Source organism: Periplaneta americana, chromosome 11 (genome assembly GCF_040183065.1).
Source record: "Periplaneta americana isolate PAMFEO1 chromosome 11, P.americana_PAMFEO1_priV1, whole genome shotgun sequence".
Taxonomy (NCBI): Eukaryota; Metazoa; Arthropoda; class Insecta; order Blattodea; family Blattidae; genus Periplaneta; species Periplaneta americana.
The window spans coordinates 90,674,430-91,242,890 of record NC_091127.1 but is presented as its reverse complement, the minus strand read 5'-3'; the positions used below and the strand labels follow the sequence as shown (position 1 = coordinate 91,242,890).

The following is a 568,461-nucleotide window of genomic DNA, read 5'->3' as shown; positions in this document are numbered from 1 at the left end:
AAGGACATTAAGTTCATATCCAAGGATAGTAAACGAGCACTTTCGATTTTGATAACTAATTAAATAACCTTAAATCATTTTACGGAGAATTATAGTAATGATGAAGCACAATCTGAGGTCCGTGGCTACCTTAACCCAGAACTGCTTGACACCGTTCCAGACGCGCAGTATGCTGCTTTGAAACGAAGAATTGTCCTACATTCAACACGACCGGAAACTGAGGTTCTGAGAAAAAGGCAGATGAGAATGCCGGAAAATTATCAAGAAGAAAAGGCTCCATAAGGGTCGCATCGCCACGCGTATGCAACATTTACAATGTTTATTGTGGGCCCTAATAATGGCTACTAATAACACTCGAAGCCTCGATAATTAGTCAAATATGTTAATCTTGATTTACTCCCATTTTTTTTTGGAAACAGCGATTTTAAATTAATCGCTACTAAGCAAGCAGAAACTATTATTTGAAAACAGGAAATAAGATGCACAGACATGAACGTGACCAGAAACCCATGACTGTCACGATTTTGTGAAGAGAATGAAAAACTCTTCCAAATTACGTTATGGAAACAATGTTATCCAAGAAAGATTATCGAAATGGTTGTAAGCTGTTGTTCAAAGTCATAATTTAACACAGATTAAATGAAGTATATGGTTTTGGGTTCATTAAGGTGTATTGACGAAGAGTTCTTTACATCAGCAAAAAATAATATCTTCATTTTGTTCGAAATAAGCGCAGAAAAAAAAACATTTAAAACTTCGACGGTTTTACTTAAATGAGTGTCAAAGATAATGAAAATGTTTTTCCATGCTACTGAAGGTTCTAAATTTATACGCCTAAAATATATACAAATTCATATTATCTGCTTCTATTCAGCTAAGTGATAGAGACAAAATATCGTTGTTCCCTTACTCGTAGTTTAGGATCTATAGACACTAGTGGCTTGTGCAGCAAATTCTGTAAACTAAGTGCATAAGAAGTTCAAATAAAAATTGTTCAGATTTATAGTCAGTGAAGAATACCAGACATTTTGAAAGCTATTTGCTTCCATAATAGTGAAACATACTCCCTCTGAATGTTTCTGTTTTGCCAAATACTTTTCCTTGAATCTATCCGTCTTCAGTTCTTGAGTTTCAATGCGAAATCGCAAGTAGCAATGTCAGGACGATCAGCGAGTTTTCATGTGGGAGTAATGCAGTAGCTATTTTAGGTCATTGCGGATTGTAGGTGAAAGTTAAGAAAATGTAAGGTTTGTCATGCTTTGAACAAAAGACTTAGCATCTTGGTATAGATGCTGCATGTTTCGTGAACTACCATGAAATGTATAGGGCAGAATCACTTTTTCTCACTAAGAGATCTTGCTGAGATGATCAAGAGACTACAAAATCTTGTAGTCTCTTATTTTATCACTAAGTAATACCTTTTGGTCTTTTCTTAGGAATTGTAATTTTTGCTCTTTCCAGACCATACTGATCTACCAAATACTGCTGGATTAATGTGTATAACAATGAATGTTATTCCGTATATTTTCAGTAATATAGGCTGTAGTGAGGAATCTATTGCTGAGATGTGGAAAATGAGGCGAATGACTTGTCAAAGTTGTACAACCTTAATAAAATTGTCATCGTAAACCGTTAGCAGTTTCAGTGTTTCATTCGTTGCTGGTTGCGGGAAATAAACTTACTCATCACGGTAGCAAGAAGTGCAATGGCCTGCTATTTTCCCTACAACAAAATATGCTTGGCAGCGACAAATCTAATCGATTAAACTAAAGAAATGTGAAATTAATTTTGATGTAGTTTAAAGACGCAGCTAAAATAGGAAGCATGACTCAATTACTACTAAGGAAAATTAGAGAATCAGACATATAAATACCTATATTACACCGCCATTAAATATATGGAAAAGACCCACACCATTTGATTAATAACTATAAAAGTGTTTCATTTTTAATAACAATATTGTTATCTTACGTAATTTTTATTGTTTTCAGTAACATATGGGCCTATACGGCCGTTACTCAGTAAATTATACAAATGAAGATCTAATATAAAATATTTTTTCTCTGCGTCTATTTATATAAAACCCCAAAATGTTTCACTTTCATATCATCAATGTAATATTATGTGTATAATTGCATTAACTATAATATTTCATTGTAATGGTAATAATGTCATCAAACATTCTTAAGTTTTGTAGTTATTAATATCCAATATACAGCTGTACTCGGAAAACTACAGACCAGAGAATAAGACCTGTAAATTATTTTTTATACGTTATCAAAAAATTATACAAATGAAGATCGACATATTGGCATTGTGATGTGAAAAAATTAGAGCCATCTGAACTCTGAATATGTCAGCAATCCTGCAGGTCATAGCCTTCGTGTAATAGCATATTGTTTATTGTAGTGTGTTTGTTTTATTCTTAAATGCAATTAGTTCTCATAACTGACGAAAGATGGATTTTGGAAGATAGGAAATTATGTAACAAACATAAATGACACTCGGGAGGAAATTAAACGCAGAATAAACTTGGGAAATGCCTGTTATTATTCGGTTGAGAAGCTTTTGTCATCTAGTCTTCTGTCAAAAAATCTGAAAGTTAGAATTTATAAAACAGCTATATTACCGGTTGTTTTGTATGGTTGTGAAACTTGGACTCTCACTTTGAGAAAGGAACAGAGATTAAGGGTGTTTGAGAATAAGGTTCTTAGGAAAATATTTGGGGCAAAGAAGGATGAAGTTATAGGAGAATAGAGAAAGTTACACAACACAGAGCATTGTATACTTCACCTGACATAATTAGGACCATAAAATCCAGACTTTTGAGATGGGCAGGACATGTAGCACGTATGGGCGAATCCAGAAATGCATATAGAGTATTAGTTGAGAGGCCGGAGGGCAAAAGACCTTTGGGGAGGCCGAGACGTAGATGGGAAGATAATATTAAAATGGATTTGAGGGAGGTAGGATATGATGGTAGAGACTGGATTAATCTTGCTCAGGATAGGGACCAATGGCGGGCTTATGTGAGGGCGGCAATGAACCTCCGGGTTCCTTAAACATAAGTAAGTAAGTAAGTAAGTAAGGAAATTATGTAGGAAAACTAACGCTTCGCTGAAAGTTACTATTTTTCTGAAAATCCTTGGGTGTCAAGCTTCAAAATGACGGATCACTCATTAAAATCCGTTCAGCCGTTTTCCCGTAATTTCCATTACCAGTTCAAATTATATATATATATATATATATATATATATTATATAGGTTCTTGTTGGAAACATAATTGACGTATAAAGTCGTTGGTGTCGTACGGTCAACAAACTCAAGTCATAATTATTTCATGTCAGTCTATGAAGAATAAAATACCTAGCCAATATTTTCCTGTTATTGGTAGATCATTAATATGATTTTAATGAAATATGCTACTATGCTGTAATACTATAATTGATTTCCGAGAATGCATCTTTGCGTTTGTATGCACGTTCTTAGTAGTAGCAGTCGTAATAATAATAATAATAATAATAATAATAATAATAATAATAATAATTAGACTTCGTGGAATTGCCACGACAATCGCAAGGTTCACTGCGCACGTGGTATAGACTGTATGAGAAGAGGGCGTGCAACGGATGGAGTATGTCTCTAATGTAAACACTGAGCAATATACCGCTGTTCCAATAAAACCTGTATCCTGCATACAAGAAATATAATGATTGATCATTGAAGTGGGAAATGTCTAAACAATTATTTTATAGTGAGATATATTAACTCTTAAAATTTAATGTAAGATACTCACATCATCCTTGAATATGTGCATTGCAGTGAAGAGTTACGTACATTCTGAGCGACTGCAAAGTAACCTCCTCCGATGGTAACGTAAACAGTTTCTATTTTGGGAAAATGTACGTTCAACATCACACGATGTAATACGTACATATTTGAAGAACGGAAAGTCACTACTTTTTAGTACACCAACTTCAGATATCTTGTCGTGACCTGATAGTACATCATTTATAGTACGAAGTTGTGAATAGGCAGAATTTTTTAGCAATAATGTTTCTCAACTTACATTTCATTTTTTCTGAAATTAGTGAATTGTTATTTTGGATAACGGTTTGTGATACTTTATCCATTATATTATGGGCTTCTGAGAGTTCTAGTTTAGACGATTCTAACAGGATGATGCTTTTGGACACGATTTTAAAATTAGAATCAATGAACAGAATATCTTCCAATAGCTGTTCAGAAGGCAATGATTTTACAGCCTGCAACAGCGGAACTGTCTGTGCTATCCACTGCATCAATTACCTCCATTATTTTTCCGTAATGTTCTGCATAATACTTAACAGCATCCAACCACGTTCCCCACCGGGTCAAGACTGGCTGCGGGGATAAGAGTATTCCAGGGGCAATTATTTGGAACAGCAACACTCTCATTGTAGTATGTTTGATTGAATTCTTGTCTGCACTGAAAGCTTTGACTATTCCAACCACAGTAATGCAAAAACAAGGCTTACTTAGGTGTACATTAGCTGTAGCTTCTCTATCTATTTGGACCGGTCACAACTCTTAACATGAACTGCTTATACTACAAGACCGGGCGGTCGCTCACCTCCTCTATACTACCGTACATTGGCAACCTGATAGCATGCTGCGTGTGGCAATTCAACGAAGTCTAATAAAAATACTTACTGGCTTTTAAGCAACCCGGAGGTTCATTGCCGCCCTCACATAATCCCGCCATTGGTCCCTATCCTGAGCAAGATTAATCCAGTCTATATCATGGTACCCCATTACTAATAATAATAATAATAATAATAATAATAATAATAATAATAATAATAATAATAATAATAATAATAATAATTTTTATTATTATTATTATTATTATTATTATTATTATTATTATTATTATTATTATTATTATTATTATAAAAAGTAACAGAAACCTGAAGGAGACTGAATTTTCTCTATATGTTACAGACATCTGCATACTCCGCCATCCCATTAATGCATGCAATAATTAATCGCAATTAACGTCGTGCATTACAGGCGCTATGTTCGGTTTAAGTTTGTCGAGTATGATGAAGTTCGATATACACCGATGTTCGCCTGCAGAACGAGACCTGTCGTGTTTGATCCAACTTGTTATAAAAATATTTGCTGTCCTCCACTCATGTACGAGGGTGGACCCAAAAGTAACCGCAACCGAACTGTTGCGCGCGCATGCTTTGTAGTTACGAGTTGTGTTGTTAGGTGATGTTAGTTTGGTGTCTCCCGCGACCGTTAATGAGCTGGCGTCAGTCTGAGTTAAGTGGTTTGTTTGTGGTGCTTTGTTGTTTGCGTTCCTGTTTCAACCGTTTGGCGATTAGCGAGATGGTCGGCCACAAGGAACAAAGAGTGTGAGTGAAATTTTGTTTTCTGTTAGGGAAAACTGCAGCCGAGACCGTTGGGATGCTTCGGCAAGCCTATAAAGATGATGCTTTGGGCAAATCACAGGTCTACGAGTGGTTTTCCCGTTTCAAATCTGGCAACATGTCAACTGAAGACATGCCAGCCACGGACGTCCTTCGACAGGAAGAAATGACGAAAACATTGCCAAAATCAAACGTGCAATTGATGAAGATCGTCCAAAGACCATTGACGAAGTTTCTGAGAAAACGAACCTGTCATGGAGCACGGTCCAGCGAATTTTAACCGAAGATTTGAACATGAGACGGGTGTCTGCAAAATTTGTTCCTCGCTTGCTCACAGATGACCAAAGAGAAAACCGTGTGAGAGTTTGCCGCGACTTGAAGATTGAAGTGCAGGACGATCGAAATTTCTTAAAAGAATTGTGACTGGGCATGAGTCTTGGTGCTATGGGTACAATCCAGAATCAAAGCAAGCATCGAGCCAGTAGAAAACTCCAAATTCACCACGACCCAGGAAAGCACGTCAAGTGCGATCCAATGTGAAAAAAATGTTGATTTGTTTTTTTTTTTTATGTGAATGGCATTGTCCACAAAGAGTTCGTTCCACCAGGACAAACAGTGAACTAACATTTCTATTTGAATGTGTTACGAAGATTACGAGAGGGTGTGCGACGAAAACGCCTGAAGTGTGGAGAAATGGGAACTGGTTTCTTCACCACGACAATGCTCCAGCCCACACAGCTCTGCCAGTTTTTGACAAACAACAACATGGTGCTTTTGCCTCATCCACCCTACTCACACGATCTGGCTCCGTCGGACTTTTTTTTTTTTTTTTTTGTTTCCACGAATGAAGAAATGTCTGAAAGGAAAACGATTCAGTGATGTGGATGACGTCAAAGAAAACACGTTAACGGCTTTGAACAGTATCCTGCCTCAGAAGTTCCAGCACTGTTGTCAGCAGTGGCAAAAGCGTTGGGACAAGTGCATTAATGCACATGGACAACACTTTGAAGTACTGTGAATGTAGAGTTCAATAAAAATGCAAAAAAAAAAAAAAAATCATTCCGGTTATCTTTGGGTCCTCCCTCGTATTAATCGCTTGAGAATTTTAGCACAATTCTTGCAATTAGTTTTTCATATGAAATAAGGTGAAGCTTTTAATGTCTTAGTTGCCTCTCTCGTGTTCGAACATTGTAGTCGCAATCTCAATAAGTAAGTAAAAAAAAATAGCAACTTGCCGTAGGATGTTTCTTTCTTCAACAAATCATTTACAAAGACTATAAAAATATTAACACAGGAATAATAATAATAATAATCATATTATGAATTATGTCGATACTATAATGAGCATTAAGGAACATTGGGACACACTGTATCAAACTGTACAATTTTAGATATCCTACCGGTACATGAATATAATTTCAAACAACATGACACTATCTGTAAATAAATTTATTATCAAATCATAAAGTGGCAAAGATTGTAACAGAAAAAGTCCACTGTTATGAATGTAAAGCACAGCTATTGCACAACATGGGATTAATAAACAGATTACAATTCTTGAATACAAAAATAAAATTAATGTGTACAATTACGTATGCAACTGCGCTTCAAAACAAACATAATGAGAGAGGCTAAAAATAATGAAATACAAGGATCTCACTATAGTATTCTAGATATGTAAAACCTAGAAGCAACCCAAATCGTTTTTCTGCGAACAACATCCAGAGATATAAAACTACGTAGATCTGATATCAGCTCTCCAAAGATCAATTCTTCTGTGAATGGCATAATATAACCACTTAAGGGCGTTGTGGACTTCCAGAGAATCTTAATTCTATTTAAAGAATGCATCATTTTGCTGAGATCACGGAATACAGTATAATACAGAAAGAGGCAGCTAAAAGTTACCGCACTATGAGGGGACGTGGGGGAACAGATTACCCTCAATCCATTGCTCGACTCACCGGTAAGCTGTAGCAGCGCGGGCGGGCTATCAGTTTCATTACGATAGGCCTAAAATTCCCGAGTGGTGGGGATGGAGTGCGCGGACAGCGAAAAGCGCACGGAGTGTTTAGTTGACGAGTGCAGTGTTTGTTGAGAGCACGTTATTACGCAGTGTCATTACTACACTTGTTATTGAACATTATTTGTGCTATTTGTGTTCACTAGCAGTATGGTGACGTATAGTATTGCACAACGGATAGTTCTAGTTGAGACGTTTCTCCTAAAGAAGAAATCGCATGACAGTACCGTTCACAAGTTTCTACGTCAGTTCCGTGACGCTGCAATACCTTCAAGACGATACATAACCAAGTTATTCAGAAAATGGCGTGATACAGGATCTGTTTTAAACAAAAAGAGAGAACCACAGAAGAGAATATTAACATAGGAGAAGCTTGCAGATATTCAAGCAGAAATTGTAGAAGAACAATCCACGTACTCTTGAAGCCATGAAGAAAGAAATAAGATGAGTGATATCTGACATTCCAGAGGCGGAGATACGAGTGTTTCGGAATTTTTTTTAACACGATGCAACGTTTGTATCGAGAACGCTGGACACCATTTTCAACAGCTGCTTTGATGAAAGGTAAGATCTACATCAGTTTTCAACTTCATTCATTCATTCATTCATTCATTCATTCATTCATTCATTCATTCATTCATTCATTCGATAACTCAACTAATCATTTAGGTCTATCGTAGTAGAACTGAACACTCGGCCCTTCCGCGCTGCTACAGCTTACCAGTGAGTTTAGCAATGAATTGCAGGCAATCTGTTCCCCGACGTCCCCTGCATAGTGTGGTAACTTTTCGCTGCCTGTCTCTGTAGTAATAATAGGTCAAAAATAGAAAAACCGTACATTATAAATTCGAATGAGACTATAATGTCAATTTTTAAATGTAGATTTTTCAGTCTACAATGTATGTGCGCTGAGGTTTTTGCGTTTCTAGTCTAGACCGCTAAAGTTCAGTATTTCGGTCTGATAACTGTTCGAAAAGTAACTATTTTAGAGAATATGTAACTACTAAAAATATGTTTCATTTAAAACTTTGAACTGAATTGTAGGCTGTCAATCTTACTTTTGAGAGTTCAAATCTATATAAAATATTTGGCGACTTTATGGAATCATACTCCATTACATGGCCAAACTAAAACTCTTATTTCGTTGGATGGAATTATTGAAACAACTCATTTTGCCCATTGTTTCCCGTGGTTTTCCTAAGGCACTAAGACAAATGCCGGGATGAACCCTAAAAGAAATGGGTCACGGCCTTACATTCTCCTCCCCAATTTTTTTTTTCAAACAAAAATCTTCGTTATAGAAAACTTGGCTTTATCTTCGCACATTATCCGTTTTACATGAGCGAGTTTACTAGACTTCCACTCGCACTGAGAAAGGACACGGCGCCTTTCAACATGCAGACTTTCTTCTTCCGGCACTTCTTCTCCCAAAACTCCTGTCATGCTTCTCTTCCTTCCTCCCTTTTATGAAGGAGATCACATAGCGGTAATCAGTTTTTCTCATCACCGATCTCCCTTGCAAAGACGCGTTTTCGTGTACCTTTTAATGCTTCTCCCATTTCACTCTATTAAGATTCATTCAGTTGGTTTCGTCATACACATCAAAAAAGTTTTGCATCACCTATGAACTAAAATGTACAATGCACTTGTCACAAAATTGGAAGTGATATGTGAAAATGGAACATATCTGCAATACATATTGCCATTAAATGGAAAACAGGTCATAATGTAAACAAAAACAGAATTTTATTCACTCACTGTAAACTGGAACAAGTCAGTCCAATGAGTTTAATACTCAGTAATTCGTCCACTTGCATTGAGATGCTTGGATACTTTTGGCATGCCATCCATCAGTTCATTAAGCCACTGTTAATCCAAGTTGTCCCATTCTTCAATGGAAATTCTTCATAGATTTCACCGATTGTGTGGTCGGTCAGGACATCCAAAAACAGCTTGTTTTAAACGATTACAGATAGCTGAATAGAATTCATGTCTAGGGAACAAGCTGGCCATTCCAGTCAGATGACATCTACATCACGAAATTCATCATTGAAAATGCCTGTACGAAGGAAGTGAGAGTTGTCGTCCATGAAGAGGAAGTCTTCTCCGAAATGTTGCCGATACGATAACACAGTAGGGCGGAGAATGTCGTTCCTGTATTGTAGTGCATTGAGGTTTCCCTCAAACGGAGCTCTTCATGGTTGTCTCGAATGAAGATCAGCATCATACAATCTGTTTCTTACAGTTTGGTTAGATACACGACGCCCTGTGGCCTGCGAGAAATCATTATCAAACCTGTAGCGTTGGCCGCGCGATTTCTCCAAGTGAAAATTCTCAGATAGCGATCATCGGCTGCATTTGTAGCCCATGGACGACCCAAGCGAGGCAAGTATTCAACAGTACTTGTATTTCTGTAATGATTCAAAGTCCATACCACATTGCTTTGATTCACGTGTACACGCCTAGCAACTTCCCTCGACGACAGTCCTTACTTATATACTGTAGTGCGACTATTTGGACACGGTCAAATATCGGAATTTGTTTTCTTGCCGTAGCAATGACTGAGTAACGTCCGTACAGTGATCAGAACAAGTTTGTAATGCTTCCTTCCCAATGTTACGGCTTCCACTGATATTCTCCTTATGCTTTGTTGTTTTGGTTTCGAAAGATAGGATGCAGTGCAGGTTTGTTTGTGCTTAGAGACAGTTCAAGGGACTGATGTGTACACGTAACATAAACAATAAAGGAGAATGCTAACGATACTTAAAGAGGTGATGCAACACTTTTTAATGGTGTGTATATTCAATTTAGATTAGGCTACTTTAGTGATCTTAAAATTTTCACAGCATTTCAAATGGTATTTGTTTGGTAGTTTTTCCAATGTGACTGCGTACTTTTTTCAGTCCAGAATTTGATCTGTCTTAATTTCTTTTACTAGTTAAGAATTTCCACTGCCCTTGCAGGTTTGGCAATGGTAACAATTTCATTAGGCACATATAAATTGATCCAGTCATTGATATCCTATTTTCTCCCCTTCTATACAACCGCGCATGGTATTTCTCCCTGCTTTGCCACTAGTCTCTTACCTTCAACAATGAACATTTTAAAATATCCCAGTAGGCCTAAATGATATGAGCTGAATAATGATGTAGGCCTATGTAAAAATACGAAGAAGCTCCAATGACATTAAATTCCCAGAAATATTAATGAAGGCAATTCTATTTTTGACTCCACAATTTGAATTTTAAATTTTCTTACGTTATCCACGACTTTTAATTGAGACACCAGTGAACTTACAGCACTTCAAATAACTGAAATCTGTAACTTTTCACCTGCAAAAAAGAACATAAAATCTTTCTTTAGAAAGCTTTCAGCCTTAAAATATTTTCCCCCTTGTTAGATTAAAATTTTCTGGTCATTTTCCTATATCCCATCATCACTAAATTGGTTTTATGGTAGGTATTCACTCACATCTGGTGCAATTTTCACTTCCAGTTTGTCGCTGGTCCGATATCTGCCTGTGTTATTTCACCGGGGAGAAATCGAAAATTAATGTTGTGATGTGTTCTAAATGACTCAAACCATTCATTTTTCGGCTGAAAATATTCCTGATCAGACCTTTCTGCAATTCCCTTGGCCATTGTCCTGTAACTAGGATGTGAATTGCACAATGTCTAAATAACTGATATAGCGTCCTGTTGAAGTCGTCACTTTTAATTTTGATTTCTGAAAGATTTCTTACATTATACGAATATGTGTGAGGAGTGAACTTTGAAAAGAGAGTTTGTTCAGAAAAAAAAAATGTAACTTTTTTTTCCCATTAGAAGGATCATCTGCACATTTCAGTACACTCATACCGATCAAAAAATGTATGTTCCGTGTATAACACAATGTAAAAATTGAGGTGTTTTTCAAGAACAACTATGTCTACAAACCGAATAAAATCAAACACGACTCTGTCACTTCCAGCGAATCACAGCCGAGTTACCATGGAAGCCAACGTTCCAGAATGCATTACATTGCATGAGCTCCATTAAACCTGACTCATGCGTTATGGTGAGGTGGTATGTTTGGAATATTCAAGTAAATTGTAATAAAACGTAATTGAAGACCTCCCCGGAAAAAGTATGTAACGTCACATTATTAAAATGAGAGACTTTGATAGGAAAAATCATTTTGGAGCATTAATTTATAACAAAAAATTTATTGTATTCAATACCTGAAGGATTATTACTAAAAATTTTAAATGCAGAAATACAGTAGCTGCTGAAGAAATCAGTGAAATTGAAGGTGAACTACAGTGCATAGAAGTAATTATGGATTTGGTTTAGTGTTTAAATGATGGTGACATCATCCTGATAGAGAAACTAGGTCGTTTGCGGCCTTCTGACGTTAATGGGACTCTGCAAACTGATTGGGAAAAACAAATATGAAGCACCTGAGAACCTATGTCAACAATAATAACTATCTTTTGCAATCGACTGTTTTCTGTCACTTACGAGAGCTTTAATTTACGGGTAATCGGTCTCCGCATGACCATGCGAATTGACAGTTCCATAAGATGAATGTCGAATTAAGATCTGCGAGGCCACCGGCGTGGTTTAAGTAGTAGACGCATTTGGGTGCTGATCCAGAGTTGCACTCGGGAGTGAATTCGTTACAGTTTTGGGCTGATTACCTGATTGGGCATTTTTCCAACTGTAAGGTGAAAGTTAGGTAATCATGTGAAGAATCCTGGGCCTCATCTCGTGAAGTATCATTTCGACATTAATTCCATCTAGTGTAATAATAGTAGTGATAGTCGTAGTGGTAGTGATAGTTGTAGTGGTAGTAGTTGATGCAAAGTCTTTAAATAGCCCATAAAAGTAAGATATGCGATCAGCTACTCAAAAATCATTTCGGTAATAGAGTTTGGAAGAGAATCGTCAAATAGGATGAAAAGTGGACAATAAAGTAGAAGGTTCGTAGTGTTAATAATCGACTACAGACGTGTTAATGTTGAGGCTGATCATTTCGAACATCTTAACAATTAGAGATTAGATTATCTTATATGCAAACTTACATTTACAAATACCATTCTGTAGTTACAAAATCTAGACAAAAGGACAAGCAGCTGATATCCGTGACCAACAAGCGCAATTCATTAATCAACAAAAACCACTTTGTACACAAGACTGTTTTGAGCGTTTTGTGGCAGGTGCACTTCACTTCGAACTTATTTAAGATGGTTGGATCGTTGAAATCATATTTCTTTTCCTCAGTAATTAAACTGCGTAGTTTTGTGCGGACCTTTCGAAAAAGAGCTAAGGAAGAGACTAGTGAAAAGCTTTGTGCGGAGTGTGGCATTGTATAGATTAGAAACATGGACATTACGACGAAATGAAGAGAAACAAACTGAAATCATTTGAAATATGGATATGAAGAAGAATGGAGCGTGTGAAATAGACAGACAAAATAAGAAGTGCAGCTATGCTGGAAAGAGTGGGCAAAGAAAAAATAATGCTGAAACTGATCAGGAAGAGAAAAAGAAATTCAATGGATCATGGCTAAAAGAGACTGCCTACTGAAGAATGTTCTAGAAGGAATGGTGAACGGGAGAAAAGTTCGGGACAGAAGAAGATATCAGATGATAGACTACATTAAGATATATGGATCGAATGGGTTTACGAAGAGGAAGATACGAAAGAGAGGAGATTGGAGAACGCTGGGTTGGTAGTGAAGAACCTCCCCTTGGACAGAAAACTATGAGTAAAAATCATGTAGGACGTTTTGCGTAATCGTTTCCGCATTTTGTCAACCGAAAGCGAGTTCTCTACCGGCAGGTCAACGATCCGGTCCATCGTTCACGTTTGATATAAGTTATTTTTTAAGGAATAGAAGATTTTCAGGTCTTACAGCATCCAGCTTACACCCCAGACATTAGACCTGGTGCTTATAGTTCTTTCTGCTTGAATAACTCTTCAGTAATTTTAACTAAGTCCATATATCATTGCAAGAGTTTTTTTCTTCCAAGTTCTATGATATCGTTGTCAAATTGAAGTAGTACAGGAAAAAGTATGGCAGACTCGTCTAAAATAACATGTTGTACTCTATTTGGAATAATTATCTGTGTTTCTTATTTAATTGTTTATTAAACAAATGTTATGGTCATGTCCAATACCTTTTAAATCAACCAGATAAAGATGCCTGTGTAAATATTTGACAAAGAAGTGCTAAAACAGTTTACATGGTCTACAATATTAGCAAATACTTCGAATGTCGCGGGGAAATAAAGCCACTATATACATATTTATAGGAACGACTGAAAAATGCTGGGTTTGCAATGAAAGACCTGTCCTTGGTCAGATCACTAGGAATATATATATATATATATATATATATGTGTGTGTGTGTGTGTGTGTGTGTGTGTGCGTGTGTGTGTGTGTGTGTGTGTGTGTGTGTGTGTGTGAAGGGATGAGAATGATATAGTCCTAAGACACACAGACAAAATTTTACAGAAGAGCGTATTGAAGGTGTAGACTCCAATGTTACTAGGTGCGGTATCATAATTTTTTTGGTATGCACTTGAGTAATTGTTTTAATATTATATATATGCTTTGGACTATCTCATTCTCACGTCTTCATATATATGTATACAATCAACTCCGGATATAGCGAACCTCTGCGGACTTGCATATTTCGTTCACTATATCCGAGGTTTACTAAATCCGAAGTATCTTTCCCCTAACCTTAAATGACAGGAATGAATGAAATTGTGAACAAGAAAATAAAATACTATACAGTCATTAAAATATTTCATTTTTGTGCAATGGATTACAGTGTATACTGTATTATGTTACTCACAGTTGAGTTACTTAAATTATGCTGTCGACCAACGACCGCTTGCGAAAGACCACATTCAATGTCACTTTTAATATTCGCCTTATCTTCCAAAGAAAACACTTTAAGCTTCGACATTTTTATACAGTACATTCACTGTTCGAACACTAGAAACAGACTGATCAGGTAGAAATGGCAAACGCTGTTATGGTACGACTGCGTATTCAGCCTTGGAATTTCCCGAGTCACTTAATGGAAACTGTGAGGGAGTTGATTTGAAAGCCATCGAAATCTTACCTTCATTTATGCTCTGGACATAATGTCCGACTCCTTTTAATAAAAGAAGGTAATTTCATTTTCCGTTGTTTCGATGCTATCCGTCATAATGTAAATGTTTCTGAGAACAAAAGGCAACCCAATGACGGTGGAAGATTAGAAATAACAGTAGAGTATTATGCCTGAGAACAGAATGACAACCCTTCGACGGTGGAGTGAGGCAAGGTCGTCACGCGTTGCCTGGATTTACAGTACAGATCATTGTCTAGGAATCATTAATGCAATCTTTGTCCTTTGACTAAAGAAGTAAGAAACTTAGAATGTTGTTCTCAACACGTTATTTCAATTTTATACAAGAAGGTCTGACTTCAAATAAGAATTTGTCAGGATACAAATCTTATAATTTCAATTTTTGAGGTTCACTGTAACCGAAGCGAAGATTCACAATAAAAGAAAATATATTTATGTACTTTTTAATGTATACGGGTCGGGACCAACGATTTAGGTTCATTATAGCCGAATGTTCATTGTAAATTGTAACCGATTTCACTATATCCAGAGTTGACTGTATATTCCCTGAAAATGTTTACCATTGTAGTAGTTTCGTGAACCTTTATTGTTCATGACCTTTATTTTTCCCTAAGGGTACGTACAAGACGAAGCCTAGCTGGTTATCGAGCTCGTCGCTTGTAACCTAGCCGGTCGCTGGGCAGAAAGTCGGGATGATAATTGAGATAATTATCGGTAGTAACCTTTTGGCAATTAATAAGTATTATTTTAACAATACTCTACTTGCATTAGAATTAACTATATAAGGTTTAATGAAAGGTTTTATTATAGCAGAAGACGCTTTCCAGAAAAGTAGAATTATTTACGTGGTTATTTCTGCACTGAAAATACTAAAATATCTAAGGTACACTCAAGAGATCCTGAACGCTAATACATTTCTTCATGGCACTTTTACAAATTGTTATTGTTTCTTAAAGACAATTTTGGAAAGCAAAGCGAGTTCAGCTACACTGACTGGAAGATACAAACAAGCTTCCTTTTGATCACCCTGACTTTCTACCCAGCGACCAACTAGGCTACGAGCGACGAACTCGGTAACCAGCCAGTCTTCGTCTTGTACGTATCCTAAGGCATCTTCAGACTGCAATGAAATATTACTATTTTTACAATTAAACATTTCTTTCTTTCTTTACTTTAACCTCTCCCTTTTAGGTTCATTTATACGACCCACGCCACACGAGCCTTACAGGGCCGCGACCTGCAATTAATCATTTAATATTTTAAATACCTAAAAAATTAAAATATAAAATTGCATTCCTATAAGTAAAATTTTACATTCAACATTATTTACAATGCATCGAAATGTAATATATGTAACTAAAATATTTTCAGCTAAGTTTAAATGGATGTATACTACTACACGCTGATGGTTACACTGCTATTGTATGTACAGTTTTTTCCTATTAATCTTTTGGTTTGAGCAAGTATCATGTGAGCTGTTCAGCGCAGAAGTGGTGTAAGTCAAAATTAGGTAATGAGGTTTAAAGTAAAAATTCTGTAAATACAGCGCAAAGTAGCAATTGATATGTCCTTCGTGCTATCCACTGACTATTAATAGTTTAAATAAATTGAATATTAATTGCCACTTTGCGCTGTATTTTACAGAATGTTTATTTTAACCATCATTACCCATTTTTGACTTACACCACTTCTGCTCTCAACGGCTCACGTATATACCAGAAATTAACAGTATTCATTTTCTTAAAATTCAAACTGCTTTTACAGCCGGTGTCAGTGTCTTCGGTACAGCATATTGTTTAGACAGTTTAGAGCAATTGCTTGTGTTTTTATTGGTTTACTGATAATGTTGCGTCATGTACAGGGACAACATTTTATTTTTACTTCAATTTTTATTGTACCTCAATTTACGAATGTACTTCACTCCCACTCTGTCTACTAGTAAACGTCGAACCGTTCTCCACACAGAATCAAGGCCGGGTATGCGGCATAGTAAGCAGTACTGAGTTAGTGAGTATAGTACGTTCCAGAAATATGTTCGCGTTTTCAAGTGGCGAAAGAGCTTTCAATATTGAATCAAATTTTCGCACTGATAATGTCGTCCGTTTGCCTACGTTGCATCCCGGTTTCCCCCACCCGCCTCTGTTCGCCCCTCTGTAAAGACTAATGGCTGGGCTGTCTTAATTCTTTTCTGAAAATATTAATTTCTGTTAAGAATTGGACGTCTACGTAATATTGTACAACTGTTTAAAATAACTTCAATAAAAGGGCCTTGTTAAGAAATTAATTGTCACGTGAGTTCCCTCCTTTCTACGACCCTGCGACAGAACCACTTGAACGGACAATAGATAGCATGTCTGAGTAATTTTATCTCTTCGGATTGGGCAGAAGTGAAGATTGAATTTACAGTACGTAAGGTACTCTCTTTTAGAGTAGGTACAGAATTATTTGAACATGAGTTACTAGTACGAAGTCGAAACTGATAATTGGAATTAGGTACAGTAGTCTACAGTGCGATAATATGCGCAAAAGAACTGAAGCTTGTATCTAAATGTGTTTAAATATCCATAGGCCTATTATAATTATTTTCAATTTAATTTCATTCTCTATATTGTATGCTAATGTGCTGTAGACAGTATAATATACACTGCATAACGAATACGTCCGAATGGATAGCTCAATTCGTGAGTAAAAATACTTATTGTTGATACAGTACTGTATTTTGATGAAACAAAAACCTAATAAAAATTAACAAACTGAAAATCCCGATATTTCCTAGTTTACGTAAATGGATGAACTACTTTTCTTACCTCCTATACCTAGTAAAGTGATTTGTTTGTATTGTACGCCAGTATCATCGAACTCCAGTCGTGGTAGGGGCTAGCAAACGTCGTTTTCGGTTCTCAATCTTTAATCCAAAGGTATAGCCAGGTTAATATCAGAAATGTTAGTAAACATAAAATGATGTCCCTGTATTATGTCTCAAAGTATACTGTGTTTTGTTCAAATTTATGCTTTAGTGTAAAGTAACGAGTTATCGGAAATTAAACTCAAATGAATATTAGAATAGTTCTTGTTATGCAACTAGGTTTATTAGCACAAATAGAGATATTTGTTGAAGTTGATATTTCTCGATTGCTCAGTAAAATTAGAATAACTCTAAATAAAGTTGTGTTCAATATTTTCGATTAATAATACACTATTTTGGTGCAAATGAATGCAGAGAAATGTATTCACGCAAATCATCTGGATGCAAGTCTGCGTAATGAAATGGAGCATAAATTCATCATAATTGTTACAAAACTGACATTCAATAGAATTTGGATGATAAAAAATGTACACAAAATAATTAACACACTATTTAACTAATCCTAATTGGAAGAAAGAAAAAAGCAAACACGTCCTAAGAGCATACATCAACTCACTATGACTACTAGTGGCCTATAATTTAGTGTTCAACACCTAGATGTTTAAAACTCAAATAGCTCTAACAAAATTCCAGAAATTTGTTGTAACTTACCTTTGATGTAGTAAGGCAACTTTTAAAGTAACATTAGTAGGCCTACGTGATAAGGATGTAAGATCGGGAGGCGAAATCTGGCACTTGAGCTGCGCGAAGGAGGAAAGAATGGGATCTCAGAAACAAAGTTTGTTTCGATTTGGTTAATATTATATGAATCTACCGACACGGAAATTCAATTTAGACTAAAACCTTATGTTCTCCTCCATATCTACTGGTGATATAGCCACGGAACGTGATAAGGTCACAGGACAGGTCTTGCCTCCTCTGCCATATATTTATTTTATTTATTTATCTATTTACTAATAACTTGTAATACATAAAATCACTACATGAAAGTACCCCGAAAGAGCAAAGCTCGTGTTCGTCGATAGTTCTGTTTTGATAAAAGAAAAGACTTGAAATGGTTCAAAATATTAGGTGATTCACAAACACATCTCTTTTTTTCTGAATTAAAATTTAAGATTCTGATACCAGAGTATTACACAGATTATACATAATTCACAAAAATTAAAGTCTCTGTTGTTTCTAAAATAAAATTTAAAATTCTTATACTAGGATCAGACTCTTAAAACCAGTAGATAGACAGAAACATACATAACTTACAAATATATTTAGTTTGTAGAATAGCATTTAAACACCAGGATAAGATACTTAAAGAAGTTGGCTACATAAAGATGATAATAGTAAAGTTAATAACAATACTAATAACTGAGGTAATTTATACCAAAATTTCAGAGTGAAAGAGGAGATGAAGTTGAGATTGGTAATATAATAATAATAATAATAATAATAATAATAATAATAATAATAATAATAATAAATTATTATCATTATTATTAGAATAATTAGTAGCAAGTCGTGTTCATATACTAACAAAGATAAGATTGAGGGAAATAATATTCTTAGGGAAGAAGTAAACTTACAAAAAGGTAGGATGTGATTCCCTGAAATATAACGAACAAAAAAGTATCATACCAATTTGCTCGTTTTTGCGAGGTTTTTGAAGAAATAATACTTTTATGCCGACATTTCGATCGCGAATTTTACGAATACTGTTTAAAATATGGTTTAATTTCTTGTTTAACAACGAAGGAAACATTTATTATGTTCACTTTGCAGCAGTATTTTAATTAGAAAATTCACAGATTTCGAACTAATCGATTGAAGAAACATTGGAAATATTGATTGTTGGGTCACGTACAGAAGGTATAACAATCTGGCATTGCTGTTCGGACGGCAGACAATTTGCCTAGTGCTCGCAACTCGCAACTGATCAGCTGTTGTGATGTTTGCATTGCATTAGTGTGCAGTTGGACGTACAGCGATACAGTTTAGTTTATTTCAAAACTACGAGATGCCAGAGTTCACAAATCGTGACTACTTAGACATGATCAGGCAGCGGAAGAAATTCGGAACAGTAAAGAACTACTGGCCAGAATTCTTCATAATTGGACGAGAAGATGTGAAAGCTGGACGCACGCTGATGGTGGACATTTTGAACAGTACCTGTAAGATGTGAGTGGAATGTGGTTTACAGAGTTTATTACTCTTTATTTCATTATTAATGCCCAGAATTAGTGATTCGTAAAACAACAAACTGTAATGTTAATTGCAACTTGTTCACAAGTTACATCAGTTTTCTTTTTTCATTAATTATTGTAACTGAAATTTCAATGCTAAGTGTTTTCACTAAGTTGGACATAATTTCATGATTTTCACATAATTTCTTCTTATTGCTGTACGTATTTCTTGCTTACACTAAAATTATTACGACATACTTAGTATTGAATTGTTACTATATTGCATTTAAGGGGACACGCTATTGAGATTTCTAATCTCCACAATTTTGGTTGTAAGTTTTTGAAATGTTAAAATCGAATAGATGTTGATGAGTTACATGTGCACAATTATTTTCAAAATTTTATGTTGAAAAATGTACTCGGAAAAAAATAAAATATACAAACGTGTTTATAATTTTAGTAAACAAATATCTGGGTCTCATATAAAGATAATTTGTTTCTTAAACTTTTAAAATGATGCTAAAACTACCTACAATGAAATGGTGCATGGGTTTGTTCCTAGTCAATACAGTTCATCAGTAAAAAAAAAATTAACTTTTAACATTGACCAAAATTGACGAAAACTCAGTAGCGTGTCCCCTTAAGTTGATAATTCTGCATTCATTGTTGAACTACGCCCGGACACGAGCTATTTTGTTCATTCGGGTTATTAATTTACATTTTCTGACATTAAATTTCACAAACTAAACAAATAACAGTTACATCCCTATCCGGAGTTTACGCCAATCATTTTTGTGCGAATATTTATCCCCAGATTAGCTCGCGTAGTATTGCACCGAAGCTCAGTACATTTGTACAAAGAATGAAGCTCTTTCCATTGTAAGAAGGAAATTAGAAGCTGATAATAACATCTCTTCGTCCACTCAACTCTCCATAGAGTCAACAATGGAACTGCTGGATATTTGTCTTAAGACGACTTATTTTGTTTTTAACAACAGGCTCTTCCAACAGAACGAAGGCATGGCAATGGGTTCCCCCCTTTCCCCTCTCATCAGCAACATCTACATGGAATATTTCGAGGAACTGGCCTTATCTACTGCCAGTCATAAACCTACCCTGTGGCTCCGTTATGTAGATGATACATTCATTATATGGCCTCAGAGTCCCCAATTATTCGATGGCTTCTTAATACATCTCAACTCACTCCGCCCCTCCATCCAGTTCACGATGGAATTGGAAAAAGACAATTGTCTGCCATTTCTAGATGTATTAGTCACGAGGGACCAAGACAAACTGGCAACCACAGTCTACCGGAAATCCACACATACGGGGAGGTATCTTCATTTCCAGTCCAACCATCCCACACATGTAAAGAGAGGCATTATATCTACCCTCCTCAACAGGGCTAACTACATCTGTAATAAAGAATCCGACCTTCAAAATGAAGTACAATCACTCACTAACACTTTTGTAACGAATGGTTATCCCCAAGAATTCATCAAAAAGGCCATAAGTCATAACCAAGAAAACAAGAGCGATCCCCCCCCCTGACCCCCTGAGTACCATAGTTATCCCATATGTAAGAGGCACCTCCGAAAAATTCAAGAAAATCTCCAAGAAATATAACATCAGAGCGGTCTTCAAATCAGAGAGTACACTCAGCCGAATCCAGTCCAACAACAAACCCAAACCTAATTACATGGATACCAGAGACTGCATTTATAACATTCCGTGTGAATGCGGTCGCGTGTATATAGGTGAAACGAGCAGACCTCTGTCCACAAGAATTAAGGAGCACAAGTACAACTTCAAACAATGCTTAATAGATAAATCAAGAATAGTGCAACACAGCTTTGAATCCGGACACAAAATAAAGTGGGAAAATACTTCAGTCCTACAAACTGAGCGTTCTCTGACTCAGAGGAAATACAAGGAAGCCGCACATATGAGTTTTTCGGACAATGCCATTAGTGAACCTAGTCTAATTCTTCCGCATATTTGGTTACCCATAGTTGAACAAGACATCAGAAATATTCAATACAAGAGAAAGAATGCTGTCACCCACACCACGTAGACCACCTGGGGTCATCTCCACCACCATTAGACAACGAAAACCTAGTGTTGCAGCTTAGTAATTAGTAGTAGTGTCTGCTACCGCTAGGTGGCAGTAGTAGTTTTTTTATCTTGTCATTTGTTACTAGTTTTTTTACTTTTTATCTTTCTATTATTTTTATCGCAGTATCATAACACTTGTTCATTTTTTCAGTTCCCCACCCCCTCCTTTTGTGTGTCTTACATCAATTTTATAGCCACTTCACACCCATCTTCTTTATCCCGTTTGGTTTTAGTGCCAACATACTGCAAATGACTTCGGATCTTTCTCAATTATAATCTCCACCGAAGCCAGGCGCGACCCGGATAGAGTTAGCCTAAATGAAACCCACCTAGATGTGAATGATAAATTTACAATGCGTGGATATCGTTTTATCCGTAAAGACAGAAATCGCCGAGGAGGGGGAGTTGCTTTACTCTGTCGCGACACACTTCCTATAACTGACGTCACGAACCCACCACAATTCAACAACTTTGAACATGTCACTATCAAACTCGCCATACACAATTACCCCATATTCATCACCACACTCTACGTCCCACCTAACGCGCCATTCCCCACGCCACTCATCAACCATCTCAACACAAATCATAAATCCATAATACTCAGCGACCTGAATGCATCCAACATTGCACTTGGAGACAGAAGGACAAACGCAGCAGGGCGACAACTAGAACTTATTCTTCACCGCACCGACTTCAAACTAATACCTACAGCCCCAACTAGATATCCACAAACAGTCAACGATATCCACGCCACAACCCCAGACAGAATACTGACAACACCACCAATATTTAATAGAGTGCTCCAGGCCGAAATTCTTCCCCCACTGAACAGCGACCATTGCCCAATCGAACTAAAAATCACCACCCCCATTTGGAGCCCAACAGCCCCAATTACCCCTAGAAAAAGTTATAAATATCATCAATCGGATTGGGATACATTTACAGAATACTTTGACTTGAACCTCCCCCCTCCCTCAGAAATCAAATCGTTAGAAGACCTTGAAAATGCGGACGAAATACTGCTAAAAGTTACGTGTGACGCTAGAGACAAAGCGGTGCCGCGCACGAGAAATGACGGAACAATAAGAAGACGATTACCCCCGTATATCATCGACATTATCAAGACCAAGCGGCGAGCACACAGACTGTATATGAGAGACCACAGTGATGATAACAGAAGACTCTACCGAAAACTCCAACAGGACGTTCGGAATGCAATACAACACTACGAACAGACAAAATGGAGAAACATTATCAACCAGCTAAACTCTAATCACAAAGACAACCCTGGTAGGTTTTGGAAACTGATAAACAAGTTAAAGGGCAACACCTTCCCACAATATCCTCTCATAAACCAACATGAAGTCATATTCAACACAGAAGACAAACTGGAACACTTCCACCGCATCCTATCCCGAATACACACCGTCCCACACCATCCAGATTACAATGAACCACACTACAATGCAATCACCGCACAAATCGAGAACAACCCAGACATATTTAATCCCTTGCGCATACCTTACGAACCACAACCATTGGATCACCCTATCATAGCGCCCATAACGACACAAGAAATAGAACATGCCATTCACAAAACACGAAACACCGCAGCCGGCCCCGACAGCATTCACAATATACTCTTCAAAAATTATCCTCCCACAGCCTTAAACTACCTCGCTAACTTGTTTACAGCAAGTCTGTATATTGGCGCACTACCAGCCCGATGGAAGCTCGCACATATACTTATGTTTCCAAAACCTAACAAAGACGCCACTGACGCAAACAACTACCGACCAATCAGCCTGACCCAGACCATCTGCAAACTAATGGAAAGAATCATAAACAATAGACTACACCATTTCATTGAGGACAATGATATCATCCCAGACACACTAGCCGGATTCAGAAAAGGCATAGAAATCCCAGACCAAATCCTCAAAATCTTGACACCAATTGAATCCGGCTTTGAGAGACACATGACATCAACAGTGGTGACAATCGACACAACCAGAACATTTGACTCCATTTGGCATGACGGACTACGATATAAGCTACACAACATCGGCCTTCCCCCACCCCTAACCCGCTGGCTATCAGATTTTATTCGTAACAGAACCGCCCACATCAAAATTAACAGCTCCCTATCCCAACCATTCCAAATTGAAGGCGGAGTCCCACAGGGCACAGTACTCTCCCCAATCCTTTTCAATATATATGTTTCTGACATCCCCATCCCACCCCGCGAAGGCGTACATATCGGACAATTTGCTGACGACATTATCATCACTGCTACAGCCCACGACATCAGATACACAAACAGCCATGTCAACGAAACACTACGGAACCTAAACGTCTGGCTAGACATGTGGCGCATGAGAATCAATCCTGCAAAGTCACAAACAATGATTCTAAAAAAGAGACGCTACCCCAAAAAACTCATGAGAGATCGTTATGCCATCCGCTGCAAAAACTCCATAATCCCATACACCAACCACATCACATACCTCGGCATCACCATATCAAACAAACTGAAACTACACCGTCACGTCATCAACATCAAATCACGCATCACAAACGCCATCAAACTCCTCTACAACGTCGCAGGCAACCAAGCAAAGCCAGGGTGCCGGCCACATACAACAGCTCTAATTTACAAATCAATTATCCGACCGTCACTTTTACACGCGTCCCAGCTGTTCTCCAGAGTATCTAACTCTCAACTTTCTCAATTAGAATCACTGGAACGTAGACTTCTACGCAAAACATTTCAACTGGCACGAAACACACAAAATAGAACAGTATACACCATCTCTAACATCAAACCCATCACCCTATATATACAACACAAAAACATAAAATACACACATAAAGCTATTAATAAAAATTTCACCTCTGAACTATTCCAAACAATACCACCCGGTCAGCCCCACCTCACAGTCTCCCGTCTGATGAATGACCACCAAGAATACTTAGCAAGGCAGCACTAGACAACCACACACCAAACAACCTCTCCCTCGTGCTTTCTTATTCAAGCAAAACTATCTATAACACAACAAAATCTAAGACCTGAAAAGGGTTGTACAAAATCCCTAAAGCAGGTCCACGGCACAGATGTTCTGTGTCCCAATGTCGTCGTCGTCAGGAATCGACGGAATGGGGAGATGGACTTCTTTCTTGGACGTGAAAGGAGCAAGACGTGTCCTGAGGCCTTCTGATTGGCGCACCGGCGAAAGCAGCTACAGCGTACAACCAACCAGATTCCTCAGTGCTACAGCAGCAAGCGAGCGCAGCAGCCAAGCAGCTCTCGGCCAGGGAGGCTCGAGGCGCCGAGCATCGTACTTCTGTCGGCCAGGCGGCGGACACCTACGTAATCGGCACCTCTTAAAGAGCAGCCTATTGGTTCCATTGCCGCACCGGCGCTAAGCGCGAAGAAAGCCGCGCAGCCTACGGAGGGCTTTGCGCACTAACTTCCCTAGGCCAGGCGGATCCCGGTCTGGGATTGGGTCCTCTCTCGAGGAGACCCCTAGCCGTCCTCGGCCCCTAGGCAGGCTTCCTGCTAGGGAGAGACTCTGTGCCTTCGTGCCGGAGTGACTGCCCAAAGGCAGGGCCTTCGGGCTAATTTGCTTTCCGCCCTCCACTCTTCTACTATTGCCCGGCCCTTCTGAGGGCTACGCAAATTTTCGTCCGGCCCTTATCAGGGCCAACGAAATTAGCGAACCAAACCGACGGTCCCCGGCGGGCTCCGCAACGCTTGTTGCGATCGGCTGGCCGGGCTGGGCTACGGCGACCGGTCGGGCGTGGCTGCTGGGCTTCCACCCTTGGTGGGAGGGGGGCCTGGCAGGTTCTTGCACTGCGGACGGAGTGCCGCTTGGGTCTCCCCCCCTGACAGGATCGAGTCTGTAATTGGAATGGCTCCAGTTGGGAGCGGCAGGGCCGTGGGCCGTCCTACTGCGGGTGGCGTGAGGCGGTTGCTGGTTTGCACTGGCCAGACGGGGCCCACCACCTCCTACTTGCGCGTGTCGCGTCCCGCGCAGATTACTCCTCCGCCCAGGCGTTGGAACCTGCGATCGGCTGGTCCTGTACGGACGCCGCCTGTCCCGGTCCCCGTTGCGGAGATCCTTGAGCTTCGTCCCCTGCCACCATCCTGGTCCCTTCAGGACTCCCAAGAGGGCCCGCCCCTCCTAAGATGGCTCCCAGGGTCGCTGAGGTGACACGTGTTGACTTGCCCGGTCCTGGCGGACTGAGTAGCCGTGGTGTTGCGGTCTTGGCTGGTGAAGTGCCGCCGATTCCGTCTGGGCCCGGCGCGCTTCGAGTCATTGGGGCCAGGAGGAGGAGGAAGAGGGGCTCAGCTAAGACTGAGCAGGGCGGCATTCCTTCCGCTAGTGAGATCACCAAGGAAGAGAGATCGGCTCTCTCTACTTTGGAGCAATTGGAGGCGGCGACTCTTCAAGTCGTGACCGAGGAGGCAGCACCCCCCGCCGAACCTGAGGCCCCACAGGAGACGGGCGCTGCCCCTGAGGTAGATGAGGCAGTTCCCCGCCCCCTTTCCCCAGCTCGTACTCACATGTCGGAGAGTGAGGACGAGGATGATGATGTTGAGACTGCCCTCACTAGGCGACGTTATCATTACGCCAGCCTTCACTGGCTCGCTGGGCCGACTGAACTTAGAGTTCAAGGCCGAATACGAACCGTTGGGCTTATGCTCGTACAGGGCGCGCGGCGGGACGGCCGTGAAAAATGTTTGCGAAAGGGACTACGCAAATCTTTGCAGGTTCCTGACCGAACGGGGAGTAGCGTACAACTTGCTGCGCCCCAAGAACGACAAGCCTTTGCGATTCGTTCTAAGAAAAATACACATTCACACAGATGAGGAGGACATCCAGGGCGACCTGTAATTCCAAAGCATAATCGTCCGGCGAGTGACGAGGATGCACTCATCAAGGACAAAGGCCAAACTCCCAAAGGTCATTTTCGATGTGGAGAATTCCCCCGAAACCCGGGATAGAATGAGAGCCTTGCGTCAGTGCTGCCTGATGAGGGTAACAGTTGAGGACTACGTCCCCAGCAAGCGCCCGCCTCTGTGCAGCAACTGCCAGTGGTACTACCACACGCAGGCTAGCTGCAAAGCGCAGCCTATGTGTCGAGCTTGTGCACGCCCCCATAAGACTAAAGATTGTCGCAAGCCGCACGATGTCCCCGCTACATGCGCACTCTGTACTGGCGCTCACACTGCCAATTTCGGAGGGTGTCCCGTAGCACTACAGGTTAGAGATGCCACGGAAGGAACGAACAGGGCTGCCCGACGGAGGACGGCAGAGCTCGAGGAACAGCGGACGCTCCAATACGAGTGGCTCCGGCAGCAGCGTGTGGAGCGAGCTGCGAGGCAGCAGCAGCTGTTCCGAGAACAGCAGCCGCAGCAACAGGCTCGCGCACCTGTGCAGGGGCCCCGTGCGGAGCGACGCACGGAACTCGGGCCGGTCCGCCAACAGCAGCAGCAGGCGACCATCCCTTCGTTTTTGGAAGTGCCCGTTGCCGCGCCTCTGTAGTCCACCGTGGCAGCGACATCCCCCCAAACTGCTGCCAATAATGTAGGACCTCTTTCTCAGCGCCCTAAGCGCAACAGGGGCAGCAGAAATGCCACCAAGGCTACCACGGTAGAGTCCATCTCCGCCCCTGTCCCACCGGCCCAGCAGGAAGCTATTGCAAGCTCCTCGAAAGGCCCGACCGGTCAAGGCGCGACCTTGGACCAAGTTCAGCACTTTGCCGAGGCGTTGCAATTAGCAAACCCTAACCTCCCGCTCGCCCCAATACTAGAAGGATTAACCAGAGTGATAGTTCTCCTTATGGAGAATCCTATGTCTGCCCTCCCGGAGATATTTAAGCTCCTAACCTCCCTCGTTTCTCTCAATGGCCAGACGAAGTGACGGAGTTGCTAGGATGTGTGTATGGAACGCCAGGGGCCTTAGACATGATAGACATGAGTTCAGGGCTTTCCTAGACGCTAATAATATAGACGTAGCATTTATAACAGAAACGTTCCTGACACCCCAAGTAAATTTAAGATGCGCGGGGTTTAAAGTCTATAGACAAGATAGAGCGGGTAGAAGAGGTGGAGGTGTAGCGGTGTTCGTTCGTTCTACGATCGCGCACTGTTAGTATCTCCTTCCCCAGCTATCGGCATTAGAGGCAGTGGCTATTAGAGCCTATATAGGCAGACTCCCCTTTCTGCTTATGGCTGCCTACAGTCCTCCGGGCACACTAAATGAACGCGATTTAGATATAGTGACAAGTCTATCCAATAGATTCGTAGTCGCCGGCGACCTCAACGCGAAGCACGCTAGCTGGAACTGTCGACGCCCCAATCGGCAGGGCAATAGGCTTTTTCTAAATTCTACAGGAAACGGATACGTCGTGATGGCCCCTAGGGAACCCACACACCTACTGGATGCTGCAAATCAACTGCCTGACATATTAGACATCGCTCTGGTGAAAGGTCTCACAACTAGAGCGAGACTAACAACCCTGGATGATCTTCCGTCCGACCACCTACCGGTGATAATGGAGATCATGCACCCAGTTGAACTCTCCCCAACCGCTGAGAAATTCAACTACAAGGCGGCAGACTGGGTGTTCTTCCAAGACCAGGTAGCTGCTACGCTTCCACCACTCCCCCCTGAAGTCACTCCGGCAGGGATAGATAGGTCAGTTAGCGACCTGACGGAGTGCATAAAGAAGGCAATGGTTGCTGCAATACCGAAACGGTCTTCACAACCGGGACGGATGCAGCTCCCAGCCTATATTAGATACCTAAAGATCGCCCGCAATAGAGCAAGAACATTGTGGAAGCGTACTAGGTTAGATGAACATAGAATAGAAATGAACCGCTTTCGCAGATGGATCAGTGAGGCGGTCCACGAAACGGTCGTGGATGCTTGGAAATCCAAGGTTGAGTCGATGGACAGCAGAAACATGTCAGATGTCTGGCGTGTATCTCGAGCTCTGTCCAATCCGTCTCAATCTATTCACCCATTAGTAGTCGGTCCAGATGTCACGGCCTTTACTCCTGAGGAGAAGGCTACCGCACTGGCAGACGTTCTAGAGACCACTTTTCAACCCGTGGAACAAAATTTAAACTTGCCCCATATCAGAGCTGTTGAGTAATCGGTTCGAGACCTCCTTAGCAGGGAGCCGGAAAATGGGATACGACCTACGAACACCCACGAGGTCGCCCATTTCATTCGTCGCCTCGGCCCTCATAAGGCTGCAGGAGCCGACGGTATCCAAGGAATTATATTGCAGCATCTCCCAAGGTCAGCTATGAAGCGCATAGCAGAGATAATTAATAACATCTTGGCTTCCGGTCACTATCCCATTCCCTGGAAAGAGGCTCACGTAGTTCTCTTTCCAAAGCCCGGAAAGGATAAGACGAATCCAAGCAACTATAGACCTATTAGTCTCCTCAGTTGTCTCAGCAAACTGGCGGAGCGGGTCATACATAGACACCTTACTGAAGTAGTGTTGCCCCAATCAGGAACGAGCAGTTCGGTTTCCACCCTGGCCGTTCCACTACACTCCAGGCAATCCGCATGACGGAGGACATTACCTGGGCTATGAGCACGAAGCGTGTAGTAGCTGCAGCTTACCTGGACATCGAGCGAGCATTCGACAAGGTTTGGCATGAGGGACTCCTTGTTAAGTTACTGGGCATGGGAGTCCTAGATGGAATGATACGCCTCATTTCTAACTATCTCCGAGGCCGTACATTCAAAACCCGTGTAGGCACTAGTTTCTCCACCCCCCCGTGAAATTCACGCAGGAGTCCCACAGGGTTCCATTATCGGGCCCATACTTTTCAATATGTTCATTAATGACCTCCCGTTTCTCTATATCCACGGCAGAAGTAGTCATCTGTATATCTATGCAGACGATACTGCCCTCTTGGCGATGGGCAAAACCTATAGATTAGCGTCCCGTAGATTGCAGTCGATCTTAGATCACCTCCAGCCGTGGTTCCACGACTGGAGAATCAAGGACAATGTAGAGAAATGTCAGGCCATACTCTTTTCACTAAGAATGAGGCTCGAAGACATATCACCACCACCCACACTTTTCGGACGAGAAATGCCGTGCATGAACCAAATTAAATATTTAGGGATCATTATGGACTCTCATCTCACCTTCCGAGATCACATCCAATCCCTTCTTCGTAAGGCCAACGGGCTGATAGACACTATCCCATTCTGGCGGCCTTAACTCCTGACAACCTGAGGGTGGGACTTACCATGTATAAGGCCCTCATTCGCTCTGTCATTATCTATGCCGCACCCGCATGGGGGTTTGCGGCAGTGTCCCATCTCCGTAAACTCCAAGTTGTCCAAAACCAGGTGATTCGACTCATTACGCATCTCCCCCGAGTCGCCTCGAGAAGAAAGTTCCATGATGAACTAGAGTTGCCAACCATTGACGAATTCATTGCTGGCTAGGAAACTGTATGCGGAAGCTCGTGCTAACCCCAACCCGCTCATATCTGGCCTCGGCCAGTATGATCCTAGGTTACGGCGTAGACACCAGTCAGGTCCATTAGCTATACTATTGAGACAGGAGGACAGGGAGGCTGGCGTTACTCCCAGGTATTGGTAGCCACGACTCAACTCCATGAGACTCCTTGGATAGTGCAACCGCTGTAAAATGACCTTGTCTTAACTGGGCTAAACAAAATCCCTCCCTAACAGTATCTAATTTTGTTGATCGATGGAAATCTAATAGAGCCAATTGGCTAGTATATATCCATCGATTCATAGAGTCATTCAACCTAAGAGCCAACTGGCTAGTCTCTGATATTGAGACAACTCATCCTGCCTAAGGTTTTTCCGTGGTTTTCCTAAGGCGCTAAGACAAATGTCGGGATGAGCCCTAAAAGAAATGGGCCACGGACCTGCACTCATATCCCCATGAATCTCCCTAATTAACTCTAAATTAATTAACAATTACATCTCTCCCCCCTCTTCGCAATTGAGCCATCATATAGCCAAATGGCTGGTCTCGAAATTGAGACAAATCAACAAGGCTCATGACAACAATCACCTCCTACATAATAGCAAATTGGCTAGTCTCTTATATGAGACAACTCATCCTTCCTAAGGTATTCCGTGGTTTTCCTCAGGCGTAAGACAAATATCGGGATGAGCCCTATAAGAAATGGGCCACGGACCTATATGCCCTTCCCCATATATATTCCCCTTTATTATAAACGACGTATGCCCTAGTTCAGAACATATAAATTGTCTATTAAATATACGAGGTCACTCAATTAGTCGCAAATTGAAAGGACACGGAACCTCTCAAATTGCAGATTTAGATTTCACGGCGCTTCTTCCGACGGCCTTCACATGCTTTGTCATCGAACAACAGATGACAGCATCTTGCCATCCTAACGGCAAACACCAGCCAGCTCTTCCTCTTCCCGTTCCGTGATCACTTGATCAAATCTCAGTCCCCCTCGCGTATGTGGTACCTAAGAGGTTACGTCCAATTTCGGCTTCCCCTTCAAAATTTTCTAGATTTCCTTTAGTGGAGCAGCGTAACCCGGAGTGAGACTAGTGGCCAACAGGCTTGGAGCTCACATATTTAGTTGTGTACAGCCCCCAACCCCTTGCAAGGACGCGTTTTGCGTACCTTTTAAAATTTTTCCTACCAATTCTCTTTCGATTTTTCGATTTCGATTTTTCGAGGAATCGACGATCAGTCATACAGAATAGCTGTACGTAACGATCCCAAAAACAGGTTCTTCTCTTCCCTACTTCCTTCCACCTGAAGACGAAGGGAGAACCACCCTTCGAAACGTTGTGTCTTAATTTTTGATTGTGACGACAAGCAATGGAAAAAGTCCAAACCCCTCACCTAAACATTAACAATCCACCATTGCTTTCCAACCCCTCATTTAGATCAACCTATTTTATGTGCTGATGAACAGTAATTCTCAGGTATTTCACATCTACAAATTCTTTCAGGCAAAGATATTTACAGGTTATAGGGTATCTACAGATTGAGTTGTGGATACTTAATTTCAAATGAGGAAGTGATTTCAATTTATTCAATCCAGAAGCTGTTAAGAAAAATGACGCTAAAATAGTTTTAGTTATATTTAGAGATAGAAAATTAGCATAAAGTCATTGTTGATCAAATTTATACCTGTATTGGCATATTTATAGTGTCCTCTCAAGTTAAACTACTGAAAATCACCACCGCATCATTAGCGTAAGAATAGAAACTATCCATTGACGCTTAATAAAAGTAATTAACGGTTGTTGTTTAGTCAACGTCCGAAGACTGGTTGGAACCTCATAAGTGACATCAATAAGGTATATTTCGTGAGACTACTCAGCCAAGAGATAATGGGGTAGAGTGGCCAGTTCCTTTCTCCTACCATTACATACATCGATGACTAATAACATATTTCACTGATCAGACTTAAGTTGTATGAGGGGCAGTCAATTGGAAACGGGTCAGATGCCAAAGAGTATAATAGAACATTTATTACTACAAAAGTAATCTTCAAAACTGTTTATACATTTATCCCACTACGAGAAAAGACAATCAATTCCATTCTTAAAAAAGCTTGCGGGCTGTCTACTGAACTAGTTCTTTATCCAATCTTCGTCCGATGGAAAACGAATTCCAGAAATGTCTTTCTTCAACTCTCCAAAAAAGTGAAAATCGCATGGAAAGAGATCTGGTCTGTAGGGAGGGGGGAGGTTGAAGCTTTTCCCAACTAAGTCTCTTAATCGTATTCCTCACGGAATTGCCAGTATGTGGGTGGGCATTATCACGAAGAAGGATAACGCCGTTCGATAGCAATAATATTGTACAATGATTGTGACCCCATGCTCGAGAAATTCAACAAGCAGTGGACTCCTAGAGTCTGAAAAGAATGTCAACATGACTTTACCGGGACTTGAGTGTATTGTTTTGGACTTTTTCAGTGGGGGAGAATCCATGTGTTTCCATTGTTGGCTCTGTCATTTGCTGTCCGGTTCAAAATGATGACACCACGATTCGATCCCAGTGACAATATGGGACAGAAATGCATACTCTTCCTCGTGATATCGTTGCAAATGACCCAGTGAAGCACCAATTCTCTTTGTTTTTTGTTCCTCCGTCAACTGATGTGGTACCCATTGCGCGCAGATTTTTCAGTAATGCAGGTGTTTCGTCACAATGACATGTACGGAACCGTGACTTATTCCTATCAAACGACCAAGTTATTCCAGAGTGATCCATTGATTTCCCTGTATAAGACCAACAACTTCAGCAATAACAGAAGGAGTGATGGCACGATGAGCCTGTCCTGGGCGAGCATCGTCTTGCAGTGACACGCGTCCCTCTCGGACGTCTCCAGTACACATGAACATGACATGCTGTGTTCACTATAAGCAGCAGACATGCGACAATGGATTTCTCGTCCTCCTACTCCTTCAGCAGTCAAAAATCTCACTACACCTCGCTGTTTCTCTTCATCTGCCTTCATTAGTGATGTTGGACGAACACACGTATCTCTAACCTCACTTCCAATACAATAAATGAACACCTAATTTATAACCAGAGGCTGTAACTGTTCTTTCGCGAGTCGTCAACAGATGCCAGTTCAGCAATCAAATTCCAGTGGTACCAACTTGCCCGCCGTGAGATATACGAATGTTGACCCGTTTTCATTTGATTGCCACTCATATATTTGTTCTTCCTCTGATACACATCGTCAAGTAAGATGTACTGCCCGATAACATATGTATCAGCCAGAACCTCAATCAGAGAAAAATAATAATAATAATAATAATAATAATAATAATAATAATAATAATAATAATAATTCTATCCTCTTCAGTAGCGTATTCAGTTTGTTAGTAATCTGGCAGAGCGAAAAGTGAACAATTATTAATCTGTCTCCTACAGTCCTACACCAGCTGCATTTGTCTCGTGTCTTGTGGTTCTGCTGTATTTTCTTAAGTGATGTGCCATGCTGATATATTTTTGGTGAATGATGAATCCATCTCTTTTTCACCTGTAATGTGTAGACCTTCATTTGTAAATAACGCCTAATTGAGTCTAGAGTATGTCGATTACATGGACCATAAGTTTCCACTCTTTGTTATTTTTAGGAATTTAATTTCTGTTTATTGTAAATATCTTTTTGTAAATGCATTTGTTATAATCCAACATCAGGGAGATTTCATCGTTATGTTATATTAAAATACCTAATGCTTTTATTATGCCAAGGATCAACTAAATATGAATATATTATTACTCGTGTTGCCATATTTTCTACAAATATATAATTTCCTCCAAAAATACATAATATTAATGAAAGTATTACATTATTATGTATTATCATTTTTATTTTCATAGATTTTATCCTCTGGCTGTCATTAATTCTGAATTTGTGTCCAATATTCTCTTATTAGAAACTAATTTTAATAGAAACGTAGAGACCATGAGACTTTGCAATATAGAATTTAAATTGCTTTGTACAGGTATAAATATCTCATAACTAGGTTATCAGGATATCTCTCAGCAATGGTCATCGACTACCAGAAGTAAAAAGCGGTGAAATTGCACAGTAGAACATATACCATCATAGGAAAAGCACATTATTATTATTAAGTTATCATTATTATTATTATTATTATTATTATTATTACTAGCTGAAAGTACCCGGCGTTGCCCGGGTTTTCCTTTTCGCTTCTTATTTTTAATTAAACTGGTTGTTAGACTTTTCGGAAATCTCAGAAACTCAATTGTAGACAACCAAAACTAATTGTCTTTACTAAGATTTCCTCGTCCATAATAATGAAATGTTTACATAGTCTCAACATCTTAGCCAAGTACGTGAAAGGATTAACTCAATTTAAAACTGTAGGACAGGCAGCGAAAGAAAACATTTCATCACGTGCCATGCGTTTCAAATGTTTTTAAATTTGTATGTGTGTGTGTGTGTGTGTGTGTGTGTGTGTGTGTGTGTGTGTGTGTGTGTGTGTGTGTGTGAGTGTGCGTGTTTGTTTATTTATTTTGGCGTAGTTAAGGCCATCAGATCGTCTCTTTCACATCATCAGAACAGAAACACATATAAATTAATAGAAAAATTAAACTATAAATAAAATAAAACCAAACGAAAATATATACAGGCTACAGCCAGACAAACTTTAAATGAGTTGGCATTGCTTTGATTTTCATTCTCCATTAAGTACCCTGGCCTCTCCTACAGCTCTCGTCCAATCTTTCTTGTCCGCAGCACATCTCCAGCATTGCCTTGAATTTCAGCAAAACAAATACACACCCCTACGCCCACTTAACGTTAACTCATTGTTCTACAGATCTTACATTTTATCTCTTCCGGTCAATGACTGTTCAATTTGAAATGGCTTATTTTAGTCGTGGGAGTCAGCGTGTTAAAAATCATTACCTTTTTGCCGTCTCCTTTCCTCCTCACCACAAATGTGACGTTGCACAGAAGCAGAGATAAGATCTGTACATTGATCTATGCTGTGCTGACATACATTTACGTAACTTAATGTTATGTATGCTTTCACTTAAATTTCAGAGACAGCTAACGATGAACAGGGAATTTCCTTGTTCCCAGTCTGAACCCGTTGGGGTGTCATCGTGAGCCAAAATTTCTCTCTGTATCGATCGTATCAAGGAATCAATATAGGCCTATACGAATATAATTTAACTTATATTGGAAGATTTTTTTTTTACCTCTTGATCGCTGTACGCCCGCTTATACAATACCCAGTTTTTTTTTAATTATGACTTGAGAAATTGTATCTCACAAATTCAGAACATATTAATTATATTATTTTTATGCACATAATACAGATACAATATAAACTCGCAATAAGTCCTTTTTTTCACATAAAGACTAATATTCTGAGAGACGTATGCCAGTATTTTAGACATTAAGAGATTGTTTTTTCCACAACGCATAACATACTACATTGGTAACGTGGTTATACTGATAGAATTTCGCAGTAATAAATTTTCTGACATTAATAACAATACGTAAATCTTAGAATTAATATAACTTAGTGTTTTTTTTTCAGTGGGCTTACGTACAGTCACATACTACATTAGCAACATGACAAAAGTATCATTCAAGTGCTTTTTGATATGTGTAAAATGTTTTTTTTTTTCACTCCTGTGTATAAAATATAGTTGAGAATGTGAAAATCACGTAGTTTTTAAGTTAATGTCTGCAACTTTGAGCGACTGTTCTTGAGCTTCATTTTAATAAATGGCCATTACAAATGCTAGTCGCATTGAAATTGCAGTTGCTTAAAATCGAAAGGCATTTTAGTGAGCAATACATGGGATAAAAACATCTTCTTTCGTTTTGACAGTTAATATTGACAATATTAATTGTCACTTCTATTACGTTTTTCATGAGTTTTTTCTCACCAATTCTCGTTCCATTACATAATTTTGGTGGGTCAATATTTTTCGCAGTAGTACTATTGGTAATTCAATATTAAGTATTCCATTATGTAATAGCAATACTTGTGGTTTCAAAAAATTCAGTTGGATAAACACAACCTGCTCACTATGTACAACTCCGTCTAGAAATTCATAATATGGTCCTGGACTGCGTGAATATACTTACAGAATTTTATAACAAATGATGTCCATCAATTCATAACCTTCCCATTATTGCATTTATAACGATAGAGTTATAAATTCCTAACAGTGAGTAGTTTCAATACTAATGTAGTAAACGTCACAAGAATTATTTCCTTTGTGTGAAAGATTTCAAGAAAATAAAATAAAATTCACATAGTAACAGCTAAAATGCCATGTCATACTAGTGAAGTATTTAAAATGGAGCATGATTATGTCCAGATTAAGGTTTGTTTAATAATGTAATTGAGAAAAAAATTAAAGAAACATTTTGTATTATTAAAACTTCTTCATTTATGTGTGAGTTTATATTTCCTTAAATATGATTGCACAATTACTCTAGTCCAGTAAATCAGTCAGGTCTGTTACACCAGTCTGTTCCAATTGGTACACAGTTGAAAAGGAAATCCCACAGATTTAAGCAAAAGCCAGGGGAGCCATCTTGTTCATCCATTTTGATTTGGCGAGTATTTGTGTCATACTCTTGCTTTGGGTTTTAGTCTGAGCATGCATTTATACTCTGTCAGATCTGTTTGTGTTGTGTTTTCCACAAATAACAATATGTAAAGTCTAGGTCAAGAGGACATATAGTATACGTGTGCAGTAGTTAAGTTGCTATTTTGAAGATTTTTAAGCACACAGTTTTTAGGTTAGAACATGCTTATGTTTGCTTTGACATGTCTGTTACCTGTCAGATCTGTCACTCCATGTCATATCTGTTACATTATTCAAAACAGTGCCTTAATTTTTTCTAATTATCTATCACTAAAGAAACTAATGCTGAAATATCTTCGTCTTAAGGGCAATCTACTAAAATAATTGTCACTGAAAGAATGGTTTTCTATTAGTTACTGAAGAAGTTATTATCTTCATGTTAGGTAACATCTCTGATATTAAGATATTGTGAATTTTATTAGTAACAACAATGTAATTTATTCGTCACAACAATAATTCATTTCTACAATTCACCTTAAACGCTCTCGTCAACAATAGAATTTTCACTCAACACAGTATTCGTTATAGCACTCCACTGACGGCAATGACAATTTACTTGGACTATTACGAACAACAATGAACTGTTAATCTTAACTAATATTTACAAAGCACTATTTACAAATCAGAACTATCAGTTCTCAGTTCTTCTATCTCAGTCACTCGAGTTCACAGTATCTCGAACCACAGACCTTCAGAGACAGTTCACTGTACTCGAACTCAAGTCCCTCCAACTGCGGTCCACTGCACTCGAACTCAGGCCTTCAGATGCTGACGCAGTTGCGAACGCACACTCGAGTCGAACTCCGGTACACAAGACTGGCTTGCTTGCTCTGGCTTTCTCACTGACTGGCTGACTAATCAACTGAAAACTCTGTCGTTCCTTCGCGTCCGTAGTTTATAACCACAGCGACGTAGCCTCGAAGGTTCCACGCGTCTCTAGAGATGGCACTCCAGAAAAAGCCAGAGCCCTCTCCTCTCTACCAGCACCAGATGCGCGCGCACTCTCGCTCCACTCTCTCGCCGCGTTGGCCCTTTCCCCTCTTCGCCGCGCAACATTCCTCCGTGCTCCGCGCGATCTGCTTTCTTGCGGGACGCTGGTCGTGAGTTCGAATCTCACGTCGCTGTCACATTGCTCCCTCCTTAGGACTGCTCGTCTCGGGCAGTCCCTTGGTAGGCTGCTAGTCGGTCCAACGTTTGGGGTCCTCCGGCTGCTCCCTCCTTATGGTGGCGCCACCCCATCCTTGGCTTGGCTGGGCAGCGATACTCGTACTGCGTGGGCGCCATCTTGCTTTTCCCCTTGGCCCTCCAAGGAGAGCTCGCTGGCCACGGGTTGGTCCTCGGCGTCCATCAGGAACACTTCATCCCGACCAAGACGGAGTATACGGCGCCGGACGTCCACCGTCGCATCGAGTAACCGCATGGCGTCGAGTCCCAGGACGACGTCCTCGGTGATGTTGGCGACGAACACCCACATCTCCAGTTTCCTCTTCCCCAAGGTCAGGTCCAGGAAGACCTCTCTCTGGATGGGCAAGCTCTCGCCTGAAGCAGTCCGTAGCTCGTATTGGCGCAGCGGCGTCCTCCCAGGTAGTGAGCATCGCCCCGGTGTCCACCAGTACTCTGCATGGACGGCCTCTTATCCGTCCTTCAGCAATCAGCCCATCGTCGCACCTTCTGTCGACCGGTTTCAGGACGAGCCGAGGGGACGGTGATGATGGCGCCGACGTGCTCCTCCTAGCATCGGCCCCCTCTCTCTCCTGACCGTTGCCAGGTCGGTCGCAACTCCTCCGCAGGTGTCCAGGTTCACCGCAGGACCAGCAGGTGGGCACCCGTCGTCTCCGCCGCTCCGTTGACTGTTGGCGCTCCTCGACGTCGGCCACCTCTCTCTCCTGCCTGTACCGGATCGGTCACAGTCCCTTCTCAGGTGTCCCGGTCTGCCGCAGGACCAGCAGGTGGGCGCCCGTCGTCTCCGCCGCTCCGTTGACTGCTGGCGCTCCTCGACGTCGGCCACCTCTCTCTCCTGCCTGTGACCGGATCGGTGACAGTCCCTTCTCAGGTGTCCCGGTCTGCCGCAGGACCAGCAGGTGGGCGCCCGTCGTCTCCGCCGCTCCGTTGACTGCCGCTCGGGTGGCTTCGGTTGGCGCCCCCCAGCATCCGTCGCCGTGACGCTCCTGATCCAGTGCGGTGTTGAGACTCCCGCCGCCAACTTGGCCGCCTCCATCCTTAGGGCCGCCGCCAGAGCTGCGTTGATGGTGCGATGCTCTGCCAAGAGTAGCTGTTGTCTTATTTCCGGGTCTCGAACTCCGCTGCCGGAGGTGTAGGCCGCCTCTCCAGCGATGAAGTCATTAGGTAGGCCCCTGAGGGCCTTATGGGCCAGTTGTTCCACCGCCATCGCGAATTCTTGTAGGGACTCGCCTGACTGTTGGACCCTCGTTTTTAGTTGGGTCCTAAATGCTGCAGCAAGTTGATGGTCACCATAACGTCCCTCCAGGGCCGCCATTATCTCAGCGGCTGTCCCGTCTTCTGGAAAGCTGTGAAGAATCTCCGACGCCTGTCCCTGAAGCGCGGCCAGCAGCTGAGTAGTTTTCTCTGCCGGCGTCCACCCATTGTGCTCTGCGATGGCCTCGAACTGGCGACGGAATATCGCCCAAGACGTTGTACCGTCGAACTTCGGCGTCTTGACGTTGTAATGTCTGGCTGAAGGCGATGGTTCCGTAGGGCCACTATATGGAGTCCTCAACTCTGTGGCCGCTTCTTGCATGGCACGTCGAACTTCCTCGGCAACTATCTGTTTCTGTTCTCTAGCCTGGCGATCCACCAACGCGAGGATGTGCTTGTTTTCTTCAGCATGTCGGTCCATCAACGTGAGTATGTGCTTGTTTTCTTCAGCATGTCGGTCCATCAACGTGAGTATGTGCTTGTTTTCCTCGGCGTGTTTGTCCATCACCTCACTCGTCTTGTCCAGCAACTCGCTCGTCTGCTCTTGACGACACTCGAGATCGCGGATTTTGCCGTCGAAATGGTCTACCTCCTGTCGCAATTCGGCTACTGTCTCGTTTATAGTTGTAAAATTCTTGTTTAGGTTGTCAAGATCGGCTTTGAGTTCGTCTTTTACGATGGCGACAATTCCATCTACGTGGGCCGAAACGCTTTCAATTTGCGTAGTGACGTCGTCTTTCACTCCGCTTATGTCGCCTTTCATATCCGTTTTCACTTCACTTATGTCACTTTTCATCTCCGTTTTCACATCACTTATGTCGTTCTTAACCTCACTGATGTGCCTGTTCATGTCGTTCATGTTATCTTTTACTTCACTGATATCGTTCTTCATTTCTGCTTTTACTACACTTATGTCGTTTTTCATTTCAGCTTTCATTTCCGCGATGGCTTGCAGGATTTGCTGTAGGTTCTCCATAGTCGATAATGTCCCGATTCTGACACCAATGTGAATTTTATTAGTAACAACAATGTAATTTATTCGTCACAACAATAATTCCTTTCTACAATTCACCTTAAACGCTCTCGTCAACAATAGAATTTTCACTCATCACAGTATTCGTTATAGCACTCCACTGACGGCAATGACAATTTACTTGGACTATTACGAACAACAATGAACTGTTAATCTTAACTAATATTTACAAAGCAATATTTACAAATCAGAACTATCAGTTCTCAGTTCTTCTATCTCAGTCACTCGAGTTCACAGTATCTCGAACCACAGACCTTCAGAGACAGTTCACTGTACTCGAACTCAGGTCCCTCCAACTGCGGTCCACTGCACTCGAACTCAGGCCTTCAGATGCTGACGCAGTTGCGAACGCACACTCGAGTCGAACTCCGGTACACAAGACTGACTTTCTCACTGACTGGCTGACTAATCAACTGAAAACTCTGTCGTTCCTTCGCGTCCGTAATTTATAACCACAGCGACGTAGCCTCGAAGGTTCCACGCGTCTCTAGAGATGGCACTCCAGAAAAAGCCAGAGCCCTCTCCTCTCTACCAGCACCAGATGCGCGCGCACTCTCGCTCCACTCTCTCGCCACGTTGGCCCTTTCCCCTCTTCGCCGCGGGCCATTCCTCCGTGCTCCGCGCGATCTGCTTTCTTGCGGGACGCTGGTCGTGAGTTCGAATCTCACGTCGCTGTCACAATATTTAAAATATTCGTTCATTTTTTATATGAACTTAGTCATGTTACTATTGTAAAACCTATGCACTGTTTAAAGAATATCTGATATAAAAATAAAGAAATTCTATTTCTATAAAAGATCCATTGTCTTGTAACACACCTGACATTTAGTCGTGCTATCAAAAATTCATTTATATTTGTTGAGACTGCTGTAAAGCAAGGCGAGTGTACAGTGGCTGATCACTATGGCAGAGACATTGCACTATATTAATACATGCAGAATATGCACTAAATAGTACTTTAATTTTGACGTTGTCAATTGTACATTTGTTATACAAATTTTGCAAATGACCCTACTACTGTATAATATTAATTGTCTTCTAGATTTTAGCCTTCATGATGCATCACCAACAATGTAATTTAATTTCGTGTTATAATTTCCATGGCCTCGTGAAAGTCGATGTTGAATACAAAAGACAATAATAAAGAACAATTGACTGTAGAAGATTTTGCATTTTAATATTATACACTAGCCGTACCCGTGCGCTCCGCTGCACCCGTTAGAAATAAATATAAAGTAATTACATAATTAAAATAGGACGTTTGATCCAGGGAACATTCGTGTTTGATAGAAGGATAAATAGTTTAATATGTTACTTAATTTAAATTGCATCAAAATAATTAAAATGCGATCATTTTGGTTCAGAGACACTCATTTGGTGTAATGACAATTCCTTTAACCTGTTTTTTAATTTTTAATACATGCAACCATAGTTTAATGAAGATTGACATCATTTAGATTTAATGTGTATATTTTATTTTACTTGTTATAGGTTTCCATTGAATTATGGTAATAACTTAATTTTAACCCTTGTTTTCTACGTATTCAGTAAATGGCGCTTGGCCCACTATGGTTGTAAACCCTTCAAATAACTTAAATTATATTATATAATATTACATATTATATTATATTATATTATATTATATTATATTATATTATATTATATTATAATATATTATATTATATCAGAAGTTACTGTAATAACATTATAGCATTATGTCCATCTAGAGAAACTACACTTTCCAATGGTCAAATAATAATTAATTATACAACTCGGTTAATTTAGCTTCCGATATTACTTCATACAAACACAGACACATTCTATGTAGGCTATCTTTCATAGCTTTCGATTGTTGCTGTCCAAGGCCCCTTATAGACGAAGTCATTTGTTTTTTAATTCATTACAAGGCCTTAGATGGCAGTTATTTTAATTTTAAAACTCATTTATCTCATTAAATATCAGTCCTATCAAAATGTTTCAAGGAATAAAACTTATCGGAAATTAGTTTTAAAGAAACGTTTGTTATGTAACAGTTTTCACAAAAACCAATAATAAGCGAGATATTTCGATTTATTTAATTCAGGCCCTCTTATAACCCCCCTTTTAAATAATGTATTTTGAATGCCATATAGCCTAAAATCTAAGTTACAACGAACTTAATTTATATTCCAATTTTCATCGAAATCCGTTCAGCCATTATTGCGTGAAAAGGTAACAAAAATACAGACAGTCAGACAGACAGACATACAAACAAAAATTTCAAAAAAGCGATTTTCGGTTTCAGGGTGATTAATTATATATGTTAGGACCAATTATTTTTGGAAAATCGAAAATTACCAGAAAAATTTCGGCTACAGATTTATTATTAATATACATTTTTAATTAATTTAATTTCCAATTGCACAATTTTAATGTAGCCTATGTTCTTCCCCTGATTATGAAGTTTAATGTGTAAACTTTGGCACATATCGGTCAAAGCGTGTAGATTTGTATAGAAAACATACATACATACATACAAACATACATACATTCAATTTTATATATTAAGATTATTATTATTATTATTATTATTATTATTATTATTATTATTATTATTATTATTATCATCGTTATCGGTAGGGGTAGCGGTAGCGGTAGCGGCAGCGGTTGCAACAGGAGCAGCATTATACCCTATAAATATTCTTCCATGAACTTTAGAATAATAAGTGATGAACAAGGGGAAAGTTTACATGAAGACATTTATGATATTGAAAGATACAAAGAAAGGAAACTGAAAGCTTGTGTGTTAGGAAAGTTAGGAAACTATTGAGAGAACATGGCACGCAACGTAAAAAGTATAAAATATTGCTTGAACATTTTTAAATTAAATTCTGCGTTTCATGTGTTCTATATTTACTATCAATATATAGTACTAATTTATTTATTTCATTTGATATTTCTTTTTATTCGAGTCCGTAAATCATTTAGAACTCATTGAATTAATTAAAGAACATATACTATTTTCTTAACTTGAAATTGAATGTAGCTAAGGCCACCTGCATTATTCTTTCTATTGTATTTGTATTCTGTTATTTTTCTCTGTAAAATAAATTCTTTTCAACATAAAAATGTAGTATTAAGATTAACCTTTTTCATTATACAGGATTAGTTAAAAGTCCCGCACAACCTAAATAACTTTTGAAGCTTATGGTTCAGTGACATAAAACTTGGTATATGGGGATAACCATTATACTAAGAACTCAATAATGGTATTACCGAGTTTTTTCTACTTCCGGTTTAACTCTCTTATCGTGGTCTAATTCGTAATAAGCTATTATCGTGGCCCTTGTCTTTATCCATATCGCTTTTCTTATATTGGTTCTTGTTTTCCTTGTCATGGTCCTTATCGTGATCCTTATTATTTTGCCGTGGTCCTTGTTGTCTTTGACATGCATCTTATCGTGATCTATGTTGTCTGTATTATGATCATTGTTGGCATTGTAATAGTCCTTATCGTTCTCCTTGCTGCTTTTATCATGTTCCTTAATATGGATTTGTTATCGTTGTCTTGTCCTTATCTTGGTCCAAGTCGTGGTATTTATTGTAATCCTTGTCTTGGTGTTTGTCGTGTTCCTTGTCGTAGTATATTATCATGATCCTTATCGCGGTCCTTGTTGTCTTTATAATAGTCCTTTTCGTGGTCCTGGTCCTTTTAATCCTTATGATGGTCTAAGTCGTGGCATAATCCTTGTCGTGGTGTTTGTTGTGGTTATTGTAACTATGGACCTGATCTTTGTCCTTGTCGAGGTCCTTGTTTTCTTTGTCGTGGTCCTTACAATGTTCCTTGCTGTCTTTGCCATATGTCTACATTTTTCATTTCAAAATTAATATTTTGTTTGCACTTCGTCGAATGACTGACGTGTTACACGGTATATTTCAATTTTTCATTGAAGGTAAACGATCAAAGACGTAAAAAGAGACCTACGCCAGAAATACACAGACAATTGATAACATTTTGCAATGGTGTGCACTTTGGAGTAGGATGAAAATAGGCCTACGCATGTACGACCAGATGTCTTCCTGGCTACGTCGATATCGATTGAACCGCGCTGTAGAACTTTAACTTCCGACGACCAAGAGTCGTCTCATTCTTTTTAAGGGGAACTGTACAAGTAATTTCAGCTTCTCCATCAGGATTTGTAGTATTTCCCCCCCATATTCTTATAGAAGGAAAAGAATTCACAAGTATCACCTGCCCCAGCTCCGTCCTTAGGATCCATAAGATCTTTGCGTGCATTTTTTTTTTTTTTTTTAAGTTTAGGTTGTAATGTAGTATATCTGCATGATCAATCGGGTTAATAGGTAGAAAATTCTCCTTTTCTTTAGCCACTCGTAGAGTTAAAAAAATGAAAAATATTAAAATTGATGGCTATCAATGCAGATGAATATGTCTCTGAATAATGGATCATGAACTAAGATCTTAACAGTTAAATATATTTGTAAATCTAATTGTCGCATTATGCCATGAGTTATAATTCAAGTTTTGCTCAATCAACTAGTTTGTGATTATCTTTCAAATCCTGGATACCTACATGGTCAACAAACGTGCTCTAGAAACGTGTTTCCAACATGCTGCAAACTGGCCACAGTATAAGGAAGATCTTATACTGTGAACTGACTGCATGTATGAACAGAGGAATACAGGTAAACGCTCATTTACCGGAAAAAATTCGTTCGTTGCGTTCAGATTTTTATTATAGTATTGCTCGCTTGTCCGCATTTCCGAATTAATCATCAAATAGTGTTGTAATTTACCGCTAGAGGGCATCATATCATTGTAGTATTCTGAACTGAATCTGGAAATAAAATGAATAGCTCTGTAATTTAAATAAACTACGAAGGACATATCTAGTTAATTTAGTATTTTCCCAATCTCATCCCATAAATGTCCTTTCTTCATATTACATGCTATAATTCTAATTTCACAAATTATAAAGCTCTTCATGCAGTTGGACTTAATCAGATAAGCTTCGCGTCATCCATTTCATTATATCTTCAATATTACCGCGATTGGAGGCCTTGAAATCGATATATTTGCCATGACATTCTTTATTTGGATCTTGGACAGTACGGAAAGCCCATTAAAATTCTCTGCTAAGAATTAAGGTAGTCACTCACTTAGCGGGACGGATCCGTACGGCGCTTTCGGATTTTTATTCTTTTCATTAGTTTAAATGGAGCATCACCCACTTGGCCGTATCACCATTGTCCACATGACTGGATTCCGTCCAGAATTCTGGCCAAGGAATTTTAAACGGATTTCCAGACGGTTCAAGATCGAAATAAGGAATGTCATGGCAAACATAGCTATATCGAATGCAAGGCCTCCAGTCCCGGATGACGCGAAACTTATTTTATGAAATCCAACAGTATGAAGAGATTTACATATGCCTCGACCATATATTTCTAAAAACTCAAAATAATTGGAGCTTCATACCTAGCATTCTATCTAGTTCTATTACCGATCATTATATTGTTTTTAGTTTATTAAGAACGTCTAACAATGAATACAATTCCAGGCCGTCTGTTACTCTCTCATCACAAAATATGCAACAAATTAATTATCCTGATTTAATTACAGATTTTCTAAAAGAAACCTGGGAATCGGTCTATAATTGCAGTGATGCCAATGCCTGTTTTCAAATTTTCTACAATTTAATCATAAAGTATATAGATAAAAATACTATTATAAACAGTAATCAGAAAATTTCTAATAAATCCAAGAAAATAAAACCCTGGATCACGGCCGGCATTATTAATTCTATTCGTACAAGAGACAAACTTGCTTTAAAAGTTAAAAAGAATCCAAGTAACGTACAACTAAAAAATTACTACAGAGCATATAGAAATATGTTAACTCTTATCATTCGTAAAACGAAAATTAAATATTATGAATCCAAATTTGATAGATACAAAAATGAACCTAAAAAATTCTGGCAAGTTATAAATGAAGCTACAGATGTAAATGTAATTACAAAATAAGCAGCCAATCAAGAAGTTAAATAAAGATAAGGGTGAAATATTAAATTGCAGAAAAGAGATTGCAAACGAATTTAATAATTATTTTTCAGAGATAGGACACAAAGTTACTTCTAACATTAATACGTCAAATTTTAACTCTTCTCTACAAAATGAGACACAAGATGAACATTTAGCTTCCTCCATGTTTCTTTTCCCTGTAACTGAAGATGAAATTATTATTTTGGTTAAGAAATTAAAAAATAATGTTGCTCCTGGTATAGATGGAATTAAGAATAATACTTTCAAAATTATTATCAAATATATATCAAAACCCATGGTTCATATTTTTAACTTATGTTTTGTGCAAGGTATATTCCCAGATGTTTTGAAATGTGCCAGAGTAATTCCAATATACAAATCTGGAGATAAAAATAATTTAACCCATTTTAACCTAGCGTTACCATATGGTAACGCAGTGCAGAAAGCAATATAACTTGCTTCATACCCGTCCTTAATTAATAAAACTGGAATTTTTCTTTGTGAATCCAAGCTAAATGATTGGTTCTTTCTTATTACATTATGAAATCGCAAATTTATTATACAAGGTGGGCAAGAGCAGCTGCGCGATTTAGATGTTGCTTTCTCAGCAGCAATTTTGGAGAGCAACAAGAAGTAAGATCATTTATTTGTTACTTTGATGAACTTGATTGTAATGTTTGTTGTGGTATTTTACTTATTGTTGGTTGAGTATTCGTGTACATCAAGCACAAGTTTACAATCCGTAACATTGTTGTGGATATAATACATTGTTTCTTACGTTACCATATGGTAACGCTAGGCTAATATGTTGTCACTCATTCTTTGTGCTCTCTTGCTACTAACAGTAAGATGGAGGAGTTGCAAGAAAGAACAAGTAACAAAATGAATGTTACAAACAGTGCGTGGAAGTGCATGAGATACTTTTGGAATTAGAAAACGAAAAATTAGAGCATTCTACAGTACATAGAGCCACCAAAGCCCAATTTTGTATCTGACGAGAACTCTGCTGATGTAGAGGATGCGTGGCATGTTCGACAACCTATGTGGAAGGAAACTAAGTATTGAAGCTGGGGTTATTTTTGTTAATAGCGACAGAACAGGTGGACCAGACGATCTAAGAACTAAGGAAGAGACTAATGAAGTGCTTTGTGTGGAGTGTGACATTGTATGGAGCAGAAACATGGACATTACGACGAAGTGAAGAGAAACGAATAGAAGCATTTGAAATGTGGAAATAGAGAAGAATGGAACATGTGAAATGGACAGACAGAATAAGAAATGAAGCTGTGTTGGAAAGAGTGGGTGAAGAAAGAATGATGCTGAAACTGATTAGGAAGAGGAAAAGGAATTGTTTGGGTCACTGGCTGAGAAGATACTGCCTACTGATGGATGCACTGGAAGGAATGGTGAACGGGAGTGAATGGTGAAGAGTTCGAAGCAGAAGAAGATATCAGATGACAGACGTCATGAAGATATATGGATCATATGAAAAGACAAACAGGAAGCCAGAAGATAGGAAACATTGGAGAATGCTGGGTTTGCAATGAAAGATCTGACCTTGGGCAGAACACTGAATGAGTGATGAATATACTATTTGTATGCTAAAGTTCAGTTAAGTGCAATAAATTGCTTGGAAGATGTCATTATAAGGCAACAACTCATTCTTTAAGGTTTGGCAACATAATGACCTAGCGTTACCATATGGTAACGGCCTGTAATTCCACATATTCGCTTCAAGAATAGAAAACAAAAGCATTGTTGTGTTCAATCACATCCATTTAATTAGTCTATAACGAAATAAACGAAAAACTTGACGAAAAATAATTCAGGCTTTTAAGGGTTAAATAACTATAGACCTATATCTTTACTTCCAACATTTTCCAAATTGCTTGAAAAATGTTTAAAGAATAGATTAATAAATTATTTAGGAAAACATAAAACCCTCTCTAAAATCAGTTTGTTTTCCGCAATAATATTTCTACTGATGATGCTCTTATTAATGTTACTGGAAAAATTATCAATGAACTAGATATCGGAAATAAATGTTTGGGTATTTTCTTGGATCTACGGAAAGCTTTTGACACTATCAATCATAATTTACTTTTGGACAAACTACATACTAGTGGAGTTAGAGGTATAGTTTTAAAATTATTCCAATCATATTTTAGTAACAGAAGGCAAATGACCAAAATTGAAGGTGTACCGCAAGGAACAATTTTGGGACTATTTTATTTCTGATATATGTTAATGATCTGCTAAATATAAATTTAGAAAAATTTAATGGATCTATTTATTCATATGCGGATGATACAGTAGTTATTTTCAGTGGTTTTTCTTGGCAAGAAGCATATAGAAATGCTAATATAGGTGCTAATATTGTTAAAAATTGGCTTAATTCCAACTTCCTTTCTTTAAATATATCTAAATCAACTTTAGTTCCTTTTTCGTTAACAGCTGCCGTGTTCAAAATTTAAAATTTAGCGATGAATATAGACTAATAATACACAGTGAAAATTGTTTAGATCCCAAAAGTTGTAAATGTCCACCATTGAAAGGAGCCACGTATGTCAAATATCTGGGTTTCTTTATTGATCAGAATTTAAAATGGCCTCATCACATTACTTATCTTTGTAAGAAGCTTCGTAAAACAATTTATAAATTCGTTAATCTTCGATGCTACTTACCCATTAGAGTTCTACGGAATGTTTATTTGGCCATTATTCAGTCTATCATTCGATATGGTATAATTGTGTGGGATGGAAGCACAAAAATTAATCTTAGTCCGTTAAATTTACTACAAAAACGAATAATTAAAATCTGTTTGAAGAAACGTTTCGATTATCCAACTAAATTAATTTATTCTGAATTTAATGTGTTTAATATTGAACAAATTTATAAGTATACGCTGTTAAAATTTTATCATAAAAATCGTAATAAGTTTGTATTGCAGACACATTATTATGACACAAGACGAAATATTAATTCAACATTAGAAGAACCTAAATGTCTCACATCTGCTGGTCTAAAGCACAGCATTAATTTTGGCCCTCGGTTGTACAATGCTTTAACTAAATTACACCCAGAACTTCTAACATGTAACCCACTAACATATAACAAGAAAATTAGAACCGTGTTAATATCTTCAATTTGATTAAATAAATTTATAGCTTATGTGTATGAATTAATCAACCTATGTTATATTCTATTCCATTTTTTGCGATATTATTCTTCTCTAGTGTTAATATTATATTATATAATTCCATTGCCGCTGTAATTTAAATTTTAGTTCCTATTTTATTTTGCTTATTTATTTTTATTATTATTATTATTATTATTATTTATTTTCTATATTTCTCTCATATTAATATTGTATTATATAATTTCTGTAATTCTAATTTTAATTCTATTTCCTATTTTATTTTATTTTATATTCTCTTATAGGCCTATTAATATTATATCTGAACTGCGACCGAACACGAGCGCTGCTCATTCGGTCTCAGATTTTGTTAATACTACTGTATCTCCTTTTTTATATTGTTTGTATTATTTTATTTCTATTTCTCTTGTTTGTTTGTAATTATAAATTATATTCTTCTGTATATTTAAATTTAAATAAAATAAATAAAAATAAAAACAATTTATGAAAATTGGAATGTAGCAAAGTAATAATATGGAGAAAGAACACATCGGATGAGACTGGGAAAATACTACATTAAACAGATATGTCCTTAATAGTTTTTTAAGTTACAGGACTATTCATTTTCTTTCGTTACCCGCAATTCTGCTTCATTCGGTTGAGGGAAAACTTCGGAATAAACTTCAAATAAGTAACTTGCTCCAACCAGGATTTGAACTCGAACTCGCTCGTTTTATTGTCAGACGTGCTAACCGTTACTCCACAGCGGTGGACTAGCCGTGTCGTGCATATATTTACTTACATATGGCTTGCCGCCCTCACATAATCCCGCCATCTGTCCCTATAACAGTCATGTCAACCGATGCCCAAAGGCGTAAGCGCGCGCTTTAGAGCTCAGGAGAGCTTGAGCGCTTTACAGCGGAAAGGAAAGAGACAGACGAAAGAGGTAGTATATGCTGCTTCGTCTAGCTATTTGCAGGAATGGCCAGAACTGATTCAATGGATAAAGGGGAGAGAACTTATTAAAACTGTATCTACATTAATTTTTAGATTTGTCTAAGAAGTATAAATACATTATAAGAACGTAAGTTTTAATTTTAATGCTCATTTTTCATAAGTTTGCTTTTTATTCAAAAGGAATATTTTCTCTACTTTTTGTTTTTTACAGAAAAGTGAAATTATGAAATATGTTTGGTTAGTAGCCTTACAGGTACTGCAACAATGTTTTCGTAACTGTAATATATCGTAAATACTTGTAACTGAAGATAGTGCATTACAAATTTTGAAAATATTTGTATGGAAAATGTTTGTAAGGAAATTAATTAAGAAAGCAATTATTGTTACATCATAAACAAAAGATATTTCCCGATGTGTAGTAAAAAAGTCAGCTCTATAGCTTCAGAAGATTTCGAGAAAATAATTTAATATTCTGATGATAGGAAGTTGCGCACCAATATCACTTTAAAAAGCGTAATGCGATAAGAGTTTTGTTATGGAATATTAGTTACACTTAAAACATATACAGCACCTAGATAACTTTGCTTTGCACTATAATATTGTTTTGATTAGTTTATTCATTACTTTTACAAGGCTAAAGATGCCATCAATATAAATTCCAACTTGCCCTGTCATACTCATTCTCTTTCCTTGGGATATCACTTTCTTTATGAATGATGTGTTTCATTCACTTAGTACAGTATAGTTAAACTACTATGGAATTTATGTGAATATCCCTTCTTAAATCTTTATTGTGTTATTAACGTTTAAAACATAACTGCAATATTAAGAAATTGGTAAAAATACTTTTGTTTTACAAACAATATAGATAATATCAGTCTTAGTGAAACTTACAGCAGAGTCCGTATAGGCCAGTTTCTATCTGATGCTTTTCCAATTCACTGCGGGCTGAAGCAGGGAGATGCATTGTCACCTCTACTTTTTAACTTTGCTCTAGAATATGCCGTTAGGAAAGTTCAGGATAACACAGAGGGCTTGGAATTGTCTATGCGGATGACGTGAATACATTAGGAGAAAATCCACAAACGATTAGGGAAAACACGGAAATTCTACTTGAAGCAAGTAAAGCGATAGGGTTGGAAGTAAATCCCGAAAAGTCTAAGTATATGATTATGTCTCGTGACCAGAATATTGTACGAAATGGAAATATAAAAATTGGAGATTTATCCTTCGAAGAGGTGGAAAAATTCAAATATCTTGGAGCAACAGTAACAAATATAAATGACACTCAGGAGGAAATTAAACGCAGAATAAATATGGGAAATGCTTGTTATTATTTGGTTGAGAAGGTTTTGTCATCTAGTCTGCTGTCAAAAAATCTGAAAGTTAGAATTTATAAAACAGTTATATTACCGGTTGTTGTATATGGTTGTGAAGCTTGGACTCTCACTTTGAGAGAGGAACAGAGATTAAGGGTGTTTGAGAATAAGGTTCTTAGGAAAATATTTGGAGCTAGGAGGGATGAAGTTACAGGAGAATGGAGAAAGTTACACAACGCAGAGCTGCACGCATTGTATTCTTCACCTGACATAATTAGGAACATTAAATCCAGACGCTTGAGATGGGCAGGGCATGTAGCACGTATTGGCGAATCCAGAAATGCATATAGAGTGTTAGTTGGGAGGCCGGCGGGAAAAAGATCTTTGGGGAGGCCGAGACGTAGATGGGAGGATAATATTAAAATGGATTTGAGGTAGGTGGGATATGATGGTAGAGACTGGATTAATCTTGCTGAGGATAGGGATCAATGGCGGGCTTTTGTGAGGGCGGCAATGAACCTCCGGGTTCCTTAAAAGCCAATAAGTAAGTAAGAATAGATAATATCAAACAGAAAGATGCCATATAAAAATAGCGACATAAAATTTCACTTTCCGTTTGAAGTTTGTACACAACTGTCTTCTTAATCCAACAGGTTTATTTTTCATATAGGCCTACATAATCCCTTCGTCCATACCTAGCTCTTCATGCCCGCGCACAACGTCAAGGTGAGAAAATGCACTTGCTTTGACATCACTGTCCTATACTGAGCCAGATTAATCCAGTCTCTGCCATCATATCCCACCTCCCTCAAATCTATATTAATATTATCCTCCCATCTACGTCTCGGCCTCCCCAAAGATCTTTTTCCCGCCAGCCTTCTATTTTGGGGTTTCGTAACAAGCTTTTTTACGGTGATGGGTTGTTAGCCCTTCGCCCATCCCCCAAGCTGGAGGACCAACCCTCATCGGCTGTCCGCGACTGCTTATGCAATATATTTGCAGCTACCCTCCATATCTGGAGGCCGTCTCCTCTATCCGCAACCTGATGACGCGCCATGCCGTGATGATAGAGACCGACAATACATGACGTGCCATACGTAGAGTAAAAATAATTGCATCCACTTATTATAGTGTGTTGAATTAATTCTCATCGGTTAATGTTATACAACATGCCTTGATGCCTTGCGATTCTTGTCTCTCTTCAAAACAAGCCTAAACCCAACCTTCATCTCGATCAAGGCAGTTTTATAACAAAGAGATTAAATACCAGCTAGTGCAAGTAAATAAAAAGTCTGTTGATATTTTAAACCACTCAATCATACTTCTAGACCAATACTGAAGTCCTAACAACAATTTTAATAAATTCAGAGGAATTAAGTATGTATGAACGTCGAAAATATTGCAGAGAATGGCTGAATATTGAAACATAATCAAAGACTTTCTGAGGGAAGTGTACAATAAATTTGAATATAGGTGTGAAGAAATGTGTTCTCATAGCCAAATATTTTACTCAGTATTGATATAAGAAGTAGTTCAGTGGTTTAAAAATCATTTAAAGATGAAGAAGTAAGCGATGTTCTTCAATACAGTCAAAATAATTTCCACGAATTTGTGAAATCACAAAGTTAAAATTTTCTTGTCGGCACCTCTTCTATTTTCTTACCTCTTTCGTTCCATTCCTGTCTGTTCCTTTCCTAATTACCCTTCTTTATGCACTTTTCTTTCCTTAGTCTTCTCCATCTTCAATCCTCTTCCTTCTGTGCCTCTTCCGCTTGTTTATTTTCCTTCTGCTGTTTCTGTCTTTCAAGGATTGAGTTTTACCTCTTTAGCTTGAAAGTTCCCTATTTATTTTCGTTATTTACATTTACGTAATTTTCTTGAAATCACTTCTTGTAGTATTCGGAGAAGACTTTCTTTTCATTACTGTTCACTTTATTTAATTTCTCCTTTGAGAGAACGCAAATAATTTGCCTGCACCTGTTATGTAGGTCTATTGTATCAATATAAATTCATTTACAAATAAGATTTTATGGAATGCAAAACACGAAATAGGAGTATGAGAAACACAGAGACATTCGCTAAAACTACGCTGGGTTTCTTAAATTATAATGGGAATTCTTATTGAGAGATAATCACAATTTATTTCTATATTTATTTATTTATTTATTTATTTACTTACAACAGCTTCCCTCATTATTCAGCTGTCACATGAACAAAGTTATATAGACAACTGGAAAATTTATAACATGACAAAGGTCTAATATAATAGTTATTTATGCACTAATCTTGATTATTATGGCATGAGTGAATATTTGTCGCACTTACTATCGTTCGTGCGACAATTTTCACGAGTGTCATAATAAGATAATCCACGAGTTGGATACAACACTTTATGGCATCTTAGCATTATAAATTGTATGAAATAAATTACAAATTATCCATGGATGAGAAAGTCTTCATATATCGTATCGATCAGTTGCGTCTGGCATTGGCACTAAATAAAGAGAAATGGATGACCCTGCATGTATTTTTTTTTACTTGGTTATTAAACGACGCTATCAACTACGAAGTTATGTAGCGTCGATGGAATTGGTGATAGAGAGATGAGGCCGAGGATTCACCATAGATTACCTGACATTTGCCTTACGGTTGGGGAAAACCTCGGAATAAACCCAACCAGGTAATCAGCCCAAACTGGAATCGAACCCGCGCCCGATCGCAACTCCGGATCACCTTGAAGTTATTACAAACTCTAGTTATAGGTTAAGTATCAAATTTTACGTTACAAATGTTCCTTTATTTTGTTAATATAGTTTCTCTGAACCACAAAGCTGTTTTATGTGATATTACAAAAGTGATACAAAATTGTTAAAGGTAGGAAATAAATGTTATGTTACATTGTGTCCTGCGTTTCATTTCTTATTGCACGGCACGTAGAAGCGGTAAGCAAGAGTCAGACGAGTTGCATGCTTCCCGACCCAAGCGTTCCGGTATTATGTTATAGCGAATACGTCATTGCTATTATTGACAAGCGTGTCATAATAAGCCGATTACGAACGATGTTGGATGTAACAACCTATTTATAATGCTACGATGGCATAAAATTATGACAATAGCTGTAATTTATAAAAAGTATATAAAAAGTAATAGAAATGAAAATGATTTTATTTTACACAAAAATATTAACATTTATAACTTCTGCCAAAGATATGGTTTGTTAACACTGTAGACATTTGATATCCAAAATGCCACCACAAACTTAGGTATATACAATAATTGAATAGTGAATTGAACAAACCCTGTAAGTCAAACTTTTTCTCAAATTCAGTTTTTCATATGGTTGTAATATTCATACATAGGCCATTCAAGTAGTGTAGAACCTCACATGTCCAGTGCTCGGTGTGTATTTCACTGTGACAATAAGTTACTGTGAATTGCAGGATCACAAGTCCAGGACATGTGGATTTTTTTAGAAACCAATTGCAGTTTACTTTCCTTTGCCTTTTTTTGTACTAGTTTAGAGGAACTTCAAGAATTGTATATATCAATGATATAATTTTCCATTTTGTATGCTGTGTACTTTTTCCATTTTTTTTTTGTCTGAAATATAGAGGAAGTGTTGAAAATATGAAATAGGGATAGAAATATGAAATAGTGTGATATACTACCTAAAACGTGTTATACTCTAGCGAAAGTCTTTCAAATTACTGCACACTGATGCTCTCTTTCGCGGGAACATGTCAGTTTGCAATTAGAAACTGAACTGTTGAAACGTTTACTTATCATTATTGTGTTTTCGAGGAAATTGAAAATTTTGACCGTAAGTTCTTTTCTTAAATATGCATTGTTGTTTTCAATGTTAAAAATATTAATGATATAATATTCTTGAAGAAAAAATATCTGCGTTGTAGCAATGTATGTTTAATTCATTTATTTTTTTAAATTATATGTTTTGAGATTATGACTTACAGCATCAGTGTGTCACAAATGAGGCACTTTGAAGATAAACTTTTAAGTGAGTGTGAATCCATTCTAGATTAATATTCTGTATTCAACAGATATTCTTGATTTTTATGTATTCGGTAATTTATGACGTAACTATGAGATATATATAAGAAATATAATTTCACTAAAATGATTATGAACTTGTAAACCACTCTAATGTACACTGTTCAATGCTGATGTTTAATTTCTGCTAAAATATAATCATATTGAAAGTATTTCGATCAAATAAACTTTTTCTGTGGAAAAGTGCCTATAAAATGCTTCAATACAACATATATATTAAATAAATTTTATAACACTATTAAAGTCTGAATGCATTAATTCACAAAAACTAGTAGATAAATATTATTGTAACAGTATGCAAATTATTATTTTGATAAAAGTGCATTCAAATCGCAATTACATAAAAATAAATATTTCAATAAATATTTTCTCGAAACATAATTTTTATTTATGGGCTCTTTTTCTGGCTACAGCCTCAAATGTGAAATACTAATTGATATTCCATATTAACTATACTCTGATTTTCTGTTTCGTTACTAGTGATTGCACCTGTAGGATGAATGGAATGGAATTTAAATAAGGGGGGCACGGACGGCCCAGCACTGCTACCTATTGAGCTCTATTGCGGTAACCCTCGATATAGAATGAATTGCATTCCACAGATCCCCTACGCGCACCGCCCTAACCACATGACTCCCTTAATGACCGGTCCCTACTGCCGACAGAATCATATACCATTCCTGCTTCGGCAAATTCCCCCAAGGCCCCCCTGTCGGTCAGAGGCCAAACTCCTCCCCCGAGTAGGTCCGCCTCTGGTGCCATTGCAGAAGCCATCCAACATCGCTGAACTACAATCCACGGAGGCCGGTCGAGAGAGTCAGCAGCTTCGGGAGGAGAGAAAACCTAACCTTCCAATAAACTTAAAAAACAGTGGAATGAAAAGGCAATGCAAGAAGCCATAAAACAAGTTCGAAAAAAGATGTGAGAGACGATTCATCTGGATTCAGTATTACGGTTGGGAAAACACATTTCAATGAAGATCCTGAATGCTTGTTCTGCGAATAAAGTTTTCTAGTGATGAAGGGAAGAGGAATGGGTTATGTGCAAAATGTGTAATATGTGGACGCACATTGATTGCGCAGGATACGAAAAGGGATGTTACATCTGTGATTATAGCATATAGGAATATTGCCAAATTCCAATTGCTTTGTAACAGCTTTTCTTATTAGAGGCCATTTTGACTTTGAAATTTTGTTAATCTTGTAATTTCTTAATAGTATTCCATATTTGTACCTCCATTTTTATTAAAGAATATGTTAGATTTTAAGGGAATTATTTATTTTTTTTTTCATACATTTTACAACATCTTACGAACTTCTAAGTCCTGTGTACCATTCACAGGGACAGTCAGCAATAAAAAAGACGATGCTTTACGTTCAGTATTCTAAACATGTAGCTTTTAAAACGAAAAAACAAAATGGTATTCCATATTTGTAAGACTTCCTCTACATTTAAAGTGGTTTAGAAGATAAGAAAATATTTCTCCGTCTTTTTCACCTAGAAATTGTTTTAAAAAAATAAAATGATTATTACCAGTCATGTAATGCAGAAACCCCGCATGCCCAGGTAATTCAGATTTTTTTCCAGAAATTACAGAAGAAAGATATTCAAGATCATGTATGTCAAACACTTCAACTAACTTATTATTATGCTGTGTTGAAAAAAATAGTAATTTCAAAATACCAAACACTTTTGAAGATAATAAGTTTTTTTGTGCCACCGGAAAATTTTACTCAAATGGTAAATGGACATGTGCGGTTTCTGCAATTCACCATTCAATTATGGTGGACAGAACATTCAAATAAAAATATATGTAGTAATTATTTAATTTGGAATAAATATAATGAGTATCTCGCAACATATCAGGAAAATCTGTGCAACATGCAATTTAGAATTAATAAATTTTCCGAGCATAAATATAATCTCCTCTGCCGAAGTATTTGTAACTATGTAATGAAGGCAAATAATAAAACTGTTGCATAACTGACACTGAACTGTCAGGTTTTTGAAAGTTCCAATTTGTATAGCAAGCAAGTTTCAAGATGCTAACATATGGCTTCTCGAACCAGTTATTAGTCATGATTTTAGTGCAATTACTGCAAATGGGAAGCTCTTTGGAAGTTCATTTCTTCCTTGTTAGTGTGATGAAAAGAAGCCCGGGCAGGAGAGCAGGATTCACAAGCATGTGGTCGTGCTCGCTCCAAAGCGTGACCTACTTGAGATATTAAAAATTACTTGAAATGTTTAGCTACGTGCGTTGATACTTGAGGTAGTCAGCCCTTTTTTTTCCACACCAAGAATGCAACTCTTCTTCAATCTCATTAAACCGGAACGAATTACGCGAAAAATACCTCTACTTATAAAGCGTATTCTATGCTACTTAACAGAGATGTCGTGCTAGAGAACATGTTTCATGTGCGTTTCATAAGTGAGAGGCAACTCAGAAGATAAAGGATAAAAGAGGAAGAGAGAAGGAAAATAACTTAAAAGATACGCCAATTGGCTCCACACCTGTAGAACACTTGTCTCACTGTGATTACCGCCGTTTTTCTGAGTAAATTTGGATTAGTTTTATAAAAAGGCGGACGCAACTGTATGAAAACGTTTGTTGGTCAGAGAGCAACTCTGGAGGAAAAGATGCGCACGTTGTAGCATTCATGCAAGGGATCTCGGAATTGATGGAATGTCTATATGAGCTCCAAGGATGACGGCCACTCATCCCACTCTCCTAAGGACGATGTTTCATTGAAGGAACTTAGGTAATATTATAATGAAATTTTCTATTCGAGATCTTTTAAAGAATCTACACTCTGTCATAGTTAAAATAATCTGTTTTTACAAGATCGATCTTCGGAATATTATATGACCTTTGGTGAAAAAAATGGCGTGAAGTGATATTCTCAGAGAATTGAGGTTTATTCTATTACAGCATCATTATCGAATCCATTTTTAAATAAATAATTGTCAAAATGAAAGAACTAACGAGATTTGATGAGGAATTCGTCTACAATGAAGCAATGGTAGACTAGAATGAAATTAGAGAAACCTATCATTCAGTTTCAACACTGCAGATTTTACGAAATCTGTCCGGACTAAAACTCTATCTCTCTTTCCTTAAAGTCTTATCATCGTTTACACTAGGGGTTCCCAACCAGTGTGTCGCGAAGCTCCATGGAGTGTGTCGCAAAATTTTGGATTAGAAAAATAAATTTTATGCCATCCATAAAGTCTCTTTACAACGCATTTTTTATTTGCAACGAAGTCTTTGATATGGTACATTTTCTTTTGAGACAGACTTTACCAATGAACATGAACACCTGTAACAATGCTCAGTTCAGTTTTTCAACCATAAGGCCTCGTATAGAAAACTCTGTGCAACCCACAAAGCGCAGACGTCACATTAATTTAAATCGGCGAGTTTTCAAAAACTATAATCTTTGATCGGACATCCAGCATAGATAGGTTGGGATTTTTGACACATACCTCTGTTTTTTTCCTAATGCCACTCAAGTTACTGCTTGTTCTTTTAGAATTTTCGATTGCGTGTTAACATCGACCTATCTACAACACTACATAGAAGTTGTTATCAATGCTTTTTTTCTGCCCGAACGCCGTTCCAGCGCATTTTTTGTTGCATTTTCCACCATGGAACGGAAATATGTGTGAGTACCGTAACTATGTTTTTTAATATAATTTTCTTTGAATTCCGCTCAGCTCTTGAAAGTCTTATTATTATTATTATTATTATTATTATTATTATTATTATTATTATTATTATTATTATTATTATTATTATTATTATTATTTTTATTATTATTATTATGAATAAAATCAAATAAGTGTGTCGCAATATCGTGGGCGTTCAGTAAAGTGTGTCGTCAGTCAAAAAAGGTTGGGAACCACTGGTTTACACCATAGTTTAGTTTAGAGCTTTCGGTTTTTATTTCAACCGATATCAAACCTAATCTCACTCCCTCCATTCCTAGTGTTTCTAATATTTTTCTACCGTCTTCTACAATGGGAATTGTAGTTATATATAGTTATTTGTAGTTTGAAAGAAACAAACAGACACAAACAAACAAATACACTTGCAACTATCGAAACCTGGTCATTTGCATTGAGTTTCCAGTATGGACTGTCTCTTAACTGAAATAATTTATTACCTTCATAATTTTATATTTATTCACTTAATTATTTATTTATTTCTTTATTGACTATTACTGTAAGCTAATTACAGTACCAGAGTGACATCTTGTATAATGAGAGAAATGAGGATAAGTGGTCTAAGTCATATGCAGAACTGCTCAATAGACAGTTCAAAAGAGGAGCTCAGGTAGGTCACTTATACTGTGTAAATCCCAAACTTTACAATAATTTAGAACTTTAGTGTTAAAATTAGTGTCCAAATTCTCACATAAGCTTAAATATTTGTAATGCAGTCTCTTGTTATCATTGAATGATTAAGATTTTTCAGTCGTTTTACGTAACTTTCTTACTTTTATGTCCGCGGGCGAATATTTCCTCCTACAATGCAACAATGTACGGAGCGGGATGGTGGAGGTGGTACCACAGTCTAGTATAGACGAAGCTTGAGTTGTGAGGGTGCTAGAAACAATAGACTATACCGGTATTATTTCGCATTGTCTGTAATGAAGCGATAGTAGCGATCCTAGTGGTTAGCAACTATCTATGGATGCATATTTACTACGTATTGAGCTTCGTGACTGTATATACTAGACTGTGGTGGTACTGTCTCGAACTCGCATTTGCGACGCATGGGTTCAAATACCGAGACATCGGTTTTTTTCGTGGTCTTCCGCATTCGCAAAGGCGAATGCCGGATTGATATGTACTTTCCATCTACCCCAAGGTCTGTTCGTTGTCTGTAAATGTATCCGTGTTGACTCTAGTATGGGATACCTACGTCGAGCTGATCACTTACCAAGGAAGTTCCTCCATTGGGCAGGGCATGGTTGCGCCCCACGGTCAGGTAAGATGCAGCAGATAAGAAAGAATCCCTGTTTGTGGGCATAGTTGCGCCCCGTTCCCATCAAGTAGAGAAAAGGGCATGGCATAGTTGCGCCCCGTTCCCATCAGGTAGAGAAAAGGGCATGGCATAGTTGCGCCCCGATGAAATAGGCATAGAAAAAGGCATTACGGGAACTCGAGCCTCGTAATCAACCAACCTTATTGATTTCTTATTCAATTTAATATTCATTATCGAACCGTTAAAATGAACACCATAAAATTGGCAGTACTTTATTAACTGTTTTTCTACTGTTGATCTAAATGAGGGGTTGTTTTTCTACTGTTTATGCAGTGATTATCAATAGCATACCGTTAAAATAAACACCATGAAGTTGGCAGTACTTTATTAACTGACATGTTCAAATAAGTGAGCCATTGTAATATGGGGCCTTAGCAGTCTTGACATTTTATTAGTGATTTTCACACCGTTTGTGACGTATAGTGAGGTTAATTTAAAATGAATGTTACATTTAGTGAAAAGGGTAAAGAGTTAATAATTCACAATGATTCTAAGTTTCGATTTTCGAAACCCTATACCATAGGGTTAAAATATCGGTGTACAAACAAAAAATGCAGTTAATTTATTGTGTGTGATCGATAAAAAAGTGTTATTTTAAATAGCAAAATTGATCATATGCTAGGTCTACCTGATTTCAATGCAGCTACCACTATAATATTTTTAAGTAATTTATTTATTTTATGACAATCACTTTCGTGTGTACTATGCCCATCGGGGTGCAACTATGCCATGTCCATTGTGCTACCTGATTTCTTCGGGCGCAACTATGCCATGCCTAGGCCTCCCAATTGACCACGGGGCGCAACTATGCCATACCGCCTCCATTTTGCATGTCTCGTATGTAATCCGAAATAATTACCCCTCCCCTATGGGCACTAGCTTACAAAATCCAGAAAGGAGATTCAACAAGTGCAAAGAAAAAAACAGTGCATTGAAATAAAAAAAAATTAAAAAAACGACGAGAACGCAATAAATAAAATAGACATAAAAAGTCATAGGTCTACATATCTCGGATGGAAGTATTAAAACTTTCTTAATTTCTCAGAAGAAAAAAAGGAAAGAAATATAATGGTGTTGAAAGGTACATAGGGCCAATGTGTAGACAATAACATTTCAATGGAATTGCGCTGTTACAGTTACGAGTACAATGTAATGTCACTATTTTCAGTATAAATGCATCATGTTATTGACACAGCATGCCCAGAATCCCCACTACCTGTAGGGTAAAGTTGTCTAATTCAATGACATATTTAATAAAGTCTATATTTATGCGAAAATTGTAATAAAAATTTTCAAATAACACCTAAATGACGTTATTTGGAACTTTAGCTACAATTTTTACAACATTCAGTGTCAACAGTTTCACGAGTTTGGTATATAATATATGATTCTTCATTGTTATACAGTGGCTCCTAAATCCGTGACAGGAATCCAAATTCCTTGATAGTGGTTTCCTAATTCCGTGATACTAAAATAATCCTCATTAACTGCTCAGAAAACAAACGTGTATTGGGAAAAGCACTTTAAAGTCATGGTATATTGTTTTAATATGTATTAAGCAAGAAATTACAACATAGAAAAAGCGCCTAATTGACAAATTTCATAGAAAATACTTGTGTAACTACAGGAATACATATTTCATATTAATATATTATAAACAAAATAAACTGAAAGTTAAATTCAATATAAAATTAAATTTGAATAAATTGAATTATAACACAATTATTTCTCATTGTTTATATTCCTAACAACAGCAGGAATTAAATTAAAATATATCCCCTATTATTTTATTATAAATAGGGTAAGGTTGCTATCAATGGGCCAGCTCCTTCGATGGGCCGGCTCGATTTCTCCATAGGTATTCACAATAGGTACACTCTGGTGGCTGTTTAGTGTACTTCGGGTTGTCAAAGTGTCGCCATAATAGTTGTGAGTTGCTCGACGCAGACACAAAGTACCAGTGAGAGAAGGTAAGATTTTCACTTTTTTCTTTTAATTTACTAATGTAATGAAGGAAGCATTTCTGTCAAATATTCATCCTGTATAAATTTCTACAGACAGTGTCTGAAAGTACTATGAATTCTCGCTAATTAGTCATATTTGTATTATAAATTTAGTTACTGTGAACGGAGACAGGGTCATGCTAAACGATGCAGTGCTAGTTGCCTTCAATGAGCCACTCCGAGTTGCTATGAATGGGCTAGTGGCCCAATGATGGAAACCGTACCCGCGAGCACTTTCGTAACTACTGTTTCGAATTAGTTAACAAAGAGCCGTGCTACCTGTATAATGTAAATGAATGATTAGTTATACTCGTACATGCATATATTATAAATATGTATGTTTTCTTTCCTAGATGAGAATCGCTGGAAAAAATGGTATTGTACAGTACATACCTATATGAGGAGACATCCCGAACTTATCTTGCGTCAACCAGAGTCGACCTCTTTTGCTCGAGCTAAGGGGTTTAATAAAGAAAACGTAAGTCACTTTTTTGACACCTTGCAGAAAATTGTTGACGAAAACCAGCTCGATTCAACGCGAGTATTCAACGTTGATGAGACAGGTTTATCAATTGTGTAAATGAAACCTAGAAAGGTGCTTGCCTTCAAAGGTAAATGAGCAGTAGATTCGACTGCCAATGGAGAAAGAGGTTTCTCTACTACTCCAGTTTGCTGCACAAGTGTTGCGTGTCAGTATGTTCCACCACTGATCATCTACAAACTTTCGCGTTCTGCGAAGGGGTTACAAGATGGAGCTCCACCGGGAACAATTGTTGCTTGTATTCCTGAAAGTGGATACATTAACAAATCTTTGGTGGTTAAGGCATTTCATCGACACTGTCCGTCCTTCAAACGAAAGAGAAGTCTTGCTTCTTCTCAATGGACATTGAACTCACACCAGAAATCTCGATGCTCTAGATATTGCTCGAGAGAATGGAGTCATCACGCTGGCACTTCCAGAGCACACTACTCTTAGGTTGCAGCCACTGGACGTGTCGTTTCTTAAGAATTTGAGTGAGCAAACCTGAAGTTGTTACCCAATTTCATATACCACGACTATTTGGTAAAGCGTATGGACTGGAGGCAACAGTAGGGACTGCAGTGAATGGATTTCCAAAAACAGAAGTCTGACCAGTCAACAGGGATGTGTTCCGAGATTGTCATTTTGTGGCAGCGATGCAGTTTGAAACAGATGATATTCCCGTTATTGAAGCTTCTACAATTGAACCTGTCATTGAGGAAATTCCAGAACCAAATAGGCCTAATACCGTGAATCCAGAAAAAGGAGCAATAGCATCTGGAAGTCAAGATAGTTTAGAATCTCTTCCAACTGATGCAGCAACATTGGCACCAAAATTGCATATTTCCTTGGGTGAAATCTTCTCCTATACCAAACAAAATTTCTCTCGGAAGAAGTGCAAATAAAGCTCAGAAAATGATAGTCATCACGAGTAGTCCGTACAATCAGAGACTGGAAGAGGTAGAAAGCAAACAACTAAAGGGAGACGTCTTGAAAATTCTGCACCGGAGAAGTCAGCTCAAACCAAACTCTCGTTTTCTTCAAATGGTTCAACGCGGTGTAATTCTAACAAGGAGTCGTGGTGTTATGGCGTCTGTTGCAATGACATAAGAGAAGATATGATTCACTGTCTGTCATGTAACGAGTGGGTTCATGTGAATTGTGCTGGTGTTACAAAAGGAGCCAAAGTATTCTATTGTGAAAACTGTGACTAAAGTTTGACAACATTTTAAAAAGGTTTTGTTTTATCTCAGTTTTTTATTTGGTCAGCCAAAGAGAGAAGAAGGATAGAGTTTAAATTGGCTTAACAATAAGTAATGGTATTTATAGTCTAATACTTCAATTGTCTTGATATGTTTTGTTCTCAGTGTATATAAATTGTTGTTTTGTTTGATTAGACCATAAACTTGGGTTTAGTTTTAGTTCTGTTTAATTACACTGTAGAACAACTAGGGCCTAAAGTGTATTTTTTTTTTATTTCTGTAAAATCGTTAATAATTTGAGATAGAAATGCTGGAGGTCTTAGCCTGATTACAAACTAACAATGATGTATTTCGTTTTCTTGTGTTAATGAAATATCTGAAGATTTTATAAGTGCCCTAGTTGTCATGCTTGCGTTCGAATACATGTTCTGTTATTCCACATGCCAATACACTACTCATATTAATGCCGAAGATATTGTGTATTGCATTTAGTTAGATGTGGGTTGTTATTTAACAATATTATTCTGCAGTCCATTCATGGAAACTACCTGGGCCAACGAAGGTCTCCTTCATTGGGCCGATGATGCTTATTTTTATTTTCCAAATATTTCATTAGCATCGAATACTTATAACTTCTATTTGTAGCGTAGTGAAATACAGAAGATAATATTTAAGTTTGCTTGAAAAAGGAAATAAATATTACTTTATCCGAGGATATTATATAAGATTTCTTTTAAGTGGCCCATTGATAGCAACCTTACCCTATAAATTGATGTTTTCTGTAACTTATTTCTATTATTATTTCCACGAACTATTTTCTTTCATAGACATTAATTTTCACAATTTAGCGTTGGCATCACTGGTCGAGTGAGCCAGGAAGGAGAAATATGAAAATAAATCCGAAAATGGGAAAGCTCCTGTAGCATTGTTATTGTCTCACAATGTTTAAATAATTAATCATACACATTGATTCAGCTGACTATAATCTACAGTAATATATCATTTTTATAATGCTATATTAATTCTTACCTCAAATATAAAATGTTTCTTCAGAAGTGGTCACAAGAGAAAGAAAAACTTACTGGCAACCACCTTTCACTGAACAAAAGCTTCTGCAGTCGTCTGCTTCTATTCAAAAGGCGGGTAGTCAATAGAATTGAAAAGAAGTCATCTACTGCATCTGTTAGGTATTTCAAAACCTTAAAATTCAGACACCACAACTCCATAGCAGTCAATTGAAATTTTATCACGGGATTAGGGGTATCACGTAATTAGGCACCTTTACTCTATGACTTCTTACTTGCAATTATTTGCCACAGTATCAATCAATAACATAATGTTTATGATTAATATGATAACGCCTGACACTTTGAATCATTATTCGCGCGCTATAATGACATGAACATAATTTGTATTTCGTAACGGCAACACCTCTGGCATGCTTATTATTTTGCCATTCTCGACATCAAAAGCAAAGATCGCCAATTGAAAATACGATATTCGAATTAAACCCATTCCAAGTTGTGTGACAAAATTCCAAGGAAGAGTTCGTTAGCAGAAGATACGATGTTTCATTTAAATCGATTCCAAGTTCTTTGACTGAATAACAAGGAAAGAGTCACGAACTCAAAATGCGATGGTTGAATTAAACCCATTGCGAGATGTGTGTCTGACTCACAAGGAAGAAATGGCGAACTCAAAATACGTTTGAATGAAACCCATTACAAGTTGTGTGACTGAATCACAAAGAAGAGGTCGCGAACTGAAAATGGGATGGCTGAATTAAACCCAGTCCATGTTCTGACACTGAATCACAAGAAAGAGGTCGCGAACTGAAAATGCGGTGGTTGTTTTAAATCCAATCCAACTACTGAGACTGACTCACAAGGAAGAAGTCACAAACTGAAAATGCGATGATTGAATTAAACCCAATCCAAGTTCTTAGACTGAATCACAAGGAAGAAGTCACAAACTGAAAATGCGATGGTTGAATTAAACCCAATCCAAGTTCTTAGACTGAATCACAAGGAAGAGGTTACGAACTGAAAATGCGATGGTTGAATTAAACCCAATCCAACTTCTGAGACTGAATCACAAGGAAGAAGTCACTAACTGAAAATGCGATGGTTGAATTAAACCCAATCCAAGTTCTGAAATTGAATCACAAGGAAGAAGTCACAAACTGAAAATGCGATGGTTGAATTAAACCCAATCCAAGTTCTTAGACTGAATCACTAGAAAAAGATCACGAACTAAAAATACGATATTTGAATTAAACCCATTCCAAGTTTTGTAGCTGAATTACAAAGAAGAGGTCGCAAACTGAAAATGCAATGGTTGAATTAAATGCAATCCCAGTTCTGAGACTGAATCACAAGGAATAGATCACGAACTGTAAATATAATGCTTGAATTAAACCCATTCCAAATTATGTGGTTGAATCAAAAAGAAGAGGTCAGGAACTGATACTGCTATGACTGAATTAAATCAATTACAATTTATTAATCGAACCATAAATGGAGGTCGTGAACTGAAAATTCAATGTTTGAATTTAGTCCATTTCAAGTTATGTGATTGAAGGGCAGGTTCCACTGCACGAAGTTTGCAAAATATAAAAAAAAAATGACTTTTTAAATTCGATTTTGTTGTGAGGTTCCTTAACTACTCATCGATTGGCGTTTACGTTTTGTCGGCTTGTGTAGCTAAGTACTTAGATCTACAGACTTAGATTTAAGTGTTAGTTGTGTAAAAAATCACAAAAAGGAGGTAGGGAACTGAAAATGCTATATTTGAATGAAACCCATTCGAAGTTGTGCGACTGGATCCCAATTAAGTAGTCGCCAACTGAAAGTGCGATGTTTGAATTAAACCCGTTCCAAGTTATGGGATTGAATCACAAGGAAAAAGTAGGGAACTGAAAATGTTTGCTTTAGATCCATTCCATGGTAATATGTGGCTGAATCACAAGAAGGGGGTCGCAAACTGAAAATGTAACTTTTGAATTAAACCCACTCCAACTTGTGTGACTAAATCGCAAGGGAAAATTCGCGAACTCGTAATGCGATGGTTGAATTAAACCATTCAAATTGTGTGACTGAATCACAAGTACTAATTAAAAATTCGATATTTGAACTTAGTTTCGAAGTTAATAATTTGATTTAATTAGGCAAATTAAAGATGTAATCAAAATTTCCATGCGCATTACATTCAAATACAGCAAATTCATATTTTTTCCATATGGACCCAGATTCACGGGCAATATTTTAACGTCCATGATATTTAGTTCATTTTGGATACAATGCATTTTTTTAAATCAGACATTTATTTATTCATATTTTTTATTTAACGGTACATAATAACTTTTTAGATCCCAAGTTTCAAGGTACCGTCAGCTGGGGTAACTTTGTTTACTGTCTACCCTGACGTGACTTTGTCTCATATCACGGGGAAAAAAAAGTGGCGTCATCTGACATTTGTTTCAATGAAACAGATTACTAATGCCTGATTCCGGTACACGACAGAACTAGTTTCAGTATGGAAATATCAGATTGGACTTTGTGATTCCACAGTTGGTTGTACTAGAGCTGTCGTGTTGTTTATATTTTTCAGTGAATTTCTTGTGCAGCAAACTTTCTATTTCAATAGGTGTCTGAACTTACTTCAGTAAGCTGGTAAGTATTAATTTTTATTCCTTAATATGTCTACTTGAAATACCAATTAAAGTTACAATTATTGAGCCAACATTTTAGGTTATTTTGTTGGATTTTGGGAAATGTGGCGTTTCTAACAGCGATTTGGGGTGATTTTGTGTCATCCAAGTTTGCTCATGTTTTGTGTATTGAAAATGAATTTAGGTATTTTTGATTTGCATTTATATCCATACATGAATACTAATAAATATTAGTACTTGCTTTTGTTTTCCTATAGATAGGCCTAGGTACCTACTGATTCATCATGCCACTCACATATGTGTCCCCAGCAGGTAGCCGGCCCTACAAAAATTACAATGAAGAAAATTTGAAGAAAGCTGTAGATGATCTCTTCACGAAGCGATTAAGGCAAAGAAAAGCGGCCATAAATTATGGAATTCCTATTACAACTTTGAAGAATAAACTGAAAAAACAGGCACACAAAAAAACCGTGGGGATACCAAAACATTTTCACCGATAGAGAGGAGCAATCATTTGTTGACCATCTTATCAAGTTATCAGAGTTTGGAGATCCTGTGGAAGAAATTGATTTTAGAAAAACTATGCGATATTACCAGCAGAGCAAAGGTATAACTGTGCCTAAATTCAAGGACAATATCCCAGTCTCTGATTGGATCAGTGATCACCGTGAATTAACGGTGAGATTTGCGCAAAATGTTAAGAAATTAAGAGCTGGCATTTCAGCAATACGAATTAGAGAGCATTTTCAGGAAAACTGATCTTCCGAGACGTGTATCGGTTAAGAAGGAGAACTATTTTTGAGTCTTAGAGTTGAGTGATTACTACTGCAAATAATTCGTTTATTATTGTTTGTTTTCCAGTTTTTTTTTGTGTCTGCTTTTGTACTCTTCAAATTACTTTAAAAATATGAAAATAAATGGAAATTTTCATGAAATTGTATTATTCGCCTAGTTTATATCCCTCGCCTACTGAAAATGGTAACTTACATACATAAAAATTATCATTTTTTTATTGAGATTCATTTTTCTATGATAATACTCGTATAGGGGTGATTGTCTCATATTTCCTGTGAACGCTTATGCAATGGTCTTTGAGATTCGAGATAAAGTCACCCTAGGTCGAGGTGAAATTATCCCATTTTTCTGGTACAAAATATGTGGACTTAGGAAATTTCAATAACTTTGAGAAAAGACTTTACATTATTCATTAGACACAAAGCAGTTTGAGAATAATATTCTAGAAATTTACAAAAATAGTTTTCATACAATATAATGTTTTAGAGGCGGAAAGGTCCAGAAAATGAGACAAACTCATTCCAGTTGACGGTTCTTAAAATGTCTCAAAGCCTCAGGCTGCAGTGTCCCTCCCCCGTACAAGAGAAAAAAAAACGTTTTGTCTCAGATAATACATGTATGGACATGTGCAAATATTTTTATTAGGTTTGTTGGAAGCTGCTTGCGAGTGGAGCATTTTGAACATCAAAAATATAATTTGAAGGCATAATTGTTTTCAGATAAGTTAGCCTACTATTAGATTAAATATTTATCGGGTATATTGTTCAATCTACACTTATCACATTACAAACAATGAATTATACATCATTCATAAAATAACATATTTTTAAGACAAGCGCTTTCGCCTTACGACATTGTCAGATCTCTTATTGACATAACTTAGAACATATTGTAACGTATCTGGTAATAATATAGAACATGCATACGATCAACATTGCAACAAATGTTGGAGTTGTAGGAAAATTAAACAAAAAAAAAAATAAACTTCAGAAGTGTGTTAGGATAGATAAGAAATTTCGTGAGGCATTATGCGCTTCACTGATTTTTCTGACATAGAAAGTAGAAAGACATATGTACGATATTAGAATATTATGCACTGCAGAAGATGTATCATATAAATGTTTGTTAAAATGCTTAAAATACAATAATTAAAAATACATATATATTATTTAATGTACCGAAGTACATGTGATATTCCCATACAGATATTCTGCGTCATCACACGATGAAAGAGTAATGGAACGGAGAAAAATTCTCTCCGGCGCCGGGATTTGAACCCGGGTTTTCAGCTCTACGTGCTGATGCTTTATCCACTAAGCCACACCGGATACCCACCCCGGCGTCGGACAGAATCGTCTCAGTTTAAGTTCCAACTCTTGGGTTCCCTCTAGTGGCCGCCCTCTGCACTACGTCATAGATGTCTATGAACGTAGGACTGAAGTCCACACATGTGCTGAGGTGCACTCGTTATGAGTGACTAGTTGGCCGGGATCCGACGGAATAATTACGCATATCATATATATTATTTAGTGTACCGAAGTAGCCTACATATGATATTCCCATGCAGATATTCTGCGTCATCACACGATGAAAGAGTACTGGAACGGAGAAAAATTCTCTCCGGCGCCGGGATTTGAACCCGGGTTTTCAGTTCTACGTGCTGATGCTTTATCCACTAAGCCACACCGGATACCCACCCCGGCGTCGGACAGAATCGTCTCAGTTTAAGTTCCAACTCTTGGGTTCCCTCTAGTGGCCGCCCTCTCTCATCCATGTGCCTCGTATTATTGTGGTACCAAAAAATTTGGTTTATTTTGCTTAATTTTGTGTTTGGTTTATTAAAATAGTCCAATATTTACCATTTCAAATATATTTTTAAACATATTAGTGTCGTTTTGTTTTAGAGACACTGTTCTCAAAAAGAAAATTATTATCTCTGGAACTAATTGTCTTAGAGGGCTGTGGTTTGGCTGAAGTTACAGGAGAATGTAGAAAGTTATATAACGCAGAAATGCAAGTATTTTGTTCTTCTAATTAGGAATATTAAATCCATACGTTTAAGATGGGCAAAGCATGTACCACGTATGAGCGAATCCAGAAATGTAGGCTATATAGAGTCTTCAACGAATAGAATTACGAAACCAATATGTTAATGACTTTCACATCAAGTAGGAGGGTTTAAAGGACAGATCGAAACATATTTGGTTTAGCCTATATGCGTTAACTATGAGCCATTTTTCCAAAATAATTTTTAAATATTTACTGTCGTTGGCTGAACTCCAACTGACTTTTCAACAACAGTCTAACCGAGTGACTTAACGCCTGAAAGTAGTACATGAGGTACACGTCTCCTAGTGGACTACTTCCATAGGGGAGACCAGGGTCTTACATGGACTGTAGCACCTGGAGATTAATTGATTGATTGATCGATTGATTTATTTCTTTATTGGTTGACTGATTCGTTGATTTATTTACTCATTCGTTCAATGGAGTGAGTGAGTGAGTGAGTGAGTGAGTGAGTGAATTTTTTCACAGAAACCCATGCATAAAGTGTTTGGTGTGTAGAGTGTTGCGGAGGCCGGAGGGAATTAGACCTTTGGGGAGACCAAGACGTAGATGGGAGAATAATATATAAATGAATTTCAGGGAGATGGAATATAATGGTAGAGACTGGATTAATCTTGATAAGGATAGGGAACGATGGCGGGCTTATGTGAGGGCCTCCCGGTTCCTTAAAAGCCATAAGTAAGTATGCTATGTTATATATTTTTTTCAGAAATCCATTTTGATGAATATATTTTTAGAGAAATTTATTTACTTCATTTTTATCTCTATAAATGTGCGACATGTAACTTTATAAAAACTACGGGTGCAAATCAAAATCTGATGACATATTTGAACTCAGCGCAATGAAATATTTTATAGATTACATATCTCATGCGCATTTTTAATAATTCAAATTTGTTATTATTTACAATTGAAGGGTTTGCCGGAAGAAAGGCGGATAGACCTCTACGCCCTTCTTCGGGAAAACGGTTTAAAATGTAGTGAATAATTCGAGTAGCGAAATTTTGTTTTGATTGTACTGTACATACCTGCAGGATAGGACTGCGTGCGTGCGTGCGGGATTTAGTCAGCCAGTCTACAAGTAGAGCTAGTGCTGAGCGTTACCGCATATTGTACTGTGTGTGTTTTCTCTTGGTAGAGACTAAGCAAATATATACAGTTCAATTTAGTCAGTCCAGTTGTTTCCTTTGACTATTTTTTATGTTCATTATTGTCCTTGCTTTAAGAGTAAACAAACTTATGAAACTCATAGATTCAGACTGAAATATTTTATATTCTATAAAGAGGATTTTAGGGTTTATTGTTATCAGGATTATACAAAGAATAAATTGTATTTATTTATGTTCATACAAAATGGAGATTTTCTTTTTCTGTTATATTCAGAGATTTTGCTTTGCGTACTTAATGTTTACTCAGTATATCTGAAATAATGTAAATTACTTTAGAAGTAGATAATACATGTCATAAAATGTATCTTTGTTTCAATTCCGTGTGAAATTTAAATCTGAAATCTACATTAAATCCCCTAAGCAAGTCATTATATGGATAAAGGGCGTATAGACCGAAGTTTTATATGGTACAAATATATGGAAATTTAATAATATGAACTGCCTAAATGCTACAAAACATTTATAATCGCTAAGATTTTTAATTTAATGTATAATTTTGTTCACTATCTGTATAACATTTTATTCAGGTGCGTTTTAAAATCTTAGATTGCCTGTATCTCAATTCCCCATATTGACGCATACGCCCTTTTCCGGCAAACCCCTTAATTGTAATCAGTGCTTTAGTTGGAAAAAATATTTTAACAGTACTCTATTTGTTGGTATTGTAACCACCTTCCAAGATCTTCCTCCCTGCGTTTGTTAATGGCCCTCAATTCTCTCACCCATGTGCCTCGTATTATTGTGGTACCAAAAAATTTGGTTTTTAAGAATATTAAATAAAGTTAAAAAATCGAATCTAATATTTCACTAAACGCAGCTCCAGTGACCTACTGCCCAACTAAAACATTAGTTAAAATCCATTATTGACTTATACATGTTTGAACACTTTTCATCACACCAAACTAAACTCGTCATAGTCGCGTAAACATATGTAGATCAATAGGATCAATAAAATAATATAACTCAATCAGAAACCCATTTCACTCAAACACAGACGAGGGATTTCATCCTAGAAATTTGTGCATGGGTTTCTGTGAAAAAATTCACTCACTCACTCACTCACTCACTCACTCACTCCATTGAACGAATGAGTAAATAAATCAACGAATCAGTTAACCAATAAAGAAATAAATCAATCGATCAATCAATCAATCAATCAATCAATTAATCTCCCGGTGCTACAGTCCATGTAAGACCCTGGTCTCCCCTATGGAAGTCGTCCACTAGGAGACGTGTACCTCATGTACTACTTTGAGGCGTTAAGTCACTCGGTTAGACTGTTGTTGAAAAGTCAGTTGGAGTTCAGCCAACGACAGTAAATATTTAAAAATTATTTTATTTTGGAAAAATGGCTCATAGTTAACGCATATAGGCTAAACCAAATATGTTTCGATCTGTCCTTTAAACCCTCCTACTTGATGTGAAAGTCATTAACATATTGGTTTCGTAATTCTATTCGTTGAAGAAGCTTTAAAATTAACGAAATTTTATATCAGAGTGTATCGTGAACACTCAAGATTGCGTATATCAATGGCGGGCATTCCTGCGGCATTGCCGCAGTGATGTCAGACCTCAGCGAAGCATTAAACTTATCCCCTACTTTCCCCTTCCCCCACTCCATGAAAATACTGCGCGTGTACGTGGTGGATTATACTGGATTGCTGTACTTCGGAGCTTCATTAGTGATACAATGTCTTTCGCAGAATCATATGAATCGAGGGGATATCACATTTACAAGAAAGGTGGTTCTTTCATTTCTCATGTTTAGGATCAGTTACAAATATTCAGGACGCGAACTTAAATATGTATATTCTTAAAATAGATCACCTGTTATACGAGTTCAAAGAACACAGATTCAGTGATTTTCAAAGAATGGAGAAAGATTTCAATATTTTTGCCACTCCTTTTCATGTTTAAATTGAAAATGTCATCCCAGAATTGCTGTTAGAGGTACTGGATTTGCAGAATGACGGCTTCTTGAAAGCAGAATGTGAAGGTCTACTGACGGGGTTAAATTTTTAAAAATATATCTAGTACTACATAACCACTGCTTAGACAGTTTGCTTAAAAAATAATGAGTACCGTAATTTCCCATAACTATGGTCCTGGAACATAACTATTGTCCACGATACAACTATTCAAATTTTGTATCCATAACGTAGTACCTCGTGCATATATATTTTTGCTGTACTGTAGTTTGAATTCAAGTCACTGCAGCTGTCTACGAACGGTCTATGTTACTTCTACAATGATCTTTGAATGGTTGTATCGTGGACCATAGTTGTGTTCCAGGACCATACTTATGGGAAATTTCGGTATGTATTCATCAACCTACCAGTGCGAACAGCTGTTTTCTAAAATAAAATTTATAAAGTCCAACCATAGATCCCGCTGAAGCGATGCTCATCTCCTTGCACAACTGAAAATAGCATGCACAGATATAAATCCCAATTTCGAAGAAATTGCTTTGAAAAGATTATGGTTAATTAAATGTCACGTGAATCGACTATTCTAATTACATATGGTAGGTAGGAGTGTAGTGGCGCAACTGTCTGTAAATCCGTCACTGCAAGGTAGAGTGCAACCCCTCCCACAGTATGTAGTTGCCATTTAAATCTTGTCTTGTGGGTTGCGTTCATTTTGCCCACCACTGGCGTATATGATGCAATGAAATGGAGCATACTGTTATTACTTGTAGTTGAGGAACATATTGCAGTGGAAAGGGAAAAGAACCTCAGGTGAATCAAGCCTATTGAGGCTGTAGTTTATAACTAGAACTAGGAAGTTGGTACCAAAACCGATAAGTTGTGTGGGGTTCAACTATATCTATGAAAAGTAATAATGCATCTCTCAATATCAGTGAACCAGAACGACAAACATGTACAGCCGGGTGGTAACCAAACATGTGCTTCAATCGTCCACAGTCTTAGAACAAGAAAATAATAAACGGATAATATAAAAGAAAACAATAATTTGTAATTATAAACTTGGCAACTCCCAAACTAAAATAATTAATTTACCGATAGATACAAAAAATAACATAAAAAGTATACAATTATGATTCTAGCCTCATTATAACAAATAACAAAGAACTTTTTCACTTTATCAACAGTACTCTAAAAAATATTCGTTCTACGTCTTAAGACATTACTGGAGCAAATCTCAAATAGATATAGTATATCTTACTATTATCAGATGAACAACTAATTGTAACTCGTAAGTGACACATAATATTAAACCCATAAATGTTTTCAAGAAAATGTTTCGTTTCTATTGTAATGACAGCTAGGAAGTTCGTATCATAATTCCGATGTTAATCTTGGACTGTAACGTAACCGAATGCATACGGCACGAGACGTCAACATTTAACAAAGAATAATCCGGTAAAAAATAAACGTGTTACACACTCCTGCGTGTATAATTATTTAATAACAGATCAGTTTACATTTTTGGAATCATGAATAATATTAACATTACATAAACAATAAAATAATAACAGAATAGCTCTCTTTGTTCAGAATCTAAAATATAAATAAAATTAACAGTATTCTTCAAACTATTGACGACTCTACACAGCTCATCAGAATGTCATTATGCGTTTTTTATGTGAACATACTGTAGGCTACATCGTCTGTAGCGAGTGGTAGCAGAGCGAGGTCCGGGTGACATCTATAGACTACTCCTCGCTGTACTCAACTGAAATCTACAGTTTTGATACGAACTTCCTACCTATGTTTTTAACAATATATATTACAGTAGTAATTGTGAGGGTTATTCAACGTCGAAATTCAAAGTGGACAGGAAATAGCCGACGAATTCTGTCTGGAGTTCTGTGTCTGTGTCCTACATGCCATGAATTTACCCACTTCACTGCGGAGGAACCTATGATAAGTATTTAAAATCCATCGCCCTTTGCAGGGTTTCTATTCGAGTCCAATGGGTAATATGGTAACTATTAGACTACCGAGAACAACCGTTTATTATAAACAAGAAAACTAGAAAACGCAAAAGTAAAATAAATTAAGCAAAGGACAAATTGATGTAAGGGAGTCCTGGAAACTGCAGACTTCACAAGTGCTGCATAAGGATTGAAAGGAAATATTTACCGGTACTTCAGAATTACGTTACTAGCAATAAAATCATAATTCAGTGATAAACCGTGTTGCCTATAGTTACATACACATATATACATACACACATACATACACTTACAGACATACTTACACACATACAGATATCGCTTCACATAATACATACTACCAATTAAGCGTGGCAGTTCTTGCTCTTTTTGGGTAAGCATAGATCCCACAACACAGAATAAAACAAACATGGACTGTACCACAGCTTGAACAATTTTGAAGCTGTACTTTCTTTTGAATTGGTTATTTTACGACGTTTTATCAAGAACTGTGATTATCTAGCGTCTAAGTGAGATGAAGGTGATAATGCCAGCGAAATGAGTCCAGGCTCCAGTGCCGAAATTTTCCCAGCATTTGCTCTTAATGGATTGAGGGAAAACCCCGGAAGGAACCTCAACCAGGTAACTTCTCCCAACCAGGATTTGAACTCGGGCCCGCTCGTTTTACTGTCAGGCATATTAACCATTACTCCACAGCGGTAGACTTTGAAGCTATAGACTAAGCATTATTGAAGGAAGGTTTTCTAACTAAGAAGGTTATGAAATTTGAAAAGAGATATTATCGCTTACCTTTGGGAAGGGATTCGGCAGAATGTAGTATTGATGTACGTGAAAACAATTCCTATGATTGAGATATCAAGGAAGGGGTAGTGATTCTGACCTCTACAGTTTCAAGTCTGTAACCAAAGCGAATACGGAATATCCTCTACTATTTAACATGACAGTTTCTTAAATATAAATAGTAGGTCAATATATCACTTCCCATCTTCGAAATGTTTCACCCATCTCCTAACACTGTTGGCGCTCATGCACACATCTCCGTATGCACGCTGAAGTCTGAGATGAATTTCAGCAGCACATTTTTCTTCTTTAACAAGGAATTTAATGACAGCACGCTATCGAAAAGAACCATCGTTGTCGACCATTTTGTAAACATTGCCTGTGGTCACATCAGCGTATAGATAATTATACAGTTGGCCACTTCGCGTCGGTACCTTTGATGTAGCAGGACTCATTTCAATGACCTTCAAACCAGTTTGAGCGTGAAATTCTGCTTTCTCCCAGGAGTTGGCACTGACATCACACCAGCTAGTAGTCGACACAGCGGAAATGTAACACATAGGCTACAATTAATACATGTAGGTACAGCTGTCAAAAGAAAAAGTGGCCGCTCCCTTCGGGTATCTTCGCTACAATTCGGAGACAGGCGATGTTACATGTTGTTGGACCACGTTGCCTGATATCAACAGTTATAACTGAAGTATTCTGTGTGTTATTTGATAGAGTAATGGTAGCGTTCAGGCCTCTTATTCATGAGGTCCTGCGTTCGACTACAACCTCGTGCTTTTTATGTTATTTTTTGTTCTGTTTTTCAGACAAACTATACATAATGGCTCCTTTCTCTTTTACGATTATTTTAGTAATTAACATCAGGTTCATTAATATATTATGCCATGACTTTATCATTATAATATTGTGGCTGCAAATGGAAAGAAAAAAGATTTTATTCTCAATAAAAATATCTTTCATGGCATAAACAAAACAAATTTACTGGCGTTGCAATTTTTCCTATTTTCTGCCTTCCTCTTAGTCCCCGCATATGATCCACATATCCTAATGTCGTCTATTATTCTTTTCAACCAGAGACCCAACTAATTCCTTTTTCTCTTTCTAATCAGTTTCAGCATCACTCTTTCTTCACTCACTTTTTCAAACACAATTTTATTTCTTACTCTGTCTGTCCACTTCATCACGCACCGTTCTTCTCCACATCCACATTTCAAATGCTTCAATTCGTTTCTCTTCATTTCGTCGTAATGTCCATGTTCCTTCCCCATACAATGCCACACTCCACACAAAGCACTTCACTAGTCTCTTCCTTAGTTCTTTTTCCAGAGGTCCGCAGAAGATCCTTCTTCTTCTATTAAAAGCTTCCTTTGTTCATGTTCGCAGTTTTTCTTGGGAAGCATAGGCCTAAATGCGGTAACATCCCGTTGCTTTCTGCACACCACTATTTCTTTCCCATCTTATTAAATTCCAGGGGGCCCAAGCGTGGAGATGAGGAGAGTGGATTTGAATAATTGGGCCCTCCGGACTTCACCGAAAGTCACGGCAAGGGTTAAATATTAATTCTATCAGGATGTTTGACCCGATCAGAGACCGGGAAATCTCAATTAGCCTTTGCCCCCCGCATCCTGGACTAGCTTCTACGAATCATCAGAAAATCGTACAGTGTGATTGGGCCAATTTTTCCGAAAATGTTTCCACACTTTTGCCCTCGTAGCTCAGCGGACGAACGTCGGAATTTAGATGTCAATGTCTCAGGTTCAATTCCTCGTTACTCCTTTTCATTTTATTGTGGTTCAAGATAGTATAATGTATTAATACAAAAAGAAAAACTAATAGCAGTATTATGCAACTAGATTTTTCTAAACCTAATATTAAATTTATGTTATTTATATCGCTAAATATAATATAATATAAATAACTTGAATATTATTTATACAGTATCACTAAAGAACGATAACACAATATAAATGATAAATATCGGTTTGTTTAATTAATATAAGATATTATATAATACGTATTTAATTATCTAAATAAAATAATCTATTTTACAAAGAAAGATGGTTATTTGTGTTATAATAATTACTTACATAAAATACAGATTATTTATATTGCGAAAGAACAATAAGAATATAAATAACTTGAATTTTATTTTATAATGCTAATGAAGGTAAACAGAATATAAATGATAACTTGAATATTATTTATATCGATAAAGAACGATAACAGAATATAAAAAACGTGAATATTATTCATATTGGAATTTCACAGATTTATTACAGATGTATTTAAGAAATTGTAGAAGAATAGTAATTAGTAACAGTGTCCTACTTATTCTTCTTGGAGCCAAATTTGTAACTTTTAAAAGTGTGGTTAGTATGTTGAAGTGTATGTGTTGCAACGGATGCTTGATTTGTTATGTATGTCAGTCAGTTATGGGATGCTTGATGTCGTCGCAATGTCGTAATTATAGTTTTTATTGTGTTTGTGTGACTATTGTTTATTAATTTATGATGTATGGTACGGAAATCTGCATATTTGTGTTATAGAAGTGTTACGTATGTGTGTTGTTAATGTTTTTGTATGTTTCAAATTGATAGCTGATATTTGTTTTGCAATCGCAATGTCTAAATTACGGATTGTTTATGTTTTGTTTACATCGCGTAAGCTAATTTAATTTTCTTTTCCATTTCTCTTTATGCTTATCTTTTTTGTGTATAAAACTATAGCCCTAACATGCATATGTAAAATAGGGATAACCCCCATTGGAGATACAATAATAATAATTATTATTCATATCGTTATAAAACGATAACAGAATACAAATGATGACTTGAATTTTATTCATATCTCTAAAGAACGATAACAAAATATAAATAACGTGATATCCATCAAGAACGATAACTGGATATAAATGATAATTTGAATATCAATTACATCGCTAAAGAACGATTAAAAAATAAAATTAAAACTTGAAGAAGACCCAAACCCACAACCTTTGAATCATTAAACAAGCACTCTACCGCTGGTCTACGAGGCGCAGATATGGAATATTTTCATAGTTCCTGAACTGCTTGTACAAGCACATGCATCGTGTAACATCGCCGCGACCCGAAGTGGACTTTGAAAATATTCGCTTTCACGAGTGCGGCCACTTTTTTTTTTTTTGACAACTGTACATTATGTACTCAAATAAACTAAATTGTACCGATGAAATAATAAATCCGTCATTAACTGTAATGTCTAGACTCTAGAATTCCTTTACAATAAGAGTTGAAACGTTGACCCCCATCAACACTTAAAATATGTAATGATTTGATAGCGCTAAAAATGGAAAAAAAACTCTTATGAGAAGTAAAACCTTATTATATTGTATACAAATATTAAACGAATTTGATACATAATTTTATAATGTATTATAATATAATTTATTATATATAAAATATAAACAATTATTATTACAACTAGTTTGTCACTGAGAAATAAGGAAAAGCTGTTAACTTGAATTTATTTGAACCAAAATGTTACTGGATTATGCAATAAGGTAGGCGATGTTTGGATCCTGTGTCTCAACTCTATTCTTATTTATTATCTTAGCGTGTGACAGAGCTCGATTACACTAACCTCTAGCGCTTGAATGTGGAACTAAACGCCGGCGCACAGAGAAACAAAACACAGGAAAATTCGCTCAGTGTCTATTCTTTGTAATTCCTATTCGCTGATCACATGATAGAAGTTAATGACGTCACAATATGTTAATACATAGTGTAAAGTCTGTAGATTATTCAATTCTGTTACGTAGTTGAAATTTAAATTATAGCAATATCTTGCTCATGACTTTCAGTACGACCCTCTGTAATTGCCAAAAATACTGATATTTTTGTTTACAGATTTCCTATTAACTCTGGCGTGATAAGTAATTTCGAAAGACGTGTAGAGAAGTTCTGTATAATTGCAACATGTAAAAAACATCGAGAGGTATGACTTAGGCTTCGAAAAGCAGCGCTAAAATGTCAGTTTTCAAAATGGATTTGCTCTGAACAGAAATAATTCTGGAATGGATTTTCCTGATGAGATTTAACTTAATGATGAATGTGGTGTAATATGTAAAAATATTAGAAATCATGGTAATATAGCAGTGGGAATGAAGTGACAACAAGCTTACTCCTGACATTATAAACTCAATTTTATTTCTTCTTACGTGATCAGGTTTTGACTAAATAGAAATAAAGTGAATGCTTGACAAAGTCCAATAACGGACAAAAAGTAAATATGGTACATAATTTGGAATTATTTACATGCATACAAATTAACACAAATTAACAGACATATATTAGTGTTATCTGACTTCCTATAGTTAAAAAAGCCTTGATTCTAATTTTGATTGCAGACGAATCATGCTTTGGATGCATTAGCGTATTATGTCTGTACAACATGCATAAGCTCTAGAAGGCTATGGCATGCAATTTCATGCAGAGTCCTCCACCCGGTAAAGATTGCCCCTCCAATTCTCCTGCAGCCTGGAATTTCGTTGTTGAAGCTGTGTTAAAACAGCGACCGTACATAAGTCCGCATGCATCCTATCAGATTCACCCGGGTTATTTGAGGGCTCTGTTCTAAACCCAGCTTCCACCGACAATCATCTGCAACAGATATTAAATATCATCAGGTTATCATGATTTAGCATTTGGCCAGGAGCGGTACATTCTAAAATAAATTAGTTACATGCATCTCTAAATAGAAGAGACTATTCCTAATAGAGATTATAAATAATAATTGTTTTGATGATTTTTCTGACAGGTGCAAAAATAAACTTATATGAACATCATCATTCACTGCACTCCCTGGGTGTCACTCTTCTGCGTTAGACATTGCTTGCGTTGTTTAGTATACGAAAAAGATTAATTTATAATCTTATTTCCTTGAGTTGTCCTTATATATGGTTCAAGAGATAGCTTTTCTGGCTACAAGTCTAGCCGATCCGGATTACATTCCCCTCAGGGACGTACAAATATATCTCCTTCCCGTCGAGATTGATTGTGTGTCCTTTGTCCTAAATTTGTCTCGTGTTTTTAAGCTGTAGAGATTATGTATTGGTATTTAATATTAAATTCAGAAAACGTAAGATTATATTTAATTAATATATTGAAGATATGTAGTTGAAACAATTTTTAAAATGAGTGTTTCTTTTTCAAATTGAAACGTTCCCTGGAATAACAACTTAACGCACGTCACGTCATTTTTTCGTTTCCAGCACACACTGAAGCCTTAATAACACATCTCCTGTTCTCCTCCTGACAAAATACAGGGTGATTACAAAGCCTTTCCCTGATTATGAACATTTATTACTGAAAAACTACTGTACGCTAGACACAGGGATGCAGTTTCAACAAATGATACCTCAACTTACAAAGATATCATGCATACACTTCAACATGTGCTCCGTTTCTTGCTCGGAGAACGTTTAATTGATACCCGAGTTCATGCCATATTTTCGTCAACATCTCGTTTTTCCCACCTCTAAATCCAAACATTTTGTTTTTCCGGAGGTGTCAAATATTTCCTCGTCAGAAAAACAAACTTGCTTAACATATCATTGTATTGTTTAATTCGTTCCAGAATATCCACAGCAAATGAAGCACTTCGGAGACAGTTATTTAGTAACAAAGTTTGCGTGGTTTGCACTTTGTACGAGTGGAACTGCAGCAGTATACATAAAATTTCAACCACAGTACTCTGAGACCAGAATAATGCACAGTAGTCCACAGCTCAGCACTGTCAGTCCGCACGCGTCAGCAGCCCATCCCACCCAAGACCAACACTGCCTTACGCGGCCGCATTCTAGTCCGTGGCACTGGGCTCCGAAGCCACCGTAGCCCACCGCACTGTTCAGTACTGCACTGACATCAACCCACCAGTTGGTTGCATTCTACTGCTTTTCCGCTTGCGCGCATTGATTGTACTTTCGCTTCGCGTGTGGCATAAGCAGTTTCCCGCATACCGGACAACATACAAAATTAAATAATTTTCTACTGCTGTCCAACACAGATTTAAAAACTGTCCAATGATACTTTTTAAATGTTATCCGACTCTGTTGTTTTAAACTCTCTAGCAGCGATTTTATCCTTCACTATTTTTTCTCTAGAGAGACTGTATTTTAAAATGTGTACTGCCATGGGCGGTGTCTGTGATGAAGGTTTTCCGGACTGAGATGCCATGGCCTACCATTCTATCAGTAGACCACGGCATCTCACTCCGGAAAACGTTCATCATAGAGACTGTATTTTCTTTGCGATGCACCATTATTTGGACTAATCTTGAAAAACAGAAAGCAAAAACTAAAACAAAAACGTTTGAAACAGTAGCTGATCGTTAATCGAATCGCACACGTAAGCACATGCCCGCGCAAAATCAATTAATAAATAACTGATAAAAGAGGAGACTTGGAATGATGCCTTGATCCCAGTCCACCGCACAAAGCCGCTACGCAAGCAGCCCGACTCGTCGAGTGCGGTGACGTCACGGGCTTGTTCCGTGCAAGATTGTGAAGCCCAGTGCGGTGCAGTGCGGAAGCAGCCCATGGACTGGGTCATTGTGCAGGTCTCTGCTCTGAGGTACGTCAAGTTCATTTGAGGCACGACAAGTCGATTTTTTTGGACAGTGTTCAGAATCTGTGCGCACAGACAGACTTTACATATCACTCTTTAATGATCTTCACATCTGGTGGATTTCGCTCATATTTCCACCCCTCCCCCCCGGAAGTGTTGCTGAACTGTAATAATCTACCTCGTTCCGTGATATCACAAAACGCACTGCGCTTTTTTCTCCATAGATATCATTTTGATATTGAACTGTAGGCTACTATATTGCATTACTACGTGTAAGGAAAGAAAACTCTATGAATCGGACAATATAATAGCGAAACATTCATTTATCTAAGATAGTTTACAAGTTACAATTGTTTATAATCAGGGAAACACTTTGCGTTCACCCAGTATTACATCCCTCCAACAGATACAACTTCCTCTAGGTCATTCTGCGCAGGAATATTATACGAGATCAGATACGTCTGATGCTCTGTAGCTAAAATTCAAAATTTTGCAGTTAAATCACAGTCTACTATATACAGTCGAGAAGCTTGAGGTGTTTTTTTGCAAATCTCGTGATAAAGCGCTCCAAGCGGTTAGCAACTAGAAACAATAGACTGTCCATGGTCGACTTTGGACTGTGTCGCATTTCTATCGAGTGCTAGCTCGTTGCATATTTCACATTGATGCTTGTGAAATGTTCGTTATTGGTTATAATTAAAATGTTAATGGCTAAAATATAATAATTGGAATAAATATGGGACAAGGAGGAGACGTTTGTAGTGCTATAAATTATAGCAACAGTAACAGAAAGAGGCCAGAGTTATCCTTTTTCCGATTTCCGAAAGATTCAGAAAGGTTCCTGGGTTTCCACAAGAATGCTGTGCAGAAACAAAACTGTTAATTTGAAGTTCTTTGTGACTGTTAGAATACATTATATCCTTAAATTTCACAATGAAATGTTTCAGTCTAACCGAAAGGACATTAGATACCTGTTAAAGTTCTGTCACTTAGGCTGCTAAATTTACAGAGAAATAAAGGTTAGGTCTACTTTTTTTTTTCAGAGGATATATTTTTAATTTTAGCTATTAATTTTGTTGTTATTTTTATGTGTTATTTTACTAAAGACGTAGAAAAATTAAGTTTGTTTTAATGAAATTTATTGATCACGTTTTATTTTCAATTCTGGTGGGATTATTATTGCTTAGGCCTACTTTTTTTTTCAAAGGATATGTTTTTAATTATAGCTGTTAATTTTGTTGTTATTTTTATTTGTTACTTTACTAGAGACATAGAAAAAGTCTGTTACAATAAAATTTATTGATCACGTTTTATTTCCAATTCTGGTGTGATTATTATTGCTTAACCTCATCCCACTTTGTTAACTACGTAAGCCTACACTACAAGTACCGGTACACGTAAGTTACTGCCTTAATTCATATTTCCATTATTATTGTTGCAAAGGGAAATGCAAATTAATATTTATTGGTTTCATAGTTAATTATCGCTATAATCTTGAATGAGTGAAGCTATTATAGTAAATTTCAGTTCGTTTTGCACAAACAAAAATTATATTAACTTATTTCTTGCAGGTATGTTCGAGTTTATGGTGGAATGTAATATAATTAATAAAATAAGAAATTAACTTTATGCATTTAATATTTCAATAATGGAAGGAAGGTGTTAATTTTTCCAAAAGAACACAACGAAAGTGTTAACATATTTTGTCGGCTGCTAGGAGAGAGATCTGCGATGATGAGGCGATAGTAGCGATCCAAGTGGTGGGCAACTACCCATGTTTGCATTTTTACTACATATTGAGCTTCGCGACTGTATATAATAGACTGTGGTTAAATTCTTGTTCCAGAGAACGCTTCAATTATTGTTGAAGACCACCATTCTCAACCTTCAAGAATTAAACCGTTTAGTTTGTTTCCTTTACACGCCTGTGAGGATTTGCATCGTCACTAGACATTCGCAATTAGCGGCACGTCTTAGTCATATAGTCGGCATGGAGAAAAGCCATAGTTTTAAGAAATGCAAGGAAAACACAAAACAAAGAATAGACACACGGTCCCTATGGGCAGAACGTAGTCATCAACTTCCCTGCTGAAATGTACCTTGCCTCTACTAACTCTGGGAATATTTTTTGCACAGAACTTTAAAATTAATAATTATGACTACGTAGCCGACAAACTGGGGCTAGAGAGTCGGATATGCATGTTGGTAATACGGATTCGAAGTGTCCAAGTAGAATTTGTGATGGAAAATGACGGTGCTTTGCGGTAGGCTTTTTAGGGATGCTCACGTTGCTGCCACGAAATTTATTTAAATTTGGAAAATCTGCCATTTTCTATTTTAGTAATGTGTGGATAGTACTATTGCTTGTTATTTTTGTAGCTACCTAAAAGCAAGGTACTAATGTAAGAAATTTAATACTTATCACTTTTAAATGTTGTTTTGAAACAGCTTATCCATTTTATCTTATAAATATAATCGTTTAAATATCACATTGCTGAAGTAAATTTTGAAGTACGGTAATTCGGAAGAATTTTTATTTTTGTGATTATCGTAATTATATTTCCTCAAATGGAAAGGTAATTCATTTAGCATCTTTCATCCAAGCGTATCCATCTAGGAAATACACGTCGAAACTCTAGTTACTCGTATTTTTGCTGCCGCAGACATTAACCTCGGTTCCGATTTGCCAAATTTAAATAAATTTCGTGTGCTAAATGATAATGATTTTTCTCCAGTAACAATTCCAGAAAAATAAAGTGAAAATTTCTCAATAAATATAAACTATAAGAAGGATAAAATTAATTGGAAATGTCCATGTATTTGTAATAATATATAAGTGCGAAATATTTAGCAAACAGACAAGGATTTATATGTAGGTACAGTCAAATAATGTAAATGTATCCATATAAAATAATATTACTTTTGAAAATGTAGAATATTACGCGAAACAAATGTTCTACATCATCATGAATTCGAACTCCAGTGATTACTAACATCATTATGTTTTCATTTATTTAGTAGGTGTACAAGTAACACTTAGCTCAATATAATGACATGAAGGATTACTAATGTTCTTCAGTAACTATTTGTATTTATCACATATCTAAGCTATTGTAGGTATTGCTTGAATTCATAACAAACAGCGTCATACAGTTTTCTTTTGGAATTTTATGTAGACGTTTGACAGTAATATAAAACTCTTTGAAACTGATATGAATTTCACCAAATTATTTACACACGAATCATAAGAATTTGACGCATCTGCTCCTCTCACATTTTTATTTAACTGCGTAATTGATAATGGAACATTAATTTGTTTTGTAGGCTTCTTTGACCATATCTCTAACCCTAGTGATGTAAGCTACTGAAAATGTTCGCTTAAATGATATCAAGTTATAATTTTGATTGTGCTGCAGCAATATAATTTTGTAACAGATAACGTTTTATAGAGCCGGTGATTTTTAGTAGATTGTTTGATTCTGATAAACAATAGTTTCACTCTTTCCACATTGTAGGCTGATTTCCGAAAAAAAAAAATGAATATGATGTTTATTAGCGCATTTAGGCATACCTTTATGCTTGTCTGTGAGTCTCCCGTAAAAACTTGTATAGCATTTGACATGTTTTGGTACACATGTAACAAAAGAATACGATACTTCTATCTAGAAAGTAATTACTATCATCTTAACGTCATTATCGTCATTATCACCGTCCGAATTCCGGATGCATTTCCCAATTCGTTTTGACTAAAGAAATACTTCTCAAAGAATTTTTTTCCAAAACACATTTTCCCAATGGCATTGCGCCCAATGGATTTGTTTCCAATTGTAATTTACCAATCCACATCTTCCAATGACAAATTTTCCCTTTCTCACAAACAATAAATAACAGAAACCTTAAGAAATTATAATCTCTGCTTATTTTAATGTACATAATTACAGGGTAAAAATATGACCCAATGTTCGTACATAATCGTGAATTCTGTTATCTTCTTTGTACATATTGTAGTTCATAGTAATTATTGGTCCAATTCTTTCTTGCATTCTCAACCATTTTCTTTTTAGCTTCGCCTTTATAGCCTGGCCGAATGAGAGCTGTATAATGGCCGTTTCCGTATCAATTTGGTCTTTTTGAAATTCTTGGCTGGTTGAATAAAGTGAGGGGTAGTGTTTTCCTAAAAGAGTCTGATATCGGTTGTGCCACCCATCACTTAAGATGTTGGTACGGTGATGTCCTGTTAAGGTTGGTTCATAAGTGTTCCATCTCTCTGGTGGATACCGTGGCCGCACTGAAAGCCTCCTTCGTCTTCTACTTCTCCTGCAATATAAGTTACACGGAAGTAATTCGCAATTTCACGAAGATCCGCTAGCAGGTAAGTCTGTAAAGTGATAAAACATTCTCGTACGTCTGCAATGACTACGAAAGCGAGACCAAGAAGCATATGTACTCCTTGGCTAATCGATCAATCATTTTGATTATTGTACGAGCTTGTAACCAAAATTTTGGATCTTATGATACTATGATTGGTACAGGTGAAAAGAAACAGCAGGACACATTTGTTTCAAGGAAATGTTCTTAGTGCAGCGTTGATTATCCCTATGTACAACTGTCCGTTTAATGCAAGCTTTTTACCTCCCCTGCTTCAGTAGATATTTCACAACAATTTTTTTTGTGATCATTATAAATTTAAGTGAAAAATTCCTACATGTTGCACATTAACTGATTACACTGTTGTTGCAAAAATGAAATTAGAGTTTGATTGCACGGTTGTTAAATTTCATGTCAAAAAATAAAATTAGATTTTTGGGTAGATGAATTGGGTAAACATTTCATTGGGAATTATGGCTGCGAAAAAAAACGTTTTAGACGAAATTTACACTGGAATTAAAGGAATTTGGAACTGTTGTTTTGGGAAAAACGAATTGAGGAAAGTGACCGGAAACGTCACCGTCCATATGACTAGGTCTTCTTTCCTTTTGGTCTCATGAGTTCCCATAATTAGAATTGTTGAATGCATTTTCTTCTCCATCCAATAAATTATATTTCCTCCTTCCTTGTAGGTATGTATCTGAATAATAATTTCGAAAAAAAAAATATGTTTGATCATGCTTTGAATTCGTTGTCCGCCAAATTATTGGTCCGGTATAACAGATCAAAACAGGTTCTTTCCCGATGTCTTCATATATATAGACGTGTGTATTCTAAAACTTTTCTAAGGTAGGCTACCTACTCTTACTACTGTACTTCAATTCTTCTTACTTCTTTCATTAAGGTCTAAATTTCTGAGAGACGTAAATATACAGCACTCTTGTAATAAGTGTAATTATTTGAGTACAAAAACTGAACTAAGAAGATATTTTCATATCGACCGAAAACCGTATCTTAGGTACCGATATGGCATGAATTAGGCATGGAGGTGGAACAAACCCGCGAACGCTTAGCACAATGGACCTATATTTAGTATCCTATCCCCAGATTTTATGTGAGCAAGAAGTGGCCAAAAAATTTTGCCTGGAGCCCTCTGTCAGGGAACGGATTCTTTCATGTACCATAAAAATAAGACATGGGAACTCTAAACTTTGTTTTCCTTCCGAATAAAGCCATAACAAGGAATTGTATCGTCCTTAAAAATCCACAGCCATCGATTTCGTTTGAACCCGAGAATCATACATACAGTGGCAAGCATTATATGTTGACAACCGTATCTTTATAACGGTAAAAGGAAATACGACACTAATCGGAATTTTTAGAAATGTTATATCGATATCATTCACAAGAAAGAAACAACATAAACATAGGCCTACAAATATAAGTTACATGAAAAGCAGCTATGTGCATAAAATCATCTGAGCACTAGTAAACATACTAATACTGTAGGTATAGATTATGCCTATTGAGGTTATGCTTGTGTAAACTAATATTTTTCAAACTTAATTAAATGTTTATTAATATTAGATGTTCTATTTACAATAATGAAATCAAATTACGTCCATTTGTTTAGTATTTATTTTACTATCAATTTAGTTATTTCTTTAATAGAAACTCGAAACTGGTAAATTAATGTAGTCCAAATAATAATTATATTCTGCAGTACAAAGAAGACACTTTACAAATTTAAATAAACGCAGAAAAGTGTAAAATAATGTGAATATAATAATTTATTAACCCAGTATATTTTACTTCGAAAATCAGCCTGTGTGTCCAGATCTGAAGTGCTTGTATTAATGGTTTTCTGTGCCAGATGAAGCAAGAAATTAATCTGAACACGTAATCATTCAAAGACAAACTATATTATGGCCAAATGGCAAGAAATTACTCTATTCAACAAATAGAAGCTTTTTTCGTGTATCTGGTGTGTATCTGGTGTGCACCTCCTTTTGGGGTGCTGAATTCAGTGGAAAAATCAGCTTACTTTTATCACGTCACATTTCCTAGATACATAGCACTAACACAAAGACGTAATGCTATATTGCCAGACAAGACTCATTTTAAATACAAACTTCACATAACACTCAGAACACACTAAAACATAACATAAAAATATAACATAAAAATTCTTATAAACCAACAAAATCACTAAAATAATTCACAGTAATCCCAGATGTTAATATTTACAATGTTTAAAATCAATTTCTTTCGGAAAAATAGGATGACGACGCTTTCCTTTTGTACAGTATGTTATAACTGGAACTTGGAAAATTCAGGTGACCAAAATTTTGTTTATGGGTCTGTACGGTATCTCATCTACCTCTCTAAAAAGAAACCAACAGTAATCACTCTTGATTGAGCGGTTCCAGTAACCTTGGTAACGATTCTCCATATTAGGGTGTACTAGTGAAAACATTCTCCCTGTTCGTCACTACAAGCACTTCAGTTTTCTGGGAAAAAATCAAGATGTGAGCGTAAATGTAAATTTTGAGTTCTTGTAGTTATCTAGCAAAGCAATCACTATGGAAATATTTATCCAGAAATCCGTAAACAATGGTTTTGAAAGAGGACAAGATTTGTGAGCTTTGAATTAAAGGCAGGATTTTTCAACAACAATTTCCTGATTTGTAGCTCAATAAATATAGCCTACCTTCTTCCACCGTATACTACATCCAAATAAAGAACTTAACCATCATAACCCTTATTTATTATACAATATCTCTGAAAAAATTACAATATCTACAAATAACGTAAAACTATTTAAAAATCCATATAAAATCTGAAGTATCTAAAACCCTTACGTGATATAGCAATTCCGAAGGTCATTCGGATTCTACAACGAAATATTGGTATTTGAAGTATCACACACCAGGTTGAACCATGTTCTCAGCCCCCAAACAAACACCAAAATGTAAGGAAAACACATCACATCCAAATTTTCTGTAGTTCATTATTTATTCGTTGTTATATATAACTTTAAATACGTGTAATACTCCAGTGTAGTTGACATAGTACTGTAGTCTATATAAAATATGCTGCTTAATGGTGATACTTATTTAAAATGAAAACTGAGATTCATAAAACACTTCTTACATAGTAGTCATAAAAATGACATATCTTTATAATCAGACTTAATTATACAACTCCTTGAGTATTTCTTGCCACATCACAGAATATCCCTTGTCTTGTAGGAGAGTTTTAAGACATTGCTCTTAGACATGAGTCACTTCTCGCTTAACTTTTGAGAAATACTAGGGGAAAGTCTGTTGCGGAAATAAAGCCATATTCTAGACTGCACTGTACAAGGGTTTCGAATTTCTACCCATTGCTATATGTACTTAACAAATGTTTTTGTTTTTGTTGTTTTTCAGCTGAATAATCAAGTATAACAACGTTAAATTTTCACTGAATTTGTTTAAATTACAAAACTCTACACTGGGAAGAAATGTACAAGAAGGTCACGAAGTTATAAAGGATAATGCCATTCATGAACACCTTCATTATAATAATCGTCATCGTTATCAATAATAATAAAGATTATCATTACCATAATCATAATTATCACCATAACATCATCATCACTTTATATATTAGAATACTGTGCAATTCCATCTTCATTTTGATCCCTGTACGTTCTTTTTTCAATTCGTTAAAATTTATATCTTGTAGTAAAATTAAGGCGTTTGTAATTTTTGTACTGTATATATTTGTTTTTTACGACGTAATTGTAATTGTGTGAGAAATCTTATAAATTATATTATCTCATGTGGCTAGTTCTGAACGTGTCCAAAATATTGTACATGGCCCCTCTGGTTTATGTTAACCTTACATCGTGAAGAATTAAAATTCCGAAGTGAGAACATTTCAAAGGTGAAATCGATTATCTTCAGTGAGGTGAAATCCATTATGCTCAGTGATAAGATCATAAAGAAGAATTATGAGTTCCTGAGCCGAGGAACAAAGTATTTTCATGAAGAAAAAAATTTAGTGGTAGAGAGTAAAGCGTTGATAAAGTGAAAACGAAACAATTTACTTGAACTGTAGGTGCAAAGTTTATTTTTATAGAAATAAATCGCAACATAATCTCGAAAAAAGTGTAATTAAACTTAACTTCCAGACAAGTTAAGTTGCAAGTGCTGAAGTGCTTAGTGTACCAGTAATCAGATTGTGTGTCGTTTATTTTTATCATTACCGCTGAAACTTCTACCGAAACCTCTGTTATGATCGTACTTATTTAAATACACTCCGCACATTCTTACTTCTCTGAACAAACTTCGAAATGCGTGCTACAGCACTTCGCTTCCTGTTACACTTTTTAAGGTGTAGCATATCGACATGAGTCAGAAACGATAGCAAAATCTGCCTAGGCCTTTTTTAATCAGGGACAGAATTCTTTGGTCTCGCTGCTCCTAGATTACTTTCTTCTGAAGGAATCCATACTGAGGGCTTTCATCTGTCTTAAAACTGAACGTTTCTTGCCACGTCACAAACCAGTGGCAAACACGATAACATATCGACTACACAATTCGTTTTCACGATATTTTTGCTTTATGTTTTCATTTCATTTCTTACAAAGTCTAGCTTTATAAACCTCTCCAATGCTCTTAAATATTTAAATATTTTAGACTTGAATTTTACAGAATAATTTATTTTGTTACGTTGTGAAAATTATGATAATGGAGTTAAACTACTGTTATGTGCTGAATTAAAGAAGATAATCCCGAATACTTCTATTTATTTTACCTACCATTCGCATTTCTTTCCTTTCGCCATATATGATATATCATATATCATATCATGTCATATCATATCATATCATATCATATCATATCATATCATATCATATCATATCATCACGTGTCGTGTCATATCATCACGTGTCGTGTCTTGTCATATCTATCGTGTCATATATGAATAATACTTTTTCTAATGTTTCTGTAGTTGAACAAGTCATTAAATAATTATTTTCCTTCTTACATGTTGCAAGATAAAATATCATTACTTGAATTGATAGGACGATGTTCGATGTTACATATACAAACGAGCATGCAGAATTCTCAGACAAGTACAAGGAGAACCTGTGTTGACTGTGGCGTTCGGAGTTGTTAGTCTATAAAGGAGCCTCTCTCCGGTATTCTATAATACAAAAGTATTTATATCATATCACTTAAGAAAGTGTGTTGAGTAGAATAGATCAAAAATCGTACGAGCTTGTCTCATCCTCTCCTTTCCTAGCCTGGAAGAGGAACCTGTATACGACACCAGCCACCACGCCACCTAAGATCGGCCCAGCCCAGTATACCTGTGGGCACCAAGAACATCATAGTTAATAGATATCTTCAGATAGAGAGATAGATAAGACAGATACACAATAGATAGGTGGGTAAGCAGGTAGGTTGACAGGTAGATAGGCAGGTAGACAGACAGACGGACAGACAGACAGACAGACAGACGGACGGACGGACGGACAGACAGACAGACAGACAGACAGACCGACGGACGGACGGACAGACAGACAGACAGACAGATAGGATAGATAGATAGATAGATAGATAGATAGATAGATAGATAGATAGATAGATAGATAGATAGATAGATAGATAGATAGATAGATAGATAGATAGATAGATAGATAGATAGATAGATAGATAGATAGATAGATAGATAGATAGATAGATAGATAGGCAGGCAGGCAGGCAGGCAGGCAGGCAGGCAGGCAGGCAGGCAGGCAGGCAGGCAGGCAGGCAGGCAGGCAGGCAGGCAGGCAGGCAGGCAGGCAGACAGACAGACAGACAGACAGACAGACAGACAGACAGACAGACAGACAGACAGACAGACAGATAGAAGATAGATAGATAGATAGATAGATAGATAGATAGATAGATAGATAGATAGATAGATAGATAGATAGATAGATAGATAGATAGATAGATAGATAGATAGATAGATAGATAGATAGATAGATAGATAGATAGATAGATAGATAGATAGATAGATAGATAGATAGATAGATAGATAGATAGATAGATAGATAGATAGATAGATAGATAGGTAGATAGATAGGTAGGTAGATAGATAGGTAGATAGATAGATAGATAGATAGATAGATAGATAGATAGATAGATAGATAGATAGATAGATAGATAGATAGATAGATAGATAGATAGATAGATAGATAGATAGATAGATAGATAGATAGATAGATAGATAGATAGATAGATAGATAGATAGATAGATAGATAGATAGATAGATAGATAGATAGATAGATAGATAGATAGATAGATAGATAGATAGATAGATAGATAGATAGATAGATAGATAGATAGATAGATAGATAGATAGATAGATAGATAGATAGATAGATAGATAGATAGATAGATAGATAGATAGATAGATAGATAGATAGATAGATAGATAGATAGATAGATAGATAGATAGATAGATAGAAGCAGACAGACAGACAGACAGATAGACGGATAGGCAGGCAAGATGCAGGCAGGTAAACAAGTAGATAGATAGGTATTATTTATTTATTTATTTATTTATTTATTTATTTATTTATTTATTTATTTATTTATTTATTTATTTATTTATTTATTTAAATTTAAATATACAGAATAAAGAATATAATTACAAACAAACAAACAAACGAACAAGAGAAATAGAAATAAAGTAATACAAACAATATAAAATATGAGATACAGTAGTATTAACAAAATTTGAGACCGAATGAGCAGCGCTCGTGTTCGGTCGCAGTTCAGATATAATATTAATAGGCCTATAAGATAATATAAAATAAAATAAAATAGGAAACAGAATTAAAATTACAGTTACAGAAATTATATAATACAATATTAATATAAGAGAAATATAGAAAATAAAAAGATAACAATAATAAACATAAATAAGTAAAATAAAATAGTATTAGGTATGTAGGTAGATTGATTGCTTGGTTTGTTGGTTGGTAGACTAGATGGGCACACGGATGGATAATCAGACAGGCGGATAGGTAGGTAGGTAAGTAGACAGATGGACGGATGGATGAATGGTTGGGAGTGGATGAATGGGTGGGTGGATGAGTGGATGGATAGATAAACGAACAGGAGGATAGGAAGATAGATGGATGAATGGATGGATGGATGGATGGATAGGCAGGCGGGCAGGAAGGTAGGTAAACAGACAACGGACGGAGGGGTGGATGGGTACGTGGTTTGACATAGAGAAATAGACAGACAAACATGTAGGTAGGTAGGTAGGTAGACAGACAACCAGACAGAGGGGCAGACTATCAATAGATAAAGAAAATAACATATTCTTAGTAGAATAAAATGTAGTTATAGTAAAATAATTATAATAAAGCATAATCAAATTATAAACACTATTTTATGCTAACGATGTGGTAATTATGCTGCTGATGATGATGATTTACATGGAGCGTGTTTTTTTCTTTTTAATGATTTTGGTATGACAACGTCCTGTAGGAAATTAAGTAATGGAACAATGTATAATATTAAAATAGATAAATGAATTTAATTGTCTAGGATACCAATTATGATATGAAGGTGGAAAAGATTGCAAAATGAATCTAAATAAACACCAACAAAGTGTGGGAATTTTTAATTAAATTTTCGAATCTAATAATGTTTAAAAATAACAAGACTTGAAATGTAGCTTAAAGACTAACAGCTTAGCAATCTTTACTTTGCTGCATGGTGGTGAAATTTAATCACTACTGAAACAAATTTCAGCAAGATTTAAGATCTGCAGGGATCAAAGTTTTTTGAGGTACTAGTTGCATATACTTTTTAGACCATAAAAGAAATGAAGAAATTTACAACGTTAGTAATTAACTAATTACATTTATTTTAAAAAGAATAATAATTTCCAAGAAAAGTTGGAGGTGAATTTTAAATGAGGGGAAATAAGCATGGCGTACAGAGTCAGGTTAAAGAGAATCTTTAGGCACCGATATTTAATAATATGGCACAGCGTGTATAGGAAAGAATAACTGTTTAATGTAATCGGAGTATTAGAAACTTCATAGGCAGTTAAAATTGGTTGTTAAAATGCATTTGAACTGAAGTCGAAATGTGGGTCCCAGGACACAGTGATGAACAAGCCTACCTACCGGACAAAGTATGGAACTTATATCCAATGCGATGGCCTGGAACCCTGTGTTGGCATCATTAAGTGTATTATCAGACAGGCTCTAAAACATCTGATGAGGGGTTTACTGGGAGCCTGGAGATCTACACCAGCCACGAGATAGGCCAAACTCCTTATTAGAGAACCAAAACCTGACTCAATTACACAACACCTGGCTTTCTTTGGGAAGGAGAATTTTGAGATAGTTAACTGGACTTTTGACCAAACATTGCCATTTAAATAAGCACTACAAAATATTTGGCCTTAGTTATGACCAAACTTGTAGGGAATATAAGATGAAGACTGATTCATGTCCTCACATTTTGCTGGATCCTCCAGGTCTAGGCCAAATCAATCACCGTTATTTCGAGAAACCATGTTGTCTCCCGAGGAATTTCAGGGAATTAAACCAGTAGCATCGCAAGGCTGGTATCGCATTGCGATCTTCTGGGTTTATTTAGCCTACAGTTTATGGGATGAACAGTAATTGACCATTTGTGCCTAAGTGCTACAGTAGAGTAGTAGTATACCTCTAATTTAGAAGAAGAAAAAGAAGAATAAATGTATTCTTAAAAATAATTTATTTTCACTTCTAAGCATTTGACAAGTAATCAGAAGTGGTAATATATGTATAGCCTACAGAGTGAGTCAGAATCTCTGTGACAAACTCTGAGATGTGATAGATCTCGCAATGACGATCATTTTTCATGAAACAACTCATGTTCTCTGACGCGTTGTTTAGAGCTACGCGACATCGAAGAAAGGACAAGTTTTTGTGACATGTATAATTTAGAAATGAATTATAAATTACAGGTTACAAAAGATGTTCAAGGTGTCTACTGTCTACCCTGAACCTATTACATTCATTTCACTGTCATGGCAGTGATTGTTAGACACCACTGAACATTTCAGATATGTGCCGAATTTGATAAAAAACAGCGAATATTCGTACAATCAGTTACTCTTTGGTGTTAACCGGGGTGGCATACACGACATTTGTTACATGTCCCAAAGAAAAAATCTATGGCTGTGAAGTCGGGTGATGACGCTGGCCACGTGACAGTTCCCCCTTTCCCTATCTATGGCGGCAAAATGTCAGGTCCCAGCAGATGACCACCGACAATTCCAGCCCAAATGTTTACGGCAAACCTTTGCTGACCTGAAATGTTCGAAAGAGTCCGCGACGATGTAATGAATATAACCATGTTCAGGGAAGACACTTTGAACATATTCTGTAACCTATCAGCAAGGATAATTGTTACAAATAAATAAATAATTCATTTCATAATAATGTAAATATCTGGTGTAATCTCAGACCTCGAGTGACATTTATTAGGTCTATTTCGTGAATAAAATTAAAATGTGAATAGTATATCCCTAAAATTCAATCACAAAATGTTAAATAATTGTATATATATATATATATATATATATATATATGTACGAATATTTAACCTATCCAAACATTGTGAAGTTGAAATAGATGAATATCGATTACTGCAATAAAGAAATTGGATGTTATTCAGTAATGCCAATTGCGAAAAGCGAAATACAGGTTTAACAATGTTAATTACATGTACTGCGCTTTTCTCTTATTATTATAACAAATACATTTTCATTATCTGCTGAAATCATAATTCAATTTAAAATTTTATAATATAATTACACTAACCTGATTAATACATTAATTAAATTAAGAATTGTTGAAAACGCAGTTATCAAATCTGAATGAAGGAGTGTAATTTTCTTCATATAGTCTAGAATGGACATGAAATTAGAACATGAAGATGTAGATGTGGAAGTAGAATTTCGTACTTTATTTAGTACTTCATCGTTACATTACACACTGCACCGAGAACAAAGAACTATGTAATATGTGTGGAGACAGCTATATAATAATGCTTATGTAGTCACACTACAGCGAGACATATGATGTTACACAGTGAAGCCATCTCTGTATAGATAATTAAAACACGTATTTTATTACGCCATAAGGAACGAAGTTTGATCAAAGACCTTGTATATAAAACTATACAAGATCTTTGGGTTTGATATGCACTGATGTTACATAAATTTTAACATCTGACTTTCTATTAATTGTTTAATAATTTCATTCACGCACAAATTTTACAGGCTACAATTAGGTTAATTACCTGTGGGAGCGGTACAATGTCAGCTGTGCCTTATTTCGACCGTTACACCGTGCTACAGGAAAGCATTTTTTCCATAGCTCGACAAACGTATTCACACTTCAGTTTGTAACGGGACTAAAGCTGCATCTACACAGTTCAATTTTCTATGCTTGTAGACATGAAATCTGGGAAGAATATTGAAATAATCAAGTTTAAAACTTACGTGCAATTAAGATGCATGAAGATTTTGTGTCTACATGGTGCGCCGTTTTGAACGTCGTCTTCACTGCGTAAATATATTAATTAATAATCGATTTACGAGGAAACGCCGATTAAACGAAAGAACGACCACGTGATAAATTGATAGCGATAAATCTAGCTGCAGAAATTATCGCGATGTTTGACTGTGATAGGGTTAGAATTCAAAATTTCATTACACTTCATTTGTCGAAAATGGAATGACGTCATATAAACGAAATAGTCACCAAAAATTATCTTTCCTTCGATGTAACATAGCTTCTAAACAATGTGTCAGAGAACAAGAGTTGCTTCACAAAAACGAACATCATTGCAAGGTCTATCGTTCCTCAGAATTTGTCACAGAGGTCCTGACTCACTCTATATATGGAGGACTTTTGTATCCTTAGGTAATTCTAGACAGTTTCGTCCTGTCATTAAGTGGATGACTTCTTGACAGGGTCGGTAGCTATAACGCCGGACATCGTAGTAATGTGTCAGAACAAAAATACATACGCTAACATGTCAATGAGAAATTATGTATATAAATTCAGGTCATGGAAATTGAAATCTCTTCAGTTTCTTTGTTCTCAATCAGAGGATTCAATTTAAGCAGTTTTACCCATAGTAATTGGTAAACAGCTTTCAAATCCAGAAGTCTCCTTAATATGATGGTAAGAGTTTACGGTTGTTGTAATTACAGAACGGGTCAACAGCTCTGCAGCTATATATGGCAATGGCTGGAACTTGTGCAATGAAGTTGTATTGGTCATAATGAACCAATTCACTTACCCAGTGATTCTCCCAAGAACCTGTCATTACTGCCGGGCCGAACGTTCGAGCAGGGTTCATACTCGCTCCCGTATATCCTATCTGCAACAAATAGAGCACAGAGTTTTAAGAAATTATCGTACTATTAGTCCATATTTTGTTACTTCATTGCATTAATTATAATCGAAAATCGTTATTTAGTCATCATCATCATCTTCATCATCATCATCATCATCGTCATCGTCATCGTCATCGTCATCGTCAATATTATCTCTTCCAAGAGTGATTTTAAAACTCTAAAGATTGTTCAAAACATTCAAATATTGAGGGAGGAAAGTACCAAAACTATAAATTTTATTTAGAACTGCTGTCAAAAAATCTGAAAGTTGGAATTTATAATACAGTTCTATTACCGGTTGTTCTGTATGGTTGTGAAACTTGGACTCACTTTGAGAGAGGAACAGAGATTAAGGGTGTTTGACAATAAGGTTCTTAGGAAAATATTTGGGGCTAAGAGAAATGAAGTTACAGGAGAATGGTTAAAGTTACACAACACAGAACTGCACGCATTGCATTCTTCACCTGACATAATTAGGAACACTAAATCCAGAGTTTGAGATGGGCAGGGCAAGTAGCACGTATGGGCGAATCCAGAAATGCATATAGAGTGTTAGTTGGAAGGCCGGGTGGAAAAAGACCTTTGGGGAGGCCGAGACGTAGGATAATATTGAAAGGATTTGAGGGAGATGGGATATGATAGAGACTTGATTAATCTTGCACAGGATAGGGACCGATGGCGGGCTTATGTAAGGGCGGCAATGAACCTGCGAGTTCCTTAAAACCATTTGTGAGTAAATATCAGAAGCGCTTCTACACGAGTTACAACTATGAATTTCTTGGTGGGAACAACGGTCTATGTCACTATTAAAGTCACTTCTAGCGTATCCAGTTGTTTACACCGTATCGGGAGTTATTGCACGGGAGTTTGTTCTCTTTACGAATAGTGGGTACTTGAACTCTATTTATCAGGTTTCGGTTGATCTATTACATGAAATGGACGACTGCAACATAGTGACAATTTCTACGGTAGATATTGACCGACTAAATAAATCTAAAAAATAAGGATCCAGATAAATCAATATTAATAAGTGGAAAGATATGTCACGAAAGTCGCGGAGAGATAGTGGTCTTGAGTATACAAACAACAAGGAAAACGAAAGCGCAAGTTAGTGCGAAAGGTCCTCGAAGTAATATAAGTTCCTGCCTGTTATATTTGCAGTATTTTATTAGTTATATTTTAATTTATACTCTACCTAGTGTTAGCTAGTTGGTCTATGTTGTGTTTTACCACTGTAGTTTACGAGTATATTAGAATTTTATCAAGGTATTTCGTTTCAGGAACAGATTTGTGGAAATTCTTGCAAGGAGATATGCTCACAGCTTGCTCTTGGTATCAGAAAGGAGCTGTTTAAAATGTATTACACTCTCACAGTCAGCATTTAAAAACTTTAATTGTTATTGTCTTCATTATTAATAAAACTTATACCGGTACTTAACACATGAGCCATCTGTTGGAATGGATACTGAATATTCGGGACACGGGTTCAAATTCCACTCCCCAACAATTCCTCAGCTGTATATTTAATTTTCTTTATTCATTTATTATTGTTACAACTTTCATTAATTTAATAGTGTCACTACATCGCAATATTGCAGTTATTTTCGAATATAGTGTTATTATTTGATCAATATTTTATGTTTATGTAATAATTTATTTATTTATTTAATCTGGCAGAGCTAAGGCCAGTGGGCCTTCTTTTCCGCCCAGCCAGACTCTAATTCTAATTGAATACAATTGGTTACATAGTTATTAATATCTAGACCATAAAACAACATAAAAGTAAATAATGAAAGTTGGATAAGTAATGTTAGTGTGACAATAATAAACATTGGTAAGAAATAGTGATGATAATAATAATAATAATAATAATAATAATAATAATAGTAATAATAATAACAATGAGATAATTTAAATATTTATTCTGTGATATAGCCTATATAACTATTAAACATTGAGAAACCTGAAACAGCTATTATTGTTAACAAGAATTGTTAGAAAAATATTTCGTTAGCCTATTCTTAAATTGGTTTGATGTCTGACAGTCCCTGACATTACTCGGTAGGGAATTCCAAAGCCGAGGAACAGCCACAGTGAAAGAAGATGAATATGAGGATGTTCGGTGGAGGGAATGGATAATATTGAGGAGAGTTGTGATCGTGTGTCTAGGTTATGATGGGTGGATAACTTTTGAAAACGAGACGCAAGATAGACAGGAGTGGAGAAATGCAATATGTGAAAGAGAAGGGAAAGACAGTGGATTTTCCTACGATCTTTTAGACGGAGCCAGGACAACATTTCGAGGGATGGTGTTACGTGATCATCCCGGCGAATATTGCAAACGAAACGGACGCACATATTATGAACACGTTATAGTCTCTGCGCCGAAGTAACGCTTAGGTCAGTAAGCAGAACATCACAGTAATCGAAGTGGGGCATCACGAGTGTTTGCAACTAACATCTTTTTCATGGAAAAGGGTAGAAAATTCTTCAATCGCCTGGATTAATGAGAATACTTTTTTGTGTCCTTCTGCTATATGAAAAAAATATTTTTACGATTTAAAAAAAAATTACTTACTTTTTCTTTTTTAATTCAGTTCACTGTGCAGTGATGAAGCGTTTCCCACATAACTCAAAAACTACCTAACATTGTATGATGAAATTTTGTGTGTGTATTTATGCATGTCATATCTACAATATGATGCAAAATCACTTCTCTATCTTTGATAGATTGTCTGATAAAAATAAATTCATTTTAAAAATGGTCAAATATCAATATTTTCTTCTAACAAAAAATTAAAAAAAATACTAGTTGTTAACGAATGTAGTTGAAAGAGCATGATACTGTAAACATGAGTTTCAGCACTAAAATAAAAGAGAGAGAACATGAAAAAGTTAGGAAATTTATGAGTTATGAGGGAAAAGCTTCATCACTGCACAGTAAACAGTCTCGATTTTGAATTTAAAAAAATATATATATATATATATATTTTTTTTTTAATCGTAAAAATATTTTTTTCGTATAGAGAAGGACAGTGTTTTACACATACCAATTTTCATTATTGTACAAGATACAGTAATGGAGGAAAAAAATGCACAAAATATATTGATGGAATAACGGTCTATGTTGCCCGTCCGATAGTAAATTTGTGAATGGAATTACAATGAAACATTTTTGTTCCTCCTGCACAGTTAACAGATTGTAAGTTAAACCGATATTCTGTCCAACGTTTCAATTCTGTTTGTAGATCCTCATCAGATTAAAATCTCGCAATATGACATTTTATAGAAAGCATATCATTCGTTACTGAATATAAACAGTTTATTCCAAGTAGACAAGGAAAATCCACATGTAAGAGCGAAGAAACGTAAAAAGAACTTATTAAAAGAACAACGAAAGGCAATAAAATTAATTTCTTTGGGAACAGGATATATCACTTAAAAAGAGTTGACTCGATCGCAAAATACGAAATTTTAAGTTATTATTATTATTTTTTTTTTTTTTGTAAGTTGGAATATAGATAATGATGCGTATGAGGATTCAGTTGTCAGATTTTATACTGTTCTCCTTCATCCATCCTTGTCTATGAGGAAACAGGAAATGTACGTGAGCTAGCTGTCTCTGTGTGCCAAAATTGTTTCACATACCTAACTAGGCCCACCCTTTACAAGCTCCATCTTTCGCACAATAATTAATTATACTGGTGTCATGATCATGTGGCTGAGCTGATGTCAGTATGAACTGTGAGGAAGGGAGCGGAAATGTATAGTTGTAATATACGTACTACGTCTGTCATCACGTCATTTCAAATTAAATGCAATCGAAATAAAAATGACCTTGCATATATATCTTTTAAAAATGAAGCTGTAAAAAGCATTGCTTAATAGCACTGTAGAAAAAATGGCGGAAGAAAACGTGTAGGAGAAATGCTTCGGAAGGTCCATTGCTGTGGGGTAGCAGGCCCGTGTTGAAATCCTGGTTGAGATAAGTTACATGGTTGAGATTTTTCTGAGGTTTCTCTCAACCAGTGGCTTGCGGAGAAATTTTATATGAGGGAAGTACTAATAGAAATTTTTATATATAGAGAGTACAAAATTGATAGCAGCCAGCACACCTAAATGTATTTGAAGAGCAAAGCAATCCTCCTCTCTTTAGCTGCAAAATCATCGAACAGAAATAAGCGAATCCGTATTGGCCAGTATAGGCGCCTCAAGCTAGGAATATGAATAACGAATCCGCTTCGACCAGAATAGGCGCTCAGTGAAAGAATTTTGTGACATTTCAAGATTAGAGAATTCATAGTTCCCACGATTAAAATATAATTTCTGCAATCAATTTCTTCTTTTTTGCTTTATGAATAGGGGAAGCAATGCCTCCCTTGCCTTCCATGTACGGCACGCCACTACTCTCAACCAATTGAAGCAAAATTGCTGGGTAACTTTCGGCGTTCGACCCCGGAATCATTTCGTCATCATACTAGTACGGAGTAATTGTACTTCCCTTCTTTCATCATCATCTCTGTTTCTTTCCCATATTTCGGGCTTGCTCTTATGTCGAATCGGCTGCGGGCCACCACCGAACTTGGATCCCGTAGTATATGGTCATTAGTTACTGATGGTAGTATGTACCGTAGTATGTACCGTAGCCTCTCCTCTGGGCTCATGGTAGCTCGTGGGACAGGGAGTTCAGGAATCGCGGTGATGCCTACGTGGAGAGACGAAAAGGATTTTTCAGGCTGTAGAGGAGTTCGGAAGCAGCCCTGAGGGGAAACTGTAGCGCGGGAGGCTTAGGGCATGCAGTTCATTTCATTCCGGGTAGTACAATGGGCCAACTAAGCGGTCTACGTGTGAGAGCAGTTCCCATCCCGTGCTCCTATCCTCAAAGAGGCGTAATAGATAGAAAGCTTGAGAACATGTAGCCTAGAAACATTTTAATAATTTTTGGGGGGAGATATCGGTTCGGTAGACGAAAGTAGCGATAGAATTATTTATTTGTTTGTTTATTTATTTATTTATTTATTTATTTATTTATTTATTTATTTATTCATTTATTTACTTAATCTGATAGGATTAAGACCATAAGGCCTTCTCTTAGACCTTAAGTAAGCCTAATTAATTTAGGAGACTCGGAAGAGAGAGAGAGAGAGAGAGAGCAAGAGAAGGATGGGTATGGCAAGAAGAAAGATGAATGAAGGAGAATAAGGGAAGAAATTAAAATGAAATTGAGGAGATTTATAAGAGAGAATAAAGAGATAAAATAAAGACGAAGTAGGAGAAGAAAGATTTTGAGGGAGAATAGAATAAAAGGAGGAAATTTATGCCTACCTTTATTAATTTAACCTACTTTTTTATGATATTTTTAGTTCTCTATTTAATAACGCTTTAACTTGTATTAATTAGCCTAAGTCGAGTGTTTATGACATAATTATTCAGCAGTGATGCAGGAAGTTCCACAGAAATCGAAGTAATTGTTCCACAACCATTACTAAGTTCTATGGAAATATTTCATCAATGGTTGCATTGACGATTTGTTTTCTGTAATATCCTTTTCCCTAGGAGATACTAGGTAAAATACGAAAGGACTACATCCAGAAATAACTGAGCTCGAGGCTCGAATTACTCTCCAATCATCTACAATGCTGGTACATCTCTGTTGAAATGTTAGTAGGCCCTATAACAATTATTTGTTATAACCTTAGAAAAACGAAGATGAATTTTTTAATTAAGATGCTTTAATATAAACATAAACATGGACTTAACTCCGTCTGAAATAGCCTAATGCTCTTTTGACTGTATTCAATTGCGATGAGAGAAACTGGTTATAAAAACAGCGTACTTACCGTAACAGGCATGTCTGTTTCAAAACCACATTGTACTTCTTTAATGTCATACGTATGATTTCTTGAAAGGTGGAGGCTTTTGAGTCTCTCGTATACTTGAACGATAAGGTTTCTAGAACACATCCCGAGGCGTAACTTTTAGATAGTCTACCCTTTCTCTATGCCTAGCCTTAAAGTGGGTAATTATTTCTAAATGAGGGTGACACATTTCACTTTCGCTATGTCGGACATCGAAAGAGGATAGCCTACACAGGCACGCAGTACGTAATTTGTTTTGTTTTCTTTTGCACATTTGGTGATGATGGTACATCAATCATAACTCAGCCGCGCTTCATTTGTTTGTACAGATCACCTTTCACTTTCTACCTTGCAGGAGATCTGTTGTGACTGCACTGGTACGGTGACAATAATAAAATAAATTGTAACATTCATTCATTCATTGTTCTGCCCAAGGGCAGATTTTGTACCGCAAACGCAACATTGTCCAACCTTTCCTATTTTCTGCCTTCTTTTTTGTCTCCTCTAATATTTATTATTGCTGTATTACAGAGTTGTTTCCGATCTCTGATAACGAATTTGAATGACGTCATGTGCGTCAGGAATCACACCGACAGCTGAATTGCGGCGAGAGGTGACAGACTAGTAGTGAGTGATTTCATAATCAGAGTGCACGGTGTATCACAGTATCCATTCGAGCTTTACCAATCTTATTAAGTACAGTAGTGGCAAAAAAACCGGACCGACGGCATAATCAAAGTCCCCGAAATGAGCCACTGCGCATGCCACGCTCGCATTCACAAGATAGCGAGTAATCTATTGAAATTGTTGTAGTTTCGACTGCTGACGTAGCCCATTTCGAAAGCCATTAGAAAATAAGCAGGTAAAATTCATGTTCTGGGAATAATAAGTTAATTAAGTAGTAAAATATCGCTGCAATCGAAAAGTATTGCGAATAAATTTGAATAAGGAACAAAAAAAGTTTCTTTCCCGGGCAGGATTCGAACCACGGAAGTCTTAGTTACCAGTCTATCCTGCTATGGAGTGGACAACGCTCTGAAATCAGCTACAAGGGTCGGTCCGGTTTTTTTTTTGCCACTATTGTACACAGAAGATGCCTGTCTTGGAAATAACGAAACCTCATTTATCGCAGGATTCTTTTATTTTCACTTAACTGTACTTGATATTGGAAAGAGTCGTAATGTGCCCCTCCCATAAAGGCTCGGTTTTCTTGGGAATTTCTGTTATGAGTCGCCGTGCACTCTATGAGATGACTCACTACTGGTCTGTCACCTCGCGCCACAGTTTAGCTGTCGTGTGACTCCTGACGCACATGATGTCATTTAAATTCGTTATCAGGGATCGGAAACAACTCTGTATTATATTTTACAAAAACTAAAAAATGTCTCCTTACAGTAGGCTATATAAAATATAAAATTAGACGTACAGCCTGTTTAATTCACAGCGCTTCAGTTTTTTTCAAAGACGAGAAATGCTGCTTTTATGTTTCTTCAGTAATTTATTTCTTGTATTAATTAGTATTATATTTTGTTCATTTGTGTGATACCAGAATCACATTCATTTTGATTTTGAGAATAAAAACAAATTAATCAAATAGTATAAACCAAAGATTGATGAAGCAAACAGGATACAAAAATATAAACATTGCACAATTATTTTCTAAATAACAAATATAGCCTAGTATATAGACAAATTGAAAAAATCATATAAAAATGGAATATATTAGCATTCGACTATAAGAATATAAAATTTAAATTAAACTAGGCTACACAAATACAAAATTGGATGAGATAAGAAAAAAACATTATTTTGAATGAACAGCACATTATCCTATATTTATTGTGTTTGTGATGAAATAAATAAATGGAAACAAATTGCATTCACTCATACAGAGACTCAAATATGAATGTTCGTAAAAAAATAAATAGCTCCAAATTATCAGACTAACGGAAAAAGAAATCCTGGACGTCCGAGGAAGTGGTGGAGTCGGTATTGAAATTGAAATTCCTTATAGATAAATATAGAAAAGACAACCAAGAAGAATATGGAGTGAAATGCAACAATGAGTTTGATACTAAAGAATTTTTAAGTCATGGGATGTTACTGAGCTAAACTTTTTATGCCAGATTGTGTGTAAATTTTTCTCCTTGTTTCATTTCTAGACTGGCTATTACGGCAGTGAAACTTATGTGAGAACACTCACAAATGACATATTTATTAAGATAAGTAAACATAACTTTCCTCCAAGCCACTGATGCCGATCCACAAAAAACTGATGACTAGCTTAAATTCAACCTTTGTGTAAATTAACACACGTGCAGTAAGTTTGCCTCTTTAACAAAGGAACAGGAAGCAAACATTTGAAATTAACTTGTCCTTATAATTCTGTAACTATATCCGAATATTATGATGATATAAGAATACAAACTATGAGAGAACGCATTGCTGATATGGCTAAAATATATGAAGATGACTCAGTGTCAGAATGACTTATTACAATATTGCAAGAAACATTCATTAAAATTTTTGGAGGAGAGAAAAATAAGAAAATTATGCCTACTAGTAGACCTATTTAAGACATTTTATAACAATTAATACTGAACTGCCGTCACTCTAGAAAGGATGATAAATTGAGTAATCAAACATCAACTGTGTATTTGATTCCATTTATTTTGGAGTAGGCTATCATTAGAAGGATGGCCCGTGAGATATATGTTTTCCATCCCGGAAACCTAAATCGACGCACTGTTGTTAGATTTCACGTCCAATCCATCCATTGCTGTGGAATAACGATTAGCATGTCTGACAGTGTAAGAGCAAGCCCGAGTTCAAGTTGGTTTCAATAATTTACCTGGTCATTTAGAGCAAATGCTGGGTAACTTTCAGCGCTGGACCTCGCATCCATTTCCCTTCATTTCACTCGACGCTAGATAACTATCACAGTTGATAGAGCGTCGTAAAATAAGCCAATTTTAAAAGTCCAATCCAATGCGTGTGGAAAGTCTTATTTAATTTATTAACCATCCAGCGTGCTGAAACACGGGATTAGACTGCAATTCTCCGTTAAAGCCACCAAATATGTAAGTAATTAGCCCGTGTTTTCGTTTATTTGTCCCCATCATTCGTTTACTTTGGAACTGGATCATGCAACATCCTAAGCAAGGGTGTGGATGTTCTAAACACCAAATTCATAAATTTTGTTAACTGATATGACCTTTGTTTTATGGAAAGTTTACTTGGAGATGAACACCTTCTCAAAGTGCCCATTTTGTTTGTCGATGTGTTAGGCCTATGTACTGGACGATTTATTGGATTCAAAGATTGAATAAAACCATAACATGTATGGACAATATTTATAAAGTATATTCTATTTTCTCACTATAAGAAATATAAAGAGAAAGTAGCATATCGTAACACTGAAAAATACAGCATGTTATTTCGTGATTTTCACGGAAAAAGTACTTTTCAACATTCTTGGAAACATTTTTCTATGTACTTATCTCCTGAACACAGTTACTTCTAAATATCGGTCGTATTTTATACGCGTATTCAGTACCCACTATCAAATTTATTAGGAAATAAGGCACATAATATATTATATTATTTTAGTAACAATTTTATGACACTTTATTAGAAATGCGCACGATGGCTATTTATTCCAAATTGGAGTAGACAATTTCTCCAAGAACTTTTCCTCACGGTCGGCCTTGGTCGCGTAGTCGGTATAGCGCTGGCCTTCTGTGCTCGAGGTTGCAGGTTCGAACCCGGCCCAGGTCGATAGCATTTAGGCTAAGTGTTTTTAAATGCGACAGGCTCATGTCAGTAGATTTAAAAGCGTGTAAAAGAACTCATGCGGGACAAAATTCCGGTACACCGGCGACGCTGATATAACCTCTGCAGTTGCAAGCGGCGTTAAATAAACCATAATTATTTTTCTGCCGTAGAACAAACTGAGTAATGGATGGTATAGACATAGTTTCTATCAAAGGAGAAATGGTTCCTTTACAGAAAGTATTGAGAACTATGTAGTTTTAAATCTTCATCGAAAATGTTAGGGTAGGTAAAACGTTAATTTTTAATTAGGCCTAATGATTAGGCCTATATGTGTATCAGATATCTGTATCTGTTATCTTACCAGTTGTTCTGTATAGTTGTGAAACTTGGACTCTCACTTTGAGAGAGAAACAGAGATTAAGGGTGTTTGAGAATAAGGTGCTTAGAAAAATATTTGGGGCTAAGAGGGATGAAGTTACAGGAGAATGGGGAAAGTTGCACGACGTAGAACTGCACGCATTGTATTCTTCACCTGACATAATTAGGAACCTTAAATCCAGACTTTTGAGATAGGCAGGACATGTAGCACGTATGGACGAATCCAGAAATAAGTATGTATAGAGTGTTAGTTAGAAGGCCCGAGGGAGAAAGACCTTTGGGGAGGCTTAGACGTAGATGGGAAGATAATATAAAAATGGATTTTAGGAAAGTAGGATATGATGGTAGAGAATGGATTAATTTTGCTCAGGATAGGGACCAACGGCGGGCTTATGTGAGGGCGGTAATGAACCTCCGGGTTCCTTAAAAGCCATTTGTAAGTAAGTAAGCATGTAAGTAAGTAATCTGTATCAAACATCCCACTTCAAAATTTATGAATCATTTTCACGACCTTCACTTCCTCTGACGAACATTGAGGACAAAATCAAAGCGATTTTTTCTATCGCGCATTCACTTATGAATTAAAGATACACTTAATATTCGTCATGTATGATAATGTGTATGTTTCTCACAAACACACACAAGGAAACAGGACAAGCAAAATATGAGAACTCCGAGAAAAATCCTCATCACCTTGGGTTTGTCATGAACGATTGAATGGGAGAAATGAGACGACAAACGTTTAAAGATACGTGGAAACGCGTCCTTCAAAGGGAAATCGGGGATGAGAAGTCTATGTGAGGTCCAAGCCTGTTCGCCACTTGTCTCACTCCGATTTTTGCTGTTCCATTTGAAGGGACGTTAGAAAATTTGAAACGGAAAAGCCGAAAATGGATGTAACCTAGTAGCTCTGTCCATGGTACACACAACTCTGCCATTGCCGGGATATCAACTCAGGTCTGATGCTGTTGTAGCCCAGAGCTCAACTGAAGGGAACAACATAAAGTAATAAGATAACGTAGCCTATTCACATACCCAAAAGGACGGTGTTTTCCTTACTGGCTGCTGCGGTTGTAAATACATCCATTATACAGTACAAATCTCTGGCTCCTACTATACTGTAGGGCTACTTAGGAACTTTTGCAGTACTGATGTAAGATGGAGTCGAGTGTGGAAACAATAACCTAAGAAAACAAACTCCCAATTAACATCATGAGATGCGTCACTGTATCTGGCAGTGACATAGGTCATAAGATCTCCGCAAATACTTTCCATATATGGACCAAAGTCGTGTTGCAGTCCCCGCCTAGATACTCGTAACGAACTTCGTGTTGCAAAATCTCTACATGCATAACCCCATTGTTTCCCGCGACCGTCTCGCAACGTATCAATCAAAGTCAGCTGTAGCTGTGAGTTTAACGTGGGATATTTAATGTATTCTTGGCAAATAATGTTAATGCGGTGAGGAAGTTCTTTAATCAGCGTCCCTTTTGAGCCACCATGTCTATTCAGTGGAAGAAGAAATGTGTGGTAGTAATGCGAATTTTATGGGACGAGAGAAAATCGAAATACTAGGAGAAAACCGGCAAAAAAAAAAATTCTGTCATAAATAGCGAAGATTATACCAAATGATCAATGACAGTCCTTAACATATCGGTTGTTGAAATGGGAAGTCGCTTGAACTTTTATTTTACAGGATGTTATTTTTATGGAATAAGCTATATGAAAAAGGTAGGCATTTATCCAACCGAACACCTGACTTATAAGCTACAGTATAGTTTTTTTGACATCGTTAGAATGTGTGTGGATTTTCGAGTAAGCTAAACATAACATATTTTTTAGTTGGTTATTTAACGACGCTGTATCAACTACTAGATTATTTAGCGTCGATGAGATTTGTGATAGCGAGATGGTATTTGGCGAGATGAGGCCGAGGATTCGCCATAGATTACCTGGCATTCACCTTACAGTTGAGGAAAACTTCGGAAAAAACCCAACCAGGTAATCAGCCCAAGCGGGGATCGAACTCACTCCAGAGCGCAACTTCAGAACGGCAGGCAAGCGTCTTAGCCGACTGAGCCACGCCGGTGGCGTCATAACATATAAAATTACCGAATAGAAATATGCAGTTTTGGAAATGGTTTAAATGGATGGTGACCGCCCATTCATTCTTTTTAGAGGCACTTAGTTCGTGTGTGAATAGAGAATTTACATAAATTAAATGAATACACCCGTCGGAACTAGGCGCCTTTTGTTTAAAATTTAAACAATATTCTTAACTGTACTACCTACTCATTATTCCTAAGCCATCGTAAGTCTCTCCCATAAGTTTCTGCTTACGCACTGCAATATTACATTTAATTTCGAAACAATGCACTCTGAAGTCGTAATTGTATTCTATCCTTCACGAAATGAAAAAATCTTCAGAATTTTTCATTCCTATACTGTAAACCGATGACAATCTGAAAAATGTTTGCAACGTCTGTTGACTCATCGGCGTCCTCCATATTTCATATTATCCCTGCATTCCTTCATCATACAATTCAACTCATTCTGTACTGTTTTTTTAATTCCCTCAAAGGAAGCTAAACTTTTTAATGGTATACCACACGCACATTCGTGAGCTTCACCTCCTATATACAAACTTTTTCAAACAAATTTTCAACGCGAACTCTAGATTGCACTGTGTATTTTACAGATTAAACAAATTTTCCTGGATTCTCTGAAACTTATTCTCATCGTGTTCTCTCGATACCAGTTCAGTCGACCTAGCAACTTTATTCGTTACCTTAGAGAATTGCTTTCCAAACTTTTTTATATGGCGACACCCTAGCAAACTCTAAAAATTTAGTGCGTCACCTTATCCTTAAATCAAAGTATCCCACACATTAATAGGCTACTTGTACATCCTTCATAAAATGAATAAAATTAACACACATATTTCCAGTGTTGTTAACATATTATATGAGGCGAAAGAAATATTTAGCCTACACGAGGTCTAAGATGAGGAAAACAATCACACTTATTTTCACTTTGGTTTTAGCTCTTCAGTGGCTCACATGTGCTTGGCGAATCTTACAAATGTATTTTATGTTTGGACGAATATGGGATAAATTCACTCGCACTTATTCATCTATCATTTTTAAACTGCCACGTTTCACTGTTTTGAAATTGGTCATCGCAGAATATCCTGTTTCGCAATAATATGTGATTGAAATTGCAACAAAACCACAAGAGCCCATTTAGCAAGATGCGGAAAATCGTCAACTGAAAGCCAAAATCCGTTCAAATCATGTCTTTTGTGTTATAACTTCAAGTTCCTATCATTTTAATCTCTGTCAATTCTTCTTCTGCTAAGGAAAGTCCACTAACTTCAGATGACAAAAATGGATTTTTTATCCAGTCATAAGCTTTTGTGTTTAGATCTGGAAAGTAACTTTCCAGTTTATCTGTGAGTAATATCAGATAGTTGTAAATTGAATTTTAATTTCGTTCTTCGAATCACAGTGAGATGTATTTGGGAACATTTCGTAGCTGCCCTCTTTCACTTTCCGAGACCAAATTGCTAACTTGTCTCGTAAGGCAGATATTTTGTCTGTTGCAGTTAAGATATTCTCATTCTTACCTAGAATTATACTTGTATTCTATAACTATACGCACATCTATGCATCTGTCAAAGATAGACTACGTATCTACAAGGCAGCTAGGTAAGCAAGGGGTGATCAGCGATTTTCTTACTTCAATTCAGTTATCATGAGTTTATTGCTCATAATAATGAAATATACCAGACAGTTTGCGACATCCCACAAACCTTCAGGTGACACCCCAAGGTGTCGCGACACCCAGTTTGGAAAGCTCTACCGTAGAGTGAAGTCTCCATTCGTATGCATCTGACTCTTTTAAAGCTCAATGGACTGCCAAGCCGAGGACATTGTTTATATGCTCTGTTGATATGATATATTTATGTGTTTTACGCAGGTCTATAAGTATAATCTCTTAAGTTATTCACTTCAGTTTCAACCCAGACAGAATCGCGTCGAAACAATAGAAAAGAGGAAAGCAAAGTAGTCAATTCTGAGTTTCACAGCCACAAATTTAATCCAATTTATTATATATTATTTGTTCTTGTTTAGTCGATGTCAGAAGACAGGTTGGAACTTCATAAGTGATACCAGTAAGGCATCACTCATGAGGCAACTAAGCTAGGAGATAATGAGCAGGGTTTCCAGTTCCTTTCCCCCTCCATTGCATACATCGCTCACCGATAACGTATTTCACTAATCAGACTTCAGATGTATACAGTATAAACAATTGTTCTTCCTCTGACACACATCTTTAAGTGAGATGTACTACCTCATAATAGATGTAGGCCTACGTATCAGTCAGAACCTTAGTGAAAGAGCTTATACCTATAATTATGGATCGAAATTGCTAGTTTAGTTTTTATTGAGTGGTAGCACTCTGTTTAATATCCAATGTTGGGACCGGTCTCCCGCGTCTATTGATTTCACAATTTCTTGCAGTGTTAAGATGCTAAATCACAGTCTTTGAAACTTTGAACAGAATATACTTGTATTTCTACTGCACAACAGAACTATAAAACTAATAATCCTGTTCCTTCAGTTCTCTAAATTCCATAACCTGGGGTCAGGGAAAAAACCAGTTTTACCAATCTGCTAATGTAAGAATGTTGCAAGTCTTTGAAAATATATAATAATAATAATAATAATAATAATAATAATAATAATAATAATAATAGTAATAATAATGATAATAATGATTTATTTTAGCTGGCAGAGTTAAGGCCGTAAGGCCTTCTCTTCCACTCAACCAGCAAAAAGTGTATATACATATGCATGGACTTACATAGAATTCAACAATTTGATTTAGATGAGAGTTACATGTACGCACATAGTTACTCTAGAAATGTAGAACATTTTATTCTATTGTCATTCAAGTGAATATTTCCTGTGGAATGCCAATTGTTAACGTTTTCGACCACATATTTTTAACTTAAAATGCAATGGATTTGATGGAGACGCTGGTAGAAGTATGAGGGACATTTCGCGAAATAAAAAACCACAGGTTAAAAGAGTTGCAATACTGCCTGAATAGTATTTACAGGGAGGAGATAGAAGAAGGAAGCCTTATATGGAAGTATATCCCTGGACTGGAAGTCTCGGAAGGGGAAATGCCCATTACATAAGAGGTGGAAAGAGATGCATTCTTCCCGTAAGTTTCATTCCAAATGGAGCCACGCGAGTCTGATTAATAATAATAACAGTGGTCGTCCTATGGGTTCAATGATTCAGAGAACCCCCAGGAAAAACAATTTAAATGTTTAAATAAATTAATTTATAATTTACACTATCACTCTTTGTTTCTTTCTCATCTTTAATAAGTTTACTTGCGGCTCTGATGTATTTTTGTCGTATGAAAACCTATGAACCACAGAGATCGAATACCTACATGATTGTAAGCTTCCGATGTTCAATTCCTCCTCTGAGCCTCGCCGAGCCAGTTTATGGACTTGCGTGCGGGACGAGAGGCAAGAGGAAATGCTGATGAAAACGTTGTCACGCAGTCACGTGATCGTATGAAAGCCGACAAGCGAAAGACTTCGTGATGCAAACCGGAAGTTAGCTCCAATCTGTAGCTGACATCACGCTTTAAGCATGTGTACGTGTGTGTTATTGACTGATGTATTTATTAATTGTTTCTTACAATCCTTTAAATGTCAATTTAGTATTTCTTGGTATTTTAGTCTTAATATATTCATCCATGAGTGTGACCAGTGTTCGTTTCCCAAGTAAATGAATAGTCTTCAATATCTTTTACAAACAAATTTTTCAGTTTTAATCTCGGAAGATAAGTGTAAAATAAAGAAGCTTGGAAAACCGTTAGCTCAACTAGATTTAAAGCAAGCACAAACAAGCCGAGGTAAGACATTTTGGATGGCTTTCAATGTAAACAAATATGAAATAAAGAGCTGGATTTGCGGTTGTGAATCTAAAAATAAATTATTTTGTCTCCCGTGCCTGGTATTTGCTAAGGGTGAAGATACGAGCTAGACATGTACTGGTGTGTCTGATTTAAGCCATTTGACACAAAAAATTAAGAAGCATGAGGAATCTATTGCTCATAAGAATGCTTCCCTATATTTATCAATTCTTGGAAGAACAGAAATTAGGCAGCAGCTTAACTCAGCTTTCAGGCAGAATATTAAAAGACAGAATGATAACGGAAGGAAAAATCGTCATGTTCTTTCAAGATAATTAATCATCATCATCATAAGGCTCATTTTAAGGCAATTATCTACTTTAAAGAACTGTAGTAGAATTTTTTAATTCTTCAGAAATGAGATATTGTTTAAATTGTTGAAAAACTATATAATACCTAGGCCTATTATGAAAGTAGTGAACCCCTTGTCATTTTAGGCACGAACCGCCACTGCATAATAATAATAATAATAATAATAATAATAATAATAATAATAATAATAATAATAAATTCTGGAAGGAATGGTGAATGGGAGAAGAGTTCGGGACAGAAGAAGATATCAGATGATAGACGATATTAAGATATATGCCTACGTAACCCGCGAAAATTTACAGTCACTGTAGAAGACTATGGCGGATTCTGTGCAAGCTGTCAAGCTTTCATCCTTACCGACTACATTGTTGCAGGCTCGAAGCCGGATGAGGGACTCCGACGCTACTTCTGAGCGAATATACAGACTAATGGAAACCGCCGTAGTGTTCAGTGACGAATCTATCTTCCACCTTTCGAGTGAAGTTAACAGATATAACGTCAGTATTTGGGAGACGAAAATACACATTCCTATGTGGAGCGTATGTGTGATTCTCTTAAAGAAGGCCTAAATGTGTTGTGCAGTAACCCATAAAAAGCCCCTATTTATTCAATGAGATGACGATCATGGGGATTCCGTACACAGATATGTTGTAACTGGAAGAGGAGAGTCCTTGTTATATCTTCCAACATAATGGCGCACAATTCCACAGGGAAGTAAGAGGTCACTTCAATGACAATTAACAACGACCAAACAGATAAATTCGCCGTGCTGATTCTGATGATGATGAACTTTTGCGTTGGCCTCTACGTTCACTGAACCTGACACCCTGTGATTGGTTTCTTTGGGTGTTCGTCGAAAGTGGAATTAACGTACCTATCACCATTGCCACATACCATGATCTGCGAGCATGTGCCATAGCAACCATCGCAACACTACATCATAATCACGCTATTCTGGCAGAAACTCGTCTACAGACTAGATGTGCGTAGAGAGTCCACGGGAGCTCACATTGAACACCTGTGATCTATTGAAACAAAACTTTGAGGTTTTCTCTTTCCCACTCTACCAATTATGTGTAGGCTACTTGAATTACATTAATTATATTCGGGAAGATCATAATAATTAATAATATGGTCCAGACCCGTATATCCTTAATCATATCTTTCTCAACTTATGAGCGTCGCGGTTAAGGCGTAACACTGTAAAGCCGAAATGTCGTGGGTTCGATTCCCGATGGTGTCATCGATTTTCTCCATTGATCTAATCCTTTCGGCCGCACTATAGCCCTGAAGTTTAATCGATCTCTAACAGAAATGAGTATCAAGGATATTTCCGTGGGAGTAAAGATGGCGGGCTCGTAGAATTGACATCCCTACCGCCATTATTGCCGATTGTCTGTAAAGGTGGGAATCTTAACCTCCCGACACCGTCTGGCTGAGTTGGCCTGTAAAGGGATTGGCTTTACCTTACCTTACCATATTTACGTCTGTGAACTTGTTTGTAAAATGATTTCCCAGTTACATACTGAACAATCTCTTGTAGTATTACGATGTACCGAAGTACATATGATATTTCCGTGCAGAAATTCTGTGTCATCAAATGATGAAGGATGAGTGGAACGGACAAAAATTCTCTTCGGCACCGGGATTTGAACCCGGGCTTTCAGCTCTACGTGGTGACGCTCTATCCACTAAGCCAGTACTCTTATACAGTGCATGAGGGTTGGCCACTAGAGGGAACCCAAGTGGTGGAACTTAAACTGAGAGGATTCAATCCGGCATCGGGATGGGAATCCGGTGTGGCTTTGTGGATAGAGCGTCAACACGTAGAGCTGGAAACCCAGGTTCAAATCCCGGTGCCGGAGAGAATTTTTCTCCGTTTCACTCATCCTTCAATTTCTTGTATGTCAATAATGAACATGTTACACCATGTGATTTAAATATATATATATATATATATATATATATATATATATATATATATATATATATATATATATATGTTCATTGATATATATATATATCATGTTTCTGCCACTGATTCACAAGCCAGTTTTTACCTAATATTCGTTCGTTACAGGCGTATAAATATCAGATGTTTCTGATTTTAAAAATGGTGTATTAATAACCGTGTAGCTTCAGTTTGAAACAGGTGATTAAATCACTGATATTAATTTTCATATAGAGTGCCGTCCCAAAGGTTCGATGGATGAAGATAGCAGTAGGCCTATTGGAAATCTGAAAGCCAGTGGATTCCCATGTCATGTATAATCTCCAATACTGCTTTTTTAAATACTGGTGAATCGACCAAAAATCGTAAATAAGATTCGCAGCCTATTTGGCTTTTGAATTTACTTATAGAGGCAAAGTTTTAACATGAACACATGTCGACCACAGCATTGCTTACAGAATAAGTTTCAATATTTTGAATCAACTGAGTACACAATCGCTGAATTTATTACAAAATTCTATCCATTTCTGATCCGTTGGTACATTCTTCTTTACTAGTTCTTGGACACTGTGTCTAGTACGGTATATTCGTCGTATAGTATCTCGGAACCTAATTGGTGCTGAATCATTTTTAACCTTGAACTAGTTAGCGATGTATGCAATGGAGGGGGAAAGGAACTGCCAATCCTACCGCATTATCTCCTGGCTTTGTTGCCTTATGAGTGATGAATTAGTGGTGTCATGAAGTTAGATTCGAACCTATCTTCGGACAATTGACTAAACAACAAAAAGAATCCAGCTAATAATGAACATTTGGTATTTGACGGGACCCAACTAGTATAAACCCAGAAAATGATACTTAGAATTTTGGCAATAAAAATTTTATCACCATAGACCAGGTTTAAACTTTCGAATTTCGCATTTAACGACCATCTTGGTAACAACAAAACTACCGACGATATCACCATATTCATAATTATGTCAGGTTTTCACCTTCACAAAAGTGTGAACAGAATAGGAAATGTTTAAATGTTATAATAATGAAAAAGGGAAGAGGGCTTTGCAGGAAGATTTTGATTATTTAAACCGTGTATTGACATCACTAGAGTTCGTATTGCTCAAGACCTACAATTCCGATCAAAAAGAGTAGTTCAGGAATTAGGCGATAAGACCATGATGATGGTATTTGTACATTAAATAGTTCGAAAATTCACATTTAACACTCGCTTCAATAAGCTAAAATAATAATAATAATAATAATAATAATAATAATAATAATGTTCACAACAAAAATATCATGAAAATCCCCTTATTTACTCTTCTCAAAATTACACAGCGCTAATGTAATATTTTCTGTAAACAATCTTTTTTCATATTATCTTCTTCAAAACTAACAATACGTGACTCGTATGGTTTTACACATGTCAGACTCAATTATTATAAATATAACGTTTGAATTGAACCAAACTACACTAATGGAATTCACCGCGATTTAAAATAGAGATTCCTTTCATTAAATCCATCATCACTACACACTGTGCTCCAAGCAGATCTCTACGTCCCACACACGTTACGCTACAGGTGCTTGCATTGTTTATGATGTGGAGCATGTCACACTGTAATATGTAGCCTACTGTATGTATGACTGCACACAGCCAAGCCACGAGACGTACTATTTTGTAAGTTAATGTTTCATAGTAAGTGCACTGCAACACTAACCATATGTACAGTACTCCCCTATTTTATGGATAAAAGAAGACGGCATAAAGATGGCCTGGCATTTTAATTTTCCGTGCATGACTAATATATGATAAAGGCATGGAAATTATTTCATTTGAAACCGGTTTTCGTCCTGAACTCTGCCTTCTTTGCTCTATAGCCTGTTTATGCCAGAAAAGGAATCAGTACGTATTCTTTTGAACTTACTTAAACTTGAGGGATTCCACCTCTCGTAGCTTTCACTGTCCTTTATTCTGCGATCTCTGCAAATCGTAGTTCTGCTCGATCTTGTTTTTATTATCTATGCCGCTGAACTAAATTAAATTAAGCAGAGGAAAGGTGGCTGAGTGGTCAGAAGTAGCCTGTCAGACAGGCGGCCCGGCTTCGAATCCCGGTAAGACTTGGGATTTTTCATTGAAAAATCCATAGCGACATTTGTGACGGCCAAGGTCGCAGTTGGGTTTCTTCGGTGTTTTCCCTCTTCCCCATATTAGACATCTGCATCATTCCGTCAACATTTCTCCATTTCGTTATCATTCCATAGCATTCTCCGAACGTCGGCTGGCGACGCACGTAGGACGAGTGAGGTTTGGAATGCTTGAGAGTTAGCGCAATAGATATTGCAAGGTGGCAGTCTCCTCTGCTCGAAATTCTATCCCATTCCATAGGAAAAGGAGGCGGAGAACGCTGAAAATCAGTAAGCGGTCACTGTTTAACATGCCGGTCATCACAATTCAAGATAATAATGAGTATCATCGTATACTTCAGGGAGCAGGTTGATCGGCTCTTCAAAAAAAGGAGTGTCACGATAGCAACAGATAGGCTTACTTTCTCATTATATGTTTCAAGCGCTTGGCAACAATGCATTTATTTTATCATGATGCCAATGATATTATTACCGTTTATAGTTTATTTAATAAAGATTTTCGTAGCAAAAATTGGAAAAGTAAAAGTAAAAAGAGGAGTACATAAAGTTGAGTCCACAAGAGTTAACTTTCAGCAAACGAGACACAGGTCAACCTTCAGTAAACACAATGAAGGTGTGCGATTGGCAGAGAAGACTATGTCTGACGAGCAGCCAGGGTTGCTAGGTCAGTGAACGTACCAACCTTCAATTGAATTGAATTTGAATTTAAGAGACGGGGCACTATGACCCATCACTGCGACCTTATTACATCTACGGCGCTGACCTCACGGTAGGCGCATTCCCAACCCGCACCGGCTGACCATACTAAAGTTCGCTGTGCACCCAGGTTTCGAGCACGAAACTGCACTCGTCTCTAGACCAGCCCCTTCATACGTCATCAGCCGGCGTTCGGGAAATGCTATGGAATGATGACGAAATGGAGAATTTTTGACGGAATAATGTAGAAGCCTAATGTGGGCAAACGGGAGAATTCCAAGAAAAACCCAACTGCGACCTTTTCCCGCCACAAATGTCGCTATTGACCACCAGCCTTTAAAAATATTGTATTTTACATGTTTTTATTAAAAATATTTGCCGTAGTTGGGAACCATTGGTTTATATTCCACACAAGTCAAATATATAGGAATTATTATAGATCACCATTTACGTTGGAAAAAACAAATTTATTTTATGTGTACAAGTATAAGAAAGACTATTTATAAATTCATAATGCTTCGAATTTTATCACTAAGGAGACATTGAGAATAATATTTTTAGCTTTAGTACAATCATTAATACAAGACGGTATAATAAATTGGGGTGCAGTGGCATCATCTGTACCTAATTCATTAATTTTATTACACAGAAGATTAATAAAAATTTGCCTAACCAAAAATATGGATTACCCAACAAATTTAATTTATACAGATTTTAAAGTATTAACTATTGAATCAAAGCAACGGAAATGAACAGCAGGATATACTCTTCTAGATCGGAAGAGGAATGAAGAAGTATTTGAACAATTAGAAGTAGAGTCAGTAGAAGGAAAAATAAACAGATACAAACTAAATTGGTTACAACATGTAAAAGGAATGGACAATTCAAGAATCCCCAAATAGGGTGATGCAATATCAACCCAGAGGACATCGACGGTTAGGAAGACCCTTTAGAAGGTCTACACAGGCCTAATTCGTGACGGATGATAATGCTGATGAACTATTGAAGAAATTTATAAATATAGTTTACTAACTTACTACCACAGAAATCAAATAAAACATAAATCTAATCGACATGAATACCGTACTCGAAGACAAAAGTCTACTTTCCCATTAATTGAGCCTAAATGTCATACAAATGCAGCTCTTAAACATAGTGCTAGTTTCGACCCAATACTTTATAATAAAATTACAAACCATTTTCCAAATTTGAAATATTTTAAAATTGAAACTTTTAAAAAAGAAATTTATAAAATTATTCATCTTATACGTATAATATTAACAGATGTGTGCATTTTTTACCTTTTATTTCTGTCGATTATATTCATGTTTTTGTTGAATAACACTGGCTTCTGTCGGATTGTCAATTTATATTAAATGTGTTTTTTCTCTCTTTTTCTCCTTCTTCTGCTGTTTTTTTTTTTTTTTTTTTTTTTGCTCTTGTGTGTTATTTATTGGTTTGAATTACTGTATTTAGTAAACTGTCTTCGTAAATTTTATGTTATACATTAGTGGTTAAGACCACACCGTACACGAGCGTGGCTCTTACGGTATTGGCTAGAAACATTTTTGTTTTATAATTTTAATTTGTATTCACTAGCTAGTTAAATAAAATATAATATGAGTGTGCCGCGGGATTCTAAATTACAACTTCAGTCTGTCACATGTTGAAAAAAATAAAGAAGCTACACTAGTGTTTGTCATAATGGTTCTGAGATATCTGAATTAGTTATACTCCTGACACAATATTTGCTGCTGCTGTAGATATGTGTGTATGTATCCTTAAGGATAGGGAGACCGATTCAGCTTATGAACGGAACGGACTTACTGACCAAAACCGTCAAGATTACCTATGATGATGTTTTTAGTAAGTGACTAATGCTTAGGATTAAGTGATATATCTCCATCAGTAATTGATTAAGATATTTTGAAATGAAATACAGTAGTAAATGATTTTTGTATAGAAAATGCAGACGTTTATTAAAATAGATTCTCAGTGAATAAGTTGATATTTTCTATAATAAAGACAAAAGTGACATCCATTTTCCTTTGTCATTATTTCTTCAAACGCATGCAATGATTTTACTACCACAAAACGTGTAATAAAACGCAGCTGTTAAGTACTAATTAAAATATGAAATATTGTCGATAATCAAATGAAAGTATGACTTGTTTTCTGAAGCAGGGGCATTGAGCAATTATTCTTACACAGATATTTCATTTCTTCGTAGGTATAACTATTCGAATACTCTTATTAAATAAGAAGCGAATGAAAAACGAACTTTTGCGTATTAGTCATCATGATATTTTTCTTGTAGAAGAAAAAGAAGTTGAAGTGGAAGGTTGTGTTGTTTGTCGACTCATTTACAGTCAAGGTAACCAGAACCGCCGACCCAAATGAGTTCACACCCATCCGGGCTCAAATCTGAACAGTAACAGCTATAGGCTAAGCAGCCTGCTGTGGTAATCGAAGTGTGTCAGAATGTGGGCACGGCTGAGTTACACCAGAACATATTATTTTACCCAAATAGCTTTACTCTTACTACCTATTATAATTCCTCTTTCCTTGAAAGTGTTGGCTACTGGTCTCTTCCGATCTCAATTTAAGGCACAAGATCATATTTTAAGAGATCAACTAGATATTTTTACTTCAGGATTAGCCTATACTTGACGTTATGAAAGCCCGTTCTCTATTTTACGGCAGTAATGAAACTTGGACAATCGCAAAGAACGAGCAAAAAGAAAAGACAGGCAGCACAGATGAGATTCTTGAGATTATTAAATGACGAACGGAACAAAACAAAATGGATAAGAGATACAGTCTATTAAAGATAAATGATTATTTAGAGGAAAGGAAAGAGCATTTGGACATACGGGCTATTCCATATGAAATCGATCAGTAAAAAACCTCGCATTTTTTATACCCTAATTTTTTACCAATTTATACAAGGTGCTGAGGAGAGTGCAGTTTCAAAAATATACTATCGAAAGTCAAACGGTTTTCGTATTATTGAGCGACAAATTTAGCGTATTTTAGAAAAACAAGCCTCTTTCAGCGCTCAGAACTCTGGAGCCATTTATTGCAGAACATTGAACGAGAGCTCATTTTGAAGCTGACATTTGGTAGGTTATTATAAGAAGTAATCCTTATTTTTATTGTATACAGAAAGAGAGATAATCTGATTTTACTTACTTTTAGGCTTTTTTTCCCATTTGTAAAAATGTAAAAAAATATTGAGAAAAAACCTTGCATTATTAAGAGGGATTCGACATTGTTTGCTTAGTGTCACGGCAATAAGTTTCGAGGGTATTAAATAAATTATTTTCATACGCCTGGACTTGAACGGCGCAGTACCGCTCGCACTGGCCGAGAGATGAAGATAAGCGAGCTTTGGGCGTCATTTTACTCCTGTGTTTATGAAAACCTGTGATAAAGCTAGCCCAGCTATGCGCTACTAGACGAAACATCACGTGTTTGTCTCCTGGCCTTGCTTCCCTCGGCTAGATCCCGCCTCACAGTCAGCTGGTTAGCTCACGCGCGTACTATTTATTTTCTTTCTTTGATATTTTCAATACTTTCTTATCAACGGTGCACCAGTAAAAAATATGTGTTTATTTGTGCTTTCAATGCGGAATCTAACCATATATTTTAAAAATATTTTTTCGTGGGCAAAGGCGTCTTAATGAAGAAAAATCCAAGTTTCTCCATTTCCATAAAAAGTAAGAAAAACTGTTTACATGTCAATATAAACTTTAACTTTTCAGCATCAAAATAAACCATGATTTTGATCATTGGGTGAAAGGGTTTCGGAGCCACAACAGTTAAAGTTGCTAATTTTATGAAAATACGATAAAATTTAAATATTTTAAATTTAAACACTATGAAGCTCTGATGCCTCAAATTTTGCACAAACCATTGTATCACAGTTGTCTACGGACAGAAAAAGTTTCATTGTATTTAAAAATTGCAAGGTCAATTTTCTCTATATTTCGGCCGATTTGAGGTGGAATAGCCCATACAGAGAATTTATGTGACTTTACAATCCACAATGATACAGAAGCATCGGTCGACCGAGGAACAACGGGGAGAGATCTGAACGGGCCAAAGACCAAATCCATAAAGAGGACAAGCAGGAGTATCATATTTAATAATGATTTAGGCATGCTTTGTCCATCCATTCGTTCTATGTATTATTCACGTCTGTTACTTTTAGTCTTTCTTTTTTCGTTCATTCCAAGTTGTCTGCACAAGGGGTAGTCTTTCACTGCAAACCCAACATTCTGTAATCCTCCCGTTTTTCGCCTTCCTCTTCGTTTCAGCATAAAATCCATATATCTTAATGTTATGTGTCATCTGATATCTTCACCTGCTCCGAAAATTTTCTCATTCACCATTCTTTCCAGTGTTGCAGTCTTCAGTAAGCAATTCCTTCTTAGCCAGTGTCTCAGCCAATTTCTTTTTCTCTTACCGATCATTTTCAGCATTATATTTCTTCTCTCATTCTTTCTAACATAATTTCATTTCTTATATTCTTTGTAAATTTCACAGGCTCAAAATTCTTCTACATATCCACAATTCAAACACTTCCAGTCGTTTCTTTTGACTTCGTCGTAATATCCGTGTTTCTACTTTCATAAATGCCACATACCACACAAAGCACTTTATTAGTATCTTCCTCCTTAGTTATTTTACCTGCGGTCCGCAGAAGATGCTCATTTTTCTATTAAAAACTTTCTTTACAATTCCTATCCGTCTTTTTACTTCCTAGCAGCAACTCATGTTACTAATTATGGCACACTCGAACTATTTGAAGAAATCCATTTATTCCACTGCCCCATTTCGAATACACATGTTTATCTTCTTTATTTTTCTTCCGATAACCACGGTCTTCGCCTTGTTTGTATTTATCTTCTTCCCATATTACTCACAGCTGTCATTTAACTCCTTAACCATATCCCTTAGTATCATCTCCTCTTCTGCTAATAAATCGACTCATAAGCAAATGTTATGCGCTTTATTCTTCTTCTTTCTACTAACAGTTCTTCACTAAATCATCCAAGTAGATGTTAAATGGTACAGGTGATGAAGACCATCCTTGTCTCCTCTTTCTATTTCATTTCCCTCTGGCATATCTTCTCCTATCCTAAATTGAGTGTCTTTTATCTTATAAATATGTTACAGTAGCTATAATATAGTATAGTATAGTATAGTACTGGTATGTAATGTACGTAATGTATGTATGTATGTATGTATGTATGTATGTATGTATGTATGTATGTATGTATGTATGTATGTATGTATGTATGTATGTATGTATGTATGTATGTGCTGCCTGTTACATTATGCAGGTTATGTATTTGTGTATAGTATCGTGTATGTGTGTTATTGGTTTGTTTTACAGTAGCAAAATTAGAATAGCGCTGTACGATGTCGTAAATATGAATTAATTGCCGCAGGTAATGCAGCTGTTAGGTGGATGAATGAAGCAGATAATTATATAATTAGCAAATAGAAGCATTTCCTTATAATGAGTTACAAACCTGTCGCGACGTGTGCTGCACACAGACGAGCACACTCGTATACTTTACATTTATTTCTAAAGGTTAATTAATTACATCTCAACGTTAACATGACAAAAGACGTGCACGACTGGTCAAAACACTCCCTAGACTTTTACTCCCTTCATCAAAGCCTACATTCACGAGGATTTCCAGCAATTCTTCTTATTTGCGAAACACAGCAGTGACGCTTCTTAAAGGAGTTAGCTTCTAAACGAAATGGTTTACCCATCACAGTCCGTTAATAAACATTTTGTCGTTGTTCCTGCAAGAACTCCTATGTGACATATTTATCGATTTTCAGATTTTTGCTCTACTGAATGACTCAAATAGTGACACAGCAAATAATAAAATCTTCTATATGTAGTTATATATTTTTTTTCGAAAATTTAAGAATTCACAGTCTCCTATATACTAGTGCTATAGAATGAATAAATGTGTTTTTCTTCCTACTGAACAATTTTATATTTTGCACATAGGAGTTATTGCAGGAACAACGGCGATTTGTAGGCCTATTTCTAGCGAATCGTTTTTCGATATGTATAACACTGGTCTCTATGGGTTTTGTTGTTTTGAATAAAATTAGTGTTTTTCTGAATCAGAATTTTATGTTGATTGCAAAAATGAAATCCATTTTCGTGTACCACGTCAGAATTTTTACAATTCAAAATTTTATGTTTCTAATATTTTTCACAATATAGCATTCATTCATTCATAGTGTTCTGCCCAAGGGTAGGTCTTTCATTGCAAATCCAGCATTCTCCAGTCTTTCCTATTTTTTGCCTTCCTCTTTGTCTCCTCATATGATCCATATTTCTTAATGTCGTCTATCATCTGATATATTCTTCTGCCCCGAACTCTTCTCCCGTTCACCATTTCTTCCAGTGTATCCTTCAGGAGGCACTTTCTTTTCAACCACTGACCCAGTCAATTCCTTTTCCTCTTTCTGATCAGTTTCAGCATCATTCTTTCTTTATCCACTCTTTCCAACACAGCTTCGTTTCTTAGTCTGTCCATATCCACATTTCAAATGCTTCTAGTCGCTTCTCTTCACTTCGTCGCAATGTCCAAGTTTCTTCCCCATACAATGCTACACTCCACACAAAGCACTTCACTAGTTTCTTCCTTAGTTCTTTCTCCAGAGGTCCGCAGAAGATGCTTAATTTTCTATTAAAAGCTTCCTTGGCCATTGCTATTCTCCTTTTAACTTCTTGGCAGCAGCTCATGTTACTGCTTATAGTACATCCCAAGTATTTGAAGCTGTCCACTTGCTCTACTGCGTCATTTAGGATTCACAAGTTTACCTTCTTTACTTTTCTTCCTATGACCATGGTCTTCGTCTTGTTGCATTTATCTTCATTCCATACAGCTCACAGCTGTCATTTAGCTCCAGTAGTATATCCCTTAGTATCATCTTCTGTTCTGCTAACAACGTCATATCATCAGTAAATCTTATACACTTTTTTCTTCTTCCTCCTACTATCTGAAAACAGTTCTTCACTAAATCCTCCAAGTAGATGTTGTTCAGGGTAGGTAGCAAAGAGCATCCTTGTCGTATTTTTCTCCCTATTTCACTTCCTACAATATAGTAAGTAGAATACAAATGACGGGTAACTCTGGAGGTAGGCTGGCGGTAGGGTGGAGGTAGGGAGTGACAGGCTTTAGGTGGGTGTGGCTAGTGACGTCATTGTGGGCGTGGCTAGTGACGTCATAGTGGGCGTGGCAAGTGACGTCATGGGAGTGGCTAAAGTATGACGTCATGGAGGGGTGGAGGCCGAAAGTATGACGTAAGAAAGGGGCGTAACTTAAATTATGTCATAAGAGTTCAAGGTGAAAGTGTGACGTCATGCACACGTGCAGGTATGTAATTGAAGTTGTGGCATGACATGTTCATACAAGTTTGGGGGGGGGTTGAAATAAACAAGTTCATACATGTTTATCTCCTCAATGCAGATGTAATGTCTGCTATGTGTGCAAATATTAGGCTGATTCACGATTGTTCTTGCAGCATCTTATGTTATACAAGGGTGGAGGTAGGGAGTGACTGGTGGTAGGGAGTGACTGGAGGTAGGGGGTTTTATGTGACGTCAGAAGTGGGCGTGGTGAACGTCACATGTAGCTTTTCACGAAGGGACGTAACTACAAAATTGTGACGTCATAAATGGCTATCAGACAAGTTCATACATGTTTGAACATCCCATCTGCTACGTGTGCAAATATTATGCAAGCTCACATCCGGCGAGTGTGTGAATTGCTGAGTAAAGAATTCACTTGTAAATTAAACACATACATTCTTCCTCTTAAGATTCTAATGTAATGGTAATTTAATTGATGGGGGGGTTGGGTGTTGGAAATTGGAATGGAGGGGGCATAAATGGTTGTACTTTAAGCCAATTGCTGATAAAAAAATTAATCAAGCACTCTTGTAAATTAAACAGGATGTGGCTGAAATGACCTTATAAATTTGTAATTGAAGTTGGAAATGGGGGAGGGGGGTAAAAATTTGAAATACGAACGCTCATAGTGACGTAACATAAAGTGTGGCGTCATAAATTTTTATTTGAAGTTGGAAATGTAATAATTTGAAATGCACATGTTCATACAAGATAGTATAGTAAATTGTAGGTGGGGGGGGGGGAATAGACAAGTTCATACATGTTTGTATATTTGAAAGTGAGTTGTGAATGTTAAAATAATCACTATCTGCTATGTGTGCAAATATTATGCAAGGTTGCTAATATTACTGGTTGTACTTTAAGCCAATTGCTGTGTAATTGATAAAAAAATATTAGGATTCTAATGTACTGGTAATTGAATTGATAAATAGTAACAGGAAATGGAAATTGGAATGCAGGAATTATTTATGGCGTAAATGGTTGTACTTTAAGCCAATTGATCAAAAAATTAATCTAGCACACTTGTAAATTAAACACATACATTCTTCTCATATTATTATTATTCCAATGTAATACATTTTGAGTGGTTTGTTTAGCGTATTTAATTTAAGCCATACATTATTACCAACATTAAATTCATCAGAATGTGACATTATTATGATTTAGAGCAGTAATTGTAGCAGATAAATCAACGTAGATGTATATGTTGTGTAATGCATAAGTGTGCAAATATTACGAAAACTTGCTTAATCACTTCCGGCAACGATGCAATTGCTGAGTAATGATAGTAGCATGTTTTTGAAGCACCTGCAACGTGTCATATTACACAAATATTGCATGATGCAAATAATATGCAAGCTGTTAATTCGCATCCGGTGAAGACGCAAGTGCTGAATAATGGCCACCTTATTATTATTATTATTATTATTATTATTATTATTATTATTATTATTATTATGGTTCCAATTTAATATATTTTGAAGTAACATTTATTGGATTGATTAATAATTTAATACATATAGAAGTAACATTTATTCAATTTATTTTAAGCCATATATTATTACCGAAGCAGTTCGTAATATAGTAATTGCTTTTTCTTCTCCTTCTTCTTCTTCTTCTCATTATTATTATTATTCGTCATAAAGAAGATTAAAGTGTGACGTTATAAATTTGTAATTGAAGTTGGAAATGGGTGAGGGCTGTTTATAATTTGAAATACATACGGCATAACTTAAAGTGTGATGTTATAAATTTGTAATTGAAATTGGAAATTGGGGGGGGGGGGAATTTGATAAAATTCTAATGTAATAGTAATTTAATTGATAAATAGTAATGGGTAAGGGAAATTCGCAAGTGTTAATTGAAATTGGAATGAGGGAATTATTGATGGCGTAAATGGTTGTACTTTAAGCCAATTGATCAAAAAATTAATCTAGCACACTTGCAAATTAAACACATACATTCTTCTCATATTATTATTATTCCAATGTGATACATTTTGAAGTAAAATTGAGTGGTTTGTTTAGCGTATTTAATACATTATTACCAACATTAAATTCATCAGAATGTGACATTATTATGATTTAGAGCAGTAATTGTAGCAGATAAATCAATGTAGATGTATATGTTGTGTAATGTTATTACATATGCATAAGTGTGCAAATATTATGCAAGCTGCTGAATCACTTCCGGCGACAATGCAATTGCTGAGTAATGATAAAAATATGATTTGAAGCACCTGGAACGTGTTATTTTACACAAATATTGCATGATGCAAACATCCGGCGATTGTTCTCGCAGCGTCATATGTTACACTAATATTGTATTGATTACAAGTAAATAATTGCTATCTGCTATGTGTGCAAATATTATGCAATGTCACATCCGACGATGAAATTGCTGAGTAATGATAAAAAAACATGTTTTTGATAATGACCTTGGAGGTAATATGGCTGGATGATGAGGTGAAATATTTAGAAGTGTAATGATAGAAGTATTGCAGTTTGGAATAATTGACATTGAACAAGTTTAGACAGCAGTGGGAGGGGGGGCAAGATGATGAATAATACGCTCGAATTTATTACACTATCATATATTTTATAATACATATTTTTATAAGATCTTTGTCAAAAAAACTTTGGTAGTGTAATAGCAGCCATAGCGTTAATAATGTCTCACAATATTTATTTTTTTATTTTAATTTAGATAATACTGCTTCCCCAGTCTCGGTTTGAGCTGAAAAAGAAGAAATCGCACAATTTAAATGCTCTGAGTGTAAAAAACAGTGACCATGATGAAGCGTGGTGAATGTTAAGCTTGATTATGAAGAATGTTCGAATTGTAATAAATGTTCTTTTTGCAAATAGTTTTGCACTGTAATTTCTTCTGTCTTAGCCATCCATTTCCATCTCACATAACCAAAGGGTTGGGTTCGTTTAGAGAATTAAACGATAACACTTTCCTTTCAGATATTAGTAATCCTTTTCCAATATTGAGAATTGGTATATAGGTTTTCAAATATTAATAATCCTTAAGAATTGGTGTATAAGTTGAGATTATTCTAAACATATATGTTACCAGAATATAACATAATTCCAGTGGCAGCTTATTGATTTGGGAGCGGTGGATTCATTACATCTTTGTACGATAAAACCTGAGGATGATTGAGAGAATGTTAATGATTAAACTGAATCTAGTCATTGGGGATGGGGATGTGCTTGGTAAAAAAAATAGTAACAACATAAAATTATATGTATATATTTATTCATACAAAGAAATACAATGCACTGAGTATTGAAATATATTTTCAGTTTGTGAATCCCAATTGTGATAATGTTTTCACCAAAATTGAAATCAATTTTTTCCAAATTATACACATAACTGATGATAAATAATTGTTCCAAGAATTCTTTCTTTTCCACAACCTTTGTATAAACACAACCAATACGATGGCGCCAAGTGACGGGGTGTTTTCAGCATCCTTGCTGCAAATTGCCATGGAGACGGCGAGTTCATTTAAAATGCAATTGTTTGTTCAAGCTTCTCGGAAGCCATGTATATCATAATAGACGTTCTGAAAAAAAAACGGTGTAACATCATACATATTGTAAATTGTATAATGTCACAGAAAATAGTAACACATACTTATATTTTTAAATAAATTAAAACACTTTATACATAATCCAATAGGAAACCTTGTACATCATTGGACGTCCTGAAACAAAAGAAACATGTGTAGCATGGTACTTATTGTAAATTATGTCAAAGAAAAAAAGTAACACATACTTATATTTTTAAACATATGACAAGAGTAAAAGCACTTTATACATAATCCAATAAGACACTTTGAACATTGTGTTCGAACAACGCTCTTACACCCTTTTTGCACACATGTCCTCCGACTTTCGAATGGGATTTATTGTACCAAATGATTTATTCCATCATATCGAGATTCTCTGCTGTTATATGTAATCGGAGGACAAGTTAGTCTCACACCCGCTTTCTTTGTGATAAACATTGCAACTGATACGAAAATGGCATTCTTCCTACATATACGTTACAACTTGTCGAAAATCGTAATCTTGTGACATATACGTTACAACTTGTCGAAAATCGTAATCTTGTGACATATATGTTACACTTTGTCGAAAATCGTAATCTTGTGACATATACGTTACAACTTGTCGAAAATCGTAATCTTGTGACATACACGTTAAAACTTTTCGAAAATCGTAATCTTGTGACATATACGTTACAACTTGTCGAAAATCGTAATCTTGTGACATATACGTTACAACTTGTCGAAAATCGTAATCTTGCTACATATACGTTACAACTTGTCGAAAATCGTAATCTTGTGACATATACGTTCCAACTTGTCGAAAATCGTAATCTTGCTACATATACGTTCACCTTGTCGAAAATCGTAATCTTGTGACATATACGTTACAACAAGACGAAAATCGTAATATTATGACATATAGGTTACAACATGTCGAAAATCGTAATCTTGTGACATATACATTACAACTTGTCGAAAATCGTAATCTTGTGACATATACGTTATAACTTGTCGAAAATCGTAATCTTGTGACATATACGTTACAACTTGTCGAAAATCGTAATCTTGCTACATATACGTTACAACTTGTCGAAAATCGTAATCTTGTGACATACGTTACAGCTTGTCGAAAATCGTAATCTTGTGACATATACGTTACACCTTGTCGAAAATCGTAATCTTGCGACATATACGTTACAACTTGTCGAAAATCGTAATCTTGTGACATATATGTTACAACTTGTCGAAAATCGTAATATGGTGACATATACTTTACAGCTTCTCGAAAATCGTAATCTTGTAACATATACATTACAACTTGTCGAAAATCGTAATCTTGTGATATATACGTTACAACTTGTCGAAAATAATTTTTGATATGGTGTTACATTATCGCAACAAGAATACGATTTTCGACATGGTGTTGCATTGTCGCAACAAGAATTCGATTTTCGACTTGCTGTTGCATTATCGCAACAAGAATACGATTTTCGACATGGTGTTGAGTTATCGCAACAAGAATACGATTTTGGACATGGTGTTGCACTATCGCAACAAGAATACGATTTTCGACATGGTGTTGCATTATCGCAACAAGAATATTATTTTCGACATGGTGTTGCATTATCGCAACAAGAATACGATTTTCGACAAGCTGTAACGTATATGTCACAAGATTACGATTTTCGACATGTTGTAACGTATATGTCACAAGATTACGATTTTCGACAAGTTGTAACGTATATGTAGCAAGATTACGATTTTCGACAAGTTGTAACGTATATGTCACAAGATTACGATTTTCGACAAGTTGTAACGTATATGTCACAAGATTACGATTTTCGACAAGTTGTAACGTATATGTCACAAGATTACGATTTTCGACAAGTTGTAACATTATGTCAAAAGATTACGATTTTCGACAAGTTGTAACGTATATGTCAAAAGATTACGATTTTCCAAAAGTTGTAACATATATGTCACATGATTACGATTTTCGACAAGTTGTAACGTATATGTCACAAGATTACGATTTTCGACAAGGTGTAACGTATATGTAGCAAGATTATGATTTTCGACAAGTTGTAACGTATATGTCACAAGATTACGATTTTCGACAAGTTGTAACGTATATGTCACAAGATTACGATTTTCGACATGTTGTAACATATGTCACAAGATTACAATTTTCGACAAGCTGTAACGTATATGTCACAAGATTACGATTTTCGACAAGGTGTAACGTATATGTTACAAGATCACGATTTTCCACAAGCTGTAACGTATATGTCACAAGATTACGATTTTCGACAAGTTGGAACGTATATGTCACAAGATTACGATTTTCGACAAGTTTTAACGTATATGTAGCAAGATTATGATTTTCAACAAGTTGTAATGTATATGTCACAAGATTACGATTTTCGACAAGTTGTAACGTATATTTCACAAGATTACGATTTTCGACAAGTTGTAACGTATATGTCACAAGATTACGATTTTCGACAAAGTGTAACGTATATGTCACAAGATTACGATTTTCGACAAGCTGTAACGTATATGTCACAAGATTACGATTTTCGACAAGGTGTAACGTATATGTCACAAGATCACGATTTTCGACAAGCTGTAACGTATATGTCACAAGATTACGATTTACGACAAGTTGTAACGTATATGTCACAAGATTACGATTTTCGACAAGTTGTAACGTATATGTAGCAAGAATGCCATTTTCGTATCAGTTGCAATGTTTATCACAAAGAAAGCGGGTGTGAGACTTACTTGTTCTCCGATTACATATAACAGCAGATAATCTCAATATGATGGTATAAATCATTTGGTACAATATATCCCATTCAAAAGTCGGAGGAGATGTGGGCAAAAATGGTGTAAGAGAGTTGTTCGAACACAATGTTCAAAGTGTCTTATTGGATTATGTATAAAGTGCTTTTACTCTTGTCATATGTTTAAAAATGTAAGTATGTGTTACTTTTTTTCTGTGACATAATTAACAATAAGTACCATGCTACACATTTTTCGTTTGTTTCAGGACGTCCATTGATGTACAAGGTTTCCTATTGGATTATGTATAAAGTGTTTTAATTTATTTAAAAATATAAGTATGTGTTACTATTTTCTGTGACATTATACAATTCACAATATGTATGATGCTACACCGTTTTTTTTTTCAGAACGTCTATTATGATGTACATGGCTTCCGAGAAGCTTGGACAAACAACTGCATTTTAAATGAACTCGCCGTCTCCATGGCAATTTGCAGCAAGGATGCTGAAAACACCCCGTCACTTGGCGCCATCGTATTGGTTGTGTTTATACAAAGGTTGTGGAAAAGAAAGAATTCTTGGAACAATTATTTATCATCAGTTATGTGTATAATTTGGAAAAAATTGATTTCAATTTTGGAGAAAACATTATCACAATTGGGATTCACAAACTGAAAATATATTTCAATACTCAGTGCATTGTATTTCTTTTTATGAATAAATATATATGCATAATTTTAAGTTGTTACTATTTTCTTTTACCAAGCACATGCCCATCCTTCATGACTACATTCAGTTTTATCATTAACATTCTCTCAATCATCCTCAGGTTTTATCATACAAAGATGTAATGAATCCACCGCTCCCAAATCAATAAGCTACCACTGGAATTATGTTATATTCTGGTAACATATATGTTTAGAATAATCTCAACTTATACACCAATTCTTAAGGATTATTAATATTTGAAAACCTATATACTAATTCTCAATATTGGAAAAGGATTACTAATATCTGAAAGGAAAGTGTTATCGTTTAATTCTCTAAACGAACCCAACCCTTTGGTTATGTGGGAAGGAAATGGATGGTTAAAACATAGAAGAAATTACAGTGCAAAACTATTTGCAAAAAGAACATTTATTGCAATTCGAACATTCTTCATAATCAAGCTTAACATTCACCACGCTTCATCATGGTCACTGTTTTTTACACTCAGAGCATTTAAATTGTGCGATTTCTTCTTCTTCAGCTCAAACCGAGACTGGGGTTTCAGTATCATCTAAATTAAAATAAAAAATAAATATTGTGAGACATTATTAACGCTATGTCTGCTATTACATTACCAAAGTTTTTTGTCAAAGATCTTTTAGAAAATATGTCTTATAAAATATATGATAGTGTAATAGTTGTATAAATTCGAGCGTATTATTCATCATCTTGCCCCCCTTCCACTGCTGTCTAAACTTGTTCAATGTCAATTATTCCAAACTGCAATACTTCTTTCATTACACTTCTAAATAATTCACCTCATCATCCAGCCATATTACCTCCAAGGTCATTATCAAAAACATGTTTTTTAATCATTACTCAGCAATTTCATCGTCGGATGTGACATTGCATAATATTTGCACAAATAACAGATAGCAATTATTTACTTTTAAACAATACAATATTTGTGTAACATAAGACGCTGCGAGAACAATCGCCGGATGTTTGCATCATGCAATATTTGTGTAATATAACACGTTCCATGTGCTTCAAAAACATATTTTTATCATTACTCAGCAATTGCATCGTCGCCGGAAGTGATTCAGCAAGCTTGCATAATATTTGCACACTTATGCATATGTAATAACATTACACAACATATACATCTACATTGATTTATCTGCTACAATTACTGCTCTAAATCATAATAATGTCACATTCAGACGAATTTAATGTTGGTAATAATGTATTAAATACGCTAAACAAACCACTCAATTTTACTTCAAAATGTATCACATTGGAATAATAATGATATGAGAAGAATGTATGTGTTTAATTTGCAAGTGTGGTAGGTTAATTTTTTGATCAATTGGCTTAAAGTACAACCATTTACGCCATCAATAATTCCCCCATTCCAATTTCAATTAACACTTGCGAATTTCACTTACCCATTACTATTTATCAATTAAATTACTATTACATTAGAATTTTATCAAATTCTCCCCCCCCCCCATTTCCAACTTGAATTACAAATTTATAACATCACACTTTAAGTTATGCCGTATGTATTTCAAATTATAAACAGCCCTCGCCCATTTCCAACTTCAATTACAAATTTATAACGTCACACTTTAATCTACTTTATGACGAATAATAATGATAATAATGAGAAGAAGAAGAAGAAGAAGAAGAAGAAGAAGAAGGAATTACTATATTACGAACTGCTTCGGTAATAATGTATGGCTTAAAATAAATCCAATAAATATTACTTCAAAATGTATTAAATTATTAATCAATCCAATAAATGTTACTTCAAAATGTATTAAATTGGAACCATAATAATAATAATAATAATAATAATAATAATAATAATAATAATGATAATAATAATAATAATAAGGTGGCCATTATTCAGCACTTGCGTCTTCACCGGATGTGAATTAACAGCTTGCGTATTATTAACATCATGCAATATTTGTGTAATATGACACGTTGCAGATGCTTCAAAAACATGCTTTTATCATTACTCAGCAATTGCATCGTCGCCGGAAGTGATTCAGCAAGCTTGCATAATATTTCCACACTTATGCATTACACAGCATATACATCTACATTGACTTATCTGCTACAATTGCTTCTTTAAATCATAATAATGTCACATTCTGATGAATTTAATGTTGGTAATAATGTATGGCTTAAATTAAATACGCTAAACAAACCACTCAAAATGTATTACATTGGAATAATAATAATATGAGAAGAATGTGTGTGTTTAATTTACAATTGTGCTAGATTAATTTTTTTATAAATTGGCTTAAAGTACAACCATTTACGCCATAAATAATTCCCGCATTCCAATTTCCATTTCCCATTACTATTTATCAATTCAATTACCAGTACATTAGAATCTTAATATTTTTTATCAATTACTCAAGAATTGGCTTAAAGTACAACCAGTTTCAGGACATCCATTGGACAGCTGGCCATTATTCAGCACTTGCGTCTTCACCGGATGTGAATTAACAGCTTGCATATTATTTGCATCATGCAATATATTTGTGTAATATAACACGTTCCAATTGCTTCAAAAACATGCTTTTATTATTACTCAGTAATTGCATCACCGGATGTGAGATTGCATAATATTTGCACGTGTAATCACATCATTGTGTAGATGAAATCTCAAACATATATGAACTTGTGTATTTCAACTATACAAACTTGTATGAACATATGTAATTCAAATTATTACGTTACGCCTCAACCTGCATTTGTGAATGACGTCACACTTTAAGTTATGCCTTGTGTATTTCACATTATTACCCCCCTTCCCCATTTCCAACTTCAGCCACATCCTGTTTCATTTACAAGTGTGCTATATTTTTTTATACAACCATTTATGTCCCACATTCCAACACCCATTCCCCAGTCAATTAAATTACCATTACATTAGAATCTTAAGAAATAGAATGTATGTGATAGATTAATTCTTGGACACTCGCCGGATGTGACCTTGCATACATAGCAGTGCGAGTGATTCAGCATAATATTTGCACACATAGCAGATGGGACTTTCAAACATGTATGAACTTGTGTTTTTCACCCGAGAACAATTGCCGGATATGAATCAGCATAATATTTGCACACATAGCAGACATTACATTGATGAGATAAACATGTATGAACTTGTCATGCCATTACATACCTGCACATCATACTTTAACCTTGAACTATTAGATTGCCATTTATGACGTTACGCCCCTTCCCTACGTCATAATTTCCACATTGAGGAAATAAACATGTATGAACTTGTCATGCCATTACATACCCGCATGACGTCACACTTTAACCTTGAACTCTTATGACGTAATTTAAGTTACGCCCCTTTCCTACGTCATAATTTAAGCCCCCCACCCCCTCCGTGACGTCATACTTTAGCCACGCCCATGACGTCACTTGCCACGCCCACTATGACGTAATACTTTGGCCACGCCCTCTAACACCTGCCTTACACCCTTACACCTGTCACGTGGCCACCATTCCAATACTACTATAGTAAATCATTGTCATTTTTCTGCGATTGACATTTGTTAAAAAACAGTATTTGAAATGCACGACAGTTTATAATTTCAACTTCATTACTTGAAATGTGAAAGAATATTCTTCCTTATATATTGAGTAGCTTTAAATAAACTGCGGGTAAGACATTCGTTATTTATTCTTGAGGATTCTTATCTGTCTCCACCATACATGATCTATGAACAGAAAGTTGAAATCCAAGTGTTTTCAGATCATAAAAATATACTGAACAAAATATTTACTCTTTTAAGAACTTGCTATTGAAAGAAACCATGAGGAACCTAATTAATTGACACACGGACAGGTATATAGATTTATGGGGAGTGCGGTCCAGCCTGTGAGACTACACATTTAAAACCTTTAAGAGATAATCTACCTCCCTTTAAAAGTTGTTTTGAACTTGGAAGTTGTCTTGAGTTATTCATTGTCGTGTAAAAGTGAAGTGTGTCAATAGTTCTAATTTTTCCGCGAGAGTTGAGAATAATAGTGTTGTTTCATAGAAATGTAGAAACGCGTGAAATTATGTTTAATGAAATAATTTCTGAAAGCTCTAAATAAAGGCAGTGAATGCTTTAAATAATTTCGCGTTAGATTTCCTTCATTACTCTAAGAAAAAACTAAATCTGATTTATTCATTGGCCTATAAATTCGAAAATAATGGTGGACAGACAGTTCGAGAATAAAATGAGTAGAAATATGTTCAGAAACGTTGTTTTTAATTTCCTTGGAAACAAAACACACACATATTATGTTAACATAGCGAAAATGATGTTACAAAGTTTCAAACAGTTTGGGTGTAACTTGAGTGTCAAAGTACATTTCCTTCATTTCCATCTAAATTATTTTCCTGGTAGTTTGGTAGATTTTAGTGAGGAACAGGTGAAATATTTCACTAAGATATTAAAAAATGAAAATGGGTATACCAAAGGAAGTGGAGTGGTAACATGGTAGCTGATTTCTCGATGTTGAAAAGGGTCTGATCTGAACACATTCGAGGAGGTCAAAAAGGAGGAAATTTGAAATGTAATATTGAGATAAGGTTATGACTGTGAATGTTAATGGTTAGTAGCAAACTGTAGTCCAGTTTTTCTCTCAAAATATTTGTTGAAATTAATTTTCATGACGTTTCACAAAGCTATAACTTAATTTCTAGGTAGTAATTAATTTAGAAGCATTTATTCACATTTTTATGATCTTTATGAAAACCTGACGCGTTGGAAGGCACTGGAGATTATTTTCGAATTCAGGACAAAAAATCCGTTAAGAATCGCGTATCAGATGCAAAACAACGGAACAAATTTCAAAATGCAGACTAGTGTAATAATCAATATTACAGCTTCACATGTAGACCTACATAGCAGCAATCTCTCTGTTCATATTAGTAGGCTAGTTATAGGCACAGACGGTGCGTCATTTTCCCAACAAGATAATTTTAAGACCATGCCGTAGGCAGGATTACTGAATGTGAATCAGTTATAAGAATTTGCGCTCTGTCAATGGTTCAACCGAGTAGCTAAGAGCACAGAGGTTCTGAGGTCGATTCCTCCCTGCTTATACTTTTTATTTGTGTTTTTGGTTTACTTGTTCAATTGTGTTGATATAAACGTTATAATTCCATTCATTCAGTCATAGTTTTCTGCTTAAGGACAGATCTTTCACTGCAAACCCAGCTTTCTCCTCCACTCTTTCATATTTTCAGCCTTCCTTTAGTTTCCAAATATATGGTCCATATAATTATAATCTTAATGTCATCAATCATCTGATATCTTTTTCTGCTCCGAACTTTTCTTCCGTTCACCATTCCTTCCGTGTATCCTCAGTGTGCAGTTTATTCTCAGCCACTGACTTAACCAATTCTTTTTCCTTTTTCTGATCAGTTTCAGTGTCACTTTCTTCGCCCAATATTTCCAACACAGCTTCAGTTCTTATTCTCTCTGTCCATTTCACACTCTCCATTCTTCTCCGTATCCAGATTCCAAATGCTTATAGTCACATCTCTGCACTTCGTCGTAATGTCCACGTTTCTGCTCCATACAATTCCACACTTTACGCAAAACACTACACGTCTCTTCTTTACTTCTTTTTCCAGAGGTTCGCAGAGATGCTCTTTTTTTCTATTCAAAGCTTCCTTTACCATTGCTATCCTCCTTTTGACTTCTTGGCAGCAGCTCATGTTACTGCTTATAGTACAACACGTTACAATTATATTATTTTTTGGTTCACACACATTTACAAACATTTCTCTCATACACCAAACTATGACAGTTTGTTACATACAAAAATATTTAGAGTAGGTATAGATTTATAAAAAAGGAATAAAATATAACGTCATATAACTTACTGAATGTTGGGGAAAACGAGTAAACTAAGAAATAAAGAAGTAGGCTATCTACTAGTTTGTGACCTTCGTCATTCGACTACCTCCATATGAAGGGTAGAATATAATTCATGTGTAGTCAGGACATATTTTTAAGAACTTTCAGAACAATAGTGACTTATCGTGTAAGCTTATAAGACACACAAGTGTACTAAAATCCATCTTTCATTTCCTAAATACGACGTTTCCCATTGTCCATGCTTGTTCACAACATGTTACACAAATAAGCATAAAAGCCCCATATTTTTTTAATGTAAATCTTATAACAGAGCTAGGAATTTGGTACCGAAACTATTAAATTACGTGAGCTTGGACTATATCTCTACCGAATGAACAGTAGTAATGCAGCTCTGAATGCCAACAAATCAGCACAACAAACATTTACAGTCCGATAGTAACAAAACTTGTCCTCGTGCAAATGGTCCGTGGCCATAGAACAAGAAACGCAATAAGAAAATAATATAAAAAACACTAATTGCCAATTAGAACCTTCGTAATTTTGAGTCTAAAATAATTTACGTATAAAAATAAGAACTCATATACATGGTGATGTGTCTCTAGACTTGTTACAATCGTTAATAATTTAGCCTACATTTCCAGTTTATCAAGAGAAATGTTCAGAAAAATTATTTGTATGTAAATGTTACAAGAATAACTGGAGCAAATCTGAAATATGATACACTATGTCTTACTAGACTGTAATATCATCAAATGAACAATAGCTCTGTGAATCTAATAGTGCATCTCGTACGTGAAACAATATTAAAACCCATAATTATTTTGAAAGATACTTTTCATATTTGCATTAATGACTATTGGGATTTCTGCGGGTTAGTTTAATATACTTGAATAATATTATTCTTTCACATATCTCATGGTTTCATTCATTTCCACATTTGACTGCAGCAGAATAATCGTCATAGGTACTTCAATTGTTTGAAGGAACATTACAACATACCAACTGGAACTGTCACGGGAGGGTTTGAGTGCTTGCGACAGTATTCGGCCAAGCATTATCGTGGAACAGAACATCCCCAGAACTCCTCAGTTTGGTTAGTGTCTGACAATACACGCCATAGTTTATTGTTGTGTCTCGTTCCAAGAAATGCGCCAACAAGACACCTTTCTTATTCCAAAAGACAGCTGCCATGAGCTTCTTGGTTGAAAATGTTTGGGAACACTTTTGTGGTTTCGTAGGAAAGTTGCTGTGACCCACGCCATTGACTGTCGTTTTGTTTCGACGTTCACGTACCGAACCCACGTCTCATCTCCCTTGACAATCTGGTCGAGAAACCCGTCCTCTTCACTCTCGTAGCACTGAAGGAATGTCAGTGCTGCTCCCATCCTCGTGGTTTTTTGGGCTTCAGACAGAACTTTCGGTACTCACCGAGCACAAAACTAGATGATTATCGATACTTTCACGTTCATTATACATTTAAACTATTTAAGTGCCCAAAAAGTAGCTTTCCAATAATATTTGCAATTGAATTTATTTCTCAGTTGTTTTAAATCTCTCATAGTGAGTTTTATAAAAATATAGGACATGATTATTGTCGTGTACTAATTTTAAATGTTTTAATGACATGAGTCATGATTACACAAACTACTTGAAATTAAGAAAAGTTTTAATTTTGTATGGCATAGTTTCTGTTTCTTAAAGATAAATAACATTTTCGTTGCCTATTATAGCATTTTAAGTGACTATTTTATCAATTTATAAGCTCATTTTACGTTTTCAAGAATTTATTTTAAATGAAGGGTTCAGAACCATAGTCGGCCAAGCGCCATTTACCAAAACCGTAGAAAACAAGGGCTAAAATGAAGTTATTACCATAATTCAATGGAAACATATAGCAAGTAATATAAAGTATACGCATTCAAATTAAATAATATTTCAATCTTCATTAAACTATGGTATTCACTTAACTTTAACCCTTATTTTCTCTGTTTCGCGCTTGGCCCACTGTGGCTCTGAACCCTTCAAATGTTTCTTTATATTTTTAAATGTTTGACTAGTCATGATTCAATCTTCAAATTAAAATAAGTTAAAGACGCAACTTTTCAAATAAATTATTGAAAATCTTGTGACTTATCTGAGTCAAAATGTCAAAAAAGATACTTATTTTAGGTGTCTAAACATACTTTTTAGCGCCCTGAAATCTCAGGTCTAATTATACTGTTGATTAGTATATAGCTTACGTCAGTGTTTAATGCATTTCGTCTGAACAATAAACTAAATGAAAATAAAAATTTACTTTTCTACGAATAATACAAGAGTCTTAAAATTAAGTGTTTATATATATATATATATATATATATATATATATCTACATAACTCATGTTCACAAATTAATCATATGAGGAGAGTAAAAACTGGGAGCAAAAAAAAAATAATAATAAAATAAAAGCGATTAGCCTACTTGCACCACAAAATTAATTGTAAGCTGGTTGGGGGCAAAGACGTTATATATTATAGTGTTGGGAGTGTCTTCATACATTACTGTCGTCCTCAGTGGTCTGGCCATTGGATCCGAAGTTGCAATTTAAACCTCGCGAGAGCGATGGATTTTAAAGGGAGGTAAAATGTCTAACGTGAATTCTTCTGGGAAGGGAGTAAAGCTGGTTGTCGGTCCACCGCTGTGGAGTAACGGTTAGGACGTCTGACCGTGAAAAGAGTGGGCCAGGGTTCAAATCCTGGTTGGGACAAGTTACGTGGTTGGGTTATTTTCCTGGGTTTTCCCTCAACCAATTGAAACAGAATTGCTGGATAACTTTCGGCGTTGGATGTCGGACTCACTTCGCTATCAATAATTCACATAAGTATCATCCATACCATAGCCCGGGTTAAGTTCACGATGAGGCATGCTGTACTTGTACAAGAGCGCGGCCGTTCGGCTACCCAATCATTCACAAAATATGAGTAGTAAGCACAATAAGCCTCAAGCTGCAGTGTAAGCCTTCGGATCCCTCCTCTGTACAAGAAAAAAAAAGCTGGGTGTCTGGGTCGTAAGATTTACGGAGTGTAAATGAACCCTGTCTCTAAGAAAAGTCAGTCTCCAAACAAAATTTGTCGCCCATTTCTCGCTAATGTCGAATTCCGACGCTGAACAACATCTGCAGTTGAAGCGTCGTTAAATAAACTATAGGCCTACTACTATTGTCATAATTATACTGAGTCATCGAGTGTTTTGGACCTTTGAGTAGGGGAGAGTCGGGTAGTATCGGACATTGGGTAATATCGGACAGTGAGTTTCTTTCATCTACCACACGATGATAGTACCTGATTGACATGGTTACGTTTCTGTGATGTTGCATATAGAAACGTAACCATGTCATTCAGGTACTACCATATGGTGGTAGATGAAGAAACGCACTGTCCGATACTACCCGATGTCCGATATTACCAGACTTTCCCCTATATCAGTAGGTCGTTTTTATTATTTCTGAGTTTCTGTTTCTATTGTTGTGTGTTATAGATAGCTTGTGTTCATGTAACTGAATTTAGCTTTTGATTATCTTTACGACATTAGTGATTGAGGCGGTGATGAATCATGGTACCGTTATTTCTCATAACAATAGTCCTGGAACACAACTATGTTCCACGATACAACCATTCAAAGAACACTGTAGAAGTAACATAGACCGTTCGTAGATAGATGCAGTGACTTGACTTCAAACTACAGTACAGCAAAAAAAATATAGATAAACGAGGAACCATAGTTGTGTTCCAGGACCATAGTTATGGGAAATGACTGTACGTAAATTTTAATCCGCCGCCATGGTGTTCTCGCGGCTAGAGGATCCCCGATTTATAACTTTTGTTGGGCAAGCCCGTGGTCCACATAACACAGCGGTTTTCTCCGGGAAGCTCTGGTTCCCATGTGGCATTCCAACAAGTCTCCATAATCATCTCATCGCGGGTGTAGTGTAGACCAGCCTTCTATGGCGCACCCTGGGCAACGACTCTGTCGGTAAATTAGTCTATATAACTGGCTTCATATGGGCGAATGATGATGACAGTCAAGTACCCGCCATTTTTTTTAAATCAATCTGGCGTTTGACTTTATAACTGAGAGAAACACTCACATTGGTCAACCACGGAGTTTGAACTAACTCGCACGGTCATTTTATTCTTATGTTAACACTTTTTATGATTGAAACTTCTATCAATAATGTATCCAAATGTTTTATTTTGAATGTTATATTACTTTAAATTTTGAAATTGTTAATAATTGTTTTATTCTATACTTACTTACTTACTTACTTACTTACTTACAAATGGCCTTTAAGGCACCCGAAGGTTCATTGCCGCCCTCACATAAGCCCGCCATCGGTCCCTATCCTGTGCAAGATTAATCCAGTCTCTATCATCGTACCCCATCTCCCTCAAATCCATTTTAATACCGAGGCTTATTGTAGGGATTCGTAACAAAGATTTTTTTTTTTAATTTATCTTACTTATAGTGATGTCATCAGTATGGCTGGGATATGTGCACAGGCAGAGTCTGAAATATGCATAATAAAACAGGACCCTTGAAATATTAAAAAATATGCACGATTACATTTGTACAGTAGTGGCAAAAAAAACCGGACCGACCATTGCAGCTGATTTCAGAGCCTTGTTCACTCCAGAGCACGATAGACTGGTAACTAAGACTTTCGTGATTCGAATCCTGCCTGGAAAGGAAACTTTTTTTTTGTTCCTTATTCAAATTTATTCCCATTACTTTTCGATTGCTGGTAAAATTCATGTTCTCGGAATAATAAATTAATTAAATAGTAAAATATCGCTGCAATCGAAAAGTATTGGGAATAAATTTGAATAAGGTACAAAAAAAAGTTTCCTTTCCAGGCAGGATTCGAACCACGAAAGTCTTAGTTACCAGTCTATCGTGCTCTGGAGTGAAAAAGGCTTTTAAATTAGCTACAAGGGTTGGTCTGCTTTTTTTTTTTTTTTGCCACTACTGTACTTTCGTCATTACAGACGTTCAAAATCCAAGGTATAAAAATATTTTGCATAACTTTCAATTGACCAGTAAAAATAGGCATTTGCATACGAATCCTAGTCTCGTCATCAGTGATTCATATTGTTACTCAATAGATTTCTTAAAAGTTGATTAATACCTAAGAAGAATGTTAAAATGCGAATCTTGGAAGAGTGTTCAATGATTTTATAACTTGGTATCATTCCGCCTACATCTTAACATTTTAAAACCATTTAGGCCTCATCATCTCTCCAATAAAAAGAATGTATTCCCTAGAATTGAAATTGTCGATTGATGTTCGAATCATTTTGTGAATAAGTTAGAGCACTTTCTGAAGGCGCGATCCACTTTTGGGCGAGGCTTTCTTATGCGACCCCCACACTGCCGTACCAGTACTAAATCCCATTCGAAAAATATAAATCCTTGTAAAATCGAAAATAATGATAATTTTACTCAAAATCAGTGGATACCACCCAAAGTATGGCCAAATTGAATTATATATGGTGCAACAATTACACACGAACATTTGCAATTTCAATAGTCCATTTTTTACCATAACCGCATTTTAATTATTTAATCACCATATTCATTATTATAATAACGTTAATTTAGAAAACAACTTGAAGAAATAACGGGATTTTTCCTTACATTTTTGTACGTAATTATTATATATTTTTTAAATGTTTGCTTAAATAATGTTGTCGGTATACAGGTGTTGGGATCTCACGGACAGTATGAATCCAGGTGCAAAGCCGTACAGCAAAATACTTAAGTAGAAGACGCTGCAAGAAACACGTTTCACCACACAATAGGCCTACTCTACATGTGCTTATATTATATAAATTATTATTTTATTGTCGTTTCGTAACGGAGATTTAGCCAATGGCTATGAGAATGTAAGAGTCCCGTAAATCTCTGAGAGCATTGAACATCTAGTTGCTATTCATTAACATACACATAAATATGTTTTTATTAACATGAAACTCTTTTTTATAATAATATTGTAGTAGTAGCCTAACATTCATACTAACTATACCTTGTTTTTCAATTATAACGTCTGTAATTTTGGACTTTTTCCAAGGTTTGTGAATTGTTAGGTAAGATTACAGTGTGATGAAGATTGTGGCGCATACCATAATGTTCAAATGACCATATTTACAAGATGGAGATATACATTAAGGAGTTAGGTACAGCTTACAGCAGTAAAAGTTTGGAAATATTCAACATTTTTTCTCCATTACTGTATCTTGTACAAAAATGAAAATTAGTAGGCCTATGTGTAAAATATTGTACTTCTGCTATACGAAAAAAAATATATTTTTACGATTAAAAAAAAATATTTACATTTTTTTTTTCAAAATTCAGTTCACTGTGCAGTGATGAAGCGTTTTTCACATAACTCAAAAAATATCCAACATTCTGTGATGACATTTTAATTATGCATGTCATATCTACAATATGATGGAAGCTCACTTCTCTACCTTTGATAGGTTGTCTGATAAACAATAAATTCATTTAAAAATGGTCAAATATCAGTATTTTCTTCTAAAACAAGCTAAAAAAATATATATATTATTTATTAAGGAATGTAGTTGAAAAAGCATGATAATGTAAACACAAGTTTCAGGAATAAAATAAAAGAGAGAGAACATGAAAAAGTTAACAAGTTTATGAGCTATGAGGGAAACGCTTCATCACTGCACAGTAAACTGCCACCATTTTCAATTTTGATAAAAAAATAAATCATTTTTTTGACATCGTAAAAATATTTTTTTCATATAGCACAAAGACAGTGTTTTACACATACCAATTTCTATTACTGTACAAGATACAGTAATGGAGGAAAAAAATTTGTTGATTACTTCCAAAAATTCTACTGCTGTAAGCTGTAAATAACCCCTTAAGTATTGTTTTGTAATTTCTTAAGAATTGTCTCTTGTGCAAGAAAATGTTTCAAGTTCAAATTCCCTACATGTATTCTTATCAGTTTTAAAAACGTCATGAAATTGTGAACAAAGTTGCAAACCGAACATCAAGCTTCAGCTGATATGACACAGATAACTTAGAATTATTTCTATTGAACCTACATGAATAAGTGATGTAATTCCAAAATTGAAGTATTTTCTAGATATGAACACACATATTCATAAGTAGGGGCCGTATTCTGTCCCAGGGCGTACGGAGAAAAGGTTAGTTGTTCACAGACTATATTAAAGTGACGTCATGTTTCGAGCGCGACATAGGTATGTCTACTATTAGGGAACATTTGCGTCTTATTATTTGTGTGCAGTTGACTCATGATTCAAAACTAGAATCCACAGTCTGTTCACAATGCATTCTAATGATAAAGAATGGTACTACGATCATCTTTCCTACAATTTAAATTATTTATTCATTTATTTAATTGATTTATTTTTACCGTAGACCTTCTCTCCCACTCAACCAGTAAGAAAATATATCGCAAATATTATAAATAACAGCAACACAGAAAACAATGGAATAGCCTAGTAGTAGTAGCAGTAGTAGTAGTAGTAGTAGTAGTAGTAGTAGTAGTAGTAGTAGTAGTAGTAATAATAATAATAATAATAATAATTATTATTATTATTATTATTATTATTATTATTATTATTATTATTATTATTATTATCGTCTAGTTCGATTAATTAAAATGTGTCTCAGTGACACGTACAGCAGAGATCGTACAGGTCAGTTTCTGTCAGATGCATTTCCAATTCACTGTGGGCTAAAGCAAGTAGTCCACTTAAAAACTCCAGTAATACTTTACCTTAGAGCCTCGTAGGACAAAATACGGTCCCTAGATATAAGACATATCTTGTAACACGGACAATAATTGTTACAAGTTATTCAATTCTACCTCCATAAATTTGGACTCTTCACACCCCATATCTATAGGAATGAAGAAACAATAAAAACATGTAAATATGTTGAGCGTGCGGTTACTAGATCCACATAGGATGCGCAATAAGATGTTTCAGAATATATACCGGTACTAAACAACAATAATTTTTGAAAGCAGGCTGAAATAATTAATGTGTGTCGCCTAGAACCAAACTGAAAAAATCTTATTTGTCACAAAAGACGAAAAACTAGTGCAGTTACAGTAAAGAGTCGTTTGACTCCAAACGAGCAATTTATCACATTTCCTTCAAAATTCTGCACTAAAACATAGCTGAATCCCATATTTCATAATTTGGAGAAAGTGCACTTCAATTCTAGGTGACTCATATGCACAGTCGGCTTAACACCTAGAAGCACGTGACGACGAGCAAGCAAAATAAATCCGAATAAAAGGGATATAAATGAAAATAAAGGGACAAGGAGAGAAAGAGAGTGGGAAAAAGGCAAATAAAAGAAAGAAACGAACGAACTGTTCAAAAAAATACATGAAATAAATATATGCAGGTGAATATAAAAATAATCAAAATAAAAATGAAATAACAAGAAAGACTGAAGTAACAGAAAAGAACAGATGAAAGAAAGAAAGAAAGAAAGAAAGAAAGAAAGAAAGAAAGAAAGAAAGAAAGAACCTTGTAAATGTAGAATTTAATGTATGGGCAAAATAACTGGAAATGGAGACGTATGAAAAAGAGCAAATAAAAGAAAGGTGATTAAGAATAAAAGGATATGACAGGAAGAAGAAAAGAAAGAAATGATTAATAAAAGACGAAACAAGAAGGAAACCAGAAAATGAAACAATTAAGTTAAAAAAACGCCATAGTGTTTTTTCTTAATTCAAAACGTTGTAGCCTCTACATACGCTATATTAGGCAATGCTATGTTTGACTGTCTCTTCTACCAAAGAACATGGATTTAAAGTTATAGCACAGTCTAGTGTCTACAGTCACGCAGCTTGAGTTGTGAGGGTACTAGGAACAATAGACTGTGCAGGTACTATTTCGCATTGTCTGTAATGAGGCGATAGTAGCAATCCTAATGATTAGCAACTATCTATGGATGCATATTTACTACGTATTGAGCTTCGTGCCTGTATATACTAGACTGTGGTTATAGCTTGCACGGACAGAGATTCACCTTGAATGCTATATGCTCAAGTTTAATTTACACCCTGCACAGCAGATTAACACACACTCATTACATACTTGGTTACTGCAACGACGTTACACATCATTATCTTCATTACTTAATGTTCTGTTAAACAACAGATATTATTAACCGAGTAATAATCAAGACGTAAGAGTGACAATACCTGGGGACACAAATGAGGTTAGCATGGATTTGGTAATAAGTTCTACAATTATGAACTTGCGAAATTATCGATTTCGTATAATTTCCCAAAAAGTTTATTGTCTATGCATGCAATTATTATTTTCTGATTCTCGTCGTTTTCCTTTTCTTTCTCATAGTTACCCTTCGCCATTTTCCCTACCTCTTTCTCTTCCTCCAAAAACTATGATATTTGACCCGTCATAATCCGTAACCATTAGGATTAGGTGGGCATTCACATGTAATGAAATATCTTAGTCATTTGATCATCATAAAGTAATTCTAGAAAAGTAAAGTTAAAGAAAAATAGTAGAAACATATCAGGGAAGAGGTGATAATCTGCTTTTTTCATCATATAGAATTAGAATTTACTGATTTGTAATCATAACAGTTATTATTGAGCTACAGAGAAGGTTTTTACGTACGGAATTTCTCAGTGACTTTTGTGCGGGTAGCAATAATAAACCTATTGGCCTCGAAGCACTCTGAGTTGACGCTAGCAAAATATTACATATTCATCCCATTTTTGACCATGAGCATACTGGAACTGACCGCCATTCCTTTCTATACATTTTTGACACCGGGTTAATACGTTCTCCATTATTAGCTCAAGTTCCCATCGAGAAATTGAAGTATTGTCCTGTCGAATATTATGATTGAGATCTAAGGTGCATGGCTTTGTCCTGTATATTTTTCAATGAGTACTAAACATAAAAATCATGGGGAGGGGGAGGTCAGTTCGAGGGATCGAGGAGTCCACTAATTAACACTAATGGCGACTATTATTGAAAAGTGCATAATTTCGCTCTCATCTAGGTCAGATCTTGACTAAGAGGCATGTAAAATGAGATTCACATATATTGGGATTAAATTTGCTTTGAAAAAAAGTGCAGACAATTAGCCTACTCATGGCATACCATACACCAAGTTTCTCGCCATACATGGAAACCCTCCCCCCTCAAAAAATCTATTTTTTATTATACTAGTAACGGAAACTTTGTGAATTTAAATAGCCATGGAGTTAGAACCAAGCCTCTTCTAAGAAGAAAATAATGCATAGGTCTATTTTTCCAACATGAGCGTTATTCACTTATTCACAAGCCATTCACGAAATTTACGTATTTTTTCATAATCGCCCGGTTGTAGCACACATACAAATATTGTTTGGCTTGATTTTCATAACTTAATAGCCCCAATCGGAGGAGATATTCTCGCTTATTTAACAAGTAGTCTAATGGATTTTAGGGAAATTTTAGCCAATGTTATCTAACTTTTCTCCGTCAAAACATTTTTTCTTTCTGCGTTTCTTATCTGTAATGCTTCCAGTCTCTATAAATTTACATAGTACTGAGTTGTAGATTGTTGTACTATCTGGAACCTTCACACAGGAAGTATTTCTGCAAATAGTCTACGAACTTGATGAACATACTTTTGTACATACATGTAAATCGTATATGAACACACGATGTTCTACAGAAAACCTGAAGTCAGCTATATTACACACATTTTCAAAGGTATACTGCATTCTAAATACACGCACCAATTGGTACTGAGAAACCTCGCGAGCGACTCACGTCAGACTGAGATCCCCAGCATTTAGTTTCCTCTTCTTGTTCTTCATCAACATTGCCGTCGCGACCATCATCATCATCATCATCATCATCATCATCATCATCATCATCATCATCATCATCATCATAATCTTTGGTTTCTTCATGAATGTTTGATTACGTGGAGCGTTTTGCGTACAAATCAATGTTTATTAATTTTATCAAGAATACATGTAATTTACAGTTCCTCTGAAATTTCATGATCAACAAATCTAAAAAATCACTTCTTCTATGTTTAATCTGAATAGTTCTGTTTTTGGAAGATCCTAATTTCCCTGTCACAGAAGTGCTGAGACTAACAGTGGTTCTTCATACTTTTAATACTTATGAATTAGTTCTTGGTTAGGCTTCAAATGTTAATATTTCTCGTACTTATAGAAAACATGAGATATCAGAAACGCATATTGCTTCTAATATATTCAGCATAGATCTTCTTAAGTGTAAACTATGAAAAATTCCATTTCTGAGTTTTTATCCTGTGATAGAATGATGGATGAGAATTACGGCGAGCAGAGAGAATTGTGATAGGCCACCAAACAAGACATGGTCGGAGTTTGCTTGGACATTCATTCACAGATGGAGTTACTTTATGTTATAAATGAATTTAATTAAAAACAATAAAAAAGAAAGCTCTGAACGTCCTCGGTTAGTATAGAATCATCGAATTTCAGATCTAACAGAAAGTACGTCACCTCTGAGGACGACAATATAGACAAATATAACTAATATATTAATATCTTCAGTAGATGTTTATTCTTCCTGTGTCATTTGTCTCTTTTTGTTTTCGCTTTTTCAGTAACAGCTAGGATTACCTAATTGAACATTTGAACATTACCTAATTCCTATAGATATCTTTAAGCCTATTTTTTCTGAATACAATTCCAATAGATGGCATAACAATGTAGATATTAGGTAATTTCATGGCGAATCGTCGACACCATAAGGCGAAGTATCATGACGCTATCACCAATTACATCGACGCTAAATGACTTAGTAGTTTATATAGCGTAGTTATGTAACCGACTAAAAATGATTTCTGGATACTGAATATGAACAAAATACGTTCAGTTGTTTGGCATAAATCACTGTATACAGACTGACAGACAGAGGGCATGCCCTGAACGGCCTAAACTTACCTTTTCAGTATTACCGATGCTAAAAATGAATAGGCCTACTGGTATTTAAAATCAAGAAATCAATGTTATGCAATATTAGCAGGTTTATTTTATAGTACTTATTAATCTATTATGTTGATAAAGCAAAACAGAACTCTAAAAACCAAATTCCAAATCTTCGGTAGAGGATCTAAAGTGGGAGGAACGAAAGCGACACATGTAGACTACCATGAAGTTTAAGCTGTTGCAGTATGGACTAAAATTTAAGTATCGCAATGAGTTTTTAGCTCTATAATGGTTCTGAAACCAAAATTGCAGTTTTGGCATAAAATCATACTCAACCCTTGCGTCAGACGGGGGATAGCTTTATTTTTCGAATGCGGCCAGTTTTAAAGAAACTAGAGCTGCATTCAAATGACACTTGAGCCGTTTTTCAAGTTGTTCATTGTAGTTAGAGTGACGTTTTCTTAAACGAAAATGCAAAATGAAAATGTTTTAAGTTCTTCAGTTTTGCTCCGATATGCTTGAAAATTTACATACATATGAAGAATCCACTGCAAAAAGAGGAAACGTCGTAAATTTGTGAAACATTAGATGAAGGTTCAGTACTATATATCAAAGGGAGTAGAATACAATACACTTTGTTGCACTGTAAGAAAAGTGATAGTTCCAGATCTACATCGTGTTGAAGAATTGGTATACCACACAAAGAGTGGGAATGTAAAAGTTTAAATTGCATTTCCTGCAAAATGCAATACATTCGACATTCCCCCTTTTGCAGTGGACTCCATATGCATAATATGTAAATTTTCGAACATATACATATTATATATCTTGATATGTTGTGCATGAACTGTGATGTGGATATAAAGAAATATGCGTTACTTTAAACAATATTTTGCCTCAAAGTCTGAAAAAGTGAAAAATAATATTTAAAAACGTTCATAGAGTAAATAGTTTTTTCTATATTAAAACTGCACAGAAAAGGAAACCGACAGCACATATTATGTATATACTTCACATGTGTATCCTAAAAGAGTTCCAGAATAGTAACTAAAAAAATAAGGACGCCTGGGGCTTTTCAAAATAAATTGAAATCATTTCTAAATTTGCAGTGAATTCAAAACTACTTTTCCAAAGCGCTTCAAATTTGTTAAAAGCAATAACAAAAACAGCTCGATAAGGTCTACCCCCTTAATTTGAAATAAATGGCATGCATTATCTGTAGCGCGCAAAGATACTGAGAGAAGGTCTGTAGGCAGGAGTGTATTTCAGGCCTGGCGGGCTCTGGTCTTGCCAGGGCACTTTTTACGATTTTCCGTATTATCGTCAAATTTTGCGTTTATAAAAAGTTATATTTTATTCATATTTAAACCATTTATTTCACAATGAGGTCTACTCCGCAGACCCAACAACCTCTTTGTATAGATTCGAACCCATGCATTTTCTTCTGACACTCCATGAGAATTTCTGCGGATTGGTAGCGGTGATTAAAGTGATGGTGATACTGTTGATGGTGACGACAAATACTACCGATTAAAGTGATGGTGATACTGTTGATGGTGACGACAACTACTACCGAAATCCCAGAGCCAGGGCACTTTTTTGTTTAGGAATGCATCACTGTCTGTAGATACATGAATACGAGTAAAATATAATATTAACAATGGAGAGGTAACGAATGCGGTATGGCATAGTTGCGCCCCGCGATCAATTCAGAGGTCTAGACATGGAATAGTTGCGCTCCGAAGAAATCAGGTAGCAGAATGGACATGGCATAGTTGCGCTCTGAAGAAATCAGGTAGTAGAACGGTCATGGCATATTTGCGTCCCAATGGGCATAGTACACACGAAAGAGATTGTCATAAAATAAATAAATTACTTAAAATATTATAGTGTTAGCTGCATTTTTAAGAACATCTATTTTACCGCTTCTGAATTCCTCGATCACGTGGTTTAAAAAACGGAGCCTATCGATATCGGTAGGTTATCGATAATCACTGGATAAACAGTTAATAAAGTACTGCCAACTTCATAGTGTTCATTTTAATGGTAGGCTATCGATAATCACTTCATAAACAGTACAAAAACAGTCAATAAAATACTGCCAACTTCATGGTGTTCATTTTAAAGATAGGCTATCGAAAATAACTGCGTAAACAGTAGGAAAACAGTCAATAAAGTACTGCCAACTTCATGGTGTCCATTTTAACGGTAGGCTATATATGTTATAATAACTGCATAAACATCAGAAAAACAGTTAATAAAGTACTGCCAACTTCATGGTGTTCATTTTAACAGTATTGATAATGAATATTAAATCGAATAAGAAATTAATAAGTTGGTTGATTACGAGGCTCGAATTTCCGTAATGCCTTTCTCTCTACCTATTTCATCGGGGCGCAACTATGCCATGCCCCTTTTTTCTACCTAATGGGAACGAGGCGCAAGTACGCCCACAAAACAGGGACCCTTTTTATCTGCTGCATTTTACCAGACAGCGGGGCGCAACCATGCCCTACCCAACGAAAGAGAACTCACCGCTGCGAGGTGGCACGTGGCGATAGACAAGCCGATGGCAAGGGGCGCGGAGCCCTTGACGTCCGTCCGCCTGTCGTCGCACACAGCCTCCACCGTGAGTACCAGCACGAAGGTGATGAGCGCTTCCATGAAGAAGCCCTGCACAGGTGTCACATCTTTGCCGAGCGATGTCATGCCCAGGGGCGAATCCTTGTTGTTGGGTGTGAGCTCCTGCAACATGTTACATCAGGGTTATTAGGTCTGTTGTCTAGTAGATCGCGTCATAATGTGCTAAAAAATTGCGGTACAATTATACAGTAACAACAATGATAAACGAGACTGTAAACCACAGTGCATGTAGATGCTGGTTTGCCTAATGGATAGAGCGGTTACAAGGCAGCGGTCCAGGTGTGCTCATATTCCTGCTTTGGAGCAAGTTTTCTCGAATGCTATACTGATTATCCTGTCATTATCACTTTTAGAATTATCTTTGTAATAAGCAACGGGAATCTGTTACATCCGTGCCATTTTATCACAAGACCACGTACATATCGCGAACGTTTCATATTTAAAATAATAAAACTGTACAATTGACGCTGAATCTTTCACATCATAACAGCTTCGGGAGTCACGAGCGGTCACATACGGAAAAAAAAATATGATTTACGTCATACAGTCACACGCCAAGCTTCTGTCCAAATTCCTGTCTGTTAATTCATTGACAGTCACAGGACGAAAAGATTTCATTTCCAAATCTTTCTTCATGTGGTCGTGCATTGTTTTTCGCGACACTTGCAACTCTGAGGTACGTACAAAACCAGTCCTGTATGTGGTCACTTGTAAGCCACAAGTCTCTCCATCATACTGCAAATCCTCTTATTCGGCTCGCCATATTTCATTCTTGGAATTGATGGGAATTTCCGTGTGTTATGGTTTCAGATTGTTGATTGGTTAGAATTTCATCTACCGTTTTGTTTTTAATTTCGTTTCAATATGGTGATATTGAACAAACTTCAGTCCATAGGTAGACATCTGATTTTGTTACAAGTCCTTCTTTTTTTCAAGATTACCTTTTATTTCTATGGCTCTGAACTTATTTTGCAATAACTATTTTGATATTCTATTTGATGGTATTATTTTTACAATAGGTAGGGCTTATATATACCGCTTGATTTGGTGGCTTTACTTTTATGCTAGAGAGGATAGATTTTGATCTTTCCTCATGTTATTTCCTAATTTGTTATTCAGAAACTACCAAATGATAGTACATTTTTCAGACAAATGTCATGTAAATTACTTGCAACAATAATTACATAAAATATAGCATGAAAATTTAGTGTTCATATTCAAAACTGGACCCATCTCTTTGTTTTATTACTTCCAAAACAACTTATTAGCTATCCATAAATTTATCAAACAACGCAAAACATGGAAATATTTATACTGTTATTTTTATATAAAAATGGCATACTACCTGAAATTCATTGTCATACAAGTATCCATTCCTTTCTTTGTACAGCGGAAAAATTGTATCTTTTGGCAAACACATATCTCTGTCAGATTATAAATAATTAATAGCAGAGAAATTACATAAACAGAATAGCAAACAAGAATAAATAAATAAAGATTTATTTCTTTTCTTTCCTTTATTTATGAGACAATGTTCTATGGAAGAAAGGCTGTAGAAAGAGACACAAGTAACATATCCATCTTCGTCAAGCATTGACTGTCAATACACATAAAAACAATCAATAGGCCTGAGAAGTTACGGACAGCCCTGCCTTGTACTTAAAATTCTGCAAATAAATCTTTACTATGTCATCATTTGTCATACGTCAACGCTCGGAATCTTGACTGTGGTTGACTCTACGATTCATCTGGTCTTTCATTCCTATTCAATCCATGCTGGCATCCTTTAAATAAACAATCAATCAATCAATCACGCCATCCCGAGGCACTGGCGTGAGAATCATTATGTTAATGTGTAGTGCATGTATTGCTGTGGGAAAGGAACCCATTATCTTGCGGCTTGTTAACTCTACACCTTTCGTAATAGTGCAGTGCCATGAGTTTCTGTTCCAGTGCACGCTGTAACTTACTTCCGAACCACAAAAGATGAAGACATGGACAGTGTGAGAGAACGTGATATTCCCTCTACCTATACAAGAGAATGTTCTAGTGATCACAGTTTAACCCTTTTGCCCTATAATCGCAATTTTATGAAATTGAAATAGCCGTGGCGTGGCTTATTAACTTCACGAGAGTTATCAAAATGTTACAACTTAAAAAGTTACCATAAATGATTTAACCAAGTCATATCTGGTCGTAGATTGCAGTCTTATATAAAATACTAAATTGCTTATATGCTAGCACTTTATGTTCCCTAACTTTCGAAATACAAAATCTGAAATCGACATCGAAATCTATGTTCGATTAAATTGCATAAAATTCATTATTTCATATACTGTACGAGTAATTTTATTAAGATGAAGGCATAAACAACATTTTATCTTTAAACAGGTCATTTATGGGAAACAAATTATTTTGTATAATTACAAGCTCTCGACTTTTATAATGAATAATAGGTGTTCCTTTGAAAATTGGCCTTATTATGATTGTATTTACAATATGCCGTCCAGTGTGCGGTCAGTTCCCGGGAACACCGGGAACAGATTTTCAACGAAATTTACTATTTCCTTTTCTGAATACATACATACATACATACATACATACATACATACATACATACATACATACATACATACATACATACCTATAGTCCACACCTGTGGAGTAACGGTCAGCGCGTCTGGCCGCGAAACCAGGTGGCCCGGGTTCGAATCCCGGTCGGGGCAAGTTACCTCGTTGAGGTTTTTTCCGGGGTTTATCCCTCAACCCAATACGAGCAAATGCTGGGTAACTTTCGGTGCTGGACCCCGGACTCATTTCACCGGCATTATCACCTTCATTTCATTCAGACGCTAAATAACCTAGATGTTGATATAGCGTCGTAAAATAAAAAAATACATACCTATATACTTATCTACCTTTGTCTTTAAAATCCAGTAGAAGTGGGAACTTTTCTTGTTTACACTTCCTTCTAGCTAGTAAGTAATCTTACAATGAAGTTAGCATGATTCATTTTGAGGTTGTGTCACACAGTATTATTTAACATTACTCTCATTAGAGACTAGATCATGATAGGCTAGGGCGATATGCTATGAGTAAGATTAAACCATTTTTACTTACATCTTCAAGAGTGATCAAAATTATTTTTGTCCCGTTGGATTAGTGATTTGGACCACTGTGCAGCTTTCGGGCAATCCACGTTTGTCCTTATTACCTGATTGGAGTTTTTCAATCTTACTGAGCTGACGGAGCTGAACTCGGACTCAAGCGACCTGAAATTAAGCATCGGGAGCGACCAGAAAAGCGGCATGCATCTGCTGCCTGATCGAGTCTCAGGATCAGGACTCGTCCCCCCATCTCATCTTATACCAATATTCTATCTCAACTTATGCCAATATCCTATCTCATAGGAAAATACAATTCAGACTGTTACTAACATCAAGAACAGACACCCTTCCCAACATGATGTCCTCAGGGCCAATCGAGCCATGTTTTGTTAGACTTATCTCTGAGTCAAATGGCTAGTCTCCTAAATTGCGACAACTTATCCTGGCTGTGTTATTTCAAGGAATTTACTAAAGCTTAAATACTTTCAACCAAATTTTCTAAAAAATAACTTGAGTGCACTTATACCCTTTTGCTTCTGACCCTGTCAATGACTGAAAGTACTACAATACCCGGTACGCCGTTAGTTGTGCAGTTTCAGTCTCGCGGTTGAATGTCTGAAAAATCATGCGTTGACGTTGGAGACCAGAACATCATTGTACTACTAAAATGAAATTTACATTTTTAAAATTACCTCTAATTGTTGTCCTATAAATTGTTTGGTTTTGAAACACCCGTATGTTAACGCCTAATTCATAATGGAAGAGCGAAGGAAATCGACCTCTGTGATATAGGGGTGCTGTGCAAGCTTTTCAGTGTCAGCGCCTGACCCTGAGCAATAAGGATGCGGAAATGTGCGGGTACGGTGTTATATACGAGCAATGTAATGCTCGAGTGGCCGCAACATTGAACGAGGTGGAAGAAAGCGGGGAATCCTGTAGCACTGCATATAGGTGAATGTCAGCTTCCAACACAATATAAACATGTCGTTCACTGAAGAAAAGGGAGAATAAATAAATAAATAAATAAATAAATAAATAAATAAATAAATAAATAAATAAATAAATAAATAAGTAAACAAGTGAGTAACTAAATAAAAAAACCTCATACCTGACAATTATGTGAACAAATAAAAATTAATGAAAATATAAATGAAAAAATGTACTCAAAATGTGAAAAAATGCTCGCAGGTACTTCCATATAACTCCGACTATCCTCATATTAAATGTGGCTGTCGAATGTTAAATAAATTTTCTAGAATTACGTTTTTTCATAGGTGCAGTTTTGTAGTTATACACTAAGGAATAGTAAACAAAACACTGATGTTATAAAAGAATAAAATTCATATATCTAATCCGAATTATACTACACTAATGTTTGTGGAAATTGCAACACCAAGAAGGATACATGTGACTGAAATTAAATTGATACCACAGAATTAGATACATGACAATACACAAATCATTAGAATTACGGAACTATATCTGATATGTGACGGTGAAATTTTAGTATGGTGTGAAGCCTCCAATCAGAGCCTCTAAGCGTCATGGCATGGAATCAAAGAGGCCTGGATGTTACTGGGGAATATCCCTCCACACAGTTTGTATGCGAGTCCACAAAGCGTCAAGAGTGGGTGCTGGAGAACCATGACGAACAAGTTGCCGACCAGGCATATCCCAGATATGTTCGATGGGCGACATGTCTGGCGAACGTACAGGCCAGGGAAGCAATGATATCGTCGTTCTTCGAAGAAGGCTTGCACAATCCTCGCCACATGTGGCCGGGCATTGTCCTGCTGAAATATGATATGTGGAGTTGCCTGAAGGAGGGGCAGTACCTCGAGCTCTAAAACCTCCCTAATGTAGCGGTTGCTGTTGAGATTGCTCTGAATACGTAGGAGGCGAGATCGCATATTGTATCCATGGCGCCCCAAACCATCACACTAGGCGTTTGTCCGCTAAGCCGCTCAACAATTCAGGTTCTCAGATTGCGTTCACCACGGTAGCGTCTAATACGTATGTGGCCATCATTGTAGGACAAGTTGAAGTGGGACTCCTCCGAAAACACTACATTTTGCCACTCAGCACGCCAGTGATGGCGTTCACGTGCCCACTGCAGTCTGAGGAGTTGTGGTTTCTGAACAACGGAAGCTGGCGCAATGGCATGCGAGCCTAAGTCCAGCTGTCAAAAGACGGCTCCACACCCGTTGTAGTACTCCAACATCGATTCAACAAGGTGGATGAAGCTGTACGGTCTGTCACGGCTATGTGGACAAGATGGCAGTCATCCCGTGCTGTGGTCGCATTACGTAGTCCAGTACCCGACCGTTTCTGCGTACGATCCTCTTCTATCCACTGGTTCCACATACGCATCACTGCCATAGAAGCATGCCCTGTACGAGCTGAAATGTCATGGTATGACAAACCTGCTTCCCGGAGACCAACCATTCTGCCCCGTTCGAACTCACTCACGTGCTGATATTGCGCCCTTCCACGTCGACGAGGCATATCTGCACTAGTTTTCACGTTTCCACTTCGTTTGGAAGCTCTGCACTGACTGAGCAAGGCATAACATTGACCTTGCTGGTGACACAAGAGACGTTACTGTTAGGTCTATGCGTACACCATCTCTCTGGAAACATAATGAATTATTGGTGGTACACTGTTCTACACATCTCCAGAGTTTGGAGTCGTTCAGGCCATTCTTTCCGAGTGCTGCACTTTTCACAAACAGTAGTATATATATTAAAACATAAGTATGTATTTAGTAAGAGCATGCACTGAGCATGGATCAAACAAATTACAAAACAACTGTCTATAGTAATCTCAGACCTCGAATGAGCTTCATTAGGTCTATTTCGTGAATAAAATAAAAATGTAACTAATATATCCATAAAATTCGCTCACAAAATGTTAATAATTGCATATTTATGAATACTTAACCTATTCAGACATTGTGAAGTCGAAATAGATGAATAACGATTACTGCAATGAAGAAATTGAATGTTATTCAGTAATGCCAATTGAGGAAAACGAAATACAGGTTTAAAAATATTAATTATATGTACTGCGCTTATCTCTTGTTTTTATAACAGAAATACGTTTTCATTAGCTGCTGAAATCATAATTTAATTTAAACATTTTATAGTATAATTACAAATAACCGTCGACCCGGTTGGTGCAGTTGTTATAGCGCTGGCTTCTATGCTCGAGGTTGCGGGTTCGATCCCGGGCCAGGTCGATGGTATTTAAGTGTACTTAAACGCGACAGGCTTATGTCAGTAGATTTACTGACATATAAAATAACTCCTGCAGGACAAAATTCCGGCACACCGGCGACGCTGATATAATCTCGGTAGTTGCGAGCGTCGTTAAATAAAACATAATATTAACATTTTACAAATAACCTGATTAATATGCCAATTAAACGAACAATTGTTATGAAGGATACAATGGACATGGAATTAGAAGATGAAGATATAGATGTGGAAGTAGGATTTCGCACTTTATTTGTACATTGTATTCACACTCATTTATTTAGGCTACCTGGAAACAGTTGGCGACACTGACTAAACAAAAGAACGACCATGCAATAAATTGATAGTGATTTTTCGAGCTGCAGAAATTATCGCGATGTATGACTCTTCACTTCATTGGCTTAAAATAGAATGACGTCATATAAACGAAATAGTCATATTAAAAACTACTTGACAAAAAATAACTACTGTAAATGTTGGACAATCAGCAAGCCGTAGATCCTAGGAAGATGAATTAAAAGGCTTATATTTAAAATTTGTATTGATCTCTGTGAAAGCGGAACAGGCTTAAAGGCGTAACACATGCAGTCCCCGATGATGAGTTTATAGCTTTAGCAGATAGGTCTACAACATTAGTCTATTTGTCTTGTGTTAGACACATGGCCAAGGAGTACGTTATTTGCAAATATCTGATATTTTGATTCAGAATCATCATAAAAGTGAGGGCGCTAGGGGCCAAAGTTTCCAATTCTTAAAGTAGCTGACGAAGGTGACGATATTGAAGTATAATAATGTCATTAGTGAAATACACACATGAGTAAATTATATGTAGTTAAAGAAATAACGATAACCAATAGGAATAAAAAAAAATGCCTACACAGAGTGGAAGTGAAATAACCCTACAGATTTTCGGAGCGAATAGCTCATGTTGTATGTAACAAAAATGTGAAATATCGTATTGGTGGAAAGTTCATAATTTCTCAGAATTTTTTTTTTCAAATGTTTAATGCTTTCTTAGTCGATGGCCTAATTATTGCGAGTAGGATCGTGATTTTTGTGTATATCAGTAGAAAATATAGTAAAGAACCATTTATTCCTCTGGCGTATTTCAATAGCGTGGACGGTTTCCGTGTGAATTTAATTTAAATATCAATAATTTTAGGCCACTGAATGATGCGCACAGATTGCAACGTCGTACCCAGATAGTAGCTCACCTAGCGAGACAGAGCGACCTCGTTGACCTCTTAAGGTCCCCACACCAACGCGAAATATTCGCAGCCGTGGCGGCGACGAATATTTCGCGTATACAGCGGCAACGAAATTCGCACATTATCCCACACCGACGCGAAATATTGGCAGCGTTGACGGAGACCAAATTTCGCGTATGCATAGGAATATCATGTCGTAGCTCCTATTATAATCAATCAATGGCACTGTTATTTTTATGATTGGCCGGTCAATGTCCGAGGAAAGCATGGAACAAATTTTGAAATCAAAATTGTTTTCAAAACGCGAGGGAAAAAAAAGATACTAATTTGGAAGTGATCTGTTCAAAATAGACATTTAGATCTTCAGAAGTCGTTAGCGGTAAACTTTTTCATTTTTCACGTTAGATGGGGGGGGGGTCAAAGCGAATGAAATGTTGAGGAAGAATGGAAATTACTTTTAAAAGTTGCCGCTATTCAAAATCTTTACTGGTTTTCAAGTTACGGCGAGTTAAAGAAAAGAGTATTTTTTTACTTGGTGAAGAACTCAAAACAACCTCTTGTCTGCTAATACAGAAATTTTTGCTCTGATTTTAAATCCGCATACAAAATACTTCCATCGCTTAAATTGTTTTAATTACTCGTATGTGTTTTGAAATGTAATAATAAATATTAAAATAAATGTATTTAAAATATAAATAATGCAATTAAAATAAATGTACCGTAATCACAATACTTACTTACAAATGGCTTTTAAGGAACCCGAAGGTTCATTGCCGCCCTCACATAAGCCCACCATCGGTCCCTATCCTGTGCAAGATTAATCCAGTCTCTATCATCACACCCCACTTCCCTCAAATCCATTTTAATATTATCCTCCCATCTATGTCTCGGCCTCCCTAAAGGTCTTTTTCCCTCTGGTCTCCCAACTAACACTCTATATGCATTTCTGGATTCGCCCATACGTGCTACATGCCCTGCCCATCGCAAACGTCTGGATTTTAAGTTCCTAATTATGTTAGGTGAAGAATACAATGCGTGCAGTTCTGTGTTGTGTAACTTTCTTCATTCTCCTGTAACTTCATCCCTCGTAGCCCCAAATATTTTCCTAAGCACCTTATTCTCAAACACCCTTAACCTATGTTCCTCTCTCAGAGTTGAGAGTCCAAGTATCACAACCATACAGAAGAACCGGTAATATAACTGTTTTATAAATTCTAACTTTCAGATTTTTGGACAGCAGACTGGATGATAAGAGCTTCTCAACCGAATAATAACACGCATTTCCCATATGTATTCTGCGTTTAATTTCCTCCCGAGTGTCATTTATATTTGTTACTGTTGCTCCAAGATATTTGAATTTTTCCACCCCTTCGAAGGATAAATCTCCAATTTTTATATTTCCATTAAATGTAATCACAATATTAAAATAAATGTAACTGAAATATTAGAATACATTTAATTAAATTATTAAAAGAAAAGAATCAAAATGGCGAACCATGATATCTAGTATTTAGCCTTAGATGTTGTGCTTGCGGTTGCAAACGTTGTCAAAGAGCTTAGAGCTCTGGAGGAGAGAACAGACAGAAAAAAGAAAGAAGTGTGGGTGAGAAAGTGAAGTCCACGTAGAAAAATACAAAAGTGTATCAGAAACAAGAAGTTAAAGATATCCGAAAAGATAAATTACCTATGAAACGAATATTCAGAGAATCCCTCATAACATGAATTACCATCCCAGGACATATAAATAATTGAAAATAGTGAAATGAAATAAAAGATCCTTTATTGGTAATATATTTTTTATTCCTACTCAGAGAGATGACATTGGGAGATTCTCGGTTATTTAGCAATTTTCTAGGAATTGATGAGAGTACGTTCAACAAACCCCTAACACGATATAAATCATTTTAGTGCGTGAAATCAATACATTCACATTTGGAAACAATTATTATACTTTAATTTTCCGCGTTTCTAAACCCCCTCAATAACATATTTTTCTTGTTTTTTTTTTCATCACTAGATACAAAAAGAAAACCTTACTGACTTTTATTAAACTTTTTAGCAAACTAATACTCCCTTGAATGTATAATGGCTACATTCACTAAAATGCGCTCTAAACGCAGAAAGTATCATAAAATTCATACAGTATTTGCAGTTCTAAATATATGATCGTGCAAAAATAGTTTACAATACACGTATGTTAATTGCGTAACAAAATCTCGAAAACAGAAGAGACTCTACTTCGTCTCGTCTTTTCTAACTTTTCTTTGATTCTGTTATAATGCGTCCTTCAAGAGAAGGAAGACAAGAGATGATGCCAAGTCTAAAATCTGGAAGGGGCTTGTCCCACAAGTAGTGATATTCGCGTATAATTAGTAAAATTATCCTGTTTATGTGTAAGTGTAAGTGTGAAGCAGTATCTGCTAAGTGTAGATTTTTGCTAATTTTTTCGGCGATGTATGAAATAGAGGGGGAAAGGAACTGGCGACCCTACTCCATTATCTCCTGGCCTAGTTGCCTCATAAGTGGTGCCTTCTTGGTATCATTTGTGAGGTTCAGACTTTTTTCGGAAAATTGACTAAACAATAATCCTATAATATTGTATTTAATATTTAAAAATTAATTGCAAGTCGGTTATTTTAACATTATGTAGAAAATATCGCATAATAAAATAAAAATATTAGCTTAAGTCCAAAACATTGATTATTATTGATTGAGCTGTAGTGACACCAAACGCGAGTACTAATGTTAGGAGATACAGCTCGAATCCGTAAGGTTTAATGAAAACAGTTAATAGGCCTATTTATGTTTATTGAAACAACTCTTCTGTACTAGCTAATACAAAAGTTCCTAGAGTATTTCATAGGAATAAAACATGAATGAGATTAGTTTTGACAAAAAATTGCTATTAAATATAGGCTTATATGTTTGCTTTTAAGAATGAAACCTTTCCTAAACTAAGAAAATTATTAACTTTGAACTATTAAACCTTAGTAAGATATTAAATGACGCAAAGTTCATATAGATAGGTTCTCTAGAAATATATTTCTGCACTAAGCAATGATATGATATTCTGAAGGACTGAAAAAGTTAACAAAGATGCGAATATGAAATCATTCCTTATAGACAGGCCGTATGTAGGCTAGAATTTTTCTCTTAAGATATGTTAAAGTTGTGAATAACTTACCACTTTCATTAAATTCCAATTGGATTGCATCTCATTTCGCCCTTTTTCCTTACTTACTTGTAATCCTTTAGAATAAATCGTATAAAACTGGAAGTTTCCTTACAATTTCTCACAGAACACTATCAAAAAATTCGCGGCAGCAGCGAAAAAAACCGCGCAGGCGGCGAATATAAATTCCAACGCTGCAGATTCGCATACATCCGGCGATATTTTCGCGTTGGTGTGGGCACACTCATATACCGCAATGTACACTGAGGCAGTGGCAACTTTGCGAAGCGAAACATTCGCCACCGGTGCGAATATTTCGCGTCGGTGTGGGGAGGCCTTTACATCTGTATTACGAGAAGAGTGTGTTAGCGACGATGTTGCCAGACTGCTGAAACTTCCAACTTAATTTTCTAATTAACCGTGCATTTAATCACAAAACGTAATACAGATTTTCTATTCATTCAAGTATAACCTATCGTCCCTTTCAATCTGCAGGATTATTTCACTTCCACTCTGTACAGCATTAGAAGAGTTGGCCTATTCTGGAATTCGACGACTTCTAAAAACTAGCTGTAAAACTGTGCAACCTCAGGAGAAGCAACTTTTGACAACACAAATAAAGGAAAATCAGTTGAAGTGGATAAATAATTTTCAGCATGGACAGAAAAGGACAGTGAACATGTATTTTTTGCTGACGATATTCATTTCATTGTCCGTGGTCAGCGTTGTCGGTATATTAAAAGATATTTAGTGAAAGCGTCTCATTAAAACACATTTAACCAGACCATGAAGCACCAGAAAAAAATTTTATTGTTCTTGGGTTATTTTTCATTCTTGGTACCTATTACTGGTATGATGAATTCAGAAACATAAATTGAAATTGCGGAGAAGACAGTCCTTTCAACTGACAAAACTATAGCCGGTGGAAATAGAATTTTCAATAAGACCTTGCACTATGTCACAAAGCCCATAATGTTATGACAAATATTCAGAGACATCATATCAGTGTGGTAGCAATCTCCCTTGACCTCGACTAAAACAAGGGAAATAAATAGGAAAACCTCATGATTTCGAACGTCATATTGCTTCATGATGATGAGATGCAACAGATATGTGAGTGTGAAAGAGGTTATAAAAGCCAAAGGTGGTCATATTTCATGTTAGAATTGCTGTTACATTTTTTAAAAAAATATCATTAAAATCACGCTATAATTTGATATATGCAGATTAATTTTTACACTAGAGTACATAAAGATTTAATAAATATTAGAAGAAAGTGGTATAGAAAGTAATATCAGGAAATTCAAATTGAACTGTTTAAGGAAAGTGTAAAAAATTTACTTGACTATTTTTTATATCTCATTCTATTTCCAGCCAATGAAGTGTAATTAAATTCTGAATTCCAATCAATCACAGTCATACATCGCGATAATTTCTGCAGCTCGATTTATCAATTTCAATTTATCGCATGGTCGTTCTTTTGTTTAGTCAGTGTCGCCAACTGTTTCCACGTAAATCGATGGGCATGAATCCACTGTAATAAATAAAGTGCGAAATCCTACTTTCACATCTGCATCTTCTAATTCCATGTCCATTGTATCTAAAGAAAATGACACTCCATAACAATTGTTCATTTAATTAATGTATTAATCAAGTTATTTATAATTATATTATAAAATGTTTAATTCAAATAATGATTTCAGCAGACAATGAAAACCTATTTCTGTTATAATAATAAGAGAAAATGGCAGTACATGTAATTAATATTTTTAAACCTGTGTTTCGCTTTTCTCAATTGACCTTACTGAATAACATTCAATTTCTTTATTGCAGTAATCGTTATTCATCTATTTCGACTTCACAATGTCTGAATATACAATTATTAATATTTTGTGAGCGAGTTTTAGGAATATAGGTGAGAGATTACTATAGATATAATAAGAGGCTCTATAATTGATTTCGCTTTAACAATTACACACTAAGAAGCGCTGATGCAAGACAAGCCTTGTATTTTTGTTTTGTTTTCGTGCAGCCATTATGCAACATGGTTATGTTACTATATTTTTAATTTGTCGATTGAGAGAAATGCCCTGGCATTGGTGTCTGGCCATGATCGGAGACAAGGTTATCGTCACAGAGATTTGTTACTGCTTGATACCTAAGGCTAAAATGTTTTGTGGCATAGAAAGCTGCGACATCCACCTAACAATGTGGTGACTGGCACGACACGTACTTGTAGATGTTTTTATGCTTACATCTCTCAGAATTGTTTCAATTTTCATGCACGTACACTGACTGAATTTGCTCTAATTTTTTATGGACTTTCAGACTGTCTTCTTGCGACGTGTTACTCTATTCAAGGATATGATATACTGTATGTCGATGGTCGCAAGATAGCGTGCTTAGTTTGTAGTAGAGAAGTTCGTTTTGCTGCCCTACTAAGCACAGTTAGTTCTGAGATAGCTGTACTAAAACGCTTAGTGTAACAAGTATGCAAGTGGATATACCCCTAGTTGTACACAATTTTAAGGTATTTAAAGCCTTGATAAGACCATGGAAATCTAGTATAAGGTGTGAAATATTCCACCGAATTGCTATCCATCATTATCTCATTTTTTCCATAAAATTTGCAGTTATCCCCTCTGTGCTTAGTAGGGCAGATTGGATCCCCTCTTCAGGACTTTATACGGTTATACCTGTCCATAGATGAGGCTACAACGGCTTCCATCCAATCTTGCAGTTCAAGCCTTTATTATCTTGAAATAATCTGCAAAACTCTTAATGTAAATTTATATTACACACAACAGTGACTATTTTTTACATCTCGTCATTTCGCTTAACGCCACTTTCCAAAAATATTCGTGTTAACGGTAATTACACAGAGGCAAGAAAGGAAATTTGGGCTGCCATTTGTATATACATTTTTTTCGTTCGTAATTAGGACTCAACGTGACAAAAATAAAATGAGAACTGTTGTGATCACTAAACCTGGAAAAACTTAGTTTTTTTATAGTTTTTATCTTTCTAAAATAATTTGCCAGAATATTACCAAAGAGATATTCAGTAAAAGCGGAAGCTATAAAAATAAATACACAACAAAGCTTTAGGAAAAGTAAGTCTTGTAAGGATTGCACCTTCACGGTGTCACAAATAATAGAAATAAAACAGAATCTAATCTGCCAACTTTTTTCGTATTCCTAAATTTTATTAAAAACTTCGGCAATGTAAATCGTAACCGTTTGTAAATACTTAAGGACAATGGAATACCATATCATCTGATCAGAAGTATATACCATTTATATCAAATAATATCATAAAAATAAATTCAATTAGCAATGGAAAATAAGAAATAAGTAAAGAGTCAGAGAGGGCTATCTTCTTTTCTCCAATAGTATCTATCATCTATCATCATATCCCACCTCCCTCAAATCCATTTTAATATTATCTTCCCATCTACGTCTCGGCCTCCCCAAAGGTCTTTTTCCCTCCGGCCTCCTAACTAACACTCTATATGCATTTCTGGATTCGCCCATACGTACTACATGCCCTGCCCATCTCAAATGTCTGGATTTAGTGTTCCTAATTATGTCAGGTGAAGAATAAAATGCATAGGGGAATTCGGGGGAATATGGGCACGTGGGGAATATGGGCAATATTATGTTTTCACGTCAAAACTCTTGCAACGAATTATGTTTCTTAGCTAATAATGGTTAGTATAAAGTGAGAGTGTCGTAATGGTTGCTGTGGGAAGCGCGTTGTGCAGTATTGTCTCGTATTGTTGTCAAAACAGCCATCTAAAATGCGAGTATTGACTTCCAAGTATACTCCAATTTCACAATACTTATTTTAGATATGTTATATGCAATAGATTACACATGAACTTTAGAAAATAGTTTAAATCTAATAGTATACATACAAAATACAACTCTTGAACTGCCGTTCTATTGCGTCAGACGTTGTTTTGTGAGTAGTTCACGGTAGTGCTAACTGTTGAAAGTAAACGCTACATGTCGGGGTAATATGGGCGCTAATGTTCGGGGGAATATGGGCAAGCATTAAACTTCATAAAAATGACTCTTCAATCTTGATGAAAATGGCCTATAAATGATTACAAGAGCGAAAGATGTCATTGCACCCAAACAACATAAAGTGGTGCATTTGACTTTCCCTAAAGAAAGAGGAGGAACCATTACACTTGTGGCCTGCAGAATGCGGCAGGGAACTACTTTCCTCAAAGTATCATTATAAAAGGAGTGAGGACAAAAATGGCTGAAAGTCAGCTGCCTGTTGTCAGTAAATTACACTTCCACAAGCAGTCCCTCTACAATAACGGAGATACGAGGTGCGATCATTAAATTCCGAGACCTGTCCCATAACTGGGAATAAAATTTCCTCAATTAAATGTGGCTGCCATCCCCTTCAAGGTAGTCCACTTGGGCAGCATTATACTGATCCCAGCGTGTCTGCCATTTTTGGAATGCCTCCTGGAAGTCGCGTTCTTGAAGCCTGTCAAGCACCTTCTGCGATTCCACAGTTCTAAAACGGTGACCCTTTAGATTGAATTTCATCTTCGAAAAAAAAAAGTCGCAGGTGGCCAAATCTGATGGATACGTGGGTGAGGAACGACGAACATCTTATTAAGGGTGCAAAACTGGAGTGTTGCGAGAGCTCTGTGAGCTGGCGCAGTGTCGTCATGGAGCATCCGTTTGTTCTTTGTCCAGAGTTGTGGTCGTTCATATTCAAAATGGACGTGAGGATCATTATGCACAACTTTTCGAATTTTTTCGACATTTTCGGCAGTGTTGCACTTGTGTGTTTGACCTGGCCTCTCGTCTACTTGAGCGATGTTTTGCCATTTATGAAGCACGAATGCCACTCGAAACATCTCGCATGAATCACTGCTTCATTCCCGTAGGCTTGCTTCAACATTCCATGGATACGGTTGCCGGTTTCTCAAAGAATTTGACGTTGTTTCTCTGCTCAAGTTTCGAGTCCATGGAATTTAGCAAGTGTGCGGATGCACGTGCTAAAAAAATCTTGTGTAACACAGGTCTCAAAGAAGATAGCGCTTCGAAACTTTGTGTCGCGTCTTTTCAAGGTCGTCTAGTGTCACTGCTGCGTACGCGTGTTAATCACGTGATCCCTTCGCCCACAGCAGACAGAAACTCGGAATTTAATGATCACACCTCGCATATTTTTCTCAATAATCAAGAACTTCGTTGCTTATTTCAACATTAGTAAGCATGCACCTGCAACTTTGATAGTAGATGCACGTGATTCACATAGTTGTAATCCTGACACTCTTAACTTTGCAGTAGAAAATGGTTTATGCATGTTTTGTCTTCCTCCACACACCACAGTCTGGCTTCAATCAGCAGATAGTGGTCTGTTTGGTCCTCTGAAGAAAGCTTACAACAGTGGTGCTACAGCTTTCTTCAGGCAATAAAGGAGAGGTTTTACGAAGGTCGACTTTGCTTGCATTTTCAAAGAAGCATGGAACAGATGTGTCAATGTATGTCTAGCTGAAAATTATTTCCGAGCTTCAGGCCCTTTTCCAATGCACATGAGTGACATTCCTGATTATGCTTACATTGGCACTGCAGCATCAGGTGACAAAATTACAATTCATACAATTCCTTCCACTGATTCAAATGTCTTAGAATCTCCAAGCGTCATTCATCGTCAAAGAGTCACATCATTTGCCAAAGGCGTTACGCAATAACCATCCCAAATTGCATATATAATATATAATATAGTAAATGCAGTTATATTTTCAAGTATTTTAACTGTTCTTTCACTTCTTTCAGTTGACTATGATTCACTTCATTAATACCCATTTTACCCCCACACTCGGGGGAATATGGGCAAAACACATTAACTTGCATTTTCCAGTTTTACTTGAATACATTTAGAAGTAAGCAGTCAGGATTCTAATATAATATAGCTAAATTCTTAAGAAACATATCCCAGCTGTAAAATTATTTATTAGAAAAAAAAACCGAGAGATATTGCACCCGAAACAGTACTAAGGTGCCCATGTTCCCACGAGTTCCCCTACTGTTCTGCGTTTTGTAACTTTCTCCATTATCCTGTAACTTCATCTTTTTTAGCCCCAAATATTTTCCTAAGCACCTTATTCTCAAACACCCTTAATCTCTGTTCCTCTCTCAAAGTGAGAGTACAAGTTTCACAACCATATAGAACAACCGGTACTATAACTGTTTTATAAATTATAACTTTCAGATTTTTTGACAGCAGACTCGATGACAAAAGCTTCTCAACTGAATAATAACAGGCATTTCCCACATTGATTTTGCGTTTAATTTCTTCCCGAGTGTCATTTATATTTGTTACTGTTGCTCCAAGATAAATTGAATTTTTCCACCTCTTCGAAAGATAAATCTCCAATTTTTATATTTCCATTTCGTGCAATATTCTGGTCACGAGACATAATAATATACTTCGTCTTTTCTGGGTTTACTTCCAAATCTATCACTTTATTTTCTTCAAGTAAAGTTTCCTGTTTTCCCTAATCGTTTGTGGATTTTCTCCTAACATATACACGTCATCTGTATAGACAAGAAGCTGATGTAATCCGTTCAATTCAAAACCCTCTCTGTTATCCTGGACTTTCCTAATGGCATATTCTAGAGGAAAGTTTAAAAGTTAAGGTGATAGTGCATCTCCTTGCTTTAGCCCGCAGTGAATTGGAAGAGCATCAGACAGAAACTGGCCTATGCGTACTCTGCTGTAAGTTTCATTGAAACACATTTTAATTAATCGAACTAGTTTCTTGGAAATACCAAATTCAATAAGAATGTTATATAAAACTTCTCTCTTAACCGAGTCATATTCCTTTTTGAAATCTATGAATAACTGATGTACTGTACGCTTATACTCCCATTTTTTCTCCAATATCTGTCGAATACAAAAATGTGATCAATAGTCGATCTATTGCGCCTAAACCCCCACACTGATGATTTGTTTTATTATTTTATTGGGTTATTTTACGACGCTGTATCAACATCTAGGTTATTTAGCGTCTGAATGAAATGAAGGTGATAATGCCGGTGAAATGAGTCCGGGGTCCAGCCCGAAAGTTACCCAGCATTTGCTCGTATTGGGTTGAGGGAAAACCCCGTAAAAAACCTCAACCAGTAACTTGCCCCTCCCGGGATTCGAACCCGGGCCACCTGGTTTCGCGGCCAGACGCGCTGACCGTTACTCCACAGATGTGGACCACACTGATGATGCCCAATAATTTCATCTACATACGGAGTTAATCTTCTCAAAAGAATATTGGAAAAAATTTTGTACGACGTCAACAAAAGTGATATTCCTCGAAAGTTACTATAGTTAGTCTTGTCCCCCTTCTTAAAAATAGGCACAATTATGGACTCCTTCCATTGTTCTTATACAATTTTCTTTTCCAAAATATCAAGTACAAACTTATAAATTTCGCTATATAGTGCGCTTCCACCCTCGTGTATTAATTCTGCTGGAATTTGATCGATACCTGGAAACTTGCACTTTTTCAGATTTTGTATCGAAATTTCGACTTCAGAAAGTGTGGGTTCGGGTTTAAATGGCTCAGCAGTTTGAATTTAATTTCGTCTCAATCCTTTCTATTTGCCCTATGTACAGTTTCCCTGGAAAAGGATGAGACGATTGAATATTCCTAAGTCTCAAATGTAAGACACTGCGCATGATCGGAGACCAGAGCACTGATACACAAGATAACGAATATTGAGTTACTTAAATTCAGGCTATTTGATTTGTTACTAGCATCGTTCCGAAATTCACTTCAAAAACTGCAAAAAATATGATAATATTACGTAAATAAAAGATAAAAATATACATAAATCGTGTAGTTAAATCGACAATGGACCTTCATGACTAGATCGACACTCCGCACAGAAAGTAAAGCTTTCATGTCGTTTCAATAGCTCAGACGGTAAGACTTCTGCGTGTTGTGTAGAAGAGTACGAGTTCGATTCTTAGTCTACACAACGGTTTTTTTTTGTCTAAATAACGTTGAAATAGCTAAGTAACGTTGAAATAGAGATTTACAAAGTCCTGAGATTAAGTGTTAATGATCGCAAACAATACAAAATTACAAGTTATAACATTATAAACGTTAATCTAATGAATGCATTTATACACACATATACAATGTAAATGCATATACATTAAAAACTAACAATTAAAATGAAATCAAAGAAATATATATAACAATAGACAAACTTGTACAAAGGTTTAAAGTCCTTAGGCTATGTCATTTGTTGAGTAATTATTACAATATTTTATTAATAGCTTTCCCATATGTGTAAGAAATGCACTCGCACAAAACAATTTTTGTTAAAAGTATGGCCTTGGATTATTTCATTCTCACCCCTTCAGTTAATTTTAACTATTTTATCTACGTGTTTGCAATAGTGTTTAATTTAATGTGCATTCAATTTTATTCATGTTATGATTGAATGAAAAAGCACTGTTGCAGTTATTGACTAATTACATATATTAACACTAAATATAAAATGCATCTGTTCAGTAACCAATTGCAGTATCTTTTGCAAAATCTTGAATGTTTAAGTTGTCAATAATATTTCTGTACTATATACTATAATACGTTAAAAGAATTTGCAATAGATATGGGATCCTCTACTTTATAATCATTGTTTTTAATGAAAACATATTTTCTTTCTTAGAATATCTACAAGTTTAAATTTAATAATATTCCGAATAGGTTTAATTGCATTATCTGAATTTTGTACTTTTATATTCAAATATATTCTATTTCCCTCTTTCATAATTTTTGATAGATTACACTGTACTTCTTACAGTATTTAAGAACATGAGGATCATTACATTGCAACTCATTACATATAGATTCTTCTTTGTAATATATGAGATTTTGAAGTCCCTGCGTTATCTACATGTTTTTACTTTTGAATTTTTTCACAAGATTGAGTGGAGAACATCCACTGAAGTGATTATGAAAATAAGTGAAGAATTCAATACATTTACTCTTAATATCAGTAGTACGAGTATCATATATGTTTTTTCCAAGATTCATTTTGTAGACATAAATGTAAATAATCACTAGATATAGCATTTACGATCCTTTCTTAGTTTTTAAATTAATATTTTGAAATTGTTCAGTGACATTGGAAACTCTTAGGATTTGTTTATCATGTTCAGACAAGCCATTGATTATAGGTTCTGTTGAATAGGAATTCAGTCTAATTCTGTGTACAAAACTTTTATCAATGGCTGTGCTACTTCAGCTTGTATGCTGTGGGAAAGTGACTCTGCGACTAAGGTTTCCAGTTTCAAGGAGTGAATTTAATTTACTATTACGGAAAAGTTCCGAGAGATAATCTATGTTTATGTCAGTACAGATCACAAATTCCATATGAGATTTCTAAAATCTTTTCTTTACAAATTCAATGTTGGCTATAAATATTAATAAATAAAGTAAGAAATATGAATGATTGCAGTTAGAAGTCTGATTTACATTATAAAAAGAAAGAAGTTACATTCTTCCGCAAGATTCGAACTTTCGATGATGGTTTTGTCGTCCAACGCACAACCACGGACCTATTCAATGCTTATATTAATAACCTACAATTTAGCTGTAGCAATGTGGTGTCATAACTTGGGGTTTGTTTACTTAATGTAATTAGATTTAATTTGATTAGTTTCGCAACAATTGGACTTCCTGTTATATCCTGTTATTTAGATATTTAATTTAGGGTTGATTTATTAACTCTTACTATGCAAGATGCCTGTTATTTCAATAATTCTATATCACGTTAAATAATCATTGTCTACACTAAAGTATTATCGTCATCCCTCATTTCTCATCGTAATGGCGAACCGACGTGACATGAGACAGCGAGTTATAGCTCTAGTTGAGGCTGGATATGGGGCTAGATCTGCTGGCCGTTTGATCGGTGTTCCTGGAAGTACAGCCGCGAGGTGGGTTCATCGTTACCAAAATTTAGGGGAGGTCGAAAATCGCCCTATTCCTGGGCGTCCGCGGATTTCTTCATTGGAAGACGATGCTATCTTATTTGCGACAGTTCGACAGGACCCCTTTCTGACTGCTAACGAAATAAGAGCAGCATCTAACTTTCCCGGTTCTTCACAGACTGTGATCAGCAGGTTGAGGAACCGCGGTATTAGGAGCCGGAGGGCTGCGCAAATGGAAATATTGGGGGAAGCACAAGCTGTCGACCGTCTTGCCATCGCTACCAATCGAGTGGATTTCGATTGGAGAAATGTAATTTTCTCCGACGAAACAACCATCTCGAGTGATTACGAAGGTCCTGTCCGTGTCTATCGTGAGGATGGTCTCCGACATGACCAGCGCTATGTGCACCGACGTGAAAGATCGGGGCGCTTTAGCATATCGTGTTGGGGTTGGATGTCTTACGATGGACCTGGCGTTATAGAACACATCGATGACCGGTTTAATGCGGGAACTTACGAGCACATTCTGGAAAATATATTCCTTCCCTCCGCCCAAGAACGTTTTCCCGAAGGAACATTGCTGCTCCAGCAGGATAACCATCCCGTGCACTATGCTGTAAGCATTCAAAGATGGTTTCAAAGGAGACCCGAGATCGAAATCATTAATTGGCCTCCGAAGTCACCTGATTTGAATGTCATCGAAAATTTATGGGCGGAATTGAAAAAGAGAAGGATAGCCACCTATGCCCACCGACGCCCTCGAAATCGAGACGAATTGTGGGATCAAGTTGTTGATACCTGGGAAGATCTCGCCGGGGATCAGAACTTATGCCACAATCTCCTGACATCCATTCCGGATCGACTTAGAGCTGTAATAGAAGCTGATGGCATGTGGACAAGATTTTAAGTTAACAGGTCTCTTTTTGTTTCTTGTGATTTTTGTTTGAGGAAGAATACTTTTAACTTCCAAGTAAAATTTATTTTTTTTGACGAAGATCAGCCCACTTGTAAGACACAGAAATTGGGCATAAATTATTCCATATTTTTCGACAAATTAGACAGTCGAGGAATTCAGAACGAATTAATTACACCTCAATAAAATATAGTTTTACCCGGGATCGAACACGAGACGTTTCTGTTATACAGTGGAACCGACACGCTACTATATGAGCTACCGAGACAAGACAGTCACAGCAGCAGTCCAGAATGTAGATCCCTTAGCAGGCATTTGCCATTCAGTACAGTGAAGCAATGATATTTTGTGACTCGAGCTATGTTGTGAAATCCTGGCCTTAAATGGCAGTCTTCTTCGTGATCCTTATTCTGGTCCTTGTCCTTGTTGTGGTCCTTGTAACAATTCTTGTACTATTTGTCGTGGTATGTATCGTTACGTCGATATCGAGTGAACCGCGCTGTAGAACTTTGACTTCCGACGACCAAGAATCGTCTCATTCTTTTTCAGGGTAACTGTACATTTAGTAGTTGCCAAAATAGTTCTTCAAACTGTTGAGGGTTGAATGAGAGTCTGCAAGCAAGTCTCCATTCTCATCCTTGATCACGGTTACCCTTGCCTGATATCCGTTCTTAAATTCCTTTATATCAATCTCGAATATTTTTATTCTTACTATTTGTTTCTACCTCATTCAGCTTTTCCTTCAAGTAATTTCTCTTTTTAGTCCTAAGTGTACAACTTGCTTCCCCTTTTTCATTTAAATAATTATCTCTATTCGCCTCAACTGGATCCTGTAAGAATTTCAATTTTGCCTGTTTCCTTCTTTCTATACCGTGCAACAATCTTCATCAAACCACGGTTTCTTTTACTCATATACTCTTATACTTTTATACTCATCTACAATAAAAATAAATGACAGTATACGATCAGAAATGAAAGTGAGTACAGTAATGTTTTAGAAACATAGAAAAGAACAGAACTAAATGGAATGAACATTATGCTATGCATGGAAAATGGCAGACCACTAAAATTTATACATCAAAATACCCGAAAGAAATATAGGAATGCGGGACGCCCGAGATTGAGATGGAGCGATCAGTAAAACTATTACAATTTGGAGGAGGAATGGGCCAAAAGTGGCTCAATCCTTGGAGTTGATGATTATGATGATGATGATGATGATGATGATGATGATTCTAAAGTAATACTGAAAATATGTACACCAAAGTAAGACTCCCTACCTGTTGATTTAAAATATGTGCAAGAAATTAAATGGAGCTGAAGTATCTAGTAAACTTTTATTAAATGGTTGAGAAAAGTGTTATAGTGTCAAAGATGTACAAATTAACATATTGGAATAATAATAATAATAATAATAATAATAATAATAATAATAATAATAATAATAATTGAGTCCAAACGTTCACAAACATAATGGTCATTCTTCACATTATAATACTCACTTTGAACTGATAAAGCATTTAGAGCACATTTGATCCACCTCATCACATCGATCGAATATTAATCATTGAAAATTTTTTTTTGCATCAATTCCTTCAGAGAGAATATCAAGAAAGGAATGCTGGAAGAAAGTGACATAGCATTTTCCCTTTCTGAATACTATCTGACTGTTTCTTGTCAATGCGAATCAATACAGGTACTTTTTCTCAGAACGAATAAGTGTTGTTTAGGATGCTTCTACCAGCCAATTAATTTTTCCATATGCATCCGTTACATTTGCTCAATTTCGTTTATCATTACTTCCTTTTCCTGGTATTTTTGTCTTAGCCATCTCAAACGACATAAACAAGAGGATATTCACATTTCTCTCCAAAGATAGATAATTAATTATCTGAAATACCTATATATAAATAGAAATCTTCGATGGCAGACATTCGCTTTACCTTACTCCAAGGATTAATTAATAAGAGGCCTATATTGACAAGCAATCAGAGTTTCATTTCTGTACGTGCATTTTATCATCGGTTTCATCTTTCACATTCCAGAATTGAGCTTCCTGACAAATTCCGCCCTGTATCAAGAATCACACACCAACAACAGCTGGACTCTGTGGTAATCTCAATATGGCACAAAGCCGTCTTTCAAGACGAAAACAGGAAAAGCGGGGCAAGACAAGCTCAATTTGCTGTGAAAGTGAAGTATTTTGCCGAGAATCGAACCTGGGAAAGTTAAATTTGTTACTGATATTTATTTTAATGTAATTTGTGAGCGTATCTTGATTACAAATCAGCAATATATCGAGATCGTCTTCTAATTCAATCAGACGTGTTTCCTGGGAATCGTCATGATCCTAGTATTAAGCAGACACATGCACGAAAACAAAGTTTTGCATACTGAATATGAGAAGAAGCCAATAAACGTTCTTCGTGTTTCTATAAGTTATGACATAACTTGGGTTAGCGTGTCATCACGTAATCATTCCTACTATTCTAGGAACACGGTAAACAAACATTTGCGTGTCATGCACCTATCATTAGAGTAAACGTTTGTTTTTGGCATGTTCGTGGTCAAGTTCCCCTTATATTTTTCATAGCACTTCCATAAAACAGAGCCGCATGAAGTGATGAGAGCTGCGGTTTAGTAACCTACTAACATTGAACACGAGGAGAGAGTTCTTAAGTATCGCGAAACTTTTATCTCCTCCGCATTGACAAAATAAAATCGACAGGAGAGAAAAAAAACTGCAAATCTTGCAAAAGAAAGAGCAGCAATCTACTTGCTAGGAACACAGTCGGATTCTACTTTTTCAAAGCTAACATTTCCGTCAGGCGGGCGATTTAATAATTTGATGATAATAACATTGGTGGTAATAATATTGGTGGTAATAATAATGATGAAAATAATTTAATGATGATAATATTGATGGTAATAATAATCATACTAATAATAATAATAATAATAATAATAATAATAATAATAATAATAATAATAATAATAATAATTTATTCATTTGATCTGGCAGACCTCAGGCCAGCAGATCTTCTCTTTTAACCAGCCAAATTCTAATTGAGTACAATACCCTTACATTACAATAATTACTTACTTACCTACTTACTTACTTACAAATGGCTTTTAAGGAATCCGAAGGTTCATTGCCGCCCTCACATAAGCCCGCCATTGGTCCCTATCCTGAGCAAGATTAATCCAGTCTCTATCATCATATCCCACCTCTCTCAGATCCATTTCAATATTATCTTCCCATCTACGTCTCGGCTTTCCCAAAGAACTTTTTCCCTCCGGCCTCCCAACTAACACTCTATATGTACGAGGCGCATCCAGAAAGTAATTTTCCCTATTAAAAAAAAAAAGAACACACACTTTCAGGAAAACATTTATTGGCAACAGCAATGTTTCAGCTATTTTTCAACATAGCCACCATCAGAATTGAGACACTTGTCGTATCGTGGGATCAACTTTTGTATACCTCTGTCGTAGAACTCTGCCGCCTGTGAATGAAACCAGCGTGTGACAGACGTTTTCAGCTCTTCGTCGTTGCCAAAACGCTCACCGGAGGACAGGAATTTCTTGAGATGCAAGAAAACGTGAAAATCGCTGGGAGCAAGATCAGGACTGTAGGGTGGGTGATCAAACAACTCCCAGCCAAATTCCGTCAAAACAGCTGCTGTGCGCCGAGCTGTATGTGGACGAACATTGTCATGGAGGAGCACAACACCTGCAGTAAGCATTCCACGCCTCTTGTTTTGAATGGCACGCCGCAATTTTCGCAGTGTTTCACAGCGTTCATTGTTTCACCTCTTGGAAGAAAGTCAATGAGCAGAATGCCCTTTCTGTCCCAGAACACCGTGCACATCACTTTCCGTACCGACAGCGTCTGTTTGAATTTCGTCCTGACCGGAGATCCACTATGCCGCTAATGCATTCACTGCTGCTTGGTTTCCTGGGTGAAGTGCAAAATCCAAGTCTCATCGCCCGTGACGATCCTGTCGAGGAACTCATCGCCGTCATCGTGATACCGTTGCAGAAATGTCAGTGCTGCTCCTAAACGTTGCATTTTGTGTTCGGGTGTCAGGTTTTTCGGCACCCACTTGGCACACATTTTTTTGAACAGCAGGTGTTTAGTGACAATCTCATGCAACAAGGATCGCGATATCTGCGGAAAATGGCTGCTCAGCTCCGTAATCGTGAAGCGACGGTTCTCCATGATGCACTGCCGCATCAGCTCAACACGATCATCATTGATGAGGGACGGTCGCCCACTGCGCTCTTCATTATTGGCCACTTTGACGACTTTCGGAAAACTGCCTACACCAGCGACGCACCATCTGTTTACTCATGATGTTCGGCCCATAGACCTGACAGAGCTGCCGATGAATTTCAATTGGCGCAATGCGGCGGCGGGAGAAGGAATAAGAGCTTCCATTTCGGACCACTGCTGCCACGCTACTGGCACCAGGCGGGACCTGTCCGGCTGGCATATGATCGATACGTCATAAATCTGTTACGCATGCGCAATTGACACGGCTAATTACGTTTACTTTCAAGGGGAAAAAATCGGGAAACTTACTTTCTGGATGCGCCTCGTATTTCTAGATTCGCCAATACGTGCTACATGCCCTGCCCATCTCAAACATCTGGATTTAATGTTCCTAATTATGTCAGGTGAAGAATACAATGCGTGCAGTTCTGTGTTGTGTAACTTTCTCCATTCTCCTGTAACTTCATCCCTCTTAGCCCCAAATATTTTCCTAAGCTCCTTATTCTCAAACACCCTTAACCTATGTTCCTCTCTCAAAGTGAGAGTTCAAGTTTCACAACCACAATAATAACTAGAACGTACAATAATATGACAGTGACTAATAATAGCAAAATTAAACAACAAAAGTAATATAAGTAGTACATTCTTTAATCGCTTAAACGAGTGGACTAATGAGAATACTTTCTTGCAAATTTCCTCAACCTGAACCCTCCTATTTGAACTTTTATCCATATGCATACCTGTTTATTTTTAACCGATTCAATGAACGGAATTTCGGGGTCGTTTGCTTTAATGGAAGGAAAATTTGGCATGATGATAATGTTTTGACAAACGTGGATGACCCACTAACATTGACTGTGATTTTTCTGGATTTAGCATAAATCACTTTTTTGAAATCCAGAAAATTATAGTTAGACCTGAAGTTAATTATGATGACTATTTCGTTTATATGACGTCATTCCTTTTTCGGCAAAGAAGTGTAATGAAATTTTGAATTCCAACAATCGCAGTCATACATCGCGATAATTTCTGCAGTTTGATTTATCAATTTCAATTTATCGCATGGTCGTTCCTTTGTTTAGTCAGTGTCGCCAACTTTTTCCACGTAAATCGATGAGCATGAATCCATTGTACCGGTACTAGATAAAGTGCGAAATCCTACTTCTACATCTACATCTTCATCTTTAATTTCATGTCCATTGTATCTAAAGAAAATGACACTCCTCCATAACAATTTCATTTAATTATTGTATTAATCAGGTTATTTGCAATTATACTACAAAATATTTAACTAAATTATGATTTCGGCAGATAATGAAACGTATTTCTGTTATAATAACAAGAGAAAAGCGCAGTACATGTAATCAACATTGTTAAACCTGTAATTAGGTTTTCTCAATTGGCATTACTGAATAACATTCAATTTCTTTGTTGCAGTAATCGTTATTCATCTATTTCGACTTCACAATGTCGGAATACATTAAGTAGGCCTATTCATAAATATATAATTATTAACATTTTTGAGCGAATTTTAGAGATACGGTATATTATTTAAATTTTTATTTTATTCACGAAATAGTCCTAATAAAATGTCACTCGAAGTCTGAGATTTCCCAAATAAATCCACCCGCTTCGCTCGTGGATTTATCGGCAAATCTCAGATTTTTTGTGACATTACTTTAGACAAATTGATACTGGAAGGAGACATGAACAATTACCAATCAAATTTCAGAGAAAGGAAAAAACAAACAAATAAAACGGTTTCACGAAGCTGTCACATAATGTATTATTATACATTTCACGTGTTCGTGACTATTCAATGTTCTGTCATCTAATGCCGTAGTTCTCACATTTAGGAATTCTGCGGACTCGTAGGCTTCTTGTTTGTCCTAATTGCTGGAGGTTAGAATTATGTTTAGGTAAAGCTAATTCAAAGCATTATACTTAGGTTATTTATATTCTCAAAGTAAATATCAGAAGGCAGAAAGTCGTGCATATGGCAATTGATAAATAATAAATGAACATTAAAATGCTAATTAGTATATAAACTATTTTATTCAAGATTTTAGAAATGTAAACAGTACGTTAAAAATTAATATTTATTTGTCAAGGAAAAATAAGTGTTATGGAATACAATAATTATTTCTTTTACCTTTACCGATCGTACGAGGGCGGGGAAAATCAAATTCATTCGAGCGAACAAACGTCGTATATTGATAGTCTTAGAACCGAATTCAAAAATCCTTTTACAGAGCGCTCCTATTTGACAACATTGGAATTACTTTGGCAAGAAAAGAACACGGAATCTCAGGGTACGTTGGCAAAATTTACTATTGATAATATAAAAAGCTTGTTTGTTACTTTGCTATAGTAAGGGTAAGCGACAAGCTGATATTAGTTAATCTTTGAGCCTGAAAGGTATATCCTAAAACGTATTTCATTGTTAGTCATTGTTCTATATACACTTTTAACACTTATAAATCACTGATTAGCTTTACAACTTCTTAACTAGGCCTATATTAATTTTTACCAAATTACCTGACTGACTAGTTTCGAAGTGTTATCCTTCATTGTCCATTAGTTGGATAATTCTCTAGCTTACGTATTAACTATTCTCAAACAATAAGTTTTCGTCGTGTGTCCTTTATTTTTCCAACACTGCTTATGAAAGGAAATGTCCAAGAAGAAAGTCTTTACAATGAATTTTGTACATACTCATTCTGTACTTTCTTTAAAGATTTGTATCACTGACTTCTATTAATATTAATTATACTTGATGTACATTATTTTAGATGAATTGTTTCATACATACTGGACCTAACAAAAAAACCGTTCCAGATAGACGGCATGACTAATAAAAAACACTGCTAGTTCAGCATTGCCCAAGACGTGTATCTCATTTGCGTCAATCACGAAATCGATTTTCAAAGTATCACAATAATACTAATAATAATAATAATAATAATAATAATAATAATAATAATAATAATAATAGTGCTAGTAGTTAGTAGTTGGTAGTAGTACTAGTAGTAGTTATAGCAGTACTAGTAGAAGCAAATGTAGAAGTACTAGTATTAGTAGTTGTAGTATTACTAGCACAAATAGTTGTATTAGTAGCACTAGTAGTTGTAGTACTAGTACACGTAGTTGTAATATTAGTATCAGTATTTCGAGCAGCACTGGTGACAATAGTTGTAATACTAATACTAGTAGCTATAGTGGTACCAGTAGATGAATAGTGCTGTACCAGTAGTTGTAATAGTGCTAGTACCAGTAGCTTAGTAATACTAGCAGCAGTAGCAGTAGTAGTAGTAGCAATAGTAATACTAGTAGTATTTTCTTTATGGACTTTTAAAACTGCATGTTACCAAATACTCTACAATGATAATACCGGAAAGTTCACGGTAAAAGTGGCGAATGACTCACCAGCACTGTCTAGTGGCAGGGATTGTAGGCAGCGAGGATGACGTGACGAATGGCGCGTTGAACTGTGATATGAGCTTTGTTCTTCAACAAACACATAATGTCCTAAGGATTATTCTCATTATAGTTCTAGCCTATCCAATGTCAGTTAAATGTGGAAATGTTTGTTCTATGTTTTGTAAAAACTATGCCTAGCAAAATATTTCCAAAAGATAGATATTGGGAGTATTCATGTAAACACTAGTAGAATATTACTTTTCTGTTATAAGATGATGATGATGATTATATTATTATTATTGTTATTATTAATTGTATTATTATTACTGTTTCCACTAGCGGTACTACAGTTATTTGCTTTTGTCTTTTAGGTGTGCCAAGCTCATATAGACAGACGGTATTTAATGATCTTTATTAGGGCGCGTCAGTTACTGTCGCTATTTGCGTCCTTATCTAAACCTCTTTAAAAAACAAAACACAAGCAATATCATAAGCAAAATGCGAGCACTAACTAAAAACACTGTCAACAGTTCTAGACGAAACGTTTAAAATTAGAGAGATAGAATATATTATGTACAAAAATCACAAAATATTTTCAGATCACTTTTGATTATCGGACTTCAATAACCATAATTCGAAACATTAGGAGTAAGTAAAAATAGAGTGTAATAAATTGGAAAAGTACACCGAAGTTTCAAATCAGTCGAAAGGCTGTTAATTTTTAATACTCTGTTTTTAATAAGAGAGTGAAGATAATAGATTTTCCTCCACTGAATTTAACAGCTCCTTCTTCCGAAAATATGAGTCAAAATCAAAGGACAATGAAAGAATCGCGGATGTCCCAAATAAACATATTAGATCTTGCATCGAGGAAGCTACGGGTTTTCTTATATTAGCCAGAAACGACAGACCATACTCCTCCATCGTATAATTAGATAGTGCATTGGCAATGACATATTCTCTGTGTTAACTGAAACAGTTACTAAACTGCATAAATCTACTTTAAATTTTTATATAAAACACAATTTCTTTATAATTTCTCCGTATAAAAAATTGAAAGCCTTTACTTTTTATAATCCAAATAGTGTGTCTTGAGATGCGTAACAAAAATGTGTATTGTTGATTTTATAAAGAAAGTGGACTCATGGTTTTTTCATAATAAGTGATTCAGGTAGTTATTCGTACAAATAATTTTCCTAGTCCTACATTTTAAAGTCATTATTAATATTTCACTAAATTAAGATCATTTTTTTACGATGCAAGAAATCCTAAAAAATAAAAAATGGCTCAAGTGTAAATGACAGCTCTGAACACAACATGTCCAAATGCCGATTTAATTAAAATTGTTCAAGTTGATGAATTCATTAGTCACAAGTTTAATTAAAAAGAAGGAAATGGGGAAACGATATTCCAGTTTAGATAAAAGTTTTGCCGCAACATTCCATTAATGTTCACCTCAAGAAGAAAGATTTCTAAGAAGAAAATTATGTTTACCAACAGTTAGATCTCTCAAAAATTGACTTCACGAATTTGGTATAGGCCCGGTATAAATCTTACCATTCTACAATTAATTATTAAAAATAAAATCCGATATTCTACCACTGAGTGAAAAAGTTGTAACTATTATTGTTGAAGATAAAATGTCTTTGAAGGAAAACAACTTATAATGCTAAAACAGACACTTTCAGAGATTCGTTGAATTAGGTATAGACAGGCCTAATCAACAAACTTCAACCGACGTAAAAATTTCAGAAGCACCACTTGCAAATCAAGCACTGGTTTTTCATTATTCGAGGAATGTGCAAACTTTTAAAGCAAACTACGTATAATTTATTTTATATCAAAAGATACCATGCCTGGAGAGACTTTAATTCACATATGCTTGATGTAAAATATAAAATACAAAATACAAGCTTCATCCCTAAAGCAGCGACTGTGCCAGTATCTTCACTGACAAACATTTCAATGTGCTAATAAATTGTTACATAAAAAATAAATTGGATAACTATTAGCCAAGGAACGGCATACGCGATGTATGAAAGTTTCTAAAGTCATGCACAACTAGGCCTAAATCATTTGAAAATACGAGAATTGTCTCATTTCATTTCTATTCCAAAAACTTTGTAACTTCTTATTAATTTAAAAAGTTATGAACCTTCTGACTCTAAATAAAACTATTGATTTGCATTTTTTATTGACATCAAATGCACACCTCTCCGTTTTTCCTCACGTAACCTAGGTTATAGCACGCCGCAAGGAGTGTATAAACAGTCCAAGCCGCTAGATAGCAGCACAGTCACTTTTCGCCGCCGCTTGCAATGCTAAACAGGCAAGCTTTCCAGTATTATTGTTATAGAGTATTTGATGTTATTCAGCGTCAAAATTTAACGTGGGAGAGAAATTCCAGATAGACCTACAATTTGTCTTCAGCTTTGTATTGCGGACAAAGTTTCTTTCTTGTGCTCTAGATCTACGACACAGAGCTCATAGTTTTTCTTCACTCGAAGAGAAAGCCGTGGTAAAGATTTTATCGTGTTATAAAATTCGTTGCCGTCTGCTAAATTTTAACTTGCGGCATAGTAAACGTATGTATGTATGTATGTATGTATGTATGTATGTATGTATGTATGTATGTATGTATGTATGTATGTATGTATGTATGTATGTGTGTATGTATGTATTTCTTATAATGATAGAGTGAAATATTAAAACATGAATCGGACGAGAGTAAAAATAGGTATTTTTGCCAAGAAAAAGCACTGTTATTACACGGTACGGGTTTAAATGGCGGAAAGCTAGCATGTACATTTTCCATGAAATGAGAACAATGGATCCAATGTATGTATGTGTGTCTGTGTGTGTATGTATGTATGTATGTATGTATGTATGTATGTATGTATGCATGTATGTATGTAAATTTTTTTAGCAGCATGTTCCATTACAAATGAGAAGTAATACTACATGCCTAGGTTTACCTTCAAGCACATAATCGATTTACATTATATATTGTTATGTTGCTATTTTAGGTTAAGTATGGATTAATGTAGTTCATCTACGATGTGTAACTGTCAAGATAATATGGTTACTTCTTAGTCTAACTTATTTTCCTATTCCTAACCTATGAAGTGCAAGAATCTATTTACATAATCTAGCATTTAAATATTTACAGTATTTACATATTTAATATCTTGTTGATGAGCCTATTTTCAATTAAATTATATCCTCTAATATCTAGCTTGTTTACAGAATATAAGTATTATCGATTTACATTATATATTGTTATGTTGCTATTCTAGGTTAAGTATGGATTAATGTAGTTCATCTACGATGTGTAACTGTCAAGATAATATTGTGACTTCTTAGTCTAACTTATTTTCCTATTCCTAACCTATGAAGTGCAAGAATCTATTTACATAATCTAGCATTTAAATATTTACAGTATTTACATATTTACTATCTTGTTGATGAGCCTATTTTCAATTAAATTATATCCTCTAATATCTAGCTTATTTACAGAATATAAGTAACCTATTTTCGGCCCTTATCACTTAATTCTGAATTTTAACCTCTTTATCTTCCCAAATAACTTATATATGTATGTGTATGTATATGTGTATAGGTGTGTCTGTAATTATGTATGTATGCATGTTCAGTATGTATGTATGTATGTTGTATGTATGTATGTATGTATGTATGTATGTATGTATGTATGTATGTATGTATGTATGTATGTATATATGTATGTATGTATGTATGTATGTATGTATGTATGTATGTATGGGGTCATTCCATATCAAATCAACAAGGAGCTCAACCCGACCGACTCAGATTTATTTCAAAATTTGAGGGTTTGTTTTACTTGCCGAGCTAACTAAAACTGCCTAGTTTCATATGTCCTGTGCTTTTCGTTTTTTGTCAGTGGCGTTTCAAACATGAAGAAAATTCATATTTTTGTAAGCACGCGGCTTCAATTAAAATTATATATCTCAACAACGTCTCCAGATAAATTTACAAAAATTGGGTGATACATTCTTAATATGTGATAGTTTTTATTGCTTATATTGTTTTCTGCATGCATTCAATTACATTATAAAAACAATTTTCATATATTCATATTTAAAAATGCGGATCTTCTATTTTAAAGAAAAAAATATATAGTACGCCTCAGTTAGTCATATAATGAACTGATAAGTTTCAACTTGGAATCATCATAGGTTATAAAGATAAAAATTATTATGTCAGTGCAAGCGTAAGATAACCGTATAAGTCGCGATAATTATGTCCCACACATTCGTTGTATTTAATTATATTTGATCATATTCTTGAATGTAATTTAACTTGTACATAATTTGAATTTTTTAAATTATTACCTCAAATAAATTATTGTCACATGGATTTTGTTAAATCTGAAGTTCTGTAAGAAATGCTTACCGGTCATTGCTGAGAAAATAGCCTGATCATCTTTCCAGGCAGGATGCTGCGTTGTTTCAGCTGCATTTTAAAACTGCTTAGCAAGTATAATACCCATCCTAAACAGCAGGACTGTATGAAACTTGTGTTCCAGACACTGCGGTGGATTTTGCAAATCGAAGAGCAAGCATTTTTTTTCCTCTTCAGTATAGCCTTTTTCAGTCACATAAACGGTATTAATGTTTGGGAGATGATCCCTTGTCCAGTCATACAATTCCCTAGAGTTATTTGTTTATCGGATGGTCTCTGCAAACTAGTACAAGCCGAAAACCTTTTAAGTATCCCACCTACAACATCGCATGCTCTTTTGCCATGCGATATGCAAAAATAATGCAATTCTGTTGGAAATCCAAAATCTTCTTCATGTAATGTGAGGTTCAGGAAATTTTTTCCTATTTTTATACTGAGCAGAGAATCCTTCGGAGAAATACATAAGTTTTGTGGTGAATTACAGATGTTTGTTTTAATGACTCCATTAGATATTTTTTAAACAGATGTACAGCTGTAGTGTCATATTTCGGGGAGTGTGAAATTATTACCAGATTTTTAATAGAGACTGTATCGGATGACGATTAGTTATAATATATTACGAAAGTATGAATGGTTGTCTCCACATTAGTCCTGTGATATGACTGACTTTCATATTGGATTACGAAATAATAGTTTTCAGCGAAGTCGCATAACACAACAAGCTGGCATGGCTGTAGAAATGATTTCATATCACGTAGAAACTTACTTTGTTCAGATGATATAAATGAGTGAGTCAGTAAATCACCAAGTTTCTGCAAGAGACAGTCAAAATATTTGTCTGTGGGTTTCATTATGTTCTCAAGCGTTGATCGGTCAGTCGTCATCCACTGCTTGAAGGTCACTGATTCACTGAAGTTTTATTCGAAACATTTCTCTAAACCCTCTCTTATTTTGAATGGTTCAGGACATTCTGTACATTTCCTGAACAAGCAATTTATATGAGGAGGATTGCACACCATAGTAGCCAAGAAATGTTGATAAGTTGGAAGGTATAAAGAAAAATTTTTCATGTAGATCTGAAACTTTAATAAATTCCTTCCGGCATATGTTTTACATTCTGATAAGGACACAAACACAGACAGTATAGTACCACTAACTCCAGCTAGAATACAATTTCTTGGTCTAAGAGCTGAAAATTTGGAGAATATTACCTTCATTTCAGGGTTAGAATTTTTAAACACTGCATATAATTCATTTCTGCTTATGTGATTTACTCCCTGATTATTTAATCACAACAAATATTTCTTACCAGGCATAATTCTGCTTATCTCGTCAGAACAACAGAATTCTTTAACTTTACCAGCAACAGCCGCGAGCAAGGGTTTTCCAGGTTTCGGATTTGGTGAACACAAAATTCCCTCTCCCTTTGCCAGGACTTTGGCTTTCCGAATTATGTATTCGAAAGCTGAAAGAAACTTTTTTTATATTATTTACGCTCCAGCTTTTAGGTAGTAGTGTTAAAATGGTGATTTTCTCACTTTTACCTGAATTTTGAAAATTTTCCTGCAACTGAGACAAAATTTCAGAATCAGAAAGGTCCTTGTTCCTCGGCGTCTTTAATATCGAAGACTTTATCTTTTACAATATTTTCAAATTTCTGTCTCTTATATTTCTCTTGTTGTAGCCTTTTTTGTTTAATAAGGAACACACCTTGGTCAAAAAGACTTGTATTTAATGAACTTACATTTGCTGTAGAATCGACGTATTCTTCATTACTAGAGTCATTCTGAGGATTCTGAGTAATAGCATCATATTATATTTTTATTCCTTTGCGACACATAGCGCACACCTTTTGTTCCTGTTTTAAATCAGGAAATACATTAAGCATCCACGATATAACACTTCTTAAAGTTTTCCTTTAATTACAATGCCCTGATTTCTCGAAGGGATTGCAGCAAACATAGGCCTATAACTTAAAACGCGACTCCATAACATCCCACAAAACTACCACATACTACAAAAACTAACGATACTGCACTTGAAACAGATTGCACGTTTTGTATAAATTGGACTGTATAAACTGCCACTCATGACGGCCTGACTGATCGATGACGCAGATAATCGGATAAGTACGAACTCGCGCGCATGCAGTGTTGGTGTAAGATGGGTTTAAGTGCTACAAACCAATACATTGATATATTTTTTTACTGATATTCCTGAAACGTTTCCAAAATGAAACTTACACCAAGAGGAGAATACTCTTACCTCTATAACATACATTTTTCGCGAAATAATTTGTGTCCCGCATTTATAGATATTCAATGTTAAAATGTGTTTCACGTGACCATTCAATAAAGAATTCATTATCTTGATGCAAACCTATTTTTATTGAAACGTATGATCCCTTAGCTTTAAAATAAGCCCCAGTTTAAGATTCTACCTCAATTAGAAGAGAAGTTATGAATTATTTTTGTTGAAATAGTATGCGACATTTTTACATTTTTCTCGTATTGACAGAATTGCTGTATGGATATCGTGCATTGTTGAGGGCTAAAATTAAACATAATTAATTAACTTAAGGTTCTTTACCATCCCACCAAATTTAATGAAAATCTGAGTTGGTTGGGTTGAAAAGTCCACTTTTTTGTGTTGATTTGACATGGAATGGCCCTATGTACAGTATGTGTGTATGTATGTATGTATGCCGCACAGTTAGACAAATATCTGGTGTGAATTTTCACGCTGGAGACTAGGGTTCCAAACCTGGTGGTTCAATTTGTGTTTTGTTCTAGGCAATGTTTGTGTCCGGATAGGTTTTTGCCGTGCATTCCCGTTCAATTTCCTCTGGCATTATTCCAATAAATATTCATCAGGTGTAAAGTAAATTAGGGGCAAGCACACTAAGTATTTTAAATTAGTTAAAGGAATTAACTTATTTTAAGTTACGTAATATAATTTGTTTCTAGCTTGAGTTTACAATACCTAAAATGTCATCTTGTCTGCTGGATTATAACGCTGTAATCGATTAAATTGTAAGCGATCCCAAGTATCATAAACTGGCTCATAAATTTGGTGTATCACAATGGCTACAGAGGTTAGTACTACTGTCAGTACGGAATGAATGTTGTTCACATCACTTTCAGACAAGTGTTTTAAAGACTGCTATGAAAAAAGAGCAAAAAGCACGAGCACGAAATTGTGTTACTGCGGTCATTGTATACATTTATCTTTTTGGCTGAACGTAAAAGTCAAGAGATCAGAGGTGAGACACATGCCTCCATGTCTGGTTATCGAATCCCAACCTTCTAACATTCAAACCAAATATCTGAAATGTTCTCGCTTACCCATGCCATATAGTTTACGCTCTACGTCTTTGTAAGTTCAGTAATAGAGAATTGAACTTTCCGACAACTAAGTGCCAATCCACTCACGTTCATGTGTACCGCATAACATAATAAACACTCACAAAACGTTAAAAGGGTTCATTCATAGTTTCCTCCGAAGAGCAGGTCTTTCACTGCAAACCCAGCTTTCTCCAATCTTCCCTATTTTCTGCTTTCCTCTTAGTCTCCGCACATGTTCCATGTATCTTAATGTTGTATGTCATATGATATCTTCTTCTGCCCAGAACTTTTCTCTCATTCACCATTACTTTTTAGTACATCAGTAGATAGTTTCTTCTTAGCTATTGATCCACCTAATTTCTTTTCTCTCCAGATCACTTTCAGCATTATTCTTCCTTCACCCACTCTTTCTAGCACAGCTTCATTCCTTATCTTATCTGTCCATTTCACACGCTTCATTCTCCTCCAAATCCACATTTTAAATGCTTTCAGTGGTTTCTCATCACTTCGTCGTATGAAATAAAAATGTTTCAGTTAAATGACCAGTGCATGTATGTATTTATTAAATTTATGCGTTTTAAAGCTTAATGTTCAAATTGCGTTTTTTGACTGCGTACTGGAGAAAAATAAAATAAGAGAAGTAATTCACATTCTTTTTTTATCGTAAATAAATTTTCGTTCACGGTAAACATTTCGTTAACATTTTGTAAGATGATTTTAGAAAAAATATGTAGATCTTATATTGAAGTACAAACTGCGAGAATTCGGAAAGAATTTAGCCCCATACTTTACAAATCTCACACTTTTATTCTTATAATCTTTCTTCTAGATTATTTCCTTTCTTCATTTTATGTAGGATAAGAGAGGTTGAATAGGACCACTAAATGGAAAATTATCTGCAACGCGAACCAGTTAAGTTACTCAGTTTCAACTATACTCCAGTAAGGTAGCCTGTTTCTTCCTCTATCTCTCATATTAAACTTAAATTCGTTGCTTTGAAATATTAAATTCTGTTTTTAATCAAGTCGACGTACTGTATGATCCTATTCGACCGACATCGTGCGGGTAAATAGGTCCACATAGATGAGTAAAAGGGACCACTTCGAGGAAAGTGGAATTGTGACGAAACACGCTCTATTTATACCTTTCATACGTATTTAATATTGTTTATAATTTGTTTAATTAATTTTACAATAATTAACATTATTACAAACACTAGGTGTAACAAGAAACAAAACAACTGACGCGTAAAAATAATATATTTTAAATTCTACAAAATTTAAGATAATATTACAAAACCGCGAAATAAATAGATTTTGAACAGTGTTCATTGCCTGATCTATATTATAATTATACGATGTTTCGAGACTTGGATCTGCTATCGTCTTTAGCTCTTTTCTTAGTTTTTTTTCCCTCCATGGGATAGCGGAGGCAAGGATTTAAGCCCGAAACTCTTTAACACTAATCCAGTACGTTAACCATTAGACCACCGAATTTTTAGCGGACTGGACTAATGTTTAACCACCTCAAAATATAAATAACAAAAACTATCAGCATCATGAAAAACACCCGAATAGAAGAGTAGACCCAACTCCCGAAACGTCGTGTATTTATAATGTATCAAACAATGGACAATATCCGAAAAAAAGCGAGTCATTAATCATATGCCATTGTCACAGAACTGTAGCCTTTTAGAGATTCTTTAGTAATTTATACTTAATTATTTTATTTTCTCAGAACGGGCCGATTCACCTGAAATGGTTTAGTGACTTATTTCAACAGTTGGCAGCACTGACTCCACTCGCAACTCAAACAAGAATCTCTGCATCAGTTTTACTTATTATCTCACACAGAACAAGATTCTGAACAGTATTCACACTATACAATAATAAGAATATAGTGGAGTATTTAAAAAAAAAGTTTTATTTATCTCAATTAACTACTTTCTCCTGCAAACAATGATTTTTTTTTTCACAAACAAAGAAAGAAAGATTACTTCCCCGCGATTCCAGTTCTAACAGCTTCTAAGGAATTATAAAGTTACCTATGAGATGGAGGACTTTACAAAGCAGTGTCGATGGCTCTGATATTAAATATATTCTAAAATTGGCCCGATTCGCCCGCTGGGCCTATTAGCCCCCCCACCCTTTCACTTTTTCGTTCTTCTTTCCCTCTTTAAATATTCCTTTTCTTTCTTTAATTTTGCCTTCTATATTCTGTCTTCCCTTTTCTTCGTCTCTTTTTCTTCTTTTCATTGTATCTTTATTTCTTCTTTTTCGTTTAATTTCTTCCGGTAGTTCCTTCTTCCTTTCTTTCACGCCTTCGACCTCTTTCTCTTCCTTTATCTCCTTCTTCCGGTTTATTTCCTCTCCTTCCTATTTCTTTCTTCACTGCTTTCTTTTTGTCCCTTTTGTTATTTTCTTTCTTTTCATTTGTTTCATATCCTTTTCATTTTCATGATTTCATTCATTCCTTTTCTTTTTTAACTTTCATTATACCTTCCTCTCATTTATTTCCTTTCATTTACTTTCTTTGCTTCCGTCTATCATTTTCTTCTTTCTTGTATTGTTTATTTTCTTCTTCCTTCCCTTCTCATTCTTCTTTAATGTATTTTCTTTCTTTTCACTTTTTATTTCACTTTCCCTTACCTTCTAGTTTTCTTTTTCTTTATTTCTTTATTCTTTATGTCCTACCTTCCATTCTTTCCTTTCGATATTGTCTGTTTCTTATTATTATTCCTTCTATCCTTTTGTATGCCTATGTATTTTCGTATTTGTTTTATTTCTTTTCTTATCTACACAATGATTTTCTCTTCCCCCCCCCCCAACACTTTTTACCTTACGCACTACATAAACACAACAGCCGAATCTTCACTTCATTCATAATACCACATTTACAACGCAGGAAAAGTAAATACCCTGTGAAGGGTTCGAATATAGAGACTCTTATTAACTCACCTTCAGCACTGCAGAGCCCGCTACGGCGCCGATGCATTGCACCACGATGTAGAAAACAGCCTTGAGGATGCTAATGTGCCCCGAGGCCAGCAGCCCGCACGTCACTGCAGGGTTGATGTGGCAGCCGCTCACGTGGCCGATAGCCTAAAACAAAGTAATGAATAAAGTAACAATGTTGATCCGACAATATAGGTGACCGCAGATTCTTGTCACATGGTGTGTATATGCGTAATAATAATAATAATAATAATAATAATAATAATAATAATAATAATAGTTCTATTTTTCCTGGAAGAGTTAAGGCCATCAGGCCTTCTCTTCCACTCAACCAGGATCAAAGCACATAGAGAAAAATACTGTATATATGGACATATGAATATTAACTTCAGAAAAAAAAGATTGAATACATATGAGTACAATCACAAAACTAAAGGAAGAGTACAATTTGTATAATCAGTAGGCTTGTAATGTTGGCGACCGTCCACACCTGTGGAGTAACGGTCAGCGCGTCTGGCTGTGAAACCAGGTGGCCCGGGTTCAAATCCCGGTCGGGGCAAGTTACCTGGTTGAGGTTTTTTCCGGGGTTTTCCCTCAACCCAATACGAGCAAATGCTGGGTAACTTTCGGTGCTGGACCCCGGACTCATTTCACCGGCATTATCACCTTCATATCATTCAGATGCTAAATAACCTAGATGTTGATACAGCGTCGTAAAATAACCCAATAAAATAAATAAATGTTGGCGACCGATTACATAAGTTGACTGCAGCATGGTACACAGGCCGGGGACGTGAGCTAGTGCGAGGACAATGACTTGGTTCTGCGATTGAATACGCGAATAACAAGGTGCACATAAACAAATCTGTACAGCTCTAAAAGTAAATATAAGCTACATAGCATTACAAAGATACATTTTACGTACCTTTCGTTATGTGCAGAAGGATCATCATAGAATTATTCGTGGTTTTGAGTTTTCTTCTTTCTTTCCTTGTGCTACAATGTCTCTGTATATAAATCGCTTATCATCTAGTATGTTTGTGTTATATAATTTACATGTAATGTTCCCGTCATTCACTTCAAAACATTCACCAAATTCCGCTGCAAAAACATGCGCCTGAGAACCTTTAATAATCGGCATTATTATTCAGCAGGTACACTGTTTACACGAGTGATATAATGGCTGCCATGTAAGAGGTGTGGAATGTGAGTCGGAGTAAAATTAAAGTGTTACAGGCAGTATAATAATAATAATAATAATAATAATAATAATAATAATAATAATAATAATAATAATAATAATAATAATAATAATGATTTATTTTAGCTGGCAGAGTTAAGGCCGTAAGGCCTTCTCTTCCACTCAACCAGCAAAAAGTGTATATACATATGCATGAACTTACAAAGAATCCAACAATTTGATTGAGATGAGAGTTACATGTATACAAAAGTTATTTACAAATTAAACAACAAAATACTATGAACTATTAATTAAACACTGAAATAAACTGTGTAGCAGAATTAAACTAAAATACATAGAATGTTAATATATTTCAAATAATATTAGATAATAGAAAGAGATTATTACGAGACAATTAAAATACAGCACAATCAGGATGATGTCTAAAGAAAAAAGTAACAATGTAGTCAGTGATAGTTTAAATCAGTATGATTGGAGTGAAATGCTAATAAGGTTATCTTTTAAGCTGTTCTTAAAGGTGTTTATTGTCTTGCAGCCCCTAATACTTTGTGACAAGGAATTCCATTGAAGCGAGGTGGATATTGTAAAAGATGATGAATAACAAGATGTTCTATGAAGAGGTATACTTAGCGTGCCATAAGACATAAGAATACTGGAGCAGGCTAGAAGAATTAAAGGAGGCAAGTAAATGAAGTAGAAATGAAGGTGGGTGCTGGAAGAAAATATTAATAGTAGAATCGACAGATTAAAAGTGTTTCAAAGGGTCCGAGGTTAGGTCGTAGAAAGGAATTAGGGAGGAAGGATACATGACGAGAGTGACAAACCGGAAGTGACGTAGGTACACAACCGTTGAGAGAGCTGACGACAGGAGTGCCAACACCGTCGATCGTAGATACAACAAAGACGAGGGCTGCGCCACTCCGTCAAATTTAGGAAGCAAATCGGTACCAGCAAAGGAGACAAAAGCGCCACACCGACGAGGTCAGGAAGCAGCAGCAGAATAAAGAGCCGTCTGAGCACAGGGAACAGTACTATACAGTAAACTTAATACTGCAGGCAGGCGGACATGGCGAACGAAGGCAGGAAAAGTAGATCTTCCAAGACGCACGTCAGCACCAAAGAGAGTCAAGGGACAAACACTAGTAACTTAATGGAAGGAGGTGTAGTCCAGGATGAATCTAAACAACTACTAACTGCGATTCTGTCGGAGATTGGAGACATCAAAAAACAGAATGAAAGCTTCAGGGAGGAAACAAGGAAGGAGCTTGAGGAGTTAAGGAACGAACTGAAAGCGAGAGATGATAAATGGGACAACGAGAGGAACAGTATAAGTATAAAAATAGATAACATGGGAAATACTGTGGGAAATAGGATGGATGTGATAGAAAAACGAATGCAAGAATTAGAAAGAAGCGAAGAATTCAGACAAAAAAGAGAAAAGAGAAACAATATTTTAATCAATAGTGCCGAGATCGAATCAAATAAAGACAAGATAGAGGAGGAATTACAGGCGGTGGTCAATAAATTAGAAGTGGAGACAGAATATGAGCACATAAAATACATTGGTAAAGATTGGAAGGTCAGAGGTATGGCGCTCGTCCGGATGAGAAAATTTGAGGACAAAATTCAGGTGATGAAAAGCAAATCCAAATTGGCGGGGAATGAGTGCTTCATTGAGAGTGACATGACAATAGAAGAGAGGAAGATCCAGGCAGCACTGCGTGGTCGGGCTAAAGAAGAAAGAGAGAGAGGAAATGAAGTGAAGGTTGGCTACCAGAAAATATCGATCAATGGTCGATGGGAATATTGGTACAAGGACGAAACGAAGAACAAACAACCGAATGGGAACTACACAACAACAAATGAAGAAAAAACAAAAAACGGTCAGTACAAGCTAACGGAACAAAAGAAACAAGCAAAAAGGAAAGAACGAACACGAACTAATCGTTGGCATCTAAATGTAAGAACACTAAGGACGACAGAAAGAGAAACCGAATTGGATCACGCAATGCAGGAAGTGAAATTTGACGTTATAGGCCTATGTGAAGTGAGAAAAGAGGGAGAAGCAATAATAGAAAAATCTAATGGAAATGTCTTAAGCTACATTGGTCAAACAAAAGTGCAGAAGGGAGTGGGATTTCTAATAAATAAAAGGATTAAAAACTGCATAGAAGAAATTAGAGGAGTTAGTGAAAGGATAGCGGTCCTGTCGTTAAATGTGAACAAACAAAAATTTGCAATAATCCAAGTGTATGCACCAACAGAAGCTAGCACAGAAGAGGAACTTGAACAATTCTACAGTGAACTGGACAAAACAGTGAACTCTTATAGAGCGCAAAGGACATTAGTCTTTGGCGATTTTAACAGCAAAATAGGCACAAAGAACCATGTCGAAGAAGAAGCGATCGGTCCTCATGGCTATGGACAAAGGAATGGGAGAGGGGAAAGATTGATTCAATTCGCACAGGAGCACGAGCTGAAGATAAGCAATTCATTCTATAGGAAAAGCGCAGCTTCCAAATGGACCTGGTAGGCTCCGAACGGGAAAACGAGAAACGAGATTGATTTCATCCTAAGCAATAGCCTCAGAGATATTCGAGACGTGCAAGTGCTGAGCGGGTTGAAGTTCGATACGGACCATAGACTCCTTCGTGCTTACATTAGGCTACCCAGAAGGAAACGCCATTTCACACTGAAACATAGACCAAATGCAGAAGACATCGACATAGAGAAGTACAAGATAGTATTACAACAGAAACTTGAACAATATCATATCGCAGAATCACCAGTTCAGACTCTCTATAACACCATGGAAGACAGTATCCTACAAGCTACGAACGATTCACTAGTCAGAAATAATGGGATAAAGAATAGACATAAACTAAGCGAAAATACAATAAGCTTAATAGAAGAACGAGGAAGAATGAAAGCAGCCCAAGAGTACTCGTTAAGAGAATATGCAGAATTAAACAAAAGAACGAAGAGAGAAATAAGAAAGGATCTAAGAGAGTATATTACAGACAAGACCAGGCTAATCTTGGAGGAATGCAGATCGGTAAAGAAATTAAGGATCCACTTGAGCGAAGGCAAACATTGGATGTTAGGAGTGAAGGGGACCGATGGAGACAGGCAAGCCTCGAGGAAAAATATAATAGTAGCCTCCACGAAATTCTACAGAACTCTGTATACAGGCGCCCAATTGCTGAGGAGCGACATCGAAACCATGTATGCAAGGGATGATGAAATTCCACCCATTCTAATCAGCGAAGTCAGAAACGCCATAGGCCACTTGAAGAATGGGAAGACGACAGGAGAAGACGGAATACTCAACGAATGCCTGAAGTGGGGCCAGGAAGTAGTAGTCCAAGCAGCTACACAATTATTCAACACCATACTAGAAACGGAAGAGTTTCCCAGCTAGTGGTATAAAAGCACCATAATACTTCTGCACAAGAAGGGAACAAAAGATGACCTGAACAATTACAGGCCTATCAGTTTGATGTCTAGCTTATATAAGGTATTCACGAAGATATTGACAAGTAGAGTAACAAAACTTTTGGACGAAAATCAACCACCAGAACAAGCAGGATTCCGACGGAGTTTCAGTACCATCGACCATCTCCAAACAGTGAATCAAATAACAGAAAAAGTCAACGAGTTCAACATGGAAGTATATATTGCATTTGTAAATTACAGCAAGGCCTTTGACTCAGTGGAGCATTCTAAAGTTCTTGAAGCTCTAGACACAATGGGAGTCGAACACAAAATTATAAGACTATTGGGCAATATCTACATCAACAGTTAAGCAAAAATCCGAACAGAGGTGGAAGGAGAAGCATTTAAATTAGGGAGGGGAGTGAAACAAGGAGATCCCATTTCACCAAAATTATTCACCTGTCTGTTAGAAGTACTATTTAGAGAAATGGACTGGGGCAAAAAGAGATACGGGCTGAACATCAACGGTAGGAGACTATCAAATTTACGCTTTGCGGATGACATTGTACTTTTCGCCAAATCAAGACAGGAACTACAACAAATGCTGACTGAACTCTGCGAGAAAAGCTCAGAAGTTGGGCTCCAAATGAACCCGGAGAAAACTAAACTAATGACAAATGCAGACAACACCCCTGTAACGATTAACAACGTGACGCTGGAATACGTCGACGACTATGTATACCTGGGACAAATTGTGTCACTCTCCTGTAGGAGAAAGAGATACGAAGAAGAATATGTTTGGCTTGGAAAAAATTTTGGAGCTTGAAATTCATCCTGCAAAACCAAAACATCAGCACCAAACTTAAATTTGAAGTTCTGGAAACCTGCGTAATCCCAGTAATGTTGTACGGATGCCAAGTTTGGTCTCTGACAGAGCAACAGAAAAACCTGTTTCGTGTGTGCCAGAGGAAAATGGAAAGAAAAGTCCTACAGCTGAGACTGCAAGACAGGATAAGGAACACCGACATCCGAATAAGAAGCGGTATGCAGGATGCAGTGAGTCTGGCGCTACGTCTCAAGTGGAAATGGGGCGGACACGTGAGTAGGACGGACTGCAGCAGGTGGACGTATGCCTCGACCATGTGGGACCCACGCATTGGGAAAAGAAGCAGAAGACGTCCAAGGAGAAGGTGGTCGGACGTGTTCCGGAGAGAGACTGGAGCGCAGTGGACGAGAACAGCGAGGGACAGGCAGGCATGGAAAAGACTGGAAGAAATTATGAACACTATGTAAACTGTATATAGTTGTGAATTGTTTATATAGTTATTTTTGTGTGTGTCAGTTTGGTTAGTTTGATTCCGTGTATAGTTGGTATAGTTCATGTATTTAGTTAGTATAATTTGTGTGTTCAGTTGTATGGTTTTGTGTGTTTTAGTTTGGATAGTTTGACTCCGTGTGTAGTTGGTATAGTTCATGTATTTAGTTAGTTTAATTTTTGTGTTCAATTGTATGGTTTTGTGTGTTTTAGTTTGGATAGTTTGACTCCGTGTGTAGTTGGTATAGTTCAGGTATTTAGTTAGTATAATTTTTGTGTTCAAATGTATGGTTTTGTGTGTTTTAGTTTGGATAGTTTGACTCCGTGTGTAGTTGGTACAGTTCATGTATTTAGTTAGTATAATTTTTGTGTTCAGTTTTATGGTTTTGTGTGTTTTAGTTTGGATAGTTTGACTCCGTGTGTAGTTGGTATAGTTAATGTATTTCGTTAGTATAATTTTTGTATGCAGTTGTATGGTTTTGTGTGTTTTAGTTTGGATAGTTTGACTCCGTGTGTAGTTGGTATAGTTCAGGTATTTAGTTAGTATAATTTTTGTGTTCAATTGTATGGTTTTGTGTGTTTTAGTTTGGATAGTTTGACTCCGTGTAGTTGGTACAGTTCATGTATTTAGTTAGTATAATTTTTGTGTTCAGTTGTATGGTTTTGTGTGTTTTAGTTTGGATAGTTTGACTCCGTGTGTAGTTGGTATAGTTCATGTATTTAGTTAGTATAATGTTTGTGTTCAGTTGTATGGTTTTATGTGTTTTAGTTTGGATAGTTTGACTCCGTGTGTAGTTGGTATAGTTCATGTATTTAGTTAGTATAATTTTTGTGTTCAATTGTATGGTTTTGTGTGTTTTAGTTTGGATAGTTTGACTCCGTATATAGTTGGTATAGTTCATGTATTTAGTTAGTATAATTTTTGTGTTCAGTTGTATGGTTTTGTGTGTTTTAGTTTGGATAGTTTGACTCCGTGTGTAGTTGGTATAGTTCAGGTATTTAGTTAGTATAATTTTTGTGTTCAATTGTATCGTTTTTGTGCGTTTAGTTTAGATAGTATGGGTGTTTAGGCTGTACAATTTATATGTGCAATTGGTATAGGTTTTTGTGTATTTAGTTTGTGTGTGAGTTAAGACTATGTATATGTTCAGCTTGTGTAATTTTTTCTTTTTCTTTTATCGTGTGTTTAGTGTGGACAGTTGTGTTCAGATTATAATTTATGTGTTCAGTTTGCATATTTTTGTGTGGATGTTTAGTTTGCATAATTTATGTGTTTAGTCTGTATTGTTTTTCGTGTTTAGTTAGTATAATTTGTTTAAGTGTTTAGTTTGTAAGTGTATAGTGTAAGCTCTCTTGGACTGGCTCCCCAAGTGAAGTAGACCTTCAGCTCACTCTACACTCTCCTGTAGGAGGCCGTTGCCCTTATGGGATTTCAGGTTTTTCGTATTTCGTATTTCGTACACTGTTTACGCATGCTACGGTAGTGACTGGCGAACGGAGTACTCAGTAGGTACCTACATTATTTACGCATGTTAGAGTACTGACTGGTGAACGGATAGTCAACTTGAAACCACCGTAACGCACTCTATGGGTACCCAACATTACAACCCTAATAGTCAGTATCGTTTACATTGAAACAAAGACAATTACCAAGAAATTAGTGTTAATGAAAATAATAATAATAATTGTACATAAAAATTATAGCTGCAAAAACTAATTCTGTGCATTAAAAATATTTCTAAATAAAATACTTTTAAATGACTGAGGATTAAGACTATCCCTGATGTCTAGCGGCAGCGAATTCCAGAATAGGGCCGTGAATATTGAGAAAGTACTTGAGTACAGAGATGTCTGATGACGTGGTATTGATAGCAACACATTGTGCTCCGAAAGTGTATTACGATTATGATGTGAAGCTAGGAGAGTAAACCGAGAGGCAAGGTAGTTTAGTGTGAAATCATGTATAATTCGATATAGAGGCAAACTAATGTACTAGACGTCTATCTTGCAAGCGGAGCCAGGAGAAATAGGACTGAGTCTCTGGCACGACTACAGCAAAGAAATAAGGTTATGAGATTTGGTACTTGGAATGTTACAAGCCTATATAGAATAGGAGGGGTAACATTAGTAGCAAAAGAACTAGCTAGACATAATATAGACTATGTGGGAGTACAGGAGGTCAGGTTAGATGGGAATGGCATAAAACAAATAGGAGATTACTTATTGTATTATGGGGAGGGAAACAATAATCACCAATTAGGAACAGGATTCTTTATTCATAAAAGAATAAAATCAGCAGTAAAAAAGGTCGAATTGATCAGTGACAGGTTATCGTATTTAGTACTTAAAGGTAGTTATAAATGCTCACGCCACTACAGAAAAGGAAGACGATTATATAATGAATAGCTTCTATGAGGAATTGAAACAGTTACACAACGCAGAACTTCATGCATTTTATTCTTCACCTGTCATAATTAGGAACATTAAATCCAGACGTTTGAGATGGGCAGGGCATGTAGCACGTATGGGCGAATCCAGAAATGCGTATAGAGTGTAACTTGGGAGGACGGAAGGATAAAGACCTTTGGGAAGGCCGAGACGTAGATCGGAGGACAATATTAAAATGGATTTGAGGGAGGTGGGGTGTGATGACAGAGACTGGATTATTCTTGTTCAGGATAGGGACCGATGGCGGGCTTATGTGAGGGCGGCAATGAACGTCCAGGTTCCTTAAAAGCCATAAATAAGTGTGTGTGTGTGTGTATACGGTGTTTCCGGGCTAGTGTTACAAATTTCAGGGATGATGGGGAAGGGCACATGTATCAATTTGTGATAAGTAGACTTCGTGGAATTGCCACGAGAATCGTAAGGTTTACTACGTACGCATTATAGACTGTATGAGAAAGGGACGTGCAACGGATGGAGTATGCCTCTAATGTAAATACTGAGCAGTATACTGCGGTTACAATAAAACCTGCATCCTGCATTCAAGAAATATAATGAATGACCATTGAAGTAGGAAATGTCTAAACATGTGAATACACAATTATTTTGTAGTGAGATATATTAACTCTTAAAATTTAATGTAATATACTCACATCATCCTTGAATATGTGCATTGCAGTGAAGAGTTACGTACATTTTGAGCGACTGCAAAGTGAACCTCCTCCGATGGTCACTCAAACAGTATTTAATTTGGGGAAATGTACGTTCAACATCAAACGATATAATAGGTGCATATTTGAAGAACGGAAAGTCACTACTTTTTAGTACACCAACTTCAGACGTCTTGTCGTGACCTGATAGTACATCATTTATAATACGAAGTTGTGAACAAGCAGAATTTTTAGCAATAATGTTTCTCAACTTACATTCACTTTTTCTGAAATTAGTGAATTGTTATTTTGGATAACGGTTTGTGATACTTTATACACTATATTAAGGGCTTCTGAGAGTTGTAGTTTAGACGATTCTAACAGGGTGATGCTTTTGTACACGATTTTAAAATTAGAATCAATGAACAGAATATCTTCCAATAGCTGTTCAGAAGGCAATGATTTTACAGCTGCAACAGCGGAACTGTCTGTGCTATGCAATGCATCAATTACCTCCATTATTTTGCCGTAATGTTCTGCATAATAATTAACAGCATCCAACCACGTTTCCCAACGGGTCAAGACTGGCTGCAGGGGTAAGGATATTCCAGGGGAAATTGTTTGGAACAGCAACACTCTCATTGTAGTATGTTTGATTGAATTCTTGTCTGCACTAAAAAAATGTTAAGCTTGACTATTCCAACCACAGTAATGCAAAAACAAGTGCTTACATAGGTATACATTAGCTGTAGCTGCTGTATCTATTTGGACCGGTCACAACTCTTAACATGAACTGCTTATACTACGAGACCGGGCGGCTGTTCACCTCCTCTATACTACCATACATCGGCAACCTGATAGCATGCTGCGTGTGGCAATTCAACGAAGTCTAGTGATAAGGAACCCTGATCCGGAAATGACAGAGTCGAAAGTTACAAGCAAAAATAGTGCTGTGGAAATGAAATAATTTTATTCCTCTGTACACCTTATTTATGTGTATTTATCTGTATATCTGTCACATACTGTACTTATCTGACATTGTTTACGTTGCCTTCTTACAGTATTCCATTCTGTGCGCTGTCTCAGGGATAGGGACAGGAAACTACACTAAAGCAATGCAGATAGCGTATCGGACATGGTCGGTCCTGATATGCACGTCTGTAGACAGCAGTGTATGTATACATGTTGCAGTGTCCAGTCGATTACTCCTAGTGAAATGGATGAGTACACGAGAGCGGAATAAGCAGACCTGATTTTCGAATACGGATGAGCCAATGGGAACAGTAGACACAGCTCACAGATTGTATCAGGTCATGTACTCACGTAGGAAACATCCGGCCCATACCATTTTTCCACGACTGTTCCAAAAGTTAAGGGAAGGAGGGCGTGTGGTGCCAAATTACAATTCCATTTCCTCACAACTATTTTTGCTTATAATTTTCGACTCAGTCATTTCCGGACCACGGTTCCTTACCTCTAATTGATACATGTGCCCTTCGCCATCATCCCTGAAAGTTTGTAACACCACCTCGGAAATACCCTGTACGGGCTATTCCTTCTCAAATCGACCGAAATATAGAGAAAATTGACCTTGCAATTTTTAAATACAATGAAACTTTTTCTGTCCGTTGACAACTGTGATACAATGCTTTGCGCAAACTTTGAGCCATCAGAATTTCATAGTGTTTAAATTTAAAATATTTAAATTTATCGTATTTTCATAAAAATTAGCAACTTTAAACTGTTGTGGCTCCGAAACCTTTCACCTAATGATCAAAATCATGGTTTATTTTGATGCTGAGAAATTAAAGTTTATATTGACGTGTAAATAGTTTTTCTTACTTTTTATGGAAACGGAGAAATTTAGACTTTTCTTCATTAAGTCGCCTTTGCCCACGAAAAAATATTTTTAAAATATATGGTTAGATTCCGCATTGAAAGTACAATGAAACACATATTTTTTACAGGTGCACCGTTGATAAGAAAGTATTGAAAATATCAAAGAAATAAAATAAATAGTAGCCTACGCGTGAACTAACCAGCGGGAGCTAGCCGAGGGAAGCAAAGCCAGGAGACATAAACACGTGACGTATCGTCTAGTAGCGCATAGCTGGGCTAGCTTTATCACAGGTTTTCATAAACACAGGAGTAAAATGACGCCCAACGCTCGTTTATCTTCATCTCTCGGCCAGTGCCTGCGGTACTGTGCCGTTCAACTCTAGGCGTGTGAAAATAATTTATTTAATAGGTACCCTCGAAACTTATTGCCGAGCCACTAAGCAAACAATGCCGAATCCCTCTTAATAATGCAAGTTTTTTTCTCAATATTTTTTACATTCTTAAAAATGGGCAAAAAGCCTAAAAGTAAGTAAAATCAGATTATCTGTCTCTCTGTATACAATAAAAATAGGGATTACTTCTTAACATAACCTACCAAATGTCAGCTTCAAAATGAGCTCCCGTTCAATGTTCTGCAGTAAATAGTTCCAGAGTTCTGAGCGCTGAAAGAGACTTGTTTTTCTAAAATACGCTAAATTTGTCGCTTAATAGTACGAAAACCGTTTGACTTTTGATAGTATATTTTTGATAATGCACTCTCCTCAGCACCTTGCATAAATAGGGAAGATATTAGAGTATTAAAAAATGCGAGGTTTTTTACTGATCGATTTCATATGGAATAGCCCGTACAGTATGTGTGTGCGGGCGCAAGTAGTAGTAGTAAGCTTATAGGCCTATAATAAAATGATGTAATAGGTGTAACGTATGCTTGAGAAACATGCTGTGCAGTATTAGGTCTAAGATAGATATTATTCCTGTTCATGAAAAATCAGAAATTGGAACATTATGAAAATAGTTATTAATAATAATAATTTTGAGGGGAAGATAGTGGCTGTGTTAAATGGAGTTCTGAACTTGGAGTGATATTGCTCTAACCCTGAATCTGGGTCATATTTTACGTGTGTGCGAGAGGTCATCCACCTTCATCAAACACGGCCCTGTCGCTTTAAATTGACACTGAGTTCAGGTGTAAAATAGAGTGTGCAGGAAGCTTTCGATGCTAAATTAATTCAGAAATTCAATTACGTAATTCGCTTATGGATACGTTAGATAAACTTAAATAAACTGTATCTAAAATTATGCGATAGTAATTTCTGTTTACGACGTATAGTTTTAAAATTGTGTTTAAATTGAAATCCATTTATGATTATCTTGAATATAAGAACCGTGTACTAAAATCCAGCCTTTTAATATTATTCTGTAATTGTTTTTAGATAGGATTCAAGAAGTTGAATTTTCTCAGTTAACCATTAATTGGCCCAACTGGATTCAATAGAGGAGATGGACTGTACTAGTTGCTTTGATTCTACACCAGGTTTATCATTTTTTTTTAACGTGTGTCACACTTAAAGGTCTAATTTAAGATCTCACGGCACACTCATATAATTTAGAGGTAAACATTATTAAAAATAAAACTAATTTTGTACTTCCCTTTTAATTCACATTTGCTTCTTAACTCAAAAATTGCAATCAAGAGTAAGTATTTGTAGCTCTCAAAAATTTATTTTAATCGACCGGTTCTACAACGTGAAGTGGTGTATACATAACTGTCTGTCAAAAATTTTGCACAACTACATCTCCCAATAGCCAAAAGGCTCCATTGTTTGTAATGTCTGTAATTATTATATTATTAAGCAAAATTTATGTAAAATATTGACTTATGAATTATAAATTATATATTTTATCTACTACTAATATGTGAAATATATAAGCATGTGGGAAAACTGTCATTAAAGTATAATCAGTACTAATTTGATAACGAAGGAACTTATTCTAAAAATATATTCATAGAAGATGAAAGGTAAAACAATTGTTAATCACCAAGACAGCGCAGTGGAAATATACTTAATAATATTGGCAATTCTTTTTGTTACGGGTATTTCTATTTATATTTGGAAGAATTTCAGAGATATGTTTATACGTAGTTAGTTATTTTCCTAGTAATTCCATATTTTTACTTTGAGAAAGAGCACATTATAAAGGTACATAGACTTGCCTAGTTTCAGAGTCTACGAAAACGTAAATTAAGCTGAATATGTAATCAAACATTTTTCCTGTGGCAGAAACGAAGTATAAAGAAGATTTCCAAGCTAACAACGCCACTTACAAGGCCGCGTAGTAAATTTATGACATGTACAGGGCATACATTTTATTTTTTCACGATCGCATTTGTGCAGCTGCGTTGTGCACTGTCGCGTCCGCTCTACATCAGCGAGCGGAGAAAGATAAAATGTATGCATTGTAGAAAAATCGTATCCCTGATAGAGAGTTCCAGGTAAAATTTGTCAGCCATTTATTGCTCATGTTCAATCTCGAAAGAGGTACAGCTGAAAGAGTAGTAAATAAAATTACACGCACTCGCACATTAACCACAAGAGAGAAATTCAAATGAATTTATCAAAAGTAATCTCACTAGAGGTTTTCATTTATCTAGAGAAAATCAAAACTCGAATGGGATTTAATTGACTTTTACACGATTAGAAGAAAGTAGGCTATATACAGATTAGAAGTAACAAAGTGTACAATAAAATATTAATTGGCTTACGAAAATACAACTGTCTTCAAATGTATTATTGTACCATCTCAACATTACGCTAGATAGCAGTAGTGTTTTATGATTATGTTTTCTTGTTACCGGTATCAGTTGTGCCAACTATGGAATCATCATTGAACTCTGTGGACTGTTACTAGTCAAGAAGGCTTTGTTGATTCAGTTTCATTTTTATTGAAACATTTGCATTCCATTTCAATCATCCGGATCCCAGTAATCAACGTCACTTGACAGATGATTTTCAACAAATCTTAGTATTAAACAATCTCTGTTACGTAACTATCCATAATATATAGCAGAAGTTATAACAAACATAACCTAAATAATATAAACAAGTGTTAGAAAAGTTTTAATTAGGGATGATGAAATAAACAAGAAACGTTTTAATTAACAATGATGAAATAAAAAATAAACATGGATAATTTTAAAAGAAACAATTATTGAAAGTACAATTTTCAAATTAGAATATTTTGGTGGTTCAGTTGATGTTATATTGGACGTGTGCGTAAAAGAAGTGAACTCGTTGGTGTACATGGTGTATCCCTCAACTCATTCAGGATTTCCGAATGGTGCTCTTCATATATGACCAGTGATCTTTATTAATTCTTGTTCTTGAATGCCAAAATGCGAGTCATATTTGAAAGTGATGTGCATCGACTGGAGTGGTTTGTAATTTTCTGTTTTTTGACGGTCAGACCAGTGCAGTTTGAAATGTTGGCAAACAAAGAAACAAATGCTAGGGTAGTGATAAAAATAAACAAATGCTAGGGACGCGATAAAATTAAACAAATGCTAGGGACGCGATAAAATTGTGCGATAAGCCGCCATGATTCATTGAAAGACGTTCTTTCGTACCGTTTTATTGGTCGAAAGTAGTGTGACGTAGTAAAAGTGTAATAGTCACCATAATCATAGTGTTACCTCTGATCGAGATTGTGGCTGATATGTACATCTATTATTAGACTGTACAACTCGGTTGACGATATGTGTCAGAGGAAGAATAGTTGTTTGTATACGTATGAAGTCTGATTAGTGTAATATTGTCTCTTGAATGTATATTATGCTTTTATCCATTCTCATTTAATGTATATGTCATTTATTTGGGGACATAATAAGAAAACTGCTTTGAGACCTTTAAAAGTTATTCAAAATAGAGTTTTAAGAAATTTTTTGGGTTTTCATTATTTGACTCCAGTTAAATATCTATATCAATTTTCTTTCGTTCTACCAGTTGAATCAATTATCAAATTAGGTGCTGCTATTTTCACGTACAAAGTTATTAACAATTTAATACATAGTAATATTACATTTCATTTTAATAAAGATATACATACTTATTTAACAAGAAAAAGATACAATATATATTTTTCTCAGCATAGCTCCGTAACTTATGGAACGAAAGGACTTAACCATTTTTAACAACTTTTAACCAACTTCCTTTAGAACATAGGCTTTTACCAAATTGCCGGTGTTTTAAGAATTGTTTAAAAATACGTTTTTGGGAAGATTATTTATTTTAATTCTCAGTTGATTTATTTATTTCATGGTTTCAAACTTTTTCTTCTTTCTGCCCAAAACTTTATGTTATCTTACTATTTGTTCTTATTTTGCTTTCTTTCTTTCACACATTCTTGTGTTATTATTTGTTTTCACAGACTGTAGTTTCATGACGTTTTCAATTACATTGATTAACATATGTATGTGTTCTTGTATAGCCCCTACATATGAGTTATACTCGTTGGGACATACTCAATAAATTAAAATATATATATATATATATATTAATAATCAGCAATGTATGCAATGGAAGGGAAAGGAACTAGCCTAGTAACCCATTATCTCCTCGCTTAATTGTCTTATGAACAATACCTTACCGGTGTCATTTATGGAGTTCAAACGTGTCTTCGGGCATTTGGCTAAACAACAACAATGATACCTATTGTCATTTTCATCATCGCCCATATTCCTTATTAAAATATCATTCTCACCATTGTAGCATAGGCTATTCTTGTCATATTATGGTTTTTGTCCTCATACTCATACTCATTTCTTGCTATAACTGTTCTTGTCTTATTTTGAGGAGCAAATTTTCAAAACTGACATGTCCACTTTCAGAAACTATACTTCAGATGCCAGAAATATTAAAGATCATTTTTTACTATGAAGTTTTATAATATTTCACCATAGAAAAACTCGTTTATCACAGAGACACAAAAATGTAGCATTTTCTGAAAATGAACATGTCAGGTTTTGAAAGATTGCTCATTTCATCGTTCTTGTTATGTTACATTATAATTCTAGTCATATCATTGTCATATAATTTCCTTTTCATATCATTTTTGTCTTCATATACGTAATTGATTTCGTAATCTTGTAAACTTCTTATCACTAGAGCCCAGCCTTCAGTCACTTTGGATACAAGTTAGGTAGAAGTCGAGCATTTCTAACCTCGTTGTGTACGGAGAGCCCTGTGAATCTAAACAGTGCAAGCAGCAGCGAATCAGTCTCCCCGGTACTGTACTGTGCGTTTACATCTTGCGTCTCTGTGTGTACGTTGTGAACAGTAGGTACGATATACAGGGACATCATTTTATTTTTACTTCAATTTTTATTGTACCTGAGTTTTTGAATGTACTTCACTCCCACCCCCTCTACTAGTAAACCTCCAACTGTTCTCCTCACAGAAGGAAGCGTATACAGTCAAAGTCGCCTTATGGTCGTAGTAAACACAAACGATACTGAGTTAGTGAGTATACTACGTTCCAGAAATATGTTCGCGTTTTCCAGTGACGAAAGAGCTTTCAGTATTGAATCATATTTTCGCACAGGTACTGTCGTCCGTTTGCCTACGTCGCATCCCGATTTCCCTCACCCCCAACTGTTTAAAATAACTTAAATAAAAGTAATTAACTGTCACGTGATTTTCCCCCTTTCTACGATCCTGCGACATAACCACTTGGACGGACAGTACATAGCATGTCTGTGCGGGTCGAACAGAGGTGAAGATTGAATTTACAGTACGCAAGATACTCTTTTATATAATAGGTATAGAATTATTTCAACATGAGTTACTAGTACGAAGGACAAAATTGGTAATTGGAATTAGATGCAATAGTCTATAGTGCGATAATATGCACAAAAGAACTGAAGCCTGTATCTAAATGAACGGCCACCATTTTCAAAAATGTGTTTAAATATCCATATTATGATTATTTTTCAATTTAACTTCATTCTCATATTGTACGCTAATATGCTGCAGGCAGTATAATATAAACTGCATAATGAATACGTTCGCATGGATAACTCAGTTCGTGAGTAAAAACATTTATTATTAATACTGTACTGTATTTTGATTAGGGGCCTAAACAAAAACCTAATGAAAATTATCAAACTCAAAATTACGGTATCTCCTATTTTACGTAAGTGGATGAACTACTTTTCTTCCCTCCTATACCTAGTAAAGTGATTTGTTTGTATTTAACGCAAGTATCATCGAACTCCAGTCGTGGAAGGGGGTAGCAAACGGTGTTTCCGGCTCTGAACCGTTAATCCAAAGGTATAGCCAGGTTAATATTAAAAATGTTAGTAAAAATAAAATGATATCCCTGTATTTTAAAGTAGTTTTGCGACAAATTATTATTTTATAAGAATCAATAAGAATAAACTATTTATTTTAAGTCAAGTATTATTTTTACAATAAATATATGGCAATTACATACTGTAGACGTCGTACAGGTTGGAATTATTAGTTGACAAGACATACATCTCATTAAACAAAACTATATCTTCTATGACCTTTACGAGCGTTTATGCATTACAATGATTTATCATAAACATTTTCAGATTCCCTTATGCGAGCTACCACATTTTCATAGCAGGGCAATAAATGATATCTACGTAATGTTGTTGCACAAGGAAGTTTTCTTTCTGTATATTTTTCATGAATTATTGAAAGTAACTATTTTGGGCCTTTGAAATGGAATATCCCCTAATACCAACATTTTACTCAAGTCATTGTAAAATTCAGACCGATTAGCGGGAAAGTCGGAAGTGGAAGGCACGTTTCCATGCTTTGTGGACAATTCTTTTACACGTGTAACATGTATTTTCGTGTTGCAATGTTTCTCTATAAAACGCCGTTTGTTGGTTTTTATTTCTATGTTGCATACCTTACAGAAAATGTTTTCTTCTTTCTGCATGAAATACTTGTTACCAAATTCTTCTATCAGAGCACTGATAGTCAAACGCCTATCTTTGGTTTGTTTTGGCATGTTGACCGCGTACTTCATTACCTGAACAACAGAACGCAACTGTGCAGATGAGGGGTGGTACCACGGAGCTATACTCTGTATACACATAGCTACACTGCTGCGGGTTGCTTGGAGCTTTTAGGTGACCAAAGGCTAGGGGCGTATTTTGCGGACTACCGGGGCTACCGGCGGTAGCCCAAGGAAATTACAAAAGAAAAAGTTTATAATATAACATAATGTAATAATTTTGTGTTATTAGTTTTACCATAGTTATTAAAATTAAAGTAATTGTTAGATATATTTTGTGTAATAATAGGATCAGTGGTAGCCCAAACCCTTTAACCAGTATACGCCACTGCCAAAGGCAGGGCTCTACTTATCACTACCCTCATCATAATATCTGCAGTGCTTGGGAAAAGTGACATAGGTCAGTTTTCACAAACCTTTTTTGATAATTTATTGACAACTTACACTGGTTTATGTCGATTTGATTTTTTCCTGTATGAATTATTGTAATGGGAGGAATACCTATGTATTTTTTTTTTCCAAGCGAACAGATGTTCCGTAAGTTGTCAATAAATTATCAAAAAAGGTTTGTGGAAACTGATTTGTGTCACTTTTCCCGAGCACTACAGATAGTCTATAATTATCCTCATCGTCATAATATCATTGGTCCTGTAATCTTATAATCATATTCCTTTTCTTAATGTCTCCTTTCCCGTCAAAATATCATGATTATTGCGTCATTTTCACATCATTACCATAATCATCACCATCATCACTGTAATGATGCCATCTCGTCCCAAGAATTGCACGGTCCTCGAAACGATATACCGCAATTTTTGGACATGAACATTTTGTTGCCTCATTCGACAGTGTTAATTTGTTGAAACCTGCATGAAACAATGTCAGCATTCGAACATCGAGCGCCAGGTAAGCAGGCAGGCAGACAGCCAGGCAACTGTTTCAAACTAGTTTGCGTAACTCAGAAAAGGCAGACTGGGTACTGGGGTACAGACAGCGACTTGGAAAACTGTCTTAGTGTTTCACCATCTCGGCAACCTGCTTCGCCTGACCCCAGGTTTCACACACATCGTAAGGTTTGCAAGGGCGATTGTAATTGGCGCCAAGTCTGCAGGCGAAATATTACGACATTGCCACAGGCTCCAATAAATATATTGCAGACTAAATACCATATAATCACAAGTATTAAGCGGGCATTGGCCAATGCAACATCCGGTTGCTAAATATGTAGAGAATGAGTCATGTTTATGAATATCAAGATCATACTATCAGATCTTGTTTGCAGATAAATATTAATGTGTAGCGTGATTCTTTATTACCTGTTCGCAACATGCTACAGTTTCCTCTGTTTTTATGAGTCCATAGACGTCCTCATTGATGTAATAGACGTACTATGAAATACTTAAGTACGACACCAGTGAGAGTAGCACAAGAATCCTTGTATTAGTTCAGTGAACTCTCCAGTAAATCCAATTTATTTTAACGGTTCTGCGTTCTTAAAATTTAGCTTTTGCGTCTACTATGAAATCGACAGAAATAAGCTAAGTTTCTCACGAACTGACATGTTTTAAGAAAGAATATTTATATTTTCTCCTTGACCTACATGTTCAGCTGGACTAAAAACTGGGCGAATTGACAAATACAGCAATTAATGTGCTAAACACATCTGTTGTTCCCAGCGAGTTGTGTGAGTATTTTTGATTTCTACAACATCAGTCAAACCTGTTCCATAAAAATGTAATTACCTCATTATCCGTAGGTCAGTTTACAGCAACGTATTATAATACAATTAGGTCCACCCTTTTTGTCTGCGGCAATAACTCTAGCTACGCCTCCTGCACTCCTTACCTTCCTCTTCACCTCTGCTGTACTCAGTCGGTGACGCGCGACAGTGCGCTGCATTGCAAGATTTCGATTTTCCCAATTATTCAATTTAAACTCATGGCTGAACGGTTTAGTTTGCAAAAAAAGCTCAAGACAAATTATTTTTACCTATAGGCCTTTGTATAGCAATCAGCCGTTTCTCTAGGACCGTTACCGCAATAGAGCGCTGCAAACATTAGGGAAAAATACTATTTTTTTCTGCTTAATGGTGTTTCATCGAAGGTAAAGTGTAATAAAGTTTTGTTATATTTAACATGTAGAATCACCTTTTAAATTTTGGTGCATCGGTCCCGTTCCACTCTGCATAAGTATAAAAATTATATCACAATATAAAATGCCATCATTGCAAATGATCTAGTTTTAAATAAATAAACAAATAAATAAATAGCTAAGTATAGTAAATGAAATAAGTAAATAAACAAGTATATCAATACATAAGTAGATAAATAAATAAGGTTGCCTTGGGTGGCGCAGTTGGTATAGCGCTGGCCTTCTATGCCCGAGGTTGCAGGTTCGATCCCGGCCCAGGTTGATGGCATTTAAGTGTGCTTATGTCAGCAGATTTACTGGCATGTAAAAGAACTTTTAGGGCCGTATTCATAGACATTTTTAGCGCGGGCTTTCGGTGGATTATCAGCGTTTTTCGTATTCATAAACCAGTGTTAGCGATAGGATATGATTTGAATTCTGTACTAGTAACTAGTGGATAGCCGAGGCTCGCTTAGTACGCTCGTAGCGCGTGCTGAGAAATGTCTATGAATAGCACCCTTAAGGGACAAAATTCCGGCACACCGGAGACCCGGCGACGCTGATATAACCTCGGCAGTTCGAGCGTCGTTAAACAAAACATAGGTCTAATTAAATAAATAAATAAATAGCTAAGGAAATAAAATAACTAAATAAACAAGTAAATAAATACAGTAAATGAACGAAGGAACACATACACACATGGATATAGGCCTATGCACAATTCTTGTTAAAACTACACAAAACGAAAATCGAAACTTCGTATAATTATAAGTTCATTGTCTGTAATGCTTTCCGCGGAAAATAGGCATAACTTAATCATGAGTATAGGATAGACTACATATGCCGCCTGAGGTCTATCGTTGCTAGGTAACATGGATATGCTAGAGCGCCAAAACTATGTCACCGGTGTTCACAGTAACCGCAGCCGATTACTTATCAGGAATGATGATGTAGCTTATTTGTGATGTGTCTCTGCATCTTCTGCTCTCCTTCTAGGTCACTCTATTTCATTACGTTGTGGATTCCGTCTTTCCATTTTGTTACTGTTCTTCTTTTCCAGCTTTGGTAAGTAGTCCACAATAATGTATGTTGTACTCTTTTGTTAGCCATGTTGTAAAAAGTATTCGTATCACATTAATTAAGTTTAGTTATTTAATTTTCTATAATGTTAATAACTTTAATTTATGATTTTAATTACTCGTATATGTATTTTTTCTCCTGATATGCCTGATATGCCTGATATGCAATAATGTTTTCGTCTCGAAAATAATATTTAAATATTACCGTTGAATATCGACCTAATTATATTTCCAGCTACTGTATTTGCTTTTACTGCAATGTCTTATCACTGTTGTTGTTGTTGTTGTTGTTAAGGCAACTGTCCGAGATTGGAACCTCATATGTGATACCAATAAGACATTACTCATGAGACAGCTAGGCCAGGATATAGGGCCATTCCATGTCAAATCAACACAAAAAAGTAGACTTTTCAACCCGACCACCTCAGATTTTCATTAAATTTGGTGGGATGGTAAAGAACCTTAAGGTAATTAATTATGTGAAATTTTAGACCTCAATAATGCACGATATCCATACAGAAATGCTGTCAATATGAGAAAAAATGTAAAAATATCGCATACTATGTCAACAAAAATTATTCATAACTTTTCTTCTAATTGAGGTAGAATCTTAAACTTGGGCTTATTTTAAAGCTAATGGATCATACGTTTATATAAAAATAGGTTTGCATCAAAGTAATGAATTCTTTATTGAATAGTCACGTGAAACACATTTGAACATCGAATGTCTATAAATGCGGGACATAAATTATTTCGCGAAAAATATATGTTATAGATGTAAGAGTATTCTCCCCTTGGCGTAAGTTTCATTTTGGAAACGTTTCAGGAATATCAGTAAAAAAAACATATCAATGTATCGGTTTGTAGCACTTAAACCCGTCTTACACCAACACTGCATGCGCACGAGTTCGTACTTGTCTGATAAGCTTCGTCACCGATCTGTCAGGCCGTCATGAGTGGCAGTTTATACAGTCTTCAATTTATACAAAACGTGCAATCTGTTTCAAGTGCAGTGTCGTTAGTTTTTGTAGTATGTGATAGTTTTGTGGGATGTAATGGAGTCGCGTTTTAAGTTATAGGCCTATGTTTGCTGCAGTCCCTCCAAGAAATCAGGGCATTGTAATTAGAGGAAAAATTTAAGAAGTGTTATATCGTGGATGCTTCATGTATTTCCTGATTTAAAACAGGAGCAAAAGGTGTGCGCTATGTGTCGCAAAGAAATAAAAATATAATATGATGCTATTACGCAGAATCCACATAATGACCCTAGTAATGAAGAATACGTGGACTCTACAGCAAATGTAAGTTCATTAAATACAAGTCTTTTTGACCAAGGTATATTCCTTATTAAGCAAGAAAGTCTACAACAAGAGAAATATAAGAGACAGAAATTTGAAAATATTGTAAAAGATAAAGTCTTCGATATTAAAGACGCCGAGGAACCAGGACCTTTCTGATTCTGAAATTTTGTCTCAGTTGCAGGAAAATTTTCAAAATTCAGGTAAAAGTGAGAAAATCACCATTTAACACTACTACCTAAAAGCTGGAGCGTAAATAATATAAAAAAGAGTTTCTTTCAGCTTTCGAATACATATTTCGGAAAGCAAAAGTCCTAGCAAAGGGAGAGGGAATTTTGTGTTCACCAAATCCGAAACCTGGAAAACCCTTGCTCGCGGCTGTTGCCGGTAAAGTTACAGAATTCTGTTGTTCTGACGAGATAAGCAGAATGATGCCGGGTAAGCAATATTTGTTGTGATTAAAGAATCACGGAGTAAATCACATGAGCAGAAATTAATTATACGCAGTGTTTAAAAATTCTAACCCTGACCAAGAAATTGTATTCTAGCTGGAGTTAGTGGAACTATACTGTTTGTGTTTGTGTCCTTATCAGAATGTAAAACTTATGCCGGAAGCAATTTATTAAAATTTCAGGTCTACGTGGATTTCAAGAAAATTTTTCTTTATACCTTCCAACTTATCAACATTTCTTGGCTACTATGGTGTGCAATCCTCCTCATATAAATTGCTTGTTCAGGAAATGTACAGAATGTCCTGAACCATTCAAAATAAGAGAGGGTTTAGAGAAATGTTTCGTATAAAACTTCAGTGAATCAGTGACCTACAAGCAGTGGATGACGACTGACCGATCAACGCTTGAGACCATAATGAAACCCACAAACAAATTTTTTGACTGTCTCTTGCAGAAACTTGGTGATTTACTGACTCACTCATTTATATCATCTGAACAAAGTAAGTTTCTACGTGATATGAAATCATTTCTACAGCCATGCCAGCTTGTTGTGTTATGCGGCTTCGCTGAAAACTATTATTTCGTAATCCAAGATGAAATTCAGTCATATCATAGAACCAATGTGCAGTCAACCATTCATACTTTCGTAATATATTATAACTAATCGTCATCCGATACAGTCTCTATTAAAAATCTGATAATAATTTCACACTGCCCGAAATATGACACTACAGCTGTACATCTGTTTAAAAAATATCAAATGGAGTCATTAAAACTAACATCTGTAATTCACCACAAAACTTATGTATTTCTCCGAAGGATTCTCTGCTCAGTATAAAAATAGGAAAAAATTTCCTGAATCTCACATTACATGAAGAAGATTTTGGATTTCCAACAGAATTGCATTATTTTTTAATATCGCATGGCAAAAGAGCATGCGACGTTATAGGTGGGACACTTAAAAGGTTTGCGATTTGTGCTAGTTTGCAGAGACCATCCGATAAACAAATAACTCTAGGGAATTGTATGACTGGACAAGGAATCATCTCCCAAACATTAATACCGTTTATGTGACTGAAAAAGGCTATACTGAAGAGGAAAAAAAATGCTTGCTCTTCGATTTGCAAAATCCACCGCAGTGTCTGGAACACAAGTTTCATACAGTCCTGCTGTTTAGGATGGGTATTATACTTGCTAAGCAGTTTTAAAATGCAGCTGAAACAACGCAGCATCCTGCCTGGAAAGATGATCAGGCTATTTTCTCAGCAATGACCGGTAAGCATTTCTTACAGAACTTCAGATTTAACAAAATCCATGTGACAATAATTTATTTGAGGTAATAATTTAAAAAATTCAAATTATGTACAAGTTAAATTACATTCAAGAATATGATCAAATATAATTAAATACAACGAATGTGTGGGACATAGGTAATTATTGCGACTTATACGGTTATCTTACGCTTGCACTGATATAATAATTTTTATCTTTGTAACCTATGATGATTCCAAGTTGAAACTTATCAGTTCATTATATCACTAAATGAGCCGCACTATATATTTTTTTCCTTAAAATAGAACCCCCGCATTTTAAAATATGAATATATGAAAATTGTATCATCATGTTTTTTTAGTGTAATTGAATACATGCAGAAAACAATATTAGCAGTAAAACTATCACATATTAAGAATGTATCACCCAATTTTTGTAAATTTATCTGGAGACGTTGTTGATATATATATATATATATATATATATATATATATATATAATTATAATTGAAGCGGCGTGCTTACAAAAATATGATTTTTCTTCATGTTTGAAACGCCACTGACAGAAAACGAAAAGCACAGGACATATGAAACTCGGCAGTTTTAGTTAGAGCGGCAGGTAAAACAAACCCTCAAAATTTGAAAGAAATCTGAGTCGGTAGGGTTGAGTGCCTTGTTGATTTGATATGGAATGACCCTATAATGACATAGGGTGGCCAGTTCCTTTCTCCCTCCATTGCATACATCGCTGGCTAGTAATATATTACGCTAATCGGAGTAAGATGTGTACAAACAATTATTGTTCTTTCTGTGACACATATCGTCGAGTGAGATGTACTACCTGATAATAAATAGATGTAGCCTACTTATCAGGCAGAATCATAGGATGTCTTATCATTAAGGACTGTATTTTTGGGTAATAGCGATACACGCGAAATTCTCCACAATGCTATCTTTGTTAAATTTACCCTTCTAGATATCTAAAACATCATTTTTAAGTAAAACAAACACGCGAAATAACGCGAAATGTGGATCATTGTGCGAAATATGTCAATAAAGAAAATATAACTCGTCTGCCGCAAAACCAATGAAACATGCATGAAAATATAATTCAATATGGTTAAAAAAACATGTTTTTGACTTTTGTTTATGTTAATTTGTCAACCGCTTTGGTAATGCCAATAAGTCTGTATTTTCTCGTAGTGTACTCACTTGTACTATCTCTATTGCTATCGATGAAACATCGATTTCTTAGTAGACTATTATACAACCGTGGTTATATTTTGATGCAAAAAGATTTTTGGAGAACTAGTAGAAGATCACAGTGAATGTGGTGTGAATTGTTTACCGACAATGGGGCTTCTTACATCTATTGTGAACAATCAATGAGGGGAGCTTTTCTGCGTATACGAAAATGCTGACTGTCATTATTAGACTTCGTATTCCAGCTACCTAAAGACTGAAGTTAAAGACACATTGGGTATATAGTACGCCGAACATAGGTAATGCAAAGGATAAGGATATAAACAAACAGGTCGTCGCTGCGTGTTCGTGGAGTACAGTCAACTCTCGACATTCTGAAGCTATACTACTAAACACATGCTTGAGTCGTGATGTTCATTTTCGTCGTGATCTTTGCAGTGTAATAACATATGCGAATGTCACTTGAAATGATTTTATATTGCAAGAAATTCTTTCAATAGCACATGATGTTATTGGTGCATGATGTAGTACAAGATATTCCTATTGTCTGATATTTGTTCGTGTATCATTAGGGTATTCCATGTCGCTCATCACTGAAAACCCACTAATTTTCTTTGTAGATACTTCTCTAGAAATTCCCTAAAATGTAGATTTAATTTATTAATTGGGATTTTGGCACTGAACATCATGGTGGGCTACACAAAGCCATGCTAAACGTCGAGTTAATATCTTCATAATTTTCAGCTTTTGACGATACTGGTTCTTTTGGATTATGTTCGACACACTTTCTGTGCCTTTTGGTATTGCAGTGTTTTTCAGTGCACTGTTTTTTGTCACTTTTACGTCTATTTTACACAATTTATATGTAATGTTGTCTACATTGACAGTGAAAATATTATTTCAAATATCTTCAACTATGTCCCGCAATATTACATGCTTGACCGTTTTACCTAACGCATTTTACCTCTGCAACGAACCTTGAATCAGCCACAAAGATGCAATATTATTTAAATAATACTAGTAAGAGTACTGATCGATAAGACTACTCACTATGACTGCGTCCTCATTTTGACATTCTAGAGGAAGAGGGCAGTGGATGTGTAACTATTTTGTATACGAACGTACCTATACCTGCGCTTTGGCGTCACATATACTTCGAATCAGGCAATTTCATTCCAGTTTATAGATAGGTAGCTGAAATACGGAGCCTAGTCATTACAAATCTTCGTGTGGACAATCTAGAAACCAAGTTTAGTTTATATTTTGGTTATGCTGATGTGATATGCGTAAGAAAAAGAGCTTAACATACTTAATGGATTTAATTGACAACTCATTTCACGAACTACCTACCGAAATGGGGCAGGTTTCACATCAAAATCACGCATTTAATTTTATTTCAGGAAAAAAAGAAATACTGTTCGGATATCAATTTTTGGTCCTCTTATACTAAATCTGCCCGCAATTTAGTAGTTTTCTATGATTTTTATAATTGAATATCAAATATCGTCAACAGTGTACAGTGATAGAATATGATCCTTTAATTAGAACGTACACAAGTAAAGTCGGAGGAGAAGTGTAACAAGAACCATAGTCCGAATCGCATCTGCTCGCACATTTCCGCGGGGCCTATTAAGAGCAACCACTCCCACGAGCTGTTGCCATTTTTTTGACGACGCCCTGGGGGACGTGTGAGCCGAGCGAATGAGATGCTGTGTCCCATAGAGCACGACCCCGCCCTCACACGTGCACAGACAGCGATTTCATAAGTCGGGAGCTTGAATTACAGGTTGCTCCCCACATATCGATTGAAACCTATTGCGTCACTCAAATCCGACAGTCACACCGAAATATTGCTATCTTATATCCATCACCTTCTTCATTTTCTCATAGTACTGATCCCGATATCTCTGCATTGTATCTACGAAACTAACATTTCCTGGTTCGATTCTCGGCAAGAGCATTGTATGTACATGTATTTCCCTTTCGGAATGGGCGTGTTGCCTTTATGCTCATATTAACTTTACAGTAAACTAATAAGTCATGAAATTACAGCGAACCATCGAACTGGAGACAGAATGAGACAAAGAAAGTCAATTCAGATAAAGAAAAGAGGAGAGCATTACCAATCAGAGAATGATTCATTTTCATAATTCTCTACTTTTAGGACTAATGTTCGCCTTTGACTGTTCCGTCCGTATTTTCGAAATACTTCTCATTCAAATGAGACATTTCAAGAGTTCGCGGAAAAAACGACGAATGTCACATTTCTGTTAAGGATTAGATAATGATCTAATTGAGTCTATAACTGCAAGATGTAATGCTGTTCCTATAGAAAATAAAGGAAAGGATTACTGTATTCGTGGTGATAATTCTCCTTTTTACCATTTTTCATAAGAACAACATCAAATTTCGTAGTGATCCATTGAATTACATAATGACATCAACCTTAACAAAACTGTGACATTCATCGTTTTTCCCGCGAACTCTTCATTTATTTAAGAGTAGTGGCACTTATTGCCATTTATTGTGGGTCCCTATCACCACGGCATGGCGCGTCCTCAGGTTGCGGATAGAGGAGACGGTCTCCAGATATGGAGGGTAGCTGCAAATATATTGAATAAGCAGTCGTGGACAGCCGATAAGGGGTGGTCCTGCAGCTTGGGGGTTTGGCGAAGGGCTAACAACCTATCACCGTAAAAAACAGCTTGTTACGAATCCATTCAATAAGCCTCGGAATAGGACTGGTTTTGAGATTTGGCACTTGGAACGTAACTAGTCTTTACAGAACAGGAGGGGTAACATTAGTAGCCAAAGAACTAGCTAGATATAGAATAGACTTCGTGGGAGTACAAGAGGTTAGGTTAGATGGGAATGGCATATCACAAATAGGAGATTACTTGTTGTATTATGGGGAAGGAAACAATAATCACCAATTAGAAACAGGATTCTTTGTTCATAAAAGAATAGAATCAGCAGTAAAAAAGGTCGAATTTATCAGTGACAGGTTATCATATTTAGTACTTAAGGGTAGATGGTGCGACATCATAGTTATAAATGCTCACGCCCCTACAGAATAGAAAGACGACCATATAAAGGATAGCTTCTATGAGGAATTGGAACATACTTTTGATCAGTTACCTAGATATCACTTGAAAATTTTATTGGGGGATTTCAACGCTAAAGTAGGACGGGAGGATATTTTTAGACCAACTATTTGAAAAGAGAGCCTGCACGTTACTAGTAGTGACAATGGAGTTAGATTAGTCAAATTTTCCACATCGAAAAATGTAATTGTCAAAAATACAACATAAGGATATACATAAATATACTTGGACTTCTCTAGATGGATTGACACACAACCAGATAGATGACATCTTGATAGATAAACGGAGACATACTAGCATAGTAGACATTCGACCTTTCAGGGGTGCAGACTGTAATTCTGACCATTATTTGGTAATTGGAGAATTAAGAGAAAGACTAGCCAAGCGAGTAGAGCAACAAGTTAATATTACTTAATTCAATATTTTGAAATTAAAGAACAAGGTAACTAAGCAAAATTATCAGGTCGAAATTTCGAATAGATTTGCCACTTTAGAAAGTTCCGACGAAGTTGAGAAAGAATTAGATGTTAACAGCGTGTTGGAAAATATCAGAGATAGTATCAAAATTGTAGTTGAGCAGAGCATAGGTTATTATGAAACTAAGAAAAAGAAACCGTGGTTTGATGAAGATTGGTGCATTGCAGTAGAAAGAAGGAAACAGGCAAAATTGAAATTCTTACAGGATCCAGTTGAGGAGAAGAGAGATAATTATTTCAATGAAAGACGGGAAGCAAGTCGTACACTAAGGAATAAAAAGAGAGGTTACTTGAAGGAAAAACTGAATGAGGTAGAAACAAATAGTAAGAATAAAAACATTAGAGATTTATATAAGGGTATAAAGGAATTTAAGAACGGATATCAGCCAAGGGTAAACGTGATCAAGGATGAGAATGGTGACTTGCTTGCAGACTCTCCATCAGTCCTAAACAGATGGAAAAAACTATTTTGCGCGACTACTAAATGTACATAGGCCAAATAGAAATGATCGGAACGAAATTGAAATACAAACTGCTGAGCCATTTATAACCGAACCCACGCTTTCAGAAGTCGAAATTGCGATAGAAAATCTGAAAAAGTACAAGTCTCCAGGTATCGATCAAATTCCAACAGAATTAATACAAGAGGGTGGAAGTGCATTATATAGCGAAATTTATAAACGTGTACTTGCTATTTGGGAAAGGGAAATTGTACCAGAACAATGGAAGGAGTCCATAATTGTACCTATTTTTAAGAAGGGGGACAAAACCAACTGTGGTAACTTTCGAGGAATATCACTTTTGTTGACGTCGTACAAAATTTTGTCCAATATTCTTTTGAGAAGATTAGCTCCGTACGTAGATGAAGTTATTGGGGATCATCAGTGCGGCTTTAGGCGTAATAGATCAACTATTGATAAGATTTTTTGTATTCGACAGATAATGGAGAAAAATGGGAGTATAAGGGTACAGTACATCAGTTATTCATAGATTTAAAAAAAGCATATGACTCGGTTAAGAGGGAAGTATTATATGATATTCTTATTGAATTTGGTATTCCCAAGAAACTAGTTCGATTAATTAAAATGTGTCTCAGTGAAACATACAGCAGAGTCCGTATTCGTCAGTTTCTATCTGATGCTTTTCCAATTCACTGCGGGCTAAAGCAGGGAGATGCACTATCACCTTTACTTTTTAACTTCGCTTTAGAATATGTCATTAGGAAAGTTCAGGATAACAGGCAGGGTTTGGAATTGAACGGGTTACATCAGCTTCTTGTCTATGCGGAGAAAATCCACAAACGATTAGGGAAAACATGGAAATTTTACTTGAAGCAAGTAAAGCGATCGGTTTGGAAGTAAATCCCGAAAAGACAAAGTATATGATTATGTCTCGTAACCAGAATATTGTACCAAATGGAAATATAAAAATTGGAGATTTATCCTTCGAAGGGGTGGACAAATTCAAATATCTTGGAGCAACAGTAACAAATATAAATGACACTCGGGAGGAAATTAAACGGAGAATAAATATGGGAAATGCGTGTTAATATTCGGTTCAGAAACTTTTATCATCTAGTCTGCTGTCAAAAAATCTGAAAGTTAGAATTTATAAAACAGTTATATTACCGGTTGTTCTGTATGGTTGTGAAACTTGGACTCTCACTCTGAGAGAGGAACATAGGTTAAGGGTGTTTGAGAATAAGGTGCTTAGGAAAATATTTGGGGCTAAGCGGGATGAAGTTACAGGAGAATGGAGAAAGTTACACAACGTAGAACTGCACGCTTTGTATTCTTCGCCCGACATAATTAGGTACATTAAATCAAGACGTTTGAGATGGGCAGGGCATGTGGCACGTATGGGCGAATCCAGAAATACTTATAGAGTGTTAATTGGGAGGCCAGAGGGAAAAAGACCTTTGGGGAGGCCGAGACGTAGATGGGAGGATAATATTAAAATGTATTTGAGGGAGGTGGGATATGATGATAGAAACTGGATTAATCTTGCAGAGGATAGGGACCGATGGCGGGCTTATGTGAGGGCGGCAATGAACATTCGGGTTCCTTAAAAGCCATTTGTACGTAAGTAAGTGGCACTTATTGCTCATACGGTAAGCACGAAACAACACAGAACAAGTGCAAAACAGGATGCACGCCTAGTCTAGGGTTCCCAGAAACATCAGAAAAGATACAGGACACTCATCATTGATTTTAAATTGTGCTTTGTTGTAGCTATATTATCCATCGCACTCATTTACTTTATTTATTTACTAGGTTATTTAACGACCCTGTATAAACTACGAGGTTATTTAGCGTCGATGGAATTGGTGATAGCGAGATGGTAGTTCCCGACATGAGGTCAAGGATTCGTCGTAGATTACCTGACAGTTGCTTACGTTTGGCAAAAACCTCGGAGAAAATCCAACCAGGTAATCAGCCAAAATGGGAATCGAACCCGCGCCCGAGCGCAACTCCGGATCGGTAGGCATGCGCCTTAATTGACTGAGCTATGCCGGTGGCCTCCGTCGTGCTTCTCCATGACATTTTTTAACAAATTATATATATATTAATGATATTTCTTCTAATCTAACATACTGCCGACACCATATTTATGCTGATGACATACAAATCTATCTGCATACTCGACCTAACTACATAAATGACGATATAACTAAAGCTAATGATGATTTGAATTCAATATCCTTATGGTCGAAAACGCACGGACTATCTTAATAGAACATCAAAGATCGAAGTGTGACAAACAAAATTTGCTACCGATAATTGTAAATAATATTACTATTCCATACAGCTAGAGTGTGAAGAACCCTGGCATTTATATTATGGATTGTCACCTGGAATGAAATGAACAAGTGAATCACACTTCTAAAAAAAAATATTTTCTATTATTCAGTCATTAAAGCGAGTAAAGCACTTTCTTCCTGATAAATTAAAATTAATCCTTGTACAAACACTCGTAATGCCACACTTCGACTACTGCGGTATTATATTCTTCTTCTTCTTCTTCTTCTTCTTCTGCTTCCTCTTCTTCTACTTCCCTTCAAGTATTAGGCCAAATGGCCTTTTACGATTTCACAGTTGAATTTTCAATCCAGCGCTTCTTTGGATCTCTTCCCGTTTTGAGCATGCGATGCAGATGATTTATCCAGTGCGGTATTATATTAAGTAACCTAAATGCAAATTTGAGCAGCAGGCTACAACGTGTGCATAATGTTATATTTTCAATATTCGTAAGTGTGATCATGTTTCCCGTCTTTCCAAAATCTGTCTTGGCTAAGACTAAGTGATCGACGAGCCCTGCATTCTCTTATTCTTTTATTTCAAATTCTGCGCACCGCTACCCCAATCTATTTAGCTTCTCGTTTTCAAAATTTATCCGCATATCATCAGCTAAGTACCAGGTCTCATTATAACAATTTGCTCATTATACCTTACCACAGCACATCTTTATATTCTTCAACCTATACAGTTTCAGTTGCTAGAAATTGGAACTCACTTCCTAGTGATGTAACGGCTTGTTGGACAATAACTTCATTTAGGTCAGAATTACAGAAATACTTTCTCAACATATTAATTACTGATTAATATTTGCTACTTATATGGAAACTAATATCTGTCCATTTTTATTATTACCATGAATTTCTCTAAATAGAATACAATACCTCTAATGGCAAAATTTAATTACATTAATATTCTCATTATATAAGTATATTTTAGATTTATATCTTGCTCCCTATAACACAGTTCTAGTAAACTTATATTAAATTAGTTCTCATCATTTTAACCAACTAGCTATCTCAAATTAATTATGTTTCTTTACATATTGCATATAGACTGAATTGAATTAAATTAGCTCATAAATTATTACTTTATCTTATAGGTTTATCTCTACTTAAATAAATATGTACTAGTCTTTAAAACTTAACGGAAGAGTATTGCTGGAGACCCTTTTAAGTGTATTGTAAATATTAATAATTTAAATATGTATGTAACTTGTATTGATTAAGGCTGGTTGAGTGGAAGAGAAGGCCTTAGGACATTAACTCTGCCTGCGAAAATAAAACATTCTATTCTATTCTATAAATCAAATTGAGTAGTATTATTGAAGATAAACTACTTAAAGAATAAATTTGACAAAATGAATTGAAAATGTATTCTTTACAAATATGTTCACCTTGGAATATTCTGTTATAAATCAGAGTCACTCGTACAGTACATTATTGAAAAATGAATTTCTTGTGCAACTGTTTGTTGTGAAGCAATAAGTCATGCAATGCAACATAATCCGGAGACGATAAATTGTCTTCCCAGGTCAAAAAATGACGTAAATTGCCTCCTGTTTACATGAGCTACGGTATGTAAATTCCTCCCCTTTACCTGAGAGAGTGAACGTACTTCACGTTTGTAAATACGCCACTATAACCAACATTCTCCTTTCCATTTGCAGACTTAGGACTGTCAGTAATATAGGATTCAGAGTGTAATTTGCACAAATTACTCAAAGGGCTAAAAATATTGGTCACATTCAGCTGGAAAAACTTCGTCATAAAACTTAAAATATGTTTAAAACATTAATTACTGACTTATTTAAAAACGCAGAAATTTAAAACAAACAGTCCTTACGAACTCAAGTCGAGTAATCTGTTTTTGCCGAAGTGCAAGTATTTTATTTTATGAAAATATTTCTTCGCGCAAAACAGATTTCTTCCTTTTGCCCAGGCTTCTAAGGGACACATAGGTGTCGCTCTGTATTAGTTTAAGAAAACAATGAAGTGATAAGTCTTTGGATAGCTGACGTTGAAAAGACTGTTAAGTTTCTATGGAATGACGTCATTTCGGCGGATGAACAAATAGTATCGTGCGAGATGCACTCAGTGGCGGATTTGATGATTCGAAGTCCTAGGTAAATAGAAGGCAATTTACGTACATCTCTAGTAAACAGGAGGTAAGTTACATACTTATAAAGAGGTAAACAGTCCCCTTGGAGGCACACAATGCTGGCTTAAAAATAATTTCACAATAAGCACTGATTTTACTGTCTTTATAATGTAACTTTTATTTCTTATCAATCCACAGTGAGTTTATTTGAGAGAACAATCTGTCAACATTTACATTTGTAACAGGAATACATATACTTAACTTTCACTTTTTAAAGTTTGGGATCTTTTCTGCGACACTTTTGAATAGATTCACACTTACTTTAAGTAAATGGTTTGATTTAAGAATTTACTTCAATTTACTACGAGTATCTTCTTTGGAATTCTGAACATATATCACTTATTATATCTCATCAAACAAGTGATATTAAAAAATCTTTGATCTGTTAGCAGTTTCCTTTATAATAAATAAATCTTTTAAGAACATTGTATACATTCAATGTCACCTCCAGTGTTGCCAGCAACGTAACGAATTCTAATGGCATCAACTGTGATGGAAATGTTATGTTTTATTTAACGACGCTCGCAACTGCAGAGGTTATATCAGCGTCGCTGGATGTGCCGGAATTTTGTCCCGCAGGAGTTCTTTTACATGCCAGTAAATCTACTGACATGAGCCTGTTGCATTTAAGCACACTTAAATGCCATCGACCTGGCCCGGGATCGAACCCGCAACCTTGGGCATAGAAGGCCATCGCTATACTAACTCGCCAACCAGGTCGATCTGTGATGGACATTGATATTTATAATTAAATAACAGTTGGTTTTCCCACTCTTGTTCTTTCAGTCACTAATTTTTAAATACAGCATAAGAACATGTTCCGAAGATCTCTCTCGAGATAACGGGACACATTACTGGAAAAAGAGACGTTCCCTTGTTTTATGGGACTTATGAGAAGTCTAGCTAGTCCCTGCGAAAGGAAGCTAAATTGCCACATTCCTGTCAGGAAACAGTCAATTTTCCTCTGGTTACATGCCTGAACGCTTTACTTGAGCATAAATTGAGGACATGATCCTTTTAAGATAACTTCGCGGTGTACGCAATGGATAAGGCACAGATTTAACGTCCCTGAACACATGTCTTGCACTCGAATCTCACATAGGGCATGATTATCTTACGTGGAGGCCCATCCCTCATCATGAGAGTGGCGTCTGTTAGGCCTATAGACGAGAGACAAAATATGGATTTTGGGTAAATCCTACTAACGAGATCAAAAATTCTTAGTGTATAAAAAATGGAAATTACTCATAGATGAATGATTCTGTTTTTTTATTATAATTTCGGGTACTTAACTTTCCGTTAATCACCCAAGCGCACCCATCAATGAAAGACGCCCCGAAGCTGTAGTTATTTTTGCCGCCATAGGCGTTGCTCTCGGTGCATCAAGGCAGACAACCACATAACGCCACACGATAATATCAACGGAACACTTGTAGGGGAAACATGAACACACCTAATTTTCCAGGACCCTCTATCAGGAACAGGATTCCTTAACGTACAGGAACTCTCCGATACAGAACCCACAGTTCCTTCCTGGAGGAAGCCAAGCTAAGAATTTTATTGCTCTGCGCCGGAATTGAACCAGCGAACATGGGTTCCAATGGCCAGCAGGTAACCGTGAGACTACCGACGGGATGACGACTTTCAATACTTTTAAAATATAAACATTAATGCTGACATAAGCATTGTCTGCTAAGTATCAAATAAAAAGTACAAGTTATTACAACCCGGACTGGTCTAAACTGCAAGTCATATTATAATTAATGGCTTTGTTCCTTGTAACTCTAATTCGACTCCGTACATTTAAAAATAGTATTTAATTAAAGACGTGAACTACTTTTATCTTGATGGTAGTATGTACACACATCTACACCTTCACTTGTTCGGCTACGATTTGTGTGTGCAATCACCGAGCTGCCAAGAAAGGCATAGTCAGCTAGAGTCCCATGAACTCATATAGTCACTTATGTGTATTCATCCCGAGGCTAGACAAACCTGATCCGGATCACAACTTTTCAGTCACATAAATTTGCACAGGCTCCTATAAGTCACCGCTCTCGAAGGAGAAGGGACTAAGTTACACATGTAACTGCAAGCACGGATATCTTCTACTATCTTCATAACAGAGCAGTGTTTGTTTCATCGGTCAGTATTACTCCTGACCCTCTCTTACATGTTTTCTTTCTGTGTTCCTTTCTCTTTCTTTTTTCCTTTCTTCGTATATTACTGTTTATATTCCTTTCTTCTCTTTCTTTCTTTCTTTCTTTCTTTCTTTCTTTCTTTCTTTCTTTCTTTCTTTCTTCTGTTTTTAAGAAATGCTCACTAATTTAGTCTTAGCGTTAAAATTACACGTACAACTTTGGATACGACATTTCATAAGGAAGTGAAGTAGGGAGAGAAATACGACAAGGATGCCCTTTATAATCTACTCTGTTCAACATCTATTTGGAGGATCTGGTGAAGAACTATTTTTAGAACATAGGAGGGATGAAAGTAGGACGAAGAAGAATAAGTCTATAAGATTTGCTGAAGATACGGCGTTGTTACTAGAAGAGGAGTCGATACTAAGGGATATGCTACTGGAGCTAAATGACAGTATGGGATGAAGATAAATGCAAACAAGACGAAGATCGTGGTAGTCGGAAGAAAAATAAAGAAAGTAAAATTGCCACTACTAAATGAGGCAATAGAGCAAGTGAACAGCTTCAAATACTTGGGATGTATTATAAGCAGTAACATGAGCTGCTGCCAGGAAGTCAAAAGGAGTATAGCAATGGCCAAGGAAGCTTTTAATAGAAAAAGGAGCATTTCCTGCAGACCTCTGGAAAAAGAACTAAGAAAGAGTCTAGTGAAGTGTTTTGTGTGGAGTGTGTCATTAGGCTATATGGAGCAAAAACATGGACATTAAGACGAAGTGAAGAGAAGCGACTAGAAGCATTTGAAATGTGGATATGGAGAAGAATGAAGCGTGTAAAATGGACAGAGAGAATTAGAAATAAAGTTGTGTTTGAAAGAGTGGGTGAGTGATACTGAAACTAATCAGAAAGAGAAAAAGAAATTGGTGGTCACAGGCTGAGAAGAAACTGCCTACTGAAGGATGCACTGGAAGGAATGGTGAACGGGAGAAGAGTTCGGGGCAGAAGAAGATATCAAATGATAGATGACATTAAGATATATGGACCACATGCGGAGAATAAGAGGAAGACAGAAAATAGGAAAGATTGGAGAATGCTGAGTTTGCAGTGAAAGACCAGCCCTTGGGCAGAACCCTTATGTATGTATGTATGTATGTATGATCATCATCATCATCATCATCATCATCATCATTAACATTCCGACTTAGGTCATTTGGCCTGTTCCATTTTCAGGAAGTTTTTTAAAGTTGTTTTCTTCATCTTTTTATGGGTGGACTCACTGCTCTTCTACCATTAAGTTCATACTTAAGGTATTTGTAGAGGAATATGGTTCTGTTCTATTCTTTGTATGTAATTGTGACATTCTAATCTGTATGTATCTCTTATTTCAACAATGTTCTGCATTTGTACACGAATATCGTCACTTCTTTTATACTCTAACGAACTCTATCCTGCAAGCGATCGTTACTCTATTCTTTCTCGCTGTTATTTGCCGCACTATATAATAATGTAGGGATGGCCATTGTTTTATAGACATTAATTTATTATTGTTTCTTTTTCGGAGTCTCCTTAATAGTACCGGTGGTCATTTTTAGATTTGTTCGACTAACTTTGAGTTGTAGACAGAAAACTTGTGAATGTTTCACTCACAAATGCAAACTTAGCATGCCCTTTCCTAAATGCATAGAGTTGATCGAAAATTTAAGATACTGTTCATTTAGTTTTGAATTTCATATTGAAATATCAAAGTCTGGAAGGTATTTTGAAACTATATTTTTGGTACAAAACAGAAAACATTAATTACCTTGTTTATGGATACAGGTTTTCTTCTTGCCTCCACTGAAGGCATCTTTCCCGATAGTCGGGTAAGATGGAAAATGCAATTAACACATTTACTGATATATGTATTTTACCTGAACTTGGTTTGATACATGTATATAACAAAATTGACTTAATCTAAAGCTCATGGACACTTTTTCACTCGTTTATCACTACTTAGCAACACAGTCATTGCACATAATTTATTTCCGTGTGCAAGACTCGTGAAATCACTTCTTGCACATGAGTTCAATCCAGTACATTTTTTTGTCATCATTCTTTTTTAGGCGGCGTTTAAGGGCACGGTAGGGAATCCTGTATGCTTATGATGCTCTAGAACAGTTCATACTTCCTGGTATAACATGTTCCATCGCAAGTTGAAGACTGTCCTCAATCCACTGACTTCAATCAGAGGATCTTACGTAATGTTTACACATTCCCTGCAATAAAACAAAAAATAAAACTCTTGCAACAAGTTGTCATCATACCCCGAAAAAAAGTGATCATCTACCCCAAGTATCGGGGTAAGATGCCTAGAACTGTGACGCAACCTAAGATGGAGGAACAAGGTCGTTGGTTGTTAACAATACAAACTTTAGAACCTTTACTACAATATCCATTACAAAGGCTTGACAGTTATTACGAATGCAAGGATGTATTAAAATTTTAACACACCTTTCCAATTATTTTATAGCAGAAAAATGAGCTGTTCTCTTGCTTTTCTTCTTCTCACAACAAGAACACTTGGCAAAATGAGTTAGTTTCCACTCTACAGATTCAACTGTCTCAGTGATCATGAAGATATGCGCGTGGCGTTCTCTCTTGGAAAAATGTGAAACTATAAAGAAATAAGCATCTTATCCCGAAAGTCATCTCTCCCCGATTTGGATTTGGAATTACTGAATGTTCTCGTATTTTCTGTTTTAGCGTAATCATTACTTAATGTCTGAAAATCTTATCTGATTAATGACATTAATTAAGACTGGATAATAATAATAATAATAATAATAATAATAATAATAATAATAATAATAATAATATTAATATAGTCATAATTATAAAAATAATGGCTTTCGTGTGACTATACCGTCCTCCTCTCTTGCGGTATGTAGCGAAAGTAATTTTGAGAAGTTCTTAGATGAAACTTTTACATCATTGGACATTACCTACATCTACACGACATGGAAGAAGAAAAGAGCAAGGTTGATACATTTACTTAACTATCAGCAACTGATGTGATTACGATTCTCTTTGAGTAGCCATTATCATGACAAAAACCGTTTTCATAATACATTTGAGCTATGAACAGGAGAAAATGGTAAAATTTTAATTTGTGTGGAAAGTGGAATACATTTCTGCAGGGTATAATGAATGCGAGTCCCGCACCGTGGCGTCGTGGTCTAAGGCAAGGAAATTTTGCTTGGTCCAAGGCAGGGCTGGGCATCGGGAGCGAATCCAAACTCTAAACGGGAACGCTTAATATTCATCCGTCACGGCTTCAATGCTGCGCGGTGTTCGGCGGGGAAGAAAGGGGTAGAAGAGAAGTCATATGGCTCCCCATGAGAAAGTAGAATTCACTCTTGGTGTCCAGCCCTGGTCTAAGACATCCTGGGTAGGTCTCGCATTACAGAATGCGCGCTGGTTCGTGTCCTCATGGAGGAAGAAATTTTCTCATGAAATTTCGGCCAGTGTATGGGGCCGGTGCCCACCCAGCATCGTGATGCACTTGGAGATCTACGATAGGTAGCGAAATCCGGTTACGAAAGCCAGCTATAACGGCTGGGGAGATCATCGTGCTAACCGCAATATACCTCCATTCTGATTGGATGATCATCCACCTCTGCTTCGGCATGTAGACGTGAGGCCAGCATCCAGTTGGTCGGTTATGGTCCTTCACAGGCTGTTGTGCCTCGGGTTATTATTATTATTATTATTATTATTATTATTATTATTATTATTATTATTATTATTATAAAGAATGCGAAATTATCTACCAAGGGAGGCAGAAACTAGGAAAGACTAGAGAATGTTGGGTTTCCAGTGAAAGACCTGCCCTTGATCAGAACACTATGAATGAATAAATGTATAATTTTCAAAGAATTTCTCTTTTGTCTAAGTTTAAGAATGTTACATCAAAAATAAAAAGGGATAAAACAGGAACGAATGTACATCCCTATTAGATTAAATAAAAACTAGAAGAGGAGGAGGGAAAAACAGGGGCGGAGCGGATATACCTGCGTACAAAATGAAATAAAAACTAGAGTAAGAGGAGAAGAAAAAAACAGGAGCGGATGTACCTGTCTACAAAGTGAAATAAAAACTAGAGTAAGAGGAGGAGAAAAACCAGGAGCGAATGTACCTGCCTACAAAATGAAATAAAAAAACTAGACTAAGAGGAGAAGTAAAGAAAGGAACGGATGTACCTGCCTACAAAATGAAATAAAAACTAGAGTAAGAGGAGAAGAAAAAACAAGGAGCTGATGTACCTGTCTACAAAATGAAATAAAAACTAGAGTAAGAGGAGAAGAAAAAACAGGAGCGGATGTACTAGCCTACAAAATGAAATAAAAACTAGAGTAAGAGGAGGAGAAAAAACAAGAGAGGATGTACCTGCCTACGAAATGAAATTAAAACTAGAGTAAGAGGAGAAGAAAAGACAGGAGCGGATGTATTAGCCTACAAAATGAAATAAAAACTAACTTAGAGTAAGAGGAGTTAGAAAAAACAGGAACGGAAGTACCTGCCTACGAAATGAAATAAAAACTACAGTAAGAGGAGGAGAAAAAAAGAGGAAAGGGAAGTACCTGCCTACGAAATGAAATACAAACTAGAGTAAGAGGAGGACAAAAAAGAGGAACGGAAGTACCTGCCTACGAAATAAAATAAAAACTAGAATAAGAGGAGGAGAAAAAAAGAGTAATGGAAGTATCTACCTACGAAATAAAATAAAAACTAGAGTAAGAAGAGGAGAAAAAAGAGGAACGGGAGTACCCGGCTACGAAATGAAAAAAAACTAGAGAAAGAGGAAAAGAAAAAACACCTGCCTACAAAATGAAATAAAAACTAGAGTAAGAGGAGAAGAAAACCCAGGAGCGGATGTACATACCTACGAAATGAAATAAAAACTAGAGTAAGAGGAGAAGAAAAAAGAGTAACGGGAGTACCCGACTACAAAATGAAATGAAAACTAGAGTAAGAGAAGAAGAAAAAACAGGAGCGGATGTACCTGCCTACAAAATGAAATAAAAACTAGAGTAAGAGGAGAAGAAAAAACAGGAGCGGATGTACTAGCCTACAAAATGAAAAAAAAAGCTAGAGTAAGAGGAGGAGAAAAAACAGGAACGGAAGTACCTGCCTACGAAATGAAATAAAAACTAGAGTAAGAAGAGGAGAAAAAAGGGGAACGGGAGTACCCGACTACGAAATGAAATAAAAACTTGAGTAAGAGGAGGAGGAAAAAGAGGAACGGAAGTTCCTGCCTACTAAATTAAATAAAAACTATAGTATGAGGAGGAGAAAAAAGATAAATGGAAATACCCATCTACGAAATTATATAAAAACTAGAGTAAGAGGAGGAGAAAAAAGAGAAACGAAAGTACCTGCCTACAAAATGAATTAAAAACTAGGATAAGAAGAGGAGAAAAAAGAGAAACGGAAGTACCTGCCTACAAAATTAAATAAAAACTAGAGTACGGGGAGGAGAAAAAAGAGAAACGGAAGTACCTGCCTACAAAATGAAAAAAAATCTAGTGAAGGAGGAGGAAGGGGAGAAAAAGAGGAACGGACGTCTAGTATGTAAAATAAGAAATAGATGAGGAAGAGGAAAAACAGGAACAGATGCTTGGTAGATGAAATGAAAACTAGACGACGAGGAGGAAAAACAGGAACGGAAGTATCTGCCTCGGAAATGAAATAAAATCTAGAGAAAAAGGATGAAAAGGAGACGAAAAAACAAGAGCGGGTGTACCTCTCTAGTAAATGAAATAAAAATTAGACGTGGAGGCGGTAAAACGGGAACGGATATATATCTGCCTAGTAGATGATATAGACTGTAGACAAGGAAGAGAGGAGAATGAAAGAATAGCTAATATTTTTACATTTTTAATTCTCAAGAAATCTGGCGCATTGTGTCTTTTGTGTTACAGGTACATATCTTGTTTCATTTGATCTGCCTCATGAAAACTAGGGGCGATATTCATAGACATTCTTAGCGCGGGCTTCCGGTGGATGATCAGCGAACTAACGTTTTTCTTATTCATAAATCAGTGTTAGCAGTATGATATGATATGAATCCTGTACAAGTAATCAGTCGATAGCCGGGGCTAGTTTAGCACGCTCGTAACGCGGGCTAGCGAAATGTCTATGCATAGCACCCTTAGTCTCTACGGGTGCTATTCATAGACATTTCGCAGCACGCGCTACGAGCGAACTAAGCTAGTCCCGGCTATCGACTGGTTACTAGTACAGACTTCAAATCATATCCTATCGCTAACACTGGTTTATGAATACGAAAAACGCTGATCATCCAGCCAAAAATGTCTATGAATACGGCCCTACGGTTTCAGTATTGATGGGCCTGATGACTAATTTGCTTGTTAATAAAAGTACTACTTTCATTACAATTTCTTGCACAGAATGACAGTTGAAGTTATTTGCGCGGAATGGAAGAAAGAGACGAAGGAGTGAATGTAAAGAATTGCTGGATATAAACTGCTTGTGCTTACTCAATCAGACATGTTACCTTTTTCCACGGAGAAATCGGACGATTTAACCTGCATACGAGAGGTGTCTACTAGAGAAAGGCTGTCTTGATCAGTCCTTCCCATTCAAATGCTGGCAGACGGAGGAATGAACTGATCATATTAGCTAATAGCTCGGGTTGAGGCTTCGCCCCAGGCTGGATTCCTACAGATCTCGTTCACCGAGACCACGCCCCACGGCTGGGATTGACGATCGCAGCACGCTCGCATCTGTTGTACGATTTGACGAAGGGAATACACAATATTGCGCATGTCGAAAAGAGAGTTTTCAGAATTCTATAAGAAATTAGTTTCCACATGTATGATTGGATTTGAACTGCATCAACTAACGATTTGAACTTAATCAACTAACTTCCTTGTTGGATCGATTAATTGAAACTGCTTAAAATCGGTTACCAACAATTCAACTAACACTTAATTTTTGTAAATTTTAGTGACATGTATAAAATATTAATTTCATAAAGCATTCTTTAAGAATAAGTATTTTATTGATATCACATTTTACTGCAAAAAAGCTTGGCGATATCTGCATCAATAGGCTATATAGATTCAGAAACATGATCTATTACAGAGAAAATAGAAAAATACAAAATTGAAGAAGAAAAATTACATTTTTATGAAGTGTATATCGGGGTATGGTAAAATATATAAAATATATGATGAGGTCACTAATGTGTGGTTACTTGTGAGAGAAAACATAAAAACCAAATTAATTATAATCCAATATCTGATATATTGAATTGGGTTAAGAACTGGGTAAAAATTTTATCTTACACAGAGTTGAGAATCGGAACGTTCACTTAAAAGATGGACAGGCTCTTTTAATAATGGAAGAAAAATAATGCCTAAATGTAATAGAAAGAGAAGAAAAGAGGGTACCGGTACTGTTATAAAAGAGATAGAAGTTAACATCTCCTTAACCCTTCTCAGAATATTGAAAGTACTCTTGTTTTCGGTCAGAAACGTTATATCTGCCGTAAATAACATGATAAATATCTTCATTTGCTCCAGAGTGGCAACAAGAGCAACAGTTTAATTTTAAGTAGATATGTAAATACATTACTATTCTACGTTCGCTGGGAGAAAAACCAGGGGAAGGGGTGCAATAAGTGAGTAAGCTACCGAAGCAGTGGTTGTTGTTACACAACTCGACACGCGACTAAGGGAGCAGCGTTGCAACTTCTACTAGAGTACGTCATTTAAACGTCCCACTTGCGATTCATGTTTATTTTCACTAAAAACGTTTGTCATTTTTGTTAGTCTATTATTATTATTATTATTATTATTATTATTATTATTATTATTATTATTATTATACATATTGATTACACAACTTTTAACACTGTATCACTTCGGAATATGTATTATATGACTTTCTTGTGTTAAATTCTATCGTACCTGGTTTACATGTTTCGACCTTTTATGGGTCATCCTCAGAACTGGTCGTTGTTGGTCTTGGGGCCTCTTGTTTTCTTTCCTGTGAGGGTGTGTTTGTGTGATGTAATGTGGAGTCAAAGAGTGTGTGTGTTCTGAAATTGAGTTATGTGTTGAGAATTTCATTGGGGTGTGCTAAACACACTAGAACAATATGAAATATACAGATACACAAAAGCACACTAGAACAATATGAAATATACAGATACACAATGAAATTCTCAACACACAACTCAATTTCAGAACACACACTCTTTCATCGTCGTTGTAATTAGTCACTGAAGATGGAGAAGCATCTCCGAAACATGTCTGACTAACATCTTCAATAAACTTATTGTACTTATTAGTGTTCATACAACTGTAACATATCACCTTTAATGTATTTCATAAAATCAATGAACACTGTATTATTGACCTAACATGTGTGTTTTATCATTAAATATGATAATTTTATGTTAAACATGTGCAGTCAATCTGTTATCTCTTAATTATTTATTTTATTTCGGCTTTCCGACGTTACTCCTAGTAGCGTTTATCGTTGGATAGTGTTTTATCGAGCCATTTGCTCTTCTTATAGTTCCGATATTGTGAAATATGGCAAAATTAAGATGTATGGATTGTATACAATTGCTAAGAGGAAGACGGAAAATAGGGAAGATTGGAGAATGCTGGGTTTGCAGTAAAGAGCCAACTTTTTGGACAAACAACTATGAATGAATGCCATATTTTAATACGTAAATTATCTCCTCAAATATATGTATTTGCTTTTGTTTCTTTCGTAATAAGCAATGGACGTGCGAGCGTAATAAGAAGGTATCTTTAAAGAACAGACAAAGCAGATTTTTAGCACAATTTATTCAGTTATTTCAAAGTATTCTGAATATGTCACTCCTAGCGACACTATCATGAGAACGTCACAACCTTGGAAGACTAAGAAATAAGACTTATGTTGGATTGAGACTGTGTCAGACACAATGGTCTAAGGGCATGATATCGATGATAGCCCGCATGGAGTTTGATCATGTCGACGTATTCTGCTTACTGGGACATCTCATATTCAATTCTTTTGTCGTTATCGTTCACTTTTGCTGTCATGAGTTTCGGAGGTTCGAACCGTGAATGCTCATCGACAGCAGGATTCGAGCTTTTATAACTAGTGCTGTGGAACATTCTGGTTCGAATGATGTTTAGATCGGTTACGTAGGGTCTTCTATAATCATTTAGAATCAGAGTTCGAAATTAAAAAGTACGAAAGGAATAACCGGAGATCGAACCCTCTCAGGCACTCGAAGTCGGAACATTCATGTGAAGCCATGGACTACCTCGAGAGATCCGACGCAATAATCAGTCAGTCCACCCGTCTATGTCTATTATTTTATCTATTTTTAATCCCTACTAAAACTAGAATACAAGTGCTATGGGTTAAAGAATGTCAACAATGAAAAGAATTATGTCCACTTCTAGTCGTGTTGTGCGTGATGCCTCAAACAACTGTAAAAATCATATTTATTCAGACAAGAAAAAAAAACTGTTTAAATTAAATATAATCATGGATACATATGCAGAAAAATTATGATTTAATCATTAGCTTAATGCCTATTTGTAATTTCCAATATTATTGAATAGTTCTCCTAGAATTTAAATTGCAAATTGAAAAAAGTGAAACGACATAAGTACCGAAGTATTTACATGAATAGTGGGGTACGTCCACTAGGAACAAAATGAATAATATGATGTATGTACCAGAGATATTAATCAAAAGTAATATTAGAGAACAAAAATATAATTTCACCCTTTAACACAGTATTACTCGACCAAGGCGAGTGGAACCGCGAGCGTAATATGAATTGTCGCGATGCGGTATTACAAACGCAGGAGCAGTAGCGCCACGGCTCCGGGCTGCAAGAATCCACTGGCCTTGGTCGAATAATACGTTAAGCTTCGCTCTTGTTCAAATTTATGAACGGTTTGAGTCAAACAACCAATACGTTCTAAGCAGGACATTAACGCTCACTAGTGAGTAATGATAGGAACTAGCCTCTAGTGGAAGATACAATTTTTAATTTCCTCTCCGAGAATCGAGTTTGGGCCCGCTAATACATAGCCGTAGACAGCTTGTATTTCCGTGGATATAATTAAATCATAATAATATTTTATTACGTAAGGAAAGTATTTGTCCCTTATAAACTATAGAATTATTCATAAACGGTGACGTGGTGGTATGACTACCATCATTCAATGGTGAAGAGAGAATGGACTGTGAAGCTATAGTACTCTGAAGAAACAATGCCCCAAACGTCCTTCTTTATTCTCCAATAATGCCATAAAGACTGCTGTGTGCTCGAATCAGTTACATAATTTGTGACTGTAAAAAAGGAATACGTGAAACGAACATTTATGTGATACTCTGCGTATTATCTGAGTCATTGAGAGAACAATTTCATGCATTGCGAAATGTTTCAAAACTTATATCAATTGGCAATTAATCACGAGGTCGTGTATTACATGTACTTTTTCAATATGCTACTTATATCAAAGCATATAATACGACGTGGCAAGTGAATAAAGGCGTGGGTAGGTGTGTGTTAAAGGGTGAATGTACAATATATCACCGGTTTGTGTGTGGGGCACGGATGTGGGTGTGTAAATATGAATTGTGAACCCCTCTGTCTCCCTTCCACTTACCCAACGTGTTGGTACACTCGCTAGTATATACTACAACTGCTTCTAATAATACGCAATGGCCAGTCGATCAGGTTCCCTTTGATCAGGTCTCAGTTGCCGACAACCGGCTGGTTCATTCACACTGCCCACTACTCTGCAAGAACTGTCCAGACACGATGCAAAAAGCAAGCTGAACGGCTTCTGATATACTGCGGAGAGTATTGTTTCATCTTGACTAGTGATCTGTAAACGGCAACGAAATTTCTTTACAGCTTAACAATACTATTTGCGTGCTGCAGCCATAGGGAGTATATCTAAATCGATTACACTCTGTCAGATAGAATGCAGACTACAGGATGGAAGGGTCTTGGTTGAAGTCCATTCAAAGGCATGACTTTGCATCTCTTCATGACTTCCATAACGGCTCTAAGGTGCATTCTTCCTCTTATAAAATTGAGTATGAAACCTTCTCGTGGGCCTGAAGAAGGCCGAGCATTTGTGCCGACCACACAACTCCTAGTCCGAGATAAAAATGCATGACAGCTCTACCTCCATGCTTACTGCAGGCTTCAATGGCGCAAACACGAACACATTTATAAATTATGGGCCTAGGAGCATGCAGAAAGTCTTTCTTTCTTCCCAACAGCGAGCATTTAATAAAATAATTATTCATTGAATCAAATGTTCCTCTTTGAAAGTAATATGTCGTAAATGTAGACCATATTGGTGCCATAGCTTTGTCTTCGATGCATCGTGAAAAGAGGATGTCTGATATACTAGGATTAGCCTATTATTATTATTATTATTATTATTATTATTATTATTATATTTGTTAAAATATTGACAAGAAACGAGAATACACCACGAAAATCTTATCAAAATAAGTTTTTCACCAAATAAAATCCACTTCAGGCGCAGGGATTTGAACCCTGTGGAAAATCGACGCTCTGCCGTTTGACCATAGGCAATTTGTGTGTAGATAAAGATGAGGATTTTAATTTCGACAGAAATGAGATTTTATTACTATTTTTAAAATATCCATTTGTACATGACAGTGTCTCTTGTTTTGTACAGTTCCTCATCTTTGCACAGTCAACCTAACGTCAGGTTGAGAACCTGTATTGGAGACGAAACAACTTCTTTCAATCCTCAAGCAAATAGACAAACCTGAAATTTGTCAATCATAGCGATATCAAATTAATACTAGAATGAATAACATTAAGTTTTATTTCAAAATTGCTTTTTCTTTTTTAAATTGTCTTATGTAGACTGCACGTATAAGACAGAGCTACTATTATCGAGTTACAACACTCTAAGACAAAACGAGTTACCAGTTCAAAAGTGAATAACATCCATCCCTTAGCATAAAATACGATCAAAAGTTATGGAGATGTTACATATAAAATTGTTAATTGCCAACCTACCCCATTATCTCCCGCTTAGTTGTCTCATGAGTGTTGTCTTATTGGTGTCACTTATGTGGTTCCAACCTGTTTTCGGGCAGTTGACTAATGCAGTAAAACCTGTGTTGTAGAACTATGTGACTGAACTACGTAGGCCTATGATTAAGGCTTGAATATGATTTTCGAATGACTGGAATCAGAACATAGAGGGCTGGGAGCACTTATGGATTAATTTTATTAGTTCAAATACGTTTTAATCCATGGAAAGTAACTAGAATTTCAATGTTTAGTAAAAATGAGCTACATAATTTACAGCTATCGTAAAATGTTTTGTTCAATCGTAAATTCGAATTTCAAATATATATATATATATATATATATATATATATATATATATATATATATATATTACATTATGCATGCTTATTATAAACCTCTTCCTATTTCAGTTTTTGTTTTGTTGGGGTTTGCCTCAACTTCTTTCATAAATATAATTTTGCCTTCTACCGTTTACTGTTACATGATTCATGTATATGCCCTTCTGAGTGGCCTGCAAATCTTTTGAAATGTTTGGAACATGTACCATGAGAAAGAAGACAAGACAGCATTAAACAGGGAACGTACCGGTTCTATATTCTCCTAGACTGTGTGAGTTGGCTGTCTTACTGGTACGAGTCTCGAAATCTCGAGATCACAGATGTAATGAGACAGTAATCTTCACTATGACACGGCTTAGATGTTCCCCGTATCCCGCAGCTATTGAGGATTGTGGGAAATTATTAAAATATATCCAAAGTCGTAAGACAAACCATGTGAAGTTAAAGTGAAACTTAATTAAGTATCGAAGCGAACACAAATAGTACATACAATTTAAATTCGATTTGCAAAAGTTACTACTTAAAGGTAAAGGTATCCCCGTAACATGCCATGAAGGCACTTGGGGGGCATGGAGGTAGAGCCCCATGCTTTCCATGACCTCGGCACTAGAATGAGGTGGTGTGGTCGGCACCACGCTCTGACCGTCTTTTACCCCCGGGAACTTACAAAAGCGAAATTAGTACAAATAAAGTACGTACAGTTCAGAATTAATTTATATGTAATTAAATGTAATTTGCACGATCTGTATAAAATTATGCACCAACCAGAATTACGTATAACCGAGGAAAGCCGTTAAAAAGCTGTGGCTCTGTCTTCGAACACAACCATGCAGTTGGACTATTACATCGTTGGGTTACAAGTAAAACACATTAAGTCAAAAATATTATTTCTGACAAAAAAGGTATTTGAAAGTTCTTGACAAAACTGAATCCTCAAAATATTAATTTTAGTAAGTCGTTTCTCTTTATGTGTATGTATTTCATTTTCCAATTCTAAGTTTATACAATTCAAATATCTTGGAGCAACAGTAACAAATATAAATGACATTCGAGAGGAAGTTAAAGGCAGAATAAATATGGGAAATGCGTGTTATTATTCGGTTGAGAAGCTTTTGTCATATAGTTTGCTGTCAGAAAGCTGAAAGGTAGAATTTGTAAAACAGTTATAGGTATTACTGGTTGTTCTGTATGGTTATGAAACTTGGACTCTCACTTTGAGAGAGGAACAGAAATTAAGTGTGTTTCAGAATAAGGTTCTTAGGAAAATATTTGGGGCTAAGAGGGATGAAGTTACAGGAGAATGGAGAAAGTTACACAACGCAGAACTGCACGCATTGTATTCTTCATCTGACATAATTAGGAACATTAAATCCAGACGTTTGAGATGGGCAGGGCATGTAGCACGTATAGGCGAATCCAGAAATGCATATAGAGTGTTAGTTGGGAGACAGGAGGGAAAAAGACCATTGGGGAGGCCGAGACGTAGAGGGAGGATAATATTAAAATGTATTTGAGGGAGGTGGGATATGATGATAGAGAGCGGATTAATCTTGCACAGGATAGGGACCGATGGCGGGCTTATGTGAGGGCGGCAATGAACCTGCGTGTTCCTTAAAAGCCATTTGTGAGTAAGTAAGTAAGTTTATACACATACAAATACGGAAATAAAATTTGGAGTTCCCTTATTATTAGGGCTGAAAAAAATATTGGTTATTGGTTACGCTCCATCGTACGTAGAGCTCTGTGTTTACAAAATGCTTTTCTGCACGCATGACTAGTTACTGTAGTAGCTTCTTGTACAGTCCGCTCTGTATGAATGAACTCATAATAGAATTTACATTTACATGATTAGGGTAAAGTTGCCTAATTCCGTGATACTCCTAATTCCGTGATATGTTTTTTCACTTCATGTCACGGGGTTGGGTACCTTGCTAGAAAATTCACCGATGTCTCAAAAGTAAGCGAAAGATGCAATATTTCGAGAAAGATGTTTGGCGCTATGGTCGAACGGCAAAGCTTTGATTGACATTGATTTTATAAAAGTATCATGGAATTAGGGATATCACGGAACTAGGCAACTTTATCCTACTTATGTTTCAAATTGATTAACTCGGAACAAATATTAAATATACAAAAAACATCATTATAAATTAAGTCAAACACAATTTCCCCGTGTTCTGAATTCAGTCCTCCTACTATCTGTTATTTGTTGAATTTTTGTTTCGGCATTCTAATACAACCTCACATCATTTAAGCAGGTCTACTATTGAGGACAGTCGGATATAGACATTATTTACTACCCTGATATCAATACTTTTATTCAGCCCTGCTTATTATACAAGTTTCGCTTACAACACACTGCGCATATGTAGTAAACAAGAGCCCCTGAATATATGCTATTTGTGGACAGTCATGCGAAATGATTGCCTACATACAGGTGGACTCCCATCAAGACTTGCTCCAAATTTTAATTCCGTATCTGTACATTATATGCGTGTTTTTCTCAGACGTAAGCTTAATATTTTTTACTTAATGCGTTTTGCTTGTAAACCGACGACATATTGCCTAAAATAGTGTATTTACATTACTATTGCGTCATTAATGAGCGCGAAATCGTGGTTAAAGAGCAAGGATTATTCGGTTCAAAATACCATAGAGAACTGCTTTCGATTTAATTGATCCGTTCTGTTAGCTTGAAACCTGGGACAATCTTGAAGGACGGACGTTTACCCATGCATGAACTCGTCGAGCAGGGTCGAGAGCGCGAATGTTACGTTGCGACAGGATAATCGGGATTCTCCTCTTCGACTATTCATATTCACTTTACTGCAAAGATTTATTTATACCCTCCTGTCGAAGTATATGCAAATACGTATATGCCTAATTCTCAGAGACATTTAAATATTTATCCCCATTCCTCTGATGTATGTACACTTGGTCAAAATGAAAGTGGCCGGCGTCTGAGAGACTAAGTTCGAATCGGGTATTTCCGTGAGCGCTCGGGACAGCCAGGCTTTGTTCAAAAGATTGCATATATTCTGCTAGTAGTTATAATGGGGAACACAACTATTAATCACTAAAATCTTCCGAGAAAATAATTCATATATGAGATTTAAAACAAACAGATCGTTCAGAGTGTTCAAACAGTGAATATTGTAACACAAAAGTATATACTGTATAACAGGTTCTCAAGTGGAGTATGACCATTGCTCGTTACAATGCTATTCTGACTGAAGTAAAATTCTTAGCGTAATTTGTAGAGCGAAAGCTACGAGTTCGTGAGGTTGCGAGTTAAAATCTTCGTGAAGTTACTAAACTTTTATGTGTTCCTTATAAATACATCAGTGGAAATATAACAGGTTTTCGTCATTTTTTATCCTTATAATACTTTTCGTTTTATTATTTTTTTCATGTTATTAGAAACTTTCGACGCTAGATGGTAGTAACACTAAAGACGACAATTAGGAGCTTTCATATTAAAATGCTGTGTTAATTATTTTATTAATCCCTGCTGCTTTAAACTCTATTGCCTAAGGAACATTCAGTAAATAATATGTTGACGGTTAAATAATTGACAATAATTAATTTGCAAATTGTGCTACAGGGAATATGATTATTATACTATAGTCGCGACGCTGTTATTTCCGGCGTGACTCCTCCTCTCTACTTACGTCTTAGGAAGTGAAGGCTCTATAAAGTCTAGGTAGGTAGTATCGTTCGGCATTTTGTTCTTTCGTTGCCGAGCTACCATACGAGGAATCTATTTGCCATACCGTTAAACATTATCATGTCGTAGCTCCTATGATAATAAATCAAACGCACTGTAATTCAGCAAATAATTGAGAGGAAAATAACGTCTTCGTGTGCTTTCTGCGAACGCCAACGAAAGAGCCAAAATAGCGGGCGATTATGTTAAGTATTTATCGAGCCTTAAGAAATGAATAACGTCTTCCTCAGCGAATCACAAGACGCACACGTTTACATGTAGCCGACCTGCAACGCGATTGGCTGCCGGAAATTAGAGCGACGGGACTATAATCTAAATTCGTAATCATCAGGGCCTAAACGTAGTAACTGTAAACAAGAACAAAACTATAATTCTGATGACAAAATATATTCTGATTTCCTAGAATTATAACCACAAATTTACATCAATTTTGTAATGATCTGTAAGTAACATGAATTAACATACTGTAAGCAAAATTATTTGACTATATTACACTAAAAGGAGTTGTAAAAAATAAAAGAAAGGACAAAACAAAAAATTCACTACCTAGATTCGAACTCGAAATTTCTGCATAGTGCATAGAAGTTAAGTAGCCTAATCACTGCTCCACGCCAAGCATGCTGTGGAGGTATTAATATGCTGTGTTAATTATTTTATTAATCCCTACTGCTTTACACTCTATTGCCTAAGGAACATTCAGTAAATAATATGTTGACGATTAAATAATTGACAATAATTAATTTGCAAGTTGTGCTACAGGGAATATAATTATTATACTAATCTAAGTCCATAATCGTCAAGCCTAAACGTACTGATTGTAAACAAGAATAAAACCATAATTCTAACGACAAAATATATTCTGATTTTCTGGAATCATAACCACAAATTTTCACCAATGTTTTAATTATCATGAATTAACATAAGCTAAATTATTTGACTATATTACATTAAAAGGAGTTGCAAAAAATAAAAAAGGCCAAAACAAAAAAATCACTACGGAGATTCGAAGCATGCTGTGGAGGTAGCCCAAATCAGCGCCTTGTATTACGGAGTTAACTAAGGCGGCGCACGTAGGTTTACGGTAGAGAACTGCGCGCTCACCCGAAGGCACTTAGAAAATTTTCGCTGCTCAAGAGACCGGCCACTTTCAATTTGACCAAGTGTACATGAAGTTTTTCTGGCTATATTTACAGAGAGCTAATCCGAAAGTGATAGCTGCCCTATAACAAGGGGGTACCATTTTGTTACAGCCACGTAATTAATTTTTTGTATACTGCATATACAAACAAAAATAATATTTCTACATAGTTACGTTTTCCTTTTCTTTTCCCACTGTTTTAGCAGCCATTTATACTGTATAACATAACCTAATTATGTTTTATTCATATATAAAACTGTACAAACGGTGACACAATTAACAAAGAGGAATTTAAAATTTGTATAGCTATATCCTGGAGATTTGATGTATCGATATGAAATCTGTGCAAAAAATGTATCCTACAGAATTTTGAAATAGTTCCACGTGCTTCAAACAATAAATAATCCAATCACCTCCTAGCGATTTTCTGGTAGGTATGTTGTATTTTTCTTTCAGGTATTTGAAGCAAGGTTCATAGTGTCTCTTTTTTCACGATCTATTTCTCTGCTCTGTGCATCATCTTCTTCAAAACGTACTGTTGGGTCAATAACAATCCTTGACGATTACAATGATGTCAGCGCGTTTGTTGGAACCTTCGGCTGAGATTCACGATACTTCTTCATGGATTTCAAAATTGTCCAATTTTATAAGGCATTTGGCAATGTGATGTCTGTTATTTTTAATAGCTCCTCTTTGGGACAGAAACCAAGAGCATGAGGGAGAGATCCATTCTCGTTGCAATAGCCTAGACTTTACAGTGTTCACTTTCCAAGTTGCACGAATGGTGTACCATGAAACCAGGAGCCAAAGTTGAGATAGTTTGATATACTGACAGATCTGAAACAAATTCAGGCACTGGGGCAGAGATAAATTGTAAACCTGGCAATCGTAGTTTCACCTGCAGCTTGGGAAAATACGTCTCTGCCATCCAAGCCGAGATCTATGCCATTATGGCTTGTGCTAAAAATGCATATACAAAAAATATAATAATAACAAGGCTATTCAATTCTTTTCTGATAGTCAAGTAACCCTATCATCATTAAAACAAATCTATCAACTCTAAAATTCTTTATAATGCTTCCAAACTCTAAATGAACAGACACTAGGCAACAAAATTCACTTGTTATGGGTGTCGGGACACAGGAGATATGAAGGCAATGAGATTGCTAAATCCCTGGCGACAACGAGGAGGAAGTAGAAGGAAACTTCTTAGGACCCGAATCTTTCATCCCGCTTCCTACAGAGACAGTCACAATGACGAACTAATGTTTCAAAAACAAGTTATTCTTTGGAAGAATATTAAAGACCAAAGAGAAGCAAAAGAGCTCAATCAGGAACCTACTCACAAAAGAATCAAAGAACTCATTCTGCTTTCCAGGAAACACATTAAAAGAGTTATTGGTTTCCTAACAGAACACTGTCAATTGAAGAAATATCTTCTTCTCATGCAAAGGCTGTCAACTGGAAGAGGAATCTTCAATTGAAGGGTTCAGAACCATAGTGGGCCAAGGGCCATTTACTAAAACCGTAGAAAACAAAGATTAAAATGAAGTTATTATCATATTTCAATGGAAACATATAGCAAGTAATATAAAGTATACACATTAAAACTAAATGATATGTCAATCTTCATTAAACTATGGTATTCACTTGCTTTCTCCGTTTTAAATAAATGGCACTTGGCCCACTATGGCTCTAAACCCTTCAATTCACAATACATTTTGTGTGAATGTAATAATTACTCTGCAATAAGATTTAAACACACTACATAAAACCGATTGAGCTGTCTCAGATTTTTCAGGTCGCGGTGCTTGCTCGGTTTTACTACCCTTTTCCACAAATACAAATGCAAAAATAAATAGAGAAAGATTATTAATTAATAAAGGGCTAATAAAATGTCTGTCTTTCTTAAATTATGTGGCGATTTTATTAAGTCTCATAACACGTCAATGATTTTGATGATGATGGTATTCATATTGTGTTGTTGTTAGTAGTGGTGGTGTTGATATTATGTAGTTAATGATACATATTAATTCAATTTTACTTCATATGGAACTCATTTTCTTCTGAAGAACGGCAAAGAAATAATTGAAGTCCAACTCTTTAATGAATGCTTTAATGAAATTTTAAATAATTTAAATCCTGTAACATAGTTTCAATATTAATTTTTTTTTCGTATATTTTACCTAGGTAGCATTTCGAATACACGAACTCTACTAGAACTGAAGTGTTAGTGTATCTTACATCAATGACTATCCTATAATGACTATATTATTGTAAGATTTTGTAAGATAATGGCATGACGTTGATGATGACAAATATGACGAAAACGACGACACTAACATTGGTGAATTTTAAAAGGTGTATTGCATTGTGTGGATTAACGGTCGTTTAATAAAAACATATTCCTTTGTTATTCAGTCCATGTTATCAGCCACGCACGAGTATGTTACAGTCGACATTACCAGCTTTCACGTAATTATCGATGTATTTCAACGATTATAAACTGCATGCATAATTTCTGAACTCTGAGTATCTGATGTGGCTTGAAAAGGGAATAATGCATCAAATTACACTGTCAGTACCTTATTATGAAATGAATAATAGATGTGACACTGGACTCTTGTCTGTCAAAATTTAGCTGGCATGATTAATAGAACAAGGCTTTTAAAAGTCACTACAACACGCGAATGAATACAAGAACCTCAAACGATTCCAGTAAAACAGTTTCATGGCTTTCATTCCTAAAATTAGTCGTTTTACACAATCGTACATAAGTCTCACAATGGATATTTTAACGACAGTTTAAAATGCAGTAAAATATGAGTGTTTCGTTGCAAGTCTCCATTTGTCATGCTCTTTCAAACTACAGTAGCTAGAGAAAGTCCGTCTACTTTTAAGAGATTATTTTGAATACATAATTCAATTTTATCATTAACTTATTTCTCTTTATCTGTATTCAGCCAAAGTGGCTAGTCAAATATGACATCTTTGCTATGCGCCAGTTGATATTTTACAGTTATGAATAGCAATAACACCGAATCCTACATGGAGTGATGATGATGATTAACCGACGATGCAGAACTGTATTTGTTTACTACTGCAACTCGCCTGGATTTTAAACGGGGACTCTTGTTTCGAATACATACTTTTTAGTTTTACAGCTAACATTTTTTTTTTCCTTTGGAGGCAAGCACTGCAGCCTTAAGCTTATTGTGCCACCTCCTTATGTTGGAAATGATTGTTAAAGTCCATTAGGAACGCTTCTTTCAAGCGCATGGTTCCTGCATTGTGTTATCGTATCGATTCAGCCACAGCATTCAGTTCTGACTGGAGACCTGATCCTCCGTCTGTCTTAGTGTTATTCGGCGGCCTCCTCAGATCGATGGTATCTGTTCGCAATTCATATGCCTGAATCTGTTGCATCCTCAACCAGAAGGATATGTCGACAACGATTCCACGTCTCACCAAGGCGCTATATATCCAAGAGAGCTACATTCCCCCGGTCACCCGTGGCTTCGCTGGATATGTGCAGCTGCCGCAGACAAATGTCGCCTATAGTCAGATCATGAAACCATGTCCGCCATGTCCTCCTGGTCATCGTGTAAGCTATTGAGTGGTTGAGCCAAAACCTCAGAAAAAACCCCCAACCAGATAACTTGTCCCGACCAGGATTTGAACCCGGGCCCACTTGTCAAGAAGACTAACCGTTACTTCACAGTGGTGAACTACGGCCAACATTAATTAATTTATGACTAATTGTCAAACATTTTCATATGTGTTTATATTCTATTTCACGTTTTACGACCTGTCATTTGTCGGATATGTGGAAGTATTCTTATGGATCAACGGACAAATACAAATATTATGGGCGGGAGGGGGGGGAGGTTTGAATTCACGACTCAAATCATGAAGCTCCAGAACTGCTAAAACGTCGTAACATGTGGTGTAAAATAGTAAATTATTTGAATTTGAATTTTTTGATTAGACCAATATTTAATCGACGTTACACTCTTTCCCTCGCACCAAGTTTTTGCAAGAATTATTCCCCTATGATTGATTTTCTAAGTATTCGTATACTTATTTTCAACCAAGATAAATCAAGCGACATTCGTGAAAGGGGAAATTATGTGAAACTGGCACAATCTCGAATTGCATCAAATCACAGTAGATTGACGGCGAAAGTCCCTAATAATTTTTCGCGACGCAAAATACGTCAGGATCGTTTACTATTTTGTGCTTCTGCGCAAGGAAGTTCTTTGATTCTTCCTAAATGAAAACCACTTGCACTTGTTTCATTTTAAATTCAGATTGCTTCGAACAATATTTATTTTCATCGTCAATACAGGATTCTATAGGTCTAAGAGATCGTTTCAAGAAATGTTCCATTAGAAGCATAGTTCTGTAGATAGAAATTACTCTATAAGCCTTACAATTTTGATTTTTAATAAATTTTTTTAATTTTCAAATCATATTATTTTATTTCATGTGTCAAACAAATCTATTTGGGTTACATATTTAAGAGATGTTACACCAAGGTGCGAATTAACGGGGTGATGGGGGATTCGCCCCCCTTTTGGAAAGTTATCCTCCTCTCATAAATTCATATTAACATCCCTGCCAGGGATAAGTTCTATCCCCCTCACAAAATATAATTGTTTTAATATGAGTATAGGCTACTTTATGAAGTATAAAGTACGAAAAGAAAATAATATTAATACATTATCGTCACCGACAAGCTGACAACAATCACTTACTTACGAAATACACGCCTTATCTTTAGCCTACTCATGGATATAATTATTATGATGAAGATGCAAGACAAGTAACTCAGTGCGATATTATTATTATTATTATTATTATTATTATTATTATTATTATTATTATTATTATTATATGGTATTCTCTATCTAGAATTCTATCCCCCCTCATCAGAAATCTTAATTCTCACCCTGTGCTATACAACAGATTTTCAGAAAATACTTTTCCGACATTTGCATGAAAATTGGAAAATAAAATTTGAATACCTACAAAATAAAAATCAATCGCTGAAGTTTTTATATTCATTATCTTAATTTTTATTTAGATATAAAAATATCACAATGTTTTGTGATATCCTGTATTAGCTTTCATATTGGTTTGATGGTTGGAACCAGTGAGGGCAGTGGAAAGAGATCGATGTCGACATGATACAACAGCAACACGCCTGAAAGCAGCAGCCAAGAGAGAAAGATACTATGTAATCCGTACGTACTTGTCAGTCAGTTGTTCTTAAACCTGTTCCCCTTCCCCAACGACCAACACGAAATGACCAGTAGCACTAGTGCTCTATAGTGCAGATCAGTCACTTCTCTCTGCTGCAGGGGTGAACAGCATAGACAGGGTGACCAATTCAGACCTAAGTTTATGGTATAATTTACAATAGTTGATCATATTCAACATTATCACTACCACCATCATTAACATCACCAGTTATTGGTTTGTTGCGACATTCTGAAATGAACCGTTCAGAATACAGAACGTTCAGTTTAAAAGAGGACCCATCATAGACAGCTACAACATATGATGGAAATGATGTCCTCCGTTTCAACAACAATTCATTGTTCCCCGGTTACTGATCATGACATGTACAAATGATGTAGAAATACAGTATATATTAAGCTTTCTACTACAAACAAAATATACAAATAGTTATGGCCTCTTCAATGACCCATACTTTTTAAACGAAATGCATTGTATAGCAATGTAATGAATCATATCACTTCTATGTGTATATGTTACAGTCAGAAAGTGAAATCCGCCAAAACCCAAAGTTGCTAGGAAATTCTAGTTCTGACAAAGCTCTTTAGGAAATTCTAGTTCCGACAAAGCTCTTTAGAAAATTCTAGTTTTCACTTATGTGATTCAGTTGCATCTAGAAATAACTATGGCTCTTTAGAAATTCTAGTTTTGACTATATAATTAAGTTATATCTAGAAATAACTAGTTGTTATTAGTAAAACTCGTTGTAACGATTTCAGAACGCCAAAACCGTCAAAACCCGAGGAAATTCTAGTTATCACTTAGTAATTCAGTTGCATCTAGTAATAACTTATTACTAAAAGAACTTTAGGAAATTGGTATTTGCAAATAAATATTATTATTACTATTGGCGTTGTTGTTGTTGTTGTTGTTGAAACACAAAATAGTTTTATTACACAAATAATTATTTTCTGGGATGCTTAAACATTACTATTTTTGTTGTTGAATTGCAAATAATTATTTTACAGAACTCAATATTATTATTTTTGTCTCACAAGTGACTTGTTGCGACAAGGCATGCTATTGTGACATTTACAGTTGCTGAGAATTGTCTTTTTCACACACAAGCACCACTTCGAAACACAATTTTTTTACAAGCACAACGGACGAACCCTTGTCCGCTTCTGATGGCATCTTTCTTTGTTGCAGTCCTCAGCAAAATTTCTGCATCTGGCACCTGTACTCGTGTGAAGAAAATTTGAGGACATACTACATTAAGAAATTTTTGTGTACCTGGTGTTGGTGAAATTAACTACACCATCAGTTTTTAAATTTCAGTGAACCTGCCTACAATTGTAGTTTATTCAAATTTCATCCGTACAAGTCGAAGTCATCTCTCTCAAGCACGACTCCTACGAGATTTCGCAAATCGACTTTTCCCCTGTCGACATTCTATATCAACTGGGGGATGCGTTGCATCTTACTTGAAATCGTTACAACGGATTTTTACTAAGAACAATCAGTTATTTCTAGATCTAACTTAATTATATTAGTTAAAACTAGAATTTTCTAAAACGCCATAGTTATTTCTAGATGTAACTGAATCACGTAAGTGAAAACTAGAATTTCCTAAAGAGCTTCGTCAGAACTAGAATTTCCTAGAAACTTCGGGTTTTGCCGGATTTCGCGTTATGACTGTAACATATACAGTGCAAAATAAATCTGAGGAATGAACTGGTAAGAACAGTATGAAAACTGTAAATGCCGTTTATAGTGTATAGTGATTATGTAACAGTAACAGAAGATTTTAATGCACGAGTATACCCCGCAGAAAACATATGAGAAAATATTTATAAATAACAACTAACAAAATAGGACAATTTCTTACAGACTTCGATCTTAAAATAAATGTAATATGATTAAAAATATCTTTCCCCCACAAGGATATTCAAGACTGTACTCATTGTGAGTGAAACAGGGCCTATATTTTGTGTTTTAAGGACTTTCATACCCTAATCGGTATCTACCGTTAGCCCATTATTGTTTGGTTTTATAAACCTAACGTTAAATATTTTCTTCTTCTTCTTCTTCTCCTCTTCTTGTAACAAGACTGTACCCATTTCAAAGTCGAATATTTTTTTTTCTTCTTCTCACTATTCGTGATAGGCTTCCAGGTCAGTTAGCAGAACCCAACCCACTCCTAAGTCCCTAATAATACCTACATGCTCCTTTCGATTTGCTATACAAATGTATGATGCCCAGAAAATGTTAATGAGTTTAATTTAGTTGCCAGTTCCGTTCTACGCAACGACTACTGCGCTGGAATTAGAATTAGCCTATAATTATTTATTAGGGTAAAGTTAAGGCCATCAGGTCTTCTCTTCCACTTCAACATAAATCAACCTGAGGTACAAAGTAATTCGTACAATATAATAAATTATTACATTCATTGAGATTGGTTATTGATACATGCGACAGATAATAATAATATAACATAGTTTATAATTTGAAAACATATACAACTCGCAATGTAGAATATATAGTAATACAGAAAAATAATGTAGGCTATAGAGAATTAACGAAACAATATTACAAATAACAATAAATCTTAAGCGAAATCTTTAAGGGATAAAAGAAAATACTAAATTAATATGGAACACTAGCTATTTATATGGACCACTATGCCTTATCGTTGCGTGGAAGTTTAGAATCTTACATAGAGCGTAGATACTTGTCCGTTATTATTATCAGAACAGTCATCATCTTAATCATACTCTTCATCATTTAAGGGCTGATTGTTCTGTTTGTTAATTCTAGAGATTCTTTTGACATTCAGTCTTAAATAATATCAAAAGTAGTAATTGCGAGCATGATAAACACCTTCAATCATCATATTCATTGAGGGGCCATTCCGTTCTCAGTCTTGCGAGGATTTTGAAGCAATGATAGAAATTCACAAACGGGCAGCTCCTCATTCCTGTGATTAGCATGACACAATGTCAGAGTTTAAGACAATAGGACAGAAAAAATAAATAATCTTATTCAAATGAGGCAAATTTTCATTTCCCTGCTTTGAACTGAATCCGAAAAAGTTGAATTTGTACCACTTAAGTTACATAGGCCTACTTGTACGGGAAACTACAGTACCAAAAAACGGTTGTACCTAAGGACATCAACTTTTCATGATGAAGATATAGGGTATATATTAAATTCTTTAGTTGAGCAGTCAGAGTTTGATAATATGCACCGGTAATAAATGTAGTTTTCGCGCCACTTTCGTGTAGAATGGCTTTGATCAACTAAATGAAATGGGTGATTTGCGTGTCTTGTCATTAATTTACTTCTCTAGAATATAGGGTACTTAATACTGCAAATACATATGATTGAATAATAGCTACTGCGGATTCCAAAATTAATAATGCAATTTGGGTTAAATTAATAATCTTAATATTAGACTGTTGAGTGAATTTTGATGCTGCAAGTTAATTTTTCATTTAGCTAGATATTAATCGTAATTTACTTTAAAATTTCGGATTGATAAAACATTTTTGTATTAATGTAAGTTTGCGCAGTTCTGATATTGAACCGAATCAGAACTTAATTATTTGATAGGTTCCTAAAAATGAAGGCAATATTATGAACTCGATAAAGCAATACGTTGTCTATTCCTTATTTTAAGAAGCAGAAACGGATGTTTTGGTATTTAAAAATCCATAGTAGCTGTAGATAAACATGTTTCCATGCTCTCCACTGTCTTCTGAATCATAAACCGCAGAAATCGTATTTCTATCTCATTTCTTTGCTGTGAAATAGTACTTCAAAGAGCGTATATATCATTTGGGACACTCTGTATTTAATTTGACACAAAATAATGTGGAAGAGCAAGCAGCACGTGACACCTCTGATTGAGTTTCTGGCTGATATGTACATCTATTATCATGCAATACATCTCACTTGACGGTATGTGTCAGAGGAAGAACAATTGTTCTTATATATCTGAAGTCTGATTAGTGTCGTCAGCGATGTATACAATAGAGAGGGAAAGGAACTAGCCATTCTACTCCATTATCTCCTGGCTTAGATGTCTTATGAGTGATGCCTTATTGGTGTCACTTATGAGGTTCACACCTGTCTTCGGACAGTCGACTAAACAACAAACAACAATTTGGTCATTATAGCTAAGCGAGAATGATTTATCAGATAAAGAAATCTGTTTGAAAGCAAACAGTTGGAAAATCTTTTGTACTACACAAACAAACCCCTGGGGTATTGTATATAAACACTCTCGGAAGCCACAAAATTTTAATAAAGTGCTAACAACACTGGAAACGGAAAATGGGCCCACTATAAATGCAAAAGACACTGCAAACGCCCTGGCTAGTAAATTTTTTTCCGGATGACACGGAAGATAATGATGTCCAAAAAGTAATTCGTGCAACAACAGATGCTGAGCCAGATACGTTAGATGATTTATACTTCACACCTCGTGAAGTGGAACGCATAATTCTGAAGCAAAATGATCTTAAGGCTCCGGGACTTGATGGACTATCGGCAAATGTTGTCAAACAATTACATTTCTCACATCTTTCACTTCTATTGAATCTGTATAATAAATGTTTGGAGCTCGGGGTTTTCCCTGATTGCTGGAAACTCGGTGTAGTTAAGGTAATACCGAAATTTCAAAGTAGCAACAAAATTACTACCTCTTCTTTCCGACCAATCAGCTTGCTGCCTGTGTTGGGAAAATGCCTAGAAAAACTCGTCATAGATCGCATTATGTATCACTTACTAAGCAACAGTTCCCTCAGTGAACTTCAGTTTGGATTCATGCCGCTGAAATCGACAGAATTGGCAATTTGTAAAGTTGTAGATTGGATACAGGAGGTACACTCAAACAAAGAAATTGGACTATTAATCTCCTTGGACATATCAGGTGCGTTTGACAATGCCTGGTGGCCAAAAATACTCCAACAACTAAAGCTTAAAAAATGTCCTAGAAATTTATATAGAATAGTTAAAAACTATTTCGAAGACCGCAGAAGTCAGCTCACCATAAGCGACGAGACCATTATCAAGAATGTGACGAGAAGATGTCCACAAGGATCAGTATGCAGTCCAGGTTTCTAGATTATACTTTATGATGATCTGCTACAACAACGACTCCCTGAAGGATGCACGCTGCACGCTTACGCCGACGATGCTCTAATACTTGCAAAATCAAGCACATTTAGGCACTTAGAGGACATAGCCAATGAAGCACTAGCAGCCGTCCACATGTTGGGCAAGACAAACAAACTCAACTTCAATGCGTCCAAAACATCAGCAATGCTAACTACAAGAAAAAGGAAAATAGAACCGATAAGCATCTCTATGGATAACACAAGCATTGTACTAGTTGATGAACTTAAGTACTTAGGCATGGTCCTAGATAAGCGCCTGACTTTCCGTCCACATATTCAACACATTGCTGGTCAAGCTAACTTTCTGCTCTCTCCGCTGCAACTAGACCCACATGGGGCCTTAACTCCTCTTTACTAAAGATAATATATCGGGGAGCAGCAGAACCTATGGTTCTTTACTGTGTGGCAGCATTTCAACATATATTACAGAAAAAATGGGCGCAAGAAAAACTGTCTCAGATTCAACGAGGATATCTCTTACGAATCATCCGAGGATATCGTACAATATCTACTGCAGCCTCTCAGGTTATAGGAGATATTGAACCATTATATTTCGTTGGTAAATTTAAAGCAAACATCAGCAATATAAAACAAGACCGAAAAATCCCTCAGTTTTGACACATCTCCGTGTAGAAGAACCAGCAAATCCTCTCCAGGCAGAGCATCCATCTTTATACATACCCTGTCTCAAAGAAATTTGTGATGCAGATTCCCATGACTGTTTGATCTATACAGATGGATCGCGTTTGGATAAACTGTCGAATCAAAATGCCAAAGTAGACTGTGCCTTTGTTGCCTACAGGGACGACAGCGAACACACCTCAGATATCTTCAAACTCTCCTCAGAGTGTTCAGTGTTTCAGGCGGAACTATTAGCTTTGCGAGAAGCAATCAAATGGTGTAGTCAGTCTGGTTACAGCGCTTGCGTTCACAGTGACTCTCAGTCAGCAGTAATATCAATTAATGATAAATATAACACTAACATTATAGCCTCAGAGATAAGAACTTTAATAATGAAAAGTGCCGTCCATATTTGTTTAACTTGGGTCAGAGGGCATACTGGGATAGTTGGAAATGAGAGAGACGATGAATTGGCGAAGATGGCAGCCAACTCTGATGTGCCACTGTCGTACAATTTATGTCCGATATCCTATATCAAAAAGGTAGCCAAAGAACATTATATGCAAGAATGGAACGAAAGATGGGTCAATAGTGATAAGGGAATTCTTACAAAAGAGCTATATTTTCCAACGGTCTATGATCGTAATAAATGTAAAGTAATAACGCCAAATTTCGTACTGACACAGTTTTTAACTGGGCATGGAAAATTCGGGGAATACTTAAATAGATTCCATATTAAAGACGATGCAACTTGCATTGGTGGGGAGGAATCTCATGATGTCAAACATGAATTATATGATTGTCCAGTCTTTTGCAGTGAAAGATACGAGTTTGAGTTGTTACTGAACACTTTAAATTATACATTTATCAAACCGTTAACCAATATACTTACCAACTCTAAATTATATAATTATTTCATGTCCTTCTTGAATAGAATATTCGTGAAACTGTAAAATGTTAAATTATTCCGGGAAAAAAATCGTATTAGTTCTAATCAACTATAATGAAACTATAAGTCTTCAATCTCGCATACTATAATATTGTACTATTGGTTTTAATTTTTATTTTAATTAGGCATTTGATTTCTAATTTTGAGCCATTTCTTGTAATACCTCCTTATTGCCAATTGTTGTTACTAAATAATGTATTTAATTTGTAAATTTTAGGCCATCTCTTAGTATAGCTATTTATTGCTTCTAAAATAATATGTTTAATAGCTATTATATATATATATATATGTATATATTTCTTCCTATAACCATTACAGGTTGCCATTGACAAAGAGTACCATGATACAATAAATATAGAGAAATGCCTTGAGGCTTTATGAAACATATTTTTATTGTTACAGTGAAAAATAACAAATTTAAATAGATTGAAACACAAAATAATATACGAAGTAACGTCAAAAGATGCGAATTAAAGACATGGTCCATGTATATAATGCCTGAAAATAGCTATTGATCCTTTGCGTGTTTGTTTTTAAAATAATGTGTTTAATCTCTAACTACAGTCAGTGTATTGCTATTAGTATCTATTTGTTGTTACCTATTGCTTTAAAAAGAATGTGCAATTTTAAGTCAATTTTTCTACTATTCCTTTACTGTTTACATTTGTTTTTAAATCTTTCGTATTGCCCCTACTATTATATATTGCCCTTCAAGAATTTCGTTAGTTATAAGTCATTACTTGTGCTATTATTTCAATTATTGTACCTGTTCCTGAATCTCGTATGTAACTTGTAACCGTAAATCATTGCTTGTAATATCCTTTTATTACTCTTAACTGTTCCATTGTTCATGAATTAAGTATAAATTTGAAAGTGAAAGTCAAACTTTGTTATATTAATGTACTAATAATTATATTTTTACGTCGTGTATTTACTCTGAAAGGGTTAGACATTCTTGTATATCTTTGAATTGATTATTCCTCAAACATCTCATTAATCTTTAACATGATCCATTCTTTCATTAAGATGCATTCTTGTACATAATTCATGTGAATTGTAACCTTGACCACAATTTTGTATTATAATTTTATTATTGTTTATTGCTTATAAAATATGTATTTTGATGCCAACTATAACCCTAATATACCTCAGAGTGAAATAAGGTTTATTAAATTGGATAATAAAAAAAAAGTATGTTTGATTGGTTTCCAAATGGTAGGACTACACTTCTTTCAGTCTGATTGACATCCATATTCATTTTGTGCACCGTATCTACTGTCGTTACATCAGCAATGTAATTTTAAATAGTTATGTCCCATTCCTTTCACGAGAGACCTCCCTAATTATCGTGAATAAGTTATAGTCCTATTACATGAGATAATGACACACCTCACACGAAGGATGCCGTGTTTGGGATCTTTCCTCCTAAAATTTCATCGTTCTTGGTCTGGTTGGACCCTGAGACAGGTATTGACACTACTAGATACCCGAGAAGAACAGGATCGAGACGACTACAAAAAGGAAATTATAAACAGTCACTGACAAGTGCTAATGTAAATTAAGTAAAAGGAAAGAAACTAACGGACTAAAATTTGTTAGCATGGATATCTTAACGATGTATACTGACTTTGAGTCGCAGGCTCGGTTTCTTTTGAATAGCGGGTCTTACAATTTGCATCGCACCTGTGTCGTTATGAAACGCCGCACCTTAAACTGCATAAAGATGAATTCGGGACATAAACTTTCATAACTTGAGTAATTACATGGGAGAAAGACGTTCAGAGGTGTGGCTTGAATGTCTACTGTGGAATAGGAAGAAGCGATGAAGATTGTATCCTCAGCACTTCAATCCATTAGCGAGAGTAAATATTTACTCAAGAGCGTCATATTGCACATTGTGGCCTGAATTTGACCACGCGTTATATTTAACGAGGATTAGATTCATGTGTTGTATGGACGTGCAGTATCCAATATGTGTTACGAGATGTTGTTCTGCGTTTAACGAATGCTATTAACAATGGCAAAATACAAATAAGGCCTACTTTCTCCAAAACTAATTTAACTTGTTTTAAATTAAGCCATTGTAACTTAGATCCGTAGTTTGAACACTGAGCTTTGCTTTCCCAACAATCTTTCAATCTTGGTTTAATTCAAATCACGCCGAATTAAAATGCGTCGATGTTGGCTACCCCATTTGATATTTTATGGAAATGAAAGCAATTTAATAGTATTGTTATAAAAGAGCTGTTATTTTAATTCATTCGCACAAAAGTGGGATTATATGTCTATGTTCTTTATAGTTGATTTGTAATGTGAGGTGTATTTGAAATACAAATTTTATTATTGGAAATTATTTTCATCTATTGTAATAACTGAATTACATTATTATTGTTTAGTTTTCAATTTAAATTGCACTATAATGGGAGATAAGGAAATACAAAGGACTACCAGTGCAGCTTTCTCAGGAGTTTCTGGCATGCTTATATACTCGTGACGGCCCTGTTGCAGAAACACCGATCAAATATGATTGGAGGGTTTGATTGGCCATCAGTTCTATTTCTGTTGCAGAAAGAACAATCAAAATTTGATCGGGGATCAGTCTTCCATCAGATTTGATCAACAGATTTCTGCTGGTTAAGTGACTGATCATTGATCAAGTATTTATACTGTTCTCTTTATATTGCAGTTACTGTAATTTATATAGTAAATAGTTATAGCGTAATAATATTCTTTTCCACATAACGGATTCTTCTGATGATGATGAATTTTAGAATGAAGGGAATATTATTAAGAAGAAGGCATTTCCGTGATAGACATGAATTGTTTTTATGTAGTCTATAATGACAGAGTATTTGAGCAAAGATTTAGGTTAAGTAAGGATTCGTGTGTTACTTTCAAAAATTGAAACAAATATATGCAGACAGACAAATCGAAACCTACCACTTTCTCCTATGAACGAAGTTCTAATAACGCTGAGATTTTATGCTGATGGAATTTTTCAGGCGGTCTTGGGTGATCTTGTTAGAGTCCAAAAATCAACTATTTGCCGAGTAGTTAGGAATGTTACGAATGAAATTGCTTTGTTATGGTAGGATCTCATAAAGCCTCCAACCTCAGACAGGGAACGATTTGAAATCCAGAGAGAATATTCAGCCATGTCAGGATTTCCAAGCGTAATGGTTGTATAGACTGCCCACATCCCCATCCAATCACCTCGTTGAAATCATACCGAACTTTATCGAAATAGAAAAAGTTTATTTTCTCTTAATGTACAGGCAATATGTACACCATCATTGAAATTCTGGAATGTTGTAACCCGTTGGCAAGGTTCTACACATGACAGCACAATATTTTTAATGATTATGTTACGAGCTCAATTTGTAAACAGAGACATGGGAAATGGAATTCTTTTGGGCTATGGAGGCTATACTTATTTCAATTTCTTGTCGACTCCTCTAGCAAATCCCACAAGAGAAGCCGCCTCACGTTTTTTGTTTCCTTCATTTTATTCACTACTAGCCGTACCCGTGCGCTCCGCTGCACCCGTTAGAAATAAATATAAAGTAATTACATAATTAAAATAGGACATTTGATCCAGGGAATATTCGTGTTTGATAGAAGGATAAATCGTTTAATATGTTACTTAATTTAAATTATATTTAAATAATTAAAATGGAATCATTCTGGTCCACAGAGCACTCATTTGGTGCAATGACAATTCCTTTAACATGTTTCTTAATTTTTATTACATGCATCCATAGTTCAATGAACATTGACATCATTTACATTTAATTTGTATACTTTATTTTACTTGTTATATGTTTCCATTGAATTATGGTAATAACTTAATTTTAACTCTTGTTTTCTACGTATTCAGTAAATGGCGCTTGGCCCACTATGGTTCTGAACCCTTCAAATAACTTAAATAACTTAAATTATATTATATTATATTATATTATATTATATTATATTATATTATATTATATTATATTATATTATATAAAAAGTGTGTTGATAACGGATCTACCCCGATAAGTAAGTTTTCAATTTGTTATGGGGGCTCTTGAATCTCAGGAGAACAAATTTTATTTTACAACAGGGCAACATAATCTGCTTGGCTCATTACCCACATTTTTTGCATTGCATTTAATGCATATGTATTTTATGTACTGTATTTTAGCTCGATTCAATTGAGCATAGTTAAAATTTGGATTATAATATAATGAAATGCTAAGCTAACGTATTATTACTGCATACTAAATCAATGCACTCTCGTTGGTCGTTAATTCTCTGAGATAAACATTATTTTAAGAAATACAGGAAACGAATACACAGAATAGCCTATCAAGTTTTCTGTGCATAAGTAGCTATTTTAAGCTTACCTGTCCTCAATTCACTCAGAAGTTACTGTAATAACATTATAGCATTATGTCCATACAGAGAAACTACACTTTCCAATGGTGAAATAATAATTAATTATACAAATCGGTTAATTTAGCTTCCGATATTGATTCATACGAACACAGAAACATTTTCTGTAGGCTATGATTCATAGCTTTCGATTGTTGTTGTCCAAGGCCCCTTATACACGAAGTCATTTATTTATTTCATTACACGGCCTTAGATGGCAGTTATTTTAATTTTAAAACTGATTTATCTCATTAAATATCAGTCCTATCAAAATTTTTCAAAGACTAAAACTTATCGGAAATGATTTTTAAAGAAATTTTTGTTATGTAACATTTTTCATAAAAATCAATAATAAGCGAGATATTTCGATTTATTTAATTCAGGCCCCCTTATAACCCCCCTTTTAAATAATGCATTTTGAATTCCATATAGCCTATAATCTAAGTTATAACGAACTTAATTTATATTCCAATTTTCATCGAAATCCGTTCAGCCATTATCGCGTGAAAAGGTAACAAACATACAGACAGACAGACAGACATACAAACAAAAATTTCAAAAAAGCGATTTTCGGTTTCAGGGTGGTTAATTATATATGTTAGGACCAATTATTTTTGGAAAATCGAAAATTACCAGAAAAATTTCGGCTACAGATTTATTATTAGTATAGATATTGTAATCTATATACAAATAGAATAGTCTGTTTTCTTTCTAAAAAAAAGCAACAACAAAACAGCAGAACATTCACTTGCTTTCCTAGTCACTGCCCACTTGATGCCTTCGTTCCGCGACTTTTAAAGAGCATCAAATGGCTGTGGTTGCTAAATAGCGCTGTTGTCAAATTAGTAAATCGAGACAAGTTGATTGGAGATTCACGTTTGTGCAACGCAATGAACAATGAAATAAATCAGACATCAACTGATTGGTGATCAGGGACTGATTTGATTTGCATTTCTGCAACCGGGCCAACCTTGCAATGGCTGTTGAAATGTTTTAAATGGCTTTACCAGTAATGGACATGTGAATTCCACTGTGATCTCCAATATTTATAAAAATAACTGCCTGATGCATAAATCTCAGAGCAACAAGAAATGTAACATCTGGTGATAAAGCTTGACTTTATATTGTGTTTTACTTATTGCTTCCTTTATCTGGTACAAATACTTAGGGTGTACTATAAATAATAACATGAGCTGCTGCCAGAAAGTCAAAAGGAGGATAGCAACGGTCAAGGAAGCTTTTAATAGAAAAAGGAGCATCTTCTGAAAACCTTTGGAAAAATAACAAAGGAAGAAGTGCTTTGTGTGAAATGTGACATTGAATGGGGCAGAAACATGGACATTACGACGAAGTGAAGAGAAGCGACTGGAAGCGTTTGAAATGTGAATTTGGAGAAGGATGGAACGTGTGAAATGGACAGACAGAATAAGAACTGAAGCTGTGTTGGAAAGAGTGAGTGAACAGAGAATGATGCCGAAACTGATCAGGAAGAGAAAATGAAAATAGTTGGGTCACTGAGAAGAGTTCGGGGCAGAAGATATCAGATGATAGACGACATTAAGATATATGGGTTTTATGCGGAGACTAAGAGGAAGGCAGAAAATAGGCACAATGCTTAGTTTGCAGAGAAACTCCTGCCCGTGGGCAGAAAACTATGAATGAATGAAATCTGGTACAACACAATATTTGCTGTATGTTTGTGAAAACTATTGAAGAATTTATTTTCATTTCACTTTGCAAAATGATCAGCTTTTACCCTAATATCCCTATTCATGTTCATCAGACTAATGGAGTTTCCATAAACTCTTACATGCTCTTGAAAATAAATACATTTGTCTCACTGTCAGAAATTTTAGGCTCGCAGCAAATGAAGAGTATAGATCTAATCATTCTTGAGTTTGCTTAATTAATGGTTTAACTAAAATTATAGTTTAAACCATAATTCCTGAAGGTTTAACTTTAATCTCAGTTTATGAGTTTAACAAATTAGGGGAAACTCACTTTCAAGAAATAATCCAAATTCAAACTAAATTAGGTTTAACTCCAGTTAGAGAATGCGGCCCTAAAGAAAGCAAGTATCGTTACCTAGGAAACATAAAAAATAGGATGGCAAAGTTTACATGTTGTCAGAATATACTTAATAATAAGTAACAACTATAATAAGAATAAGGTTATTGCTAATACAAATGTAATCATTACCATCATTACAATTAGCTTCCAAGGAGTTGTGCCTAATGATCGTCCCGAGTTCAAAATTGAACATCCTTCTAGTCTGAATATTTAACGACGCTATCGCGACTACTAAATAATTTATCACCTATGGAATTGATAGCGAGATGAAGTCGAGGATTCGCCATGTGATTATCTGACATTCGCTTTGCAGTTAGGGAAAACCTCGGAATAAACTCAACCAAGTACTAAACCCAAGCGGGTATCACCGTTCCGGATCAGGAGACAAACGCGCCTACGCCTGAGCTACGCCGGTAAGTTTCAATTTGAAATGTTCAGGAATATCTAGGCCAATATGGAATGTTCTTTATTTCTTAAACCGTTTGAATTAATTAAAAATACATTAGATGCGGAAATCTGTTGGACTCAATTTGTTCTGTGATTATCACTTTCTTATTACCGATTTTATCTGAAATTGTATGTGTTTCTTCATTTCTCTTCTAGTCTCTCTGTAAAAATTTCGTTGTTCTCTTTTTGAAAGATTTCAATTGCTATTGCAATTATTCTTAACTATATTTTGCTGTTTTATCATCCAAATTTCATTTCCATTTATGTATTGCCAAAGCTTTATATAGGCCTACCGGTACTTTTAGTTTCGTTTTTTATATGTTTTTAATAGATGTCATTGTAATTCTAAAGAAGAAGTAGACGAAAGGAAGCACCAGTTTTCCTTCAACAATTCGTACTATGAAAAGTATAGAGTACTGAGCACGTGGTTATATTTTCCCAATGCTTTACACAGAATAACCTTGAACTATTCACCTATTATTCGTAGTAATGAATGGATGTATCGCCGCCATAATTGCACGAGCTGATGGGACATGTAATTTAAGTACTTAAGCTTGCTCGAGAGGTCCAGGTGCACATTTCTAGCTATTAGGTATTTGGGGGCCTGGACAGCACCATCAAGAAAGCATTTTTAGTGCCAATGGAGATAGAAATAATTATTGTCGAAGGAGGTCTTATTTCGAACATAATTAACCATTTTTTTACATTTAAATAGTGATACGTTCGCTCGTAACGTCTAATGTGGACAATATGGCGGCCATTCATCCATTCATTGCTACGTACAAGTGAATTGTTGTAGGAATTCTATGGAGAGTATTGGGTACCAGAAGGTAAAAACACCTGCTTAGTACTCTATACTATTCGTAGTACGCCATTATAAAAAATGGTGCCTCCTCTGGTCTAGTTCTTCTGTATAATTACCGATTGAACATTATAATGATTACTTATCTGATCTTATTATGTATACGAGCTTAATTTTCCTGTACGATCTTTTTATTTCTTTTGAAAGTAAATAACAGAACAATTACAAGTATTAATGTATAAATAAAGAGATATTGTGTTATAATTTGCATGTGGAAGGTTATTGTATTTATAAAACTATGAAGTGACTAATACAGACAAAATCATTTTAGCAAATAAACTTGACATGTTCATACACATGATTGATATTGATATATTTTAATGTTATCATAACGTATAGAAGTAATGGTATACCTTCATATTCTTGTACTATACAGGTACTCACTATAACCACAGTCTAGTATATACAGTCACGAAGTTCAATACGTAGTAAATATGCATCGATAGATAGTTGCTAACCAATAGGATCGCTACTATCGCCTCATTACAGACAATGCGAAATAGTACCTAGCACCCTCACAACTCAAGCTTCGTGACTGTATATACTAGACTGTGCTATAACCATCATTTATACTTACATAATGTCGTCAAAGTTTACGTATACATGTTACTGACGTCCTGACGCATTTATGCATTTCGGTACTCGCCTTAACTATAGTTTAACTATTAGCTTATATATGCCATCTATAATAGATCTTCCCTAATATTGATATTATACACTATGAAATGAGAATTTTGTCCCATTATTAGTAACCGCATTGTGATAGTCAAATTATCTCCGACCTTCCATCAGCATCTGCGCCAACATATTAAAACACAGTTAGCCTTAATCACTATTCATCTTGTAAACCGATCGTACCAAATTACATCACAGTCAATTTCACAGTCCCTTCACAAGTATTTGACTACACAGATGTAAATCACTTTCGCGCACTTTTACAGACTTTTGATTTCGCCAACAGATTCCGACCTTTTTTAGTGACCGCACCACCATATTAACTACTATTTCGATCTTTTCGTTTAGGCCAGCGGTGACCACCTGGGTATCGTGATTACATTGTGTAATTAAAGACATTCATACTGGTAAGGGGAGTTTCCTGTACATTGTTCTCTGTCTCGCTTACGTACTGAAGGTAGGCTAAGCAGTGTCGGTACCATGTCGCTCAACAAACCCTCTGTCTCTACGAGCAGGAACAGAAGGTTTCGTACAGATGGGAAGAGGAATTTATTCGCTGTTCTGTCGGAGAAAATGTAATAATGTTACTTTGCTCAACGGTTCAATTAATAGTAGGGAGTATATAGAAGCGACATTACAAGGCATTACGCTGAATACACAGGTATAACACATATTATTATTATTATTATTATTATTATTATTATTATTATTATTATTATTATTATTAATTATTAGCAAGTGTTACCATAATTCTTACATACGTGCCTCAATATATAGGTCTGCACCTTCCCTTAAACGATAAAATAATTACTACGCCATATCTCCATTTTAATTTCTTTTTTAATCTTCTGAAGACTATTATCAGTTATTTACTAGTTATTGATTTAATAATAATAATAATAATAATAATAATAATAATAATAATAATAATAATAATAATACTGCTAGCTTTATCAGTAGCAGCAATAGTAGTAGTAGTAGTAATAATAATAATAATAATAATAATAATAATAATAATAATAATAATAATAATAATAATAATAAGAATAATATAGAGAAATTGAATGAATATTACGTGCTAGTGTAGTAATGAAACGAGCTATTAAATTCCAAGAACTGAAATCAGCCTTAAATCATCGTCATGAGGAGAAAGATGACATAAATAAATGTAGACTCTCTAGTGGCGAACGAAATAGCTCGTTCTCTTAAGTCTTCCAACGAAGGAGAGTTTTATAAAAGCGTAATGATCAAGGTGGCTGAAATAGTTTGTCCAATGAAAGTTGTTAATTAATTTTGAAAAACTGCGCATTTATCGACTAAATATCCAGAAGAGAATTCAGGAAATTTCTTACTGTGTTCATGAGAAATATTAAAAAAAAAAAAAAAACAACAAGAAGAAGATTTGTATATATTTTTAATTAGTTCTTAATGACAGTAATGACATTACTGATACAGCAAAGCTTGCGATTTTTATTCGCGGGGTTGATGAAGTACTCAGTGTTAGTGCACGAACCACCACTGGTTGTAGTTTTCATGCCAAGTACCTCTCCCCCGTCTGTTTACTTCTTAGACTGTCTCTCGCGTATAATCACAGCCGTTCCAGTTTTGGTCAACGCCGATTTAGGCCCACCTCCTAATAATAGAATTATTTCAGTCCTCTTTTTCGATAATTACGACTTATTACACTTTCAATAATAATAAAATTATTGTTGTTATTCCCTTAATTATTATTTATACTGTTTAGGTGAGGGGTTTGGACTTTTTCCATTGCTGGTTGTTACAATAAAAAATTAAGACACAACGTTTCGAAGGGTGGTTCTTCCTTCGTCTTCAGGTGGAAGGAAGGAAAGAAGAGAAAAAACCTACTGTTGGGATCGTTACGAACAGCTATTCTGTATGACTGATTAACTGTACGTAATAGCTGTATAGCTGTACATAACGATCCCAAGAGTAGGTTTTTTTCTCTTCTTTCCTTCCTTCCACCTGAAGGCGAAGGGAGACCCACCCTTCGAAACGTTGTGTCTTAATTTTTTATTGTGACAACCAGCAATGGAAAAAGTCCAAACCCCTCACCTAAACATTAACGATCAACCATTGCTTTCCAACCCCTCATTTAGATCAATACTATTTATACATTGGCAATAGACTGAATATCTGTATAGTTTAATAAGCTTCCCATTTTTTGTGAAGCTTACACATTCTTTAAGAAAACAGCCTTCGTCATTGATATTACCCAGCCATCACGTCATAAAACCACCAAAGCAAAATCTAAACAGCGTTGAGCACCCCTCTCATTTGAATATGAAGGCATAATTATAGGTCCTCAATAATAATAATAATAATAATAATAATAATAATAATAATAATAATAATAATATGCAGTATTAACATATGACTACTCTTTAGGTTGAGGGTTCACGAGCGTAAGTAGGATAACCAGAATAAAATTTCTAAAAAACCGGAACATTTTCTCATGAATCATGCATCATTCAAAAATGCAGTTTTATTGGTTATACAGTAGTACATTTTTAATTATTACACCTTTACATCAGGCATTCGACGTATGAGCAGAATCGGTCTGTGCGCGTATTTGTCACTGCTCCCACATTTCTTCAAAATTTCTCTGGCATTTGACACTAACTGATGAAATTCCGCACACGAAAGAATTATATACAGCACGTCTTGTAGTACTGCTTCCAGTGTTTCCATTTCCTAACAGTTTCTTTCAGTCTATCCACTGAAATTTTCATGTAGGAAAATAATATCCTCTCAACATTTGCGTTGTGTAATGGAATTGCAAAAACATACCTTCCGGCATAACGTTACAAATAACGATAATGAAATTTGACTGCACTCGTGGCCAACAATGAATAACTGATACGATCATGAAAATAATAAATTGTGCTATATAGCAGTACATGCAACTATAAAAGTTTTCCTGTTAAAGATCTTGCAAAAAAAAAAAAAAAAAAAGAGGCAATTCTGCGTCCCGAAGTAGTATTTTCGGGATACCGGAAAGAAGACTGAAAAACCGGAACAATCGCAGTTTTCCGGGACGTCTGATCATCTTGCCCATAAAAGTGATTCTTCATGGGAGCTTCAGTACACAGAGATCGCAAAGTGGTGTCAATAATAATAGTAGTAATGATTGTAGTAAAAATAAAAAGATTTAACCAGTTCTTCATTTAAATGGTTTGAACATGTGTATAAACGGAACCTAACGAAACTTAGCGAGCCACGTCAACATAGCGCGTTGCTCAACATCATCAGCATTAGGCTCCATAGACGTGTGTCCTCTCTCTTTCTCCCGCTTCAATCACTGCGCGAACTGAACTCGGGGTTAAGGCCGATCGTTACGTCGACAAGAACGCCTCTGGCCGGGTGTGTAGATCAGATTTGAATAATAGGAGGTAGGCTTGCTTACTTAACCGCATCTACACGCCTACAGCGCTAAGAATTCCTCAGGGGCACAAACCACTTAGGGCGGCCTACAACAGTAGTTAATTCCAGGAAAAAAACTATTGTAATTGTACACCTAACACAAGGACGTTAAGGACGATGTACCTTAGCACTTTGGTCTTTAAATTATTGCTGGTTTACTTTAGGAAAAGGACGTAAACAACAAGCATGTTAGAAACCCTTCATATTTTAACTTTCTCTTTTTTGGTGGGTGCTTGATTTTCCCACGGATATGTAGACTTATCATAATATGTTTTCTTCTGATGTTGAGCAAAACTTAGCCTCTTTTTATTATACTCTATTCGTAGAGAGGCTTTTACTGAGTCGCCTATTTTATTACCAAGAGTTTCGTGCAAAATGTTAGGCCGACTTAGAGAAACCGCAAAAATGAATAAAAATTAACATTAATAATTTAAAAAACCATATCTCTTTATTGAATAAATAACCTAGTACTTGATACAGCGTCGTTAAATAACAAAGTAAAAAAAGCTATGAATACGAGACAAAAGACAAAACCACATTTATTACTAGAGGAAACACATACAGTACAAGCAAGAATCCATGTTGTAGCTTATCCCTGAAATAGTAAAACTTGTGTTCATGGATGAAATTATTTCATTGTAGATTGTAGAGCAATCGTGAGTGTCTCTGGCAAGTATCCGGAGGAAACATCTTCGTCACTGCTTCTTGATCTCACAGAATACTCTGGCATAGTGAAGAAAAGTAATGAAATAGTAGAATGGTTTGCTGCAGAAAAAGTCTCCTTAAGGCTGGTCCACAGTAAACCGGAAACGGAAGCGACAACGAGAACGAGAATGGAAATATTTTTAAAATAAATGTATTTAAACATTATTTCCGTTCTCGTTGTCGTTTTCATTCCCGGTTTGTTGTGAACCAGGCTTTAGTTGAAAAGAGTTATTGAATTAAGTATTCTTTCTCCCTAATTTGGTAAATGTCTTAATTGGAGCCTGAATATAGCTACATAGAATAAATACTCAAATATGAATGGAATTGTGTCCAAGAAGTATCAAATTACAACTAGATCTTCCGCATTTTACTACAGACTCGAGTTCAAATATCGATAAGCCCAAAGGAGTCTTTCATATTCATGGAAAAAGATTACGTTGGGACAGATTTTATGACATATTTCCACTTTCTCCACATGATTCCACTTGTTTTCTGGTAACTATTGTCCGTAATATTAAATATATTCATAAAGTCGTACTGGAACTGGTATGTGCCCACGGATCAGAAAAAGAAGCAGATTATGAAGGAAATTGACTTTCATGAGATGTATTAATGCACTCTATCCGACAAACAAAGGGATGTCACTCACTCACTCACTCACTCCTCACACAATATTTTCGGTAGTCATTACGGCAAAAGACGTGCACATCAGGACCGACCATGCCCGTTACACATTAAGCTATCTGCATTTATTTAGTGTAGTTTCCTGTCCCCATCCCTCAGATAGCGCACTGAACGGAATACTGTAGGTAGACAACGTAAACAATGTCAGATGAATACAGTATGTGTAAGATGTACAGATAAATATACATACATAAATAAGGTGTGCAGAGGAATAAAATTATTTCATTTCCACAGAACTATTTTTGCTTGTAACTTTCAACTCAGTCATTTCCGGACCAGGGTTCCTTATCTCAAATTGATACATGTGCCCTTCCCCATCATCCCTGAAAGTTTGTAACACTAGCCCGGAAACACCCTGTATATGGTTTGGTTTCATTATTTTGATTCGTTGCGTAACATCTTTGGATTAAATTCTACCAGTTTCAATGTAAACAGATGCTTTATTTTATTCTGTTTATAATATCTTTAAAGGCGTTTGATTTCAGTTTACACTTTTTAGTTTAAATTTATGGCATTTTATATTGTGTATGCTATTGTTGTTAGTTTATTCTTTATGTATTGCTTCGAGTCTACAATTGTTAGGTTCCGTTTGTATTTTTCAATTACAGTTTATACATTTTTATTTAATCTTATATATATTTTTACTCCAGTTTGTAGAGTTTTTGTGATTTCAGTTTATTTGTGTTTTTCAATTTTGTAAAATGTTTCTGTGTAGGCTTAAGATTCTAAATTTATATCTTTGGTTTTTAATTTTTTATTTAATGATCTTGTGTTAGGTCGTTTATAGTACTCGTATTTTGTTTCTCAATCGCGATGTGGCTATAGCTTTTGTTCAGTTTGCGAATTTCTGCTAGTTCTAGATTACATTCCTGACGTTATATTCAATATGTACGTTATACCCTCAGATGCTTCTAAATTTTTGTTTCATTCCATATTTTTTTGCTTCATATTGTAAGTTTCTCTTTCAACTTGTACATTCTGATTTACATTTGTAGTTTCTGGTTTGAATTTGTATTTGTACTTGTCAGATTATGAAAGAATGTTTGGTCACCGGTTTAATGAAAAGTTCAGTACAGGGACAGCAGATTATTAGAATTTTTTATTTATACTCGTAAGTAGGCCTATACCGACTCTTAAGACTTCTCTTCGAGTAATTCTGTTATACTGTATGTTGCCGGGCTCAATCCAACATTGATCTATCATTTTCGCATCTCTTGAAATATTCTCTGAACTCTTAAATGCGTAGTAGTAGTAGTAATAATAATAATAATAATAATAATAATAACAACAATAATAACAATAGTAATAATAAGGCCTAATAATAATAATAATAATAATAATAATAATAATAACAATAATAATAATACAAATTCTGGGTATAACATCCTCTAACTGGATTTTCGTATTTATCGTCTTAAATGCGTTATTTAATTTGAACTTTTAGCAAGAACTTTTCTATCAGGTGTTCATTGTGTTGTTTAATTTTTTTTGCTAATAATTGTAACATAAAATTTAATATAAATAGATAAAACTTTAGCTCAACCGTAAAAGAGTACAACTCGTGCTCACGGGCGGATTCCTGAATTTAAATTAAGAAGTATATAATATAATTTGTCTTACGTCTACAACACAATAAGAATATATACATTTAAATTTAAAATTTTTCATTATTTATAAAATCCATACATAACTTTTTTAAATTTAATACTATAACTATTGGAATTGACAAGATTGGGCCTAAATTACCACTATGATTAAATACTGTAGCAGTGTTGCATTTTGGTTCAAACAATCTTAAGGAATTCATACCTTTTGTTTCGTAAGTATGAGATTAAAATTCAAAATTATTTAGATTTCTATGTATGAATTTTATTAATACAATATAATAAATTTATCTTATTTTAAGAACATTAAAGCGTAAAAACAATTTTTGAGATGGAAAATCAATATAGGTTTATGAAGATATATTTTAATTATTTTCTTCTCTAATAGAGTGGATTAAAATTGGTTTTAAATAAGCTACCCCATCCTATAATTCCATACATAATTACGCTGTATACTGTGTCATCTTTTCTCACTCTTACTGTAGATCAACAAAATGCCAGTCCTCCTTTCTCTCTTCATGTGTATATACTCGTACTTCTTATTCACGTTGGTAATTTATTACTCTTGTCTGATTCATTGCATTGAGATTAACAACTCGTTTATCACTTTCAGAATATGTAGTAATGTAGCAGTCTATTTATTACGTGAAACGTATAGTTATCTGATACTAATGACCCACAATTCAGAACCATCTGTTGTCTTCCCAGAAAGCAAGTTTTTCCTTTTTGTCTCAAATAAACCGCCACAGATTTCCGTTTAAACTATTCTTTACGCATGGAAAAAAAAGACGACCTATATCACCAAAGTATAAAATGCTAGATCATACTTGTAAAGTATGTTGTTATTCACACAGTAGACTCTAAGCAAGAAGAAAGCTAACATGATGGCCAAAGCGCGGATTTTAATGATATGATATTATCTTTTTTTATTTACATCCTTCGCAACATAAATCCTGGATACGAGTTGCTGGTTACAGAAATGTAGAGTTTTTACGTAAGATTTTGTCATTTTTCGATGTTTTAATCTTTCAGGTCATTTTTTTAATTTTGAGGGCATTTTTTGGTCATTTTATTAATTTTAAGGTGCGTTTTAATCATTTAAGATAAAGACTTTAATGACGAACTAAAATTTCCCGACATAGGAAAACTCACAAAATAGGTATTAACTCTACCCCATTGAAATGCGGAATCTGAGAGGATTTTCTCGATAGTAAGTTGTGTCAAAAGGAAGAAGAATATTAGAATAGGAGATGAGGCCCTCGGCTGGGTTGCTGGTGTATACTCTGCCATCCAAAAAAACGAATTGAACTGCAGCTCCTTTTAAGTCAGCAACGACCATTTGAAGGGTTCAGAACCATAGTGGGCCAAGCTCCATTTGCTAAAACCGTAGAAAACAAGGGTTAAAATGAAGTTATTACCATAATTCAATGGAAACATACAGCAAGTAATGTAAAGTTTACACATTAAAACTAAATATGTCAATCTTCATTAAACTATGGTATTCACTTAACTTTAATCCTTGTTTTCTCCCTTTTTAATAAATGGCGCTTGGCCCACTATGGCTCTCAACCGTTCATTTAGTCTCCGCCATTGGGATACACTATGCTAGATATGGAGGAGTTTCGGTGAGTAATACATTTATACGTCTCTTTTATTGTAGTTAAACATTTATATCCTAATTAATTATTAATTATAGCTCATATTGTAGAATGTGGGAAAATTTCTATTCGCGTGGGAATTATTATTATTTCTTTTTGCCTGCTATTATTTAGTTCAGAAGCTTTTCCTACCATCCAGTCTGCTCTTGAAAAAAGCTGAAAATTATAATTTATAAAAGTTATATTACCTGTTGTTCTGTATGATTGTGAAACTTTGATTCTCACTTTGAGAAAGGAACAGAAGTTAAGAGTGTTCGAGGAAAAGCCCATCGGTTCCTATTCTGAGCAAGATTAATCCAGTCCGTATCATCATATCCTCTCATCTACAACGAAGAACTTAGTGAACACTGATTTGCGTGAGATAGAGCTTGGTCAGAAAATAGAGAGAAGCTTTATTTGTACGAGTGAGTGAGTGAGTGAGTGAGTGAGTGAGTGAGTGAGTGAGTGAGTGGGTGAGTGAGTGAGTGAGTGAGTGAGTGAATGAGTGAGTGAGTGAGTGAGTGAGTGAGTGAGTGAGTGAGTGAGTGAGTGAGTGAGCGTAAATTTATGGATGGATGTGTGAACGATTAACTCGCTATGTGTTTTAGTGAGTATGTGTAGAGAATATTGAATAAATTAATTTCCATGCCAGAAATGATTTCATGCATATATGACTTGTGCTGCTTCTTTGTTCATCATCAGGGTGCGGATTTTGATGACCTAAAGAAACCTAAAAGTTACCTACAAAATCACTCGAAGAATATTACAAAATAGACTAAAATTCTGAAAAAAAAAATCTAAAATAAACAATCCTATACATAAGAGTAATAAAAATCCTACCTTAAGAACGTGCTTACACCAGTGTTGCCAGAACGTCTATTGTGATATTCCCATATAAAAGTAAAAAAAAAAAAATTCCAACTTATTTTTTCCCCAAACTTAAGGCGAATGTGAGGTAATCTATGGCGAATCCTCGGCCTCATCCCACCATATACCATATCGCTATCACCAACCCCAACGACGCTAAATGACCTAGTAGTTACATACTTCACTTTACTGACAAGAGTGCAACAGCTTACAAGCAATCGTTCTGATGGGGGCACATAAAAAAGTTATTTTTTTCTTCCACCATGTTAATAATATCAAAAGAAATGCTTATACAAATTTTGGTCACTCGACCGCAATTACGAGGCTGTCCAGAAGGTAATTTTTCCTGGGGCCGTTTATAGAAAAAAGCACAATTGCCTGGAAATATTTATTGAAACAGATACAACAATTGTTTCGCTATTTGTCAACATATCCCCCACTGGAATTCAGACATTTGTCATATCATGGGATCAATTTTTGTGTCGTAGAAGTCAGCCGCCTCAGATCGGAACCAGCGTTTGACTGCGTCTGCACATCTCTTTGTCGATATGAGAAATGTCTCAATTCTGTGGGTGGTGTCGTTATTGTGGTCCCACGTTGGACGCCATTTGTGGGTGGTGTCGTTATTGTGACTACACGTTGGGCGCCATTTGAGGGTGGGTGCGTCTCGGTGTTGCGTGAGATTCACTCAGGGTAGCCGAGGTACGGTTGTGGTGTAGGTTGATGTCGGGAATAATCCCAAGCCGGCTACTTATATAAAAGGCAGTGTAAATTCCAAAACTATAAGTTTATTGTCGTATTCACTTGGTAAACCCTAGAGTATGTATTTCCGGCTGACTTATAATTCAATCGTTGGTCGCAATTCTGTATCGACTCAGTTGCAGCTCTGAATAAGCTCTATCCGATACTATAAATTCAATACTCTGTCCCGTACACTACGATCGAAGCTCCTAAACGTTGGCGAGTAGTCTCGCCGATGACAAAGTTCAATCTATCGAGTCTTCGCCTGAAGAAAGACTATTAAGTTGGGCCGCCGACACGATGAGATGTTGTGATTATGTCGACACGAAGCGAAATAGTAGTCCTGTCGACACCAAACGAAGTAGTTATTGTGCCCTGTATGTAGGGCCGCCGACACGATGTGAAGTTTTTTTTTATGATCTCCGCTCCCCGTCACCCTTATTTATAAAAACTTATCCTACGCTAAAACTAACTATCCTATTGGCTAAAAACTACGTCACTAACTGGCCTAAAATCTATTCCCTATTGGTCCAAAGTGACCTCATAAGCTGGACCAAGATCTCTTCTTATTGGGCGCGAAATATGTCATCTCTAAATTTAGACTTTGGATTTCCCATAACCTCAAATTAGTTTGTATATCTCACAAGAATACCCGTTCTTTGGAAAACCCAAGCTTGGCAGTATCTTTCCCACGGGTCTAGTCCGACTTCGGCTTTTATGCATCATCGAGTCTCTATACGAAACCCCGCTCAAGGTGGCCCTAAATCTGTCCGATGCTGACAAGTGACGAAACACCTGTGTGGGGAAGCTAATTCTAACGAAGTCGCCAGAACATCCCCGCGAATACATGTAATAAAAATATGGAGATATCACTTCGCTAATAAATCGGTCTCTCCCTCTCCTAATTACTGCTTCAATTCCGATGCAAAATATGTTGAAAAATAGCTCAACAATTGTTGTGTCTGTTCCAATAAATTTGTCTATGAAATTGTGTTTTTTTCTGTTAACGGCTCCTGGCGATCTTATTTTTTTACGGTCCTCGTAATTGCGGTCGAGTGGCTAGAATTTGTATAGAATTTGTATAAGCACTTCTTTTGACATTATTAACATGGTGGAATAAAAAAAATTACATTTTTATCTGCCCCCGTCAGAACGTTTGTTAGACGTGGTTCTAATTGCTGGAGGTACAGTTCGTAAACACATGTTAAACTGGATACAGAAAGCAGAATGTCTTTATTCCACAATTCATAATCGTAAACGGGTAGTAAAGCTGTATATTTATCTTAAATATTATAATTACAACCCTTTCATGACGTGACGTCACATGGTACTGTTTCATTTCTTGGAGAATAAATTGAACTTGAGCTTGGATATAATTCCTTGTTTTCTCCAAATAGTAATCAGTCAGTGATGTTCGATATAGTTTGAAGAAGCGTTGTTGTTATTGTTTAGTCAACTGTCCGAGAAAGGTCTGGACCCCACAAGTAATACCAATAAGGCAAAATTCATGAGGCAGCTAGGCCAGGAGATAATGGGGTTGAATGACCAATTCTTTTCCCCCTCCATTGCATACACCGCCTATTAGCTACATATTACACTAATCAGAGAAGAAGCGTTAATGAAAGAAATATCTTATATTTCTCTTTATTAGTTTTAGGGTTATACTTCTTCTTCTTCTTCCTCTTCTTCTTCTTCCTGCTCATTCTTCTCCTCGTCTAACCTTGTCTCCTTCACGCGTCGGGTTTTATTTCTTCCTCTAAACCGACAAGAACATCTACACAAAACGAACTCCAGTGGATCTATACGACTTGAGGCTTTCCCGGCGTTTGATATAGCATAACTCTTCTCGGGTACTCAGCCAGGTGAGTTGGAGATTAGCTAGCCGTCGAAAGCTTGGAAGCTAATCTCCAACTCACCTGGCTGAGAACCCGAGAAGAGTTATTCAGTGGATCTGTTGTTAGCATTACGCAGCACTCCGTTGAAACAACACAAGGTAATCACAAGGCAAGGAACATGCGTCCACTCCAGCTGTATGAAAATAAATGTATTTTGTACTCACTCCGAGAATTGAACGCGGTCCATCTGGTATGGAAGCGTTTACGATACCGCAGATCTCTCACAGCTGGCTACGGTTGTATATATGTAGGCCTATATATTCATCTACTTATGTATACTCACTCAACCGTTAAGGAACAAATATAACGCGGGGTGAAAATATTCTTGAATCCATCCTTACACATGAATGTTCCCCTTTGACAATATGGCATCCTGTGATGTCCTATGGGGCCGATTCCACGAACAGGAATCACAGGGCTGTGGAAACATTTATGGCTGATAAATGAAAAATGGATGGACACAAGAACGAAAAGGCGAATGATAAAGAACAACATAGAAATGAATCATAATCACTAGGGAGAAAGAAAAAGCGAAAATTAAACCTTTTAAAAATTCTAGGTTTGTTAATTTTTTTACTATCTGCTTTAATTTTTACTTTCTCATTAGAGGAAGTTGTGTGACTTTCAGCTTCCCTGATAAGAAAAAGTTGTTTTGGACACGCGATCTATCTGTTATCTTCTAAACCAGGGATGAGACGATATTAGCTCCCAATCACGGTAGAAGAGCTCGACCTTGATCACGAGCGCATAGCGCATCCACTTATTGGCGTCGTAACGTAGACAACAGGGATGTACAGTACATGCACATGCAGCGAATAAAGGCAGCAATTATTACAATAACTTGCGTTACTAAATTTCTGGCTATGTAATAGAGCTAATTACTAATATATTTAATATACATGTACATACATAAACAAATCGCAAATGGAAGGTTTTTTTAGGAACAAAAAGAGAAATAGGAAAAGTTAGTTGTATGTAAACCATTTTCTTGTTAAAAGCAATTATTTATTATGTAAATACTTCACGTCATTGGTTAGGAGAAACTAATAGGGTCTACCTGCTCGACGTGTGTGATCTCTAAGTACTTTTGAGTATTTGTTGAAAAAATAATAATAACAATATGATTGAAATAGAGTATATTGATTATGTGATTGTGAAAATGTAGTCCTTACTCTCCCGTCGTGATTATGTAATGAGTTTTCTTAGAGTGGTTTGTGAGATGCACGTAACACGAAAAAAAGAAATTGATTACATTAAGATATTGAGAGCTATCGTAATTTTTGGGATCAATCATTTAAGGGGATATGTATGACTTTTAAACTTTCAGCCCACACCTGTGAAGTAACGGTCAGCGCGTCTGGCCGCGAAACTAGGTGTCCCGGGTTCGAATCCCGGTCGGGGAAAGTTACCTGGTTAAGGTTTTTTTCTGGGGTTTTCCCTCAACCCAATACGATGCTGGGTAACTTTCGGTGCTGGACTCCGGACTCATTTCACCGCCATTATCACCTTCATCTCATTCAGACGCTAAATAACCTAAGATGTTGATAAAGCGTCGTAAAATAACCTACTAAAATAAAAATCAACAATACATTTAAAATAGAGAAATTAAAGGAATATAGATACTATCTACTGACCCAAATGTAAATTAATTTACCTTCGATGTCAATTCCGAAATGAATTTTTTTCTCTCTTCTCTTGAATAATTCCTATATTTTTTTCATGTTGCGTCTCATAATGCCGTTTTATGTTGCTTTTTTTGCAAATGATATGTTTTTTTACACAACAAACACTGGACTTCATCACCATGTTTGAAGCATAAATATTGTGTCTTCCACTCTTCCTTGAAAGCTTCAAGCGATTCCGTTCCGTCATGATGCGCTGTTTTCTAAGATCTGTACATCCTTTAGCAATGTTTACAGGTAAAAGAGCTCCGCGCGCGCAGCGGGCATAAAATAGCTCTCGCCCGCAATTATTAGTATCCATCGCAAGACTGTTCTAAACTAATCGGATTTTGTTCATATTTAGTATCTATGAGTCAATTTATCCGGAAATAATACACATAGAACACAATATTTTGAGAAGAATAACGATTCTTTATTTGGGAGCAAAGACACGCAAGTTCAAGAACTTTCAGATAAAATCCTTGCTTATTTTTCTTTTACATAGAATACACTGACATATGAGACGCTTCGAAGAAAAAACGTTTAGCCAAGAAATATTAATAATCATTACATGCAAAATAACTTATACTTTTAATGTGAATTATTTCAAAGTCCAGAGGTTTTGATAGACATTTTTGCTACGTTTTAAAACTTTTTTACTCTTGAGTGAACCAGTGCGATAACATTTTAAACCTTTAAATTAGAAAGGGAGGAATGTGTTCGGAATCTTATAACAAACCAATAGGGTAATTTGACATTTATGTAACTTTTAAATATCGATATTTATAATTATCACGTTAAAAATTTACTGTAGATATTCTATGTAAATTTTCAAAAAGAAAATTGCATACATGTAAGTACTTTAACCGTATAATTTATAAAATTATAATCTTTAATGAAGTCAATGTCTTCATTTTGGGGTCATGAAGAATGTTATTTGTATGTAACCTAGAGAACGAAAGAAGAATAAAGTTGTTTGGATACATATTAAAGGACTTCAATTAGGTAGTACAGCATCTCTTGAATAACTGTTCAAGAAAATGAACTGTAAACGGTAATATAATTGGCAATATATTGCTCTGCTTTTAAGGAGAAAGAAGCTTCTCGCTGTTGAGTTTAAACGCTAGGACAAACGTTACCAATCAGCAGGGCGCGAATTAAGATTTCTGATGAGGGGGAATAGAATTATAGATAGAGAATACCATACATAAAATTATTATTATCCTCATTCGATATGGCTCGTTGCTTGTCTTGCATCTTGATCATAACAATAATAATAATAATAATAATAATAATAATAATAATAATAATAATAATAACAATAATAATATATTATTATTATTATTATTATTATTATTATGATCAAGATGCAAGACAAGCAACGAGCCATATCGAATTATTATTATTATTATTATTATTATTATTATTATTATTATTATTATTATTATTATTATTGTTATTATTATTATTATTATTATTATATCCATCGGCAGGCATAAGATAAGATTGTCACCTTGCTGGTGATGATAATACATCAATATTATTTTCTTTGCTTATTTTATACTTTATAAAGTATAGTCGTATTAAAACAATTATATTTTGTGAGGGGGGATAGAAGTTATCTCTGGCAGGGATGTTAATATGAATTTATGAGAGGGTGATAACTTTCCAACAGGGAGGAAATCCCTCCCATCCCCCCGTTAATTAGCACCCTGCCAGTCAGTAACAAGAGGGATTGGGGATGTGCTTCTTACTACCGCATACCTGTTTGACAGGATGTTCCTACAACATGTTAATGTTCTTTGTTATCCTCCCTTCTCCCTCAATCTAGGCCTGCTTGACCATAGTCAAGTTCAGTTTTTAAACACGTCATTTACAATCTACGTAAAGATTAATTTTTTGGTCCTACAGAATACATCTGTTACGGTGACAATTTATATTAGAGGAGAAAAATTCACTCCGACGCCGGGGATCGAACCCGGATCCTTGGTTGTACGTACCAAGCGTTCTAATCATTGAGCTACGCCGAAGTTCAACCCACAGCACCGGATCGAATCCTTCTACTTCAGTATTTTTCCCTTTGTGGCCTGACTCGAAGTTCGACATGTATGTTGACATTTTTATATTTAGTCAACTCTCATTATAAAAGGACCGCACTCAGTTGTATGACTTGGTGGCCGGGATTTCACAGTAATATGCACAGTTGCTCGAATAATCTACGTAAATACTAAGTTTTTGGTCCTGTAGAATACATCCGTTATGGTAACAATTGATATTGGCGCAGGGATCGAACCCGGATCCTTGGTTCTACGTACCAAGCTCTCTAACCATTCAGCTACCAAGTCACTCAACTGAGTGCGCTCCTTGTATAATGACAGTTGACTTAATATAAAAATGTCAACATACATGTCGAACTTGGAGTCAGGCCACAAAGGGAAAAACACTGAAGGAGAAGGATTCGATCCGGTACTGTGGATTGAGCTTCGGCGTAGCTCAATGGTTAGAGAGCTTGGTACGTATAACCAAGGATCCAGGTTCGATCCCCGGCGCCGGAGCGAATTTTTCTTCTCTAATATCAAACGTCATTTATAATGACCTACGAGTACTTTTCATTCAAGATGATGAATATTGTGACTGATGTACTGGGTTGGTGTGCTTAGTAATAATTAGCCCACAAATGGGTCAAGCCACAAAATTTGCATATTGAGTTTATTACTTTAGAAAGCTCAAATTGTTCTCTTCAAATTTAAATCTGCCTAATCATAATTTTCAGTTTTCCGTTAGATTTCAGCACAATTCTCGTGTGTGTTAGAAAGAGATAAAGTGGAAATATAATGTTGTGAGTTGGGCCATTTGTGCACTGAGCGTTATATATACTAGTGGCTTGTGCAGCAAATGCTGCAAACTAAGTTCATTAGATGTTCAAATAAATTTTCAGATTTATTTTCAATGAAGAATACCAGACATTGTGAAAGTTATTTGCTTCCATAATAATGAAGCATACTCCTTCTGAATGACTTTTTATGCCAAATACTTTTTCTTGAACCTATCCACCTTCAGTTTTTGAGTTTCAACGTGGAAAACCCAAGTAACAAAGTCAGTGTCAGGACGATCAATGGGTTTTTCATGTGGATTTCAGGTCATTGTGGATTGTAGGCGAAAGTTAAAAAAAAATATCAGGTTTGCTATGCTTTCGAACAATACACATAGCATCTTGGTATGTAGAGCTTGAAATGTAGAGGGTAAAATCATTTTATCCTGCTAAGAGATCTTGCTGAAATGATTGGGAAACTCCAAAATTTTCTAGGCCTCTTATTTTATCAGTAAGGAACTGTAATTCTTGCGCTGAGGAGAATGACGTGTATAAATATCTACACCACATCGCCATTAATTATATGAAAAAGACCCAACCCCACTTGATTAATAAGAATAAAAATATTTGATTTTTAATAACATTATTATTATCTTATGTAAGTTTTGTGTGTGTGTGTGTGTGTGTGTGTATATATATATATATATATATATATATATATATATATATATATATATATATATATATTGTCGCAACTCAGTAAATTGTAGGCTAGCGCGTCTGGCCGCGAAACCAGGTGGCCCGGGTTCAATTCCCGGTCGGGGCAAGTTACCTGGTTGAGGTTTTTTCCGGGGTTTTCCCTCAACCCAATACGAGCAAATGCTAGTAACATTCGGTGCTGGACCCTGGACTCATTTCACCGGCATTATCACCTTCATCTCATTCAGACGCTAAATAACCTGAGATGTTGATAAAGCGTCGTAAAATAACCTAACCTACTCAGTAAATTGTAGAAATGAAGATCTAATTTAAGATATTCTCTACATCTACTTACATAACCCCAAAACTTTTCACTTTCATACCATCAATATAACATTAATATGTATAATATTAATGAAAAATAGTCACATCATGTCCTTATCTACCCAAATATTTAATTTATAATGGTAATATGGTAATAATGTCATCAAACCACCTCAAGTTTTGTAAATTTTAATATACAGTCCACAGTTGTACTCAGAAAATTACACACCGCAGAATCAGACCTATAAATTATTTTTAGTAAGCCTTGAAGTTTTTAATAACCAATTGAATATGAGCTCTAAATGTGTCAGCAATCTTGCAGGTCATGGCCTTCGTGTAATAGCCTATTGTTTATTGTAGTGTGTTTAGTTTTATTTTTAAATGCAATGAGTTCTCAAAACTGACGAAAGATGGGTTTTGGAAAATAGGAAAATTATGTAAGAAAACTAACGCGTCACTGAAAGTTACTATTTTTCTGAAAATCTTTTGATGCCAAGCTTCAAAATGACGGTTTCATTCATTAAAATCCGTTCAGCCGTTTTCTCATAATTTCCATTGCCAGTTCAAATTATATATCAGCGGCGGATTTTCAGGGGAGGCAAGGGAGGCCGAGCCTCCCCTAATATTTTACCAGAACACAATATGGCATTAATAATTTCAACTGAATTAAGATCACAGACAAGTTACAGCAAATGACGAACATTTTTCCTTTTATATTAATTTTACTATTCACTACTACTAAGATGTAAGTTACGTAAAGTGGACCACATTCAGTTGGCGATGCCCGCTCGCTATACTGTAGATAGTACAAATAATTCGTACTGAAAAATAACAGATAGCGCTGTAACCTGTATAGTCGACATCTAGCAGCCTGCAGCGTCTATGCGAGAGCGGGAGAGAGGAGTCGGCTACATGACGCTACTCCCCGGTAACCATGACAACAGCAGTTCAACCAATAAGATAGCTAGTTAGCGGAGTGTTTAAACTTGACTAGAACGCTCGAAGGGAACCGATTTGGAGACGTCCTACCCACCGCTGACAACTGTACTGCTTATAGTCACAGCTGGTTTCGGCTGTATTGGGAAGCTCTCTCTCTTTCTCTCTTCTGGTTTTAGAAAATTAAGTGACGTGTTATTAGTTTTCTCTTGTTTGCGGGTGTTCTTGACATTTTATTCTTCTGTGTTGCGAGATGTATTTACTTATACATTATTTTAAATATATCGAGAGTTTAGAAACAAATGCAGATTTGTCTCTAGCTTCTTGTAGTAGCAGTTATTCAGTATGTTGTGACCTATTTGATCGGTTTGCGTAGAAAGAGGAATGTCCCGTTAATTTGCTGTAAAATTAGACTATGTAATAGTAATGAGCAAGCTCCGGATTCTTAGGTTCGAATAAATTTTGTTGCTATCTCGTTACTCTCGAAATATTGTTTTTCTTGTTCGTTTTATGTAGCAAAGAGTAACATTCTTAAATGTAATATGACCTAAAAAGACCTAATTCGTAGGTTAGGACTTAAAGTGTCCCAAAGAGTGGCAATCTTTACCAAGCCGTTGTAATATATTAACAGTATGTTGTTTATTTTTATTTTTTTTTCCCGTAAAATCATATAAATTCCTAAACATAAGATTTAAAATCCTAAAACATAAATTGGAAAACCTAATTTTAATTTCTTAAAATCTATAAATACTGCGCTTGTTAATGAATACGTCATAGGCCTTATATTTTTATATTCTCATCATTCACCTCTTGGCCTCCTCAACTTTCAAACCCACCGTCCGCTACTGATATATATATATATATATATATATATATATACATATATACAATCTGATACAAAAGAAGTCGTGTGTCGTGTTTATATGTATTTTCAGAGCGAATATGACAATGCAAATAATGAAAGACAATTTCCGTTAGTCATGTTTTGGAGAGAACACTTAAAGCGATAGGTGTCTAAAATTGCGGTATATAGTTACATGAAAGAAAATGAATCGGTAGGAAAGCTTAAAAGTCCTTCCAAAAACGTATTCGGGACTCTCCTGTTATTGGAGGAATTTAATCAGGAAGCTTCGTAACGGAAAGTACATGCTTTATATAAAGAAGAAATATCCAGTTTAGACGATAGTTTGCCGGAAACTCGCAAAAGACAAGACACTACAAATAAAATATCACGTTCCTCATTGCGGAAAGAACTAAAAGTTATTGGAGTCCAGTATAGCAGAAACGAGGGTAATAAGAAATATTTAATGGAATGTGGCGGCATTGTTACCCATCACAACGAATTTGTAAAAACAATGAGAACAATGAGGGGATTAGGAAGACATATAATTTTTAGATTGAATTATTTTTAGTGTAGCTATGTATTTTGCGTTCTTGTAGTTAAATTTGCTTTGTCAACTTAGATCTAAAAATGTCCTATACAGCAGCACGCCTCGAAGTGAAGATGATGATCCAGAGCAGTGTATATTAGAGAGTACCGCATTCTCGACGGCGGCGGCCATATTTACTCCTTGCTCGGCACAGAAGCGTAAGCAGTAATGCTAGAACGATGGAGATTAAAGGCGATATCATACATGTTGTTGTAGTTTATTGAACACAGAAGACAAGAATTAATAATCGTTATTGTCATAGTGAAATGACTCATGAGAAATAACATTTATTTATGTTATGTCCATTTCAATAGGGATAACATCAGCAATTTTCTAGTGCAGTTCTCACACCAACATTTCGACCGCCACATTTAGCAAATTGTTGTCGTGCATTTGCTATATAACAGACAATTTTCTTAACAATAAATATATTCTAGTCCTAAAATTGTGATAAGACTTTTTCAAATATATTATAACGAATTGGGAACGTATGAGTTGAAGTGTTAATGAATAAAGACTTCAAATCCTTTTGTGTGAATACATTTTCTACCAATGTTTCACATTCTTCTGCATTTAGAATTATATCAAACACGAATTTACAAGGGTATACAAGTGATATTTCCTTGTACGACATGAGAGTCACTAATATGCTAATAAAATTTATAGATTCATCCCTGTTATCAGTTATTAGATATGAAATATAGTTTTCACAAATACTATATAACTTGTTTTGTTTTATTTTGAACAAAACTGATCCCAACAAACAGTAAAGAGCTTGTTATTCACTCAAGTCAATATTTTATTTATATTTTCAGTTAAATTACAATTTAACCTATAGGGTAAACATTGGTAATTTCGTGATAATTTAATGAAAATTAATTTAAAATGCAAATGTGTAAATATATCCTTATTCAGATTTTTTCATCTAAAAGACGAAAATTTGCTGTACAAATCTGGAGACATAAAAGATTGGACACTTTCTTGAATAAATACCAAAAACCACTTTTACAACTTAAGCTAAAAGGTTGGTTATTTCGTGATAACCTTGGTAATTTCATGATATTACATTGATAATTTCGTGAGAGGTAGAAGAATTGTGGAAAAATTCATTAAAGTCAAATTAAATTCTCATTTATTGTTACAAGACCTCAAACATAGTCATTCCGTCTAATATTCATAGCAAGAAAACATAGAAATACATATCAACACATAATAAGAATGAAATCAAAGTAAAAATTGAAATTAAAAAGGGATCTTCTTTGCCCTGAAGGGATGAACACTTTTATTACGGACTTTACTATAGCCTATATTACTAGGGTAACTCCAAAAGTAATGCATAACATTTGTTTAAAAATTATATTTTTATCCTACGGCTTTGCTTTTTTCACAGAATGTAGATACGTCCTTTAGGAACAAAATGTCACTTTTCCACATAATCCCAGTCCCTTTCAACTCCAGTACGTAACCTAGGAACGAGGGCCTGTAGACCAGCACGGTAAAAGTCTGGACCAACACGTCTGAGCCACTCTTTAGCATCGTGCACAAGGGAGTTATCTTCTAACCTCGTTCCACGAAGGGATCCTTCAGTTTACCAAAGAGATGGTAATCGCACGGTGCCAGTTCAGGACTGTAAGGCGGATGTTTCAGGGTTGTCTATCCGAATTTTCTGACCTGGTCTGTGGTCTTGTGACTGACATATGGCTGTGCTTTGTCGTGCAATAGCAGAACATCCTGCTTCTCCCGATGTCGTCGAACACGACTCAGTCGAGCTTGAAGTTTCTTGAGAGTTGCCACATACTCGTCAGAATTAATGGTGGTTCCGTGTGGCATGATGTCCACAAGCAAGAGTCCTTCTCAATCGAAAAACACAGTAGCCTGCCGAAGGTGCACTTTTGAATTTTTTATTTCTTTGGTGAATTTGCATGATGCCACTCCATTGTCTGCCTCTGTCTCCGGTCCAAAATGGTGGAGCCATGTTTTATCTTCTGTCACGGTTCTTTCAAGTAAGTCATCTAGCACTTATCATTGGCACTTAGCATGATAACAAATCAAACAGAAGCTACACTGAACCCATTGCATCCCCCTTTTCTTTTTTGTTATCACATCTTATCTTCAGATTTCTAAAATTCGTATTGTAATACAATTCTTAAAATAATATAAAATGTAACGCATAATGCTCAACAAAATTTCGCCCCAAACAGCTAAGATTTCTATCAGTAAATCTAAGCCTATATTGCGATTACAGCTGTATCTAAAATTCCAAAAACATTTCCTAAAATTTCATTAAGTTGTAATAAATCTTTGTACCAAATATCATATGCTTACCTTTAGTAATACGCCTGTAATGTAATTACAAACATCCACAAAATTTGTACGCCTGAGAAGTCGACGCTAACTTGCTCTCTCCAAACATAAAAGCTCACTGAAACAGCTACAATAGTCACACAAAGCGTAGCTGTATGTTTCTGTAAACCGGACAACATATGCAATCTCTTGGCGGAAATTTGAATCTCGTAACACCATTGGTTATTTCAGGAAATAGCAAAGAATAACTATCACGAAATAACCACTGCCACGAAATTACCAATGGTTTTTTTTTCTTTTTTTTGCATTCATCTTCACTAGTCCTTTTTGTTTCGGGTTTACTTACATCTGTACCTATAAACTCAACTAATCGTTCAGAATCGCAAATGCAGTTTTTGAATTCTATTGCATCCGGGATTAGATTTAAGGAACGGACAGTAGAAAATAAATTTTCTAACGCATCCTGATTGCATCAATATAGCATAAGATATTTGAAGTTCCCTTTATTAAGAGAATTTCTTGAACATCAAGAAGTGTTTTATTACCAGTATTGTACCAGTTTGGAATAGTTTCCAACGTCCGCTTTTGCCCACCTTGATATTTTCAATTATAAATATTAGGCCTACGTCATTATACTTACTTATGGCTTTTAAGGAACCCGGAGATTCATTGCTGCCCTCACATAAGCTCGCCATCGGTCCCTATCTTGAGCAAGATTAATACAGTCTCTACCATCATATCCCACCTACCTCAAATCTAGTTTAGTATTATCCTCCCATCTACGTCTCGGCCTCCCCAAAGGTCTTTTTCCCTCCGGCTTCCCAACAATACTCTATATGGATTTCTGGATTCGCCCATACGTGCTACATGCCCTGCTCATCTCAAACGTCTGGATTTTATGTTCCTAATTATGTCAGATGAAGAATACAATGCGTGCAGTTCTGCGTTGTATAACTTTCTCTTCTCCTGTAACTTCATCCCTCTTAGCCCCAAATATTTTCCTAAGAACCTTATTCTCAAACACTCTTAACCTCTGTTCCTCTCTCACAGTAAGAGTCCAAGTTTCACAACCATACAGAACAACCGATAATATAACTGTTTTATAAATTCTAACTTTCAGATTTTTTGATAGCAGACCAGATGACAAAATCTTCTCAACCGAATAATAACAAACAATTCCCATATTTATTCTGCGTTTAATTTCCTCCCGAGTGTAATTTATATTTGTTACTGTTGCTCCAAGATATAATAATATTTCTACCTCTTTGAAGGATAAATTTCTAATTTTTATATTTCCATTTTATATAATATTCTGGTCACGAGACATAATCATACACTTTGTCTTTTCGGGATTTACTTCCAAACCTATCGCTTTACTTGCTTCAGTAAAGTTCCCTTGTTTTTCCTAAGAGTTTGTGTATTTTCTCCTAATATATTCATGTCACCCGCGTAGACAATAAGCTATAATGCTAATTGAGTACAACAGCAATTGATTACACATTGATTAACTGCACAACAACACTGCATTCTTCAAGATAACAATGAAATATCACAGTAGTAACCTGTGTTCCTACGCAAGTCTTCCGTTGTATTGAGTCTCCGCAGGAGTAAATATGGCCGCCGCGTCGGCATTTGTCAGATCAAAAGAATGCGGTACTCTCCAATATACACTGCTCTGTGATGATCAAGATCAAACTGTTCGAAATTTCAGCGGGAACCTTCCGTCTGTATGAAAAACAGAGTATAAGGAACTTAAATCACTGCGAAATGCATTAGAGGAAATGGGTGACTCGGTGAACGGATGAATGAATTAAAGAAAGAATGGCCAGATAAATGAAGAGCCGAATGAGTGGGCGTACTTGAGCAGAGGGATACAAATAGGGGAGGCGAAAGAAGAAACAATGAATGCATGAGTGGATGGATGGACTGGAGACGAATAGACAAATTGATGGATAGACGGATTGGCAGACAAGGTTGGGTATACAAGCAACATTTGTACTGGTTATATTCAATGCAAATAATAATTTCAAAATATTACTCCCATTCTTAAGACAGGTACAGTTGAACATATCGTAAAAGTGCGGGTAATGGGGGAAAAGAAATTAGGATATAAACTGAAACAGTTGTTGGCAGAGGGATCGCACTTGACCGTGCTGACCTCGTTGCTGTTAACTCACAACTGCGTGCACACAATTAAGAAAACCGTAGAGTGTGACTTAGGAGCTGTGCCAATGCCTCGGTCATGGCTGTACACTATGAGCGCAGTTCACAATATCATGCTACGTCGTGTCTTCAATCTCATACGAAGAATTGCCCAGCAAGTTCTTTATACCGTCGTTGTTCCTGCAATAACTCCTATGTGCAAAATATACTACAATTTTTCAGTAAAAAAGGTAAAGGTATCCCCGTAACCTGCCATGAAGGCACTTGGGGGGCATGGAGGTAGAGCCCCATGCTTTCCATGACCTCGGCACTAGAATGAGGTGGTGTGGTCGGCACCACGCTCTGGCCGCCTTTTACCCCCGGGAAAGACCCGGTACTCAATTTCATAGGAGGCTGAGTGAACCTCGGGGCCGTTCTGAAAGTTTGGCAACGAGAAAAAATCCTGTCACCACCTGGGATCGAACCCCGGACCTTCCAGTCCGTAGCCAGCTGCTCTAGTAGGAAGAAAAAACACATTTATTCATCCTATGGCAGCCGTACATATTCTTCACCTGACATAATTAGGAACATTAAATCCAGACGTTTGAGATGGGCAAGGCATGTAGCACGTATTGGCGAATCCAGAAATGCATATAGAGTGTTAGTTGGGAGGCCGGAGGGGAAAAGATCTTTGGAGAGGCCGAGACGTAGATGGGAAGATAATATTAAAATGGATATGAGGGAGGTGGGATATGATGGTAGAAACTGGATTAATCTTGGTCAGAGTAGGGACCAATGGCGGGCTTATGTGAGGGCGGCAATGAACCTCCGGGTTCCTTAAAAGCCAGTAAGTAAGTAAGTAAGTATGGCAGCCGTACATAGGAGACTGTGAAATATTACATTTTTGAAACAAAGAAATATAATTACATACAGGAGATGTTATTATTTGCTATTTAATAGAGCAAAAATCTGAATATCGACAAATATGTAACATTGAAGTTATTGCAGGAACAACGCGATATGCATCACAGAGCTTGAGAAAATATGGTCTTTTCTAGTCGGTTATTATTGACTGTTGCGACAACAGATATTTCGTAGAGGTCATTACTGTCCACAAGACCGAATGAATACAGTCGATCATGTAGTCGTGCTACTAATTTAAATAATACATTTTTGTTTGTGACTTTCATCGCGTGAACGGTGTAGAAGTTGAACACTCGTTGAGTAAATCTCATTTAGGTTTGGCAAGCATAATAAGAATACTGTACAGTACATATGAATCTACTTACACTTTAATTTAATGAGGTCCCATTTTGTGGACTGGATACTTCAAAGTCAAGTAAATATTCCCTTAATATAGAATAGCTTTAATTTTTGTAAGTTTAATTACCTCCAAGTGTTAAAATCTGAAAGAAATAAATTATTTCATATCAATTTCTTATCTTTTTGATTGCAAATTATTTTACCACAGATGATATTTTACACAAAGCAATATGATTGAAGACAGTTACATTTTATTAGTTTCTTGTGATTTTGTGGTCGAGTAGTGTGCAATTTGAAAATGGGTCACAGTCCTGCCAACTATCCGCAGTATGCTTAACTCGAATCACGCAAAGTGAAGTTGGTAGGCATTAGACACATACACACATATTTGTGGTCTAATTTTATAAAGAAATTATTAGATTAAAATAGGTCTATGTCCCAGTTATCTTCACTGTTTGAACACATTTCTCTTAAAATTTCTCCACAATGTGAAATATAAGATATTCATAGTTTCTACTTCATTCTAAAATGTTAAATAAAACCAAAAGTGATAAATAAATTTGAAATTTTAAATTCTGTAGATCACAACCTGCACAAATTGCATATAGTAAAAAGGAAAGTAATTTATTTGTAACACTATACGTTTCGTAGTGTGAAATAGACTTCATCTATATGTCATGCATGAAATGTCTTGACAGAGAAGAAATCTACACGTTTCTCATAGCAGAGTAACCTAAATATACCAGAACATAAAATCAGTTAATATTTTATAGCGCTGTAAAAAAGAGTGAAAATATTTTATTACTTGCACTACAATTCAAGAAACCTTGCATGTATACACATTCTGTGCCCCAATAAAACAGCAAGGATTGTTTACGTCTAATTTTAAAGCGTTATAGACTTATTAAGAATCTCAAGAAATTTTACTTATAATATTTAGTACAAATAAAAGTGGAAAAATTCAAGTTCCTTGGAGCAACAGTAATAAATATAAATGTCACTCAAGAGGAAATAAAACGCAGAATAAATATGGGAAATCTCTACTATGCTTCGTTGAGAAGATTTTGTCATCCAGTCTGCTGTCAAAAATACCGAAAGAATTTATAGAACAGTTATATCACTAGTTGTTCTATATGGTTATGAAACTTGGACTGTCAATTTGAGAGAGGAAGAGAGGTTAATGGTGTTCGAGAATAAGGTGCTTAGGAAAATATTTGGACTAAGAGGGATGAAATTACAGGAGAATGCAGAAAGTTACACAACGCAGAACTGCACACAAATTATTCTTCATCAAACATAATTGGGAACATTAAATCCAAACGTTTGAGATGGGCAAGACATATAGCACTTAGCTATGGGTGAATCCAGAAATGCATGTAGTGTTAGGTGGATGACCTGAGGGAAAGAGACCTTTGTGGAGGCCCAGACGTACATGGGAGGATAATATTAAAATTGATTTAAGGGAGGTGGAATATGATTGTAGGGACTCGATTAATCTTGCTCAGGATACGGACCGATGGTGGGCTTATGTGAGCGTGGCAGTGAACCTCCGGGTTCTCTAAAAAGTCATTTGTAAGTAAGTATTTAGCATAAATAATAAGCACGATTAACATAATTAACTGAAGATTATTTTCAAATATGTCCGTTGATATAATGGTTGAGCAAAGTAAATGGAGTCTTATTAATTAAAACATTGGTTATTATTTATTTATGTAACGTATAGAGTAGGCCTGCACAAGGTTTCCTTCGAGCCGGCTCACAGCTCATGAGCGGAATGCAGATATTAGCTGCGCTTAGTATAGGATGGACTGGAAGAAGGGGTGATCTCGTACAAAATATACACAAAAGGGAAATACTAGTACGAGTGTTTATGAAATGAATTCCCGTTCATTGTTTGCAAAAATATATTCGACTTATTAATTAATACAGAAATATTCATTTTACAGAAATAATAGAAATTTTATACCTACTTAAATGTACAATATCATTTTGTTATATTTTTATTTATCAGTACATGAAAACGAGATTTTATGCTGTTGGCAACTGAAAGGAACAGTAGCCTACTGATCGTAATGAAACATCAGTTACAGATGTCCGATGCCTGCCTTCATTAAAGTTGATTATAGAAAACAGTTGCTCACAAATATAAATGTTGAGCCAAACATAGCATTCAGCCAGCCTGTGTAGTCGTGGATATTACTGCTAATGCTTAGTCTTGTAAAACTCAACCAGGCTAGTAGTATTATTCAAACGATCTTTAGCCCTTAGGCCACATTGAAGATCAATAAGTCCGAGCTGTAAATCGTTAAATGTTATGTTTTATTTAACGACGCTCGCAACTGCCGAGGTTATATGAGCACACTTAAATGTAATCGACCTGGCCCGGTATCGAACCCGCAACCTCGGGCATAGAAGGCCAGCGCTATACCAACTGCGCCAACCAGGCCCACCTGTAACTTACATGGCATTGTTTCAACTGGTGTTGAAAAATTTATTATGATAACTTTAAACTTCTTTCCAATTAAGACAAGATTTTTAGTAGGTTATTTTACGACGCTTTATCAACAGCTTAAGTTATTTAGCGTCTGAATGAGATGAAGGTGAAATGAGTCCGGTGTCCAACAACATTGAAAGAATTTTCCTGATCACTACTTTTCCGTCTTTTAGATTCCTCCATACCGTACTGTAGCAGTAGGTAAGCAACGTGAAACAGTTACTGAGAATATGCACTGCACTCCACTAGATAGTTGAGTGGTCGTTTCCCTCTCCTCTATCTATATCAGGTCTATGTTATGCTGACGTATCTTCCTCTCCGATTCGGCGAGCGGTAAACACAGCTCTCCCGCTCGGAAGGAGCGCGCGCGCTCGTTGAGCGCTGTTTGTGCAGGTATGGTATAGAGCAGCGTTGTCAGACAGAGCCTAAAGGCTTCGGCCACAGTGCAAGCGGTAGGCGGCGCGGCGCGTTGAGTGGTGGCGTGGATGAATCACAAACGCGTGTTAGCAAATGCAGCTGGCCATAGTGTGAGCGGAGCCATGCAAGAGGTATTTCCTCACTTTTGAAGTCGAAACTGGGCGATGAGTTTGAAGTATCTAGTGTATGTAAGCCTAATGCTCCTCTCAAGAATGTTGTTGAGGATATGATGAAATTGAGTTCAGATTTTTCTAAGAGGGATCATGTAGTTATAGTGGGTGGGCCAGGTAATAGTATTGATAACGATTGTAACTATTCTATTAAGAAAGATGTCAACAACATAATTGAGATGAGCAGCCATACCAATGTGGGATTTCTCAGTCTTTTCAGCAGGTACGACAAGCCGTATCTTCACAGGAGGGTACGGAGCGTGAATATGCGGCTTGAGCGGGCTCTGATGAGACCTGGGGCATCACACATTAGTTTGATAGATGTAAGCCCTATAAGAAGGTATGAATATACGTCACATGGCCTGCATCTGAATGGTAGAGGCAAGGAGCACCTTTCGGTTCTAATTGCTAATAGCATCAGAGGCAGCCATGTTAAAAAGCAGAGTTGTAATATTCCTGTGTTAGTTAATGCTAGGGCTTCTCCTTTTTTAGGTTAAACCTCCCACCAGTAAGGTGTTTGAAACAAGTTCAACTAAATTGTAAATGCTCTGATGTTTCTAGTAATGAACACAGTAACTTCACTATTTTTCATCAAAATATTAGGGGATTAAAACAAAAAACTGATGAATTGATCACTTCTTTAGCAACTCAAAAGCATAAACCTCAGATATTATGTATAACTGAACATCATATGAAGCAACAGGAAATACTACAACTGTCTTTACATGGATATGTATTAGGTTCTCATTTCTGTAGACATGTCTTCCAAAAAGGGGGTGCCTGTATTTTTATCAGAGAGGATCTATTATTTAGTAAAATTGATATATCTGATTTTTGCCTTGAACAAGATATTGAAATCTGTGGAATACAAATTGGTTATGAGATATCAAATTTAATTATCTTATGTGTTTATAGGGCGCCAATGGGAGATTATAAGAAATTTACAACTAACTTAAATTCATTATTGAAAAGACTTTATAAACCACATACCGAATTTGTAATCTGTGGTGACATAAACATAGATTATCTATCAGAAAGCTCACGTAAAAGAAAATTAAACTCGCTTCTTGAAACTTATAATCTTAGTCACACAGTAAGTTTTCCAACCAGAACACAAGCTGGAAGTAGTACTGCCATTGATAATATATTTATAGATAAAAGTACATTGAATTCCTATTCAACAGTACCATTAGTCAATGGCCTGTCTGATCACGATGCACAAATTCTAAGTGTTTTCAATATGAGTAAAAAATTCCAAAGTGTTAATCTAAAAATAAAAAAAAGGATTATAAATGCTGAATCTCTTCATCATTTAAATACATGTTTACAAAATGAATCTTGGGAAAATGTATATAGTACCGATACCATTGATATTAATACTAAATTTAATGCATTTTTCACTACATTTACGAATTATTTCAATGAATGTTTTCCAGTCAAGGTGGTGAAAAAATGTAAAAGTAAAAACATGTGGATAACTCAGGGAATTAAAATATCATGTGCTAGGAAAAGGAATCTGTATTTAATGAGTAGGAATAGTGATGATCCTCATGTTCTTAATTACTACAAGAATTACTGTAAAACTTTGACAAAAGTTATAAAAGATGCAAAGAAAATGTATCTGAATGAAAAAATACAAAATTCAGATAATAAGATTAAAACTATTTGGGATATTATTAAAAATGAAACTAATCGATATTCAAAGAGTGAAAATATTACTTGCATTAAAATCAATGATAGTAAAATAGATAACCCAAAATCAATTGCAAATCATTTTAACGACTTCTATATAAATATTATTCAGAACTTAAACATTCAAGATTGTGCAGAAGATGCTGTACTTGGTTACCTAACTGATGCATTTAACACTGAGTTTTTAGGTCTCAAATTTATTCCCACTACCGCAGCAGAAATCATGCATGTGATAAAACAACTAAAAACAAAATATTCCTCTGGATATGATGAAATTCCAAGTAAAGTTCTGAAAGCTTGTTCTGAAATATTATCCCCTCCGTTATGCTATCTATGCAATTTGTCAATGCAATGTGGTATTTTTCCAGAAAGACTCAAATATTCAATAGTAAAACCAATATACAAAAAGGGAGATAAATGTACTATTGCTAATTACAGACCCATATCTTTATTAACAACATTTTCAAAAGTGTTTGAGAAAGTTATGTATAATAGATTATATCATTACCTGGAGTCCAACAATATACTAGTTTTAGAACAGTTTGGATTTAGAAAACAAAAATCGACAGAGAATGCTGCTTTTAGTTTGGTGGATGAAATACTAAATTCATTAAATTCGAAACTACATGTAGGTGGGATTTTTTGTGACTTGGCTAAAGCATTTGATTGTGTAGACCATAGTATATTAGTAAAAAAATTGAAGTTTTATGGTATTAAAGATGAGATGTTGGGTTGGTTTACATCGTACTTATCAAATAGAAAACAAAAAGTAGAAGTAAATGTACCAAATAGTCATAAAGTTACTTATTCAGAATTTAGAAATATTAAACATGGTGTTCCGCAGGGGTCAATTTTAGGTCCATTGTTGTTTCTAGTTTATATTAATGATTTAGCCTTGACCATAAACAATTCATCCCATGTAATTTTATTTGCAGATGATACAAGTGTAATTATTTCAAGCAAACAATACGATCATTTTATAAACACTTCTAATACAGTGCTGAATCTAATGAATGAATGGTTCCATGCAAATAAACTAGCACTTAATGTTGATAAAACCAGTGCAGTCAAATTTAGTACACACAATAGTGCTCAGGTTTCCTACAGTATTCGATTAAATGGAACTCAACTCAAAGAATCTATAAGCACAAAGTTTCTTGGTTTAGAATTGGATAATCACTTGAACTGGAAAACGCATATAGAATGTATTACTCGTAAATTGAGCTCTGCCTGTTATGCATTAAGATCCTTATCTACTATTGGTGATATAAACTTACTTAAAATGTCATACTTTGCATATTTTCACTCTGTAATGAAATATGGATTAATATTCTGGGGTAACTCGTCTGAAGCTAAACACGTTTTTGTTTTACAAAAGAAAGCTATAAGAATAATGGCCGGTGTGCATAAAAGGACCTCATGTAAAAATATTTTCCGAAACTTAGAAATCTTGACTTTACCTTGTGAATACATTCTTTCCCTAATGATGCTGTATATTAAGAACCAAGATAAATTCAGTACTAATCAAGACATTCATCATTTTAATACAAGACATAAATCAGATCTTCATCTACCCTCTGTTAGTCTAAGCTGTTTTAAAAAAGGAGTTCGCTATTCATGTATAACAGTCTTCAATGCACTGCCTAATTATCTTAAAGATTTTAAGAACAACGAGAAAAGGTTCAGAAAAGAATTAACCAAATTTCTACATACTCATACCTTCTATACAATTGATGAATTGTTTATGCTTGTGAATTGAATTATTCTACTTAAATGACATGTACAATTTTATATAGCTCAACTAAAATATGTTTTTATATTGACTTAATCTGTTTACTATGTATTGTATTTTTTGTTTAGCATAACTGATGAATTGTATGTACTGTAAATTGAATAGTATACTGTATAGGTCAACTGATGAATTGTTTAAGCTTATAAATTGAATAAATCTACTTCATATGAATTGTATAGCTTAATGAAAATAAGTTTGTAAATTGAACTAATTTGATTGTATATGTTTGTATAGTTTGGCTGATGAATTGTATATGTTCTTAAAATGATTACTAGTCTGTGTAGCTCTACTGATGAATTGTATATAGACCTACTGTAAATTGAATGGTAATATGTATAGCTCAACTGATGAATTGTTTATGATTATAAATTGAATTAATCTACTTGATATTAATTGCACAAATTTGTATAGCTTAATGAAAGTATGCTACTTTGTATTGTATATATTTGTATAGTTTTGGCCGATGAATTGTATATGCTTTAAATTGAATAGTAATCTATATATCTCTACTGATAAATTGTTTGTGTTTGTAATTTGAAGTAGTTTGCATGATATGTATTATCAATTTCTGTATATCACAACTGGTTGAATTGTTTATGCCTTAAATTTAATTAAATAGTTTTGTATTATAATATAGCTCAACTTATGAATGATCGTTTGCGTTTGTAAATTTAATAATCTGATTGGCTATGTATTGTATACTTTTAGTAGAGCCATCGATCTAGCTCAGTCGGCAGACTCGCTGGGCTGCTGATCCAGAGCTGCGTTCGGGCTTGGGTTGGATCCCCCTTTGGACTTTGGTTTCTTCGGAGGTTTTCCCCAGCCGTGGGACTGAAGCCGGATGGTCTATGGCGAGTCCTTGGCATCAACCCCCTTGATTTGATTACCTGGTTGGGTTTTTCCGAGGTTTCCCCCACCGAAAAGGCAAATGCCGGGTAATATTTTGGCGAATCCTCGGACCTCATCTCATCTCACTACATCTCGCCAAAATGTAAAAAAAATGTAAAAAAAATGTAAAAAAATTGTACAAAATTGTAAAAATTGTAGAAAATTACTAAACTGTAGAACTATAAAAATGTGTAAAAATTGTAATTGTAATATTGTAAAATGTTGACATGTTCCACATCTTAAAGCTTCATTGCTCATGTAAGATCTATGGAATAAAATAAATGAATGAATGAATGAATGAATGAATGAATGAATGAATGAATGAATGAATGAATGAATGAATGAATGAATGAAAGGAGCGGCGTTTTGGAGGGGAAGTTGGTTCAAGGACAACGCTACACGCCGCTGGCCGCACGCTCTTGTTTGAGATTTTAGCGGCGCCGCTCACAATTGCACGTATGAATTGTCAAGAAATGAGAAAGAAGTTATCATTTAAGAAGTGAAAACCCGAATATTCCTGTGGAATAATTGGGAGAAGAACTTCAAAAACCTCTCCATGACGAGGAATATGTAGGAAGACATTTTACTGAACACGAATAATATCTTTATAATATGTCGTGTGATGATGATGATGATGATGATGATTATTATTATTATTATTATTATTATTATTATTATTATTAATCATACTTCGTAGAAAATTGTCGGGATAAACACTCAGTACCGCGTACAATATTAAACATATTCCAACTCCGAAATAAAGGTACAATTATATGATTTAAATATTTCTGTTGTTACGATTAACGATCGTTAAAGCAAAGAAATACCGGCAGGATTAAAACTATTAGGTCAAAAGTAATTATTTACAATCTCATACAATAAATTGGCACTTCTGTTATGAAAAAAACACAATCTATTAAGTACAAATTATAATCTTATATTAACATCTGCGACTGATTGAAATAATCAATGAAGTTATCCTTATTTGTCTATCAAATTCATTGCAACTATTATTCCTGCGATCTGAGTTCTAATGAGTTTGCACATCATCAGTTCTGTAAATTTGTAAAGTCGTTTCATGATAATGCAGATCATTCTTTGTCGCAATCTTTTCTCAAATGGAAGATCATAATATGTGCTGGCTCTTTTCACATTGTGCCCATATTTCTATCGTGAATCGCCACTTAGCACGCAATATTCCGAAAGCACATTCCACGTATTATTTTTCGAACACTAGATAAACGTTGATTAAAATTTTCCCTTCTAGGCGTTAGTTCTCTCACTAGATATTGCCTCATAAGATAAAGTTTTAGAGGATGGGCTTCATCTCCAATAAGTACAAGTGATACCTTTACATGTGAGTTTGATAGTTCAGGCACATTGAACCTGTTGATCTCCAACAAATTGAAAAGTGTAAAGTTCTGAAAATGCCTCCATCACTGTGTTTTCCTCTTCCCACCAAATCAATGGTTAAAATGTTTAGTCTGCGCCAGCAATACTGTGTAGCAATACTACATAAATTAAAATATCTGGAACCGAATTTATCAGAACCCTTTACCTGACCATACTTTTCGTCGTTTGTTACGAAGCAGTTAGGGAACCACAACGTTCGTAGTAATCACTGACTACTTCGTTTAATTTTTCTCTATTTGGTTATGGTATAAATTCTTTAATCGATTCATTTTAGATTACCTCACACGTTTGTCTTGCCATTACAATTGCTGTAAATTTTCCTACCCTGAAGGAAAATGCCAGTGATCGCAATGATGTCCCTGTGGTTATAAGCCTACAAGAAAGAGTAATGTTTGAAATTTACCTTAAATTTTTCTTCATTTTAACGTAGTAGAAGACTTAATATTAGAATATATTAATATTTTAGTCACTAATTCATTAAATATTCATTATTGCATTCTATTTCAGAAGACGTGGCAAAAATAAGTGGTAGAATTTAAAAGATAAATTTGAGAAGGAACTCCAGAACTCCCAAAGATACGAAGCGGTTCCGAAGCTCTTGAATCGCTACATCGTTGTGGACGTTTTTCGACCTGACGATGTTTATGAAGGACGTCGTCCTTTCTGATAGGACTGTAGGAAATCTTGCCTTCCAGGAGATCCCATCGACTCCAAACAGTCCTGATTTGGGAGAAAGTAAAGACAATTATCAGCGATGATAACGTATCACTTCAGACGAATATGTCTTCGAATGCCTCAACACCAAAGCCAAGGGCTCGAATATAAATCTAAATTATTTAAATATATCACATATAAAAATATATTTATGTTACATCTATTTATCAATAATTGGTTATTTAAAACAATATATATATATATATATATATATAAAATAATTGATGCTGAAACTAGAGTAGTTCGATATCCTGTTAATAAAGCAACGGCAGGAGTGCATATTTTCAGTGGTACGGAGCACAATTTTTAATGTCTCTTTTGCCGCATATGAAAAGTAATAATTATAAGCGCAGTGGAAAAATTAAAATTGCACAGCACACAATTGTAAGAAGTTTTAAATGCAATAAATCAAAATGAAAAAAATGAAAAATATTGAAAACTGCTCATTTCCAATGTTAAATTTTCGTAAGTACAAACGTGTGTTTTTTTGCCATGTAAGATGCAGCCCATGCAATTATTCGTAATGAATGAGACTTAATTCCATCAACACAAAAATTTAAGGATTCGTAGGACTATTTTTATTTAATTTAATTTATACGCAGTATAGCCTACCTGCATCATTGCTCGAAGAATGCATGATCCTGTGTCTTTAACGTAAAATAATTGCATCTTAATATAATGATTAGCCATTGTGCAATAGTGGTAAATTTCCGAAATTTGATGGCTTGCTTCTGTAGTCGCTCCTTATTTTTATTTAGAAAATAGTCGAAAGTCGTAATAGGCATGCGAGTATACTTCAAATATCTATCTGGAAATGTCCCTAATTCTCCATACAAACGATGAAACTCTCAGAGTTTCACATCTCTTATTAAATAGATGAACATAAAATTCTCTTCCATTCCTATTTTAAGCTGTTCTTTCTAGATAAGAATTGCCTAAAATCAAACACTGTCATGATCTCATCTCCACGCCGGCCGCGTCGCTCACCAACTCTGCGCTATATGGCCACACCAACGCTCTTTCCTCTCCACTCCTCAATTTTTCGAGAGCGGTACCGCGCCGCCTACCGCTTGCACTGTGGCCGAAGCCTAAACGGAGCGGTGCGCACCACTAGACTCGTTGCGTGCTCCGGTGTTTCCACAGACATAAGCAAGTTCACGCTCCGACTCTAGCTCCACAACCGGTTTTGGAGCTTACAACTCTGACACTACTGGTATAGAGGATTCACATTAAGATAAAAGCATTGGTTTTATGGGCCTTGCCTAATACATTGTACAAGCTATGTGGTAGGTAGGCGTTTCTATGGCAACTAGAAATTTGATGGAATAGCCTCATATGTTCAATGCTTTTTTCTTAACGTGAAATCCTCTAGTAAGTGACTGAGGAGCTACAATAAGTAGCGAAATCCAGTTACGAAAGCTACATATAGCGGCTGAAGGGATCATCGCGCGAACCGCACTATTCTTTCATTATGGTTGGGAGAAAGTCCACATCTGCTGTAGCGTCGCGGATTATTATTATTATTATTATTATTATTATTATTATTATTGTTATTATTATTATTATTATTATTATTATTATTAGTAGTAGTAGTAGTAGTAGTAGTAGTAGTAGTAGTAGTAGTAGTAGTAGTAGTAACAGACTGAACTCCTATTTTACAAATTCCGGGACCAATCTGTAGGCTTAGTGTAGGCCTACGTCATAACTGTGTCACTTCCCCGTATCCGCAGTAGCAGAAAGCCACCGGTGTGGCTAAGTTGGTTGAGGTGCTTGCCTGCCGGTCCGGAGGTACACTCGGGCGTGCGTTCGATTCCCTCTTTGGCTGATTACTTGATTGGATTTTTTCCGGAGGTTTTCTCCAACTGTAAAGCGAATGTCAGGTAATCTATGGCGAATCCTCGGCCTCATCTCGACAAATACCATTTCGCTATCACCATTCCCAACGACGCGTGACGCTAAATAACATCGTAATTGATATGGCGTCGTTAAATAACCAACCAAACCAATAGCAGGGTTGCCTGAACTTTACATTGGTCGTCAGTTAGCTTATGTTACTTGTTGGTCTGTCCCGGTAGAATTTTTATCAGAACACTACGTGCTCGCACTTGGCGAAGATTCTCCTGCGAATATTGAATTGACGTTTATATTCTAAAATGGAAGGACAGTTGGAAGAAGAGCAGTTTGGCTTCAGAAAAGGAAAAAAGTACAAGGAATGCAATTGGACTACTACGAACAATCGGCGAAAGAAACCTAGACAACAATAAAGAAGTATATATAGTATTTAAAAAAAGACGTTTCACAGAGTGGAATGGAACAAATGGATGGGCATCCTCAAGATAATAAATGTGAATTGGAAAGACAGGAGGCTGTTCAGTAATTTATATATGAAAGAACGAGTCAGTCAGAACAGGAGAAGAAAGTGAAATGGGAGAGGAGTACGGCAAGGATGCCCTTTATCATCTAGTCGACCAGGTTGGCGAGTTGGTATAGCGCTGGCCTTCTATGCCCAAGGTTGCGGGTTGCGATCCCGGGCCAGGTCGATGGCATTTAAGTGTGCTTTAATGCGACAGGCTCATGTCAGCAGATTTACTGGCATATAAAAGAACTTCTGCGGGACAAAATTCCGGCACATCCGGCGACGCTGATATAACCTCTGCAGTTGCGAGCGTCGTTAAATAAAACGTAACATTTTTTTTTCATCTACCGTGTTCAACATTTACTTGAAGAATTTGGTGAAGAATTGTTTTCAGAACATGGGAGGAAAAAAATTAGGAGGAAGAAGAATAAAGTGTATAAGATTTGCTGATGACATGGCGATGTTAGCAGAAGAGGAGACGATACTAAGCAATATGCTACTGGAGCTAATTGACAGCTGTGACCAGCATGGGATGACCAGACGAAGACCATGGTTGTCGCAAGAAAAATAAAGAAGGTGAACTTGCGAATTCTAAATGAGACAGTAGAGCAAGTGAATGGCTTCAAATTGGGATGTACTATATTCAGTAACATGAGCTGCAGCCAGGAAGCTAAAAGCAGGATAGTAATGGCAAAGAAATCTTTTAATAGCAAAAGGAGGGTTTTGTGTGGAGTGTGGCATTGTATGGAGCAGAAACATGGACATTACGGCGAAATGAAAGGAAACGGATAGAAGCATTTGAAATGTGGATATGGAGAAGAATGGAGCTTGTGAAGTGGACAGACGGAATAAGAAATAAAGTTGTGTTTGGAAGAGTGGATGAATGATGCTGAAACTGATCAGAAAGAGAAAGAGGAATTGGTTGGGTCACTGGCTGAGAAGAAACTGCCTACTGAAGGGTGCCCTGGAAGAATGGTGAACGAGAGAACGGAGTAGAAGAAGATATCAGATGATAGACGACATTAAGATACATGAACTATATGCGGAGAATAAGAGGAAGGCAGAAAATAGGAAAGATTGGAGAATGCTGAGTTTGCAGTGAAAGACCTGCCCATGAGTAGAACACTTATGTATGTATGTATGTATGTATGTATGTAGGCTATGTATGTATGTATGTATGTATGTATGTATGTATGTATGTATGTGCGTATGTATGTATGTATGTATGTATGTATGTATGTATGTATGCATGTATTAGCATTACAATTGGGTATACTCCTGCTGGCATTGATATATAATATACAATAATGTTACAATAATTACTAATAAAATTACAATAATTACAGCAATAAAATAACATTGCTAAAATAACGTAAAATTAATTCTAACTATAAATAAATAAATGCAATAAACCTAGGACTGTAAGTGAAGAATATACTATAAACAACGCTCACTATAAAGCATATCTAAGCAGAAGGAAACCTAACTTACAAGTTAACCTGGTTCTATTAAATCAAACTATTGTCAACTTAAGTAATTACAATTCACCTTAATTAATTACATATCAACTTAACTATTTACATGACACAACTCTCATACACACTGCACCTATATTGCTACATTGTGTTCGCAAACACATGCCCATTCCCATATCAGAATCATTGAACCTACAGGAAGGTGACTCTCTATCTATACTAGTGCCATATTAATGTTCTTTAATACTTTTGATTTGAGCACGATGGGTTGTTGGAAGAAGTCATACTTTTAGTTAGGCTGTAATAATATTTTTACCTAGCTAAACATAGATTATATGCTATTATATTAATATTTGAATTAATTAATTAATTAATGGAAGAAGAAACATTTAAAATATACCTGAGAATGCGCTCTTGCAAGGGAAATTGGGGCTGAAGAAAATATCTATGTGATCTCCAAGCCTGTTGTCACTTGTCTCACTCCGATTTTCGCCGTTCCATATGAAGGAGCATAGAGAATTTTGAAGGACGAAAGCCAAAAATGGACGTAATTTAATATATAGACATGAGAGGGAGAACGAAGCCGTCGGGCAAAAGAGCAACATCTTCGAAGATGTTAGAAGCCTGGACAGCGAGTGAGGAAAGATGAGGCCCCGCAGTTCTCGCAAGAGAGGGGATTCGAAACATATTTTTGGGGAGAGGAAGATGTAGGTCCGTGGCCAATTTTTTTTAGAGTTCATCCCAACAATATATGCCTTAGCGCCTTAAAAAAAAGGGACAGAAAACCACAGGCAGGATGAGTTGTCTCAATTTAGTAGATTAGTCAATTTACTATCACATGATTCTGATCGGCCCTGAGGGTGTAATGTGGAGAAGAATAATGAAGAAGGGGAATATGTGTCCCTGGGGGAGGGGCATGTTTGCCATCCTCATTCTGAATGTAAGTAATTCAGTCGCTGATAGCAACATCCGTCTCGCTGGGTACCGTCAACCAATCCCAGAATTTGAGATGTGTATGGATGGAGGAAAAGAACCTTGATGTATATGTAATAGCCCGAATTGTAGTTTACCCTACTGCAGGATATCAGATTTGTTTCTGGCATAACAAGAGCTGAGAATGGGTCCTGAACCTGACACTCGAACAGGCTAGTCTGAATGTAATATTGTTGGGAAAGTATGATTTACACTGTTATATTATTTAAGAAAGAAATCTTTACAACTGTTCTCTAACAAATTCTTAATTGCACTATTTTTATATTTTTATTTTAAACAAGCTACGTATATTTTAAAAATAAAATGATTATGCGTTCAGCAAAAAATATATATATTAAGGTAGTTTAAATTACAACGATATGAACACAGAGACAAAATATAATCATACGAGTATATATTTGCACACAAAATTTATTTACAGAACTGAAAAACAAACAAAAAGAAACAACACAAGACAAAACAAAAAAAAACAGTTCTGCGCTGGAACCACGAACTGTAGAATTGTTTTGAAAACGGATTAATTTAATAATAAGACAAATTCTTGAAACTGATGAACAAACAGCGGATTTTCGGTCCCCACACTGCGAAAAGACGTCACGTCCCTTGGCTTACGGAGGGAGCATAGTTATGAGTTCTATGGCCTCTCTGCAGCTGACGTTCATTTAACGTTCAGTATTGGGACAGAAAATCTGCTGTCTGCTGATGACTATGATGATTATATATGTGAGAATAATGAATAATTATTGCGTTTCATATGCATAAACCTTATTTAATTGGCTCATATATAGGCCTATTGAATATAGAGTTTTTTTATTTAGAGAGAAACAGACAGACAGATGAACAGACGGACAATGTGGTAAAGTAAATTGACGGGTATTGGAAACATTTATTTGCGTGAAATCTATAAATCCATATTTCTCTAGACTTAGTGAAACAAAAACAAATATAACTTTACGGTCTATCAGACCAAAATGAACAATGTTTTGCAATACTAGTGTAGCCTGCAGTATTTGTATATTAGTGAGACGTTTTCTGTGCGTTTCGCTCTGTGTAATTAGCATGAAGGAGTTTAACCCTTATTTACATTCCTTCTCATTTCGCAAGAAGTAGATTTTTCCTTCAGGCTAAAACTTAATATTAATATCTGTCCACATCTGTACTTGATATCTAATAAAATCTACTCATGAGCATCAAACGTTGTATTGATTTGAAGACATGGCTGCATGTAAGTACAGTATATCATTACAAAATTACTTAGGATTACTCATGATGTCATGATATACATGTATCATAGCGGGCAAACCCGGTTTTATTTACAAAATCACTGTAGCCTCGAGCCTTGCTTCTCCGTAATAGAAATAATTTATTCAATCAGTTTTTCCGAATGACCTCTTACGTGGATAATGGGTTGGTAATATAATCTTATTGCTTCACTAAGCCAGGTGGTCTACTTCGTTCTTATTCATGAAGGCCGTATTTCGAATCTTGAAGTAGCTTGTTGGAATGCGGATTATCATCATTTTACTGAATAGCTGAAGTGGATCATTGGTCCACATTCAAAATTGCCAATAATTTAAAGCTAATGATATATAATTAATGGAAAACATGTCTGCAAAAACTGAAACGATACACAAGTTGTAAAGGTTTTAGTTAAAATTAGGTGCTTTTTATCAATATACGAAAATTTACGCACCATTATATGGAACCTTCATTCTGCCATATGTTTTAGCTTTCCGAACTAAAAAACGAGCGAACTGATTTCGATTCTCCGCAAGAAAGTCAAGATTTATCTGTCTGTCACAAGCGCTGGGTAAATGAATCTTGTTTTTTATTATTGTGTGTTTTATCATTACGGTCTCGTGTCTTGCTGAACACGTTACCAGAGAATTCCGGTACTTTTTGTTCTACAGCCGGGATGCAAAAGTGTGCTACAATTGTGGCAGACGTCACAAGCCGGAATACATAACTCATCCCTTTCCTTCAACCCTCGCGTCATTGGACATAGTAGGGGGAGAAGAGAAAATTATATGGTGTGATTGCCAAACTTCACAGATACGTCATTGAAGGCCGAGGGATTATGGACGGGAGAACAAACTCTTTCCCCATACTTCCACCCCTCTCTTCCCAGTTCTGCATCCCTGTTCTACAGGGTCAGTCAATGATTCTGACGAGAGTGCAAGCACATGAGGCAAGGGCCTAGTACTTGAAGGTATGAATGAATGAATAAATGAGCCATTTCGTCCCTTGAAGGACTAAGCCCTCCTAAAATTGGGATTCTGTTTGCAAACTCATGCGGTGATCTAATTCATATGATATTGAGATTTAGTTCCTACTTGTAGTCCCACAATAGCTTAATATCTCGCCATCATCAACCGAAGAGCATCCAGGACTATTTATACCTAACTCATACAACTCAAATTTTTCTACTCCTTTCAGAGTCCGTTAGTCTACACGAAGAGCGATTTTTTCTTCTTTTATATTACTACAGGCTTACAGCCTGTGTTTTAATAGTAAGAGCAAAAATTATTCAACTGCATTCTAATTTCTACATAGGCTTATTTCTCATCATGCTTATTTAAATGTTTGACGAGGAAAGTCTACATCTTGCTCGGGACACAGCAATTATTAGTCACACTTATTGCTGTGGTTAGAAAAAGAAAAATGATTATCTCTCGCATGCTTCTAACCACATGTAGCATGAAGCTGTAATTCATGACACTAACTTAGTGGTACATTAAGTGAATTTATGGCGTCAGTGTCAAGGTGACGCTCTTATATTTCACTCCTCCGGCCACAAATCATTATGCTAATACAGTCAACGGACAATCAGTGAAGAAAAATATTTTTACATGCAGCCTTATTAAAATTTAAAAACGTCAGTTTACTTGTCTTAAGTCGTACTAAAACTGCTGTTGTACTATTTTCGTTAACATCTGTTGGTATGAAATCTCCTGATTCGCTCTTATATTTTAAAAATTCATACATCCAATTGTTCTTCTAAAAATTGTAATTGTCCTATTCTAAATAAATCTCCTCACGTATCTCGGAATAATAAATATTATAATCGACCAACACTTGCGTTGGGATAAACATATTCTTTCTCTTTGCATTAGATTCAGAAAAATTATTCACTATTTTGTTCTTCTACGAAATTACTTGACTATCCATACTTTACGACTGATTTACTTCGCATTAGTACAAACTATATTACAACATGGTATTGTAGGATGGGGTTGTGCTTTTAGTAATTCCTTCGTGTCAATAATATTGCTACAGAAAAGAATAATAAAATATGTGTTAATAAGTCTCTTGATTATCCCTCGGAACTGTAGTATTCTGAATTTAAAGTATTTGATATGAAACAAATATATGACAATGTCTTATTGAATTTCGTGCATAAAAACTGAAATATATTTAATTTGCATTTACATAAATATAAAACTAAAAGATCAGACAACAAATTTTTGACAGAACTTAAATGTACTACAACTGTAGCTTATAATCATGGTATCAACTTCGCTCCAAGGCTTTACAATAAGACAACAGCTAAATTCCCAAGCATTCAATTTGCTAATGCTCCTTTTTAAAGAAATAAATAAAAGTAATTGTTTAGGGAGAAAATATAAAGTTTCAATAATTATTGTAATATCTGTGTTTTTCTTTTTCTCTTTTTACTTTTTATTCTGTTCATTAATACAATGCTTATCTGAAAATTTTGTGGTATGCCCCCTGATCACGAGTGTGTACTCTTTCTGGGGATGCTAGAGTGATTTTTACATGAAAAAGTAATATTTATCTTTGCTCTAACAATTAATTTATTATTATTATTATTATTATTATTATTATTATTATTATTATTATTATTATTATTATTATTATTATTATTATTATTATGTGATGCTAGTGAGTTAACAACATAAAATATAAAATATTCCTCTGAAAAGTTTCAATAGGACGGTAATGTGAATTTAATTTGCATAGATATAATAATAGGTATACTTAAAAAATTAAATGACGAACGAAAGCTTAAACGATCATAGAAAATATTACAGAATGCTGCAACATCAAAGTCAGGTATGAATTATAGACCAACAGATTGGACAGACCTAAATCGTGAAAGAAGAAGATGGAACCCGGAAAAGAACAAAAGTTATAATCCATGATGATGATGATGATGATGATGATGATGATGATTATGATGATGATGATGATTATGACGATTAGCCTAGAACTTGGAGATTTATGTACGAAATAAAATATGCAACGGATAAAGACAATATGATGTTACATATTTATTATGTAGTAGAGATGGGATAAACTGTTCTTTTTAAGAAACAGTTTCGACTGTAACTGTTTCATGAACGAAACTGTTCGAAAATAACAGTTTCAAAGAAACAGTTTCATAAGAATATGTTTACAACAACAGTGCCAACTGTTCCAAGTGTTCCAACTTCTCATCTGCTTCGGGAACTTGTTTCAAAGCCCTTCAATCGTCTTTAAATCAGCTGTTCAGTGTATTATGATAACAAAAGTCATTTTTCGTAGGTTACTGTTAAGGGTACAGTAAATAACTACAATTCAAAATGAATCGATTTTAGTAAAAATATTAAAATAGTTTAATAACGATGACATTAGCCGATGATATTTTTGCGGTATATTAATAATTAACACTATGTTTGGGCACCATGAACATATTCTCCATCAATGGACAGCTAAATTAATATCAGATTTATTAGGGAATTTGATTCGTACAATTAAATTGCGCAATCATACATAGGCTACTGTGGCACGAAGGCCGTATGGAACATGGCTAATATTATATCTACTTTCGATTGGAGGTCAATGATAGTGCTACACGTGGCCTTTGCAGACAGCAAAGGAGAGGAAAACTGTTTAGAAATTGAACTGTTTATCTCTTGGAACCATGTGCATCGTTGGAGCATGTAACACTCTTTGGAACAGTTGAAACAGGTTATTTCACGAAACTGTTTCGTATCGAAACAGTTTCAACTATGAAACAATTCCAAATAAACTGTTCCAGCTTTCTTTACTCATCTCTATTATGTAGCCCAAAGGCCATTACTAAGGAGCGTTCGCCTCCAGTTTGGACAGATAAAGCGCATGCATATCTACTCGTACGTGGCAAGCAGCGCTCAGGGTACGGCCTAGACAGTGGCAATTTCAATATGTAACCTCCTGTTTAGTTCAACACGTAAAAATTGTATTAATAATAGCGTATTTTTATTTCATAATGTGTACCTACTAACCATAACTTGGACTACTTATAGCCACCCTGTAAGCGTAAGGTTTCAGTCTTAAAAGTTAAATGGACTGAGATTTCTGAAATGCCTACTTCCTGTCAAACAGGGTGTAGACATTTCTTTGAATAACGTTTCAATTATGAAGCAGTTTTATCGAATTTGTGTTTCGTTAGTAACTTTCGTTTTGGTTTAGTAATTCTAGCATCCAGAGCAGGCCTGCACAAGGTTTGCGCTCTCGGAGTCGGCTCACAGCTCGAGAGCGGAATGCAGATATTGGCTGCACTCTTATAAGGGTGGACAGGAAGAAGGGGTGATCTCGTACAACATGTACACGAAAGTACTAGTACGAGTGTTCATAAAGTGAATTTTCGTTCAGTGTTTACAAAGCTATCTTGGACTATTATTAATTAATAAAGAAATATTTATTTTACAGAAATAATAGAAACTCTATAGCTATTTAAATATACAATATCATTTTGTTATATTTTTATTCATCAGTACATGAAAACGGGGTTTTATGCTGCTGGCAGCTGAAAGGAACAGTACTGATCGTAATGAAACATTAGTTACAGATGTTCGATGTCTGCCGTTATTAAAGTTGATAATAGAAAACAGTTCCTCACAAATATAAATGTTGAGCCAAACATAGCAATCATTTTCACAGCCAGCTTGTGTAGTCGTGGATAACTTATTATTGCTGAGGTTAGTCTTGTAAAACTCAACCAGACTAGTAGTATTATTCAAACGGTCTTTAGCCCTTGGTCCACATTGAAGATCAATAAGTTCAAGCTGTAAATCGTATGACACTGTTTCAACTGGAGTTGAAGGAATGTATTATGATAATTTTAAACTTCTTTCCAATTAAGACAAGATCTTGGAATCTAGAATTAAATTCATTTTGAATTTAAATTAATATTTGCACATAATCGTTTAACACGAGCAGTTTCTATCGTTGGAAAGTGAACCATATTACATTTCCGAAATTGACTTACGAAAAGTGTAAGTTTGCGACTGAAATTTCGTAGGTATGATTTATTCAACATAGGCCCTATCAACAATGAGCTGGCCTTTTCCGTGAAGAGAGGTATTTAAATTGTTGAAGATTAATAAATTCTAACGTATACTACCTCATGTAATAATGCAACAAAACCATCGTATCTCTATGTGTGGACTAGTAATGACGCATTATATTATGTTTTCCTCTTTCTTTCAAACTTTTGTGGTAGATGAGTATTGACTCCAGCTGCTGTGAGAAAATAGGCCTAAGCATTTTCCCATGCAATATTGAAAGAATTTGCCTGATGATCACTTTTCCGTCTTTTAGATTCTTCCATTATGTAGCCGTAGATAGACAAAGTGAAATAGCTACTGATAATACACACTACACCAGATAGCTGCGTGAACTATCCTCTATCTGTAGCAGGCCTACATCATTTCGACGTACCTTTCCGGCGAGCTGTTAGACGGCTCTCCCGCTTCGAAGGAGCGGCCGTGCTCAATGAGCGCCATTTGTGCAGGCCCGATCTACAGAATCTGTATTCCTTGATGTAAAAATAAGTTGTCACTTTTTCGACTTATAACTGGAACGCCTGGAAATCTCTCTCTAAATATCCTACACATGTTTCGACATGAATAGATTTTCACATATGAAGGGTACAGAGAAAGAACGAGCATTATCCACTTTTTAAAAATGTATTATGCATGTTGTGTGGAGTAGAATTCTTATGAATGAAACACTGTGATAATGCGAAGAGCCTAAGTGCTGTGACAGAATTTAGATTTCACATACAAAGGAAGAATATGCTAAAGACAGACTGTAAATATTGTTCTCCTGAACAATTTGCTAAAATAGACGAAGCTCGTTCTTCCCTGTAGCGTTTATATAAGTCACACAAAAAATTCTTTGTTCTAGCGTAAACTTGTCGACTGACATTTCAATGACCTAACAATCTAATTTAATGCACACACTATAATTAGATTTGCATGAACTAACATTAGAACAATGAACAATTATATGTCTATGTATCATGTGACTTGCTGCTAGGTTCAGTGAACAAAATTAATTAACATTTGCCTTGGATGTGTGAAAATCTCCTGCTGTCAAACATCAGATCAGGGCTAGTGAGTCTTTTCTCTTGTATTTCATTTTATGCACAATACTGAATAGAAAATTGTAGAATTAAGCATAGAAAACGAGATTGTCCCAAGAAAATCTTCCCCAACTCCGTCTTTCACCACAAATTCCACTTTGAACTTTCGATTTCAGGTGTGGAAAGTTGACGCTCAAAATGAGCTTCGGTGATGCCCGAAGACGGCAAGCTAGCTAATTAATTTCTATGTGAAACGCTCAAGACCGTGTACAGGCGCCAGTCGGTGACGCCTAGCTGGCGAGACCTGCTAACAACTACTACCAATCGAGAATGCTCAGTTGGAAACTGTTGTTGATATGTGCCATCTGTCCCACGCTAGCTTACAGGGGTGTCCTCAATATTTGGTGACCGCCAGAGAACATCCTGGTACATCCCTGTGAACTGCAGCTGTAGAGATTTCATTCGTCTAGCCAGCACTTGGCATTAGGGATTCTATGCAGAAAACGATCAACTGTGGTCTCAATGCAGACGGAATTGTTAGGTTGATGTGGAAGTTCGTAGCGTTTTTGTTCGCCATTACAACATTGCGTTGCTAGGAGATTGTTTATCGTTTGTCATTTGTCATGAGGTGTTGTGTTTGTAAATGAGCTTTGAATTCTGCAAATTTGAAAAAAGTTAGTGCTATTCGTGGGCTAAAGAAGATGGAGTGTCAAGTGGATTAAAACGAACACTTCTGACATATTCTTCTGTTTGAGTTTAATAGAGGAGCAAAGGCAACGGGGGCGACTCGAAACATTTGTGGCATGTACGGGGTGAATGTCATCGGAGAAAGCAATGCAAGAAAATTGTTCTATCGTCTCAATACACAACATTCCATCTTCTGATGGTAAGCGTCTGATTGGATAAAGAAGACTCATGTATAGTAGGAATTGCTTCTCAGGAACGTAATCATCAATGTTGACATTTACTGCCAACTCAGACATCTTGCGGCCGCAATTGAAGAAGAACGATCGGGAAGGCTACATGAAGTGCTGCTACAATACAACAATGCACACCCACACTCTGCTAACATGACGAAAACAGCTATCAAAGAGCTTGGTTGGGAGGTGATTGCACATCTTCCATATTCTCCCGAGTTTGTATCCTCATATTTCCATCTTTTTCGTTCTCAATTCAACAAACTTCAAGGAAACTCCTTTGATAACAAGATGCTTTACAAACATGGTTTGACGAATTCTTTAACTCCAAACTAGCATATTATTCCTTCAGACGCGAAATCGAAAAACTATCCCAGCATTGGCAGAAGGTCATAGATAATGTAGGGAAATATATTACTCATTAATTTCTGTCATACACACATGTATTATATATATATATATATATATATATATATATATATATATTAGTGCTGTCGATCGATCAACATATTTAATCGATTAATCGAGTTTTGACCGACTTGAAAAAATGTTTTAATATATTGTAATGCACAATTATTGTTAAATAAGCATAAGTAATAAATTAATGTTGTATATCTGTATATATTGTATCGTTATATTACAAAACAACTATTTAATTATTTACTAACATATTTATTATGAGGCTTATAATTTACTGTTTCAATTTCTCTGGAAATTTTTGAAACAAACATAAATAACAAAGTATGAAGACTTACCTAGTTAATACTGCTTCATTCATGATTTTAAACTTGTGAGTGCATTCACATGCTCCGAATTAAGTGCCGCTCTACGTTTAGTAACAATGTTTCCTGCATCACTAAACACGTAATAACTTTTTTTCTGTCAAGCACTTCTCCACGACCGTTCAATTTAAATCCAAACGTTTCACCGAGTTTACCTCTCAAATTCTCATGACATAATGAAGCTTACACTTTTCACAAATAACTGAAAACTGATTTTTTTTTCTTTATGACAAAAGGGGGCCAAATAGAAATAGTAAAGATAAGATTCTGAATGGGGAGGGAAGGGATTTATTGGCATTTTGTGACGTCTTCAATCTAGAAATTATGAACGGGAAATATGGGAGGGATCTACAGGGACAGCTAACTTTCATAGGGGTGAACGGAGGGAGTGTGATAGATTACATACTGTGTAGCATGAACTTAATCGACAGGATTGCGGATTTCTGGGTGGGGGACAGGATTGAATCACAGCACTCACCTGTGGTTTTGCAGATTCATGTTCAGTCAAATAATACAAATAAGGAAGAGATAAGAGTTTGGACGGAAAACCGGGGCAGAACTGTTAACAGATATAAATGGAAGAGCGAGCTACAGGATACATTTCTCACTAACTTAAATGAACAGCTTCAGGGGGGGCGGGGGGAATCGGCGGAGACGCTGACAAATATTTTAAGAACGGCAGCGGGTAGTATGGTGGAACGAAGAAAGAATAAGGGGAGCAAACGGGATGACTGGTATGAGGACGAATGTAGGGTGGCTAAGAAGATGGCTGAAGAAGCCCTAAGGGTATTTAGACGCGTGGGGAATGATGAAAGTAGGATAAGGTATGTTCAATTGAGGAGAAATTACAAAGATATCATTCAGCTCAAAAAGATTAACTGGGAACTCAGGAAAGCAGGTGAGCTGAGTAGTGTGGTAGAGAACGGGGATATATCTGAAATGTGGCACACTATTAAAAGAATAAGAGGTGGGGGATGGGTAAGGAACGAAATTACACCATAAGTATGGCGGGAATATTTTAGGGGCGTTTATGGGGAAGGAGAGATGTGGGGGGGATTAGTGATAGGACCGGAAGAATTATTGGGGTTTCCGGAGGTTCCGGAGCTGGACGCAGATATTTCACGGGCAGAAATTAGAAAAGCGGTTTCCTCTTTGAAGAATAATAAAGCACCAGGCTGGGATGATCTGCCATCAGAAATATTTAAGGCTGCTCTTGTCAATGATAAATTTGTACAAAGGGTGCAAATTGTGTTTAATGATTTATTTAAGTATGGGAAATACCCGGAAATTTGGGCTACATCCATCATTCATCCTATCTATAAAAGTAAGGTTTCGATTGGATCTCCAGACTCATATAGAGGCGTGTCCTTATCAAACTAAACACACAACCGTCATATACAAACTCAGTACAAAAACTATAAGCACCTGCAAAAGTACAGCGGTCGAAACAGAAGACTGGCCCCTAGATTGTGATCCAAATTACCAGATTTTAGAAAGAGAAGAAGATAGTTACGCTCTCACTTGCACACAGTGTAGACATGGCTATTTTATAAGGGATGAAGAGGACGAATTCAGAAAAGTATGTATTTCATATGCTAGGAAGATGAGCTGACAACAAGGTAAGTTTTCTTGGAATACCATGAAACTTAATAAGAGTTTCGTATTATGTTTCAACTTTCAATGGAGATAGACTCATTTTTACAGTTTACTACGACAACCTTTATTATTTTCATTTTCTCGCGTCACACTGGTTGAAAATGGCTGGTATAGGTTATACTGTATAAATAAGCTTATCTTGTTTAATTTCCTGATGGTTGATACTACCCTAATGATCCAGTCGTTTGAGGAAGGAACGTTTTTTGTGACCCAATAGTAAATTCTTATGAAAACCCACACAAGATAGATATTATAAGTTATATTTTACAAACATAATTTCTTTATTGTACCACAGACATAGACGGTTTCTCCAGCGTGTAGGGAATTACAAGTATGGACACTTCGCGTCGGTACCTTTGATGTAACAGAACTGATTTCAATTGCCTTAAAACCAGCTCGAGCGTGAGATTCTGCTTTATGCCTAGAGTTGGCGCTGACATCACACCAGTTAGCAGTCGACACAGCGGAATATAACAGACATACAATTAATACATCTAGATACATTAAGCACTCGAATAAAATAAATTGGACCGATGAAATAATAAATCCGTCATTATGTGTTATGTCTAGACTCTAGAGTTCCTTTATAATGAGAGTTCAGACATTGACTCCATCAACAATTAAAATATGTAATGATTTGATAGCGCTGAAAATGGTAAAATGAAACTCCTATGAGAAGTAAAATCATATGCCTGTATATAAATATTAAATGAATATGATACATAATTTTATAATGTATTATATTATTTAATAATATAATTTATTATATATAAGACACAAAAAATATTATTACAACTAGTTTATCACTGAGAAATAAAGAGAAGCTGTTAACTTGAATTTGTTTGAAGCAAAGTGTTAGTGGATTATGCAATAAGGTAGGCGATGTTTGAATCCTGTGTCTCAAGTCTTATATTCAATTATTATCTTAGCGTGTGCTCGACTACACTAATTCTAGCGCTTGAAAGTGGAACTAAACGCCGGCGCACAGAGAAAGAACACAGGAAAATTCGCTGAGTGTCCATTCTATATAATCCCTATTCGCTGGTTTCTCTCTTTGGTCCACTGAGAATTAACGAGTGGAAAAATAGGACAATTTCTGATTTTTTACAATGCCTGCCAAACGCAGGACACACATCTAAAAAAGTAGGACATGTACGGCGAGATCCGGATGTCTGGTAAGCGTATATGGCAGAAACATAAATCTCTTTCTTCATAAAGTTAATCGAACTCCGATCCTCTGGATCTGAGCTTGGAACGCTACCACGCAGTCATTACAGATGGCTAAAACATAATTGTTTTTGGTTTATATTGTAATTCAACAATCAGTATTTATAAACAGATAGAGTGTTTGAAAGGACCCTTTCTGTGTTAATATCTCAGGCGACTATCGTATTTCTTGTTGTAATGGGAAATAATTAATGATGAAGACATCTTGAAAAGCGTGTGGAACTCGCAGACAATCTAATATCGTATGTTGTATTTAAGGTCATTTTATGCGTATATAATGAATAAAATTACCTATGTAATCGGCGAGTTGACCCGTGACCTGTAATTATGAGATAAGACCGGTAGGGCATGTATGTCACTCTGGCAGCGCAGTCTCCGGTCACGAACGCGGCTAATTGTGCTCAGCGTTCCCATCTGGTCGTGAATCTCTGCTGCATGCTTATACAGCGCTGTGCTCCTCAATGAATACCGTAGATGCAACAACGGCCTTCACTGCTGTGAACTTCTGACCAAAAGAAACTAAAATTCGAGTCTGAGCAGATATTCTAAGATTTTTGTGTATGAGTACAAAGAGGTTTTTCTGAGTAAGTACTTCACTTCCCTGCCATCCTCATTTCCAATCGTACCTAATGTGTGTGTGTATATATATATATATATATATATATATATATATATGTGTGTGTGTGTGTGTGTGTGTGTGTTGTGGGATTTAATCAATTACTCGATCAGTTACTGTTGTAAGATTAATCGATCAAAAATATTTAATCGAATAATAAAGTCGATTAAAATTAATCGGTTGTAGTTGATATTAATTACTATTTTTAATACAAACACATACTAAAAATTTCGACAATATTTCTCTCTCGGAAAGTGCTTACTTAAAAGCACAATAGTACTGTTATTTTTTAACTGTAAACCAGAGAGTGTGGCGAAAATCTTTGCAGAAACACTTCAGAAAGAATGGAGGTATGAGGACAATAACCTAGCAAACAAAAGTAAAACTGTGCGTTTTAATAAAAAAAGCCTAGATGACCAGTTCTATCATGGAAGAGAGGCTTCATAATTTTAATGGAGCAATGAAACGTTAAGATCATAAGATCATACTGTTTTTAAACAATGCTTCTTGCCATCCAAGGATTGATTTGTTTAACGTGAAGTTAATCTATTTTCCATCAAACACAACTTTAGTTACACAACCGATGGATCAGGGCGCAATTTACACTCTGAATTGATGCAGGACACGAAGGAAGTCCTACAACGTTCCCTTAAAAAAAAAGTCGCTGCAATGCACTTTAAAAGAAATGTGGGGGCCGAGAAGCTAGGGCGCAGAAAGAGGAAGCGAGAGAGGCTGCAATTACGTAAGTTAATAATTATGAAAATAAAATTCACTTTGCATGTACTGTAGTAACTTTTATTTCAAATTATTTCTTCATTGTGTTCTTCCTATAGTGAGCATATTGCAGTAATCTATTCAACTCTTTGTAAAACGAAAACCTGTGAAAACGGAAAAAAAAAAAAAAAAAAATATTCTGGAACTATCGCGTTTCCTTTTAGGGAGGTTTTACTGTAGTAGACTACATAGCATTTGTACCTATTTATTGAACGTTTCTTTGAACACCAGATGCTATGTAAGACCGTTTTTGCAAAACTTGCTAACTGCAAAATTTGCAAAATTGAGATTTTGGTGGATTCGTTAACATAAAGCAGACCTCTACACGATGTTAAAGTTATTTTAGTAAAATTCAATTATATCTCTTCATTGTAGTGTGTCAAAGTGTGATGGTTGCACCTATAACCTATTTGTCTCCATTCAGTTTTTTGTGTCTCCTGTAAAATTTAGTTTTTTTTTCAGTTAGCAAGTTTTGCAAAAACGGTAGTGCAACAAAGGTGGAGTAATATTCAGAGATAACCTGCTCTGCAGTTGTTTTGTCTTTTTCAAATCTGACGAAGTTCTGCACTCGTAAAGCTCTGTCTCAGTTTGTGAGACTCATCACCTGAGTCGGCTAGGTTGCGCCTCTAGTTATAGAATCCCAGTCCCATTGCACACCATTCTATACCTACTACCATAATTTGTGTGAATTGAACTTTTAATCGACGAAAGGTATTAAGTCATCTGACATTAACCTGCGGGTTGCATAGGAAGTTGATGAATGAGGCCACATGGACCATATATCATGCATTGACCATTCACCGCGCCGTGGGTTACGTTTCAGCCCCAGGGCCGTTGTAACACTCTATAGCTAATCGGCCATTTCAACACAGCTCTCGTATATCTTCCATTGAATTGATAGTACAGCTTTCCCACGTATAATTAAAAGGTAGGGATTTGCTGAAGAGCGCCTTTTACTACGAGGATTACTATAATTCTGCCACTCTCTCTCTCTTTCTTCTCTCTCTATATCTCTCTCTCTCTCTTGGCTTCATGCTGTCTCGTGTCTCCGATTGGTAATCAGTGGCATTAAAAGAGTCAATGTACCGGATTTTACGTTGAGTTATTCTTGAATTTTAATATGGGAGGACAATGTGAGATTTATGAGAGAAGAGAAAGGTTTTGAAGCATATTATGTCCTAATCTTTTGACTTCTCCCCTCATTATGATTAAATCGGTGTATCATCGTGTCATAATTGCATAATTTCTGAAGAGTATTTGCAGTAGGCCTATAAAGTGGAACACTAAATATCGTCGTCATTACGTTCTTTTTTGCCATGCCTTAATCCTTGTGGCGTATTACTGTCTCAGCTCATCGCTTCTTAAATCATCCTGAAATCCTGAGCTATTATCCTCTTTGGCATGCTCCCCAAAGCTATTTTATAATTCTGAAATCTTCCACCTGCTTTAAATGTTTTTCAATACACTTCTGATGTTAAGTAAGCTAAAAATGTGGTTTCATTTTTATTCTTTTGGAATTTTCAAATTCAGGTAATGGTCAAAATTAAATGAATGGCGATTCTTCTTATAAAATTCATCTCTGGCTTCGTCATCCTTTGTTGATTATATTTGATAATGCGCCATATTTAGCAACGACAGTGCTCTGCTATTTTTTTTAAGATCTTGAGCCGAATCCCTTTCTGTATTAAATAGAATTATGAATCTTTAAGCATTGATATTACCAGTGAATTATCTTCCCTCTTTCGACAAGGTAGCCTATAAGTTTTCTTAATATTTCACAATGTAAACGATTTAAGGAAGAGCCTACATACTGTATTTAAAGTTTAACCTCATAACGCAAGTCTCCTCTTGATTTTATCAATGCACTATGAAGTGTAAGAATTTATTGAATCTTAACCAATCAATACCAACTGCCAACTGCAATCTTTTCGAAACAATCTTGTCGTCCCTGATGTCTATCTTGTCGTACTTGATGTTCAGATGTTAAATATTTTCATTGCTTCCTTAACAATACAGAGGACAGTGATATTGAGTGACGACAATACTAGCAAATCAAAGTATTAAATATCTTACATTAAAATGATTAGGCTATAATCTGTTTCTGTATGTTATAAATTATTTTATATATTGATTACACAACTTTTAACACTATTACAGGCTATCACTTGAATACAATATATAACTTTCACGTGTTAATTAGAACTAAGTTATAGGCCTACATAGGCCTACCTAGTTGACTAGGCTTGGGAGCCATCTTCAGAACTGCTGTGGTCTTGGTCCTTGCATCTTCCGGTGTCTTCATCTCCGGTGGGTGTGCGTTTGTGTTGTGTAGTGTGGAATCAAATAGTGTGTGTGTTCTGAAATTCAGTTGTGTTTTATTTATCAGAAGCTATCCTCAGCTTAGAAAGCGCAACACTGACACTGAAAAATGGTCTGGGTATCATAGGCAAAGTTTCTAGAAAATAATTACCCGGACGAGCGAAAGTTGCATATGCTTCGGAGCAGCACAGAAATATTAAACTCAATCTTGGCTTTGGGGACATGAAGGACATTTGTTCAGTACGTACTACAGAGAGACCAAATTTTCAGGAAAATGAATCCTGGAATTTCCTGCATTAGCTTCTATGAAGTACACTCCAATTGTCTAATGTTTCGCTGAGAGAATTTTTTCTTCATACAGAAAATATGTTACGAGATAATTTCGTATTTCGTATTCATTATCATCATAATGCTTTCAGATAGTGGTTTCCCTCACATTTCTGCATACGGTCCACCACTTATCTTGATTACATTCAATCACACATCCTAATATATTTCTCCTATCATCTACAGAGCGTTCGCCTAAGGGTGGGGCCAGGAAAGCGGCCTGCCTGCGGTGTCGCTTGCGGGAATCGTCTATCCGTAAGCTTCCGCTTTCTATACTATACTCTGTAGAGTTTTAATTTTAAAAGTTTAGCAGCAGTAAAGACTGATGTTTTTGAAACACTAACTTCCTGTGAAACACGTCTTAGAGATTTATAAGGAGAGCGTGTAAATGATGCACTGATTTCATCAATTTTTTCTTCCGTCAATACTCTTTGTTTTCGCTTAGGAATTGTAGCATTTATCGACCCTGTTGTCCTTAATTTGTTAACAAGACGTCTAACAGTTTCTCTACCCTGAATTGGAGCACCCGGGTATTTCACTTCAAATTGCCTACGCACCTCTCTACATGACTCTGTTTTCACATATGCATCATACATAAAAACTCTTTGTTCAAGCGTGAATTTTTCGTTTTGCAATGTTAACAAATTTTACACAACACTGAATATTTAAGCAACTGTGTCAAGAAACTGCACTGTACGTGTTAAATACTGCAACATCTGGCTCACAACTGATAACTTGTCGACCTTGATGTCCTTGATTGTCGAGCGTGTCTCAACAACTGCGCGCACAAAGCGGCGTATCAGTACATGCCGCTTTCCTGGCCTCACTCGTAGGCGAACGCTCTGTATATCTCTCCATATCTTCCAATTACCTAAAGTTAAACCCTATTTCTGTTTCTTTTTTCCTCCATCCTTTCTAATGTACAGTATTTTCAACTCTTTACCTTTATCTTCCCTCAATCCCATTCCCGAATACTGTCTACCTTTCTCTTACATAGAAACATTCTCGTCAACATCTACTCATCCATCTCTACTACTACCATTGTCATCTTTCATTACATTACGAGATAATAGGAAATCGTTCACTCAAGAAAATTTTAATATGTATGTAGTTGTTTACTACAATTGCAAAGAACAAGAACAATAGAATGTATTTTACGTGTATTTGTAATGTTTAGTTTTCTGACAAGGAAAGCTTTTGTAAAATAAGTCAATAAAGAAAGCTCATTGAAACAGGAAAAACGAAAATTTTTGTTCCAAAACCTGGCCACAAAAAAACTAAAGAAACCTACTTTAAGCTTATGAAAAACCTAATACGAAGCCTTAGAATATCTAAAAGCCCGGCCTCTAGTCAAAATTATCACATAGCCTGCAGTAAAGGAGTATGAAGTTATATGGAAATCATAGCTAAACTGATAGCTATTCAATAATAAGGTTAGTGAGTTTCTTTATTGGAACTCCAGTTAGTTGTGCCATATAAATTAGTGACGTTTGATTTAAACTGTGTATGCCGATCTGGAAGTGCTGTTGCTAGATAATTTACATTAATGAGACGTTACGTATCTTACAAACACTTTGTCTAATTTAGACTCCTCCCTGATAAGCAGACAGAGCGCATGTAATGCTTGCCACGCCCTCACGTTTGTTCATTTCAACGTTAGATTCGTTATAATCAAATTAGACGTGGCACGTGATTATTTCAGCCAGGAGGACGTGTTACATTCACTTGCAGGATAAATATTGCCCTATATCGGCAGTATGACTGGTATTAAAACTATTAGATTGTTTTCTGTACAGCAGATCGTAAAGGAAATTTTCATAGGCAAAGCAACCTTGCAAGAATGCGTGTTTTAACCTTTGAACTATGAATGTGCAATGACTCGAGGGAGGAGTCTTCGGATTTGGCACACTTGCCCGTATTTTTCGCGTGTTAAGAGGATTGCATAAACGTGCACCCACGCCGATCCCATCCCAGCAACTGCTGTCATGTTATTTGGCTAATGCGACAAGAGGAGTAGGCCTATCTATTTACCCACCCACAGCGTCGTGAGTACACCCCGTTCGTACTTGTGAATTCCGTTGTCCAGAAAATTTATGTCACCAAGTGTTAAATTATGAATACTATGTCACATGTGAATGATAGCATTGTGTTAATGACAAGTTGACCTATTCAGAAAACAGGTACAGCATTACGCTTCACTTCTGTCATTGTACCACAGTCTAGTATATATGTACAGTCACGAAGCTTGAGTTTATGAGGGTACTAGGAACAATAGACTGTGCAGGTACTATTTCGCATCGTCTGTAATCAGTCGATAGTAGCGATCCTAGTGGTCAGCAACTATCTATGGATGCATCTTTACTACGTATTGAGCTTCGTGACTGTATATATTAGAACTGTGATTGTACTATGTTGCATTGTGTTGAATTGTTTGTTCTATTCTGATCTATTTTAATGTCTTCTGTTCCGTTACGATGTACTCTATTCCTTTATTCCATTTTATACTGTAACATTATGTTTTGTCCTCTTGTTACTCTGTATTATATTCTATTTTAGTTCGCTATATAGCCTACTGTTCTAATGCATTACATTGTTATACCTCTATTTCACTGTGCTCTGTTTAGTTCTATTTTATTACTAGGGGGTCTAATTTCTACTTCATTCTTTCCAAATGTATTATATTGTTATATTCCATTCTTCTCTGATTTATTCTGTTAAATTGTAATAGTATGGGAGACAAACATGGACATTACTGCGAAGTGAAGTGAAACGACTAGAAGCATTTGAAATGTGAATATGGAGAAGAATGGAGCGTGTGAAATGGACTTTGACAAAATAAGAAATGAAGCTGTACTATAAAGAGTGGGTGAAGAAAGAAAAATGCTAAAACTAAACAGGAAGAGAAAAAGAAATTGGGTGGGCTACTGCTTAAGAAAAAATAGTCTACTAAAGGATGCATTGGAAGGAATAGTGAACGGGAGAAAAGTTCGGGACAGAAGAAGATATTAGATGATAGACAACATTAATATAAATATAGATCGTATGCGGAGACTAGAGGAAAACAGGAAATAAGGAAGATTGGGGAATACTGGGTTTGCAGTAAAAGACCTGTCCTTAGGCAGACAACTATGAATGAGTCTACTCCATTCTGTTCTATTCTGTACTATTATTTTCTATCCTATTCCATTCAAGTATATCCTTTACTAATACTTACTTACTTACAAATGGCTTTTAAGGAACCCGAAGGTTCATTGCCGCCCTCACATAAGCCCGCCATCGGTCCCTATCCTGTGCAAGATTAATCCAGTCTCTATCATCATACCCCACCTCCCTCAAATCCATTTTAATATTATCCTCCCATCTACGTCTCGGCCTCCCTAAAGGTCTTTTTCCCTCCGGTCTCCCAACTAACACTCTATATGCATTTCTGGATTCGCCCATACGTGCTACATGCCCTGCCCATCTCAAACGTCTGGATTTAATGTTCCTAACTATGTCAGGTGAAGAATATAATGCGTGCAGTTCTGTGTTGTGTAATGTCCTCTATTATAATTGTTATAATTTCCATTCGCCTTTATTTTCTTATACTTATTTTATTCCACCTATTCTGTTCTTTAGTGGTACGTCTGCTGTATTCTGTCTTAGTTTATCTTCTCCTACCCTGTTGTATCCTACTTTGCCCTGTCCGAATCTGTTTCTGGTGTTTTGGTTCATGACGTTCTGATTCATTCTGTTTTATTTTGTGTTATTCACAGTCAGTTCCGTACTTCTATTTTACAACCTATTCTGTTCTATTACTCGTACATTGTGTTTTATTCTTTCCTGTCTTCTTAACTTCTGTTTTATTTCATCTTATCTGTTCAGCTTGCCATATTCTGACATATTGCTTCTATTTATTCTGTCTGCTCTACTCTGTTCTACTCTGCTGTGTCGTATCCTTTTCTGTTGTTCTGTTCTATTCTCTTTGTTTCATTCATTCGGTTTTACTCTGTTCTGTCCTGCTTTGTTTTGTTGTATTCTCTTATATAGTTTTATTTTGTCTATTCTCTCCTGTCCCGTTCTGTCTTATATTGTTCTATTGTAGGCCTATTGTATTTTATTCTGCCATAGGTATATTTCATTCTATTTTAATTTCGTGTTTTATTCTATTCTACTTTGTTGCCTGCCTGCACTTGTTTGGTTCACTTTTCTCTACCCTTCTATTTTGTATCACATTTTTCTTGCCAAGTTCTGTCCCATTGTATTGTTACATTCTGTTCTATTTTATTCTATCCTGTTCTATTCTTTCTTACCTGTGTTAACCTACTTTTTTAACGTGATCTCATATCCTGTTGTGTTCTATTCAGCTCTATTCTATTCTGTTTCATTCTGCTTCACTCTGCTGTGTCATATTCTGATTCGTTGTTTTGCATGTTATATTCTGTTCTACTCCGGTCTATCCTACTACGTACTGTCCAATTCAGTTCTTTTCTGTTGTGTATTATCACAGTCTAGTATATATAGTCACGAAGAACGAGTTGATGAGGGTACTAGGAACAATAGACTGTACAGGTACTATTTAGTATTGTCTGTGACGAGGCGATAGTAGCGTTCCTAGTGGTTAGCAACTATCTATGTATGCATATTTCCTACGTATTGAGCTTCGTGACTGCATATACTAGACTGAGTATTATTCTATTTCATTCTATTTTAGTCTGTTGCATTCTAGTCTGTTCTATTATATGCTTCTCTAACCCGTACCGTTATAACCTATTCCGTCATGATCCATACATTCTGTTCTGTTATATTATACTATGTTGTATCACAATCGTTTTTATTTGTATTAGTGGATTAATAGATTAGCTATGCGTTGTATGTTTATTGTTGGTAGAAATTTTATTAAACTCTTCACTAATAATGAAAATATTCCATAGTATTAATTTTATACGTTTCAATTTACTTGCAGCCTACATCCAATAAAATCGGAAGAAGCACTTACTTTTTCTTCATATCATGTAACATCAAAACAACCATATTGTGTTTGTGTTATACTAGAGAAACGAAAGATTAAAACATGACCATGTTGTCCATTCTCTGTGGCTATTACGTACTTCTATTAGACTCTTACTGCTAGTGCCTTTTCCTACGTTCTATTGTTTAAAATAAATTGATTTTGTTAATATTAATTTTGGTTTCTACTTATAGGTCCTACTTACGTCAATTTACATCCAAGATACAGCACAATTTTCCCATTTCCTCCAATCGTAATGAATTCACAAGCGTAGAAAGTTACTGCGGTTCTGTCACTCTTTGGAGTTCTCTTAAAGAGGACATTTATAAAATATTCTTAACACTCAAGAGCTTTCTGCACTGCAACAAATGCAAGTTCATAGTAAATCATTCCATATAGCTACATAAATAAGTTACAGTTTAACTTTAACAAAGACGGCGGCATTGTAGAGCGCGTCAAGTCTTAAATCACGCCCGTACACCTATTTATTTAATCAAGTTTTCTTACAAACCTGACAACCATTTCAACGCTAGAAGAAAAGTAATTAATCTCTCCACTAAAAGTAAACTCGTAAAGTGAGCTTTTTATTGCAGGTTGGTAGTACAAAATTATGTTCTAAATCGTAGTAAATAAAAAAAAAAACATTGAATTTATTCATGTGCGTTACATAAAGTGGTGTCATAGTTTTTGCATTTAACTTCATTTACACAATTAAAATTAAGTTTTCTAATGTAGACATTATTATTCTGTTGAATATCCGCCTAATAAGTGAAGTTGCGACTAAAGTGAAGAAGCGAATCTGTGAAATCGCTACTTACATGTTGTGAATTGAAATGTAATACTATCGATTTCACATTCTTATTTCGCGTTATCCTACTTCAGAATGGAAATTATCTTAATTATGGATAACTCAACGAGTGTTAAATCTAAATCGTAATGGTGGTACCCTTTTAGATCTCAAGCAGCTTTCTCAAATACGTTTTGTCCGATTTTCTACATTATTTCTGCTATTTCCATAAGAAAAAAATGCGATTTCATGAAAGGTTACAGGCTAAATTGAAACGTTGGCCCACAAATACAGTAAGTTCGTCCGCAAAACAAGAGAATTTTGCGAGGGGAGGAACAACTGGCCGATAATTTTAATTTGGTGATCCAAGCTTCTTTTACAAAACATAAATCATCCCAACAGAACCTCTAATTTCAGATCCGAGGAGTTATTCTTATGAACAAGTGTACGTGGAATCCAAATTTGCTATTATTTTCTGTCAAAAACCAAAATAAATGTATTGTAATATCAATTTTTGTTTACCACCTGTGCTTATCTTAATATTTGGATTTATATGAACGTTTTCGACACTCGGTGTGTGTCATCTTCAGATATGGGGCCTATGTCATTGTGTGTTGTGAAGCCCTAGCTTCTTAATTATGTTGTGGGTTGTTCACTTGTGTATGGCCTTTCATGATTTCTTAGTTCACTATAAGCAGTATGTGGTTGGTTACTGTGATTCTGTTAAGTTCTATCTTTTGAAAAACCCGTATAGGACAATAAAATTATGTTAAAACATTATAACACAATAAATAAAACAAATAAATATATACACTATAAAAACACTGTAAAACACTGTATACACTATATTACTTTTTCACATATATGGTTGGCTGTGTTGGCCTGTTGTATCGTTAAAATTGGGTTACTCTACTGTTCTTGGTAAGAACTGTCTTTTTGACGCACTTTCACTGATATTCCATATTGTATGTTGGGGTTTTTTGATGTTGTTCAAGTTGACTGCTGTGGATCGTGGATGCTGTTGTTGAATACTTAGATGTATATAATACAAGCTATTTTCTGTTGGGTCCGCTGTCTAGTATGGCCATGCGTGTCTGCAAGAATTTACTTTATATTAATATATAGAATTAATACGATTCTGTTTTTTATTAAGTTGGAATCTGTCGCGTAAAATGTTGTATGGAAAATACTATTTTAGATGATGTTGGAATGTTCCTATGTGGTGCATGGCTGGGACTAGAATGGCGGGCTCAATTACAATATTTTCTTAATGTACGTCATCTGGAGTGGGAAGTGGAGGGGGTATTGGTGGGACCTGTATGGTTGTTGTGTGTGTTTGTTTCGGCGGGAATAATTTAAACAAGTTAAAAAGTGGGTTATTTGTATTGGCTATTTGTTCGTTGAGAAGGGGTTTTCCTGAGTTAAATTCTTTTGTAATGTGAAATTGTTCCGCGGTGTCTATTGTGGAGTTATTTATGATTTTTAATATTTCTAATGTGTCATTTATGTTTGTTAATTCATGATTTTCTTCGATGAGGTGCTGTGCAAATTTGGATTTGTTCCTATTGTAAATAAAATCGGAGGTGTGTTCACGGTATCTAATTTTGAAGTTACGTCGAGTCTGACCTATGTTGCCTAGTTGCAGGCATGTACAACATGGTTGTTCATTGTAACGCTAATCCCTTCAACGTCGAGGAACATGAAAAGTTGTGATTTATACTACTTCATTTTCCACCGTCACTAGATTGTACTACTGTTTTAACAGTAGAATATAACGCAGCACATTGACGTCATTGTTTACATTCACAGTACGTCTGTCTACTAGAGATGAACAACGATCGAGAAAACGAGACTAACAGTGCCCGCAAAGCCGAAAACCCACACGACAATGTATTACGTTGCGTCCTTGTCGTAAAGACTGGTTGTAAGTCTTCCGAGACTCGCTATTGATCATCTCCCGAAGTCAGCAGTTGTTTATACCTGACTGAACTTTTATCTACTTTGGCAACTGTTATGTATGTATAAACAATCAAATAGTTCATTTGAAACATAATCTATACCTTTCAGTGTATAATAATCAGTTCCCCAGTCTTTATTTAATTATTAGGCCCTTATTAAAAGGCTAGGAATTTTCTTTTCATATGCTTAAGATCAAGTGTGCAATTTCAAGTAAAAAGATATTAATGTCATGTTTTATGTTTCTTAAAAATTCAAATTTATTTGAGAATTGTTTTTTTTTATTATTATTTAATATAGGCTATCCATAGGTAATATATAATAGAACCAGAACATTTTGATAAATAAGGTACTGTTCTGTTTTCTCTTTTTGTCTCATTTAAACATTTATGTTATTTATTTCAATTATGTATGTTATTCAAAGTTACGAAATCTTTCCACGCCGACCAAATGCTATTTCGAGAATGACGAACGAGACTCGAAGCGCACGAGAATGACGAGACGAGACGAGACTCGAAAGACAAATGCAGCGAACAGAGCGAGCGGGAACGGCAGTTAGTTTCGTTCATCTCTACTGTATACTATGTTCAAGGAATTCTATGTTCAAGTTGTGGGTACATTGGTTGCTAAAGTGTCCCGGATCCTAAGCCTGATAATTATATGTGGAAGATGAAATATGTAAATTAAGCAAATTATTTATTCTAAGCTGTCAACATACTGTAGAAAAAATTCACCTTCCTAAGTTTGCTTAAACTAACTAAATCAGTTTTTGGCCTCTACTGAACACTTTGACAAATAGATATGGCCGTTTTTGTAACTAGGCTACTCAGTTATTGACAATAGTAATATACTGGTAAAGCAACCCTTATTATTTCGCTTGGTGTAGTGAACTGAAACCGACATGACGTAATATTATAGTCTTTCTTTGTGGCTTTAGAACAAAAAAATACATGGAGGAGCTTTAGATCTATACATTAAATTAAGATGTCTGTTATAATGACTATCCTTCTGAATTGTTTTCTTTACGGTACTAAAAACAAGTTATATTCGAATTTTGAAATGTGTATTTCATGTATAGGAACAATAACGATTAGGTTATTTCATGTTTCATGTGACACACAATGGCATCTCAAGTACATGGACCAGTGAGCTAAAAAAGAGAATAGAAGATAGGTGAGTATGGCATGCCTAGAACACAAGTGACTGCAATTTTGCAATACTACTAATTGCATTACACCAGCACCATATGTCTTTCATATTGTGACCTGCTTCAGCGTATTGTTCCAAGAATGAGATATGTCTGCGTCCTACATAGCGAGTGTACTGTAGTTCACAGGGGGTCACTGAATAACCGAAGAAGCGATCTATTTCAATGCGATCGTCTGTCAGGCACTTTGTTGTGCAACACAGATGTACGCAGCTGAGAAATTTCGATTTCTGCTTATCAACTTGACTTAAAAATAGATATTAGAAATCAGCATGCTTAATATCTGAACAAAAATAATACATTTGATTATACATATTGAATACTAAATGCCATCTTCGAAGACCGAAGTGTGATAGAGGATATTATGGAAATGAAATTCGAGATAAGAACCGTCATGGTATGATGATTAGTTACGGAGATATCAGAGGCACTATCCAGAAGTCAAATGGGGTAATAGTTACTTTTGATCCATAGCGCGCAGTAATTAGGGTTAAATATCAAAAACACAACAACAATGTGATGTGTGCGACATGTACCTGTCCCTGGAAAGGTCGGATTTCTTGGCTTCAGCGCAAGAACTGCGAAGAAAATAACTGTAGGTGATTTGTCTTCAAGTACTGCACTGTGAGTTCTCTGTGCGGTATTCCAGATCAAACTGATGTTACAATATGTATCTGTTTCGCCGTTTCTACCGTCTTGTAATAATTATGCTGGAATTTGATCGATACTTGAAAACTTATACTTTTTCAGCTTTTCTATCGCAATTTCGACTTCAAAAAGTATTGGTTCGGGTATGAATGGTTCAGCAGTTTGTATTTGAATTTCGTCCTGATCATTTGCATTTGGCGTATGCACATTTAGTATTTTCCCAAAATAGTTTTTCCATGTGTTCAGGATGGAATGAGAGTCTGCACGAAGACTATACTTATTGGAAGAAAAACGAAAAAGTTAACATGCGTATTCAAAATAAGGCATTCGAACAAGTGAACAGTTTCAAATACTTGGGGTGTACTATAAGTAGTAACATGAGCTGCTACCAGGAAGTCAAAAGGAGGATAGCAATGGCAAAGGAAGTTTTAATAGAAAAAGGAGCATCTTCTACGGACCTCTGGAAAAAGAAGTAGTAAGCAAGTAACTGGTGAAGTAGATCTACTTTGTACGAAGTGTGGGGCAGAAACATGGACATTACGTTGAAGTGAGCAGAAACGAGTAGAAGCATTTGAAATATGGATATAGAGAAGAATGGAGAGTGTAAAATGAACAGATAAAATAAGAAATGAAACTGTGTTGGAAAGAATGGGTGAAGAAAGTGTAATCTTGAAACTGATGAGAAAGAGGAAAAGAAATTGACTTGGTCACTGGTTGAGAAGAAACTGCCTACTGAACGATGCACTGGAAGGAATGATGAAAGGGAGAAACGTTCTAGGCAGAAGAAATCAGATGATAGTGAACATGAAACATGGGTCTGCAGTGAAGGATCTGCCCTTGGGCAAAAAACTGTGTATGTCTATATATATATATATATATATATATATATATATATATATATATGTATATATATATATATATACACACACATTTTATTGGGTTATTTTATGACGCTGTATCAACATCTAGGTTACTTAGCGTCTGAATGAAATAAAGGTGATAATGCCGGTGAATTGAGTCCGGGGTCCAGCACCGAAAGTTACCCAGCATTTGCTGGTATTGTGTTAAGGGAAAACCGGAAAAAGCCTCAACCAGGAAAATTGCCCCGACTGGGATTCGAACCCGGGCCACCTGGTTTCGAGGCCAGACGCGCTGACCGTTACTCCACAGGTGTGGACAATATATATATATATATATATATATATATATATATATATATATATATATATTTATATCCCCAAGAATGAAACGGTTCTGAAATTTATAGAGTTATGGAAATTTCGTTTTTTTTTTTTGTACGAGAATGAAATATGCACTTTAAATGAGTAGAAGTGAAGTAGAATGCAATCCACCAAAGCAAAAATTCTGACAGTCAAATAATGTTGTAGAACTAAAAAGCTCTGTAACAGAATACCGTAAAAGACCTCAACACCTCTTCACTACAGTAAATAATAAATTCTGATGACCTAAAAATAGAAGATACCCGCATCTCACGACAGATTTACGACTACGGCCAACTGGTAGACAAGATGTAGGACGACCAACAAAACGATTGAAGTTGTTATACGTAACTGCTATAGAGGCCGATACACGAGTCTCCTCCTCTATGAAGTGTTGTGATGATAGTGATGATGCTAGTGATATCTAATTGTCCAATTATTTTATTTATTTCTTTACTCTGGTAGAGTTAAAGGCCACCAGGTCTTCTCTTCCACATCTCTTATGATGGTCTGCTATTAAAGCATGTTATTATCTTATATTATTCACTTGTGGTTATCAATTTATTATTATTATTATTATTATTATTATTATTATTATTATTATTATTATTATTATTATTATTATTATTATTATTAGGATGGTAGAAAGAGTGAATGAAGAAAGAATAGAGCTGAAGCTGATCAGGAAGAGGAAAGGAAATCGGTTTGTTCACAGACTATGCTGAAACTGCTACTGAAGGATGCACTGCAAGGAATGGTGAACGGGGAAAAAAGTTCGAGGAAGAAGAAGATATCAGATGATAGGCAACATTAAGATTTATGGATCTTTTGCGGAGACTAAGAGGAAGGTTGAAATTAGAGGAGATTGAAGAATGCTGGGCTTGCAGTGAAAGATCTGCCCTTGAGTAGAAAACTAAGAATGAATGAATGAATGAATGAATGAATGCTGTATAAGCAATTGAACGCAAGTTTCTTTGTTGTGTTCTCTTCATTCTCGCATGATTACGTGGCGAACCCTGAATATATTTTTCCTTAAATCATCACGTTCAGAAATATTCAATTTATTTTTATTCACTTTGGTAAGGCTGGTGATAGTGTAGTGAAAACATAGCGATAGACTGAGTAACTATGATTACACTACTAGTGAATAACTTCTAATTACCTTATTTGACACGAAGAAGGATGCCGGCTAATCGAAGGCCGGAAAACTGAGACTCCTCTGTGCTTCAGCTTAATATATTGCTATGTGGCGAAGGTACTGTGTCGTCGTAACCTCAATAGAAAGGTGTTTAATTAGATTGGTATGGCATGTGATGGTGGTGACATCATCGCCATATTTCAAAGGTCTCTGTCTTAACCAATTTCGACACGCTGGGTAGTGATGCGAACATTTAAAACGAGACTACCTGCTGCTCTTGGTAATTATGAACCATGTCATGCAAGCAATGCTTTTACGAAATGAAAATTTTGAAGTAATGAGCATAATTTTAAAATGCAACTTACAATATATATATATATATATATATATATATATATATATATATATATATATATATATAGTATAAATTACAATATATGTATATATACAGTGTATATATATATATATATATATATATATATATACTTCGAAATACTGTTAAACAAATATTTGGAAATTAATTATTTGGGATGCTGTTTTCATACTTAACCAGCATAATAAGCTAAGTAGATAATATATTGTATAAACTGCACAGTGTGTTTGATCAAGTCACTGCAAGATTATGAGAGGGAAGAAATAATACGGAAACTAAGTACCAGCATGACAAGAGTCGTGAAAATATACATAATTATAAATGAGCTTGAAAACAACATGTTTCCAGAATGTCTGCAGACCGTGTGCTAAATATCGCTATGGAGAGTAGCTCATGACTGAAGATGGAATAGATCTTTGGGCTAATCCACATAATCATGGCGATGATGTTTGTGGTGGTGAAGATAAACTTCCAAACAAATGCCAAGTGATAACAGAAACATTATGAACACAAAATTTGGAAATATAAAATCGAAAATTCCATTAGCATTAGCTGTTACCATCTTTCTATGTGTTATATGTGGAAAAATAGTAAAACAGACTGCAAGAGAATATAATTTTCAGAAGTAAAATGTTTTAAAATAAGTTTAAAGAAGCATAAAGATTAATAAATTAAGAAATGAAAACATGCTGAAAGAAGTAAAATTATATTCTCTGAATAAAATAATGGTAGGGGATTCGTAGAACCCCTACAATTGCGTGAAACGTTCAAGTGGCCTGTGATTATGTGACTACAAATAATTGCAGGATACTGATTGATGAGAACATCTTAGCATAGGCCTAATCGTAAAACAGTGAACCAGAACTTTTAATTAAAATCGTAACCAGTGCAAGAAAATAAATTGAGCATTCGCCACTAGCAATATTTTGAATTTTAATTGCCTACGTTGTAATAAATCTTAATTTATTTTTCTAATAATTATATGTTGTGAGTTCCATCGGTTCGCTGCTGCTAAGGAGCAATGATATTTAGCGGGTTGCATTGGCGAGCACTTCCAGCTAAGGAACAAAACGCTCGTATAGAGTGTTACAGAAATGGTAACGGATATTTCGTCGTAATATGTGCTAAGTTAAACATTCCACGATGCTAGTTGTTGTTAAGAATGTTACACGCTACAAACCCTTAATTTATTTTAATTTGGTGAAGAATGGGTAGAACGGATAAAAATTCTTTCGGCATCGGGACTCGAACCCGTTTTTAAGCTCTACGTGCTGACGCTTTGTCCACTAAGCCACACCGGATTCTAGTTCCGATGCCGGATTGAATCCCCAGTTTAATTTCTACCTCTCTGTTCCCCTTTGGTGGCCTACCCTCAGGTACTGTGTCACAGAATATGTGACAGTGGCATATTGCCCAACACTATGTACAGAGGTGCACTCAGTACGAGTGACTAAGTGGCCGGGGTCCGACGGAACAAGGCGCCGTCTTGAATCACGAAGTAATTACTTACGCTTATCATAATACTATGGGTATGATGTGCCGAAGTACATGATGTATCATCCGTTCTATCCATTTTTCACAATATGGTAATGCAGAATTCCTGCACAGAAATATCATATGTACTTCGGTACATCATAGTCAGGGAACGGATTTATATGGACTAAAAATATATGAAATATGTAAATATATATGTAGTTATTTTTACCAAAATATGGAATTAAATATGGATTTTTACCAAAATATGGAATTAAATATGGACTTAAAATTATAAAAAAATGACTATGTACGTTAAATATTGGTACATTTTAATCAAACTAAACAAAAAATATAATGGACGTACCTTATCTTCCAATGTAGTTTCAACAAAACACAATTTTTATTGTCTGTTACCATAACAATAGGTTACAAACATTTCTTTCAAGTGCTGAAAAGTGAATCTTCCTCTATTGTCTCTGAGGATAGATTTATACTGACTAAAAGAGCGTTCGACGTCACAAGAAGTAACTGGTACATAATTCAATTTCACAATGTCTGCTGGGGATAAGTCCAAGTTAATCTTCACTGTTGATTCACCACTCATCACAGCAACAACCTTTTGTAGTTCTTCATATCCAGGGTTTTTTGAAAGTACAGTGTCCACCTTAGCTCTTACTGCATCTGCAACTTTACCTCTACCACGATTCAGTTGTTCCACAGTACTATTTATAATTTCAAAACTTTCAGATAGTGAAAGGTGCCTATTTTGGAGACTTTTGAGCGTTTTTATGATACATGAAAATGTATGCTGAATGTGAGCTAAGTCATTCTTCACACTTATGTCACAGGTAACTGTTTTCGCAGTATCAATTGAGACTGCATCTTCAGAGTCCAATGCAAGGAGAACATTGTTAATAGAGTCTATATGTTCGGCATAATATTCAACTGCTTCTAGCCATGTACCCCATCTAGTTAAAATTGGCTTTGGTGGCAATGGAATTTCAGGGTACATTTCTTTCAACACGTTAACTCTACTGGGAGCTTTGAGAAATACTTTTTTCACTGATGAAATCAACAAATCTACTTTAGGGAAATTGTCTCTGACCACTTCTGCCACACGATGAAATGCATGCGCCACACAAGTAAAATGAGTCAATTTAGGATATACAACAGATAATGCTTGTCCAGCTTTGACCATATAAGGGGCAGCATCGCTAATAAAGAATAACACATTATCGTACATAATACCCTTTGGCCACAGGATACCCATAGCTTCGTTGAACAGTTTAACTATAGTTTTGTTATTGCACTTTTCTAGAACATCACAATGTAAAAGAATTCGTTCAGAATATTGTTCACTTAACAAACCGATAACTACATTACCAACAAGTCTACCTTCTTTGTCGGGAGTCTCATCAATGGAAACCCAAATTGAACTATCTTTAATTTCATCTCTTATCTTCTGTATTGTCTCATCGTAGATGGATGGAGCATACGTCTTCCTAAGTGTTGACTCATCCGGGATTGTATGTTGAGTATATTTTTCAAGGAATTCCCTGAAGACCTTATTCTTTAGTTTGTAGAGAGGAATATCAGCAGAGATGAGAGAACGGCACAGGTCGATGTTAAACTCAGATCTTACATTCGATGTTGTTGGTTGTGTTAAAAACAATTGTCTCTGCTTGGAATTTAGTTGTTTGTTGGCCTGATGTTTACTAGTTGTAATGTGTTGTTGCACCAGGAACTTTTGTGTAGATGATACTGCACACTGACACAAATTACAAAATAATATTTTATTGTCAGTTGATAAACCATCTTCTTTAAATTCTGAAATGTAACTTGTTAGTTTTGATTTTAAATTGACTGAATGACGTACTTTTGAAATATTTACCGTCTTTATAGTATGATTTACAAAACTGAACCTATGTGTACTCTGACTGGCATTTAACTGTTGAGCTGCACAACTGAAGTCTGTTAAAAATTTTAAATTAAATTAATACAGTTTTGTAACTTACTTTCCCATTGTTGATAGGACTGCTAATTTTCAAATAACTCTGATGTTAAAGGGATTACTGAACATGTGTTTAAATCTCTATTGTTGAAATGTATTTTTAAAAGTTAATGGAATTTTGTTTTGTTTTATTGTTAAACCTAATATAATATGGACTGTTTTATATGAAATATGGAAAATATATGGAAATTAACGAAAATATGTACTAAACTCTAAAATATGGAAAAATATGGAAAATAAAAGTAGGATTTTTCAACCCTACACATTGTGAAACATAAAGATAATGCAAAATATAAATTATATTAGCTTTATAAGTAAATATGTATTTACATATAAATCCTTTCCCTGATCATAGTAATATTATTTTCATTTATTATTCGTACACTCAATTTCACATGCATTATTTAATATTTAGTCGTTTTCCATAGACTATCCAACCATTGAAACTGTGCTGTTAAATTATTACTGGCGATAAACAGGTTCCGTTCTCGATTTTAAAAAAAGTTTTTTGATGTAGGGTAAACATTGGTAATTTCGTGATAATTTCATGAAAACTAATTTAAAATGCAAATGTGTAAATACTCGTATATCCTTATTCCGATTTTTTCATCTAAAAGACGATAACTTGCTGTACAAATCTGGAGATATAAAAGATTGGATACGTTCTTGAATATGTGCCAAAAACCACTTTTACAACTTAAGCTGAAAGGTTGGTTATTTCGTGATAACCTTGGTAATTTCGTGATATTGCATTGATAATTTCGTGAGAGGTAGAAGAATTGCGGAAAAATTCATTAAAGTCAAATTAAATTCTCATTTATTGTTACTAGACCTCAAACATAGTCATTCCGTCTAATATTCATAGCAAGAAAACATAGAAATACATATCAACACAAAATAAGAATGAAATCAAAGTAAAAATTGAAATTGAAAAGGATCTTCTTTGCCCTGAAAGGGTGAACACTTATTACGGACTTTACTATAGCCTATATTACTAGGGTAACTCCAAAAGTAATGCATAACGTTTGTTTAAAAATTATATTTTTATCCTACAGCTGTGCTATTTTCACAGAATGTAGACGCATCCTTAAGGAATAAAATGTCACTTTTCCACATAATCCCAGTCCCTTTCAACTGCAGTACGTAACCTAGGAACGAGGGCCTGTAGACCAGCACGGTAAAAGTCTGGACCAACACGTCTGAGCCACTCTTTAGCAGCGTGCAGAAGGGAGTCACCTTCTAACCTCGTTCCGCGAAGGGATCCTTCAGTTTACCAAAGAGATGGTAATCGCACGGTGCCAGTTCAGGACTGTAAGGCGGATGTTTCAGTGTTGTCTATCCGAATTTTCTGATCTGGTCTGTGGTCTTGCGACTGACATATGGCTGTGCGTTGTCGTGCAATAGCAGAACATCCTGCTTCTCCCGATGTCGTCGAACACGACTCAGTCGAACTTGAAGTTTCCTGAGAGATGCAACATACCCGTCAGAATTAATGGTGGTTCCGTGTGGCATGATGTCCACAAGCAAGAGTCCTTCTGAATCGAAAAACACAGTAGCCATAACGCTTCCTGCCGAAGGTGTACTTTTGAATTTCTATTTCTTTGGTGAATATGCATGATGCCACTCCATTGTCTGCCTCTGTCTCCGGTCCAAAATGGTGGAGCCATGTTCCATCTTCTGTCACAATTCTTGCAAGTCATCTAGCACTTATCATTGACACTTAGCATGATAACAAATCAAACAGAAGCTACACTGAACCCATTGCGTCTCCGTTTTATTTTTTGTTATCACATCTTGTCTTCAGATTTCTAAAATTCCTATTGTAATACATTTTATACTCTTTTAAAAATTGTAACACTTAATGCTCAACAAAATTTCGCCTCAAACAGCTAAGATTTCTATCAGTAAAGCTAAGCCTATATGACGACTACAGATATATCTAAAATTCCAAAAACATTTCCTAAAATTTCATTAAGATATAATAAATCTTTGTACCAAATATCATATGCTTACCTTTAGTAATAAGCCTGTAATATAATTACAAACATCCACAAAATTTGCATGCCTGAGAAGTCGACGCAAACTTGCTCTCTCCAAACATAAAAGCTCACTGATGCAACTACAATAGTCACACAAAGCTTAGCTGTATGTTCCTGGAAACTGGATAACATATGCAATCCCTTGGCGGAAATTTGGATCTCGTAACACCATTGGTTAGTTCACAAAAGAGCAAAGAAAAAGTATCACGAAATAACCACTGCCACGAAATTACCAATGTTTACCCTATGCTCTAACAGAAAGAAGCACTTCAAGATATGCATGTGAGGATGCAGTTGAAGTCAGAAAAAGTACCTACCTCTTGCGTAGCAAGAGAAATTATCATTTAGCTACGTTCTGTGGTAAGGTTTGAAGTTCCTTAAGTTTTATCTTTAAAAAAGTGGTGTTGGTTTAAAATTTGATACCAGGTGATCCAACAGCGCGCACACGATCTTCTTATTTGATGTTATCCATTTACCACAAAATCGTTGATCCAGTGTTTTGTCTTTTCAGTGACAAAACTTGATCTCACTTCAGTATCTATGGGAACTCTAGAATGCTCTGCATTAGGAGACCGAAAATCTACATTTCTCTTATACAGTCCCACTACATGATCAAAAAATGAGATTGTGATGTGCGGTTAGTACGAAAGGAATAGTTGGGTCCATATTTCTTAGGAAACAATTACAATCGTATTAATTCGGAGCATTAGCCTATATGAACAATATTTTTTCGATCGTTTTCACTTCTCACGTAGCAAGAAAATGATTACCTGTACTCAATGCACTGTTCAACACTGAAGATGCTTCAAAGATAAAGATAAAGAATTCTTATTAAATTAGTGTCCTGATCATGAAGATGCTATTAATTTTTGTCAATTGCTTCTGGTTTTGGCGAGATACGATATGATCGGATGTGCTCCGTCCTTTATAAATATTGCACGAAATCATTGTTTGTACTAGTTTTATCACTCCCAAGGGGTTCCTTTTAAGACATCTAGTTAGACTTACCACTGACAGAGCGAGCTTTACAACAACTGTGGGCAGTTGTTATTAAAGATTTTGTTAATAGTGAAAATGTGTTTTCTTTACTGTGTTGCCTTATGTTTTGTTCTATTTTGCAAACTAGGTCATGCTGAGATCCTATGTGATTTTCTGTGAGCGATACTTTTGTCTGCTGTATTGCATAAATGTGTAAACAGTGCAGTCAATTTTTATTACGTTAATGAAGAAATTCGTTAAAGGTATGAACCAAAATGGAGATGCATTGAAATATTATCTCCACGAATCACTGGAAATAAAATAAAGGAGCGTATTTTTATTGACCCTCAGATCCGTAAATTCCTTAACTCTGTAACAATGTTAAATGATAATAAACAGATGGCATGGAATGCTTTCCGAAACATGGTGACGCAATTTCTGGGAAACGTAAGGACTGGAAAATATAAAGAACTAATGGAACGTCTAATAGCCTACCAAATAATATGATGCAATATGTCACCCAAAATACATAATATATTACACTTCCATTTTTAGACTTCTTCCCAGACAATTGCGGTGCAGTGAGTGATTATCATGAAGAGTGTTTCCACCAAGTAATTTCCACAATAGAGAGACGATATCAGGACCGATTGAGCATCTCTATGCTTGCTGTTTACTGCTGGGCATTGTAAGGGATGTTCCAGTGCTGGAATACAAGCGACAGACAAAGTGGCGCTCTTTGTAATATAGAATAAGATACGGTTTTGTTAGTTAGACCGTGTAAAATTACACCAATAATGTACCCAATACTTTCTTCGATTATTCATAGTCATAAACGATTTAAAAAACCTGCATTTTAAGGCCACTTTCGTATTTAGTAGCTAAAAATTAACAAGGGAATCTACTTTTAGTTTCCGAAGCATAAAATAAGCTAAAATTTGTTATCCAGTGAATTGCCGGCAAGATGGCGCAACAGCGTACAAACCGATGCATTTAATAGTTACTCGTGAAATTTTTTATGACGACAGTGTTCATTAATGTTCATTTTCTTATCATGTCGACTTAGTTTTGAGTCGCTCTGTATAAAACAAGCAACTTAACACTAAATTCAGTGTAAATGTACATTTTTTTATAAAGACGACTTAGTTTTAGTACCGATAGAACAAGGAAACTATAATACAATCTTAAGGTCCTGATAATTAATATGGAATTATTTTAATATTATCATTATTATTATTATTATTATTATTATTATTATTATTATTATTATTATTATTATTATCACGTATGGGCGAATCCAGAAATGCATATAGAGTGTTAGTTGGGAGGCCGGAGGGAAAAAGACCTTTGGAGAGGCCGAGACGTAGATGGGAAGATAATATTAAAATGGATTTGAGGGAGATGGGATATGATGATAGAGACTGGATTAATCTTGCTCAGGATAGGGACCAATGGCGGGCTTATGTTAGGGCGGCAATGAACCTCCGGGATCCTTAAAAGCCAGTAAGTATTATTATTATTATTATTATTATTATTATTATTATTATTACTATTATTATTACTGTTGTTGTTTAGTCAACTGTCCAAAGACGGGTTTAAACCTCGAAAGTGACACCAACAAGACACCACTCATCAGCAAACTAAGCCAGGAGATAATGAGGTACGGTGGCAGTTCTTTTCCCCCTGCATTGCATACATCGCCGACTAGAAACATGTTACATTATTATTATTATTATTATTATTATTACTACTACTACTACTACTACTACTACTACTACTACTACTACTACTACTGTATTGATATGAAGAAGCTGTTTTTACATTTTACTATGTATGTAGAGAGGTTATGATGGAAGATGATTAGCGTAGGTGGCTGTAACAGTAATGATAGTAATGGCCATAGAAATGATGGTGTACAGCAGTGATGTCAAAGCAAGCGCATTTTTCTGACCTTGACGTCGTGAACAGGTATCAAGCGCTAGGTATGAAGAAAACAGTGGTGCACAAACTTCAAACGGAACGTGAAATTTTATGTCATTTTTATATGGCTTCTTTCTGTTTGATATTGTCTATCTATATTATCTGTAAAACAACACCAATTTCTTAATATTGCAGTTGTGTTTCAAACGTTAATAATACAATAAAGAGTTAAGAAGGAATATTCACATAAATTCCTTAGTAGTACAACTATACTGTACTAAGTGGATGAAACACATCATTCATAAAGAAAGTGATATCCAAATCCCGGGACTTCAGCAGGTAAACAATGCTTACAGGTTAAGTATGAAAGGAGGTTCACTGAACCCTGATGCCCGTTACACACAGTGAGGATTCGATACATACATGGGTGTTCTACTACAGACTACGACAAAAATAACTCCTCGCCCAAACTTTAGCCAAATAACAAATGGATTATACTGGCTGTTCAGTTGAAGTGTGTCATGGCTCGCTGTATGCCGTCATGTGGCTAGTCGATGAGCCTAGAGAATTCAATCTTCCTACACTTCTGCAGAGGTATTACTTATGTGCAAGAGAAGTTGCCTAGTAAGTACGGCGTTCATTCAGAAGAGTACTTACCGATACGTACGGTAACGCCGGTAGTGGCAGGAATGTGAACTGTTTCGAAACATGTACTGAGGTGAGTTTTTTCTTACTCTCGGGATATGTGGAGAGGGTTAAGACGATTACTTACGTATTTGTTGACATTAACTTCGACGGTCAACATGGACACGGAGCATCTGATTTGTATTGTGGAATGTTGCCGTACGCAACCGATGTACGACTTGCCCGCGCAAAACACAGTTCGAAAGAGGTTATGGTAGCACACAGACCGTACAGACCGCCATCTGTTGCTACGACGTTCAAGTTATACCGTACACGTTCTCAAGTTCAGATTGAACGCCTTGATTAATAGGCAACTTCTCTGACACAAAAGCTGAAACTCGCTTCAAATCGCTGACTCATCAACAGTGACGTCATGACACATTTTGAAATGATCACCCAGTATTACGTTTGACAAAGTGAACTGCAAAATAGTACAGGAATATAACATTAATTGCAAAAACAAATCTTACGCATTCATATGTTATTCCTCATACTGTTTTGTTTACAAACACGAATCATATGATTTGTTGCAATGAACTACAACATACATTCTTAAATTATCAAATGAAAAGTTTCTTCTATTTTCTGACAAACAATTTTTTAACTGAGAAAAGGTTCTTTCAACGTCACATGATGTGGTGGGGGCAAACTTAAACCATGTAACACTATCACAATCACTGTCAATACTGTTCAAAGCTTTATCTATTGGATTTGTTATTTTATTTCGAATTTCACAAAGTTTGGAAAATCCAACGTTTTTCTTGAGAATGTTTTTAAGCTTTTGTTGCACCGACACAATTTTTTCATCTTCACTTTGAATGTTTGCAATAGACAATCCCTCAACGAGTCTGATGGAATCAATCATTTCCATATTTCTTGACTGTAGCAGGGTAATGGTTTTGGAAAGGTGTTGAAACTTATTTGCAATTCACTTCAAATCTATTAATAATTGGTTCGAGACGAGGCATTTGGCTTCTTTGATTGCAGCGCTGTCTTCGTATCGAGTACATTTAATATTTCAACGATGCGATTGTAGTATTTTCCATAGTAAATGCCAGTGCCCAATCACGTTCCTCATCTAGTTACAGTAGGCATAGGCGGTAAAGAATTTCTGGCGCCATTTCTTTAAAGATTTTTGTTCTAGAGGGTGATTTCAAAAATATTTTCTTCATATAAGAAATAAAACGATCCACATGACTGAAACAGAATCGAATTTTTTTCTGCAACTCTATGCAAGCAATGAGCCAAACAAGTCACATGGGTCAATTTAGGATACAGCTGTTGAATTTCCTTAGCTGCTTTTATCATATAAGGCTCACCATCGGTAACGAGGAGTAGAACATTTCCACGTTTGATGCCGTAGGGTCATAAAAGAGACATTGATTTTTCGAATAAACTTGAAATGGTTTTGTGATTCACTCTTTCGAGTAATTCTGAAGTTAATAAAAACCTTTTTCCCGGGCTTTGTGGATTGAGTATTCCAACAACAACATTTGATACACTCCTATGCATGCTGTCACTGGTTTCATCTACAGAAATCCAAATGTTGTTATCAGAAATTTCTTCTCGAATGCTACGCAGAACATTTGTCGTAACATGACATTAAATAACCTTTACGTAGAGTTGTTTCAGATGGAGCAATTCTACCCTACACTTCTCTATAAAATTCTTGAAGTGGGTAGTTTTCCAACTTGTTAAAAGGAATATTGGCGCTCACCATCATTTCACACAAATCCCGGAAAAAAATCATTGTGTCTATCAGAATTTGCTTCCTTCTTGTTATGTATGAATAATTTGATTGTAAATGAGCTTCATGTCTCTGAGTTTTGATATGCTGTTCTATATATTTCGGACTCTCGTCCATTATTACAGTGTGGCACACGTTACATTTGATATTAATGTTATCTGTACAAAAGTACTTACTTCCGTATACTTCTACAAGCTTCTTTAATTTATCTTCTTTTTTCAGTGAAACTTTCGGCATAGTAATTGTGCACAGTAGACTTGTACTCGCCTGTACTCTTGGAATGCTAGCTATCAACTATCAGACAACCGATCACTAGTATGAAGCCGAATGGGCAGTCTTTCGGGACTAGGCGGAGGAAGTTTCTTTACAAACACAACCAGCAATATACTGTATACTTTAAACTGCTGAACTCCCTAGGCTTGGCGATATCCCAAAAAAAGATATTGTGTATTACATGATAAGTTGGAATTGATATTGATGGTATCTTTAGCCTTATAAAAGTAATCAATGAACTAATCAAAACAATATTATAGTACAAAGCAAAGTTACCTAGGTACTATATATGTTTTAAGTGTAACTAGTATTCCATAACAAAACTCTTATCGCATTATGCTTTTAAGGTGATATTGGTGTGCAACTTCCTATCACCAGAATATTAAATTATTTTCTCGAAACCTGCTGAAGCTATAGAGCTGATATTTTTACAACGCATGAACACATATCTTTTGCTTATGATGTAACAGTAGTTGCTTTGATAATTCATTTCCCTACAAACATTGATTAAAGTTCTCGTTAACACTTTGTTAAAAACATAAAATTTACTCTGTCACACGTTAAAAGTGTTAAAATTGTTAAAAAGGTATTTACCTTCGACAGACGGCCCGTTTCGACGCTATTTGTCGTCGTCTTCAGTGTCTCTTGAACCACTTGGTTCAAGAGACACTGAAGACGACGACAAATAGCGTCGAAACGGGCCGTCTGTCGAAGGTAAATACCTTTTTAACCATTTTAACACTTTTAACGTGTGACAGAGTAAATTTTATGCCCTACAAACATTTTCCATGCGAATATTTTCAAAATTTGAAATACACTATCTTCAGTAATACGTATTTACGGTATATTACATTTACGAAAACATTGTTTCAGTACCTATAAAGCTACTACATAAATAGGCCTATATCTGAAAATTTCACTTTTCTATAAAATAAAGTTGAGAAAATTTTCATTTTGAATAAAAAAAACAAGCTTGTGGAAATCGAGCATTAAAATTAAAACTTACATTCTTATAATGCACTTATACTTCTCAGACAAATATAAAAATTAACATGGATACAGTTTTAATAAGTTCTCTTCCTTTTATCCATTGGATCAGTACTGGCCATCCCTGTAATAGCTCGACCAAACGGCATATACTACCTCTTTTGTCTGTCTCTTTCCTTTCCGCTGTAAAGCTCTCCTGAGCTATAAAGCGCGCGCTTGCGCCTATGGGCATCAATTGGCATGACTGAGTGTACAGTAAATGTCAGTATTAATTTTATTGACAGTGTTGGAGGTGAGGTTGTCATAACAATATAACAGTGGTGACATTGGTAATAGTTGTGGTGCTGGAGAAAACAATGGTATTAACTACGTTTGTATTACGGTGATAATCGTGGTATTGATGGTGGCCATAATAGTTGTAGTGTGGTTAGTGATAACAGTTGTATTATGATGTTGGGTTTGGTAACATTAGGATGGTAGTGCTCGTGTTATACGTAGTGTTGCTAACTGTGACTGATAATGTTCGTGTTGACAGTAATAGGGGCAGTGCGCTTAGTAATAAAATTATGCTAGTGGCGGTACTTAGTGCTGGTAATGGTGGTAGTTTGAAAATAGGACCGGAGATAAAGTACAGTGCTAGCGATCATCACTCTGGTATTATGGTAATAGAAGTGACATAGTCGGTGACACGAGTAGTAATGGTTTCGTTGGTATTGTTGATGTTAATAGTTGTTTTAATTTTAAACTCTGAGTCTTCACGCTACACACAAGTTCTTTCATTTTGAGGTGATAAAAGAGAACTTAATTGTTTTCGGGGTTAATGTATCACAATTAGAGACCAGACTAGACCGGTTTGCAGCAGAGTACAATTAATGGGTTTAGAAAAATCTGGCCAGACATGAAAGCTATTAACAATAGTGACCGCGGCAGTTGTTTCAATTGTGGCTATTACCCGTACAGTTACAGCTGCCACAAATGATAAGTGTGAATGGAGGTGTTGGTCGGCCTGCTACATAGTCAGAAAGTCGTCTATTAACATTTCCTTACATAGGCTAATCCTTTTAATGAAAACGGGATTACGATGCATTTACGTAATATTTTTACAATGTTCGGACTGCAGTATTTAAGACTGAACGATCTTCCACGCGGTACATTCAAGAAGTTGGTGTTCATTATAAATTACCCGCTTGTTATGCTACAACAACTCATTCGGACAGCGGACAGCATTCTAAGGCATTTAATGGGTGAGACGTAGCACGTGGAACCTCTTCAAAAGAATCGTAGTTCGATCCCTGACACGTCGCATGCGACAAAAGTGCTCAGAGAGTTTTATTTTTTTTTTTCGATTATTCTGGTTTATTATAACATTATCACTACACCTCTTCTACTTTTTCGCTCTATCATTTTGTGGCAGAAGGTAAATGTTAATAATGTCATTTTTATTGCTTAATAAAACACCTTAACTCGTATCTGGAAGTAAAAGTGTAAGTTGAATATTAACTGAAGTCATGTTCATTGTAGGTGGAATATTTCTAATTGAGTTTACTACTTTAAGTAACTATAGTCCCATCGCTCTTATTTCCGGCAGCCAATCACGTTGCAGGTCGGTTACATTTAAACATGTGCGTCTTGTGATTCGCTGCCGATGACGTTATGCACTTCCTAAGGCTCGCTAAATACGTAATATAATCGCCCGCTATTTTGGCTCTTTCGTTGGCTTTCGCAGAAATAACACGAGGACGTTATTTGCCGCTCAATTATTTCCTCAATTACACTACGTTTGATTTATTATCATAGGAGCTACGACACAATAATGTTTAACGCTGCGGCAAATAGATTCTTCGTCTGGTAGCTCGGCAACGAAAGAACAAAAATGGCGAACAATACTACCTACCTAGACTTTATAGAGCCTTCACTTTCTAAGGCGTAAGCAAAGAGGAGGAGTCACGCCGGAAATAACAGCGACGCGACTATAGTATATAGTACAGTTTGATGTGTACTGAATATTGCTGCTTGCTGTATTCTGTTATCCATAATATATTCAGGATGCCTGATATTTATAGTGACTATTGCATTTTTACTACTTCATACTACTTTTAACCAATAACAACGTGTTTCAACAAATCATGGCTGCTTATCCTACAAATTTTATCTCTTCCCTAGCATCTGTTTTATCACCTCCCTAGTATTTCTTTGTTTTATCACCTCCCTAGCATTTGTTTCTTTGTTTGCCAACATTTCACTTTCAATAATTGTACCTTTTAAAATAATTCATGTTTTTTTAATCATCCTTAATTAAAACTTTTCTATCATTTACCTTGTTTATATTATTTAGGTTATGTTATAGCTTCTGCTGTATGAGATTATGGAAGTCACGTATCAGAGATTGTTTAATATACGTATATTGATAATTGAAGTGGAATGCAACTGTTTTAATAAAAATGAAACTGAATCAACGAAGCCTTCTTGACTAGTAATCGTCTAAAGACTTCAATGAAGATTGTATAGTTACCACAAATTATAACAAGAGAACAGCTAATTATAACACACTATTACCATCTAGCGTAATATTTGTAATGATGAGATGGTACAAAAGTACATTTGAAGACAGTTTAGTACTGTCGTAGGTCAATTAATATTTTATTGTTTCAGAGTACTTTATTTCTTCTAGTCTTCATATTATACCCTCTTATATAGTCAATTTAATTCCATTCGAGTTTTCATTTTCCCCTGATAAATCAATACCTCTAGTAAGATTACTGTTGATAAATGCTGTTTAGTCAAATGTCCGAAGACATGTGTGAACCTCACAGGTGATACCAAGAAGGCACCACTTATGAGGCCAGGATATAATGGAGCAGGGTGGCTAGTTCCTTTTCCCCTAGTGATAAATGCGTTATGGCTTAAAGTGTTGATGAAATGAAAGAGAGAAGACGGAGCTCCCCGAGAAAACCCTTTGTAACTCTGTTTTATCCACCACAAATTCCACCCATACCTGACCGGGGATCGAACCCACGGGAACCTAGATGGAAGGTCAGCGCCTTAGGACTGCAGCCATAGACGTGGCTGGTTGCTGAATTACGATTGCCGAAATGGCGTGAAACGTGGTAATTTTTGCATTGCCTTCGGCTGCATTCTTTCCTTATCTCACGCACGTGATCCCGTTAAGTCATCTATTGCAGCACGCATACGTCCTCGCCTTATCTCGTGATACCACTCCCATCCCCTTCCGACTATTACACACCGAGCTACAAACTTTCAAATCTCACCTTTTCACATCACATCCAGCACAGTGCCTCATTCGACGTGTGGATAAAGATAGGCCCTATATTCTACGTAAAAATAAGACACATGAAACACAACAGTTGTAAATAATCATGATCATCATTATCATCATCATAACTACGAATATCACAGCCATCATCATCCTTATAAGCCCCTATTCTTATAAGTTTGAGTTTCCAAGTTTCAAACCCATATTCGGATGAAGATTATTTTAACCATCGCTATGCATTATCACAAGCAGCAGGAATCCTATCCAGCAGGAAACAAGGCTGCGTGCTTAAACAAGACAAAATGCAGAAGACAAGGATTACTAGCCTAATATATGTGGAAGGAAAATAAATCTTTATTGCCCTGCTGGGAATAAAAATAATGCAAATTTAAGAAACACATTGACGAAATTTTGAAATATGAAAGCATCTTAATTATTACATGAATTTTATGCATTTTTTCTGTGTTATTATATTTTTTACAAAGGTGTTCGGTTAGTATAATGTTAAACATCGTAAACTCGAGATGAAAGGTACATTAAGATGCACGATCTAATAAAATGTTCAGATGTGCGTGTTTGATTTACATCTTCTCTGTATGGCTAGACCATTATCTTCGAGTTAATATCAGAGTGCTCAGCCAGTGGCCCGACAGTCACGCATGGCTCCCTCCCTAACCAGTTTGAAGGCGTCGAGCATAATTGTAATATTTTCAATGCATTGGATTAAAGAATGATCGCTTAATTCGCAGCTTATACCCGTACGAATGTTGCAATGTTCTGGAGGCCGTCTGGGGAAATATTACGTTCACTCGCATGTAAAATCGTACCACCTGCACATGAATCATTTTATTGCCAATGAGCTGAATTCTGTTTCGTAGACCGTGTTTGTTAACTGAATATTTATAGAAGCACCACGACCTTCCTATGATATTATACTGTTCGTAGATTTTTTTTTTTTTTCACGACGCATAGAGTGTGTAGTTCGAATATTTACTACAAATATATTTTAGAGGTACTTACTTACAAATGGCTTTTAAGGAAACCAGAGGTTTATTGCCGCCCTCACGTAAACTATCCCTATCCTGAGCAAGATTAATCCAGTTCCTAGCATCACATACAATGTTTCTGTTCTAGGATGATGGCGCAAAAAACACAGAACACATTGGCTGGAGAAATAGGTACTACGCTGTAGTGGTTTTCCGTCTCTTAATGTATCAGTGATAGGTGATAGATATGGTTTTACTCATTAAAGCAGCTAGAGAATCATTTATTGAATGAATAGTCATATCAGAACATAGGCTATCAATAGTAATGCTTTAAATTTAGCGAGAACCTGAAACAAAAATTCCAAATAAAAGTTATGAGAAAGAAGTTTGAAAATAAAAATAAAGCTTTAACAAACTTAAAATTACGGTCACTACGTAGCAGCATATATTATACTGGACTCACCTCACTGGCCCTGTGAAGAACGCAACAGGAATGCATGAACTGTTACTCAGTCCGAAGCTCTTGAAACCACGTCCCTATTCGCCAGCTTCCCAACTGATAATGTCCACAGTATAAACTTATAAAAACCTTACCGAATCACTATACCTGTATTAACTCCTGAGGTAGCTGAATGGTCAGACCTTTAGCCTGTCAACACCTCTTATCAGTTTCACTTTCCTACTTCCAGCTTTCACTTTGACATTCCCCTCTGGTCAGAGCCAGTGAATTCAGTCTCACACTTTAGGCCTACTAAAATGACAAGTCCACACCTGTGGAGTAACGGTCAGAGCGTCTGGCCGCGGAATCAGGTGGCTCGGGTTCGAATCAAGATAGGAGAAAGTTACCTGGTTGAGGTTTTTTCCGGGGTTTTCCCTCAACCCAATACGAGCAAATGCTGGGTAACTTTCGGTGCTGGACCCCAGACTCATTTCACCGGCATTATCATCTTCATTTCATTCAGACGCTAAATAACCTAGATGTTGATACAGCGTCGTAAAATAACCCAATAAAATAAAGTGAATAAAAATGACAAATTTTATAATAATAAATGAAAAAGTATATCCCGTTTACCAGTTAATATTTTGCTCCGAGCTTATTACTATTTTCTCATTGTAAGAAGAATAAAGAGAAAATAATTTGATCCTGTAAGCGTGCTATTTGTTTATCTGTGTAGGTTTACAGCGATTGTTGCTATTGAACAGATTTTGTTCATATTCAGTATTTATATGCCTACTCAACCGGAAGTGATGTACTTGAAATGTATTATTATTCTAGAATAAATACACTTTTACGTACAAATACATAATAGCGATTTACTGGATAATGATTATTTCCTTTTTTGTTTTTACACAGTAACGGTCTTATTAATAAACCATATATGATTTTTATACGAGACTTATGCAGACTTGGGACAGAAAATGTTACTAATAAACCATGCATAAGCAATGGACGTATAAGCAGCGTGTAACTATACATAGAAGTTGTTTTGCAGTTGTTGTAGCCTACACACGAAACCCCCTTTTCAAGCGTTGTAGAGAGAGAAAAAATGGCCGCCTCTCTAATAGCTGTTCGTATCGATTGTCATTTTATGATGATGGTTGCCTTGTAACCACAGATCAACAAATCAAAGAGCAGAGAATAATTAGAATAATATTACTGTAGCAGTACTCTTTGATCAAAATGTAGCGCAGAAACCAATCAGACCCAGTTGTACTATCGATACTTAGCCCGGCACACTGGCGTATACTTTCGCATACAATAGAGAATCTTAGTTATTCTGTTACCTTTCGTAATAAAATAATGACGAAACTATGACGTAGCTATGTAACAGTTATATTTGTTATAGACGACGTATGTTGAGATTATTAGTCAGGAATTTACAAACGACTTATAAACGAGCTATTCGCTGTGTAGTTACTCGTATAAGGCAGTTAAACGCCTGGATAAGAGTTTTTATTAGTAAGACCGTAAGACTCCGATCCTTTCTTAATATAAATAAATTCCTATTTACATATTTATGTCTCCAATCGAAATTTTTTGAAACAAGAAATTTGAGATTTAAAAATTCATATTGGAATTGCTTTTCAAAAAGTAACGAAAGCCTGGCTGTTATGAATATACACAAAATATTAATTTTCTCTGTTTATTAACATCTAGGCTATCGAATTATACCCTCATTTGGAAACTTTTCAGGGCAAGTTTTAGGACTTACAGATATCTCAGACATCTACAAACAGTAGATTTTAAAATTAACAACTGAAGTCATTATGAGAATAGAACAAAGAAAAAGTGACTAAAATGACAAAAGAAGATAGCTACAATTCAAAAGATTGGGACGACATAATAAACAAGAGGGTTTGTGATGGAATCTATACTCTTAAATCCCATAAGCAACAATAAGTTATTCGTAAAAAATAATCCACGACAGCCCACTATAGATCGCGATTTGTAAAACAGCATCATCTTTTTTCCACAGTCAATATTGTTGTAGGGACGGATTTAAACTGCGACAAAAACATAACATAGAATAATATAGGTAACGAAATACTAAAAGATAATCAAAATGCGAATTGCAAACACATTAAACGTAAGGGAAAGAAAACTAGGGCCCATATACGAAAATAATATACTTGATACTCATGTCAGTATCAATTAAGACAATTTTGAAAGATTTAAATTCCAGCCAAAATGGATTTAATTATACAGTAAGTGAAAGTTTCCTAAACAGTACCTTTCACTGCCCCTTAATCTGGCCGAGTTATTAAGATGCTCTTAAGTAAACGAGATAAGAAATACAGTCTTATGTCAATGAATTCTTCAATTTTGAAGGTCTCGATAATGTTATATAAAGGAGAATATTTCTTGTTCTTTTCGTGCATTAAATATTAGATACTTTGGTCTGATGCCTTTCCTAGGAGAGTGACGAAGTCTGAGGGCAATATTAAACATTTAATAACTCCGAAGTGCAGGTAAAATATATTAATTTGAATACATTCAAATTCCAACAGATGTGTGGAATAATAAGAAGAACTTTAAGAAATAAAACAGCGTTCAACACAATTAAAATTTTACAAAACCCTAGCAGTTCCATTATTAACTTACGGCTCAGAAAACTGGTCATTAAACCGCGCATCAAAAAGAAAAATCCAAGTAAGTGAAATGAAGTTCCTACGAGGTGTTGCAGGTTATACTTTATTGGATCATCATAGAAACGAAAATATCCGACAATTATTAAATATTTTTAATTTAGAAGAAAAGATTAAAAATCATAAACAAAATTGGTACAAACACATTACAAGAATGACTAATGACAGATTACCAAAACAAATTATGGATTATGCACCAACAGGATATAGAAATGTCGGAAGACCGAAAATAAGATGGACAGATGATTTAAGACTTGAAGACGGAACAGGCCAATAGGCCTAATCCCTGTAGCAGAAGAAGAAGAAGAAGAAGTAGAAGAAGAAGAAGAAGAAGAAGAAGAAGAAGAAGAAAAAGAAGAATAAGAATACATTCACGGTGCGTTCAAACACGTTGTACATGTTCATTGTGCTACCTTCATTCCTCTTTTATTCATATTCATTCTCTGTCCCTCTCACTTTCATTAAATATATTTTGTTAACCTTACTCCTTTTCTGTTTCTCGATTTTATTTGAAGGGTTCAGAGCAATAGTGGGCCAAGCGCCATTTATTAAGAACGGAGAAAACAAGGTTTAAAGTTAACTGGATACCATAGTTTAATGAAGATTGACATGTCATTTAGTTTTAATGTGTATACTTTATATTACTTGCTGTATGTTTCATTAAATTATGGTAATCACTTAATTTTACCTCTTGTTTTCTTCGTTTTAATATATGGCGCTTGGTCCACTATGGCTCTGAACCCTTCATTTCTTTATACTAATTCATTTTTATTTCCTATTTTATATTTTATGAATTCAATTTACTTTGCCTATTTATTTTGGGTCACTGCTGTGGAGTAATAGTTAGCACGTCTAACCATGAAACAAGCGGTCCCGGATTCAAATCCTGCTTGGGACGAGTTACCTAGTTGTAGGTTTTTTCCGAGGTTTTCATTCAATCCATTAAGAGCAAATTGTGAGTAACTTTCGGCGCTAGACACCGAACTCATTTCGGCGGCATTATCATCTTCATGTCACTCAGACTTAAGAAAAACCTAGCAATTAATAAAACGTCTTAGAATACCCTACTAAAAACCTACGTCTTTTCTTCTGTCTTTCCTTTTCTTTCCATTCTTTATAGTTTCTTTCTTTCATCTATACCTTTAATTTTATACTATTCTTTCTTCATTTTGCCTTTCTATTCCTTTCTTACATTTCCTTCTCTCTTTCATTCTTCTATGTATTTCTTCGTTCCTGTCTTTCTTTCTTTCTTTCTTTCTTTCTTTCTTTCTTTCTTTCTTTCTTTCTTTCTTTCTTTCTTTCATTCAATCTATTTTTCTTTCCTTCTTTTCTTTTTTGTCTTTCTTTCTTCCTCTCTTCTTTTTTTCTGTCTTTATTTTTTCTTTCTTCCTTTCTGACTTACTGCCTTTCTTTTTCTATCGTTCTTTCTTCCTTTCTTCCTTCCTGTCATTCACTTCACTTCTTCTTTCATTCCTTCCTTACTTTTTATTACTCTCTGCACCGTTCTGTCTCGCTTTTTTTTCTTTTTCACTCTTAATATTCATTTTTTCGTTCTTTTCTGCTTCTTTGTCAGTTTAATTTTTTGTATTTTTCTTTTGTTTGCTTACGTTTCTCTTCTGTTCTACAACTGTTTCTTTCTCTTTTTTATTTTATTTCTCTTTCTTTCTTTCCTGTTTTCTGAGCATTTCTATTTTTATTCTGTTTCATTTTCCTTCCTTTTTAATTTCTTTATTTCTTCGTCCCTTTTTTCTTAATTTTTTCCCATTTTTACTTTACCTTTCTATTACACGTTCTTTACTTCTTATTTTATTTTTCTTCTTCCTGCACTCCTTTTCCTTTCCTTTTCTTCTGTATTTATTTTTATCCGTGTTTCTCTCTTTTTCTCCCATTCGTCTTTTAGAAGTAACAGTCTACTCTCGTCTAGTCGTGACAAGTCAACCTCATTTTTATTTGGACATTCATCCGATCCACGGGTCGCAGCAGCAAGGCACCCGGACCTCTTACTGAGCCGCTCAATTAAGTAATGGGACCACATTTGTTATTATTTGATGAGTGTGCTCTATTGCAAGAACTTTCACTGTCGGCGAGCGTCAAACAGCGAGTGCGGACAGGTAACACAACATAGCGTCTGTTACTTCACATATCCACCCACCGGCTCCGACTTGACGTAGTAATTGAATCTGGTTTTCCTACGGCGATCACTAAAGATTACGTTGCTATGGCTCTGAGTAACGTCTCACAAATTCGCCAACATCTCAATGCCACTGGCCACGCACAAAGCGAATGAGCTCTCGTGCTTTCCAAGATATTATAAATGGCATTTCAATCACTTCCTATACTTGTATCGGGATCTCTGCAAACATCAACTTCATTTACAAATTTTACTATAACACTAGTGTCTGCACATACCACCCACCTCAGCACATGATAATCTAACTGTATAGGCCTATTGGTCAGCTGTTAAGTTCTCAAAATAGGACCATGGTTTTGGTACCCGGATGATCCTGCAAAATATGTAACAATGAATGTGACTAAAGGACTGTTTTATCACAATACATTTAATTTCCCCTAACATTTTCATTCGATTATTCCTTCATATTCACCCTATCTTCCTTAATACGCTCTTCCATTTAAATACTCTAACCGTTAAATAAATAATTTCCTGCCCTTTATAAACTGTTTCATGCAAGTGACATAAAATTTATCATAATCGTACATTTTACGTCAACAAAAGTAATATTTTTTCGTGAGTATCTTAGGTGGTAATCCATTATTTTATTGTAATTGTATTTTCATCTCTTTGACTGGTACTTTCTCTCTTTATTTTGTAAATAAACTCTCTTCCCCAAATATTTTCTACTCAGAACGCAAATTTCCTCTTTAACACGTAGCGATGTCATGGAACGTTATACGGTATTAGGTTTAATGATCATTATATGATTATTTCCTTCCAAACATAAAATAATAGTGTACGTTATAGCCCATAGAGCAGTGATGTCAAAGCAAGCGCATTTTTATGACCTTGACGTCGTGCGCGGGCATTAAGCGCAAGGTATGGAAGGAGGAAGAATTATGTATAATGAATAAGAAGCCTGTTGGATTAAGAAAACAGTGGTGCACGAACTTCGAACGGAACGTGAAATTTTATGTTGTTATTTTTATATGGCTTCTTTCTGTTTCATATTTTCTATATTGTCGTAAAACGAAAGTACTAACACCAATTTCTTAATATTGCACTTGTGTTTTAAACGTTAATAACATAATAAAGAGTTAAGAAGGAATATCCACATAAATTCCATAGTACTAGTACACTTATACTGTACTAAGTGAATGAAACACATCATTTATAAAGAAAGTGATATCCCAATGGAAGAGACTGAGTATGACATGATAAGTTCGAATTGATATTGATGGTATCTTTAGCCTTAGAAAAGTAATCAGTAAACTAATCAATAGTACAAAGCAGTTACCTGGGTACCGGTATATGTTTCAACTGTAACTAATATTACATAACAAAACTCCTATTGCATTATGCTCTTAAGGTGATATTAGTGCGCAACTTCCTATCATCAGAATATTAAATTATTTTGTGCGAGATCGTGCGTATTTGCTTGGTTTCCGCACAAAACTAATCCGCGGTAAGTCTAAAATTCCACATTCAGTATTCCCAACCTAACACACATAACAATATCCCTCTTCTTACCGCTTAAGTGACATATTGATTTTACTGCTTTAGGCTTGTAACATATTATTTTTAGAGACGTTCAATATAGTAATAATTATAAATTGGAAACTTACCACTGCAATTTCACTTAAATTGCACTGTTAATTATTGTTTTTTAAATATTTGCAAACATTAAGTAAACTCTACAACTCCACAAAAGTTATTGGATTCGTGATGCAAGTAACACTAAGGAAGCCGTGAAAAAATCAACATGATTCCAGATGCCGATGTTATTACTGCAATATGTTATATAAATAATATTGTTAAAATATTAAAATGAAAAATAAATCATTACATAACCTTACCGTTTGTTTTAAGTTCGCATTTATGGACTGGGGGAAAAAAAGACAGACGTGTATCAAGGCTTGCTGGAGTATAGTAAACACAGAAAACATTTTAAAAAACAATGTTGAAGATAGATATTTTTGTTTTACAAATTTTTTCCGTCATTGAAAAGAAACCAAGATGGAGATTTCATTGCAACTAATTAGAAATTCCTCTTTCAGGTATGTAATAAACGATCTTCGCACAAAATAATGTACGATACACGAGCGGTATGTTTTCTTTCAATTCTCGGAAATTAAAAAAGCTCAACTACGTTTCAAACTTTTCCTCGAACATGAAAATTTCAACATACCGCTCTTGTAACGCATATTACTATTCTCAAAATCTGCAGAAGCTATAGAGCTGACACTTTTACAACACATGGGCACATATCTTTTGTTTATTATGTAACAGTAGTTGCTTTGTTAATTCATTTCTTTACAAACATTTTCATGAGAATATTTTCAAAATTTTTAATATACTAACTTCAGTAATACGTATTTACGATATATTAGATTTACGAAAACATTGTTTCAGTACCTGTAAAGCTACTAATTTCACTTGTCTATAAGAAGTTGAGAAAATATTCCTTTTGAATAAAAAAGAAAACTTGTGAAAAACGAGCATTAAAATTAAAACTTACATTCTTATAATGCACTTATATATCTCAGTCAAAATCTAAAAATTCACATGGATAATACAGTTTTAATAAGTTATCTTTCCTTTATGCATTGAATCAGTGCTGGCTATCCCTGTATATAGCTCGACCAAGCGGGATATACTACCTCTTTCGTCTGTCTCTTTCCTTTCCGCTGTAAAGCGCTCAGGTTCTCCTGAGCCATAAAGCGCGCGCTTAGGCCTATGGGCATCAGTTGACATGACTGCCATAGAGGATCAAGACCGACCAGCTGACTGCTGGCTTCACGTTCACATGCCTTGGCAGAGACGAACGATAATCCAACAACCAATAGATCATATCGTGTGTTTATTTCGATGATCTTCATAGTTGGTTCGCTACTACTGCTACAACTTATTTCTACTAATAATATTACTTCTACTACTGCTACTACTGCTAATAATAATAATAATAATAATAATAATAATAATAATAATAATAATAACAATAATAATAATAATAATAATAATAAATTTAATTTTTTTCTCGTGCTTCTTACTTGAGATAGATTGAGCAATCAATACTTGTAGACCTACTGCAACACAAGTATTTTACTTAACTACTTTCCTAGTCACCGGTTTTTGACGGGCATTCTGTATCAAGTCACACAAGTTTTGAAAATCAAGAACTTGCTTGAAATGTTGAATGTTATAATAATAATAATAATAATAATAATAATAATAATAATAATAATAATAATAATAATCTGGAAATTCCATAACTGTGCCCAATTTGAAGTAATAGGCTTAATTATTTATATGGAATTATCCGTAAAAATTTTTTCGTATGTAATTACATAAATACTCAAGTTAATATATGCAACCAGGTATAGATGACTTTTTCCGATTAATGTATTAAGTTTACTGTGCCATGCCTCACAAGTATTAATAATCCTAGGAAGGTTTTCAAAAACCTTAACATTGAAATTCCATGTTGCCTATCTGGAGGAAAGAGAGGTTTGCTAGCTGCCTCTTCTGCGACGTCGTTCCCTAAACATAATTGTCTTCAACATAATCAAATACCAGTGTAAATTCTCTTTGAAGTGTCTCTTGAAGGATGTTGAATGCTTTTAGGATGTCTTCTTGTGGAGTACGAATGTCAGTGAGATCAAGGAATGAAACTGCGAAAAAAATGCATTATTTTGTTCTTGATATTCCTTGCAAACCTTCCGAATGAAGACTGTCCAAATTGGTGGATCTACATGCAGCCTGCTATTTTGGCTTCTGGAAATCCATCCTTAATCACATTAATATAAGTGCTAATTCATAGTCTACTGATATGAATCGTGTAATTAGTTGACGCTGAAATCTAATATTTCTTCCTTGATAACTCGTAAAATTATGTCATACGCCTGTTCTTTCTTTCCGTCAGGATCAGCATAACGGGGAATCAGTGATTTCGAATATTCATATATATCGTGTAAAGCTCTGACAAGATTCTGAGCGCTAATTGAAATGTGCCATCCATTAATCAATACTGTCTTCGTGATAAAAGATTTAGGTATCTGTTGGTTACGAAATTTTTTTTCCTCACTATCTGGTTAAAAATGCAGAAGCCATTTACTAACGTCTAAGGTTTTAGTATATTTTTCGGATATGGTGTTTAATTCATTAATCGTTTGTGGTTCTGGAGGCAGATGTTCTATCCTGATGAGGCACAATGCTCTTTTGATGGTGAATTCCTTTGGAAGTTTGGCATTTCTTTCACTTGACACTCTCTGCAATCCATTCTGAACGATGAAGGAAATTAGTTCTCTAGAACTGCGTGCTGTTTTCTTCATGGCATCATATACTCTTTCGCTTTGCTTCTTTCCCAATCTGTAGTATGGCTAGAATTATACATAGCCTATGAAGGTCTCTTTATTATTCTGCTGCCATCATGTAATACTGTTAGCAATAAGTTCCACTCACCATGTACCTAAGTCACAACGCCAGACTATCCCATTTCTTAGGATTGTATGTTTGATGAACATGAAACCATTGCAGGCCTCTTTCAGTGTGTGTATGTAATATCTGTTTGATCGCTCATAATTTTTAAAAGGCTGCGAATTTGGGAAAATTTAGAGAGGAGAAAGTAATACAAATTATAGAAAGGAAAGAAATATAACACATTAATGTGAAGTGTGTTAAACGTTATGGTAATGAATGACGAATGTGAATTATACCTATGACAAATATGTAAAGTAATGTTTGACATATTCTCTCTGTGCTCAAAAATTGTGACGATTTCCCCGGAATCTATTTTTTTAGCTAATACTTCCCAAACAATTCACATACTTTAACATAAATACTCATTTAAGAAAGTATTAGACCTATAATTTTGATTTCAGTAATCGAGAGTGATTCCTGAAGTCTAAAGCACTGAAAAAAATTGTAGTTTTGAACTAGTGGATGCTGCAATACATTGTTTCTGTTTAATACATTCACTTTAACCGTCCTCGCTGGAGTTATTGAGTCATGAAAACTCAATTGATATTTAAAAATACAAAGTTTCACGATAAGAATGTATTTAATTACTGCTTGCGGTTTTTTATTACGCAAAGTAAATTAGCAAGTTGTCTTTGAAGTAGAATAATATTTCAGTTTCCTTCGAATGCTCCATCACATAAAACCATTTATTAAAAATGTTATGTTATATCTATATTAGATTGTCGTAAGTAGAATTTCTTTCATGAATAACCTAATTTGAACAAAGAAAATTATAGGTTGGTTTTAAAGCCACCGGTGGGTCTCCATCAAATGCTCGTGATAATTGCCTCGCTCGACTCGACGATTCAATTCCGAGTCTCGTGCAGTCTACAAGCCCCAAGCACATTCGTGACAGCCCGGATCAGAAAGGTTCTGCGTACTCGTAAAGCATTTCGGGCTATAGTATTATCTAGATAGGAAAATCTTGGGTTACCAATCTTTTTTGTGTGTGGAGTAAAAATTTATAGAATCAAGACATTAACAAGTTGTGGAGGAACGTGCGGTCCTGCAGCTTTCGTATTATGATGCATGTCCCGTCCCACACCCCCACTTCTTCGTTCTTCTCTCTCCCTTATGAATTATTTTAACTATATTTCTTTCTAAGATTTATTATTCGTTGCATTCTATCTTGACGCAAAAATAAACGCATTACTTAAGTACTTAAATTTCCTTAACTGTTATTACCTGTTATGGTGGTGCTATTAATTTCGGTCTCTTGAACTCTGTGGCCGTCGAATTCCTATCTTGATCCATTTTTCTATTTTGCTTTGTCTATCAGACTACTCAGCTTTCTCATGATAGGAGTCGACCTGGTTGGCGTAGTTAGTATAGCGCTGGCCTCTATGCCCGAGGTTGCGGGTTCGATCCCGGGCCAGGTCGATGGAATTTAAGTGTGTTTAAATGCAACAGGCTCATGTCAGTATATTTACTGGCATGTAAAAGAACTCCTGCGGGACAAAATTCCGGCACACCGGCGACGCTAATATAACCTCGGCAGTTGCGAGCGTCGTTAAATAAAACATAACATTTAACATTTTCTCATGATAGGTTGTCCTGCTGAATCAGTTGGGACTGTAGACTGCATTGAAACTGTGCGTAATGTAAAGTAATGTAAGGGAAATTGGTGGTATGAGGAAAAACAATTGTCGGTAGTTTGCCTGGGTCAGAGTTCTTTTACGGGCCATAAATATAGAAACAATATTTCTAACTTCACTTCCCTCTCGAATGAAGCCATGTTAAGGATTTTTATCGCCCCATAAAAGTCCATCGATTTTGTCTCATTTGAATTCAGCGATAGTTTATATTTCCATATAAAAGCATGGTAAGGTAATGGGAACGAATATACCTCCTTATAAATAAGCATTTTTAACGGCATAGTCCTCTTTATAAATAAGCATTTTGAACGACATATTCCTCTTTATAAAGAAACATTTTGAACGACATACTCATCTTTATAAATAAGCATTTTGAACGACATATTGCTTTTTATAAATAGGCCTACACATTTTGAAGTAGATATTTCTCTTTATAAAAATAAACATTTTGAACGACATAATCCTCTTTATAAATAAACACTTTGAACGATATATTTCTTTTTATAAAAATAAGCATTTTGAACGACATATTCCTCTTTAAAAATAAACATTTGGAACGATATATTTATTTTTATATAAATAAGCATTTTGAACGACATATTCCTCTTTATATAAATAAGCATTTTGAACGACATACTCCTCTTTACAAATAAATAAACATTTTGAACTATATATTCCTCTTTACAAATAAACATTTTGAACAATATATTACTCTTTATAAATAAGCATTTTGAATCCTATAAATATAACGAACAAGAAGCATGAAATGTTGTTTCTTTGCGGACGGTTTTAAAGATAGTTGTTTTGCGTTAAACGTTTCCATTGCATATTCTATGAAAGAGTTTAAAACATACGCTGATTCTTTTTAGGTAGTTTACAGTTAGCTATTCATAGTCATGTTAACGTATAAATTTAATAATGTAAAGTACAAATTTCGATTAATCCCCTTAAAAAGAATTGCAAATTTCACTCGCCAACTGTAGTGACGTGGTTGCGGAAAGCCGGCGACGCTGCAGTCAGGGTACTTCATGGTAGCTTATCTGCAACAGAACTACTACTGACCTAGAGCTTCATTGTATTTCTGAAGTACATATCTGTAGTGCTTGGGAAAAGTGACATAAGTCAGTTTTCACAAACCTTTTTTTTTTATATATAATTTATTGACAACTTACACTGGTTTATGTCGATCTGATATTTTCTGTATGAATTATTGTAATGGGAGGAATACCTATATATTTTTTTTTTCCCAAGCGAACAGATGTTCCGTAAGTTGTCAATAAATAATCAAATAAGGTTTGTGGAAACTGACTTGTGTCACTTTTCCCGAGCACTACAGATATATAGTTACTGAATCCTAGGACACTTAAGTAGCGGGCTTCGCGTAAAGGCAGTTTAAGTAGACAAGATGCCACACCTAGGTATGTTATGAATTGATGATGAAATTCAAAATGCTGCTACAACTGTTCAGTTACGCCAGCAAAGATTTCTACCAAATCAAATCCCAGGAACTTCACTGTCACATATCAATATTGTTCACAAATGATATGTTATTTTATTAAACTTTGTCGCCACGCGTTTTCACAAATTCATTTTGTTAAATATTTTAAATTTTGCATCAATATGAAATTCTTGCAGAATTATGGGAATCTCTTATAAGAAATTAAACTTCAACCCACAGCTATAGAATCCAAAATTCTTTTCACAAATGAATACTGTGTAACAGGCTCACAAAATGACTCCAGAAGTAAACAGAATGTAGTGCGTCAAGTAAGGGGGCCTTGTGTATCATTCACAGAACAGGAGTGGTAAACACAATAAGCCTCAGGCTGAGGTACAAGCCTTCGGGTCCCTCCTCCGTAAAAGAGAGAGATAAAGGGGGGGGCCTTGTTCCCAGACACTGGGTGATTGCGGGGCTGTATGAATGGTCTAGCCAGCCACTGACCCACATTCTTGCAGCCGGTACCGCCCGGGGCCTGATCTGCGCTCTGCACACCTCACTCAGTCGTCTTCACACTTTGTAGCCTTCTTTAACATGGAAACTTCGGCAGAGATCCTGTGCTACGGTACATGCTAACAATTTATTTCTTCAGTGCTTTTGCTATACTCAGCAAATTTAACCCAATTTTATATTTTGAATTTGAATTACATTACTCTAATATTCGTTACTTATTGAACTATCACTTTCGATACAAGCTTTAGTGCTCATTAACACCGTGTGTTCCAAAAGTCACTTCACTGAAAACGAGATACAAGAGAAGGGAAAGAACATAAGAAATGCGTACTACCTACTGCTAAATAAGACATATTTTCTACTTTATATTATGCAGGAATTAACGTATCAACTATCTTATGTAAAGTTTCAACAAATTTGGCTTACACAGTGGCAAGAAGGAGAGACATATTTTATACCTATGTTTTTCATTAATATTATGTTTATTGTTGTTATAGAGTAATTCTGTTTACTGTTTTTGGTGTAGCAGCAACATGAGCTGGAGCCAGGAAGTCAAAAAGAGGCTAGCAATGGCAAAGGAAGCTTTTAATAGAAAAAGGAGCATCTTCTGCGGACCTCTGAAAAAGAACTAAGCAAAAGACTAGTGAAGTGTTTTGTGTGGAGTGTGGCACTGTATGGGGGGAAAAACATGGACATTACGACGAAGTGAAGACAAGCGACTAGAAGCATTTGAAATATGGATATGGAGAAGAATGGAGCTTGTGAAATGGAGAGACAGAATAAGAAACGAAGCTGTGTTGGAAAGAGTGAGTGAAAAAGGAATGATGCTGAAACTGATCAGAAAGAGAAAAAGGAATTGGTTAGGTCACTAGCTGAGGAGTGACTGCCTACTGAAGGATGCACTGGAAGGAATGGTGAACGGGAGAAGAGTTTGGGGTAGGAAAAGATATCAGATGATAGACAACATTAAGATATATAGATCATATGCAGAGACTAAGAGGACAGAAAATAGGAAAGATTGGAGAATGCTGGGTTTGCAGTAAAAGACCTGCCTTGGGTAGAACACTTATGTACGTACGTACGTACGTATGTATGTATGTATGTATGTATGTATGTATGTATGTATGTATGTATGTATGTATGTATGTATCTATGGATACCCGCAACACCGATCGAGCTGGAATAATGTTGGTATAACGGATACCTGTAATACCGATAGGGTTGTGCAACATGAGATGTTGTTCCGATATTTGCCGCCACCGGTCTCGGTGTCGCTTCAATATTGTGTCGAATATAATACATTGAGTTTTAGGTCTTTCTATTTATTTGCCTATGCCTTCCACACTGAAGCGCTGCAACAGATCGGAGGCTATTGTTTTTTTGCCTCTTTTTTCTGGATAATCAAAAATTTTGGTACCCAGCGTGCACAAATTTTAGAGTAGCCCAGTTTATCAATAATGGACTTCATACTGCCTTTACCGATGGAGAGCATGCAACACAATTCATGTGTGTTACCCGGCGGTCATCATTAATGATCTCGTCTACTCGCTGGATGTTGTGTGGAGTCACTGCAATCATCGGTCGGCCGCTACGCTTTTTATCAGCCAACGGTGTTTTCCTTTCAGCTTCTGTACAGTGACGAATCTATCGTCTAATAGTGCTTACATCCACTGCTGCATCTCCATAAACCTTCTTCAGTATTTCATGAATTCGAATGGACATTTAGCCTTTCGCAATCAGGATTTCTATCACAGTACGCGTCCACACCTGTGGAGTAACAGTCAGCGCGTCTGGCCGCGAAACCAGAGTGGCCGGGTTCGAATCCCGGTCGGGGAAAGTTACCTGGTTGAAGTTTTTTCCGGGGTTTTCCCTCAACCCAATACGAGCAAATGCTGGGTAACTTTCGGTGCAAGACCCCCGACTCATTTCACCGGCATTATCACCTTCATTTCATTCAGACGCTAAATAACCTAGATATTGATACAGGGTCGTAAAATTACCCAATAAAACAAAAAAAAAAAATCACAGCACGCTATCTTATACGTACGTCGATGTCAGCCATTTTGTAAACTGATGCAGTGCTGCTATCTCCTGGCTTAGAAACCTGTTACTGCAGTGGACTGTAAGAGGTTTGAGGAATCGCACCAAATTCAATGTTCCATATTACCAACTTATTAAAGAGAGAGAGAAAAAAATAGAATGCATTACCTACTTTCTGACCGACCCTCATATATGTTTATGTTTTGGGATATCCTCAAATACAGATAGTAGGCTACCATATTAGGAAGCAAACGTTTTCTTCTTGTGGTAATGCTAAAATTAGCTCCTTTGATTTGTCTGATGCAGATATGTGAGCTATACTTGGCGTCCAAAGAGTTATTGATTTGTTCCTTTTATGCCAAATGGTTAAACACCACTTCCTCTTTAGTCCATCATATTGTGGAAAATGATAAAACAACAAATTACATTCTTTGTTTCGGTTCGATTTACAGAATAGCAGACATCAGTAAACCATTCCTAATCACACAAATTGAAGACTAACCTCTTAATTTAAAATAATTTTATTCTAACTTCTAATTTAACACCTATTTACTTTTTTTTGTTATTTGTGGCTTTTAAAGAACCTGGAGGTTCATTGCCGCCCTCACATAAGCCCGCCATCGGTCCCTACCTTGAGCAAGATTAATCTAGTAGCTACCATCACATCCCACCTCCCGCAAATCCATTTTAATATTATCCCTCCATTTACGTCTCGGTCTCCCCAAAGGTCTTAGTCTCCCGGCCTCCAAACACTTTATATACATTTCTGGATTCGTCCATATGCGCTACATGCCCTGCCTATCTCAAACGTCTGGATTTAATGTCCCTAATTATGTCAGGTGAAGAATAAAATGCTTGCAGTTCTGCGTTGTGTAACTTTCTCCATTCTCTTGTAACTTCATCCCTCTTAGCCCCTAATATTTTCCTAAGCACCTTATTCTCAAACACCCTTAACCCCTGTTTCTCTCTCAAAGTCAGAGTCCAAGTTTCACAACCATACCGAATAACCAGTAATATAATTCGATGAAAGAGTGATGGAACGGAGAAAAATTCTCTCCGGCGCAGGGATTTGAGCCCGGGTTTTCAGCTCTACGTGCTGATGCTTTATCCACTAAGCCACACCGGATACCCACCCCGGCGTCGGGCAGAATCGTTCTCAGATTAAGCTCCAACTCTTGGCCGCCCTCTGCACTACGTCATAGATATCTATGAACGTAGGACCGAAGTCCACATATGTGCTGAGGTGCACTCGTTATGAGTGACTAGTTGGCAGGGATCCGACGGAATAAGCGCCGTCTTAAATCACGAAGTTATTTACGCATATCATATATATTATTTTAATGTACCGAAGTAATGTACCCGGGTTCAAATCCCGGCGCCGGAGAGAATTTTTCTCCGTTCCATCACTCTTTCATCGTATGATAACGCAGAATATCTGCATGGAAATATCATATGTACTTCGGTACATTAAAATAATATATACAGCAATATAATTGTTTTATATATTCTAACTTTCAGATTTTTGAGAGCACACCAGATGATAAAGATTCTCAACCGAATAATAACACGCATTTCCCATATTTATTCTGTGTTTAATTTGCTCCCGAGTATCATTTATATTGTTACTGTTGATGCAAGATATTTGAATTTTTCCAACTCTCCAATTTTTATATTTCCATTTCCATTTCGTACAATATTGTGGTCACAAAACATAATAATATACTTTGTCTTTCGGGATTTACTTCCAAACCTATCTCTTTACTTGCTTCAAGTAAAATTCCCGTGTTTTCCATAATCGTTTGTGGATTTCCTCCTAACATAGTCACACCATCCGCATAAACAAGGAGCTGATGTAACCCATTCAATTCTAAACCTTCTCTGTTATCCTGAACTTTCCTAATGGCATGTTATAGAGCAAAGTTAAAAAGTAAAGGTGATAGTGCATCTCCTTGCTTTAGCCCGCAGTGAATTGGAAAAGCATTTGACACAAAATGGTCTATACGGGCTCTGCTGTACGTTTCACTGAGACACATTTTAATTAACCGAACTAGTTTCTTGGGAATACCAAATTCAATAAGAATATTATCTATATAAAATTTCTCTCATAACTGAGACATATGCCTTTATGAAGTCCATGAATTACTGATGTACTGTACCCTTATATTCCCATTTTTTTCTCCAATATCTATCGAATACAAAAAATATCAATAGTCGATCTATTAACACACACTAAAATACTACAGCAATTATTATTTCTATACACAACAGTTTAATCAGTAGACCAATTAGACATCTTTTCACCACTGAAAGAAAAATCGCGCAATTTTATTTCTCATGCTTCTAATGGCAGTTAGAAATGTTTAATTATAATTATTAATTCAGGGAAATGGGAAATAATACAATATATTAATTTATTGGAATATCTAATAATAATAATAATAATAATAATAATAATAATAATATAAGAACGTCAGGAAAACATAGATGGTTTGGAAATCAAGGGGTTACATTAGCTGTTTTTTATGCGGATGACGTGAATATGTTAGGAGAAAATCCACAAAGTATTAGAGAAAACTTGAGAATTTTACTTGAAGCAATAATAAAGAGCTAGGTTTGAAAGTAAATTCCGAAAAAAAAACAAAGTATGTGATTATATCTCGTGACAAGAATATTTTACGAAATGGAAATATGAAAACTGGAAATTTATCCTTGAAGAAGTGGAAAAATTCAAATACTTTGAAGCAACAGTAACAAATATAAATGACACTCGAGAGGAAATTAAACGTAGAATAAATATGATTATGCCTCGTTACCAGAACATGGTATGAAATGAAAGTATAAAAATTGGAAATTTATCCTTTCAAGAAGTGGAAAAATTCAAATAACTTGGAACAACAGTAACAAATATAAATGACACTCGAGTGGAAATGAAACGCAGAATAAATATGGAAAATACCTGTTATTGTTCGCTTGAGAAGCTTTTGTTATCCAGTCTACTTATAAAATTCCTAAGGTTAGAATTTATAGAACAGTTACATTACCGGTTGTTCTGAATGGTTGTGAAACTTGGACTCTCACTTTGAGAGATGAACAGAGATTAAGGATGTTCGGGAATAAGGTGCTTAGGAAAATATTTTTGGTATCCATTAGCCATAAAATTCTGAACGAAGCATTGAACAGGCAACGGCGAGTCCTGTAAATGCCCCATTATGTCAATGTAATTCAAGTGTTCTGCTATGAATTGCCAGAATCAAACATCGCTCTTAGCGGGGGAATTGGCATTACGGGGAACCAGTTGAGGGTTGTGCAGTATTTTAAGCGCTATGCGCTAGTTTGTTATACTCATATTACGTAAGCAGTGCAGTGGGGAGAACACACGTTGTCAAAGAAAGACGTAACTGTTCTGTGGAGCGAGCAAATCATTTGAAAATTTCGAAGTTCATAAATTAATATTATTTACATATGAGTCTAGTTTATGGCGAAACTAAATGCAACTCGCATAAAGCACAACTCCTGTACAGTGAAAGGTTTGCAAGGAGAACCATCACAAATAGGCTATAACAACATATTTTATTTCAGTATGCCAGTGAGCTCACTATATCCGTCGTGTGTCACCAGAGTTCCGTAACCGCTGTACTCAGAAAAAAAAACTAAACAGTAGAAGTGTTTTCATATAAATGTATTAAAACTGTTTGAGTCGACCTGCAGCATGCATGGAAGCTAAATGGTGCCCACATCGGACATTTCCTTTGAAGAATGTACTACATATAGCCTACTGTCTGTTGTTCCGGTAAGTTGTAAGCACATGTATTATAAAGTTAATGTTAAATTAAATGCAAAAATCTTGAATTGAAATTATTATGGGGTTAACTTTCCACCTTTGTGTTTAGTATCATTTAACGTATGATAAGGTTGATAATAAATGAGACCTGACCATTTGCATTTCTCGCTGTTATATTAACTTATGTCTTTATACTAAACTGCAGTTGCTGAAAGTAATACTGTCTGTATTTACTTCGTATTATTTTGTTCATATCCACGGTAGGCAACTCTCTTCCAGTGCAGAGCCCGAGAGGATTTCACCTGAGGTTCAGCTTATCTACGCTGTTGCCAGATGGAGCGTAAATTACACATCTTTGGACAGAATTTATTAAATAGGGCCGACTTATTGAAGATAAAAAATTATTGAAATTCCAAATTGTTTGTTTCTATTCTAACGACTCCTTAAATCTTCGTACGTATATTGCTTGCACTCTGTATAATATATTATAGTATAAAATAATATAATCTGATCCCTTTGATTATGGATGGTATGTTAAATTTGACTGTGTTAAAAGAGTTCAAAGGGAATTTCGACGTGAGTATGATGTGCGTAATGTACCTAAATACGATTCCATAATGTTGTGGTATCGAACATTTGTAGAAACAGGTTTCTGTGTTTAAAAAAAAAAAACATGCAGGAAGTCGCAGGCGAAACCCAGTACGAGAAGCAGCTATCTCTTGGCTTGGTTACCAAACTCCCCATATCTAACCCCTCCTGACTTCTTCGTATAGGGTTTTGTTAAAGACGTTGTCTATTCACAGAAACCCAGGAACATTGATGATTTGAGAGTAAAAATTACTCAAGCTTTTCAACAAATCGTCCACACCTGAGGAGTAACGGTCAGCGCGTCTGGCCACGAAACCAGGTGGCCCGGGTTCGAATCCCGGTAGGGGCAAGTTACTTGATTGAGGTTTTTTGCGGGGTTTTCCCTCAACCCAATACGAGCAAATGCTGAGTACCTTCCGGTGCTGGACCCCAGATTCATTTCACCCGCATTATCACCTTCATTTCATTCAGACGCCAAATAACCTAGACGTTGATACAGCGTCGTAAATTAACTCAAAATAAAAAAAAGAAATTTCAACAAATCACCCCTCTTATGTTATAACGGACATGGGCTGAATTGCATCACCGTTATGAGTTGTGTAGGGTGCGCAATGGGGGTCATGTTGAGCTTTGAGGAATCTCCCATCTTTCATTGTTGTATGGACAAAGTTTTGACAAATAAAATTCAGTAGTAAATGTTTTACGGTGTTTTTATTTTATCTATACCCAAACGGATCACCCTGTAATCTGATTCCCATGTTATTATCATATATTACAGACCGATTTCAAAAGAGCTGATAATAAAATAAGAAAGACAAATCATTGCCAGAAATAGCTACAGACTATAAATTTGAAGAACAATTAATATTGGATGCCCTAAGAAATAAATGGCCAATTTATATTTACTTGTTAGCTGGAGCAGATTGTTGTTCCTAATACCCCGTAACTGTAATGATGAAAGTGATTACGATAATGTGTGCAAGGAATGGGCTAAGTAGACTGACATTTTAACTATAATTTGACTATGGATTTTCGAACAATATGTGTGACACAAATCTGGAACGTCGGAGTGGAACAGAGAGAGTGTTCATTACATTTTAAATGCACTTACTCGTATCACATGTAGGTGGCTTTAGGGTCTGGTGTTCGGACCGTAAATATGGTCATCTTTACATTCCTTTCATTTCATTATCCATTCATTAGAAAATACGAGTACATCCAGATGCAGAATAAAGACTCCTGCAAGAGCTTTTCTGTACTTACCTACAAAGATACATGCGACTATTATATTTCAACGCAAACCTCGGAGGAAACGTGACGTTGCACATTATGAGACTAAATCTGTTTACTTTTTTCTTAACAGTTCTCCAGCGTTTACGAAGGAGTCCGTGATTCATCGTCTAAGTGGTGCTGCGCGGCGGTCTCAGAATGCGCAGCACCTGTTTCGTGCGTGGCTTATTCAGCAATATAAAAGCCTCAACGCTGTTCTTCACGGTAGAGTAACCTTTAGCCTGAAGAAGCCTGTAACAAGCACGAGATCTTGACGCTAGAGTAAGCAGGCTAATTGATGCCTCCATGAAGAACACTTTCCCATTAATGTCCCGAGATTAGTGAAAATATTAATACTGCATATTATCGCGCCTTCTGAAGTCTGATTAGTGTAATATGTAACTAGTCGGCGATATATCCAATGGAAAGGGAAAGGAACTAGCCACCCTACCTCATTAGCTCCTGACCTAATTGTCTCATAGTTGGTATCACAATTATTGCGCCCTCCCTTTTTCTTAGGGTTACCGCGAGTAGAAATTTTATAGGAGACAATCTAAAATAAGAGGACATTGCTGAAAAAGGAGGACTTCATAAAAATTGGTATGAACAAAATTAAACATAAAAATAATGGCTCACTTTAATTAGTTCTCTCACTAGTTGCTGGATCAGTATTAGCCTACATCTGTACCCTACCTATCGGTGCCCATTTTGTGCACAAGAGCCTGAAGAGACAAACTTATATCTTGTAATAAATAACTATGAAACTGTTCACAGGACATGTCCTTGAAATTATATTTCACCATAATGATACCTCTGACTGTCTTCCTCACCATGCGATTTCGTTCTTTTGTCCATTGAGCAGATATTAGGAAAAATAATCTCTCAACACTTCCATTGTGACTTGGGATAAATAAATATAATTGACATTTTTAAGAGCTCTGAGAAAGTTTCAGTGCTCGCAGAACTATTGGAATTGAAGAATTTGCATCATTGTTTATCTAAACTTAAATCTTTATGCAAATTAACTTGATTAGCATATCTTTGTACATTGCAGAATAAAATTGATAAAATAGCTTAGAATAATGAATAATTACTTTTTGGAGTGTAAGAATTCAATGCATGTCAATAGGTCATCATATTTTATGTTTTTTATGTGCTCCAGCTTGAACCACTGAAAGCAGTTAAATTTTTTCATAGGTTTTCACCATTTATTTAGGTATTATATGCATAATATCGCACATTATTCAATATTCATATTAATTCTAGTTGAAATGCGAAATTCCGGACATTTTAAATTGTTTTAAAATTCCTGCCGGACAGGATAAAATGATTAAAAAAGAGGACGTGTTCTCCTTTTGCCGGACGGATGGTAACCCTACATTTTCCTGAAATTTCTGGCCGAAAAAAAACAAGGGTAAATTATGCGAGTATATTTTCTGAAGGAGTGTATAATAAATAGTATATTACAATACAAGGTTGAGAAGTGCTTTTTACAAAATCGAGGCAAAGTTTGAAAAAGGAGCAGAGCGAGTTTTTCAGTTAACGAGATTTTGTAATGCACTTCACAAACGTGTGTTGTACAATAATTTTTTGCACGATAGTATATTTTGAAAATAATTTTTAAAATCTTAATATACAGTACGTGTATTGCACTACTGACTGAAGATTAGCAGTCTGGTCAACATAAATACAGACTTCACTATCAACTTCAATGTCAAGGAGTAAAATTGATTCAGGTACTTGTAATATTTCGTATTCAATTGGAATAATTTTTATGTATTATTGTTAAGTGAAGTTTGAATTGTTTAAATAAAGTTCAGTACATTTCAAATGCAGTGACTTGTTTCGTATAATGTACATTAATTAAAACTGCATTTTGCATATGATTTTTATTTTTACATGCACTGTAGGATTCTAGCATACATAGAAGTCAGTGGCTTTCATTACAACTCTAGAGCAGTTATTTTTAATATTTGAACATATTGTTAATTCTACTCGTCCAAGAGACAAAATTGCTTTAAAAGTTAAAAATAATCCAAGTAACGTACAACTAAAACATTACTACAGAACATATAGAAATATGTTAACTCTTGTCATTTGAAAAACGAAAATTAAATATTATGAATCCAAATTTGATAGGTACAAAAATGCCCTAAAAATTCTGGCAAGTTATAAATGAAGCTACAGATGTAAATGTACCAAATAAACAGTCAATCACGGAATTAAAAAACGAAAAGGGTGAATATTAAATTGCAGAAGAAAGATTGCAAGAAAGATAGGACAAAAAGTTACTTATAACATTAATACGTCAAATTTTTAACTGTTATATATGTTGTAATGAGACACAAAATGAATATTTAGCTTCCTCCATGTTTCTTTTCCCTGTAACTGAAGATGAAATTATTATTTTTTCAAGACCTTAAAAATAATGTTACTCCTGGTAGCCTATAAATGGAATTAAGAAGAATACTTTCAAAATTATTATCAAATTATATATCAAAACCCATTGTACATATTTTAACTTATGTTTTGTGGAAGATATGTTCCCAGATGTTTTGAAATGTGCCATAGTAATTCCAATGTCCAATAAAAATTATTTAAATAACTATAGACCTAAATCTTTACTTCCAACATTTTCCAATTTGCTTGAAAAATGTTTTAAAAATAGTTTAATAAATTATTTAGAAAAACATAAAATCCTCTGTAAAAATCAGTTTGGTTTCCGCAATAATATTTCTACTGATGATGCTTTTATTAATGTTACTTGAAAAATTATCAATGAACTAGATATCGGAAATACAGTAAATGTTTGAATATTTTCTCGGATCTACAGAAAGCTTTTGACCCTATCAATCATAATTTACTTTTGAACAAACTACATACTATTGGAGTTAAAGGTGTATATTATTATTCCATAGTTTCTGTATTGCTGCATTTTTATATTTGCTACGTACGAGTATTTTTATACTGATTGAGTGGAAGAGATGGCCTTATGGCCTTAGCTCTACTAGTAATAATAAATCAAGTAAATAAATGAATACATTTTAATATAATTAAAATACATTAAAGGAAAGTAGAATAATGACAAGAATATATGAAATTAAAGTATTTTTAAAATGAAATCTACAGAATAAAATCTAATAAATATAGTGTCTCCTATTTGAAGTCGGTGATAATCTTTACACTGAAATTAAGCTAATTTTGGTGAGACTATAATAATTTCACTTGAGATCGTCACTCATAACAATGAGTTTTCATCTAAAGAATACACAATACTAGATAAACAACAGACAAGTACAGTAGCTGCTGTTCTTTGTGGCAGTGGAACACATACCCATGGCACGCACGTGTCTTCTTCCGCTGCTTATACATGTACCACGCATCTAAGGATAATAAAAAAAAACTAGTGATGAGCTCTCTTCTAGATCAAGGTCAAACAAAAGCTACTCAGAAATTTATACTTCATTGTTATACACACAGACACAGGCACGCATCCACACACATGCATGCACACATACACACACGTGTTCACAATGATACTCTTCGTACTGGCCTTGGTACTTACGTCAACGAACCAAGTGTGGGTACACATTTAATGTTTTATTTAAGACACTTGGACATTTGTAAGTGTATCTAAACATTTTCCGCGGTTCCTGACTGCGCCAAATCGCCAAAATGGTAGTGTAGGGCGATGTTTCTCAAATTTATTAACATTTCGAACCTCCTTTGCATTGATCAGTATTTTTGCGTACCCCTTCAAAGTTGTCAATGAAACGACAATGTCCATCTTACTTCTTGTCCATCTTATCTGTCATGTCGGTTTCAGAATCTCTCATCTCTTCACAGCTTTGGCACCTGGTCTGAACAAGAAACTATTATTCCTATACCTAAACACAGAACATGCCGTTATTCTCAGCCATTCTCTCGAATCTGGAATCTAGACTCTAGAATTTTCTTCCTGTCGATATTAGAACCTGTCTTTCAAAACTAAAATGCACAATTACCTAATTCAAAAAGCATAGTAAATTACATTCGCTCTTAAATATAATACTTACAAGGAATATTTAATAATTTGAGTTTTCAGACTTGTTTACTGGATTGATTTTCTCTTAATACGTTGAAAAGTAGCCTAATCATATTTAAAATCTAAATTTTATATTTTTGCCTTATAAATGATAGTTCTAAGTAATTATGTTTACATTTCTAATATATTCAGCTTAACTGGTAACTTAGATAAATTTCATTACTATACTTCACAACGTATATATATATATATATATATATATATAATTATTATTATTATTATTATTATTATTATTATTATTATTATTATTATTATTATTATTGGTAGGTTAGATTTTGGGTTTCTATTAAGTGTATATGAGTAGTGATATTTTCCAAAATTTAATCAATATCGTAGCAATGTACCGAAGTACTGTACATATCATATTTCCATGCAGGAATTCTACGTTGTCATATGATGAAGGATTGGTGGAGCGGAGAAAAATTCTCTCCGGCACCGGGATTCGAACCCGGGTTTTCAGCTCTACGTGCTGACGCACTATCCACTAAGCCACACCGGATTCCAATTCCGATGCCGGATTGAATCCTCTCAGTTTAAGCTCCACCTCTATAATTGATATGCGTATGTAATCACTTAGTGATTTAAGACGGCGCTCATTCCGTCGGATCCCGGCCACTTAGTCATTCGTAATGAGTACACCTCTGCACATTAGTGTGTTGGACTTTGTGTCACTGTCACACATCTGTGACACCGTGCATGAGGGTTAGTCACTAAAGGAAAACTAAGAGGTGGAGCTTAAACTAGGAGGATTCGATCCGGAGTCGGAATTGGAATCCGGTATGGCTTAGTGGGTAGAGCGTCAGCACGTAGAGCTAAGAACACGGGTTCGAATCCCGGTGCCGGAAAGATGTTTTCTGCGCTCCACCGATCCTTCATCAATCAATATTACCTGCATATTTGAATTAAACGAAACATAAATAATGTAATACTGTCCTGAAAAAAGTAGGCCTGCATTGATATGTTTACAGCAGAGTTGATATTAAAAGTAGGCCTAATAAAGCAAAACAATACTTTACTTTCAATACTGTCTTTGTCTAAAATTCATTTTACTGAAAAAAAAGATCAAGTATATTTTTAGAAGTTTCACTACTTCAGTGAGAATGATGAAATTATTTATGCTTAAATAGTCTTTATATTTAGAATCATTGTTAGTTATCTTCAATATCAAGCCTGTCGTCTCATTTACTCGGTTTCTTTTAACAGTTTTAATACACGAAAGAGTAGAAAATGTCTGCTCACACAAGTACGAGTAAGTCGTGGGAAACGGCATTAAATATTTCAAGGCTCGTTCTGAGAATTCTTTATATTCAACATGAACTTTCAGCCAAACATAAAAAAGCTGACATTCCTTAAAAGCTTTTCCAAGCAGATCGTTTTCCTTTCCGGTGAGATTGTGAGTCTTCATGCTGATAAAGGAATTCTGAATGCACATTTTGTTAGAATCCTGTGATTGAGGTTGTGGATGATATGTACATCTATTATATCAGGCAGTACACCTCACTTGACGATATGTGTCAGAGGAAGAACATTGTTTGTATATATCTGAAGTCTAACTAGTGTAATATGTAGGTAATCGGTGATGTATGCAATGGAAGAGTAAAGGAACTGGCCACTCTACCCCGTTGTCTCATAAGTGGTGCCTTCTTGGTCTCACTTGTGAGGTTCAGACCTGTCTTCGGACATTTGACTAAGCAACAACATATTGTTAGAATTATGAACCTGATGATAGTCTCTGAGTTCATCTTCATCCATATTATGATGACGTTTGAACCATCTATCAACTGTAGACAAATCTCATAAAATGTCGAACGAATTTATAAGTTGTTGTACCAGCAGTGGCCAATGTCCTTGAGATATTGCCACACAAAAAATCATTCTTAGGCCTATAGTCTTATGCTGTGTAATATCATCAGAATACTGTCGACAGCAATTGAACAAGTTTAAAAGTTATACCAATAACAGCCAATGCTCTTGAGACATTATTGCATGAAAAAGATAAAAGTCCTTCTGAAGGAAAAGAAAATTCTCTATCCAGAATAAACGCGGACCCCAGAATGATCTCCCCGATTTGAATTGGCCGTCATACAGGTTTGTTGATAGTTGCGCTTGAGTGGCATAAGCAGTGCAAATCTAATAATCCCGAATGCTTCTTTCAGATATGAGGCACTCAGAAGCAAAGTAATATAAGTGACTTTTTTAAAAAAAGTGAGATAAGTATATATTCTAAATCTTTAACGTCACTTCTGTTCAGAGAAAAAGTAATATAAGTGCAGTTCCAGTCAGTGCTGCTCCATGTTGGCCTTACACTTGTATTACAATGCATACAGAGTTTTGACTGAGAGGCAAACTAATACAAGTGCGTTGTTTACATATTGTTGTTGCGTTTCTTCTTTGTATGACTAATTCATTTGCCATAATGGAGAGAGGTAATAGATTACATATTCGAAACATCTTCGTGGAAGGCGTGCACACATTGAGCTGGACCAACTATACAGTGATCCAATAAGAATAACTTTTGCTAAGTTTCAATAGCTAAAGAAATTCATCTCATTCATAAACCACTCTTTCTTTGATGACCTGAAGCATTAGGATAGGCCTATAATAAGGACTGTAGGACGTGGAAAAGTGCGTGGAAGAGGAAGTTGAAGGAATATTCGCGGTAGGAACACTACAGATGCACTTCATGACAGAAACAAAGATGTTTCAGCAGAGAACTGTTGCCCTAGAAATTGAATATAATATTCAACCAATCAGATACTATGTATTAAAAAATGATCTAAGAATACATTTAAAATTGCAAGCCTCATCCAGATCTCAGATGTTCTTCAAACTGTCAGCTAATATCCTGTGTAATTTCTACAAAATAAATAAAGAAGAAATACCAGTCTATATCACAGACACACTCATTGCTAAAACTCCAGTTGTAAGTGAAATTCCTCCATGAAAATGGATAATTCCAGAACATAGCCTACAAATTCCACGAAATTATTTAAAAAATAATCCTCCATACATTCTTAAGTTAGATACCATGGAACTACTCTGCAGCACATATAAGGATTACCTTCAAATTCATACAGATGAATCTCTAAACCCTGATGATGGAACATCAGGAGCAGGGTATTATATTCCAAAATATCAAGAAAATTACTTCATACCATATTCAGCCTACTTCAGTCTTGACACTGAATTGCTAGCTATTGATGCTGCTCTTCAGTGTGTCACTCAAATTTCTGAAAAATCTATTTGCATACTTACCAACTCCAAGGGGGCTACATTTAATATAATCAAATATGTACCAAACCTATACGCACATAGAATTATTCCAATTCAGAAACAACTAAGTGAACTAAAAAAACTCCAAAAGAAAATAACATTTCAATGGATACCTAGTCATTGTGGTATACCTGGAAACGAGAAAGTCGATAACGTTGCGAAACAGGCAACATATTTGCAACCAAGATGTCTTTAAGTGATATCTCTATCCAATGCCTTTACTTCAGTAAAGTTTCATTTTATAAACTTATGGATCAACAATTGGCTCTCTTCTGACAAAGGAACAATTTTACAGTCCGTCAAAAAGAAACCGAATGACCTGGAAATGTACAAAAACTTGTCCAGACATGTTCAAACATTTTAACAAGAGCCAGAACAGGTCACATTGTCACTCAATTGTATCTACACCGATTTCACATTTCTGATAATCCTACTTGTCTGTGGTGTCATAATCATGATGATGATCTGAAACACATTCTTCTATACTGTCCATCCATAAACCACAAAAGAAGTAAACTAAAATCATCATTACCAGTTGCAGAAGACACAGCCCTGCAGTATATATTGACTACACCCCTACTCTGGCTACTAGCTACAGGCGTCTATAATGAACACCGATCAAAATACCCCTAATTTACTATGAAAAAGAAGAACTGAAAATGCTACAGAGGACTATAGTTAACTTCATGTTGTCTGCAAACAACTGGACACATTAAGAAGATTGATTGATTGATTGATTCTTTCGGTTATACAGACACATTTTTTGTTATAATATGATAATAAGAAAGCTCAAGTGCTGTTAAGACAGAAATATTTCAATGTTGTAAGCAATGTCCTTGTTCTTGTTTTAAATAATATATAAATACTGAAAACCCTTGCACTTATATTACTTTTCCACAAAAATATTTTCGTGGCAAAATAATACAAGTGACTTTAGGACCCTATTTTACCTAAACTGTTTTAGAATAGATAATCTCTATCTAGAAATTAAAAAATTTAGGTACCAACATATACAACTGTAAACTTACATCAACATAGTCCTGTAACAGATTTTTTAATTTCAGTTTCAACTTCAAAGTCACTTATCTCAAAACTTACTAAATGTCACTTGTATCACTTTGCTTCTGAGTGCCTCATATGTCTGTTTACGTTTTATGATATTTATTCTAGGATGGCGCAGCATAAGCCATTCTATTTCAGTTACCATCATGGTGTGGACAGATAAACATCGTGCATTATGTTGTTCAGCATTTAAAAAAATGGTGATTGTGATTACAACGCTGTGATAGTTTTGTACCCATTTTAGAGTAGGTCGACATGAAAGAATTGCTGATAAGAAAACCCTATTGATACGGGTGAGAAATTTCAGACAAAAAGTTCAACTTTCAAACAGAAGTCGTCCGTTAGATATCGCAATGTTAGGGCTTCCGAGAATATCCCAGCAGTGAGGCATGCTGTTACCATATCTCCACGACGCGACGTTCAGCCATTAAACATGCTCTGTATTGGGAATATCTGATCGGGATGTCAGACGAATCTTACACCTAGACGTCTACAAAATTGGTGGTTCAGGAAGTTCGTCAACATGAATGACTCAACCGCCAAGATGCTTGCGAGAGCATAATATTGGAAAATGTTCCAGGCGATGCTTTTGTGCTCAGTAATGACTAAGGTGATTTTCATTTGTGAGGCTCCGCCACAGCTCCGGGCTGCAGGACTCCACTGGTCTCGGTCGAGTAATACCACAGTCTAGTATATACAGTCACGAAACTCAATACGTAGTAAATATGCATCCATAAGTAGTTGCTAACCACTAGGATCGCTACTATCGCCTCATTACAGACAATGCGAAATAGTACCTGCACAGTCTATTGTTTCTAGTATCCTCATAAACTCAAGCTTCGTGATTGTATATACTAGACTGTGGTAATACCTAGGTATTGTGTTTATATTCTAGGTATCAACATTTAATGACCTGTCATTGAGTTACGACACTAAACAAAGAGTCTATCTGATTTTTAAAAAAGTAGTCGGGAAGGATGAGTAAAATAGAAGAGTAGTCTTCTCTAATATGACGATATGTGCTCACTTACGATTTAGAGAAGTAGGCCTAAATCATTAACCAGCAGGAGTATGAGTGTAGAAATTTCACACGCTTCTTCATGCTCTGGGTAAGTTTTTATGTAGGTAGGTACGTACTGATACCGCGTTTTTTTTTTATTAAACCAAAATGTATTATAAGATCGTTAACGCCATAAAATATCATTCAAGAACAATAACAACGATCATATGATCGGAAAACAGGCACAATTTTTGGCACGAGAAAAATATTTAAAAGTAAATAATGACACGTCTTAGTTTTGAATAAACAAGTAACAAAATTAAACAAATTAAATCGTTTTTCGATGCAGTTAAAAAGAAATTTTCAGGTAAGTTAATTGATAACGGCTCATTTATTTATGTCATTCAAAAGGTGAGAGAAACAAAAACATGCATGTGCTTGAATGTTTTATTCGTTTGAAAAACATACTTTCTAGAATCTTTCCAGTAGTTCGTTGCTCATGGAACTGAGTACATACATTCCAACATGTAGGCTTCCATCATCTCCAGGGCTTTCACTAATTTTTAGCTCAATTATAAAATTTTCGCTCTAAAACTTAATCTACAGTTCATTTAACATCGCAATTCGCATGCCAGGTCGCTAAGTGCTCCTAATGTTTGGTTTAAAGCATTAATAGCGCCATTACGAAGGATTTAATGAGCAACAAGAAACCGTAAAAGTAACTTTAGGTCAACAAAGTGAGTTATAGATGATTTCAGTATCATCTAATAATGACTTTGCTTCATATGCTTGTTGCATTACTGTGACCAAGAACTGCTTTCGATTAGCTTTCTGATATAGCCTACCAGTACTTTTCAATTCTTCTTGGTTGGGATCGCTAACTGGAACAAAACTAATTACTGAGATTATTTTTCCAGCTCGGATACTCAGATTCCACAGCGTTGAGTTTATGATCTAAACTATCCGCTCTTGAAAACTTATACCACCTTCCCTTCGAGAGCAACAGTGGTGCGCCATAGAAACAATAATGATGATGATGATGATGATAATAATAATAATAATAATAATAATAATAATAATGACAATAATAATTTATTTAATCTGGCAGAGCTAAGGCCAGTTGGCCTTCTTTTCCGCTCGGCCAGACTCTAATTTTGATTGAATACAATAGGCTTACAGTAGTGATTACATTAATATCTAGATCGTAAAACAATACGAAAGTGAATAATGAAAGTAAAAGTAAATAATAAAAGTTAGATAATTAATGTTAGTGAGACAATAATAAACATTGATAAAAGATAGTAATAGTAATAATAATTATGGTAATATAAAAAATATAAGGACATTAAAACGTCATGGGAACAAGAAGAATATGCCAGAATAAATAATAGGAAAGTGAGGATGGGCTTAGCTTGGTGGAGACTAGGAATATGGAAATTGAAAAACAAGAGGGGTACCATAGAGAAGGATATCTGCCCACTTTGCGGCATGGGAGAAGACGCGTTCCATATATTATTAGAATGTCAAGTAACAGACAATACAAGGAAAAAGTGAATAATTAATAATTTTTTTAATATGAATAGATATGAAGCATATAAGAAAATATGTAATATAACTAATATAAGAGTGTTAAATAAATTGGGGAAAATTTTAATGATATTGAAGATGAAATGGGAAGAGAAAGTTAAAAGTAATAGTGTATTAAATTGGTCTTGTAGTGTGTATGTGTGTGTGTTTTTTTTTGTTTTGTTTTTGTTGCTTTTTTTTAGTTGTGAGACTTGGCATAGGTGATTAAAATTGTAAAGTAAGGCAGATCTGGGGTAATATAGAATTGTAACAGGTCTGTCTTATCGATATATGCTAGATGAATAAATATATCTTATCATAATAATGGTAATAATAATGAGATAATTTAAATATTTATCCAGTAATAATAACCATTAGACACTGAGAAACTTGAAACAACTATTATCGTTAGTGAGAATTGTTTGAAAAATATTTCCTTAGTCTGTTATTAAATTGATTTGATGTCTGACAGTCTCTGACATTAGTCGGTAGAGAATTCCAAAGCTAAGGAACAGCCACAGTGAAAGAAGATAAGTATGAGGATGTTCGGTGAGAGGGAATGTTGTGATCGTATGTCTTCATTATAGTGGGTGGATAAATTTTTAAAACGAGACGCCAGATACACAGGAGGGAAAGACAGTGGGTTTTCCTACGATATTTTACAACATTTCGAGGGACGGTGTTACGTATCAGCCCGGCGAATATTGCACACGAAACGTACGTACATATTATGAACACGTTGCAGTCCCTGCGCCTAAGTAACTCTTAGGTCAGTAAATAGAATATCATAGCAATCGAAGTGCGACATCACGAGTGTTTGCACTAACATCTTTTCCAGGGAAAAGGGTAGAAAATTCTTCAATCGCCTAAACTAGTATACGTCAGACTAGGACGATTATAAAGATGATTATTGGAGAAATAGTACACTATTGGCAGAGGAAACGGGAGTAGACCCAGAAACTAACCAAGGAAGTTTTTGTTCGCAACAGATTTCCTTTCGATTCGCCGGGATTTGAACCTGACTTTCCAGATTGTAAATCCGACTCACTAGTAGTTCGAGTAATGATGCATATTACATAAGTACTGGGAATTAAAACGTAATGCTAACAATCCAAACGTCTATCTAATAGGGCCTATATGTGTAACTGAAAAGTTAGGGTTTTTTCCGGAATAAACGAACCGCTCCAAAGGCTCTGCAGCCAACTTTCATAAGCTGAGCACAGCACGATACCTAAGAAGACAACGCGTTAAGAACTGACAAACATCTATACAGCAGTGGTCGTCAGCACTCGCTGAAAAGGGTAAAGGGTAAGGAGTGTATCGTAATATGCACCGTCGTGCAGAAGATAGAGACAGAAACCTTACCCGTCAGCAGCCACGGATGCACGCTAGTGCAATGTCTTATCTGCGGGTGAGAGACGCTAGCCCGAGGATGCACTATGCTGATGACCGCTGATCTATAGTATGTCCTAAGCAGAATCGTAGGCTCCTTGCTCTGTCTAACCTTCGTGTCTTCACCGCTGCGGCTACTAAGTTCGACATGTCACAAGTTTAATGTTATTATACAATAAACTACCGTATGTTTTATACTCATTAATTGACACTGTATCAACTAGGTACTACATTATTTAGCGTCGATGGAATTGGTGACGGCGAGATTCATTATGTGATTACTTTACATTAGCCTTACAGTTGGGAAAGCCTCGGAAAATCCCAACCAGGTAATCAACTTAAGCAGGAATCGAACTTACACTCGAACGCAACTTCAATCATATGCCAGAAGGAGAACCTACGACCTATCATTGGAAGTCCTCTCCCATTGAGATGTACACAAGCTCACATACTATTTCCTTATCCACTGCTCTGAGAATGACCACAACACAGCGGTCGAAACGTCAGCCACTAGCACCAAGACAACACGGTATAAGCCAGGAAGTTTCTCCACAGACCATGTAGAACAGTTATATGAGACAGGGAATCGTCCAGATAAATTAGCCATAGAAGACGAAGCCACCGTATCAGAAGACGAAAAAGGATTTTCTATTTTAAGAGAAGTTGAACCAGCGCTTAGGGAAATGAAGAATGGGAAAGCAACGGAGTTTATGGAATCCACATTGAGTTAGTGAAATGCTTGGGTGAAGACAAGAAGAGAATTCTATCATTATACAACGAAATATATGAGAAAGGCGAATGGCCTGAAGATTTTACGGAAACGGTGTTGCTGCCAATACCGAAGAAAAATAATGCCAAGAAATGTAACGAGTTCAGGACTATCAACCTGATATCGCACTCGGCGAAATTCTCCTGCGAATACTGAATCGACGTTTATATTCTAAGATGGAAGGATAGTTGGAAGAAGAGTAGTTTGGCTTCAGAAAAGGAAAAGGTACAAGGGATGCAATTGAACTATTATGAATAATCGGCGAAAGATATCTAGAGAAGAATAAAGAAGTGTATATAGTATCTGTGGACTTAGAAAAGGCGTTTGACAAAGTGGATTGGAACAAACTAATGGACACTCTGAAGAAAATAGGTGTGGGTTCAAAAGAGAGAAGACTGATCAGTAACCTATATATGACACAATGAGTCAAAGTCAGGATAGGAGAAGAAATGTCTGAAGGAAGTGAAATAGGGAGAGGAGTACGACAAGTATGTCCTTTATCATCTAGCCTACCCTTTTCAACATCTACTAGAAGGATTTGGTGAAGAACTGTTTTCATAACATGGGAGGGTTAAAAGTAGGAGGAAGAAGAATAAAGTGCGTAAGATTTGCTGATGATATGGCGTTGTTAGCAGAAGAGGAGACGATACTAAGGGATAAGCTACAAGAGCTAAATGACAGCTGTGAGCAGTGTGGGATGAAAATAAATGCCAACGAGACGAAGACCATGGTCATAGGAAGAAAAATAAAGAAGATAAACTTGCGAATTGTAAATGAGAGAGTAGAGCAAGTGGACAGCTTCAAATATTTGGGGTGTATTATAAGCAGTAACATGAGCTGGTGCCTAGAAGTCAAAAGGAGAATAGCAATGACAAAGGAAGCTTTTAATAGAAAAAGGAGCATCTTCTGCGGACCTCTGGAAAAAGAATTAAGGAAATGACTAGTGAAGTGCTTTGTGTGGAGTGTGGCATTGGATGGGGAGAGAAACATGGACGAAATGAAGAGAAACGAATAGAATCATTTGATATATGGATATGGAGAAGAATGGAGGGGGTGAAGTTGACAGACAGAATAAGAAATTAAGTTGTGTTGGAAAGAGTGGATGAAGAAAGAATGATGCTAAAACTGATCAGCAAGAGAAAAAGGAATTGGTTGCATCACTGGCTGAGAAGAAACTGCCTACTGAAGGATGCACTGGAAGGTATGGTGAATGGGAGAAGAGTTCGGGGTAGAAGAAGATATCAGATGATAGACGACATTAAGATAAATGGATCATATGCGGAGACTAAAAGGAAGGCAAAAAATAGGAAAGATTGGAGAATGCTATGTTTGCAATGAAAGACCTGCCCATGGGCAGAATACATATATACATATGTATATATATGTATATATGTATTATTATTATTATTATTATTATTATTATTATTATTATTATTATTATAGTTGAGGACTGTCACGGCGCCAGTCACTTTATTGACTCAGCAGCTGGGTAAGATTTTACTTACATAAAGTTAGAAGTTAGGAAAACCTCCTACATAACATAAGCTTGAGTGTAATAACACACCTCCCATGACAAAACAATAGCTCTTTTTGCTTACATAATTAGCGTGTTAAAACATTAAACCTGTTTACAAGTAGAGCGAGTGCTGGTTGTTTTCTCCTTCCTCTCGTATTATAAACAATGATTTCCATTTGCTTTGAATAATAAAGTCCTTATTACCATTTTCATCATCAATACGACAATAATTTTGTATCAGCAGTGAACGTTAATGAAATATAGATTTCTAGCAAAGGAAGATCCAAGACGTGAATATGCTCTCCAGTTCAATTGGAAGAGAAGTTCCCATCTTTCTCCTCAGTTATTGAACTTATGGTCGCATGCTTAGTCTTACTGAGTCCTTCTGAGCTACCTCCAATGGGAGGCAGTTATTATCTTACCTTATGTATCTTAGACTGTTACCACTAACATCATCGTTGTCATTGTCAACATCGTTGTGCCATAATTGAGAACTCACATTTTAGCGCCATCTGCCAGGGATTTCTATGTTTATTAGTCTATATAATATTTGTCATGGGTGTCTTGTGCATTGGTGTCTGAAAAATCATGCTTACAGTAATTATTTTTCTTCTCCACCTGGGCAAGGATGACTATGAACTTCAGAATAACAAGTGAATTGTATGGCTTTCAAATATAGGCTGACTGAGTCAAAACCGCTCGCACACAGGTAACCAGTTGTGCTACTTCCTGAATATTATTCAAGACATCTAGACATTGAACGAACATCAGTATGTCCGAGATCGGGATACTGCCATATCAAGGCCTGATGTTCCTCTGCACAGATGCGCCCAAGTTCGCAAGCCAACACAGTCACTATATCTCTATTTCGCTTTCTAATTTTCACTGCGACAGTCAGGATTTTTTATTAGTCCTAATCTGTGCTTCTTTAAGGGCAATGGTCTGACTAGTCACAGATATTTATAAGGTAATTGTACATAGTATTTGGAGGAGAAGGTGATGACGAAGCTGTTTCGACAGCTGGTATTCTTGATCCACTATTGGTACCGGTAAGTTTAATAGAAGTTCCTTCAGATAACAATATACTAATTTTATTTCCTAGGAGACTCAAAACTCTAGCCATTACAGGAATTGTTCTGAACCCAGTTAAGTCTTAACCTTCTCGAGCGGTTGAATAATAGAATAATTATAGAGAATGTTGTGGTAATAATAATAATAATAATAATAATAATAATAATACATTTATTTATTTATTTATTTATTTATTTATTTATTTATTTATTTATTTATTTATTTATTTTATCTGGCTGAGTTAAGGTCTTGTGGCTATTTCTTCCACTCAACCAGGCATACAATTAATACAAATACAAAAGTTATGATGATGACAATAATAATACTAATAATAATAATAATAATAATAATAATAATAATAATAATAATAATAATGGAGAAACCGTCCTTTCACCATTAGTCTCTGAGTTACACAATATTGAGGATTCTTATCACATTATTTAACATATCTGACGTGAACTCAAATTTAAGAGAGTTGTTTCCATAGATGAGTAGGCTAATAAATTGATATTCATACATTTTAAATATATTTGTAATCCATCTGATAGCTTTATTCCGATGACGCGAGTTTGAACCAGGGCTTTTACATGTAGTGAACAGATAAGATACACAGTCAAATGTTCACTTTTCTCTATGTGTAACGAACATCACCATATTCGGATGCCAGTGTGGGGTCGCCCATTTGGCAAGACTCGCTGCTATATGGAGATGGTGTAGTAACTTTAGGGAACTATTACTGTAGTACCTCAATACTTAGTACTGCCAAAAACTCACTTCTCTCCCGACAAGACTGCACTCACAGTTCATCAATCAATATTTTTACAGTGTAGAAGGTCATCAGCCTGTCTCTATATAGATGAAATAATCATTTTATATGCACATTTCTAAAGGTAGAACTTTTAACGCTAGGTTAGGGTTCCCATAACGTAATTTAAAAAATGGAACATTTCCAATTTTTTTACTTAAAACCTGGGATATTTTGTAAATAACGGGACACAATAAAAACTGCAAATTTTTAAATAAATCCATCACATACGTCATAATCACATTTTAATCAAATTATAAAAATACATCCTATTGCCCATTCGGTAAATCTTGAAATTATTATTATTATTATTATTATTATCATTATTATTATTATTATTATTATTACTATTATTATTAAAAAAACAGCTTGATGATAGACTGTAAACAAGAGTGAAGATAATATTTTAAGATGCATTCAAGTATTTCTCAGATTTATGGACGTGATTGACTATTTCTGACCGACCACCATGTGAAATGCCAAATCTAGAATTGCACAATGTACAGTACATTTCACATTTTCATCCGCACCTTCGATGAATGGGAATTCTCTTCTGATGCTATAGTTTATACTGCACTTACGTTTCGGCATGATGAAAAACGATACAAAATTATAATGTACTATGCAACCTCAACTTTCGGCCATGATGCTATGATATACTGAATGTAATCGGAAACGGAAATTATAACTAATACTGCCAACGCAAGCATGGAGAGAGAAGAAAAGAGATCGCTCTATGTATGAACAACATTACAATAGAAATAATGTTCTATGAATTCGTTACCAGGAGCGCTACTTATTGAAAAGAGAACAACTTTCGTAATCCATTTTTAGGAAGGCTATTCAAAATCGGGACATTTGAAAAAAAGTCGGGACACCGGGAGATATGATCAGAAAACGAGACTGTCTCGGAAAAAACGGGACGAATGGGAACCTTAGCTAGATAAGAGTGTTAATAAGACGTGTCTATTATACGGTAGCGTGCGGAAAATAGTGCAAAAGATATTACCAACACTGATTTTCAACGTTTGGTGCCGATTGTCAATTGTTTCCACCAGATGTTACTCAGCAGCAATCGCAACCGATCAATAAAGTGGTTCGAACAATTACAGGTCTGTTTTTTAAAATGAATATTTCTGGTTTAGAAATGTAAGCTTACAGAAATTAAATAACGTGCTTAAAGAACTGTTTCATTGATAACAATATGAAACAATTAAGAATGAAATTTAAATATAATTAAATCCCAGCGTTTTAACCGAGGACCTCTCCACCTGTAATCCAATGGTTTACAACTGAGCTACAACATCACTTGATTGTAAAGCGTTAAAGTTTCGCTGTTATAGTGAGATCAGTGGAGAAGTCATGACAATTATATCTTTACCAGTACGAACGGCTGTCTGAAAAATAGTGTACGATACACATGTTCAAAATTATATTATTTTGTTCTTAGGGCTTGCTCAACATCGCAAACATCCCTACTAATAAAATAAAATGTCATGTTTAACCCTTTCATCGTAAATAACTATTAAATAACACAGTATTTTTTGTTTCCGGTTTTCTCCACATTGAGGTGGTAAATCCATACCCACCGAGGACACGTTGCCGAGACACTACTCCGACTCCGCTCTAGGGTGACCGCATTTCAGTTAAGCTTAACCCTGAGGGAACCAGTGCAACTTGTATAATTCTCAAATCTCAATAGGCAATATCTATATTTGATATTGAAATATTAAGGTAACTGAAATGTATCGTGCACAAATTCTGCAGTAGGCCTACAATGATTATGTTGTCAACATGAAAATAAGAAAGTTTAACAATTATATGGGCTTATATTGAGTAGTGAACATAAATTGTCTTTACTTTGGTTTCCTTTTAAACTTGAAGCTATATTTCTGATTATTTTTAGTAGTTCTCTTTAATCATCCTTGACTAGATATTCTGCAAATGGAAGCCCGATAAATCGTATCTGGAAATATATACCGCGACAATTCGTCCCTAGAATAATAATCCGTCCCACGACAAATTGTTCCAAGAATATTTCGTCTCGAATCTACGACGTACCACGATATATTGTCCCATTGTTCCAAGGCGAAAATTTAAAACAAGATCAAAATTCGTTGTACAAACTGGTTAAACATCATGGAACGTCAGACAGGATGGAGATGTGAAAGAAGAGGAGAATGTTCTGCTAGAGTTCATTTAGAAGTAGGGTCACATCAAATTCTAAAAGAAGTGATCATACGCATGCTCCTGATTGGGTCAAGTGCAGAGCAATCGAAGTTTTAGCAGAGATCAAAGAGTGAGCGTAGTCGTCCAACGAAGCAACATCTTCAATAGTAAATCGTCATGTCAGTGCGGTGTCAAGTGAGACGTACTTAAAACTTCCAAAAAAATCAACCATAAATCGTTTGGTTTAAATGGTTCGTAAAGAAAATTTACTTCCCGATCCTAAATCCCTGCATGACTTGGAAGTCATACCAAACCGTTTCCAAATTGATAAGGACGGCAGACGGTGGCTCCTCTCTTTCATTGCCGACAGTAAACTGGCAATATTTATGACTTATTTGGCACAAATACTTTGGCACGATTTGTCACGGTACAAATCTTGTAGTGATACCAAAACGCTTTGTGATACATAGTTTGGGAAGAATTGTCGCGGTACGATTTTTCCGGGACGAATTATATTAAACTTAAATTTAATGTATAATTTTGCCTTACACTTAATTTACTCGTATTGCGGTCATCAGTCCACAGATTGAACATAAGAGAAAATACGCGTTCAAAGTCAGCATTACTAACTGGTACAGATATTACCTTTGACACCAATTTAAGAAGTTGGGAAAAATTGGAGTTTTTAAATATTTTCACTCATATTAGATATCATTAAAACAATTACCATAAAATTTTACTCTATATCTCATTCTCAAAGGCGAAGAGACAACCGTTTCCTTGGGGGGGGGGGCAAATAAAAACCATAGAATCCCGATATAACGAGATTATGGAAGACATCATTTATCTTCTCCCCCCATTATAGTTTGACCTTGGTACAGTCCTAGATCATATAACAGATAACTCCTCGCTACGTTAAAATCGGCAGCACTTTGAAGAGAACAACCGCCAGGATCGCCACCTGTCCGCCGTAAACGAACACGAGATGGCAGCACAGTCGCTAATGCAATTCAAATGGGAATTATGACGTGACTCCTTATGTAACAACTAGATGGCAGCGTAGTAAACCTGACAAAAGTTGTTAACCTCAAAGCCTATAAGCCCGACATATCTGTTACATATATGATCTAGGGTACAGTATATCGGAATATGGCCATTTAATAAAGGTATTGTAAAATAAAGTGAAATTGTAACAAAATATACAGACAATTTAATTTTTTTCCTCTTGTACGGAGGAGGGATACGAAAGCTTGCACTGCAGTCTGAGGCTTATTGTACTTACCACTCCTATTCTGTGAATGAATGGGTAGCCAAACGGCCGCGCTCTTGTACAAGTACAGCACGCCACTCCGTGAACTTAAAATGAATCCGAAGTCCAACATTGAAAATTACTCAGCAATTATGTTTCCATTGGTTGAGGGAAAAACCCGCAAAAACTCCAACCAAGTAACTTGTACAAACCGCTCGTTTCATGGCCAGACGTTAACACTACACAGCGGTGGACTAATTTTACATTTACTTTAACTGTTTATTTAAAAAAAAAGCAAGATATCATATGAAATGTGAATTTTAATTATTTTATGTAATCTCGTCTTTAAGTTTACCGGGACCACTTTTATTTTTTCTGCATTGTTGTGCAGTATGTTATTCATATTTCTCCAAGTGGCTGTTTGAACACCTGCAGAGTTCTATCACATCAGTACAGGCTGTTACAAAAAAAAACATTATAGTGCTTCCATTCCTCAAATGAAGTATAGCAATTCTTATACATTCAGAAATTTAAAATAAATATTATAATCCAGACACATGGTCTGAAGACAGTAATTCGTCAATTTAAGCACAGAAACTTAATCATAAACAAAAGCAGGAAAAATCTTTTGAATTCATTATTTTCTAACGTTAATAGAAAAAAAAAAAGTTCGACAAAGTTTGGGGGGGGGAAGTGCCCCCCATAACCTCCCCCCATAACTCCGCCTATACTCATTCTTCATTCAAAAGCGCAATTTTATCACAAAGACCGTCTTCATCTGTAGTATATTTACTCGACAAGAGTTCTTAGCTTTAATAAATTCGTTGAATTTATTTTGTTTCAAGTTTATAACACCATTAAATAATTGAAATTTACCCGGAGAAATTATAGTTGAACCCGGAGCTCGGAGATGAGGTATGAAAACCCGCAGACTCAGGATCAAACCCTGAGAGTTGGAAATCCTACCCCGCTCATTTGTAGCTACACTCTCCATCACTTGGGTCACAGTGGTGAAATTTTCTCTCATTTACACTATGTTATACTATGTTAAGAATTTGAAAAATTTCGGAAAATGACACTTGTGCTAAACTGGAGAATGGTAAAACGATTTCAAGATGTGCGACATGGTATAGGCGTACGTAGGTTGGCATCTATTGATATCAGAACTTCTTACATTAGCCTACTTCATACGTCATTAAACACAAAATAGCATTGTACTAATATTGGATCAATATGTTCCATCTGTTAGTAAACACTTGTTAGAATGAGCCTTGAACGCTGTGCAATGTGCTGTTGCTTAAACAAAACGATTCGAATGGTAGGTGTAGTGCTGGATAGACTTCCCACGCGCGCCAGCAGCATGAACTTTGAATAACGTATTCTGCCGTACAATACGGTACTATTGGCAGGCCGTAAAACCGAAGTCGTTTTAAAGATCGTAACCATTTAACAGAGTGTAAACAGCAGGATGTGTGCTTACAAGTAACAAGCATAGATGAAGAATATAGCTTACGCGTTACACAGACAAGACGCAGTAAGACAGTCAGGTTCTTCTCGGCTCGAGCTGAATTTATTCTTTGAGTTCTTACCGCGCGTGGGAAAATACAAGAACCTCTAGAGGGGCCGTGAATCTCGTTTTATTTATTTTTTCAATCAAGGCACTCTTGGCCTCGTGTTATAGTGGTTAACGTACTTATACGGGTTAAATCTTAGCCGAGGAGCAAGAATGTTTGAGTGAAGAAACATCATGAGCATGTAGAATAATTCTTCTCGGGTTCTCAGCCAGGTGAGTTGGAGATTTGCTTCCAAGCTTTCGATGGCTAGCTCTGTCATCTTCTTCAGGGAACCCGAGAAGAGTTATTCCACATCAAACGCCGGGAAAGCCTCAAGTCATACATCATGCACCATGAGCATGACCATGACTTTCATTCGATAAAGAAGTAAAACTGTTGGTCCATGTACTGTAGTATATTTTCTCTTCACAAATAAAGCCAAATAGGCCACCGGCCTAGCTCAGTCGGCTAAGTTGCTCGCCTCCCTATCCGGAGTTCCGCTTGGGCGCGGGTTCGATTCCCGCTTGGGCTGATTACCTGGTTTGGTTTTTTTCCGAGGATTTCCCCAACCGTAAGGCGAATGTCAGGTAATCTATGGTAAATCCTCGGCCTCATCTCGCCAAATACCATCTCGCTATCATCAATATCATCGACGCTAAATAACCTCGTAGTTGATACAGCGTCCTTAAATAACCAATTAAAAAAAAGCCAAATAAAGAAGAAATTTTATATTGTAATCTCTCCATTGTCACTTGTAATAGGTTGTCCCATAGCAGTGATAGTAGAGACTAGTGTCCTGCAATGTTCGAGCATGAGAGAGGCAACCAAGATATTACAAACTTCGTCTTATTTCAAAGAAAAACTATTCGCAAGATCTCTGCCAAAATCCTTAAGCGTTTAAAATATGAAGAAGTGGGAGTGGAAGACAACGAATATTTCTTATAACAAGGTGGAACAAACACGACAAATATCGTTCTGCAGAGCGAACATAGGCGAATATCGAACTTCGCCGTACTCGACAAACTTGAACCGAACATAGCGCCTGTAATGTACAGTACAACGCTAGTAGAGATTTTGATACGTAGTGGTAAAATATCAATTCAAAATCTCATTTGTCCACAATCTTCTATGCATAATCGCGCCCAGCGACGTACTAAGATAATAATTTATTAAGAACCATTAGAAAATGGAGATCAGTTGAACCGAGATAAGTTCTTTAAGGAGTTTTCGGCATTGGAAACCTAACATTCGCATTTCCTTTAGTGAGATTCTCATCTACATCATCCGAAAATAAGGTATTGCACGCACATACAAAAACAGTTCATAGAAGCATGAATGACAGTTTCAATTCCAGATGATGTTAGCTTCGATTAGATGATGTAAAGGTTATGAATTGGAAACGAGAAGTGTTTTCAAAATTAAAGCAAGACCCCCAAATACAGGAATGAAAAATTAAACAGGGTTTTTAAGAATTCTCAACAGCAAGCGGTCTTTGCACTGTGTCCAAGTAACAAATTAAACAAGAATTATTTTTAAGATTTCCAAATTACTGTATTCAGCGGAAAAGTGTTTGCCAAAATAGAGTGGTCTTGAGGTGCAACGTTATTTCAGCAGCCAGAAAATTCGAAAGCTTACAGCAAAAATATAAATATTACACTTCTACTATCACTTATTTACTTACTTACTTACTTACTTACTTACTTACTTACTTATGGCTTTTAAAGAACCCGGAAGTTCATTGCCGCCCTCACATAAGCCCGCCATCGATCCCTATCCTGAGCAAGTTTAGTCCAATCTCTACAATCATATCCCACCTCCCTCAAATCCATTTAAATATTATCCTCCCATCTATGTCTCGGATTCTCCAAAAGTCTTTTTCCCTCCGGCCTCCCAACTAACTAAATATATTTCTGGATTCGCCCATATGTGCTACATGCCCTTCCCATCTCCAACGTCTGAATTTAATGTTCCTAACGATGTCAGATGAAGAATAGAATGCGTGCAGTTCTGCGTTGTGTAACTTTCTCTGTTCTCCTATAACTTCACCCCTCTTAGCCCCAAATACTTTCCTAAGCACCTTATTCTCAAACATTCTTAACCTCTGTTCCTTCTCAAACTGAGAGTCCATGTTTCACAACCATACAGAACAACCAGTAGGCTAATATAAATGTTTTATAAATTCTAACTTGCAGCTTTTTTTGAGAGTAGACTGGATGAGATAAGCTTCTCAGCCGAATAATAACAGGCATATTCCATATTTATTCTTCGTTTAATTTCCTCCAGAGTACCATTTATATTTGTTACTGTTGCTCCAAGATATTTGCATTTTTACACCTCTTCAAAGGATAAATTTCCAATTTTCTTCTTCTTCTTTTTCTTCTTCTTCTTTTTCTTCTTCTACTACTACTACTACTACTACTACTACAACTACTGCATAATAATAATAACAATAATAATAATAATAATAATAATAATAATAATAATAATAATAATAATAGACGTAGAAAAATTAGAATAACATAATTGTATAGAGCACATCTAGGTCAAAAAGCATAGGTAGACATAACGGCTCGGTTAGAGAAGCCAACGTACTATGGTAGAAACGATCATGATTTTAAAATCAAATGTAGGAAACAGAAAACGGATGTAGGTAAATTCTCATTTCTAAATAGAATTATAAATTATTGGAATTACCTACCTGCAGCGGTCTTTGAGGGCTGTCCTTCCTTAATGAGATTCAAGAATAACTTAAAACGTTGTGTATAAAGTGTAAATTAAAATTAAATTGACATTTATACTTTAAGGTGACATGTATTTATTTAGCCTGACAAGTTAATCCCTTAGTTTGAATTGTAAATTATTTAAAAATAGCTTGTAAGAAGGTCTTAGACTAGAAATGTTTAGTTTAAATGTAGTTCTGTTTATAAGTATGAATAAAGGTGTAATTGTGTGTCTTATTTGAACTGTTTTATCAGTGAAGCGTGGTGAGTCAGTGAAGTTAAGGTTTTACAGTGCAGTGAATAGTTTGGATCAGTGAAAATTTATAGTGTCAATGAAATGTGTTATATAGTGTCAGTGAAATGTGTTATATAGTGTCAGTCAAATGTTTTCTAAAGTGTCAGTGAAATGTGTCATAGTGCCAGTACAGTGAGTGAGATGAGAGTAAAGTGAAAGATTATTATCAGTACCAATGTGAAACTTATGTAGGGCCTATAGGGTACATATGTAGGTTGTATTGTAAAATTTGGTTCACTTATTAATTAGGTTATTTTATGTATTATTATTAATTGTAATTATTGTGTATAATTGTATTATGTATTCTAATAATTAGAAATTGTAGTGTGTAAATAATTCTAGTGTGTATCTAATTGTATTGTGTATTGTATAATTGTGTTGTGTGTTGTAATTTTATTGTGCATTGTTTATACTTAGTTTGTACCACTGCCACCGGGTGTTTGCCCACTTGCAGTGTAAATAAATACATACAGACATAATAATAATAATAATAATAATAATAATAATAATAATAATAATAATAATAATAATAATAATAATAATAATAAGTAGAAGAAAAATAAGAATAGAGGGTAATCAAGTTGGTTCTTTTAAAATACTAATTAAAAATGTACGTAGTTTTCCTTGAAATTGTATGCTACCAGGAAAGAAAGTGACATTATTTCGTTTGGTTTGATTTTATATTGTGCCGAAATGTTAATAACTTATTGAATTTAACGTTAATTAAAAACCGAATTAGTAGAGCATTTGGCCGTGGAATATTACACAAATAGGCATCACTCTCACTCGGTATAAATGCAAATGGCTCCTTGAGTCACGAAGACGCTAATGATTTATAACTCGTTCACACCGATTTCTGCCATCTGCGATTCAACCTGGCGGCGGTATGATGCGAGGGCTGCACATTAAGAAGAGGGGCCGAGCTCCATATCATGATTGTTCTCGCTTCAGAACCCGATTACCAAACTTGCTATGAGCATGGATAATAATTTATGCATTAGGAACTGCTGATTCAATTTAGCGAAGCGATTCTTTTATTGAATGCAACAAACGTCTGGCGATGGCGCGGACGTGAGCATAGGATGAAGGTAAATTGCTGCAATAATGCAATAATACAGGTACTGCAACTGGTGCGAATTCAATGGATGGTCGATACCGGCGCTGGTTGTGTCATGGGAACTATGTTTATGAGTTCGAATGTAAATTAACCCATGCCACGGGAATGTAAACGTGTGTGTGTGTGTGTGTGTGTGTGTTTGTCAAGTCTTCTAAGATTAGACGCGTTATTGAAAATAAAGAAATACAAATACGTAATAAATAATTAAATAGATTATAAATATATAACCTAACTTTAACGGAAAATGTAAACCACCAAAGAAATGCTGCAGACGGATACGTGGAATTACTTAATCCGTACAGCTTTTTGCTGGCGAAAATGATGATGATGATGATGATGATGATGATGATGGTGGTGGTGGTGGTGGTGGTGATGATGACGAATTACAGCAAACAAAATTGTAGCTTAGTGTGCACAAAACAGAGTTCAATCACATAAAATAATAAAGTATTATATTAAATTAATAATATGGGCTCACAATCATACCAAAATTGAATTACTTTGTAGAGATAACGAAGAAAGTAAGATGAAAGACAAACAAGTCTACTTATAAGCTGTAGAAAGATAATAACGAAGAGGAACATCGTAGTCTCAACGAAATGAGATGGATGACTTACAAGCAAACTTTCTCATGGGGACAGATAAAAAAGTTTTTTTCTTTCACCACTATGTTAAATTTTGGCCACTCGAGCGCAATTACGATGGCCGTAAAAATAAGTTTCCAATGGCCAGTTTATAGAAAGAAAGTACAATTTCATGGAAAGATTTATTGGAACAGATACAATATTTGTTGAGCTATTTTTCCCCATCGGAATTGAGATATTTTTCATAGCGTGGGGTCAACTTTTGTATTCCTGTGTCGTAGAAGTCTGTCACCTGGGATCGGAACTTTTTTATCTGCCCCGGTGAGAATGTTTGCTTGTTAGCGGAAATTTATTTAGAATGTTTCTTGACATCTTGACATGAGAGGAGGGACGGCGTATAAAAGGAACAAGTTACAATATTCACTCATCCATTCACTACCCACTCCCAGACCTAGGATTTCTCATCTATCCGTCCATGTATGTATGTATTTTTTTATTTTAGTAGGTTATTTTACGACGCTTTATCAACATCTTAGATTATTTAACGTCTGAATGAGATGAAGGTGATAATGCCTGTGAAATGAGTCCGGGGTCCACCACCGAAAGTTACCCAGCATTTGGTCATATTGAGTTGAGGGAAAACCCCGGAAAAACCTCAACCTTGTAACTTGCCCCAACCGGGAAACGACCCCGGGCCACCTGGTTTCGCGGACAAACGCGCTAACCGTTACTCCACAGGTGTGGACTGTATGTATGAATAATGTATGTATGTATGTATGTAAAATAGGCCTATATACGTAATTGCATGAGTTTTCTTCCAAAGAATGACTAAAACATGATGATGATGATGATGATGATGATGATGATGATGATGATGATGATGATGATGATGATGATGGATAATAATTTATGGAGTGATTTATGAGACATGGGGCTGCGCCGAGGAAACCTGCCCTCATCACTATCTTTGTCATTTGTAGATTCCTTTTGGTCTCGCAGAGAATGAAAGAAGTTTGTTTAGAAGGTTAAACGCAAGCTCGAGAGATTAAAGCTGTACAACATACGAGCAGAACTGAATTGATTACGAAGTTTTAAAGTTCAACCTTTAATATCCAGTCCTAGCGTGAGAGTACAAGCAGTATTTAAGATTTGGTTTATTGCACATTTGTTACGTTGTGCTAGCTACACAATCATGGTACTACCTTACATACAAGGAACTGAAGACATGAGGTTATTCATCAGAGGAACAAAACTCTTGGATTACTTGCTCTCCGTAATTATAAGTGTGTAGGAATTGTTGAATCTGTGTGATTAATATATGTACACGATATAAAGCTGCTTAGTGGTGCAATCTGGCGCAGAATGCAGGCCAGCATCGCCTTGAGCCGCGAGTCGCTGCATGGAGAGAACACGGGATTACAAACTCGATTTGTAAGGTGCACAGCAGGAGAACACGATCAGATTTAATTCTGTTGTTCTAGCGTTACGAAATCATTCTGTCTGCTTCCATAACAGATTTATTTCATTCCGAGATTAAATTATTTGCTCATATATCGTAAACCTTTTACTTCATGTATGATGAGAACATTTCCAGTTTAGAGTTGCTAGCTAGTCGTCAGAAAGAATCATGCACAAAGTTGCTATGATAACTACGTACTTGTAAGCTTATGTCTATTTCAGTGGAAGATAGATCAATAACAGTTTGGAAAGGTAGGACAACAAAATAAAAATAACGAACTGAAACAGACCCTTGACAATAGCAAAAGAAAAATTCTTATGAACCTAGAGGATTTGGTTTCCATTTCGGGCAAGAAATTGAGAATTTATCTTTTTTTCGATAGGGACAGAGTGTGTGTGCCTTGTCTAGTGTTTTTGTGTTGGATTAGTATCGGACGTACGTAATGCTAACCCCTTTAGTAATGAGCTTCGCTATATAAAGATGTTTAATAGGTCTCTTTATTAACAATATGAACAAGAATTTTGGCAGCAAAGAAACTAAATGGTTTACAAATTTTTGTAGTAGTAGTAATAATAATAATAATAATAATAATAATAATAATAATAATAATAATAATAATAATAATATTAAATATTAATTTGATTTTATTTTAATAGGTTATTTTACAACGCTTTATCAACACTTTAGATTATTTAGCGTCTGAATGAGATGAAGGTGATAATGCCGGTTAAATGAGTCCGGGGTCCAACACCGAAAGTTACCCAGCATTTGCTCACATTGGGTTGAGGGAAAAACCCGGAAAACCCTCAACCAGGTAACTTGCCCCGACTGGGAATCGAACCCGGGCCACTTGGTTTCGCGGCTAGACGCGCTAATCGTTACTCCACAATAATAATAATAATAATAATAATAATAATAATAATAATAATAATAATAATAATAATAATAATAATCATCATCATCATCATCAACACAGTTTGAGCCAAGTGACCCATTCCGTCCCTATTAGAACAGCTGACTTCATCTTAACTTCTCCTCATGGGACATATTGGTTCCTCGATTCTCTTCAGGTGTTCCATCCATCTGTTTTGGTAGTCTTTTGTACGTTGTGCTCTTTCTTCTATCTGAAGTATTTTCCTAATATTATCACTTCTGTTATACTCTGTTAATGGTGTCTCTGCCACTGATCGGAGAAACTTCATTTACGAACAGTTTTTGTCTGCGTCCGTGTCTCTGATCCATAAAGTAATACTGCTATTGATTTATTGATTGATTTATAGAACGTTAATTAAGTTGCTATCGTTGTTTTGTTTCCTAGAGTTCTCTTTATGGTTCGGTATATCCATCGATACTTATACAATCGAAAAGGTCAAGAATTATAAGGGTACTAAATGTCTTTTCACATTTTACACGACAAGAAAACTAAGTCGGTAAATTTTGTATCTTGTTCAAAGTTTTATAGACTACATGTGTATATATAATATTCTCTCGAAGTTAGGTCTTGGAAGTGTTCTAACTGAAAAATAAATGGGCGGATCATATTTTAGGCACAAGAATATATCAGAATAACAGTTAGTACTCTTATAATAAATTCTCAACCCTTCAATTCTTTTCCATGCCCCATACTTTAAAGTAGTTGGTATAGCGCTGGCCTTCTGTGCTCGAGGTAGCGGGTTCGATCCCAGCACAGGTCGATGGCATTAAGTGTGCTTAAATGCGTCAGGCTCATGTCAGTAGAACTTCTGCGGGACAAAATTCTAGCACACTGGTGACGCTGATATAACCTCGGCAGTTGCGAACGTCGTTAAATAAAACATAATTTTAAAAATTTTACTTTCAAGTCGCTCTACATATTCAGGCAGTATTTTTATTATTTCGGATGCGACCTGCAAATACATTTTTAGAAGGGCGCGAAGAATAGATGAAAGGAGGTGTATACTCTCATCCGACTATATTCTTTTTCTGAACTATAGTCGACTAGGAACACTAGCCTACTGTGCCACGTCCCTTAGGACAAGGCAGTCCTGACAACTCCATGACGATAATTTTACAGTCATACGTGGTTACATGATCGACTAAAACAGGTTATACTTCGGCGAATCAGAGATGAATGTAAGATGAGCGAAACGTAAAGCAAATAGAAGAGGACACAAAAACTATGGAAGGAGAGTTGTCACATAAAAAATCGAGCTCAGAGTGCCTCGAATTGTAGTCGCTGGATCAATAGAGAATGACAGATCTGATGATATGTAGTTCTTATAACTCTAATTTTTTAACCAGATCTTAGAAAAGCACACGGTGAGACTATCGTGATGTAGAACCAGCAAGAGCCTACTTTCAATTAAGACATTATGTGGAACATTTTTTTACAAATGTTTATTTATTTAAACTTCACCACCAACAAAAGCATGCTTCCAAAATTATAAGTTACTTACATTGATACAATTTATATACAAAATATATAATAGTGGAAAAACAAAACAAGCAAGACAAACGAAAGAAAGGATAGATAACAGATGCTAGAATATAATATTGCAGTTAAAATTAGTGCCGAATATCAATACAGTAATGTAGAATTGTTTCAAAATTAGAGAAAAGAGGCCACATCTGTGGAGTAACGGTTATCGCGTCTAGCCGCGAAACCAAGTGACCCGGGTTCCGGTCGGGGAAAGTTACCTGGTTGAGGTTTCTTCCGGGGTTTTCCCTCAATCCAATATGAGCAAATGCTGGGTAACTTTCGGTGTTGGACCCCGGACTCATTTCACCGGCATTATCACCTTCATCTCATTCAGACGCTAAATAACCTAAGATGTTGATAAAGCGTCGTAAAATAACCTACTAAAAGTAAAAGAGAGAAAAGACACTATTATACATTTATTCATAAATTAAATACTTAAGAAAATATAATTCTTTTTAAAATCGCATGACTTTTTTAATTGGTGAACTGAAATCTAATTGAGAATTGTAAGTATTGCACATAACAAACAATGGCAAATTCTTGAAGAGAACAGTTGTAGGAATTGGAATAACAAAAGATTGCCTATAACGTAATTCTATTCTTTTTACATTGAACTGGAGGAATTTAAGAAAATCACAGTTGTTCAGTATACCATCAAAAGTCATATAGAGTAAAATTCACCTATTTATTAATCGTATAGGTTTCAAAGTTTTATAATTAAATTAAAAAAGTAACTGTATGAAATTGCTTTTCATAAGACGATATGTCATGTGTTTTTTTTTTTTTTTTTAAATACAGGTAACGTAAAAATCTGTTCTGTATCCTTTCTATTTATACTCGTATTTGATGGGATTGGAACTCAGGTGACCATATTATAGAGGCACACTCAAGTTTACTTCTAACTAGAGTTTTATACAGGGTATCAATAATATTTATATTTTTTAAGACTTTTGTATTTCTGACTATAAACCCTAATTTTCTATATGCATCATTTACTACGTGATTTAAGTGCATTTTAAAACTAAGTTATGTGTAAAATAAATACCCGAATCCTTAAATGATTCTAAATAATCCGTGGCGCTACAGCCCACGAAGGGCCAAGACCGACCAGCCGCCTGCTGGCCTCACGGCCACATGCCGAAGCAGAGGTGGACGATAACCCAACCAGAATGGAGGTATCGTGTGGTTAGCACGATGAGCCCCCAGCCGTTATAGCTGGTTTGCGTAACCGGATTTCGCTAATATCGTAGCTCCCCAAGTGCATCACGATGCTAGGTGGGCACCGGTCCCATACACTGACCGAAATTTCGTGAGAAAATTTCTTCTCCCATGAGGACTCGAACCAGCGCGCATTCCGCAACGCGAGTTCCAGGCAGGATGCCTTAGACCACGACACCACGGCGTGGGACTAAATGATTCTACTCTAAGTAATTTCAAACGATTAATTTCATTCGAATGTTGAGTAATTATCTTATTTCTAGAATACGTCATAAAGCAGCATTTATTACGATTTAACATAAGAAAATTGTAAATACCTCATCTATATAGTCTGTCCAAATCATGTAGTTCAAAAGCGTCTGCCTATACCGTACTCAAGATGCATTAAAATTGCTAACCTTAACATTGTTTACCCTTAGGCGGAGCTGAGAATTTTTGTGTTGAAAATTTACCAGCTTTTCCGGTATCAGTCCCCTAATCTCGATTGAATGGTAATCGCTCGACCGTTGAGGACAAGCCAGAATAGCAGAATTGAGTAAGTACCTCTACCTTCGCAAAATAAATTTTACACTCAATTTATAGCTATAAATTTGCCTGATTCCATGACTCAAATTCGCCAATCCTTCGCAGTATATTTGTCGATAGTTGGACAATTAAATGCAGACTGGAGAAACTTCGCACTCAGGCAAAAAAGGAAGAGTCATAATCTGGAAGCGCATTTGTGTTTTCAAACGTACAGCGGATCGAGTAGTTTCTTATGGTACATCTATTACCTCACGTGGATTCATAAGCAGGGTAGAATTGCAAGCAGGTACGCATAGACTATGAATCATAGTATTATTCTATCAAGGCGAGTGGAGCCGCGGGAGTAATGTGAACTATCACGATGCGGTATTACGATCGCAGGAGCAGTAGCGCCACGGCTCCGGGCTGCAGGACTCCACTGGCCTTGGTCGAGTAATACAATACAGGCGCTCCATCGCCAATGATGTTTATGTAAAACACCAAGTTACGATTACATTGTGATCTGATTCTAATGATAAATAAGTTGAATTTTCATTTAGACTTTTGTGTTAATATTATTTTAATTTATCAATCTATGTTATATTATATTTCATTTTGATCTGTATTTTGTGTATGTATATATTGTGTAGAATGTGAATATTGTTAATTTTATATTGATTTTTGTTGTAATAATTTTGTCCCTGTAACGTCTTGTGACGTAGGAAGAACATTTTCTTAGCTTAAGAAAATTTTTACTAACAGTTATGAAAAAAGATATGAATTTCATAATCTCGGAATAATATTTTTGTTTACCGTCACGGAGCTGATTTTGTTAAATGAATTAATTGTATATATTTTGTCTATAGAGTATATACAGTTAATGTGTATCATGTTTACTATTATATTATATACAGTATATATAATACATACTAGTTCAGTATTATCATCCACGTAATTATATTTCCTGTCATATGTAGCACAAATATTTTGTAGAGCGCTAGTTTTGCAATGTTAGTGCGTTTATATGGTTAAAAAGTAGCTGGACAGACCGTTTCAATTTAGTAGTAATCCCACTTACAGTTTTCATGCTCCATTATTATTATTATTATTATTATTATTATTATTATTATTATTATTATTATTATTATTATTTACCGAACTAGGTTTTACTGTTTTACTTTTCGTAGCGTCCTGACGTAAGCATTTAAGGTTAGGGTTCGAACCCTGAAACTCCAGGATATACTAACCGATAACTTTCGTAACTTGTTTGGGAACGAAAATGCGCTGCCTGGTCATGATGCACCACATATTCACCTTGCTTGGACATCCTGTTACTGCGCTTGCTCGGTTCCATGAAGTGTAATTCCTACACAAACAAGACTAGCTTTGCGATTGTCATCACTAGAGCGGTGCAGACGGAGCACATGACAGACGGAATGGCATCATAGGAAAGGTTCCGACGTTACTCGGCGTGTTCCCTGTGTACAAGCGACGGTCATGTACACGATGTGTTGACGTACAGACGACACAATTGAAATGACACAGTTCCCTAACGTTTCTGCAATTAATTTCCTACAGATACTTTAATAAGATTTCAAAATTACAAAACTAATTAACCATTTCATCCTAAACAAATAATATATATTTTACATGTATGATTTCATACAGAACGCAAACAAAACCACTGTTTATTTGTAACGGGTTCATGATATTCTATTCGCAAAAGCACTTGAACTATTGTTTTTTGTCTTTTTCTTTTCTTTACAATGAGTGTGAGTTATTAACGCACATGTTATACGTTATCACTTTTCTTCCAAATAATGTTACAATGCACAACAAATGACATTTGTAAGTTATTAACAGAAAACGATTATCGTCTGTCTGATAGCATGGCCTTATAATATGTGAAGAAGTTTCTTTTTACGACTGTTGAAACAACTCGGGCTGTACGTAAAATCCTGTACAACATTTTTTTCAATTTCTGTTAGTTCTTCAAAGGAATCTTTATCTCCAAAAATACTGTCACTAATCTTGCAAAGTTTATAATATCCACCATTTTTTTCAACATATTTGTTATTTTCGCAGATATTATTTTGGAAATTTTATCGTCTACTTGAGTCACTTTCTTCTAGATATTTCGCAATAGGGAAATCTGATCAACCAGTTTTTTACCAGACTTTTCTAAAGCTGTTACACAATCAGGAATAAACCCGTAATTAGATTCATTGTAATCCTATAGTTGTTCTATGCTTGAATAGACCAACATACGTTGGGCTATTGGTATTGCAAATGCATCTTTCACATCAAATGATTGAATAACATTCTGGACCTGGTCGAAATATTTACAATAATAAACGCAGGCCTTCAACCGGAACCCCATCGAGTAAGTATAGGAGAAAGAGGAAGAGATACACTAGGACATCTTCTTGAATGCTTAACAAAACGCATCACACATTTCTTCATGGAACACGGATGAAGAACTGTGACCCTGCTCACATGTGTCGCCTTTTTTTTCTCCAACTTCATGAGAACACGTTTGTGTACATCCCTATTTACATGTCTTCGAACATTATATTCTCTAGTTACTGAAACTGATATTTTACACAATTTACAGAATAGTTTAACTTCGTTGCAACAAAAAAATATCACATATTCGGAAAGAAATCTCTTAGGGCCGTATTCATAGACATTCTTAGCGCGGGCTTTCGGTGGATGATCAGCGAACTAACGTTTTTCTTATTCATAAATCAGTGTCAGCGATATGATATGATATGATATGATATGATATGATATGATATGATATGATATGATATGATATGATATGATATGAATCCTGTTTAGCACGCTCGTAGCGCGGGCTAGCGAAATGTCTATGAATAGCACCCTTAAACTTTGCCAAACGAATTTTCTCCCCCTTAGGCATCGTAACACTAGAACCGAATTTTTCTTATCTTTCTTCAGTACTGACGTTTCCTTTACCAAGCTGTACCTACTGCTTGCAGCTATCCTGTGTACCACAGAGTCAGACCTCTGCGGGTACACAAGGTGAATTTACAACCCTTGCCCTGTTGCCGGTGTGTCGAATAACTGCTCCCTTTGCACTGCTCTAGTCATCACTTACAGACCTACTCATTACGAACGTGACGTCCTATTAACACAAGCGCCTCAGCTTGAGAAAGGATAGTATTTTACTTCATTGAGAAATAGGCATACACTTTGTTGCAGGCAAATGTAGTGAAAATAGCACTTACCACGTTCCTTCAAAAGATAACACTATTTATTGTTAGATTCATTAATTTAATCGCAGAAAATGTGACATTATCTTGATTAGACGACGTGCGGCGTATAAACTGAAATCTGCCACTATGATGCGCTCAGAGTGGATCTTATAATTTACTGAACAACAAATTTTTACTTTTTGTCTTGCTCCGAAATAAAAATAGGTGAATATTACTAATATGTGTGCCCTGAATCTGAATTTAAAATCCAAATTGCCCCATCACGTAGGCCTATCATTTTCCGGGAAAAATGAATTGAATTTTTTAATGAAAAAACTTGTTTTATTTTATTTGTTCACTGCTACTAATAAACTTACAACAACTAGAGATTGAAAATGCCTCATAGCAATTGAAAAATGTGTACCGGTTACAAAATGATGTTACATGGTTTAAAACATAACAACAATAAAAATATTGCATGTGTATAATGACAAAAAATCTCGGAATTTTAACTTACATTTAAAAGAATTTTCTGGATGATTTCTGTTTATAACTAGACCCAGGATTCTCTTTTACAAGGAACCAACAATAGTCTCCAAGCATGCTGGATGATGATCTTCCTTTATATCGCCTTTCCATTTCAGATAAATCTTGAAATATTTCCCCATGCTCGTCGCTTATCATTCCAAGGTTAGGAGGAAATAAATCCAAAGGCGAATGTAAGAAGTGTATTTTGAGAGACATATTACGCCCCTAATTTCCTCATATGCACTTGACATAGTTTCCAGAGCATGTTCTATGTAGTTATCTGCCCTAAAATTCCCAAGGAAATTTGAGCAAATATCTTTGAAAGTGCGCCATGTCATTTTTTCTGCAACGGAAAATTTTTCCTCAAACAAAGAGTCAGCCATGACTTTGTGAATTTGTGGACTGGTGAAAATGCACTCTTTTAATTTGCCTTCACTGAAAATGGTAAAGTTTTCTTTCAAATACTTGTTTGTTCATTGCATAGACCTCACTTTGAACTATTATGAACTTTACTGAAGAGAAGAGACCAATATCTGTTTATTTTTAGAAGTACAAAAGAATATGCCAACAACCATAAGAAACCGGAAATAAGTTATAAACTCATAAAATGCATTAGCTTTTGTTTTGGTTTACACCCCCAACCCGCGCCAGATGTTTCCTGGGGGAGCGCTTATCGAAAAGTGAAATCATAGTATTTCTTAAAAACCTTAAGTGATACGAAGAAAAGAGATGCATTTTCAGATTCAGGGCACACCAAATCATAAGGGACACTTCGTTTTAAGTCGGAGCAAAATTCTTGTTGTTCAGTGAATCGTTGAAAAGAAAATCATTCAGTACCATCGATTTTAATGTGTTCAATAACTGTCACAGAGCGTACAGATTATAGCTATTAGAAGGGTAGTTATTTTATTATTATTATTATTATTATTATTATTATTATTGTTATTATTATTAATATTATCATTATCATTATTATATTATTATTATTATTATTATTATTATTGTTATTATTATTAATATTATCATTATCATTATTATATTATTATTATTATTATTATTATTATTATTATTATTATTATTATTATTATTATTATTATTATTACTACTACTACTGTTATGCCATACTTGAAAATCTCAAACTTCCTCTGAACTAATGAAATGTCTTTTGCTGATAAATCAAGTCAGAGCCATTGTAGTTGTTTCACATTATATATAAACTACCTAAGATAGTGTTATATAAAAACACAAGAAAGACGCGTAAACTCATTCTCAATGAAAGGCGGACAAGTCCCTAACTTTTGTACCGACAATTAAGTCCGCAATTCTGGAATACTAGCCGTGAGATGTGACATAAAATATGAGCCACAACGAGGAACTTTCAATACCAGTGAATATTTTAATGGAAATTCTTTACTTAAAATTTCTATCAAACTGCAGAGGTTATTTAGAGACAGACATTGAACTAACTGTAACAACCGAATGTAATTACAAGGGAGGTATTGAAGAAAGTCTATCCCATTGCCGCTTTGTCTACAGAAAATCTCACAAGTTTGAATTGCGGTCCCCCTCAGCAAGAAAATGTCCTGTGACTAACAGCTGTGGCTGGACCCTTTTCGCTGCATGTATTAGATTTACATTTAATCGATAAATAGAAGCAGACTTGATAATGCCTTCGTGGCATTTCGAGATTGTAGCACTTGCCAACGCAATCACATTAAATGGAATTGACAAACTGTAAAGTATTGCGAACACGTGAGATGACGTCATCACAAAGACCACATTGTTTAATCTAGCGGTTGCCGAAAAGTAGAACGATTAGGTCAGGTGGATCGAGCTGTTCATTCACAAATTCCTTCTTCATCGCAGCCTGAACTCTGAAATTCCCGCCTACGTGTGTGCATATCGCCAAAGTTAGTTCGATTTATATTCCTCCACACTAACACCCATGTTCCTTGAGCAAAAAAGAGTCTTTAATTTCCGGGTTAGATTTTTCGCAAATGCATAATGATTGTTTCCGTAACAGGTTCCGAAAAATACAGAGTTCTTAGTTGTTAACTTTATTCGTCAAAACACTTTGAGAGAGGTGACTAGATTCACAGTAGAGCCGCTTAAGACTCCACAAAAATTTTAATACTCATTTATGAGGATATTCAGTGTAATATCAAAGCCGCCCTGAAAGATGAGAGAGACAAACCTTTCTTCTGTCCGAGTTCGAAACCGAGGCCTTCCTGGCTTGTAGTACAATGGCGTGCGTGATATGATAGGCAAAATACAAGTTACTATATAATTTATATGGCATTTTATAATATGTATAATACAATGCATAGAACTTATTCTGATAGACTGGAAGTACTTACTTACTTACATACTTACTTATTTACTAGTTTTTGAGGAACCCGGATGTTCATTGCCGCCCTCACATAAGTCCGCCATTGGTCCCTATTCTGAGCAAAATTAATCCAGTCTCTAACATCATATCCCACCTCCCTCAAATCCATTTTAATATTATCTTCCTATCTACGTCTCGGCCTCCCCAAAGGTCTTTTTCCCTCCGGCCTCCCAACTAACACTCTACATATATGCATTTCTTGATTCGCCCATACGTGCTACATGGCATGCCCATCTCAAACGTCTGGATTTAATGTTCCTAATTATGTCAGGTGAAGAATATAATGCGTGCAGTTCTGTGTTGTGTAACTTTCTCCATTCTCCTGTAACTTCATCCCTCTTAGCCCCAAATATTTTCCTAAGCACCTTATTCTCAAATACCCTTAATCTGTGTTCCTCTCTCAAAGTGAGAGCCCAAGTTTCACAACAATAAAGAACAACCGGTAATACAACAGTTTTATAAATTCTAGCTTTCAGACTTTTAGACAGCAGACTGGATGATAAAACCTTCTCAACCGAATAATAACAAGCATTTCCCATATTTATTCTGTGTTTAATTTCCTCCCGACTATCATTTATATTTGTTACTGTTGATCCCAGGTATTAGAATTTTTCCACCTCTTCAAAGGATAAATTTCCAATTTTTATATTTCCATTTCGTAGAATATTCTGGTCACGAGACATAATCATATACTTTGTCTTTTCGGGATTTACTTCCAAACCTATCGCTTTACTTGCTTCAAGTAAAATTCCCGTGTTTTCCATAATCGTTTGTGGATTTTCTCCTAATATATTCACGTCATCCGCATAGACTAGCAGCTGATGTAACCCGTTCAATCCCAAACCCTCTCTGTTATCCTGGATTTTCCTAATGGCATACTCTAAAGCAAAGTTAAAAAGTAAAGGTGATAGTGCATCTCCTTGCTTTAGCCTACAGTGAATTGGAAACGCATCTGACAGAAATTGACCTATACGGACTCTGCTGTATGTTTCACTGAGACACATTTTAATTAATCGAAACTAGTTTCTTGGGAATACCAAATTCAATAAGAATATCATATAAAACGTCTCTCTTAACCTACTCATATGCCTTTTAGAAATCTATAAATAACTGATCCACTGTACTCTTATACTCCCATTTTTTCTCCATTATCTGTCGAATACAATATATCTGATCAATAGTTGATCTATTACGCCTAAAACCACAGTGATGATCCCCAATAATTTCATCTACATATGGAGTTAATCTTCTCAAAATAATATTGGACAAAATTTTGTACGACGTCAACAAAAGTGATATTCCTCGAAAGTTACTACAGTTAGTCTTGCCCCCCCCCCCTTCTTAAAGATAGGTACGATTATGATCTCCTTCCATTGTTCTGGTACAATTTCCTTTCCCCAAATAGCAAGTACAAGATTATAAATTTCCTTACATAATGCGCCTCTATCCTCTTGTATCAAATCTGCTGGAATATGATCGATACCTGGAGACTTATAATTTTTCAGATTTTGTATCGCAATTTCGACTTCAGAAAGTGTGGGTTCGGGTATAAATGGCTCAGCAGTTTGTATTTCAATTTCGTCCCGATCATTTCTATTTGGCCTATATATATATTTAGTAGTTGCCCAAAATAGTTTTTCTATCTGTTCAGGATTGAATGAGAGTCTGCAAGCAAGTCACCATTCTCATCCTTGATCAAGTTTACCCTTGCCTGATATCCATTCCTGAATTCCTTTATGCCCTTATATAAATCTGACTGGAAGTGACTTTTGTAAAATAATGTTGAACTGAAATCCATGCCTAGAGCCGTCTGGTAGTGGAGAAATACTATTAATTTTGTATTCTTAATGCTACGTATGTTATATAAGGCCTATATTTAAAATGTGTGGGAGACTAATATTCATCAACAGAAAACTGTCGCATTCATTTTTCATTTATTTAACTAGGTTATTTTTACGACGCTGTATCAAAATCTTGGGTTATTTAGCATCTGAATGAGGTAAAGTTGATAATGCCGGTGAAATGAGTCCGGGGTCCAGCACCGAAAGTTACCCAGAATTTGCTCAAATTGGGTTGAGGGAAAACCCCGGAAAAACCTCAACCAGGTAACTTGTCCCGACCAGGATTCGAACCCGGGCCACCTGGTTTCGCGGCCAGACGCGCTAACCGTTACTCCACAGGTGTGGACTTGTTCCATTAATCTTTGTCTTCTGAGAAATATATAGTTTTGTTGTTCTAACTTCGATGACGTTGATATAACTATCAATTGCTGTATCATCTCATCCATTCTGAAAACGTCTGTCTGAAAGATATGTGAAGTTAGAGATGAACGCAACGCACCGCATCGCACTACTGCGTCTTGAGGACGGAAACTCGGCTTAACCCAGAGCCGCGGGCAACCTGAGTGTAACTAACTGTGTGCAGGTGGCAGGTGCTTGTGTACACAGCAGAGCGAAGGTGTGGAATGCCATCCCGCTCGACCTTATTCATGTTTTATAGTAGGCTTATCGTGAAGACGTAAATAATTTCACACACACAGTCACCGACATATGTCTCATGTTCTTCTGTATCGTCGATTTGTATTAAATACTACAGTTAATATGCTAGGATATCAGTTTTAAGGTTACTGTTTAGCATTTCGTACAGTTGGGAATGAAACTTTTTTTTTGTGGAAGTTTGATAGTAGAAATTCAATATTATCAATGTGTTAGCAGGTGCATTTTCTAGGTTTTACAATTAAGATTATTGAAAATAATGAATAAATAAAGGAACACATAAATTTACAGTGAAATTGTGAACATTAAGAAGTTGCCAAAGATATGGTGTGATTTTATCCAGGCTCATCTATTTACTCAATCAAAATAATTTCCTACCATATAAACTTGTTTGTGAGTCGACTCTGGACTTAAAGAGATCGCATAGGCAGCCAATATTCTATTACCAGCACCAGAGAGAGATTAGTTCTGAACTTGAGATAACGGTACGAATAATAACAAAGAATGTAACAGGTATGTCACATTTCTGTAAAAGCTAACATAGATAGGTGATCAAACTATTTGAAAAAAGAAATAATAAGAGCCTGTAGGCCTATATGGCGGAGCCTTTAGAGAGATCCTGGCTTTTCATTATAAAATGTAATTTCTCTCTTATTTCGCAGAAAGGCATATTCGTATTTTGCATGACATTTCAATTTCGCCTTTTATAGCGGAAAAACTAAAGTTATATACCCTATTTAATATGTTTTTAAAGATAAAATTACTTATTTTAGTAGCATTTGGGCATAATTTTTCATTTATCGTGACTGCGAAAATCTAGCAACATAGGCCTACATACATACATACATACATACATAGGCCTACATACATACATACATACATACATACATACATACATACATACATACATACATACATACATACATACATAGGGGAGAGTTTGGTAGTATCGAACATCGGGTAATATCGGACAGTGAGTTTCTTTCATCTACCACTAGATGACAGTACCTGACTGACATGGTTACGTTTCTATGATGTCGCATACAGCAACGTAACCATGTTATTCAGGTACTACCATCTGATGGTAGATAAAAGAAACGCACTGTCCGATATTACCCGATGTCCGATACTACCCAACTCTCCCCTACACACATACATACATACATACATACATACATACATACATACATACATACATACATACATACATAGGTACGTACATACATACACGCATACACGCATGCACGCACACACACAGTAGAGCGTCTCGTTTAGCCACAGTAAAAACGTAAAGAAGGCACAGGCACCGTGTGGGGGAGGATGAGCAGTACGATAAATACGAGGGATGCATAAGGTTCTAATTACAAGATTTATGGTGGAGCAGTAATTGAAATTATATTTTCCAAAAACACACAAAACAAAAGAACACAAATTGCATAACGTCATCATATATACACTTTAACAAACAAACAATTGTAATGTTGAAATAATTCAGTATAACAAATCAAGTTTTGCTACTTATACGATGTTGCTTTCAAGCAGCATTTTTTTAAGGACATGAATTTCATTCTCTGTATGACTAACATAATATTACCGCCTTCTGTGGTCGAATTAAAAAAACTACGGTAGACTATATTGATCTGAAGTGACAACACTATTTCCTAAACATAATTATCCTTTCTCAAAGGTCAATTTATTCAGGTAATGTACCTATTTATATTCTCTAATAAATGTAAAATCGAGATTTCTACTAATTCCGACTGACTTTAATCGGGGTTCGGGATTCCACCAGGGACATTAGGAGAATCCCGCTTAAATCGGGATATGTCAACCCTGCGTACACTGTGACCGACTGCATAATTATACATTCTTATAATTTTATTATTTTACATAGACCTAATTTGCTGTGTTAAGATAATTCTAAATATGTTTGCCATTCAGTATCCTGATCAATACACGTGTTATAAATTATCGTTAAGTAAAAACATACTGGATAATATGTAAATGCTCATCATTTCGTTTAACACCTAAACGAATATTTCCCATAAACCTGTTCTTCGTACAAGAGTACCTAACACCTAACAAACTCCTCGCATCCACACCTTAAGCGTCGGCATTATCAAGGTCCACGATTAAGAGAAACCAAGTTTCTTACAATTACACAGAGAAAACTGTTGTTGCATCTCTTGTCTTCATTATTAACATTTATACTCAATGCCAGTATGACATAATAGCAGAGTAAGACAAAATCATTCTGGAATGTTCGTTTCAGGCGTGTGATATCGTTCTCCATTATATACGTAGTCTTTATAATATTGCCGTAGTATAAAGATTGATGATGTTAGTATTTTGTATTGCCTCAAGAAGCAGCTATAGCTATTTTGAAATACTGGATGACCGTGAAAACCTGCTAGATGTGTTTTTGTTTATCTCAGAAGACTAATACAAGATTGGCCGACCACTCATAAACAACAGTAGTAACGTTCTTCATTGCAATTACACCTGTATATTTGTAAGAATGCAGTATTATACTCGTCTCGTCGAGGTAGACATGTTTTCTAGTATGAGTGACCATACGAAATATGAGTCGTTGAGTCGTATAGTTCCTGAACGTGTCTTATCCCGAAAAATTGAAAATTCAGATAAGTACACTACTGCATTCTATGATCAATGCAAAATAGGCTATACCGTCACAAAATAATGTTCCAAAAAATTATTTTCCCTCTCAATTTAATAGGAGAAATATAGTTGATGCTCCTAAACGTGTCTTATCCTCCAAAAGTGAGTTCCATATCTTGCCTACTCCATACTCCATAGAAGTGTGGTCAAAAAGGGGCATAACATTTTATTTATATTGAGCTTCAAGGTATTCGCAAAGGCTACATCATTAGAGAAGCAAAATTAAATGATGTTAACAACGTTCTAACGAAACATTTCGGCGATGGATGGAAAAATCAGGCCGGATTTTCTTTCTACATGAACATCCTGAATGCAAATCGTGCTGATGAAGCCCAGAATATGTATGTATCCAATGCCTATCCACTTCACTTTACGTGATCCGGGTAGGATGGCAGGATTGTGAACCCTTTTCTAGTTGTACACCACTTCGGCGGGCCACACTGTACATGATGTGTATATGTAGAGAGTTATGTCGTGTACTAGGGTGAGTGTATGTGTAATGTTCGTGTAAGTGTAGTGTCTGGAATGAGTGATGATGATGAAGAAGGGAAAACCCGGTGCCAGCACATAGCCTACTCATGTCGAATAGCACCAAGGGAGCCGCCAGGCTTAACTTCCCCATCCGACGGACGAATCATTATCAACTTATGCCTTCTCTTCATATGCACTGAGGAGTGATTTGGGATTTAACCCAGTCATATTGGTGCACAATCTAGTGATTAGAAGTTGCATACGGCCATCTATCCTAGTCCCGAGGTATTGAGACCGTGCACACATTCGCATATATTGACGTACGCCCGCGCAAAAACATTTTCAACGTTAACTTCGAAACGACGCGTCAAAAGACATAGGTTGTTTAACAAAAATGTTTCCTTCTTGTTAGATCTATCACCCCTCAGAGTTTGTCGCAGAGGTTTTGAATCACTCTGTATTATAATAGTCCACTTAAGAGGAGGGGGGCACGACCTGGGATTGCCCTCACATATAGGCCTCTTCGTTAGGTCCATTGTGCTACCCGGGATGGAATAACGGACATGTCCTAAGGCTCTCCCGCTCCACAGATTCACCTGCGAGTCGGCTCCGTAATCTCCTATAGCCAGCAGAATCCTTTTACCTTCCTACGTAGGCATCACCGCGGTACTTCAAGCCGATCACAAGAAATACCATGAGCCCAGAGAAGAGTCCACGATACATAGCACTACCATCTGCAACTAATGACCACATACCACGAGGTCCAAGTTAGATGCCGAACCGCAGCCGAAATGGAGGAAACAAATAATGATGATGATGAAAGAAAAGAAGTGTAGATAAAGTGGAGAGTGTTGGTGGAATGGTAGAGGGAAACGGGAGTAACCTGAGAAAAATTCTCTCCACCACAAATTCTCTCACGGCCTGAACTGGGATGAAACCGCTAGAACTTCAGCCACAGACGCTCGATATTTGCGTCTATGTTTGAATTACAGAAACTCATACCACAAGCTATTATATGTTAAAATTAAGACATAAACTGCCATTAGTCGACAAGCTGCACTGTTCTGAACTGAACACGATTCAAAAGCTATGATAAAGTCTATATAATCCTACACGTTAGAGACAGCTCTATATTACAATTAATACATGACCTGCAATTCTACAAAACTTCAGTACGTTCCGTATTGACGTACAGTATGATTCGTTTGGTGAGAAGCAGTGTCTCTGATCTAGCCTATTGAAACTCAATATACCTACCGGGCTTTCTACAAGGACATCATTTTATTTTTACTAACATTTCTAATTTTAAGCTGGCTATACCTTTGGATTAACGGTTGAGAACCGAAAACACCGTTTGCTAACCGCTAACCCCTTCCACGACTGGAGTACGATGATACTGGCGTAAAATACAAACAAATCACTTACTAGGTATAGGAAGGAAGAAAAGTAGTTCATCCATTTACGTAAACTAGGAAATATCGCGATTTTCAGTTTGATAATTTTCATTAGGTTTTTGTTTAATCAAAATACAGTACTGTATTAACAATAAGTGTTTTTACTCACGAACTGAGCTACCCATTATTATGCAGTGTATAATATACTGTCTACAGCACTTTAGCGTACAATATAGAGATTAAAAAATGACCAAAATATGGTTATTCAAACACATTTTTGAAAATGGTGGTCGTTCATTTTGATACAGGTTTCAGTTCATTTGTTCATATTATCGCATTATAGACTATTGTACCTAATTCCAATTACCAGTTTCGTCTTTGCACTAGTAACTCATGTTGAAATAATTCTGTACCTACTCTATAAAAGAGTACCTTACGTATTGTAAATTTAATCTTCATTTCTGCCCGATCCGAAAAGATAAAATTACTCAGACATGCTATCTACTGTCCGTCCAAGTGCTTTCGTCGCAGGCTCGTAGAAAGGGGGGGGGGAATCACGTGACAGTTAATTGCTTAACGAGGCCCTTTTATTTAAGCTATTTTACACAGTTGTATAATATTACGTAGAAGTCCAATTCCTAACAGAAATTAATGTTTTCAGAAAAGAGCTACGACAGCCCAGCCACTAGCCTTTACAGAGGGGCGAGCAAAAGCGGGTGGAGGAAATCCGGATGCGACCTAGGCAAACGGATGAGAGTACCTGTGCGAAAATATGATTCAATATTGAAAGATCTTTCGTCACTGGACATCATCATTCATCATCATCATTCATGGCTCTACAGCCTAAAGTGGGCCTTCGCCTTCTGCAATGTCCTCTTCCATACTGCTCTATCCTTCACCAACTGTAGCCATCCATTAATTCCGCACCTCCTCATATCTTCCTCAACTGAATCCCACCATCTATTCTTCGGTCTTCCTCTCCTTCTCCCTTCGTCACTGGACAACGCGAACATATTTCTGGAACGTACTATACTCACTAACTCAGTACTGTTTACTATGATGGTAAGGCGACTTACACTGCATACACGGCCTTGGTTATGTGTGTAGGACGGTTGGAAGTTTACTAATAGAGGGGTTGGGAGTGAAGTATATTAAAAAACTCGGGTACAATAAAAATTTAAGTAAAAATAAAATGATGTCCCTGTATATTAAAATTAAGAATTCTGTTATTTACGTGATTTGAGTTGGTGTGCAGGACATTGCTGGTGTAAGAATTTAAAACAAATTTCTCCCCATAAAAATCCAAATGCTTAATGTGCAAGGAGAATATATTATGTAATAACACGCAGGACACTGGATGGTCTTAACAATTTCAGTAAATTACGACCAACTGAAATGAAATTCTGTATTAGGTCATCAACTATATCAGAGAAGTAAATATTTTCATTTGCACAGACGAACGTGATGCTAGATATTTCCATATTATTAATGTCTTTAATCTGTAATTGACCTTCTCACTACTGCGAATATGGTACCATTACTATCAAGTTATAAGCCCTCTCGGATGAATACTATACAATTTTCGCCTTTGACCTGCTTTCTTGTAATTGGATTCAGAATGGCCTTGTAGGACATAGTACTTACCTGAGCGATTGTGGCGACAGCGAGTCCGAAAGTGAAGGCGATCTGAACGATGGATGGGTTGGGGACCGCCAGTATGGTGGCGCAGCCGACGAGAACGAGGAAGAACGTGCCCAGGAACTCCGCGGACAGCATGCGCCAGATGTTGCGGTTGTCCGTGATGTCGTGCAGGCCGATCACGCCTTTTGCACCTGTCACATCAATAAAGAAGCTCTTACTGTTGAATTCTATTTACTTTTAGACTGAAAATGGAGGCATAACTTAGACGAAGTTATGGAGATCAATTAAAATTACAACTTGCTCGATTAGTCGAAAGGTAAATTAGTGGATAGGTGGATAGGCGGGCAGGTTAATTCTGTCGGTAGGTAGGTAGATAGTAGGTTGGTCGGTCAATAGATCGCTGTGTGGGTCGGTTGAGGGCTCAGCTAGTTCAGCGGTGCATAATACATATTTCATCCCATACAGGCTGAAGGAGGCAACGCGGCTGGTAGATTGCTCTGCGCGCGAGTTAACTTTCTTCCCCAATGAGAACGCATGGCGCAAAGGTTGTATATGCATACGCTAAGTAAAGCAGCGATGTATAGAAAAAGGAGACATACTGTCCTTAAGGTATGGAAAACATTGCATTCTTTAGAAATGCAGTATTCAGAGACGCTACATGGAAATGATACAACACAAATTAGAACTCTTCTGTCGCCCCATGCCGCAAATCCAGCAAATTTGCCTCCAGAGTTGCAGCTAATTTATGGGATGAATGATGATGAGGTGTACTACCCCACCGGCTGCATGTGATCCCTCACCCGCTCACCCAATGGTGGTCCCTTATCTTCCGCCCTAAATTCATACCGCCAAGGTGACCAAGCAGCACAGACTCTATTCCAACGGCCCTTCCAAGGTGTCGAAACGCCCTTGGAAGTGCTCTTAAGGAATGAATCCTGGCAGAGATAGTGCAGAAGGTGGGAACTCTGGGACGGTTGAGGAGAGGACGACCCCCCCACCCCCATATAGCGAACGAAGACATGCGTCTTGACCTGAATATGTTTATTGAATGAGATGAAGAAGATGAGGGATATGAAATTTAAATTCTTTTTCTACACCGGAGGGAAAGGGAAATGGAATGTGGCAATTACAATTTCAATTCGGCATTGTGGAAAACCACGGAAAAACCATAGTCAGGTTGGTTTTATTTATTTTATTTTAGTAGGTTATTTTACGACGCTGTATCAACATCTTTGGTTATTTAGAGTCTGAATGAGATGGTGATAATGCCAGTGAAATGAGTCCGCAGTCCAGCACCGAAAGTTACCCAGCATTTGCTCATATTGGGTTGAGGAAAAATCCCAGAAAAAAATCTCAACCAGGTAACTTGCCCCGACCGGGAATCGTATCCGGGCCACCTGGTTTCTCGGCTAGATGCGCTAACCGTTACTCCACAGGTGTGGACTAGTCAGGTTGGTAGGTCCGGGAATAGAACAATGAACCACCAGAACGCGTCCCATGCAGAACGCATGAGCCACCTCACTCTCACTCACTCTCTCTCTCTCTCTCTCTCTCTCTCTCTCTCTCTCTCTCTCTCTCAAAACTACATGAACTACTTCTGTCTCTTGAGAATAAAGATCTATATCGATTGGGTGTCAATTCACTCCCAGTGAATCGTACCTTCAAAATACCACCAGATATAACATTATCCTACTGTCGAACCGAATTTTTTTTAACGATCACTTTGGAAGGCTGACGGGATCGACTCACTGTTTTGAGGTGTTAGGGTTGCGGTAATATACCCATTTTTCATCACATGTGACATTTCTCCTGATAAAATACCTATCATCCATAACTTTAACGGTAAGCTGACGACAGTTATCCAGTCTGCCTTGAGCCTGTTCAGGTGTCAATTAATGAGGTGCAGATCTACAACTTCGGTATGATTTTCTGTCTTAATCAGGTACAAAGCTTTTTCTGACAATCTGCGAGTACTGTTTGTTAATTTTCTTGCAAAACTCTATGACGACGATGACGATGATGCTGATAGACTTCAAGTTCAAGCTCTAGTATAGCTTTATCTTGTGTGGTATAAAAAACGTACGGTTTAGAATACAATGAAATAAATGTAGTATAATCGCCTATACACTAGTTTCCAAGGTTAACAGGTTAGTCCTGCATAAGAATTCCAATAAGATGGAAATTTTGAGATATGAAGTGCAATTTAGATGCCTACCGCAATATTGTGTGTTAACTTGTTTGTGTTTAGTGAAAGCAATAAATCTGTTGCCCAGATCTGAAGAGTACTCAGACTGTACTTAAAGTAAGACAAACATTGCCTCCAGCGAAAAGTCCATTATAGTTGAGCAAACCACTGCCCTCCGGCTTCTCTAGTGTGTACAGATATATAGCTGAAGAAATGATTTTAAGTAACAGCGGGTCGAGTATACATTATTCCTATTCAGTATACGCAACTTACACTCAGGTTCGTCATAATTTTCCTTCTTTTCGTAATCATTATCATCACTCTCATGTCAACTTCTATAAGTATATTATAGCGATGTACGGAAGTACATATGATAGTTCCGTGCAGGAATTCTGCGTTATCATATGATGAAGGATTGGTGGAGCGGAGAAAAATTCTCTCCGGCACCGGGATTAGAATCCGAGTTTTCAGCTCTACGTGCTGAGACTCTATCCACGAAGCCACACCGAATTCCAATCCCGATGCTGGATTGACCCTCTCAGTTTAAGCTCCATTTCTTAGTTTTCCTTTAGTGGCCAACCCTCATGCACTGTGTCACAGATGTGTGACAGTAGCACAATGCCCAACACACTAACGTGCAGAGGTGCACTCTTTAGGAGTGACTAAGTAGCCGGGATCCGACGGAATGAGCGCCTCTGCACATTAGTGTGTTGGACATTGTGCCACTGTCACACATCTGTTACACAGTGCATGAGGGTTGGCCACTAAAGGGAAACTAAGAGATGGAGCTTAAACTGAGAGGATTCAATCTGGCATCGGAATTGGAATCCGGTGTGGCCTAGTGGGTAGAGTGTCAGCACGTAGAGCTGAAAACCCGGGTTCGAATCCCGCTGCTTGAGAGAATTTTTCTCTGCTCCACCGATCCTTCATTCTATAAGTATGTTTATCATCATAATTATAATTTAATAAAAATAATCATCATTATATTATCTTTGTCTGCAACCTTGTCATCGCCACCAATTTTACCATTGTTATCATCATGTTTAAAAATAAATCATAGTTATACGCTATTTCTGTCCTACTTTACGTTTAACTCTGTCTTTATTGTCGTCATTATCAACATTATTATATTTCCCTCTTCTTCTACTAAGTATTTATTACACCATACTACAGTTTATAGTTCATTTAAGTTCTATACATTTTTGAAACCGACTTTAGGACTGTACTTATTCTATCCATTTCATTGTTCTGGGTTGGCATTACGGAATTCAGATAAGGAGGAATATTTATGCCTTTATGTTTGCAGGACTAGAATTTGATAACGTTGGTTATGTGACTGCATACGTTGGCGCTGATAATTATGCAATTATTGCTCGTATACTTCTGATAACAACATTTAAAACTGTAGCAGTGAGATTCCTGAGAGAAGTTGAATAGAGTGATGCAGACCATAGGCTATACGAAATGAAAATATGACAGTATTTAAATTACTTAATTTAAACGAGTCCCGCGCCGTGGCGTCACGGTCTAAGGCATCCTGCCTAGGACTCGCGTTACGGAATGCGCGCTGGTTGGAGTCAACATGGGGGAAGAAATTTTCTCATGAAATTTCGGCCAGTGTATGGGACCGGTGCCCACCCAGCATCGTGATGCACTTGGGGAGCTACGATAGGTAGCGAAATCCGGTTGCGAATGCCAGCTATAATGGCTGGGGGGATCATCGTGCTAACCACACGATACCTCCATTCTGGTAGGATGATCGTCCACCTCTGCTTCGACATGTGGGCGTGAGGCCAGCAGCCGGCTGGCCGGTCTAGGCCCTTCACGGGCTGTAGCGCCACGGATTATTATAATTTAAACGAACATACTGAAAACAACAAAAAATCTGGAAAAGGAAATTTTAAGTCTGAAATAAACAAGGTCCATACAACAGGTGTTACAATATAGACTGACAGAATTTAGGGTCCACCGTGAAACGAGCGAGTTTGGGATCATAATGTGGTTGGGACAAGTTACCTGATTAAGGTTATTCTGGGGTTTTCCCTCAATCCCTTAAGAGTAAATACTGGGTAACTTTCGCCTCTGGACCCTGGACTCATTTTGTCGGCATTATCACCTTCACTTCACTGAGACGCTAGATAACCATCGCAGTTGTTTAATAGGTGTAAAATAAGCAGTTAGAATTAGGCAGTATTTAGGTATGTCTGAAGACCGAGAATACGCTGGGAGGACAATCTCTGAAGCTGAAATGGCCAATCGGCTCAGCGTGATGATGATGATGATGATGATGATGATGATGATTGATGATGATTTTAGTTGGTTATTTAACGACGCTATATCAACTACTCGGTTATTTAGCGTCGTTGGGATTGATGATAGCGACATGGTGTATTGCGAAATGAGGCCGAGAATTCGCCATAGATTACCTGACATTCGTTAGTCTTACGGTTGAGGAAAATCTCTGAGAAAACCCAACCAAGTAATCAACCCAAGCGAGAATCGAACTCACGTCCGAACGACGACGATAATGATGATGATGATGATAATGATGATGATGACGAATTCTGACAATAGTAAGTTGTTTATAGCTAAAATCTGGCTCGGATTCATGCAGAGTCTGTGTCTCAAGTGATAGGGAAGTTGACTCAATATTCCTATCAACGTATTCTACGTAATGATATGGAAAATAGTAAAGTATGCAGCTTTCGGCTTTCTGGTATACGATGTTGATGGTAATGAAAATTCAAGGATTTACAAATTACAGTAGAGTTAGCACAGTCTTTATAACAATAATAATAATAATAATAATAATAATAATAATAATAATAATAATAATAATAATATTAATAATAATAATAATAATAACAGTAATAATAACAATAATAATAATTTTGGGTGTAAGCTGTTACTCATGTACCATGTGTTAATCTTTACATTTTTCCATTCGTGCTGTTATTGGTATCATTCCACTTGCAGCTTATTTGTCGAAACTTCCTTAAAGTTCACATGCGCTCCTTAATTTATCTAATCTTTTGAAATAAAGATCCAGAGGAAATAAGATGGTGACTTGTATGTACTTATTCACACTGCAAATGGGTAAATACCCGGTGGCAGTGGTAACTAATTACACTCAATAATGACAATTAGGGTAAACTAGGGTCTGTTGGACAGTCGGGCATGTTGGACACTCTGTACTTTAACGTGTTATCTCGCCACTTGTGGGTACCACATTCTGCTAGAAGTCAATGACGGAAGTAACCCCACTCGTAGCTACTTCAGTCATTGACTTCTAGCAGAATGTGGTGCCCACAAGTGGCGAGGTAACACGTTAAAGTACAGAGTGTCCAACATGCCCGACTGTCCAACAGACCCAAGTTTACCCTAATAATAAACAGAATAAAAAATAGCCCAATAATAATACTAACAATAAATAATAATAATAATAATAATAATAATAATAATAATAATAATAATAATAATAATAATAATAATAATAATAATAAGGAGCGTCCCAAATTAAATGAAGCACGATCACTTAAAATAACATTTAAAGTAAATCTATTTTGTATCTTAACCCTAAGTTCGAACTAAAACCCATGAGTATGATATGTTTATACATATACTGTATAAGTACCTTTCAGCACTACACTCATTTCGCTGTCAACTCACTCACTGCACTGATATCAACCTGATTTCACTAACACTTCAAAGACATTTCGCTATTCAAATACTTTGCACTACCACTATAAACTATAAAACTCTACTGACACAAACACACTTCACCTACACAACACACTTTTTCACTGATACGAAACTTCAAATAACAAAACATGAATTATACCCTTTAAGTAATGTGTATATAATATTACCGTCTATTAGTAAAGTCTTAATCCTATTTTAAATACATTTTTTGTTATTGGTAAAGCCTTTAGTAAGTCTGCAGGTAAAGCATTCCAGTCCTTGATAATAAGATTGAGAAAAGAAAACTTTCCAGTTTCCGTCCTCTGTCTCCTTTCCCTCAATTTATATGAGTGGTCGTTCCTTGAAGAGTAATTTGGCGGCTGCAACCTATTTTTTATTTCTCTCCAGACAGGCTTACCTCTGCATGTTTTGAACATTGCGCATAATCGAATTCACGTTCTCCTGTCCGTGAGTGTGTCCCATTTTAATGGTAAATTATTACGACAACGCTTAAGAGCCCGTTTTTTTTCATCTTTTCCAGTGTCTTAATATGTTCTAATCTGTAAGGATCCCAACATGCAGCACCATATTCCATTACTGGACGAACTAGTGACTTGTATGCAATCTCTTTGGATTTATCAGAGCCTTTTTTTTAGTAGTGGAGATAATGGAGAAATGGTGGAATGATAATACCAGCGGAAATCTCTGAGGATTGCAATCGATTGATTTACCGAGTATTGTACCATAGACGTGAAGAAAGAAATTTGTGCGGGATGACAATGTAGAGATTTGCAAGAATCAGTATTTCGTTTGATATGTGCTGTTAGATTATATCCTATAATAATATAATTTGCGGAATAGGTCATTGAACGCTATGTTACGATAATATCGCTTGATGTCTTTGTTTTGTCTAACAACATATTAATTTTATTGAGGTTAATGACTTCCCCGATATTCGAAACCTGTCTACAATTAATTAAATAACAACGAACAGAGGCGCATAATATTTGCACAACGGCAAAACCCTGTCGACCTCGGGGTTCCAACCCTTGACCTATTACAGTACTGGCTTCAAGAACGTACAATTAGTCCGAAACATTACCTAGACATAATATTACACATAAATTATGCATAATAATTATTCAAATGATCATCTTAACATAGTAAAATTACATTCTTGTCTAGAAGTTTCATTCTTCGATACGCCTATATTAGATTATGATCTGTCTTTTATTGCAGCTTTTTTTTTTCCTACAAATGTTTGTTATGTAGTCACCTAGTCATCATCCAAATTATTATCATAATCATCTGTTTGAAGGGTTAAATTCTTTGACCCATTTTGTCCTCATCCTAACGATGTTTACACAACACCAGCAATTTAGAAAATAAGAGACATTTCTGTTAAATGGTTAGCATGATGGATGTGTATAGTTTAACACCATGCACAACAAGTACAGGCAAGGGAAGTATATCTTCGTTTACCTGAAGGGAATCGAGTACGTAACCATTAAACATGTAAAGAATATACTATCATTTTGTCTACAGCTTAGTCCTTAGTAACTAACGAATTTTTGTACTTATGGAGTCAACATCATCATCATCATCATCATCATCATCATCATCATCATCATCAGAACGCAAATCTACAGTAGTAGTTGAACCAAATTCATAACGTCTCTGCATTATAACAAACTTTTATAAATCTTTGTACAACCTTACATGTGGGACATATTTTTTGTGTACAAATTCTGATTACGTTGCACATGAAAAACTACTCCTTTAGAGCGAGTGCATTTTTCTCTCTCTCTCTCTCTCTCTCTCTCTCTCTCTCTCTCTCTCTCTCTCTCTCTATGAGAGGGGAGGACATCATCCTTATATAGGGAAGACCAGGTAACTTGATACCCTAAGGGTGAAACCTAACCATTTTTCCCCCATTACTACAAATGCTAGTGGATTATGGTGATTTTCTAGTTTGAAGGTTGAATTTTCTTTTGCCAACTTCGTTTCGAATTTCGATACTGACAAATACTATAAATGGTAGTGATTTTGTAACTGGTATGTTGGCAGCTGAGGTACTGGAGTTCCATGAAATTAAAATTGTACTAGATTTCTCAGCCGGTTACTGGAAGATAGTGAAATTCGAACTTATTAATAATTAATTAATATTAGTATTAATATTAATACATAATAGTTATTTTATGTGTTGCGTTGTGGTTATAATTCAAGAATAGTCAGATAAGTACGAATAAATATAATATACTTGGGCGTGATAATGCACGTAGGTAATGGATAGAAATATTATTTCAAATTTTAATGAATTTCTTTCGTGTTTAGACTTTTTTAATTACTATGTCAAAAAAATGAAATAGTGTTGCAGTGACTCCTCCAAGGAAGAAAATGTGTGGCATTCAGAGTACGCTTCAGAAATCTGTAGTTCACGTGTATAATGAGTTGAAGAAAGAAGATAATGAAGAAGGAATTATGCTAACGGAGACAGCAATTACAACCAGAATAGGAAAATTATTAGGAGTAAGTATTCTTAAGCATACATTTCAAAGTGGCATTCAGTTTTAGGAGTTTGCACTAATAATTTCATGATTGTGGTCAAACAAAACAAATTTTTAAGTTAGGCCTAGATGTTTAATCAAGTCAGTGATTTTCATATTGCCAAACTAAATACATTTAAGATACTGTAATACTGCAGTAGGTGATAACTTAAATACATTTACAAATTAGACGAACAAATAATCAAACAGCACGAAAGTAAATTTCCAGTTTTCTCTTTTAGTATTAAATTAACCGTTTAGATCACAATTTACATGCCACATCGGCCGAAGAAAATACAAGTCATATTGTAATTATTAACTTGATATTGCAGCAAATATTACATGAATGTTGGCCTGTTATGGTGCTTAAAAATAATTCAGTTTTATATAATAACTATATAACATACTCTATAAAGCATAGGAACGTTGACTCTGGCTGAATAATTTATTCATGACTGGTCTAAGTAATATTAAATATGGTGTTTCTTCAGAAAAGCTACCCCACCCAAAGTACTTGTTAAGATATAACACTCGAGAGGACGAGGACGCACTACTGGGAAACTAACCATTTCTCTTCGTCATGGACCTCTCGCATGTTATATTGGTAATTAGTAACAAGTTTGAGGGAGGGACTACAACAATGCATTAGAATATACAGATAAGTGTCAAAGGATTTTTGTGCTGAAGGTATTTGTGGCTGTGCACTAAAACCACGTGTTCATCACTATGTAAATATCACAGAAATCAATTAAACAAAATAAAATTATGCCTTCTTTGATGTAGCTTTTCTGGAGAATTACCTAAATATTAGCCTACTTAAACCTATCGTAGACCCAACCTAACATATTGATCATTTTCTATTCATATAGCTGCAAATTTTGGTATCATGCATGAATTTTATGATATAACAATTTTTAGAAGTGTTATGTTATTGTTTGTTATTACAGCTTGGCTTTACTACAGCCACGAATGTGATAAATTCACAGAAGGGGACCCCACTTGTGACACCAGGAAAACATAGACTACGTAAACATCCAGTGACTGATGCTGATGATTTTACGAAAGATGCAATTGCGAGATTTATTTATGACAAGTTACATAAAGGTAGGGAAGTTACAGGAATTATTGTGTTGATTTATGCAATGTAATTCTGATATTAGTCATATGTATAAAAATATGGCATAATTTTCATTTACTGTTACAGGGGAAGTACTAACAGCAGCAAAAGTTCTGGAACATATGAATGATGATTATGAAACATATTTATTTAGAGTATCCATATCATCGGTGAAAAAAATTTTGAAAGAGATGAAATTTCTATGGAGCAAAGGGGATCCTTATACACATGTACGAGAAAGTGATGTTATTTGTTTTTAAGAGAATATATAAGAAATGTGGAGCGTGAGAACCCTAAACCCGTAGTATTCTTGGATGAGACTTGGATTTTTATGAATGGTAAATTTCAATGTATTGTGAGACATTGAGTGATTGAATTTTTTACTAACAAATAGGTTAACACTTATGTGGAATATGAAATTGCAATTAATATAGGCTACTAGTAATGAATTCAGGTGGGAACAACATGTTTTGCAATTAATAGTTTCATATTATAACTAGAGGTTAGTTATAAAATTCTTGAACGGTTTTCCTGTCTTTAAAATTTGTGTCTCTTAAGAGTGTCAATGTGAATTGCTTGTCTCTCTCATGAGACTTATTCATGAAATAAACCAGGTGAAGTTTCCAGTGACATGAATGGTGTTATTCATAGACCAACAAATGAGGGTGGAAGATTAGATGCCGGAATGAAAGGTGGATTTATACTCGGTAAGTTATATTGATTTATATTTTACATAAATTTGGCAAGAGTAATTTTTTAAATCAGGGTACAAAAATATAAAAATTGGTGACTAAATAAAAACGTGGGAAAGCCTTTCACCAAAGAGGATCTCATGTCATGTTATGTTATGTTTTATTTTCTTTATTTAAATGCTGTGAATTCATGTGACGTAATTATATGCCCAGGTATAATTTTTATTGCAGATGCTGATTTAATTTTTTCATGCAATTGAAAGAAAAGTCAGGACTACCATAGTGCTATGAATAGCCCTGTAGTTGAGAAGTGGGTGCAAACACAGTTGTTGACCTGAGAACATTAGGGCAATGCGTTATTGTCATGGATAGTGCTGCATATCATAGCAGACTTGTGAAAAATCAGCCAACAACAAAATGGAGGAAAGAACAGCTACTGGTGATTGCAACTGAATATAATAGATTTGTTGTACTAAATGATAAGAGTTGATGGTGTGAAATCACCTTTTGATATTATATTTCAATATTAATTTCCATACTTTGCAGTTATTACTATTATTATTATTATTATTATTATTATTATTATTATTATTATTATTATTATCATTACTACTACTACTACTACTACTACTACTACTACTACTACTACTACTATTGCAACCGTTTCTCTTATTTCTCATAATTAGGCATACTTATAGATGCTACTTTTTTCTTTCAGGTGAAATTGAATCTACATAAGAATCCTAAAACAACAGAGCCTTGCCAATTACTGTTCTGAAGCGGCCTTGTCTTATGTGTTGTGTCTATATACAATTAATTCTTTCAGTTTTTTTTCCCCCCTTTAATCTAATGAAGTTGTTGGTTGATTGATACCAAGTGTTCAGCAGTTGATGTCATTTGTTATTTTGCACTCCAATATTTAACCAGATGATTGAAAGCTGTGTAAAGTTAAACAGTCAAGACAATGATCCATATCTTCATTGAGATTTCAGAAATGGCATGGGGAGATTCTGAAATATCAGTTCTTTGTAAATATTTGAGACAATCATGGCCTGTGATAATATGAGTACTGCCACTGTAGATTTTCATAGAAGTTCAGTTATTAAATTAGGTGTATTATTTTTACTATGTATTGTACTATATTTTTGTTTCGCTTAATTGATGAATTATATATGCTGTAAATTCAATAGTAGACTGTAGGCCTATAGCTTAACTGATGAATTGTATGTGCTATAAATTAAATAGTAGGCTGTATACCACAAGTGATGAATTGTTTATGCTTGTAATGTGAAGTAATTTGCATGATATGTATTATCAATTTCTGTATATTTCAACTGATTGAATTGTTTATACTTTTAAATTGAATTAACTTACTTGCTATGTATTATATTTTATAGCTTAACTGATGAATAATTGTTTAGGTTTGTCAATTTAATAATCTGAGTGCCATGTACTTCATATTTTTAGTGGAGCCACCAATGTAGCTTAGTCGGTAGACTCGTTGGCCTGCAAATTCAGAGCTGCACTCGAGGGTAGTTTGGATCCCCCATTTGGTCTGATTAGTTGGTTTCTTCTGAGGATTTTCCTCCATCGTGGAGCGGATGCTGGATGGCCTATTGCAATTTTTTCCATTTGCTTTAGAATCATTCCGATTTTTGTTACCACATTGTCATGTTCTGATCTTGTTATTCTTTTAACAGTGTGGTAAGATGCAGGTATAGATAACCTTACAGTAATTTTGCTACCTTTCAACTACCTCATTACCTCCCACTCCATAAAGTTCATGGATCCACAGAAGTACCAGTCGTCGATGTAATTCGACCATTTTTCTTAAAATATTAAAACACTGTAAAATATTGAGATTTCATGCTGTTACGTCCAATACTGCAGCAAGAATATCTGATTTTGAATCTGATAGTATGACAGCCTTCTCAGATTTATGAAGTTGATACTGGAGATTTTGTAAGCTTAAAAGTGTATCTAAATTTTCACTATCAAAATTAGTCAGTGTTTGAAGTTAGTTAGTTAGTTAGTGGCGTTTAAAAAGGGCGCGTCAGCTACTATGGCTATTTGCACCCTTATCTAAAATCTTTCACTAAACACAAACACAATACAATAACCAGAAAGTTTAAAAAACTAAAAAGCGTTGTCACGGTTAAAATGGGGCAAACAAGTGTTTGAATATAATTCCCTGTAAAAGGGAATATACTGGTATTGTACTACAACACCACTACATCTATGGCTTGGTAAACAGGATCCATCTATAAAAAATACTGTATGTAGTCACTCACTGACCAGATCATTTATCGTTTCTAATGATTTTTAAAATGTCTGGAGAAGTATCACATTTCTTAACATCATCTGTTAAAGTTAACTTATATACTATTCATTTTGAAATAACTTGGGATTGTGTTTTATTAGTAAAGTTTCCCTTGATTGAGCAAGTTTGAGTTCTCCAAGTAGAGTCAAAAAGTCTGTTGGGATTTTGGCTCAGTTTATTAATATTTGTGGACTGTGATTTTTTGTTCTAGACAACCATATTATCTGCAAATGATGAGATTATCATAAGACCTATTTCTTTAGTTAGACCATCGACATTAATATTGGAAAATGTATTCCTGAAAACAACAATGTGGGAAGCCCAGATGAATCTGTCTCTATTTACATATTTGTGACAATGAATCAAATAATCAAGTCACTGACCCAGTGTAACACTTTATCATGGACACCCTAAGTTTGCAATTTCTTAAGTGATTTATATTTACAGAGCCATATGATCCTTGAAAATAAATTAAAATTGCTAAGGTGTTTTGTTTTCTGTTTAAAATATCTTTAATATCTTGACTAAAATTTAAAATCTGTCCATTTGTTGAATGTAATTTTCTAAAGTCAACTCAATAAGATGAAAGTTAGTTACTAGATTCCAGGAACCAATTCAATCTATGAAATCATCTCTTCCATAATTTTGGCTATCGTACTGGTAAGTGGTATCTGTCGATAACTCGAAAAGATATTAGTTGAATAATTGCTTTTCAAAATTGATGTTATGATAGATTTTCTCCAGACAGATATTGTATAGATTTTCTCCAGACAGATATTGTATTTTAGTTGAGATTACAAGATAAAAGTAGTGAGTTTGCTTGTTTGCCAACATATTTAAGAAAATCAGCATGTGTATTGTCTGGACTTGGAGATGTTTTGGGTCTTATGTTATTAAATGAATAGTAATATTCAGTTCTTGATTAAATATTGTTATATAAAGTAGATTGTAGATTTAATATTTCTTTCAGTTTTTCCTTAATAGTCTGACGTACACAGATAAAACTAACACCCACACCACCAACTAATCTAATAGAAATTAAAATATAATTAAATGTAGAAAAAGTAATTAAAATTATAAATACACGTAATAAACCATACCCCCTAATTACAACAATATACTATTTTATTCCCTTTTACAGCTTGTAGATAATTATTAATTATAGTTATTACTTATTAGCATAATATTTATTGAACTTATTGGCTATTTCACTTCGTTTGAAAGATGTTACTGTGTACAAAAAGCATTTTTTGATGATCGTTTCATGCTGTATGTTGTGTATAAATCTAAGATTTCTGGCCATCTGTTCTGTGTAATCCATCTTTTGTATAGAATTAATAAAATACTCTTTTGGTAGTAATTATTTTATTAATTGAGTATTTAATTTTCACCAGCTCACATTTCTTGAATCATTTGTTTTTTCTTATTTAAATTTAGGACACAAGAGCCAAAAAGAGACTTCACAGTTATGTATCATACATTTTTTCAATGACAGACGTGGAGTTCCAGAAATAATAAGTGTAAGTGTAACATTATTAAGCAATTTACAAACAAATGAAATCTTTAAAAAGGTATCTAGAAGTGAAATTACTTATGGCTTTTAAGGACCAAAATTATTCTTGTAAGTTGATTTATTATTATTTCAGTTTTAGCCTAGTTGTATTATCCATTTCCTTACTAATTTCAAAAGATAATCAGAAGTTCATTCGAATTCCAACCAAAAGTCAATTGGTTATTAATTTATCTACCTTTAGGAAGTACAGTATATGTACGCTGGAATCTTTGAAGTGAAGTGACAATAATTTAATTGGTCTTGGAACAGATTTGATTCTTGAATATTATATACTATACTTTGTTGTATATTTACGTCTAGTAACCTATTAATGCTAATACTAATAATAATGTAAAGGAATAAAAGAATAGAACATAGCAATACATTTCTCATTATTATTGAAACTATTTAGAATAACCTTCCAACATTAAGGTAAAGTACGGTGAGTAAAGAAGTCATTCAGTACATAGGATCGTGATTTTACTACATGTGGTGATATCTGGTAACAGTTGGCAACACTGAAAAGGCGGAAATATTTGCTGTTTGGGAACTGAACTTACGTGATCCTCACTATATACCGCGACCTGAGCTCTATTGTGCACCCTTGGGATGAGTTGCAAGCCCACCGACCCCACCTACGCCGAACCGACCTAACCGCTAAAACCCTGACGCCCAGTCCCGCCATCCTTCCAAATCCGTGTACCACTTCGCGCCAGCGACCTCCCCCACATTTTCCCCTACAAAAGATCAGAGTTCTAAGCCCCTTCTTCCGTCTCAATGGTTTGAGGTGAAAGCCCCCTCTCCCGTTGGGAGGAGAGTGGGTTCCGCTGCTGGCCACCAATTACCATAGCTTGAAATATCCACGGAGGCCGGCCGAGAGAGTCAGCAGCTTCGGAGGGCCGCCGCAGGCGCGATCTGAAAACCAAGTAAGAGGGACAGAATGATAAGGAAAGGATGATAGGGGAGGAAAGGAAGTGACGAGAATGAATGTGATTCTATACGCCTGATAAAGTTACCTGATATTCGTCATAGGAGCGAGGGAAAAACCCCGAAAAAACCTCACCCAGGCAACTCGTCCGAAGCGGCGAATCGAAGTCGGCCCGCTGGGTTCGGTAGTGAAGACGTACCACAAGACCACACGGGTGGACTGCGGCTGCATTTAGACAAAATTAATAACTTCTCTCCTATCTAACAGGCGTTTATGAAACTTTATACAGAAGTTAGAGGTAGCATATATTTTTGTCTGCGAAGTATGATTATGTTTCCATAAGAGGAAATTCTCCTTTATAATAGTGAATTTAGACAAAATTAATAACTTCTCTCCTATATAATATTTATTTATTAAACTTTGTACAACAATTACGCCTACAGGTAGCATACAGATGTAACCAGAGTTCGTACATAAAAAATATATGCTACCTGTAACTCGTGTGCAAAGTTTCATAAAAATCTGTCAAGTGGGAGTTAAGTTAATTTTGTGTAAATGTACCCCCTATAAAGGAGTAATAAAGAGTTATTTCATCTTATGGAACCGTAAATATAATTTGTACAAAAAAAATATATGCTACCTGTAACTTTCGCACAATGTTTAATATAGATCTGTTAGGAGAGAAGTTATGAATTTTGTCTAAAATAACCCCCTACAAAGGGGTAGTTCCTCTTACTCAAACGTAATCAGAGTGTGTAAACAAAAAAATATGTGCTACCTATAAGATCTGTAAAACGTTTCGTAAGAATCCGTTGAAATCCAGAGAAGTTATTAGGCGTAATTTTGTCAATCTAGATTTGCATTTTTGCACACTGTGCGTTACAGCGCTCGTAGTTTAAGGGACATTGTTTAAAATCATCTCCATATGATCGTATCTGCAGGTAAAACTGGTAGGAGCTCTCCGGTATTTCAAAGAGAAGTGAGAGGTTTCGTTTATATACAGTGTACAAGGGAAAACGGATTTCCATAAGAGGAAGTAGTGCTGAAGGAAATGAACTCGGACGCCTTGACCTTGCCCACACGGCGAGTTCATAGATCTTTCTGCAGTCTGGAGGTCTTCAACCTCATTACCGTGCCTGCTCACGAAGTCTCATCAGTGTGGTGCGTACATAAGCATTAGTTGTATGATTTGCAAAATGGAGAATCTATTGATAGGACCTATTGTTTAAGCATAATAATATTCTAGCATGCCATATCGGTTAGGCGCACCTAAATGAATTTTTCAATAACTAAAATCTATTTCCTTCTCAAAACATCCAATTAAATTTACGGAACTTGCCTAAATGTTGTTAAAGAAATCCATCGTATCATAATATGATTATATAATTATCATATTGTTATGTCGCATTGCACCAAATCATACCGTGTTGTACTGTATTATGTACTTACAGTATCGTATGATACTTTATTGCATTATATCGTATTGTATCTCTTATCATGTCGAAATCTCGTGTCGTCTGGAGAATACTATATCATGACGTGGTACATAGTGTACTAATACAACATTCTATCATGTAATAATCTGCATCTTTTAGTATCATTATCTTATCATGTCGTAGCCTTATCAAGTTTCGTATCGTATCACACTCTATTATGTATCGTATTGTATCACGTACCAGGTATCATATTATATCTCATATCATTATCGTAGGCCTACTTTGTCCTTTCGTATCATACCGCATCGTCTGGATGGTAGGCCTATACCATCATGTATCGTATCGTACAGGCCTTATTGCATTCTATCACTATCATAGTCGATCCGCCTCTGATTCGGTGACTGAGGTTCTGGCTGATATGTACACTTAGCGGCAAAAAGAATAGGCCGGCCGACAATTTCTAAGTTCCAGAGACATACATTGCGCATGCTCGTCTCGTCAACGCCGTAGTTCACTAGGTAACACATAATTAAACCATTTAAATTTGCTGTATTTTGTTTAAGAGGCTAAAATATGTAATAAAATCGAATGGCGGGTTGATTCTAGATACATCAGGGCCCTTGAAGAGTGAAATAATAATAAAATTGATAAATATAAAATCAACCGGAGCGAATATGAAAAGGAAAACCATGTATTATGGCGAACCGATATGAACAGTTACAGTAGCGTAAGTTGTCACGGCATTGGTATGTTAAACAAGTTAGTAGTAGTAGCTCAAGGTTCGAATCTCCCCCAATCTTCTTTTTTTATTACAAATTTGCCATCATATGTGTCTCGCAAAGCTATAATTATGTGGCGATATCTCTTAGAATATGCCCAAACTCTAATAAATAATAAACCTCCCTCTCTCTTTCAAGCAATACTGCTATCTGTTAATATAACGTTCTGTCTCGTCATTACGCTTGAAAATGGCACAGAAACATTAACTCATTGCTCTGGTTCGCATAGGTTATTCTGCGTATGCTACTCTCCGACAGGACTTCGACTGGAGAAATGTCATTTTCTCCGACCAGGTAATTGTCTCCTGTAACATTCTGTGTATGCTATTCTTCGACAAGACTTTGATTGGAGAAATGTCATTTTCTCCGACGAGGTAATTGTCTCCAATAGCAATGATAATACTGCCCTAGTTTATTGTATGAATGACCACCGATACGCTTCGCGTGAGGGTCGCGTGTTGGATGTGGATGTCATACGATGGGGCAGGACTTCTGGAACGCATCCACGGTCTGTTAACGGCAGAAGTCTACGAACACATTTTGGCAAATGTAATAATCCCTTCCGCCCGAAAACGATATCCAGAAGGAACACTTTTCTTCCAGCAGGATAATCATCCGATACACACCGCCAACCGGATTCAAAGATGGTTTAGGAGGAGGCATGATGTCGACCCAGTCGACTAGCCTCCAAATTCACCAGATATGAATCCGTTTCAAAATTTGTGGGCTGCAGTCAAAAGGATCCTACGCTCTAATTGGGCAGAACAACCACCCGTTCGGACACCTGAGGAATTGTGGGACAGAGTTCTAAATGCGTGGGAAAAGATGGCCAAGAATTTAGACCTGTTCCATAATCTTGTGGACTCCATGCCGCGCAGAATGAGGGCAGATGTTGACGCAGGTGGTTTGTAGGCGAGATACTAGTCCCCACCACAGCCTTGTTTTGTTAATATATTAACAAATTGTTTGTTTTTGTTAATTTAATTATTTATTTGTGTTTGATATGAGTCCGTTTTTTTTAGGATGTGAAACAAGTATTTTTATTTATACAGAGCAGGTCTCACCTATTAATAGCCCACAGGTGATGGGCAATAATATTTTTACAAGGCAGGCATAACGAAGTTTGTTAACAAATTCCATTTCACATTTAAACTAATAAATTAAGTAAAAGTTAAAATAAAAAGAATAATTTTACCATACCAGGAGGCGAACTCACAACCTCTGGCACGGATGTTAGATTTCTTACCACTGGGCCACACACTGCTCGCAAGGTTCATTACATTATAGACGGACAACTTTCAATTAAGAGACACCACAGCAATGCCTTGCACTGGGTTACGTTTACACGAGTGAACCGAGCGATAGAACTTAGCATTTCTATCGACCAAGAGTCGGCCCATTCTTTTTGCCGCTAAAAAAAAAGAGACGACTCTTTGTGAAGTTTTAAAGCGCGGTTCACATGTTATCAACGTAACAATGCAGGAAGACATCTGTCCGTGCGTGCTTATTTTAACCCTATTCCAAAATATATACCAATTAGTCCAGTTATATGCCCATTTCTGGTATAGTTCCATAATTACTTCCGTGATCTTTTATCTTTTATGAAAGTATGGAAGGAACAGTTTGGCAAAAAGTGACAAAAGGGGGAAAAACAAGTTTGTTATGAAATGACAAATGTAGAGCAATGACAAAGACGAAGGCCATGAGAAAGATAACAAGAACCATGATAAAGGACACTATAAGGATCACGACAAGAACCAAGACCATGATTTGGACTATGACAATGACAACACGAACCACGTTAAGGAGCATAATAAAAACAAAAAAGACTATCATAAGGACCTCGAGAAGGACAAAGACAAGGATAGCACTAAGGACCACGGTACGAATCACGACATGGACCACAACAAGCACCACAATAAAGATCAAGTAAGGACCACGATACTGACAAGGAACACGATAAGGATCACGACATGGACTACAAGGATCAGAGCAAAGTTCACGGCGTGGACCACGATATGGATCACAAGGGCCACAAAAGGACCACGACAAGGACCATGAAAAAGACAATAAGCAGAACGATATGGACCATTAAAATAACAATAAGAGCCACTATAAAGTCTTCAAGGTTCACGATACGGAGCATGACAAAGTCAACAAAGACTACGATGAGAACACGACAAAGACAATAACCATGATAAGGAACATTACAAAGACAACAAGGACCACTGTAAGGACCACGAAGAAGGCAAAGACAAGAATCACGATAAGTCTGACGACATGGACGACAAAGTGCAACGATAAGAACCACGACAAGGACCACAACAAAGACAATAAGAACCATGATAAGAATCACAGGAAAAAAAGAAAGACAAGGACAACAGTTGGGACGATAATAAGGACCACGATATTTGCCACGACAAGCGGCACATTAAGGAATACATAAAAACCACGATATGGGTTACGACCACGACAAGGACCATAAAGTCCATACCTGTGGAGTAACGGATAGCGCGTCTGGCCGCGAAACCAGGTGGCCCGGGTTCGATTCCCGGTCGGGGCAAGTTACTTGGTTGAGGTATTTTTCCGGGGTTTTCCCTCAATGCAATATGAGCAAATGCTGGGTAACTTTCGGTGTTGGACCCCGGACTCATTTCATCGTCATTATCACCTTCATCTCATTCAGACGCTAAATAACCTAAGATATTGATAAAGCGTCGTAAAATAATCTATTAAAGTAAACAACATAAAGGACCATGAAAAACATAAGGACCACGACACGGACAAAAGACAAGGACAACAAGGACCACGATAAGGATAATGACATGGACCATGAAAAGCACTACGATAAGGATCACGATTACGACGAAGACCATGATAGGGACCATGACTCAAAAAATACCATGACATGGACCACAATAAAGACAACAAAAATCGCGATAAGGATCATGACAAAGACAAGGACCATGATAAAGATCACGACAAAGATAACAAGGATAAAGGTAAGGGCCATAAAAAAGACAAGGACCACAATAAGCTCAACGACGAGGACCACGATAAGGTTCACAACAAGAATCACGACAGTGACTAAAACATTAACCAAGACAGGGATTAAGACATGGACCATGACAAGCACCATTGTCTAATCATGGTCCTTGTCGTGGTCTTTGTTGTGCTTGTCGGTCCTTGTCATGATCCCTGTCTTGGTCCTTACCGAAATATAGCATTGCTTTTCGTATTTTGGAAAGATACCTGCCTGTGGTGACACCAGAAAACTTGTGTCGCCACTCGTCTAGGTAGCTCAGACGGTTAGTTGTTGTTTAGTCAACTGTTTGAAGACAGGTTTGAACCTCATAAATAGGGTCCTGCGTTTGGTTACCTACAGGAATCAAGCAACCCGTATCAGTGTAGCTGTGGTATGGGGTATAGATCATTGACATTGAACCCCAGACACATAGTTCTGATTTGCTTTCAGTAAGTAAGGCAGTCAACATACCGAAACAAAAAAGAAGTAGTAGTCAGTGTAAATAATTTTGTCAACTGTCATTGTAACATTTTAATTTCTACCATTTATTTATTTATTCATTTACTTATTTCATTATTTATTTACTTATTTTATTTATGTATGTGTACATATATAGGACTTTGTCCAGTTCACGTGAAAAATAAGTATTCATTATTAATTTCTACAATTTGGCATTAGAAACGATAATAAAAGGAGTAAAAGAAAAATCTACTTATAAATGAAATAAAGTTGAAACATCAAGGCCGAAGTATATTTAATATTTAATATATTTCAGTATTAACTCTATTCGAATGTGAATATACAAATTTAAGTTCCTTTTGTAAATTGTCATATTATTTACTTCTAAACTCATTTTCCCTTTCATTATATATATATATATATATATATATATATATATATATATATATATATATTGGTCTTGCTTTCGGAATGAAAAATATATTATGAAACATTAAATGCAGATGTATTATACTTACCTTCTTCTCTTGCCCATAAGGTGACTTTGTTTAAATATTTAGTTCGTTATTAAATTCACGTGACATATTTTGTACGTGAGTCCTATTCTCATTGTTCAGTCACTATACAGGCAAACACACGAATAAGCAGATGTAAACACAAAAAACGGAGCGGGGAGACGGCCTGAACAGGTTTGACTCGCAGAGCGAAGCTAGTATATGATCCATGTACACCTAACTTGTACTCAAAGCAACTAAAACGTATAACTCTACAAGGTGATCACTCATGAGACAACTAAGCCAGGAGTTAATGGGGTAGGGTGATCGGATTCTTTTCCCCTTCATTGCATACATCGCTGACTAGTAACATATTACGCTAATCAGACTACTGTTCTCTCTCTGACACACATCGTCAAGTGAGATGTACGGCATGATAACAGATGTACATAACAGTCAGATGTAAATAAGGTTAGTATTCAAATGAAATTATTGCTATTTAAAATCAGTTTCTTAATGCTTGTTAAAACATCATAAATTTAATTGTTATTGTTAAAAATACAAATTACCCCATTTACAATAATGTCTTAAGTTCTAAATTAGAGTTATGATTTGGTAAAATATGTCGCTCAATCGAGCATTTTTAATATATTATATTTTCCACAATTAACGCATCCATTAATTTGCTATAATATTATAATTTTTAATTTTATGTTGTCTGTGTCCATTAAGAATTACCGAAAACCAGTGTCATTGTGCTTGCGATCTGCCGCTTAATCCTAAGACTCTGTAAAAGTCTGTTTTCATGTGATTATGGAAAAAAAAAAAAAAACAGAAAAACGCGGATATAGGGTTCGAACCTGTTTCCTACCGCGTGACACCAAGCCTTAGTCAACTGAGCTAATGAAACGAAACGGAACGGGTTTCTTCTGTGAGGCATGTAGAGCTCTTTATGAAGGACCAAATTTCGATGTTTCTGCATGATTTTCATATATAGACCATTTATCTATGTTTGCAACACATCAATATTTCTTGCAGTTTTTCAAGCGAGTTTCCGAACTGGTTCCAACAACATACCAAATAGGTTGAATTTAAATAATTTAATTATGCGTTACCTTGTGTATCTGGACTCCGAGTTTGCTATCATGCGCAGTGTCATGTTTCTGGGACTTACTCGTCTCATTCTTTTTTGGGGGCTGTACATCTATTATCAGATACTACCCATGCATTTTAAATTGTCCAGTGTTGATTCCACGAAGTAGCAGAATGCGTCATACCCCTCACGAATGCTTTGATCCCCTCAATGCACCGCGCACCGTGTGGAGCCGTCTTGTTGAAAATATCCAAAATCCATGTCATCTATGAAGTACCTATTCACCCAGCAAAAGTCGGGGTTTTATGTGCAATTTTCTCACAGAGAATAGTGGGACCATTTTTTTTGGACCAGACTGTGAACACTGCAGAGCTCCGTCACATTTTCATGGAGTTTGTTGAGCAACTGGACAATGTAGAGCTGGGTCAAGGATACTTTCACACGTCATATATCAAACGAATCCATGGAGCTAATTGAAAATTTATTTGACGATCAGATAATTTCAACCTGTGGCCACCGAGATCTCCGGATTTGACAACACTAGACTTAATATGAAGCAGAACATTAGACTCGAGATTAATGGTATTGACAACGAGCGGCCAGTAAGATGGAACAACGTGTTGAGTTGTGTCTTGAGCAGAAGGGGGAGGACATTTTAAGCATTTTTTTTATAGAGATTAGAAATCTTCTGAAGATACTTTACACTTGAGGTACAACAAATTGTGGTTAGCATCATTCCTGTTGAAATAAATAAAGAAAGCAATATGTTAGTTTTATATGAATCACTATATCATATCGCATCCTACTATATCATGGATCGCTTCGTGTGGTACTTTATTCCTCAATGTATTGCGATATGTCTTGTATCATTAACATATCAAGTCAAGTTTTTATCATTGATCTCGTTTCGCCTGCGTAGGATCACGTCAAGTCTCGTTTCGTGCCTTATCATATCATAGAATAGTATTATGTCGTGTTGTCTTGCAATGTAAATATGGTATCACGTTTCGTGTTTTGTAGCATATTATTGGTGTGGTATTACTTTTTCACGTGGGCGGGAATTAATCGACAAATTTTGCCTCGAATTCTGGTCTGTTCGAATTCGGAACAGAAGACACGGACCTCTCAGTTTTGTTTTCCTCCCAGAGCAAGCCACGCTAAGGTTTTCATGACCCTTTAAAATCCATCTTCTCCGATCGGGTTTAAACCTGCGAACCCTAGATGCAATGACTGGCATGCATATTGTTCGCTAGACTTCAGTTTGGTAATGGCAGTTTAACACAACAATTTCGCAACCAACAATAAGACCAAGGGATTTTGAAAATAGGTACGAGAAGAAATCAATATTGTTGGCACCGTTTGATTAGTTTATGTATTTATAATTACTTTTAATTTATTCTAATAATTCTGCACACTTGGTGATCACCTGGCGTGTTAATGCTTAGTAGAATAATTGTATGTAATAGTTAGGCAGTTATGTTTTGTTTCTTTATTATCATGTCTGGTTGATTTCATCGTCTTTTCTTTGGTTACTAATATTTATGTTCTCGATGTTCAATGTTTGCGAAAAAACTACATTTTAAGTTAAGTTAAGGTACATGTTTTTGTACGTGAGAGTAGCCTATAATCTAGTTTGAAAGTTTTCCATTCCTTACGAAGATAGCCATATTTTCAACATTTCTATCAGGATTTCCTTCTTGTGTTCCTTCATTTTCTTCTTATTATTAAATTTATTCTTTTCTATTCCATCTTCTTTTCTTACATTTTCTCTCACTTTCTTCAAAGTCTCATTTCCTCCTACAACTTCTCATCTGTATTGTTCTTTTATTAATTTTTATCTTCCAATCTTTCTTATTTTCCTTGTCAAAGTTAAGGTCTTCTTTTCCGTCATCAAATGTCCTTTTTCTTAAGATCTTTCCTCCCCTCCTTTTGTGCTTCAATCCCTTATACAATACTTCTTCTGTAACTTGTTGTATTTTTATTCTCGCTACAATTTCTTTCTGTTCTGTATAACCATTACATTATTACTACTACTGCTATGGTGGTACTGATCTAGTTTTAACAGCAATATAAACTGACTTTTCTCGAAAGTGGCAAGTTTCTAGAATGACAGTTAACGTGCGGTTAGTTAAGAACTGAATTTGTGTTGCCTGTCAACAATGTATCCTGATGCGTGTCACAGAAACCCAGTTTGAGTGAGAACCAGGACAGACAACTCTTGCTATTTGCTCAGCTATAGGCTTACGGTTACTTTTTGTACCACAATATTCGAAAAGCTAACGGATGCAAACTTATTTGACATCTCTTTTAACAAGGACTGAATTGTAAGAATGTATAGGCGTAGCGGTTACTGAACCTTCACGCATCTTCATTGCTTTAGTCTATGCATATGTGTGTATATATGAGTCGGTTAAAGCAGGACGAATAGAAGAAAGTCATAACTCACTTGTTCCAAAAATGAAAATTTTCACAAATGAGGGAAAACATATTTGTTATAATTGGAGCCCATTTACTTCACAATCAAGATAAATGAAAAAGTAATGATTAAAAACTACTATTCAGATTTGTTAACAGTATTTATTTATACAGGAGTAAAAGTTTTTTACCTTTAAATTATGGATCATACGAGTTTTCACAATGACCTTTGGATCATGAGTGTTCTGAGAGTGCTCCGTTTGGAACACGTAAGTGTAGATAATGACCGGTTGGGATTTGGGATCATGTGAGATTTGACAGTAACAAATTAAAATATTACACAATAACATTATCTCAAGCATATTTTTAAATTCAATGTAAAAGAATAGGTGTCCAATTATTAAATTTTTCAGTTGAGTACATTTTACAAAATAATATAGTACAATATAAATTGAGGGGTCCAATCAGAGAGAAGGATAAGTCACATATCTTGGAATAGGAAAATTAAGTATTCTCAGAACAGTCTGAGAATTTATAGTGGACTTTAAATTCCAGTGGGCAAAGCTATTGCCAGAGTTATTGCAGTTATGACACAACATTCTAGAGGCGAGAAAACTAAATTTTCTTAGAAAAGCGGGTTCTCCCCTTATTTGAGTCGACGTCTCAATTTACAACCTACAAAAGAAATTCTTATTATAAATCTTATCAAAACTCAAATTTTCATTACTACGTTCCTTTATTTCACAAGACTAATATCTGTTTCCATCAATTCGCACATATGTTCAGTATTGTTCAGTTGATTATTAGCCTATTCACGGCACCATCAATAATATACGTGTAGAACTTGAATATATTATAGTTATGGTAAAACACTTGGCCCTGCTTAACTTACCAATACATCAGTAGGAGCCAAGCAGAGTCAGAAAAGAATATTAACCTCGCTAATTTGGACTGGTTTCTTTTCGTTATTTCTGGAGCTGCTACACATTTCCGTGGTCGTCCTCTTTCTCCAACCGGTAATACGTTCTCTTCCATAATAGGCCTATTACGCTTACAAAATGCTCAATTACAACGGCTAAATTCAATGATACTTATAAAAATAACAAGGCATATGCAAGATACTCATCCACAACCCTATTCTACACAATAAGAAGTGGAGAAACGGAAGGGAAATACATACTTATTGGTGATTCGTCGAGAAGCGCTATACAGCAGACCTCACAAGTTCCAGTGGATCATAAGACTTTTGACAGGAACCGGGAAGTTTGTCGTCTTTTTACATAAGCATCATGTAAGAAATGTGAAAAATTAACCCCTGAATCGTGTTCTACGCAGATAACCGCATGGGAATATAACGGTATCTCAATTTTTCATTTTTTTGGAGCATTTGAGTTATGACTCTAACCCACTCGTGGCTACTTCCATCATTGACTTCTAGCAGAATGTGGTGCCCACAAGTGGGGAGGTAACACTTTAAAGTACAAAGTATCCAACATACCCGACTGTCCAACAGACCCTAATTTATCCTATAATATTATCTATTATTATTTTGGATCTTATAGGTTCTTCTCCTTTGAAAGCCATTTTTTCCGTTAGTTTCTGGATATTTTGCAATATTATAGTCTTCAGCAAATTTACTGAGTTTATATATGTTATAACTTACATTGAAGTTTATATTCTATTTCGATAATGATAGTCCGGTCAACCGAAAGCAGTATTGTATTGATGTACTAATATCTCACAATTTCCATCCTCAATTTTGAATATTGGAACAAAACATTTTATTTATTTATTTATTTATTTATTTACTTATTTATTTATTTATTTATTTATTTATTTATTTATTTATTTATTTATTTATTTATTTATTTACTAGCTGTACCCGTGCGCTCCGCTGAAATAAATATAAAGTAATTACATAATTAAAATATGACATTTGATTCAGGGAACATTCGTGTTTGATAGAAGGATAAATCGTTTATGATGTTACTTTATTTAAATTTTATTAAAAAAATTAAAATGCGATCATTTTGATCTAGAGACCACTCATTTGGTCATAAAAATTATTTTAGGAAATACAGGAAACGAATGCCTATCAAGTTTTCCGTGCATAAGAAGCTAATTTAATCTTACCTGTCCTCGATTCACTCAGAAGTTACTGTAATAGCATTATAGCATTATGTCCATCTAGAGAAACTACACTTTCCAATGGTGAATTAATAATTAATTATACAAATCGGTTAATTTAGCTTCCGATATTACTTCATACAAACACAGAAATATTCTCTGTAGGCTATGTTTCATAGCTTTCGATTGTTGTTTTCCAAGGCCCCTTATAGACGCAGTCATTTGTTTTTTATTTCATTACACCGCCTTAGATGGCGTTGTTATTGTAATTTTGAAACTCGATTATCTCATCAAATATCAGTCCTATCAAAATTTTGCATGGGGTAAAACTTATCGCAAATTATTTTTAAAGAAACGTTTGTTATATAATATTTTTCATGAAAATTAATAATAAGCAAGATATTTCGATTCATTTAATTCAAGCCCCCTTATAACCCCCCTTTTAAATAAAATATTTTGACTGCCATATAGCCTAAATTCTAAGTTACAACGAACTTAATTTATATTCCAATTTTCATATAAATCGGTTCAGCCATTATCACGTGAAAAGGTAACAAACATCCAGACAGACAGACATACAAACAAAAATTTCAAAAAAGCGATTTTTTGTTTCAGGGCGGTTAATTATATATGTTAGGACCAATTATTTTTGGAAAATCGAAAATTACCAGAAAAATTTCGGCTACAGATTTATTATTAGTATAGATTATTTATTTATTTATTTATTTATTTATTTATTTATTTATTTATTTATTTATTTATTTATTTATTTATTTATTTATTCATTTATTTATTTATTTATTTATTTATTTATTTATTTATTTATTTATTTATTTATTTATTTATTTATTTATTTAATGCAGAGATAATTGGCAAATGCCATTAATCTTATAATGACCAGAATCAAACGAAATAGAGAATATACAAAGACAATTGCAAGAGTACAACTCAAAGGTAAATAGTTTAGAAATTCATCATTTTTTCTCTGGCCTTCCAGTATCTGTCCACAAGACTGCTAGCTGAGAGTGATGAGCAAATTGTGATGTGATCAGCGTCCATGACGTTAAAGGTATTGCAGAGGATACAAAATGGGCTTGGTAGGATACCTAGGCAATGAAGGTGGCTGCCTAGGCAGTCATAGTCTGTTGCAGTACGGAATAAAGCAAAAGATATTTTCCTAAGCCATTCTGGGAATGCGATTAATAGAGCTTTCTTCCAAAGTTTATCTTTTATCTGATCCTCCAAATTAACTTGGAAAGCTTCTCTGACTCTGTGTGGGATGTTTACAGCTGTTCTAGAGTATGGGATTCTGCAGGGAAAGGATTGGAGAATATGCGTTCCCTTCTTAGTCAGCAGATCTGCCATTTCATTCCCTGCAATGCCGCAGTGGGACGGTATCCATTGTAGGGACACTTTTTTGCCTAGATTATTAATCTCTCTGGTGATCTTCCTGCATTATAGTACATCATTGTTGACTGGAGGTTCTAGGCATTGCTGCTTAGAGTTAACTAGAATGACAACATTTATAACATTCTTGAACAAAGCCCAGATTTGATTTGCAACTAAATTAACAATATCTTTATTAATGCAGCTAAAACCTCGATTCCTCTTGGGAAACAAAAACGATATGGAAGAAAACTTTGTGGGTTGCAAAATAATATCAAACTCATAGTGTACGTACTCACTGCAAGTCCAAAGTAAATTGACACTTTGGTACTCCTACTGAAACAGAATATTTACTGTACACGTCCTGCTCAAATTAGTGGCAACTAGGCCAATTAGTGAGCCTGTTCGTCCACTTAAAGCGACTAGTCTATTTTTCTTCTTTGGGGAGAGGTCAAGGACGCTGTCTATTGAAACGTTTCCAACACCAGAGGACATGCAGCAACGTGTTGTTGATGCTTGCACATCCATTCAGCAGACAACATTAAACTCCGTTTCTGGAAACTGTGGAGTAAATCGACTCATTTGGGTGTAGCCTATGACAAGCGAATGGGCGGCACCTATCAGTGCGAGAGTGTATTGCGGGCTGCATCGACTCAGGGCCGCTTTGAGTGTGACAGAAGGTGATAGGTAGGATTGCATTTTAGACGCTTGTCTTCAATCAACGGTCATTGGACCGTGCACTCTCCACTCACCACTTGCGCAAAGGACTTGTTTCCGTTTCTATACGCCACAGATTTCAGAAACTGAATATAGAACAATCTAGAGCGTCATTCATCCAAAGATTGGAATTATCCATTAATTCCAATGATCACCAGTTTGAGCAGGACATGTAAATGTTCTGATTTAGTAGGAGTATCAAAGTGATACAAAATGCCACTTTACTTCGGATTTGCAGTAAATAGGCGTGCACTGTGGGTTTCATATGCTTTTGCAACCCTCACAGTTTTATTTATTAGAATGGTATATTGTCATACATTTTTAACTGGTCTTGAATATGTTCAATGATTCATTGAATAAAATATACATGTTGCTATTCAAAGAAATGAAGTTACTATTCCAAACTCCTTAATGAATAAGGTTAAAAGAGTATGTACCTATGGAACTAATTTTCCACTGTACTTAAGCAATTTTGTATGAAACAATGTTTCATTTAGTGCCTAAGAAAAAAAATTATTTTGGTGAGTAAGATAATTGGGACAATCTGTACATGTATGTTTTAAATATAAATATGACAAAGACTTCCAAGGAGCCTATAGAGAGAAGAAGATCGGAAAGCTCAATGGGACCACTGTCTATTCAGCAATGTATCTATCCATCTTGTGTTTTTTAATTATTCGGACTTTGATCTAAGTTACAAAATTATAAAAATTCTCAGCAGATATGTGCAAGATGAAACTATGAACTTCACTGCCCTGAAAAATGGTTGACCTACCAGTAGTCTATATTAATTTTCTTGTAAAAGCACTTGTTTACTGCATATACAGGGTTGTTTCCGATCTCTGATAACGAATTTGAAAGACATCATGTGCGTCAGGAATGACACCGACAGCTGAATTGCGGCGAGAGGTGACAGACCAGTAGTGAGTGATTTCATAATCAGAGTGCACGAAGTATCACAGTAGCATTGCCCAAGACAATCGAGCCTTTTTGGGAGGGGTACATAACAACCCTTCCCGATGCCAGTTACAGTTACGTGAAAATCATAGGACTCTACAAAAAACGTGGTTTCGTTATTTCCAAGAAAGGCATCTTGTGTGTACCTAATAAGACTGGCAAAGCTCGGATGAGATTAATTCCAGAGTGGAAAAAGCAAGCAAATCCACCCCCCGTCACAAGTCGACGCACCCCTCGAGGTGATACAAATTAATTCCATTCGAGCTTTACCACTCTTATTAAGTACACAGACGATGCCTTTCTTGGAAATAACGAAACCTCGTTTATAGCAGGCTTCTTTTATTTTCACTTAACTGTCCTTGGGCATTGGAAAGGGTCATAATGTACCCCTCCCAAAAGGCTCGATTTTCTTGGGATTTTCTGCTGTGAGTCGCCGTGCACTCTGACTATGAGATCACTCACTACTAGTCTGTCACATCGCGACGCAGTTCAGCTGTCGTGTGACTCCTGACGCACATAATATCTTTCAAATTCGTTATCAGAGATCGAAAACAACTCTATTGAAAAGCAAACAGTCAATGTTGATATAAAGTATTGCTTGTAAGCGATTTTGTCTTAAATGAATAACTACTTCTTTTGTTAACTTCTCCGTAAATAGTAATTCAGTCCTTCTGGTCTCTGCTAGTGCAATGAATTCAATTTCTAATGTGTGGAACTTTAAGGTATAATTCATTTCATACGGTGATAAGCGAAAATAATAATTATTACAGCTGGATATCAAGGCAGGCGGGAAAAGAGTTTCTTTCGTATTTTAAATGTACGACACACAACTCATAGCAAGAATGGTAACCACACAGAACTAAAGACATTTTATCAACAGTAATCTCACTAGAGGTTTTGATTTATCTAGAGAAAATCAAAACTCGAGTGGGATTTAATTGACTATTATACGATTAGAAGAAAGTATATTAAGATTATAAGTAACAAACTACTCCAATACAATAAAATATTAATTGACTTACGAAAATAAACCAGTCTTCAAATGTATTATTGCACCATTACGCTAGATGGCAGTTGGGCCAACTATGGAATCTTCATTGAACTCTGTAGACAGTTACTAGTCAAGAAGGGTTTGTTGATTCAGTTTCGTTTTTATTAAAACATTTGCATTCCACTTCAATCATCCGGATCCCAGAAATCAACGTCACTTGACAGATGATTTTTCAATAAATCTCAGTATTAAACAATCTCTGATACGTGACTATCCATAATATCATATAGCAGAAGCTATAACATAACCTAAATAATATACACAAGTGTTACAAAAGTTTTAATTAACGACGATGACATAAAAAATAAACATGAATAATTTTAAAAGGAATAATTATTGAATATACAATTTTCAAATTTGAATGTGGTTGATGGTTCAATTGATGTTATATTGGACGTGTGCGTAATAGAAGTGGAACTCGTTGATTTAGGCCTACATGGTGTATTCAACCTATTCAGGATTTCCGAATGGTGCTCTTCATTTATTTGTAAATAGGATTTCAGAAGATGCATAGGTATGATCAGTGATTTTTATTAATTCTTGTTCTTGAATGCCAATGCGAGTCATATTTGAAACTGCTGTGCATCGACTGGAGTGGTTTGTAATTATATATATATATATATATATATATATATATATATATACATATACATATATATTTTTTGACGTCCAGACCAGCGCAGTTTCAAATGTTGGTAAACAAAGAAACAAATGCTAGGGACGCGATAAAATTAAACAAATGCTAGGGACGCGATAAAATTGTGCGATAAGCAGCCATGATTGGTTGAAATACGTCCTTTCGTACCGTTTTATTGGTCAAAAGTAGTATGACGTAGTAAGAGTGTAATAGTCAGATTAAAGTTTATAATATTATACTTGTGTGGGAAAAAAAAAACTCAGTACTTGGTTAAATCAAGCAATATTTAATTACTTGTGTCGATGCGCACACACATACACACACACCCATACACACAGATATATATATATATATATATATATATATATACCGAAGACTATTGTTTGAGCTCGCTGAAAGGCGAACTATAAGATATAATCATTCTGCAAGTGGAACGAAACTCATTTTCATATTTTACGTGCGATAACTGGAGTTATGGGTCTTTTATCTTCCTATTTCTTTTTGTCTTGCTTCAGTTCTTACCGCTTATAAATAACCATTAATTACGTAATCCTCTTAATGGGCCTACACTAAGTGTAATACAAGCAGATACTATCATTCATTCTTTTCATTGGCAATAAAAATTCTCAATTGCAATTGAACGATATGTTATCTGCTTATAGAGTCGCCGCCAGCTTGTTAAGAAGATACTTATGAATTTTGATAGTTCGTTTTGCCAGAAATAAAATTAACTTAATACTTACATCTTGATTTACGACTTCACATTCTGTGGTGGCGGTGGTACGGTACGATCATCCACTCCTCCTCTTTATCTTTCTTATATTGGCTGCTTTCGCCAGGTGGTCGGCACATTGGAAGGATTGGATGTGCGCAGTGGAAGACTTTTAGAAATGAATAGTGTGAATTTGTAAAACAAATATAATTAACAATAATAAGTAACAATGTACATAAATGGAAAATGAAATAACAATAAATATGAAATAGGTGAGTGAAAATAGGACAAACTAATCTGAAATGATATCCCCAGGATGTGTAAATCATGTAGGGCCTAAGTATCACAAGGCTGAGGCCAACACACTTATAAGTGATAAAACAATCTAGTATGGCCGTCTCTCGACAATCAGTGACTAGCCTATTAACCATATGTTCATGAACCACTCTCTAAATATATATATATATATATATATATATATATATATATATATATATATATATATATATATATATAACTATCTGAGTATGAATCTGAACACAACACCCAGCCAGCACATTAACTTAATACATGATCCATTCGACCATAGATACCACTCAATCTGAATAACCAAACTATAAATACATGTACACTCAATAGGAGAGAAACTCTACCCAGCATAAGGCATTACATGACTGATCACTATACATTACCCATTACACACATTGCTCACATAAACTGTGCTAATTGCACTAACACAAATGTCTGCACTTTACAAAATGAACACCCAACGTAGAGAGAGAGGGATAGAGACAGATACACGTAATAAATAACGGACGATAATTCCAATCTCAAGGATCGTTTAAATAGCAAGAAACTCGACGCATATGATAACAAATAGCGGCGAAGGAAATCAATAATCAAATGGAGCAGGGATTACACTAAAACAATATGTGAGACCGTAACCGCTGCTCTATCACTCTAACCGTCTCAGAACATGAACTCACGTTTCAAATCATATCTCATTACATAATTCTCAAATACAATTTACCTCAAACACACATATCTCACAAATATGTTACTCAATGCAAATACTAAAACTTGCCCCCAAGACGTATCACTAGCAAGCGATGTTTCAAACTACGATCCACTAAAATCCCAAACACACACGACGCAATTTAACTACTCCACCGATCTATCTCCAGCACATACAAAGCCCGAGTCACGTTGTCTATATCTGCCGCGTACCAAAATCCTAAGTCTTGTTAAATGTTTCTGCCGCGTACGAGAGCTTGAATCTGAGCCAACTGTTTCCGTGTATCTCCCGCGTACGAGAGCCTAAGTCTTGTTAAGTGTATCTGCCGCGTACCGGAACCCGAGTAACGTTCCGTGTATCTCCGTTAAAACAGGTAAACTCTCTCCCCCTCTATCCTCGTGAGACGTAATGAACCGGCCAATAGGGTTATTTGGAAAGAACAAATGAAGGGATTGATAGCGCTATCTATACTGTGACGTCTGAGAGCGCTCTGACGGATGAAGTGACGTACTAGGTGAACGGCCGTGGTCGTGGGCACGGCTCAATTCACTGTTCTAATCATATAAAATATATGAGAAAAATAATGTTCTTCCATTTGAAGACATTAGGCCTATTTGTAACGAAAGCGAAAACCTGCTTCACAGTAATGGCTAGTAGTCATCTATTAGTCCCCCTTGTGGGAAAGGCCACGAACTGGGGCTGCTCTCGCACGTAGACCGCTTAGGTGGGCACATTATATTGCTCGGAGCGGTATGGTGTGCATTCCCTAAAGCCCCTCACGCTACAGATACCACTGCGCGCCGCCTCCAAACTCCCTTATAGCCTACAGAATCCCTTTAGCTTTTCGTTTAGGCATCATCGCGTTCCCTCAGACCCGGTACCACGAGCTATCATGATACCAGGAGAGATCCCACTGTACATAGCACTACCACCAGCAACTAACGACCCCACACCACGAGTCCAAGTTCGGTGACGGCCAGCAGCCGACTCTACTTCGGATCAAGCCTGAATTAATATGGAAAAGAAACGGACGTGAAGATGAAAGGAACGTGTAATTATGATGGCGAAATGAGTCCGAGGTCCAACGCTGAAAGTTTACAAATGAGGGAAAACCTCGGAAAAAACCTCAACCAGAAAACTTGACTGAATCGGGATTGAAGCCCGGGCCCACTCGCTCACGGTCAGACATGCTAACCATTACCCCATAGCGGTGGACAATGGCTACTAGTAGAAAAGCCTCAACAAATGTAGCATTTCACTCTTGTGTAAGTTGAAGAAATCTAATCGCTTTCGTTTATGAAGTGTATCGATAACACTGCAGTTATTTTACATAGAGGAAGAATTTCCATTGTAATTACTTTGGTTACGTAATTTTAATAGCAGAAAATGAAGTAAACGCATTGGCTTGCTCTCTTGCGAGAAATGTATCTGTATCTTTATAGTGCATACTTTTGTAAGATATTGGAATGTTGAGCACAGTGCCATGTTTCATGGATTATTTTAGCAATGCTTCTTTGAGAATAAAGTTTACCGATCTTCAGGTAAAGTCAGACGATAGTAAATTGATCTCATTATGTACATGACGCCATTTTTGCATATTGGTTCCTCGCTCTTCTTATCAGCTGTTTGATGTTTATCATTCAGAAATTAGATTTGTCGTATGGTAAAAGCCGACAAACACATAGAGAAGGACCAACAAGCTTGACGAACATCAGTGTATTCATGATCTACAGATTTATATAAGCTCTAGTTAATGTGAAAACTAGGATCATCTGAGAGAAGCTTTGTTTACATTGAGGGACAGAAATGGGAATTCTATTAATAATGTTTTTTTTTAGCGGTAATAGTATTTCTAGCATTTCCTTTCCTATAAAAAATTCATGAAAGCGTCATGGAACCAGTCTTTCTAGACTCCTGAATGTAGCGCTATTGTCCGTGTGACTTCTTTAAATAGTAGATGATTTTCCACTCCTCGTTTCAAGCTATTCGAAAATATTTTTCGATCAAAGAGAGCGATTCACAATAGTAGCTAGACTTATTACCCTCTTCTCTAGACTGACTCAATTAAAGTTCATATTATTCCATTGTTAAATTTCTTGTCTTCAAATCTTCGAACACCTTAATCTGTCTTGATGTATTATGAGCTGTGTTGCGTATAATATCACATGCTCTTAATTCGACACTAAGATCTGATGATTTTTGAAGAGCATCACACATCAAGCTAAGATCCAAAACAATTGTAATATATTGTCTCAGGTAGACTTTCTTATACCATCATTTGAATATTTTCCTCGCATATCTGTTTTGCAGCTAGGAAATGCTCTATAATCTTTTCAAATAGTATAGTGCTTTTCTATATTGTAGACATTAAACCATGCGACTTGCAGCTTGTCTTTACTATCTTGTGTTAAGACTTGTGTAAAACAAAGAATTTATTGAAAGATTATTCCAAGATGAATTCCTGGACGAGTAGATGGTGTGAAAATATCGTCCATATAAGTATTAAATCATTTTTATAATTCGTGGGGCAAAATTATAAAGACACATTAGTCACACTATAAAAGCCATTCAGTACACTAAAAGTAAATTATTTTCTACGTGGATAAATTACTAACCCTCTTCTGAAAAACCTCCATCCAGAGAAGAGGATTATATTTTGAATTTCCTTTGTTCTAGGGATATTACCTTCACTATGGCTTCGAAGTCTCCTTCCCCGTCCTATCTTTAGGGGATAGAGTCGAGTCGGATACAAGAAGCTTTCGATCGAAAGGGAATACAATAATATTATCGATTATAATTTCTAATCAATAATGAAGTTTTTTCCTCACACGAAAATGACGCAAACTTTAAACCATAGGCAAATAACGTAGAAAGAGCTCCAACTCAGTGTATAGAGAAACTACTGGAATTTATAAGCGAATGTTGCAGCCAATGATGGCTAAAATCGTAACTACAGCTGATGTTACACAGCTCCATCTTTAGTACAGATACCCCTTGTACCAACAATATTATTAATATTTGTAGTATTTTTCATATTACTCACATAATGATTTATCAGTTTAAATGAAATGTTTAACTACAATATACATACCATGTGGTTTAACATTTGCATATGAATGTAATTTTTGAACATTAAACTGACTATATTCCTTCTGCTGACCGATCTGTTACAACAACGGCCTGTGTTCATTAGATTCAAACGTAACAGGATGGCCAACATCTAATCACTGACCAGCTGAACAAATGTGGCTAATATGGCTACTTTGTTTCGACTAATTGTAAATCGGCTATACAAAAAGACGATTTTATAATCAAATAATATTAACAATGTTATGAAGCTGACGAGTTCTGCAAATAATGGGTATCCATAATAATATCTGTTAAATTGACAGATTTTCAACACTTACAACCAGTTTACTCCCATCATTACCATTGGAACACAGCTATCACACACTGATCACAAAGCAGCAAACTATGGAACTTCAATCTATGAGGAGACACCTTACGTCATAAGAGTTAAACCCCCATGGTGTTCATAGTACAAGATGGCACACAAGACGTCCTGGACACCATAAAGTGCTGTGTAAGCCTTTGAAAATTTTAAACTGTATGGTATTGATTGAAGCAGTGGCGGGGCAATCCTACAATCTCAGTTTTCACTCGCTTATTATATATTTGAGGTGTATGTATCAATAAGTCGCTTGAATATATTATGTTTGTGATTAGGTAGGCCTACATGATTTTCTCAAATTTGAGCATAATTATCACCATTATCATGATGTAAAATACTTTTTTTGATATTCGCTGTTTGCTCATTTTATTAATGAAATATTCTTATTGGGCCCTTCAAAATTATAATTCTGTTCTTTTATGTTTAAATATCGTCGTTGTTCCTGCAGTAACTCCTATGTGACATATTTATCGATTTTCAGATTTTTGCTCTATTAAATACCTTAAATAGTGATACAGCAAATAATAAAATCTCCTGTATGTAATAATATTTCTTTGTTTCGAATTATGTAAGAATTCACAGTCTCCCATGTACGGCTGTCATAGGATGAATAAAAATATTTTCTCTTCCTACTGAACAATTTTATATTTTCCACATAGGAGTTATTGCAAGAACAACGAAGATATTTTAAGCGTTAATTCTTTACAGCCTACGTGTGAAGTAGCATTGATTTGGCAATTTTTGCATAACACGTCAATGTGATACTTGAATTTTATTTTCTGGATATATCTATGTACCCTGTGTTAGGTACATTATTTATCTCCAACCGCATTGTTCCAATAAAGGTTGTTAAAAGTGATAAAACTACACTAATTTTCAGTTTATAGAGCTGTACTATAATTTCGATTTTTATATATTTCTCGTCTTAATGACTTCGTTTCTCAAATAAGAAAGTTATGTTACATCGTGATAAAATACATTTTTTGGCGTTGTTACAGAATATAAGTGCAATCATGTTTCGGTCAGGACATTAACGGCTGCTCAACATAGAAGAGGACTTGATCCCATACAGATTCTGTGACATTTTTGGTGGAAAAAGATATTGTGGGAGGAATTTTATACCAGTACTCTTACTTTTCGTGTCATTTTCCTTAACATTTTTGCTATTACACGAAAGGTTCGCGATTTAAACTCTGGCCGAAAAAGTAATAAAACTATTAAAAATTCCCCTTAGAAATATAAATGAAGTTCGGACTATGTGTCACTCTATAGATCCATCTAAAGTAACTCGTCAAAATTTACCAGCCATAATTAAGTTTAGATTGTGACAGCCTTGGCCACCATCCTATTATGTATTGTATGTGTATGTGTGTATAGAATACCTACCCACTTCACTTACGTGATTCGGGTTCCGCATATTGCGGACAGATGGCAGCACTGTGACCAATTTTTCAAGTTGAACACCACTTCGGCGAGCGACGCTATGCATGATGCATATCTGTGAAGAGTTATGTTGTGTACTAGGGTGAGTGTAAGTGTAAGTGTTCGTGTAAGTGTAGTGTAGGGAATGGGTGGAATGGATCAGAATGATGAAATGACGATGAGGAAGGGAGAAGGGGAAACCCGGTGCCGTCACGTAGCCTACTTTAATCGAATAGCACCACTCGAGATTAATAAATTGTATCCTTATTGGTTTCCTCAGGTTGATAGGTTCTGCAAAGTTCATAATCGACCGTATCTGAACATCCAACAGGCTAACCGACTAGACAACCAGCTAGCTATAACCTCGCTTCGCGCACCGTAAACCTGCCATGTTGCGGCAAAATGTAGAAACACTGCCGAGCGGGAAATAAGTACATACTAAGTACAGTCACAATACATCACAGCTTGATAGAATCACAGTGTGTTCATCAAGCGCGAAAACTCATGTATAAGGTTATGAAATTTTGTGGTCACTCAAATTCTTTGAGCTGATGTCTTTAATGAATAAATAAAATCACGATATCATTAGATAAACCAATAGAAAGGACCGTCTGAATGTTAGGTATTAGTAAAGCAACAATGAGCAAAGAAGGCAGTTGTATGTGAGTGTATCGATTACATGTTGTATTTGTATTCTTTTCGCACCAGTGCTGCCAGCCACCGGGTGTACAGCCCTCTTAGCAAGGTAGCAACCACTCATCAAAACGACCAACCAACTGACTTTCGACCAGCTAACTAAATAAACATTTAACTAACCAACTCATAAACTACGGTCAATCAATCAACCAAACAATCAACAGGTCGATTAGTCAAACGATCACCCGAAAAATAGTTAGGGGCGTATGTAGGGGAGTTAGGCCTAAAATGACATACTTGGGTAAAATGACATACTATGTGTTTTGTGAAAACACTGTAAGCTGAGTTTGAATTTACAGCTCTATAGTGCACAGAAGCTGGAAACAGTGGTTACATCCAAGTTTTAGCAAGCGAAGGCGCTTTTTGGTGAAGCAGGTGCAACTAAAGGAAAAAATTGCAAGACGATATAATATTGTTGAGGTATGTTATGTATTTTTTGTCCTTTTAAGCTTCAGATATTAGTGAAATAATGTTCATGACTGAAAACATGAATATTTCCCTCTATAAAAAGCATTACAATATCCACATTCATAAAGAGGTTAGGTCGTACTAACACTACTTATTCTTCTTCTTTCCGGGTAAAATGACATAACACCTAATTGGCTAAAATGATATACTATGTCATTTTACCCAAGTGCATGTTTCTGACTGGAAATGAGAAGCCATATATTATGGGCGATAGCGATTTGCAAATTTGGTGTCAAATTTGTTTACAATGGCTGATTAGTGATTACTTCTGTGAAATTATGTAATGTATAGTGGCATCTCTCTCATTGCTCGACTGAATTTTTCGTAAAGCTAACTGATTGTAGAATAGGTGAGATGGGGATTTCTTTAAAATATATAAAACCCTAAAGTTTCTAAAATAAATATATTTTCAATATTTATATCCACTGAATTTTGTCACTCTGATTTATCCTCTTATGAATGAGCTAGGCTTGGCGAGTCTGAAGTTTACTTGCAGCTACTTCACCAAAAAGCGCTTTTGTGGAAAACATTGTAAGATGAGTTTGGATTTACAGCTCTATAGTGCACAGAAGTTGGCAACAGTGATTACACGTCATGTTAGCCTTCCCTCATCACTGCACCCACCGACTTCAGCTACTTGATGTCTCTTTCTTCGGGCCTTTGAGAACATATGATCAGGCCGTTACAAAGTGGCTGAAGAAACATCCTGGATGGGTGATTACACAGTTTCAAATTGCGAACTTATTTTCTGAAGTCTATGGAAAAGCTGCAACAGTCACCAATGCATTGGGTGGATTTTCTTCAACAGGAATTTGTCCACTCAATTCGGACATATTTCCTGATCACTTATTTAGTCCTGCAGCGCCCACAGACAGACCTCTAACGAATGCAGTCCCTACAGACGGGCCAAAGGGTGCAACACAGAAGAGCAGTTCAACAACAAGAAATGCAAGAGAACATATGATAGAGCCATCACCACTAACTGCACCAGCTGCGGAAGCGTCACAAAAGAGACCTTCAGCTCATGTGACACAGCAAGAGATCTCCCCGATTCCCTCTGGCATTAGATCTGTGGCGAGAAGAAAGAGAACACATGAAGGGTCCCAATCGAGCATCTCTTTTATTAACCAATTAAAATTAAAGGAAGTTGAAAGAAGAGCTGTAGAAGAAAGGCGTTCAGCAAATAGAGGAAAAACACAGCTTCAGTTTGATCTAAGCAATGGGGACCAAGATGATGTTGCGAACGATGCACCTTGTCTGTATTGAAATGGATTTTACAGCCAATATAAACCAGAAGAAACATGGCTACAGTGCAAGAAATGTTTCTCATGGGTATACAATGAATGTGCAAGTGTATCTAAGAGAACATTTTTTTTTTAACTATGTATAAATTAACTTAAGTGTGTCATTTTACCCTAGTAACTTGGGTAAAATGACATAGTTTGTCTATTTTCAAACATACCTTTCAGTTAAAGATTGTCAGTATTTTCCACTCTCTGTTGATCTTAATATATGTGTTAATGTTGTAGTATTAGTTATATATAATTGGCCAAAACAAATTTGGTAAGAATACATATGTTTTTCAAGATTTCCTTAAGGTATGTAATTTTAGGCTAGTTCCCCTACTAGTCGTCTTTGAATAGTATTTATTGGAGTTGAATGTTAAGTTTTTCACAAACATAACCATTTACTCTCTTGTATCAAAAAGAACAAGAATAGGAATAAAGGCTCAGAAATTAATATGTACGCACGGTATACAGCGATATAGAATATAATTTGTTTTCTCTAAAGGTATTTTTTTCTTTGAACTTTCGGTTCTAATAATAAATATTTATTCTCGTAGTTTAGAGAAAATACGGTAATGGAAGAGTCTAGGGGCCAAAAAATATCAGAGCTGTTAATATGTTGTTGTCTGCACGCCAAATCTTCATCATTATGATCACGAATGTTACGTGGAGTGTGCCTGTCGGCCAGCTACAGATCTATGCAGTAAACATGCAAGTTGCAAAGGCCGGTTAGCTTAGGTGACAGATTCCTAGCGGGTGTTTGGCATGGATGAAGTGAGAACGTACATACATTATGTCATGCTTATTTAAAACAATATTAACATGGACTGTGTGCCTGCACGTTTTAGTTCTGCAAACAACAGAAGTTTTAAACATGAATTACATGCAATGTAGACAAGAGAGTAACTGGGATTGTGAAGTATCTGAGTGACGAGTAAGGAAACTGAATAGAACGAAGGCATAGAAAAAGAAAGACAGAAATTGAAGGAAGGAAACAGAAAAAAGGAAAGACGAGGGTGTAGAAAAGAAGAAAACGGAAGGAAAAGATGAAAGTAAAGAAGATGAAAGAGAGAACGTGAGTAAGATAGAAGGGAAGATAAAGAGAGGAAGAAATAAGTCTAAGGGATGAAAGAAAAGAATGAAGTCATAGAGGAGGAATGAGAAGTGAAAGAAAGAATAAAGCTAGGAAAAAAGACATAAAAGAGGGAAGGAAAAAACAAAGAAGACGGCGGAAAGAAATAACGAAGAAAAGAAGGAATGAAGGTGACAGCAAGGACGAAATGAATGAAAAGAGAAAAAGAGAGAGGTGGGAAGAGAGGGAGAACTAAGAAAAGAAAGAAGGAGTAACAGAGAGAGATTGAGAGGAAGAAGACTTGAATTAAACACTTATGGGATGAAATGGAGATAAATTAAATTGAATAGAAGAAAAGAGAAAAAGAAAAGTAAAAATCTACAGGAAATGTTTACTATTTTGTTCTAAAATGCAGAAATGTATTACGTTTGTAGGCCTATGATGTGAAATATGTGTTTAATAACCTAACTTATCGCCTATAGATACAACCACATGTCAAGATTAAGTTTCTGACGTCTAGAATGAGTTTCACTTGTAGTTATTTCAAGGAATGTTCGCTGACAAGTTACGGCATTCGATAGACTTATCTATAGTACCTATGTTTATATGGAACAAATCATGTCTTGTTTGGTATGCATTCGAAATATCGATGGCTGAGAACTAGACTGTTCTATGTCCAACTTTTTATAAGAAAGAAATCTGTTTTTTTATTGTTCCAATTCTTGTCTGCATAATATATTATATGAATCAAACAAAATTGTAAAATTGTAAATATTTCTCTCCATAAGGTTGCTATGAAGCTATTCCAAATTGTTTCATGAAGCTTTGAATGTCAGGAGCTTAAAATAACTTGAACTTGGAACAGTCTAGTTCTGGGCCATCGATATGTCAAGTATGATTGCTTATAAAAGTTGCCATTAATACGAAATGAGAAGAATAATATTTATTTAGTCATCATCATCACCATCATAATCATCATCATCCTCTTCTTATTGTTTTTCTTTTCTTCCTTATTATACTCTTCCCTTTCTTCTTCATTCTCTTTCGCTAAGTTTTAGATTTACATGTTATGTTTTCAAAAGATCAAATAAAAACTCTTTTTCTATTACATTATGTTCTTTTTGTTTATTTTAATGCAACTGCGAAATCAGGATTCTGATATTCTGGATATACTTGTACGAATTCACTTTATATTAGAGAAAAAGGCCTCATTCATCTACGCTGACTCCCGCATTTCAAAATGTCCATAACATTTTAATTTGTTCTGCAGATTTCCCAATTTTAATACTGTGTCTTAATGTCAGTGATTTTTTAAATTTAAATTGTCTAAATTGTAATTTTAAAATTCTCTGACAGTGTTGCGCTTACCTAAATTCTGTGTATTACATAGGTTTACGTATAAAATATAAGTCGTAAGTACTCATGCCTTTCTAGAGACAGGAAAACTGTGCAGTAAATAACATAATACTCCAGTGTTTTTATACAGTACTAGCAAACATTGAGAATTTGAAGGGACTCGAACGCACTTATTCTAGAAAAGTACAAAGGTAGATATAAGTCACGATGGGTGAACGTGCAAGGAATTAATGTGAAGATCCTTTTATGGCGTAAAAACATTCATCAAGTTTAGCAACAAGAAGCGGTCTCAGACGTATTACTTAAGAGAGGCGGTGATTGCATACAACTGGTTTGCCCGCGAGAAAAACTACACCCCAGTTATCTATTGGTATAGCTTGCAGAATCTAGTTTGTTCAATTGCAAGGGAAGTGACTGAGGACATTTTAATTGCACTGTAATGAACTTTATCACAAGAGTACTCACAGATAATACAGTAGGGTTATTCAATATGTCATATCGACTAGCGAGATTAACCTAATGATAATTTTTTGTAAGTAGGTTATTTTACGACGTTTTATCAACATCTTAGGTTATTTAGCGTCTGAATGAGATGAAGGTGATAATGCCAGTGGAATGAGTCCGGGGTTCAGCACCGAGAGTTACCCAGCATATGCTCAACCAGGTAACTTGTCCCGACCGGGAATCGAACTAGAGTCTCCTGGTTTCGCGGCCAGACGCGCTAACCGTTACTCCACAGGAGTGGACTACAGATAAATGATTGGCATTAAATAACTATATTTTTTATAATTTATTTATTTTATCTATTATTAATATTGGTATGTTAGTCAAAATCTGTTACGTAAAGATTAATTTTTGATCCTACAGAACAATGATATTAGAGGATAAAAACAAGATTAATCTTTACGTTGATCTTTCACCCAACAGTGCATATTACTGTGGAATCTCGGCCACCAAGTCACTAAATTAAGTGCGCTCCTTGTATAATGGCAGTAATATAAATGTCGAACTTGGAGTCAGCCCGCAAAGGAAAAAACACTAGAGGAGAGGGATTCGATCCGGTGCTGTGGATTGAACTTCGGCGTAGTACAGTGATTAGAGTACTTGGTACGTAGAACCAAGGATCCGGGCTCGATCCCCGGCGCCGAGTAAATTTTTCTCCTCTAATAATCATTGTTACCAAAATCTGTTAGCCAATAATAGGTCACCACATAGATACAGAAATCATAAAACAGTAAAATGAAAGCAATAACCATTACATTGAATATTGACAAAATTGCTCCCCACCTCCATATAGTCCGTATTTATTCCCGTGCGAGCTACTGTCACCTGTTTGGATCGCTGAAAGTAAAAAACGTAGGAGGCAAAACAATTGCATCGAGCGACCTAGTGATGAAAGAAATGCAGAAGTGACTGCACATTAACCAAAATTGTTCTGACAGAAGTATATCAATAAGCTGTTATATGGAAAGTAATGCTAGAAATAAGCACTGTTGGCATGATTTTCTCCGACTCACAAAAACCCACTTTCGGGTAATACCCACCTGAAAAAACCCACTTATTTACTTACTTACTTACTACTTACTTACTCACTTACTTACTTACTTACTTACTTACTTATGGTTTTTAAGGAACCCGGAGGTTCATTGCTGCCCTCACATAAACCCGCCATTGGTCCCTATCCTGTGCAAGATTAATCCAGTCTCTACCATCATATCCCACCTCCCTCAAATCCATTTTAATATTATCCTCCCATCTACGTTTCCGCCTCCCCAAAGGTCTTATTCCCTTCGGCCTTCCAACTAACACTCCATATGCATTTCTGGATTCGCCCATACGTGCTACATGCCTTTCCCATCTCAAACGTCTGGATTTAATGTTCCTAATTATGTCAGGTGAAGAACAAAATGCATGCAGTTATGCGTTATGTAACTTTCTCCATTCTCCTGTAACTTCATCCCTCTTAGCCCCAAATATTTTCCTAAGCACCTTATTCTCAAATACCCTTAACCTCTGTTCCTCTCTCAAAGTGAGAGTTCAAGTTTCACAACCACACAGAAGAACCTGTAATTAAATTGATTTATAAATTCTAACTTTCAGCTTTTTTGAGAGCAGGCTGAATGATGAAAGCTTCTCAACCGAAAAATAACACGAATTTCCGGCATTTATTCTGCGAGTTTTACAATAGCTAATTTTATAAAATCAGACCAGAAGGTAAATAAAAAAATATAGAACAAATTCGAAGCAATTTCTCTGTTTTTGTGATTTTGTTATTTTCAGTCGCATTTACATATGTGTAAAAGTTTACATCTAACAAATGGAATCTCTGTTCGTGTACAGTGATGTAGTAAAGAACAAATAGACAGATGTGATGGGTAACTAATAAGTATATGTGAAAATTAGCGATACATTTTCCACGCTACGTACTTGTTCTGCTAGTGTCGCGAATGTTGCGATAGCAACACCTGATCAAACTGACTACGAACGTGTGTTGTGCAATTTGTGTACAACCTCCCAGCACAACGTTTCTGCCTTCTATTTGGCTATATTCTGCAATATGTTATCTCGTGCAAAAAGAAAACACCCCACGGAACAATCAACGCTTTACATGCTACTGTGCTTGATTCGCAAGTCGTGACGCTTCGACACCCGTTGCTGTTATTGTTGTTATTTGGAGAGCACTTATAAATGAGCACATCAGGTCCAATCGCAACACAATAACTCCTGATAATGATTATATACATTGCTAAGTCCTTAAGTTGCTTCTGTTGTAGTTTCGAAACACTCGTAAACTTGATTTACGAAAAGATTAATTGAATTCTCACAATATTGACGTCACTGTGCTAATAATTACATTAATTAACATCACTTTGACCTTACAAAGGACTTTAACGAACACGTTTAATTTATGTCTGAGTGCAATTAAAATTTTCGTCACATATTTCTGCGAAAAATTACATAAAAACTGAGTTATACTTACTAGTACTTACTTACTGGCTTTTAAGGAACCCGGAGGTTCATTGCCGCCATCACATAAGCCCGCCATTGGTCCCTATCCTGAGCAAGATTAATCCAGTCGCTACCATCATATCCCACCTCCCTCAATTCAATTTTAATATTATCTTCCCATCTATGTCTCGGTCTCCCCAAAGGTCTTTTTCCCTCCGGCCTCCCAACTAACAATCTATATGCATTTCTGGATTCGCCCATACGTGCTACATGCCCTGCAAATCTCAAACGTCTGGTTTTAATGTGCCTAATTATGTAAGGTGAAGAATACAATGCGTGCAGTTCTGTATTTTGTAACTTTCTCCATTGTATTGTGTAACTTTTTCCATTCTCCTGTAACTTCATCTCTCTTAGCCCCAAATATTTTTCTAAGCACCTTATTCTCAAACACCCTTAACCTATGTTCCTCTCTCGAAGTGAGAGTTCAAGTTTCACAACCACAAAGCACAGCCAGTAATATAACTGTTTTATAAATTCTAACTCACATTTTTTGACAGCAGACTGGATGATAAAAGCTTCTCAATCGAATAATGACAGGCTTTTCCCATATTTATTCTGTGTTTCATTGCCTCCCGAGTATCATTTATATTTGTTACTGTTGCTCCCAGGTATTTTAATTTTTCCACCTCTTCAAAAGATAAATTTCCAATTTTTATATTTACATTTCGTACAATATTCTCGTCACGAGACATAATCATATACTTTTCGGGATTGACTTCCAAACCTATCTCTCTACTTGCTTCAAGTAAAATTCCCTCTTTTCCCTAATCGTTTGTGGATTTTCTGAGTTATTCTGTTTATATTTCCTTTTTCTTTTCTGGAATTAAAACAGAGAATTAATTTGGACAAGCATAAAAAATCCTTCAAATAATCTGAGTGCTTATGTGTACAGACCGATTATTTAGGCCTGACAGGTCAGCGACGCGAAAGAGGGGAAGTAATAGGAGTAGTGGGGAGAGTTCCGAAGTAGAGATAAGCGCGAGCGGTCGGTAAAGGAATGCAGTACAGTTTAACTGTACTGGAAACACAACGCTATAATGCACGCGTGACATTCGATCGCTCTGACTGCAGGCAACAGACTAACCTGAACATCCCTTGGCGTAACTTAATGGACTCGCTTGACCAAGGCGCAGATTGTCGGCGACTGTCAGGACTAAATAATCGTACTGTAATGTACGTATATAAACAGATAGGTAGATAGTGGGTAGTGGGGTTTAAAAAGAGTGCGTCAGCTATTTAGGCTATTTGCGCCCTTATCTTAAATTTTTAACAAAACTAAAACATAAAAGGTACAGTGAGCTGAATGCTGAAACGAACTAAAAAGAGGTTGTCATGGTATAAACGAGGTAAACAATATATCTGTCGTCGATTTGCAAAATAACAAAGTGTTGGAAAATCGCAAAAATTATAACTAAGTTAACAAATTAAAACATTCATATATTTTTTCTAATTAGATCACTATGTGTACATACATTCAGGATCCATGAACATTTTACTTTTTTAAGTCTGTTATGTTTTTCTTTTTATTTTCTTTTTTTTTTTCTTTTTTTTTTGCGATTTCCCAACACTGTCATTTTGGACGTGTTCCCTTTTGCGAATCGACGACAGATATATAAATAGAATGGATTCCAGGGGTATTTTAATTTTTTCACACATTCATTATTACTCCAAATTTAGTAACACCCAGATCATATATTTAGTTAGTGATATTTTACTTTCATCGGCCTTTAGTTCTTATAGGCCTAATTTTCAGTGATAATAACACGGACGATTAGGTGTTACCTGCCGTAATCAATTCCTCTTTCCCTTTTCTATTATTGGTTTGTCATTCACAGATCTTACGTTAGAAGAGTCGCGTTTATTTGTATCAATTACGTTTTATGGCTCAGGGAAAATTTCTCACTTGTCTTAAACCAGAAGATTTAAATCAATTATATTAGGTTACTGTTCAGTCAATACTTATCACTTAAAACAATGCATTATATCATTGGGTTTAAAAATATATTTATTTTATTTTACGACAAGCGCTTTCGCCTTTCGGCATCATCAGGTCTCATCTGTACATGGAAAAATATGTTAGGCTATATTTTGTCATGTACAGATGAGACCTGATGATGCCGTAAGGCGAAAGCGCTCGTCGTAAAATAAAATAAATTCATTTTTATATTCAATTCATTGTTTTAAGTGATAAGTATTGACTGAACAGTAACCTAATACAATTGATTCATTGGTAACTTATCTGAAAAACAACAATGTCTGTCAAATCAGAAGATTTAAGTTTGCTTCGAAGCTATTATTTTTATTCTGAGGTAGATCTGTTAAACATTTTCGGGAATCGGATAGTGTGAACCATGACCAACCACACTGGCCTTTATAACTGAAACATATTATCTCATCAACCCCTACATGGATTTTCATGATAGTTCCTGCAAGAGATCCTAAGAGTTTAAAAATTAAACACTTTTAAGTTTCTAGTAAATACACTCCCCTTTTCTCAGAAACTATCGAAAATTCAGAACAAAAATTTTGTACATGCATTCTTTCGTTGCTCCTACTTCCACTTATTTAGCTTAAAATAGTTTTAATACAAAAAGCGATCTACCATGTGAAGAATAAAACTAACTTTTTTACATACTATAGCAATTTAATCATAATAATATATAAATAAATATTTGCATTATTATTAATGATAGCTTTTATACGCATATACTACATAGCAGTACTTAGAAGATATGTGCAATATTTGAGAACTATAATTTAACCATTTCTGAGAAAACAGGACGTACTATGTTTCTAAAAGATAAAAAATGTAATTTATAATTTGTTACTTGGCATCCATTCAAATGGACATGCGACTTATTAAAATGACAATTTTAGTTAAACCTGCTAGTAAGAATTCAAAACCTGTACATATTTTTAATCTGCATAAAATGCTGTTTTAATGCCAGAAATCGAAAATGTGATGTTTGTTCCACCATGTCATGAAAATACTTGTCCTCCTTTCCCTTCCCTGCATGTTTTAAACAGTTTAAGGGGTTAGGTACAGTTTACAGCAGTAAAATTTTTGATAATATTCAACTTTTTTTTTCCTCCATTGCTGTAACTTGTACAATAATGAAAATTGGTATGTGTAAAACATTGTCCTTCTGCTATACGAAAAAAATATTTTTGAGATTAAAAAAAGTATATATATATATATTTTTTTTTTTAATTCAAAATGGTGGCAGTTCACTAAGATGAAGCGTTTCCCTCATAACTCATAAACTTGTAAACTTGTAAATTAGCATTATTTTACAAGATACAGTAATGGAGGAAAAAAAATGTTGAATATTTCCAAAATTTTACTCCTTTAAGCTGTACCTAACCCCTTAAGAATCTGAGCACAAATCTTACGATTAGTTTTTCATATGGAATAAAGCGAAGTTTGTAATATCTTCGTTTCCTCTCTTATGTTTCAGGATTGGATAATACCTAGTATTCGGTAATATGAACATTTGCACTTTTAAAAAATATTTTGTTTGATTTACTTATACGTATATTTTCTGAATGGACAGCACTGAATCGAGTCCTCTCGAAGTGCTCCGGTTTCCCCAGCTACTTTCTGATCAGTCTATCAACTTACATGTCATTATAAATGTCTCGAGAGGAAGAACGCCATACTGTACATAGGCCTAGTAGAAATCTCATACCCGTACCTTAACCTGATCTTCTCATTCGCCTCCTCGTCCTTCATCCTCTCCTCCTCCTCCTCCTCCTTCACCTCCTCCTCCTCCTCCTCATCATCATCATCATCATCATCATCACATAATCTAATTGGTTATCATATACTGCTAGAATTGAGCTACTGACTGGACTAGACACGATAGAATTAAAATGTTGTACTGCAATCATGAAACATCTGACTGGAGGTCTAGGGTGTCAGTTTTCCACGCTGGAGCTTCGAGTTAATATTCTGGTTCGTCCGAGTGGAATTGTGATGGACAAAAATTGTGTACTCCCGTTTACCTGCTACTATTCGCCCAATTAATCAACATCATCATCATCATCATCATATCATTATCGTCGTCATCATCATCATCATCATCATCATCATCATCATCATCATCACTAGACTTCGTGGAATTGCCACGAGAATCGCAAGGTTTACTGTGCATGCGGTATTGACTGTATGAGAAGGGGACGTGCAAAGAATGGAATATGCCTCTGATGTAAACGCTGAGCAGTATACTGCGGTTACAATAAAACCTGTACCCTGTATTCAAGAAATGTAATGAATGATCATTGAAGTAGGAAAGGTCTAAACATGTAAATACACAATTATTTTACAGTGATATATATTAACTCTTAAAATCTAATGTAAGATACTCACATCATCCTTGAATATGTGCATTGCAGTGAAGAGTTACGTACATTTTGAGCGACTGCAAAGTAACCTCCTCCGATGGTCACTTAAATAGTTTTTATTTTGGGAAAATGTACGTTCAACATCAGACGATGTAATACGTACATATCTGAAGAACGGAAATCACTACTTTTTAGTACACCAACTTCAGACGTCTTGTCGTGACCTGATAGTACATAATTTATAACACGAAGTTGTAAATAGGCAGAATTTTGAGCAATTATGTTTCTCAACTTACATTTCACTTTTTCTGAAGTTAGTGAATTGTTATTTTGGATAACGGTTTGTGATACTTTATACACTATATTAAGGGCTTCTGAGAGTTGTAGTTTAGACGATTCTAATAGGATGATGCTTTTGCACACGATTTTAAAATCAGAATCAATGAACAGAATATCTTCCAATAGCTGTTCAGAAGGCAATGATTTTACAGCTGCAACAGCGGAACTGTCTGTGCTATCCAATGCATCAATTACCTTCATTATTTTGCTGTTCTGTAATGGCTGCGGGGTAAGGGTATTCCAGGGGCAATTGTTTGGAACAGCAACAATCTCATTGTGGTATGTTTGATTGAATTCATGTCTGCACTGAACAAATGTTCAGCTTTGGCTATTCCAACTACAGTAATACAAAAACAAGTGCTTACATAGGCATACATTAGCTGTAGCTGCTCTATCACAACTCTTCACATGAACTGCTTATACTACGAGACTGGGCGGTCGCTCACCTCCTCTATACTACCGTACATCGGCAACCTGATTGCATGTTGTGTGTGGCAATTCAACAAGTCTAATCATCACCATCACCGCTCTCATCAATAGCAAGCATAATACAGAGTGTCGACCTGGTTGGCAAGTTGGTATAGCGCTGGCCTTCTATGCCCAAGGTTGCGGGTTCGATCCCGGTCCAGGTCGATGGCATTTAAGTGTGCTTAAATGCGACAGGCTCATGTCATTAGATTTACTGGCATGTAAAAGAACTCCTGCGGGACAAAATTCCGGCACATCTGGCGACGCTGATATAACCTCTGCAGTTGCGAGCGTCGTTAAATAAAACATAACATTTTAATACAGAGTGATTCACGAGGATTTAACGTCTCTTACGGAGCTTATTTCCGAAGATATTGTGAGTAAAAAATGTCATATAAACATGTGTCCTAATCTCAATATTTTCAGTGTTACATTAATTTGAAATTGTTTGCAAAATACCATTATTCTTGAGATTTAAGGGTAAAAGAATATTACAGATAAAAGATGAACTATTCAGGAGTATCATTTCTTTAATCAGTTAATATTCTGAAACTGAAAATGTGTTGCGAATTCCATAGTTGCTTCGTACAGATTTTTTTCTCGATTTTTAACTACAAAATTACATTATCTCACGCATTTATCACAAAAATTGTTACAAATCATGCCACTCTTGTAAATTCTTCAAGACTGTACATAAGGATGCATAATTAAACTGTAAAGAATCATGTTCTTAAAGTCGTATGATTTGTAATAATTTTTGTGGTAAGTGCGTAATAATGATGTCATTTTTAGTTAAAAATTGAAAAACAAAATCTGTACAAAGCAACTGACCAACATATTTTAAGCTTTAGAACACTAGCCAATTAAAGCAGTGACACTTATGAATAGTTCATTCTCTATTTATAATATTCCTTTATCCTTAAAACTAAAGAAATAAGGTATTTTACAAACAACTTCAAATTAGTGTAACTTTAATTAGTGTAACCCACACATTATCCGATACCGTAATACATAACACACAAACAACCACCTCCCACCATAAGAGCAGCTACACCCCCACCCCTACAACTGACGAATGCAAATGGCAGAATTCAAAATCACCAGGAACAACAGTAGTTCGTAGGACACTGAAGATGACGCAGCACTGGCGTCGAAACGAGCCGTCTAAGGTACATAACCTATTTTAAATTTTAACACTTTCAACGTGTCGACTAATACAATTTTAAGTTTTTAAACAAAATGTTAACATAAACTAGAATCAATGAAAATATTGAGTTTAGGACAAATATTTGTATGACATTCTTTGCTCATAATGTCTTCGGAAATAAGCTAGTTCATGTAGGCCTATGAGAAAAACCAAAGCCAGATGTAGGCCTAAAAGTTCGGTGTTCTAGTGACCCCTAGTTTACACTGAATTCTAGGTTGTAGTTTCAAGCCCTGATGATGGAAATTAATTTAAAGAGCGATAAAATATACAGCATAGCCTCTTTTCGAAGAAAAGTTAAACTGAGGTATTTATGCCGTACACTTACGGAACCTTCAACCTAAATGCGAAGGTTTCAGAAAAAAATCGGCCATTTGCTTGACCAAGTTTTTCTTCTTTGCTAACAAACGTCTCTACAAGCAGTATGAGACAGACCGCACTCTAATTTTGGAATCAGAAAAATGAAAACCAGGTTACTACAGTCATTGGGAAGATACTGATACATCTACAAGTCGTTAAAATTCGTAGAAAGGGACGGAACTGGTTTACCGGTCTTTTAATCGGTTATGTAATACAAAACATGCTATGAATACGAAATTCGAATACACGGCTGCGGCTTTAAAGCACAAACAGTATTTCATTTCTGAATGCACCTTGTAATTTTGCGCTAATGATGGTGATGCTGCATTTCTTTTCAGATCATCGCTGTATACTACGAGTTCTTTAGCAGTTTATTGCAATTATTCATTTTGAGCGTTATGAGTATCGCGAAGTTTCATTGCGTATTGTGAGGTTCATGAAATATGAGTAGATACTGATCACGAACGTTTTATAGATAACAGAAAATGTTACAAGGACAAGGATAGGGCACTCGAGTGTGGCGCCATGAAACAGAGCAGCCGAGACAGAGAGCATAACATACGCTTGACATATGCACTTTACTGTAACAGTGTAACTGATCGTCAAGAGCTGTGTCGCGACGCATGGCCCTGTCTTTACTGAAGCATAACGATGGCATCACACCTCCACCCTCTTCTTACCCCCTTCAGATATCAGCAACGAAGGTACATATGTAATACTGTGTGTTGGATACTGTGTCTCGAAATGTTACTTTCAAAACAGGAAACAAATACACAAATACGTGATACTGTGTCGCTCTGTATAATTATTATAATATGTTGGAAACATAAAATGCAGGTTTGATATATTGGACAGTTATTCAAAGTCTGAAGGGAAAAACTATGTATGGCATAGCTTGAAGAAAACTGTAGCAGGAAGATGTGAAGTGAAATGAAGAATGAAATCGATACGGAGGAAAATTAAACGTGGCAATAAAATACATTGAGGAAGACAACAAACGAGAAGGGAATAAAATATTCAAAATGTTCCTACTCACACACTATTATTGATTTAAGTCAGACAGTATTTTAAATCGTAGGTCAATGTCACTGAATTTATTATTATCTTCGTGTCTCCACTTAAAAGTGAAATTCTGTTAACATATTATATTTCTCTATGTATGCAACGGAGGGGGAAAGGAGCTGGCCCCCCTACTCCATTATATCCTGGCCCAGTTGCCTCATAAATGCTGCCTTTTTGGTATCACTTGTGAGGTTCAGACCTGTCTTCGGACACTTAACTAAATAACAACATTTCTAAATTGACGTGACTGGGCAGATATGAAGGCCTCAGGAAAAGCGGGACAACTTCGACGACATTAACTAAGTTCCATTTGTTTTTATTTTCTTGATTGTAATAAGTTTATTGTTGTTCTTAGTCAACTTGTTGTCCGATGAGAGGTTTAAACCTCATAAGTAACACCATTAAGGCATCACTCATGAGGCAACTAAGCCAGGATATAATGGGCTAACGTAACCAGTTCCATTCCCCCTCCATTGCATACATCGCTGATCAGTAACATATGACACTAATAAGGTTTCAGATGCATACAAAGTATACAAACAATTCTTCTTCCTCTGACATTTCGTCAAGTGAAATATACTGCCTGATAATAAGTAGGCCTATACAATATATCCATATCAACCAGAACCTCAATCAGAGGTAAAATAAATTATTAATGTTTATTTTATTCAACTACTCTTTCAGCCCATGTTATTCAGTGCCTATGTGACACAGAACAATCTTGAGAATGAGTTGAATTTTAGTATAAGCGGTAAATATAATATAAATATTAGACTGGAACAATCTGATTCAGGAACACACTTATTATAGACATCAGCGTTACGGGACAATCGATTCTATTTTCTTTCCGAAAGATGCAATGCATTGAAATTGTAACACTTTTAAAATTATGAACTTCGTATGAGTTTCAAACTGGGAATCTAGAACACAATGGTAAGCAAGGTAACCACAGAGAATGGTTGGACAAAATGGTGATGATAATAGCGAAAGTAGTGGTGATGATGGTTATATCGGGATGATGATGGTGGCGGTGACGATGGTGATATTGATGTGATGAATGTAGTATTTATGGTGACAGTAGAGTTAAGATTGTGACGGTGGCAATGAAGATATGGTGATGACTGATGGAGTCTGTGATGATGGTGATGCTGAGATGAATTGTGACAGACGATTATGGTGGTGATTACGATTTTGACGGTAATGATACGATGATGTAATGATGATATGATATGATATGATATGATATGATATGATATGATATGATATGATATGATATATGATATGATATGATATGATATGATATGATATGATATGATATGATATGATATGATATGATGATGTGATGATCGAAGATGTGACAGTGATATGGTGATGTGACAATTGGTAATGTGATGATGATACGGTGTGATGATGCGATAATATATAATGTAATGATGTCATATGATGATAATGTGATGATTTTTTTTTATTTTACCGGGTTATTTTACGACGCTTTGTTAACATCTGGGTTATTTAGCGTCTGAATGAAATGAAGTTGATAATGCCGGTGAAATGAGTCCGGGGTCCAGCACCGAAAGTTACCCAGCATTTGCTCGTATTGAGTTGAGGGAAAACTCCGGAAAAAACCTCAACCAGGTAACTTGCCCCGACCGGGATTCGAACCCGGGCCACCTGGTTTTCGCGGCCAGACGCGCTGACCGTTACTCCACAGGTGTTAATATGATGATCATGTAATTTTGTGATGATTGATATGATGATATGACGATATGATATGATGTGATTATAGTGATAATGATTGGTGATAGCAACCATAGCGGCGGTAAAGGTAGTGATTATAATTCATGCGGCAGCAAAGAGAGTGACAATTGCATTAACAAAATTGAAGATAATGATGGTGGTGATGATAATTAAAAAAGTACTGGTGAAGAATTTGATGATAATAACAATGATTAGTGTGATAAAGGCGATGATGTGGATGACGGTGAAGATAGCAATAATGGTAGTATAATGGTGATACTGGTACGATCAAGGATTGTGATGCTGGTTGTGCTGAAGGTGTTGATAAGGGTGAGAATGAACATGATTTTCTTCAGTATGACCAAGTCAATTAAAACAATGCAGTACGGCTGATGTACTCGTATACGTTCGTAAGAATGACTTTTGTTCTTTAACGGTCAGAAAAAAACAAAAAGAAGCTTTCGGCATATGTTGCGAAACTACAGTGCAGAAAGAGTTGCAGGTGTTAAATCCTCGAAAAGGTGATCTCGTTATAAATGGGTAGTCGTAACAAAACCTCTCAGTCCCCGTGTTTGACGAGAGAAACGAGCGTTATCTGTAAGCGGTTTCGACACACGCGATGCGTCTGTTTTGCAATGCTTAACCTGGTGGTCAGATCACCTCTCATAACTTACGTGTTTATTGTCTTTCAAGGAAAACCCTGCACGACAAACCACATCACGGCTCTCATTACGTTGTGTATATCCTCACAAGTTAACAATGTTCTTTAATGGGCAAACAATTTTTCAACCACAAAGTTGCAAAACTAGTCTTTGTAGATATGCCTAACTCAAAACACACAGTCGTTTGTAATAAAACGAAATAGCCCCGGTCTGTGTACACAGGCCTCTTATCCAAACATCGATGTGTTACGGATACCCATTACGTAGAACAAACTCTCTCAACTGGTTGTCCTTTCTTCCTAGTTTAGCCTATTCCCTTTCTATTTCTTCCGAAGTTTATTATTTTACTATTTTTGCCTTCATTTCAATCAGTCTATTTGTTTGTCTGCCTCTTAGACTACCTATCCACCCGCCCACCTACCCACTAATTCACTCTTCCAACTATCTGCCAGTCTGTCCTCCTATCTGTCTGTCCATCCACCTATTCTCCTATCTACTACCCACCCACCCACCCATTTATCCATCTACTCACCCATTCACCAACTATCAATTCCCCAACCGACCCGTCTTTTTGGCTGGCTGTCCATTCATCCATCCATCCATCCATCCATCCATCCATCCATCCATCCATCCATCCATCCATTCAATATTATTGTCTACCTATTTGTATTAGTATAGGCCTACCTACCTAGTTATCTGCTTAGCTAATGAAACACCGACCTAAAGATCTTCAACTTCACAACTCTTTGTTTTTCACAAATTTCATAGGATCTATGCCTCAACCTCTTTATCTATCACAAATATTATAGATTCTACTCCACAGATTCTTCCTTCCCTATAAATGCCATGGGATTTACTACACAGATTTTTTCTACAACAAATGTCACAGAAACTTTGTCTTTCACGAATTTCATAAGACCTACTCCGCCGCTTCTTTGTCTATCTCAAATTTCATGAGATTTATTCCAAAACCTTTTTCTATCACAAATTTCGTAAGATCAACTAAGCAAACATTGTCTACCACAGATTTCATAGCATCAACTATGTAAACATTTTGTCTACCACAAATTCCATAGGATCTACTCCACAGATTCTTTGTCCTCAACAAATATAATTTTTCTCCGAATGTCATAGGATATATTGTGCAGAAAGTTTTACCATAATGGCATAAAATATAATCCACAAACTCTTGGTCTACTACAAATTTCATATGCTCTACTCCATAAACTTTTGTCTACCTCAAATTTCATGGAATCTACTCCACAGACTTCGTCTACTACAAATTTCATAGGTTCAAATTCAAAAACTCTGTCTACTATAAATTTCACAGAATTAATTGTTAAACTCTTTGCCTACCACAAATTGCATAGTATCAATTCTGCAGACTTTTTGTCTACTACAAATGTCACAGGATCAAAACTGAAGACTCTTTGTCTACTACAAATTCCATAGTATTAACTCTGCAGACATTTTGTCTACCACAAATTTCATAGGATCAAATCTGAAGACTCTTTGTCTACTATAAATTCCATAGTATCAACTCTGCAGACATTTTGTCTATCATAAATTTCATAGGATTAACTCTGAAGACTCTTCGTCGACCACAAATTTCATAGGATCAACCCTACAGACTACATGTCTAATTACCACAGATTCTGTAAGATCTACTCCGAGGCTCTTTTTCTTCCAGAAATTTAATAATATTTATCTCACAGCCTCTTTTCATCCGAACATTTCATAGGATCTATCGAAATCGAAGACCGATCCCATGAGTATGTGGCAAGTCGACTTAATGATTTTAAGAGGATGATGTACTTGACAAAGATTGTATGAGCATCAAGATTTAATTAAATAATAATTAGTGTCCGCACAGAAAAGTTGCAAAACAGCCTTCTTGATCATTTGCAGAGATGGTTAGTTTTTGCTCTATGCATTAATCTCCAAGGTCAAGTACCTACCATTATCGTACGATTAAGTACCACACTCACCTCTCTTTCTGATAAAGATATATTAAACTCTTTCAAGACTCTTTTTTGTTACACGAGATACAGAAAAATGCGTTCCGAAGTATAGAAAATTATGTCCAATTTTTTTAATTATTTATATTTGTAGCGTAGGCCTACCATTCCATGGCCTCAGAAATGTCATTGAATTTCTCCAGTTCTGAAAACACGGAGAAACATCTTTAATTAACTTCATCACATAAATGGCCCATACTTTTCCTTGAATAATAATAATAATAATAATAATAATAATAATAATAATAATAATAATAATAATAATAATAATAATAATAATAATCATCATCATCATCATCATCATTATCATCATCATAATGATCATCGTCATCAATATCATCATAATAATTTCTTTTCTTGTACAGGGCGCCTTGCTTCTATCGCCTGTTCAAAATATTTCGACATTTTTCCTTTCCATTGATATTTTGTTCATGAAGCTGTCTTTAACGATGCCTTCTTTATTCTTCCTCTTCTTTTTACTTATTAGGTACGTTCACTGAAAAATTTATTCAGTTACCTGTGATTATCCACTCTTTGTTCATATGTACCAGTAACATCTTTAGAAAGCACCGGCGTAGCTGAGTCGGCTAAGGCGCTTGCCTACCGATCCAGAGTTGCGTGCGAGCGCGGGTTCGATTTCCGTTTGGGCTGATCACCTGGTTGGGTTTTTTCCTAGGTTTTCCCCAACCATAAGGCAAATTCAGGTAATTATGGCGAATCCTCGGCTTCATCTCGCCAAATATCATCTCACTATCACCAATCCCATCGATGCTAAATAACCTCGTAGTTGGTACAGCGTCGTTAAATAACCAAGTAAAAAAATATTTAGATTTTTTATTTCAATTCTGTCATTCCTGTTGTTTCTAAGGCATCCATTTCATGCCAAGAAATTTATTTCACAGTTCACTTAATGTTGCTTTCCTCTTACTTTGTCTTAAGCAATCCATCTTTAGAGTTACATTGTGTTGCATCCTTTTTCTCTTTTTTACTTTTCTCCATCACAAGACATATAATTTGTAATAAGACAACTTTCTAGTTCGAGTGATTTTACTGTTCAACTAAATATTACATATTTAACATTCTGACTAGTCCACCGCTGTGGAGTAACTATATAGCAGGGGAGGTTGTAAGCCCTATCCTCGCCGTGTTAAATTTAGCAACTTCAGGTACACTTATCTCAGAAACTATTCAATCTACATCTATGAAAATTTGCACACCTGTATTTGTGATCTTCCTTCACCTACCGACTTTTTCTTAATTTATTAGTTCAGCTAAAAACCAAAAAATGTTAATTTTGATCCAAATCAGCTTACAACGTCCCCTTACTGTTATAAAGCGGTCTGTATAAGTCTAGATGTTTCTGTATTATTTCATAGTATTATTTAAATTGCGATTTTGAGAATAAAATTGATAATACTACTTTATTTGACAAAATTTCTTCTTTAGAAAAAACATCAAAACACTCTACTCTTATTTTTCGGGAGAAATTATGGATACAATATGTGTAAACGTCTAGAATGGATTCACTTGAAAATTCTGAATGAAAAGAATCATTACCGGTATCAAAAGTTTTGGTGGAGAGATTGTAGGTACATACAGAAACAGGTAGACAGTATGTTGCAGATCAATTTGGTATAGGCAAAAATATTTGAAACATGCATTTCCCTGAAATAAGAATATAAAACTATGATGTTTCGTTAGTCCACCCCTATGGAGTAACAGCATAAGCTGACCGTGGAACGAGTGGGCCCAGGTGCAAATCCTGGTTGTGACCAGTTACCTGGTTGGGATTTTTCTGAGGTGTTCCCTTTCAACCAATGGAAGCAGAATTGGACCTCAGACTCGTTTCGTCTTCATTTATTTCAACGTCATCAATCATTTTTCAATAATTTCAGGTCGACCGAAGTGCAGCAGCATGTAGATTCGTGATTTCATATAGATGGCATCCAGGGTTGGAACTTTGCGCGTAAAAAAGGTTATTTACATTACAGTAAAATACGCTTCAATAATGCGTAATTAACGTAATAAATGTAAAATACGTAAAAAAAACCTCCAAGAACGTTTATTTTTAGTCTATCTTTGTTCAGTTTGTGATGAAAATTTACCGTTTGAACCGCCAACAATAGCATATAACTCGAGGCTACCAATTAATGTTAAAAAATGGAGATCTTAAGAAGATTTTGCAATTCATACCGGATGAAGTCAAAGGTGTCTACACAGAATTGTACACATGGCCTACGACCAATAAAGATAGTAATGCTAGTGAAAGCGAAGATTAAAAAATAAATTTATTCATGTTCTGACATGCGAAAAGTCTATTCACCCATGCTTCCAAACTCTTTGATGATTAGTCACTTACCACATAAAATTTGGAAAATTATTACATTTAATGAGTTATTATATTCAAATCATAATATTTACATTAAACTATTATACTACAAAAAGGTCTTTATCACCAGAAACGTTTATTTTTAAAACCCCACAAGTGACAAAATCAAAACTTTCGGGAAATTAAGAAAACATGTTTAGTTTAATTAATTTTATTTTAATTGTCAAAATATATTTAACAAGTGATATTAGTTGCTAATGTTAGGTTTATTCACTATTAGTTGTGTTTTATGATACATATATATATATATATATATATATATATATAAATTCCCCAAAGAAATAAATTGGATAGGATGTTATGGGTTTTTTTCAACAAACAAACGTAGTAAACAGAGCATTGCTATTTTTCTAGGTATTAGAGTGAATGAAAGTAAGTACGAACAAATGTTATAATCTACGTAAAAACCACAGTATAAAATCACTGTTATATTATCAAAATTAATAAATGCTAGTTTATTACTTTGTGTATAAAACATTTTACACGTAAATTACACGTAAAATACGTAGTCTACAGGTAATTTACTCGCCCAACCCTGATGACATCCATCTAAGATAACTTCAGAAAGTCCCAGGGGACTTTGTCGTACCTGGGTGATGTGCAGCTGAATCTATAGATAACATCAAATAGTGAATCGCGATACATACAGAAGGCGATATTCAGGTTAGTACAGGATGCAGTATCGTGAATCGCATAGCCATACAGTTGGCATCAATCTGAGGCTGCATAACTGTCAGGAGGACGGAGGAGCAATCTTGGAAAATGGGTATCGTCGCGGACTCTGTCGGACGTAGGTTTCATGTAACTGAATCGACAGATGGCACCACAGTGTGAATTATGATAATTGTAGGAATGTGGTCTGACGGACTTCATAAGTCATCCATATCCAAAGGAGGACAGCACAATAAGCCTCAAGTTGCGATATAAGTCTTCAGGCCCTCCTCAGAAGAGAAAAAGTAAACGGTGTTTGGTTACTTATTCTGTACTTTGTTCATTCACACTAGTGAACAGAATATGGATAAGATTAAAGGCGAAGAAACGGACTGCAAGTTGATACGAGTAAATAAGCTAATCCACTGACATACAAGATACCTGCATTTCGCAGTCATACTTATCACCAGGGAAAGGATTTATATGTAAATACATATTTACTTATAAAGCTAATATAATTTATATTTTGCATTATCTTTATGTTTCACAATGTGTAGGGTTGAAAAATCCTACTTTTATTTTCCATATTTTTCCATATTTTAGAGTTTAGTACATATTTTCGTTAATTTCCATATATTTTCCATATTTCATATAAAACAGTCCATATTATATTAGGTTTAACAATAAAACAAAACAAAATTCCATTAACTTTTAAAAATACATTTCAACAATAGAGATTTAAACACATGTTCAGTAATCCCTTTAACATCAGAGTTATTTGAAAATTAGCAGTCCTATCAACAATGGGAAAGTAAGTTACAAAACTGTATTAATTTAATTTAAAATTTTTAACAGACTTCAGTTGTGCAGCTCAACAGTTAAATGCCAGTCAGAGTACACATAGGTTCAGTTTTGTAAATCATACTATAAAGACGGTAAATATGCCAAAAGTACGTCATTCAGTCAATTTAAAATCAAAACTAACAAGTTACATTTCAGAATTTAAAGAAGATGGTTTATCAACTGACAATAAAATATTATTTTGTAATTTGTGTCAGTGTGCAGTATCATCTACACAAAAGTTCCTGGTGCAACAACACATTACAACTAGTAAACATCAGGCCAACAAACAACTAAATTCCAAGCAGAGACAATTGTTTTTAACACAACCAACAACATCGAATCTAAGATCTGAGTTTAACATCGACCTGTGCCGTTCTCTCATCTCTGCTGATATTCCTCTCTACAAACTAAAGAATAAGGTCTTCAGGGAATTCCTTGAAAAATATACTCAACATACAATCCCGGATGAGTCAACACTTAGGAAGACGTATGCTCCATCCATCTACGATGAGACAATACAGAAGATAAGAGATGAAATTAAAGATAGTTCAATTTGGGTTTCCATTGATGAGACTCCCGACAAAGAAGGTAGACTTGTTGGTAATGTAGTTATCGGTTTGTTAAGTGAACAATATTCTGAACGAATTCTTTTACATTGTGATGTTCTAGAAAAGTGCAATAACAAAACTATAGTTAAACTGTTCAACGAAGCTATGGGTATCCTGTGGCCAAAGGGTATTATGTACGATAATGTGTTATTCTTTATTAGCGATGCTGCCCCTTATATGGTCAAAGCTGGACAAGCATTATCTGTTGTATATCCTAAATTGACTCATTTTACTTGTGTGGCGCATGCATTTCATCGTGTGGCAGAAGTGGTCAGAGACAATTTCCCTAAAGTAGATTTGTTGATTTCATCAGTGAAAAAAGTATTTCTCAAAGCTCCCAGTAGAGTTAACGTGTTGAAAGAAATGTACCCTGAAATTCCATTGCCACCAAAGCCAATTTTAACTAGATGGGGTACATGGCTAGAAGCAGTTGAATATTATGCCGAACATATAGACTCTATTAACAATGTTCTCCTTGCATTGGACTCTGAAGATGCAGTCTCAATTGATACTGCGAAAACAGTTACCTGTGACATAAGTGTGAAGAATGACTTAGCTCACATTCAGCATACATTTTCATGCATCATAAAAACGCTCAAAAGTCTCCAAAATAGGCACCTTTCACTATCTGAAAGTTTTGAAATTATAAATAGTACTGTGGAACAACTGAATCGTGGTAGAGGTAAAGTTGCAGATGCAGTAAGAGCTAAGGTGGACACTGTACTTTCAAAAAACCCTGGATATGAAGAACTACAAAAGGTTGTTGCTGTGATGAGTGGTGAATCAACAGTGAAGATTAACTTGGACTTATCCCCAGCAGACATTGTGAAATTGAATTATGTACCAGTTACTTCTTGTGACGTCGAACGCTCTTTTAGTCAGTATAAATCTATCCTCAGAGACAATAGAAGAAGATTCACTTTTCAGCACTTGAAAGAAATGTTTGTAACCTATTGTTATGGTAACAGACAATAAAAATTGTGTTTTGTTGAAACTACATTGGAAGATAAGGTACGTCCATTATATTTTTTGTTTAGTTTGATTAAAATGTACCAATATTTAACGTACATAGTCATTTTTTTTATAATTTTAAGTCCATATTTAATTCCATATTTTGGTAAAAATCCATATTTAATTCCATATTTTGGTAAAAATAACTACATATATATTTACATATTTCATATATTTTTAGTCCATATAAATCCGTTCCCTGCTTATCACTCATAAAATTTATGATACACTCAACAAATACCTTAATCCCAAACAAATACCAACAGTCGTATATCTGTGCCTTATCTGATTGGTTACCGTGTGACACGTTTATTTATCCTTTATCAAGACTCTGAAAGGATTTAGTAATCCATTAGAAATATTTGGGACAAATCAGTTCTAAAAATCTGCGTGACTGTAAATTTTTCCAATATGTTATTCTTTGCTCTATAATTGGTATTGTATTGTCATTGTTGCTGTCGATATATAGTTTTTATTTAACTAGGCCTACTGCGAAACCGAAAAAATGACCCTTGAGTTAATAAAAGATTTTTTACGATTTCGAAGTAACAGTGGGATTACCTTGATTTTCTTGCTGTACTTCTTTTATTCCATTAATTGTAATGGACATATAGTCTACAGTTTTATAATAATGGAGTAGTCAATGAAAAAACATTTTTTAAGTTATTGGACATTACTTATTTACTTATGGCTTTTAAGGAACCCGGAGGTTCATTGCCGACTTCACATAAGCCCGCTATAGGTCCCTATCCCGATCAAGATTAACCCAGTTCCTACCATCATACCCCACTTCTCTCAAATCCATTTTAATATTATTTAATATTATCCTTCCATCTACGTCTCGACCTCCCCAAAGGTCTTTTTCTCTCCGGCTCCCAACTAACACTCTATATGCATTTCTGGATTCGCCCATACGTGCTACATACCCTGCACATCTCAAACATATGGATTTAATGTTCCTAATTATGTCAGATGAAGAATACAATGCGTGCAGTTCTCCGTTGTGTAGGCTAACTTTCTCCATTCTTCTGTAACTTCATCCCTCTTAGCTCCAGATATTTTCCTAAGAACTTTATTCTCAAACACCCTTAATCTCTGTTCCTCTCTCAAACTGAGAGTCCAAGTTTCAGAACCATACAGAACGACTAGTAATATAACTGTTTTATAAATTCTAACTTTCAGATTTTTTGACAGCAGACTAGATGACAAAAGATTCTCAACCGAATAATAACAGGCATTTCCCATATTTATTTTGCGTTTTATTTCCTCCCGAGTGTAATTTATATTTGTTATTGTTGCTCCAAGATATCCTAATTTTTCCACCTCTTCAAAGGATAAATCTCCAAATTTATATTCCCATTTCGTAGAATATTCCGGTCACACACTTCGTCTTTTCGGGATTTACTTCCAAACCTATCGCTTTACTTGCTTCAAGTAGAATTTCCGTGTTTCCGTTTCCCCATATATTGGGGGTCCCTATCACCATGATATGGCGCGTTCTCAGGTTGCAGATAGAGGAGACGGCATCCAGAGATGGAGGGTAGCTGCGAATAGCCTATATTAAATAAGCAGTCGTGGACAGCCGATAAGGGGTGGTCCTCCAGCTTGGGAAATGGATGAAGGGCTAACAACCCATCACCGTAAAAAAACAGCTTGTTATGAAATCTAACAATTGAATACATTATAAGTGGAAAATGACTCTATTGAGTTCTTCCTTTGCCCTTACATTTGCCAAATAAATAATTATACACGATAAAAAATTTGGTCCCATTTTTTAGAAATACATATTTTACAAAATTATTTATTTAACGTCTTTACTTTAGAGTTCTCGGTTCGAACAAATAATTTTACATAATGTTTCTGTCACCTTTACGTTTAAAAGTATTCTAATATTAAATTATTATTAATAAACCACTTTAAGTAATGAATGTTTATCAACGCAGTTACCAAACGTGTGCTTCAGCCTAACGTCTGACTACCGCGGGACGTAAGAGCAGTTATCTTGTGAAGAAGGCCTAATGTTGACATTGACTACATAACCGTCCCCACTGCTGCAGAGAATAAGTGTTTCTATGTGTTGGCAAATGCTTACTGGGAAGTTGTAATTTTTCCAGAAACAAAGTCGATTTTCCACTAAATAAAAAGAAACAAAACAAAATGATAAAGGGAAATTGTGTTCCTCTGGTCCAAAGGATTTACTCTGTAAAGTTACTGACATCTTTCACTCTGTATCGTAAAGTAGTACCATTTATTTTAGGGGGTTATTCTTTGAGATATTTCAAATAAAAAGTTTACAGGGTTGTTTTTCTATCTCTGATAACGAATTTAAATGACATTGTGTGCGTCAGGAGTCATACGACAGCTGAACTGTGGCGCGAGGTGACAGATCAGTAGTGAGTGATATAGTCAGAGAGCCCGGCCTTTTTGGGGGGGTTACATAACAACCCTTTCCGATGCAAGTACAGTTAAGTGAAAATGAAAGAAGTCTGGAATCAACGAGGTTTCGTTATTTCCAAGAAAGGCATCTTCTGAATACTTAATGAGATTGGTAAAGCTCGAATGGAATTAATTTGTATCATCTCGTGGGGTGCGTCGACTTGTGACGGAGGATGGATTTGCTTACTTTTTCCACTCTGGAATTAATCTCATCCGAGTTTTGCCAGTCTTATTAGGTAAACACAAGATGCCTTTCTTGGAAATAACGAAACCACGTTTTTTGCAGGCTCCAATGATTTTCATGTAACTGAACTTGTCATCAGAAAGAGTTGTTATGTACCCCTCCCAAAAAGGCTTGATTTTCTTGGGCATTGCTACTGTGATACACCGTGCACTCTGATTATGAAATCACTCACTACTGGTCTGTCACCTGTCGCCGCAATTCAGCTGTCGGTGTGATTCCTGACGCACATGACGTCATTCAAATTCATTATCAGAGATCGGAAACAACCCTGTAATACAATTTTGCTCGTCTTTGCTTTCTTTTCGAGATATAAAATATTTTATATGAAACATTTCTTAGGGTTTTTTTAGGAAAGCCATTGCTTTATTTCCCAATATGCTCAGTCAGTTTAAGAGAGCAGTGTATTATGATAATAAATGATTGAAAGAATTTCAGTTTTGCCTCTTAAATGTGCAGAAATTTGATCCGAAGAAATGTAACATTGTAAAATTTCTTTAGAGAACTAAAAGTTATATTTGTTCGGATCAAATTTCTGCACATTTAAAGGACATAACTAAAATTATTTCAATCATTTATTCGTAATACACTCCTCTCTTAAATTGATTAATCATATTGAGAATTAAATCGGTGGCTTTCCCAAAACACGTTACGAAATATTTCATATAAAACAATTTTTGTCTCGAAAAAGAAGCAAAAAGGAGAAAAATTGTATGCGACATTTTTTTTAAGTATCTCACAGAATAACCTCTGAATTGAATGACATTATTACTTACGGCTAAACATAATGCGAATAAACTAGCATTAGCCAATTTCGGTGCTTGTAAAATTTTTAAAGACGTAAGTTGGTTAAAAAAGAAAAAAAAAATGAAATTTGATTCATTGATTTGTAAAATTATTATCAGTAAGTTTACATGACTCAACACTACGTCGCATCGAGCTCTTGAAAAATGATTTGGTGAATATGTTGAAGACCCATACACAAACAATAAATGCAAGACCAATCTTAACAATACACTATGCGTAGCCTAACTATACTTCCTATACATCCGAATAACATCTTCACATATGTGACAATCCCTATCTACTTCCAATATCTATGATAATCGCCTACCGTTTTTTCTCTGTCATCTAATATTCTCATTACTTCAACTTAGGTTGGCGGGCTTAAACCCGCCACAGGAGGATGGATTTGTAAAGGCAGCAACCTTATTCGTATGACCTCATTTGCAAAGACAGCATCAGAAATGTAGTGTTTCCAATACAATTGTAGCTGCAAGGCAGAGATGCAGATGGAATTGTTCTTTGATGTTTAGTCAACTGTCCAAAGACAGGTCTGAACCTCACAACTGATACCAAGAATGTACCACTTATGAGGCAACTAGGCCAGGAGATAATGGGATAGGGTGACCAGTTCCTTTCCCCTTCCATTGCATACATCGCCGACTAGCTACATATTACAGTAGTCAGACTTCAGATGCAGACAAACAGTTATTATTCCTCTGACACATATCGTTAGGTGAGATGTTCTGCCTGATAATAGATGTAGACTACATATCAGCCGGAACTTCAATCAGAAGATTGCAGATTAAATTATTGATGTTATTTCTTCGAGCAAGTTTCCTATTTCGCAGGCCTGTGTGATTGCTGCGGTCTGTGATATTCAAACAAGGCTCATGAAAATTTAGACCCCAGTATAGTTTGAAAGACTCTGAAGACATTTTACAGGGACTCCGAAACTTGCTCAAAGTGCGAACTGGGTTAATACTGTTACATATTTACGCGCGTGTAGGAAACCAACAGACCGTCGCGAATAGAGGCTTACCTCCTTAGCACACACGAAATAGAGTATAATTTAAATTTAACGTCCATCTTTATACTCGGCGCATACTAAATTTCAAAACAGGAAGGACGTGAATGGTGCAAGTTGGAGATATCGAGGGTTTTCTAAATTAATTTCAGCAAAAGAAACTTGAATGGAAATCTTGTGTCATGTCAACAATTCCATGTCAAAAGAATCCTGTCGTATTTTCTTTGCGTCAAACCGAAAAGAAGGTATATATATATATATATATATATATATATATATATATATATATATATATATATGAACTGAAACTAAAGTAACTGAAGAACGTATCACACAGTTTCCTTGTTCAACACAACTTCCACAATGTTTGTTCAGTATCAAACGCTTGGGTTTCTTAAGACAAGTCGTGAACTGTCTGGTCATAATTTTAATGCCTTGTAATATTAATAATATTAATAATAATAATAATAATAATAATCGTCATTATCATCATTGACATCATCCTTCTTTCCAGTATTAAGGTAGTGACATATTATGGTCATCCGCCAACTTTTGGATGGCCTTCCAAAGGATCTCTTTCCAACGGAAAAGCATTTGTAAGAGAATCTGTCTTGGTATCATGTTACTGTATATTACATTAATATGATAATTAGTCTTTATCTTCAACATCATTATATAACGACTGGAAATTTTTCCCGTCTCTTTCCCACTCATAAGAATTATGAACCGATACTTGACATTGAAAAGTTAGCGGGATTCCCCAACTACGTTGTCAGCGAAAGGCCTCAACTTGAGGCAATACATAATGAATAGAACATAGTGAGAACACACAGTGTCTCTAGAAAAAATTTATAATAATAAAATAATAATAATAATAATAATAATAATAATAATAATAATAATAATTTTGAAAGAAAAAAGAAGCATCTTGTGCGGACCTCTGGAAGAAGAACTAAGAAAGAGACTAGTGAAGTGCTTTGTGTGGAGCGTGGAATTCTATGAGATAGAACCACGAAGTGAAGAGAAACGGCTAGAACCATTTTAAATGTCAATAATGGAGAACAATGGAGGTTGTGAAATGGACAGACAAAATAAGGAATGAAGCTGTGTTGGAAAGGGAGGGTGAAAAAAGAAGAATGCTGATTAGGGAGTGAAAAAGAATTTTGCGGGTCACTGGCTAAGAAGAAACTGGTTACTGATAGATGCACTGGAAGGAATGGAAAATGAGAGGAAAGTTCGAGGCAGAAGAAGTCATCAGATGTTAGACAACATCAAGATATATGAATGTTGGTTTTGCAGTGAAGGATCTGCCCAAGGGCAGAAAACTATGCATGAATAATGAAATTAATAATAAGTATTAAAATCATAATCATCAATTTTCTCTACTACCGATGACTTATATTAAAGCTCCCTGAAAGAAAATAACTGAAAAATAAAGATAGGCCTATTAATAATCTTATTAGCAATCTCTGCCGTGGGTAATTAATCAAAGAAACTTTATTATAAGAATAAGAAACTCGCATTTAAAATTGCATCATAAAAAATGTAAAATTCATTAGTATCGCAGGTCTGTAATTTAATAAGAAAATTCTGAAGTTTTGACTAAATCGTGCAGAGTTTATATTGCAATAACATATCTATTGTGATGACCAGAATACTGTAATAATATGAATAATTTCAAGGGAAAAATTGTTCCGGGGCCGGGTATCAAACCCGGGACCTGTGGCTAAACGCACCACGACTCTACCAACTGAGCTACCTAGGAACTCTAACAGACCCTCTTCAATTTACCACTTAATATCCACAGACCTCAAAGTGGACTGACATCCGTCAAGCAACCAACATTGAGTGCACACAAACTCTGTGTGACTTGAATTGTGGTTTTCTGTTGAACAGTGACATGTATTATGCAAATCTAGCTTTCAGGTATAGCTCCCTGTGAAGCTGATTTGAATAATTTCAAGGGAGAAATTGAGTCGGGGTCTGGTGGAGTTCCTGGGTAACTCAGTTGGTAGAGCCTTTGTGCATTTAGCCAAAGGTCCCGGGTTCTATACCCGGCCTCGGTACAATTTTTTCCTTGTAATTATTCAATTCATCTTCACAGGGAGTATACCTGAAAGCTATATTTGCATAATGCACGTCACTGTTCGTTGAAAGAAAACTACAATGCAAGTCACACAGACTTTGTGTGCAATCAATGTTAGTTCTTATCGGCTGTCAGCCCACTTTGAGGTCTGTGGATATATAGGGAGAAATTGAGTCGGGGTCTAGTAGATTTCCTGGGTAGTTCAGTTGGTAGAGGGTTGATGTGTTTAACCAAAGGTCCCGGGTTTGATACCTGGCCCCGGAACAATTTTTCCCTTGAAATTATTCAAATCAGCTTCACAGGAAGGTATACCTGAAAGCTAGATTTGCAATGTAATATTATGTATCAGCATAGAACTGAGAAACACTGGATGATGATGATGATGATGATGATGATGATGATGATGATGATGATGATGATGATATTAACGATGTCAAGATGATGATAACACTACTACTACTCCTACTACTACTACTACTACTACTACTACTACTACTACTACTAATACTAATAATAATAATAATAATAATAATAATAATAATAATAATAATAATAATAATAATAATAATAATATGTTGCACTAATGATCTCATAGGTAACATTTCAAATTCAAGCGACTATGCGAAGTAATAAATTCTTATAAGTTAATAGGAAGCTAAAAAGATGAAATACGATATTCGTACTGCAGCTCTGTTCAAGATAGGCTATTTTACGCTTTTTGTTATCAATATTTAATATAAATTAAATAGAAATATTCTTTTTGTAGGTTGAATAATAACTGATTTGTTTAAAATAAATTTCAATGCATTGAACTCAGTTGGCAGGTGTGAAAGCGACAGTAGGCCGTAGATTTTATTCAGAGGCCAGGGTTTTCTCTAGTCCCTGACAGAGACCATTCATCTATCCTTGATCTCTTCCTGCTTGGTTGTGCACGCGTAGCGCGTTCTCCGTAACTCCTTCACATGCATATTTATTTCGCCTTCCAGCGAAGATACTAAATAAACTGTCCTCTTTCGTTTTAGATTGCTCGAGGTTCAATTTTCGAGACTGATTATGTTGAAAAATTAAATTTCTTTGAAAATATTAACTGCTTGTAAAGTCAGTACAGCTGCTACACACGTATTAATGATACCATGTAGCTTCGACCCTGACATAAGTCCACACGAAACCTTGAAAGAAGAGAAGAACTAATTTTAGCTATTCTGTCTTAGATATGCATATTTTTAACGGTTGTTTGACGATGGTGGATGAACAGTGAGTTCACCTACCTTCGAGCGTCGGTAGAATTGCTAACAGCGAGAGCGTATTTTGGCGAGATGAAACTGAGAATTCGCTATTAATTACCTGACATTCGTCTCGGAAAAAAACCGAACATGTAGCTAGCCCAATATACATATAATGCGAGCAGCATAGTCATGGATTGTAATGTAATTAAATTCGAAGTCATTATTATTATTATTATTATTATTATTATTATTATTATTATTATTATTATTATTATTATACCATACGACCATATCAGGATGCGAATTAACGGGAGGGATTGGGGGGATTTCCCCTGTTGGAAAGTTATCCCCCTCTCATAAATTCATATTAACATCCCTGCCAGGGATAACTTCTATCCCTCCCTTACAAAATATAATTTTGTTTCAATACGAGTACACTTTATAAAGTATAAAGTACTGTAAGCAATTAAAAAAAATATTGATGTATCATCATCACCGGCAAGCTGAGAACAATCAATAACTTAGGGATTACACATCTTATCTTCAGCCTGCTCATGGATATAGGCCTAATTATTATTATGATCAAGATGCAAGACAAGCAACTCAGTGCGACCAAGCGTTGAGCCGTATCGATTGAGGATAATAATAATTTTATGTATGGTATTCTCTATCTAGGATTCTGTTCCCCCCTCATCAGAAATCTTAATTCACACTTAGGACAATACCCACAAAATTAATGATGAAAAAAATCTCATATATAATTTTGAACTTCAAAGTAAACGGGAACACCAAATGAACCCTTGAATTCCCCGTCTGGAATATAAAATACATGTTTTAGTTTTTGAGCCAAAATAATCTTTTACACCTAATCCTAGAATTCTTCTTCTTCTTCTTCTTCTTCTTCTTCTTCTTCTTCATCATCATCATCATCATATCACAATTTTAACTTTTCTCTTCCAATTTTAGTTCTCAAATTTGGCATCATACCATAGAAATATTTTAAATAGTTTTTTCCCCAGTACAATTGGACGTTTTTTCGTATCTCTCCTTGTTCTTTGTGAGTGTTATCCTATCAGATAATCTCGCGCCACGATGACGACATGAATAGAATGCTTATGGGATTGTGTTGAATCATAATCGTCAAAGGAATAAGTATAGAACGAAGCAGAAACCTCACAACTTTACGGTAGATACGATGTTGCTGATGATGATGATGATGATGATGATGATGATGATGATAATTATGCTAACTTGCACAGAATGTAGGCTAACCTTTTTCTGTTATCAATATGGATATATTCCTTCTCTTGTTTAGTGACTCCTAACGAATGGAATGGCAACTAATCCAAAGTCTAATGATCAAATCATTGTACAGTTCCCCGTGTAAATAGGTTTATATTACTGCAAATGATAGTGTGATAAAACACATGAAATAATGTCACTGAACTCATTATCTTATAAGGTATTAGATTTACGGATAATTTGAGCTTGAACTTTTGAATTTTTCATTAGCCCTTTCATTTAGAGTCGGAGTTATTTTACATTGTAAATCTCTCTAAGATAGGCTACTTCAAGTTTTACTTCTGTGTTGAAGAAATCCGTGATACGGATTATATTGCTCGCGTATGACCGAATTGTAACACACACATTCATGACATTCACTCTACTATTTCGACTCAATAAATAAAATAATAATAATAATAATAATAATAATAATAATAATAATAATCATAATAATAATAATAATAATAATCATAATAATAATATCACACCACGGTTTAGGCTGATATAACCAATCTTGGCTGCTCTCTTAAAAATTTTGGTTAGTCCATGATGTCTAGGTTTTCTAATGTTCCTCTTTCCATTTAGGTATATAATCTAAAATGTATTGGAGGCATCGTCCTCCCCACATTCCGAGTACACGACCCTTGAACTAAATTTAAATTTTATTATACATTATAAGTCTTTCGGTCTCAAAGTTCATACTTCTCTATCGCTAGGTGGTGTCTAACCTACATCATGTTCTATCATATTCATGGTGATTTCTGCCTGCAGACTGCTTTTTCGTGTGCACATTTTCTTCTCAAATTAGGAATATACTAGACTATAGCATTTTTAACTGTATTTTATTAGGTTCAAATATGTTTAGTGCTCTAAAATTTTATTACAATTTGAATTAAAATGAATAAATGTTTCAATACAGAATTAAAATATATATATATATATGGCTTATTTAACGACGTTCGCCGGTGTGCCGGAATTTTGTCCCACAGGAGTTCTTTTACATACCACTAAATCTAGTGACAAGAGCACATTTAAATGCCATCGACCTGGGCCGGGATCGAACCCGCAACCTCGGGCATAGAATGCCAGTGCTATACCAACTCTGCCACCCAGGACGACTCAATACAGAATTTAAATAAAAATTAGAGAAATGAAAATAAATTTAAAATTGGAAAGGAACTGGCCACCCTACTCCATTATCTCCTGGCTTAGTTGTCTCATGAGTGTTGCCTTATTGGTGTTACTTTTGAGGTTCAAAGCTGACTTCGAATAGTTGACTAAACGACAACAAATTTAAAATTACAGATTCTTATGAAAGTAATGTGTTCGTGTACGCTCCATTCAGACATACAGGAGACAGGTAATTAGAGCTCCTATGCTTTCTGAATCTCGGCACTAGAAGCTGGTGATTATATCGATATTATGCCTTTTGGCCCCAGGAAAATAATAATAATAATAATAATAATAATAATAATAATAATAATAATAATAATAATAATAATAATAATAATAATAATAATAAAAACTACAGTAATCTGAGTGGGCCCTGAAGCCATTTAGCAAGGTATAACGAGATGAAAAATTCTGCCTGCATTTGGAATTGAACTTAATCTATAGTCTACCGGTAGAACCAACGCGGCTTCAATGGTTACAGTATTATAAAACCATATAACACACAAAATAACAATACTATTAATGGATTAATTTTATGTTAAAGCGTTAAACATTTCACTTTGGTTCATGTCCAGGCAGGGACATACAAAAGGAACGCCGATGGATGAGAGTACAAGCCTCTGAAATCGGGTCCTATGATAATTTGGAGTCAAAATCACACACAGAATAGGAAACGTAAAGGCTGTTACCTGCTGATTTTCCCATTGTATGAATTAGTGGTCCTGGTTCGGCGTTAAAACTGCACTGACACGGACGGCGGCGCCTGGGGCGGTCGGGTCACAGTAGGAATCACGCACAGTAGCCTTCACTACACCACCACAACACTAACAATTGTACCGGTGTGAATAAACCGGCATCAAGCTCAAGTCACTGCCTTTATAGAACGAGGGCCCCGGCGTGCCGGCCAATAGCGGCGGCCGGATTCTCCTTCCAGCGTGCTCCCTCCGCCAATCCGCTCACCGTAGCGCGGCAGCGTGGCCCATTTCGTCTTATCTGTTGTAATTAAAGAGTTGTCTCTTTCATTGTTGTTGTTTGTTTTATGACGCTTCAGCGTAGTTGAGATTAAAAGTTGTACATACATCATCTGAAAGTGAATGAGGAGGGAAGGACGTTCACTAAAAGGCTCTTACAAGCACTGATATCATCAGTCTTCAGAGACTGCACTTTCTGGCCCGCCCGTCCTCTCTGGCCGTGTCTACTTTTCCTCAAACAGTCTCTTGGAAGTGATTAGCGCTCTATATTTTCCTTTGAGCAGTATTTATCTAGGAATATTGTACATAGCTTCATAAATTATTACTCTGATCTCATAATTTAAATTTCTACAGAAAAAAATATAATATTACTACTAAAACTACAAATTGAATATCGCAAGGTCATCTTTGCAAGACAGTGCACGTACGTAACGAGACTCGTTCATATATTAATACGTGTTTTTCGCCGATGTGCACAAATTTATTGAACTCTTGCAGAAAATAAGGAATTTATGTTTGCTCATGTTACTATTAGCAAGAGTTTTAATAATAATAATAATAATAATAATAATAATAATAATAATAATAATACAACTTACAAATGGCTTTTAGAGAACCCAAAGTTTCATTGTCGCCCTCACATAAGTCCGCCAAGAATAATCTAGTCTCTACCACCATATCCCACCTCCCTCAAATTCATTTCAATATTATCTTCCCATCTATGTGTCGCCCTCCCCAAAGGTGTTTTTTCCTCAGGTCTCCCAACTAACACTCTATACGCATTTCTAAATTCTCCCATACGTACTACATGCCCTGTCCATCTCAAAAGTCTGGATTATTTTTAGTGTTCCTAATTGTGTTAGGTGAGAAAGCAAGTCGTACACTTAAGAACAAAAAGAGAGATTAGTTGAAGGAAAAACTGAATGAGGTATAAACAAATAGTAAGAATAAAACATTCGAGATTAATATAAGAGTATAAAGGAATTTAAGCACGGATATCAGGCAAGGGTAAACGTGATCCAGGGTGAGAATGGTGACTTGCTTGCAGACTCTTATTCAATCCTGAACAGATGGAGAAACTATTTTGGGCAACTACTAAATGTACATAGCCCAAATAGAAATGATCGGGGCGCAATTCAAATACAAACTGCTGAGCCATTTATACCCGAATCCACACTTTCTGAAGTCGAAATTTCGATAGAAAGTCCGAAAAAGTACAAGTCTCCAGGTATTAATCAAATTACAGCAGAATTAATACAAGAGAGTGGATGCGCATTATCTAGCGAATTTATAAACTTGTACTTGCTATTCGGGAAAAGGAAATTGTACCAGAACAATGGAAGGAGTCCATAATTGTACCTATTTTTAAGAAGGGGGACAAGACTAACTGTAGTAACTTTCGAGGAATATCACTTTTGTTGACGTACAAAATTTTGTCCAATATTCTTTGAGAAGATTAATTATGTAAATGAAATTATTGGGGATCAACAGTGTGGTTTTAGGCGTAATAGATCGACTATTGACCAGATTTTTTGTATTCGACAGATATTGGAGAAGAAATGGGAGTGTAAGGGTACAGTACATCAGTTATTCATAGATTTAAAAAAGGCATATGACTCGGTTAAGAGAGAAATTTTATATAATATTCTTATTGAATTTGGTATTCCCAAAAAACCAGTTCGATTAATTAAAATGTGTCTCAGTGAAACTTACAGAGCCACCGGCGTGGCTCAGTCGGTTAAGGCGCTTGCCTGCCGGTCTGAAGTTGCGCTCGGGCGCGGGTTCGATACCCGCTTGGGCTGATTACCTGGTTGGGTTTTTTCCGAGGTTTTCCCCAACCGTAAGGTGAATGCCAGATAAACTATGGCGAATCCTCGGCCTCATCTCGCCAACTACCATCTTACTACCACCAATCTTATCGAGCTAAATAACCTAGTACTTGATACAGCGTCGTTAACTAACCAACGAAAAAAAAATAATAAACTTACAGCAGAGTTTCTATCTGATACTTTTCCAATTCACTGCGGGCTAAAGCAAGGAGATGCACTATCACGTTTACTTTTTAACTTCGCTCTAGAATACGCCATTAGGAAAGTTCATGATAACAAGAGGGTTTGGAATTGAACGGGTTACATCAGCTTCTTGACTATGCGGATGACGTGAATATGTTAGGACAAAATCCAAAAACGATTAAGGAAAAGACGGAATTTTACTTGAAGCAAGTAAAGCCATAGGTTTGGAAGTAAATCCCGAAAAGACAAAGTATATGATTATGTCTCGTGACCAGAATATTGTACGAAATCGAAATATAAAAATTGGAGATTTATTCTTCGAAGAGGTGGAGAAATTCAGATTTCTTGGAGCAACAGTAACAAATATGAATAATAATAATAATAATAATAATAATAATAATAATAATAATAATAATAAACAATAATAATAACTTATTTATTTAATCTGGCAGAGCTAAGGCCAGTAGGCAGTAGACACTCGGGGGGAAATTAAACGCAGAATTAATATGGAAATGCCTCTTATTATTCGGTCGAGAAGATTTTATCATCTAGTCTGCTGTCAGAAAATCTGAACGGTAGAATTTATGAGACAGTTATATTACTTGGACTCTCACTTTGAGACAGGAACAGACATCAGGCCTAAGGGTGTTTGAAAATAAGTTCTTAGGAAAATATTTGGGGCTAGGAGGGATGAAGTTACAAATTTAAGAATTTAAAGGTGCTGGAAAACAATTGAATGTGCAAATGCGCTCATATCTAGCCATGCTGTCATATTTCTTTCGAAGTCAAGGGAATGCTCAGTGCATATGAAAGAGTAGCGTCTCTGCAATGCGATCTAAAATAAGTGCTAAGGAAACGCTCATTACTTCAGTATTTCCTCATTTTATAAGTGACGACTATGAATTCAACTTTAATCCTCTGACATTGTTTATCGTTATAAAACCTATCTAAAACTAATTCCCCTACCCCTAACACTTCGTTTACTATTTAGTCCATTCTCTATTTTCACTACAGTACTATTCATTACCGTTTCTATCTCTACTTTATTTTACTCATATGACAAATATTTTTTCATATTCTCTATCCCACCTAATACTATATTCCTTACTTTCTTATTTCTTAGTTCTTACTGACATGTATCATGGTTAATACCTGCACCTCGCTCACTTCGCTTTTTACATCACTTCCCTATTTCATTTACTATCTTACACTATATTTTTACACTTTAAATTATTTAAAACATTATGATCTTCTTAGTCTTTCTCCTCACTACTCCATCTTTTACTACACCTATGTACAATCTGCGATCTCTTGAGGATGATAGCACTGTGTACCTATACAAGAAAAGATTAGATGAAAAACTAACGGAAACAAGTTTTGATAATACAAAGGATCAATACTAATACATAGTGAAAAACATACACTAGCAACAAAAGAAGAATTATGGGATATTTCATTTCATTTCATTTATTATATTCCATAGATCTTATATTAGCAATGAAACTCTAAGATGTGGAACAAGTCAAAATTTTACAAGGTTATAATTACAATTACAATTTTTATTTATTTTTTTTTCCAATTTTTGCAATATTTTACAATTTTTTTACAATTTTACAATCTTGCAATTTTCTACAATTTGTTTACAATATTTTGGCGAGATGTAGTGATATGAGGTGAGGCCCAAGAATTCGCCAAAAGATTACCTGGCATTTGCCTTATGGTTGGGTTAAACCTCGGAAAAAACCCAACCAGGTAATCCGACCAAAGGGAGTGAAATGAAGTGAATCCGAGGATTCGCCATAGACCATCCGGGATCAGTCCTACGGCTGGGGAAAACCTCGGAAGAAACCAAACAATGAGACCAAACGGGGGATCTAACCCAAACCCGAGCCCAGCTCTGGATCAGCAGGCAATGGATTACAATCATAAGCACGTATATTAATGGAATGAGAATATTAAATAGCATATAGAAATGAAAAACAAAATATTTATTAAATGGCTAAGTACAAAAAGATATGAAGATGGATTACAATCATAAACACGTAGGCCTATATTAATGGAGTGAGAATATTAAATAGCATATAGAAATGAAAAACAAAACGTTTATTAAATGGCTAAGTACAAAAAGATATGAAGATGGATTACAATCATAAACACGTATATTAATGGAGTGAGAATATTAAATAGCATATAGAAATGAAAAACAAAACATTTATTAAATGGCTAAGTACAAAAAGATATGGAGATGAATTACAATCATAAACACGTATATTAATGGAGTGAGGATATTAAATAGCATATAGAAATGAAAAACAAAACATTTATTAAATGGCTAAGTACAAAAAGATATGAAGATGGATTACAATCATAAACACGTAGGCCTATATTAATGGAGTGAGAATATTAAATAGCATATAGAAATGAAAAACAAAACGTTTATTAAATGGCTAAGTACAAAAAGATATGAAGATGGATTACAATCATAAACACGTATATTAATGCAGTGAGAATATTAAATAGCATATAGAAATGATAGACAAAACATTTATTATATGGCTAAGTACAAAAAGATATGAAGATGGATTACAATCATAAACACGTATATTAATGGAGTGAGAATATTAAAGAGCATATAGAAATGGAAAACAAAACATTTATTAAATGGCTAAGTACAAAAAGATATGAAGATGGATTACAATCATAAACACGTATATTAATGGAGTGAGAATATTAAATAGCATATAGAAATGAAAAACAAAACATTTATTAAATGGCTAAGTACAAAAAGATATGAAGATGGATTACAATCATAAACACGTATATTAATGGAGTGAGAATATTAAATAGCATATAGAAATGAAAAACAAAACATTTATTAAATGGCTAAGTACAAAAATATTTGGAGATGGATTACAATCATAAACATGTATATTAATGGAGTGAGGATATTAAATAGCATATAGGAATGAAAAAGAATACATTTATTAAATGGCTAAGTACAAAAAGATATGAAGATGGATTACAATCATAAACACGTATATTAATGCAGTGAGAATATTAAATAGCATATAGAAATGAAAAACAAAACATTTATTAAATGGCTAAGTACAAAAAGATATGGAGATGAATTACAATCATAAACACGTATATTAATGGAGTGAGGATATTAAATAGCATATAGAAATGGAAAACAAAACATTTATTAAATGGCTAAGTACAAAAAGATATGAAGATGGATTACAATCATAAACACGTATATTAATGGAGTGAGAATATTAAATAGCATATAGAAATGAAAAACAAAACATTTATTAAATGGCTAAGTACAAAAATATTTGGAGATGGATTACAATCATAAACACGTATATTAATGGAGTGAGGATATTAAATAGCATATAGGAATGAAAAAGAATACATTTATTAAATGGCTAAGTACAAAAAGATATGAAGATGGATTACAATCATAAACACGTATATTAATGCAGTGAGAATATTAAATAGCATATAGAAATGATAGACAAAACATTTATTATATGGCTAAGTACAAAAAGATATGAAGATGGATTACAATCATAAGCACGTATATTAATGGAGTGAGAATATTAAAGAGCATATAGAAATGGAAAACAAAACATTTATTAAATGGCTAAGTACAAAAAGATATGAAGATGGATTACAATCATAAACACGTATATTAATGGAGTGAGAATATTAAATAGCATATAGAAATGAAAAACAAAACATTTATTAAATGGCTAAGTACAAAAAGATATGAAGATGGATTACAATCATAAACACGTATATTAATGGAGTGAGAATATTAAATAGCATATAGAAATGAAAAACAAAACATTTATTAAATGGCTAAGTACAAAAATATTTGGAGATGGATTACAATCATAAACACGTATATTAATGGAGTGAGGATATTAAATAGCATATAGGAATGAAAAACAAAACATTTATTAAATGGCTAAGTACAAAAGGAGATGAAGATGGATTACAATCATAAACATGTATATTAATGGAGTGAGGATATTAAATAGCATTTAGAAATGAAAAACAAAACATTTATTAAATGGCTAAATACAAAAAGAGATGAAGACAAAATTGAATTTAAAAAAAGCACAGGCTATAGTACGTAAAAAAATGACAGAAGAGAACAAGTATTGGGAAAAGAATTGTTAAAAGATTCCGAATTTTATTGGTGGGCAAACAAATACAGAATCCTGGGGAATTTAAAAAAAATAATTAAGTACTGATATTAAAAATGAAGATAATATTGGATGTAGGCTATTACATTAATTACCTAGGAAAGTGTTAGACTGGATTTCCCCTGGAAGAAACAAAAAAGATCGGCCAAAACCACATCGATAGAAGATGTTAGAAGAGCAGAACAAGGAGAGTGGGAAAATAGAGAGGAGTGGACAATAAATATTGAAATTACATAACTTTGGATACAGGAAGATGTTTGTACATTTTATACCTGTTTATATACGTGTGTATATATAAAAGAACAAACAAGATACATTGCTAAGATATACCTCCGATTGAGCTCTGCCTGATACATCTATTATTACTAACAGGCAGTAGTCTACATCTCACATTTCAATTGACGTTGTATAGGCCTACATTTTAAGGTTGAATCACAGTCTAGTACTTACCTGCACAAACAGCGCTCAACGAGCGCGCGCGCTCCTTCGGAGCGGGAGAGCAGTATTTGTCGCTCGCCGAAACGCAGAGGAAGATACGTTAGAAAAACATAGACTTGCTATAGGTAGAGGAGAGGGAAACGACCACTCTGCTATCTAGTGCAATGTTCCGCAACCTGTTTCTATTCACGGCACACTCTAGACGGGGCTAGACTCAACATGGCACACCAAAATGTTAATCCGCTCAAAAATATATAATGTGCCTCTCTTAATATTGTGAATTTATTTCAGCTCAACAATAATAATTCCTTTCTACAATTCACATTACACGCTCTCGGCAACAATGGGATTTGCTCTTCACACACGTAACACAGTATTCGTTAGTGCACTCCACAGACGACGACAATGACAATTCACTAGGACTATTACGAACAACAATGAACTGTTAATCTTAACTATATTTACAAAGCACTATTTACTAATCAAAACTATCAGTTCTCAGTTCACAGTTCTTCTAGCTCAGTCACTCGAGTTCACAGTATCTCGAACCACAGACCTTAAGAGACAGTTCACTGTACTCGAACTCAGGTCCCTCCAACTGCAGTCCACTGCACTCGAACTCAGGTCCCTCCAACTGCGGTCCACTGCACTCGAACTCAGGCCTTCGGATGCTGACACAGTTGCGGACGCACACTCGAGCCGAACTCCAGTACACAAGACTGGCTTGCTTGCTCTGGCTTACTCACTGACTGGCTGACTAATCAACTGAAACTCTGAGTTCCCTCACGCTTCTTCTTTTATAACCACAGCGACGTAGCCTGGAAAGTTCGAGTTATTTCGACGCGTGTGTCCATTCTCGAATCATCTCGCACGCTGCTGCTCTTCGGACGGACTTCTCTAGAAGATTCGGGAGGGTCCGTCCCTCCTTCACTCCGCAAATAGCAGCTGCGCGCGCACTCTCCCCTCGTCGCGTTGACGTAATACACCCCCTCTGCCCTTCAGCATGCAGATGCTCACCGCACCAGCGTTTCGTCTGCCGCGCGCCCTGTCGGACGCGTGTTCAAATCCCGTTGCAGCTGTCACAATATAATGACTTAATTAATAATATTTATTATTATTATTATTATTATTATTATTATTATTATTATTATTATTATTATTATTAAATGGTCTGAAGACAATGGTATGAAAATTAACGTATCCAAAACTAATGTAATAACCTTTTCTAGAAAAACTTCTTCACTGAAATTTAATTATTATCTAAATAATGTACTAATTAACAGAACGGATTGCGTAAAAGATTTGGGAATATTCTTTGACAGTAAATTGTATTTTCATAGTCACGTTGATTACATTTACAATCACGCAATCAGAATGCTAGGAATAATACGGTCAATAACTTATTCTTTTTCCACGCCCGATTCTCTCTTAATGCTATACTATACATTGGTGCGATCGAAACTCGAATATGCATCTGTAGTTTGGAACTCGATTACAACTACGGACTCGGCTAAATTAGAAAATATACAAAGAAAATTTATATCCTTATGTTCATTCAGATTTTTGCCCATTAATTCCGGGTATAGTTATGAGAGAAAATGTGAATATTTTAATTGTCAAAATCTATATGCTAGACGCCATGAGCTAGATTATCTGTTCTTTTGTAAAGTCCTCAAAGGTGATATATCCTGTGACTCTTTCTTAAACAATATTACCTTACGTATTCCAACAAAAGATATGACAGCCCACAAACTTTTCTATATTAGAAATTCGAAATTTCTTTCACCAGTCTCCAGATGCATTAAAAATGCCAACATGCATGGCTGCGAATTCGATCCCTTCAATGTATAGACTTTGTTTGCTCTTGGCAACGATTTATCATTTATGTATTATTTTAGGCATTATACTCAATTAACATTGTCTCATAGTATTCTTAGTTATCCATTCATCGTCATTATTGTAATTAATTGTAATTATATTTATGTGTAATAATTATTTTTGTTTTATGTTTTTTGTTATATTTGTGCTGAACTGTAATTGGCCACTGGCTGTTGTACAGCACATTAAATAAATAAATAAAAATTATTATTATTATTATTATTATTATTATTATTATTATTATTATTATTATTATTAAACAGAAACACATTCTTGCATTTATTAACAATTTATGAACTTCACTGTAGAAAATATACATTTCTGTTACTAATATTAAAGTAAATAACTGTACTCATATCTTCAATATGATACTTGGGCCTGCTTAACTGCACACAGGTGGCTGATCCGTGGCGGAATCTTTGACAGTGCAAGCCTAATTTCTTCATCGATGGAATTGATGTTTTATTTTCAGTTAACGACAAGAAGCCCGCTTCACACATATATGTAGTTGAAATTGGCAATAACATATTAACTGCCATCTCGAAGATAACTGAGTATTAATTCCTTATTGACATCCAAAATGTTTCCAAAGGCACTTCGAGAAGTTTTAATGTCTGTGTTCTCTCTGCTTTTAAATCTGCTGGCTTAGGTAGCGGATCGTTCCTTTTTATATTTATAGTTACTGTTTTCCTTTTTCCTTATTTCTTTCACCTTGTCAAAGAGAAAACAAATGTGCGCTTTTTTCAGTTCTCTGTGAACAGTTCTGAACACAGCAGCACTGCATTTTTTCGCACTTACATTACATTGTTTCCCTATGCAACTACAGTGCCGGAAAAATTAATAGCAACTCGGTTATTTTTACCTTCGGATTAAGTTATATCATGTTTTAATGTGACAGGTGTTTAGAAAATAATACAATCTATATATTTTCTGAAAGCTTGTTTTATTTCCTTTCTAATGGTATGTAACAACTTCATTTTTGTCTGTTTACATGGTAATCTGTGTAGCATTTGTGATTTAAAAGCACAAGACCAAAATTTTGCACTTCATGTATTAGTTTCTTATCTCGACACTAGTACTTGGTGGGATAACCTTTTGACCTCACAACTTCTTGATACCTTTTTGGCATGCACTCTACTAGTCTTTGGAGAGTTTCCATGGGCATTGCATGCTACCAGATGCTCACAATGGTCTCAATCAATTGCACTTTTGTTCAGGGCTTCCTTTCTCTTATTTTATTCTTCAAAATCATCCACTAATATTCAATAGGATTTACATCTGGTGAATTGCCAGGCCAATACAGTGCTGTGACATATTCTTGCTCACGTAGGAACTCTTTAACCATTTTTGCACGATGGCAGGGTGCTGAATCGTCCTGAAAAGTGAATGGTTGTCCTGCAAACAAATCCCTTACTGATGGTAACATCTTCTCCAAAATCTTCTTGTACTTCTCTCCATTGATGGTAGATTCCAGGACATCTATATTCCCAACATCATTTTATGAGAAACACTCCCCAAAGCATAACACTAGTAGGAAACTTCACAGTTTTACAGTACATGCAGTGGATTCAGTGTTTCACTTGCCTTCCGAAACACTGTACAACCCCATCACTTCCACCAATGTTGATTTTAGATTTGTCACTGAAGAGAACTTTACGTCATTGCTCAGCTGGCCAGTGCTGATGTTCTTTAGCCCCTGTAAAAGCTTAATACGTTGTTTGGTGAGCATTGGTTTCTTCACTGGCTTCTTGGACACTAAATCAAATTTTCGCAATATTTTCCTTACAGTTCTAGAACAGATATTAACCCCAGAAGTTTCCTTTCAATTTACCGTAAGCTCTTACGAGTTAGGAGTTCTGTCTTCCAAACATAAACGACGCAAAGCATTGTCGGATCTGGGTGAAGTTTTCAGTTTTCTGCCACATTTTCGCGTTCTACTACTCATAACAGCACCCCTCTCTCGAAACTTAGCCAACTATCTCCCAATTGTACTTTTATTTACCCCTACAATTTGAGCTATTGCACTATTAGTTTTGCCACATTTACTTAATATCACTATCTGTGTAGCCTTTCTTGGTGTTATATCATATTTTTTACGCGTTTTTTGAATTAGAATTTGTCAAACAAACTCTTTCAATCGCAAAAACACAACAGGTAATCACGAAAACTTCCTGTGAACATTCATAGGGATTATTAACGGACAAGAAGGAACAGAAGGTAGACATTAGCAACTGTATGCAATACAGAAACATCTGTGGACAATGAATAAAACTAGCAAAAGCATTTCGTGCCATTTACTGCCATCTGGCAACACAATTCACACTAACCCATAAAATGCAAAATTTTGGTATTTTGCTTTCAATTAACAAACGCTACACAGATTGCCATATAAACAGCCATAAAAGAATTTGTTACATACCATTAGAAAGGAAATAAAACAAGCTTTTAGAAAATATATAGATTGTATTATTTTCTAAACACCTGTTACATTAAAACATGACATAACTTAATCTGGAGGAAAAAATAACGGAGTTGCTATTGATTTTTCCGGCACTGTATATACTGCATAGCGCACGCTGGATTAACAATGGCGGATTTGTCGGCATTTGCCGGCGCAAAGGATTGCGGTAATCTGGATATCCACGGACTTTGGTAATGAGGCGATAATAGTGATCCTAGCGGTTAGCAACTATCTATGGATGAATATTTACTACGTACTGAGCTTCGTGACTGTATATACTAGACTGTGGTTGAATAATGAATTATGTTACTAGTAGTTAGCAATATATGCTACCCACCCGATTATTTCCTGATTTAGTTGCCTCACGAGTGAAGCCTAACTGTATCACTTACAAGGTTATAATTTTTTCTGACTGTCGACTGAACGTATGCATACATATATTGCTAAGTCTTTAAAGCATTGTTTGCTGGTTCGAATCACGTAGACTCAAAGTTTTTTGTCGGGTACCGACACTCTTATTCCAAAATGAGATCGACGTTGAAATAACGTTGGATGGAACATTGTTGCGTAAACAAGGTTAAAGGCAGGCGGCATGTGTGGCTGCAGGTTCCAGCGGATGTCGAGAAAAATAACTAAACCTTCAATCTCTGCTAGCATATCTGGGAATTTCCTGAATAAGCTCTACTACTTTTTGCTTCTGAAGTGTACCTGGTCTGAGCTTAGGAAGTTTCCAAGCATCTTATAATTAGTTAGTACTTGGAATTCTGGGAGTTCTATTATACAGTGTGATTCAATTTTGTTGACACATATCTGTGCATGATGAATGACCACAAAAAGGTGTTAAGGATATACTGTGCGTTTTAAGCAAATAGTTTACCTACATCATTTTTCTTCTTGTTCTTATTATTATTCATGTTGTCATTCTTGCTTATATTATTTTTCTTATTCGCGTAATTAATCTCATTCTTGTCCCTTTTTTTGCCTATTTCTAGTTACATTCTATTTTATTCTTGCTACACTTTTATAATAATCTTATTTTCCTCATCGTTATTCGTATTCCCGCCATTGCATTGCCTTCATTCTTGTTTCTGTTATTGTTTTTATCCTTGCTACATTTCTTACGATTCTTTTTGTTCTTGCCATTTCCGTAGTTACGTTATTGTTTTCATTTTTCTTCCTATTTTTGTTTTTATTAGTTCTATGTTTCTTACAATTGTTATTGTTCTCGTCAATATTCGTATTCGTTATTTGTGTTATTCTTGTTCCTGTGTTTCATTTTATTCTTGCTACGTTCTTTACAATAATTTTCTTGTTCTTGTCAATATCCGTATTCGTGTTCTTTACAATAATTCTTATTGTTCTTGTCATTATTCATATACTGTAGATATTATTTCTTTCATTCTTTTTCCTCTTTTCTTATTGTTGTAATGTTTCTCAGAATAATTATTCTTATGCTTCTCAATATTTTAATTCCGTTACAGCTTTCATCTTTATTCATGCTTTTGTTTTTATTCTTCTTTTTCTTCTCTTAATTCTATTTCTTATTCTTGTTTTAATGGCTTTCCTTCTCCTCAGTATTCCTGTTTTTGTTGCCATTTTTGTCGTTTTAAATGTTTCTGTTGTTGTTGTTATTCTTGTATTTAATTTATTGTTTTCGTTATTGTTGTTTTTTAACGTTCTTGTTTATGTTCAAATTCTTATTTTATTCTTAACAGACTTGTTCTTATTCTCATTTTATTATTAATATTCTCGTTTTTGTTTCCTTCTTGTCACTCTTCTTAATATTCTTATTCTTGTTTCCAATTCTTAATGACCATTTTGTTTTAATTCTTATTCTTTTTCTCATTATTACTGCTTTTGTTCCCATACTTGTTCTTCATGTTGTTACTATTCTCATTCTTGTTCTTAATGTAATTTCTTCTCATTCTTATTTTTAATGTTATTGTTCTTATTCCTGTTCTTAATGTTATTGATCCCATTCTCGTTCTTAATGTTGTTGGTTATATTCTTGTTCTTAATGCTATTGTTGTCATTCTTGTTTCTCTTGTTATTTTTCTCATTCTTGTTTTAAATCTTATTGTTCTCATTCTTGCTGATAATGTTATTATTCTCATTCTTGTTCTTAATATTATTGTTCTCATTCTTGTTCTTAATATTATTGTTCTCATTCTTGTTTTTAATATTATTGTTACCATTCTTGTTTTTAATATTATTGTTCTCATTCTTGTTCTTAATATTATTGTTCTCATTCTTGTTGTTAATATTATTGTTCTCATTCTTGTTCTTAATATTATTGTTATCATTCTTGTTTTTAATGTTATTGTTCTCATTCTTGTTCTTAATATTGTTGTTCTCATTCTTGTTCTTAATATTGTTGTTCTCATTCTTGTTCTTAATATTGTTGTTCTCATTCTTGCTTTCAATATTATTATCATTCTTGTTTTTAATATTATTGTTCTCATTCTTCTTCTTAATGTCATTCTTTTTGTTAATATCCTTATGTTATTCTTAGAGCCTAATAGTCTTGTTCTTATTCTCACACATCTTTATATTCTTGTTTCTGTTTTCTTGTAGCTAATCGTCTTAATTTTCTTATTATTATTCTCATTCTTCTTAATGTTCTTGTTTTTGGTCCCTATTCTTAATATTCTAATTTTTGTTCCCATTCTTGTTCTTCTTAATAACCTTGTATTTGCTTTCATTCTTGTTCTTATTATTACTGATAATTTTTGGTGTCATTCTTGTCTTTTCCTTGATCTATAATTGTTTTCATTACTGCTCTTGTTATTAATGTCATTTTCCTCAATTATGTTCTGTTTGCTCTTGTTCCTAATTTTAATATTCTTGCTTTCGCTCTCAATTTTGTTGTTTTTCAAAGTGTTCTTTTTGCTTTTGTTCTTATTCTTAATGTTCTTGCTCTTTTTACAATTCTTGTTCTTCTTTTTGATCTTTTTTATATTCTTTCTTATTCTTAATTTTCTTTTTTTGTTTTGTTCTGCTTCTTAATGTTCTAGTTCTTCTTCTCATATTTGTTCTTACTCTTTAAGTTATTATTATTATTCTAAATATTCTTATTATCCTTTTGACTCCTTTTTTGTTCACATTGTTATTCCTGTTCTTATGACTGTCATTCTTCTTCTTGTCCCATTTCTGGTCTCTACATTTTACTCCTCTTACAGTACTACAGCCGACATAGAATAGCTGAACTTTTGGCCTAAGTGGGCTACATGCTTACTACTGTGGGTTCCACGCCGCGTCTTAATCGTTTCGTACATGCAGTATATAGATTCAAAATATTGGTGTTAAAAGGAAAACAATCATTGAGAGCTGAGATTATTTCTTTTAAATACAGTGGCGGCTCGTGAATTTCTGGATTGGGGGAGCTGCAGTAGATTTTGGTACATACAAATTTCACTTCTTGATATCATTACTAATAAGCAGGGAACGGATTTATATGGACTAAAAATATATGAAATATGTAAATATATATGTAGTTATTTTTACCAAAATATGGAATTAAATATGGATTTTTACCAAAATATGGAATTAAATATGGACTTAAAATTATAAAAAAATGACTATGTACGTTAAATATTGGTACATTTTAATCAAACTAAACAAAAAATATAATGGACGTACCTTATCTTCCAATGTAGTTTCAACAAAACACAATTTTTATTGTCTGTTACCATAACAATAGGTTACAAACATTTCTTTCAAGTGCTGAAAAGTGAATCTTCTTCTATTGTCTCTGAGGATAGATTTATACTGACTAAAAGAGCGTTCGACGTCACAAGAAGTAACTGGTACATAATTCAATTTCACAATGTCTGCTGGGGATAAGTCCAAGTTAATCTTCACTGTTGATTCACCACTCATCACAGCAACAACCTTTTGTAGTTCTTCATATCCAGGGTTTTTTGAAAGTACAGTGTCCACCTTAGCTCTTACTGCATCTGCAACTTTACCTCTACCACGATTCAGTTGTTCCACAGTACTATTTATAATTTCAAAACTTTCAGATAGTGAAAGGTGCCTATTTTGGAGACTTTTGAGCGTTTTTATGATGCATGAAAATGTATGCTGAATGTGAGCTAAGTCATTCTTCACACTTATGTCACAGGTAACTGTTTTCGCAGTATCAATTGAGACTGCATCTTCAGAGTCCAATGCAAGGAGAACATTGTTAATAGAGTCTATATGTTCGGCATAATATTCAACTGCTTCTAGCCATGTACCCCATCTAGTTAAAATTGGCTTTGGTGGCAATGGAATTTCAGGGTACATTTCTTTCAACACGTTAACTCTACTGGGAGCTTTGAGAAATACTTTTTTCACTGATGAAATCAACAAATCTACTTTAGGGAAATTGTCTCTGACCACTTCTGCCACACGATGAAATGCATGCGCCACACAAGTAAAATGAGTCAATTTAGGATATACAACAGATAATGCTTGTCCAGCTTTGACCATATAAGGGGCAGCATCGCTAATAAAGAATAACACATTATCGTACATAATACCCTTTGGCCACAGGATACCCATAGCTTCGTTGAACAGTTTAACTATAGTTTTGTTATTGCACTTTTCTAGAACATCACAATGTAAAAGAATTCGTTCAGAATATTGTTCACTTAACAAACCGATAACTACATTACCAACAAGTCTACCTTCTTTGTCGGGAGTCTCATCAATGGAAACCCAAATTGAACTATCTTTAATTTCATCTCTTATCTTCTGTATTGTCTCATCGTAGATGGATGGAGCATACGTCTTCCTAAGTGTTGACTCATCCGGGATTGTATGTTGAGTATATTTTTCAAGGAATTCCCTGAAGACCTTATTCTTTAGTTTGTAGAGAGGAATATCAGCAGAGATGAGAGAACGGCACAGGTCGATGTTAAACTCAGATCTTACATTCGATGTTGTTGGTTGTGTTAAAAACAATTGTCTCTGCTTGGAATTTAGTTGTTTGTTGGCCTGATGTTTACTAGTTGTAATGTGTTGTTGCACCAGGAACTTTTGTGTAGATGATACTGCACACTGACACAAATTACAAAATAATATTTTATTGTCAGTTGATAAACCATCTTCTTTAAATTCTGAAATGTAACTTGTTAGTTTTGATTTTAAATTGACTGAATGACGTACTTTTGGCATATTTACCGTCTTTATAGTATGATTTACAAAACTGAACCTATGTGTACTCTGACTGGCATTTAACTGTTGAGCTGCACAACTGAAGTCTGTTAAAAATTTTAAATTAAATTAATACAGTTTTGTAACTTACTTTCCCATTGTTGATAGGACTGCTAATTTTCAAATAACTCTGATGTTAAAGGGATTACTGAACATGTGTTTAAATCTCTATTGTTGAAATGTATTTTTAAAAGTTAATGGAATTTTGTTTTGTTTTATTGTTAAACCTAATATAATATGGACTGTTTTATATGAAATATGGAAAATATATGGAAATTAACGAAAATATGTACTAAACTCTAAAATATGGAAAAATATAGAAAATAAAAGTAGGATTTTTCAACCCTACACATTGTGAAACATAAAGATAATGCAAAATATAAATTATATTAGCTTTATAAGTAAATATGTATTTACATATAAATCCTTTCCCTGCTAATAAGTATAGGACAAACTAAATGCACTACATATCGAAAAACCAAAACTTCCTGACTTAGTTGGGAGACGTCTGTGGCATCATTTGCCATAATGGCTAAAAAAAAAAAACTAATACCATCGATTTCAGTCTGAATTTCACATCGGCAGACACTCAACATGCAATCTACCAGTTCATTCTAAATTGTTTTAGAATTGCCTTTAAACAGTGGCAAGTTCCAAATGATTTTTAGAGGCTCGTTGGGATCCTTACAGACTAGAATATATTAAGACACTGGAAAAGATTCAAAAACGGGCTCTCAAGTATTGTCGGAAAAATTCACAATTAAAATGGGACACACTCACGGACAGGAGAACGTGAATTCGATTACGCGCACTGTTCAAAACATACAGAGGTGAGCCTGCCTGGAGAGAAATAAAAAAATAGGTTGCAGCCGCCAAATTACTCTTCAAGGAACGACCACTCTTATAAATTGAGGGAAAGAAGACAGAGGACGGACACTGGAAAGTTTTCTTTTCTCAATCGTACTATCAGGGCCTGGAATGCTTTACCTACAGACTTACTAAAGACTTTACCAACAACCAAAAATGTATTTAAAAATAGGCTTAAGGACTTTACTAATAGACGATAATTATACACAGTATTTAAAGGGTGTAATTATTATTTTGTTATTGAAGTGTTCTATCAGTGAAGAATTATGTTGTGTCAGTGAAGTGTGTTGAGTAAGTGAAACGTGTTCCTTTCAGTGAAGTGAAGTGGCAGTGCAAAGTATTTTAACAGTGAAATGTTTTTGAAGTGTTAGTGAAATCAGGATAGAATCAGTGAAATGTGTCGTAGTTCCAGTGCAGTGAGTGAGTTGACAGCGAAATGAGTGTAGTGTTGAAAGATACTTGTGCAGATATGAACATATTGTGACAGCTGCAACGGGGTTTGAACACGCGTCCGACAGGGCGCGCGGCAGACGAAACGCTGGTACGGGGAGCATCTGCATGCTGAAGGGCAGAGGGGGTGTATTACGTCAACGCACCGAGGGGAGGGTGCGCGCGCAACTGCTGCGTGCGGAGTGAAGGGGGGACGGACCCTCCTGACTCTTCCAGAAGTCCGTCGAAGTGGAGATAGCCAGATAATTCGAGAGAGCTATCTCTGCACACCCGCAGAAATTTCTCGCAACTATGATTTTGCTATAAAAGGAGAAACGCGAGGGAACTCGGGAGTGTGTGTGCGATTCATGATTAGTTCAGTCAGTAAGCCAGTGAACAGAGCAAGCCAGTCAGTCTTGTGTACCGGAGTTCGACTTGAGTGAGCGTCCGCAACTGTGTCAGCATCCGAAGGCCTGAGTTCGAGTGCAGTGGACCGCAGTTGGAGGGACCTGAGTTCGAGTGCAGAGGACCGCAGTTGGAGGGACCTGAGCTCGAGTACAGTGGACTGTCTCTGAAGGTCTGTGGTTCGAGATACTGTGAACTCGAGTGACTGAGCTAGAAGAACTGTGAACTGAGAACTGACAGTTCTGATTTGTAAATAGTGCTTGTAAATATTAGTTAAGATTAACAGTTCATTGTTGTTCGTAATAGTCCAAGTAAATTGTCATTGTCGTCAGTGGAGTGCACTAACGAATACTGTGTTACTGTGTGGAGAGCAAATCCTATTGTTGAGATAATAAAGTTACATTGTTGTTGAGTTGAAATAAATTTCAATATCATACTCGTGGGTTTTAGTTCGAACATAGGTTTAAGGTACAAATTAGATTTACTTTAAATGCTATTTTAATTGATCGTGCTTCATTTAATTTAGGATGTTCCCTGTTATTATTATTATTATTATTATTATTATTATTATTATTATTATTATTATTATTATTAATTACTTTTAGTATTAGTTGTTAGTATTATTAATTGTATTTTTATTAATTGTGTTTATTATTGTCTTTATTGAGTGTAATTAGTTACCACTGCCACCGGGTATATACCCATTGCAGTGTGAATAAATACATACATACAGATTACTCACGAACTGTAGCAACCCACGAAATACACCAGGGTTCTTCGAAGTTTATATTGGCCACAAAATTTGATACAATCAATATTTTGTTTAATAATTTCACGATTTTTTCTCACTTCTTCGTTTTGTGTGAGAATGTTTGTTCTGTTCGCTTCACTTATTTCCGCAGCAATATTAGTTTTGCCTAACGTTGCCAATGAAATAACATTTTTCAGGTGAGACTGCTAAGATTCGTGCTTTCTAATTTTTAGGGGCAAATGTCCTAAATCTGTCACACCATTCCTAGTCCCTGCAGTATCACCACCACCAAAGAGGAGGCAAGGAAAACAAAATACAGCTTTTTTTTTTTTTGTTCTCATCCGCGTAACCACAAATGCTTAGCGTAAATTTCATTGTTACACTTCCTTACATATGCACTATTTCGGACGGATGAAGCTTGAGTAAGATTTAAGTCGGGTAACGGACAACCCTTTAATTTCATATCAATCTTGTCCGCAAGGGAAAGTTGAGAAAAATAAAATTAATACTCTGAAATTCACAACACACTCATGCTTGCACATTTGCACTGGTTAAGTTAGGTGCTAAGATGTCATACCAAAACTACACTCGGATATATTGATGGTCAACAATTTTCTTAAACTGGAAAATAAGTCTCTTTCGTATTTTACGTGATATATCAAAAGGTTTCTACTCGTGCAATCATTTCGAGTCAAGGCAAATATTAGGTTCTGCTGGAGGCTGGATATATATATATATATACGTAATAATAAGGCAAAAGAGAATATTAATTTCATTATATTAACTCGAAAAGATTCTACAACAATAAGTATATGAAGAGAAAATACAAATTTTGCCATTTAGTTTCAAGGGAATACAGAATCCATTTGATGTAGCCTTGTGTTTTTTGCTTGTAACTTTCGACTCAGTCATTTCCGGACCAGGGTTCCTTATCTCAAATTGATATATTTGCCCTTCCCCATCATCCCTGAAAGTTTGTAACACTAGCCCTATATTTGTATACAGGGTGTTTCCGAGGTGTTGTTACAAACTTTCAGGGATGATGGCGGAGGGCACATGTATCAATTTGAGATGAGGAACTATGGTCCGGAAATGACTGAGTCGAAAGTTATAAGCAAAAATAGTTGTGTGGAAATGGAATTGTAATTTGGCACCACGTGCCCTCCTTCCCTTAACCTTTGGAACAATCGTGGAAAGAATGGTATGGGCCGGATGTCTCCTACGTAGGTACTTGTTCCGATACAATCTGTGACCTTGTCTACTGTTCCCATTGGCTCATCCGTATTCGAAAATCAGGTCTGCTTATTCCGCTCTCGTGTACTCCTCCATTTCACTAGGACTGATCGATTGGACACTGCAACTTGTACACATACACTGCTGTCTACAGACTTGCATATCAGGACCGACCATGTCCGTTACACATTACGCTATCTGCATTGCTTTAGTGTAGTTTCCTGTCCCCATCCCTCAGACAGCGCACTGAATGGAATACTGTAAGTAGACAACGTAAACAATGTGTAAATTGTACAGAAAAAATACACATAAATAAGGTGTACAGAGAAATAAAATTATGTCATTTCCACACAACTATTTTCGTTTGTAGCTGTATATATATATATATATATATATATATATATATATATACATACATGCATACATACAGAATGATTTACGAGGATTTACCGCCACTTACGGAGCTTATTTCCAAAGGCATTCTGAGCAAAAAATGTCATATAAGTTAAACATATGTCCTAATCTCAATATATTCAGAGTTGCTCTAATTTGAAGCTGTTAGTAAAATACCTTTTTTCTTTAGCTTTAAGGGTAAAAGAATATTACAACTAGAGAATAGACTATTCAGAAGCATCATTTATTTAATTGGCTATTATTCTGAAGCTAAAAATGTGTTGTTAATTCTTCTGTACAGATTTTGTTTTTCAATTTTTAACTAAAAATTGCCTTATTCTTATGCGCTTATCACAAAAATTGTTACAAATCATACGACTTCAGAAATTTGATTCTTTACAGTTTAATTATGCATCTTAATGTACAAACTTGAAGAATTTACAAGAGTGGCGTGATTTGTAACAATTGTGTGATACATGCATAAGAAAAATGTAATTTTGTAGTTAAAAGTTGAAAAAAAAAATCTGTACGAAGCAACTATGGAATTCAGAACACAATTTTAGCTTCAGAATAATAGCTCATTGAAGAAATGTTACTCCTCAATAGTTCATTCTTTTCCTGTAATATTTTTTATCCTCAAAACTAAAGAAAAAAGATATTTTACTAATAACTTAAAATTAGTGTAACTTGAAAATATTGGGATTGAACACATCTTTATAGGACATTTTTTGCTCAGAATGTCTTCGGGAATAAGCTCCGTAAGTGCCGGTAAATCCATGTGAATCACCATATAGGCATGTAGGCCTATATATATTATTCTTTCTTTTCCTACGTTACCATGTAGTTTGTAACATTTTTAACTTATGTATTTTATTTTATATAAGTAATATTCTGTATTGTAAGAAGCTCAGTGTGAGTTAGATTTGTAAAATAGAAAAATGACTAAGACTTAAAATAATTATAACTCTGGTCAAGTAATTAGCCATTTTTTGTATGTTTTCGAATGAAGTCCATTATCATTCTTGCACAAATAATTACATATGCATTTTGTATATATTGGGTATGAGCAAGATCGGCCCAATAACTAATTTAGGAGTAAAGACAGTAGGCTACGAGAACTAATGGACGGAGAGGAGATACCTGTAGCAACCAGTCAGGTTATCAGTTGCTACAGGTATCCCGAGCGGAAGACTTCGACCGAGGATACCTAACCACTGAAGATGTCTGCCGCAGTAGTAGACGAAACGTCTGGTAACATCTGCACCAGTGGACCACGGCATCTTAGCCCGAAAGCTCTGTTTCAACTAGACACTGGCCGTGAAAGCCTGCATGCTAAGGAGAGGAGATATGTCAAAAGTCATTATGTTGAAATTAGGGTAAACTAGGGTCTGTTGGATAATCGGGCATGTTGGACACTCTGTACTTTAACGTGTTACCTCGCCATTTGTGGGCACCAGATTCTGCTAGAAGTCAATGACGGAAGTAGCCCCACTCGTGGCTACTTCCGTCAATGACTTTTAGCAGAATCTGGTGCCCACAAGTGGCGAGGTAACACGTTAAAGTACAGAGTGTCCAACATGCCCGATTATCCAACAGACCCTAGTTTACCCTATTCATTTTCGAAATTGATTTTTGTAGCATCCAAATTATTTTTTCTACATATCATATAACGCGAAAATAAAAGTTATTTATTTTTCGTTTTAGAATTCCATCATCCTGACGTTACAGAATGTAATACCAAATGCGTTCATATTTATAGAGTTTGCTATTGTTTTGGACAGACTAACTTAATTAACGAATATCCAAAATATAATCCTAACGATCTCTTCAACTCAACTTTGTGTTTTATTAAGGGATTAGGTGCCACTTACAGCAGTAAAGTTTGGAAATATTCAACATTTTTTTCCTCTATTACTGTATCTTGTACAATAATGAAAATTAGCATGTGTAAAACACTGTCCTTCTGCTATATGAAAAATAATATATTTTTATGATTTAAAAAATTATTTACATTTTTTTTCAAAATCAGTTCACTGTGCAGAGATGAAGCATTTCCCACATAACTAAAAAACTATTCAACGTTCTGTGATGAAATTTTTTGTGGGTATTTATGCATGTCATATCTACAATATGGTGCAAGATCACTTCTCAAATGTCAGTAATTCCTTCTAACACAAAATGAAAAAACAAATGTAGTTGAAAGAGTATGATATTGTAAACACGAGTTTCAGAAATAATATAAAAGAGAGAGAACATGAAAAAGTTAATAAGTTTATGAGTTATGAGGGGAACGCTTCATCACTGCACAGTAAACTACCACTATTTTGAATTAAAAAAAAAATAAACTATTTTTTTTAATCATACATTTTTTTTTTCATATAGCAGAAGGACAGTGTTTTACACATAACAATTTTCATTATTGTACAACATACAGTAATGGAGGGAAAAATTTTTGAATATTTCCAAAAATTTTACTGCTGTAAGCTGTACCTAACTCCTTAAGCCTTGTTGCACGAAGTTGAAAATAATGTGAGAAAATCAGTTTGAAGGAGTAAATCCTGTTTTGTACAAAACGGGGGAAAAAATTGTAACTATCGGCAATTCAATAAAAATTTAACGAAGTTGTTTTATAATTTCTAGAAGGCAGAAAGGCATGTTATAACAGGCGTCAGTAGACTCCTGTACGTTGTATAGATGTAATAAAGACTTGCGAAGTTGTAAATAACGTAATTCGTAATGGAACTAGTCAGGAAGTCCCAAACATTATGGAGTTTTAGAGAGAGAAGGTTATTAGTCCTACAATAAAATCCAAGTACAGCTCAAAGCGTCTGACTGGTCACATGGGAAACATGCACACTCTTCGCGAGATAATAGGCTATCACTTATTAACCGTTCTCTTCTCTAGTCAGCACTACGGGAGCATTATCGATGAAAGTCAATCTGTTTAGTTGATTACATTCTTTACCGTCACCGCTTTATGTTGCTTTTACTAAATGAATAGTATTTTCTCTTGACAGCACGTAATTCGTTCTGACTCTGTTAAATATTTTACAGATTTACAGTAGCCTATAACCAAAAGTTTATAATCTTCTCGCTCTCTAGCTTCTAGCTACTAATAAAGTGGATTTGAGTTCGTTTCTTGGTAAGAAATTGAAATTTTATCTCATAGAGAATCTGTATACAAAATCCGTATCTTAAGTTTGCACTTAAGGGGTTATGTACAGTTTGCAGCAGTAAAATGTTTGGAAATATTTAACATTTTTTTCCTCCATTACTCTATCTTGTACAATAATGAAAATTGGTATGTATAAAACACTGTCCTTCTGCTATATGAAAAAATATTTTAACGATTTAAAAAAATTATATATATATATATATATATATATTTTTTTTTTTTTTTCAAAATTCATAATGATGGTAGTACTCTGTGAAGTGATGAAGCATTTCGCTCATAACTCATAAACTTGTTAACGTTTTCATATTCTCTCTCTTTTATTTTATTGCTGAACTCATGTCTACAATACCATGCTCTTTCAACTGCATTCCTTAATAAATAATATTTTTTGTGTTAGAAGAAAATACTGATATTTGATAATTTTTTTAATCAATGAATTTATTTTTTATCAGGCAATCTATCAAAGGTAGAGAAGTGGTCTTGCATCATATTGTAGATAAGACATGCATAAATACACACAAAAAATTTCATCACAGAATGTTGAATAGGTTTTTAGTTATGTGGGAAACGCTTTATCATTGCACAGTGAACTCAATTTTGAAAAGAAAAAAAAATCGGCTCAACTGCAGTATTTGTCCCGGTATGCTGTAACATCTGAAGGAGTGCCAACATATTTCTAGCGCTTTTTGCGCCACCAACCTTAACTCATCTGCCTCCACTGTAACGAAAATTGTTACTTATGCCAATCTTCCTCTCGATAAAAACCTAATGCAGGTCGAGCAGAGAGTACAAGACGCGCAAAGAGTGTAAAATACTGCTGTCTTATTACAAAGATTGTATTTGTAGTAGGAACTGTTCATCTATGGAACCGCCACCATAGGAACCAATTAAGGCCGAATTCGAGCCCCGAAAATATATATTAATCATTATAGCTATAAAAATTACAGAAAAGTCCAAAAACATGTACACGCAATGCTCCACTTCCGCGAAATTACAGTCTGTAGTTTGTATTAAGTGACGGCATTATATCCTGAGTTTGAGCCCCGAAAATTTATAATTCTTTATCAGAGACATAAAAAAATGCAGGAAAAATCTAAAAACTTTTATAGACAATGCACATCTTCCGCCAAATTACAGTCTCTTGTTTGGACAAAGTGACGGCAATATTTCCTGAGTTCGAATACCGAAAGTGAGGCTATAATTGTTTATTAGAGGCATAAATATTTCCAGGAAAAATCTAAATACTTGTATACTGTACACACTGCTCGACTTCCACCAAATTACAGTCTGTAGTTTGCACCCAGTGACGGCATTATTTCCTGGGTTTGAGCCCCGTAAACTTATAATTCTTCATTAGAGACATAAAAATTGCAGGAAAAATTTAAAACTTGTATACACAATGCACATCTTCCGCCAAATTACAGCCTGTAGTTTGAACCCAATGACGATATTATTATCTGAGTTCGAGCCTCGAAAATTTATAATTTTTTATTAAAGGAATAAAAAATTTCAGGAAAAACTAAAAACTTGTATACGCAACGCAAATCTTCCGCCACATTACAGTCTGTAGTTTTAACCTATGACAGGTCCTGAGTTATTATTGCTTATTGTAGGAATAAAGAATTGCAGGAAAAATCTAAACTTTTATACATAATGAACTCCCTCCGTTAAATATCGGACTGTAGTTTGAACCTAGTGAGCGTGTTATCTCCTTAGTTCGAGCCCCTTAAAATTAAAGTCATTAGTGTGGTTATGAAGGATTTGCTGGAAAATCTAAATCTTAAAAAAACTTACATATTGAACCCCTTCCACTAAATTTCAGTCATCACTGTCTTCTCGTCACGGTTTTATTCTCAGTCTTCTCTTTCCTTCATGAACTGAACTTTGAGACGAGACAGAGTGGACAGAGGGAAGGCAAAGGGCAGAGAAGGCACAAAAATGGCAGAGTGAACTGAATGTACAGAGAGTGGACTGTGAGTAGGCCTACAGAGAGTGGAATGAAAGGACAGGCAGTGGACTGAGAGGACAGAAAGTGGTCTGAGAGGACAGAGAGTAGACTGAGAGGATAAATGGAGCACTGTGGGGATAGCGAGAGAACTAAAAGAATAGAGAGGGACCAGAGAGTGAACTGAGAGAACAGAGAGTGTACTGAGAGCACAGAGTGTGGACTCAGAGGACAGAGTGAAGACAGAGAGTGGACTGAGAGGACAGAATGGACTGAGAAGACAAAGAGTGGGCTGATAGGACAGAGAGTGAACAGAGAGTGATCTGAGAGAACAGGGAAGGGACAGAGAGTAGACTGAGGTGACAGAGAGTGGACTGAGAGAACAGAGAGTAGAAAGAGTGTGGATCGAGAGAACAGAGAGTAGTCTGAGAGGACAGAGAGTACAGAATATGGACTCAGGTGACAGAGAGTAGACTGAGAGGACAGAGTGGGGTGAAAAACTGAGAGTGGATTGAGTGTACAGAGAGTGAACTGAGAGGATAAAGAGAAGACTGACAGTGAACTAGGGAAACTGCGAGTCAGAATTCTTTCCTCTCAATCCTCTCTGTGCTCACTCACTGTAATTTCAGTAATCTCTCTTTCATATTGGTCCACTCTGTTTCCTTTCCCTGTTCTATTAACTCAGTCCTCTCTCTCTCCTCTCAGTCCAATCTGCGTCTTCTCAGTTCACTCTTTTTCTCCTCAGCCCACTCCATCCTCTCAGTTTTCTTTGTATCACTTTCCGTCCTTTCAATCCACACAATGTACTCTCAATTCACTCTCTGTAATCTCTGCCCCTTCTCTGTCCTCTCAGTCCACTCTCTTTTCTCTCATTTCATTCTCTGTTCTCCTAGCTCATTCCCACTCCTCTTGCTCATTCCCTATCCTCTCAGTCCACTCCCTATCCTCAGGCTACATACTGTTGTCTGAGTCCTCTCCCTGTCGTCTCAGTCCATTCTGTCCCTTCATTCCATTCTCTGCCCCTCAGTCTACTCTCTGTACTCTCAATTCACTCTCTGTAATCTCTGTCCACTTTCTGTCCTCTCCTCTCAGTCTACTCTCTGTCCCCTCCGTCCACTCTCTGGTCTCTCAGTCTACTCACCGTCCTCGCTCTCCACCTTCTTGTCACTCAGTTCAGTCTCTGTTCTCTTAGCTTACTCCATATCCCTCAGTGCTCTATCTATCCTCCCAGGCTCCTCTCTGTCCTCTCAGTCCATTCTTTGTACTTTCAGTTCACTCTCTGTACTCTCAGTTCACTCTCTGTACTTTCAGTTCACTCTCTGTACTCTCAGATCATTCTCTGTCCTCTCAGTCCACTCTCTGTACTCTAATTTCAGTCTCTGTTCTCTCAGTCCTTGCAAAAGTTTCTACAGCTATAGGACATTTGTCAAAGCATTATATCAACATGCCAACAACACCTAAAGAAACGGCAAGGGTTAAGCAAGGATTTTATACGATTTCGCGTTTTCCTAACTATATAAGTGCAATTGACTGAACACATGTGAAAATACATGTGGAGGAGATGCAGGAATCTTCAGAAATCGCAAGGAATTTTTTTCAATTAATGTGCAAACTGTCTGATTCTTCCTTGTTTATTCGAGACATTGTGGCTAGGTGGCCAGTCTCATCTGATGACTCACATATTTTTAATTCTTCAAGAATTAAGAGGGGATTTGAAGATGGAGAATTTGGTGCAGCCATTCTAGTTGGAGATAGTGGATATGCTGTACAAAATTATCTCATTACACTACTGACAATTACATACACGCCAGAGAAACAACTTTTTCAGGAGGCCATCATAAGGACTAGAAGTCCAGTAGAGAGGAGCTATGGGGTGTAGAAAAGAAGATTTTCTGTTTTAGTTACTGGAATCAGACTAAAATTGGACAGAATTCAAAGTGTAATTGTGGCAACAGCTATTTTACACAATATAGCTTGCAATGAGAATGAAAATATACCTCCTGTTACTGATGGCCAGTTGGATGCCATTAACGGTGTGCATAACTTCCCTCAAGCAGCTAACAACCACCCAAATGTAGCAGAAAATAATCTCAGGCGAAACCATCTTATCCATCAGTACTTCCATGATTTTATTTTATTTTAAACATTTCATTCCAAAGACTGTACAATGCAGCATAGGAAAATGTCATGATTTACAAGTAAGCAATAAGTTCATAAGTTACGTACAATGAAATAATTACATTATAAAATATCATATGGACAATTCTCCCTAAAAGTTATACAACTATATAGAGTTAAAATATTCACCAATATTATATAATGACAAGTCTATTAATTTGTTTTTAATTTCTTTCTTAAAAAGCCTCAAGCTTAAATATCTAATATTGCCGGGTAAAACATTATATAACTTTTTACAAATCTCTACAAAGTTGCTGTTAGTAGTAGTGTAGTTACATTGTCCTTTTCTAAAATCATTTTTATGCCTTGTAGAATAGCTATGCACTGAGCTATTTGTAGTAAAATTATTAATATTTGTTTGTACATACATTAAACAACTTAAAATATACAAAGACGGTACAGTTAAAATTTCAAGTCTCCGAAATAAAACTTTACAATGTGTACGGTTATCAACATTACAGATTATTCTTACTGCCTTCTTTTGTAGTTTCAATAACTTTATTATTTTAGGATCATTACCCCAAACTATTATTCCATATGTCAGATGGCTATGGATATAAGCATAGTATACGGATTTTAGCACTTTAACACTAACATGTGTTTTTAATTTCCTTAACATAAAAATACCTTTGTCGAGTTTCTTAGATAGTATGTCAATATGACAGTCCCATTTAAGTGTAGATTGTATATGCACTCCTAAAAATTTGACAGATTCTTTGCAATTGATTCTATTGTTTAAGGAAAACTCTAAGTTCTGTATCTTCTCTTTGTTTAAGCAAAGAGAATTAACTGAACACCAATCTTCTATTTTTCGGTTGATTGCATCAAGATCATTAATAATTTTCAATCTATCATATCCAGTAATTGTTATAGCAAGATCATCCGCATATAAATATGACTTTATGTATTTGCCATCAATTATATAGGGTAAGTCATTTACATAAATAATGAATAAAATCGGTCCTAAAATAGAACCCTGCGGTACACCAATATTAGTAGTTGTGTATTGAGAAAAACTGTTATTAAAATATACCGTCTGTTGCCTATTGTTTAAATAATTCTTAAAAAATTTTAAAGCTAATTCATTAAAACCATAAAACTTCAATTTCATTAAAAGTATTTCATGAGAGATACTGTCAAATGCTTTTGACATGTCATAAAATCGACTTAAAACATGCATTTTACCATCAATGTTTTCAATGCACAGTTTAACAAAATTCACAACAGCATTACAAGTTCCCTTACGAGCCCTAAAACCATACTGATATTGGGAAAACAAATTATTATTTTCAAAGAAACCTAACAATTGCTTATTAATAATTACTTCAAACACCTTAGATATGACAGGTATAATAGATATTGGGCGATAATTATTATATTCAGATCTAGATCCTTTTTTATATATTGGTATAACTTTAACATATTTGAGACACTCAGGGAAAGTCCCAACATCTATACAGGAGTTAAATAAATAAGTTAGAATTTCTGCTATATTTAATGCAGCTAATTTAATTATTGAGGAATTCAAAACATATATATCATAAGAGTTACTATTGCTTAATTGAAGGATAGTAGTATATACTTCCTCAACAGTAGTCATCCTAAGACTGAACTCAGAGTGAGTCCAGTTATTATTACCAAATGCCTGGCACAAATAATCTTCAACATTATTCTTGGCTTGTGGAATACCATTGACAATCTCAGTTAATTTGTCCGTAAAAGAAGAATTAAAACCACTTGACGTAAGTTTAGTATCAGTATAATTACATTTATCATTATTGTTTGTTAATTCTTTTATTATAGACCAGATTGATCTACTTTTATTATTAGAGGAAGTGATTCTAGTAGAATTATACCTCAATTTAGCAACATTTATTTCTCTCTTGTATAATCTCTTAAGTTCATAGTATTTATTTCTGAATAATTGATGCCCAGTACGTTTGAATTGATCATAGAAAATTATACACTTTTCTTTGAGCTTCATTAAATCATTGCCATACCATTTCGGTTTAGTTATAGTAATATTATCATCATTGGTAGTATATATTGTTTTGACAGGAAATGCCATATCAACAAAGGTTAAAAACGTATTTAGAAAGCACTGAAATTTATCATCTATCGTAGTTAAGGAGTACAAAAATAACCAATTTACTTGACTTAACAAGTAACAAAAATATGCAGATGCCAATTCATTAATAGGTCTATAAACCTTAACAGATTTTGTGTTTTTATTGTGTGTACTTTTCTGTGAATTTAAATTATTAACTTTCATTACTATACTATTATGATCAGAAAGCAATGAATTTTCTACAAAAGAATCAATTTTGTTAATATCAATTGATGTAACAATATTATCGATACAAGTTCCTACATTAGTATATCCAGGTCTTGTAACATCTAGTACAGTGTAATTAAGTCCATAACTAACTAATAAGTTGACAAATTCTCATTTTTTTTACTTTCAACTAAGAGATTAACATTAAAATCAGCACCTATAACTATTGAGGCATTATATTTATTTCTGTGGAATGACATTTGCAAAATATTATTTAAAATTTCAATAAAATCATAAAAATTTTTCTCATCAGGTATTCGATAAAGTGATATACATATACAATTAATTTCCTTAATATATACAGCTGATATTTCAGATATTTTGGAAAGTGACAGATTGACTAGATATTTAAGTTCAATACTATGAATTTCATTTTTAATAAGTATAGCTGAACCACCACGTTTACCAGACACCCTACAATATGCACTAGCAAGATAGAATCCAGGGATTTTTAAATTAGTTAGTTCATCAAGACTCTGCCAATGTTCACATAATAGTAAAATATCTGTATTAAATTTGATATTCATTAAAATAAGTTCCTCAATTTTTCCTAGGAAACCTTGCATGTTCCACTGCACTATAACATACGTATTTACATAATCAATATTATCTAGTTTATTTGCTGAAGTCAACTTACACGTATCCTGATTTTGTAATTCTTGTGATTCATGAATCTGTACATTACTAAGTACACCATCTAAGTTGAGTCCTTTTCTAAGTTCTGCCTTCTTAAAAAATACCTGGTAACCAGAACACCTGCCAGCCACACGTCAGGATTCAGCGCCTTATCCAAGTTTTCCATATTAATAGTCACTTGTTGGTGAACCAGTGAAGGAAGAGATTAAATTAACATAAAATAAGTTTAATTCACTGCAGTAAATGTAACATTGTTTATTATTCATGTTAAACTTGCATATTTTCAAAAGTATATTATAACTTTACTTCACTGGAAATTAAGCATTACCAGCACCTTATCCATCAGTATGTTCATGACTAAAATTTGTTTGTGAATCAGTGAAACAAAGGGACGAAATTAACATAAAGTAAGTTTCATTCACTGTAATACATGTAACATTGTTTATTATTCATGTTAAACTTGGATATTTTCAAAAGTATTATAACTTTACTTCACTGAAAACTAAGCAGTACCAGTAACTTACACCATAAATTATTAAGCCTAAAATTGTTATTTTCTTTTAAATCTGACATATTATCTTGTGTGGTGTAGCTTTAGATGCAACACAACCGCCATAATATAGAATCTAATGATGACATGACTTAACTGTAACTGTGTTGTAGAAAATATTACTACTGATACACAAATATTTTAACACATTATAGTGTAGTCACAATTTATGTAAAAATCCCACTTTATTTTAATTACGCAGTGATGTTACAAGTTGAAATATATCTGCATTTGTATCAAAATTATATTAATGTCGGATTTCAATGAAAGAAAGTAACTAATTACTTGAAATATGCAGTGTGTTTATTTTATAACATATACGAAATTAGCTGGAGGGGATATACTGTATATTTCATATTATGTTCATGTCTATTAAAATAATTAGAAATGAAACTAACAATTGATTTATGAACATTTTGATGTCAAGTTATAATTAGGCCTAGCCTACTGTTTTTTTCTTATGTATTATTACTATATTATAAATAAGCCATATATAAATTATGTGATAGGTGATAACATGCAGTAAATTTCGTTTTTCAATTGGAATTAAGTTAAAATACCTACTGATTAACTTGTTATTCAATTATTTAAGAAGCTACATAAATTTAAATATCTTATGTTTTAAGTAGCATGATAACCTGATGTGATATGTTGAATATGGTATTATTAATACAGTGAATGATATAAACCGAATGACATTATGAAAATATCAAAATGACATCATAACATATTACGACCACAACAAACCACTACAAAACTGAAGTTATCAGTACCGGTATATAAGTTACCTAATGTGATTTAATATGATCGATTAAATTTTTTAATTTAAATAAAAAAGAACATATAGACTTGAACAAAATAAACACCATAACTACTTCAAAATCTTGTGATTTCAGTTAGCTGTTTGTTTTAAGGTCCTAGTCCTAACATCAAGTTCAAGAATTCTTTTCATCTTTATTTTTTTATATGAAGTTCTGTAAGTACCATCTTCACTCTATGTTCTTCTTTCATATTTATGTTACCGGTACTTTAAATTCATGCTCCATCCTTTGGAACTGAATTTGAGCCTCTGTTGCTTGTTTTTGTAACTGCAGAATTTGTTTTTCTTGCCATGATGCCATAAGTTTCTTTCCTGTCAATGAACTGTCCAGTGATGGTCTTTTCTTCTTTACTAGGAGTGGAGTGGAAGTAGGTTTCCTCAGGTCCCTAATACTGAATTGACTGCTACATGGAATGGCTTCTACTTCATTAATTTGTATATTATCCTGAGATACTATTGGTATATATTATCTTCAATTACCTGATCAGTGGTATTTGAATCGTCACCTGCGACAAATGCTTGGGATTCAGAAGCTACAGACTTGTACAGATTCACAGATGAAAAGGGAATTACATTGGAATTTTGAATTGATTGGATTTGAGGAGAAAATTGTGCTTTTCCAATGTTTGTAGATGGATGCTCCACAGATGCGAGTAGTGATGACTGGCCAGGACAATCTGAGTCACATACAGATGGTAGCCCCTCAAGTTGTATTGTCCCAATATCTCTTTTATTTTAATATAAGTTATTATGAAGTTTGGTTGATTTGAACCTCCATCTGCACCTGATGTGTATTTTTTATCTTCGGAAAATCTCATTTTACAGGTCTTTTTGAGGTTTTCATACTTCTCCTTTAATATCTTCCAATCTCTTACCGGTACTACAGTTCCACTAATTTCATTGAAACTTTCTGCTCGCTCTCGCCAAGCTTTTTCTTTGTCTTTTAAAGATACACTATCGGATTTCTTACACTCTAATATATCTTTCTTTGTACAAACTAAAGAGAGCAGTAAATCAATTTCTACTGGACTAAAATTCTTACTTTTTTCCCTGAATTCTTCATGTCTAAACACAGGACCTTACAGTGTACGTTAATCAGCTTATGATAATCTGATCAAAATTCATAATGGACGATGAAGCAATCATACAGTGCAACCAACCGTTTACTGAAATAAAAATAATAGAAGAGGATGACACCTATTATGAATATTTAGGCCCTGGGTTTAGGTCACTGGAAAACTGGACAGAGCAAATGTTGGCACCCTAACCTCTTTCTTTAACTTTATCCCTTCTATTACCAAACAAAAATGTGAAACAATAATTGTGCCAATTCACCAAACAAGAAGCTGTTTTTATTAAATTATTTATAAATATTGATTTTTATTGAGCATGTATTTAACAATTATTTCAACATCCTACCTTAAAATAGTTTCTCTTGCTCCCTTGCTCCGGGTATTTGCCCATTCTAGGCAATTATAAATTAGGGCCTGTGAATATTACATAAATAGATAAGGTCACATACTACAACGTTAAAAATAAAAGCTACTTCCCTTAGAATTATCAAGATCCTGGGTACATCAGTTAGGCCTAATTTAGTAGGTTACCGAACACGTTAAAAAGCTGGAAGTTGTCTTCTTGAAATTAATTAAGATCGTGATTTTCGGAAGGAAAGGAATAAACTAAAGGAAATTAATTTTTATATTAAAATGGATCCACACATGCCACCAGAAATTGCACATTAACCCAAGACACAAATTATTGTACGATCTTGCCTATCAGAGAAAAGTGGAATCGAGAACGCTTTCCAATAAATTCAAGAAAACAGCTGATTAAATGATACAACACAACACTTCACATGGGTATAAATGATTTATTTATTTGTGAAACTAGTAGATGCATTCCTTCTTTATTCGCGTTGATTTGATTATAGCATTAATTCTCTGTAAACAACTGACATCGTGATCTGTGGCTGACATATTGAAAATCTGACGCGCCATCAGTAATCTTGGCTCCGATTGGCTAGTTATTCAGTGGAGCCAACACATGAGAAGCCATGGGCATCTAGTGCCAACATTAATTTAAACGGGTGGGCTGTCAGATATTTATGGAGAAAATGGAAGCATGTTTAAACTGAATAGTAAAGTTGAACGGGTTTCATTTATCCCAAGTTTAACTAACTTTGGAGAAAACGGCCCTAAACGATGCAATATAACTGCCGCCATTTGTTATGTTGAGTCTCAGCTATTGTGAAATGTACCTGCTAAAACGGTTTAAGTACTTGTTACTGTAGAGCACCAGCTTTATCTATGGTGTGGTAGCTCCTTTACTTGTCTGTGTCTTGCACATGCGCAGTGTCCCATCATTGGACTTTGAAAAATTTCTTGCGGGACACTAACTGCAGTTTCTCCAAAAATTTTTATAGCAGAAGGACAGTGTTTCACATATACTAATTTTCATTATTATACAAGATACAGTAATGGAGGAAAAAATGTTGAATATTTCCAAAATTTTACTGCTGTAAGCTGTATCCAACCCCTTATCAAAAAGTCTTAAGCAACGGCCTTACGCTGTGCTGATATTTGTCGATGGACTATGTGAATAATATTTAGTAATTGCTTCTATTATAACTTACAGTTCTTAGTTCTTGTTCCAAAATTCCGCAGGAGATGCTTCTTTTTCAATTAAAAGCTTCCTTTGCCATCGATATCGATCTTTTGACTGCCTGGCAGCCGCTCAAGTTACTGCTTATAGTAGGCTACACCCCAAATATTTGAAGCTCTCCACTTACTCTACTGCCTCCTTTCGAATTCTCACGTTTACCTTCTTATTTTTTCCGATAACCATGGTATTCGTCTTATGAGGCGGTTAGAAGCAAAGGGGTTTAAGTGACATTGCTAAAAAATGATTTAAGTGCATCCAGGTTAAACGAAAGCATTAAAATTTCAGTGGTAAAGGGATATAGCTTTTAAACATATCACATATTAACATTTAAAATTAAATCTTCACGAACTTTACGAACTTTAGTAACTTTCAATCACATTTTCTCGAAAGTAGCCAAAGTGCACTTACACCCCTTTGCTGCTGACCGCCTCATTTGCATATATCTTCATCACATACTGATCAAATAAATAATTGAACTCCAGTAGCGCATTCCTTAGTATCAAATCCTTTTCTGCTAATAACGCCATATCATCAGTAAATCTTACCTAGGTACTTTATTCTCTTTCTCTTACTATCACTCCTTTCCTATTCTGAAATAGATGTAAAATGCGCATAAATAACTAATTTATTTCAAATCGTGATCTACTGATGGAATTTCTGGATATAAATTCAACAGATCCAAGTGTCTGATTCGTTCTAGAAAAACAGATACTTATCTCCGTCCTTTAATAGCTTGGCGTGTTGTTTAGATCTCGTTTGCCTTAATTGTTTTAAACGCTGGTTTATTTAAATGCTGACATTATTATTATTATTATTATTATTATTATTATTATTATTATTATTATTATTATTATTATTATTAAAATTCAAAACTGAGTTTTATTATCACACATTTTCTTATTTTAGAAAGCATGTTAAATAAAAAATAAAACTGATGAAACAGCATGCATGGCTTCGAAATATATAAAACTTCATAGAGTTAAAATGTTAAAAGTGTTACAATTTTTTTAAAAGTAATGTACCTTTATGACAAACGGGCCCCGTTGCAACACCGGTGTGATGTCATCACCAATGTCCTTAGAATTACTACTGATCCAGCTCTTGTTGATTTCCGGCGTTCGTTTTGTCAGTTGTGGGGGTGAGGGTGATTTTGAATGCCTTTCATCACGGAAACAAGTAGCAATTATTCTTGTAGAAATCATTCCAGAAATTATATACCTATCTCGATCCTGAATAACTCCTAAAATTTTTTGAAAACTTTATTCACAAACACATTTTCTTTTAGGTGAAAAACAAACTAAATTCAAGACAATAAAATAATTAAATACTAATAAATAAAAACTAAAAAAGAAAAAGAAAATTTTAACAAACTTAAAGTGACAGTTATTATAAAACCAACACTAATAAAAAATAATAAAAATTATAAAAAAATTCAATTTAGTGATAAATTTATTATACTTGTTGATGGGTCAAATACTGAAAATAGATTACTTATCATTTTCAACTTATAATTTTTATATTAATTATTTTTTTCTGTTAATGATTTGACTGGGCAATCGATAAATAATGGCAACAATGCTGTAAATCAGTGCTCCTAGCGGTAAACATTGAAATCTTGTAGTATGTAACAGAGCAGCGATTGTTTCATAAACCTGCAATATTGAAAGCCTCGAAGTAACCATATTTTGTAAATACTGTCACTATTTCTGATTTGTAGTAAGTAATACAGCCCTAAAAATTGTTCAGTAAGTACAAACAAAGATATTTCATAAAATCCAATTTGCAAGAGGAAAAAGTGCAACTCAGTTGTTTAGGCATTACAAGAATCTTCATGGAAGAGAAGTCCTACCATACTGAACTACTGCAAGATGGGAAGAAGCGAGGTATTCGCTTTCAATCAAGAGTTGGCATCCAAAGAGCTTTAGTTCGATCAGTGACAGATATAACAGAAATGGTGCTGCAGATAGAGTCCGCCATCTTCCAAGGATTTGACAACGTATTTTTGACATGACTATATTTGAATTATACAATGTCAAAAGTAACCTAAATAACTTTAGTGTGAAACAGTAACTATGTTGCCATTACTTTTCGAATGCCCTAGTAGATTTACTAAATCTAAATCCACAGTACATAATATTGTATCATATCAAAATCAGTGGCGTAATTTCGTATAAATCTTATTTTATAAGATTAGAAACATCTGTCTTTCTGTAAGTTATGTAAAGTGAGTTGAAAATGATTTGAGCGAAAACAATCCTGTGTACGACTGTTCGTTATACCTTTACTCTTTGTTTCATATAATTTAAACTGTGGAGCCCTGCTGTGCTCTACTTTAGTAGCTTTTCTTTTTAGAACCTTCATTGAAAGAGTAAGTTCTGACTATCTATTATTCACTGATGACTTAAAAATCTTTCGTTCAAAGTATTACTAACTATGAATCTCTTCAACACGGCTCGACACAATAGCAAAGTGGTCGGAAGACAATGGTATGAATATTTAACGTTTCCAAAGCTAATGTAATAATATTTTAGAGGAAAACTTCTCTAAAACTTAACTATTACGTAAATAATGATAAACAGAACATACGGTAAATTAGGGTCAGTTGGACAGTCGAGCATGTTGGACACTTTGTACTTTAACGTGTTACCTCGCCACTTGTGGGCACCACATTCTCCTAGAAGTCAATGATGGAAGTAGCCACGAGGGGGGCTACTTCCATCATTGACTTCTAGGAGAATGTGGTGCCCACAAGTGGCGAGGTAATACGTTAAAGTACAAAGTGTCCAACATGCCCGACTGTCGAACAGATCCTAATTTACCCTATTATGTTAAAGACCTTGGAATATTAATTGGCATGAAACTATGCTTTATTGGGTTCTGACGTCTTGTCAGCTCATTTTGAGTTGTGCGGATATAAAGAGAAGAATTATTGTGACGGTGTCGTGTAGAGTTTATGGGGTAGCTCAATCGGTAGAGCATTCGTGCGCTAAGCGAAGGGTCCCGGAATCGATGCCCGGCCCCGGAACAATTTTTCTCTTGAAATTATTCAAGCCTGCTTCACGGGGAGCTTCTACCTGAAAGCCACATTTGTATATTATATATTTTCACAGTCACATTGATTACATATTATATAATAATGCCATCAGAATTTTGAGAATAATAGGTTCATAACTTCAGATTCTCTTTTAATTAACAACTGTAATCGTAACAATTGATATTAGAGGAGAAAAATTCGTTCCGGCGCAGGGAATCGAACCCGGGTCTTTGGTTCTACGTACCAAGCGCTCTAACCATTGCGATACGCCGAAGTTCACAGCACAGGATCTAATCCCTCTCCTTCAGTGTTTTTTCCTTTATGGCCTACTCTAATATCAATTGTTACCATAACAAATGTATTCTGTAGGACCAAAAAATTAATCTTTACGTACAATTGTGATCGTAGTAGTGTTGTCGCAGGTGAAGGCCCGACGTCATACTGATCCCTCACATTAAATGCGCATATGTTGGTGTAGTATGAAATAACGAGAGTCCAAATGTGGGCTTAATATGAAACCCTTCTGTGGGTATGAAATACCTCAAAACACAGCAGTACTTTTACTCTGGTAAAATTTAAAATATTCGTCTTTAATATATTACCTACTTCATTCAATAGCTCTGTTATTAAGATGATATTTTATTCCGAGTGGATGCGCATCGGTAACTTCACTTTCCTTCCGAAGGACATTAGTTTCTTTCACCTTAAGTCTTTTTTTTTTTTTTTTTTTCATTTTTCACACATGACAGTATAATCCTTTCTATTATTACGATGCAATTACTAGATTTGAGTAAACATTTATTTTGTAAAAATTAAACGGAAAATTCCATGAAAATTAAATGCATTGAAGGAATTAAAATATATTCCTCTACAGACTTAGGCCTACTTCAAGTTATTCTAACTCTGCTAAAATTGATTTCGACTCTAGACAATTTATTTCTCTCCTTGTGGAATGGACGTAATCTATTCCGCTTCATCACCATCAACATCACCTTAACGGTGATGAATATGAACATGATGATGACTGTGATGATGATCATGATGATGATGATAATAATAATAAGAACAATAATAATAACAATAACGATGTAGGCTATGCTATGGAGGGTAAAAGGAATCGGCCACTCTACACCATTATCCCCTGGCTTAGTTGCCTCATAAGTATGCCTTTTTGGTGTCACGAGGTTCCAACCAGTCTTCGGACTGTTGACTAAAGATACAACAGTAATAATAGTTGTCACAAAACGTCACATAGGCCTATAATATTCTTCAGATGGATACCAAACCAGTCTGGTGGTTTCATCAGGGTAGATTGTTATCCTCGTCAATGAGCTAGAGGTTATCATAGTTGGCTCTGGTTCAAGGAGTCAAACCAGGCCGAGGGTATGAAATTTTGTTCATATTAGAAATCTTAACGGTCCGAGGCGAAAGTCTTCCCCCGAGAAGGTCTGCCCCGGGTTCCGTTGCAGAAGCTATCTATCACCACTTGAATACAATCCACGGAGGCCGGTCGAGGGAGCCAGCAGCTTCGGAGAGCCGCCTGTACAGCGATTTGAAAACCAGAAGAAGTAACGGGATGATGAATGAAAGGATGATAGGGGAGGAAAGGAAGTGACGAAGATGAGTGGGGTTCTAATCGCTTGTTAAGGTTACCTGATATTCATCCATAGGAGTGAGGGGAAAACCCCGAAAAAACCTCACCCAGGCAACTCGTCCCGACCGGGAATCGAACCCGGGCTCGCTGAATTCGGAATTAGACTCGCTAACCCCTCAGCCACAACAGTGCACTTAGCATGGCTTCCTTTGAAAGGGAAATAAAGCTGGGAAATGTATGACTGTACATAAAAGAACTAAAAAAAAAAAAAACTTTCTCCTTGAATTTATTAAAGAAGTCTAGGCAAAATTTGTGGATCAGTTTCCCCTACGTCAAAGAGCTCTATTATCGAGATAACTTCAAAATACGATCCATGCAGGTGGCCAAAGTGAGCGATGGTTTGTTCCGCCTTTCTCTTGTAATTTGTCATCTCTGTAAGGGACATTGCATGTGAAATCGGACAACAATAAACCTTACGACTGTTTAATAAATACTTGGCATTAGCTTAAGTAGCGAAAACATTCTAGTTAAGTGGTCAGTACAGTACAAAGTAAAGATGGAAAAAACTACCTGCCGCTCTCGCTCGCTGTGTTCCTTGCATTTAACTTTTGAGTCTCGCTCATCATTCTCGAAATAGCATTTGGTCGGCGTGGAAAGATTTCGTAACTTTGAATAACATACATCATTGAAATAAATAACATTATAAATGTTTAAATGAGATAAAAAAGACAAAACAGAACAGTATCCTAGTTATCAAAATGTTCTGGTTCTATTATAACTTATTATATTACGTATCGTTATATAAATAGAAAGAAATCAATTCTCAAATAAATCTAAGAAACATAAAACATAACATTAATATCTTTTTACTTTAGATTGCACACTTGATCTTAAACACATCAAAAGAAAATTCCTAGCCTTTTCATAAGGGCCTAGTAATTAAATAAAGACTTGGGAACGGATTATTATACACTGAAAGGTAGAGATGATGTTTCAAATAGGCTACATATATAAAAGTTGCCAAAGTAGATAAAAGTTCAGTCAGGTATAAACAACTGTGGCGATTCAAGGCTGCTTGACTTCGGGAACTTCGGGAGTCATCAATATCGAGTCTCGGAACACTCACAACCAGTCTTTACGTCAAGGACGCGATGTAATACAACATTGTAGTGCGGGTTTTCGGCTTTGTGGGCGCTGTTTCTCGCTTTCTCGATCGTTGTTCATCTCTAGTACAAAGACAGTTTCAAGCAACAGGAGCAAAATCGAGGCACGCACCCATTTCTTACAGGCGGGAGAAACATCATCACTGCGTTGATGAAAATGGCATATGAATCCGTTGAAGCAGACGAAAATGTTACCACTGAACAACAGAGGAGGATGAAATTTACAGAGGTATACAGAGTCACACAAAAAGATATGTCGTGATTGATTGCGTTTATCAATTATGAGTGTGCAATATTATTCGCCTGATCATAAGATTCTTATACATCGTAATAGATTATGTTTCAATTGAAGTCATTTAAGTTAATACGTCACGGTTGCGCTTGCACTGACGCATTTATCTCAGAGTAGGACACGTTTCGTAACAAGTACGAGCAATTCGTTAGGTCAATGTCTCCCGAGCAGTGTTGTGTTCGGTTTCTTTCTGGTTCCGGAAAATAATTACGAATTTTTGTGATGTTCGACTTCAACGATTCCCAAACTTTTTGAAGGCGCGACTCACTTTTCAGCAAGACTTCTGATTACGCCCCCCAATTACCCAATCGGTACTTAACCCAATTAAAAAATTACAAATTACTTTAAAACAATGATAAGTTTACTAAGAAACGGTGGATACCACCCAAAGAACGACCAAAATATAAGTATGTTGTGCAACAATGACATGAAATAGCCTATTACGTAAACACCATATCTTATACTTTAACTATTACCGTCTTGGCAGTGTAGTAATAGTGCAATACAAATCGAAAATTATGCCTGAGCTTTCTGTTACCTAACGGATTACAAATAAACTTGGTTTCTGGTTGACTTCACCTGACAGAAAAGACTCATTGAAAATTCAGGTATGTAGACCTACATTACGACAAATACTGAGTTCGTTTTTGCGGACATGCAATTAAATTTGTTTTGATTTAAAAAAAAAAGCTTTTCCATTATTTTACGAAAGAAACTCAAAACATTCACTACAGTCACAGGTAGAGATTGAACGGTAGCATTCAATTGGCTGAAGTTAAAAACAAAAAACGAAGAAAAAATTCTTTGAACTATGTATCTACTTACTGGAGGAAAGTTGAAACTAGATTTTTTCGCAGAGCGCAGGACAGATTTTGATTACAGAATGTAAAAATATCTCGATTTTTGCAAAAGAAGGTCTTAAATTGTTTAGAATATTTGAAACCTTATATTTATGCATACATTTCTTGTGTATGTTTAGCATGGAAATAAAACCGAGAAATTCCCTTGAACTGCAAAATTTATATCCCTCTGTGTGTATCAAATACAGAGTCCAGAATCGAGAAGCTACTTTTTGAAAAACGAACACATTCATCGCATTATTTATTTTTTTTACTTTATAAATACTGACAATTTTTTATATTTATGTTCAACATTGTTTATATTCCTAAATACAAAATAGGTGTATGTTAATGAAATGATTTTTCTTTTATCTTGTAAATCATTTCGCCACCCTAATCAGCTCTTTACATAACCCCCCAGGGGGTCGCAACCTTCACTTTGAGAACCACTGGTCTAGTGGTTATCATGATTGTCTTTTGTTCCCAGGTTTGCGGATTGTAAACAGGTTGGAGCGATTGGTTTTAGGCAGAAGCTAAGACATGTTAGAATTGCTCTCTTTGGAAATATCTAAAGTAAAACCGGAAATTTCTTGTCTTAAGTTTAGGAATGTGAAAGAACTCTGTCCCTTATTGGGAAGGTTCCGGGAAAAATTATCTCCAATTTCGACACCAAAGTTTCTTGGTATGTCCGATGTTGTAGCTATATGGATAGCACGTTCGCTTTCCAGCCAAACGGTCCTTGGTTCAATCCCCGGCATGAGTAATGGAAGATATGTATTTCCCATCCACGGGATGGGTGTTTATCTCTTGTCATGTGCTGTCCCATGTTGTCTCAACCGTGATCCTACACTGTGCTGATCACACGACCAAGGAAGCCCGCAATGTGTGCCTGTGAAATGTTGGCTCATAGCTATAGGCCTATACACAACATTGGATTGTAAGTCGGTAGGGAAGAAAGGAAGAAAGAAAAAATAAAGAACGAAGAAAGGCCATAAGGCAAGAAGGGAGGCAAGAAAGAAGGCAATAGAGTAAAAAGCAAGGAAGGAGACAAGGAAGCAAGGTAGATGAAAGAAGGGCAGGAAGACAGGAGGCTTCTTGGTGCAGTAGTTTCTGATCTGGAATAAGGAAAGTTAAAAAATTGCTTCTTAGTTTCTCTACGAAAATTTTAAACATTTCTATAATTTCATTACAATCCACGTTACAAGAAGAACAACACGGATTTCGAAAAAGTCACTCTTGCTCTGACTGTGTCTTTATATTAAAACAGAGAAAGAGACTTGAGTATAATTTGGAAACTATATATTGTTCATTGAAACCATACATTGTTCATTTGATAAGATCTCAGGACAAATTTTATAGCGAATAATGATAAACAATGGAGACCCATACCATATGATCCAAGTAATAAAACATTTGTGTTAAGAAACATCAATTTACATAGACGATGGAACTTTAAGCTCCAGATATGAAATTATAAATCAGGGAATCAGGCAATGATGTCCATTATCTCCCATCCTTTTTAAAATTTATATAGAAAATGTTGTGAAGGAATGGCAAGAACAAATACGTTCAAATTTTAAAATAGGGACATGGACGATTTCATTTGCAGATCACCAGTACATTTGGTCAAAATGAAAGTGGCCGGCGTCTGAGAGACTAAGTTCGAATCGCGTATTTCCGTGAGCGCTCGGGGCAGCCAGGCTTTGTTCAAAAGATTTCGTATATTCTTCTAGTAGTCATAATGAGGAACACAACTATTAATCACTAAAATCGTCCGAGAAAATAATTCATATACGAGATTTAAAACAGACAGCTCGTTCAGAGTATTTAAACAGTGAATATTGTAACACAAACACTATATACTGTATAACAGGTTCTCAAGTGGAGTATGACTATTGCTCGTTACAATGCCATTCTGACTGCAGTAAAACTCTTAGCGTAATTTGTAGAGCGTTACCTAAGAATTCGTGATGTTGCAAGTTCAATTCTTCGTGGAGTTACTAAACTTTTATTTGTTATTTTTGAATGCATCAGTGAAAATATAACAGGTTTTCATTTTTTTATTCTTAGAATACTTTTTTCTTCATTACTTCTTTTTTCGTGTTAATATAAACTTTTTACGTTAGATGGAAATAACACTAAAACCGACAATTAGGGGCTTTCATATTAAAATGCTGTGTTAATTATTTTATTAATCCCTTGCCGCTTTGTACTCTATTGCCTAAGTAACATTCAGTAAATATGTTGACGGTCAAATAATGGCAGTATTTAATTTGCAAGTTGTGAATATGATTATTATACTAATCTAAATCCGTGATCATCAGGCCTAAACGTAGTAATTGTAAACAAGAAGAAAAACCCTAATTCTGATGACAAAATATATTCTGATTTTCTGGAATTATAACCACAAATTTTCACCAATTTTGTAATTATCTGTAAGTAACATGAATTAACATAAGCAAGGCATGCTGTGGAGGTAGTCCAAATCAGCGCCTTGTATTATGGCGCACGGACGTTTACGGTAGTGAACTGCGCGCGCACTCGAAGGTACTTAGAAAATTTTCGCTGCTCATGAGACCGGCCACTTTCATTTTGACCAAGTGTACATTATAGCAGAAACAGAAAATGAGTTACAATTAGTCGCATATCAATTACAATTTATCAAAGAATATAATTTCAGTGAGCTAGATGAAAGTAATGACATTTGAAGGAAAACAATCAGTAAGGTCTAAAATTATAATATACAACCAAGTAATTGAACAAGTTAAGACCTTTAAATACTTGGGATATGACGTATCTTATGCACATGATGACGATGTATAAACAAACTATATAAATTCCAATAAATGTGTGGAATCATTCAACGAACATTAAAGAACGAAACCAGGAAAGGTACCAAACTTAAGTTTTACAAAGTGATGGCTGTTCCAGTGTTGATGGAGGATTGGCCATTGAATAGAAGTGGAAAACGACAAATAGAAACAGCCGAAATGAAATGTTTAAGAACCGCCGGGTATACATAAAGAGATGAAAAACGTTATGAAGGAATTAGAAAATAACTCGAAATATTTAACATAGGAGAAAAATAATAGAAAGGAACCAAACTGGTACACACATATACAAAGAATGAATCAAATAGAATAACACGACAAATTAAATACTATAGACCTTCTGGACCCTGAGACTTCGGTCGCCCACGTAGAAGATAGAAGATGACTGTATTCCAATGTGAGCGGAACGGATCCTTGAGTCCATTATGAATATGATGATGATGATTATGATAATTATGATGATGATGATGAGTGTTAGGTGTCCAACGTTAAAAATGTAGCTCTCAAGGACATATAGGCTCAGTTTAAGAGTACAAGTTAGTCTTATAATCATTCTGGTGTGAGGTCATCGTCGTAACTAGAGACAAGATTTTCATGCACTATCAAATCGTAAAATATTCATGCATTCATGCACTATCAAATGGCCAAATATGCACAGTGAAGGAAAAAAAGCACTAAAATGTGCACTGTAAAAATTGAAAATTACATTTTATTTTCGAATGAAACAATGTGGGCCTCCTACTACTAACAGTCTTACCAAATTTTCAGTAGTCAAGTTCATGCGTTTATCTGTCAAAATGTTTTTATACATATAAAATTACCTTTCTACCTCACAAGAAGTGGCAGGCTTAATTTTAAATGAAAGTTTGTGACAAAGTGAGGCCAAATTCTGTGTCTTCAACATTTTCGCCACAAATTTATTTCTTTGCTAAACTCATGAATTCATCATCGGATTTCCATTGATGACTTTGCCAAGTTTGTCTTTAGCTGACGTACACACATCCCCATTGGCATACCATGAAGACTTTTGATCGCTTTCAATAATTCCATGGGTATCAACGACTGGTAGGCCCAGAGTCTTCAATTTAGTTATTGCGGTAGGCAATTTTGAAAATTCTGTCTTAATGTAAATTAAATCATGCTGGAAATTTTTATGCTTAAATGCATATTCAGCGTCTTTAATGCAAACTGCATTATCGACGGAAACTTAAAACCAGAAAATATGTAAATTTTATAGGATAAGAGTTGGGAGCCTGGAATTATTCATGTGTGACAAAACAATGACAGGATTAGCTGGTAAGATCCAGAAATACTCAGGTAAAAACCATGTAAACCTTTAGTCCTTTCACTTATATTTTTCAGTAGATACACTGAAATTTTTTACGCGTAGGCTCAGAAATACCAAATTTTAAGAGGAAATTTTTGTAAAATAAAGTGCAGTATTATACAATTTAACATTTTTACCCGAAATCGGGGACACCGGTTTAGCTCCACGGTACAATCCATAATTAGTGTTACAGTTGTTTATACTGCTATTGTTGTTCTAATTATTATTATTATTATTATTATTATTATTATTATTATTATTATTGATAAATTAAGTTAAATTACTACAAGATTGAAGCAAAAAATTGTAACATTTGCTGTTCCGACATAAAATCACAGATATTTTTCTGTTAAGTGATTTTTTTTTTTACATATTTTGTCTAAAAGCAAGCTTTGATGTAAAATTCCTGACGTGTAATGGGAAAGTTTATGATGACAACCAACACGGGTTTGACTGTTTTTACATGTCATAATCTTGAACATTGTGAAGTCCACATAATGTTCATAGCTGACAAAACCAATTTACTTCCACTCTCGTTGAGAAACACGTGAATTTTGGTTCATAAAACTTGTTCACTTGGGCAAATGTACAGTTTATGAACTTAAAATCGGATGGTGTTATAGTAAGGAACACAAAAGTACCTTCTTCTAATACATTTACCACATCATTTTTGTCTGGGATAACACTTTTGAAGTAGGGGAATGTCGGGTAGGGCCGGACGGTGGGTGTGTCCGGACACTTACAGTTTTCGTAAATGCCGTAAGATAGAAGCATATTCTTGAGTGCGTTTAGAAGCCTCCCTCCAGAGTACTGAATACACATCAGTGTGTAGCTGTATCTTCTGGTGTTAAGTGTGTACGTCATTGTTCGTGATTTCCATTGTGTCTGCTCTCCGCCTCAGTATTATTCAAGACATCACTACTTTGAAATAAGGTAAGTGAAATGCATCTGCCAACTACTGTTGTGTTTATAGAAGTGTTAGGGAACTAATTATAGAAGTGCGCTTTAAAATTCAAGTAACTTTAGAAATGGCGGGAATTCTTTCGTTGGCGTGTGTATCTGGTAAGACCGGACAGTGCTTTGTCGGGTAGCACCGGACACAGAAATAAAATGCTTTTCTGTGTTACAGAGCTCACTGTTGGAGGAGATAATGCCGAAATCTGAAGAAAAACATAATAAAAAGGGATGTTGGACCGAAGAAAATATGAAGCATGCCATGAATGATGTACTAATGGAAAAAATTAGTATTAGAGAAGCAGTTAGGGTGTATGGCGTTCCGAAGAGTTCTCTGCATGACAGAATTAATAAAATAAAGAAAGGGAAGGAAGCTAATGTACCGCCTAAATTAGGCAGATTTGAACTTACTTTCTCCGAAACATATGAAGAGGAACTATTAGACCATATCAGACAGCTCGACGGCATGTTTATGCTACGAAGCAAGAAGGAATTCTTGAAATTGGCATATGATCTAGCCGAGAAGTTGAGATTGCCACACAGGTTTAACAAGACAAAGAAACTTGCCGGCAAAGACTTTTATTATGGATTTCTGAAAAGGCATCCTGAAATAGTATTAAGAGTACCTGAATCCACTAGTATGATGAGAGCAGTGGGTTTTAACAAGCCCCAAGTAGACTTGTTCTTCAGCAAGCTTGTGGAATTGATGGAGAAACATTCATTTCCCCCTTCACGGATATTCAATGCGGATGAAACTGGTGTTTCTTCAGTGCATGATAACTGTAAAGTGATGTCCGTGAAAGGAAAAAGGCAAGCGAAGGTGTAGCTCAGCCAAACGGGTGGATGAATGGTGACATATTTCTTGGATGGCTGAAACACTTTGTAAAGCACGTGCGTCCAAGTAAAGATAGCCCTGTGATGAAGAAAATGAGAAAATGGATGAAGTGGTTTTCACAAAACCACATGTCGAAGAAAGTCAATCTTCAGTCAGCACTCCGTGCAATGATTCTGCGTCAATTGCGCCTCTCTTGAAGAAACTGTCCCCAATCCCTGATGCAAGCAAACGAAGACTTGCTACGAGAAAACGAAAGGCAGAGAAGAGTCAAATTCTGACTGGAACCCCCTACAAAGAGTCGCTGGAAGAGAAACAGGTTTAAAAGAACAAAAAGGATGAGAAAAAATGCCGGAAATGCGCAAAATCTCTAAATTTGGATCAACCTTCAACATCAGTTCAGGCTTCTGCTTCCAGTGTGACTTGTTGCATATTGTGTGGTGAGTGTTTTTAAGAAGACTGGATTCAGTGTGAAAAGTGCAAGGGTTGGGCGCATGAAAAGTGTGCAAATTTAGAAAATGCGACCTTTTATTATGAGTGTGACAAGTGTATGCAAGTGCAATAACTCTTTCTTTTCAATTCATACCATCTGTTGTACTTTTTTTAAAAACTTTTTGACTGTCCGGTACAACCCGCCAATATCCGAATCACTAGGCAAAATGTATATTTATAAATAGGCCTTTCCTCAGATTATTAATGTTTATTCATCAATAACAGTACACGTATATTGTTTTATGATTCTTGAATAGTGTTATTAAAGACTTTGTTCTTCTCGTTAACATAAAACCAAGTCAATATGAAAGAAAAACCTTAAGTGTCCGGACCTACCCGACTCTCCCCTAAGTGGACAATTTAGAGCAACTACTATCAGTGAGCACAGCACTTTTGTATACATTTTTGTTGCATGTGTTCGGTAACAGGTTTTAACAACATGTCGCCTACAACACACGTTTTTTACTTTTCTGATTTGATATTTTTTACATTACATACAGAAAACTTGTCTTTTAGCGTGCGTAGCCTAATAGCTATCATTGGCTACCAACCCAATACGTTGCCGCTACAAACAATTCCTTTTCCGAATTTAAAATTCTCTTCTTAAGTCGAAAGCAAGGATGAAGGAATGTAGTACTGTCTATGTATTAAAAGTGTAGCAAAACTACGAAAACGATCTTCTCACTCTGTAATGCAGAAATGTATCAACTTTGATCAGTTTTGACTTGTCACCAACCCTTTATAATTCGCATTTGAAAACAGGAATAATTTGGGAAGTTTATTCAAAGTCGGGGACATTCCAGGGACACAATTTAGTCGGGGACAAAAGTATGAATTCAGCGACTGTCCCCGGGAAATGGGGACGTCTGGTAACCTTAATTTAACGTAATATATGCATTAAAATATTAAAAAACGACTTTGTAACATCTGTAATATGCAGTGTACTTAGTGAGCACGTAATCTTAAAAACATGCATTATGCATGAATTTATCTCCAAAAGGCCAAAACATGTAAATATGCACGGAAAAGTAGATCTATATTTATTTCGACTCATTAAGCCAATAAACGCCTATTTACAAAGTAGGAGAAGTGTAGAAAGGTTATAGATATAAGAAATCTTGTACTTACAGATAACATAGGAAAAACTCAAGATAAAATTACCCATACCCAAACTTAGGAAGGAAAATAATCATTTCCCTATCGGATACCAAACCTGGTTCCGCCGGAAATTCGATCCTTCCTTTAAGTGAAACCAGCATTCGAAATAGTACTTCTTAAAAATGTTCACGAATTTCGTGGGAAATGTTCGAAAATTCCGCGGAATCCAAAGCATAATTTCTGAACAATTACATTATTTCTTTCCAGTCTATGAATCTACACTTAGATCGGTGGCTTCCTTCTATGTCCCCGGAAAGAAGTTCAAGCTTGTACGTACCTTCTTGTAAACTATAGTGATTATTGTTAATAATTGTATATAAGACTATCTAATTGGTTGCATAATATCTTTCATTAACAAACAAGTTACGTAACTTGGAATGTGCCTTCTGTTTTATATGAGATGTTCTTTTGTTTCATCTCAAGTAGCTGGAATAGAAGAAGTGTTATCTGTCAAGAGCATCTTTCTATTCATTGTAAATACAAATATAGTTAAGACGAAAAAGCAGTTAGTGTTATAAATATGTAAAAACATGATAAGAACAGAAACAGTAATTATTGATTAGTCTGCCAACTAGCGAGCTAATTTCTATTGTCTTTAAACAGCTTCATGTAATATTTATTTTTATTTAATATAATTTCCTTATCCATTTAAATCTGACAGCAATTTCTGGGATTTTAAATGGAAAATTAGACAAACAGAGAGTGGGAATCCCTCGCATGTATGTCAGCACAACGATGAAATGTTATAGGATGCCATGTTTATAGACAACCAGCATACTCGAATAGGCTATCTGTAGCCCAATTTAAAAACATGACCATGACTTCTAAATGTGTTCAAAGTTACGAATATGATAATGATAAATAATAATAATAATAATAATAATAATAATCATCATCATCATCATCATCATTATTATTAAATTATTATTATTATTATTATTATTATTATTATTATTATTATTATTATTATTACTATTATTATTTTTTAAGTTATAATTTGGATAAAACTAGATACTGCAGTTTAAATCCTTAGGTAGAGAGGTACACAATTTCAAGAAATATGGAATACGCCGACCTCAATCAGCAGCCATATGCTAGGAGCAATAGGTGCTTTAGAAACCATATGCAAAATATAATCAAATATTTAGGCCTATACCAACTATCAGGATAGTAAAAATGGAAAATATTCGAGGATCTGTTCGTTTGGATATCGCATACGTTACTAAGTAGAGCATTGTGAAAAATCACAAGATCTTTTAGGGATGGCTTACATGTGTCCATAACCAACCGTAATTTGTCTTAGAAAATACTCAATAATTTGTTTACCCATTTGATTTATTAACGTGTAAACCAATGACATGTAACCAATAACAGCAAAGTGAAATGTATTATGTCTACGGTACAAGAAGGACAGAGCATGATAGGCCTATGTAACACTAATTACTTAAGACATTAAAGCCATCAGTGTAGCTCAGGCGGTAGCGCGTTTGTCTGCTGATCCGGAGTTGCACTCGGGCGTGGGTTCGGTTCCCGCTTGGGCTGATTACCTGGTTGAGTTTTTCCGAGGTTTCCTCAACTGTAAGGCGAATATGAGGCAATCTATGGCAAATCCTTGGCATCATCTCACCAAATACCATCTCGCTATCACCAATTCCATCGACGCGAAATAACCTAGTAGTTGATACAGCGTCGCTACAAGTTATATTACTCGTACTATATTTAGTTCAAAGGTAAAGTGAACCTCATGACAGGACAAATCGGCCCAGAGGGTGGCGAGAGGTTAATGCTCCTGCCTTTACAGACAATAGACATTTAATGGCAGTAGGGATGTCAGTCCTACGTGCCCGCCGTCTTTACCCTCAAGGAAATCCCTTGGTACTCAATTCTGTTAGAGGCTGGGTATATCCCAGGGCATAGTGGGGCTGGAAGGATTAATCAATGGAAAAATCATGAGCTCATCGGGAATCGAACCCTCGACCTTCCGGCTTCCAGCATTACGCTTTCACCGTGTCGATACCTCTCGCCCCACTATATTTAGTTTATCGCTAGTAAACAAAAATTTGTTCAATTTTAAACAGAATTCATTCCTGAAGAAGTAAAAACTTGCGCTCAGGAAGCTATCCAAACACACTTAACAATGATAAACATGTTTGTAATAAACAAAGTGTGCATAAAACTTAAGGTCAAATTAACTAGATAAAATACAATTTTGATTTTTAAAGTTTAACTTATGCAAATACATAAACACATATTTTTAAAAAAATTGAATTCCTAACGGTATTTTTTAATTTTCTGACACTAAAATGTTGTAAACTCTAGTATTTTTCAAGTTATTTTGTTATAGGCCTATAGCCTTGTAGCTGCGCTCGGGATTGGGTTGGATCCCCCGTTTGGTCTGATTTATTGGTTTCTTCCGAGGTTTTCCCCAGCCGTGGGACTGATGCCGGATGGTTTATAACTCTATGGCGAGTCCTCGGTCTCACTTCATTTCACCCCCTTTTATCTGATTACCTGGTTGGTTTTTTCCGAGGTTTTCTCCTACTATAAGGCAAATGCCAGGTAATCTTTTGGCGAATCCTCGAGCCTCACCTCATCTCACTACCTCTCGCCAAAATACTGTAAAAAATATAGGTTTGCAGTTTTAATGTATCTGTTGATCTAGCGGTTAGATAGCTAGCCGTTAGATCCGAGACTTCAAAGAACGATACAATCCTTAACATGGATTCCTCCAGGAGGAAAATAAAGTTATAGGCCTATGTCATAGATTTATTGCACGTAAAAGAACCCTTTGCTTAGTAGAGATCTCCAGAGAAAATCTGTAGGCCATTTCTCACACAAGTTGACTTTCGACGTTAAATATCTTTGCAGTTAATATTATTAAATGAAATAATACTATTACCACTACCACTACCATTATTGTTACTGCTCCTATTAGTGTTACTGTTACTGCACTTGGACACCGAGAATTGATACTTAGGGGAGAGTGGGGTTTTCGTATTCAGCGGGTAATGGTACGCACCTAAGTTTTAGGATATGGCAGCCTCTATGGCCGTGTTCGGTTAGTCTAGCACTCTAGCGGAAACATCAGTAACGTCAATCTAATCGAGTGTTAGCGCTGTACTCTCGATTTTAAGCGCTTCCAGTGCGTCGTCGATTTGTTTGCAGTTTTCTTGTAGTTTTGTGGCTTCATTGTGTTTGAGGCAAGTAGTATGCATAGACCGGAAGTTTAGGCATTATTAATCATTAAAATAGGCAGGCATAAAGGCATCATAAATAGCTAAAAATAGGCAAGCAAAAAGGCATTATAAATAGCTAAAATACGCATTAAAAGGCAATTACACAAAATCTTGCACTAGACCCAAACCCTTGCACTTTCCACAAAGGGATTTCGGCAGCAAGAAAAGCTTTACATAAATCGAATGCAAATTGAGATTTTCGACTCGATGTTGCAATTGGAAGCAAAGAAATATTCTTCCCAGTAGCTTTGGAAAGTGCATTTTTGTATTTGGTTGTACTGATATGTTGCGATATGAAATATTTAGCTTAGCTTCAACAACGTCGCAATGAAGATTGAAAGAAAAATAACCGTTAAAAATAACGTTAGACCCGCACTCATTGTTGCCTTGTCAAATAAACACAAGCGATAATTAAAACGGTTACTTTTATACATTTTTGCACTGCAGCATTCATTGTTGCGAAGAGAATATGAACTAACTGAAAGTAATATACATTCGGTGAAGTCACTTTCATTGTAGCGGTTATAGAAATAAATGTTTAATAATAAATTAATAAATAATAGATAAGTAATCAAATAAAGGCAAAAAAAGCATCTATTTTGTAAATTAGGCATTTATATTAAAAAGGCAGAAAAGGGCAACATAAAACTGTGACGTTTCAATTACAAAGGTATAATTCATACAGATTTACTTTCAAAAAGAAGATAGATTTAACACATTAAAAAAGGCATTCTGCCAAAGTTCCGGTCTCTGATACTATGCATCTGAGTGATCTGGATTTTATGTAATGTGTCTTAAAAGTACAACTAATTACCTGCTAACTTAGTGTGAAGATCTTCTGTGGCTTTGCTTCTATGACCATTCACAGCTAAACTGTTCTCTAAACCAGCGGTCATCAGAACACTGCACTCTCGGGGTAGCGTCTCTTACCCACAGGTCTCTTACAGCACTAGCGTGCATTCGTGGCTGTTGGCGGGTATGCTTCTTCCTGCACGAGAGTGCATGTCGCAATGCACTGCTTACCCGTAACCCATTTCAGCGAGTGTTGACGACCACTGCTCTAAACTATTGGCGACAGTTGGGATATTCACACGCAGTTGTGCTTTCCAATACTTCTCTTGCGTTTGGGCTGTTCCATACGAAACAGACAAAATTTCAGAAAATTTGACCTCGCATTTAAAAAATAAGAAAGGTACTTCTGTCATTGAAAGACCTTCACTGGACAAGCCTAATGGTGGGTTAAAATATCCCCAACTAGTATTACTTTTAATTTCATAGAGCGTGAAATTTATCATGCTTTCGTAAATTCTTAGTTTTGGAAGAACATTGCTCAGAGACATTTAGTGGTAGGATTTCCAACGGCATATTTTTTTAAAGCAGACTCAGAGAGTAATATAATGACTTTGGGAGGATTTTTAAAAATTCTTATTCACTTGACTAGGCAGATTTATTTATATTACTTTTTTTCTTGACGAAATAGCTAAAAAATAAAAATACGACAATATGGGTGACTTAATATAGAATAAAACACAGTTTACGGATTCAAAATTTTCTCTGGGTAAGGGTGGAAAATAAAATAAAGGAAAAAATTCTCATTGTGGATTTCTTCGCCCCGCTGCTCCATCCCACAGCAAACTGAGCGTGCGCGTAGTTGGTCAACGCTAGCAGCTTGTAAGTTTCGTCATGCGAGTAGTTCACGCATTCTAAATTAAAGATGCATTTCTCTAAATACTAAAATAATTTTATACAGATATTACATAATCACTACACCAACCTGTTACTGTTTACTGATGGTTACGATTGGTATAATTCTTGCTTTTAAGACAATACGTAATCACTATCTTACCTTAATATAGCAGTTTTTTTTTAATTCGCTGCAACACAATGAAGGAAAATTCTCAAACATTGGAATTGAATAACCACTGTCACTTTGTAATCCATACTAATAATAAATCTGTAGCCGAAATTTTTCTGGTAATTTTCGATTTTCCAAAAATAATTGGTCCTAACATATATAATTAACCACCCTGAAGCCGAAAATCGCTTTTTTGAAAATTTCGTTTGTATGTCTGTCTGTCTGTATGTTTGTTACCTTTTCACGCGATAATGGCTGAACGGATTTCGATGAAAATTGGAATATAAATTAAGTTCGTTGTAACTTAGATAATAGGCTATATGGCATTCAAAATACATTATTTAAAAGGTGGGTTATAAGGGGGCCTGAATTAAATAAATCGAAATATCTCGCTTATTATTGATTCTTATGAAAAATGTTACATAACAAAAATTTCTTTAAAAATCATTTCCGATAAATTTTAGTCTTTGAAAAAGTTTGATAGGACTGATATTTAATGAGATAAATGAGTTTTAAAATTAAAATAACTGCGATCTAAGGCCGTGTAATGAAATAAATAAATGACTTCGTCTATAAGGGGCCTTGGTCAACAACAATCGAAAGCTATGAATCATAGCCTACAGAAAATGTTTCTCTGTTTGTATGAAGCAATATCGGAAGCTAAATTAACCGATTTGTATAATTAATTATTATTTCACCATTGGAAAGTGTAGTTTCTCTGTATGGACATAATGCTATAATGTTATTACATTAACTTCTGAGTGAATTGAGGACAGGTAAGATTAAAATAGCTTCTTATGCACAGAAAACTTGATAGGCTATTCTGTGTATTCGTTTCCTGTATTTCTTAAAATAATGTTTATCTCTGAGAATTAACGACCAACGAGAGTGTATTGATTTAGTATGCAGTAATAATACGTTAGCTTAGCATTTCATTATATTATAATCCAAATTTTAACTATGCTCAATTGAATCGAGCTAAAATACAGTACATAAAATACATATGCATTAAATGCAATGCAAAAAATGTGGGTAATGAGCCAAGCAGATTATGTTGCCCTGTTGTAAAATAAAATTTGTTCCTCCTGAGATTCAAGAGCCCCCATAACAAATTGAAAACTTACTTATCGGGGTACATCCGTTATCAACACACTTTTTATATAATATAATATAATTAATGTAATATAATATAATATAATATAATATAATTTAAGGTATTTAAGTTATTTGAAGGGTTCAGAACCATAGTGGGCCAAGCGTCTTTACTGAATACGTAGAAAACGAGTTAAAATTAAGTTATTACCATAATTCAATGGAAACATATAACAAGTAAAATAAAGTATACACATTAAATGTAAATGATGTCAATGTTCATTGAACTATGGATGCATGTAGTAAAAATTAAGAAACATATTATATTAATTGTCATTGCACCAAATGAGTGCTCTGTGGACCAGAATGATTCCATTTTAATTATTTAAATATAATTTAAATTAAGTAACATATTAAACGATTTATCCTTCTATCAAACACGAATATTCCCTGAATCAAATGTCCTATTTTAATTATGTAATTACTTTATATTTATTTCTAACGGGTGCAGCGGAGCTCACGGGTACGGCTAGTAATACATATCCAGAAGATTGCTGGTGGGTCACGTATTCATCTCATTCCTTGTGTTGTGACAACACACCAGCTGTTTCAAGACCACTCAAGGCCAGCTGATAAGAATGCTCTGGCTCCTCTCACATCTCCGCATGACGCTGCAGGGAGCGCGTATTTTATAGCGAGATTTGAAATATTTATTTTAAGGCTTTTCATTTAAAATAGCTTTTTAAAAAAATTGAATGGCTTTTGTCTCAACAATAGCTAATATTATAGTACCGTATTTTATATCCATACTTTATTGGTGGTAACATGCTATACATCACAAAAAACAATATATCTATAATTTCCAAAAACAATAAAATAATGTGTTATATCCCATTAATACACTACAAAATTAGGTATGGCTTAAGTTCTTATTTCGAAGCCAGACGTAGTAGTACGCGTTGAAAGTAAGAATAAAATACAAGGAACTTTATCTGAAAAACTACTGAGCTAAAGAAAGTCAAAATTTGTACATTTACTACTTCCCACATACTAAACCTCTGTACGAATTTTCAGACAATTCTGACATGTCATGATATTTCGCTGTCCGATTTCATATGGAATAGCCCGCTCCAACATTCGATTGGAAAAAAATGATTCTAACAGCAGACCTAAGTGCCTGTTTTGTGGTGAGTTCAGTAAAGACATTGAACTCGGTGTCGTTGTGTCCTTGTTAAGCATGGGTTCACTCAGATTGCAGTGCTGCTGAAACTCCTCAAAATTTCATTTGTGATTTTTGCTACTCCACATGAAAGAAAATTTATCGTTAGGTGTCTCTAATTTTTTCATATTGTTGTCAAATGTTGATTCTATGCCTATTAATACATATTCCAATTGCATTTGTATTTGCGTACTACTACCCCAACTGCCTGCGTCCCATTTCCCACTTGGTAGGATAATAAATGACACACTTTACAACTTTTTCATCAATAGAAAATAATTTTGTTTAGAAATATATTTTATAACTTGTAAATATTAGAACCTAATTGTTTTATTATCTCCGAAAGTTTCAATATTAGATTAAAATTATCTTGGAATTTACAATCATAGGAAGTTAGGTGCGTGCAATTACCCCTCTGTCCCCTACTTAGTCATATTAGTGTAAAAATTATGACTTCTTATGATTCACAGATTATATTTCTTTAACCACTTGGAAGAGATAGAGTATTAAAATATTCCCATTTCCGATGTATTTGTGACACTAAAATAACCTATCATATTATGTCTTTGTAATTACAGCTCATGCATTTTGTCAAGACACTCGCGATATGCAGTACCGGAACAATGTTTCTGTTGAGGGGGTAGGAGTAGAAGGGAAGATCGGGCGTGTGTCCACCGAGTTCAAGGCAAAGACTAACCCCCCTATAATTCGTAAGTAGACTCATCTGATCTCGTGCGTAGGTCTGTAGGAAGAGTGGGGGAGTGTCTGGACATAATGCGTGAGGGAATCGGTACGAACATAAGAATACAAATTTCCTCGTATATTATATAGAAAGGTACAGTATAAGTAAGTATCATGCGAGACATGAAGCATCCCTAAGCTCTCTTCAGTCCAAATAGGATTTTTGTGCACTCGTGATGAATGTGAAATGTGATAATACATTTCAATTGTGATTCCCGATAAGCCGACCCCTATTCGCCATACTGCGCAAGCTTTTCCAACCATGAGATCTATATAGGCTACCGGTAGTCCGATGTTGGTGTTCTGCTGTACCTCAGCGATCTGCATGACCGGTCTTGTACCTATCAGCCAAGCCAGAACCTAAGGGAATTCGGTGCCTTTTAATCAGATCTATGAGTTTTATAGAGTCCACCACCACTGCTCTCTAACAATCTTAGGACAAACCGCGAAAAACATCTACCGTGGCGGTAGATCAAATCAGCGTCACGTAAACACAAGTGCTGCCCTATTTTTCGAGACGGAGATTCTAATAAAAGGGAAATTAAGGAGAGTGTTAGTAGAATGACGAGGGAAAAACGGGAGAACTCTGAGAAATACCCTTACAACTTGGTTTTATCCACCACAAATACAATTTAATCATTGCCAAGATTTGAACTAGCTGTCGAAATTCGGCGTTCGGTCAACAGAGTTACCAAGGCGGATGTGGACCGTATAGCATTACAAGGTCAATTCTTGTAATAGAATTCCAAACTACATGCTCAAATTCGAATTTTGATTTTACTGATGCAAAATAAAGCATAAAAAGTGAACCGTCTCCGAAGAAGACTAACAAGGGAACCGTCTCAGGTCGTGTAGCTTGAATTTAAAGAAAATACATAGGCCTATTTAAGCTAATTTTCTTTCGTTAAGAAACGTGGTGATAGTCGTTCGTTTCGCTTTTTCCTTGTTTACGAAATATACTGTCTTGAAAATAGTTGCTACTTATACCGCTTCTAGCGCGCACTGGGATCCTCATAGCTCCGCGACACCGTATTACAGTTCTCGCATTAATGCTCTAGTCTATTTGTTTTCTCTTAACTCACATTAATAAAGCAATAGTGCAATCCATGACATCTTTCACTCATTTGTGTACACGCCAAAACCATAGGATAATATGCAGCTGGAAGTCTAGTAACACGACTGTACACACTATGCTTTCAAGAACCGAAAGGGGAATTTGGACCTAAAGTAAAACAACATGTAGACAATGATAAGCCATTTAATGTCGTGATCGATGCAAGCAGTTTCGGTAAACTGACAAAACAATCAAGTGAGAAGATGAGTAAGAGATATATTTCTCCCTGGTGGCACACTACTGCTTCTGGATTTCTGGAGTGATCAGATAGGTGATACTATATTATTTACTTTTGAAGGAGTAAACAATACTTTACATATAAGACAATTAAAGCACAAATTATCCCTCCAACTACAAGATTTTTGCGACTCTTGGATGTGTATTTTTTAGGTAATATAAAATTGTAATTCGAAGGGTAGACGAGTATTTCATACACAAAATTATCTGTGAAAACATTTCAGACACATTGCACGATAAGGGCTTCATAATGACATTACATTCTGTTGTGTATCAATCCTCAAAGACATGCTAATACCTGGCAGAGGTGTGGATATGTGACGGAGAAACATGTGAGGAAGTTTGATAACGTTCTTGCAACAGTGTTGCATGTTGGAAACCGTGCGTGTGTTACAGAAGAGTATGAAAACCAGCCTATATAAAATGTTTGTACTGTTCAATGACTCTTTGTTCCCACCACTTCATTTCGAATCCCGCTCTCATATTTAAGGCGAGTCACAAAGTTAATACATATTGTAAATTCAAAATAAATTTGTATTTCTATTAATGTGAGTTAAAAAAAGAAAATAGACTAGCGCATTAGCGCGGGAGCTGTGACACGGTGTCGCGGAACTATGACGATCCGAGTGCACGCAAGAACCGGTATAAGTAGCATCGATTTTTCAAGTCATATTTCATAAACGAGGAAAAAAGTGAAACGAACAACTATCACCATGTTTCTTAACGAACGAAAATTAGCTTAAATATGCATTTTCATTAAATTCAAGCTACACGACTTGGGACGGTTCCCTTGTAAGCCTGTCTCGCTAGAGATTGGCCTTTGATTGTATAACAGATTTTAATGTCGTCAGCGAACAATAGACAGTCGAAACTTTATCTTGTACAGATGTCGTCATTGAAAATAATAAATAGGAGATATCCCAAGGTTGAGTCCTATTATTACACAATGTCACACAGGATTCTTCGCTAGTATGGTATCTAAATTAGTTCACATGACTTACAGAGAGACAAAATGTTTCTCACGAAGAATGAATGAAAGCATCGCCAACGTCGAAATAAACGGAATCATTTTGTCAACGAGTTACAAGAACGAATGCTATTTTATTTAAACAGGAAATTAAGTTGGTTTTATCCGGCGATGGCGAGTCCCAGAAGAAGTGTTAAATACCCGCAAACTTGCGAAATCTTCAAGGTCAGACTGTGAGTGGATATCAAATAGCGGGGTACAGTGTGTAGATAGCCTATACTTGGCTAAGCACAGTTCTGTTTCTGAGTGTTTAATAAGAGACCGCGAACTAAATCTCCAACCCTGGTGTGTTAGGCCTATACAATTCCTTGCCGAAGTTGTGCATGGTCCATAGGATATATGTTGCAAAGTGTGCCATTTTAAGGGTTTTTATACATTCAATAGGGAACAAGAACCTTATTGCAAAACAGACAGAGCTTAATTTAGGAGTAATATGTATAGGCTCTTTTATATTATTCTTAAATTAAGCTCTGTCTGTTATGCATCAAGTGGACAGCTTCAAATACAGTACTTGAGACTAGTGAAGTGCTTTGTGTGGAATGTGGCAATGTATGGACATTAGGACGAAGCGAAGAGGAACGACTAGAAGCATTTGAAATGTGGATGTGGAGAAGAATGAAGTGTGTGAAATGGACAAAGAGAATAAGAAATGAAGCAGTTTTGGGAAGAGTGGGTGAAGAAAGAATGATGCTGAAAGTAAAAGAGAAAAGGAATTAATTGGGTCACTGGGTTAGAAGAATCTACATAGTAAAGAATGTACTGGAAGGAAAGGTGAATGAGAGAAGAATTTGGGGCAGAAGAAGATATCAGATGATAGACGACATTAAGATATAAGGATCATATGCGGAGAAAAAGATTAAGGCAGAAAATAGGAAAGATTGAAGCATGTTGGGTTTGCAGTGAAAGATCTGCCATTTGGCAGAATACTACATATGTAGGCCTATTTATATTCTATGTATGTTTTCAAGTTTAAGTGATTAGACATATCCAAGTAATACATAAATACAAAATAATCTTACAATAACACAATCACCTAATCTAATAGACACACAAACATAATTAAATAAGGAAGATAATAGAATAATAGCAACCCTTAACCACCAAGTTTCAATGATAATTTACACAATCTTTCCGATTTGTCTACAAGGGAACAGGGTACGGCTGGTATTGATTAATTTAGAAAACAAAAAATTTCAGGTTGTGGTGAGTGCGGAATGTTGTAATTGGTCCCTGTTAAAAAGACAAATTAGTTAGTGTATGTTTTTATTTAATAAATCCATACGAAATGGATTTCTTTATTATGAATACAGAAAGGAATGTTCTTGTGGTTGTATTTATAGAGTTTTCTTTTTTTTTTTAATAATTGATCTATGGTTCTTAAGGTAATACAGTTTGATCCCTTTGTGTATTGATTATATTAATTTATTATTATAAAGCTATTATGATAGTACGAAAAATTTTTTGCTGGTTATATTATGAATAAAAGATGGGAGTTTCCATATAAGTTATAACAATCAACATTGCATAAACTGAAAGGACAAATGAAAATCGTAGATGATTAAAATGGCTACTACAGATCAACAGTGGGCACAATGTGTTCTTTGGTATGATAAATTTGAGAGTGTACCTCTGCTATGGCTCCTGACATTGCAGTGCCTAGAATTAGGGCAATATAACTTTGATTATTATATGTGTAAAAATGTTACAGTTTACACACTACAGAATAGAAGGTCATGCTTATTATCACAATTTTTTGTATCACAAGAATAACTTGCTCATCAGACACTCAGAAAAACTGGTGAACTTATGTGAATAATATAAATAGATACTTATATCGGTTTCATTTACCTTGCGGCTGGACTGTTGCAACTTCTTTGTCGAAGTCTTCCCATACTGAAAATCCACTTTCATCCACTACATAGAAGGTTTGTTGAGTGACTTCTGGTCTGGTGTGTCTTTCCTGGTTCAACTTTTTTGTGACTAGTTCAATTATATGTTTTTTAATTGAGTCAGCAGCAATTTGATCTGAGAAACCAATCATTTTAAATCTCGGATCAAGAAATGTACACATGGCAAGTGTTCTGCTATACTCTATGGATTGAAATCTTTCGGAAATTCCTTTCAGTAAAGATTGCAGAAGAGTTTCCACAGTAGAACTGGATTTTTCATTTTGCAACTTCTTGCACACTGCTGCAAGTCCTCGTGTAAGGACTATGACTTGACTGCCCGTTGCATAATTTTCCCCACTTAGTTTCCTGGTAACTTCTTCAAATGGCTTGAGAATTTTGCATAGGTCTCTACAAATATCCCATTCTCTTTCCGTAAGCACAGGCAGGTCCTTATTTATTAATGCGATCGTTGCCTTCACTGGTTCCTCCAATTCCACGAGGCGCTGCAGCATGTAGAAGGTAGAGTTCCACCTTGTTACAACATCTTGTAATAGTTTTTTAGGAACTCCTACTCCTGAATTCCTTTGATATGTGAATAATTTCTCAGTGGCACTACTACTTCTCTTAAAATGTGCAACAGTAGTTTTAATTTTTTCTTGCAATTGTTTTATTTCCTGCAGTGCTTCTTGCACGATCAAATTTAATGTATGGGCATAACACCCAAAGTGTTTCCACTTAAGTTCATTTATTATTGCATTTTTCATATTTGCTGCGTTATCTGTAACTACAATTGAAACTTTGTCTGACAAATTAAATCTGTCTGTGATTTTCTTTATTGTAGTAGCAAGATTAGAGCTCGTATGAGGTCCATTTATTTGGCTACAATCAAGAAGTACAGAGTCTAGCTGTAACTTTTCATTTATATAATGTGCAGTTAAAGCTATGTAACTCTAATTGTTTTTGGATGTCCAGCAGTCAGTTGTAAGGCAAACGTTTCGTGCTGAACTTACTTTTTCCAAGACAACATTTTTACATTGTTCATATGCTGCTGGTAAGAGAGTAGTAGGCCTAGTTATGGCTTTTCTGGTGGGCATCTGGTAAGATGGATTTAGTGCTCTAATTAACTCTACAAATCCACGATCTTCAACAATTGAAAAGGGTTGAAAGTCAAGAAAGAACAGCTTTAGCAGAATAGTGTTCAGTTTCTTCTTTTGCGTTTCACTGATTTTCCTAGCCACAAATGAAGAAATACTTGACTGTCTTGGTGGTGGTGGAATAGATGCTGAGGATGGTGTTGCAGTGTGACTAGAAGATGCTGCTGACTCACCTTGAGCTGATACTGGTGTGGAGAACGGTGCTGCGATGTGAGTGAATGTTGGTGCTGGCTCATCTGGATCATCTGTTGTTATTTCAGTTGAACTATGAGGACTTGCTTTAGATATCTGTAGATTAATGATAGGATGCTTTCTTTCGATATGTTTTTTTCAAATTCGTGACAAGAACTATAACACAACTTCTTACTGCAAATATCACATTGTGCAATTTTTTCTGTATCATTCACTGAAGTGAAAAATGACCAAATTGGACTAGTTTTACTTCTTTTTGCGTGTGAACTCATTCCCTTATTTAAATTTAATAAAATGATATGATTAATTATAAATATTATAATACTGTAGCTGGTAATATAACTGCTAATAATAATATTGTACTGTATATTCAAATAACTCACACACTGCAAGCTTTTTATCACTACTGCAACATACGAAATGATTTGCAATACCTTTGTCTTGTAGGGTATTGCATGATTCCCCGCGAATTTCTTTATCTGTACCCAATAATTTATTTTCGCGGTATTAATTAATATTGTTAATGGGGAGGGAATGAAAGAGATTAGTTAAATTGAATTCCGCGGCCTACGAGATCGATGTATCGTTTTCAAGCAGAGGTCGAAAGTAGCGCCAGTAAAGCTCGTAACATGTACGTTTTACATTATGTTGCATGAAACTGTTATATGAACCTGTTACAAAGAACAAGATGTTTCGTGAAACCAAAGAGTATAGAAAGCAACTTTAATCTGTTTGGAACAGTTGGAACAGGATGGTACACGAAACAGTTTCACTTTTGTAACAGTTTCAAAGTAGCAGTTCCAGAATATTCGTCCCATCTCTATTAAATACGAATAATTTTGAAAGCGCATACTGAAATAATTTATGCTGCTATATAATTAATATAGTAAAAAATGGAGGACCAGCCTTTAACTACAAAACTTCATATGCCATCAATTCGAAAGGCTTTGACTGCTTTAGTTCTCAAATATAATCATAATATATGTATTGTACAATTCGTATTAATACAATTTTGGAAGGTTTCCACAAATTTTCAATGAGTAGAAACAATTAGTAAAATGTTTCACATTATCATTTTGATTAGTAATGTGATTATCGTTGAGATAAATTTCGGTTGGCGAATTATATTTTGAAATCTTTCAACATATATCCAGAATGTTTCGGTTCAATTTTTTAAGGTTTGTATTTCAATTATCAATTTTAAATTTATAAATTATATGCTTTTCTGATTGTCCTTTGTAATAGGTTTCCTGGAATAACCTGTGTTACAAAAATCATTGAAAACTGAATTAATTGTACACACAGTACTGCCAACATATTTGTTTTGGTGAGTCGTAGTTGTACAAAATGTCACAAAAATTTCAGTAACAAAAATAATGCTAAAATAAGTGAACTTTTGGTTTCGAATGCACCATTATGTTACAGAAGATCTTAATTTGAGTAACCTAGTAATTCACATCTATAAGAAAGTATTTTCATTGCTCCACTCTCTAAATCATTTGCGAAATTGTCTGCCTCTTTCCATAAGAAGAAACATTGTTCAATCGCTAGTGATGACCCATTTTGATTACTGCGATTCTCTCTTGACAAATATAACTGCCAATTTAACTGAAAGATTGCAACATGTTCATAACGTGTGTCCACTTCATCTGCAATATTCCTAGATTTGAACATATAACGCCATCTTTTGAAGAGTTTTCATGGGTCCGTCTAAAAGAGCGAAGAACAGCACATTTTTATCTGTTCTTTTAGAATATTACTCACTTCTACTCCAAAATATCTGAGAATTCGGAATCAATATCAGACTTTATTATCCATTTCTCGTCATCGTACCTCTTTCTATTCATCCTCTTTCACCGTATCAGTTTGTCCCTATGGAACTCCTTCTCTCGCCATGTCAGCGACTGCCGAACAATTAATCAATTGAAATTAAGGATTACATGGAATTGATTTGGGAGTATTAGTCGATTTTTATGGGTTATTCTGTGTGTTTACATAAATGTTTATTTAGGTCAATTATAAAGTGTAATTAGGATATAAATTGTATCATGTTTAATCAATATTTCATTGTACAGTATGTAAACTCTTAAATGTGAATGATAATGATTTTACATTATTTAAATATTTCTTCTAATATTACTACGTTTTATTGTTTAAATGTATATTTCACTTCTGGCAGTAGAAGAGAAGGCCTCATGACCTTAACTCTATCAGAATCTATACTAATAATAAATCTGTAGCCGAAATTTTTCTGGTAATTTTCGATTTTCCAAACATTATTGTTCCTAACATATATAATTAACCACCCTGAAACCGAAAATCGCATTTTTGAAATTTTTGTTTGTATGTCTGTCTGTATGTTTGTTACCTTTTCACGCGATAATGGCTGAACCGATTTGTATGAAAATTGGAATATAAATTAAGTTCGTTGTAACTTAGATTTTAGGCTATATGGCATTCAAAATACTTTATTTAAAAGGGGGGTTATAAGGGGGCCTGAATTACATAAATCGAAATATCTCGCTTATTATTGATTTTTGTGAAAAGTGTCACATAACAAAAGTTTCTTTAAAAATGATTTCCGATAAGTGTTATTCATTACAAAATTTTGATAGGACTGATATTTAATGAGATAAATGAGTTTTAAAATTAAAATAACGCCATCTAAGACGGTGCAATGAATTAAGACTTCGTCTATAAGGGGCCTTGGACAACAACAATCGAAACAGGGGCCTTGGACATCAACAATCGAAAGCTATTAAACATAGCCTACAGAGAATGTTTCTGTGTTTCTTTGAAGTAATATCAGAAGCTAAATTAACCGATTTGTATAATTAATTATTATTTCACCATTCGAAAGTGTAGTTTCTCTAGATGGACATAATGCTATAATGTTATTACAGTAACGTCTGAGTAAATCGAGGACAGGTAAGATTAAAATAGCTTCTTATCCACAGAAAATTTGATAGGCTATTTTGTACATTCGTTTTCTGTATTTCTTAAAATAATATTTATGTACACACTCATTTTAATCTCAGAGAATTAACGAACAACGAGAGTGTATTGATTTAATGTGCAGTAATAGTACGTTAGCTTAGCAATCCATTATTTTATAATTCAAATTTTAACTATGCTCAATTGAATCATGTTAAAATACATAAAATACATAAAATACATATGCAATAAATGCAATGCAAAAAAAATTGGGTAATGAGCGAAGCAGATTATCTTGCGCTGTTGTAAAAGTTGTTCCCTGGATCAAACGTCCTATTTTAATTATGTAATTATTTTATATTTATTTCTAACAGGTGCAGCGGAGCGCACGGGTACGGCTAGTAAATAAATAAAATAAATAGAAAATGTTTTAAAATATTATGTCACGAGCATTAACCTTGAAATGAAGAAATATGTTTTCTATATTTAAAGTTATATGCTTATTTAACAATTCTTCAATGTTGTTGTTACAATTAGTCTTTTAATTAGAGATGATGATGACGACGACGACAACGACGACGATGGAGATTATATAGTATAATGGAAAGGATGAACTATAGATGAACAGCGAGCTTAGAGAATGGAACGTAGCCAAGTCGATTCCTAATAGCTACTGTAGTAGTAGTATTTATTCCATATTTATAAACCCTATTTTACATAGAGTATATTAGGGTTTATAATTTGAACTAATCATAACAAATTCAAACTTATAGATTAATGATGACAATAAATATACATTTGAAGATATATACCATATAGACACATATATACATTAATTAAATTAAAGCCTTGCATCATTCTGGCGATTTCGACTCTTCACTCTTGAAATCATAATCGAAAAAATTAAAGAATTTAGCATAGATAGACATATTGCATTTATAGATCACTTTAAGGTATCTGGTTGCGTTAAAAGATAAAAATTACTTACAATTCTACATAATGATGGAGTGCTGAAACAAATATTAACAGCATATCTAACTTATGCAGAAACAATTTAATAATGGCTAACACACGTCTTGTAACAATAAGAAAAGATAAAGGCAGAAAATATAAATGAAATGAATAAGTGGAAAAGTAAGGTAATAAAGAAAATATATAAACAAATATTGAAATATGAAACAATTAGACTTATAAGTACGTATAAAATGAATAAGTGTACTTACGGCTTTTAAGGAACCCGCAGGTTCATTGTCGCACTCACATAAGCCCGCCATCGGTCTCTATCCTGAGCAAGAGTAATCCACTCTCTATCATTATATCTCACCTCCATCAAATCCATTTTAATATTATCCTTCCAACTACATCTCGTCCTCCCCAAAGGTCTTTTTCTCTCCGGCCTCCCAAAAACCACAAATTAAATGAGTAAACTGAAAATCAATGACATTAGGATAAAAATAGAGAAATGAAGCGAAAATAAAAGAAAAACACAAAAAGGAGATAGAAGTTGGCTTTAATTTTTAAAGGAATTCTTGGGACAAGACAGCTGTGAAGGACTAGATTCCGTACTTGAGTGCTTCAAAGCGAGAGTAAATTCAAGACTGTATTAAATATTGTATATGTTCACACCACAAAACTGTGTTCGAACGGGACAAAAACCTGTCGCTGGATAATAGTAAGTAAATCCTTTAAATACAGACTAAATTTTAAATGAAAGATTTTAGCATGCTACTTTAAGAAATATGAGATTTCTGATGAAAAGTCTTGAAGTGTAAATAAAAAGATTAGAACATGCTAATTTAAGAAATACGTGATTTCTGACTGATTGTGAGAACAAGGTGACTGCGAAAACGATCCCACATGTCCTCCGTCAAAAAATTGATAGTAAATTTAAATGCAGTATTCATCATCATCATGAACAGGTTCGTTTTAGGACAAAATGGCTTGTGACGGTGAACCTAGCGAAGATGGTCTTGGTCTTTCCACCGATGTTTTGGTCGTCCTTGATGTCGATGTCCTGTTAGAGCGTACTGGAATGCTAATTTTGGAAGTCTAGTTCTTTCCATTTTCCACAGATGCTGTTTCCATTGTTGTCAGTATTCTTCAGACAACTAGCAAAAATATTATATGTCTCTGATATGTAACTGTATAACCTCACTCTTGGGCAACAGAGAGAACGTTTCAGAAGACTGTTATAGTACCGCATACTATCGCTTTGAAAATGTACTTGAACAATCTAATTTCATGATAATGATCAGTTAGTAAAATCATTAGAAATAAATATTCACTTTCACGAATTTTGGCACAGGGTGTTGTTACGGGTCAGCACCCTTGATCCCACACGTAGTAATAGATATGGGCATGGCTAATAGCGGAAATATCTTGATCCTATCCGATATAGGTACCTTTCTTTCTGTGCCTGCATTTTACAAAGGGGTTGATACAGAACATATTAAAATAATCTTTATTGTTGTTATTATTATTATTATTATTATTATTATTATTATTATTATTGTTATTATTATTATTATTATTATTATTATTATTATTATTATTATTATTATTATTATTATTATTATTATTTTGCAATTGATCGATGTTACAAGTAGGTCTTTTTCTCAGATTTTCAGTTTCTTGTGCTTAATTGTTTCAAATATCCTTCTGTGTTGCTGCTACACTCACGTGTAACCTATGGTCTTTTCCGATTATGTGATATGTATTTTTCATTCTTCCTAGAGCCTTTTTATCTAATATTTAAACTCTGTTTTATACAACAAATCGTAAGCGTAACTGTAACTGCATGGAAGCCGTGGTTCGAATCCTTCTTAGCATTAATATTTACCTGTTGCCAAAGTGATGCAGTGTGTTGTCTTAGGCTGAGGCCTGGCGTTATGTTGAATTCACGTTACCGGAGTTCCGTTATAATATGTTCTTTTAACATTAGGAGAAAATATATTATTACGATGTACCGAAGTATCGTACATATGATATTTCCGAGCAGAAATTCTGCGTCATCATATGATGAAGGATGAGTGGAACAGAGAAAAATTCTCTCCGGCACCGGGATTTGAACCCGGGTTTTGTCTGTTCAACTCATCCTTCATCATATGATGACGCAGAATTTCTTCACGGAAATATCATAATATGTACTTCGGTACATCGTAATAATATATGATATGCGAAAAATTCATAGATATTTTTAGCGCTGGCTTTCGGTAGATGATCAGCGAACTAACGTTTTTCGTATTCATAAACCAGTGTTAGCGATATGATATGATATGAATCCTGTTTAGCACGCTCGTAGCGCGGGCTAGCGAAATGTCTATGCATAGCACCCTAAGGGCGCTACGAGCGTGCTAAACTAGCCCCGGCTATCGACTGATTACTTGTACAGGATTCATATCATATCATATCGCTAACACTGGTTTATGAATACGAAAAACGTTAGTTCGCTGATCATCCACCGGAAGCCCGCGCTAAGAATGTCTATGAATATGGCCCTTAGTGATTTAAGACGGCGCTTATTCCGTTGGATCCTGGCCACTTAGTCACTCATAACGAGTGCACCTCTGCACATCTATGGACATTGTGCCACTGTCATACATCTATGAGGCAGTGCATGAGGTAGGCCACTAGAGGGAACCCAAGAGGTGAAACTTAAACTGAGAGGATTTGATCCGACATCGGGATGGGAATCCAGGGTGGCTTAGTGGATGGAGCGTGAGCAAGTTGAGCTGAAAACCCGAGTTCAAATCCCGGTGACGGAGAGAATTTTTCTCTGTTTCACTTATCCTTCATCATTAGGAGAAACGCTAAATTCTGATAGAGATTTGGAAAGTTCTAGACACACACATTTGTGCAACGATATCAATTTCCTTATAATATATCACCACCACCACCACCACCATCACCATCACCACCACCATCTTCATCAATCTTCGGCCAGATAGTGGTGGACAAATCACTCGTTGCAAAGGGGTTTTATTGCGGTACTCCTATTTCTCTCTATCATTTCACCAAACCTCTTCACTTCCCTCTCATTTCATCTATCATCCGAAATAGTAAAAATAGACTGGTGTGAAGTCTTGGAGGCAGTACGGGTTTCCAATGCTGACATATAAAGGCTTAGGGCTCCGGACCCCTGGGGCTCATCAGGCTACTCTCATGCGGACGGGACCTTGCTTTATCGGAGGCTGAGGCAGGATGGTCCACTTGTCAGCGTCGGCTGATCAGAAAAGACTTGGGACCCCTGGCCCCTGGGGCTTATCATGCTACTCGTCCGCGAAGTAGGACCTGACTCTACCAGGAACTGAGGCATAACAGCCCACCTATCAGCATCGGATGACGAATGCCACCCATGCCACCTGTCGAACCTGGACAATAAGCGCATATCAGGGCGCACAATGGGCCAAACCGTGTCTAGGTGTACGGACCCATCCCGGGTCCTGCCCACGTCAAGCCAAGCCAAGCTGGTTACTTGTTAGCAGTTTCTTCACGTATTACTATACGTTACGCTCGATTATCTCGAACTTTTTTTCTAGTAGGTTATTTTACGACGCTTTATCAACATCTAGCTTATTTAGCGTCTGAATGAGATGAAGATGATAATGTCGGTGAAATGAGTCCGGGGTCTAGCACCGAAAGTTACCCAGCATTTGCTCATATTGGGTTGAGGGAAAACTCGGGAAAAACCTCAACCAGGTAACTTGCCCCGGCCGGGAATCGAACCCGGGCCACTTGGTTTCGCGGCCAGACGCGCTAACCGTTACTCCACTCTCGAACTTTCGAAATTATCGGTCACATACACATGTAGACGGACGACCCAAGCTACTGTACTCCAACCAGGAGAAGGTTTCAGGGGAAAGAAACGCAGCGGGGTAATGCTATGAATGAATGTTGATGTCATAAGATGTCATAAGGTCACTCACACGCGTACACGCATCTCCATTAGCTAACTCTCAAAGCACAAACGATAACACTGATACACATATTTAAACTACCCTAGTTATAAAATTAGATCACGGTTAATCTCCTGGTCGTTTAATCCCTCCATACAGGAAATAACATATGCAGGAGAGCGCCTGTTTTTTAAACTGACGTTATAACAGTAATATTATCTATCTACTTCGCTCCAATAGATGACGCAATAGTAAGCACATTCCTTTCACGGTTAATCACCTGGTTGGAGAACAGTATGTAGCCTATAGTCCCAGCGTCCATTTAATACCCAAAGAGGGCGCTTACTTTTGAAGAGATAAGATAAGTGTTTGTTTACTGATTAGGACATCTCAGATGTCGTTCTAATTATAAGAAGCGGTAGCATATGTCTACCAATGACGCATTAGGAATTTTTATTGACGTTCTGATATCTACTTCACGTGTAGTAACAACCAATGTTGCATCTAAAGTTGATTGATGACGACAATAAAAGGTGAGTAATTATAATTCAAGTTTAATTATAAGTAGGCTATTCTTATAGCTTAAAATTTATTCACTGTGGATGGTGGTGGTAGAAATCAGTGAATTGATGTCGGTGTAAAAATAATTGGAGAGTGTGATCCCAAAACTCGCTCAGTCCATTTGACCATTTTTATGGTTTATACATATTATGATTCCATGTCACTTGGTATACTAAAATTGGGATATTGACGTTTGACATAGTCAATTTTTGCATACTTTATTTTTATCTACTATTCTTTCACCTACTCATGTTTAACCTACCTAAGTTTGTTGTACAGCATTTAGCATACTTAATTTAGCCTACTGCGGTTTTTATAAGAAAAAATTTCAGTATTATATTATTAACTGATATATTATTAATTTTAAGTGAAACTTCCATATGGCACCGGGACTCGAATCCGGGTCTCCTGATTGGTACTCATATAACCATTGGTATTGCAGAACAATTTCCATAGGATTTATTATTATTATTATTATTATTATTATTATTATTATTATTATTATTATTATTATTATTATTAACATTCTTCACTTTCAGTGTTGCAATGAAGCCTTAGTTACCTTAATTTGGTCAATTTTCCAGTAGGCCTATATTAGTTGTTTTCTACTAATCTTCACTAAAATGGCGTGTGAATTGATACGTACTTCTAGATCCGGTTTCCAGTTGTCTTATGCAGGGAATTTGTATTATAAACAAAGAACCAACA

The 568,461-nt window shown here is 35.7% G+C and overlaps 2 protein-coding genes and 2 long non-coding RNA genes across 6 annotated transcripts; 2 read left to right on the top strand and 2 right to left on the bottom strand.

The window, feature by feature from the left end:
- Positions 1-33,370: 33,370 nt before the first annotated feature.
- LOC138708534 (uncharacterized protein PF3D7_1120000-like) lies at positions 33,371-41,895 on the bottom strand. Its single transcript, XM_069838649.1, has 3 exons — positions 40,114-41,895; positions 39,361-40,080; positions 33,371-33,468 (listed from the first exon to the last, which is right to left on the bottom strand). Exons 1-3 carry the CDS (start codon positions 40,298-40,300, stop codon positions 33,371-33,373), a joined length of 1,005 nt encoding a protein of 334 aa, XP_069694750.1. The 5' UTR covers positions 40,301-41,895.
- A 39,661-nt stretch (positions 41,896-81,556) lies between these two features.
- On the bottom strand, positions 81,557-496,395 carry Drip (aquaporin homolog protein drip). 2 transcript variants are annotated; one of them, XM_069839752.1, is made up of 7 exons: positions 496,230-496,395; positions 421,508-421,695; positions 195,744-195,887; positions 155,570-155,779; positions 99,398-99,478; positions 93,298-93,392; positions 81,557-81,697 (listed from the first exon to the last, which is right to left on the bottom strand). In XM_069839752.1, the coding sequence occupies exons 1-7, from the start codon at positions 496,243-496,245 to the stop codon at positions 81,694-81,696; spliced, it is 738 nt and encodes a 245-aa protein (XP_069695853.1). In that variant the 5' UTR covers positions 496,246-496,395; the 3' UTR covers positions 81,557-81,693. The 2 variants fall into 2 exon arrangements, with proteins under 2 accessions (XP_069695853.1, XP_069695852.1); XM_069839751.1 differs by lacking the exon at positions 81,557-81,697 and having other exon boundaries at positions 92,282-93,392.
- On the top strand, positions 429,706-431,529 carry LOC138709179 (uncharacterized). The gene is made up of 3 exons (XR_011334857.1): positions 429,706-429,899; positions 430,864-431,020; positions 431,121-431,529. It is a non-coding gene; the product is annotated as an uncharacterized lncRNA (long non-coding RNA).
- LOC138709180 (uncharacterized) lies at positions 431,632-435,049 on the top strand. Of its 2 annotated transcripts, XR_011334859.1 has the most exons (3): positions 431,632-431,740; positions 431,957-432,164; positions 432,444-435,049. It is a non-coding gene; the product is annotated as an uncharacterized lncRNA (long non-coding RNA). The 2 variants fall into 2 exon arrangements; XR_011334858.1 differs by having other exon boundaries at positions 431,632-432,164.
- Positions 496,396-568,461: the final 72,066 nt, after the last annotated feature.

What these genes read in the sequence shown, in the direction of transcription:
- LOC138708534 (XM_069838649.1), bottom strand. Translation starts at nt 40,300, where the DNA reads ATGGAGAACCTACAGCAAATCCTGCAAGCCATCGCGGAAATGAAAGCT. An exon ending in TGTGAAAACGGAGATGAAAA is followed by an intron (nt 40,081 to 40,113) that starts GTGACATAAGTG and finishes CGGATATGAAAG; the next exon opens with GCGACATAAGCGGAGTGAAA. An exon ending in GGCCCTGGAGGGACGTTATG is followed by an intron (nt 33,469 to 39,360) that starts GTGACCATCAAC and finishes GATGTGTATCAG; the next exon opens with AGGAAGAACAAATATATGAG.
- Drip (XM_069839751.1), bottom strand. An exon ending in CCACGTGCCACCTCGCAGCG is followed by an intron (nt 99,479 to 155,569) that starts GTGAGTTCTCTT and finishes TATTTGTTGCAG; the next exon opens with ATAGGATATACGGGAGCGAG. An exon ending in GTTCTTGGGAGAATCACTGG is followed by an intron (nt 93,393 to 99,397) that starts GTAAGTGAATTG and finishes TGGTGCCCACAG; the next exon opens with GTATACTGGGCTGGGCCGAT.